Source organism: Pan troglodytes, chromosome 15, assembly GCF_028858775.2.
Source record: "Pan troglodytes isolate AG18354 chromosome 15, NHGRI_mPanTro3-v2.0_pri, whole genome shotgun sequence".
In the NCBI taxonomy this organism is placed as follows: Eukaryota; Metazoa; Chordata; class Mammalia; order Primates; family Hominidae; genus Pan; species Pan troglodytes.
This window is the reverse complement of record NC_072413.2, coordinates 59209286-59754184: the sequence shown is the minus strand read 5'-3', so window position 1 is coordinate 59754184 and position 544899 is coordinate 59209286. Positions and strand designations below refer to the sequence as shown.

Here is a 544899-nt window from a genome sequence, read left to right as displayed (position 1 = left end):
GAGTGCAATGGCGCGATCTCAGCTCACTGCAACCTCCACCTCCAGGGTTCAAGTGATTCTCCTACCTCAGCCTCCCAAGTAGCTGGGATCACAGGCATGTGCCACCATACCCAGCTAATTTTGTAGTTTTGGTAGAGATTGAGGTTTCACCATGTTGGTCAGGCTAGTCTCAAACTCCTGACCTCAAATGATCCACCCGCTTCTGCCTCCCAAAGTGGTGGGATTACAGGCATGAGTCACTGCGCCTGGCCAAAATAATATCTTTATTGTATTATTTCTATCCACAAACATTTCTTTAAGTCACCTGTAGCATCTTTACTGAAGTTTCATAATTTTTCTCCCTGAACTTTTTACTTGTCTTTTGTTAGATTTTTCTTATATGTCTTATGTTTTTGTGTGGCTATTGTATTTAGTATCTTTGCCTTACATTTTCTAACTGCTTGATTCCAATATATAAAAATGCAATTGAATTATATATATTTATTTAGTATCCAGTCCCCTTGTTTAAACTCTTATAATAATTTTTCTATTGATTCTTTTAGGCTTTCTATATAGATGATATCTGCAGTTGTGAATAACAGTAGTAATAATAGTTTGCTTTTTCTTTTCCAATCCTTATCACTTTTATTTCTTTCCCTCTTACTTCATTTCCCAGGCTAAGACTTCCCATACTGTTAAAGATAAACCTGGGAGAATGGGTGTGTGTTTGTTCACTAATTTACCATCAGCACCTATAAGTACTTGATACACAGTAGGTGCTCAATGAAGTGATGTTTTTATTTGTTATTTTACTTTTTAGCTCTAGAATTTCTATTTGGCTCTTTTAAAAATAATTTCCAGCTATTTGTGTTCTGTATTTGACGAATTATTGTCACCATACATTCCTTTACATCTTTACGCAGAGTTTCCTTTGATTCTTTGAATATACTTTTAATGACTGCTCTAAAGTCTTTATTAAAAAGTCAGCCATCGAGCTCTCTGTTATGTAATTTCTCTTGCATCCTTTTTTTCCTGTGTATGGATCAAATTTTCCTGTTTCTTTTCATATCTCATGCATTTTTTATTAAAGATTTGATACTTTAGACAATTTATTATATAAATCTGGGTATTGATTGCTTCCCGTTCTGAAGCTTATTGATTTTGTTTACTTATTTATTTGTTTACTGACTTGACTGGAGTATTTTAGTGAAGTCCAGTTCCCCAGCTCAGCGTGAAGCTTCTGATGTTGCTCCTCAGAGACTGCAGCCTTGACCTTCCTTAGACCCTTCACCCTGGGATGATAGTGGTTTTACCAGTAATCTTTGTCTTTCCCCATCTCTCTGTCAAACTGTCTGCCTTTTAGTATCCACCCAGCTGTTAGAGTCCACTAATTGCTAGCTGATTGCTCTGTTGTTTTTGACAATGCCCTGGGGGAATAAATTACTCCATTGTCTAATCCGATTAAATTTAGGCTCCTTTGCAGAGGTAGTTTTTGAGTTCAATCTTGAGGTTTTCTCTGATCCCAGGAAGGCTCTTCTTAGCCATTTCTTCCCTAGCTTTCTCTGGTAAACTAGTGGTCTGCAGTTTAGCTTGTTGCTTTTAGAAGGTACTAGCCTCCTCTTGATTGCTTACAACCAAAATATCCATTGTTTTCAAGAGCACCTTTAGGTTCAAGTTTTCCCCTACTCCATTCCAAATAAACTAATTTCTTCTGGGAAGAGCTTCAGAATTTTCTTTTCTTATGGATGTTTCTCCCCCTGAGCAAAATCTCTGAGCCACTGCTCCAGCCAGAGCTGAGGATGGGGACAGTCACTTTCTTCTCTCAGAGTAACTCTCCTGCATTTTTTTTTTTTTTTTTTTTTTTTTTTTTTTGAGACGGAGTTTCGCTCTTGCTCCCCAGGCTGGAGTGCAGTGGCACGATCTTGGCTCACTGCAACCTCCACCTCCCGGATTCAAGTGATTGTCCTGCCTCAGCCTCCCAAGTAGCTGGGATTACAGGCACACGCCACCATGCCCGGCTAACTTTTTGTGTTTTTAGTAGAGACGGGGTTTCACCATGTTGGCCAGGCTGGTCTTGAACTCCTGACTTCAAGTGATCCGCCCACCTCGGCCTCCCAAAGTGCTGGGATTACAGGCGTGAGCCACCACGCCTGGCTGACTCTCCTGCTTTATGAGCAAGGCTCTGCAAGGGGGAAGTAGCTTCCATTCATTCTTCTCAGCTTGCCTGTCCTAGCATGGAACTCGCACCCTATATGTGAGCTGCAATAAGGGCAACTGGGGCTCCACTACTCTCAGTCTGCTACACCTGGGATAGAGCCACTGCTCTGTGAATGCAGTCTGAAAGGAGGAAAGGAGTCCCCAGTCTTTCCATTCTCCAGGCCACACTCATCTGGAATTTAGCCTTTGCAACAGAACATGAGAGCGGGTAGAAATGCTGGCAGCTTGTCCCTCCAGGGAGATACACAATATGGTTTGGATGTTTGTCCCCTCCAAATCTCATGATAAAATGTGATTCCCAATGTTGGAGGTAGGGCCTGGTGGGAGGTGATTGGATCATGGAGGTGGATTCCTCACGAATGGTTTAGCACCATCCCCTTGGTGGTAAGTGAGTTCTTGTTCAGTTAGTTCACACAAGATCTGGTTGTTTAAAAGAGTCTGGGACGTCCTCTTTCTCTCTCTTGCTCCCTCTCTCACCATGAGATGTGCTGGCTCCCCCTTCACCTTCTGCCATAACTGGAAGCTCCTGAGGCCTCACTAGAAGCCAAGCAGATGCTGGTGCCATGCTTCCTATACAGGCTGCAGAACCATGAGCCAATTAAACCTCTTTTCTTTATAAATTACCAAGCCTCAGGTACTTCTTTATAGCAACACACGAGTGGACTAACACAGAAAATTGGTACCAGGATTGAGGCATTGCTACAAAGATGTGGAAGTGGCTTTCAAACTGTAAACCAAAAGGTATCTAGAACAAATCTCAATCAATTTAGAAAGTTTATTTTGCCAAGGTTAAGGACACACTGGTGACACAGCCTCAGGAGGTCCTGAAGACATGTGCTGAAGGTGATTGGGTTGCTTTTGTACATTTTAAGGAGACATGAGACATCAATCAATATGTGTAAGATATACATTGGTTTGGTCCGATTAGGCAGGACAACTTCATTTAGAAGTTTTATTCCTAAATAAGACATTGTTCTCAGCTTGAGTTTTCCCTTGGTTTAGTGATTTTGTGGTTCTGAGATTTATTTTCCTTTCATAGAGTAATGAGCACAGGAGTAATGAGCAGAGGCTGGAAGAGTTTGAAGGGCTCAGAAGACAGGAAGATGAGGGAAAGTTTGGAATTTCTTAAAGACTGGTTAAATGGTTGTGACCAAAATGCTCACAGTCCTCTACTGGGATTTGGGGGAAGAAGGAGCCCCAACTTCTTGGCCATACCCACCTGTGTGGAACTTTCCTCAAGGTGGGCAAGGTGGTAGAAGCAGCAAGTCATGTGAGGCATGAGTGGCATGTGAGGCATGGTACTTGAGAGTACCACTGACTAACTATTGCTGTTCTTACCAAGATGTAGTAGATTTTCTTGAATAAACAGTTCTTCATTTGCTGTATAACCTTTGGGCAGTTTCAATAAACTTTAAATGGTTGTTTTTAAAGTGCTTCACCAGTTACAGTTGTTTCATGGGGAGTGAGGCCACAGAGCTCTTTAAGCTGCCATTCTGCTAGGTATGCATTTAAAGGCATAACTCCTATCTTCAGGTTGCTCATCATTTAGTACAGAACAATTCACTTCAAGTACATAAGTATGATTTTAGTGTGATTAATACCGTGCAAGAGTTAAACACCACACAAAATGGGAACACTGAGAAGAATCTCCTAATCCAGTCCCTGAGAGGATAGGCTCTCTAAAGTAGAAATGAGTTGTGAAAAATGCGGGAAATTAAGGAGATGAAGATGAAATAAGAAGGGTGTTGCAGACACAGAGAGAAAGCAACTACAAAGGACAAAGAGGTCAGAGAGCGTGTTAGAAGGTTACATCACTGGGACACAGGACGCAAGGGAAAGAAGTTAGCAGAATTTGGACAAATAGGCAAGAAGTCTCAAGGCCTGGAATGCCTTGAGTTGGAAGATTTTTCTCCCTGGATTTCTCAGTGCTCCTGAACCGTTTGAGTAAAGGATAACTAGATATCAATCTTAAAGAAGAAAATTCGGAAGAGATCTAGAGACTTCTCTCACTTGGAACCATTTATTTACATTCCAAGGTGGTAAAGGAAAATTAAAGACCTGCCCTTTCTCTCTCACTATGATTATGTTATTTCTATATTTCAAATGTTCTCAATGGGAACAGTATAATGAATGTAAAACAGTAGTTGTCCTTGGAGGTGGAGTGCCAAAGGACTTTACTTCTTACATAATTCATTTCTGTATCTTTATAACATTTTACAAGGAATATGATTACTTTTGTTAACAGGAAAAAAATAATTTTAAAATTTAGTAGCTATTGGCCGGGCACAGTGGCTCACTCATGCCTATAATCCCAGCACTTTGGGAGGCCAAGGCAGGTGGCTCAGCAGAGGTCAGGAGTTTGAGACCAGCCTGGCCAACATAGTGAAACCCCATCTCTACTAAAAATACAAAAATTTGAGGCAGGAGAATCGCTTGAACCCAGGAGACAGAGGGTGCAGTGAGCCGAGATCATGCCACAGTACTCCACCCTGGGCGACACAGTGGGACTCAATTTTAAAAAAACCCACAAAAACCCAAAAACCAAAATAATGGGTACGCTTGTGTGTGTGTGCGTGTATGTAGAGGTACAGCTGAAAAAAAGATCATCCATGAGTTGATCCCTGTTAAAGCTTGCACTGTGGATGATACTGTGATGACACACAGATGTCTCAGGAATGAACCACTTACTCTCCAAAGCTGCTGGAAGTGCAGCAGAAGATGGTCTTCAGCTGTCAGCCCTTTTTGGGGATTGTCTGAGGTGAAGAAACCTGCCTTACTAAAGGTCATGTCTCCTGGGGGCAGCCCACATCAAAGGACTGATCAGTGTAGGGGTGTAAAGGCCTCCATACTCCCTGTAACTTGGGACAAGTCTCAAGGGCTATTGCGGTTCCAGAGCTCCCCATGTGGCTGCTGAAGGCTTTGTTGGGACTGCACCCCAGCTGTTTCTCCCTCTGCCTACTTCTGTTCTTTCTCTTCCACATGTGTTGAAAAGCACTCCTCAATAAATCACTTGAAATCTCCATCTCAGAGTCTACTTCCCAGAGAACACAAATTGCAAAGACACTTTGGCATCATTATAGTCTCTTTACTTTTGTACATGTTCAAGTTTCCATAATTATAATTTAAGAAAAGCAAAGGACTGTGTCAGACTATATATGGTAGATAAGGGAGTAGTGACAAGTGACCTCTAGGGTTCTGGTTTCAGACTGAATGGTGCCATTCCTTGAGCAGGAGATGCAAGAGGAGAAGCCATTTGGAAGACAAATAAGGAGTTAATTTTTGACATGCGAAATTTGGGGCGCCTGCGGGGAGCACCCTGGGCTGGAGACGGAGATTATCAAGCTGGAGACAGTCCATGAAAAGGAAAGGTAACGGTGGCTTGGAACATCTCAAAGGGCCAATAAAAATTCTATTTAGATTTCAACTGTGTTTGCACAAGTACAGTTGAATTTGTGAATACCTCACAGAATGGGAATTAACTGCACCCTTGATAGCAGGCACCATATTCTAGAATATTTATATCACCTAGAGGTCTTAGAATAATATCTTGTACTCACTCAACACTACTCATTGATTGAATGGATCTCCCTGGAAGAGCTAGAAAATGGTTCTGTTCCCCACTTTGTTCCTCTGATCATAATTCTCTAGTCTCTGACACACCTGAAATCCTCTCCACCTTGGATCATGTGTGAGTTGTTTTTGCGCATGCAGACTGGAAGGCTTTAGGACGGATCAAAGATGAGTCAGATGGGAACCATGCTCTGAAGAAACTAAGAGTTTAGTACGAGGGATAAGACATGCAAAAATTATAAGGTTAAAAAAAAGAGAAGTGAGAAAGCTAAAGAGGAAGTGATAAGGAAATTCACAGGAGTGATAAATATTTGCAGTTGGGAAAACTCTAAGTAAGAGGCAAAGGCTGATGCAAAGTACCTCCCAGGCTGTATTGGCTCCTTTCTAATTTTCCGTATTTGTAGCTCACTTTCTTTAGGTTTTTGCTTTAATATTCTACCAGCAGATTAGGGAGTCAGGCAACAGTTTATGACTTCTGTCCAGCTTGTTTCTGTACGCCTATGAAAGATTTTGTCATAGCAGTTGTATGTAGAACTGTTTTTAAAAATCCATTTCAAAGAGCAAATAATATTATCCAGTCATATTTGGAAAGGATCTCTACATAAAATAGGGTTTTTAATGTTAATATTTCAAAGATCTTTAAAATTAGATTTTACTTCACAGAATCCTAATCTACTTGTCTGGCTTTACACAGTGTTTCTCTACTTTGTAAAAAGCATGACCCTTTGTGATAAATATTACAGCCCCACCAGCCTGCTCTCTTCTATGGAAAATTGTCCATCTATAATGATTATGCATCCGTAGGACCAAAAGAATTATGGCACTCTCATTAAAGGGCACCTCCCTGATTAGACACGAACACACACACATATGATAAGTGAGGCTACAGATCAGTTTTTATTAGTAAAAAAGTATCTAAAACACCTCAACTACTTTTGAAAAGTGTACCTTTGCTTTCTATAAAATGCTATTTGAGGAAACCACAAACAATGAATTTTCCTGAAGGAAACAAATGAAAATAAAATGTAAAATGTAGTGAGCTGTGGATATGCAGAGGCGAAGTTATTTATTCTAAATACCTGGCTTTGTACTTTATAATACATTGTGCAATCTGAACATACCAATTATTACAGAGATTAGGGCTCCAAGCTTTTTCCGTACTCTATACACTCATCTCCCTTCTGTCCAACAAGATTATCTTCTCCCAAAGGATTCTCAATAGCTGGCATACAATAAAATCAAAAAAGTAAAAAGCCCAAAAAACCACCCCCAACAAAACCACCAAAATAAAAACGGCACCAAGTGGGATAGCTAAAGTTTCGAGATCCTTAACTAGGCATATATCAACGTGCTTTATTTAAAATAAACGAACTCTTTGAGTGCCTTAAGAGGAATATATTTAAATAAACATAGAACTCCTCTATTTTTGATTAGATTAGATGTCTAATTTTTTAAAAAGAAGTATTATATAACTAACCACTATCCAATCTGTTAGAACTCAACTTTTTCTGTTCTACAAAGAAAAAGCTTCATACCCCAAAGCATTTGCTTGGGAATTTCGGGAGACAGCTCTTCCGCAATACATCAAGTCCCATTCGCCCACGCCCCCCCCCATCTAAAAAACAAAGTTTGGGGAAGCACTAGACTTCCGACTTTGAAAAGTCCCAGAAGACAAAGCCCAGGGCTGACCCCCCCACGTCTGGCGCCGCCCGTTCGCAGGCCAGGAGCGGCCAGGGCCTCCCGCATGCGCTCCCACACGTACGCGGAGCGGGCAGCAGCCACCCCACAGCGTACACGAAAGCCGCCTTGCGCGGCTGGAGCCCTGGAGCCCACGGCCGGGGCCGCGGGCGGGGCCTGGGACTGTGGTGCTGCGCCCGAGCACGTACTGAGGCGTGGCCTGCTGCGCGCCGGGCGGGGCTCGGGAAGTTTCTCGGGTTGGCTTGGGTTTCGCATCCTCATCATGTAGCGCCAGCCACACCAGGAACAGAAGGGTGCCGGGTACCTTCCGCATGCTTGGTATTCTCCCCGCGGGGCTCTGACCGCTGCCGCTCTCAGGCACCTGTCTTTCCTCTCCGTCCCAGAATGGAGCCAAGACAAGGGAATAAACGAAATTCAATAGTACACGGAGATCGGGTGTCTGGGCAGCGTCTTGGAAAAACTATCCACTACAGGTAAGAATAAAAATTATGTCCAAACCTCTGAAAGGTGTGAACACATCAAAGCTCCAGAAGGCGTTCATAGGAAGGTTTATGGTAAAGTATAACTTTTATCCTACAGGGAGACTATTTTTGTATCGAATTCCACTAATTTCACTATTTCTCTGTAAAATAATCTGGGACGACAGGTTCATTTCTAAAGGAACGAAATATGAGCAAAGTGGTTAGTGGAAAACTTAAAAAAAAAAGTAAAAGTTTTTTTCTTTACATTTTTGTTGGTTCCAGCTGGCAACACGTTTGCAGAGGCTTTATTTAACCAAATCTTAATGTTGAAAAAAAGAAAAAAGAGGATTCTTTACTCTGCAACTTGTTTTAGGTATTGCTACTTAAACATTTTGAACTTTAAGTTTCTACAAAGCGAATAATTTTAAGTTCATCTTTTCTGTACAGAGGCTTCTAGGAGGAAAATAAGATTTGGAATGATAATCGTGAGGTTATAAAAACTTAAACATATCTATTATGCCATTAAGTCAAAACAGCTCTGGGAAAAAATACCATACATTGATACAGTCTTTTATAGTTGGTGCTTTACCATTCACTACCTTGTTAATTTGAGTTAATGTCTCCATAACTGGAGGTCTCAATCTCTAGTTCAAATTAAGAACCCACTAAATGGCACTTGAAAACACTTTTATTCATTTCTATTTATGCCCTGCCACTCCTCTTAGGACATTCCCTCAATGTGTTATGTGATCTCATTACTTTCAAGTGACATCGGATCCTCAGTTTTCCACACCTCCATTGCCGCCTTCTGTTTGCTATTTAAACAAACAGTTAACAATGGAGAAAAGGGTATGTTCAACTGGATTGGCTAGCACTGCAGGGTGGTTAGCTCCATGGACTTTGGAGTCACTCATGGCCACCTCAAAAGCTCCGAGCCTTAGATCACTTCTTCAAGACTATATACTGTATAGATATACTCCTCCCTTATCTGGTACTGCTATGAATGAAATATATATAGCATTTAGATCTCAAATGAAGATTTACCCAAGCTCTAAAAGTAATAGATGGCAGACCAGAAATGTAAGCTTAAGTCTCCTGACTCTAAAGTCAAACTTAGAACAAACTTGGTTTGTTTTTAATGATACTGCATTAAAAAAATTAAAATAGCTTTATTCTTTTTCTCCTGTATTTTTATGGAATAGCTACATTTCTTTTATACTCAGAACATACATTCTCATTTTTCTGGGTTATGAGTATAAAAGAAATACAGCTGTTTCATAAAGTAAGGAGGGGAGAGGAATATTAAGGAGAGAACAACTATTCTAGGATTATAGTTGCCAGGGTCGGGTTATAAGCCTTGGACAAAACCATTATGAAGAAATTTGTGACGGTGCATAAAATTGGGAAGGGCCAGTTCTGCTATTCTGTAGCTTAAAGCACTCCAAGGAGCTTGTTGTCTCAGTGACTGAGCAGTGGGTAAGTACTTGCTTCCTTCCAGCTGTACTGTCCTTTAACGTGGCTTTCAGAAATCATTTTCCTGAACTCCTGGTCATTACATAATCTGCTTTTACAAATAGTTTTCAACTGAAGCTAATTTGCTATACAAGAATAATTTTTTGTTTTGTGACCTGTGAATACTAAGCAACCACTTTATTCTAAAATACCACTTCTAGTATACTACTATCTGTAACTAAATGTTGAAGCACTTTGGGTCACAGTGTTTGTGCTTAAGTATACCTGTGCCCCGCCTCCCCCCCGCCAAATTTTGCACTGAATCTTAGTATTAACTTTTGTTCCAAAATTTTCATATAATTGTAATCACTGTCCTCCATTGTAAGATAAAAACAGCTACCTAAGAGATCTGTGGCTCAGTTCCTTTTGTTCAGTATATATACCTCAGGGTACAGGACCTAAGGCTCTGGCACTTCCTACATAATTTGTTGATAAAAATAATTTTCTGTACCTGTAGGTGCAGGGATTCATAGTGATTTTTCGGTTTTAAAAAATATCTTTCTACACTGTCTGATTTTTAAAAATGAGATTATCAGTATAAAAGAAATACAGCTATTTTGTAAAAGAAAAATACAGGAGAAAAAGGATAAAGCTACTTTGTTTTAAAACACAGTATCATTAAAACAAAAACAAACCAAATTTGTTCTAAGTTTGACTTTAGAGTCAGGAAACTTAAGCTTACATTTTTGGTCTGCCATCTATTACTTTTAAAGCTTGGGCAAATTATTCATCTGAAGTCTAAATTTATTAATCTGTTAATGGGAATAGATTAGAAATCTTCAGAGAAGCTCTAGCCTTTGTAACATTATGTGACTATAATGCTGAGAACTGCTTCACTCATCCCATTCATATTTTAAAAATACTAATATTTTGTGTTTGAGCATTTTAATACGCTCAGAAACTTAAAAATGATGTTTCTTTTCTAACAACATACTCTTTTCAATGGGATATTATGGTTGTTATTATTTAACATGACATTTAGGGACTCAACATACATTAAGGTGATGGCACTAAGATAAATGTAGAAATAACCAGTACCATGTAATTTTCATAAGTGCTTAAATTGTTGGTAAACAATTTTATGAGTTGGAGGTGTTGAAGCAAATATTATTAATATTTGAACATAAAAGCTGATCAAAGGGGCCTGGTCCACAGAAGATGTTTATTTGATGTAACAAAACAATACAGTTAGTGTTAGATCCAACCACAAAGAGCAAAAGGAATGAAAAATTTGTACAATGTACATAGAAAAAACAAGATATTTACTGTGACAACTATATATTCCTAAAATAATGCTTCTAAAATTACTCAATTATTGAAATCTACATGAAAAAAAGGATGTTAATAGCGACAAAGTGCATAAAATCAAACATTGTATTTTGAGCAAATTAACATACTAGGCAATTTTGCTAAGAATGCATGAGTTTTTTTTTCTTGTTTACAGTCTGCTCAAAATATCTTTATACCAACAGGGTAGGCAGAACATTTAGGTTTAATATCAGTTACACAATATTAGCATAAACTTCCACAACTACATAGGGTATTGTTTTCTTTTGAGCTGGCAAAGTGACTATAGAAACATCAGATGATTTCTCTGAATTGAGAATTTTATCCAAATAAATGCCACATACCTTCTAGATATATGCATATCTTTCTATATTATGTAAATGGCTTTACCCATTTAAATAATAAACCATACAGCATTTAAGAATCATTATTATATGATTAACAATGTCATGTTCCAGGTTTAACAATTTCATAGGCCAAAAAAAATTTCTTCTTAAAAACTAGTTTTATAAACGCAGAATATATTCCATGAGTAACTGCTGGTATTTTTTAAGAAAATATATTGTGCAATTGTGGCTACCACGTACTGCTGGCAAAGCATTATTATTTATGTAAAATGTGAAAAAAAAGGTGTAAAAATTTTTCAACTGCCTATGATCATGATGAAAGGTTACTGCCTTCTTACAAAAATTATATTGGCATCTTCTTAAAAATAATTCGAAAAAGGGATAAACTCCCTAGCCAAAAATAAATAAATAAAAAGGTGCATTTTTAAAAATGATGCTACTGCAATGCAATGGTTTAAATACCAAAAAACTGAGAAAATGAGCTGTCTGTGATCCAGCATTAAAGAACATACTAAAAAAGAGCATTAATGTAAATTAAGTAGAAAGGGGATCAAAATTGAACTAACCAAGTTTGTGCAGTATTGTAGCCAGGCTTCTAAAATTAGATGTAGAAAATATAAATAGACTGCTTTAGGTAATGAGCCACCAGTGTCCAAAAAAAGGAATGAAATTATGAAAAAGCTCAGTTAACTTGATCCAAAGCTCTGAGTAATTCTTCACCCTGCAGTAGGTTTCTGCTGCCTTGTATAGGAGCATTAACTTCACAATCATAACTGGTCAGCTGTGGTAATCCACTTTCATCCATTGATTGCCCCAGCAGTCTACATGCTAAATCTGAAAAACAAGAGATACCTAAGTATACATTCATCTAGTCAATGAATATTTATTAAACACCCACAATGTGTTAGGTATCATAGAAAATAAAGCAAATTTCTGGAAGGGTTTTTAGTTTACCTGGCAAAACCACAACTATGTTAAAAAGTAAGTATAATCCAGTGATACTGTTGCTGTGTCAGAAATGTTTACAGGATACAATAAAGGCACAAAGAAATAACAATTTGGAAAAAGGCATAAATATGGTGGGCATCAAAGCTGATGCCTGTAATCCTAGCACAGGCTGAGGCAGGAGGATCACTTGAGGCCAGGAGTTTGAAACCAGCCTAGGCAACATAGTGAGACCCCATCTCTACAAAAAGCAGCCGGGTGTGGTGAGGCATGTCTGTAGTGCGAGCTACTCAGGAGGCTGAGGTAGGATGATTGCTTGAGCTTGAGCACAGGAGTTTGAGACTGCAGTGAGCTATGATCATGCCACTGCACTCCAGGCCTGGGCAACAGAGCGAGACCCTGTCTCAAAAAAAAAAAAAAAAAAAAAAAAAGAAAAGTAGTCATAAAAGTTCACAAATTTCAGCTTCTATCAATATTGACAGCACATGGACATAGAGAAATCAAAGAAAATTACTAAAAATGAAAAGCTCCACCTTGAAATGTTAATCTCTGTATTAAGACCATTACATGAAATACAACTTTACTTTTTTTTTTTTTTTTTTTTTTGAGGCAGAGTCTCACCCTTGTCGCCCAGGCTGGAGTGCAGTGGTGCCATCTTGGCTCACTGCAACCTCTGCCTTCCGGGTTCAAGCAATTCTCATGCCTCAGCCTCCCAAGTAGCTGGGATTACAGGCGCCCGCCACCACGCCCAGCTAATTTTTGTATTTTTAGTGGAGACGGGGTTTCACCATGGTGGCCAGGCTGGTCTCCAACTCCTGACCTCAGATGATCTGGCTGCCTCGGCCTCCCAAAGTGCTGGGATTACAGGTGTGAGCCACCGCGCCCAGCCACAACTTTACTTTTTAATCTTGCTAAGGAACCAAAGTCATTCTCACTTAGATTAAAGCTCCTAAATAAAAATGTTTCATGTATTTTGTCTTTGTGATGTTCAAGGTCAAAAAGAATAAACTAACCAGAGGGTATTAAAATAATTGTCTTTTGCTCCATTCCATTCTGTTCACTAGATTTGCATCCTTTTACACGTTTCCAAGAAAGTGATGTAGTAGCTGCATGATCGTCTGGCTGCTGTAATAATGTTCCCTATAAACAGTAAAGTTATTTCAAGTTTAGTTTGTTGAATTTTTTTTTTAAACAACCAAAAACCTTGAAATTGGTGTAAATTTAATAACATTATAGGCAGTTTCTTAAATACTACCCTAAATTATTTTGAATTCTTTCTTAAGTTATTTGTCATCCATTATGACCATTCTGTCTATAAATACTTTCCAGTTAATTTAGTTTGAAAATATCAGAATGTATTATACCACCATTGACTTACCCCAAAACATAGCAGTTCTTTTTTAAATTTGAGATGGACTCTCACTCTCTTACCCAGGCTGGAGTGCAGTGGCCTGATCTCAGCTCATTGCAACCTCCACCTCCCGGGTTCAAGCTATTCTCCTGCCTCAGCCTCCAGAGTGGCTGGGATTATAGTTGTGCACCACCACGCCTGGCTAATTTTTGTATTTTTAGTAGAGACAGGGTTTCACCAAGTTGGCCAGGCTGGTCTCGAACTCCTGACCTCAAGTGATCCTCATCTTGGCCTCCCAAAGTGCTGGGATTACAGGCGTGAGGCACTGTGCCTGGCCAATAGCAGTTCTTTTAATAAGGCAAAGTAACTTAAAGGGAAGAGAATGAGATTGGTGGTGATATTCAGGGTGGAGTAAGGGGAGAACTTCACTTTTTAACTCAAAATACACTGGAATTGTTTGGAATTTTTATACCAAGAATGTATTTATTAAACATTTGTATTTTTAAAAACCAGTGCATACAGAGTAAAAAAACCCAATGTATAACTTCTGAAAATATAACTTTACTATTTGGAAGAAACGTGGAAACACACACACACACACGAAATAGCACATTAGCTAGAAAAGCAAAACCTACTACTCATACTTACAATTCCTACTGCTTGAAAAAGTGAACCATCATGTTCCATTTTTCGCTTTCTCTGAGCATTCTGCAAAGCTAGTATCTTTGGATTTAGTTCTTCCTCAGGAACTGTAGTTCTGAAAAGAAAAAAATTCTCAATGAAAATATAGCTTTTTTAAAAAAAATATCCAGTGAGCGCTTTTAAAGAAAATACGTAATTCCTTAGTTCTCCAATATTAAGGAATATAATATACATAAGATAACTTTCCTGATCACTAAAGTTTATCATCTTAAAAGTAAAAGCTTAATTTTTTTTTTTTTTTTGGTGAAACACAGTCTTACTCTGTCAGCCAGGCTGGAGTGCAGAGACATGATCTCTGCTTACTGCAACCAAGTCCTGCCTCTGGAATCAAGTGATCCTCCCACCTCAGCCTCTCAAGTAGCTGGGATTATGGCTAATTTATATATACATATTTTTGTAGAGACAGGATTTCACCATGTTGCTCAGGCTGGTCTCAAACTCCTGAGCGCAAGTGATCTGCCCACCTTGGCCTCCCAAAGTGCTGGGATTACAGGCGTGAGCACCTGGCCGTCAAAGCTTAATTTAACAGAAAATTTTCTACAGTATGCGTATCCCTATTTTATAAAATAGAGCTGAACACAACTAAATTGACACTATTGTAGAGTCAAAACAGTTAAATATTGTCCTTTTATTCCACCTAATATAACAATGCAGTGATATTGTTGGGACTATTGAAATACAAGATCAATCTCACATTCGTATAGCATTTTCAGTTTATAAAACATTTCAAGTTCATTAGTTCATTTTAACCTTACTTAAGTTCCCAAGATAGATAAGGCAGGCATATCATACCCATTTTATAAATTAGAACCCTGAGGCCTATTGGGTAACTTTCTCAAAGTCCTACTGCTCACTAGTTGCGATATGGAAGTACACTCTAGTTCTCCAGATCCCTCCCTCCCCTCCCCTGCTCTTCCCACTATGCTATTTTTCACTCAGTATTGATCTGGTTATCAAACATGAACTATGTATATCTAAAAGTAATATTAAATTGTGAAGAATTGTTCTAATGAGTAAAGTACATCAGCTTTGTTACATTATTTTGACTTTTCAAGACACCCCACAAACCAAATGCATAATCATAATGGCTCCTTGCTGTTCCAGATAGTTGAGAATGCCAAATAGGTAAGTGATCTTATTTTGCAGTTTTCTTTGGTTTTTAAAAAATTTCTCTAAAACTTCTATTATATAGACAGGGAAGTTTAAAAATTCTTATATAGATATATTGTCTTTATGAAATTAACTCAGTCCATTATGTAAATATCATTGTAGTAGTAGTAGTACTTAGTAATTACGTTTTTAATGGTTTATCTTAATTTTTGAAATTCCTTTCATAAACGTTTTCAGTGTACACTACATTGGAACTAATGTTTAAAAACAGTTGCTAGCTGGGCACAGTGGCTCACAACTGTCATCCCAGCACTTTGGGAGGCTGAGGCAGGTGGATCACCTGAGGTCGGGAGTTTGAGACCAGCCTGATCAACCTGGAGAAACACTGGTCTCTACTAAAAATACAAAATTAGCTGGGTGTGGTGGTGCATGCCTGTAATCCCAGCTACTCGGGAGGCTGAGGCACGAGATTTGCTTGAACCAGCGAGGCGGCAGTTGCGGTGAGCCGAGATCCGAGATCACGCCATTGCACTCCAGCCTGGGCAACAAGAGCAAAACTCCGTCTCAAAAAAAAATTGCTAAAGTGACTTGATGTGTTGTTACACTTTGGCTTTGACAAGTACAAGAGAACAGTTGTTCAGAAAACTGGATATCCCATCCTCTGTAGCTGATAGTAAACTGTAACTTATAAGTGATTGTCATTTTTATTACTGTATTCATGCATCTGTCAGTCCAACAACCTTTTTTTTTTTTTTTTTGAAACCGAGTTTCACTCTTCTCATCCAGGCTGGAGTGCAATGGTACGATCTCGGCTCACTGCAGCCTCCACCTCCAGGGTTCAAGCAATTCTCCTGCCTCAACCTCCCAAAGTAGCTGGGATTACAGGCACGTGCCACCACGCCCAGCTAATTTTTGCATTTTTAGTAGACCGGGTTTCACCATGTTGGCCAGGCTGGTCTGAAACTCTTGGCCTCAGGTGATCCACCCGCTTCAGCCTCCCAAAGTGCTGAGATTACAGGCATGAGCCACTGCGCCCTGCCTCAACAACCATTTATTGAGGAAGTACTACACATTAGGTCATGAGCTAAGTATTAGTATCACTAAAATGCCCAAGACACTGTGATTGCCCTCGTGGAGCTCAGAGTCAAAAGTGAGTAAGTGACACAGTAAATAAAGTAACGTAAAGTACTTCTGAGTTCATCTAAAGCCCCAATGTCTTTTCCAAGCTTACGGAAAAGACCTCTCCCAGCACTCTAGGTCAAGGTGGGAATGTTAGGCAGGGAAAAAAGCTATGTGTTCTGGCTACGACAGTGGTTCTTTCCTATTGCTATTGATATCTGGCTTAGTCTAGACATAGTAGAGAAGGAATCATTTCCCTCTTCCACACACTTATTAGATAAAACTTAATTTCTTCTAGCTATACCCTCAAACTTAAAATATGTGAAATCCCCTTACAAATTATATACAGAAAGTATAACTTAAAAATTGGGTCATGTCCATATGTTTGTTTGAACTAGCTCCACAGAAGTAATAATTCATGCTTAGATTCCTGTTGTACAGTTTGAAAACCTATGTAGCCTGCAATATATATATAGCTAATGTTCTACAAATACGTAATGAAAAATAAAAGCAACTTTAATACAAGTTAACTATAATAAAATTTTAAAAGAGGGGCCTGTAAATATCTATATTGAATGCTGAAGATGGAAGGCTCAATTTGGAATGTGCAATTGGAAATAACCCTTAAATTGGAAGAGCTTTTCTTCAGATAAGCTTAAAAAAGAGCTCTAAGAAATGGAAGCATCTAAGTAGCGAGGGTAGTTAACTAGTCTGATTTAAACAACTGTAAGAACTTTAAACAAGTTCTGTAAACACATTTACAGTACTGAGCTGGATTTTATTTTAAAGGTGTCAGAAGACCCTCCTCCATTTAGATAGGTAATTTTAGAATTTATAATTATTTTAGAAAAAATAGGAGCGGGCATGGTGGCTCACACCTGTAATCCCAGCTCTTTCGGAGGCCGAGGCAGGCGGATCACCTGAAGTCGGGAGTTTGAGACCAGCCTGACCAACGTGGAGAAACCCTGTCTCTATGAAAAATACCAAAAAAATCAGCCGGGCGTGGTGGTGCATGCCTGTAATCCCAGCTACTCGGGAGGCTGAGGCAGGAGAATCTCTTGCACCCAGGAGGCGGAGGTTGCCGTGAGCTGAGATTGTGCCATGCCATTGCACTCCAGCCTGGGCGACAAAGCGAGACTCTGTCTCAAAAAAAAGAAAGAAAAAGAAAAAATATATGAGGTTAATTTAGAAAGTTTTTTGAGTTCTCACGAATTTGCGTTAGGGCATATATATCAGAAAGTTTGCTGTAAGTTTAAAAATCATGTACTATCACATACATTTATCTCAAAAATAATAAAAACTATAACTTGAATGTTACATATAAATACCTTTGACTCAAAGCGACAGATAACACGTTAGGGCTTCTTGGATGAGATTTTTCTGTCTGTTCTATGACTCCTTTTCCTGCTCTGTTTGGTGAGGCTGTCCGACTTTGAGTATCTCTATATGGTGATGATGTGGCACTAGTAGTTTCTTTATGTATGTGGGTAGGAGATGGAGATGCAATCAATATTTTAATGTCTTCCATACAGTCTTTTGTCACTGTTTTTAATTCATCAGTGGTGGCAGTGGTAGTGGTGGCATTAGCAGTAGGTTCTTGTATTTGAGTCTGCTGGAATACTGTAACTGTGCTTTGAGGACTTGCGCTTTCAGGGCTTGCGGAACTGCTTTCTAATGGTGACAACTGATCGAAGGAACGTAACTGGAAGTCATCATCCATTGGGATATAGGGAGCTAACATCTCCAAGTCTAAATCTGTGTCCTTTAAAACAGCAAATACATGAGTTTTTACAATGGCCACACCTTATAAATAAAAAACAAGTGAAACTCAAAGTCACTTCAGACTAAAAATTAATGAAATTTAATATAAAACAAATAAGTTCATATACCTGAGTAGAAAATGGGTTCTTTGCTTCTGTGTCTTCAGCAAAAAGTTTTTCTACCAATTCCAACTTGAATTCATTGACCATATCACTATCCACATAAAAACAATATTCACTGGGACTATTAGGCTGTAAAAAGAAATATGTTTACTATTTCCTGAAGAAGCTTCCATATACTTTGCTAGTTGTCAGAATTTTCAAACTAGATCTCAGAAAAACCAGAAAACACAACCAAGTCCATCGTGTTTATCAAATTTTATTTAACTAGGCCGGGCTCAGTGGCTCACGCCTGTAATCCCAGCACTTTGGGAAGCCAAGGTGGAGGGATCATGAGGTCAAGAGATCGAGACCATCCTGGCCAACATGGTGAAACCTCGTCTCTACTAAAAATACAAAAATTAGCTAGGTATGGTGGCATACGCCTGTAATCCCAGCTACTCAGGAGGCTGAGGCAGGAGAATCACTTGAACCTGGGAGGCAGAGGTTGCAGTGAGCCAAGATCGTGCCACTGCACTCCAGCCTGGCGACAGAGTGAGACTCCATCTCAAAAAAAAAAAAAAAAAAAAAAAAAAAAATTTGTGAAAATAGTGACATTTTGAAGCTTATACTGGTAACTAATTTTGCCAATATATATATTTCTGACTATGTAATATAACATCATTTACAAAATTGAGATGAAAAGAAACACCTTATTCTAAAGAATAAAACCTATTTGGTAATTCACATCCCACAATGGTACCTAATTGACCAATTAACTAGATGCTACATTCACTGGAATTTACCTTTGAACTGAGAAGGCACACTCCTGTGGTGACTGAGCTACCTAAAAATCTCACTGTTACTGTCGGGGGTGGGAGTAGAAACTTAAGTTATTTTACCTGCATATACCTGAATGAATGTACATTATTACTATTTTAAGAGTTCTGGGCAAGAATTTTAACAAAAAACTATAGCTGTGTATTCTAAACAAGAAATTTTGCTTTCCTCATTCTAACGTTTTTGTTAGATTTACTTTTGTTAGATAAAAACCAAGATGAATCAAACATTTTTTTTTTGTGCTGGGTAAATTAAGCAACCAGAGCATAGGATATATATTCATTCAACACAAGGCTGTGAGATGTCAAATCTCCTACTCTTAGCTTGTCAGTTTTATTCAACAAATACCTAATGTAGAATTATTTACCACTTATTAAAGCTTATTTATGCCTCATTTATCAAGTTATAATGTTCAGATCTAAGTTGCCCTACTCCTGAGCATATTTTTAGATGTAGGAAGCCCTAAAATGGAATCATTCTAGATTTAGAAATAGAGCCCTGTGTGATATCTCTAAGTCTTGGCCAGCCTAGCCTTTAAAGATTATTTTTGTGTTCATAGGACAATTAATATCAAGACAGATCCAGAATAAAAAAGACCAGTTACTAAGTATTTATTTTATGTAACACTTGTTATTTTCATATTATACTTACCCAAAATTTCAAAATAGTGATGGAAATTAGACTAAATTGGGCAAAGAATTTATAAGGTCCTTTCCCATTTAAACCCTGGTAAGTCTATTGCTTACCAGGGTCTATTACCAGACAGTTCTCCAACTCAAAGGGGTAATGGGCCAGGCATGGTAGCTCACGCCTGTAATCCTAGTACTTTGGGAGGCCAAGGCAGGAGGATCGCTTGAGCCCAGGAGTTTAAAACCAGCCTGAGCAACATAGTGAGAACCCCAACTCCACACACACACACACAAAAAGGTTAAAAAATTAGCCAGGCATGGTGTTGCAGGCCTGTAGTCCCAGCTACTTGGGAGGCTGAGGTGGGAGAATCATTTGAGCCTGGGAGGTTGAGGCTGTGATTGTACCACTGCACTCCAGCCTGGGTGATAGTGAGACTCTTTCTCAAAACAAAACAAAACACAATAAAACAAACTAAAAGGGGTAACAGGTATAGGCTGTAGCTACCTTGAGCACACTTAGTACTATCCTCTTTAAATGTCCAAATTCAAGATGTTTTTGTCCTACTGATATAAATAATAGAGAAACAATGTACGTTTCACTTTTTGGTTTATATTAAGCTAGTTTCTTCCCATGTTCCTGACTATCTTTGAGCCTAAAACATGTGCTCAGGTCTAGGTTAGGCAATAGCTCTTGCAATAATTTTAAAGTGCTAAAATTCAAACACACACACAAATGTAATTTGTGGTTCAAATGAGTGTTTGAATCAAACTTATAAATACATTCTTGAATGTTAAAATCTGAAAGTTGTCCCTTTCTGATTATATCATGACACCTACCTCAGGTGAACTTTGTCTAGTGCTTCCATCGGAAGGACTAGGTGTCTGATCCTGAATCTGGGGCATGGTAAAAGAAAGTTCCAGTGACTCTGGATTTGGTTCTAATTTTAATGCAACTTCTTGATTGAGTGCAGGGTCAGCACTACTTCGAAGTGGCTTTGGCGTTTCAGCGGTAGGTAATGGAGACATTGCCAAATTTATATTCTGTAATTTTTCGTTGGGTGAGGGGAGCATTACATCATTATATAATGGTACTTCCTCAAGTTGCTGGTCATCAGTTTCTGTGTCTGTGGGGAAAAAATATGAGTCAATCTAAAGTATAGAAGGATTTTTTTTTTTTTTTACCCAAGACAGAGTCTTGCTCTGTTGCCCAGGCTGGAGTGCAATGGCGCAATCTTGGCTCACTGCAACCTCTGCCTCCCAGGTTCAAGCAATTCCCCTGCCTCAGCCTCCCAAGTAGCTGGGATTACAGGCGCACACCACCACGCCCAGCTAACTTTTGTATTTTTGGTAGAGACGGGGTTTCACCATGGTGGCCAGGCTGGTCTCGAACTCCTAACCTCAAGTGATCCACCCGCCTCGGCCTCCCAAAGTGCTGGGATTACAGGCGTGAGCCACTGCGCCCGGCCACAAGGATTTTCACATATAAAAAATTTATGTTCTTTTTCACAAAAGGTTTGTCTAATTCATCAAACAACAAAATGTCACCAAATTTTCCTTCATCAGAAAGTTTACATACAATAGTATAGTATAACCATAAGTCTGAGTTATCTTTACAATCCACTATTGATACCTCCTCTTAATCTCTATGGCATAAAAGACAAAAGGCAATACCAACCTTTTTATACATTAAAATGTTCTCTACTTTAAAATTGCAGTTTTCATCTTCAATGCTTGATGTTATAGTATGACTACTTTTTTATCCTTTAATGCAACAATGCCTACTTCCATATAACTCTGCTAAACTGTGGAGAAAATCTGACAGCAGGATACAGAAATAGAGTAGCCAGGAAAAATTTATGTGGGAAGAAGAAATACCTTAAGGACACTTTGAAGCACAATTTCCAACAGTATAAAAAAGCAAGAATGGTAAGAAATTACGGGGGCAAAAATATTTAAGCAAATACATTTAAGAAAACTATAAACATATATTAGCTTGTAATGTCCAAATGATTACCAACAAAACCCATAAAGTAATGTTTAGTTGAAATGGGGCTTGTAGCAACAGACACAATTTAGGGGATTAACAAAATAACTACTCACCGTTGCTGCCAAAATCTAAAGATATGATTGTGTCTCCAGCGGCTGGGGCCAGCAAAGTTAAAGCATCAGGTTCCTTCTTAAGTTTGTCAAAGAGGCTACTTGTATCTTCTGATTCAACTTTGGTGAATAGCTGAGTCATTTTCATATCTGAAGATTCAACCGGTTTAAGGACACATTCTGTTTGTTGAAGGGAGAAAATCAAGTCGTGCTGAATAATACCACTGTCAAAACAAGAGAAATTGGTAATTCACAAATGAGCACTTGATACAGTGAGGGGAAGGGAGACTGTGAAATGGTCTCTTAAAAAATTCTGCTTTATGGACAGGAACATTTTAAGATTTCTTGAGATGCATGATCACTCATGCGTACTGTGTCACATTTAGGGTTTTAAAATGCTAATACAAAATAAAGACCCAATAAAATTCACAGTATGCAACCATAAAAAAGAATGAAATCATGTCCTTTGCAGCAACATGGATGCATCCAGAGACCATTATCCTAAGTGAGATAACCCAGGAACAGAAAACCAAATGCTGCATGTTCTCACTTGTAAGTGGGAGCTAAACACTGGGTTACTTGTGGACATAAAGATGGCATCAGTAGACACTACTAGGGGAGAGGGGCAAGGGTTGAACAACTGTTGGGTATTATGCTCACTACCTGGGTGACAGGATCAATTGTACCCCAAACCTCAGCATCACATGATATACCCATGTAACAAACCTATGCATGTATCCCCTGAATCAAAAATAAAAGTTGAAATTAAAAAAAAAAAATCCCCAGTACAAGATAATTTGACTAATTTCAGTTAAGAATTTCAGATATCCAGGCTGGGCGTGGTGGCTCATGCCTGTAATCCCAGGACTTTGGGAGGCTGAGGTGGGTGGATCGCTTGAGCCTGGGAGTTCAAGAGCCTGGCCAACATGGCAAAACCCTGTCTCTACTAAAAATACAAAAAATTAGCCCGGTGTGGTGGTGCACACCTGTAGTCCCAGCTACTTGGGAGGCTGAGGCATGAGAATCGCTTGAGCTCGGGAAATGGAGTGAGCCAAGATCATGCCACTGCACTCCAGCCTGGGCGACAGTGAGACTCCATCTCAAAAAAAAAAAAAAAGAAAAAAAGAATTTCAGATATCCTTTGAGAAGAGTGGTAATGGCAAGGCAATTTGTAGTCAAGTACATGAAAGACACCAACAAATCTTCAGAATTGTTGTGCTGACACACATTATGAAATTGGCACAAAAGAACTCTTTGGCATCAATATATGAGGCATGATCTAAGGATAGTCCTAAAGATACACAGATAAATGATTAAGATCTTTCTAAGAGAGGGGCCGTATTTTCTTTGGTGGTAAGAATATAAGGTGATACCACCTACAGGATACGGCTGAAGAGGGATGATGAGCAATAGTTTATCTTCACGTTTGGCTTAAATGTAAATTATTCCTTTAATTAACGTATTAAATGTTCACTATCTGAAATGAACTGATAATGCAAAGATTAAAATAGCCAACCCTTGACCTTAAGAAATTTATAACCCATTGTGAAAGTAGATATGTAAACAATTAAAATACACTGTGATAACTGCTAAAATAGAGAAGGCTTGTTTCACTGAGAAGCTAACAAGCTGATACTTAGGATCAAGTGGCATTTGCTAGGCAGACTGGGGTGTGAGGAAGAGAAAGACATTCCAAGGGGAAGATTCTTACATAATGGTAAAGTCACAAAAGAACTCTGTGGCACTAATATTAAAACATTAAAGGATGGTGTCAGAAGTAGCAAAAATAAAAACTGCCCAAAGTCTTCCTAAGAGGGGTGACCCTAGATTTTAAAGGGAAGGCTAAATCTCTAATGCGTGAGTATGATGGTAAACAAGGATGCTGTACACCTAGGCAAGTGTTTATCTTGGAAATGATAAAAAGATCGCTAAAATTCTAAGGAAAATAAGATGATGACATATCCACACTAGAAAGCTTAGTCTGGTAGTAATGGGCAAGATGGACTAGAATGTGGTAATAATGTGGACAGGTAGACTAGATGGGGCAGGAGTCTAGTAAAATAGATCAAATGAAAAATTAAATTTTGATGTACATAATATTCACAAGCCAAAGAGCTAAGTGAAGAGTTCATGAATATACAAGAGCCATGTATTACATCATATAGCTTATTAATCTCATAGAATTTCTTTTTTAAATTATACTTTAAGTTCTAGGGTGCATGTGCACAACGTGCAGGTTTGTTACATATGTATACATGTGCCATGTTGGTGTGCTACATCCATTAACTCATCATTCACATTAAGTATATCTCCTAATGCTATCCCTCCCCCCTCCCTAATCTCATAGAATTTCATTTAATTTTCATTATAACCTTCTGAAGGATTATCTACATAGATGAAATTCAGAAAAATGAAGAGACTTCCCCAAGGTCAGGGAGCTTATGAGTGGTAGAGCTATGATACAAATCTAGGCCAGGATTCTTCCTACAAAAAGAACACAGCTGTCTTGAGATAGTATATGCCGATATCTGTATAATTAGACCAAACCAATCAATGGATCTGGTATTTTTTTCATGGTCTTTTTAAAAATAGGAGTGAAGGTATGGGGATAGACAACTACTGACAGTATTTAGCAGCATCACTGTGGAATAGCTGGACTGGAAACCTAGGTCAGAGTATAGAAAATAATAATTTGGTAGCGATGTAAAAGAATTAAAATTTAGTTAATATTTATTATCTTATCTTCCTATAAATGAACAGAGTATCCAAAAAGAATTACTATTTGTTCCCCAAAAATGTTTATTTCTCAAACTTACTTACCTCACAACGTAATTCACACATACAATGCACTGTGGTTGAGAATTCTTGGTGTTATATATGACAGTTGCTTGAGTTTCAACCCAGACATATCCACCTCTTTTGGCAAGCATCCTGTACTGTCCTGTGGTGACTTGTCCTTTAGTAAACACTAGGGGGAAAAAGGAAAAAGAATCATGCAGAGAAAATATTTTAACTTTGAATTTTCAATTAAATGAACAGATGCTGAATGTTCATCATTGTTTTGGAAAACAAATGTTTATTTAGTGGAATCAGTTGTAACTGCTTACATTCTGACAGTGCGTCCCAGAATAGCTGAAAATGTACCCATTTCCTTTTTCAAACCCCCTAAATAAAACTCCTTTGCTGCCAGTGAGCTAAGTGAAGAGTTCATGAATACACAATCTTCAGTAACTAAAATTCCTTTAATGACTTAGGTTGGTGTCAGATTAGAGAATAATCAATAGCCTTTTTCAAGAAAATCGTGCCGCAATAACTTCCTTAAATTCTGACTATGGTTTCCAGAGAACCAAAGATGCTTTAAAAAGCTATATGTAGCATATTTAAATATAAATTGATACCACATTGTAAGTCTTTTGGCAATTTAAATTATATACTGATTTGGGAGAAAGTACTAAATAAATCCTAATGATGGTATTATTTTGAGGATTGGGGTGTCCTGGCTGCAGACTTGGATTTACTCTTGAGTTCAAGGCTGATCAATCACACAAACTCAGTGATATTCAGGTATCCTCAAGCACAGTGGGAAGTCATGCATAGGTACAGATTAAACAGGTGAGATAGTCCAAAGTTTAACTTATCTTGGGGATCTTAACATTCATTTGAGTAAAATTCAGAATCAAATCTTATGTCAAAGGTACTTGTTTTGGGTGACTATAGTAAAAAATAATTTAATTGTACATTTTAAAGAAACTAAAAGAGGCCGGGTGCCAAGCCAGGTGTATAACCTGAGGTCAGGAGTTCGAGACCAGCCTGGCCAACATGGCAAAACCCCGTCTACACTAAAAATACAAAAATTAGCCAGGCATGGTGGTACACGCTTATAATCCCAGCTACTTGGGAGGATGAGGCAGGAGAATCTCTTGAACCCGGTAGGCGGGGGTTGCAGTGAGCTGAGATTGCTCCACTGCACTCCAGCCTGGGCGAGAGTGAGATCCTGTCTCAAAAGAAAAAAATAAATAAAATAAAATAAAATAAAATAAAAATAACCAAAAAAGTATAACTGGATTGTTTGTCACACAAGATAATGCTTGAGGTGATAGGTACTCCATTTATCCTTATGCACTGCATGCCTATATCAAAATATCTCATGAACCCATAAATATAAATACCTAACTATGCACTTATAAGCATTTTTTAAAATGGTACTTATTACCAAAGGTGATGTTCACCACCTTCACATTCATTGATTGTACAAATACTTTCTGAGTGCCTTTTACATACCAACCACTGTTCTGAGTATTTATGTGAATTCTGAAAATTATGCTATTCAATACTCTATAATATTTGGATTTTCAAAAGTCTTTGTATTTAAAATGCCAGGAAGTTTTGTTTATGATTAAATGATTCTATTTTTACTGATATTTGTTGCAACACATACAAAACACAAAATGGTCAAGATCTCTACTGAATAGGCCTGTTAACACATTTAGTCTAGAACTTTTAACCAGAGAATTAGATGGGTAGCCAAACTGTACAGAGGTTGCAACAGTTAAGTAATTAGAATATCTCTGAGTTCTTCCATTGTACTTACTATCATGATGAGTTTTGGTCAGATGATCAGAGTCCAAAGCATGATAATATTCATAAATTGAGCGGCCTAAAAGTTCTTCTGGCTCATATCCCATCAATTCGGTAATTCTGTTAGTAAAAAATACAAGATTTAAGAAAAAAAAGGGAGACACTGATAAAGAAAAATTTTTCTCCTCCCAAGTTAACTGATAGGCATTAATCTTATGGACAAGTAAATTTTCAAAAATGAGCATCCTCCTTTGCTTAGAATAAATTTACACCTCACCTTTGGCAACTACAGTTATTAAATCCAACACCACACATTTCTTTAAGTCCTGTAGGTTCGTCCTGTTATTTAACTATTTTATCCTGTTCACCCAAACTTGTTACCTGGTCTTTTTTTTTTGAGACAAGAGTTTCCCTCGTGTTGCTCAGGCTGGAGAGCACAATGAGGTGTGATCTCGGCTCACCGCAACCTCCACCTCCTAGGTTCAAGCGATTCCCCTGCCTCAGCCTCCCAAGTAGCTGGGATTACAGGCATGTGCCACCATGCCCAGCTAATTTTGTATTTTTAGTAGGGATGGGGTTTCTCCATGTTGGTCAGGCTGGTCTTGAACTCCTGACCTCAGGTGATTCACCCGCCTTGGCCTCCCAAAGTACTGGGATTACAGGCGTGAGCCAACGTGCCCAGCCTACTTGTTACCTATTCTTATTACATCTCATTATACATACTTTTGGTAACAAGGCAGGGTATTAATAAACAGATAAGAAATACTACTAAACTACATGGTAAAAGTTATAAAGGTAGTCACTTACACTTATTTTAAAATATAGATAAAATCTATAACATTTCTTCATAAAGCCAAATTCTTTATGTAGTAACTTTTAAGCCCCTAGGCAACACCTCACTTTGAGAGATCAATAGCCATTACACAATTCTAATATCATCAACCAAAGAGCATCTACACTACATGGGAACTAAAGGAATTATGTTGGTTTTTGAAGATGCTCTTGTACTTAGTTTAGTTTTTGGCATTACATGAAATTATGGGAGTAATTTCAGATAAAACAATATTTCAAATGAAAATAGATCGGAAAACAATCCAATTACCCTATCTAGCTCGCTGGCAGAGAGTAGACCTTTATTTAAGACAGAGACTAGATCTTATTCTCTGTAAGCAGTATGAAATGGCAACCATGACATGAGGAAGAGAAAGCTGTCTTCTTAGTACCATGATGAACAGAAATACTCTCTTCTCAAGTCTTTCTAGGAGCAAAACATGAGTTAAGCTTTTAGATTCTCAGCCTTTAGATTTCAGAGGACTTTCCTACCGAGGTGCAAGCAAACCTTATATAACATGCTGTGTGTCAAAAAAAAAAAACCCTACCTAACTACAGGAAGGACATAGGCAAGATATTCTATAAAGGTATAAAAGTAACATTGCTTGTGTTCTCACACTTAAAGGCAAGATCTTCCATAGTTTATTACAAAATAAATATACAAAGGAAAAGCTGATTTGCCAAAAACCAAACCAAACTCAACTCAAACCCTCAATTCTTTACAAAGGGACATCTCTAAACACAGCAACACCAGGTGGCAGCATTATAAAGGAAAACATGTTTTTAAACAAAATCAGTCATATTTCTTGAAATTATGCTTTAAAAATAATTTTAATTGGTCTTATATTTTTCTGTTTAAATAAAATCCCCATGGAATTAAAAACTTTTTCACTATTCAAATCTTAATATGCCTATGTGTGCCCGGCATTATTCTAGGCATGAAAATGCAAAGACAAAACTCAACACGTGGCTAATCTTCCAGTAGATGTACTGTACTACTTAGGAAATAATGTGATAAATGCAGTGATGAGAATCTATTCCATGGAATCCTATCCATGCAAAGGAATGGTAGAATGAGTAACACCCTCTTATAGGAGACTTATGACTAGAGACAAAGGAAAGGCAAAACCGCTTTCAGGAAAAAGGTATGGTATAAACCAAAGATTTTTAAAAATGCTTAACATGGTGCAGGTAACAAAGATTCTATAATATGATTAGTGGAGACAGATATGAGATGATGCTGAAGAAGTAGGTAGGGGGATCAGATTAATGAAGGTATTGTTTATATTGTCATAGGAAGCTCTGATTTAATCTAATGTCAATCAGTGCTTCTCAATCTGAGGTATGTCTATCACTAGAAGATACCAAGAAGTCAAAAATATAAACTGTATATGCTTTCCTAGAAGGTCAGTTTTACACATATTAGAGCAAGAAAAGTGAAGTTAATTTAACTTTAGAGAATTACATAGGTTATATTCTGTACCAAAAGGGTCGGGGTGTCCAGAAAATATGACCAAAAAGTGTTTTTAATGGACTAGGAAACCCATGATCTAAAGCAGTATACTACTCATTTATTTTGAGGCAGGAACTGTTCATCTTCATTTCTACTTTAGTGCCATGAACATAGTAGATGCTCAAATAAAGTGTTGAATAATTTTAAATGATTATTACTCAGTATAGTAAATAGCAGCTATTTGTGGAATATTTTGGAGTTGAGGAGCTTGATATGTTAGATTTTCTTAAAACTGAGCAAAATTTTTTCCATAGCTTGGTTCTCAGGGGTTATAGATGCAAGAAGTTCCTGGAAAGAGCTCTAAACCAGAAAATAACAGTCTGCTGGTCAAACTCAAAACTGTCTTGGTTGATATATGAGCTGGCTGTCTTTACTGTTACCTCCTGTCATGATCATTTTGCTAATTTTCTGCTATAACTAGAGGGGAATGTCACTCCCTTTCTCATTTTTGCTCCACTACCTTCCTTTCTCCCTGGCCTCCTCTCTACTTTGTTACCTTAAGTTTTCAAAAAAATAAAAAATAATTCCTCAAAATAGGATGGAAATCTCTGTCCCATCATACATTTACATGCTAGTAGTAAACACCTTAAAATAATTCTTAGCTTTTCTATATTCATTTTCTTAAAGTTGACACCAGTAGTGAAGCATTCACTATCTGTACTAGGCACTCAACAGACTCCTTTAATCCTGACAACATCCTTCTGAGGTCTGTTTTTTTTGTTGTTTTTTTTTTTGAGATGGAGTCTCACTCCGTCGCCCAGGCCGGAGTGCAGCGGTGCAAGCTTGGTTCACTGCAACCTCCGCCTCCTGGACTCAAGCAATTCTCCTACCTCAGCCTCCCAAGTAGCTGGGATTACGGACATGTGCCCCCATACCCAGCTAATTTTTGTATTTTTAGTAGAGATGGGGTTTTACCATGTTGGCCAGGCTGGTTTCAAACTCCTGACCTCAGGTGATCCACCCACCTCGGCCTCCCACAGTGCTAGGATTACAGGCAAGAGCCACCGCACCCAGCCATGATTCTTATTTTATAGATAAGGAATGTGAATTTTACAACAGTTAAGTACCAAGGCCAAGGCCACATTGTAAGTATCAGAGCTGCAAGCCATGAGTGAATCTAACATGTGATTCCAAAGACAGAGTTAGGGCCAGCGCATAAATATCTTTGTTTGCCATGCTAAGTTTAGATTGTATTGTGTAGGTCTATTTTTTTTTCAGTCTTTTAAAATGCACATCTTCTTTTGATAAATGAAAATTTTACTTCCCTCATCTAGTATTTTTATAAACAAAATATTTTTGTGTGCAAAGATGGAGGGAAGCATTTGAGGCATTTTCAACAACAGAATGACATGATCTGATTTTCACATTAGGACACCCACTTTCTGGCAACTTAGATGAAAGATTATAAGGGTACAAATCTGTTGGCAAAAAGGCAGCTATGCCAACAACTCAAGTCAAGAGTAATAATGAGCTAATGAATTCAATGGCAGGAGTGCAAGGATGGAAAGGAGAAAATGGATCAAGAGATATATGTAGATAGTAAATCTGTAAGATTTAGACACCAACTGTATGTAGCCAATGAATGTAAAAGAAAAGTTACAGATGACTTCCAAAGTTTTGCTGGAGTCATGTGTGTATGGTGGTGTATTAAACCATAATAAGCATTATAGGAAGAAAGGCAGTTTTTGATGATGATGTTGTTTGGGGGCAGTAGTAGTACAGTTGTTACAGTAATACTTAGTTTACAATACAGAAGAATATCCAGATAGAAATATTAAGTTGGCAATTAAATAGAATTAGTTACAGAAAGAAATGTGGGAAATAGTAATAGAAACCATGGGCAAGGTTGAAGCTTCTCAGGGAAAATATGTAGGATGAAGAGATGTACAAACACTTGGCTTTCTAGCCCCCAACCTAAGGTAATCTATCTTTGCTCAAAATACACACGGCATATCTTTGAAATTCTCTAAGTAAGTAGAGCCCCTATTGGGGAAAAAAAGACTCATCTTAACTTCTGGATAGCACCTAGTAAAGTAAGTGTTCATAGTACAGAGTAAATGTTCAATAAATGTGGCTGAATTAATTTACAAAGTTAATCTAATATTATAGGATGTATCATTCTGTTCACTTTAGTGGAAAGCATAGTTTAACATTGAGTAATTTTTTTTTTTTTTTGAGATGGGAGTCTTGCTCTGTCATCCAGGCTTGCAGTGTGGTGGTGTGAGCTCAGCTCACCACAACATCCACCTCCCAGGTTCAAGCGATTCTCCTGCCTCAGCCTCCTGAGTAGTGCCTGCCACCACGTCCCGCTAATTTTTGTATTTTTTAGTAGAGATGGGGTTTCACCACATTAGCCAGGCTGGTCTCGATCTCCTGACCTCAGATGATCCGCTCCCCCCTTACCTCAGCCTTCCAAAGTGCTGGGATTACAGGTGTGAGCCACCATGCATGGCCAGCGCTGAATCTTTGCTATGGTGAATATTCAATAATGCTGTAGACTAATTAAAAATTTCAAATTCACATTTTAGATCTAATTTACCTTTCGTCACAATAAGAAAATTTCATATCCAGGCTGTGTCGACTGAGGAAAGTCTTGCTATCTAAAGGAATTTCAATATTTGATGGGTGAGGAATGGGTTCACAAATCAGCACCAAGCAGGTCATAGGTGGTTTCTTATACCCACACTGAGGTTGGTTACTGTTGGTATCATATACGTGAATGTGGCCTGTGCAGTGCAATACCTGTGTATGAAGAAGAAAACAAAGCAGTTAAAAAAAATATTTACAATGCTAGGGGAAAAAAAAGCAGAGATAAGTAGTTGAGTCTTATGGCCAGTAAGCTTTGATAAAATTTACTGTCACTAGTGGATTAATCACGTTTTTGAAAATCAATGAACATTTTTCCTATGATACCACCTATGACCTACTTCCTGCCCAGGGCCTATACATTACTCTTTAAAAAATTCCCCTCGTATAAAGTCTAGGCTGCTTTTTCATTCATCTTATCATCATGGCTGTTTGATAGTTATTTCTTGCACTGATGACTATGTTTCAACATTGAACAAAGATATAAAACCATGATTAATAGAAAATTAAGCCCTATCAGGATTCAAATATTGTGTGGCTGGCAAAGCCAACTGATTAAGCCTGGAACACCAGTGCCACAATTCACGTAATTTAAGTTTGTGCCTCAAATTGGCAAATTACTACACGGTTCTGGATTTTGGAGATCACATGCAAATGAGTTGAAGATATAAATGTTACATAACCAAACACCATGGAACTGTAAACCTTCCCTCACAATTCTAAAGTTATCTTAATACTACAATGTCTATGTATAAATAAAGTGTATAATCAATCACAAATAATTTTCACTTACCTTCCATGTTGCAGACTTTATGTTCATAGTTCTTCCTCGGCTAGTTAGGGTACACTTCATTCTGAGAAAAAAGCTTCGCTGTGTGTTTTGTTCTTTACCCTTTTTCACAAGGCCTAATGAAAGCATGAAATAAAGTTTTAAAGCAACTAAATATACAAATTTGTTACAATAAAAGTAACAAAGTGCCCATCACCTAGATCAACTGAATACCCGTTCAATTAAGTCTCAGCATGAACACAGTAATTCATTCCCCTTTTACTCACTCCAGCACACCCAAGAGATCTGACACACACTACTCAGTAGCTGTGATTCCCTGAGTTGGCTGAAAGATAATCCGTATTTGGGATAACAGTTAATCATTGAAGCCAGTAAGCTTAGTCAAACTACACAGAAATATAAAAATGGTATGAGTTTGCTCTTTAACTGTGCTATCGGTACACAAGAATCCCTAAAGAAAGAACTTCAGCAAACTCTTCCTATCCTTTCCTGAATGTGTTAGCTCAATTTCTAATAAGCACTCTATGTCTTTATAGAACCTTTAAAATAGCAACTTTCTTTTTAATAATAACATTTTTACCTATCTTATTTTTTTCCCCTTAATTTATCTAGTAAAGCAGGCAGAAAATTACTTCTACTTTGTTACTATGAGAAAACAACAACAACAGATCAAATGACTTATCAAAAGTTACAGAAATAGGCAGGGCACGGTGGCTCATGCCTGTAATCCCAGCACTTTGGGAGGCTGAGGCAAGAGGATCACTTGAGGTCAGGAGTTCGAAACCAGCCTGGCCAAATGGTGAAACCCTGTCTCTACTAAAAATACAAAAATCAGCTGGGTGTGATAGTGGGTGCCTGTAATCCCAGCTACTTGGGAGACTGAGGCAGGGGAATCACTCGAACGTGGGAGGCGGAGGTTGCAGTGAGCTGAGACTGTGCCACTGCACTCCAACCTGGGCTATAGAGCGAGAATCCATCTCAAAAAAAAAAAAGCTACAGAAATAAAGTCAGAATTAAGTAAAGTCTATTCACTCCTATTTCAAACCTTCTATAACTAAAAATGAGATTATATTTAGGTGACTGAGAAAAGAGCATCTTGCTGGGCGCAGTGGCTTATGCCTCATGCCTGTAATCCCAGCACTTTGGGAGGCTGAGGCAGGAAGATCACTTGAGGACAGAAGTTTGAGACCATGCTGGCCATCATGGCAAAACCCCATCTCTACTAAAAATATAAATATTAGCTGGGTGTGGTGGCACATGCCTATAATCCCAGCTACTTGGGAGGTTGAGGCGTGAGAATCACTTGAACCCGGGAGGCAGAGGTTGCAGTGAACTGAGATTGTGCCACTGCACTCCAGCCTGGGTGACAAAGTGAGACACTGTCTCAAAAAAAAAATTAAAAAAATAAGGAACTAGCCTCTTGATTTCTTATCTTCATTGGTCAGTGTGCTTCAGAACACATATAAAAATATTTATTATTCAGAACCTGGACTAGATATTGCAGGCAATACAAAGATGAGTAAGATACGCCACCTTTCCTGAAGAAGTTAAAAATGTAGTAGATATAGTAAGGTCAACAAAAACACAATGTAGAGTTGGTACTTGAGACTTATAAAAATGCTTTAAAGAAGGATAGGAGAGCTTAGAAGATAATTTCTAGTCAAGGGAAATCAAGAAGTCTTGCTTAGAAAAAGAGACATCAGAATGTCAGTAAGTAGAGATGGGTTAGAAGGGTATTCCAAGGAGAAGTAAGAGAATGAAAAGCACAGAGGTAGGAAAAATAGGACATGTTTGAAAAACAGCATATAGTAGTTTGTCCACAATGTAGAGTACACGTAGAAGAGTAGTAAGGCAAAGCTAGAAGGGAAGGTTAGGGCTGTACCATGGAGGGCTGTGGATGTCCACATGGAGTCCTGCCTAAATATTCAACAAGGGGCTTTAAAAAAGCACAATCAGTAACTTAAGGAAAATTAACTTAGCAGCAATATATATGTTAGAATTAGGTGACTGTAATGAGAGGGCTGAGCCAGTAGAGTATGAGGGAAAAGAATGGTGGCAAAAGACAAATGAAGAGGTAGAATCTTAATAGACTTGAAAACTGATGGAAATAAGACAGGAGAGAAATCAAATCTGGAAACTGTAATGCTAGTATACTGAAAAAACACTGTAAAGTAGAAAAGAAATGAGAGTAAGTTTAAATGTAGGCATGGTTAACTAGAAATGCTGGACTCTTGAGGAACAAGATGAATTCCAGCCTATACTCTATGAATAATGGAACTAGGAAAGATGGGCAGTCCTGGTGCTGATGCATGCCATTTGGGTTTACTTAGATTAAGAAGTGAATTTGCCCTCCCTGGAAGGATTTAAGAGTATATTTTTAAAAGATGCCATGAGAGCAAAGGAGGGGGAAGGGAAGGAGTGCAGGAGGGAGGGGGAGAGAGAGAGAGAGAGAATGTGTGTGTGTCGTGTGTGTGTAGGTGGTGATGGTTGTGGTAGTGGCAGTAAAGATCCACATGCAAAATCCTTTGGGTATGTTCAGTCCTTCATAATCTAAGCTTGCATTATACTGACCTTTGAAAGGAACCCAAGGCCTTTGAATGGGGACCTGCAGATTAATTTAAAAATCAAGGTAACTGAAAAGTACTAGTGTTTTCCTAATGAGGAAAAACAAAAACAAAAAACAAACAAACAAAAACAAACCATTAAAAAAACCTAAATTTTAAACTCTCTAAAAATAAGTCATATTTTGTATAATTTATAAATTCTAAAGCATTTTTCTAGAATTTATATGGAAAATAGGACTATTTGTAATAAACACACCACTGGCTCTCAGTGTATCACTAAAATGTGATGCTTTGCAATAGTCCCTGATTTCTAAAAGAGAAAAATCTGCATTTTAGTTTCCCAATGGAACATCAATAATTCATTAACCACATTAGGAATGATTTCAAAATGTTTGTGTGCTTTAAAAAAGAACATTTGGTTCGACACATACATTTAAACTATATTAAGACTATCTGATTTAGAATAATGCATTAACATCATTACCAAATCAGAACAAGACTTCCTAATATCCATCCATTTATAGTCTAGCCCCAGGGAAGCACTGAGCAGTCAATATAAACCTCAACTCTGCACATTAGAACTCATATATTAAACTCATTGACAACCCACTTAGGTCCTTGCTCACAGCATATTTACTCCTCCTTTATACAGAATTCTAAAAAGTATGCATTTGTTTTCCAAATTAACAGTAAAAACACAATATGAAATTTAAAAACAGGAGTCAGGTCCTGCTGACAGCGTGAAAAAAGACAGAATGTGAGAATTCAAGAATATGAAAAGCGCTCCAAAGGACTAATGAGCATGGACTCTGAAGCCAGTCTACTGAAGTTCAGCCCAAGCTCTGCCATTTACTAACCAAATAATGTTGGGAAAGTTACTTAGTAACTCTGTACCTCAGTTTCCTAGTAAAATAGAAATTGTCTAACAGTTAACTTCACAGGGTTGTTGTGAGGAATAAAGGAGTTAAAAGCATATAAAATAGGAAGAACAGTGTCCTGGCACACAGCATTCTCTCAATGGAGGTTAGCTATTATTATAATAAATGAGATGAAAAAGAAAACCTCAAAAATTATACAAAAAGTAAATTTGAGGTTTTATAATATAGAAGCAAACAAACGTATGCACTTAAATTGGAGAGCAACAAAGAACAGCAGAACATAAGAAATTTTCCTTGTGGTAACTTTCCATCATGAAGAAAAGTTCAATTATAATCAGTATACACTGCTTAAGAAGGCACAAATGTGGAAAGACTTTCTTGTTTTTGTAATTCAAGAGGTACTTTCCAAAAATCTTAGAACACATGATTTTTTAAATAATTATGATCAGTATACACTGTTTAACAAGATAAAAATGTAGAAAGACTTTAATTTTTTAATTCAATACTTTCCAAAAAATCTTGGAACACTTGATTATTTTTAACAATTAATTCCTAAGAATTAGAGGTCTTACTCTCTATTTTTGTTAATATGTGGGCATCCACAATGTAATACTTTATAATCTAACTACACGGTCTCGAATTATTGAGAACATCCAAAGAAGTCAAATAAGCAGTTGTTTGTCTTAAAATTCTGGTGAACTTTTTTTATTGGGCCTTAGACTCAAACTGGCACCTCAACTTTAATGACTGTCTAAAGTCCTATTATCTGCCATTTGTATTATAATTTCTCCTTGCCTTAATGGTGTATTTTAATTTTTAACTCCACCAGGTGTGGCGGCTCATGCCTATAATCCTAGCACTTTGGGAGGCTGAGCCAGGAGGATCACTTGAGTCCAGGAGTTTAAGACCAGCCTGGGCAATACAGCAAGAACCCCTATCACAATTTAAAAAGAAAAGGAAAAAAAAGGTAGCCTGGGCGTGGTGGCTCATGCCTGTAATCCCAACACTTTGAGAGGCCGAGGTGAGAGGATGGCTTAAGCCCAGTAGTTCAAGACCAGCCTGAGCAGCATAGTGAGACTTTGTCTCTACAAATAATTTTTTAAAATTTAGCTGGGCATGGTAGCACGCGTCTGTGGTCCCAGCTAACTTGGGAGACTGAGGTGGGAGGATCGCTTGAGTCCCAGCGGTCAAGGCTGCAGTCAGCTGATTGTGCCACTGCACTCCAGCATGGGCAAAAGAGCGAGACCCCATCTTAAAAAAAAAAAAAAAAAAAGTTATTTATAACTCTCTTGGTCATGATTTTACTTTTCCATTTTATTTCTCACACCCGCACAATTATTTATGCAATTAGGTGGGCTTTCAAAATGAAATTCCTAAAAACTAAAATAATAGTTTTAACGAAGAATAGACATTTTATTAAACATGAAATAACATTTTGCCTTGGGTAAGTACAATAGCAAAGTTTAATAATTAGCAATAGTATCTCATTATGTAAAACCACCTGTCACATTAAATCAAACAACAGACTTTTCTTACCATTTCTGTGTGTAAGCATTTCTCTCATTTCCTCATGGTCACATGGATGAGTAAAATCAAACACACTGTGTCCAGTTAGTTCAAACTGTAAACACATTTTTAAAAATTAGGGCTAGATCATAAAATCATAAAAACATATAGAAGGGCTCTTAATATGTGTGCATTTTACCTGAGTTAATCCCATGTATTTGTTCACATTATCAGAAATGTAAATCATGTCACCATCATCTGTGAGAACCATAACAAAACCATCCAAGGCTTTCAAATAAAAGCAATTCATCTGTGCTTTCATGTCATCTTCAATATCCAAATCACCTAAAAAGGGCACAGGAAGAGGAAAATAATTAGTTAAAAAGTTGTACTTAAATGATATAATATTTAGATGTTTTTACAAAGTTTTCTCGCAGACACTTTATTTAATATATACAGCCATTTCAACACAGAAAAGTGAAGGCCAGAAGCTAGAAAAACTATAATTAGATGTGCCAGCTGCTTTTCATGATTAAAGTAATGCAGCAAAGCAAACCATAGAAGAAGAAAGAAGAGTAATGTTTTTTATTTATTTATTTATTTTATTATTTTTGAGACGGAGTCTCACTCTGTCGCCCAGGCTGGAGTGCAGTAGCTCGATCTCGGCTTACTGCAAGCTCCGCCCTCCGAGTTTAAGCAATTCTCCTGCCTCAGCCTCCCTAGTAGCTGAGATTACAGGCACCTACCAGCGTGCCCATCTAATTTTTTATATTTTTGGTATATATGGGGTTTCACCATCTTGGCCAGGCTGGTCTTGAACTCCTGACCTCATGATCCACCCGCCTCAGCCTCCCAAAGTTCTGGGATTACAGGCGTGAGCCACCGCGCCCGGCCTGAGTCATGTTTTTTAAAGGAAGAAAGGTAGATGGAACAGGAGAAAAACGGGGGGGAAAAAGCCAGTATCTTATTCCTGACTAAAGCTTTAAAAGCAGGTAATAAAAAGGATGTTATATTAGAAAAGAATTGAGAGTATGTTTAAGAGAATAAAGCAAAACAAATTACATGCATAAAGAATGATTATTTCAAAGAATAACTGATGAGAAAAAAATGAAGCTTGATAAAAATAGTGAGAATTACAGAAAAATTTTTAAACGTGTACATATCACAATATAAAGAGGTATACAAAATCAAAACATTGCGACCACCTTCTAAAAATAATTTCTATTTACTTCTAACTTCTAATTTTCAGGCCTATTTATACCCTTGTAAAATAACTCACCAGCATCCAGAAGTTTCCTCACACGCAAATAGCTGATGGTAAGCCTCATCACAGAGGCCTTATCAAGATGCGAACTCACATTATGTGGAAGTGGCAACTGATGAGCAAGCTCATAAAAAACTTCAGATTCTTTACTTCGCCGAGATCTGGCTGCATCTCGAGACTTTTCTTTTCGACGTTCAGAACTTATCCTACTTAACAACAACAAGAAAAACACGAGATGCAAAGTGTATACAAGTTAGTTTGCCTTAACTTGAATAAAACTTTACATTTCTGCTTATCACAGAAGGATTAGAAGATGCCATGTAATTAAGTTACATGGAGATTTGTCTACTAGATTAATGTACTTTTATAAAGGACAACTATACAAATTTTGGGTTACTGCACACATAAGGAACTCTCACAAAAAGTCCAAAACCAAGCTTTAAACCTGTCGGAAGCAGGTGTTTCCTCCCCAGCATGTGTAATTGGAGAGAATGTTTTTATTTTAGGCAAAAATTTAAAGTAGCCTGTACATCTAAGGCTGTACTTGATAGAATTCAAAAGTAGTCTCAATACAGAGAAAGCACGATTAAGGCTAGAGAAACTACCTAAAGTTGTACATAATAACTTGAAAACAGGAGTTGTTAGCAGGTAGAACGGTAATAGCTACAAACTGATTTCTACTTGTTTCTTTAGACTCCAGTACTTTCTCACCCTTTTACCACATGAATAACACTGACGATAAGCTATAGGAACTGACATTAGCAGCTATAAGCCAGTGCAGGTTGCCTCCTCCCTTAGCAGCCCCTTATCTATTACTGGCACAACAGGTGCCAAATAAATGCAGGAATATGGAAGAAAAAAAGCTGTGGCACACACAATATCCAGAATTTAAAGGGATAGGTTAGCAAAAATAAAGGTGTCAATACAATGACATATCTTCAGGGAACCCAAGAAGGAAATCAGAAAGATTTTCATTGTCACACCAAGCAAAAGCTGTTTTCCTTTGCTTAACTGCCTAGTGACATCTAATAGCTTGTTGAATAGCAACAGTTTATTAAAGGTTACCATGTGCCAACATTACCCTGTACTAGGTGCCTAGTTCTCTCACAACCTGTAAATAGGTTAAATATTGTCCCTATTTTACAAATGAGGGAACTGGTGTTCAATAGGTTAAAAGTAGCCATTATGTAGCAAATAGGATTTGAACCCAGGTGTTTTAAAGTCTTTGCTCTTCCACAGTATTTCTCTTCTTAATGGGGAATGCTGCTTCTACTTTAAACACTCACATGATCTCCTATGCCCCTCAACTCACTCCTGTTAAATAGATTCTTCACCAAATGTTAATAACAGCTATTATGATTTAGTGAGCATTGGGCAGTATGCTAAATAAGGACTTTTAGCCAGCATTATTTTACTTAATCCTCCTTACATCCTGTGAATGAAGTACCGAATTGTCTCCACCCCAAATCTCTCCTCCTTCCAAATGATCTGCAAAGTTGAAAGGTACAACCATAGAAGCAACATTCTGGAGTAACAAGCACAGTTCTCAGCAAATGCTCTTGTTACAATATAACATGTTGTATTGTGACAATAGTGATACTAGTTTTAGCACTTACTCAAGTTTGTGTGCTTATAGGACTTTTATACTTTAATAAGGAATGTAAGCATGTTATTGAACTTTGATAGAAAAATTTCAACTCAAGCATCTAGATCAATTTAACTTGAGTACCTTGAAATTTAAGGTGAGCTATTAAAAACTATTATCTTCATCTGGTTAGATGGTGGAGGAAAAAAAGGAAGAAACTATTATCACTTAAAACTAGTTATATGAATCTATATGAACTATAACTAGTTATATGAACTAGGATTTTCTCAATGCTGTACAATAAAAAAAAATTAGCCACTGAGGCTACATGAAAATGCAAATGCCAGCAGTCTGTAATTTTATTTTTCATTTCACTGCATTGTTCTCTGTAAATGTTTTCAATTTAAACTTAAAAATAAAATGTATGACTTGATCTGTATAAGCAGAAGAGTAAAATAAAAAAACAAGTATGATGATAATAACTCCAGCATACACTGGAGTTCCATACACCATTCCCAGGATGGGGGGTATCTAGCAGGTCCCTACTGGCCCTAACAGAAAATCTCTCACTTCCTCCCCAACCCGCTTAATTTGTAGGTGACAGGCAGTGATAGCTGTGGGAAACAGATTTCTATCTGGTTCAAATAAAGCCTCTAAAATAGAGTGATGGTCAATTATCTCTTGTTAAACCTGAATATTAGTTCAAATGCCACAATCATTCCAGGCGTTCTTTGTTACCTAGGCTGGTCTTGAACGCCTAAGCTCAAGCAATTCTCCTGCCTCAGCCTCACAAAGGGCTCAGATTACAGGCTTGAGCCATTGTGCCTGGCCAAAGTGTTCAGAATTTTATAAGCAACTTACTGTATTTTTTCTGAACCACTCAACTGATGTAAACTACCAATAAATGACTACCCAAATGAAACACTTGGTGAAAAAATTGAAAACCTTATAATATGTGCTATATATGCTTTTTTTTTTTTTAAATGGAGTTCTGCTCTTGTCACCCAGGCTGGAGTGCAATGACAAGATCTTGGTTCACTGCAACCTCCACTTCCCAGGTTCAAGCAATTCTCCTGCCTCAGCCTCCTGAGTAGCTGGGATTACAGGCATGTGGTACCATGCCAGGCTAATTTTTGTATTTTTAGTACAGACAGGTTTCACCATGTTGGCCAGGCTTGTCTCAAACTCCAGACCTCAAGTGATCCACCCGCCTCAGCCTCCCAAAGTGCTGGGATTACAGGCGCGAGTATATGCTTTTAAAGGGTATCCAATCAAGCTAACTATGGTGATGGAATGTCTCCAGTTCCTCTGTAATACACGTATCGTCCAGAACTTCAAAGATAGCAATGACTATCTAAGGAGTGGCAATAAGTGTCTAAGTCAAATCCATTAGAAATTTGAGGTTAGATAAAGCATCTAAAGGACAGTATATTTAAAAGCTAGTGTAGACTGAAAATAAGACTAAATTTTGGAAGAAAACCAGCCTTCAAGAAAACAACTAATATAGAGTTGACAAACCTATATTAGATGGTGATAAAAATTATTATGTCCTTTATCACACAATGAGTCTAGACAGAAACCAATCAAGGGATCTATAATAAAGATTTAATGGAAAAATCTTTATGATATTCTTCATATGTGACTACTGGAGGTCTTATAACATTTCTAAGTAAGCTTAAAGCTTAAAGCTAAAGCTTCTGAAGTTCTTGTGAGTTTCAGCATTTAAACTGCCCGGCTTCTTGTCTAGTCACAGGAAGGCTAATTTTATCAGTTTTATACCACAGAATTACAGTACTGACCAAGAATTATTTATGTTAGACCAGGGGGTCTAGGTCCCACAGAGATGAATCCTGTACTATTTGTTTTACTGCTTACATTGCACAACAGAAGATGTGTAGATCAGAAAGAAGTACATTTTCCGCATGCAAATAAAGTCACTATATTTCTCTAAATTTTACAAATTGCATCTGTTTTGTTTTTAAGTACAGGTCAAGTGAAGTTCTTCTGCTGATATGTTCTGCTACTGCATAAGGTACTATATTTCAGTTAAGAGTACAGTTAAAATAGTTTGTTTACCCATTTCTATGACTGTTCTAGAACTAAAGTTGGAGTATACTACTGGCAAAATAGCTCAATCTTTGTGGTATTGTAGTTTTTACATGCTTACCATTTTATTATTTAACATACAGTATTATGTTAAATAATACAAAAGTAACAATTATATCTTGAAATTATTTTGTATAGGAAATATATTTAGAAAAATAATTTTGAGCCCCTGTCTTATTAAGCTTCTTGTGTACAAAGTTCATGAATAAGCAAGAGTTGTTTTATAGAGAATGTCTATTGTTCTTCAGATTAAGAACATAAAATATTTAGTGCTTTGTAGTAGGTCAGTAAAAATTAAAAAAAATAAAAGGACACAAAATAATTGTAGGCATTTAAAGTCATCTTTTCGTATTGCACAAAAAGCCTGTTAGCATTCCTAATTGTAAAAATATGTGACTTCAAGAACTGAAGTTAAACCATAACCATTTAAAATGTGAGCAGATTATCAGATTTACTTCTAATAAAGTTAATGTACCTCAATTATATTATTTGGTGAAATAACTCTTTCTGGCCTTGAAGGTACAAGTTGGTTTTTGTTGTTTTTGCACTTGTGTCAGTATTTCTACAGGACTGACATTCTGAAGTGAAATTTCATGATATAAAAAATGTGCTACTGAAATTTTTTAAAATACATAATAGCTTTCCAAATGGTTCTGTGCCCATTTTTGTCTCTGCCAGTTCATGAATGTGTATATCAATTCCCCCATGCACTCTGCAATATTATATATTACGCATCTTTTTAATCTTATTAATTTCTGCTGAGCTGATAGGTGAGAATTATATCTCATCGTTTTAACTGCCCTGCACTTCTTAAAGTCTCAGGCCAAAGAAAAATGCAAAGAAAAGTTCATGTTCACTCTTCAGTTGGCATTGTTGCCTGCAGTTTTATTTTCATTTTATTTTAGAGACAGAGTCTTGCTCTGTCACCCAAGCTGGAGTACAGTGGCATGATCATAAGCTCACTGCAGCCTCGAAATCGTGGGCTCAAGCGATCCTCCCCCTCTCTACCTCAGCCTCCCAAGTAGCTACAGGCACACGCTACCATGCCCAACTAATTCTGTTAAATTTTTTGCAGAGACGGAATCTATGTTGCCTCGACTGGTCCTGAACTCCTGGGCTAAAGCGATCCTTCTGCCTTGGCCTCCCAAAGTGCGAGGATTATAGGTGTGAGCCACCCAACCTGGCCTTTGCCAGTATTTTTAAATCCAAACACCTATGCATGGTGCTTACTAATAACACAGTGGTATTCTAAACATTTTTCACCTATTATTTAATCTTTATTATTATCACTATGTTACAGATAAGGACCCCTGGCTAAATAGCTTACCCAACATTACTCCGTTAATAAATGGTAGAACCTGTATTTCACTCAAGCAGTCTGGTGTCCATGCGATTAACACTAGACTATGTTGTCTCTCAAAAACTCATCCTGATTACCAAGGCAAGTATTTGTAAGTCTAGGCTATTATTATAAAGTTCGAAATTTGCCTACTTCACATGCCAAAGACATAAAGAAGGAATTACAGGGGTTGGCTTCAGAATTTAGGACTTGACCTAAGCTATAAAGAGAAACTCAGAACCAGGCTCTTTCTTGGAGTTTGCTTATAAATCCAAAATCCTAACTGAAAGGCACCTACAATGGTAATAGATGCTCTCTGCTCTACTGTCCAGCAGCTCTTCAAAGCAAGGTAATCCCTTCCGGTAATGCCAATCATTATGGCGAAAGAGTCAAAAGATGGTAATTCAGTCTATACTCCCAGTAGACTTTATTTGTACAGAGCAGCTATTTCAATATCTAAGTTCAACATTGTTGGTGTTTTACTTGCTCAACATTTGTCTAGCAGTCACAGAAACTGTTTTTTTTTTCCTGAGACGGCATTTCACCCTTGTTGCCCAGACTGGAGTGCAATGGCGCGATCTCGGCTCACTGCAACCTCTGCCTCCTGGGTTCAAGCAATTCTCCTGCCTCAGCCTCCCGAGTAGCTGGGATTACAGGCGTGTGCCACCACGCCCAGCTAATTTTTGCATTTTTAGTGGAGATGGGGTTTCTCCATGTTGGCCAGGCTGGTCTGGAACTCCTGACCTCAGGTGATCTGCCCACCTTGGCCTCCCAAAGTGTTCGGATTACAGGCGTTGAGCCACTGCGCCTGGCCCTTCCTTGTTGTTTGTACTCATTTTTAAAGTTCTTCTAACTTGTATTAGGCCAAATTAATGAAGAAAGGCTTAAGTTTTTAAAATATTAAAAATATTTTAGATCTATACCTAAAGCTAACACACATACTATAATGATGCAGTCTCCTAACATGAGGTGATTTTCTGAAACTAACTGGTTTTTAAGTGGGAAGGGTTTTGTCCTCCAGAATTTTGTATAATGGTGGCATAAACACTGGAAGGTAACTCTCAAGGTCTAATCCTCAAGGTTTTTAATTCCATCATTTCCCACAGGAAAACAAATGGAAAATCCACCAAGTTCTTGGTTTGTATTTTGCAGCATATTTGAAGGAATTTTAGGAACTGAAATACCAGCAAACGAATAAACAAAAAGTATAACACCATCAGTACTTACTAAAACAACATCTCACATTTCCATAAGAGAATTCAGTTACTGTTCTTTTTCCTTAAATGGCTTTGAGCATTGTCTTGCTGTTTGCATAAGACTGTTTACTAACCTGAGTGTTTTCACAGATTTGGGAAGCTTAGATTTTTGAACGTTCCAGCAAACATTCAATTTGGTGTCAGCTTGACATTAAGATATACTCCTTACACACAGCTCTACTCTATATTTCACAATGTGCTCAGTTAATCTACTTTGATTCTATTTTTATAAATCTAAATAATCTCCTATTGTTTTGGAAAAAACTCTCCAACAGCTTTTTTCCCCCCTCTGCTCCCACACCACAGCAATCAACAACACAGAAGACAACTTCTGCAACCCTATCGGGAGAGGAGGGGTTCTCTCCACCACCAGGTGAGCAATCAGTTCTGCAGCGGACACCAACTGGGTGTCCTTCAATTCAATTCTAACACTATCTACCTGGAGACAGTGTCAGGTTGAGGGCTCAGTCCCCAAGACTGCCCCCTCAACAGGAGTTGCAAGTCTGGCCTCAGGAACTTCTGACTGACAGGCTTCAAAAGTTGGGATTCTCACAAACCCATCTTTGCTGGAGCAGCTCACAGAACTCAGGGAAACATGTTTACCAGTTTATAATAGAGGATATTAATAAGGATACACATGAAGAGATGTGTAGGGCGAGGTATGGGAGAAAGGATGCATCTATCAAGTACCATGCACTGTGCTAGGTACTAGAAATATAGTGAGAAGTAGAATAGCCTTTGAGCTTAAATGGCCTCCCACTCCTTAGTCTACTGAAATAGTCACCTAATGCTTTATTCCCAAATGCTTGTCTAGCTGCATCGTGAAGGACATTCAACATTTCAAATTCCTAGGCCTCACTGGGAATTTGAATCTGTAAATTCTGATTCAGTAGATCTAAGTCAGGATCCCAAAATCCGAGTTTTTAAAAACTCCCAAGATGCATATGATACGTAAGTTTGGGAACCAGTAGCTGATCATTATTGCTAACCACTGTTACTCTGCTTTAATTTCTTTCTGAAACCATCACCATAAAGATCCTTCCGAAGTAAAGAAATTTGGCATTATGGCCTGATTAAAATCCCATTAAATGTACACAGGACAAGGTCTAATTATTTAAAAGGAAGCCCTCCCTTACCTAGTTCCCTGTCCACCTCTTTATCCTCATCATTTTCCACATTCTTCAGCCACACTGCAGTTACTCAAAAGCACCATAGTATTTCCTTTCTGGCTTGCTTACTCTACTCCTTCTGCCTGGGGTACCATTCCCAATATGTGGCTTGGTAAATTTATAAGAGAAACTTTCAAAGATTTAAGTCAAACATCATTTTGTTTCTGTTTTTTTTTTTTCCTCTGGCTTCCAAAACTGGTCTTCTCTGGTAGAACTGATCACTCTAGTTATTTGGCTATATTAATCTTCCTTTACAATGCTTAAAGATTCTTGGGGGCAGGAAACTGTCACACATTCATCTTTGTCTTCTCAGTAGTGATGTGTGTAAGTTTGACTTTGACATATTTGCCCCAAATCTGCTATGACTTTGATTTCTGGCACAGGAAAAGCTGACTGCCCTTTCAACATTCTTTTTGGGAATCCCTGATTTGTGCTTTATTAGTGCTCCTAATCATAATTAACCAGCATATCAATGTTAGTACTATTAAATAAACATAATATTTGAATTTACTACAATTATCTGGATATGCATTTTCAAGTATAAGCAAGCATACTAGATATAAGTTACAGTGAAAATCTTATATTCTTTTGTCTCCCTGTTTCTTTGCACCCCTGTAATCTTTTTCTGTAACAGCAACTAGAATAATCCTTTTAACAAGAAATCAAGTCATATCACTCCTCTCTGCTTAAAATGGTTTTCGCCTCATTTAGAGTAAAAGCCAAAGCCCTTCCAATAGTCCATATGGGCCTCCACAATGGCCTCATTACCTCTTTGATCTCACCTTCTACCACTTTGCCCCCTTTGCTCATTCTGTTCTAACCATACTAGCCTCCTTACTGTTCTTAAAACACTTCAAACACATTGCCTCCTAGAGCCTTTGCACTAGTTGTTCCCCTTGCCTGGACTACTGCTACCCTAAATACCCACAAGGCTTGCTTCTCCACCTTTTTCAAGTCTTCGTCGCAGTCTCACCCTCATTGAGATTCCCTGATCACTGCCTCCATCTTGGTCCTCTTGCCCTGCTGTATTTTTATGAAAGCCTAAGTACATATCTTACTTGATTATTTTATTTTCTATCCCACCAATCCACACCTTCACTGGAAAGTAAGTTCCATAGAGGCGGAGACTTTTGTCTATTTTGTTCAATGAACATCCCAAGCACCTAGAACAGTTTCTGACACATAAGAAGTATTCAATTATGTGCTGGCTGAATGTATGAATTAATAAGTTGAGATTCGATCACTAGTTGAAGTATAAATATATATTTTTGCAAGAATAAATGCTACAGTAACTGATTATGACAGCTAATTCTGTGTACAAAAACAACCATTTATTTATCTAGCCAAGTTCCTGGCACAGAAAAGCAGCTTAGTAAATGTTAACAAATGAATTGTGGAATAAATGTGAACACAGGCAAACATAGGCATTAGCCACAAGGTAAACATCAGAGCCAGCAGAGCCAGCAGTGTCATCTTCCTGAAGTAGAAAAAAACAGCTATCAATTAAAACAGTCACCCACCAGTATAACAATGAAGAGTATCACCATAAACCAAGGCAAATAAGTGATCTTGCCAGGAAAGAGATTTAGAGGTGTAAAGAGAGAGCTGAGAAACTAGAAAGCCAATTTGCTGAAAAGAGGTTCAGTGTTTAAGATTAGTTCCCTTATCGCTTTCATCTACACTCATGTCTTTTACTGTTTTGTCCTAAGCTAATGTGGTCGGGAAAATGTGTGAGTTATAGTTAATGTTCTTAACCAATTAAATTATTAGCCAAGTGTAATGGTGCACTCCTGTAGTTCCAGATACTCAGGAGGCTGAGGCAGGAGGATTATTTGAGCCCAGGAGTTCAAGGCTGCAGTGAGCTGTGATTGTGCCACTGCACTCCAGACAGAGCAAGACACTGTCTCAAAAAAAAAAAGGAATACTTAAACATCTTTATCATCTTTATGTTTTCCGAACCCAGGCAGAAACAGGAGTTTACTAACTTTGGTTTCCACAGTCTTTTTCAAGAAAGTGCTGTCATGAAGTTTTCATTAAGTTGATACTTAATCCTATTGCCTTTTTTTTTTTTTTTTTTTTGAGACAGAGTCTCGCACTGTCGCCCAAGGCTGAAGTGCAGTGGTGCGATCTCCGCTCACTGCAACCTCCGCCTCCCAGGTTCAAGCGATGTTCCTGAGTAGCTGGGATTACAGGCGCCTGCCACCACACCCGGCTAATTTTTTGTATTTTTACTAGAGATGGGGTTTCACTATGTTGGCCAGGCTGGTCTTGAACTCCTGACCTCTTGATCCGCCTGCCTCAGCCTCCCAAAGTGCTGGGATTACAGGCGTGAGCCACCGCGCCTGGCCAGCTTTGTTTTTTTAAGGAGGGTTACTTTTAGACAAGTATTTTATATGTATTATTGGAAGTATTAATAGGATCTGTTGTTACATTTTCTATCTAGTAATTGTTGCAAAACCAGAATACTTAAAACATCACATGTAATTTTTAAAAACCCTATCTCTACTTAATGGAAAAAATAGCAAAAACTTGACATTTCAAATTAAATATAAATTACATTTTCAAGACAGCTAGCAATCTATTATTTTATCTGGGAAAATATCTTCTGAATTCTAATCAATAAACTTTAAAAATAAACCTTTAGGATACCCACATGTTAGAGAATGTTATTGATGTATTCAAAAAATATTTCTCGATCACCTTCTATGAGTCTAACACTGTTCCCAGAACAGGACACGGTGCAATAAACAAAACAGACCAAGTCTCTACCTTCACGGAGGTTATCTTATGGAACAAATGTATTTTTACATTGCTTGTTGTTATCCAGCAGTATTTTACCAGGGTCAATCCCTAACTGACAAAACACGTCACAGAAATTGTCTTTCCATTAAACCAGCTACCACAAAATTTCAGGATAAAAGCAAAGTCTACAAAAATTAATCTTTGCTTATACTAGATGCTACAATATAGTATTATATGAACAGAGCAGGCTATACAAAAAAAATTGAGTATGATATCACTCCTGTGTGTAATGTATGTGTATAAATATAAACATATGTAGCTATACACACATATAACTCATAGATGCACAGATAAAACCAGAATACAGTGATATACAGTGTTAGCAAAGTTTACAAATATTAACTAGTTTCAAGATACCAGGATCACAAATTTTTTGTAATTTATTTTAACAAAAATTCACCATGAACTGACACTATCACTGTACCTGCATTTGTCAAAAAACTCTGAAAGAAGTAGTAATCTAACTTGAACTATCATATTTCTTTCCTACTGTATATCCTAAAGAAAAGTATAGACTGAACAGGCAATATAATTCAGTATCTTCAGTTTCTCATGCTAACCTAATTTTCAAATTTTGAAAATTCTGTATAATTTGAAATTCAAAAAAACAGATGAAATGGTTTGTTTCTAAAGAAAAATGTTCAGAATGCATACACTTATTTTATTTTTGAAAGCAACTAAATTTCTTGGTTTAGATCATTATTATCTAAACGGCACAACAACATCTCTCTTAAATATCCATAATTAAAGAAAAGATGGATTTATTCACCTTCCAAACCTCACCAAAATGCTTACTTTAAATGTGATTTTCTAATGCAGTAAAATAAACAGGGGGAAAAGAATCACTGTTTTACATTGGAGGGTTCCTTCTGAAAATGAAATCTATATCACATCTGAAATAGCCATAATATGTAAATTTTTCATTTACATGTTAATTTATTAAGTAGCTAATACTTTTCCATGTGTTTACATAAATGTATACTGAAATATTATTTGTAAGAAGAATGTGCCTTTTGTTTTTAGATTATTCCTGACTAGTGATATAAATAAAATCTTTCCTGGTCCAGAAATGGTGTTGAGCCTCTCAACAAATCTTTGAGCCCAGATTATATATAAGGTATTGTGCCAGGTGCAGTGGCTCACGTCTCTAATCCCAGCACTTTGGGAGGCTGAGGTGGGCGGATCACCTGAGGTCAGGAGTTCGAGACCAGCCTGACCAACATGGAGAAACCCCGTCTCTACTAAAAATACAAAATTAGCTAGGCATGTTGCCACGTGCCTGTAACCCCAGCTACTCGGGAGGCTGAGGCAGGAGAATCAACTGAACCTGGGAGATGGAGGTTGTGGTGAGCTGAGATTACACCATTGCACTTCAGCCTGGGCAACAAGAGCAAAACTCCATTTCAAAAAAAAGAAGTATTGTGCTAGATAAATAAAACAACAAAAATGTGTATGTAAAGTTTTTACTCTAAGATGAAGGTTCTCAAACGTCAGTTTTCATCACAGTCCCCTGGAAGAATTCTCAAAACACAGAATGCTTGCCAAGTCAATCCTAAGCCAAAAGAACAAAGCTGGAGGCATCACACTACCTGACTTCAAACTATACTACAAGGCTGCAGTAACCAAAACAGCATGGTACTGGTACCAAAACAGAGATATAGACCAATGGAACAGAACAGAGCCCTCAGAAATAATGCCACTTATCTACAACCATCTGATCTTTGACAAACCTGACAAAAACAAGAAATGGGCAAAGGATTCCCTATTTAATAAATGGTGCTGGGAAAACTGGCTAGCCATATGTAGAAAGCTGAAACTGGATCCCTTCCTTACACCTTATGCTAAAATTAATTCAAGATGGATTAAAGACTTAAATGTTAGACCTAAAACCATAAAAACCCTAGAATAAAACCTAGGCAATACCATTCAGGACATAGGCATGGGCAAGGACTTCATGTTTAAAACACCAAAAGCAATGGCAACAAAAGCCAAAATTGACAAATAGGATCTAATTAAACTAAAGAGCTTCTGCACAGCAAAAGAAACTACCATCAGAGTGAACAGGCAACCTACGGAATGGGAGAAAATTTTTGCAATCTACTCATCTGACAAAGGGCTAGTATCCAGAATCTACAATGAACTCAAACAAATTTACAAGAAAAAAACAACTCCATCAAAAAGTGGGCAAAGGATATGAACAGACACTTCTCAAAAGACGACATTTATGCTGCCAAAAGACACATGAAAAAATGCTCATCATCACTGGCCATCAGAGAAATGCAAATCAAAACCACAATGAGATACCATCTCACACCAGTTAGAATGGCGATCATTAAAAAGTCAGGAAACAACAGGTGCTGGAGAGGATGTGGAGAAATAGGAACACTTTTACGCTGTTAGTGGGACTGTAAACTAGTTCAACCATTGTGGAAGTCAGTGTGGCGATTCCTCAGGGATCTAGAACTAGAAATACCATTTGACCCAGCCATCCCATTACTGGGTATATACCCAAAGGATTATAAATCATGCTGCTATAAAGACACATGCACACGTATGTTTATTGTGGCACTATTCACAATAGCAAATACTTGGAACCAACCCAAATGTCCAACAATGATACACTGGATTAAGAAAATGTGGCACATATACACCATGGAATACTATGCAGCCATAAAAAAGGATGAGTTAATGTCCTTTGTAGGGACATGGATGAAGCTGGAAACCATCATTCTCAGCAAACTATCGCAAGGACAAAAAACCAAACACCGCGTGTTCTCACTCATAGGTAGGAACTGAACAATGAGAACACATGGACACAGGAAGGGGAACATCACACACCGGGGCCTGTTGTGGGGTGGGGGGAGCGGGGAGGGATAGCATTAGGAAATATACCTAATGTTAAATGATGAGTTAATGGGTGCAGCACACCAACATGGCACATGTATACATATGTAACTAACCTGCACGTTGTGCACATGTACCCTAAAACTTAAAGTATAATAAAGAAAAAAAAAAAAAAAACCACAGAATGCTGAGCCTTACTTCCAGAGTTTCTGATTTATGAAGTCTGAATGGCGCCTGAGAATGTGCATTTCTAACAAGTTAGTAATGCACCAAGTAGGTGTTACCAATGATGATAATCTGGGGACCACTCTGAGCCCCTCTGCTCTAAGAAGATACTTACGTGTTCTTCAAAAATGCCCAAAGAAGTAAAAGAGCAATGCTCAAAACTAGTTTGTTACATACTTTTCTCTTTAAAAAACCTACCCAAATGCTTTACAAATACAGGAAATATATCCACCTCCTAAGACATTAATACACCACATACTTAGAACTTAGTAATTATAAAATACACTAACTACACTGACTAGACTATTCAATGGTTGACCTGTGGTATATATCCACAATCATCAATAGAACTTTTTCCCCCCAAATATAGAAGGCCAAATCCCAACCCTGGAAATTCAAATTAAAGGCTTGGCACATCTGTTTAAAAAATAATATCAACATAATCCTGATGAGCACTCTTAGCTGTTTAAAGTCTATGTTTCATTTCTGAGTGCTTGTAAAATTTACAGATCCCTGAGTTCCATCCCAAAATTACCAAATCAGAATCTCTGGCGAATGGGTCCCTGGGAATCCATAGAGCAACTAGACACTCAGGTGATTTAACCACAGAAGTTTGAGAAACATTAGCAGGTCTTAAAGCAAAAGCTTAACAGGTAGGCCAGCAAATTTTGAAAAACGAGAATAATTTATTTTTAGCTATAACTGAATACACATCCTATAACATACCATGTTTGTCAGGCAAAACACTGAATATAGTGAGTTTCACAATACTATGTAATGTGAGGTACAACTGCTAAGAATAAGAAGCTAGCAGTAAAAGTCAATAAGCCAGCAAGAACAAGTGTGCGTTTAGTAAAACTTTGCCTTAAACACGTAAGTGCATGAGTAGAGTTCAAAGATGACCTAAGGAAGAATGTGGCAACTGAATTTTTTTCCAGTTCTCTGAAACAATTTTTTAAAAGTCAGCTTTTAATACCTTCATGAATGTCACAAACATTCAAGAGTAAAGAATCACTGTTCATGGTTAAGAGCTGTGTATCACTGACTTTCCCCAAATTACCTACTCTATCACTCTTCTCTCTTTGCATTGCTTCCTTCTCAGCTTGTAAATCCTTTTCTTTCTGTTTCCCTTATTTATATGCTCTTAGATGGTAACAGATCTAAGACTGGAACCTAAGAAGGTCAGTGACCCTAAACTTTGTGTGTATGTAGAAGAATGTGTCCTTGAAATAATTATTTGCTTAACTTTAATAGAAGATGCATAAATAATAATAATAAAGTACTTACATAACAGGAAAAAACACATGTATTGAAATAAGGGTGTACAATAGAAAGCATACCCTAAAGACTTCTTCTATTAAATATTTAGCTCTAAACCTTGACCATGATGAAGATTCTGGAAATGACAAAGGAGCAGCTCTCCTAAAGCAAGAGTCTCTGTTTTCCAACTATACTAATCCATCCTATCCAATATTACCAAATAAATTTTCCAAAGTGACCTTCTGATCCTGTTTCTTTGTCTTTAAAAAGGGTTAGGTAACACTATTAGTGTGTGGCAGATCTCAGATTCCACCTGAGAATCTCCACCCTTTTCCCCATTTTAATATGAAGCCCCATTTTTAATATGGCCTATGCCTTTCCACAAATCAGATGCTCAATATATAATTTTTAAATTAAAAGATTCAAGAAATTTGGGACTATTTTTTAAGAATAGAAGGAAGAAACATGATAGCTACCCTCAGATATTTGAAAAGGATATCACACAAAAGGCGGATTTGGTAACTTATACAATTCCAGAGAGTAATAAATAGGAATTACAACATGGCAGTGCTTTGTTTAATAGAGTTAAAGCAGTGTTGAAGTTACACTCTATGAGAATTTTTAAAACCGTGTTTTCATTTTGGTGGCATTGTAAAAAAAGAAAAGGCATATTCTACATCATCTAAATGATCTCTCCATAGTTCTGTATACTTGCCTCAAGCCTTCTGTGTTTGAGGCTGCATTTGTTTATGATCAAACTGTTACCAAATGACCACTAAAAGGAACAAGGTTACATTTTTTAATGCAGTATACATACTCAGACTGAGGTCACTGGGTACATCTCAAAAATTCAGAGGATTATTTTGCTCCAAAAGAGATCTGAACATTAATCCTGTGTTAAGAAACACAGGAATAAAAAAGAAAATGAGTAGATTGTCTTGTGAGAATGTTTTGTGTATGTATGTCTATGAAAATTCTAAAAGCAGACTGGCCAATGCGCCTGTGGTGGTTGACATTAAATAACAAAACTTAAACCCAAAAGTCTGTACTTCGCAAGAACCTCAAACTTTAAAGTGCAATGAACTGAAAATTTAAAAATGGAATATGCTATGAATGAATGAATGAACATAAAAAACGGAATGTTCAACTGTGGCCTAAGCCATCAACGATTCAATGCTGTACTCAATAAATTAGCTGCACAAATACCTGTTGAATAAATGAATGCACAACAATCTGTTACAGGACATAGTATAATAGTTAGGTGCCTGAGTCATGGTTAAGCGTTAAAGAAATTTTTTGAACCACTGAAATAAGTCAACTTAAATTATTCAAGAAAATATCCCTTCATCCATTCACAGTGAAGGCTTTAACTACTGGTTTGACACTATAACCATTTAAATATTTTAACTATGTTAGCTACAAAGGCAGGCAATATCCAACTTTCCTCTGCTAACAAGTTAAAAGACATTTAATGAGATTCTGGACACAAAGGACATGGAAATGTAGGCTTTCTTAATTTCCCCCTCCTTTAACATCCCAAACAAATAGCTTTGAGAACATTTTTCTTCCTTTAGTATTACACCACTATGGAAAATTATTTTAGAATAACATGTCTATACATAAACCAGTATTTAGTCTGCAAAGGCCAGATGTTTATGGAAAAAAAAACCAAGTAAAGGAAAAGCATCAGTAACTATTCTGCCACTATTATTTACTCACTGGTGGTGAATAGCCTTCATCAGATTATCACAAAGAAGGCTTGAGCGATTCTAAACAATGTTGAAAACAACTTAACCAATACTATAATATTATGAATATATGGATAGTTTCTACTTAATTAAGCCCTTACTTTGTGCCAAGAGCTGTTCTGAGTGTTTCATATGAGTTGATGTATCATTTCATTCTCATAACAATCCTATAAGGCAATTATTCTTATCATCCCAATAAAGCAATTTGTGTAAGATCACACAGTAGAGCTAAACGATCTAGAAAAATGTGTGATCTTAACACATATTTAGTAGAGAAAAGGATCATCTTTTTCTTGAGATGAAAACCCTAACCCATAGAAGAAATACTCAACTTCCCAAAAGTCATGACAAGAACAGCTTGCAGAATGACTACACTTGGTAGAAAACTATAGAATATGAATTCAAATGACTTGCAACAAAAACTCATGGCCCATTAATTACAATGGTAGCACTGGTCAAGAGTTCTGTGTATAGTAAGATAATATTCTACAAGAAGACCATCAAATATGCTACAATAAGACATATTTGACTCATGTAATCAGGGAACTCCATTCACATGGCCAAGTAGGGCAAAACGGTTTCTTCTAGGAAACTGATATATAGACACTAGAAGAGAGAGGGAGTTTTTTTTACTTTTTTTTTTTTTTTTTATATTACAAACTGTATGGATGCAGGTATGGGGATGCTAGCCGTCCTCTTCCACACCATACAGACAGCCTGTCAGTGGCAGAGTAAGGCCAGCATGCAAATAGAGCAAAGGTATACAAGCCAAGTAATATCAAGACAAAAGTCAGGGATTATTACACTCTGAGATCATTTGAGACTCTAGATTTGTCTCTTAAACCAAAATTAGATTGTGTTAGCCAATGACTACATTTTCCCCTCTTAAACTAGATTGAGTTGTATTTTGCTACTTGCAATAAGAAGAATCCTAATATACTTATCAAATTGCCAGTGTTCCAAATTTAAAACTTTAATGATGATAAAGTTCAAGAAAATGACACTCTAAAATACAACTAGGTCAAACTTTCTAGAAGATAAACAGGCAATTACATTGAAAGCTTTAAAATGGATACTTTTTGACCCTGTAATTCTACTTCTTCTAATTTATTATTAAGAAAGAACCATGAGGCCGGGCATGGTGGCTCACGCCTGTAATCTCAGCACTTTTCTCTTTTTTGAGAATAGGTTTGATAAAAAGGCAGTAATGGTAAAACAGACTATATCTGAAATCTAGAGAGTATTAAGAGCCATATATTATGTTAAGTACCCAACATTAATATTATCTAATTTAACCATCACCACAAGCCTACAAAATTCTGATACTCTTCCTCACTATTTAGATGGGAAAAAATGTAGATGTAAATTTTTTAAAAGCAGGTTAAAAACAGTACTAATTCCCTAATCCTACAGTTATTAACATACAGATGTAACACAGAATTGAGAAATAGTAGACAATGGTCTCTACATAGTGAAAAAGCAGGTGATTTTTATTTCTTTGTGCACCTGTGTAGTTTTTAAATTTTTTCCTCCAAAATTTTAAAATTTCATTAACATTAAAATAGTTTAGCCAGATCAAATGATTGTAAACACACTCAGGGAACTCCTATTTAAATGGTATTCTATTATAAAGCAAAGAGAATAATCAATGCTCTTCTATTATAAAGCAAAGAAAATAAACCCCAACCTTACTATAAAGTAATAGAATTTAAATATCTATATCAAAAAAAGTCAAAGGAGATTCTTCAACTTTCTTCTTACCAATCAGTGAATCTCAGACAGGGAACTAAAGAATTAAAACATTCTTTTTAATTTTTTTTTTTTTTTGGAGACAGCATCTCACACTGTCATCAGGCTGGAGTGCAGTGGCGCGATCTTGGCTCAATGCAACCTCTGCTTCCCAGGTTCAAGCGATTCTCCTGCCTCAGCCTCCGAGTAGCTGGCATTACAGGCATGTGCCACCACATCCTGCTATTTTTTTTTTTTTTTTTTTTGTATTTTTTAGTAGAGACGGGGTTTCTCCAAGTTGGTCAGGCTTGTCTTGAACTCCTGACCTCAGGTGATTCACCTGCCCCGGCCTCCCAAAATGCTGGGATTACAGGCAGGAGCCACCGTGCCGGGCCGACAATATTTCTAATGAAATCTTTTAAAAACCTGCATTCTCTTTGTTCATCCAATTATTCAATCATTGTCTCATTTGTTAATTCAAATACTTATTAAGAGCTCACTGTGTACACCACGTACCAGTATTCACACCACAGATTTCTTTTTTAATTTTTTTGAAACACAGTCTTGCTCTGTCACCCAGGCTGGAGTGCAATGGGGCGATCTTGGCTCACCACAACCTCCGCCTCCCAGGTTCAAGCAATTCTCCTGCCTCAGGCTCCTAAGTAGCTGGGATTACAGGCACCCGCCACCACGCCTGGCTAATTTTGGTATTTTTAGTAGAGATGGGGTTTCACCATGTTGGCCAGGCTGGTCTCGAACTCCTGACCTCAGGTGATCCACCCACCTCGGCATCCCAAAGTACTGGGATTACAAGCATGAGCCACCGCGCCCAGCCCACAAATTTCAAATTCAGCCTACTTGGGATTTGGTCCACTGAAACATATCCAGTTTTATAATGGAAAGGGGGAGGGTAGAAATCATTTTAAAGAAATTTGCTTAGCATCTGAATTTACAAGACTCTTAAGAACAGAAACATATCCCAACCCTCAAAGACTTCAACTTTCGCCTTTAAACCTTATTTTTAACCATAGTATTTTTCAGCTGGAAAAACAAATCCTCCCAAACTACTTGGAAAAAAAAAAAAGGGGAAACACGGGGGACCTGCCCTTAATGAGTGAAAATTGCAGTATTAAATACTAGACACTTTTAAATTAATTTGCCTAAATATATTGTGACTTTTCAAACAAGTGAAGAACTACATACAGTAAACTATGTTCCATCACTACATTTTCCCATTTACAAGATAATAAATTTTCAAAATCATATGTTGAAATAATCTTTATGGTTAAAACTGTAACCGGTTAAGGTGACATTTTAAAATAAAGAAACACTCATAAATAACAGTTGAGATCACCAGAACAGCTAAAAGCTAACATCTTGGGAACAGTTTTTAATAAAAATACATTATTTCAATTATTGTTTTAAATCTTAGAGAACAAATTTCCTAATTAAATTGGGCTTTATCAACAATAGAACAGGTGTACACTATTTTACCCAAAAAGTGTTTCTGTGAAAAAGTACTGGCATAACAAATCTAAGTCACTAGAAAAATTGAATTCTCATTTTAGAGGTACTTATTCTCCTTTCAGTTAAAGCTTCCACTGGCAAACTGTAGTTAGCTTTCAGCTGGTTAATTATCCACAAACAAGCCCTTAAAAACAATCACTTCAACGTATTAGATGGCTACCACTTTGCCACATTAGATGGCTGAGAGAGAAAGAGAAGAGAAGGAAGGAAAGAAAGAAAACAAGTGTTTAGAAGGATGTGGAGAAATAGGAACCCTTGTGCACTGTTGGTGGGAATGTAAACTGGTGCAACTGCTATAGAAAACAATATGGTGGTTCCTTGAAAATTAAAAAGGGTTACCATATGATCCAGCCTCCCTCTTCTGGATATGTATCCAAAAAAAGTGAAAGCTTCAAAGAGAGATTTGCAGACTCATGTTCAGAGCAGCACAATAACCAAGATGTGGAAGCAACCGAAGTGTCCGTTGCTGGATGAATGGAGAAACAAAATATGGAACATATAATGGAATATTGCTCAGACTCAAAAAGGAAGGAAATTCTGACACATGCTACAACATGGATGAACCTTGAGGACATTACACAAAGTGAAACAAGCCCATCACAAAAATATTAAAACCCTATAATTCTATTTATATGAGGCATCTAGAGTAGTTAAATTTGCAGAAACAGAAAGTAAAATGGTGGTTGCCAGAGGCTGAGGAGAGGGGGAAATTGGGAGTTGTTTAATGGGTATGATTTCAGCTTTGCAAGATGAAAAAGTTCTGGAAGTTAGTTGCACAATGTGAATATACTTAACACTACTGAACAGTACTTAGAAATGGTTAAGATGGTAAATTTTAGGTTAATGTTTTTGAACTACGATTTTAAAAAACAATCAAAAGCTATAAGAAAAAAGCCATGAGGTAATCACAATTTTTGTTTTTATGAAACAAAAATTTTAAATTTTGTTTTAAAAATTCAGGTTTTAGATACTAGATTTCTCTAAAGGGATCATGTCTGGCAAATAAATAAGGGTTTATAAATTTCTACTGCAGAAAACATGACCATTAATACTCAACGCATATAAAAAAGAGTTAATTCTTGATGTGTCAAGAGACCAAGAGATATAATTATTTTTAAAATTCCAAAGCCTATAGTTAATTTAAACAATCTGACCATATTTTTACCAAAAATACTGAGCAACAAGAAGCTTGGCTTGTCTTAGTTTCAAATTCTCTTTCTAACCTTCCAGAGTTAAGCAGAAAACACATACACACACTGGGTAAAATCCACCCACTGGGTAACTAGTCACAAAGTTTAAAAAATCAATTTCTTGATCGGAAACTCATCCAACATCACATTTAAATTTAGATTTTTTTATCCTGGTTAAGAAACAGACTTATGTTAATCTTAGATAAAGGGATACAGTATTTTAAGTATCTAAATTTAAAAAATTATATACTAAGAGAAGGCATCTATGAACACACAATTTAACCCAAATCTTTAACATCCATGCACATCAATTTTTATTTCACCACCAAACATAATAAACTATTTTGAGTTCTTCAGAAAAAAAAAATCAGTCAAGAGACTAAATAATCCCCCTCAGCTTTCTATACACCACTCTTGACATACAAGAATAGAATGTAACCACAAAATCTAAACCCTGAGCCCTGACACCATTAGAGTCACAGACAATGGCGTTAAAAGTAAAGACAATGGAAGTTAACAGGTAGAAAAGTTGACATTCTCCAAACTGCACAAGGTGCTCTGCAGTGGACCGTAGGAATGAACTCCAATACTTTCTCAGTCTAAAATAACTCGATAGTTCAGTAAATACACACGTGTGGAAGAGTGCATAGACTTCATACAAATTGAGCCACAAAACAGACCAGTAAGACAAGCTTGAAGTCTTGCCTTCAGATGGAACCCAATGGTCTTAACTCTGGAGAAACTCATAAGCAAAGGACAGTTTTTCTACCACGTAGCTGCTTTACTGAGAATATTTTATCAACTCATTATCTTTCACAAAGGTTAATTTTTATAAAATTGTCTAAACTTTGGCATCAAGACGAAAAATGTTTTAACTTACTGCCAGTACTAAGAATGCAGTGTCTTGCACATATCTTGCTTAAATGAACAGTAAGACTAGAATACTGTGTATGTCTGACTCTAGAGTCCGGAGTAAACTCAGTATTCTATTTGGGGAGAAAACACAGGGGTGAGCAATTGTGAAGCAGGAGGGCTCCACTAGAGTAGAGAGCAGATCAGATGCTCAAGAAAAATAACTGATACTAGGTGCCAATATAACCCAAGGATGTACTCTTTTGCCCATTGTAACAGGAAAAAAACGCTTTTCAAGCTCTGGATCCAATGTTAGTCTTTTCACTTTCAGGAGATAGAAAAGATGCATGAAGACACAGAAAAGAAACTAAAGGAAATAGCTGGAAGGACTAGCAAAAAAGAGTTTTAAGAGTTGTGGAAGTTTAAACAAGAATTTTAACAGGTAACATCTATTTTCAAGTACACAGTGTCATCAAGACTCCTGCAATGGGCTAAGTGCTTCACAAGCATTATCTCATTTAACCTTTACAATAACTGCTCAGATGGCTGCTATTCTTATCATCATTTCAAAAGGAGGAAAGAGGCTCAGAGGCATTCAGTAACTTGCTCAAGCTCACAAGTGAAGGGCTGGGACCCTTAACTCAGAGGTATCTGCCTCTAGATCCTATGCTCTTAAGCACCATATGCTGCTTCCTCAAACAAAAGGACAATCAAAATAGAATTATAAGGAGAAAAGTTTGCTAATAAATGAGAGAGCTTCTTGACTTTTAATGGCCAAAGTTAATGAAGGAAATTAAGGAATATCTATTCTCAGAAATTTTACTTTAATGATTCAGTAATTATTTGTTTTGGAAAACTCTGAAGGAGTCTGGCCTGAAGCCTGAAACAGAATCATTACTCTCTTGACATTCCCTTAAAAATCTAAAAATCAAAATGCACGTGCTATTAAATAAGTTCAGCCCCTATAACTAGGAACAACATGAAATGTCCTGCGTTAAATCTACAATATCATAACCATACCCATTTTCTATTCTGATTTCTTCCAATTCTTCAGGTTTTGAGTTTCCTAGACCTTCTTTTAAAAAGACAAATTTGTTTCCCAAACTCCGACATTGGGAGCTCATTTAAAATGAAAAAAAAATTGCTTGAAGAAAATCTCCATCCCTCAACCTCTCAGTTATCTTTCAAAAAACTGTAAATTAGTTAGAAAAGGTTATCTATTATAAACAGCATCTAAAAGTGCTGAGTAACCACCACTTATTAAGTGTTTAACTTAATTTTTCAGTTATATCAAGAACTTCTATACTAAGAAATATGAATCCATCCAATCCAAGGTTGCCAAGTTTTCAAATGAGAAAATTTTGAAAGTAACAGATGGGCTGAGGAAAATCTAAGAGCTTATTTAGAATTGGGGCTGATGAACAGTAGCTAATTTATTAATTCATTTCAAAACTGCTTCTGATATTCTGAACGGATGAATGGCAAAACAATGAGTTCGATACTGTATATAAAAAAAGTGGTACATAATTTAATGCATTGTATTAAGTATGATTCAATATATAATAAGGATAGAAAACTGGCACTACACAGAGGTAATCTGCCTTACGTTTACAATATAGCAGCTTTATCATTTCATCAAAAGCACTGTAATCACCTCCGCAAAATAAACTGCAATTAATTCCTGGTAACTCTTGGAATTAATCTAGACCTGTTTGCTCACTTTTTGAATTTTATAAGTGACCTTCTCTGCTGTATACAAACTAAGAATTTAATATTCTATTGAAGAAGGACCAGGAGAAGGGATCTACAAAACAGCAGGAATATAAACAAGTTTATCTTCTGCTGATACTGATTAGGGAAATTAATCTCTCTGCCAGAAGAGTGGAAGGATTTAACAGCAAAGCCAGTCTACTAACCAAAACTCTTACTCTAAATCTTCAATTCCTTAAATGATTTCCTTAAAAGTTAAAATGCCAAAGTGGGCAAAATTGTGTGTGTGTTGGGGGATGGGGGAGTCCGCTCTTAACACCACTGGTCCAACTCACAATTCTTAACCTCTAATGTACCCCTTAGACTCAAACTTCAAGGTGATTTATAAAACTTGCATTAAGTTCTAACCGAGTGATTACTTACTTTAGATATATGTTGACGGTTTTCCTTTAATATACTTCAATTTCAGGAAAATGAGACAGTTCGAAAATTTTTGCAACATTTTAGTGCCGCATTTCATTCAGTCATCATATATTTTTTCAGTATCATTAAAACTGCCTAAATTTAACCAGCCCCTACATTTTCATTATTTGAAGAATGAATGAGGCATATATTCATTTATAATATCTGCGTTCTCGTGACAGGTGATATGAACTCAAGTATCCAATTCTGAAGTTCTCTTTAAAATGTTGCCATTTCCCTAAATTCCCATTACTCTGACTCTCAGTCTAGGCAAGTTTTTCAAGGCGATTAAAAAGAAACAAAACCTGCACGTGCAAACTAAAAAGTTCGCATCTTAAGGCCATCGCGGCAAATCCCTAATGCACAAAGGCAAAGACACCCGCGACGGCTGGACAACTACAGGACAAGATCGCATCCGACCACGCGAGTCCCTCAGTCGGGAACTCAAGGCCCCAAGTCCACTGGAAAGCCAGGACCAGCGTGCAGGGTCCGCCCCAGGGCCGAGTTTTCAATGGAACTGGAGAGGATGGGGGCGGGAAGGAGCGGAAGCTCCGGGTGCAAACCGCGGCTACCGAGCTGCAGCTCATTTCTCTTCCCGGGGTTTTCAGGCTGGGTAAAGTCCCCTCCGGATGGGGCCACAGAGCAGGCTGGGTTTTTGAGGCGGGTAGGTGGGCGGCGCGAGGCCCCCACGGCCGGCGGGGAGGGCAAGCAGGGCTCAGACCCCGGCCCCTGAAAGCACTTTCGAGGCGTCTCCCACCCCCCACGACAAGATGGCGACGTGGACAGCGGGGGAGCCCGGCCGGCGAGGTTGGGGGAAGAGAGGGGAGGGGAGCAGCAGCAGAAACAAAAAGGCTGCCCCCCCCAATCCCATTAACGCCGAGGCCGGCCCAGGAGCCCAGGGCGGGCAGGCGGGCGGGGTCGCCGGGGCAGAAGGCGGCGGGCCGAGGGAATGGGCTTACTTTTTCTTGTCGTTCGCGCCGCCGGCGCCCTCCATGGTGAATCGGTCCCCGCGATGTCTTCACGGCGGGCGGCCCCCAGGCTCGCTCCGGCCTAAGCGCTGGCTCCCTCCACACGCGGAGAGAGAAGGAAAGGCAAGTCCAGAGGTGGGGGTGCGAGGCGGGAAACCCCTCGTGAGACTAGAGAGAAGCGGGCGGCAATCCCCGGGGTCCGGGCCCGGCTCCGAGCCTCTCCTCAGGTGGCTTGTCAGGGCCCAGCCCGACGCACTGGCCGAAGCGACGACGAGGGTGATCCTCCTGTCCCCTCAGACAAGGCAGCACTGTGCACTGAGGAGCTGAGGCAGCGTCAGGGGGCGGGCAAGGGCGGAGGCGCGCTCGGGCGCGCGGGGAGGGGAGAGGGGGCGGGAGCGCGCCCGCTCGCCTGCCCAGGCCGGCGCGCGCTCCCGCAAGCCCGCCTCACCTGAGGTGGAGGCGGGTTCCTCGAGATCCAATGGCGAGCGACGCAGGCGGCAAGTCCCCACCCCAGCCCACGCCGCTCTCAGCCAATCAGGAGGCGGTCAGCTGAGGCACAGCTGGGACGGGCTGCGGCGCTCACGTGCTCGTCTGTGTTTAGCGGCGGAGGAAAGAGAAAGGAGATGGGGGTGCGGCTCAGCCCGAGTCTGGGGACTCTGCGCCTTCTCCGAAGGAAGGCGGTGCCCGGCTTTGGGAGGCGCTGCTGAGAAGGGATTTCGGTTGCCTGGTCCCAAACATGCATCATATTTTCCTACTCTTGGTGCAGTAATGTAATACTCCTGCTCTCTTTCTCCTCGGCCGCAGTGCTGGGCATGATTGCCGCCCAACTCTGCTGAGCTCTCTGTTCAAAAAAGCAGACTTCGCCTCGTGGCAGCAAGCCCTTCCTTTGGTCTCGTTGCTCAGATGTGTTACAACGGGGTCTTTCCTTACCAGATTACCTAACCATGGGTCAATGTCACCCACCGCACTCTTTGCCACGGAGCACAGGGGAACTCACCTTGTCTACTAAGTTTTTCTGTGGCGGAGTTTACTTACTGAATAAATGCAATTAAAAATAAAAATGAACTCCTGTTGCTGTAAACTTCAAGGGAAATAAAGTTGCAGGGAAATCTTAAAATCTGAAACTATGTTAAGCATTTGCAAATAGGTATAAATGACTTTAATAAGCATATAAACCAATTTCAGGGAAAGAGTAGAAAAAATGGCCTTTGGCAACTTTGCAAGCTACTAAACAAAACGTAATCACTTTTGTCTTTGGAGGCATAAACTTCAAGCCTGTCAGTCTTCTAAAAGAAAAATATATTTTGAGACCAACAAAGTAGCATTGCACATATATCTCCACTTGGCGCTAAGTTATTTTACTTCTCACCTTTGCCTTATGAGTTTCTTGTTAAAACCTAGCTTTGGGTTGTAAATATAAATATCTGTAGTGGCTTTCAATTGTATTAGCATGTAAAAACAATGGTCTATATAGAAGCATCAAACTCTGACAAGACAACAACCAATGTATACAGCACCTCTTTTTAACTGGTCAGTAGACCTACAAAGATACGATTAAACATTGACCTTAGCGGACAGGGTGGTTCCAGCTACTCAGAGGTGTGAGGCTGGAGGATCCCTTGAGCCTGGGTGTTCCAGCCTAGGGAACGTAGCGAGACTCCGTCTCTTTAGAAAATTTTTGATCTTCACGCTACTTTTGTTTTTTCAGATCTACAACACTAAATGATATGTATTATGTCTTGAAAAGAACCATGGGAAATGCCTGAAGAGAAGAAAGAACTAAAAATAATTACTCATAATTTCTTTTTTAATTGTGGAAAGAATAATTCTGTAAATTAAAAACTTTTTAGTTTAACATTCTCAAGATACTGTGTTAAGAACACTGGCTCCAGAATCAAGCGTGAGCTTGTACACAGGCTTTGAATCTTACTGGCAAGTCGTTTAATCTCTCCATAACTCAGTTTACTTATTTATAAAATGGATATAAAAGTGTCTATACCACAGTATTATGGATGGTTAAATGAGATAATAAATGTATACTTAGAACAATATCTGGTACATAGTAAGCACTCAGTAAATGTTAGCTCTTAGTATTGTTGGTGGCGTTATTATTATTATCATTATTATTATTTTGAGGCGGAGTCTCGCTCTGGCCCACAGGCTGGAGCGCAGTGGCGCGATTTCGGCTCACTGCAACTCCGCCTCCCAGGTACAAGTGATTCTCCTGCCTCAGCCTCCCAAGTAGCTGGGATTACAGGCACCCACCACCACACTTGGATAATTTTTCTATTTTTAGTAGAGACGAGGTTTCACCATGTTGGCCAGGCTGCTCTCGAACTCCTGACCTCAGGTGGTCCGCTCGCCTCGGGTTCCCAAAGTGCTGGGATTACAGGCATGAGCCACAGTGCCTGGCCTATCATCATTATTATTGCCCTCAAATTTATTCCTCTGTTAACAGTAATTACTCGGGCTTCTACAGTTTAGCCATTTTTAACTATCCAAGAATACCAATTATGTTAATATAAATCCACATATATTCTCTATTTTCAACTTTGGAACTATCCATCGTGTTCCCACCCTCATTTATGAGGATAGCTGCAGAGATCTTCCATCATTTCCCTTTTCATTATACTTATAGCAATTCTCTCTGGCCAGTGATTATAGTATATAATGTTTGTGACATCAAAAGACAAGCATTTTGTAACAGTAAATCTAAGTCATTTAAAAATTTTTTGGATCATTTCAAAAGTTTAAAGCAGAATGATAATTTGATCAAAAAAATTTTTGAATATTCATTAAATTTGCCCTTAAGTTAATTTTCCTTTTCAAAAATGTATAAAATATATGTTTATGTATATGTGTATACACAAATATAAATATGAAAATGGAAAGGAAAGTAGTATATGTGTATGTATATATATGTCTCTACAAATATAAATATGAACATGGAAAGCAGTAATATTCAACCAACTAATTTTCATATAGTTACAAAGGCACCAAATAGTATCCCCTAATTCAAACAATCCTATTAAATAACAGACACCAAAAAGGAAAATTTCATATAGGATAAAATTTTAAATCCCTCTCTCTACAACCACTTAACAAATGCATTTAGGTTATTACTATGTAAGTATATCTTAACAAACAGTCATTTAATCACTTTCTAACTTTGCAGAACTTTCTGAGTAGACTACAAGATTACTTGCAAATGACCCCATTGACCCTTAGCCCGTATTTATTAGGAAATTGGGCAGTGAATCAGGAGGCTAAGTAAAACTTGAAATTTTGATTACTACTAAATAATACAGAGCATTGAGCCTTTTGAAGGTGAAATGCATCAGATGCACACAATTTATAGGGTATCAAACTATACAAGAAGACCTAGTATTCAGTAAGTGATTCCTGGCCTATTACTACCCTTAATTGTTTCTTTTTCTTTAAGCTATTCATAATGAGAACAATGGCAGCAAAAGGGTATTGTTTGGAAGGAAAGTGCGTACAAGATAAGAGGCATTAAAAATCTTTGTTTTTTCCTTTCAAGAATCAAGACACAAAGTATCTGTAATTCCAACATTTTGGGAGGCTGAGGCAGGAGGATCACTTGAGGCCAAGAGTTTGAGACCAGCCTGGGCAACAAAGTGAAACTCCCATCTCTACAAAAAATTTTAAAAATTAGCTGGGCTTGGTGGTTAGTGCCTGTAGTCGTAGCTACTCTGAAGGCTAAAGCGGGAGGATCACTTTCTCCCAGGAGTTCGAGGCTGCAGAGATGTACGATTGTGCCACTGCACTCCAGCCTTGACAGAGCAAGACCCTATATCTTAAAAAAAAAAACACAAAAAACAAACAACAACAACAAAACCCACACACACAGACACACAAAATAAAATGTATATTTATCTGAGTTTAGGGGGAATATAAACAGACTGAAAATTTGATATTAGCACTTTTCAATTATGATAAATATTTTTAAGATGAATTTACAAAGGAACACCAAGGGGCTTTCAGTTTCCTGTTCAACATGTAAAGAGCTTGGAAGTTGTCACTCCCATCCTCACAACAAGAAAAAAAAAAGCTAAGCAAACTGAAATCAGTAACTCTTCTTAGATCCACCAGAGAATTGAGGTCACAGGAAAAACCACTGCCCTAAAAACTGGAGAGACAGACAGATAGATACAGAGAATCACAGCTTTTCAGAGAATCACAGTTTACCAGGAGTAGAGCCCAGGCACAGAAGCCAGAAGCTGAAGCTAGTTTCACAGCTGGAGCCAACATCAGTAGGAACACTTAACTGTAATTGGGGAATTGCTGGAGGCTCAGTGCAGACTAGCTTGAGAGTTAAAAAACTCCAAGGAGGCTCAGTCTGAGAGGGGCCTCAATACTTACCTCAGTTTTACCTCTGTGAATCCTGTCAGATTCTCACTGTAAAGATCTGAGAAAAATCTGCTTTGCTTTTGCCAGGGAGAAGGGGTAAGTAACCATCGTGAAATACTCTCAGGGCTCTCTGTTCTTCTTAACAAGACCTGGCCTCGAGGGAAACTCTCTATCAGAGCCTAACCAGATGAATCTACCAAAGGCTAACCAATCTGGAGGAAGGGAAATTACCAACTCTGGTCAGCTCTAGCCTTCCACAGGGGAGAAGGGAAATACTCAACTCAAGCTCACTAAAAGACTTGAGCCCTAATCATAGGACTGCAGAAAGTCCTCCTCTCCCCCTCACCTTATCACCACATCAGAAGAGCTCCTGTGTAATAACGGGGCATTACAGCTAAAAGAACTCAAACCTCAGACCCTATTTTAAGAGTCTCTGGGGACAGCCAAAGACAACATAGGAAGCAAAAACAAGGACACAGTAGGAAATTTTAGCCTCTGACACCACGAACAGTAACAAAGCCTACCTCTTTGCCAGATAAACATGAAACCTCACACTTAAAGGCGCATCTACCTAAGTTCTTTTTAACTGATACAGCATGTCTGGCTTTCAACAATGACAACAATGATAGAAAAATTACAAAATATGCTAAAAGACAGAAAACACAGTCTGAAGAGACAAACCAAACATCAGAATCAGACTCACATATGGCAGAGATTTTTGAATTTGAGACCAAAAATTTTAAATAAATATGATTAATATGCCAAGGATTCTAAGGAAACAGTGGACAACATGCAAGAACACATGGGTAATGTACGCAGAGATATGGAAGCTCTAAGAAAGAATAGAAAGGAAATGCTAGAAATAAAAAACAATAGAACAAATGAAAAACTGCCTTTAATGGGCTCATCAATAGACTGGATACAGCCAAGGAAAGAATAAGTAAGCTTGAAGATATGTCAGTACAAACTTCTAAAACTGAAATGCAAAGCAAAAAAAAAAAAAAATGAAAAATATGGAACAGAATACCCACGTACTGTGGGTGCGAGACAATTACAAAAGTTATAACCTAACTGTAATGAAAGTACCAAAAGAGAAGAGAGAGGTAAGAAAAGAAGAAATAGTTAAATAATGACTGAGAATCTTCCAAAATTAATGACAAATACCAAACCACAGATCCAGGCATCTCAGAGAGCATTGACAGGATAAACACAAAAATATCTACACCTGGACTGGCCAGGGATGGTGACTTGTGCCTGTAATCCCAGCTCTTTTCAAGGCCAAAATGGAAGGATCACTCGAGCCCAGGAGTTAGAGAGTTAGAGACCAGCCTGGGCAACACAGGGATACTCTGTCTCTATAAAAAATAAAAAATTAGCCTGAGTGGGTGGCATGTGACTGTAGTCCCAGTTACTTGGGTGGCTGAGGCGGGAGGATTGCTTGAGCCCAGGAGTTCAAGGCTGCAGTGAGCTATGATGGCACCACTGTGCTCCAGCCTGGGCAGCAGAGTGGGACCCTGTCGTTTGTGTGTGTGAGTGTGACAGAGTCTCACTCTGTTCCCCGGGCTGGAGTGCAGTGGCACAATTTCAGCCCACTGCAACCTCTGCCTCCCAGTTTCAAGGGATTCTTCTGCCTCAGCCTCCCGAGTAGCTGGGATTACAGGCGCCTGCCACCATGCCCAGCCAATTTTTGTATTTTTAGTAGAGACGGGTTTCACCATGTTGGCCAGGCTGGTCTCGAACTGCTGACCTCAGGTGATCCGCCCGCCTTGGCATCCCAAAGTGCTGGCATTACAGGCGTAAGCCACCGCGCCTGGCCTAACCCTGTCTCTTAAAGAAACAAATAAACAAAATCTTCAAAATCTACACCTAGGCATAGTATTTTCAAAACTGTGGAAAATCAAAGACAAAGAGAAAATCTTGAAAGAAGGGGCAAGGGAGTATGGGAGTGGGAGAAAACACCTTACTTATAGAGGTGGAACGATAAGAGTTACATCAAACTTCTTTTCAAAAACCATGCAAGCAAGAAAAGTGTGAGATGAAATACTTAGTGTTAAAAGAAAAAACTCACCCATCTAAAATTTTGTACTCAGTGAAATTAACCTTCAAAAATGTTGGAGTAAAAATTAAAGGAGTAAATTGTCCTTTCTTCAAAAGAAAGTCTGACTTTCTCAGACATATAAAATGGAGGAAATTTGTTGCCAGTTGAGCTGCCTTGCAAGAAATGTTAAAAAGAAGTTCCCCAGAAAGAAGAAAAATAATATAGATCAGAAAATTGAATCCACATAAAGGAAGAACGTTATAAAAGGAATAAAGGTAAAATAAAGTATTTTCTTTTTCTTAATTGATCTAACACATAATAGTTTGTTCAGAAAAAGAATAGTAAAAATGTATTCTGGATTATTTTATGGAAAAGGGAAATGAATGACAGCAATGTTAAAAGGGATGGGATGGAGAAATTAAGAATACTGTTATAAGATACTTGTACTACCAGTGAAGCAGTATAATATTTGAAAGTGGACTTGGATTAGTCATATATGTGTATTGCAAACTCTAGGACAACCAGTAAAATTTTTTTTCTAAAGTATAATTGATATGCTAAGAGAGGAGAAAGAATGGAATTATGTAGACTGCTCAATTAAAACCAAAGAAGACAGAAAATGAGTGGAAGACAACACAGAAACAAAGGACAAGAGCAAAAAAGAGAATTCCACAGAATTGACATAACAAAACCAAACAAAAAATCTCCTGAAACAAATAAGCTATTATAGCAAAGTTGCAGGATACAAGGTTAATGTACAAGAGTCTATTTCTTTCCTGTATACAGCAAGGAACAGTTGGAATTTGAGTTAAAAACACAGTACCAGCCGGGCATGGTGGCTCACGCCTGTAATCTCAGCACTTTGGGAGGCCGAGATGGGTGGATCACCTGACGTTAGGAGTTTGAAACCAGCCTGGCCAACATGGTAAAAACCCGTCTCTACTAAAAACAAATACAAAAATCAGCCGGGTGTGGTGGCGGGCACCTGTAATTCCAGCTACTCGGGATGCTGAGGCAGAAGAATTGCTTGAACGTGGGAGGCGGAGGTTTCACTGAGCCGCAATCGCATCACTGCACTCCAGCCTGGACGACAAGAGCAAGACTCTCTCAAAAAAAAAAAAAAAAAAAAAATTACCATTTACATTAGCACCAAAATATTGAAATACTTAGGTATAAATCTAAGAAAATATGTATAAGATCTATATGAGGGAAACTACAAAACTCGAATGAAAGAAAACAAAGGAATCTAAATAAATGGAGAAATAGTTCACGTTCATGGAAAGGAAAATTCAATATTAACAGGTCAGTTCTTTTTCCTGTTGATCTATAGATTTAATACAATCCAAATCAAAACCCCAGCAACTTATTTTGTGGATATCAACAAGCTGATCTAATGTTTACATGGAAAGGCAAAACCAAATAGCCAGTATGGTATTGAAGAAGAACAAATTCACAGGACTGACACTACTGCTACTTCAAGGCTATAATATAAACATACAGTAATCAAGACAGTGTAGTACTGGCAAAAATATAGACAAATAGATCAGTGGAACAGAATTTAGAGCCCAGAAATAAGCCCACACAACAATAGCCACCAAAAATAGCCATTCGTTTTTGACAGAGGAGCAAAGGCAATTCAATAAAGAAAGAGTAATTTTTTTTAGCAAATACTAATGGAACAACTAGATATTCACATGCAAAGAAAATTAACTCTAGGCTCTGACCTTATTACACCTATCACAAAAATTAACTCAAAATGGATTCTAGACCTAAATGGAAAATGGAAAACTATAAAGTTTCTGGAAAATGACATAGGAAAAATTCTAGGTTGACTTTAGGTTTGGCAATGAATTTTTAGATACAACACCAAAAGTATAATTCATGAAAGAAAAAATTGCTAAGTTGGACTTCATTAAATTTAGAAAACCTTTTCTCTGCAAAAGACAACGCTAAGAGAATGAAAAGACAAGCCACACATTGGGAGAAAATATTTGCAAAACACATGTCTGATAAAGGACTTGTATCCAAAATATACAAAAAACTCTTAAAACTCAACAAAAGGAAAATAACAAAAGTTAAAAAGTGGGCATAAGATCTGAACAAACCTTACTAAAGATGTACAGATGACAAACAAGCATATGTAAAGATGCTCTACATCATATGTCATTAGGGAATTGCAAATTTTAAATAACAATGAGATACCACTACACTCTTAAACTACTAAAATCCAAAACACTGATCATACCATATGCTGGTAAGGATGTGGAGCAACTGGAACTCTCTTTTATTGCTAGTGAAATGCAAAATGGTACAGCTACTTTGAAAGACAGTTTGTTAATGTATTACAACGCTAAACATAGTCTTACCATACAATCCAGCAATTGCACTCCTTGTTATTTGCCTGCATGAGTTGAAAACTCTATGTTACCTAACAAATGTTATAGCAACTTTATTCATAATTGCCAAAAAATATAGACAATCAAGAATTGCTAATAGGTGAATGGATAACAAATTATGCTGCATCCATATGATGAAATATTATTCAGCAATAAACAGAAATGAGCTATCAAGCCACCAAAAGACTTGGAGGAAATTTAGATGCTTATTGCTAAGTGAAAGAAGCCAATCCAAAAAGCCTATATATTGTATGATTCCAAATCTATGGCATTCTGGAAAAGGCAAAACTATGGAGCTAGTAAAAAGATCAGTGGCTGCTAGAGATTAACAGGAAGAGGGGAGGGATGCATAGGTGGAACATAGGGGATTTTTTAGGACAGTGAAACTATTCTGTATGGTACTCAAATGGTAGATACGTGACATTATGCATTAGGCAAAACCCATAGAACTATACAACATTAAGGGAGAACCTTAATACAAACTATAGACTTTAGTTAATAATCATGTATCAATATTGGTTCATAAGTTGTAACAAGTGTCCCAAACTGATGCAAGATGTCAATAATACGGAAAACCATGAGTCTGGGGGTGGTGAGGAAAGGGAGAGTATATGGGAATTCTCTGTACCTTCTGTTCAATTTTTCTTTAAACCTAAAGCTGCTCTAAGAAATAAAGTCTATTAATTAAAAGGAAAAAAACTGAATACTTTTTTTTTTTTTTTTTGAGATGGAGTCTCGCTCGGTCACCAGGCTGGAGTGCAGTGGTGCGATCTCGGCTCACTGCAACCTCCACCTCCTGGGTTCAAGCGATTCTCCTGCCTCAGCCTCCCAAATAGCTGGGACTACAGGTGCGTGCCACCATGCCCAGCTAATTTTTTTGTATTAGTAGAGACGGGGTTTCACCATGTTGGCCAGAATGGTCTCTATCTCTTGTTGGCCAGGATGGTCTCTATCTCTTGACCTGGTGATCCACCCGCCTCGGCCTCCCAAAATGCTGGGATCACAGGTGTGAGCCACTGAGCCACTGCACCTGACCTGAATACCTTTTTTAAAATTAATCCAAGGCCACTTTCAAAATGAATACCCCCCCTTTTTTTTTAACCAAAGTCACATTTTCCTATCTTTCTGAATGAAGCAAAAGGGTTGAAGTGTAAGAATAAACCTTAATAAAACATCCCATTCACTATATTCTGACTAGAAAGGAAAATGATATTTGGTATTTCTCCAACATCAAAGTCAATTGGAAGATTCTTAAAAGCCACAGTTCCATAAGATATTACATTTCTAGAAAAAGAAGACATAACAAAGAACAGAGTTGCATTTTTGAAAATTAATGGTAATAGTCTCCCCTGATTCAAACACTTACAGGATTTCAATATATTTCTTCAGTCATAAAATTAATTTTAAATTGTTAAAATGATCAGTTTCAATAGCTGAAGAGTAAATAGCGTAGCTAGCTATAAGTTGGTATATTAATAAACAGAAAAGGATAGGCATGGTGGCTCCTGCCTATAATCCCAGCACGTTGGGAGGTCAAGGTGGGAGGATTGCTTGAGCCCAGGAGTTTGAAGCCAGTCTGGGCAACATAGTGTGACCCCATCTCTATAAAAAAATTTCAAAAATTAGTCAGGCATGGTAGTGTGTGCCTGTAGTCTCACCTATATGGGAGGTTGAGGCAGGAGGATTGCTTGATCCCAGGAGTTTGAGGCTGCAGTGAGCCATGCTCATGCCACTTCACTCCAGCCTGGGTGACAGAGTGAGACACTGCCTCAAAATAAATAAATAAATTACCAGGAGAAGGATATTTATTAAGAATCTGCTTTGCAGGGCCGGGCGCGGTGGCTCATGGCTGTAATCCCAGCACTTTGGGAGGCCGAGGCGGGTGGATCACGAGGTCAAGAGTTCAAAACGAGCCTGGCTAACATAGTGAAACCCCGTCTCTACTAAAAATACAAAAATTAGCTGGGCATGGTGGCGTGTGCCTGTAATCCCAGCTACTTGGGAGGCTGAGGCAGGAGAATCGCTTGAATCTGGGAGGTGGAGGTTGCAGTGAGCCGAGATTGCACCACTGCACTTTAGCCTGGGTGACAGAGTAAGACTCCATCCTGAAAAAAAAAAAAAAGAAAAGAATTGGCTTTGCCTGCTTTCTGTCTCCCATCCCAGATAATACAATGTGTAAACTTACTTAGATTATATCATTTTATAATTCATTAATTCAATATATTGTGTCCATTCTACTGAGTCAGACATATATTTTGGTTTAATCTGCAGGTTTGTGTGCAACTGTAGATAGAGTGTGAGCTCCTTATGGGCTGGAACACTTTTATCTTGGCAGTCCCATAATCTAGGATCGGTGCCCAGCACACAAGAACAATCATTTCTTGAGCACCTGCTACATTCCAAACACTGTAATAAGCATTTTAGATATGCTCTTTCCTTTAAGCATCATGACAGCCCTATGAGGTAGGAATTCTAGTAATCACATTATGCGTCAGTAAGTTAATGGTCAAAGAGGTATGGTCAAATACAAAGCCAAAAAGCTAGGAAGCAGTTGAAATAGGATTATAGACCATGTCGCTCCTTTATTCTACTCCAACTGCGATAATAGTGTGTAGGAAATGCTCACATCTATGGAATGTGGAGGTGGGGGGAATTACTGCAGGGGAAAAAACATAGTTCATCTTCCTGGAGTGTCAGTTTTAGAATGAGAGAAAATTGAGTGATATAACTACATGTGTGTTTTTTGGATATGTTTTACATTTAGTTAAAATTTTTTCAAATACAGCAAATGAGCAAATACCACAAAAGTTCTCCTGATTTCCTTTGCCTCTTCCTTCTCTCTAGAGGTCACTGCTGCTATCAATTATTTGTGTACCTGTCAGAGGTATTCATTTAGTATACCAAAATATCTGTGTTTAGTGTCCTTTCCTTTATGTACAAATGATAGAATAGTTTATGCTTTGTCTATCTGCTGAATGTATTTCATATTACAATTATTGTTGGAGATTATTTCCTACAAATTCACATACATCTAATATTTTAAATATTTTATATATTCTACATCTGTTTATTTTTTAAATATTTATTTAATATTTTATATATCATACATATCATATTAATAAACATAAAAGGACAGGCATAATGGCTCATGCCTGTAATCCCAGCACTTTGGGAGATCAAGGTGGGAGGATTGCTGAAAACAAATGTTTAATATTTTAAATATTATAAAATAAGCAGATGTATGATATGTAAAATATTTAAAATATGAAATATTTTAAATATAAATATTTATATGATATAAAAATACTTTATAAATTAAACAGATGTATAATAAAGTCAACAAAATCACAAGAATTTAAAAATTAATGTGGCATTAATATTTATAAACAAGTATCTTTTACATTTAATTGCAAATAAAATTAGATTTCTCTAGGCAGGTTAGGAAAGAGACATTTAATAGCTAGGAAGACAAACTTTTATAGAATGAGAACCTTAGATATTATAGTTTGCTTCAGGAAAACCCCACCATATCAATTTCCTTATCTGTTTGTGAAAGCTATCAACCTTAAATGAGAGGTAAATAGAGAAAATTACTTTCCACCTATATTCACTATTCCAACCAGTTAGAAGATTAGGGTTTTTCTTTCCTTTGTCCTTACTCTCTATGGAGTGACTACAATGATTTTGCATCTCATACATCATTTTTCAGTAGCAAGGACACTATATCTCTTTATCATAAATGACTAACAATTTCAAAATCCAGTTCAAACCAGCTTAGATGTATCTGGTTTTTATGAAAGCAAAGGGTGAAAAATAGCCAATGAATCTAAGAATTCTTCTACTATAGAATTCACCTGCTAGATTTTGACCAAGCTACCATGACATGAATTAATATTATATAATTATTTTTTTATTTGGGGCCAAAATTTAAATGTGTTCATATGTCTCTATAGGAGAAACATCTTCAAGTTCTATATACAGTCTGCTGAACTTCTGCCAAAACACTGCTGAACAATAACTCTTGTTAATTGGTGAATCTTCCAGAATTTTTGTGCATTTCCATCCTATTTTGTTTCAATGCTACGAAGAAAACTCTTTTTCTCGTATAATAATAATACAGGCAGTCAGGTGATGGAGAGTAGGTGAGAGAATCTCAAAATAAATCTTAGGACACAAGTTTTTACTTCTATAAGCTATTGTGACACAGTCATTCTCCCAAAAACAACTGTGGTTTCTATCAGGAAGAAAAACACTATCAAAACATTGAAAATGCCAGTGAACGTGGCATTTAAAAGTTATTTTTTCCCCTAACTGTTAATTTTCACTACAAGTTGTATCTTTTTTATTTGAGGATTTTTACTTTTTTAAAATGAACAACTGTAATGGAAGAATTACAGCAGAAAAGAAAGAAGGATCATACATAGCTTAATATTTATCCTAACTTGGTTTTCTTCCCATGTGCCCTAAGCCACTGGCAATTCATATTTTCCAAATTTTGGGTGGATAATGTTTTCCCTTTGATTTTTTTTTGTGGGTAATGAAGGAACATTAGCTGTTTGGCTCTTATATTGGAAAACTTATAAAGTTTCCTTTGGTTAAGTGTGTCAGAACTTGTCTACGAAGAAGCAGAAGCAGTCACAAGAAGTTGATTAATTTTATACCTGGACTTGCAAAGACAGGTTAGCTACTCTCTTGTGTGAGTGTAAATTACATGGCAGTATCAAGTAAGCCAGAACTTCACAGGATTATCTTATTACAGGGATCATGATATTAAACAGGTACTATGTGCCAAGTTTTGGGGTGGATCTTGGGAATTGCAGACACCCTCTAACGTTACCTGGACCAACACTTTCTAGTCCTGACTATACCTCCACCCCTCACTTTTTGTCTGCTCTTCTAGGATCATAAGAGACAAAAGGAAGACCATCCAGTGGGTTGTATCTGTGTTTAGACAGACAAGCATGTGGATTCTTGAACTGACTGTCTCTACCACATCCTCCATGTCACCAGGCAAACAGAACATTTTCTGATTTTGCTGCACAGACATTCTCCAAGCCCTGTTCCAGATCCTCTTAGCAAGATCTATTGCAACTCGGTGCAGGAACAAGAGTTTGCTTGCCTCAAGGTCTTGTTGCTATTGATACTTCATTGATACTTGCTGCTGGAGCAAAGACAAATCCCAGTGCTTGGCTATCTGAGGAACTGTGGGAGGAAATAAGCTGAGAAAACTATGTCTTGGAATAACAGAAGTCCACCCTAAAACACTATTATATTATATTGGTGTAGTGGTGGATACATGAATGTATGCATATCTTAAATCAAGCTCACACAAAATGAGTTATTTTATTGTATGTAAATTATACCTCCATAAAGTTTGTTAGAAATGATACTGTCATAAAGAGGCTCACCACCTGTTCACTGTATTGCTCTTCTAATCTCTGTTCCTTTCCTTCATGTGATCCTCACCAGACTACAGTTCAACTGTCAATTGGTTGATCACCCGGATTTTATCTACACCTTAGCCTATGGTTGTTCATCTCATCTCTGCCTATGGCCCATTGACTCCCGGATCCCAGCTCCATTTTTCAGTACTTTACGCACCCTGCTTCCAGTACCCCAACCAGAAGAATATATATAGCAGTTAACTGTCAGCTGGCAAAAAGGAGGAAAATTCAGGAAGATAAAATAGCTGAATGAATTATCCCCGCTCCAGAACGCAGAGGAAAAATGAAATGGCCAGACCCAGATGTTAAAAATGTGTTCCTTGCTCTTCCCTGCCCTAGCAAGGGCTGTTCCATGTTTAGGGGATGAGTGCCACTGAGAGTATTAGCAAAAATGCATGTGTCATTGAGTCTGAGGAAGATAACTGAGACATACAGGTATTTCTCATAATGCATGTGGGCATCCATAGACATATTCTTAAATGGCTTAAGGACTTGGAAACTACCTCTAGGAAACCTGAAACTTGAATGTTGGTCCACTAGGGAGAAGAAATGTTCCATTAGCCTTCCAACTAAAGAAATACACTATCAAGAAGAACATTAGCTGTGTGTCCTATAAGCTTGGGAGAATAACTTACTTTTATTTTAATACATATGTTACTTTTATGGTCAGTATTTTGGTAAAATATATGCTCTATTATGGCAGTAATTTGTCTGTCTTATTAAATGCTATATCTGCAGTACCTTCTGTGCATAACACAGCAAAGGAGCTCAATAAATATCATTTTGTTGCTGCCCTAAAAAGAGTTCCAGGAGCACTGGTGTGTAGAAGCTCTGGAAATAAGGAATGGTGTGAATAAATAAATAACTTACTTGGAAGCTCAGTGAAACCCATGTTGGATAATTGCTGTGTTAACTAATCCCAGAAAAGGGAGAATTAGTGTCCTTGAGGACACTCTTTTATGATGTGGTGAAGTGATTGCTATTTATGGATCAGGATCTTGAGTTCTTGACCTGTTCCACCATCCACAATTCTGATAACACTTCCTTCTTTATGCTTCACTTTTTTCATCCCAAAATAAGGGATTTGAGCATATGATCTCCAATTCTCTTCTAGCTCTAACATTTTATGACAAAGCTCCTTTAAAATAATTTATTTTACACAGTCCTTAGAAAATTAAGACTGAGAGGCCGGGCATGGCAGCTCACGCCTGTAATCCCAGCACTTTGGGAGGCCGAGGTGGGTGGATCACGAGATCAGGAGATCAAGACCATCCTGACTAACACGGTGAAACCCCATCTCTAATAAAAATACAAAAAAATTAGCCAGGCGTGGTGGCGGGCACCTGTAGTCCTAGCTACTCGGGACGCTGAGGCAGGAGAGTGGCGTGAACCCAGAAGGTGGAGCTTGCAGTGAGCCGAGATCATGCCACTGCACTCCAGCCTGGGCGACAGAGTGAGACTCTGTCTCAAAAAAAAAAAGAAAATTAAGACTGAGAAACGTAGAGTGAGTATTATAACTAAATAGGTGGACAATTAGAGGCAAAGACCAAATTTTTGTTAAGTATTACAAAGATAAGAATTCTTCACATTTGAATTGAACATTTAATATTTTCAAAGTGCATTTGCATCCATCTCCTTATTTGATTTTCAAAGCCACCATGCAAAACTATTTAATACATTGCACTAAGAAATAGGTTTATGGCAGGAGTTTACAAAGAAAATTAGTGATAAGACTAGGATTCAAATCTCCAGAATCCTGTTTTAGTTTTTTTCCTTTTAAATATATATTAAGTTGCCTAGTAAAATATTTTACAAATATTTATTTTGAAAATGTAATAGGGCATTTCTGGGTTGGCCAAAACTAAGATTCCAATACAGCTATGGGGACAGAAATAGGCACCTTCCTTTCCATGTACATGTATTCCATTTGATTTGATTTATAAGGTTGCTGATAAGCCTTTTGGGAAAATAACTGGGATAGCATCAATAATTGGATCTCAGGCATACATAGGAACTTTTAGATTATGAAGAATCTAATGAAAGCAAAATAGAACAAAAAAAACAGCTGAATCTCACAGACAATTTGCCCTATAGGGAAAAAGCCTGGTGTGAATTGGATTTAGCAACAAAAGCTAAGGGATTGAAGAGCAGTTCTGGGTTTTTTGTTGGTTTTAAACACATTAGGTTCTAAGAAATGTTGCTGTGGGACCCTTTAACATAGTTTAATACAGAAGGGAGAAAACTGTTTCCTTTCTCACCTAGCAACTCACTGCTGCTGTGCTATTACAACTTAGCAAGGATTGAGAGCACTGGTAGCTGGAGGGGCTAGCAAGGATCTGTACCTGGTGTAAAACATGAACATAGCAGAGGCCAGCAGCAGCGTGTAAGCAGAGCTCCAGCCGGCATTTAGCTGCACCAGAGCCCAAGCATGGCAGAGGTCAGCCACAGTTAGGAGAGTGAATGACCTGGACTACTTAATTAATGCATGCAAGACATTCCTCCGGGATTCTCAAAAATCTTTAGGGAATTGGAATTCCTGCCTAAACAGGTGGTGACTTCTACTAGCAAAATGTCTTACAGGATTACAAGACAATGAGTACTGTTTTCCGGATTTTGGCTCCTCTTAAACCATGCTGTTCTAGCTTGCTTTGTGGTTAGAAGTTTATCTTAAACTGTCTAAATAATTCTTTTTTTTTTTTTTTTTTTGAGACAGGGTCTCACTCAGTCACCCAGGCTAGAGTGTGGCAGCGCAATCTTGGCTCACAGCAACCTCAGCCTTTTGGAATCAAGTGATCCTCTCACCTCAGCCTCCTGAGTAGCCTCAGGCCCACTCCACCACACCTGGCTAATTTTTGTTTTTGTTTTTTTTGGAGAGACGCGTTTTCACCATATTGCCCAGGCTGGTCTCCAACTCTTCAGCTCAGGTGAACACCCACCTTGGCCTCCCAAAGTGCTGGGATTACAGGTGTGAGCCACCATGCCCGGCCTGCCTGAATAATTTCTAAGCTTATTCTTAGTGAGTAATCTTGATTTCAACTAACTCCTGAATACCATGCAATTATTTTCTCATTATATTATTTTAAAATATTTCCAGTGAAGGCTGCTAATATGCAAATTAAACTTTGTCTGAAGTTGAAATGATACTTCATTAAGTTTCTGAAAAATCCAACCAATAAATATAAGCTATTTTTTGTGTTTGCAGATTTCCTTTGCTAAATTTGTGTCTCATTCACTTTCTAAAAAAATGAATTATATCAAAAAAGTTTACAAATTTTGTTGACAGTTTTCTTCAGAAAAACATCTGACTTTTCTACATTGAGACCTTATATACTGTTTCTTAACAACACTTAATTTTCTGAAAAGGCAGAAAATGTGACTTACTATGTGACTATATTTTACTGATGGTTTTAATTATTACAGTGAGAGAGTGATAAAGAACTGGGCTAACATTTTTGCAACTAGTTGATCTAGATGAACAATGCAGTTTAATGCAAGAACATTAAGACATACTTCTTTCAGGTGAGCTATAAACCTTTGTGTCTTCCAGCCACAGAATTTGCTCCATCAGATGCACTGGACACCTGATTCTCCAATGGCACTTGTGTTGTATTAAACAAAAACTTTCTAGTAGCAAAAATTGATGTTCTAGTATAGTCAGTTTCTAAAGAACTTACAAACATCCCTTCTTGCAATACACAATCATCATTGAGACAACAAACAATTGCCATTAGGAGGGTTTTATTGTCAGTAACTTTCATCAGTTTGAATAGAAATTTTTTCTTGTTTTGAATGTGCCAATTAACTGCTTTTAAATGTTAACTAACAACTCATACATATGTCTTTGAATTGAATTCTTGCTCAATGGCAGTTCTTTCAAAATACTGGATTTTGCTTCATCACTATTGAAATTGCAGTCTAGGCAAATGTATGAGCATGACCAGGTTTTGTAAGGATTTCTGCAACTTTTTAAGACCCAATCATTTCATCATCATTTGTTCATGTGTTCTTAACTAAGGAAGTAGCAGTGTTACATTGCTCAAAATTCTGTTTGAAATTTTTGAAATACTCTGTAAGTTTACCTTCTTTATTAAGAACTATTACAATATAAGACATATAGACTGTCTTGAGTTTAATGGGCTTTCAATAAAATCATAGTCAGATATTCAGAAAGATATTCTCAATATTTCTTTTCAGCAGATGACAAAATTAATGATGGGTTGAATGACTTTTGTAGAATTAAATAATAATGTATAAACTATTTTTACTTAATTCTCAAAGTCCAAGTCATACACAATAGCACTGAGGGTCAAACATAGACAGTACCCACAAGGTAGCCAATGGTGGCCAATAGACACACAGTACACCTCTCACCACACAACCTCAAGACAGAGCAATCCATCAAAAGAAAGTCTGCCAATCACAGCCATCTATTCACCATAGTTTTGTAGCATTGATCTTTTTATACCTTTTGTGTATTTTCCATAAAGTCAATGTCAATATTGTTCATGTAATGCCTAAGAAAACCCAATAAGAGAAATGATATAAGGAATAAGATATTGTCAGGTAGGATCGAGCTTTGGAGAACCACAAACTATTATGATATTTAAGAGTTTTTTTCCACCCAAGAATCTATTTTTGCTCTTTTGTGGGCAATATTGCCACCATTCAAAATGCACGTATTAGAGGTACTTGTCATGGGGAAAAAATGTCATTTGAAGTTCATGTCAAGTCCCGAAAGGACAATCACATTAGACCTCTGGGGGGTTCTGGTACAAAGCCATGCCTTCTGCTGCAAAGAACTACAAACCAGTAAAAAAGCAGCTCTGTGGGCTACTGGGCCGTGGTAGGGTTAGAGCATATGACCATGAGACATCAAGTAGCCACATACCTAGAGCTGCCCATTGTGAGCTGAACTCTTTCAGACTTTACCTAGGGACCCACTTTATAACAAAGGGGTGCAGCTGTGGCACAGGGCCATGGGGTCTGCTGGTTCTATCATATACTATATCCCCAGAAGCCATCCAGCCTGATAGGATGGTGGAACAGACTCTTACAAATGTATCTGTGCCTCCATCTTGGAGACGATACCCTGTGAGTTTGGTTGGTACCATATCCCAGGATGTGAGATAACCCATTATATGGTACTTCTGTATCCCTAATAGAATACAAGGGTTTGGGAACCAAGGAATGGTATAGGAATGTCCCTTTATATCATCACTTCCAGGAAGTGATTTGAGAAATTGTACTTTTGAGAAATCTATACTTTCTATCCTTGCTTTGGGTTTTGTGGATCTGGAGGCGCTGTTACCAAAGCACATAATAAAAGTATTGCATTTCATGAGAACACATGGACACAGGGAGGGGCATAAGACATGCTGGGGCTTGTTGGGGTGAGGGGTAGTGGCAGGGGGAGGTAGAGCATCAGGATAAATAGCTAATGCATGCAGGGCTTAATACCTAGGTGATAGGTTGATAGGTGCATCAAACCACCATGGCATATGTTTACCTATGTAACAAACTTGCACATGTAACCCGGAACTTAATAAAATTTTTAAAAAAGTATTGCATTTTGAGCTCCAGCTGTTACCTGGTCACTTTGGGCTCTATTTTACAAGAGACTAGCAAGCAAGAAAAGGAATCACTATCCTGGCAAAAGTAATTGTTCCTGATCGTCAGAAGAATGTAGGGCTACTACTCCACAGTAGGGGCAGTAAAGAATGTGTTTGGCACTCGGGCAATCCATGGAGCCTCTCTTGGTTTTCCCATGCCCTTTTGTTACAAGTAAATGGATACCATCAACAGCCACCACCGGAGAAGGGTAATGGTAACTAGAGGCTCAGATTCTTCAGGAATGAAGGCTGGGGTTACCCCACCAGGCAAGCTGCCTAGACCAACAGAGGTGTTGAATGAGGGTGGACAGTGCAGGAGGATAATGAGTATCAGTTATGACCCTAAGATATTTTGTGGCAGCTTCAGAGGCTGGACACCATCACACTAACCTTTTTAAGTTGTCCAGAAAACATGGGGGTTTCCCAAACAAACTCCTGGATAAGCTACTCTTAGATGGGGCAAACTTGTAAGAAACAAGTGGAATTGTGAGGTGTGGTGGCAGGCTTTGGCGAATTCTGTGCGCTCCACAGAATCTCTTCAGGGTTGGCTCATCTAACCCCAGCTGCTGGGAATATTAACTGATAGCTTGCAGCTGTGTCTCTCTCTGCCCTTTGCCGTAGAAAACGACCATGCCAAACTCTATCTCCACTGCGATGGGGTGACCTGCAACCAAAGCCTAGCTCATGTGCAGGTACAAACACATAGCCAGATTACCTCAATCTGAGACAACTCAGAAGGGCCATCTCCATTCCAGAGCTGCCTGCCGGATTAGCTAAAGTCTCAGTTGCAAATGCACCGGGGATTGGCTTCTCCCTCTGCCCAATATTGTCTTCCTTTCCTCTTTGCAAATATATCTCCTTAGAGATCTCTCCAATAAATCTTTGGCATGCAACTTTGGGTTTCAAGTATGTTTCCAGGAAAGCCAATTGCAGAAACTACACTAGAAAATAATTTAAAAATTCCCCAACAAACCAACCGTAGTAACCTGGTTACCACCAGCTGCAACCAGGTGGTTAAAGTGGCAAACTTTTATGTTTATTACAGCAGTATTTACAATAGCAAAGACTTGGAACCAACAGAAATGCCCATCAATGATAGACTGGATAAAGAAAATGTGACCTATATACTCCATGGAATACTGTGCAGCCATAAAAAAGAATGAGTTCATGTCCTTTGCAAGGACATGAATGAAGCTGGAAACCATTATCCTCAGCAAACTAACACAAGAACAGAAAACCAAACACGCATGTTCTCACTCGTAAGTGGGAATTGAACAATGAGAATACATGAACACAGGGAGGGGAACATCACAGACTGGGGCCCATCGGAAGAGGCGGGGAAAGGAACAGGAGAGCATTAGGACAAATACCTAATATATGTGGGGCTTAAAACCTAGATGACGGGTTGATAAGTGCAGCAAACCACCATGGCACGTGTATACCTATGTAACAAACCTACAAGTTCTGCACGTATATCCCAGAACTTAAAATAAAATAAAAATTTAAAAATGGCAATCTTTGCATATGACATTATTATTGTTAACTTCAGGTAAAATAAATTTTTGTTGTTGTTGTTATTGTTTTATTTGAGATGGAGTCTCACAATGTCACCCAGGCAGGAGTGCAGCGGTGTGATCTCTGCTCACTGCAACTTCCACCTTCTGGGTTCAAGCAATTCTCCTGCCTCAGCCTCCTGAGTAGTTGAGATTACAGAAGCGCAACACCACGCCCGGCTAATTTTTTTTTTTTTGTCTTTTTAGTAGAGACAGGGTTTCACTGTGTTGGCCAGGCTGGTCTTGAACTCCTGACCTGGTGATCCGCCTGCCTCAGCCTCCCAAAGTGTTGGGATTACAGGCATGAGCCCCCGCACCTGGCCAATAAATGTTTACTGATTCAGTCATGTCTTAATAAGTCTCTTTTGTTTTTAAAAAATGTGGTTTGCCTGAACAAGCACAACAAATATTTATAGTACAGTAGCAGAGATTTGCAGAAAAGTGTAACTATTTATCACTAAGTAGAAAGTTGATGGAATTTTAGGGGAAAATAGGGTGAGGAGGTGGAGGTGAAAGGGCAGAAATTATCTGTTCTTTCTTCTGTTTATTTCATTTATTTTGTTTTAAAAATAAAAGCTTTGGTCGCTTATGGCTGAAAGTATTCGTTGTGTAAGTCCTATTAAAAAAAAAAGAGAGAGAGGATCTCCCTAGACTTATAGTAGTCTTAAAACAATGTTGTCATTAAACACTTTTGCTAATTTTTAGATTTAAGGCTTATAGGTTCATTATTCCTTCTCATAGAATGAGCTTTTCAACTTTCTACCTCACAATTATTCGTACAATATAATTTATAGAAGAGACTGACCTAAACCCAATCTGACTTAAATTATATTCTGTGGTATTTTGGAGGGAGATTACTGAAAGTCACATCGATGGATTCTTAGCCCAGGGAAACTGTATGGCGTCCTAAGTGGAAGCTGTGTTAATTCAGGAAATTCTTTGAATACTTCTTAAGAAAACATCCTTAAAAACACTGCTCTGAGACAAGAGCCTCCAGCACAACGCAAAGGTGCCCTAAAGGCCCCATCACACAGTAATCACAAGAATTGATAAGTGCTTTGGTTTGCAGATGAGAATTTTGAGGCATAGGAAGGTGTGACATAATAAAAAATATATATATTCGGTCTCTGCTTTTGTTCCTGGCACAGAGGTCCTGAAACCCTTGTAATTTCATGAGCCATTGGGGTGCTACATGCATCTTTTGTTCTAATATTTGGTCATTGACCCCGGTTCCTGACACAGAACTTCTAATCTCTTGGAATTCCTGGGTCATAGGAGCATCTTTTGCTCTAACAAGGTGGCACTTGGCAGGCTCCTGGGTGGGGACTGGCCACCAGAAAGACCAAGCCATGATTTGAAACTTGGAACTTTCAGCCCCACCTTCCATCTTTTTGGAAGGAAACAGGGGCTGGAGATTGAGTTAATAATTAATCATGCTTATGTGATGAAGCCTCCGTAAAAACTACGGGCCAGGTGCAGTGGCTTGTGCCTGCAATCCCAGCACTGTGGGAGGCTAAGGTGGGCAGATCACTTAAGCCTGGGAGTTTGAGACCAGGTCTAGCTAAAAATACCAAAATTAGCTAGGCGTGGTGGTGCACGCCTGTAGTCCTTGCTACCTGGGAGGCTGAGGTGGAAGGATCAATTGGTCCAGGAGGTTGAGGCTACAGTGAGCCAAGATCACACCACTGCACTCCAGCCTGGGTGACAGAGTAAGACCCTATCTCAAAAAAAAAAAAGAAAAGAAAAGAAAAACTGTACTATGGAGTTTGGAGAGCTTCAGGGTTGGTGAACACATCCACGTGATGATAGGGTGGCACACCCAAAGTCCACAGGGACAGATGCTCCTGTGCTTGAGACCCTTCTGAACCTTGCCCTACATGTCTTGTCATCTGGCTGTCCATTTGTGTGTGCGTGTGTGTGCGTGTGTGTGTGTGTGTGTATGTGTGTGTATATATATATGTATTTTTCTTTTTTTTTTCTTTTGAGACAGAGTCTTACTCTGTCGCCCAGGCTGGAGTGCAGTGGCATGATCTCAGCTCACTGCAACCTCCGCCTCCCGGGTTCAAGCGATTCTTGTGCCCCAGCCTCCTGAGTAGCTGGTGTGGGATATGATGAGGTTTCTCTTCAAATAGTCTGATCAATCTTTTATTCTTTAATTCATAGTACCCCCCCCCCCGACTTTTTTTCTCCTTTTTTCCTTTGTTAGATGCCCAGGCACGCCACAGTACCAGGCGTTACCAGTACCAGCTCACATTCCTTTCCTTATTTGGAAAGAGGACTAACTTTCTAGCTCATTACAGACACCCCTTCCCCTTCCTCTCCACTTTCTTTTACGTGCCCACCTTATCTAAAAAAATCAAATGTTTAGCCAACCGGAATTAGTTTAGATTGTACAACCCGACCCCGGCCAATGGGGAAAGGGTACAGGGGCAGGACTGACTTGCGTCAGGAATAAAGGCTCTCGTGCCCCTTTGTTCAGGTGTGCTCTCATGGCAACTGGCCAAGGAGGCACCCCTCTGCGCAGAAGTAAAATTGTTTGGCTAGGAATCCTTTGTTCGAGTGTTCAATTTCCTTAGGATTTTGAGCGATATTTCTAACACTGGGGTTACAGGCATGCACCACCATGCCCGGCTAATTTTTGTATTTTTAGTAGAGACGGAGTTTCGCCATGATGGCCAGGCTGGTCTCATGATGGTCACTCCTGGCCTTAAGTGATCTGCCAGCCTCAGCCTCCCAAAGTGCTGGGATTACAGGCCTGGCAACCGCACCCGGCCTCCATTTGTATATTTCAAAACATCCTTTGAAATAATAGGCAGTAGTAAGTAAACTGTTTTCCTGGGTTCTGTTAGCCACTACTGCCAATTATTGAACCTGAGGAGGAAGTCAAAGGAACCTCCAATTTTTAGCCAAGTTGGACAGAAGCTGTGGGCAATCTGGAGACCTCTACTTGTGATTGGCATCTGAAGTGGGGGCAGTCTTATGAGACTGAGCCCTTAACCTATGGGATCTGACACTATTTCCAGGTAAGTAGTGTCAGAATTGAATTAAATTGAGTTAAATTCTCTGACACCAGCTGGTGTCAGAGAATTGGCTGGTGTGGGGAAAACCCCACACATTTTGGTCACAGAAGTGTTCTGTAAAAGTGTGAGTACAGAGACGAAAAACTGTTTGCATTTTCCCTTACATGTGGTGTCAGAAATAGAGTTTTGAGAGTACAGTAGAAGAAAACAGTTTGTTTTTTCCTATTGTATAAAAGGATGTCTGTTTCTGGCAAAACGTTGTGAACTCTGTCAGCCAGAAGTTTCTATCAACTAGCACTTCCTCTTACACTTCTTTAAGCAGATTGTACTGTAATTATAATTGATATTTGTAAAAACAATCCACAGGCAATGAAAACATTAAAGAAAGATTAAATTATGCTGCATATAGTCTAGTGTAGTATTAATTACATTTTACCCTACAGTTCTCCAATCCCACGAAAATCGGTAAACTTGCACGGTATATATGGAAATTTTATTACCCGGGTGGTTCCGTCCTCTTTTCTTGCTGTTTGGGTTGTCCCCTTCCCATTCCTATCAGCAACTGTTCTTTCCAACATTTCCTATAGAAACTGGAGGCAGTTGGACAAGAACTCACTTGACTTCCTGCATTCCTCTTGACAAATTTACCTGCATCTGCTCCCATCCTTATCTCTTTCGCTCTGGGAAGAGATGTCTCTCCTGCTGCCAGCAGCTTATCTCTGCTTTCTGCTCTTGTCTCCCTTTCTTCAAGGACCCAGAACTATCATTGATCTCCTCTCTCACCTGTATTATCAAAACTCCACCCTGATTCTTTCCCCTTTAGAGTACAAACAGGCTCAGATGGCTCCCATCTTAAAGAGAGGCTTTCGATTGGACCGTCCCCTCTAGGTATCATTTTTTTTTTTTCTTTTTTGGAGACAGTCTCATCCTGTCCTCTAGGCTGGAGTGCAGTGGTGTGATCATGGCTCACTGCAGCCTCGAATTCCTGGGCTAAAGAGATCCTCTCACCTCAGCCTCCTGAATAGCTGGGGCTGGGATTACAGGTATGAGCTACCTCACCCAGTCTCTCTCACTTAATACTGCCTTCCCTTCACAACTAAATCTCAAAAGAACAGCCTACACTCATTGTCTCTACTTTTTCACTTCCCAATCACTGCTTAGTCCCATTATCTTCTATTCCCATCACTCCAGGAAACTGCCTTTATCTAGGTTTTATTTTTTCTTTCCCCCATTTTTTTTTTTTTTTTTTTTTGAGATGGAGTCTTGCTCTGTCACCCAGGCTGGAGTGCAGTGGCAAGATCTCAGCTCACTGCAACCTCCACCTCCCAGGTTCAAGTGATCCTCCTGCCTCAGCCTCCCGAACAGCTGGGACTACAGGCGTGTGCCACCACGCCTGGCTACTTTTCTGTGTTTTTAGTAGAGATGGGGTTTCGCCATGTTGGTCAGACTTGTCTTGAACTCCTGACCTTAAGTGATCTGCCTGCCTTGGCCTCCCAAAGTGCTGGGAATACAGGTGTGAGCCACCGCGCCTGTCCTAACTAGGTTTTAAATTGCTTAATTCACAACATGCTTTAGAGTTCTTATTTCACTTTTCTGATCTGCAAAATTTGACAATTTCTTCCTCCTTGAAACACCTCCCTTGATTTCTAGGATACTATCCTTGGCTAGTTTTCTATATGCCTCTTGAATTGCTTCTTCTTCATTTTCTGCCTAGGCTTTTGCTACTCAGTATTTCATCAACAGCCTCTTCTCAACTTTTTCCTCTCAACATTTTATTATAAAAAATTCAAGTTAGAGAACAGTTGGAAGACTTGTGTAGTGAACATCCATATACTTGCCCCTTTGTCACTTTACCTTATCACTCTCATTGTCACTCCTACCCCAGGTATCTAGTTTAGAACATTTCTGGGTTCATACCTATCTAGTTCAAATGGATATCTCTACCTGGACTCTGGTCCAGCACTAGAGGCCTCTCAAACTCAACATGGTGAAATTGAAGTCATCATTCTAGAGTCACCCTTTATTTTTCCCTTTCCCTTATCGGTCTGTCACTAAGTCCTGTCAATTCCATTTCTTTAACACCTCTTCCCTCTGTCCAAGTTCAAGCCCTGATCATTTCTTGTCTCAACTGCTCTTCCTGCAGCCAGGCCTGCTCATCTCTAATTCACTCACCAGCAGCTGCCAGAGTGTTGTTTGTAGGTGCAAATGTGATCATTTCAATTCCTTGTTTCATCTTTCAGGAATTTCAGGTTAAGCTCCTAACCTTTAGCACAGCCCTTCATGATCCCTAATGAGCTTCATCTTTCACCATCCTTTCTTTTGGACTTTAGGAACCAGCTATAGAAAGCTACTTAAAATTCTTGGAAAAATCTTCTGTGTTGATACCATGCTAACTCTTCTCACTGGTGTGTTTTCCCTTACCTTTTCACCTAATTTTTGTCCTTCTAACTTCCAACAACTTTTCCAAGCTGCCCTTCAAAATACAGTTTAGACACCACCTTCTCTGGGAAGACTTCTCTGGGAAGACTCTGGGAAGAAACTTTTGTTCCTACCATTCTATCACCCCTGAGTGTGGGTGAGATGTCTCTCATAGGGCACCTTCCCACAGCACTTTGTGCTTATTAGTTAATTAATTGATTCATTTAATACATATTTGAAGGGTTACAATGTGCTTGATTAGGTGATGGGAATACAACAGTAAATAAAATAGGGCTGCTGCTCCCAAATAATTTACACACTAGTTGGGGAGTTAGACCAGCAAAAGAAATAACTGTAATAAAGTGTGGCTAGCTCATGGAAAAAGTATCCACGAGGCACTCTGGGAACACTTAGAAGGGGCATAAGTAAGTCCAGGCTTGAAGAGCAAGGGATGGCTGCTTGGAGGAAGTCATCTAAGATATGAAGGAAGAATGGGAGGAAGCTAGGGGATGGGAATGGGTAAAGGAGGAAGTGGCTGGAAAAGACAAACAGAGAGGGAGTGTGGCTCAGACTGCTGGTTAGTGACAGCCTGACTCATGCAGGGTAAGGTGTGTCCCAGTGTTTGGTCCAATACCTGACACAGTGTGGGCATTCAGCAAACACTTATTGAATGAAAGAATGAGTCAATGAACAAGAAAATGAGGCTGAAGAAGGGGCGAGATTAGAAGGATCTCATATGAAAAGGAGTTTGTATTTTATTTTGAGGACACTCTACTGGTACTCTAAGAAAGAAAGACTTTAAGCAAGAGGTTGACATAATCAGATGTGTACTTTGTAAAGATTACTCTGGGTAAGATGAATTGAAAGAGAGTGAGAGGCAAGTCTAACAGCAGGAGATCAGTTAGGAGGCTGGTGTGGTAATCGATGTCAGAGGTGACGGTGACCTGAAAGCAGGTCATGTGGTTGGGATGGAGATCAGTGGACTGGTCTGAGAGATTAAGGGGACAGAGCTCAAAGGATTGATCATCAGAATGATGATGAGAAAGGCACTGAGGATGCTATATAAGTTTCTGTCTTGGACAATTGTTAGCAGCACTCATTGGGATAGGAAACAAAGGCAGAGGTTTCTGGAGCTAGGGGTGGGCTGTGAGGGAGATGAAAATACAGTTTTAGGCCGGGTGTGGTGGTGCACGCTTGTAATCCCAGCTACTTGGGAGGCTGAGGTAGGAGGATCACCTGAGCCCAAGAGGTCAAGGCTGTAGTAAACCATGATCACACCACTGCATTCCAGCCTGAGTGACAGAGTGAGAACCTGTCTCAGAAAAAAAAATTAAGAAAAGTCCAGTTTTGAACATTTTGGGTGAGTTTGAGGCACATAGTAGTCTGGGACCTGTTTGCCCACAGATGCATTTTTCTTGCTCTCTCCTTCCTCTGTCATGCATGACTGGGAGCTGATTTGCTGGCTAGAACTCCTAGGCTCCCATGTCAGTGGGCTTCTGATGTGGTTTGGGCAATGGGAGGCACTGGTCAGGGATTAGAGGACAAGAGCAGGGGAAAAGTGAGATATTACTCCTCTTCTCTTTCCACCTCAGACAGGGTCTACAGTCGTGGATGCATCTTCTCTGCAGCCCCAGCTCCCTCCCGACAGGCTTGCTCCAGCCTTCTCCAGCAATACCTAGCCTTGTGCTCTAGTGACACAGAGGCTTTCCTTTGTCCATCCAGTCTAGGGGTGATAGTGGCTTCCTGTTGATGCCAGATTCAGGGATCCCTCAGAGTTTTCTGTTTGGCTTCTCAGTGCTCTGTCTTCCCTGTGCAGCATTACACTTTCTCTTTTAAATGTTCAGGGTAATTTCTGATTTTCTGAGGAACATCCAAGTGGAGGTACCCAGAAAGCTCCTGAGTATGTGAGACAAAGTTATAGGCTGAGCGTTATCAACACATAGATAGCTGGAGTTTCTACCATGGCACTTACTTCCCTGGAGGACAACTGCCTCCTTACCCGACTGTGCCCAGTACCAGTCTGAGAAGTCCTTAAGCGCAGAAACAGTGTTTTATTTCTTTTTTCTGTTTTTTGAGATGGAGTCTCACTCTGTTGCCCAGGCTGGAGTGTGGTTTTAATTTGCATTTTTTTCTTTTTCTTTTTTTTTTTGAGACGGAGTTTTGCTCCTGTCACCCAGGCTGGAGTGCAATGGTGTGATCTTGGCTCACCACAACCTCTGCCTCCTGGGTTCAAGCGATTCTCCTGCCTCAGCCTCCCTAGTAGCTGGGACTACAGGTGCGTGCCACCACGCCTGGCTAATTTTTGTATTTTTAGTAGAGATGGGGTTTCACTATGTTGGCCAGGCTGTTCTTGACCTCCTGACCTCATGATCCGCCCTCCTTGGCCTCCCAAAATGCTGGGATTACAGGCGTGAGCCACCGTGCCCAGCCACAGCATTTTATTTCTGTCCATTTGCCTAGAGTCCACTCAGCACCTGGCACAGAGTAGGTGCTTGATAGTGTTTATTCACTGAAGAAATCAATGTATAAACCCTAAGCATTATTTTTAGGTGATATTAATTGGTGGATGCATTTTTACAATAAAACTGAGCTCAATCAACCAGGGGAGTGCCCAATCTGAGTTAAAACAAATCCGAATCACTGCATGTTTGCTAACATATGCAGTTTTACTACCTTCAGGATTGTTGTCATACAAATAAATGGACAGCAATAAGTCACCCTCATTATTAATTCACTTATTGAGTAGATAAGAGTAATTAGAAATTATTGCAGTTGTGAATATAACTGTGTATATAAAGGGCACTGCTAAATAAACTGAAGATAGCAGGTTTATTTAAATTGGTTAAATATTCCTCTGACTCTCCTGTCTTGGATACACAATGAATTTCCCTAGAAATGATCTGCAGAGGTAACCTCTGGTGAGGGTCTATATTATTAAATGTGAGCGATGGCTAAATATATCAGGTGGTACACACAGGGCATTAAGAAGTGTAGATGTTGGCCTTGGCCCAGAGGAGAATCATCAGGTCTGTTCCTGAGAGTTGCAGATCTTGTATTTTGCTTCTGTCAGCAAGGTGAGGGGCCATGCTGGTGTCTAGAGGATCTGTATATGTTGGATGGTGCTGACTCTATGGGTGGGAGGGAATAAATGAAGCTAATGATAGCTTCAGCTTGTCTTTTGTCTTCTGGTGGTTGAGAACCCATGAGAAACATTTCCTCCTGTTCCCTACATCAAAAATGGAAATGGCATTGGGAAGGTACAGAGAGTGAGTCCTTGATAACTTTATTTGAATAGCAGTGACAAACGTTGTGTTTTAGAAACATTTTAACTTTGCAAAGAACAAACAAACATGGATTTGTCACAAAACTAAAAAATACAGTAAGAAAAAAGGAAAACAACAAAATGAAATAACTGCAAATTCCACTATGTAGAGGCGATCTCCTTTGACAATTTGGAATAAATCCTTCTAAAACCATTCCCATGCAAATATGTATACTTAAAAGTATCTTCATATTAAACATATTGCTCTGTAATTCACTTTTTTCATGCAAAAAATATGTCATGAGGCCGGGCACAGTGGCTCATGCCTGTAATCCCAGCACTTTGGGAGGCAAGGTGGGTGGATCACGAGGTCAAGAGATTGAGACCTTCTTGGCTAACCTGGTGAAACCCCGTTTCTACTAAAAATACAAAAATTAGCTGAGCATGGTGGTGCGCACCTATAGTCCCAGCTACTCGGGATGCTGAGGCAGGAGAATCACTTGAACCCAGAAGGTGGATGTTGCAGTGATCTGAGATCGCGCCACTGCACTCCAGCCTGGTGACAGAGCGAGACTCTGTCTCAAAAAAAAAAAAAAAAAAAAAAAAGAAAGAAAAGTCATGAACAACCTTCCATGTCAATAAATGGTTGCACTGTTAATAGTTGTATGGTATTCCATTTAATAAACCCACCGCAATTTATTTAATCAATCTCCCACTGAGAAACATTTGGATCAGCTCAAATTTTTCACTATTGGCATACATCTGATGACCTGATTTTTAAGGTGACTCTTCAAGCACTTGTAAAAGATATTTTGGGGCAGACTGTGGGAAGAGTAGAGTAGGGATATGAGGGAGCCCAGGGAGGGAAATATTTTATGAATTGATATTGTTCTTGGTACATAAAGGACATCAGTTAACGGGAATGAGGTGGGGAAGGGATAGCGTGTAGTGGGAGAAAGTCAGAGAGGGTGAAATGACAGACATGGAGAGAGAAAGAGGAACCCATAAAGACAAACAGATGGAGAGAGAGAGAATGTGACAAGAATAGATATAGAGAGATTCAAATAATCCTCAAGGATGCTCAAAATAATAAAAAATAGTTTTGTGATGATTGCCAAAAAGGCCAATAGCATTTATAGAATTCAAGTGATGATACGTCATTGAAAGAAAGAAAAGGGGATTTTTCTGTGAGACAAATTGCCCAAAACCTGAGGGGGAGTTTTGTCATCAAAATACATAAGGAGTAATCTTTTAAAAACTCTGAAACAAAGAGCAAATAATTTAGAGAAATCTCGGCCAAGCAAGGCAGTTCATGCTTGTAATTCTAGCGCATTGAAAGTCTGAGGCGGGAGGATAACTTGAAGCCAGGAGTTCAAGACCAGCCTGGGCAACATAGTAAGACTCCTCTCTAAAAAGCAAAAATAAAAAAAATTAACTGGATATAGTGGTGGGTGCCAAAAATAAAAAAATTAACTGGATATAGTGGTGGGTGCCTATATTCCCAGCTACTTGGGAGGCTGAGGCACGAGGATCACTTGAGTCCAGAAGTCTGAGGTTGCAGTGAGCCATGATCGTACCACTGCACTCCAGCCTGAGTGACAGGCTGACAGAGTGGGACGCTGTCTCAGAAAAAAAAAGAAAAGAAAAAGAAAAAATAAAGAAATCTCATTCTACTTTACTTACCACACACATATGTTCATATCATGTGTTAAACATTGTCTTTTAAAAAATAGCTTAGGGCCAGATGTGTTGCCTCAGGCCTGTAATCCCAGTACTTTGGGAGGCCAAGGTGGAAGAATTGCTTGAGGTCAAGAGTTAGAGACCAGCCTGGGCAACATACTGAGACTCTGTCTCTATTTCAAAACAAGCAAACAGCTTAGAAAATCATTTTCTTTAACTCTTACCTCTGATGCTTTTAATTATGTGTTCTCTTATGGTGATTGGCTGGGGTTAAAATATTCTGTAGCATTGCTTTGCATCATAGCCCCAGAGAAAATGAAAGGGGAAGAAGGAGTTAGCTTCCCTTTTCCCCGCTGTTCTGCCTGCTTCCTGTTTCAGAAAAATTAAAATAAGGTGGGAACAGCCACTTTCTCTTGAACATATTCTTCCATATATACTGGGGTAGGGTGAGGCATGTATTTGTGGGGGCTGGAGGATGGCCTCTGTTACAAAATTTCCTATGGACATTCCTTATCTACACTAGTGGGGAACAATGAAACTTACTTGTACAATGAACATCACTTATACAGGACGCATACTACGGTACATTCTAATTTTTAAAAATATCAACTCACATAAAGAGGAGGCCAACCCTGACTTATCTCACGGGCAAGCTGTATGGCACAAATGAAATTACTAATGTGAAAGTGTTCGGTCAACTCTAAAGGTCCTTACAAGTTTGTGGGTTTTTTTTTTTTTTCAGACAGAGTTTTGCTCTTGTTGCCCAGGCTAGAGTGCAATGGCATGATCTCGGCTCACCGCAACCTTCACCTCCTGGGTTCAAGCGATTCTCCTGCCTCATCCTCCGGAGTAGCTGGGATTACAGACGCCCGCCACCACGCCCAGCTAATTTTGCATTTTTAATGGAGACAGGGTTTCTCCATGTTGGTCAGGCTGGTTTCGAACTCCCAACCTCAGGTGATCCACCCACCTCAGCCTCCCAAAATACTGGAATTACAGGTGTGAGCCACCACGCCTGGCCACGTTTCAGGTCTTTTTAATGATTAGAAATTTCTTATACTCTGGCATCTGTAGAATCCATTCAAAGCCATAAATTTCTGCTTCTTTCCCACACCTGGTGGGAGAAATGGGGGAATAGGTCCACAAATCGCCTTGGCTTTTGTAGTCTCCCAGTATGCTCTTTTGCGTGGACAGAAAAATGAGGGAAATGCTTTTACCTTCATCAAACCTATTGGAAATAGTTAAGTTTCCCTTCTTTTGACTAAAACAAAACTAAAAACCATAAGAAACCTACTCAAGATTGGCTCATATGAATCACATCCTGTGTGGAACCCTGTCCTGTGTCAATGACACTTAGACACAGAGCAAAGAAGGGAGAGGGTGGGTCACTGTTTCTAAATGCAACGAAGGGCACTTTCATTAAAGCACTAAGGCTGCATGCTCAACAGGTTTAGCATGACTCAGCAAGATGGGTCACTGAACACCATCCACCCAAGGGCAAATGAGCTTGTCCAGTCACATGACCTACAAGATCAGGGGATAGCAAACCAGATCTATGGTTTGCTGAACAGCCTGCACAAGCCAGTCCCATTACATACAGAACAGTCAGAGGAGAAGGTCACCGCCAGGGCAGTGGAGACCACTGTGGATCCTCTTCTTAACACTGCTCTACCATGTTACCTTGTGTCTAGTTGTGTGTCTGCCAACCACTTCTACAGAAGGTGCTGAGGCAAACCTCCTCAAAGGTTCTGATTTGGATCTTCCATTTGGAGAAGACTTTGAGTCTGTCCATATTCGTGGCTTTTTTTTCTTGCACTGGGGACTGATGCATTGCAGACACAAATGAGCCCAATGTATTTTAAGCGAGAAAAAGTTCCCACCCTCACCACCCATTACACCCTTGTCATTTTTTTCTCGTTCTAGTACCTACGTGTGATTTAGTACTTTCCGAGCATTCCATTCTTTCTGAAAGCATAAGCACTAATATGTGTAATTTGCTTGCCTTGTCATTCTGAAATCTTTTAATGCATACAGTTCAGACATCCTGTTTGTTTAATATGAACAATGCCAACTTTATTTACTGTAATAAATGTACTTCTTTATTCTTCTGGAAAAAAAGGGAAATTAATTGAAAAAGACACATTTAAGCTATTCCAGCCTCTCTAATACAGAGGCTGCTGCTAAAATATAATACAATGTCAGGGAATTCCACAATCTTGTTTGCTTTTTGGTTTCCTTTTCATATTTTTCTTCAATATGGCATTGCTACAGTACAAAGTAGAAGAACATATTTTAGTGTCTGATTCACAGTCTCTTTACTAACTTTGGAACTTTAAAACCTGGGCAACTCTGATAGTGAGAGGGTTCAAGAAAATTGATATATGTGGTGAAATGTACTTTTGTGGCCTAGCTTTGCGTTTCAGAGCTGTTATACAGTCAGATTTTTAAAAATGAATATCTGCAACTGTTCCAACAATTCTGGTTTATGAAAATGTTGCTGGTTTTGCATAGGAACTTAATAACCTGCATGATATTACTCATGGGTATTTGTGGGTTTTGCTTTAGATATGGAAAGGATGCCTCTTGGCAAAAATATTTTTTCTTTTGCTTCTCAGAGGTTTTGTATTCAGCTTAAAAATCCCCAGTATCTGTTTCCTTAGGTTCATGGGCTCCTTTAAACTTTACATTTGTATTTCTATTTTTTTTTCCAGTCAACTTCATGCATGTTTTGGAACGTCCTTTGTGCAAATTCACTCTCCAATGTTGCAGAGAGATTTTGCTTCCCTTTACCCTCTTCCAGTTGATTTTCTTTTCTTTTTTTTTCTTTTTTTTTGAGACAGAGTCTCACTGTCATCCAGGCCAGAGTGCAGTGGCACGATCTCAGCTCACTGCAACCTCCGCCTCCCGGGTTCAAGCGATTCTCCTGCCTCAGCCTCCTGAGTAGCTGGGATTACAGGCATGCGCCACCACCATGCCCGGCTTATTTTTGGATTTTTAGTAGAGACGGGGTTTCACCATGTTGGCCAGGCTAGTGTCGAATGTCTGACCTCAAGTGATCCGCCTGCCTTGGCCTCTCAAAGTGCTGGGATTACAGGCATGAGCCACTGTGCCTGGCTGTTGATTTTCTTTAAACAGTCTAACAACTTTTCCTGTGACATGTTTAGGCCTCTGAGTGTAATCCCTGTGGTAGATGGTACAGTGTCTGAAATTCTACATATACATTGACTTCTGACCTCTTTGAAAATGTGATCTGTAAGAAGGCCACACAGGCTTTCAAATGCAAGATGGTTTCAGACTCAACATGGTTTCCTTTGAGGTTGTTACTAGGAAATAATTTGAACAACAAGTGTAGTCATCACCATATCCTGACATGCCAGCAGGAAGATAAATTACTGCTTGTAAGTTACAACATTTCACCTCCACCCATGGCAGTTTTTATTATATTACCCATTTGTCCTCTCAGTAAATGATGTCTGTAAAAATAGTTGAAATAGTTGAAAGGAATTTAATTTAAAATATACTCACATGTATTCACCTAAGTACAAAGACACATAGCATTTCAAAATAAGTAAACTCAGCCTTTTCTCCCTTGAAATGTATCAAATACTAAAGCTTTTCATAGCATCTTGATCCTAAAAAGAACAGCAGAAAGCCATTTAATCCATTCTCAGACATCTGGACAGACTAGCCAGCAGTATGCTAGTCTTCAACAAATGTGACCAAGGCTTCTTGTTACAGTTTTGCTTTATTTGTGGCAGAGTTTTTTTTTTCTCTCTCTCTCAGGTGAATATATTCGGTTCAGAGTATTGGGTCAACTACAGGTCCCACTTAAAGGAGTAGTAAAAAGAAAGATTTGTCAGGATACATGGCGGCTCACACCTATAATCCCAGCACGTTGGAAGGGTAAGGCAGGAGGATCACTTGAGCCTAGGAGTTCAAGACCAGCTTGGGCAAGCTAATGAGACCTTGTCTCTAAAAAAAAAAAAAAAAAATTAGCTAGGTATGGTGGCACGTGCCTGTAGTCCCGGTTACTCACAAGGCTGAGGTGGGAGAATCACTTGAGCCCAGGATATTGAGTCTGCAATGAGCCATGACTGTGCCACCACTGCACTCCATCCTGGGTGACAGATCAAGATCTTGTCTCAAAAAAAAAAAAAAAAAAAAAAAAAGAAGATCTGCCAGGATAAACTTAATGGGAACAATTACAATATTTTAATTTAGAAATTGTTCTTAGATCACACAATATACAAGCAGACAATAACATGTAAGTTATTACGAAATGATATAAGCATGGTCCTATAAATACTTTCTAATGGTTTCATAAACTGGCTGTTGTTCTTTCTCCACCCTTCCAGAAGAGCTCAGAGCTGGAGATTTCACAATTCCCTTCTAACAAATATGCATTGATCCCATTTGCGATAACCTGACATTATATTCATATCACAATGATCCAGACAGTTGTGCATATTTTAGGAATGGAAAAGACAAGTCATTTATTATATAGCAATTTTTTTCCTTCTTTGTTTGGTCCAACAAGTTGGGCAGGCCTATGACTACATCTCAACTGTTGTGTGCTTCTTATTTCATATATTTTATTTTTGTCTGCCTGAATCATTTCATGGCTTTTCAACGTCCAAATGTAATTTAGCACTTTCCTATAATTATGCTTTTTCTAACAAGTGTATTTGTTTGCGCTTGCAGTTTTCTATAATTTAATTGCTTGGTCATTCAGAAAATCTTTTACATTTTTAATGCAGATATCCTATTTATGTAGGGCCAATTTATTAACTTTGGTAATATTTGTTGTTGATGCTATTTTGTCAAAACACTGCATTTTGGTTTGGTTTTGTTTTGAGACAGAGTCTTGCTCTGTCCCCAAGCTAAAGTGCAGTGGTGTGATCTCGGCTTACTGCAACCTCTACCTTCCAGGTTCAAGTGATTCTCCTGCCTCAGCTTTCCGAGTAGATGGGATTATAGGCGTGCGACACCATGCCCAGCTAATTTTTGTATTTTTAGTGGAGATGGGGTTTTGCCATGTTGGCCAGGCTGGTCTCGAACATCTGGCCTCAAGAGATTCACCTGCCTCAGCCTCACAAAGTGCTGGGATTACAGGTTCGTGAGCCACCGTGCCAGGCCAAAACACTGCATTTTTATCCTAAAGGGAATCTAATGTATTCTTTTCATTTTAGAGTTGAAAAAACTGAGCCTAGAGAAACTAAGTGAGCTCTTCAAGGTTAACAGGTACTGGAGTAGTTGACAGAGTTGAGACTAGACCTGGATCCTCCAGGGCTTTTTCTATTCTTTCTGTGGGGGAAGAATTTTTCATCACTTTATGTGTTTTGTCACAGGGCTTACAAAAATCTTACCAGTAATTTAAATGAGTAACCAACTTCTCTTCTGATTGTTAAGATTATATCAACAGTTTTCTTTTTTTGTGTGTGGTTCCATTTTATTTTATTTATTTTATTTATTTTTTATTATACTTTAAGTTCTAGGGTACATGTACACAACATGCAGGTTTGTTACACATGTATACATGTGCCATGCTGGTGTGCTGCACCCATTAACTCGTCATTTACATTAGGTGTATCTCCTAATGCTATCCCTCTCCCCTCCCCCCACCCCACAACAGGCCCCGGTGTGTGATGTTCCGCTTCCTGTGTCCAAGTGTTCTCATTGTTCAATTCCCACCTATGAGTGAGAACATGCAGTGTTTGGTTTTTTGTCCTTGCAATAGTTTGCTGAGAATGATGGTTTCCAGCTTCATCCGTGTCCCTACAAAGGACATGAACTCATCCTTTTTTATGGCTGCATAGTATTCCATGGTGTATATGTGCCACATTTTCTTAATCTAGTCTATCATTGATGGACATTTGGGTTGGTTCCAAGTCTTTGCTATTGTGAATAGTGCCACAATAAACATACGTGTGCATGTGTCTTTATAGCAGCATGATTTATAATCCTTTGGGTATATACCCAGTAATGGGATCGCTGGGTCAAATGGTATTTCTAGTTCTAGATCCTTGAGGAATCGCCACACTGTCTTCCACAATGGTTGAACCAGTTTACAGTCCCACTAACAGTGTAAAAGTGTTCCTATTTCTCCACATCCTCTCCAGCACTTGTTGTTTCCTGACTTTTTAATGACTGCCTTTCTAACTGGTGTGAGATGGTATCTCATTGTGGTTTTGATTTGCATTTCTCCAATGGCCAGTGATGACGAGCATTTTTTCATGTGTCTGTTGGCTGCATAAATGTGTTCTTTTGAGAAGTGTCTGTTCATATCCTTCGCCCACTTTTTGATGGGGTTGTTTGTTTTTTCTTGTAAATTTGTTTGAGTTCTTTGTAGATTCTGGATATTAGCCCTTTGTCAGATGAGTAGATTGCAAAAATTTTCTCCCATTCTGTAAGTTGCCTGTTCACTCTGATAGTAGTTTCTTTTGCTGTATATCAACAGTTTTCTAATGATTGCAAACTTAGTACAAGGGAGGCTTTCTCCCATTTGAAAGTAGGGGCAGTATTTTCCAGACTCACTCTTCTAGAAGCCACTGAAAAAGAAGCAAAATATTTACATTTAGATGGATATGGTGTTGGGCCATCTAACTTGCTAGTAATCAGTCTGCACCTGTACTTGCAATAGCTGTGTTCAGATTCGATTTTCTTTTTTCTGAGAACATCAACAATACAAAGCAACTTCCATCCATCTCCTTGCTTAAATCTCATTAGAACTTTGGGAGGCCAAGATGGGAGGATTGCTTGAGTTCAGGAGTTTGAGACCAGCCTGGGTAACATAGTGAGACTTTGTCTCTACAAAAAATAAAAGAATAGCTGGGTGGTGGCACTTACCTGTAGGCCCAGCTACTCAGAAGGCTGAGGGAGGAGGCTGAGGCGGGAGGCTGAGGCAGGAGGATCACTTGAGCCCAGGAATTTGAGGCTGCAGTGAGCCATGATCGTGCCACTGCACTCCAGCATAGGCAATAGTGAGACACTGTCTCAAAAAAAAAAAAATCCACAAAAATCTCATTAGAAAGAATTTCAGAAAAAAGAAATCCAAATAACTCATATTGAAGAATTCAAATTGCATCTGCAAAGTAGGTATCATAGAACACAGTCTTGTAAGCCATCACTGCCAAAACTAAGTTTTTGTTTGTGAAAGAAGTTCATTTAAGAAGGACCTCCATTTCAATTAGTATCATATAGAAAACAAACTGGCAGGCAAATTAAGAAACAACTGAGAGCTGGGCGTGGTGGCTCAGGCCTGTAATCCCAGCACTTTGGGAGGCTGAGGTGGGTGGATTACCTGAGGTCAGAAGTTCAAGACCAGCCTGGTCAATGTAGTGAAACCCCGCCTCTGCAAAAAATACAAAAAATTAGCCAGGTGTGGTGGCGGCCACCTGTAATCCCAGCTACTCGGGAGGCTGAGGCAGGAGAATAGCTTGAACCCAGGAGGCGGAGGCTGCAGTGAGCTGAAGTAGCACCATTGCACTCCAGCCTGGGTGACAGAGCAATACTCTGTCAAAACAAACAAACAAACAAAAAAAGAGAAACAACTAGGGGAAAAACCAGTAAAACTACCTAGATGATATCAATGGGAAATCATTGCCAGAATCTATGTGGTTAACAGGCAGGATATAGCTCTATGACCAGTCCTTGTACTAACAATGATACCTGTTATTTCTTCTAAACAGAATCTGAATTAAAGCTCTCAAAAAGCAGCCATTTTACTTGAAGGTGGGAGTATCACTGACTAGTGATCCAGATTAATTTATAGCTAGATTAACTAGGTTGTGATCATCTTAGAAAGCAGGAATAAGTCTCTAATAGGTTTGGATTCATCTTTAGGGTGTTCAGGTATAGGTGGGATGGATTAGAACTGTGTTTCCCAAACTTAAGTCACTTGCCAATTACTTTTATGATTTTTGCCACTTCTGATCATGTACCACTTTTTGACATTTCTTATGTCATATTTTTCTTTAAGATGATTTAATTTGAAACTTAAATACATTTGTTTTAAAAAAGACTTTATCACTCCTGTAAACAGGAAACCAGCATCACTTGCTATAAACAGAGAGGAATTGTGTGCTGGGTGCGGTGGCTCATGTCTGTAATACCAGCACTTTGGGAAGCCAAGGTGGGAGGATTGCTTGAGCCCAGAAGTATGAGACCAGCCTGGGCAACATAGCAAGACCCCATCTCTACAAAAAATAAAAAATTAGCTGGATGTGGTGCTGTATGCCTACAGTCGCAGCTACTGGAGGGGCTGCGGGGGGAGGATCCCACCTCCTGAGTCCAGGAGTTAGAGGCTGCAGTGAGCTGTGATGGTGTCACTGCACTCAGCCTGGGCAACAGAGTGAGACCCTATATCAAAAAAGAAAAGATAGTAATTATGAAAATAAAGAAAATAAAAACCAATGTTATTATATTTTAGTTAAATACTATCATCTCAGAAGGCTGTGATCCCAAAGTCTGCTATCTTTTTGTTGAAAAATAGAGTAGTGAATACCAGAAGTGTTAAGTATGTGCTAACATCAAACTAAGACTTTTCTCCTGAGTCAATCAAAAGAACTGAAGAAAACTGGAAAAGGAAAAACCTGTCTCCCTCCATGTCCTCTCCTGCTGTTCTCCGCTGCCTCATCCCGGGCTAGCTCCAGGGGCCTCCATGCTGTTCTGTTCTACCAATTCACTGACTTCACTCCTGTCTCATTACCTTCACACTTGTGGTTTCCTCCTACCAGATAGATAAGTTTTCCCCCAGATCCTTACAGAGTTCCATCACTCACTGGTCTCTACTCAAAGGCTGTTTTTACTTTTCTTTTCTTACTTTCTTTCTTTCTTTCTTTCTTTTTTTTTTTTTTTTGAGACGGGGTCTGGCTCTGTTGACCAGGCTGGAGTGCAGTGGTGCAATCTCAGCTTACTGCAACCTCTGCCTCCTGGGTTCAAGCGATTCTCCTGCCTCAGCCTCCGGTGTAGCTGGGATTACAGGTGCCTGCCACCATACCCGGCTAATTTTTGTATTTTTAGTAGAGACGGGGTTTCACCATGTTGGTCAGGCTGGTCTCGAACTCCTGACCTCAGGTGATCCGCCCGCCTCAGCCTCCCAAAGTGCTGGGATTACAGGCGTGAGCCACTGCCCCTGGCCAAATGCTGCTTTTTCTGATAGGTGTTCCCTGACTGACCACAGTCAGTAAAATAGCTCCTCCATTCATTCATTCATTCTGGGTGAACTTCCATTGCAGTCCATCTATTTGGCTTCCTTCCTTGTCTTACCCTGTTTTTTTCTGAATGGCAGGATTCTCTTTGCTATACAGCCAATCAAAAATATAATTTATTCTTCTCTTGTTAGTTAAATAATATTGTTTGGTTTATAGGTAGGGTTAATTTTTATTTAAAAAACATGTAGGTGTAACAATTACAGAAGAATATACAAAACACTTTAACCACTTAATCTTCAGGTAGTAGGAATTGTGGTGATTTTTATTTCCTTTGTTATACTTTTCTGAATTGACTGATTTTATTCCCAGTAAATTCAGTTTAAGATGACAAAATCTCTGTTTTTTGTAGTTATAAACTTGTACTAGTCATAAACATGTGCTAGCTCCAAGTGAAAAAATTAGTGCTGTTCAACATAAATTCTCAGGATATTATACTCGAGAGCCAGTAGGAATAAGGGCAAAGAAACAAGCGTTAAGGCAAGTAAATTAGATGATGAGAGAAAACCTAGTCTACAAAGTTAACATTTAAATCTTGAACTCCGGGCAGCTATTTCATAAATGGTTTTCTTTGGTCATACAAGGTGACCATGGGTCATATAAGGTAATGTTAAAATCACAAGTCAGGGTTTCTGTCTGACTGCTGGTGGGTCAGATATCTTCCCCTCCCATGAAAGAAAAGTCATTCTTTTTATTTATTTATTTATTTATTTTTATTATACTTTAAGTTTTAGGGTACATGTGCACATTGTGCAGGTTAGTTACATATGTATACGTGTGCCATGCTGGTGCGCTGCACCCACTAACTCGTCATCTAGCATTAGGTATATCTCCCAATGCTATCCCTCCCCCCTCCCCCCTCCCCACCACAGTCCCCAGAGTATGGTATTCCCCTTCCTGTGTCCATGTGATCTCATTGTTCAATTCCCACCTATGAGTGAGAATATGCGGTGTTTGGTTAGGAAAAGTCATTCTTTAGTGTTAATAATCTTGTCATGTCTGTAGAAATGAGCACTTCCTCTTCCACCACCAAGCTCTCCACCCCAAATTCTGCTTGGGACATTATACTGCAGGCTAATGATCTAAACAAAATTAAGATTCATTAAATTAATAATTCCATTGTTCCTAATTAAGAGTTTACTTTGCACTTAAGATATTGAACCATACATAGCCCTGTGTATATTTTTAATGCAAGCAAATATTAGTGAAGCAAATTTGTCATTTTCATTTGTGTATTTTGGACAAAGGTTTGTTTATACTCAGTGAAATGATAATTTTTCTGGTAATTTCTCCTTTTCCCAGCAAAGAATGCTTAATCTCCTTTCTGGAAATGATTTGATTTGGGCAGCAAATCCTATGTTGAGAATTCTTCCCAGATCTCAAGTTATATAACTGAACAGATGGTATTCGCATGGCTTTGACAGGTCAGGCTGCTATCACAGGACATCCTGAGGAAGCAGCTCGGAAGCCTTCCCGAGGAGAGTGGGAAGATCCCGTGAGCAAGCAGGCACGTGTGGCTGTGGGATTGGGTGAAGAACTGCACTCTGACTCAGCTTCCCATCTTCACGGCCCAGGAGCAAATTCCTCAGGATCCTGAAAGAGGTACAAATAATCCTGCAGAAACTAGTGGTACATTTGATTGAATCAGAAGAATAAATCTTTCCTGTGGGAGAAAACAAAGTCTCTCAGGGAATGTGATACAGGAAGAGTGATTTGGTTTGTGGTCATGGTTGAAGTGCCACAGGTAGATGGACAGTGAATTGGATGTGTTCTAATTGTACCTTGGGCTTGCAGCATGATGGGGCAAAAATGGGAAAAATATCCCTGTCTTCACAGAGTTTGCAGCTTATTAGGAGAGAAAAAAATCACTCAGTCAATAAATACATGAACAAACACACACATGAGAGTGATAAGTGCCAAGGAGAAAAAAAATGCTGAGAAGGGGGATACAGAGACATGTGTATAAAATTTTAGATAGAAATCCTCTTTTAAAAAAGATGTCATTTGAGTAAAGAAAGACCTGAAGGAAATGAGAGAGAAAACCATGTATATAGCAGGGAAAGAGAACTCCAGTGAGCAGAAACAGCCAATGCAAACGCCCTGAGCCAGGGAAATGCCCGGAGTGTCCAGGGACCCATAAAAATCCCCATGCGGCTAACGCAGAGCACACTGGGGAAGCAGTGTCCAAGATGAGGTTTGAAAGCCAGTGTGAGGTCAGATCATACAGAGTCTTGAAGTTCACAGCCTGGAATTGCCTTTTCTTCTAAGTGAGATGGAAAACAGGAGGGTCTGGAGCAGACAAATGACATAATTTGAATTATTGTTTACTGGGATCGCTCTTTGTAGGAAATAGATTGTGGGGCAGCAAGGTCAGAGGCAAGGGGCAGGGCAGTGAGGGGCAGGGAAGAAGTGTCTAGAAGGCTATTGAGATAATTCAGGCAAGAGAGGAAGGTGGATTGGACCAGGATGGTGGCAGTCTAAGCAGCAAGAAGTGGGTAAATTCTGGATATATTTTGAAGGTAGAATCAACAGGTCTGGGTAATGGATTAGACGCATTGTATGAGAAAAAAAAGAGTAGTTTAGGGTTATTCCAAGGTTTGGGGGCTACACAACTGGAAGGATGGAGTAGATCTGAGAAGCTTAATAAGAAGGAGGAGAATGTGGGAAGGGCAGGTTTGGAGGATATCAGGACATCTGTTTGGAATATATTATGTTTGAGATGTTGAGTGGGCAATTGAATGCACAAGTCTGATGTGCCAAGGAGAGATTTGGTCTGAAAATATAAATGAGACAGTCATCAGTACAGACAGGGCATTTAAAGCCACGAGGCTCCATGAGTTCACCTGGTGATGGATACTGTGTACAGAAACCAAAAGAATATGCAGAGAGTGATATTCTGTATGGAATGCTGCTGGTAAGTACAATGAAGCAAGCTGAGCATTGGGTTTAGCCATATGCAAGTCATCATTGATCTTTATAAGAGCAGTTTTTTAGAATCTAGGGCAAAAGGTTTGCTGGACTGGGTTCAAGAGAGAATGCAGACATTGGACACAGCGAGCAAAGACACTCCATTCAAAAACATTTGCTTTACAGGGAAGAGGAGAGATAGTGGTAGTTGGATGGGAAGACGGGATGAAGAGAGGATTTTAAAATTTTTTTAATTGAAGAACTATATATATGGTAAAGATGCTTACTGCTTGTGTATCGCTCTATAATTTTCACAACCAAACACACCCAAGTAACTAGTACTTATTTCAAGAAAAATAATATTGCTAGTCCCCAAGAAGTCTCCTGCCTGCTCCCTCTCAATCACTGTCCCCATCCAAGGGCAACAACTATCTTGAACTGACTTCTAAAACCCAATTCATTTTCCCACTTTTGTACTTTGCATAAATGAAATCATACAGTTCATGCTCTTCTGCATCTGTTTTTTTTGCCAGTATGTTACATTTGTAATATTCATCTATATTGTTGCCTGTAATTATGGTTTGATCATTCTTATTGCTATATAATAATCTATTGTGTGAGTATACCAAGATTTATTGATCCCTTCTACTGTTGCCAGGCAAATGGGTATTTTCCAGTTTTACAAATAGTGCTACTATGAGCATTCTAGTACATGTCGTTTGGTGAGCATACGTACACATTTTACTGGGTATATTTCTGTCAGTGGAATTGCTGGGGCATAGAGAATGCATATATTCAGGTTTAGTTTTCCAAAATGGCTATATCGATTTATGCTCCCACTAGCACTGTAAGGGAGACTTTATCAGTAATAGAGATGATATTATAACATCTTCATCTGTTACTCCTTTGTCTTATATCTTAATTTTTTGAGAATTAAGGGGATGAAGAGGGGTAGTGATTACTGGGCCCGCTCAAAATCTTAAGGAAGAGACTGCTGCTCATAGGGTTGTTGTGAGGAGTGACCAACTGTAAAATACCTGGCATCATCCTGGCCCAGGATATGTATCCAGCATATGTTAGTTGTCGCTCTAATTTTGTAGTCATCCTCTCAGCCTTGTCTCCAGGCAGAGGTCAAGGTAAAGCAGTGATAACTGCAGTTTCCTTCTCCTCTAAATCACACTCATCCATCCAATTTGCTTTATAGCATTGGGAAAGGGTGAGCGCTCAGGATGCTTCACTGACCATATTGCAGGACCAAGAATAAATAACACAGAAGCTCACATACCTCTCTTCATAACTTTCTCTGCATCCTCCTGTTAGACCAGGCATTTCATCAGGTTCCTGGAGGGGTTAAAGAACAGTCGTGTGTTTGATTTCATTGTAAATCATCTAATAAACCATCTATAGAAAAAGCATACACTAGAGATGGTTTATACCACCACTGAACTCTAATAGCGGCAATCCTAAAGCGGACTGGTTAAATTATAGCTGGACGTAATTCCTTGCCGTTTGCTGCTATCTGGAGATGTTCATTGTTTATTTAACGAATAAATTTAATATACTTCTGCATTTAAAAAAATTTCTTTCCTTATAGCTATGTCCATCCAAAAGGAGCATATGTGACTAAAATCATCATGATATCCAAGGAGATGAATTGATTTTTACAGGATTGTGTCTGATTATATCTTTTATCTCCACATCAAAAAATAATTAATGGAGTTGGTGAAAATCAATATCTTTCAGTGATGTAATCTAGGTAAAACCAAAATCTTCTCTATAGTATATTTACATATACTAAAAAGGATATATATACTTTATTTTTTAGAGCAGTTTGGACTTACAAAAAATTTAAAGATAGTAAAGAGAGTTCCTATGTACTCCATATCCAGTTTCTCCTATTATTAACAACTTACATTTGTATAGTACATTTGTTATCATTAGTGAGTCAACACCTGTATATTATTAACAAGTCTATACTTTATTCAGATTTCCTTGGTGTTTATCTAATGTCCTTCTATTTCCTTGGTATTTATCTAATGTCCTTTTTATTTAATGTCCTTCTATTTCCTTGGTATTTATCTAATGTCCTTTTTTTTTGAGACAGTTTTGATTTTATTTAATGTCCTTCTATTTCCTTGGTATTTATCTAATGTCCTTTTTTTTTTTGAGACAGAATTTTGCTCTTGTCACCCAGGCTGGGGTACAATGGTGTGATCTTGGCTCCCTGCAACCTCTGCCTCCCAGATTCAAGCAATTCTCTTGCATCAGCCTCGCGAGTAGCTGGGATTACAGGTGCCAGCCACCATGCCCAGCCAATTTTTTTATTTTTAGTAGAGACGGGGTTTCACCATGTTGGCCAGGCTGGTCTTGAACTTCTGACCTCAGGTGATCCAGCTGCCTTGGCCTCCCAAGTGGCATGAGCCACTGCGCCTGGCCCCTCATGTCCTTCTTCTATTTCATAATCTCATCCAGGATATCATATTACATTAGTTGTTCTATCTCCTCAGGCTCCTCTTGGCTGTGATGATTTTTCAGATTTACCTTGTTTTTGAGGAATACTCATCAAATATTTTGTAGACTGCTCCTTAATTGGTATTTATCTGATTTTTTTTGCATGATTAGACTGGATTATGGGTTTTTGGGTAGAAATTCACAAAGATAAAGAGGCTTTTTGTTGCATTGTATCAAGAGTACATTTCATCAACATGACTTCTTACTGTTGATATTGATCTTGATTGCTTGGCTCATTGTCATGTTCTTCGCTGTAAAGTTAAACCATGTCTATGCTGCACCTTTTGGAAGGAAGTCACTACATATAGCCCACATCAAAGGAGTAGGGGGTTATGTTCTACCTCTTTGAGTGTAGAATATCTACAGATATTATTTGGAATTCTTCTGCATGGGAGATGTGTCATTTTTTCACGATTTATTTATTCGATTATTCACTTATAATAGTATGAACTCATAGTTATTTTATACTTTTGGTTATAGTCTAATACTGCATTATTTTGTGGTTCACATTGTTTCACGTTTGGCCATGAGGAGCTCCTGTTGAAGTTGGCTCCTGTATCCCTTTGAGATCCTCTTATAATTTTGTGTGTGTGTGTGTGTGTGTGTGTGTGTGTGTGTGTCTGTGTCTGTGTGTCTGTGTGTGTTAGATACTTACTTTCTGGCACTACAAGATGCTCCAGGGCCAACTTGTATATATGCTAACCCAATCTTACAATCAGCAATTTCTCCAAGGAGCTCTAGTTTCTTTTACTGGAGAACAGTATTAAAACCAAAATCTGGGCACTAGAAGTTCTCCTTGCTACTGGGGTGTCATTGCTTTCTAGGCTCTCTTAGCTGACACAACAAGGAAATATGTATACTAAGCTCTGTATATATGTACAAATATCTATAAATATTTCTATATGTAACCATAGGTATCTATGTTAAGCTAAACATGAGTGAATTCATACTGATAGCCCCAACTCTAATTCATTACCACATGGACCAGTCTAGCCTATTCCCATTGTTTATCTGTGAACTCCATGAGAAATCTGGCTCCCACCATCCACCATGCATTTACTTAATTGCTAATTCTGGTATAAATGTAGAGCAGTATTAGAATTGTTAACTTGAAACCTTATGGGAAACAACTTTATTAAGTACAGTTTTATGTACATTTTCTTTTGCCTTTAGTCTTACAGACTCCTCTCATTTCCAAAATCACTTAGGTCAGCATCTTTTCCTCCCACGTCCTTCAGTGAAGTTGCTTTATAGATTTTTAGTACAGTTAGATTGTTTTGTCACTGCAGTCCATTCTAGGACCCTTGACCTTCTAAATGATCTTTAAAATGTGCATACACTAATGTTTACTCTTTGTTCTATAAAGTTCCATGGATTTTGATATATGCATTGTCATGTATCCATAATTACAGTATTATGCGAACAGTTTTACCACTCTAAGAAATTCCTCCTGCTTAACCTGTTTAGTCCTTCCTCCCCTCTCCCTGAGCCCCTGGAAATCAATGCATTTTTTTAATGTCTCCATAGTTTTGCCTTTTCCAGAATGTCATATAATTGTAAACATACAATATGTAGCCTTTCAGATCGGGTTGTTTCACTTGGAACTACGCATTTAAGATTCATTCATGTCTTTTTGTGATTCAACAGCTCATTTATTTTTATCATCAAATAATATTCCAGCAACTGACTGTACCACAGTTTATTTATCCATTCACCTATTGAAGAACATCTTATTTGCTCCCAGTTTTTGGTCATTATGAATACAGCCGCTATAAATATTTGTTTGCAGGTTTTTATGTGGATATAAATCTCAAATCAGTTGTGTAAACACCTAAAAGTTCAAATGTTGAATCATATGGTAAGACTGTGTTTAGCTTCTCTGGCCTACTTAGCTAGCATGTGCCACTCCGCAAAATCAGGTGGTGACTACCCCTACGATCATCGACAGCCAACACCGTCAGTTATTTCACTATTTCTTCCACCCTCATTCCAATTTTCAGTACGTAAATACATCTATTGAGTGACCCTACTGTGTAAGAATAATCATTCTTTATATCTTTCAAAGTTCTTTCACATGCATTATCACAATATCTCTAAAATAGCAGTACATGAGCCAACCTGTTCCAGGCAGAATCCTGGCTCTGATCCTAACCTACGGCCTGACACAGGGAAAGTATCTAAATCTTTTCATCTGTAAAAGGGGATACTGCAGCACCTATCTAAATGCACCTGTTCATGCTGTGAAGATGTAATGAGTGTTTAGGGCAGCGCCACTTCTTGGACCACGTCACACTGCTGTTTGAAGGCTGGGCCAAGATTAGAATGTGAATCTTTTGATTCTTATTCCTATGCTTCTTCCCCTGGAAATGAGATTATTCCCCTAACCTCTTTTCCCTGCAACCTCGGCCAATATGGGAGCCTCAGTGACATCAAAGCAATTGACCTCACAATCAATTTAGGAAAGGCTCTGGTAATTTTTGTGCACATGCATGGCAGGGGAGGGATCTGTTTATAGTCAAGTAGGATAATCCAATAACCATTGACAGAAATAGTCTTTTCTTATCTTTAATGAATAAAAAGAACAACAGACTTCATTTTAATATCTAGGCTCTTAGATCAATCAATGGGCTAAGTACTGAAACAGTTTAAAAATCTATGAATTGAACTGCATGAAGATGAATCTGTGCATTAAATTCTATGGACATAAAATGAATCTGTTCAAAAACAAGTTTGGGCAGTTCACATCTGGTATGTAGTGTTTTCAGAGTAAGGTTTTAAGGTTTAAGAGGTTTGAAAACTCTGTATCCCAGCCAGAGAATGCTTATCTGCTTTATGCTAGTTTTTACCTGCAGAATTTTTGTCTCTGTGACATCATATATTCATTTGCTGCTATATTTTAGAATGCATTGCACAACAGTGGGAACTGATCTAAGAAGGTTAATCATATTCTGGCAGTCGCTGAACAGGCTGGCAATTAATGAGAAAGTTTGAAGAAGAATGTTATTTCAGAATACACCACAGCCTATTCTATAGGGTCAAGTTGACTTTTTATGATCATTTCATTGCTTATATAAACAGTGAAAGTGCAAAAATCCTCAAGGACTGACAAGCGAAGATTAATATTGTGTTTACAAAATAAGCAAACACAAAATATCCACAATGCTTTCACACACACACACACACACGCACACACATATACACATACATGCGTGCACAAACACATCTTTGTTGCAACCTGTTCGTCTTGGGCTAGAAGTATGTGTGGGACGTGACTAGAACTATCCGTGAGGATCATCAGGATTTCAAATAACTTAAAATGATTGATATCAGTTATAAAAACACTGAATTATCCAACTGATCATGGCTACAGTATAGTTTGGAAACCATTTATAAATCAAATTACATTCTAGTCACAACAATTTAATAATATAAATATATAGAGAAATTTAAATATACAAACATTTCAAGTAAATGCTAATTGTGACCTAATGCCTTTACTACAGAAGAATAATAAGAAAATTCATCTAGTGTTCTGTTTATAACTCTAATGCAAAAGATAGTTCTCTATTAGTTGAGTCAAATGTTTGTATCTCGATTACAGGCATCAGAACTTTGAGGTCTTTACTGACCTACACTCCTATCAAGACAAAAAAAAAAGGAAGAAGTGTGGCATTTATTTGTCCATTAGTTCATTCATTCATTCTGCAAATATTCAGTATTTACCTTGTACGTGGCATTGAATTTGGCCCGAAGAACAGATAACCTAATGGTGTTTGGAGAATTGAAATAGTTATACTGCAAGTAATCTAATTGATTAAATCTTCTTATTTAAAGTTGAAGACTGAGGCAAATTAAAACAGCCAAACAATTTTGGCTAGTTTTACCCATGCACTCTCGTTATGTCCATACCCACCTTCCACTAAACTTCTCTTGTCATTCTTCCCTATTTTCAAACCATTATTATAACTCCAACAGATATATTGTCATTTGCATTTATATACAATTAAGTTGGTCAATGATCCTAATCCATTCACTTCAACTACATAAGTACAATGTTAGTGAAATAAATGTGTCATTTAAAAATGAGGTCTGATCATACCATAAGACAGGGCAAAAAGGAAAATAAAGAAAATGAGGTCTAAGGTTAAAATATTTCATTTAAAAACATCAAAACTGAACCCAGAAATGATCACAATAGAAGCAGACAGCCATTCCTTAGAACCTCTTTCTACTGTCTATTTCCTGAAATGGTTTTTCTCTAGTTTATTTCATTTTGTATCACAGATGACTATTTGGTTTAGTGTGTCTAATTCCTCTGCAATTAGATTTGCAGAACATATTATTTCATTTTAATAAAAAGTTTTTGAATCACAGCCAAATTGCTGTAGGACAAGCAGATTTTGTTTTCTTACAATTTCATTAGTAAAAAAAAATGAGGATACCAATATTGAAATGTCACAAATATGGAATTTTAAGTCAAACATCTGTGTTCCCTTAAAGGAGAATATCTTTTCTGAAGCTTGGGAGCCTCCATTAGTGAACAAATTAGTTAAACAGACATTTGAAATGAAAAAAAAAAACCCATCAGTTTTGTTGAATTATTTTTGTTTTATTATGGGTTTCATTATTAAAAGTAGAAAAAATGCATAAAATAATAGAAGAATAAGAAATAAAACAATTACTTGAGGCTGTACTAGGCAAATGATTCTGATGTGCTTCACTGAACACATGATGTAACCTGAGCCCCTGTCCCTGGCTTGACAGAGCATCTGTTTCTCACAGATGCCTGAAAAACACCCTGCTCCTCTAGATGCTGGGGCGCTTTTCTGAGCATTGCATTACCTTTATCAAAGAGTGCAAACACGTATTCTATTTGTAAGGGATGGAAGAATGTAGATGGTTGTGTTGTGCATACCATCTATATCCTTCTATGTATATATGCTCTTGTACCCAAAAGAAAAGTCACACTTAATTCATGGTCCATGGCTGTACAAACAACAAGAAATACCACATCTAGTACTGCAAAAAAGCAAGTGGAAGAACCAGTATCTCTTATTTAGATATACTGTAGTAGTAAAAGGGAACATACCCAGTACAAAGGAAGGGGCATCTGCTTTTCTTAGTTCTGGGGATTGCTATGTTTAATAACTTCAGAGGAACACTGATGAGGTGGAAGGCACGTGCATGTCTCTTTTTTCCCCCTATTGCATACAGAGCCCTGGTACAGAGCACTCAGTGGATGCTCATAAATATTTGTTGAGTGAATGAAAGGAGAACAACTAGAACTGTGATGCATTTCTAAAACAGGACTAAAACAGGCCATGTGGTTAAAGTAAATGAAGATACTTAGCCAGAGAGGAGGAGACTTAGGGAGCACAACAGTTCTCTTTGTATTTGAAATAAATTTTCACATAGAGGAAGGGCTAGACTCACTCTGAGTGACCTAGGGAACAAAATAAGCAACTGTATAAAGAGGAACATGAAATTAGAGCTGCCCCAAATGGAAGAGTAACCACTGGAATAACTCTTGTTAACCATTCTAATTCTTACCTAGTTTCTACATCTTCCTGTCACCAAAGTTGCTCATTCATTCACCCATTCATTCAAAAACACATATTTACATGGGTGAACACATCTCCAAACTCATCAAATTGTATACATTAAATATGTACAGCTTTTTGTGTGACAATCATATCACAATAAAGTAGTTTTAAAAACAGCCACCACCACCAAAAATCCCCCACAAAAATACATATTGAGAACCTTCATGCTTACAGGTACTCTATCAGGTTCTGGGGAAATAACTGTGAACCCAACAAACATGGCCTCTTTTCTCATTCAGTTTATAAGCTGGTGAAGGAAACAGACAAGGCAGTCAGACAAATCCTTTACAAATGATCATGCAACTTTGGTTTCAGTAAAGTCAGTTGCTTAAATCAAAGTTGCATGATCATTTGTAAAGGATACCAAAAAGGGAAATCCTGAATCATGTGTAAGGGCTAGACAGGATGATCTCACTAGTCTTTCCAACTGTTGAGATTCCTAGGATACTATGCTTTCTCCCTGCATTCTCATCTCAGTAAGTTGTCCCGTGATGACACCCAGAAGTCATTATGTTCAACCTGATCCTCCTCATCTCTACTTTCAAGTCACTAGTGACTCCTGATCATTCTAATTCTAGTTCCCACGCTCATCACAAGGTTGTCCTCATGGTGGCTGGCTGACACCTCCTGAGTCCGCATCTCCAGTCTAGTAGTGTGCAACTCATAAACTGCAGCACTCCATGAGATCCTAATGCAGTTGGTTTGCTGATCATAGGTTCAGAAATAAGATTCTTCTGTGTGATGGGTTGAATGGTGGTCCCCACACAGATATATCCATGTCCAAATCCCTGGAAACTGTGAATGCTACCTTACTTGGAAAAAGTCTCTGCAGATGTAATTAAGGATCTTGAGATGAGATCTTCCTGGATTCCCCAGTGGGCCTTAACTCCAGTCCCAAGTGTCCCTCTAAGAGACAGAAGAGGACACAACAAACACACAGAGGAGAAGGCAATATGAAGATGGAGTCAGAGAATGAATGGATTTGGCCACGAGCCAAGGAAGCCAAGGACTGGCAATAGCCACCAGAGGCTTGAAAAGGCAAGGAAGGATTCTCCCCTGTAGCCTCCAGGAGGAGTGTGATGATACCTTGATTTCAGACTTCTGGTCTCTATAATGATGAGAAAATAATTTTTCTGTTGTTTTAAGCCTCTTAGTTTGTGGCAATTTGTTTAGAAGCCCTAAAATACTAACCCATTATGCCTCCCACCATCCAATACAAACAGTTCATCACAGTGCTATCAGGGGGATCTTGCTAAACGTGAATCTGACCAACATATACTCCCGCTTTAAACCCCTTGTCTCTCTGCAACCCGTAGGCAGCACTCCCTTTCCTTGCCATGATGCCATGAAAGACTGTTCACTTGTATGACACACTTCCCTCGGGGGACACAGGTGATGCTCAACTCATAGCATGATGAAGTCAATGCCTCTGTCCCTCCCACTCAAGAATTCATATGAGAATGGAACTGATGAAACTTTTACAGGGATAGATACTCTAATTTAATTTAAACAAAATAAAAACAGAAAAGAAATCATCTTCAGTCTGCTCCTGCTGTTAGGTTACTTGGAACACACCTCCATGCATCGTGCTCCGCTGACTGCTGCCCTGCCTTCCTCTCCAGCTGCCTCCTGGAGCACGTTTTGCTTCCGCAGTGCTGACTCACATTTAGTGCCTAGGACACATGGTAGTCATTTGTGTGTCTTTGCCTTTGCACGTCTTGTTCCCTTTGCTTGGAATGCCCTTCCCACACGTAGCCACCTCACAAACTCCTATTCATCTCATAAAGCCAAATTCATATTCCATTTACTCCAGGAAGCCTTTTTGCCCACTTACATTTTGATCATTCCCTTTCTTATGCAACGATCTTACTGTTTATAAAATATAAAGTTTTATTTTATTACATCATATTGTAATTCTTTGTTTATGTATCCATTTCTTTGAAAGCCAGGCCATATTAAACTCATTTTATTCAGCCTTAAAGAAAAGAAAAAAAGAAGAATGGGTGTGGATGGGTGTGGAGGACATGCTGAGTGAAATATGCCAGACACAGAAAGAAAAATATTGCATGATCTCACGTATATGTGGATTATTTTTAAAAAGAGGTCTTATATACAGAAACAGTGAGTAAAATAGTGGTTACTATGGGCAAGGGGAGGGGAGGAAATGCAGTGATATGGGTCAAAGGATATAAAGTAGCAGATATAAACAAATCTAGAAATCTAATGCATAACATGAGGACTATAGTCAATAAAACTTGCATTAGGGGTCAGGTGCGGGGCTCACCCAGCACTTTGGGAGGCCGAGGTGGGTGGATACTTGAGGCCAGGAGATCGAGACCAGCCTGCCCAACATGGTGAAACCCAGTCTCCACTAAAAATACAAAAATTAGCTGGGCTGTAATCCCACCTACTTAAGAGGCTGAGGCACAAGAATCATTTGAACCCGGGAGGTGAGGTTGCAGTGAGCTAAGATCGCACTATTGCACTCCAGCCTGGGCGATGGAGTGAGACTCTTTCTCAACAAACAAACAAACAAACAAAAAGCTTGTATTAGGGATTTTTGTTAAATAAGTGTATTTTGGCTGCTCCTGTCACACACACACAAAAGCAACTCTGTGAGATGATAGATACGTTAATCTGCTTTATCACAGAAACCACTTTCCTGTCTATGTGTACCATAACATCATGTTATAAACCTCAAATGTACACAAGAAAATTTATTTTTAAAAAGATGAATAAACTCATCTTGGTATTCTGAGTGCTTAGCATATAGAAGAAACCCATCACCATTCTATTGAATGATATTGATCCAGAATTTATGCTCTGGAATTGGTGAGCATGTTTGAGGATTTTGATACTTTTTTTTGGCAATAAAAATAACATGAATATTAATATTTAATGAAAATTTTCATGATTTTAGGAGACAGGCTTGTGAGAGGTTTGTAGAGAAGGTGAAAAAAATGCATTCATTCCTTAGGGAACTCAATTATTAGGCAGCCACACTGGGTTTCATAGAAATGATTTGAGAACTGGAAACATAATGATCTCCTTCATCCAGTTCTGGTGATAAAATTGAAAGGGGATATTTTTATTCTCCACAAGGAGAAACACAAGTAGTTTTGAGAACAAGCCAGCATTTTGTCTTCACTTTCACCTGCAGATGTGTCCCGCACCCTGGTCCTTCTAAGGTGCCACCTGCCAATGCCTCTTCACACAGCTTTCTCAGCCCTACCAGCATAGTCCCTTTTCTTCAGCAACAGAGAAGGGCATTGTGGCTCAGGGTTCCCTTGGGAATGGGTGTTTGGAATAAAAATAACGCCACAATACCATTTCCACAAGTGCTCTACATGGCTTTAAAGAAAGCCTCTTGGTAAAAGTGTTTCCATCCCTGTCCTGAAGCTGGGATTCTGCCTGAGCTATTTTCGGCCTTGTTTCCAGTTGCCGCTGGCCAGTGGCAGGATTTCACACTCGGCTGCCACATCTCATTACTGCCCATTGCGCCCTTTTTCGGGAAAGCTTCTCCTCCCAGGCTGACACACGTGGGAGGCAGACGGGAGAGATGCTGCCCCTCCTTGCTCCTGCTGGATGCTATGGCCGTCTGGTGTATTTGCCTTTGGCGAGGCAGGGCCTGCGCCTCATCTTCCTGAAAGACAGTCCCTTCTCTCCCTAGGCTGTGAGCACAGGAGATTTAACCACTTTCTTGGGAAGTTGCAGTCAGAAATGTATCCAGATAAATCCAAATGTGGGAGGCTTCTCTACCCTGCTCTCTGCCCTGGGAAGCTGAGCTGCAGGACAACATGGAGAGGTTTCCTTACACACTAGCTTCTGGAGGGACTCAGCCAATGAGGAGCCCCAGGAGGACACTGAAGGGAGGGGACTGAGGTCAGGTTATATTCCCCTGGCTTCCTCCCTGTGATGCTGCCTTGTGAAGCTGTGGTCCTTGACTTCAGTCACTGCGCCTGTCAAGGTAGTATATATATCTCTGCACAGGACCCTTTCCTTCTTAGTCCCAGTAACCACAGTTGAGCCTTGAACAATGCAGGGGTTAGAAGCGCTGAGCCCCATGCGGTCAAAAATCCATGTATAACTTTTGACTCCCCCAGAACTTAACCATGAATAGTCCACTGTTGACCGGAAGCCTTACCAATAACATAAACAGTCGATTAACACATATTTTGTACGGATTACATATTGCAAGTAAGCCAGAGAAAAGAAAATGTTAAGAAAATCATAAGGGAAAAAACATCTATAGTACTGAACTGTATTCATTGATATGTAAGTTTATGTTGCCTGTTTTCAAGATGGACATCTGTCTGGAATGGTGAGGAACTGCAGCTGCAGACCTTGATGTATGGTGCATATTGAGCAATTAAACTTTTTTTTTTTCTTGTTGTTTTTTTGAGACGGAGTCTCGCTCTGTCGCCCAGGCTGGAGTGCAGTGGCGCGATCTCGGCTCACTGCAAACTCCACCTCCTGGGTTCACGCCATTTTCCTGCCTCAGCCTCCCGAGTAGCTGGGACTACAGGCGCCCGCCACCACGCCCGGCTAATTTTTTGTATTTTTAGTAGAGACGGGGTTTCACCGTGTTAGCCAAGATGGTCTCGAGCTCCTGATCTCGTGATCCGCCCTCCTTGGCCTCCCAAAGTGCTGGGATTACAGGCGTGAGCCACCGCGCCCGGCGTAAACTTTTTCTTGTAATATCATGACTTTTCTCTGCCTCTTGGGAGAACTTCCAGCATCACTAGTGGCACTTCGTATGGGTCCCATGGTGTTATTCAAGGTTTACAGTATTGCACTAAACAGGATGAAAGACACAGGAGAACCGCAAGATCACTTTTTACAACAATAAGAAATCTAGTAGAGAGATAAACTGCTTACTTGGAGACGATTAGCAACACACGCGTTTTAAGTGGATACCTGCAACAGTTGAGCTCACCACAACGGCAACAGGAGATGGCTATAAAATGATGACAGTAGTACAGTATGTACTACAGTTAATTTGATGCAGTTAGCGACTACGATTAATGCTGCATTTTTATGTTTGTTTACATTTCTCAACTGGGAATGGAGCCATGTGTGGTCTGTAAATGTGTACGTTTTGATAAATTTTAACTTTTTATAATAGACTTGTGTATATTTTATGGTAGTAAATGATGAAATAGGCTAGTATCTATAGTATCTACATATATTTTTTATATTCATGACATACCTCACTTTTCCTTTATTTTTTCCCTATTTCTAGTCTCAGTGGTTTGTCTGTTTTTCAAATTGTTACAAATCTCCGAAATATTTGTATATAAATGGAACTCAGTTCAAACATCTTGTTCAAGGGTCAACTGTATTACTTCGCTTTATGCTTTCAGGCAAAGGTATGGTAACGTCTCTGCAGTTACTAACTTGGGTTATTGCACTGTTCCCTGTGGCTCTATTGTATCTCACCCACATCTTTATAAACAGTACCATTGTAAATGTTATCCAAAGTTGAGTGTGCCAACTATTTGCTGTTGGAGCTTTTACTTTTAGATTCTAGACTGGAGAGACACTAAAAGTTTAACTAACAGGGATCTTATAGATTTTGATAGATTATTTGGTTTCAAGGAACCAACTCAGACTTTCATTGAAAAGAGGGTTGACTGAAAGGACACAGTGGATTAAAAACACAAATAAAGTCCAATAGGAATACATCAACCTCACTGAGAACTAGAAAGACTATTTTATTTCAGGCCTTGCAGTTTCTTGTCTGTATCAACTGTTCCATTTCCTCTACAGAGCATGTTCCCCTGTTTCTCTTGATTCTTCCTTCATATCTATACCTTATAACTTCAGCTCCTGTGTGATTTTGGCTTGCCAAGATACAGACTTCCTTCTTCACCTCTGACCTGGTAGTTGCACTTACTAATTAAGTAGCTGTTATTGGAGCATAAAGCAAATTAATAAGCAAACTAACAAGATTGTAGTTATCAATGAGGAGATAAAAACCAACTCGAATTCTTTTTGGAAGAGGCAGAGTACAAATGAGTGTTTGTAAATGTGGTGCATTGCTTAAGAGATGTACCTACCTATTTCTATAGAATAAAAAATCATGATGTATGTCTATTTATGTGCCCATATTTCTCAGAAGTGAGAAGTAAGTCTTCCAGAGAGTTGAAGAGAACACTGTTGTTCTCAAACATGACACTTAGGGACAACCTGGGATGAGAGGCCCAAGTTTTTTGTACACAGCAGTTTAGTGGCTCTGTTTCCCTCAAGCTGGTCTGAGTATCTCTGGAACAGACTTGTTTAAACCTACAAATAGGGATAAAGAATCCACAGCAGCTCCAGGGGTGAGCTCAGCCACTCACGATGGTTGAGTTTATTAGACTTCAAGAGATGCTTTGAGTAGTCTATGAGAGGACATCTGACCCTTCCTTCTGGTTTGCCCAAGCTCTAAATAGAACCTACTGACCAGGATTTTCTTGTCTCAGAGAAGTCTGGTCCATAAGAGTCAACTGGTGAAAAGAGTAGAAGGCTAAACCTGGATTTATGTCAGCCAAAATGATATTTGTTGTTAAAAAGATCATTTACTTTAAAATATTTGTTTTATATGAGGAAACAGAGACCCAGGAAATTTAAGTGGCCTACTCCTGGTCACGCAGAGAGTTGATGTGTGCGATAACAACTGCTCTTCTTTAATTGATTGCCTATAATACTGAAAGTATTTTCAAATCCAGGATGACCAGGATAGAGGAATCATTCAGTGTTCATAGAAAACCCTTGGGAGAGCGACTTCCATAGTGGGTTGATCAGAGGTGAGGGTAGCATATAACTTATTGTTCAAACTGAGACCACTGTCAGAGTGAAAAGGAGTGTTGTTAATAATGAGGCTAGAACATCAGGCATAGTGTGGAAGTGTCTCCCTAAATAACAGGCCATTAGCAAGAAGTGGTAGAGAGGAACCTCTAGGCTAATCTAAGAACTCAGGGAGGCAGGGGAAGTAGGTGTCCATGTGACTAGGTCCTTGTCAGTGATATATGCCAAGGTTCTGAGCCGCTGGCTACTGAAATATATAGAAGATGGACTCCTCTAAAACATGGAGCCTTAGGCTGAGGTTCTTCATATAATTGGAGGTTTACTGTTCCCTTTGATGGGAAAGGGGAACCATTTATCTCTCAAATTATAGACCACTGGTCTATTGGACAACTCTGACTTCTCAAATTATAGGGTCAAGTTTTTCAGTCTAGTACCTTGTATGAGGAACAAAGAAGTTGTGGTGTAAATACCATACTTGCTCTGTTCTCTTTTATTTCATAAAAAAATAGCTAAGAGAAATGAAAGTCCTCTTAGAGTGCATATCAATGTCCTCATCTATCTTACTCCATAAGCAAGGGACCAAACTATATAATCTGTTTCCAGATCACTGGCCATTAATGCTTCTTCTATGTTTGTTATGGCACCACTGTCAAAGTTTTGTGTTAATTAAAACTCCAGCCCTAAATTGTAGGAAATACGGTTGTGTTTAAGTTCTCTATCTCTTCTTTCCAACATATATTTAAATAACTTGTCCCCGTTATGCAAAAAATAGGATCCATGCCTTCCAGTAGAGCAAAAAGGAAGGCAAGTTTTTACTGAGGATTTGGCTTATTTTTTTTTAACAGAAGCAAATGAATCTACTGACTAATAATTTCCAGGAAGAGCATTATGGCTAAAGCATAGCAAAACTAAAATCTCTCAATTGATAGTTACTCTTCCTTAATAAATTGAAACATGAAACAACTCCATCAAGTAGATAATTTACTCATTCACTAGTTATTTCCTTCTATCAATGACCCTTAATTTTCTTGCATCTGGCCCTGAACTTGATATTAGGGGTTAGGTTAATTTATGATGTTCATTTTGGGTTTCTTCTTCTTCCTCTTCTTCTCCTTTTCCTTCTTCTTCTTTCTTCTTTCTTCTTCTTCTTCCTCTTCCTCTTCTTCTTCTTCCACTGTCATCCAAGCTGGAGTGCAGTGGTATGATCTCAGCTCACTGCATCCTCCTCCTCCTGGGCTTAAGCCATCCTCCTACCTCAGCCTCCCGAGTAGCTAGGACTACAGGCACATGGCACCATGCCCAGCTAACTTTTTCATTTTTTGTAGAGATGGGGTTTCACCATGTTGCCCAGGCCGGTCATGAACTTCTGGGTTCCCGTGATCCTCCTGCCTCGGCCTCCCAAATTGCTGGAATTACAGGCATGAGCCACCATGCCTGGCCTAGATTTTTCTTCTAATCCATCCTTCCTAATCTAAAAAAGAATAGTATTGTGGAAAATTAGATATTTTCTGGAAGACTTAGTGAAGTTCTTTCATAATCAAGACAGTCGATTGTTAACACCTGTTCTTAATATTTTTTCATGTTGAAACCACGTTTTCCATGTTGGCACAGAACTCTACATTGTCAACCAGGTTCTGATCTACATGTATGGATAGACTCAAAAGTTGTCTTTTGGAAAACTTTACCCTAACTACTAGGCAGCCTCTAATTTATGCCAGCATTGAAGGGGAATGACTTGTTCTCTGGCCAACTCTGAAGGATAATTCTTCTTCCCTCATTCCCACTTTCTCAAGTGCCTGGCTAGATTTCCTTTCAGTCAAAAATGGTGTCTTTCTACTTTTCAGTGTCAGAAAATGCCCTTTGATATTTTCCAAGGCTTTCCTTTAGACATCTGATATGTGAAAGCCACAAACCAAGGGATGATACCTGGTTATTCTTCTGGGTTCCCTAAGTTTTCTCCCTGTGTTGAGTTGGAGCAGCTTCTCAGTCACAGTGTCAACATATACCTATATGCCCTTTGAGAAACTCTCAGAATTATATAAGCTGGAAGGCATTCCAGGTCTGCATTTTTAATGACTTTATTTAATAATGCATGCTATATACAGATGAAATTTAAAGTTTAAATACAAAATCACATTTACGTACAATGTTATATCCTCTATGTAATAAAAGGAGTCATATTTCTGTCATTTGCTTTTCTACTTAAGAAAAAGGCTTTACTCCCTCTTAATCCTCCCAAGTCTGACGTGAAGTCAGGCTGTTTCATATTTGACACCACTCGGAAAATATCAGGAAGGTGGAAATCATGGTGAAGGCACGGATTTAGCATTTTTGGTCTGTGATTTTTGGTAAGTAAATTGTAGTATGTCTGAGTCATTCTCTCAAATCCTTCTGAGTTTGGGGGAATGGGACTATTGTTGGGCCACTGTTTGGGACTTAACCCCTAGAAAATTCAAGTAGAGGATTCTATAAATCTGTCATCTGCTATTAACTCTGCTGTAAATAGAGGATCAGGTACAGTTTAAGAAAATAACATAATCAAGGTATGGAGTTTCTTGGAGATAACACTTTTCTATTTCCTTTTATGAGAAAACATAAAGGTTGTACTAAGAAATTAAATTAATATATTTTGAAACTTATTAGTAGTAAATTATCCCATTTAGTACATGTTCATTACTTAAAAATTAAATATAGACCCTTCAAATAATTCAATATTTGAGTTGAGAGGGATCATAGATATAGAGGAAAGGAGAAGGACCATTTTGGCAGAGAGCCCATATTGCAAATAATTTGATATTAATACTAGTTAGATGGTTGAATTCTGTCAATGATTTACTTTATTTTCTAAATTAAAGCAGTATTAAGATTATACACATACTAATGTCCCCTTGATTTGCATTCAGATGTGCTTTCTTGAATGGGAAAGAAAGAAGAGACATAACTGTGGAATTTCAGTGGCAATTTGTTAAAATTTTGAGCATACATATATCTGTTTTGCTGAAACCACAGAATTGGATCATGAACAAATAAATTTCTTATGCAATTTCACATAATGTCACCAATAAAATACTGAGTTATAATTTTATACTTTCAGGGTTTATATAGGATCAACATAGGAAAAGTTACCTAGAATACCTTCATAATTTTACAAAATTGCAGTTGAAGACATTGTTTTCCATTTTCTAAGGATCCTGTAGAAATTCATCCTTGAAACCGGATTGAAAATTTTTCATTTTAGAAAAATTTAGAAAAATTATAGTTTAGAAAAACTAAAAATTAGAAAAATTGTATTTGTTTGCTCTAATCAGGCAAGAAGTCTAATATAACTTAATATATAGCCCGATATGTTTCTATTTTTGTCAAAGCCACTAAAAAAACTCAAATTAGATTCATTGCCTCACTGTACCAATTAATTTAGTTCAAGTACTTGGTGATTTTAATTTTTCTTTTCTTTCTTTTTTTTTTTTTTTTGAGATGGAGTCTCATTCTGTGGCCCAGACTGGAGTGTGGTGGCACAGCCTCGGCTCACTGCAACCTCCACCTCCTGGGTTTAAGTGATTCTCCTACCTCAGCCTCCCTAGTAGCTGGGACTACAGGCATATGCCACTGTACCTGGCCAATTTTTGTATTTTTAGTAGAGACGGGGTTTCACCACGTTGGTGAGGCTGGTCTTAAACTCCTGACCTCAAGTGATCTGCCTGTCTCGGCCTCCCAAAGTTCTGGGATTACAGGCATGAGCCGCTGTGCCTGGCTTCTTTTTCTTATTATAAAGAATTAATCATTTATTTGCAAATGGCATATAACCATATTAAAATAAAAAAGGTATAAACATGAAATAGATTAAAGTAGGCATTTATATGCATAAATTCTGTGTGGCTGCTTTTTAAACATTCTCATTATCCAGAGTCATCTGTTTTTGTTTTGTTTTTGACAACACAGGCATTATTTATAAGGCTGAAATATAATTTCATTGATTTTGTAAATAGGGATGATTATAAATAGCAAGTTTGTGAGAAGTATACATACACTTTTTTGACACAAGAATTAGAGGTGATCATAAAATTAATTTTTAATACTTTGCCAAATTGGCCAATGGTCAGGAATAAATATTGGCTGCTTTGTTAATGTGCTTATTTTCAGGTCTTTAACAGTATGATCTGCCGGGCCACTGGTCTCAAAAATAATTATGGATGTAGGTTTTGTTCCACACTTTAGAGTCACCTTGGTAAATGAATACATTCTTTCCTTACCATGTCTTGTGGGGAAAATGAATATATTTACATGAAGCAAGTAGCATATTGCCTGGGGAGAGATGAGCCTTGGCTGAAAAGATGGAATTAGATTTATGTGACAGCAGCTGTTCTGCAATATGTGTAGCAATATCAACCAATTTTGATTCTTGAAATAAGTATGCTCATATTTCCTCCTAACTTCCAACCAAAGTTATGCTTAGGTAGGAACTATGGTTCATAAGGATACTCACTTCATCAATATTAAATGTAATAATTACAACTAAAATATATATGCTACTTTATGGTTTATAATATAAATGGATAGGCAGGCAGCCAAAAATGTCAAATTCTGCATCCGTTAGGATTATATTTGGCTATGTAGACAAGAATAAGAAAAGAAAACACACACACATACATACGCACACATACACACAGTGCAAATATAAAAACAAAACTCCCCTGGCTGAAACAGGTGGAAAAGCAGTTGTCTCTTATCTAAAAGAAGATCTGAGACAGGCTGTCTCTGGTCCATGTGGTGGCTCCACAACATCTTGCTGCTCTGTCATCCTTAGTATTATCAATTTATGGGTCCACGATAGCTACCTGCACTCCAGCCTTCATGTCTATATTCCAGCTAAGAGAAAGGAGGAGCAAGAGAAGGGCCCACCTCCCACCGTTTTAAGGAAACCCCCTAGAAGTACCACCTAACAGTTCCACTGGTACATAATTGGTCAGAATTGAGTCACGTAATCACATCTAACTGCAAGGGAGTTCTGAGAGCTGCAGTCATTTAGCTGGGCACATTGCTACCTCAAATAAATAAGGGGTTCTCTTACTAAGGAGGAGAGAAAGAATGGATGTTGTGCCAGGCACTGTTTTGTTCACTGGATGAAGAGTACCATGTAATGGTTAAGGGCATAGGTTTGGAGTCAGACTGCCTGGTTCCCAATTCTGGCTCCTCATGCATTGGTTTCATTACCTTGAACAAGTTATCTCGTTTGGTGCCTCAGTTTGTAAAATGAAGATGACAATGGAACCTACTTCACAGGGTTATTGATTCTAAAAACATAAATCCCTCAGCACAGTGCCCAACACATAGAAAATTATCAGTGATCTCTACTAATGTGATTTTTATGTATATTTTCCCATTGAATCTTCATAACAATTCTATGAAGTGCTCATTCTTACCCCCATCTTACAGATGAGGAGTCTGAAAGTCATAGAGGTTAAATATTTTTTCTATGGGCATTCAGTCAGTAAATGGCAGTGACTAGATTGAGCCCAAGTCCTTTGAAAATCCTTACTCTTTTCCCATACAGATGGCTTCATTATTAGATGTCTGTTATATGATATCTTAGCCTGAGCTTCCCAGAAAGCAGAACCCAAGGCAAAATGTAGGCACCTCTAGGTATCAAATGCAATGGATTCATTAATCCCCAAGACTGTCTTATGAAAAGCCATATAAACTACTGTATCTCAGGACAATCAGTGTTAGGCGAGGAAGAGAAAAACTGTATTCACCAGCTCCTGTCCCCCACTGATGAAAATTTTGCCCCATGTGTGGGGGAGCGAGTGGGCCTCACAGCACCACATTTCAGCAGCAAGAAAAAAGCTCCAGGGTGAATGGTGAGGTGCATGTTTTATGGATACAAGGCAGGGCATTGTCAAGTTGTTTCTGTGTAAAACTGATTGAAGTGCATACAGAGTTGGTTCCATCAAAATAGCTGAAGTAGAAATAGTGTCCATGGGCCCTGAAAAGAGGTGAGGCCAAGAGGATATTAACAGTGCATAAGAAAAGTTTAACAAATATGGCAACTGATACTCCTTTCATAAATCTTTTATTGCCTTAGCTTGCAGCAAGGTCAAACAGGATATTGCTTAGAGTAATTGTCTAGTTTATGTTTGCCCTTTCGGGTTTAATAGCAATTAAGTATAAACAACCATAAAAGCACCATTGACTAAGGCACCATGTAGCTGGAGTTGCCAGATGAAACAGTGAGCACTCAGTTAAATTTGAACCTCAGAAAAACAATGTATAAGTAAGTCTCAAATATTTCATGGGCATCATGTTAAGTTTGACTTTGAGGTAAACCACCGATAATTCTTTTAGTATAAATATGTCCCAAATATTGCATAGGACACATTTATATTTAAAAAGATGTTCATTATTTATCTGAAATTCAAATTAAACTGGATGTCCTTTATTTTTTTCCCTCAATCTGGCAACGCTAATGTTAGCTCATGTGGTCATTTAGTATTCTGGCTAAGCACCCAGAATTGGCTCTACACGAAAGTAAGCAGACACACACTAAATGTGATTGAAGTGAGTAACAGACATTTTCTACTTAAAAAATATTCCCCAGTGGGTTTGCAGTTATAGGAGCTGACATTTAATCACTTGAATCATTTATTTGTATTATGACATTTTATCTTCAGAGGTTTTAATTGAAATGCAAATAAAGTAACTCAGAAGGGCTCCTCACATCTTACCTACTACCAAGTTAGAATGGCTTGGTTACTAACCTGTAGCTGTGCTGTCTGGAGCACGTGGACTTCGGTGCTGTGCTAGGGGATGGGGGGCTGGAGAATCATGCCTAGGTTTTGCACTGCTTTACATTTCATTAGCTACAAGTCAGGTGGCCCCACAGAGGGAGGCAAAGCAGTACAGTCTTCCTGTGTCCAGGAGAGGAGAACTGGATATTTGTGAACACAATATAATGCGTTTTCATAGAGCCCTAAAGGATTAGGGAAAACCTTGAATTGTTAGATTTTGATTAGAGAAAATACTAGTGACAATAATAATAAGCTTTTATATCATATGGCTCCATATTTTGTAATATTTTATTTGAGCATTGAAAAATCCTAGAAGTTACGCAAATATAAGTAGCCTCATTTTACAGATTAAAAATTTGAGATTAAAATATTAGGGGACTTGCTTGAGGTCATAAAGCTGCCAAGAAACAGAATAGAGACTGAACATATATTTAGTGACTTGAGATTTTCTGCATGTTTTACATCAATGGGGCTCAAATTTATTCAAATGACAGAGCCTCTAAGTGTTATGGTGTCCCTTGTGAAACATCTAATTAATTCATTAGGCTATAATATATGTATACAATATCAGAATCATGAGCACATATGTCCATGTCAAAAACTCTCGCTAAAATAAATATGAGCCATTTGTAAGTTTTTCCATGAATATAAATATAGGAACAACCTCATGAGACAGACACTAGTATTACCTTCATTTTGCAGATAAGAAAATGGCATAAAGAAGTTAAGTCACTGGCCCAGTGTCACAGCAAGAAGTAAAGATTAGCCTCCAACCCAGTCTGTCTGACTCCAGAACTCATGTTCTTTAAGCATTATGCCATCATTTTGCCAATGCAGAGGAACAAAACTATAAGAGGGATTCAAGATGAAAAGATTTTAAATGGAGCAAAGATTACACATTAATTCATGTGTGTGTTTGTGTGTGGCAAGAGGTCTTGTAGGACTCCGGTTTATTTGTGCTCATGGAGCTTCGGCAGGTTTTAGAGTTCAGACCGTCCTAGAACCTCACCCATTCATTTCTTCATTCATTCAATAAGCATCTCCTATCAGTAGGCATATTTTTGTGAAATCCTTAGGGATAGAGAGAAGACTAAGATCCAGTTCTTGCCTTGAGAAGAGAGACGGGCAGATAAATAATCACAGTACAGTGTGATCAGAGCTACCCCAGGAAAATGCAACAGTGCCACTGCCACTAGCACACAGAGGGGTGGCAGGCACCTCACCCAACTTGGGGCCAGTGAAGAATAACTGAGGGAAGGTGACACCTGGCCAGGAGTTTGAGAGATGAACAGAAATTAGTTCTGTGAGGCAGGGGTCACTGGTGGAGAAAAAGGGCATTCCAAGCTTGCAGGATGGCATCTATAAGAACAAAGCATGACAATACAAAATGGTCCATCAGAAAGTGCCATTTCACTCAGTCATGTTTAAACAATCGTATTAACCTGTAAAACCACTGTTTGCTACCAAACATCCCTGATTCTTACATCCATCCCCAGACCCCTCCCTCCCCTGCCACCTGCTATCTAATCCCATAACCAAACATCTCCCATCACTGACCCCAACCCCTGGAGTCTGTATCAGACATGGGGTAAGTTTATGTGTGTGTGAATTAGGTAAGGTTAACATTATTCAATTTTAGTGGTAAAACATCTTAATCCCCCAGTGGTACCCAATGTTTAGAGGAAGACTATTTTGGTCATTTTTGCATTAGAATGCGGGAGAAAGGCATCTGATGTGGTCTGAGTGTAGGGAGTGCACTGGGATCTGCAGCAACCGGCTTTTATTGTCAAATATACCCCACAATGTTGTCTAAGGCTCTTCCCAAGCCTTCACAAAGAAGCAGAGCCCTATTGCCCTGATGTGGGATACATATACCAAAAGCCCAGAAGCCAAGTGACACAGACATCATTTTGTTTAGCAAATGATGGGCAGAAATTCAGGGGTTAGGCGAGCTGCATGGGGAAATGATTACAAAAGAGAGTCAATGAGGCCATGTCAAACTTTCTACCTTTTCCTTCAAGAAAAATTTCACTCCAGCTCTGACCCAAGAAAACACATTTAGCCCAAGCATAATCTCCCAAGTTAACGCAACCTGCTCTCCTTAGAAACCAGTCTATCAAACCACCTGTTATTACCATAGCATGGCTTTTGGAGAGGGAGGGTGTCTCTCATCCTCTTTTTCCTCTCTCCATCCTACTCCAAATGACTCATCGAAATTCTTCTACTAACACATACAGTGTTCCTCCTGCGAAGACTTCTAGGTAATACTGTTTTCTCTGTCTTGTTGCATTTTCTGCCATGTCTGCTCTAGCCCAGTGATGTATCAATGCACCTTATTGATTGGCAGCTGCCCCAGGGGCCCTTTCATCCAGCTTTAACCAGTTCCAGAGCATGTGACTGCCCTCCTCTTAGGCAGTTGAGAACCATTATATTAGAATTAGAGAGAAAGAGAGAACCAAAATTCTGCAGATGACCACCCCAAAATATTGTTGTGTTGCTATAATTGGGAACTTTTGTGCCCATGGTGGATGAGGTTTGAGCAAACAAAGGTAAAAGTTGTGGGCGATGGAGTAAATAGATTAATGCTTTTCGTCATCTCCCTAAGCATCCTGAGCATGTGTATTTGCCAGGGTCGCAGCAGGAAACAGGTGGCACTCAAAGTGCATGATTAGAGAAAGGTTAATGAAGAGAATATATACAAGTGTAAGGGTAGAGTTGAGGGAAACCAAGAGAGGATAGTGAAACCCTCCTATGCTAGCAGCAGCAGAGACTGTTACCACCTCTATGACCTCCAGGCCTAAGAGGCAAGAGGATGGAGAGGTTACAGCAACCTGGAGAAGTTCACCCAACAGGAGCTGTGGCATTTGGTTGAGGAACACAGCCATTGTCAAATCTGACCTGGCAAGGAAGAAACAACCTCTCTCTCTTCCTTTCTTCTAATCTTTTGCTGGTGGTGCTCACAGCTCAATCCCAATCAGAAACCCAAGAGATGGGCAGCCTAACAGATGCAGTCCATAAAGGTCAACCTCTTGGGGCACAGAACAGGGTACAGACTAGATCTGAATTAAGCAAATGCAGAACAGTGAGTGCAACATCTACCTCAGTCAATGATTACCATGTTTTCAAAATGACTGGATCTGCTCACATTATGTTAAACACAGTGTGTACACTGAGCCTAACAATGATGGCTAGCAACTTATAACTGGATATCAGGGGCACAGCATGACTAAAACTATCTCTCAGGTCTATACATATTGCAGATGCATTCCATAAAATTTCTGAATTCATCTCTTAAGAAAAACTATGCTTTTAACACAAGTTCCTTAAAAGAATCATAACTACATGAAAAACATTACAGTATGCTCACTAAAGGCTATAATTAATTTTGGACAACTTATAGACTTTGAAATGCCTTGTTGAAATGCCAAAATTTCTGACATTTTCTGAAAGAAAATTTGCCCAACAGGCAAGACAGTGGATTTTACTGTGGACTAATAGCTGTCCATGCAGCGTGATTCACCACAGCATCTGGAAAGTGCCTCCTCACTGGGCCCTGAGGTGGGACATCAAATAATTAGAAATTCCTTTTTATGGCTTAGTGGTTTTGTTGTTTTATTTTTGTAAAATGTAAATGCCCTGAGAATTAAAACATCATTTATTCATTCACTTAATTCTTTCTTCTTGAAATGTTTATTGCTACTATCTGTTAGACTTGGAGTAAAAACACGAACAAGACAGTCTTTGTCCTCAAGGTGATGAGAGTCTAATGGAGATTGGACAATGTAGTCAAGGATTCCAGAATTGGTTGATACATGCCATGGTAGAGGCATGCACAAGATCCTACGGGGGAACTATCTAACTCTTTCACGATGGATGGAGAATGGTAAGGAGGGTGATGAGAATAAAGAAAGACCCTTCACAGCTGACATAATGCCTAAACCAAAGATAAATGGGAGTGCACCATGTAGATTAAGTAGAGACAGTGTAGAAAGGAGACTGCAGGAAAAATAGACCCTTCCTCACTTGGCCCCAGAGGATATGAAGCTAGAAGGAGACTCTAAAGTGGAATGAGGAAGGGACTTGAATGTCATTCTAAGGAATCAATGACAGGTTAAGTAGAGGAGAGGCCCTCTAATATTTGGCCTGCAGAAAATCATCCTGAGGCAATGCAAGGGATTGGATGAAGGAGGCAAAACTGGAAAGTGAGTCAGTTAAGAAGGCCTTGCAATGGTTTTAGCAGAAGGTGAAAAAGTGTAAACTAATGAGTGAGAGGAGAGAGGATGGAGAGATGCCAAAAAATATTTAGTAGGAAATGAGCATGACTGTTTAATCAATTCACTATGATAAAGACTAGGAGAGGGTGTGAATAATTAAAGAAGAAAGATTATTATGATGCCTGCGTTTTTGTCTTTGGTGACTGGGTAGAGAAGTTAGCATCGAATAAGATGAGGCATACAGGCAGAGGGGCATGTTCACAAAGGAAAATGTTGAGTTTTATCTCACATATCTTGAGAAAAAGCGTGGGGGAGAAGTCGGAGAGATGTGAATATGAGTGGTAACTAAAGCAGTGGGCCAGGAAGAGCCCTCTCAGAAACTATGGGGGGCAAGCAGAGAAGAGATTGGAAAGCTAGTCTTTTAGGAAGCACCCATATTTGAGGGTCATATTAAGGAAGAGTACATAGAGCACATAGAGATTAGAGTCAGAGATTTTAATGAAGCAGTGGTATACAATATCACATGCTACACAGACAGATCATACTAATCAGGATACATTTGGCTGCAAGTAACAGAATAGAAGTGGCTTCAGTCATTATGAATGACTTATCAAGTAGTCTGAGGTAGGTCGTCTCTTTCTGGGCTCTGTGACCCAGCAATGTCATGGAGAATCCAGACTTTTTCCATTCGTCTTCTCTTCCCACCTTCAGCGTGTAAAAAATTTCACCTTTAGGGTCATAGGCTGGACATTACAAGCAAAAAGTTTGCATGTGAGAACTTGCCAAACAGAAATCAAGGGGAGTAGAGACAATAAGTCTTTCTCCTTGTGTGCCTCATTCTTTTTCAAGGAAGAAAATATTTTCCAGGGGATGGCATCAGATTTCCCCTTATGTCTCATTGACCAAGGGTCCTTGCCCTTCCTAGATCAATGACTGACAAAATGAAGGGGGTTGCCATGACTGCCTGAGCTCAATCATGACTCATCCCTGAGGGCTGGGCAAATAAAATGGAGTCCTGTTAGCAATGTCTCTCTCCTACAGGAGCCCAGTTAGTATAGGACTGGGGAGTGTCCACTGGATTTGGCAATTAGGAGCTTACAGGTGGCCTCAGTGAGAGAAGTTTTAATGGGGGCTGAGTTAGGAAGTGGCACTGAAACCAGATTATAGTAGGTTGAAGACTGCATAGTAGTAGGCTGTAGGCTATTCCTCGACTAAATGGGAGTATGTTTATTAACCCTTTGCTGAAAACAGATTTTTATGAATGGAGAGATGGCAAAAGTTATTTAAGGGTTCAGGGAAAGAAAAACCAAGAACGAAGAAGTTGGAAGATAGAAGACAAACTGCTCCCTTTGGCAAGGAGGAAGATTTTCTCCAAATTTTTCCAAATTTGAATTTCTTTTCATTGCTAGTCTCAGCCACAGAATGTAATTTTTAGAAGTCTGAGTCAGCAACAAGAAAGAGAGGCTGTTCTGAACTCTGAATAGAGCCTTACTATTCTACAGCTGTATACAACTAGGGGAGAAATGTGATTAAAAGGTTTCTACAAAGAACCTAAATTAAATTAGCTCAGAAGAGATTCAATTTTGAACTCCTTCCAGGATTTTTGATGGAGAGATTATGGATTTTATTTTCAAAATAAGGATAAGGTGGAAAGTAAGGTGATACATCCAATTGAATAAGAAAATAGATTTTCTATTAAAGGCATGCACTGTATATTTTTCTTTGGCACTTAAGAATAGTCTGTGGGCTGGGTGCAGTGGCTCATGCCTGTAATCCCACACTTTGGGGAGCCAAGGTGGGATTACAGGTGAACAGATCGCTTCAGTTCGAGACCCGTCTAGGCAACATGGTAAAACCCCGTCTCTACCAAAAAAAAAAAAAAAAAAAAAAAATTAGCTGGGCGTGGTGGTGCACACCTATAGTCCCATCTACTCACACTCACAAGGTTGAGGTGGGAGGATCACCTGAGCCCACGAGGCAGAGGTTCCAGTGAGCTGAGATCATGTCACTGCACTCCAGCCTGGGCGATTTGGTAAGGCTCTGTCTCAAAAAAAAAAAAAAAAAAGAACAGTTTGTGTGTGCCTCTATGAGCCTCAAAATGCATCTTTTCCTCTGCCTGCCCATCACTGAGTAGAGTGGTAGATAGCCTCCTCTTCATATCAGTAAACTCAAGAACACACATCATCAGTAAGCTTTTTTTTTAGTTGATGAGTTGTCTCTTACGCAGCTGTGGTCATCGGAGTCCTAACTTTTGAGGTTAAGAAAATGTAAAGCAGTAGGAGAAAGGTTGTGTCTTGTACATAAATTTACTGATCAGAGTACACAGAGGACAACTGATTATCTCTTTTCCTGGTTGTATGGCACTATCTTTAAAGATGCATTTTAGAGAAAGAGTCTTAAGTACAGGGAAGTTAAATACAGGGTAATCCAGTCTGTATCTGGCTGGCGCCTTTTTTAATTGCTTTAACCAATTTGGAACAAAATTCACTCTGGGTTTTTAGAAGCACAGAGTATCAGAGATGAAGGATTTAAGCAGTCCTCTGATTAATATGAGAAAACAGGAGAGGTCTGGTAATCTCTGTCAGATACAGCCCCAAACCAGAATCTGCAGCCTTTGCTCTACTCTACCTGGTGGCCTCACTTTTACAATATCATATTTAATTAAGAGAAAATCCTAGGAAAATCTTAAAATATAAATCATTGCCAAGCTCTTTTTAATTTTCAGGCATAAAAAGACCTGTAGCTCTTGTTCTAGGCAGTGACCAGCAGCAAGCTCAGAAATGCTTTGTATGTGTGGAATTGCTAAAGGAACTTAAACTGCAATTTGCCTATTTATCCAATCCCTTGAATTTCTTTTTTTTTTAATGGAAAGTTAAAGAGTGTTTCATCTAGTTCCTATACTTATACTTTCTTTTCTTTTCCTGTTTTTTTTTTTTTTTTTGAGATGGAGTTTTGCTGTTGTTGCCCAGGCTGGAGTGCAATGGTGCAATCTTGGCTTACTGCAACCACCGCCTCCTGGGTTCAAGTGATTCTCTTGCCTCAGCCTCCTAAGTAGCTGGGACTACAGGCTCCCACCACCATGCCCAGCTAATTTTTTTGTATTTTTAGTAGAGACGGGGTTTCAGCATGTTGCCCAGGCTAATCTCAAACCCCTGACCTCAAGTGATCCGCCCGCCTTGGCCTCCAAAAGCCCTGGGATTACTGGCGTGAGCCACTGCACCCGGCCCTATACTTATACTTTCTTTCGATAACAGGACAAAAACTTGTCAGGGTTCTTAGCTGTAAGCAACAGATATCAAACTCTGGCTAATTTAGGCAGGAAATGGAATTTAATGAAAGGATATTGGATAGTTCCTACACTCTCTGGAAGGGATAGGAATCAGGTTTAGAGGATACGCAGCCACACAGTGCTGAAATCATGCCATGGAACTAGTTCTATGAGCACCCACTGCTGCTGCTGCTGCTGCTGCATGATGGCCATTGCAGATGGCATTCCCAGCATGGCCAGTGTTGGCCCCTGGGCATGGCTGCTCTCCCTACTGACTCTGAAAATTGGACGTAGCTACTCCATTACCAGAAAGGATTTGGTTTAGTCCCCTCTTGGATCTCTAGTTTCCAATTTAAAGTCTGGGGCAAGGGCATCTGATTGGCAGAAACTTGGTCATATGGTAGCAGCAAAGGAGGCAGGAAAAGTGAGTTTCTGGCATATTCAATTTCCCACAGTGGGAGGTTCAACTCTTCCTTATAACGTGAGTGGTTCAGATGCTACACAGCCAGTACAAAAGACAAATGTGGATAATATCCTATCCAATATACTGTGTACCACAGTAGTTTCATCTTATTATTCTTACTATTATTTATTGTTTTGAGTAGGTAATATACTCATACATTGCAAAGTTCAAAAGATAAGAAAAGACAGTTAAAAAAAAACAAACCCAACTTTCCTCTCTCCTGGCTCTCAGACATCCACATAGACTCCCCTGTATAATAAATTGGTTACTGTCACCAATATTCACTTTCGCTCCCTGGAGGAGCATTATTTTCCTCCACCCTTTCTAGGCAGACTTGATCATGTGATTTGCATAGTCAATGAATTATAAGCATAGGTGATCTCATCACTTCTGGGCAGAAGTTTTAAAAGCCAATTTAGATTTTTGCCTCATTCTCTTTCCTTCTGCCATGTTGATGGGCAATGTTCCAGATGGTGCCAGACTGAGTTCCAGAGTGCACTACTTGATATTTTGCACATTTTCCATGATGCTTTGTGGCCAGAGGGGCTGCCTTTCATGGACAATGTCAACAAGTTCCCTTGTCCTCTGGCTTTTGTTTGGGTTCAACTGATGAGAGGTACTGGTCAGATATCAGAGGGCAGAGGAGAGCGATGTTGAGATATTGATTCTCTTGCTCCCACCCTTTCAGGTCTCCATGGGCTGGTTGCATTCCCGTACCAAAGATCTCCATCTCCTGTTAGGTGACATCTACTCTCTTTAGGTTCTGGTCACTGCCGTTGCTGGGCCTGGGTGCTGCGCCATTTTTGTTGACTTCCCTGAACCTCACCCTCACCTTTACAAAGAGTACCTTTACTAAGCTCTCCTAAATTACTTGAGTATGTCATTTGTTTCCTACCTGACTAATCCTGACTAATACACAGAATGAAGACAACTATCATGGGAAGACCCCTCCCCCAGCCAGCCCCAACCAGCACTCGGCACGCATCACGAACACTGAGATTTCAGAGTCATTTGTTACCACCACAAATCCTCACCTATCCTGACTAACGTGCAACGTTTCTAGTGTCTTATAATATAGTTATATTTTAAATCAAGAATTGGTGTCCCAATCAGCATGAAGCTTTAATAAAAATATACCTGCTCTGGTTCTATTCCTGGAGAGTCTAATTCAGTAAGTCTTAGGTGGAACCCATAGTTTCTATTTTTAATAAGCCCCAAACCAATGGTTTTGAGGATTTCCAATATTTAGAATATTCTTGTATTGGCCTATGTTTTTCAGATATGTTTTATAACTTGCAGGACATGGGGGTATATTAGTCAGGGTTCTCCAGAGAAACAGAACCAATAGGGTGTGTGTGTGTACACACACACACACACACACACACACAGATTTTAAAGAAACACACCCCTTACTTGCTGTGTGAATTTAGACAAGCTCCTTGAAACCTTTGTCTTTGGTTTTCCTAACTATAAATGCTTTCTTTAATGTTAAGATTCAATTTTAAAATGTATATGAAGCAGTTAGTACTTATTACATAGCAGATGTTCAATATGGTTACTATTAAATATATATCTTCAAAAATATTGTGTGTGCAAAATTGCATTTCAGTTCATAATAATATGAAAAGGGACCAACCACTGTGAAATCTTTTAGATATTTTTTTCTTCAAAGTATTAAGAAATGGTGGTAATGTAACTCATCACTTTCAGACTTTTATCTGACATGCATGCACCAGGAAAGGGTTCCTGGAAGTGAGGCAGAACCAGGGGCTTGGCTAAGTGGGAGGGAGAACAGCTCAGATGTCTTAGCACTCATAAACCTTATGTCTGGGAACAGTTTCAGATTCAGAATAGCTGCATGGCTATATTGGCAAAGAACCCTTCTCTTCTTTAACTAAGTACAAATGACTCATTTCTAACCTTAATGAGAAAAATGAGAAAGGAAGTGTGAGTCCCAGCATTGGCAGGAAAATCTACATACATTGTCTTCCACCCTTCAGCAATCAAACCTGGGATGTATTGTTCATACCTAAGCTTCCCCTTGCAGAGCAGAGAAAAATGCTCCTGTTGAACCAGGGATATATCCTATCTAACCCGAGAAAGGGGCAGAGAGCTTAGCAGCAATCTTGTAGCTAACCAGAGCTATCCACAGGCCTCCCTAGATGCTGTTCTTGACCTTTGCTTCACAATTTTAGTTATTTGCAACATTTCTTCCGGGCAGCTACAAATACTTTGAGATCATTAGTCTGTAATTGCCACAAACTACATCTTTGTTAAATTGATGTAATCCCATACTGCTTAAAAGGTGATGGATCCAGAACGGCAGTGTTGAAACTTTTGGAGTAAAATTCCATAGCTTCCTACAGTGCCCTGCTGCACCCGATAAACGTGTCTCCCATTGTGTAATGCTCTCTTTCTCCACACATCCCATTCTGCTTCGTTCTGCTTGTATTACCTAAGTCTTGGGTTATGATATCAAAAGGTTCTGGTGAGAACTATTTTAGATCTTTTGAGTGTCTGGTCGTCTTCTAAACGGATCTACAAAAAGCAGGATTTTTCAGAAAACACTCCCGTTTCATGTCGTGCTATTCTTAAAAGTAAATACACGAAACAATGATCACATGAATTTAGTGTAAGAGATGTCAGTTGGTTGTAAAAATTTCACAACCATATAATATTCTATTGTATTTTCAGAAAGTAGCAATATATTTTTGAGAGAACTTCCTTCTAGAAGCCTCAAAACTTCATTTGCTTTTATCATTTTCTGGGGTCTTTCTTCTGCTCCTTTGTTTTTTCCACTATCCACTCCTTCAGCAAAGATAATATGGTGCAGAAAAAGGAAACATTGGTGGATGAATTATGAGGACAAATAAATCAGCAGGACTCAGCTGTCATCACTCTCATGGTCTAACATTTGAACTCCGTTAACTATGGCGGACTCTGGTGAGACACAATAGACTGGAAGTAGGTCATCTTTAAGTCTCTCAAGCTGTATGACTCTAAGAACTCCATGGAGTATGTAAACAAGGACGTTATCCTCTTCAAATGAGGACATGCCAGGATTATATCAAATACTGTTTCATCCAAGGTTTAGGGCTATCCCTTGGTGGAACATAATTTTATCCTTATTTTGGATAACTGGGTATTTATTGACATTTTAAAAACAAAGACTGTTTTAAACTATGGAAAAAATACAACTGGTTAATTTCTTCTGGAGTTATCTTTTCTGCATTGTTTGTTGTAGTAAAAAACACATAAAATTTACCATCTTAACCATTTTCCATAGTGTTAGGTAAATTCATGTTGTTGTGAACCAAATCTCCAGAACATTTTCATCTTGCAAAACTGAAACTCTATCCTCGTTAAATAACAACGCTCCTTTTCCCCTTCCCCCATCCCCTGGCAACCACCACTCTACTTTTTGTTTTAATGGATTTGTCTACTTTTGATACTTCTTATAAGTGGAATTATCCAGTATTTGTCTTTTTCGTGACTGGCTTATTTCACTTCACATAATTTCCTCAAGGTTCATCCATGCTGTAGCATGTGACAGGATTTCCTTTCTTTTTAAGGCTGAATAATATTTCATTGTCTGTGTACACCACTTTTTTTCCCATTCATCTGATGATGGACTTTTGGGTTGCTTCCACCTCTTGACTATTGTCATAGCCCCATTTTTAAAATATTGCAATTTAATTTAACTCTTACCTTCTCATTCCCTCTGGTGGATTTAATAAATGCAATATCATCTGTAAGGCACGTGTTCCAATAAGGAAGAGAATGTAGAGTGAGAAGAGAGTTGAAGGCAGAACCCTAGGGAACCCCGTTCTTTTAAGATGCCAGGAAACTAATAAGAAGGAGGACGATAAGGAAGGATCAGTGGGAAAGAAGAAGCCCCAGGGATAGGAGTGCTTCCAAGAGGAAGAAGACAAAGGTCAGAAAGTACAAGGAGGCCAAGTAAGGTAAGTACAAAAGGGTGTTCACAATAGCAAGCCTGTTCGGATGGTTTGCAGTTTCAGAAGAGGCTAGAAGGCTGATTAAAGTGAATGAGGGAGTGAGTGGGAGGTGTGAAGGTATAGGACTCTGTCGGAGACCACTCAAGAAGTTTAGATTTGACAAGAGGAAAGAGACTGGGTGGTAACTAGAGAAGGATGTAGTGTTTTTGTTTTGTTATTGTTTCTTAACCTGAGAGAGACTTCAGGATGTTTAAATGCTTCTTTCAGTTTAACTATTGTTACATAAAAAACTACCCCAGCCAGGTGTGGTGGTTCATGCCTGTAGTCCAAGCACTTTGGGAGGCCGAGGCAGGTGGATCACTTGAGGTCAGGAGTTCAAGACCAGCCTGGCCAACATGGTGAGACACTGTCTTTACTAAAAATATAAAAATTAGCCGGGTGTGGTGAAATGCTCCTGTAATCCTAGCTACTAGGGAGGCTGAGGCACGAGAATCGCTTGAACCTAGGAGGCAGAGGTTGCAGTGAGCCGAGATGGTGCCACTGCACTCCAGCTTGGGCGACAGAGTAAGACTCCGCCTCAAAAGCAAAACAACAAAACAAAAACTATCCCCAAACCGGATGGCTTCAAAGAAAACATTTTATTTTGCCCCATGATTTTGTGGGTCAGGAATTGAAAAAGGGCTTAGCTGGGTGGTTTGGCTTTGATCCACGTGGTGTCAGCAGCAGGGGTTAAGACTGGAGGGTCTGCTTTCCCAATGGCTGCTTCACCTGCACATGGGGTGCCTTGGTGCTCCTTGGCATCTCTCTCCCCTCCCAGGCTTCTTACAGAATGGCAGTCTCAGGACAATCACACTCATTCCACGACAACTCACTTCCAAGAGACCTAGGGGGAAGCGGCAAGGTTTTTTTGACCTAAATTTGAAAGCCACAGAATATCACTTCCATGGCTTTCTTTTGGTCATGCAAGTCATTAAGGCCTGCACTGATGGATTCAAAAGGAGTGAAGGAATAGACTCTGTCGCTTGATGAGGGATGACATGAAGCCATAGGGAGGGAGGGAATCGATGGCAGCCATCTTGGAGACAAACAGAGCGAGAGAGATTGAAGTTGCTCAGGTAGCTGAGGTGGCAGGAGTTGATGAGACATTTGAGAGTTGAAACCACAGATAGGTAGATTGAAAAATGTGTGGCAAGAGGAGGGAGCTCTTTTTATGATGCTGCAACCCTCTATAAACCACATACTTGAAGGTAACCTGAGGACACTTTACAGGATGCAGGAAAATCACAGAGGTCTACCTACTTTCTTCATGCACTTGGCACTCTCTAGGAGGAAATTCAGGGAGTTAGGGGACCGTTGCTAAGCCAAAGGGTACTATGGTGTTCACAGATAAATACACTAAAGGGCCTACCACTGTTATATATTGGTCTTTAACTCTCCCATCTCAAGTACAAGCTGAGGGAATCTCTGCAGTCCAAGGTCTCTCTTGTTATCTTTACCCACCCATCTTTAAAAGTAATCAGTGATTAACACTTCCAATAAAACAATTGTTCTGCCACTTTGAGAGGAAGTGCAGTGAATAGTCCCTGGACTTAAGCTAACTACTCCAAACTACTCCATCTTCCAGCTATGTGACCCTGAAGGCCAATTACTTGAGCTGAGCATCAGTCTTCCCATCTGTAAAATAGGCACCAATAACCATGCAATAACCTCAAAGAGTTGTGACAATAATAAAATAATTATCATAAAGTGGCACTTAGTAAGCTCTCGGTAAAGCTAAGGTATTTTTATTCCTAAAATTGTTACATCTTCAAATGAGCTCCTCAGTTTCATCTTTGGGCAGGAGGCAGTTTAGACCCTTAACTTCCATAAGCATTTGCTAGACATGCTGGAAATCATCGTGACTCACTCTCCACAAATGAGGCCCTTTGTGCAGGAGTGGAATTTTACCTTGTGTGCTATCCAAACTTTATAAGCTTCTCCAAGGGCTAGCTTACAAGGAGAAAGTCTCTTGGGCACTTAAATAAGATAATGAAGCTCACTGAATCAGAGGGCTAAGAAAGAGACTTTGAGCATCTTTCTAGTTTGCTCCTACCTACACCATCCACACGTGAGAATCTGCCTTTCTGCAAACAGCCCATGGATCTTACAATTCCATCTCCAGTTACCTTCTCTCCCAGTCAGCCCTGCCCCTCCCTCCACCCAGCCAGGCTCCTGGAGCCCAGGCTGGCCGAAGTCAGAGCCCTGGGCCTCCTTCTTGCCTGGGAGCCAAGTTGGAACAATGGCGTTTATCAGTCTTGTGCTGTATTTTAAAATGAGCTATGATAACAGAGCACTTTGACTAGCATTTTTATAAATACCATAAAAAAAATCTTTCTTGGGCCAGTTTCAAGAATGTGGGGCACTGGGTCAGTGAACAATGATGCAGAACAGACTTGATCTCTTTGTTTGGGCAGCCGGATACCCATGGCTAGTTGTAACCACCTTACTGGTTTCTCAACATTCCCCTTGCTCTTCACAATATTCGGCTTTCTGCAGAGAGGGTCATTTCTACATATGACACTCTGAGCACTCCCATATCCCACCATAATACTCTGGACTCCAGGCTAAATAGAGCCTGGCTTCGATGTTTCACCTGTGGCCTGCTCTAACCTCCTGCCCTTGATGTGAAAGTACAAGCGGATCCTGGATGTCCTCCCTCCAGCCTGTGCAGGAGATCTCTTCCTTGCCTACATGCTAGGAAGCATTTCCTGACCGATTCTTCATTCTCACACTCTCCACTCCCCACAGCACCTGACCGCCCTTTTCCAGCTAATTCACTCTCATAATAACTGAGTTCCCGTGTACCCTTTACGGATTTTAACAGTGGAGTTCTATGTAGGCTTAGAGTTTTCTGATTTTTTTTTTTTCTCGCTGAAAAAAGAAATGAAGGAACCCTGATTCTAGCTCTTAATCCAAAATGATTCTACCTAGGCTATCAGGAAAGGAAAGTGAAATGATGGTGGGGAGTCAGTGGTGAGGTGGGGAGAAGTGTGTAGGTGACTCTGGTAGCGGCAATGAAGTCGTGGGGACTCCACAATCAACACATTGATGATAGGTGTTTGTCTCGGGGCCAGAAGTATCTTAGGGGCTGGGTCCATATCTGTTTTTTAAATTATTATTTTATTACACTTGTACATACCAAATAACTGAGGTAAAAAACTAGAGGTCAAAGTTCCTATTTGATCAGTCATCCTAACAGAGAAACTGCTTGTATTTGTCTTACTTTGGGTTCCTTCGGGTTCACGGTGTTTTTCAACAGTTTTTTAAAAAAGCATTATTTCCCCTCCTAAGGACCCTTGGTAGATATTTTTTCCTAAATGGACCCCCCATGAATTTTTAATCCCTCAGATATACTGTGAATTTGTATAATGTATGCATATCTGTGCTTTATACATGAAAAGAGCAATATTGTTTTGTCGCCTATGTAAGCGGTCCCCAATCTTTTTAGCACCAGGGAGTGGTTTCATGGAAGACAATTTTTCCATAGACCATGGGGGGATGGTTTCGGGATGAAACTGTCTACATCAGATCATCAGGCATCAGTTAGATTCTTATAAGGAGCGTGCAACCTAAATCTCTCTCATGCGCGATTCACAGTAGGTTTCGCCTTCCTATGAGAATCTAATGCCGCTGTGGATCTGACAGGGCGGAGCTCAGGAGGTAATGCTTGCTCGCCTGCCGCTCACCTCCAGCTATGCGGCCCAGTCCCTAACAGGCCTTGGACTGTACTGCTCCCTGGCCTGGGGGTTGGGAACCCCTGCCTTATGTAACCAACTTCAGCCCCTTGGCGGCTATATCACCTCTGTGGAGATTATATGGCCCAGAACCAAACCAAGACAAGGCAAATAGTTTATGAAGAAAATGCTGGAAGGGGAGTGGGAAAGTGAGACAGGGACAGAAAGGAAGCCAAGACAGAGGAATTTGAGCAGGTTGCCACTGCAGGCAGCTGGAGTCCAGTCTCGCTGGGGTTCACGGAACCAGGATGAAACACCCACCTCCAGGACACCTTACCTAAGGGGCCAGGTATATACCCAGAAATTCGCATCCGTCATTGGGTGAGGGTTGCTCCCAGGGGAATAGGCATTCTCCAGCCATTTTATTTTGTCCATGCTTGGGCAGAATGGGCCATAGAGGACAGAGAAAGCCCTCAGGCAGGGTCATGGGGGCTGGCAGCAGCCTGAGCTGTTAACTCAGCGCACAAACAACGATAAGTGCTGGAGATGTGGTGGGGGGCACTGACACTTGCTGCGCTATTTTTAATGTTCCTTCTATTGCATGGTCCCACGATATGCTGTTTTTACATAGCTATAATCATAACTATTAGAGATAGGATTTTGTACTGTACTTTTTTCACTTGAAGCATTTTTTCAGGTTGATCCAGTTTTCATAATTATAAGTTTTAAAGGCTGCATAATTTCACCTCATATGCATATACCATAATTCCCATAACTATTTCTCCATTGCTAAACATTTTGTTTATTTCCATTTTTCCTGCTGTTATAAATAAATTGCTAGGGGAAAAAAAAAAACCCTGGAAGGCACAAATTAAAACACAGCAAATTGTCTTAAGTGATAGAATTATAGGTATTTTAAAAATTCTGTCTACTTTCCTATAATTGCTTTTAAAACAGGAAAAATAACAGTTTTATGCACTAATTTGGCTAGCCTAAATAGCACCCAGTTGTTCAATCAAACACTAATCTAGATGTTGCTGTGAAGGTATTTTATAGTTGTGATTAATGCCTACAATCAGTTAACTTTATGTAAAAGAGATTATCCTTGATAATATGGGTGGGTTTGATCTAATCAGTTGAAAGGCCTTAAGAGCAGAACTGAGGTTTACTTGAAGGAGAAGAAATTCTGCCTTTGACTATAGCCTCAGATCTAACCTGAGCTTCCAGCCTGTCCTTCCTGATGATCTGCTCTATGAATTTTGGGCTTACCTAGCCATCTCCCACAATCACATAAGCCAATTCTTTGCAGTAAATCTTTTTAAAATATATTATCTGGCAGAACACTTAATGATTCAATAAGTTCTCACTGCTCTCCGTCAAGATACTGCAAAAAACGTCTTAAAGCATAGAGATGTTTTTTCTTATTTTGCGTTTTTTTTCTTTCCAGGATTGAGACTTCTGGAAGTGGCATGAACATATTTAATTAACATGTACATTCTTTATTATAAACCCCAAACAGTTGGTATAGGGAACCCAGAGCCAAATTAAAGAGTGAGCCAGATGGGGATGTAATGAGGTATCAGTCTAAAATGGGTCTTGAAACATCTCTGAAAATATAAGAAGATAGAGAAAACTGAGTTCAACAGGAGCCCTCTCAGAGAGAGTACTGTTTGTGATTATAAGGATAATTTAGCAAATTCCTTGGGCTGGGGCAACGAGACTTCCAAAGAGAATACTTAAAAAAAAAAAAAAGTTTCTGACTGGGTGTGGTGGCTCATGCTTGTATTCCCAGCACTCTGGGAGGCCAAGGCGGGCAGATCACCAGCGGTCAGGAGTTCGAGACCAGCCTGACCAACATGGTGAAACCCTGTCTCTGCTAAAAATACAAAAATTAGCCGGGTGTGGTGGCATACTCCTGTAATCCCAGCCACTTGGGAGGCTGAGGCAGGAGAATTGCTTGAACCCGGGAGGTGGAGGTTGTAGTGAGCCGAGATTGTGCCACTACACTCCAGCCTGGGCAACAAAGTAAGACTCTATCTAAAAAAAAAAAAAGGGTTTCTAAACTCCCCTCTAAAAGTGGTGAATCCAATTAACTATAGGAGCTTTTTCTTCGTTGGACTGTTCCAGTTTGGGACCAGAGCTGAACTGCAAGGGACAACCAAGGAGAGGCAAACCTCTACTACAATGGTCAGTTTATCCCCATGAAGCCCTTTGCCTCGCCTCTAAGAAAAATTTTAAAAAATATTTAAACAAATGTCTGTTGAATGAAGCGTCAAAATAGTAATCTAGTTGGGTTGCCCACTTATCTAGGCCATCCCTATGGACCTCAAATTGATATCTGAATTAAATTTATTAACCACATGCAGTGTATGTTTACTGTCTTGAAACAGTAAGAGGCAAATCTTATGACATTTTTAGAGTTTGGAGTAGAGACAGTTTGCATAATGGTGGGAATATGAGATGCCTAAATCCCAGAAGATCCCATAAATGGTGTGGGGTTTCAAGAGCTGTTTTCCAATTATTCAAAGAATGTATTTTGAGTACCAGGCATTATACTAAGTGCTATGGGTACAAAAGTGAGAGAGACAGTATGGACGGTCCTGATAGAGACTGGGGGAAAGTCAGCAGTAATTGCATAGTGATTACATGTATAATTACCTAATTGTAAGCACAGTAAAGGAAACATATATGCTGCTATGAGGACATACAATACAATGAATAGACTTACACATGTCAGAATGGTAGAAGCAGCTTTGCAGAAGCAGGAGGCGTTTTGGTGGGACTGATGATGAAGCTGCCTTTCCTAAGCTGTATGTGAGTCCCTGAATTAGGTTGGGCATGTGTTTGTGAGCGTGTGAGTAAGTGTGTGTGTGTGGAGGGGGTGGGAGGGAAGAGCAGATAGGAGATAGGCTGAAGAAGTTAGTGCCTGTGGCTATTCATCTTGGTATTTAGAAAGACCATCTAACCATCTCTTAGCAAAACAGCAGAAGGGAGACACAGCAAATACACTAAAAATATGAGTAGCTTTCCAGTGCCTCAAATGGTCCTGGGTCCTGAGTAGGTGCTTACTGAAGACTAAGTGAGGGAAAAATTGCCCAGGTGTTGCAGTATGTGCCAGGCACTATAATACAGTGCTTTACACAAATTGATCTTGCCATGATGAAGTCATTATCCCAATAGAAATATGGGGAAGCCCCAGTCTAGAGATTTTGAAAAGCTAGCTCCAAGTTATAGAACCTAACATAAAAGCTAGATGTTTGCTAGAGCTACAGTGGAAATAAGAATGCAATCAGACTGGGTGCAGTGGCTCACGCCTGTAATCCCAGCACTTTGGGAGGCTCAGGTGGGGGGATTGCTTGAGGCCAGGAGTTCGAGACCAGCACGGATCACTTGAAGCCAGGAGTTTGAGACCAGCCTGGCTAACACAGTGAAACCCTGTCTCTACCAAAAAAATACAAAAATTAGCTGGGCGTGGTGGTGCACCCCTGTAGTCCCAGCTACTTGGGAGGCTGAGGCAGGACAATGAATCACTTGAACCTGGGAGGTGGAGGCTGCAGTGAGCCGAGATCATACCACTACACCCCAGCCTGGGCAACAGAGTGAGACTCTGTCTCAAAACAAAAACAAAAACAAAACACAGAGATCCTCTGGTTTTTGTCTTGCTGGATCTACTAAGATCTGGCCAGGGTGGTCATGACAGGTTAGTGTGAGATATGCTTTGACAAGTTAGAAGATATCGCTGACATTTCCAGTAAGGCTGCTGTGCTACGTGTTATAGTGCTTTTGTTTGTCTGTGGTACACAATTATCTTGGGTTTCAGAATTCATCCTCAAAGTATTCCTCTGAATTAGGAATTCCAGTAAGAGTTACTGGCCGCAAATGACAGACACTGACTCTGGTTAACTTCAGCAGAGAAATTCACTAGAAGGATATCTGGGAGCCCAGATAATCAATATCAAGCCCAGAGAATCAGGCTTGACAAGCAGAAACCAGGGTGGCTTGGTTACAAACTAACAGCCAAAATCACAGTACAGGAAGGGTCTGGTTAAACATCGCTGCTGCTGAACACCATACAGCACTCCTGGCACCATCGCCAGTCCCACGAGAAAGGATTCCAAGATATCCTTGCACCTTCGAGTCACCTACTCCAGATTCAAAATTCCAGGTGGAATTCTGTCAATAGGAGCCCTCTCCGAGAGAATGAATCACTTGAACCTGGGAGATGGAGGCTGCAGTGAGCCAAGATCATACCACGACACCCCAGCCTGGGCAACAGAGTGAGACTCTGTCTCAAAACAAAAACAGAAACAAAACAAAGAGATCCATTAAACATCAGATCCGTTAAACATCATGTGGCCTGGTGGGCCACATTTAGGTCACCTGCAGGTGCTCTAGCTGTTCCTGCTTCCCAAGTAGTAGGTACAGCTGGGAGTAGGGTAAGGCATAAAATGGAAAGAGGCACTCACTCTCACGGACTTCTGTTTTTAAACAATGAACAATTTTTATAAAGAATAAATTTCAATTTTAAAGACATTCAAATTCAGTAAATATTTCATATATGAACTTAAAATTTACACACAACCAACAAAAATGTGACACCATGCAGTATGCAATCTGTTTCATTGTTTTAAGTTTTAGATACAAATTAAAAACTCCTTATGGTCAAATAGGATGGAAATAATTCACATTTTGTTCCTTCGTCTAGAAGAAGCAACAGTCCAGCTGTTAAAGCGTAGGCCATAGCATTGCTATGTTATTCTTGCTTATTTCGAAACTGTTTACATGCAGGAATGTGTAGCATCCCACAGGCTGGAAATAAAAAATGTGCTGAAGGGAGCTTGGATGAATCCCACCTGTCTCAAACTTACTTTGCAAAGGAATGTCTGTGACTGGGTCCACCTATGTCAGCGGCAACAGCAACTTTAGCAATTGTTTAGAGCTTGCAAGGAAGAGTGTTTTATCAGTGACACTGTTTAAAAATTGTCAGCACTTGATGATAATAAGCAGCAGACTGACTTGGAGTCAGTTTTATTATTGTCTTTAAATTCTCACCCCATTACTGCCTGCACTTGCTCTCTCTCACCTCCCTGCCCATTATACACCACTGTGGGTGGACCATTACAGGGGAAGCTGGTGATACACATTGACTCCAGGAACACTGTACTGGAGACACAGCAGAGGGAAGGACATGTGGTATTATCTATCCAAAAGATCAACAAAGATGAAAAAAGACAGCTTCCTACTAGGGAAGTCTTAGTGTGGCTCATTGTTATGCCAAAGCCCTGTGTTCAGGATCCAGCAGGAAGGTTGTGAGCCCAGGGCCCTGTGGCCCAGTTAATTGTCCGCGGCTCAGCCCTGGCCAGCTGCCTCGGAAATGAATGCCTTTGGCCATACTGGCAAGACAGACAGGAGAGTCATCAGTTTAGATCACATTCATTGCTCTTGTGAGAAAGACAAGAAAAAATACACAGTCTGCCCATGATGTGTCCTCATCTCGTGAAAGATAGGACACTACTGAGTAAAATCAGATTCCCATCCGCAAAGCACATCTTCCGCTAATTAGGCACATTAGCTTTGTGCAAGGTCGGGTGTAAAATAACTTTCATTTCACTCGTTTCAGAAGACAGGGCAGATGAGGGCAAGAGGATATGCCCCACATAACAAGAGCTATTGTTCGGTTTTTCAGGAAGCCATGGCCTGAACAAGGCATTGGGGTTTTCACAGCTGGACTCACCCCAAAAAGATGATTTTATAAATAGTGTTTTTGTTTTTTACCTTTTCAACTTAATTAGAAAATACAAGGTTTACCTAACCCTAACCCCCAGACGAATAGACATAACGAATTCCCAGACATATAGACTTGGCAGTGACTGCTTCACCCCTGAACGGTTGCTTTGCACTAAGCACTTCTGACACTAATGTTCATGCTTAAGCAAACACATTACTAGGAGAGAAGAATAGCTCTGTCAGCCTGCCCAGGCCACTCAGCACAATGGGAGCTGCAGCTGCCCTGGATCTCATTAAAACAGGGGCAGGGAGACACGGTCCTGTAGACGCACATGGGGATTCTCAGATTCACAGACCTTTGCTTACACATCGCACACCATCAGCATCAAACAGCTGACTTCAAGAAGTTCCTAAGAAAGAAAGCTTTACTGGTTATTAATAAGCCTGAAATATTTGTGTCTCTGGATTCTCTGCCAGTCTTCTTTTTCTCTTTGGTTCTTTTCTCTTTACATGAAAATACTCACATTTGCAAAATGTGGTGTGTTAGAGAATCAGATGATTTCTAGAGAGAGCTATGTTTGGGACCATTTCTTAATCTTTTCCACCATTGGAGTGTCTGTGTTCACATTAGCATTTCTGTCTGGAGTTATGAATTATGCTGTCAAAAGGAGTTTCAAACTGGGTTTGTTACCTGGATACCCACAAATATGCACGGTCTGTTTGTATAAATCTGAAAAACTTTCCTTGTCCTTAGGAAACCAGGCCATTCTGCACATTAGGAAGGGGACAGTGAATCCAGGCTTCCGTTAGTTCTCTGGGCCAGTTGGGGAACAGTGCCTGGATAAATAACAGTAGGAGTCCAGAGTCCGTTCTTGACTGGGGTGGCTGTAATCCATTCACAGGGAGGGACACGTCTCTGGCTGGAGATGCAGGGCTGAGCATGCCATCAGACACCCCTAAAGGCAAGCTTAAGACCACATCCCATCTGCCTACAATCATAGCAGTCACTATCCCCTCCACATGGTGCACAATATGCCTCAGAACAGTCCAGCTGTTAAAGCACAGGCCAGAGGCAGGGACCAAAGGAGGCAAGAGCAATGAAGACACTGGAGGGATGACGGGGTTCTGTGGCTTGAGTCCTGGACCATCTGCACCCAGAGTCCACCAGATCTGCTAGGAGAAGGCTCAGCCATGCTTCTCTCATCGGAACAGACTCAAGCATTGGCATCTGACAATGTCCCCCATATGTCATTCTCACTCTTTTCATAGCCCACCTCCCCCCAACCCACAGCCCAACCTGGAGAAGCCCACTGTGAGTCTGGATGGTCACGTCAAGCTTAGGACCCCTGGTGGCACTACGCACAGCAGCACCCTCATGAAGAAAAAGCCCCCCAGTGGCTTCCTGTCTCTCCAGACACACTCCCCAGACGGCAGTTGTCAGTTTCCATCACCCAAACCCCTTCAGGCCAAGCCCACTGAGATTGGCTCACAAAAAAAGGGAGGGGAGAGAGGCAGCTGCTGCTGACAGGGCCAGCTGCTTCAGCGACATTTCCTTGCTGCCGGTGCTGGGCAGATGTTCTACTGCTGTTTCCCTTGCTACTCACTTCTGATCACTCTCCTGGTAGCTTGATTTTACCTAGTTGAAGGTGTCTCCAAGTGCAGCCTGGGGTCCACTTATAGGAGAATCACCTGGGATGCATGTTTAAAGTGCAGGTTCAGAATCTCTGTGTGTGGGACCCTCAAATTTGTTTTTTTAACAGATACCTCAGATGACTCTCATGCACATAAACATTTCAGAGCCACTGAAGTTCTGTGACCACTGGCTCTATGTATTTATATTTTATTTAATTTGGACCTCAGGAGAATAGAGTAAATTACTCACTTCACGTACCACGGCCATCATCAATATGCTTTGGTGACCCGTCCACGCTGCTATATGTAAATCTCCTTTCCCGCTTCTGGCTTGAATAGTGGCCCATCTTGTATTTGTTTATGTTTAACTAAACCATTGCTTTATTAACAAACATCAGTCCTTGTTTACATACATACATACACACACACACACACACACACACACGTGCACCATGATGGACAGCTTTACATGTATTCTTATGATCTGCACATCAGTGTTTTCTTGGGCACATACTCAGGGCCAAGAATGCATCCTTGATTTCTCTAGGGACTCCTAGATTGCTCTGCAGGATGGCTGCATTTATTTCCACCCCTCTAGCAGTGTCTTTGTTATACGTGATTTTATCCGACTTTCTGTAAAGTGATCTCTCATTGATGTTTTAATTTGTATTTCTCTGATTGCTAGTAATGTTCAGCATCTTTGTATACACTTATTGGCCATTAAGAGGTTTCCTCTTGTATATTTTGCCTGTTTTCCCTTTTTATTACTGTTTCGCAGGATTTCCTAGATCTACATTCTTTGGTTTGGGATGTCAGTAACATCTTCTTCCAGTTTCCCTGTTGACTTTGTCTGTAGTATTTGTTGGAATAAATCTTTAATTTTGTGTTGTAGACAAATCCGTATTTTTTTCTCCTCCTTATGGTTTGTACTTTTGGGTTTTTCTTAAGAAATGCCTCCACTCAAAAGTCACAGAGATATTCACGCATATTATTTCCTATCACTATAAACTTTTATATTAAACGTTTGGGCATTTAATCCATTGGGGTTTCTTTTTAAATTGTCTGAGGTGGGGCTGAATGGAGTCAATTTTCCCAACACCATGTACTACTTAATCTATTGCTTCTGTAGTGATTTGTGATGCCCACTCTATCATATAACATGTTCTCCTCTATAGCTGGGTCTAATTCTGGGTTCTGTATTCTGTTCTCTAGGTCAACTTGACTTTTTTCCCCTTTTCTTAATCATGGCTTTGTGATGTGCCTTAATATCTAGCAAGGCAAATTTCCTTTTTGCCTACATTTAAAAAATTAGCTGTCTGTGGATATTTATTCTTCATATGAATTTTAAAATTGTTTTTCAAAGTCCTAAAAACTTGGGGTGGGCATTTTACTTGAATTGCATTGGATCTACAGCTTCAGTTTGGGAAGAACTGATATTCTTAAAATGTTAAATTGTTCCACACAATCAGCATATCACTCCATTTATTCAAGTCTTTGCTTATATCTATTATTGGAATTAAAATTTTCTCCAAAAAGTCTTGTGCATTATTGTCAGATTATTTCCTAGATTTAAATTTTTCCTTTCCCATCTTTTTCTGGATCTATCTATTGATGACTATTTGCTTGGACCTTTCCTCCACCCCAGTCTTGTTTTCCCTTGAGTTCTGATACCCTCTTGGGTTCTCTTTGCTTTCCTGGCTTCAGCCCTCACTACTCTGTCTCTACAGTTCTGCCTCCTCATCCCATTCCCTTGATCTGCAACTGCCTGGTCACTAGGTGTGACCATTTAGATCTTCATTGTTCGGAGTGCTTCAGAGATGTCACCTAAAGCCATATCTGACATGTAGCCTGGGATGTTAATGAGGCTTATGTCTGAGCATAGACTATAACTTAAATGGAAGTAAAAACAGAACTAATGATCTGTGGCCCAGCTTTAGGTCATAAAATGCATGCAAAATTGGATTTGTTCCAAAGGGTATCAGAAAAAAATGGCTCCTGGCAATATAAAGCTCAAATAATAGTAGCATAGATGATAAAGGCATGCATGATCTCACATAACAAGAAAGCTGGGGTATAGTTCCAGGGTTGGTACAGGAGCTCAATGAGATCGTTTTGGCATTTCTTCAGGTCTTTCCCTTATGGTTGCAAGATGGCTACTGTAGCTCCAAACATAACATCTTCATTCTGCCACATTTTAAAAGTGAGGGGTTGAGGGCAGAGAAGACTGAAGAGAGCTCTACTTATATTCTTGATGGAAATCAAGGACAAAATCACCCCCCTCAACTTTTCTTTCTAGCTCATTAGATGGAACAACATGGCATAACTACTCTGATCTATTGTTGGTGTTGGGAACAGGATTGCTTGTTCATGGCAAATTCATGATTTATAAAGTCGCTGGGCTGGACATTTTGTCAACCAAACAAAATCAATCTTCTGATAGGAAAGAACACAGGCAGAATGGTGTTGGGAAGAAAACTAAGGTTCCTGGTATGGATGGGAAAATATTTAAGGCAAGATCATCTGTGTTCTGAAATATCAGGGCCCTGAAGTTAGGAGTTTCTCATTTATTTATTTAGCAGTATTGATTGATCTAGGCACTGGGAACACAATAATGAACAAAACTGGACAGGATTCCTAGTACCACTAAGATTGCAATGCTGTATGGGAGAAAATATCAAATTAATGTTCTCATACAAAAAAATAAAGTTACTAATTTAGTAAAGTGTTATAAAGGACAACAACAGGATATTAGGGAAGTATATGATGAGGGTAACTGTCCTGAAGCAGTGTGAGTTCTTTCACATCCCTGGAAGGTGCTGAGAAGGTTGATGGTCCAGCAGAAGCCTGAAGCTGCCATGAAAAAGGAGAGCGTTTATGGGACTAGGGGCAAGTGGCCGGGGCTCTGGAATCTAGCAGCATCTGTCCATTGAGCTCAAACAGACCAATGGGACCAAGTACACATCCCTGCCTCCCAGGCCAAGGAGCAGAATTGTCCAGTTACTCCACAGCAGAGATGAGAAAGGCTCCAGAGGACACTGGATGGGTTTAAGGATCCCATCTCTCCTCTGCTGCCACAGGGTCACTGACCCATAGACCTTCCCTCAAACTCCCAGATACCATCTTGGAGGAAAGAAGCAAAGGCCATCTTGAAGACTTAACATTTTCCCCCAGAGATTTTATATCCCTATAGAAATATTAAAAGTATTAGTATGAAATGAGTAGATTGGACAAAAATTAAGGTTGTTTCTGTACTACTCAGCAGATGGAGTTCATGAGGAAAACTAGAGGAAAAAATGCATTTTTATATCAACTGAATGTTGTATGAACATATTTGAATTCTTCACAACAACCTTATGAGGAAAGTACTATATTGACTCTGTAAAAAGATAAACTTAGGCACATTAAAATATTAAAGAGTTAATGTGATCAGACAGGGCTCACAAATTGAGCAGCTGCAAGCCACAGGTTATTTGGGGCTCCACTGAAGAGCATAAAGGGAAGGCCTTTTTATAGGGAGAATGCAGAAGCAAGGCAAAGAAAATATTTGGTTAAAATGAAGCAACAGCCTTATTTAGATCATTCCAGTGAAAAGTCCCTAGTGAGAGGTTAGTTGGTGGTTTTTGATTGGCTAATCTTAGGTTTCATTTTATGTTTTACACTGAGCTGGATTTCAGTCTGCTTACCTAGGAACTCAAGGCACTGAATTATTTTAACAACTCCATTTTTTTTTGTTTTGTTTTTGAGTCAGAGTCTCACTCTGTCACCCAGGCTGGAGTGCAATGGCGTAATCTCGGGTCACTGCAACCTCTGCCTCCCAGGTTCAAGTGATTCTCCTGCCTCAGCCTCCTGAGTAGCTGGGATTACAGGCTCGTGCCACCACACCCAGCTAATTTTTGTATTTTTAGTAGAGATGGGATTTCACCATATTGGCCAGGCTGGTCTCAAACTCCTGACCTTGTGATCCGCCCACCTCAGCAGTAATCCCAAACTGCTGGGATTACAGGCATGAGCCATCACACCCAGCCAACAACTCCATTTTGTAGACAAGGAAATTGAGGCTCAGAGAAGATAAGTAACTTATCTAAGGTCACAAAGGTGGCTGGTCTTGAATTTTAACCCAATGTGACTTTAAAACCTCCATGCTTTTGGCCACTGCAAGATACTACTTTCTGCAGTGGTACATGCAATAAGAAGTATAGATACATTTTCAGGATAATATGAAGAAGGAAAAGATGATTTCTAGAAAGGGAGAACCAAATAAAGCTCCTCAAGAAGAGGTAACAATTGATTTTATCTTTCCACCAATGTTGTTCATCTTTTCCTCTTTAACATACAGTGGTAGGCAATTGTCGGTCCTTGTCAACTAACTTGAACATCTGGATCACTCGTTTGTTTCTACTGTCTTCTTTCTCTTTGTTTTTCAGTTATGTGAGCCTGTCTTTTGTTGTACCTCATACATTCTAATGGCAGGTCAGACATTATCTACACAAAGTTGTAGAGACTTCAGATGATAGCTTTTTTCAGAGAGAGAGTACCCTCCCCCTGCTATACAGACAGAATGGTGGCTGATCATGTTAATCCAATTAGTGATTTGCTGAGTCAAGGTTGAATTATAGCTCTCCTAAGTCTCAGCCCTCCACAGGTTCATCTCTGACCTCCTAGATTTTCAACAAAGGCCCTATTGTATTCTGCAAGAACCCTCCCCCAGCCAGTAGTAAACCCTAATCTTAGTCTTACAAGAGTGCTGAAAAACTGCACTCTGTTTTTTAGAGGCAGGTTTTCCACTTGCATTTTAGAATCCCTGCTCTGAAGAAATTCAGTATGCAGCAAAAGTCCTCAGGTGAAAACAGGCTGTCTTGTTTGAGGCCCTTTCAAATCTTCCACTAAAACTCTTACTTTCTCTATCCCGAGCAGTCTTTTGCCAGCCTTTGCACTGCATTTTGCAATGGGTTCTCAGCCTCCTGCAAAATGCCCCACTGGTAAAAGCCGCTGCAGAAGCCAGCTCACTCTCCTCAAGTTTCTCTCTCCAGTGCATTAGCCCTTCCAGTGTTCCTTGCCTCAGCAGCTATCACTTTCCCTCAAATAGGTAATTTCTGCATTGTATTTGGCTTTTCTAATTATTCTAGTTGAGGGTGCTGGTCTGCTGACAGCAACTTCATTTACCCAGAAGAGGAAGTAATTATAACCGGAAGGGTAGAGGGATAGGAATACGTCAAGTGACCTGCTCTAAGAAGCACCAGTGATCTCCCCGTCACCAAATCCAGTGGTGTTCTTATCCGTAACCTCCCTGATCTTTCTGTATTATCTGGTTTCTCTTCAGAGGCTCTGCATTCTTCATCGTTCTTTCTTCCAGTACTTTGCCTCTAGTTTCTCCTCTAGCTCCTCTTTCATGCGATCGTTATTGGTGTAACTTGAGACTCAGTGTCCATCACTCTTCTTCTACACATCCTTCCTTGCAAATCTCCAGTCGCTGGGCTTCGGCAGCCTCCCTGTGTGGATAATCCTGGCTCCTCTGCTAAGAGCCTGGAAACTCTAATCTCACACTGATAGCCATTTATATTTGCCCATCTGGATGGGAGCAATTTGTAATCTCTTCCTAAAGAGAAAGAAGAGGCACAGGTGATTCTACAAGTAGGGGTAATCTCTGAGAACGCAGAAATGCTGACGCTAAGAATGGGAGAGAGGTTTAGAGAAGGCACTGGCCTGCAGGGGATAACATTTTACAAGCAAAGGAGGAGGAAGAAAATTGTTAAAATGTGATTTTCCAGGGAATGTAAGAGACTTATACATAGTCATTATAAGATGCGTAAAGAGGCTGGGTGCGGTGGCTCAGCTTGCAATCCCAGTACTTTGGGAGGCCGAGGTGGGTGGATCACGAGGTCAGGACTTCAAGCCCAGGCTGGCCAAGATGGTGAAACCCTGTCTCTACTAAAAATACAAAAATCAGCCAAGCATGGTGGCGGGCGCCTGTAATCCCAGCTACTCGGGAGGCTGAGGCAGACAACTGCTTGAACCCGGGAGGCAGAGGTTGCAGTGAGCTGAGATTGTGCCACTGCACTCCAGCCTGGGCAACAGAGCGAGATTCCGTCTCAAAAAAAAAAAAAAAAGGAAAGATGTGTAAAGATTCTTGGAAATAGATGTTAGAAGGGAAAAAAGTTTCATTATAAATTATAATATGTGAATACCTTAATATGTAGACATTATACAGATAGTATTTCAAATTAGTAGGGAAAATAAAGATTATTTATTAAGTGTTAGAAATAAGTGGTAAACCATCTGGAAAAAAATAAAATTGTATCCAAACCTAAAACTTTAAATCAGGATAAATTTCAGACAGATTAAATAAATAAAAGTAAAAAGTAAACCTGGCTGGGCACAGTGGCTTACGCCTGTAATCCCAGCACTTTGGGAGGCCAAGGCAGGTGGATCACTTGAGGTCAGGAGTTTGAGACCAGCCTGGCCAACATGGCGAAACCCCATCTCTACTAAAACCACAAAAATTAGTTGGGCATGGTGGCACCTGCCTGTAGTCACAGCTACTCAGGAGGCTGAGGGACGAGAATTGCTTGACCAGGGAGGCAGAGGCTGCAGTGAGCCAAGATTGCACCATTGTACTCCAGCCTGGATGACAGAGTGAGACTGTTTCAAAAAAAAAAAAAAAAAAAAAAAAAAAAAACCCTAAACCCTAAATGAGTAAAAAGGAAGCCATAGGATAATATTTTTTTATAATCTTAGACTAAGAAAGTCCTGACTGAAAACACAGAAGCCATAATAATAAATTTATTTATTTATTTTTAAGACAGGTTCTGGTTCGGTCACCCAGGCTGGAGTGCAATGGTGTGATCATAGCTCACTGTAACCTCGAGAACTCCTGGGCTCCAGCAATCCTCTTACCTCATCCTCCTGAGTAGCTAGGGCTACAGGTGCACGCCACCACAACTGGCTTTTTTTTTTTTGTAGAGATGAAATCTAACTATGTTGCCCAGGCTGGCCTTAAACTCCTGGGCTCAAGAGATCCTCCTGCCTTGGCCTCTCAAAGTGCTGGGATTACAGGCAAAAATAAATAAATAAATAAATAAATAAATAAATAAAAGAGAATTTAAAAAATGTTAATAGTAAAGTTAAAAGATAAAAAACAAACTTGGGGAAATATGAGCAACTAAAGTCACAGATAAATCACTAATTTTCCTCTTGTATATGGGGTCCTTATGAAGCAATAAGAAAAAGACCAATAACATGCTAAATAAAAATGACTAAGAGTACAAACGCTTTACAGAAATACAAATTACCTTCAAATATATGAATAGATTCTGAATCTCACTCATAATATAAGAAATACAAATTAAAACTATACTGAGATACTATTATTTACCTAACAAATTAAGGTAACAAAGGTTTAAAAAAAAAAAGGTTGGCAACACACTGTATCAGCAAAGGTGTGAGGAAATAGGTACTTTCCACATTACTGAGAAGGCTTTAACTTGGTACAATCTCTAAGAGCGGAAATGTAGCAATTTCTGACAAAATTGCAAATGTTCATATCCTTGTAGCCAGCACCTCCCATTCTAGGACTTGATTCTTGATGCAAATTTGCTGATATATAAAATAATACATTAATTGTAGCATAATTTGTAGTAGCAAAATTTGGAACAACATGAATGTCCATCTATAGGGGAACTGGATAAATAAGGTATGCTTTATTCATGCAATAGAGTGTAGTGTAGTCATAACAAAGAATAAGGTAGTTCTTTATGTACAGATACAGAACATTCTTCAGATGTTAAGTAAAAATATCAAGGTGCAGAACAATGTGTGTAGTATGCTACCCCTTCTGTAAAAATTTTCACAAAAGAATATCTGTATGTACTTATATATTTTAATATGTCTAAATAACTCTGGATGGGTTAATAAGAATCTAGAACTTGGTTTTCCCCAGGATAGGAAACTTGGTCTCTGAGGGCTATGGATGGAAGGAAGTTTCCTTATCATATATCCTTTTGTACATCTGAATTTTAAACCATGTGATGATATTTTCTAATAAAAATGAATTAAACTATAAAATATCTTTAGGAAACTACACATATTTTTAAAACTTCAGTGCCCTCAGATGGAAGGTTGTTTGCTAGCGAATGACTTTTCATGAGGTGGGAAAGATAAGAGAGAGCCTGGTTAGCTTTTAAAGAACATAGTTGGAGAGTTTTCCCAATAGAGAAAAGAAAACACACAACCCTTCTCCGATTATCAGTGCTTCCTCCCATGCCTTGGCTATAAAAAGCTTTTCTCCTTTGCTTTGCTCACAGAGCCACACATTTCCTGCCTCTCAGCTGTCTGTGCTTGCTGATGTCTGACCTAAATGACCTTAACAGAGCCAACCAGGGTGACAGTGGCACTACTGACAAATGCCTGAAACTTCTCTTTGAAAGCCCAATGCTGGGTAAGCTACTACTACTGAAGCACATGTGCACTTGTGTGCTATTTAGTGTGCCTGTGCTCTTTCCTTTTTATGAGTTTTCTGAGGATTCAGTCAGTTAACATCAAAGGGCACCTGTACATTTAACTTCTCTCTTAAGCTGGTGCTCCAGAAACTGCTCATTTTCCCTTAAAGAAGTCAGATGCTGGAGATCTAGAACAGAGAGGACCAACCTTTTGTTAATCCTGTGTTTGCCATCTTTGACAAACTCTCACTGTGACCATCTTCCTCCAGCATGGTTTTAGGGGTATACACCTTTGTTCTAGTCTCGGTTCTCTATTAATTAGTTTTGGGACTAGTCTTGGCTTAGTCTCAGTTCTGCTAGCTATGTTAACATTGAACAAGTCAATTTATACTTTTGGAACTCATCTGTGAAATTAGGAGATTAACATAGAAAATGTTTAGGTCTATCCACATCTGAAACTCAAGGACATGGTGGGTGGGGGGTGGGGGAATTCCCTCCTCTAGCACATCTCCTAAGTAAATAAATTGACATTGCTTTTTCTATAAAAAGTGGCAGTCATTATTCTAAAAGCTTGAGGAGGCTTTGGAATGAGAACTTTCAATCCGCATAGTCAAAATAATACATAGTTCTAAAAGACTAACATACACGGCTACAGGACTTCAGGCAAGTAAAAAGACAAGTGACAGAAGAACTCAAGGATCTGCAAAAATTTAAAGTATGGCAAAGAAGGCATTTCAAATCATTAGAAAGACTATGTGGACTATTCGGTCCAAAGGTTATTGGGACAACTTGTTGACAAGTTAAGAAAAAATCTAGATTCCCTACCTCACTCCACACATCAAATAAATCCCAAATGGCTTAAAAATAAAAATGTAGAAAACAAAAGATAATAAAAAAGTATAGGTAAAAAAATTACATCATTTTGGAATTAGGAATTCCTTTCTAAGCATTATTTAATAATAAGAAACATTAAAGAAATCATTGAATACTGGCCACTTAAAACTTCCATGTATCTAAACTACATACCGTAAGTTATGAAAAACTGAAAAAGAATTCACAACATATATGACGGCAAAAGGTTAATATTTTTGAATTATGAAGAACTCTTGGAAATCAATGAAAAGGAAAAATACAGTTAAAACATGGTCAGACGAGTTACACAAAAAAGGAGAAATGCAAATGGCCAACATGAAAGCTATTTCACCTCACTAGTATAAAGAAAATGCCAATAAAAATAAAAATGAAAATGCCTTTTAACTTATAAAACTGAAAAACGTTTAAAAGAATGATAATAACTAGTGCTGATGAAGGCATGAGATAATAGGTACTTTCACACACTTTAAAGGGAATGTAAATTGAGTCATGCTTTCTGGAGGGCAATTTAGCAAATTTAAATAGTATTTTAAAATGTATATACTCACATTTAAATGTTCACATCTAAGAATTTATCCCAAGGAAATAGCAGGGTAAATGCTTAAAAATGCCTGTACAAGAATGTTCTTTAGCACATCATTTATCATAACAAAACATTGGCAAACCTAAAGATTTGTCAAACGAGGACAGAAAGCTATGAAATAATTTTAAAAGATGGACAGAGATGTCTTCAATATATTAAGTGAAACAAGAGATTATGTAATGGAATATACAGTATGATCATATTTACATATATTTTATGAAAACCAAATGTTAATAACTATCATCTCTGGATGTTTTGAATAATAGGCATTATTACTTTACTTTCTGCTTATGCTTACTTTTATTTTCTCATTATTCAAAAATAATGAGGATGTATTATTTTTATCATTAGGAGAAACAATAAAACTATAACTCTCCTTCCAAAACTCATGAATGAGCCTTAGAGATGAAAAGAAACCAATTGCAAATGAGCGATGCAAATATTTCCATGACAAAGTTCTTGTTACCATAGCAAAGTGACCATAGGAATAATGTTTAAGACTAAACATCTGTGTCTGTCAAATGTCTCAGTAAGATTTGCTTCCTCTACTGCAGATGGAAAGCTGAATTTTCCAGTGACTGTCCCATGAAGTTGCCACTTCACAAGGTGGGTTCCAGCAATCATATTTTGAACAAGATCCGACATGGTCTTTGGCCTCCATTTTCCACAGAGAAAAGACGTCTAAGTCAGAAGCAGCCTACAGTTGTCTTTCTGTCTATCTCACTCCCTTTATCCACCCACCTCCAATCTCATTCCCTCCTTTTCTTGCTTTATCTTTTTCTTCTCTCTTCCCCCTCCTTCTTCTCTGCCTCTTTTTCTTTCTTTTCATGCATTCTTTCATCAGACATTTCCTGAGAGCTTTTCAGGATAGGAAGCACTGTTCTGGGCACAGAAAGCAACTTCAGGTTCATCATGGGAGCGTGGGAAATAGTACTTTTCAAGGCCAAATAGTACCAGGATTTGGGGATTTACTTTACTTAATACTGAAATGCTTGGATTGATACTGTTATTATAGTTTTAAATATTCAGAATTCATAAACTTTAAAGCTTCAGTAAAATGATATGTACAGTACTTTTCAAGAGCACACATTTATAGCACACATTAAAACCTGTTTCAAAACATGAAGCAAATGTGTATGTTTATAAAGGTATAAGCATAAACATACAGTCTTACGCTATTACAAATCAGCAGACAAATGAAAAAGATAATATGAAAAATAGTACTCATAAAATGAAAATTTGATTAATTTGAAAAAAGCTATCATTGAAATATTACAGTAGCAATATACATTTGACTGTTTTTAACAGCACAATTTTTAAAGCAAAGTGCTTCAATGCATTGCCAGCTTAGTTTTATGCAAATTGTTCCAACTGTTGAAAATCCTCTTTCCAACTCTGTGCTAGTGAGTGAACAGTGAAGAGATAGTATGGATTAACTGTAAATTATTTCCCTCTGGCTGGGCGCGGTGGCTCACGCCTGTAATCTCAGCACTTCGGGAGGCTGAGGTGAGTGGATCACCTGAGGTCAGGAATTTGAGACCAGCCTGGCCAACATGGTGAAACCCCGTCTCTACTAAAAATACAAAAACTAGCTGGGCATGCTGGAGGGGTACCTGTAATCCCAGCTGCTTGGGAGGCTGAGGCAGGAAAATCACTTGAACCTGGGAGGTGGAGGTTGCAGTGAGCCGAGATCACACCACTACACTCCAGCCTGGGCGACAGAGTGAGACTCTGTCTCAAAAAAAAAAAAAAAAAAATTATTTCCCTCTGACTCATTCATCTTCAAATTATATGATTTCTTGCTTTACACCAAAGGAGTTGTGGGGATTCTCAGGAGTTGTGTATGCGTGTGTGTTGTGGTATGTGTGTAGTGTATGGTGAGTGTGTGTGTACATGTATATAAGTGTGTGTGTGTAAAGTATCTGTGTGTATGTATGTACACGTGGTATGGGTGAGTGTGGGCATTTACGTGTGGATAACTGTGTGGTATGTGTGAATGTTGAGGGAGCTGTGTATGTGTTTGTATGTGGCATGTGTGGTGAGTAGGCATGGATTACCACATGTGGTCTATGTGCCTATGTGTGTGTTCTGGGTGTATATGATGTCTGGGCGTCTTGGGTGGGATTCTTGCAGAGAATGGCCAAGTTCTCAAACTCTGCAGTTGGACTCTGAATGTGGATCTTTCTCCGCCTAATTTTGGCTAACTGTGATCAGAAGGCTGAGTTCAGTGTTTTGTTTACACTTGCAGGGGCAAATTGCCCTAAGACCAACAGCACTAGTTGGTCCAAGGACTAGAGGCCCAAGGACTGATAAAGAGTGTCTCCAAGCCACTCTTGCGGCTGCAGAAGGGGACCTGCCTTGCTGGAAAGAGGCCTCCAGGAGACTCTGGGCAGCCCCAGTGGATGTCAGAGAACCAGGACTGGAGGGTGCCTCAGATAGTATCCAGACTAGCACTTGTCAACCTGAGGACTTCACATTTTAGTGGGTAGTAAAATCCATTTACTGGATATCTAAGAGCTATTTGGAAGAATAGAATGAAATGGAATAGAACAGACTAGAATGAAAATAGTGTACATTGTACTAGTAAGAATAAGTACAGATTCTTGGAACTTTTGTTTCAATACTCTCTTTCTCACTTATGTGTGTGTGTGTGTGTGTGCTGGGTTATGATGTAAGATGAATTTGTCATCATTGGTTGTAGTTATTTTACATTTTTATTTTACAGTGAGAAAACAGAGGGTAACTGAGGTAAAGTGACCTGCCTTCTAAGGTCACAGTGAATTATAGGAAGAGTCTTTCCATGACAGCACATGTTCCAAGAGCCAAAAATGAGTCACTAGAAAGGACCAGAATAATGACTTCTCTCTTTCTTTAGTGGAAAGAGAGAAGTCACTTTTAGTCTTTATTCGGGGGAAATACTATTGCTTCTCAAAATATTTAAACTCGTTACAATTTGCAAAGGAGGGAATTAAATAAGTTGAGAGGTGTTTAAAGTCCCCTTTGAGTTTGATCATTCTAAGTTCTATTATTTTAAGGAGGTCAGAGAGAGAGAGAGAGAAATAAAGAATGTAGGTGACTCAGTTGTGGTCTGTGGGGAGCATTTTAATCTAGAAACAGTGAATATGAGTTCAAGGTTTTCCTTTGTCACTGTGGGTGCTGGGGCAAGTCATTGGCCATCTCCCCACAACTACTACATTCTTCCCATTTCACAGATGTCTTGCAGGAGTCCAATGTGCTCATGCATGTGAAATCCTTGGAAAAGCACAACAGTGAGGCAAGAGCTGCTGTCAGTGATTCCCATTCTGGTCTTTGCATCCCATCTTGGAGCCAGTCTTTGCAGTGCCGGGTATGGACACCTAAGACCTACCTGGGCACCTTTCATTGACCTACACAGGGTGACTTAATGTGCTTCTTACCCAGCTGAGAATTTGAGTTAATTATTACATATTTAAGGGGTTTTTCCAGTTAGAAACATGCAATGATAAGATTCTTCTAGGAGCATTAAAATCAAAACAAAACCTTGGACTGAGTGAAACCTTATGTCCTGATTTTGTCAGCCACTGTATCTGCCCACATAATGACCCTTGTAGCCAGAACTCCCCTGCCCACCTCTCCAGTCTATATCTTGACCACTGTCCCTATCACTCTGAGTCCAGTTCCAGACACACTGGGCTTCTCTGAGGTCTTCCAATATTCCATGCTTCCTCTTTGCCTTTGCATATGCTGTTCCCTCAGCCTGGAAATCTCTTCCCTCCTCCTCTTCCCTCTTAATACACATGCTCAGCCATCAGATCTCAGCGGAACTGTTACCCTTCAGAGGCCAAGTTCTAAACCTTGTGATAAGCTTCATAGCACGGTGAACCTTGCCTTTGAGTTATAAAAATAATTTTACATTCATCTGTGGGTCGTTTGATTTATGTTCATCTCCTCAACTAGAAAATAAGCTCTATGAGGGCAGGCAGGTTTTCTGTGTTTACCTCCTGCTGTATCCCCAGAAGCAGGAGAGTGTCTATCACATTGTTAGGTGCTCAAAAATGGTATGCTGAATAAATTAATATGTCCGTGGGTCTATAGCTCACACTCAGAAGGCACATATTTCCTGCCCATTTCTGCTCAAGTTACATGATAGGCGCTGAATAAACAAGGCTGTTCTTGAGCAATTTATTTGAATGTCTTAAATATGACTACAGATGCTTCTTCTGGAGAAAGTCTGCCTCAATCTAAACCTCTTTATTGCAGGAAGATTCTGTATTCTCAGTAGGCATACTCTGCATTTTTCTGACTAACCAACCATTTTAGATGCTGCAGGCTCTTCCTGTTGCTCTGTAACCCCTCAGTAACTGAGCGGGGAGGGAATGGGAGTGACCCCCGGTTTACTCTCTTCTTTTCATTTCTCACTCACTGTATACAGTGGAGATTCCAAACCAGTTGGCATTGGTCTGATAGGTACCACCCCGTTACTTGGATTCATTAAGCGTCTATCTAGGAAGAAGTATTTGGGCACTTGTCCATGAAATATTTAATAAAGAACATTTGTGTAGCATTTCACACAGCACCCCAGCCTATATTACTTGATTTTAACTTCACAATACTATTGTGAGAAGATAGCGTTTTCCAAATTTTACACACAAAACCCAAACACTTTTTAAGTTACTTGTCCAAGGTCACACAGCAAGTATTTTTAAGAGCAGGACTCAAACCTGGTTCTTTCAATTTCAGTATTTTATGTTAATATATAACATGCCCTTGGTACCTATGTTTGGCAGGCTCCATAACACATCATATTTATTCCTTATATTTTACGGCATTTCTTTTTTTCCAGATGTGCTATGTTAATTCATGTGATACAATAACTTCCTGAGGTAGGTGGGGCAAGTACTCATCTCATTTTTACAGATAAGTGAGTAGGTTTCCAGTGGCTAAATGACACATCTCATTAGTAGAATGGCTCAAGATAAATTTCGGTTCTCTGCTGTCCAGGTGACTACCTGTGGTAGACAGAATGGCTCCCCAAAGATGTTTAACTCCTAACTTCCAAAACCTGTGAATATGTTACCTTACATGGCAAAAGGGACTTTGAAGATGTGGCTAATTTACGAGCCTTGAGATAGGGAGATTATCCTGAATTATCTGGGTGGGGTTGGTGTAATCACAAGGGTTCTTATAAGAGGGAGGCAGGTGGGTCAGAGTCGGGGAATGAGCTATGATGATGGAAGCAGGGGTCATAGTCAGAGAGACAGTGGGCGAGCTTTGAAGATGCTATGCCACCAGCTTTGAAGGTGGAGGAAGGAGCCACAAGCCAAGGGATGGGGGTGGCCTCTAGAAGCTAGGAAAGGCAAGGAAACAGGTACTTCCCTGCAGCCTCTAGGAGGCAAAGGCCCCGCAGACATCTTGATGCTAGGATTTCTGAGTTCCAGAACTATAAGATAGTACATTTGTGTTGCTTTAAGCTACTAAGTTGGGGTAATTTGTTACAGCAGAAATAGGGAACTAATACACCACTCTGAACAATGACTGACCTCAGCAGGGTAGGAGACAGTCAGACGACTTCCGGTACACCCAAAACCCCAGGCCTGGAGGGAGGGGCCGGGGCAGGTCAGGAACAGGCCTTGGGATGCTGACAGGCCAGTATGCTGCAAGCCTCTGCTGTTTCACAGGGAGATGCGGGGCCTGCTGTTCTTCTCGCTAAAGTCTTCCAGTGGCCTCCCAGGGCATGGGGAGTAAACCCCAAACCCCCTAACACAGCCCACCTGTCTAGCCTCATCTCAGCCCATCTCTCCCTCAGTTAACCACACTGCAGATGTTCCTGCCTTCTTCCTGTTGCTAGGCTCACCTTAGAATCTCACAGGGAACCTTCTGATCACCTCCTCAGAGAGCATTTACCTGACCACCTCTCCAAAGTGTTCCCCAGTCATTCTCTGACAACTACTTTTATTGTCTTTATAATGCCCAGTAATACCCGTGACTTTATTTTTAAATATATTTTTTAATTTTTAGTTCTGGGGTACATGTGCAGGATGTGCAGGTTTGTTACACAGGTAAACGTGCGCCATAGTGGTTTATTGCACCTGTCGACTCATCACCTAGGTATTAAGCCCAGCATGCATTAGCCATCTTTTCTAATACTCTCCCTCCCCCCACCCCATCCCCCAACAGGCCCCAGTGTTGTTCACTCATATTGTCTGTGTCCCTCAATAAAATGTATACCCATGAGAACTATCCATGTCACAGCTCTGTCCCAAGTGCCTGAGTATGTTTCCCATTCAAAAAGTATTTGTTGAATGGGTGAATAGACCTGAGGCAGCCTTCCAACAGGAGCACCTGCTTTCTTCCGGCATCATCTCTAGCCCTGCAAGAGGAGCTTCTGCTTAGATAGGAATGCTGAGAACCATCAGAATCTTTTCTCTGCAGGATTCCTGGCTGCCTTTAGACATAAGCCTGGCGCTCACATCTGGGCCATGGTGTGCTCCTGTTGAACATAATTTCCATAGAACACCAACATCAGATACAGCCGCTCTGTGACTGTAATGGAGCAAAAGAAAACAAGATGATCCCATAATCATGTCTAGACCCAGACAAAAATAAGAACATTGTCCGAACCACAAGAATGACCAAAGATGCTCCTTTCCTGGCTAATATGAGCAACTTCTGCTTCTTTATTAATTACACCTTTAGCCTCATCTGATTCCTTCTGCCTTCTAGGTAAGAATTATTAAGATACCCAGTCCTAGAATTACCTCTGCTTCCAGATAACATCCAAAATCCAGAGCAATCTCCCACTTCCCTGAATCCTCCCCAGTATCACCTAAGCCCAAATCGTACAAGAAGTCCTTTATCACATCCTCTTACTGAGCTGCCCCATGGCTCCCCGTGCTATCTGTGTGTTATTCCTCATTGCAACTAGTCCATAAACCCAACATTGTCTGACTTCAGTTCTCTAGCAGGAGGACATTGGCAAAGTGGACTGGAAGGCAGGCCCAACTTTTTTGCTATCTGTGAGGGAGAAATCCTAACTGGGCCAACTGGTCAGCTAGAAAATCCTGAACTGCTTTGCCAATGAAACAATAATACTGGATGCATCCGGGTGCACATTACCCAACTGGCACAAGACAGAGGCTGGTGGGGTTCCTGGTGGAGCTGCTTCCTTATAGGTGCATGGCAGGAAGGGGCCCAGCAGGTGCAGCTGTGGCCTGCCTGGCTGGCCTCAGAGGTGCCTCTGCCCAAGCTACAGCTGCTCCCCACTGCTAATCTATCCAAGTCAATCTCCTCAACACAGTTCGAAAGCCCCTCCCGCTTGCACTCATTTCCTGTGCTTCTTACATTCCCCCTCAGACTCTTCTCCCTGCCTGAGCTAATCTTGTTGATCCCCCCACCACCTCCCGCCTCCACGCCACCCCACAGCCTGCACCTCTGTCACAGGTCTGTGCATCTGCACCAGCGGGGGTCTGGCCTCTGGCCTCCGTCCGCTTTTAAAGCCTTGCTTGATGATTAACTCACATCTTCCCCAAAGGCTTCTTGGCTGAGCCCAGTTGGCTGCCCAAGCTGATAGCAGCTGCTGTCAACATTTACAAAGGGAGCTCCAGTGATGGTAGCTGACTGGGGTGATTTACGGGGTTTGGCCGTGGTGGGAGAGGGGTTCACATAATTCATCTCCACACGTAGAGCCTCAACTTCCCCAGGGCAGAGGTTTTTTTTCTTTTCCCCCTGGATTTTTGACCACTTCCTCCCCAGTACCCAGAAGCTGAATAGCCAGTGCTCAGCACTCCAGAGGCTCAGTGCCCTATGAGAAGGCCAGTCAAGAAGAGACTGTCTCCTACAGGACTGGGGAATGATACCTGCTTCTCAGGTGATCAATGCCTGCCGCTGGCAGGAATTGTCAGGGATTCTAGAAGCATGTCCATTATCTTGATGGGCCCAAGTTGTTTGTTCCTAACTCTGAGCTTCATGGCTTTCTATCCACAAAATCTTGATCCTGGGATATTTTTATTTCTCAATCTAGACATCTGCCAGCCTGTCTGACTACTGCAGGGCCCAGCTCACTTTAGTTAGGGGTGAGAGTTAATCTCTGGTGTCTTTCTCATCAACCTCCTCAGGTAAACGTGATGACTCTTTAGAGAGCAAGGTCAAAATTACATCCAAACAGATTTTTATTAAAGGAGGGTATTGGGATAAAGGATGCTCTATTACCTCACAGAGAACCAGGTTAATCTAAATGCACAGACGTGGGGAAATGCCCAAGATAGGATGTTAAGTGAAAAAAGCAAAGGTTGCAAAATAATATACACATCATGAGCTTATATTTATACGCATCTATTTGCATGATTTTTATGTACAGAAAGAGTTAAAAGGATATTTACCAAACTGTTCCATAGCAGTAGTTAAGAAAGGGCTTTCAATATTTAACCTTTCTAAATAATTTCGATTCTTTTACAAAGTTATATTTGTTATTTTGCAATCACTCAAAAATAATTTTTTAAAAACAGGGATTTGGGATAGCAGCTCTTACTTTCATCCCATTTAATTATATTTTTAAAATCTACAAAAAATACACAATTTTGCTTCACCTTTTAAAACATACTACTTAAATGAGGCTTTATGTATATCTTCATTGTTTAAATTTTTATCATTTCTGATTTATTCTTTACTTTTTAAATATCTCAAAGCACTTTGGATTTCCCACAAGCTTCGTACTGATGCTGTCCTGTGGAAATCCGAGAAGGGATGATTCTAAACCCCTCAGAAAAACAGCTCCTTGGGGAAATGGTTGAGCGGCAGTTATTCATTGTATTCTTTCAACATACATTATTGAGTGCTACTGAGTACCAGGCTGTGTGCTTGATGCCAGGGCCTAAATAGTTGAAAAAAAGGAATTGCAATTTAAAGGAAACACTCTAGGCTCTTCGGGTGCCCTGGAGCCACAGGCTTGCCCCAACAGTGTAGGGTAGTGGGAACCCAGCGCCTCTGCCTAATGGCCTCAGGAGCTTATACCAGTTAGGGATTGGGTCAGATGCTAATAACAATTGCCAAAAATAACACAGGCTTAAGTAAGATAGTTTATTTTTCTTTCATTTAAACAAGCAAGTCTGGAGCTCGGCAGTCCAAGGTTGCTACAGCAAGTCACGGTCACCAGGGACCAGACTCTCCTTGCCTTTCTCAAGGTCACAAGTTGGTGCTAGAGCCTTAGCCGTCTTGTCTTCATTTCAGGCAAGAACCAGGAAGAAGAGGAAAGAGCTTAGAAACTCCAAGTAAATAGCCTATACCCCTTTTAAGAAGCTTTTTTGGAAGTCTGACCCAATGATCTGTTTCCATCTTATGGGTCATAGCTGCCTGCCAGGGAGACTGGAAAATAGAGACTTTTAGCCAGCCACACTGCCTGGCCATGTAAAGTTAAAAAGTGCCTTTTAAATACTAGGTGGGCATCCAGCAGTTCCTGCCCCAGGGTGATAGATGAAAAGGTGAGTTTTCAAAGATGAAGGCCTCAGACCTGGAGGGTATTTAGATTTGGAAGTAAAATGGTTCAAGAAGTGACATAAAGAAAGGAGGAGAGAGAAATTTATTCAACAAAGACTGATTGAGAGTCTAGGGTCTGCAGGTACTCCAGGTAACAAAGGGAAAGAAGGCCCCACTCTTGGCCTCAAAGTCCAGTGGGGGTGGACATCTCACCAAATACTAAGGAATTAAATAAGATAATACTTGTAAAGCTTTCAAATGTCACCTCTCTTTTGAAGTCTTCCTCAAAGTTAGTCATTTTTTTGCTTAAGAATTCAATAGCACAGTTTTCATACCTAAATCCTAACAACTGGCTGGGGTTCTTTGTAATTTTATATGACTGTCACCCCCATTTTCCTTTGCTACCTGGAGTACCTGCACACTCTAGACTCTCCATCAGTCTTTGTTGAATAAATTTCTCTCTCCTTCTTTCTTTATGTCACCTCCTGAACCATTTTACTTCCAAATCTAAATACCCTCCAGGTCTGAGGGCTTCATCTTTGAAAAGTCACCTTTAGGCTCGGGTCTTCTCAGGCTTGAGACAGAGTGAAAAGAGCACATAGGGCTGGCCTCAAGTAATCTGCTTTGTGCCTTATCTGCTGTGTGGCATTAGAATAATTGCTTACCCTCTCTGAACTGCAGTTTTCTTCTCTAGGAAGTGGGGATACTATTAGTGACCGTGTGTGTGATGTGAGGATGGAATGAATGAGTTCAGCATGTATCTGGCATGGAGCAGCACTCAGTAGACAGTAGCATCTTTGGTTTTCTTTTCTTGTTATAGTTTCCTTCCTATTCTAATAGAGTATGTCCAGACAAGTTAAAAGTAGTTAGCAATCTTTTGAGCTCTTCCTATGTGCCAGGTCTTCTTCTTCATTTAGTCCTGGCAATAGGACCTGAGGTAGTAGTACCTGAGGTAGGTACTACTGTAATCATCCCCATTCTACAGAGGAGGATACCGAGGCTCAGAGAATCACCCAGCTAGAGGACAGAGACAGGGCCGTAGTCTTCTGGCCACAGAGGTCATGCTTCTAACTGCTACACAACACTGCTTTTCATGTTGCACTTGGCAACTGTTAGCCTCAGCTTGTCTACCATCACTTCTTCCACTGTCCAGTCATCGACAATTTCCCTGGGTGCTCCAGAGCCCACATCACTCCAGGGATAGGCCAGGAGGATTCTGGGTCAGTGTAAGAGCTTAAAAGTCCCCTCAGAACCCTGGCATCTACACATTCCCCAGAGAACATTATAAAAAGTTCAGCTTCAGAGTATGAGAACAGCTGTGACCTCAGTCCAGTTGTCATCATAAGAGGCGCCCTTACCTTATGAGAATCCAGCCTCTGAAAAATTCAAAATTATATATATATAAAAATCAATGTGTGTGGGGGGGAGGATGATGTACATTACATAAAGATAATTCACTTTATAAAGTGAGTCACCCCGGGCTTCCTTTATTTAGCCATCTTTCCTTGTGCACTTACAGTGATTTAATTTTTTAAACATTCCATTTATATGAAACTTTACAGGGACATGTCTATTAAGCTAAGTGAGATACACCCATATAATTTCATGAGCTTCATATTGCAAGGAAATTGCTACAAACCCTGTCTGAGAGAACCCTTTCCCTTGTATTTTTCTCTTCCAAATTTTCCCCTGAGGAAAACTTTTTGAATCCTATTATAGGAAGAACATCATTGAAAATCATTCAATTATCACAAAAGAAAGAAGTTAATTTTAGCTGTGCTGGGAGCTTCCACCAACCATTCCCATCCTTTTTTAGCACTGGAAAAGTACAGTTTCTTTTCCTAGAATTTTAAAACGTGGAGAGATCTGGGAATCAGTAGTTAAGGATCTGGCCGCCAGCCAGGGGCAGAATGCTGATGACATCACGGAACTTAGAGGCCAGTAAAGGAAGGGACTGTTCAGAGAGTTGGCCTTCCAAGCAAGGTTGGCCTTGGCTGTTCTGGGCACACTGTACCAGTGGGTGGATTAATGAGGTGCCTTCCTGACCAGGCTGCCAGTGACGGGGCAGAAAATCGCCAGCAAGAAAAGGGCAGAAGGCAGACAGGGAGGAAGGAGAACAGGGGTGAGAGTCTTTAAAACCTTGGAGAGAAGAGTGAAACCTATACTTTCATTACATCTTGTAGTAATTTAAAACCATGCTTGAATGTGAAACAGAATCTATAGGATGCCAATGACTAGAAGCTACTCAATCACCAGCCTGAACTGAAAAAGAACAAGGAACCTAAGCATTTAAAGCTTTTTAGGAGTGGTCTTCTAGAGGAAACCAGAGCCTGCTGTAAGTTTACATTGCAGGAAAACCTGGCCTGGTGAAGCCTGCCCTGACTCATGCTTATGAGCTGGAGCTGATGTTCATTGCTCGGAAAGGTCGATTTTCCTTCTAAAGCAATGAAACACAGAGCTGGGACCCAGGACTGCTCAGAAATCCCCTGCAAGCTCTTCTGCACAACCCTGTACCTACCTACATCTTTTCTTTAACTTATTTTTTTTTCTTTTAAAGATGGGTCTCCTTATTTTGTCTAGGCTGGATTCAGATTCCTGGACTCAAGCAATCCCATCCTCCTCATAGTAGGGACTATAGGTGTGCTGGCTTACCTAGGTCTTTAAATAGGGCCTGACTAGGGTGAGGCCAGCAGGTGTATAGGGCATAAGATTTAAGGAGGTTCTCACTCTCAGGGCTGTGCAAGTGCAGGGTTGGCTCCTGAGAGTGGCCACCTCCTTAAATTTGCATGCTATACACTTGCCTGGCCTCACTCTCCCTGCCCTGCCTTTCTAACTCCCCATTTAGTAACTCCCAAATTCTAATGGGTTAAGGATGGAGTATGGACATTTTTAAATGCTCCTCAGATAATTCTAATGGGTAGCCAGGATGGGGAGCCACTGCTTTAAGTGAACAAGGGTTGGTGGTAAATTGAAAGAATCCAATTGAAAGCCAAGAATCAATCTTGACTTTATCTTTTTCTATTGTGTTAACTGGGGGAAACAATTCTTATCAAATTCATTTTGGTTCAGTCTGTTCACTAGCAGTCACAAAGGGTCCTGTACAGGGTTGCCAGATAAAAAACAGGACACCCAGTTGAACTGAATTTCAGATAAACAACAAATAATTTTTTAGACTTATCTGAAATTCAAATTTAACTGGGGATCCTGTATTCTTGTTTGCAAATCTGGCGATCCTCGTTTCACATGACAAGTCAAACGTGTGGATTTAACTGCATGGGGCAGCATTTGCTAGTTTGTACTACAGAACACACGCTGCAGTAGATATAATGTGTATTATACCAAGAAAAAAAATTTGAGTTTGGCAAACATTGGGTGAAACAAAGTTAACTGGGTTTTTTGACTGTAAAACTTCTCAGAGTCTTTGATATGCAAATGTTCAGTGACCCCTCAAGTTGGAGACTTGTGGAGTTCCCAAACTTACATAACGGGGGACATCTTACATAACTAATGTTCCAGTAAACTTACTGCGGAAAACACTACTGGGAGAGGAGGGGGTGCTATTGAAGGGTTTTAAACAGTCAAGTAACAAGATCAGACTAATGACTGAGGTAGATAATTCCACTTTCAGAAGTACCAACTTGAGAGGAACAAGCACAGAGCCCAGGCAGAAGGCTGTGTTATTTTAAGAGGGCTGCCATGACTAAGTGCCACAGACTGGAGCTTGAACAACAGAAGTGGATTGTCTCACAATCCTGGAATCTGGACTTCTGAGATCAACGTTTGTCACAAGGATTGGTTTCATTTTGAGGACTCCTTCCTAGGTTTGCAGATGGCCGGTTTCTCCCTGTCTTCACATGGTCTTCCCTCTCTGTGCATCTGTGTCCTACTTTCTTCTTATAAGGACATCATGATGGCTCACGCCTGTAATCCCGGCACTTTGGGAGGCTGAGGCGGGTGGATCACGAGGTCAAGAGATTGAGACCATCCTGGCCAACATGGTGAAACCCTGTCTCTACTAAAAATACAAAAATTAGCTGGGTGTGGTGGTGCATGCCTGTAGTCTCAGCTACTCAGGAGGCTGAGGCAAGAGAATCGCTTGAACCCAGGAGGTGAAGGTTGCAGTGAGCCGAGATGGCACCACTGCACTCCAGCCTGGCAACAGAGTGAGACTCTGTCTCAAAAAAAAAAAAAAAAAAAAAAAAAAGGACATCAGTCATATCGGATTAGGGCCCAGCCATATGACCTCATTTTGCCTTAGTTACCCATTTAAAGGCCCTGTCTCCCAAAACAGTCACATTCTGAGGTGTGGAGAGGTTGTTGAGGGGATATAATTCAGCCCATAACAGACAGCTTTATAATAAATCTACTGACAGATGATGGAGGTTGTGAATCAAGGCAGTGGGGATGGGGAGAAAGACTGAATCCCAGAAATATTAAAGAACCAGAAATCAAAGGACAGGGGAATTCATGAGACATGGTGAATGAGCAAAAGTAAAGCAGAGTTTCGAGCAAAGAGTAGCACTCAAATATTTTTGTTGCCATCCCTTTGCTGTTTCCCGAGTCTAGAATAGAATCATGTAACACAAATTCATGCTCATAATGCAGTGTTTGATTGAATTCATTTCTGGGATAGATGCATGAAAAACACAATTATTAAATATTTCCTGGCTGGGTGTGGTGACTCATGCCTCTAATCCCAGAACTTTGGAAGGCGGAGGTGGGAGGACCACTTGAACCTAGGAGTTCGAGACCAGCCTGAGGAACATAGTGAGACCTGTCTCTATTAAAAATGCAAAAAATTAACTGGGTGTGGTGGCACGCACCTGCAGTCCCAGCTACTTGGGAAACTGAGGTGGGAGGATCACCTGAGCCCAGGAGGTTGAGGCTGCAGTGAGCCATGATCATGCCACTGCACTCCACCCTAGGTGACCGAGTGAGACTGTGTCTCAAAACAAACAAACAAACAAAAAAAAACACGTTTCCTATTTGCCAATATGTCCACTAATTTTTATATTGGGATGATTGACTAATCTCTGCATCATCTCTCTCCACTCTTGGAAAGAGATGTTGAGCATTATGGGAGTGCTCATCTGTGCCAGATTAACGCTGCTCCATTGGTCTCCACGGAGAAAAAAGGCTTGGTGAAGAGTCTCTGACTTGGAAGCGATGCCTTGAACAGACCTGGCTCCCTTGGGGGCTGTGGTTTTCAGGCCCTAGTCCCTGTTTTCAATCTAAGAATTAGCCAAAATGCAGCCAATAACTTTTGGAAGTGGAAATCCTAGGCAAGTTTTGATAGTATTAAAAAATCACTGGGTGGGTTAGACAAATGGAAATGTAGCCATAGGACATTTTGAGCAGCAGCCTTCAGTTTTACATGTTCTACAAAACAAAAAGAAACTTTTGGTATTGCCAGAGTCAGGACCAAAGACCCACAGGTCAACATACCCTCCAAGCACCAGCCTTTGGGCTCTCTTTCTGGCCTCCTTTGGCCTGGGCACCTAGAATATCAACAGCTGGACCGCCATGGTATGAAGGGGGTATATTGGTAACACTCTAAAAATCTGCCAGAACTACCACAAGCTAGGACCTATCTTTGCTGAAGTGTGCAGAATTCTTGTTGATACAAGTGTTCTTTCAGTTAAAAGCCATAAATTCCTTCTGGTTTAACTAAGGAAGAAAAAATCAGTTGGGAGAACTTGGTTCTTTTCCTTTTTGTCTCCTGAGGATTGATGTATTGCTCAGCCTTTTGGCCTGTCCAACAAGTAAGGAAGGATGCTGGCCAAAGTGCAACCATTGTCTGTCATCTTTGACTCTTTGGAGTCTGTAATCTTCCATGGTTTCTTCCTCTCAGCTTACACTTGAAGTCTACTTCCTTCCAAAGATTTTCCCTTAACCAGTCATCTCATAGCACTTAATATCTTGCCTCATTGTAGAGCTGGAGGCTTGCCCTGAACTCCCTGTTCAAGTACTATCTCCTTGAAAGGCAGAAAGGAATTCCTCTGTGAACTCCCATGGCTCCTAGCACTTACCTTGATAATGGCAGACAGCACTGAACTGGTCCTGAATCGGATGCAGCATCTCTGCTCCAGCTGGGCCTGGTCTTAAAAACTACCCCCAGTACATGCAATGCTCAAAAATTACAAACGTGCTCTAGAGTTGACATCTTTTCTCCTTCAATCTAATTTAAATTTATCCCATAACAATTTAAGTCCATATCATACATTGTTTGCAAAAATGTCCAAAAATCATTCTCTTCCTTGCATCCATGCCCCTTTGCAATGTGGTTTTCTAGCTCATCTCATCAAAGATAATTCTCCACCCCTTGAATGTGGGCTGACCATGATGTCAGTTTTGATCAATACATCGAAGCAGGGGTGACGTGCCATTCCAAAGCCTAGGCCAGAAGAGGCCTTGTGATTTTTCTGTTATCTCTCTCTCAGAAATCTGCCCACTACCTACCATGTAAACAAGCTTAAGCTAGACTGCTAGAGAGTGAGGGACCACACAGCCAAGTCAACCCTGTAACCCCTGTGGCCTCAGCCAACAGCCAGTTAATCCTCAGAAGCAGGGGTCCTTAGCTGGCCTGTAGCTGACCATGGGATGCATGAAAGCACCCAGGAGACCAGAAGAATGTGCAGCTGATCCACCCAAGGTTGCTGATTTGCAGAATCATGAGCTAAATAAATAGCTGCTGTTTTAAGCCACTAAGTTATAGGGTTGTTTGTTCTGCAGCAATAGTTAACTAACACACCATCTGAAATGTTCAGATATTTGAAGAATGTAAGAAACTTCCAGTCAATTCACAAGGCTTCTCAAATTTGTGCTTTGGTGCTCTAAACTCACAGCAATAAGAGAAAATAGAAAATAAAAAATAGTATCGCTAGCTCATGGATAAACATCTCTACAAACCAGAAATCTCCCGTGTTCCAAGATAAAAACAGGAGGGAGTCAGTGGGAGTTTAGTCTCTGCAAAGTAAAGGGAATTAAAGAGTTCCACCTGAGGCAGAGTATAAACGCCAATTACCACTTGAAGCCAAAGGTTTTGGGAGTGGATAACATCCCCACTTCGCCAGCTCGTGAAAAGAAGACTTAAAAATAATTGTCAAGTATTATCACTCCAGGCATTCTCCCCCACCTGACTGCTAAAACCAAAGATCAGTTCTCAGTCCTCATTTTACTGAGCAGAATTTGATAGTCGATCCTCTCAGATTTTCTGCTTTTCTGCATGGGGATACATAACGCTTTCCCGGTTTCCCTGCTACCTCACAAGCCCCTTTTCTCATTTTCCGTTTTAATGGTTCTTCCTTTTCATTCCAAACTCTGAATGTTGGAGGACACGTGGATTCAGTTCTCAGTTCTTTATCCATATGCACTCCTTTGGTGATTTTATCTATGCTCATGGCTTTAAATATTATCCACTTCCTACTTCCAATTTAAATCTTCAACTCAGACCTCTCTCTAAGCTCCAGGCCTCCTTTTTTTTTTTTTTTTTTTTTAAGAGGAAGATATGAAACACAAACAGGCTGAAATGAAATAATACTGTATAAATATGAAAATACACAATTTGAAATCTTTGAAATCAAAATTATAGTTATTTAGAAGTTCAATAGAACAAATTCTAGACTCACAGCAGTTACACAGGGAATTAATGAATTGGAAAAGAGTTCTGAGGAATTATCCTTACATAGCCAAAGATACAGGGAGATTTAAAAATATGAAACAACATAAGGAACATAATTTGAATAGCTACAATAAATGTTGAATAGGATTTCTGAAGAAGAAAATAAGGAAGAACAGTATTTGGAGAGACAAGTAGTAGAGACTTCCATGATTGAAAAATGAGAGAAGTCCTTTGACTAAAGGAGCACTCTGGGGACTTAAGTTGAATAAATAAAGAAAACACACACCTACCAGACACACTGAAGTAAGACTGCAAGGCATCAACATGAAAGCGCTGAGAAATCTCCAGAGAGAATTATATTGTTTATAAGGAAGTCATAATTGCACTGACAACAGATTTCTGATCACAAGTAACAGAGTTGAAAACTCTACTAAAAGGAATATTATAGGATGTTATTTACTAGGAAGAACAGTGAGTCCAAGGCATGAAATATAAGAAATAATGATGCATGTAGAAAGTGGTAACATTTAATTTGTTAATTATTAAATTAATCAAATTAGTTTAATTAATTATTGACCATAAGGACATACATATTGACCACATGTTTAATAACTTTTTTGTATTTAAAAGATGGTAAAATTAAAGCTCTCCATAGCAATAAGATTGGGGGAAAGGAGCATCATGTTCAATCTCTGAGGCATATGTGATATTAAAGAGGACAGAAACTGAATAACTCTAGCCTTTGTTAGAAAAGTTTACGATTAAATGTACGTGTTTTAAAAATTAGGAGGAATTGGCTGGGTGCAGTGGCTCACACCTGTAATCCCAGCACTCTGGGAGGCTGAGGCGAGCAGCTCATCTGAGGTCAGGAGTTCGAGACCAGCCTGACCAACATGGAGAAACCCTGTCTCCACTAAAAAATACAAAAATTAGCGGTGCATGGTGGTGGGCGCCTGTAATCCCAGCTACTTGGGAGGCTGAGGCAGGAGAATCGCTTGAACCTGGGAGGCGGAGGTTGCAGTGAGCTGAGATCGCGCCATTGCACCCCAGCCTGGGCAACAGAGCACGACTCCATCTCATTAAAAAAAAAAAAAAAACGGTGGGGGAGAAATTTATATTTATTAAAATACTATATATGGAAACTTTATTAACTCAGTGGAAGACAGAAAAAGAGAAATTTACAAAGCAAGAAAAAATTATGGTAAGGAGAAAACCCAAAATAAGAAGGCATAAGTTCAAATAAAATAAATATAAGGAGATTATATTGATCTTCTAAAAATAGTATCAATTTGTTTTTCAAAAAAGTCCAGGTATATGTGCTTCTTATAAGACACCCAATGAAAAAACCAAAGAGAAAGACTGAATGTAAAAAAATTTTAAAAAGGGGTCCCATGAAAATAATAATGAAGAAACTGGTATATCAATATTTATATCAGGCTAAATATAATTTAAGGCAAAAGCCTCTATATAATAATAGAAGCAGCAATCCACCAAGACTTAATATTCATGAACTTGTGTGCAGCTAATAGCATAACTCTGAAAACCACAAAGCCAAAGCTGAGAGAATTAGGAGAAATCGCCAAACCTCCAATCGTAGTGTAGATTACCGAGATAAAGTAAAATGAAAGTTTAGCAAGAACTGAAAAGGTTTAAGCAACAACAAATCTACCAGATATACAGAAAAAAGTCCTTATACCCAACAGTAGATTCAAATACATTTTTACATAATCTTACCTCCTATTAAAATCACAAAAGAAGTCTCCACAAGAGTGAAGGACTGTCATAGAGACCATTGTTTTTTTGACTACAGTGCAATGAAATTTGAAATCAACAATGAAAAGAAGTTAAAAATAATAATTACAACATATTTGGAAACTAGTAAAAAATACCTTCTAAAACATGGATTAAAGAGGAATTTACAATAGAAATGATAAAATATTTAGAAGTAAATGACAATGAAAGTTTCTCCTATCACAACCTGCGAGAGCTGGTCCAGAAAACAAAACAAAACAAAACGCTGTTAAGAATATTTTTGAGGTAACTAACAAAATTTGAACAAGATCTGTAGGTTAGATAATAGTATTATATTACATTTCCTGATTTTGGTAATTCTACTTTGTAGTAACAGAATGTCTTTGTTCTTAGAAAATATACACAAAATATTTAGGGATAAATATTTTGAAACTTATTCTGAAATGTATCAGATGATGATGATGATGATGATGGTGATCATATCCAGAGAGAAGCAAAGTGAATGTGGTAAGTTATCCCAAAATGGTGAATCTGGGTGAAGGGTATATAGGAGTTTTTCTTATACTATTTTTGTAGCTTTTTATAAGTTTGAAATTACTTCAAAGTTTAAAAACCTGCAAGATGCATTTAGCACTAAAAGATTTTATTTTAAAATCTAAATAGTTCTGACCTTTAAAAAGATAGTGATTTACCAGTCATAATTTCCCTTCTGAAGGTTCTCTGTCTCACTGATTAAACAAAATCTGTTGTGTGAGAAAACTGTATGTTCTGCAAATTAGCAGAGTTGACCACGATACCTGTTGTATATAAAACAGCATCTTACAGTTGCCAGCACCATTCATTAGCAATTGCCTTGGGGATAAACAGGCCAGGGACTAAAGAGTGATGTCACACAATTGTTTTAAATAAATGAACCAAAAAGACAACTTGTGCCACATTCCAACTAGGTCATAAAAGCATATTTAAGGAGCTTCAGTCCTGGGATTTCTCTAAGCCTATTATAATACTCTGTTTGGACTTTTCTCTCCATGTGCCATAATTCAAAACAGAGACACTCAATCTCCTTTTAAATGTTTCCTGAGAAATCTGCCTCTTGACTTCATAAGAGTGCTAAAGTGACAACACATTACTAAGAGATTGTTTCCAGGCGCTCAGCATTATGTAGAAAGACTCTGTGATGGAGGATGAGAGCAGACATAGGGACAAACATTTCGGGATCACCAAAGAGGAAGAGCGAGGGTGGAGGGAGAAACAGAGATGAGAAAATAGACAGAGGATCAACACATGGTTTCGAGAAGAGCTTTAAGGACAGGTTCAGAAAAATCTACTAGTCCCAATGTGTTCACAAGATCTCTCTGTTGCCAGACAAACCTTTTTGAGTTTGGAGAGAATTTTAGACTGGGGGCCTTGGGAGGGTTGCATGGTAGGGAATAATTGCTGGAGATGGAAGAAGAGAACATGGATTCTAGATGCGTGATGTCCCCGCTTTCCCAGAAGACAATGGTGGGCACAGTGGGGTAGGCCAGGTGGATTGTTTGAGGACTTTACTCATTTTGCAGCAGATTCCCTTTGGGGGCCTCCTCTGGGATGCCACTCTCCCAGGCCCACCAAATTTAGTCTTGGTCCTTTGTTACCTGGCAAAGACACAGCAACATTTGGGGGTCAATGGGACTCACAGCTTATTGACAGCCAGAAGACTAAGCAAATTATGCCACTTTCAGAAGATAGCACAGTTTAGGTTTTTAATGAATTGTCTGTCTCTTCATTTATGTTGGTCTATTTTAATTAAGATTACTTCAGAAGACAGAACATAGGACCCATCCTAGAAGTACATATTTCATTGCTGGCTAGTATAGAGGCTCAGGAGTTACCTGCAATTTTCTATCTTCTGCCTGTACTCTTTGGGGAGATGGCCATGCTATGAGGGTTCCAGTCCTGGTTCCTATTTAACCTGACCAAACCCCTCTTGTCACCACTTCCTACAGAAAATCTTTCCAGACTGGGTGGATCAAGTCGAGAATCCCTAATCTACCAGACATCAGGGCCATAACCTCTCTCTCTCTCTCTCTTTTTCTTTCTTTCCTGAGACAGAGCCTCACTCTGTCGCCCAGGCTGGAGTGCAGTGGCACAATCTCAGCTAACTGCAAGCTCCACCTCCCAGGTTCATGGCATTCTCCTGCCTCAGCCTCCCGAGTAGCTGGGACTACAGGCGCCCGCCACCATACCCTGCTAATTTTTTTGTATTTTTAGTAGAGACGAGGTTTCATCGTGTTAGCCGGAATGATCTCGATCTCCTGACCTCGTGATCTGCCTGCCTCAGCCTCCCTCAGAGTGCTGGGATTACAGGCGTGAACCACCGTGCTCGGCCACCATAACCTCTTTCTAACCACTATTCCCCCACATTTATTAGCTTTGAAGGCAAAAGAAGAAAAATTTGGACTGGATGAAAATAAATATCTCATAAAACAATCAGTGGGGGTTTTGGTAGAATTTTTGGAGCATTAGAGGATTAGTGCTGAAAGCAGCAGTGTTTAAACTTTTTCTATTAGCTCAAACTTTATACAGATGCCCAAAATGCAAAATAATAATAATACCAAGGGTTTCACTGAATGGTATTTGAATACCTCCAACTTAGAAAAATGAGGTCCAGAGAAATGGAGAACCACACCCCAGGCGTGCCAGCTAGTTGGTGACAGCTGTGGAACCACAGCCCTTTGCCCTTAGAAGCATTTACTCACTGTCTGGAAATCACTGCATCATTAAAAAAGAATGGCAGGGACTGGTTTCTGTCCCCAGTAATTTTCACTGTAAGAAAGACACTGTGAGAGTCAGTGCACACACAAAACTGTTTTTCAAGCCCTCCAAAAATTGGCAGCCAGGCCAAAATGTTTGGTGGAATTTATGTGAATATTCAATAGACTATGCCTCCAGGAATTGGTACTGACTTCTCCCCTAACCCCAACCTGAGGTACGGGCCATGGAGACAGTGCAAGGAAGCAAACACAAGGCAGAGATGCAGAGTGTATGTATTCTGAGGGACCCGTGGATGGATCTCACAATAGTGCCAGCTTTCTCCGCTCTGGACGAGATGTAAATTAGGCCTCCCATCACAAATGCTTAGTTTGGCACGACTTTTGTTTGTTTGTCTTCCAGGGAGAATAGAGAGAATGGGTTGGAGAACACTATTTCACATAATAACATGATTATACTTCTATACTATTTTTAAACTTTGCAAAGTTCACCCACGTACTGCACATTAAAAATGTTTCACCAGAACTCTGTGAGTGCATAAGAGTAGTATTATCCTTTTCCTGCAAACAAAGAAAGTGAGGACAGAGCAGTCAGGTGGTTTGTCCAGAGCCACCACATCAGTTGGTGACAGATGGGATGATCAGTCAGTAACTGAGGGAGGAGCACATCATTTTATTCCCATCAGACTCTAGACTGGATTCAGATTCTGCTTTTTGGCCAATATGGCCTTAGACCCAAACAGAGGGACTGGTCCAATTTGGAGGAATAAAACAGAAAAGATACTCCAATGGTGCATGGGCCAGAAAGGAAATTGCACAGCAAGGTGACTATAATTAATAATAATGTATACTTCAAAATTGCTAAAAGAATGGATTTGAATGTTTTCACCACAAGGAACTGATAAGTATGTGAGGTGATGGATATGTTAAGAGCCTGATATGATCATCTCATAATATATACATGGATCCAAACATCACATTGTATGCTATAAATATATACAATGATTATTTGTCATTTTAAGATAAAAAAATTTGAAAAATTACAGAAAGATGGTAACAGGTATCACGGAATTGCTTCTGACGTGTGTGTTCTTCAGAACTGTTTATAGAACATTTATATCCAAATACAGATTTGAATTTGGTGGGTAAGTTCTAGCACCATAATTTACATATTCTCTGGAACCTATTTGCTGGTTGAAACTGCGCTTTTTTATGAAAAATTTTAAGGCCATTTATTTCACCCCTGAAGTAAGGCTGAGCAACGTTTTAAATGAAGAGTGGACTTTGAAAGAAACATTCGTGAGAGTGCCAAAGCGAGCTCCAGGAATGAGAGGACTAATTTGGCAGCTGTCAGGACAGATCAGCTCATAGAATGAGAAGTGGGTTGAAGGAGGAGCTCTGCCTGCAAGGACAAAGCTGGGCATGTAGGTCCGATTTTTCCAGCTGCCTCTCTTCTGGGGAGCCACCCCAAAAACCCTGCGTGCCTTGCCACCTCACCTGATGGAAGTAGAATGCTACCTCTGGCACAAGGGCCATTTCTATTTTCATGGCATTAGCGGGGCCTGAAATATCCATGCTCAGAAGTTGTCAAATAACACCAGTTTTTTTTCAGCAGCTTGTCTGAGCACTCCTGGAATTCCTTTAAAATACAGAAGGATGAGTAATCCTGGTTCTCATTTCTGCAGAGAGGGCTGGGAAAGGCCCAGGCACAACCTGCCAATGTTGCAAAATTCGTAAAGCAAATCAAGTGAACAAACCGCTCCTTTTCAGATCAAAACCTGTTAAGGATTGAGGTGTCTTTTTGGCAACCCAGGGGTTATTCATATGCCTGTTTCAACTGTTCCAGTAGCTTCAGGAAATAGCAAGGTGGAGCAGCCCACAAGAAAGCCAGCATCATCCTCAAAGGATGCTCACCGCTACGAAAGAACCAACTTGGCTAAAAACGCTTTTCAAGTAAGGAATCATTTCCCCCTCAAAGAGAGTTTCTGATCACCCCAGAAAATGATCGTGGGAGCTTCTGAGTCATAGAATAAACATGAATATCAAAGAATAAGTTTACATATTTTGGGAACATGGAACACTTTCTTTTTCTAAGCCTCTGACAGCATTCCTGAGAAGTGCATCTGCCTTGAGTTCAGGGAACTGAAAATCTGTCCTTGGTTTGGCAGCTGACTAGCTCATTGACCTTGGGTTAATCATTTAATTTGGGATCGGCAATTCATAGTCAAAACCGTGATTATTGTGATCCAAGAGAAGTCAGCCTGCCTGGGCATGGGGACCCAGAGGTTATAATTTTAAGGATTTCTTCCTTGGGAGTGGAGGCAAAATGCTGATAGTGATAGAGTGGCCCAGATTCAAATGCCTGAACGGTGAGTTTTACCAGGGCCCCCACGCCATTCAGTAAGCTCTCTGGGATTTTCAGTGGGCCTGGGGAGGTATAACTCACTTTGGCTCAGAGCTCTGAAAGCAGAACTTGGGTGGTTTATTAGAATATACAATGGAAGAGTTGGATGAGACCTGAGTAATGATGTTTTTGTTCACCGCTTGTCTCATCAGAGCAATCTTCTGGACACATAAATTTAATGTTCTCATCCTCTGCTTAAAACAGCCTTCCACTGTTCCAAAATAAAAGCCAAAGTCTTCAAAACTGTGTGTACATGTGATCCAGCCCCTGCCTACCTCTTTATATCTTGGTTTTCCTCGTCCCCTTTAATCCAGCCACAAGGACTTTACTCCAGTTCCTCCAATGAACTAACTCTTTGTATCCTGGGCACTCTCTAACCCCTCTTCACTTTTTTTTTTTTTTTTTTTTTTTGAGACAGAGTCTCACTCTGTCGCCTAGGCTGGAGTGCAGTGGTGCGATCTTGGCTCACCGAAACCTCCGCCTCCTGGGTTCAAGCAGTTCTCCTGCCTCAGCCTCCCAAGTAGCTGGGATTACAGGCACCCTGCCACCACACCCAGCTAATTTTTCTGTATTTTTAGTAGACATGGTGTTTCACCATGTTGGCCAGGATGGTTTCGAACTCTTGACCTCAAGTGATCCATCTGCCTCGGCCTCCCAAAGTGCTAGGATTACAGGTGTGAGCCACTGCACCTGGCCCCCTCTGTACTTTTTAATTTTTATTCTTCTTTCAACGCTCAGCTCAAATGTCACTTCCCCTAAGAAGCGTTCCCTGAGGCTTCCCCTCCCCATACACGTTAGATCAGATAAAGCTCTTGTAATATTCTTGCAGAACATCCTATTCTTTTGCTTCAGGGCCTTTATCACAATTGATAATTATATACTTACTTTTACTTATTGAATTAATTCCCAGTCTCTCTCAGTAGATTATATGCAGTGTCTGTTTCACTTGCCATTGTATCTCTAATGCCTACTACAAGTGCCTGGCATGTAGCAGACACAACTGCTTGTGAATGAATGAATGGTCTCAGTGATTCTGTAAGGATGAAGGTGATGTAGAGTAGTAGATGGCAGCTCTACTCTGGAAGTCCAGAATACTGCTCTGATTCACACCTGCAAGCCTTATTGGTCAATGACTACTGATATTCCAGCCACCCAAACAACTGCTTTCGGAGAAGCATTAATACCTGTGAATAAAACAAATCTATTCGTTTCATACATTTGGTTCAGAACACTAGGAGAATTTGAGAAGAGACGAGCCAGCCCCAAGCTGTCCTTGTTTCTTTTATTAAGAATAGGCCATGATTTGAGCACATTCTACTACTTGCCTCACTTCAGCCTATTGATGGGGGAAAAGTGAGAGTCTGTGTGTGGGGACTCTGGCTTGGCAGTGAGATCTAACACAGAAAGATCCTGAAGAAATATGCTGACAATGGGGTTTTATCTCTTCAATGCACTGGAGACAAAATCCCTGCTTTTAAAAACAACACTCATACAGAGCCAAGGATGTCCCAGAGTGAACAGTCCTAACCCTTTCTCAGCCTGCCTAAGAGCTCGTTGGTTTCAGAAGGATGAGCTAAGGACTGCTACTTGGAGACCACTGTCTAGGTCAACCCAACTGGCATAAGTAAAGCACCTACTGTTTATAGTAGGAGGCTGCAAGATAACAGGAGATGCAGACTATTGAAGGCTACTGATCTATCTGTGTAGACAGGCAAGAATAAAACAACTGGAGAAGAAATCCAGGATTACACAAAAAGAAGAGCGTGATGGTATGGTAGACTATTCCAGAACAGTGAATTTCCCCTGCATTAAGGATGAGATCCCTATGAATTGGGATCATTCAGGAAGTCTTCTTGGAGAAGAAAAGTTTGAGCATATGGGGAAAAAAAGTTGGATTGGCAAAGAGCTGAGCTGTCAGTAGCTGGGTCCATAGTAAGTAGGCTGCATGGAGCTGGGAGTTATGCTAAAGGAGTTGTAATTTGGGATGCCTCTAATTAACCATTTTGGGAAAAATATAATAAATCCCTTTGTAGCATCTATAATAAACTGCCCAATATCTATGTGGTGGGGAAAAAGTTTTATTCTACATTTCACGTGGATGGTGATAACACTAGGTAATCTCAGCGTCTTTCTTATTCTCTTGCTAATCCAGGATTCTAAGTCATAATCACTTTGTTCTACAACCTGAATCTAGCCCTCGTACTGTGCAGTTTTTTCTACACTTATTTTTCCTGTTGTCTGAATCAATCTCCATGGAAACATAAGTTTTACTGAGTTTCAACCAGCTGTGTCCACCGAGGTAAAGATGCAATAAAAGGCACAGGGTATATATACCACAGCAGCAGTTACTTCCCACAAGGAACCAGAGATTGGAAGTGAAGCTAAAACATTTTCAGCTACAATAGCATCTCTTTCAAGGTGAGCCATTTCCCCAGGGAGAGTTTCCAGCTCTTAGCAAAGGCAGAACAATAAAACATCAAGGATGTCTTTCTAAGGCTGCAAACAGAGTAGCCAACACCTTGAAGCTGATCTGCTTCTGAGTCCTTTAAAAGCCAGGACAGCAACAAAGTGCCCACATTACATTTTCTATAAGCTTGCTAAGCATCTCTTTTCCTAAACCACAAAACCCGAGGCATTTCTACAGAACAGGCAGAAAGGGAAGTCCTGGGAGATCAGGGCCCTGTCTCAGCAGGCATCACTCCAGCCTGTCTTTTCCTGAGTGGTTTTCTGCACTTCTCTTCCATCTTTTCCCCTCTGTCCCACACTGGAAGTCACTAGTCTGTGCCCTCCTTACCTCCCATGGTTTCTGCACCTTCATTTCCAAAGGCAAGTGAAAACAGTGCCAGGCTGCGCACATGGGTTACTCCAGGGACTTCTCCTCCCGTTTCCCCTAAAGCATTTGACAGTTAGATCTTGGAACTGAGTCCAGCAGCACTGAGGTCAGAGAGATGGCTAAAGCTAAAAGCAAACTGGATTCTGTTCAGGAGGTTCTCCTTTGTCATTTTTATCTCCAAATAGAAGACCTCTGTTTTCCCAGAAGATTGAATAATAGAAAAGAAGTAGCCCAAGGTGGGTGACTCTGCAAACAGGTGGGTGAGGTCTCTAGTTGAGTGAGGGGGTGTCTGTGGGTTGTGGGTTCTTCTTATGAGCAGAGCTTGGAGGAGTTTGTTCTATTTGTTGTGGTTTTCCCAAGGGGAAGTCGGGGGTGGCTGGGACTCTAATGATCATTATCAGAAGACTTTGGATTAGGCCTCTGAAACTTTAAGATGTGGATCCTCTCGCAATCATGTTAAAATGCAGATCTCCTTTCAATAGGTCTGGGACAGAGCCTGGCTTTTCTATAAAGCTTCTGGTGATGGGATGTCGCTGGTTCTCAGCCACAATTTGAGTAGCAAGAGGTTAGCTTTTCTACTTACTGCCTTCATATCCCCAGTTGGGCTATGTCGTTTTATCAAAACAATGTGGTAAGAGTGAGCGCCAATTACTAGCCTGTTGAATCATCCATTGTTAGAGCTGTTTCTTTGAGGTACATTTAAGAGGCCCCTCCCTGTGGTTCCCCATTGCACAAGAAGCCCATTTGCCAGGCAATACCTTGGGCAAGCAAGCCACTGTGCAAAATTGCATTGGCTTTTCCTGCTGCCAGCCAGGCGGCTGCTGGTTGACATTGGAGTTGTACAGTTTATGTGATAGTGATGACAGCGCTGACTCTGAAGGGTACTGAAGATTTTGAAGGGGTACTTCGCTGCAGCAGCTTCACCTCTCACTTTTTTTTACCCAGCCCCGAGGCTTGCGGGAGAGAAGGATCAGGCAGAGCTCTGCACGTGCCATGCCAGGGGTGGAGGAATTATATTTTTATTTTTTGCTTTCTCTGCTACAGGACATACCATGCCTTTTACAGATATTTATAGGACAATTTCCCTCCTCAGAGTGCCCAAGCATGGGGGATGGTGAGGAAGATGATTGAAGGAGAAAGCAGGAAAAGGGGGTGTCTGCATGTATGAGGATTGGAAGGTGGGGAAAACCCTTCGTGTTTGGTTCAGCCTTCAAGAAAGAGGAGGGGTTGACTAGATTACAGATGTTAAACCAGGGGTCTGTGGTTCAAACCAGCAACTCTCTGCCCTTGTAAGCTATATCTGGCTGGTGTGTTAATTTGTCTAGGGTAAGAGCCCCTAGGTTTCAACAGATTGTCATAGAGTCAATGATACACAAAAGGTTAATCAGCCTCATTTCCAATCAGGATCATCTGCAAGTCCCTCCCAGAGCACATATTTGGAGCACTAGGCTTCTAGAAGCAGCAGACATCAAGTTCGGGCCATGGGATTAGGGTGGACAGGGCAGCCACTTGGAATCATTTTCTACCAGAGGCAGAAGAGGCTCAGCTAGCAACAGCCCCATTTTACAGAGCAGAAGCCGAGCTGCAGTCAATTCAGTGATTCCTCCTAAAGTAGGGAGTCAGAAGCCGAGCCTGGACTGGAACCTAGGCCTCCTAGCACACAGAGCACAGGTCTACATTGGGGAAAAGCCCCTTCAATCTGGCAGTTGCCTGGAAAGGGCAAGACATTTGCGGCCAGAGCGCCAGGAGCCCAGCTGGTTATTTCTAGCTTCCTGAATGTCAAAAATACAGGCCGCTTCTCAAAGCAGCCTCCACTTGTCAGACCAAATCAAGGCATCAGCGCGTCAAGCAGGCGAATCCTCTGCCCCAGGCACCAGCCTGGGGGCGCACGCCCTGCCTCCGCCCCGCCCCACACGGTGCACCTGACCGGTTCCCACGGTGCACCTGACCGGTTCCCGCGGTGCGCCTAACCGCGGGCGGGCGAGCGCTGCACCCACGCACCCGGGCGCCGCTCCCACCTGCACCCCGGCGTCACGCCTGAGCGCAATCTGCAGCCTTCACCCACCTGGGCGGCTGCCTGGCTTTGTTTAGGGTTGGAGTCAGCCCGGCAGCCTGCCTTGGCCGAGTGTGACTAGGGAGCTGGTCTCTGACCCTAGCGGCAGATTGGGCAGGACACACTGCCTTCTCTCTGGTCTCTTTTGGAATCTCCCACTTTCACCTGCTTTTCTTCTTAGCAAAACTGCCACCCCTGCCCCTACCCCAATTCCTCGATAGATCTAAATCAACGGGCTTGTTTGTGCCTCTGCAGAACCAATCCAGTTTTACAGGAACAAAAACAAACCCCAGTCCTGAGCGTCTGTTGGTTTCCCGTCCCAACTTCTGTTCATTCAACAAACATGGGAGCATCTACTGGCTAGGCTTTGGACACAACAGACTGACCTCTACCCCAGGGAACTGGCAGCCCCCAGGGGAAAAGAGAAGTGGATGTTTTTAGGCTGTAATTTAATGGTCGCGGGAGAGTTTGCTAGGGAACATGGGGGCAGGGAATGAGCATTGCAGGCCGAGAGGACAGGCTGGTGAAAGAACACCGCAGGCGGTAGGATCTGCAGGAAGGCAGGGTGGCCGGTGGGCACAGAGAGATGAGGGCAAGTAGCAGTGATGGGCTGAGGAGGAGCCAGGACTCAGCCAGAGAAAGGAGCATTGACTTCATCCTGAGAATAATGCAGGGCCTTGGAAGGTTTAAACAGGGAAGTGACCAATCCAATTTGCTTTCTTAGTGGGACTGGAGAGCGCAAGGCCTGTCAGTCCCAGCACAGGGGCAGCAAGCGGCAGCACCGCTGAAAGTAGCAGCATTTTCAAGGACAGGGGTCATGTTCTCCCACTTGGGGATCAAATTACCTAAGTTTTCTTCTATTTCCACCCCCACGCTGCTGCCTTATTCCTATCCCTGGCCCCACTGTGACTGGTTTGGCCTTCTGCCTCCATTGGCCCTTGCCTAGCCTTTAGGTAAAATGCTAGGTTGACCAGGTGTCCAGAAAAAAAAAAGAATGGATAAAGAAAATATGTTGTGCGTGTGTGTGTGTGTGTGTGTGTGTGTGTGTGTGTGTGTGTGTGTATTTAACAATGGAATACAACTCAGCCATAAAAAAGACTAAAATCTTATCATGTGCAGCAACGTGGGTAGAATGGAGAGACATTATGTTGAATGAAATAACCAGGAAGGCAAAGTTAAACACTGTTTGTTCTTATATGTGAAAGCTAAAAAAAACAGTTGATCTCATAGAAGTAAACAGCAGAACAGAGGACACTGGAGGCTGGGAAGGATGAATAGGGAGAGATTTGTTAAAGTAAACACAATTACAGCTAGATAGGAAGAATAAGCTGCACTGTTCTATACCACTGTGGGATGATTATAGTTAACAATATATAATTTCAAATAGCTAGAACAAGGATATTGAATGTTTCCAACACAAAGAAATGATAAATGTTTGAGATAATGGATATGCCAATTACCCTGATTTATTGTACACAATACATATCAAAACATCACTGTGTACCCCCATGAGTGTGTACAATTATTATTTGTCAATTTAAAAATTATTTTAAAAGATGCTAGGTTGACTGTACTCCCAATCCATCACCCTATTTTCAACCATCCATTTGTTCATTGACTCAATAACAATTTCTAAAGTGTTGCGGTGTGCCAGGTGCTGAGTTAGTCATTGTGGGATACAGAATGGGAGATTCATCTGTTTCCTGATCTCAAAGAGCTTAGAATTTATCCAATGTCCAAACTTGCCAGTGCATCAGAATCATCTATAAAGATTTAGAAAAATATAGCCAATTGATCTTCACCCCAGACTGACTGAATCAGAATGTTTCAGGGTAAGTTCCAGGACGCCATATTATTAAAATTCTCCTCCAGGTAATTTTGTTGAGCAGTCAGAATCTCTGATCCCTAGAGGAATGCTGAAGTGGAATTTCTCTAGTGACCTTTCCTCTACATAGTTGAACAGACTCAGAGTCTGGCTCCTGACCATAAGACAGAGAAATCACCAGAGAAGACAGGGCAACCGCAGTCCAACTGAGCTGTAAGCCTGGGACCTGCTCACTCACCTTCAAAAAAGCAGGAGGGGCAGGAGGGATGGGTAAATGTAAGGAAAGAGAAGAATGTACTGGGATGGCCGGGTGGGTTGTACATGCCTAGAGTGGAAGATGCCTCTCTATCTAAATTTTATAAATTGTCCATTTAGAAAGCAGAAGACCAGCTCTCTGGCTTGTTGAAACAAACACTCCTTCTTTCTCAGCCACATCTTGATTACTATGGTGAAGTAGGGATGATTGTGCTGGCCAATTTCAAATGGTAGCCCTGATGAATTATAACAAATAATCTCCATGTGCTTTATACACACACCCATGTCCCCACCAATTAAGTCTGAGTACTAGGGCAAATTGAAGCAAAGGGTGGTGGGGGGTGATTCTGTTAGCTTGCTGTCCTCAGAAATAGCCTCTCCAAGGGACTCTAAAAAGCAGCGGTTCTGTTGGATCGTGCCTGGAAAACAGGTCTCCTTGGAGTTTGAGGGGATTAAAATTTTAGTTCCAGTTAACTTTCTGTCTCTTGGTGAAGACTGTTCCCAGAAATCTAATTGTGAAGTATTTATTTGTTGACAGCTAATGATGAGTCAGCTACTGTGATGCCTTAAACATGAATATGTTTCCAATCTTCCTGGGAAGATGAGATACAGTTATACGTAAAAGTGAATAAACACAAGACTTATTTCCAGACAACACTAGAAGAGATGGTTTTGTGGGTATCTGAAGTTCTATATCCTGAAAGCTTATCTGAGCAGTGTGTATTTGAGAGCAAAATACTCTGGGTGCCATATAGACATGTAAGGCATCATCTTTGTCCTCAGGAAGCTTACAATCTGATAGAAAAGACAGGACATATAAGTATATAATATAAAGAAAACAGTATAGGCTAGGCCAGGCACAGTGGCTCCTGCCTGTAATCCAGCACTTTGGGAGGTTGAGGTGGTGGATCACTTGAGGTTAGGAGTTCAAGACCAGCCTGGCCAACATGGCGAAACCCTGTCTCTACCAAAATACAAAAATTAGCCAGATGTGGTGGCATGTGCCTGTAGTCCCAGCTACTCAGGAGGCTAAGGTGGGAGAATCTCTTGAACCCAGGAGGCAGAGGTTGCAGTGAGCCAAGATCATGCCACTCCAACCACCCTGGGTGACAGGGTAAGACCCTGTCAAAAAAAAAAAAAAAAGCATAGGCTGGGATAAGTGAGTGATTCAGTGTTAGCTTTAGTGTCAATAGAACTTGCACTGAAATATTCAACTTTTTTCCCACAGGCCTGGACAACTTTCAGGAAGACAGTTCTGGTCTGTAGCAATTAACACATGGTCATCCTCAGAAAAAGGGTAAGGAGGATGCCACTTGACCTAACAGAATCTTATACATGCCAATAATGTGAAGGCTTGATGGGTGTTTGTACTTAGTCCTCTCAATTATTTCCCAGAGATACCCATAACTTAAAATGCAGGAACCAAGAGATTTGAGCCTAGACATTTGAATGAAAAGTGATTTCCACCTGGAGAAAGTCACTGCCCCTCTGTGCAGAGGTAGGTGCCCTGATACTTGCCTGACAGCTGGAAAGTGTGGCTCAGAAGAGGTAGGTGGGAGAAGAGGCCACATAGTATCTCCCTGGGCCTCCTGGTGAAAAACTTGTGTGTGATTTTTCAGGCCTGACCACAAACTTGGGGAAAGCTGACCCCTACCCCAGACTTGGGGCACAGCCCATGCGTGGCAGTCTCTGGAGGGAGCTCTCAAGGTCTCAGGTCTCTCTGGCTGGTCGTAGTCATCACATATTTGCATTCCTAGCCCCTGAGCCTTCATTCCTGGGTTTATCAGAAGCCTTGGGGAGAGGTGTTCTTTAGGCGCCTCTGCTGAGGCCTTCTTTGGGTGGGGCAGGGAAGGGAGAGAAATCTTGAAGCCACTTTTCCCCACAATGACTCAGAACCTAGTACTTCCACTCCTAGCCTTCCCCCTCCCTTGCTCTCGGCCCCAGAGTCCATAAAACTTCCAGAGCCTTTTGTTCAGGGCTCTGTCAGCAGTGAGACCACCCCAACCCGACATTCCTGCTGATCTACTTGACCCTGGGCCCCTGTGTGTTCCATGGGGGAAATGGAACAGGGAGAGTCCACGCTTTCTCTGGTTTCAGATACTTGCTTATACCATTGCAGGACATGATTGAAAGCTTGACTCTTTTGTTTTGGGCTTGTTGCCTTAATTGACTATTGTGACACCTGGCAGCTCAGCGCTCCCTCTCCCAGTTCAATTGAGCTCCTGACAGAGGGACTCCACCTTCAACATGCCAGGGGCAAGCACTCAAAGGACAGGCTTCATTTCTGTTGCAGGCTCTGGCTTCTCCTAATATGTTTCTAATTCATTTCTAGATTCAGATCTCTCTCTACCTCTCCATATCACACATTCACAAACAATAACTGCCTGAAGACCAGGAGAAGCACAGGGCCTGCCTCGTTATTCCTCCCCTGCATGCTGACTCTTCCACTGGGGCTGGGCAGAGTCAGCACATGCAGGAGGGGAATCATGAGCCAGGCCCTGGCCAGATCCAGATTTCTAGACATGAGAACCACCCAAACCCCAGAGACCCAGTTCTTCCATCTGCTTTACTGAGGAGGAACCAGAGAGTCTGAAAAGTAAGTGACTTGGCCAAGGTCACCCAACTGGAACCCAGGGCCTAACCTTTGGGTTCAAACTCTGATCATGACCAGACTGCCTCTTTGAATCTTCTTTCTACTTTCCTGGTACAGTTTCTGTGCAGAGCTGAGTCCTTGGGTGCCCAGGACTACACTAGGCCCTCTCAAGTCAGTACTTTCTAGGAGGCTGTAGCCTAACTGGTGAGAGAGGTGAGACCAGGGGTTCTCAGACTTGAGCAGATGTTAGAATCAGCTGGTGGGCTAGTTAAAACACAGATCTGTTGGCCCCACCCCAGGTTGCTGATTCAGTAGGCCTGGGATGGGGTCTGAGAATTTATACTTCTAACAAGTTTCCAAGTATGGCTGATAAGAACCACTGGACTTAACCATAAACAACCAAAAGTAACAGAGGCAGTGAATGGAAACCGAGCAAAGGCAGGTAGAGAAAGGAGAGAAATGAGGGTGACATTGTTTCTAAGGGCAGGAAATGAACTCCAGGGGCTGGTCCTTGGGAGGTCCTTCTCTTCCCTCTACCTTCATCTACCCTGACTTCGGGTTTATCTAGAAGTTTCACAGTAGCATATAAATTCCCCCTCTCTGCTGGAGGGCTCTGGCCAACAGGTGAAGCCAAAACCATCACCTGTAGGAGGTTACTTAGAGCTGGCTCCTGTCCCAACACCCTCCTCTCGGCTTCCCCGTTCACATCGCTGCAGCCTGCACAGCTGCCTGCCTCCCATGGAGCCTGGGGGCACCTGTCCTAAAGGCCTCAAGGATGAAGAGTCGCGGAGGGTGGTTGTGGCCATCTCACCCACCTCTCCCTTGATTCCTCCATGTACTCACACAAGCCCTGGAAGGCCAAGGACACTGACACTCAGAGAAAGCTAAGGGAGTGGGTACATTACAAAAGGATTGGGAGAGGGGGAGTGGTAAAAACTCCACAGCTCACATTCATTGACTCAGCTCGTCTTTCAAGGCCCCAGTTCTCCTGAGTCATCAGTGAGCATGGCCTTGCTTTCATAGTCACTAAGGCTGAATGTGGGTCATTGAGATCTAAACTGGTGTTTAAATGTAACTGCACAGAGGTGAGTCAGACACACACAAGGAGAAAAAGAGCAAAAGAGAGAGAGAAGAAAGGAGATTTAGCTCTCTCTTAAGTGGGGGTGAAAATCCAGGAGCGAATCTGAAACGATCCACCTCTCCAAATGCGTCCACTGTTTAATTGGCTCCGTGTAGCTATAGGGAAATTGAGGCATAACTGCTGTGTCCACTAGCCCAAAGCTGTTCCAGGGACAGCAGCAACCTCAGGAGGAGGCCAGAGATTGGCCAATGGAAAGGCAGAAAGCAGGGACTCTCCACCCAGGTGGAGGCACCACAGGGCCCGTGGAGGGAATGGACAGCTGGCATTACGGTCCCCCTACCTTTTCCCAAGACTCTTCCAGCTGACCTACTAAGGCTGCCCCTTGACCTTGAGTACAAATGGCACTCATGCCCAAACAGCCACTTGACCAGAGCCAACCGACAACCTCCTGTGGGTTTCTCAGCCCCAGGCTGGCTCTGCAGGTAAGAGACAGACATTATGTTGAGGCAAATGTAACCCACGCCAAGCAGTGTGTAGAGATTTCTACCTAGCTTTATTGTTGTGAACTCCAGACAAGAGACTTAGAAACAATGTATGATTTTCTACATCAAAAGCCTGAGTCTGAGGCTTAGTGGTCTCTCATCCCTTTTCCAACTCCCTGTGTGTGTTGCAGGGTGGGGGATGGGGCAGAATGGAGAGTCTGCCATGGAGTCCCCACCTCTGTCCCTTCCAGAAGAGCCTGTATATGGCTAGTGGGCATTTCCCTCCCTGGAGAGGAGGTGGGGGAGGCCCTTCATGTGCTTCCTGGAGCCACAAGGAAAGAGGAGGCTGCTGATTCACCAGCAGCTGCTTCCTGGAATGGCAGTTCCGGGCTGGCAGGCAAACAGTATTTTTCCAAGGTGATCTAGGGCTGTTACAACATTCCCGCTCTGCCCCCATCAGACCTTCCTGTAAGTCAAACCAGAAAGTTACCCAGACCACGCATTCCTGAGCAGTCAAGCACAAGATTCCAGACACAGTGTTTCCAACATGTCTCGCTATCTCTCCTGGGACCTGGGATCCAGTCATCCCCACAGCCCCTGTGCTTCCTCAGCCAAGGCCATGCGTTTGTCGCGCTGGCCATGGAGTCACATGGAAGCCACTGTGTGGCTCCAAGTCAGCTGGGAGGGGAAGGCCTGCCCTGATTCCCCTAATGGTCAGCTGAGAAAGAGCAGAGCCCTGAGCTAGCTTTGTCCCCGCATTTCACAAAGCCACTTTCTCTGGTCCTGCCCAGCTTTCTGAGACAGAAAGCTACCATGTCCCAGACTGAATCAGTCTCACTTTTTTTTTTCCCCCCCAGAAATAAGGCACAGGTTTGGAAGTGCCTCTGTTGGACCCTGGTGTTTGGTTCTCTCCCTCACATACAGGGAACATGAAGGAGAACCCACCTCTGCTGCTTTTGAAGTGCAGTGGCTTTCACTTGGAATGGACATCTTTACCGGTGGCACCGGGGGCTGTGCAGAGAGGACCAGGGAGAAATTCCAGACTTTTCAGGTTCTGCCTCTGAGACAGACAGTGGTGGGAAACACAAACAATAAAAATCCTTGGTTCCACTTTCCTCATCCCTTCTGGGCAAATGGAATCAAATGAGGGTGAGGGTGACTGGGGAATAAAGCAGGGTGAGTGAAGAGATGGGGGACTGCTCTTAGAAGCAGTGTCTGAACTCCACCCCCTCCAGGATGAACTGGAAAGTGCTTCTTCTCCTCCCTTCCTTGACTGATGGCTATGGGAACTTTAGATGGGGAAATACGGATATACTGATCTCTCAACCAAATGTAATTTGTATTAAGAATTAAGAGTTCACAAGTTATTCTCTGTCTCTCTCTCTCTTTTTTTTTTTTTTTTTTTAAAGAAACAGCCTTGCCCTGTCACCCCAGGCTGGAGTGCTGTGGTGCTATCATAGCTCACTGCAGCCTCAAAATCCTGGGCTTAAGTGATCCTCCCACCTCAGCCTCCTGAGCAGCTAGTACTACAGGCACACACTACCATAACTGACCAATTTTTCTATTTTCTGAAGAGATGAGGTTTCGCTCTGTTGACTAGACTGATGTCAAATTCTTGGCCTAACGTGATTTTCTCCCTGGGCCTCCCAAAGTGCTGAGATTAGGAGTGTGAGCCAATGCACCCAGCTAACTTATCCTTTTTTATCTTCATCACAATCTTATGAGGTGGCTATCGTTATTAGTATTGTCATTTAATAGAGGAAGAGAACAAGGATTGGGAGCGCTTAACAGCTGGCCCAGGATGAATGCATCAAGTTTCAAATCCATGTCTCCTGATTCCAAGTCCATATTTCTCACAGTCCATGTTATATATTCAGCAGACGCTGTTGACAGGCTCTGAATCCAGGAGGCAGCTCTGAGCCTCAGGAAGTAAGTTGCTAGAATCCCAGTTAGGGTCCTAATATTCCAAGAGATACAGACCTAACAGAGAAGTGTGCTGTGCCTGTGGCTTTGTGGCAGGGTTTGTCTACAATAAACACATGTTGTGTTCACAGGGCTTAACTCAGTGCTGTAACAGGAGCTTCAGAACTGACAGGGCAAACAGTCCTCTTCAGTTAAGTACCACTGGCCATGTCTTACCCTCTCAGATAAGTTGCAAAAGCTTTTTTAACTCTCTCCCTCCCACCTACTATTATAGAACCATTTCTCAAAGCTCAATTCAAGACTTTATTTCTGTTTTCCAACAGTTATACACCTTATCTCTAAGAATAACCATTTTTAATGCCTTTGATTTTTCCCACTGAGCTCTTTGCCCCACGATTGTCCAGTAGCTGGGAATGGAGACTGAGTCTGCACTTTTGATTACCTGATAAACAGCGATCCTTCCTCCTCCCCGACCCCACACTCCCGGAGCCCTGACTTGGTTCTCTATCCTTGTCCTTCAGGAGAGAATGAACCTCTCTCCAGCCCCCGGGGGCTAAGGTTTTGTCTGAGACTTAGACTCTCAGCCATTGGTTCGGTATTCTGACTGCGCATTGGAACCATCTAGGGGGCGTTAAAAACCCCACTAATGCCAACAGGGGCTCCAGGGCTCCCTCAGGAGCTGTGGCTTGGCTGTCATTTTTCCCTTGCCAAGTGATTGGCGTTAGGGATGGTCATGTGACGCTAAACTGGCCAATGGGGTATGAGGATGCGAGGCTGTGAAGCTTCTGGGAATGTTTTCCACAGCTAAAAGCAAAAAAGCTGCAATTCAGGGGTGTTTTGTTTTTCTCCCTGGAAGTTGTTCTCTATGTGCCCCAAAGGAAGGAGCTTAATTTAGTTAGCAATCTGTGGACATTATCTCATTTGATCCTCACACTACCCTTTGAGGTAGTTAATATTTTGGTTTTAGTTATTAATTTACAGACAAGGAAACTAAGGTTTCTTAATTTTACAGACAAGGAAACTAAGGTTCACTGAAGTTTCAGTATCTCCACACCCCCTTCAATGACAACAGCTGAGCAGAGTCAGGGTGACCCTGGTCCTGCCTGGTTCCAAAGACCATGATTTTCTCACTATTTCCCTATTTGCAAGGTTGTGCTGGAAAGCTGTCTAAATAATAAAACTAATAAAAGTCCTGGCCAGATGCAGTGGCTCATGCCTGTAATCCCAGCACTTTGGGAGGCCCAGGTAAGAAGGATCGCTTGAGGCTAAGAGAGTTCAAGACCAGCCTGAGTTGATAGCAATAGCTTCTCTCTACAAAAGCAAAAAAAAAAAAAATTAGCTGGGCATGGTGCAGGAGCCTGTAATCCCAGCTACTCAGGAGGCTGAGGTGGGAGGATCACTTGAGTCCAGGAAATCCAGGACTTTGAGGCTACACTGAGCTAGGCTCACACCACTGCACTCCAGCCTGGGCAACAGAGTGAGATCCAGTCTCAAAAAAAAAAAAAAAAAAAAAAAAGGCCTGACTTTTAACACTTACCAATGTCCATGGTGTAAATATTCCCACAATAACCAATTTTAAGCTACCATTGTGAGCTCTCCAAGCACTAACTTGAAAGAGATGTGCACAATCAGCTCTCATGAGCCAGTGTGATCCAACTCCAGCCAACCACTGGAAAAGGGGGCACGTGCTCAAACCCAGTCTTTGATGCTAAAAACATGTTTTCCTTCATCCCCCTACCAGGGCTTTCTCTGAACACACACCTCCCCAGAGCAGATCTTTACACTGGCATTCAGCATTGTTAGGAAAGGTGCTCAGCTCTGGTTCCTAGAGGGCAGAATAAGGATAATGAGGGACAAATCAGTAGGGGTGAACTTCAGAGGTTTCCTAATGCCTCCAGGTTGCTAATGATGCAAGCATGAGCCCCAAAGGACTACTTATCATTCTGCATAAGAGTGGGCCGAGAGAGCCCTTGCCATTTGTTTGATCTCACTGCCATCTGAGCTGCTGTGCCTTTTGTACACCCTGCTGAGCCCCCAGCAATGCTATGCACAGATTCATGACTGTGTGGTACAGTGAGAGCAGCAGGGGCCTGGGCATGTGGCCAGTGGAAACATGATGGTAAGCCAACTCAGGCCTGCCCCAGTGGGCCCCCTAGGGCAAATGCCACAATAATAGTGTGCTTGCTAAGCCCATTCCACACTGTGGTACGCTAGCCTCTCAGGGTTGGGAGAGCCCTCCAGTCCAGGTCCATCATCCCCAATGAGGGTTGTAGACTGAAGATGTCCAGTGATCTTCCCTCCGAAGGAAGTCTATTACATATTTAGGGACCTTGGTGGAAAAGTTCATTTTTATGCTATGCCATAACACATTCTATAACTCCTGCTACAGCCTGAGGTGCTCCTAGTTCTAACCCTGGGAGCCATATGTTGTCAGACTGGTCCCTCCACACATGGCACGCATATCAGTCAGGATAGGCTAGGTTATGCTGCAGGGACAAACACTGATCGTAATCTCAGCGCCATGAAACAGCAGTAATAAAAACCATAACAGCAACTAGTATTTCTTGCTCATTCAAAATGTCCATTGAGGGTAAGCTAGGGGTCCTATTCATGTTAATCATTCAGGGACCCAGGCTGTCAGAGCCCAGCCACCACCTCTCATCATTGCCGTTCACTGGAAGAAAAAGAGTGTCTCACCAGCACTGAAATGTTCTGGCTTGCAAGTAGTATATACCATTCTGCTCTGGACTTGTTGGCTAGAATTATTCATACGACCTCACCTGTCTGTGCTCAGGAGGCAGGGAGCTAGAAATAGTTGGGAAGCAAAAATAATAACCATCGCATTAGCTTTTCACATATTTGAAGGTGGTTATGCTGTCCACTTGCCTTTGCTCCAAAGGCTCACCCGTTACCTCCTCACTTGCTGTGCTACATGTTTCTGCTCCCTTCATCACTCAGTTCACTCTCCTCTGAACATGATCCAGGTTTGTATCTCTCTGTGGTGGTATCTAGAGCTGAGTTCAGTTTTCTAGGCACAGCCTAACCATGGCAAAGCTCAATGGAGCTCATCCTTCCCCACATCTGAGGCATCACACTCATAACCCTGGAGGCTAAGATTGCATTTTATATTTTTTTGGCAGCCACAGCACCCTGTTGTATATTCACTAGGTTCTAAGCTCCAGAATGGTAGAGACTATGACTTCCTTGCTCATTGTTCTGGCCCTATCACTTGGAAAAGGGTCTGATAAATCCTAATATTTGTCAGATGAATAAATATATTGAATGTATTCTCTTTGCCTCTGCCTAATTTTTACTCATGCTGTCAAGACCTATTGCCTCCATCTCATCCTGATATAATGAGCTTTTTCAGACCCAAGTACAGTTTATTTCTTCCATTTGTTCTGGCATACAGCTATGAAAGAGTGTTATCTTTGGAGTCAAAAAGTGTGTGTCTGACACCCAGCTCTGATTTTATCATTCAACACCATATATGTCTTAAGCACCTACAGTATGCCAGGTGCCATGGATACAGTTATGAAGAAGACAGACCACAGGGCTGCCTTACCATTGGGTTAATTTGGGTAAACAATATAACATGTCTTGATTAGAATGTAAATTCCACGAAGGCAGGGATCTTTGGTGTCTTTTTCACTCTAGTTTTTCCAGCAACCACAATATGCCTGAAATATAACAGATGCTCAATAAATATTAGTTTAATGAATGACTGACTCTCTAAACTCATGTGCTTTTCTATATCACAGTCTTCTGGGAGGGCATGAGTAGCTTGAAAACAAAGTAGCCCTTTGTCCCACTGTTTAATTTTTGTGTTTAGTCATAATGTTGACGGTATGAAATCTCAAATAGGATTAAGACTTGAAATTTGTCTGTTAATCCAAGGGGAGCAGGGGTTACACAAGGTTGCAGAACCACTATTCCAGACTGACACTAACCTATTAATCCCCACATTTTCAGTACCATTGTGTCTTGAATCCAGCTTGGCCACAAGGAAATGGGGCGAGACTTTGTCATGTATGTCGCTGAAGTTCAGCTATGCAAAAATGTTCACCTATCCTTGATCAACCAGTCCAGGAACCATCAAAGAAGAAAATGAGATTCGACTTAGAAGACCTGTTCTTTATAAACCCCTGCACAGCCCTAATGATCAACACCACTTCCAGTGCTCATAAATTACTGCTTCAATAATTGTTCTGCAATTCTGCCCATTCTCATTGAATGCTTCGTATAATCCCTTTATCTACTTTGGGCTACAATTCATTTTTATCAGTGAGTATTGTACTTGTTTCATCTCAAAAATCATTCTCCTTGAGAAAAAAAAAAAAAAAAAGAACAGAGTTGAGGAATCCTGCTTTCTCTTTCATCCACAAATGCTCTATTGTCAGAAGGGGGCTTATATTTCTTGTGAACTTCTTGTGCTGATTTTAACTTTGTAAAGTTTTCCTGTTTTCCACGTATGAATGAGCATGAGAACTATGAAAGGCAATCAGGTATAAGATATTGTCAAGTATGTGACTTGAGGGACAAGTGATCTATGTGAGCCTGAAGGGAATCCTGGGATTGAGAGAGCATGCAGAGAAGGCACATAGGTGTGCTAGGGCATGCAGGTTGTACAGAGATGGACAGGGAGAAAATTCGAGGGATAGAGGTTTTCTATATGGTGGGAGTAGTGTGGGTTGGCGTCTATCAGGGGAGACCAACTGACCACATCCCTCTGTTCACTTTTAGCCATGAGTACAAGGCTACAAGAACTCGAGAGGTCATCTAAGTTATTTCTGGCTGTTTCAGGTCAAATGACTACTAGACTATCCTGGTTTCTAATTTGAAATGTATCCAAAGAAGATTCCTGTCTCACCCTCTGCAATCCACTTGCATGTCTGACCACACTCGGTGCCTACACAATCTTCACTTTGTCTAGCCTAAATTCTTCTAACTGTGGCCTAAGGCCTTGGAAGAATGATGCCTCTGTGGGGTAAGAACTGCCTTGGTGGCATGAGAAAGGCAGCCCTGGGTGATCTGGAAGGGCTGTTGCAAGGGGATAGGAGTGCTGAGGCCTTTTCCATTAAGAATACACAGGACTATGGAGACTCTTGTTTTACTAGAAACTTCTTCACAGATACCTTAAATTAGGAAGAAAATGCCTTCGGTTCTTGGTTCTACTATTGGCTTCAAATTCTTAGGCATGCCAGACCCTACTGAACATCTTGACACATGTCCTTTCTTCTCTGAACTGGCGCACAGGCATGGTGAGTAACTGGGGGTGCCCGGCAGGTACTGATGCTGGGTGTGGTCCCTGTGTTATTCGGTCAGAAGTGAATAAAATGTACCTTTGTGTTAGATCTGGAAGGACAAAATAATTCCTGAGACTGGTAAGAAAAGCCACTTGGGAAAATTGTGGATATTTCTTGGCCTCAAAGGAGAGCAGCAGAATATCAAACTTAAGGCTGAACCTGTATGTCAGTTGGGGCAGGATGGACTCAAAACATCCTAGGAAAAGAATAAGGTCTCCTGAGGAGGTTCTGCAGCCAGTTAGAAAAGTGAAATCCCTCCAAATTGGAGTGGCATGGCATCGGCATCCAAAGGGATGGGCATCACGGAGAGCACGAGTGTCCTTCTCTGTCCATTTTCAGATGGACATCACAAGCAACCTTCCCTTAGCCCTCTGTGGGAGAGCTGACTATAATAATAACCAACATCGATTGAGCATTTCTGTGTCCCAGCCCTGTGGCAAACGCTTGACAATGTATCACAGTTAATCCCTGCAGTATTAACAGAAGGCAGGCAGGCGCTATTCTCACTCCCATTTCACAAATGAGAAAGTTGAAATTGGAGAAAGAACTAGCTTTTCTCAAGAACATTCAGTAAGTGTGGATTCAGCCCCCAGGGCTGCCCACTACTCTTACCAGCCAGGGCTCTTACCCATGTGACATCTTGCCCCCCAGACTGCACGGGCAGCATAGGGTAGGGTGGCTCACCTAGGCACTCAGTGCTGCTGACACAGGGTGATGCCAAAGACGCAGAAACACATGGGAAAGGTGACTGCCATTTCTGGGCTCTAAAAGAGCCTATAAAATAAATATGCAAATCAAAATTTTATGCCATCTTGATGGTTGGAAAACTGGCTATGTAACAGTTTGGCTCTAAGAATCAAGTGGTGCAGGGAGAGAGAGTGCAGAACCGACGTACTCGGTAGGGGAGTAAAGAGCCAGGAAGCAGGAGGAGGGAAAGAACAGTTGGCAGGGCAGTGGAGGTGAAGAGGTGGGGACGGGATAAAGCCCAGGGTAGCTCCCTTAGCTTTGGTTACAATTCAACACAGGAACAAAAGGAGACTACAAAGCTCCCTTTACAGCTGCACTCTGGCCAGCTTTGGCCAACTTGCAACTCAATTCAGAGGAACGTCTCAGCAAAGGGCTCATTTTCATCACAAACATCTACTACAGTTGTACTGGAGTCTTATCCTTGGATGATGTAAAATGAGAAGTTACAGGGCCCAGTGTGACCCTGAGCCAGGGGCAATCACTGTGGGCTGTCTAGTCATTTTAAGTCAACATTGCTAGGTTAAGCAACCAGGATGACCAAACCTGGGAATAAGGAACAGCTTTATCATGTTGGCATGTGAAATGGTCAAATCTGTGGCTGGAATATTTTCAAGGCAATGTGTACCCAATTAAGATCCAGGGTGTGGTGGCTCACGCCTGTAATCCCAGCACTTTGGGAGGCCAAGGCGGGCAGATCATCTGAGGTCAGGATTCGATTAAGATCAATAAATGACAAATGGGATGCTTTTATTTTTGCTTTGCTTTTTTTTGTTTTTTTGTTTTTTTTTTTGAGACAGGGTCTCCCTCTGTCGCCCAGGCTGGAGTGCAGTGGCGTGATCTCAGCTCATTGCAGCCTCCACCTCCAGGGTTGAAACTATTCTCCTGCCTCAGCCTCCTGAGTAGCTGGGATTACAGGCGCCCACCACCACACCCGGCTAACTTTTGTAATTTTTTAGTAGAGACGGGGTTTCACCATGTTGGCCAGGCTGGTCTTGAGCTCCTGATCTCAAGTTATCCACCTACCTCGGCCTCCCAAAGTACTGAGATTACAGGCGTGAGCCACCATGCCTGGTCTATTTTTGCTCTTTTCTTTGCTAACAAGTTACACCAGCTCAGCTCCATAGCTGTAAACACGCAGCTGCCAAGATAGGTTCCAGGCTGCGCACCTTCTTCCTGATGCTGCTGCATGAGCCGGCGGGGTGGGTGATGAAAAGTTACTAAAACATGAAGTGGCTCCTCTACGAGGGGAGCAAGGACTGGAAACTCCACCAAGGCTCAGAAGTTACCCCAGGGGTTCAGATGGGGCTCATGGGATTCAGAGAGAACCAGACTACTTCCTCTTCCCCTATTCAGGGAGGTTGAAGTCCTGATTGCATCACCCTGGCCTGCCCCAGTTCCAAGAACTGGGGTTAGCAGCTCCAGCCCCTTGATATGCAAATCATGCAGTCCCACTGCTGATAAATTGTTCTACCCAGGGGAGGGCTAATACTGTCCTGCCCAGCTGGCAGTTTATCTTGGTGCTTCCTGCCAACCCCACAAAGGTGGAAAAATAGAATTCACTTTCATAGAAGAACCTCACTGAACTGAGCTAAAAGTAGGGACCCTGGAGTTAAACTGCTTGATCCAAATCCTGACCCCACTGCTTTAGTTGTGTGAATTTAGACAAGTGACTTAATCTCTTGTACTTCACTTTCCCCCATCTGTACAATGAAACTGAGAGTACCCACCTCATGGGGGGTATTGAATAAGTAAATACATTTAAAGTATTTAGAACAGGGCTTCACATGTAATAAACATGCAACATGTTAGCCATTAAGTGAAAGCAACTTTTGCAGTCAAAGGCTGACCCACATCCCAAAGCAAAGGCTTGAAGTTATTGTCCTTTCAAACACTCAAGGCCATGTGTCTAATTCAGTTAGGTCAGCGTGGAATAGCTTGGGAGAGCAGGAGCAAATGGGTGTGGGATGAGGACTGGCTGGGAAGGACAGTGGGATGATAAGGCCTGAGGATGTCTTAAGATGGACCTGAGGGAGTGAAAGGTCCCAATGTGACCTCGTCTTGACCTCCATGCTGCCCACTGTGCTGAGGGAACCCAGCAGCCCCAGTGGACTCTGGCCCAGTTGCCTGAATGGCTTGCTACCTGCTCTGTGCCAGCCCTCTTCAGGAAGTGTGGGCAAGACAGCCTTGTGATCCCTTGGAAGGGGATGCCAGGTCTAGCAGAACTGAAGAAAGATGTGAAGTAGAATTGTAACCAGGAATTGAAGACTCATTTGAGCTTTAGGTAAATATCCTGTGTATCTTCTCTTTTCTCAGATATAAACATTAGCTATTGAATAACTTGATAGGTACGGAATAAATAGCCTCAAAAGAATGCACTCAACCCAAACTGGGGAACCCAGGTAGTGGGCTTGAGAAGCAATTGTGAAGAAGGAAGTTGCTGAGTGATCACAGACTTACCAAAGACAGTGTTTTGGCTCTGCGTGGCTATGATAATGAGTTTTGTGAATGAAACAGGAGGCATGCTTTATTTTTCGTGGTTCTTTACCAGAGTGGAGTTAACCATAATAAAAAGTTAATCAATCCCACAGAACAATAGAAGACCCAAAGTAGAGGAGCTATGAAGGCCAAAAAAGTCCCAAAGTCAGAATGATCCTTCCCTTTCCCAGACTACAGCATCAAATATTTAGACCCCAGACTTGGATCTACTCTTTACCAAGCCTGAACCCTTTGGGAAACCAATGAACTCAACTTCTCTGAGCCTCTCTTGCCATTTGTAGTATGTACTGCAGTACTCACACTATCATCAGTGGGAATAGTGGGCACGTCATGAAGATCTAGTGGCATGATGTGGGTGAGAGTGATGACTATGAGTGCTAAGTGCTATACAAATGGAAAGGGAAGTTCCTAGCTACTCTATTCATTCAAAAGTAAGGGTTCGCATTGGAATGCAAAAAAAAAAAAGAACCTATGACAGAGAAGAGACTGTCAGTACTAGCCAGCTACTCCTCAGCTGCTCTATAATTCCCCTATCCCGTCTGTAGTTAGAGGGAAGCCATGTTTTAGCCAGTCATTGTGAGAAGAGGTGAGGTGTGTCCCTCCTAGGAGAGGTAGGCAGGCAGCCGGCGCCCCCTCCATGTCTCTTCCTTGCTCTGGAGACTTTGGAAAGCTACATTTTCCAGATGGTGTAGTTATAAGATGGAGGAAGATTGTTGAACTTACATGCTACTTTATGTGAATGAGAAATAAACATTTATGGTGTCTAGCCCCTGAGATCTTGAAGGTTGGTCTGTTACAGCTATGCTTAGCAGTCATCACCCTCATTCAGGACAGAAGTTTTGGTCAGTAAGACACAGGCCACATCTACTTCAGAGAATCACAGAAGCTTACATCAACCTCTCCTCTCAGGATTTTTCTGTGAGTTGAGTTCTACCCATTCTGCTCAAGGTTTTATTTTGATTGGAAATCTACTGTCTTAGTGGGAAGGAGACAAATCATTCTAGTCAAAAAACTTCCTTTTGCTACAAAATGCATTTATTTCCAGTCAGACAAAATTCTTGAACTGTATATTCGGGTACATATTATAAGGTCATCTTTGACATATGCCCTGTTTACAAGATCCATTTCTAATTATTAAAGTGAATATCAAACACACATCTTTGCATCTTAAAACATAAATAAACTGCTAATGTTTATAAGCCACACATCTGGTCACTGACATGAGTGGCCTGCAATTCTTCAGTGATGAGCACACGGCGATACAGACAAGATCAGATTACCCAGGTAGGCAGGCAGCAGGCACCTGTAATTCACCCGCTGACTGTGCTGTTGTGGCAGTGACCCTTCTTGTGAAAAAAGAGTTATGTGCAGACAAAAGTGTGACATATGCAACGTGGAGAGGCATTTCACAGAATGCAAACACCATTCAGGTAAATTAGTAGACTCCAGAATGAATGAAAGCTTCATGAATGCAAACCTGTTGTTTACAATACTGGGCATTGTGGCACCTTTTCACTGGACACTTTAATAAATATCTATTAAAGAAAGTAAGGATAAGAGAAGAAGCTGAAGCAGTTGTCTTGGTGCACAACATATTTTCAAGATTGGGCTTTAGGTTGTGAGTTTCAGAGATACCATTGTTTGTTTCTTCAGAGTAAATCATTCTATTTGGAAAGCCCTTCATTTCCTTAAAAAGACCTTTAAATTCTTCATTAGCATTAAGAGACTTCTTGTAGACTGCCAGGAATTGGGGTTCATTGGCTTAAAGAAGAGCACAGCACAGTTGACAGAAAGTCTTGGTTTGTCTCTTGAATTAAGAAGCCTGATTGGCTCAGAATTTCTCAGATCTACTTTATTCTTCACACTTTCCCTCCTTTTGGCTCCTGTTAACATCCCAAGCCCACAGAGACAGACGCTCATAGGTGGAGCGGTATACTTCATAAAATCTCATTTCATTATCAACTATTTCTAGTGCCATGGCTCCCTCTGGACTCTAAATAGTTGATATCTGAAAGTTCCATCCTTCACAGAGTTCTTCACTTGCTCCTTGAAGGTAAGGTTCTTGTTCTAAGGCTGATGCTGGGAAGGTCCCATAGAGGAAATTCCTGGAAAATCTCTATTCCCTTTGGGTTCTCGTGCCCTCTCTCTCACTCCCCATAAGGCTATGGTTGCAATTCTGGAGACACATAGGAAAAGTTTCTAAACTCATCCTGGTTAATCATTGGAAGATGTCCCTCATCAATTGGAGTTAAAACTGGCTCTTCCTTTATGAAGTCAGGGTCAAAATTACTGACATCTTCTCGGGATTTCTGCCAAAAAAAAGGGAAACAAGGGTGAGATTTTTGCGCTTGAGGCTTACTCATCTTGCATGGGACATAGCCCATTCCAGTGAGTTCAGAGGAGTACTCTGTAGCTTGTTCAGTAGCATTATTTACAGTTATTGTTACGATGAAACTGTGCTTTACAGCAAGTCTACTGCATGGTGCATTATTATGGCATTTGGCAACCACCAATTCACTAATCCCATGAAAATCTTGCTGGGCAGGCCTGCCTTAATGGGAGGCTAGGAATTAATTTGGTCATCCAAAAGCAGCTGGCTCACTCACCCTTCATTCTCATTTCACCAAGGTGGCATTTCACAGCAGGCCTCGCTGAGGGGTGTGCAGCTATATTTGTCAACAGAGGTTGGGTAGGTTCACACTTGTCCTACCTATTGTTTGCGCAGAGTTCTAGACATTTGAAGAGATCTTCCCAAAAGATTTCTTGCAAGTGCTGAGCTTAGGGAACAACTGTTGGTCATTTTACTCTCTAGGTAGATACGTTATGCCCTGCTGGACCAGCTGTGCAGTTAGGACTACAGGCTCCAGCTTCTGAAGGCCATGCTCTCCCTAATCCCAGGGGCGCTGGCAGGGGGCTGACCATTGAAGGAACGGCTTTACCTCTGGGTGCCTGGTGTCCAACAGCCTAGTAGGCTATTAGTGATTAAGTGCACTGTATGTTTTTAAAAGTTGAGTATTTTATATCTGTATAAACAAACGCTGCAAAGATCATTTCTAAGTGAGTATCACACATCTCACTGCTCTTACCTTAATCAATGATATTTCTCTATCACTTTTTTTTTTTTTTTTTTTTGAGACAAAGTCTAACTCAGTTGCCCAGGCTGGAGTGCATGACGCAATCTCGGCTCACTGCAATCTCCACCTCCTAGGTTCAAGCAATCCTTCTACTTCAGCCTCCTGAGTAGCAGGGATTAGAGGTGTGCATCACCACACCAGGCTTTTTTTTTTTTTTTTGTATTTTTAGTAGAGATGGGGTTTTGCCATGTTGGCCAGGCTAGTCTCAAACTCCTGACCTCAAGTGATCCATCTGCCTCGGCCTCCCAAAGTGCTGGGATTATAGGCATGAGCCACCACACCAGGCCTCCCCATCACTCTTGATCTATCGCTAGCCATGCTTCTCTGCCTTCCTCCTGTGGAGCTCTTGACCCACAGATGAGCACGAGCTCAGCTCTCAGACCACAAGCGGGACCATGCTCAGGAAGGCCACCAGCCTCAGCTGCAGAGCTTGGAGAGGAGCCCCTGGAGATCCCAGTATTTCTTTGGTCAAAGAAGCCTGGCCTGGCCTGGGCTCTGCACTGCAGCAGCTATTACAGACCCAGGCTCTCCAAGCCAAGAGGCCAGGCTCAGTGAAGTGAGCAACATCTCCTACCCACTCTGCTTTCTCAGGGGCTTAGAAAAGGCACAAAAAGTGCCCCAAGGAGCATGAGAAAATTGGCCAGAACAATGACTTTCTCAATTAGCCAAACTCTTTTGGGGAAACCTGGAAAGTTTCAGGCCTCTTATACCCTACAAGATTTTAATTTAGGTTGAGAGAAGTTGGAGATTGGGTAAACGAGGGGTGAAACTTGGTAAGAATTAATGTGGACACATGAAGACATTGTTGTCCCATGGACAAGGAGCCCAGCTTCCCCCCAGGGGAGGCTGCCCTGTGCAGTGTCCGGCTGAATTTCTGGTCTGTCACCCACAGGGGCCATCCAGCTCTTCTATGGACTTTGGTGGAATGCTGTGACATCTGAAGAAAGGAAAGTCTCTGTGACAGCCTGGGACACTTACGATTCTGGGTCTGAAAGGTGGTTCTATTTGGCGATGGTTCAGCTGGGCCCAGTCGATTTCCTTAAAAAAAGGATGTCTCAAGATGGCATGCTCGCCTCCCTGAGTCAGGCTGCCCAAGCGCATGGTGGGGTTCTTGGTCATGAACTGAGTGAGAGAGAGAGAAAGTGTCAATCATTCATTCACATACAACCAGCACGTCACAAGACAGCAGGCATCAGCCATGGCAGAGGAGCTGTGCGAGACTTTCTGGCAGGTCTTGCTTAACTAGCTGGGTTTTCCATCACAGGCAGCACAGTCAGTATGAATCATGCCTTAAAGGCGCGATTGCCTGTGTGGATTTATGGCTTTTCCCACTTCCATTTCAGACATGGCCACTAAAAGAAAGCAGGAGGGTCCAGTTTTCTTTTCTGTAAACACCATGTATTTTTCTTTCCTCTTTAAAGAAAAGAAGCTCTTTATAACAGTGTGCCTTTCCCCAACACTGCAGTTGTGGGCAGCAGACATCTTATGAATGGGGCTACTTTCAGAAACAGCTGCATTTTTCTGAGTGACCTGACCAGCTGGCCAGGATTCCCGCTCTCTGACGAGACCACAGAGAGGAGAGAGAGTCGTTATTTTTGAAGATCTGTGTGAAGCAGCAGCAAAGGTGACATACTGAAAAGGTCTGTGTCCTGGCTCTAGAAAAAACAAAGTTGGCCACTTTTCTTTATGCAGCGAAGATATCATAGCTCTAGATGAAAGGCTTTTCTTCAAGATGTTCCCCCCACCACCGCTGTTTCGAAGTAGGTTCAATGACTGAGATTCCATTGCTCCATAGACCAAAAACTAAAACGAGCACTGCCACACAGCTAAGCGACGTGTGCATAGAGATCCTCTGTATTTCCATCAGTTGGGAAACTTCCTTAGTGCTGGGCTCCTATCAAAATATGCTGGGCTAAATCTGCTTTCACAAAATAGCCAGGAAAGGTGTTTTGATCACTTCATGAGCAAGGATTAGTACAGGATAATTCACTTTTCATGGCCGGAGTGTGGTTCTCAATTTCAAAGATATTGAAGCTAATTTAATTTCCCATATTGAAAGAAAATTGCCTTGGATAAAAAGTTTTGTTTTTGTTTTTATTTAAATCAGGTTATCTTTAAATAGACTCATGACAGTCCCCAAGCACCTCTTTCCAAATCTGATTTGTGAACAACACAAAAGTAATGCTGTGTTTATAAAAATTGTTTTGGAGCTGAATTTACAGAGAAAATCTTGTTGAAGGTGCAGACACGGAAAGACAGTGTTTGGAGGTACCTCCCACTGCCATGCCAGGTGTCCAGAGGTGTCAAGCTGCCAGTGTTGATTCAAATGAAAATGATAATGTTGAAGAAGGAGGCTGCAAAAGTTCCTAAGCAACCTGATGGGATATACCTCGTAAAATGCTTTCAAAAAAGCTTCAAAGGGCAGCTAATAAATGAATATACTGACAGGGTTTAATCGCTTCTCCTCTCTCCTAGTAACAGGAATTAAAGGCCACAGGTGGTTCTGGGTTGGAGGCAGGACCCAAAAGTAAATGCAGCATTCAGAGCTGCACAGGCCCAGTCAGAGCAGCTGCCACTTCAGGCACTTACAGTGGTCACCCAGGATTCAGGAGATGCATATCTTATAAGTAACTTAGTTCTGTAAGAGCTAGGAGTTAGTTCACACTGCTTGGGCTCTCACTAAGTAAGCCTGTGCAATGCAGGCAGGAAGGGGGAAAATGCTTACAAAAAAGAAATGAGTAGATTCTTGCCTTAGGAAAGTCAACGGGATACAATTCCTGATGGAAGAGCAGTTGCTATTCTAAGAGCTAATTTACAAGAAACAATGCTGCAAAAAACTTGGGAGACAGGACGGCAGAACACACCCAGATGGCCTGTGGGAAATTCCCAGGCCTGCCAATGATGTGAGAGAGGACATCTTGTGAATGGGTGGGTACAGCCTGTTCTTCTGGGCAAGACAAACAGTGCGGGACTCTATATGCCAGGGTGGCTGAAGCCCCAGTGTCCAAGAGGCTTGCCCATTCCTCCCTGCTCCTGGCACTGAACCCAAGCTTCCATGGGGTACTGTGGAAGAGGCCTTGCCTGACGACAAGTAGACCAAACACGACCGTCCGTCCTCTAAAAACTGCACCCTTGGAATTGGGGACAGGCAGAATAACCCTTTCACTAGCTTGATACTTAGCCTCTTGGGGTTCTGATAAATCCTTTTGAATAACCAAGCAGTTTTGTTTTTAATACCTTGGCCTGAGCCCTTTAGATGCAGCCATCCTCAACTTACAAAAAAAAAAAAAAAAACCAAAAGAAAAAACAAAACACACACACACACAAACAAATTTTGATTCAATTGACAAAGGTTTTCAGGGTGTCTACTACATGTAAGGCAGCACACTAGGGGTTTCTTGGGGATACGCAGATGACAAAGACAGTGTCTCTTCACCCAGGAGCTAATCAAGAGAAGGGGGAAGAATCAAGCAAACTTCATAATACACAGCTGGATGAAATGAAAGGAGACTTAGATCAAGTGCTGTGAGAGCTTGGAAGAGGCACGGGGCAAATAACACTGGGGCTGGTGGTGGGAAGGCAAGTGACAGCCTCATGGAAGAGGTGGCATTTGACCAGAGATGAGGATGAACAGAATTAACATAGTAGGCATGAAGGAAGAAAATGCGCCTGAGGACACAGCCAGCACAAATGCAGAGGCATACAAGTGCCTGGTACAGCTGGCATGCAGGGATGGCTGAGGAACTGCGGGGGCAGCCGTTGGGATCCATCCGAGGTGAGTGATGAAAGCTGCATGGCAATTTAGGGGATGACACTAGCCACAGTGTGATGAATAAATCTTAAATGCAGAGGTAGCGCCTGGTGGTGAGCAGTTAGAGGCTGAGAAAATAGCTGAGAACACATGACAAGTTCAGCAACTAGGAGAGTTTCTAGTTAACTGGAAGGAAGAGTTGGAAGCACATTCTAGAGGGCCGTGGAAGAATGAACACAATCCACTAACTGCCGGGAATGGGAGTAAAGAGTCCAAGATCACAGGGTCCTCCCTGGCTGCCTGATGGGGCAGTGGTGTTGAGTAACAGAAATGGAACAAAAGAGGGGCAAGAGATTATTCTTTGTAGCATGAGTATTAGTAGCAGTGTTAGTAGTAGTAGTATTTTTGTTAGTGGAACAAAGACAAAAATAGCTCACACTTACTGAGATCCTACAGTCTGCCAAATCTGGGAGGTTGATGGGCTCCGCTTTGCATTGGAGGTGTGGGCACCCACATGCAGATGAATTCTAGGGCAAATCTGGGGTGCAGGCCAGGGCTGGCCATCTAACGCTCAGAGACATTGAAATTTGAGTAACCACTGAAGCTGGGAGGGCAGGTTAGATTGTAGAAAGTGACAGAGACAGACTAGAACTGATACCAGCCCTAGGTCTCAGACACATTTTATTTGGCCTACATAGTGTGTTTTGAAATAATTTTAATTACTTCTCAAACATTTAAACACTAGGAAATGTCACATCACATGAAAAGTCAGGTTTTCCAACTTCTCGTGGAAAATGAGATACTCGGGAACACTGGGCCTACACTCCTTTCATAGAAACGGCCTGGAGTTGAGCAGGGGCTGCTGCTTTTCATGGGGCACCAGATGCCCAGTCAGCCACATGCCCCACCACTCCCTATCGCCTCCCACCTGGCTGGCATCACTCATGGACTTTCATGGCTCCTGACCCCTGGCGTAGGGTGAGAAGCAGCCAGAGTGGCAGCTGGAGGATGCCATGATGAATACCATGAAACAGAAACCAGGACCGGGAGAAGCAGGGTCCGGGGTGATACTAAGGGGGTAGAAGCTTTGTGTGTTGTGGTGGTGGTGGGGTGGCCCTTCTACCACTACCCCCGTCCAGTGATGTGGAGATGAGGAGTTAAGGGAACATTTAACATTAGTCCCAGGCCTGAAATCTTTCTCAGTTCACGTTGGTGCAGATGTGTGGAGTTGGAGGTGGATAGCTTGCCATCCTAGGCTGGGCACAGGCCTTTCCCTAAACTCTCTGTTCCTACTGCTGTGAATGGTGACAGCATAATCCTTTTGCAGAAAACTTTCATTATTTGCTTATGTCCCTAATGGGACCCAAATGCCAGTAAGTTAACAATTGTGCTGCTCGGGGCCATCACTTTCATCCACATCTAAGGTCACACTGAAAAGTTGCCTCACCTCAGCTGACCTTCTCCCTGACTGTGATCCAAGAGGGAAAGTCGGCCAAAGAGGAAAATAATGTGACTTCATGAAATATTCTGCACACATTTACTAAAGGAAGCAGAATGTTTTCTAGGGCCAAGAAAAGCACTTTATAAGCTGCACAGAGTGAGTGAGGGGACCAGGGTGGAAAATCTGGATTCTACCCCAACTGTAAGTCTCAAACTGACTGGAGAGCAGGGGAAAGAGAAGGGTCAAGAACTCAGGGACTCATTTTATGTTCCCCTTCCTGCTGTGGCCCTCATTACAGTGGAACTGAACTAGAGGATACTCAAGGAATCAGAGGCACACCTGGCCCCGAGAATGAGATACTTAACAGTTTTTTTCCCAGACTACAGAGGAGGTGTGGCTGCAGGGGAAAGCAAGCAGGCATGCTCCCTCCTGACGCTAGTTCTAAGGGGACATGTAAAGGATTTGGGCCAAGTTTGTATAAGAATGTCCTGGGAGGCCTCCTGCAAGCCAGGGAAGGCTGAAAGAACTAACAGCTTCTCTGACATGGAGGGCTGGTCAGGCTCTGCAGTGTCACTGCTTGTGTTTGTATCATTCTTTCACCACTGAGTTACTGTGTGACTGTGGACAAATTTCTTAACTTCTCTGGGCCTTAGATTTCTCAACTCTAACATGAAGATTTTCCTATATTTTAAAAAGTTATGATGAGTCAATGAGAGAATTAACATAAAGCGCCTGGCACAAAGAAAGCCTCAAGAAATGATAGTATTAGTGAATATCTTGTTGCCGTCCTAGGCTCGAATAGACTGTCCCTAAACACTCTGTTCCCACCGCTGTGAACAGTGGCAGCATAATTCTTTTGCAGAATACTTCCATTATTTGCTTATGTCCCTAATGGGACCCAAATGCCAAATCTGTAAGTCCATCCTGTTCTACTGAAAGGCAGGGGCACAAATAGAAAGCTGCTGAGAGACTACACTCTGAGGTCAGCCTTGACCCTGAGGCTCATCTGGCTCTCCCTGTTCCTCTACAGCCAGGTAAGAGAGAACAAGATCTCTTTCTGCCTTCACTGTCCTAGGCTCCAGTAGTGCAGTGGGAGGAATGGTCTTTGGAAAATAATGTTCCTTTTTCTTGCTTTTTTTTTAATTTCTGAGATAGGATCTTCCTATGTTGTTCAGGCTGGTCTCAAACTCTTAAGCTCAAGTGATCCTCCTGCCTCAGCCTCCTGAGTAGCTGGGATTATAGGCACATACCACCAAACCCTATTTGGAAAACTTTTTTTTTCCTGACAGAAAACCTTTTCTAAGACAATCTTAAAATGAGAATACAAACAATAGTTTTTTGTTTGTTTTGTTTTTTTTTGAGATGGAATCTCGCTCTTGCTGTCTAGGCTGGAGTGCAATGGTGCACAATTTTGGCTCACTGCAACCTCCCCCTCCCAGGTTCAAGCAATTCTCCTTCCTCAGCCTCCCGAGTAGCTGGGATTACAGGCGTGCGCCACCACACCCGACTAATTTTTGTATTTTTAGTAGAGACGGGGTTTCACCATGTTGGCCAGCCTGGTTTCGAACTCCCGACCTCAAGTGATCCGCCTGCCTTGGCCTCCCAAAGTGCTGGGATTACAGGTGTGAGCCACCACACCCGGCCTACAAACAATAGGTTTTAATGTGCAACTATATCTGCATTAACAATAGAACAGAGATACTAAATGCAGCAAGATGGGTGCAGTGGAGCAGCTTCTTTGCAAATCTGGTGTCAGGTATGGTGCTTATCACATCTTGTGGGCACACAGGAGGCAGCTTCAGTTTTGAGTTGTTGGATGTTAGAGATTATAGAGTTTAATGCTGTGTCATTATGAGTCTTGAAATAACTGGGCCCAAATGTACTTTACTCACTAAAATATAAGTAATGGCTAAAAGTATTTTTTTCCTCTTTCAAAGTCTGTCTGATTTCATAGGAAGAGGACAAGTTACATAAATAAAGCAATTAGTCTAATAAGATTTTCTTCCAGGAGCCAGAGAACACTGTATTTTCCACCTAATGGTTGGATGTGGCTGTTGGGCAAACAAAATGACCTTCTCCATTCATTCAATTTCAGACCTTAAACAAAGGGCAGAGAGAGAGTTAGCAGCTAATGCTGGCAAGTTAGAAGGCAAGGAAACTATGCCACAGAACCTTCCTGCCAATATTCCAGAGTGATGATCCTAAATGGGGAAAAGGCATTTTATGGCTCTAAAGAGGGTCCTGGGGAGAAAGGGCACAGAAAGAGCACAGGACACAGAATAGAGTATGGTTCACAGCCATGACGCCCAACCTCGCCATGGCCATAGACCCTAATGGCCACCTGGGGCTGACGAGAAGCACACCACGCATGCGTGTTGCAGGCGCGTGTCTGTCTGAAGGATGCTGCTGGCACACGCAGATTCTGACCCAGTTATGAAGACCAACCTTCTCCTTTTATACCCCTCCTACCAGCTGTTGGGGAGATCTGGAGACACCCTGTGCTAGCAGCACCCTCCAGCTCAGGGCAGTGGTCATGCAGGGATGTGGCTGCACAGTATGGGAGAGACACCAGGCTTGGACCTGGCATTGATAAGTCACTTTTCCATAGGAGAAGGCAGTGACAGACATTTAAATGCAAGATGGGGCTGATGACAGTCCACTGGGGGTGGGATGGGGCTTGGTAGGGTGGAAAGGACAGACAACAGACTTCCTGAATCTCTCTGGGGAAACAAACTGTAATCTTCCCAAGTCTAGGTTCTTATACCGAATGGTGCTGCTATGGAATACTGGACGAGCCAAGAGAAGGAGAGGTGCTCTATCCTGCTAAGATTGGATCTGGATGGAATTTGCTGGGGAGGGCTGGAACTAGTAACCTGCACACTCATGGCAATGGACCACCCTGCCAGGTATCCAGACTGGTTTGAGAAGGGGGAAGCTGCAGGAGTGGAGAGAGTAGAGAATGATACCGTTTGATACAAGTTACAGCTTAAGAAGCGGTAGCCATTACTACTATATATGTATGCTGCATACTCTTTTGTTGCACAGGCATTAAGTGTTCCAAATTCATTGGATATAATCCTTAAAGCAACTGTGGTTATTATTCCCATTTTAAAGATTAGGAAACTGAGAAACAGACCCATCTGTAACCCGTCACACAGTTTGGGAGTGCGACAGTCAGGATTTGAACTCAGGCCTTTGCTCTCAGTCCCTACGCTAGACTTCCTCTTGAGGCTACCAATCTTCTTATTTGGATTCTGGGTTAAGATACTTGGACCGACAGGTGAGGAGAATCATTACACAGTTTACTTTACTTTCACCTAATAAATGACACTCAGGACTTCATCTGATGAGAATTCACGCACTCTGTGTGTTTCCTTGTGTTGTACTTCTTTGCTGGCTCATGTGACGTTCTTTTTCCTCTGATTCTATGGAAGGAGAAGGGCTGAGAAGTACATACAGTGCGGGTGCTAAGTGAAGGGAAAGAAAAGTAATAGGGCTGGAAAAAATCCGAGGCATCCTTCAGCCTGACCACCTGGTTTTATTTCAAACTACTGAGGGTCTTCATGCTGGAAAAGATAGAAGGACACTTAAAATTTTCAAATACTCAAAGAGCTGTCGGCCAGAAGAGGGATTAGATGAGAAATAATTTCAGGGAGAAATAAGTTCAGGGAGTGGAAGTTAAAGGAAGCATATCTAAAATACATCATAAGAAAAACTAAAACACATAATGTGGTTGTAATACTCAGTACCATTAAGCGATGAGAGTGCTCCCTGGCAGGAACGGCATTGTGTCATTGAAAACATGTGAAGCAGAGCCGGACTGGCCTGTCCGGCGTCAGGTGGGTGGGTGGCCACACCAGTGGCCTCCACAGTCTGTGCCCATATCAAGGGACTCTTTTCTTTCTTCTATTTTTGCATTTATCACTAAAAACTCTGGGAGGAAAAAAAAAGCTGGCATTTTGAAGATTGTCCTTCCTTCAGCTACAGATGCTTTGTTTTCCTTGAGTCTGAAATGGGCTTTTCTTTATTAAAAATAAAGTGAAATAAACTTGCTCAAGCTGATCTCCCTGAGCCAGTGATGGAGGAAGTGGGCATGTGGGTATATTTGAGAATGCCGGTGGGTCAGTGCCTTACCTGGCAGGTTGTAACTGACCGGCATCAGAATATTCTGTGCGATATCTCCAGAGACACACTACACAGTGTACTTTATTTTCTCTTGATGAAACTCAGTACAGTAAATGCCCTGTACTGTTCCTGTAGCGGGCAGGGGCAGTGCTCAAATCCGTGGTGGGTTTGCTGGCTGTGTTTCCCATGCTGTCTGTGACTGGAATCCATCAGCCCTTCATAAGCACATACTCAATTCCTTTCCAAGGCTCCCAACACCCCGCCTTTCCTGGGTTTTATAATCATTATTGCTTCCTTGTGTCTTCTTTCTGGTCATGGGACAATGTTGATTAACCAGAGGTAAAGGTTAGAGGCAAGTCTCAGAGATGGAAACCCAAGGTCATGCGGTTGTGCCAATGCCCGTTGTTAGACAACATGCTTCTATTCCTGACAAACCAGTCTCAAGCAGCTCTGACTGATGGGGCGGATTTCAATGCTCTCCAATGACTTCTAAGTGTTAAGAAAAAGCTGCTGCTACCCTACATGCCCAAGCTATACAAACTACTTTTTTCCAGGTATGATTCCCCAAATGTAGCTACTGAAGAGAAGTGAGTGTTAAACAAAGATTCTCTAGCGGGGACTATACAATGTCTTTTATCCTTCTCTGATGAAATCGAGGCCAGTACCCTTCTTTATCCTGGATGCGCATTATCTTTGGCATCCAAACCAAATCTAATGATCAACTGCCCCAAATTATTGACCTTTGATAGTTGGCAAGGACAAATAAACAAAAAACAACAAAGTCAAATACTTTTGTTTACAAGAGTTCTTCTAACTTGAAACAAAAAGCTTTTCTGACCCACAGACACTGGTTAGCAAATCTCCACACAGGAAAAGTTTCCGTGGTCATTTTACAAAAGGTTTGACATCTTTATCTTCCTGGCAGAGATGGAGATAAATGAGACATGCAGCATGAGTACTCTATTAAAAATAAATTTTAAAAAATCCTTCACACTGCTATCAAAATGTAAGGACTTCCAACCTTAGGAAACTTACAATTTAATGAGGGAAAAAGAAGTAGAGATCAAGAACTTTAGTAAAATTATATGACTTAAAAAGACCCAAATACAAAATCTCTGGGAAGAGCAGTGTTTTTCTGTTTTCTGCAGACACTGGCCTTGATCTGTGAGCAAATGGTTCCTTTTCTGAAGGGTGTTAACCTCACTAGGGGTTTTGGTAAGAGGCCTGTGGGGCAGCTTCCTTTCCTCAGACAGGTATTCCAGTCCTGGCAACAGTCTGCCAGGTTGCATGTTAACCACTCCTCTTACTCAAGGATCTTTTGATAACTTTCTTTGGATTTCCCCTAACAGTGTTTGAAAAACCAGCCCTAATGATCTGGGGTTGGATCCTCTGCGTTACTCGGGTCCCATTTTTCCCTCCTCTTCCCCAGCCTTCTCCTGGCTGACCACCTTTGCTGGCTTCCTTGAACATTCCAGCCTCTCCCAGGAGGGGAGTAGGGAAATGAACAGGAAGACAGTCAATGCTCCTGGAATTCACTGCCTGGTGACAGATGTGGGACACACTCAGGGCTAAAAGAGGATCCCCGAATTAACTGTGGTTCTCCCTCCTTTGGCATACAGGCAAACAGGATTCCTGCAGACAATGCTCGGATGATGAAATCTGAGAGGCTGGATGACAGAGAAACCCACATGCATACACACACACTTTATAAAGCTTAGGAACAAAAGCACTTTATAATCTCCTTCTGATGCCAAGTTTACAGTGCTTCCAGAGTCAACAAAGGTGACTCAGGAGAATGCACCCAGCTCCTTTCAGCACTTATTTAGCTCAGCCACCTGTGTGAGCTCAAAGACAAGGGTGCCGACTTCACCTGAGTAGACCCTGAGTCACGTGATTTCTTCCTGGAGATGATTCAGCAAAGGAGCACTAACCTCTGAGACAAGGCTTCAGCTTCCTGAGCTCTGCTGACTCGCCTGGGATTTCCCTAAGCCCTTCTGGACCTAGATGAGGGCAAAACTCAGTGGAACCTCAGAAGCCCTAAAAAAATGATAGACTTTCTTTTGTCTCATCATTATCAGCATTCTGGGATGATTTAGTCAGCCTAAGAAACCTGATGGCATGGTGACACCAGAAAACAGGTAGTATATATTCCCAAACCAAGTTAAAAAAAATTAAGAAATAACAGCTGGAATGCCTTTTATCTTTTCTTTACACAAATGTGTGTATCATCGTCATATGCCTTTTTTGTGTTAATTTCTGAGGATCCTGCCAGTGTGAATACTCCATTCTCTGCGAGTCGCAGGTGAGGCTGCTTTTGAGGCAAGCACACGTTAAGTATTGAACAGAAACATCTGAAGCAAAGATGAGAAAGACAGAAGGGGAAGCAAGAAAAATAGTCTTCCCAGTGTGCCTATTTGGGTGCATATAAAGTTACTTTTAGATGTGCGATTACTGGTTAATGATTTGGGGAATTCTTTTCAAGTAGAAATCCTGGGCTAAAAACTAAGTGTGCTCAAACTACCCCCACACCCACTGATTCTGCACTCCATGGGAAAAGTTCTCACAAGCAAGTCCTTTGTCCACTACCCACGTCTATAGGAAATGTTTGAACAGCTATACACAAAGAACTCACAAGTCCACAACCTCGGGGGTGTTGCGGGTGGAGAGGGCAGTGGTAAAGGTGATGACAGGGAGGGCCTGTGGGGACAGTAATATTAGATTAGGGGTCAGAAGATGCTGGAGCCTGCCTTGCCAATCACACACTTTTAGAGGAATGCTGGACAGTACACACCCTCCCCAACCCTGAATGTAGGCACTCGCTGACATCACGCCAGATGAAGCCCTGAGGTCTTTAACATCTGTAACTCTATGGCATGTAACATAAACAGGTGTCTGACCAGTTTCCCCAGATATAGAATAATAATAATACCTTTCATTTAAAAAGGTAAGAGGGAATTCAACAAGCTTTCCTTCTTAAATAAATCTCCATCTCAGGAAGCCATGGAAAGATGCCCCTCCCACACTAAGACTGTACAGAGAGGCACTGTGAAGGGCTGGCTTGGAGATCTCAGCTCTTCCTGCCTCTCAGTGGGAAAGGGCAGATCCAGCAGGCCAGGAAAGGATCTCCCAGGGTCCCAAGGAGGCAGCATGGGGCAAAGTCCAACAGTGAGGATTCTCTCCTTCTCTGGTCTCTTTTCTGTTAAAAATGCTTCTTTGGGGTACCCTTCGTTACTACCCTGGAGGTTGAAGGACACTTCTTGAGAAGGCATAGATACTCTTCAGGTATGCTGAAGAAATGAGTTGTGCTAAAACCACTGGTTAATTTTGTCTGTGGCAAAAAATCATGAGGGTGACATAGACTCCCAGGCCAGGAACCCGAGACTCTTACTTGGATTTAAGAGATGTGGCCAGGATCCACAGGGGAGCTTGTATGTGGCTCACATCATTTGCTCTTTCTGTATATTTGTATTGTAAACCATTTCCCTTCATTTGTGAAGATGGAGATCACTTTTTCTATACAGGCTAGAAATGTTTCTTCATACACACACGCTGAGCTTGTTTATAAAAGATATTCATTTATATGGTGGTTTTAAAAACTTTTCCATGTGGAAATTTTAGACGACAGTAACACAGACCCTCATGTACTCATCACTCAGCCTTGATGGTTACTGACACATGCCCAATATTGTTTCATCTGTTCCTCCCCACAACTCCTGGATTAATTTGAAAGAAATCCTAGAAGTCACTTAATCAGCAAATACTCCAGTCTGTTGGTCCACTCCTTATACAATAGCCAGGGTGATCTTTTACACATGAAGTAGTGATTGCATCACTCATGCTTGCTTGGAATTCTTCAAAGACTTACGTTGGCACTTCAGATAAAGTGTAGACTCCTTTGTGTGGCCTAGGATGTCCTTTGGGCTCTCACTGTTCCCTCAGCCTCCTCACCTGAAGCTCTCACTGCCCCACCCCTTCGCTCATCACACTCCAACCCACCTGCCATTGAGCTACTCAAATGGACTGCTCCTTTCTCAAGACCTCTGCACACTTTCAAGCCTCATTTCTCTTCAGCCTTTATTAAATGTCATCTTCTCCAGATGGCCTCCTTTGGTGGCCCAGGTCATGTCAGACCTGCCTGTTAAATAAATGCTTTCAAAGAACCTTGGATTTTATTTTTTTTCTCATTAAATTGTAAGTATATAGTTAATGTATAATTGCTCTTTAAAATTTCTTTCTCCCTCCCCACCCCAACTGGACTGTAAATTCCACAAGAGCAGGATCATGTTTGCCTCACTCATCACTGAATTCCTGGCACCTCGCACAGAACCTGAGTATTGCAGAACCCATGCCTGCTATGCACATATGCATTGATATAAGCCTATTACATACATAAACAGATCAATATCTATTTGGCTATTTACACCCCACCTATATGTCTTTGGTCAAGATTTAAAAGCTCCTGGAAAAACAAAAATACAATTTCCTTAGGAATAAAGGCCTACCACAGCCTTGTGTAAAATTAAGCACTTAATAACCTTGATGATGTTGCTGAACTGTTCAAGGAGAAGATGAGGATAATGACATCTCTAAGTGTGTTGTGAAATTACTACTCACAAGTTAGCAATACTAATCACTTACTCTTGTATCGTGCATTCCACTTGGAAAACACTTTCATGTATACTGCCTTATTTGAAGTGGGCACTGTAGGTGTTATTATCACACCTTTATAGACTGAAAACCAGTGGCAGAAGTCACATGAGGTCTAGGGTGTGTTCTTTCCATTCTAACATGTAAAGTCCCTTCATCTCTCTGGGCCCATTTCCTCATCTACAGATGAGGAAATGTGGACAAAATATTTTTAAACTATTTCCAGCTCTACAATTCTGTGTTTATGCTTCTAATGATCACAAAGCTCTATAAAATTAAGGGCAAAGACAAATAATTACAGTTCAAAACTTAGCACTCATGATTTCCCTACTGTTTTTAGAACTATGCAAAACACCATCCAATGGATTCAACTATTCACATGAGGAACTCCTGAAGTCACCAAGCTCCCAGAAAGCCTGATCTTAGGTGGACACAAAATTCTGGAAAAAGGCATCAAGTCAATATGGGTAAAGAACACAGTATACCTTGATCTGGCCCTGTGCAGCCAAATGAATGCTTGTTCAGAGTGCACGTACCACATCTTACTTATCTATTCATCTGTTGATGGACACATGGGTTGCTTCCACCTTCGGGCTATTGTACGTAATGCTGCTATGGACATGGGTGTACAAATATCTATTAGAGTTCCCGCTTTCAATTCTTTTGGGTAAATATCCAGAAGTAGAAGTGCTAGATCATATGGTAATTCTGCTTAATTTTCTGAAGAACCTCCTACCATACCATTATCCACACCATTTTACATCCTCATCAGCAGTGCACAAAGGCCCCAATTGATTTAAGTAATGTGTTAAATGGCCTTTGATGAGTCACAATTTCTCAGTACCTCATGGTTTCCTCATCTATAAAATGAGGGGGTTGGAATGGACAATCTCTAAGTTTTCTTCTGGTAGTAAAATAATTAAATTGGCCTAATTAAATCAAGTTGCAATTAGAGCCAGAAAGCAGCCTGAGTGGTTGGCATAGCACGCCTTGCTATCTCGAACCCTCCTCCTAATATGACAAATACTTTTTCAGAGATAAGGGCAGAGTGTAAAAAAATCATTTCATGCATGCAGCTCTCAGCAGTAATAGTGCAGGACACTTCCTGGGCACGTACCCTGTGCCAAGCACTGCTTCAGGCACCCACACGTTATCTCATGCCAACCACGCAGTAGCCCTGTGGGTTGTACACCCCACCTGCTGAGGCATGGAAGAATTAGGCCATTTGCCCAAGGAAATGGAGAGGAAACTAAGGCATGCAAGAATTATGCCATTTGCCCAAGGTCACACAGCCTATTAGTCAAAGAGCCAAGATCTGCCCCCAGGCAGCTCTGCTCTGGAGGCAGGTTCTTAACCAACCCAATTCTGATGCCTTTCCCTCCTCAGTGTGTCTCCTCAAGTCTTGAGTGCTCTGAACATTTCTTTTTTCTCTTTGATCACATTTCTATTTAAATGTCTCAGTCCCCTGCAAAGACTAGCTGAATGTTTTCATCTATACCATTTAGGCTTCTTGTTTTTAGGCATGGGGAGTAAAATGTACAAAAAAAAAAAAAAAATCCCAGAAATCCTCTTAGTGATTTTTTTTTTTCTTAGTAATTTTATCTGACAACATTTAAGTGTTTTTAAGAAAATTACACTGAAGGTACATGCCTTGAAGGAGGAAAAAACAGAATGCTTATTATGTGCCCGGGAAGTTTACCTATATTATTTCATATAATCTGGACAATCACCCTATGGTATGGATTTTATTACCTCTATTTTACAATCAAGGACACTGAGATTCAGAGAGGCACAGAGGCTCACCAAGGTCACTCAGCCAGAAGGTAACAGGACTGGGAGGCAGGCCCGGCACTGTGAGCCCAGAGCCCCTGCTCCTTCCTATGTGGAAGATACCCAGAGAGAGCGTCGAGTGTTATTTAGGAAAATGAGTGCTAGACGCATGATATGTAACAATCGCAGCTGCTGCCTCCATCAGTGGAGCAGCTGGCATGAGAAAGGAGCTGAAATAAAGAGAAGTGAAGGGACTTGTAGCTTCCCAAAAGTGAACCTGCAAGGAGAGAGAACAACTCAGTCTCCACTGGATGCGATTCTCCTTAGGCACCAGAGGCTGTTTCCTCTTGGAGGAAAGACCATGAGGCTATTACTGGACAATGTATCTGCTCGTTACCAAAAATATCCATATTTACATAAAAGATATAGCTTGAAGTAACTGAGCTCACCTGGTTAAAAAGAAACAGTCTTAAAAATTCCATAGGAATCTTAACCTTGCTTAGTACTTGTCCTAGGTTCTAGGCTAAGGGGATGATACCTAGTTTCAGATTTAGTTGGAAAGCATTCTCTCAAGAGGACTCTGAAACACGAGAATGAGGTTGAGGACTTCTAAAAATGTAAAGACAAAAAATTAGGAATGTCCAACTCAAATGGGGATGTGGCTTCTTAAGATTTCTACTAGACCTAGATTCAAAAGGCATAGGGTATCTATCAGAGAAACACTGATCTGGATTGCTAATCCAGTGTTTATATTAGAGAATATAAAAATTTATTGAGGCATAGACTGACTTTTATTTCCTACCCTTCATGGTACCAAGCCTAGTGACCTTTATACACCAATGCTGATAACAGGCATTTTTTTTATGGCTTGAACCAGTATTTTAATTTGAATTATGAACTGTGGGGTCCTTCATCTAAATATTAAAACTACTAAATCAGCTACAGTAATTGGACTAAATATGCGGAGCATGGAAAACCATTAGTATGATGAAGGTGGCTGTTGCAGGCCACAGAAGGCTGGCATGCTTTTTTACAAAAAGCCAGGTGCTGGGCCATGGAAGTAGGAAAGTGATCATGCAAAGTCCGCCTCCGTCTGCAGCACGATGAGGCTGTGTTATCGTGGTTTATGTTATCAAAATTGGCTGCAGCCAACCTAGGTGAGTACATTTCCCTTCAGGAAGTTAAGAAACTTCATGGCACAAATCCACGAAGACAAGCCCTTCTCTGTGACTTTTTTTTTTCCATAAAATTATAAAAGCCATATTTATGGTTTCCTCTAAAATTTCTACTAATATAACAAATGAACTGTTCTTACAAAAACATGTTAGATAGGAGACATTTGGTAGAATCCCAAAGTACTGTGCTTTTATTTCTGTGAAATTAGTGCTTTCTCAGTTTCAGGAGGGTACTGGCACCTCAGCTTGAGGATTGAGCTATGTGTTATGATTCACTTTGGTAATATTTGCCTCAGAAGGATTTCTGTGATTATTTCTCTTTTAGCGATGTAGAGAATTCTCAGGGACAATCAAGCTTTCAGCCCCAGTACACAGTGACCCACATAAAAAATGTCCCTGAAATGGCACTGATTATAGGGCTAGAAGTTTCTAAAGAGAAACAAGTCTTTCAACAAGATAGCAAATATTTCCCACATTTTGCTTTTGTCTCAAATTACTGAAAGGATATAACTTAAGGATATTAATTCTTATGCCATAGATACTATCCAACAGAATATAGATTGTTCTGATTTATCCCTTCTTGAAAAACTGATCTTTTATTTGCCTTTATATCCCCTCTGCATATAGTAGGTGAAAATACATGATTTTGGAGCTCAACTAATGTGGTTACAGAACTGACCCAAATTACATGTACTTTATTTTCAACATAAAGGCGTCCAGTACATGTTTTTCCTCAATTCAAAGGCATCCAGCACAGTGCCTTAAATGCACACACAGAAAAGACTTTCTCAACATGATCCATTACAACATTGCACCTGCAGCCTGGGCGTGGCACCCGGCTTTCATAAGAATAACATGGAGGCAAAATAGATCTGCAGAGGTTTGGAAAACCTTCCTTCTCCTCTCCCAGCCCTAAGAGAAAGACCCGACACCTTCATCCTGCAACTTGAAGATGCCAACAGAAACACAATTGATATAATAACAGGCTGGGAATGGCATTCACTTGACCCAAAACTCTGGTGTGGCCTGACTGTATGAAGGGGAAACATCACCTGCCCTCAACTAAAGTTACGAAGTGCTAGAAATACTTGCTATTTGGCAAACAAAGTTATCAAGGGCTATTGAAATTGACCCCAAAATGACTACTGCATAAGAGAGGGTCTATTGCATAAGAGAGGGTAACAGCCTGACAGAACTGTGGTTCTTTGATTCTTTAGATTAGAACAATACAAATTTTAGTTAGAGCTAGTGGTTTACTGGTGGGAGGTACTGAAAAGACTCAAGCAGCACATGAAACAAGCTGGTTTGCAATACATCAGAAGCTAGCTGGGTAAGCCAAACTTACAGATTTTAGGATCCCTGTGGCATCTTCATGGAGCCAGGTAGGGTAGACCACCTCATCATTCAGTATGGCCTCAAAGAGGTCATCTTCGTTCTCTGCCTCAAAAGGCGCGTGACCACAGAGCATCTCATAGAGCAACACGCCCATTGCCCACCAGTCTACTGCAGGCCCGTACAGCATTTCCTGGAGGATCTGTGCAAAGGGGGCAGCGTGAGAAGGTGGTTCATACATCAGATTAACAAATGTGTTCTTCATAACTAGGGAAATTGACGCATTATGAAATATCAAAGTTTTTTAAAAAAAAGTCTCCTGTGCTAGCAAGCGTATTTCATTCCATTTCTACAGAGTGGTCTGTTTTCCCTGTGGTCAACTCAGAGGTGCCTTCTCATCTAGGTGAGCAAATATTTATGGCCTGATTGGGCCACTGTGATGGGCTCGTGCAGATCCCAAACAGAAAGGGTTCTGGAAATATATCAGTCTGGAAAAAAAAGGGGACTGGGTTCACTCACTCATATGGGAAGGATTCAAGGATTCAAGAGCCTTTCTTTAGTTCTGCTAAATGATGCTGAAATTAAATCACTAAGTAGGGACAAACAGGAAAATAAATAGCCATGAATGGCGTACACTTTGTCTTCATTTAGGGCTAAAGCCCAAAGCAACTGCAAAGTTTACATATATATATATATATATTTTTTATTATACTTTAAGTTTTAGGGTACATGTGCACAATGTGCAGGTTAGTTACATATGTATACATGTGCCATGCTGGTGCGCTGCACCCACTAACTGGTCATCTAGCATTAGGCATATCTCCCAATGCTATCCCTCCCCCTCCCCCCCACAGTCCCCAGAGTGTGATATTCCCCTTCCTGTGTCCATGTGATCTCATTGTTCAATTCCCACCTATGAGTGAGAATATGCGGTGTTTGGTTTATTGTTCTTGCGATGATTTCCAATTTCATCCATGTCCCTACAAAGGACATGAACTCACCATTTTTCATGGCTGCATAGTATTCCATGGTGTATATGTGCCACATTTTCTTAATCCAGTCTATCATTGTTGGACATTTGGGTTGGTTCCAAGTCTTTGCTATTGTGAATAATGCCGCAATAAACATACGTGTGCATGTGTCTTTATAGCAGCATGATTTTTTTTTTAAACTCAAATTCTTATTAGAGGGACTTAGGCCATTTTCAGCCATCATTCACCCAATGAGCCATAAATGAGTCTAGAGGTGTCGGCTCTAGACACCTTTCAATGCTGCCTCCAAAGCTGCAGTGCATAAAAGCAGCCAGTGGCATTTCTGGTCAGAGTTACTGGAGAGCTCAGATTTCAGAGCTGCATCAAGCAGCTGCACTCACCTCTGGAGCGATATAGTCTGGCGTGCCACAGAATGTGGCCGTGGTGACACCATTGCAAATCCCCTCCTTGCACATTCCGAAGTCTGCCAGTTTACAGTGACCCTCGTGGTCCAACAGGACATTGTCTAGTTTCAGATCTCTGAAAGACACAAAGAGCAGCACGAGATAGGGCAGCCAGACCCCAAACCATCCACCTCTCAGAATGGGCACTCACACACACACACACACACACACACACACACACAAGTGCGGCCACATGCGGCCGCATGAGCTTCCTGTACACACGTCAAAAGGAACAAACTTCTCTGTGCTATCTGGATGACACATTTAGATCAAGTCTCAGAACTTGCCTCATGGCTCCAAGATGATGCGCCCATTAAGAATGGGCTGACCACAGGAAAATGTGGGCTGTCCTGTAAAAACGGAGGGCAGAATGTGGCTTTTCTAGGCTTTCCACTTACCTCATACTCAGCCTATCCCCCATCCTCCACTCTAGCACCCATCTCTACCCATCAGAGTCAGAATGAGCACCCATAGGGGAGGTGGCCACTGTGTGCCAGGGGTGGTGACAGGCACTAGGAGTACAGCTGATCTTCATCTGCAAGGTACTCACAGTGTAATGGGAGACAAATATTTGCTAGGCTAGAAGCTCCATGACGGCAGGGATTGTGTTTATGCGGTTCACCATTATGCCTGGCGCCATTATGCCTGGCATAATGTACTTAAGAAATACTTGTCGGCTGGGTGCCTGTAATCCCAACACTTTGGGAGGCTGAGGCAGGCAGATTGCTTGAGTTCAGGAGTTTGAAACTAGCCTGGACAACATGGGCAACATCCCATCCTACGAAAAATACAAAAATTAGTTGGGCATGGTGGCATGCACCTGTAGTCCCACCTACTTGGGAGGCTGAGGTGGGAGGATTACTTGAGCCCAGGAGGTTGAGGCTGCAGTGAGCTGAGAGTGCATCACTGAACTCCAGCCTGGGCGACAGGGTGAGACCCTGTCTTTAAAATGAAAAGAGAAGAAAGAAATACTTTGTGTGTGTGTGTGTGTGTGTGTGTGTGTGTAAAACAAATACATATATATTTCATATACAGACAGACATACACACACACGGACACGATAGACCGGGAGGGGTGGGGAGGGGGAACACACCAATTGCTGTATCATCCTAGTGGCACGATGAAGGTATGAACCAAGTGCTATGAGAGAAACATAAGAGAGAACAATTCCTTCTAGTGGGAGGAGAAAGAGACAGCCTCACAGCAGAAGCAGAAATTGAGCTGGGTCTGATAGCATGAGTCAGAGTCTCCCAGGCAGAGAAGGGGGAGTGAGAAGGCCGCCATGGACAGGCGGATGGGGCAGGGACACGGCAGCAAGCCCAGCAGTATGGCTGTGCAGGTGGACTCAGAGAACCCCGGGTATGGTGGAGGAGGCTGAGGGGCGGGCAGCACAGGACAGAGGAGTGCTGGGCCATGAAAAATCTCAGGGCTACAGAGGAAAGTTAAGTCCTTCAAACCATGAAGGGTCCTGAATGTCACACTAAGGAATTTTGATTTTTAGATATTAGGCAAAAGGAACTCATTGATGCTCCCTAATTAAGGGAGTAACAGATTCCTGGCTGGACAAGAAAAGATCAGTTGGGGGAGGCTGAAACCGTCCAGGGAAGAGATGTTAAGACCTGAACCAGGACAGTGTGAATGGAATGGAAAATAAGGAGTTAGTCAGGGGAAAGGAAGCAGGGCTTCGGTGAAAGCAAAATCAGTAATAAGGCTTGATAATCACTTAGAGATAGATGGATAGAGAGAAGCAGCAGAAATGATGACTTCTGGGTTTGTCTTAAATCCAGTAGGTTTGTGGGGATGTTAATCAGGAAAAGGAAAACCAGAGTGAGAACAGGGTTTGTTTGTGGGTACCCCAGGTGCACAAGAAGCCTAGTAGATTATGGAGACTCTGGTTCAAAGCATTTTCCACCCCTCCTCCAATCCCTAAGAGCAAATTCATGTGAAAGGAAGTGAATATTCAGCAGCAGGATTGTTTGGTAAAGAGTCCTCAAGGTCGGCAGGAACATGGCCATGTACTGATAAAGCTGTCTGTAAATAAAAGGCAGTGCTCTCTTAAAAAAACCCGCTTCCCAGCACAAGCACCTGGTTGTCCTGTTGCCACCCATACCCAGGGCACTGTTACAGAGGGAGGGTGGCATTGCTAGCCTCACAGGCACAGTCTAGACTGGACAGAGCAACAGCTTGGCCTTTTGGGTGAGACATTTACACTTTGGTTTTTAAAGGAACAATATGCTCAGAGGCAACCCACATAGGCTGATCAGCGACGAGGAGGCTACAGGTCACGCGGGGGATGCTAGGTGGCCTGGAGCTTTGTGGTTAACTGCCATTGTGGGAGGCTGCCATGGCCTTGGGCCGCCTGGAGCCCCCCTCGCTGTGGCATCTTCTCAGTGGCTGCAGCTGACTGCTCTTTCTGGAGTGTCATATTCACTGTGGGTTGTGTCAGGGCACTCGAGGTTCTATTTTCTTGCCTCAGTGTGAGAATCAAGGTCTGCTGGCCTGCATGGCCCAAGGCAAAAGGTTGGTCTCTGTCCAGCCTGGATCACGTTGCTGGCTTGGAGGAGGTAGGTGATGACAGAACTGGCATGACTGGTTTCCACACGGTGTCCTGTGAGTTGATACAGCCTGGCCATACAGGTCTTACAGAAAATGGCCACTAGAAAATGCCCAGGAATGGAAACCAAGTCTGGTATTCCAGGAATCCCCAATAAGTGTGGTTAAAGCAGCAAAGCTTTCATGGCACAGATCAATGGAACACAGAACAGACTTCTCTGCTCTTAGTAGCAGCCTCCCCGGGTGTCAGGGGCATAAGGCAAAGGCATGCTGAGTACCTGTGCACCCACTTCAGAGAAGCAAGCTTTCTGTGTCTCTAACCCAAACCCAGTCCTGGCTCCCAATCAGCCCTTCTCCATGCAGAATCCCATGTCCCATATAAGTGACTGTTTTCAGTGGGCTGATTTGTGGAAGCTGCTTCCTCCCCTTGCCCCACCACACACATACAATATGAGCACAGCCAGTTTAACCTACAAAAGGTTGCAATCGTAGCAGCGCAGGACGGGAGCAGGGGTGAGGATGATCGTGGTCCTGCCCAGTGAAGGAGGCCACCACTCTCAGTTCTTCCACAAGTGTTTTCTGACTTGGGAGGCACTATAAGGCCTGGGTGCCTGGCTCCTCTGGGACTGCGGGCACACAGTAGAGAGGCGCCTGGCTGAGGTTAGACACACTAGTCTGCAGCCAGAGGAGAGAGCACGGCCGGGGGGACAAAGCCCATGAGCCCAGCTTTATTGACACTGTGTCCTAGCCTGACAAGCCAGGCCTGTGTGGACCTGAGCCCAGAACACTATCACTCACATTTCCAAACAAGGTCACTGAGTTTCTGAATTTTCCCGAAGCCAGTATGCCTGCTGAAGTCTTGGAAAGGATCTTCTTGGGCAACAGAAACAAGTGCTAACAGAAATCCAAAACGGTCTCAAGCGTTGACCTGTAGTTGCTTAAGAGCTTGTGACTAATGTCCCAGGTAAGAGGTCTGACTGCTTATTACTCAGCTGCTGTCATGGGCAGCAGGAATCGCGCAGGGAGAGAAAGTGCTGGGCCATCAGTTTTGTCAGTCAACTATTACAATCAGCTCTGCATGGGGAAGTCTTGGGACGCAGCTCTCAGAAGACGCAAGTGGGCAAGACAGAGATGTGACTCATCCTGGTCACAGGATGCCCGAGGCCACAAAGGCAGGTTAGACACCTTAATCCTGATTTCAATCTAATTTTAGGCATTCTCAGAACTGTATGAGCTGTAAAGGAAACGCCATGGCTGTTCTCATACCAAGTGCTATTTAATAAGACAGATCACTCAAACTGGGATCCCAAGAGGGTTCAATTAAGAGCATAATGTAATTCCAGGCTACCAGTGCTGCCCTCAGCCCAAGTATCTCATACCTGCTCTATGAAGTCTGTCCTGATGTCCCCAGACAGTCATAGCAATATCAACTCTGCTCCTAGGGTGCCCAGTTTATACTTCTATGATAGCACACCCCGCACTGTATTCCAGAAGGCTCTGTCTGTGCACCTGTCTTCCTTCTTAGCAGCTCCAGCATGGTCCTGGCAGGAGGTGCTGACCAAAGGGATAAACAGAAGCATTTCAGATGGACCCCAATGGGACTGCCCTGGCCAACTCAGAGCCTATCTTATTTTTAGGGGATGGAAGGACACTCCATAAACTTTGCTCCAAAGTACTTAAACTTATAAAAAGCCACATGTTTTACCCCTTAAAGATAGACTCAAGAGGGAAAAGAAGAAACCTGAAATCAAAATTTAAATTCTTCTCTTTGGTGAAGCTGGAGAAAGAAAGTGGTTTTGAAGGGTCAATTATTAAACAACGAGGACCAAGCAGAACACTTATCCTCGTGTTGGCTTGCATCCAAACGGAAGAGCAGAACATGGAGAGGGTGACTCAAACAAAGCCAAAGATTATAGAGCCATTTACAGTCATGGTCAGCTTCCACTCTAAAGGGAAATCATGCCTTTATTTTTTTTAAAGCAAAAGAAGTCACCCTAAGCCTCCTGACTTTAGTTTGAAATATGCAGAGGTCAGTTTTTGGCTTAGGAGTACCTCAGCTTCCTATGCCAACATGTAACTCAGCAGTTGAACTTAACAAGGCTACACAATGAAGATTACAAGTTCATACAGGGCAGAGGCTCAAACACTAAAATGCCAAAACCACAATTACCGGCTTGCCATTCATTAGCTCATTGAGCACCGGTATTTAATAGCTACAGCTTTTGTCATGCAAGCATAGAAGGGTAGAAAGAGTTATTCTATCCTCTGTGCTTGTCTGAAAGCTACATTGTTCTTGCTGGGTAATCAGGGTTACTTAAAATGCCCACAGTAGTTTCAGAGAGAATTCCCAAGTGATTGAAGACAAAGGAGATTCAGAAATTGGATTTATTTTGTTTCCACCATAAGCTATCCTGAGAGTAATAAAACAGATTGACATGAGTCTTACTGCTTAGATCACTAGAATCAGTTACTCTTCCAAAAGAAATAAAGGAAAGCGAGTTGAGAGCTGGCTCCTTGAACAAGAATGAATCTAGGAGGCTATTTATATGAACTATTTTTAACATATTTTTCAACTTTTATCATGGGAAATTTCAAAATAGACAAAAGTAGGGAGAATGACACAACTCCCATACTGATCACACAGCCTCGGCACCTGCCAATGCACGTCCAAACATGCTCCCTCGCTACATCGACTCCCTCCCTCCCTGATCCATCTTTTATCAGATTATTTTGAAACAAATCCAGGATATGAGCTATTTCATCTATAAACATTTTAATATCTGAATCTAAAAGATAATAATTCTTTAATAGAGTACAACTTTGATACCCATTATCATAAAATACACAGTCAATTTATGATTGTCAGCATACTGCCATTTGTCTTTTGCTCATTTGGGGGTGGTGAGTCTGTGGGTCTGTCCAGAAAACCTGGAAAAAAGCTTTTGTGAATAACAAGAATAACAGTGTCTTCAGTGGTTAACATATACTGAATGTTCATCAAATGCTAAGTGCTTTATCTATATACTTATTTTATCCTCAAAATAACCCTATGAAGTAGGCTCTACCCCAAGATTATATAGCTAGACAGGGGTAAAATCAGGATTCAGATTTACTTCTGCTCACCTCCAAGGCCTGGGCTTGTGACTTACTACACCAGGCCCAATCCCTTCTATGTAGCAGTGTCACTGGCCAATCCCCCAGATAGACTGTTTCCCAAAAGGACTTTAATTGAAACAAGAACCACCTGAGAGAATCAATAAATATTCTAAGATGGCACTATGAGAGAGGGATGTTTTATGCATATTACTATGAAATGCATAATCGAAATACTGCAAAGCAAGGTTTTTTTCTTTGCTTGTGCATAGAGTTCAATGGATTTTACACAGTCCTTGAGGATACAGGAATAGGGGAGTGCACAGCAAATCTCTCAAGTGGTCAAATGTGCAGATCATTTGCTGCCTTCCACTGAGGAGGAGGAACTAGCATGTAGGTAAGTGTGAAAAGGGGGCATCTGCCAAGTGAGTGAATGTGGGTTATGGTCTTAATTTTAGAATAAAACTACTTAGGACTGGCTTGTGTTTTGAGTGCCTGGGTTTATACTTAAAGTTTTTTCAAAGCAAGACGGATTGTATTAAATGGGCAAAAGACTTTTGAAAAGTCACTGAATTAGCAAAAGCATAACATTTGGTTTCATCGTGAGTTAGACAGTAGTGCCATTCATGCATCACCTGACACGAGATATCCATCCCTTCACCCACCCAACCATTCTTTAGTATTGTCCATGAGCCTGGCCACATGCCAGGATCTTGGGATACAATAGTAAGCAAAGGGGGCACCATCTCTACCCACAAGGGGGTTAATGTCTGGTGGGAGAAGCAGACAGATCACCACACAACTAAATTTACAATTATCAACTGTGATGAGTGCAATGAGGAGAAAACATGGGAATAGATCAAGGGATGGCCTGACCTAGCACTGGGGGAAGATTTCCCAGGAAAGTGACATTTGAACTGAGCTGTGAAGATTATTAACCAAGTGAAGAGACAGAAAGAAGGGAAAGTGAGGGTAAGGAGAATTTTAGAAGGAAGGAACAGAGGTGAGGGGGTTCAGTCAAGAGATGAAGACTAGTGTGGTTGGAGTCCTGGGTGGCGAGAGAAGAGAGCATGGAGACAGGAGAGAGCAGGGACCAGATGAGGCAGGGGCCAGTGAGGATTTCAGTCTTTAGCCCAATAAACCCTGGAAAACTCTGACTCAGGAGAGGGATGGCATTAGATTTTTGATTTTACAGGACTTCATATCAGAGGAGTTGAGAATGAACATGAGGAGATCATTTGGGAAGCTACTAGAGTATCCAGGAGATAAATGATGGTGGCCTGGTATAGGGAGGGTGGTAAGGTAAAGAGAACTAGATGTGTCAAGAACTACTGGGGGAAAGCAATGGGATTTAGCAATGGAAGGATGTAAAGGATAAAGGGAAGGAGGCATCAGCAGGTTCTGGATCACAGAATTTATTTTGGACAGATTGAGCTACTTTTTTTAGACATACAAGTGGAGATATTTAAGCAGCTGAATACACATGGCTAGATGTCAAAGGGAAGGCTGGTTCGGAGCTATAAATTTGAGAGTCATTACCTGGGTGTGGATGAGTTCACCTCAGGAGAAGGAATGAAATAAGGAGAGAGCCTGGGACTGAGCCTTGGGAAGAGGATCTCCTGAGGCTAAGATCTCTGGTCTTTTTTACACTGAGACTACAAAAACTAGTGACAAATTATACTCAGAGTAGGGTAGCAGAGCTGTGTGCCTAGAGAGTGGGGCCCAAATCTTTTGCCTCCATATGGGCCATCTATAGTCCAGGTAAGCTTTAAAAAGATTAAGGCCGGGCACAGTGGCTTACGCCTGAATCCCAGCCCTTTGGGAGGCCGAAGCGGGAAGATCACTTGAGCCTAGGAGGTCAAGGCTGCAGTGAGCCATGATCACACCATTGCACTCCAGCCTGGGCAACAGAGTGAAACTCTATCTTTAAAAAAAATAAATAAAATAAAATAAAATAAAAGATTAGAAAAACATCAATCTTGTACATTCAGAATCACCCAATGAATTATTTTCAGGTTAAATTCTCAATCTCTGCTATGTGATATGATACTCTTGTGAGTGTAAAATTAAGAATCTTATTTTACAAAGATATTGGTTGCTGCATCATATATAATTTGAAAAAAAAAGCTAAATTATGTATCAACCATGGAATGGCTAAATAAATAATGGTATTTCTATGACAGAATCTTATGAAAGCTGCCAAATTTTTATGAAGGACTAAAAATGTAAGGAAATGTTTATAATAGAATTTTTAAATGTTATTTGAAAATGTTTTTTTGATTATAAAAGTAATATTTTCATTATATAAAATTAATCATTCCTGAAAAAGGTATAGAGAAAATGATGATGGCTTCAGTCTTTCAAAATTTTCTTCTCAATGCTACACTAACACAATATTATACAGTAACATACTTTTCTCAACAATTGTCTTGGACATATTTATACCTCCTATGCCTCTGGCTCATTCTCTATAATGGTTGCATACAATTCCACTATAAAAATGTACCAAAATTTAACCAGTTCCTCTACATAAACATTTGGGTTGTTTTAAATTTTTTGCAACTTCAAACAATGGAGTAATGAACATGATTTGCACACTTGTAGGAGTGTTTATTTAGGATACATTTTTTTAGAAGTAGAAATGCCATATCAAAGGGCATAAATATTTTAAATTTAAACAGATGTAGAGAAACTGTTTTCCAAAAGGGTTGCATCAATTTATATTCCCACCAGCAGCACATGAAAGTGTCAATGTTTTGGCTTCCTTGTTCAGGCTAGATGGAATCATCCTTCTAATTCTTGCCAAACCGCCAGTGAAAAATGAGCTCATTGTTTCAACTTCATTTCTTGACTATTAATGCGATTAAGCTTTAAGAAGAATATATGTTTAATGGCCATTTGAATTTTTTCTTGCCTATTCACATGGTTTAACCATTTAAAAACTTGAGTTGTTTATCTTTTTGATTATTTTTTAAGAAGCTCATATTATGGAATAGTAATAATTTTTTATATTGGTTCTATGGGTTGTAAATATTATCGCCTGGTTGAAGTTTTGTTTTGATATAGTCCAGTTATCAATCTTTCCTTCACAGCTTCTGGGTTTCATGACTTACTTACAGGCTGATACAATTCTAAGTGAAAGAACAGGATACAAAATTATATTTTCAATATTCTCTTAATTTGTTACAATTGTGACAGAGAGGGATAAAGAAAAGGAGGAAAGACAGGAGGAAAAAGGAGATGAGGAAAAACATAAAAGTCTATTTCCAGGTGATATGATTATGGGTGATTTTTATTTTCTGTTTTGGATTTTCTAAATTTCCTACAGGAATCATGTATTACTTTGTTAACCAGGAAAAAGTCATTAAAATGTGTTTACATATTCTAGCTTTAATCCTTTTTTTTTTTTTTTTTTTTTGGGTTTCTGTAGTATTTAAGGCCATAATTCCCAAGGAAGATGTGCAGGGAAAAGGACCCATTGGTCAGAGTGCAAAGGATTTCTTTTGGAACCCAGGCTCCAAGGGAATGTTGGAAAAAAACATCCTGTTTGCTTAGAGAACCTGCACATTTGTAGACTTAGAATTGAACTTGTTGCCGTCAGCTCATTTTTTTTTTACCACAGAAATTACTTAATGTCTACTAAGTGTCTATGATTGTCGTGGATGGCATTTATATTTTCAATAGCCCCACAATGTGTCCCTGAAGTCTGAATGAACTTAAGTATGAAAATGAATTTCCTACTAAAAGCAGCAGCATTCCTAATTATTAAATGAGGTCCCTATGCCATTTCTCCTCACAGACACTTAATCTGGTGTTCCTGAGGCTGACCTATTGGAATATCTGCTGAAGACCACGTATACAAGATGTGAACATTCATCATTATGAGGCTGAATGCAAAATACTTCATTTTATAATGAAGAAAGTCAGTAAAACAATTTCCAGCCCAGAAAGTGTTGCCAAGGCTCTTCTGAGGCTCTTCCCCACTACCCCCTCATACCTCCTCCCAGCAGCTACCTGGGATGAGAAATGACAAAAATGACTCCTATTTGAATCTGGTTATTTCACCCTCTTTAAAACAGGGCCAGGATGGGAGGATTCCTTGAGCCTAGGAGATTGGGACCATCCCAGGCAACATAGTGAGACCCTGTCTCTACAAAAATTTTATTTATTTATTTATTCATTTATTTATTCATTCATTTATTCATTCATTCATTCATTCATTCATTCATTCATAATCTCATTCTGTAGCCCAGGCTGGAGTGCAGCAGCGTGATCATAGCTCACTGCAGCCACCACCTTCTGGGCCCAAGCGATCCTCTCACCTCGGCCTCCAAGTAGTTGGCACTCCAGGCACACATCACCACACCCGGCTAATTTTTAAATTTTTTGTAGAGATAGGGTATTGCTATATTGCCCAGGCTGGTCCCAAACTCTTAGGCTCAAGTGATCCTCCCTCCTCAGCCTTCCAAAGAGCTGGGATTGCAGGTGTGAGCCATTGTGTCCAGCTATACAAAAATTTTTTAAAAACTTCGCCAGGTATGGTGGCACACTCCTGTAGGTCCAGCTACTTGGGAGGCTGGGGTGAGAGAACTGCTTGAGCCCAGGGGTTGGAGGCTACACTGAGCTATGATTGTGCTACTGCACTCCAGCATGGGCAACAGAGCAAGATCCTGTCTCAAAAAACAATAATGAAACAAAGAAACAAACAAACAGGGCACAGACTCACAAACTAATTCCCATAGACTAGGTGTTGGTCTTCATCCTGTTCTGGGTGTTTGATGCCCTTGACATGTAGGCAGTATGTTCCCACCATCACCACTGCAGATACACAGGACCAACTTAAGTTGAGCGAAGGGACTCAGAGATTTCCCCTCACTTTGTCTCATGGTAGAAAAAAATACCAAAAATACCCCATTCGCTGACTCTCTGGACAAATACAAGAGGAAATGAGTTTGATAAACATCCTCAGTGTACCAATCATACATCTCCTTAGGACCATCAAATAAATGAGCCATCAAACTGACAGCTGAGCCTCATAATTTTTTTTTTCTTTTTTTTTTTTGCATTCCACATCCCCTATCACTATCCCACCCAGGAGAGCTGAAATTCCCTGGCTGAAGCAGTGCAAATTTATTTAGCAGCTCCTGATAGTACTTTTACTTTATGGTTGCCAAGAAAACTTCTCTCACGGACTCTCCTTGCCAAAATGCTCAGACATGATACCTGGCAGCGGGTCAGCTTATAGATGCACTCAGTGATGAAACACAGGAAGGCCAGAGGTCTTCAAGCAAAGACACCAGGAGACAACAGACCTTTGGTGGCTAAGGGTCTCCTGACCATAGCGCCTTGCTCTGATAACACAGACTGGATGCTGCGGCCAACAGTACACTTGGACCTGACAGTCCAAAGGGCATAAAACAGCAAACAAGCCAAATCTCTTCCCCAGTGCAGACAGCCAAGTGCAGCTGACCCACAGAAACCACTGGGTCGGCTTTGCTTCCTGGAGGCAGAATCCAACAAGGAAATGAAGGTTTTCTGATAGCCAGTCACTCAAGGGCAGGAGGACAAACAGGATCAAAGAGCCATGGCAGATTCTGAGAGCCACCAGCCAGGAACAGGATAGGTATGAAGGACCCCTTACTGGCTGGCTGCCTGCAGGGCATGTGCATGAAGATGACAGAATGGTTTTGAATGAGGAGAAATCAGAACTCAGTTCCCTCTTTAACATTAATATCTTAATCACAACCAGGGATGGCTGTGGCACAGAATAAGCATGGGCAAGGACAGATGGGTCCTGCTAGCTTTATGTTGGACACATGGCACGAAGACCAACAAACGAGTTCGTAGAGTGAAACTATTAAATGTTCCAGGGCACACAGTGCTAGGTAAATGCTAGCCATTATCAGCACTGTCACTGTGGCTGTTATTAAATGGATAATGCTATGGCTCTCATCCTCAGGAAGGTAAGCCAGACACCCGAGCTGTCATACAAATACACAGAGCAAAGAGTAATCAGACGTCTTAGCCTGTCTACCCATCCTGGTCCCCTCTAATGGAAACAGTGCTATTCTTACTAGAGGAACACAGACCCTATCAGCACTGAGGCTAGTTCCTCGAAGACATTCGATTGTCAGAAAATAGCAATGTCCTTGCTTTGCCAGCGTTGGAACTTTTCTTCGACTTGGGAAAAGCAAGCAGTGAAAGTTGCAGCCATTTGCTGTCCCAGTGCACGGCCTTGCATAAAATGTGAAAAGGGAGGTGGTGATGAGGAATGCTTTACGACAGGAAAGAGTAGAATTTATGGGACCAGCCTCAGGAGGGAAGTGCAGGCTGCTTTTGGCAATTGGCTGTATGCAAACTGTTGCCAGCATTAGTAATGCCTTACACAGTATCAGAGGGGAGGCAGCCTGCCCACTAGAATCAGTACTGTGGCCACCTCAGCAGGTCTCATCTGGTTCCCTGCTATCCCCATTAGAGATTAAACCTGAGCCATCTAAACACAAATCTCTGAAAAACACAAGAAGACACCTGCACTTCAGAACCACTCACAGGCTCTTGGAATTAAAAACATACCTCACATTTTACTTTTAGATTATAGATGATATTGCTTGGTTCTCTAATTATGTTTTGCATAAAAGGCTTTGTTTCTCCCAACTGGATTACAAACTCTAAGGTCAGGTCTGGAATATTTCTCATATTATCTCTAGAATGTCAATCACGGGCTAGACACAAGACGGCAACACACACAGTAAAGTTCAGGGAATTTTACTGATTTCCTACCAATACTGGACTCACATCATAGTAACATGTGCAAAAGACATCACATTTTCCCCTAAGAAATTTCCCTTGGGAGAACTCACTGGTACTTCTTGAGCACTCACTCCGGCCCCAGCACTTGGTTTTGCAACCAAAGGGCCCAGTTTTCCCAAATAGCCATTTAGTTGTTTTCTTTAAGTACTTACATGTGGAGACACTGTCTGAAGAATGTTTCTAATTTTGTGTCATAGCATTCTTAATAAAAGTCATTATTAAATGTGTAAGTGTGAGTCATTATAACTTCCTAAGATCTTAAAAGTAAACAGAATTCAAAATCAGGAAAAATTTATTTTTTAGCCTATGTGTGTTACTTTTAGTTTAAAAAGTGTCACCACCATACATGCTAGCAGAAGTAGCAGATGACTGGACTAACATTCTTCTTGCCTAAATGCTGGACTAATCTTGACCCAATAGTGGCTATTTCAGTTTGGAGCCCTGTGCCATATAGAGAGATGAGCCAAGGACAACTTCCCAACCATGCTTTTACAGTTGCCTCCCTCAATCTGCTTCCCTCCCCTACCCAAGTGGCTTGGGGAGGTCATACCACATCTCATCTGTCTGTCTGATTTCAATGGGCAGCATATTGTGAGGCTACGGGCACAGACTTTAGAGCCTGATTAGCCGAGTTTAGTTTTAGTTTTACTAGCTGTGTGATCTTGGGCAAGTTACTTAACCACTCTAGGCTTATTTCCTCATCAAGAAATGTAGATAACAACAGTTCCTGCCTCATAGAAATGATGAGTTACTTAATGTGAATGGTTTAGCATAGCGCCTGGAATGCATTAAGTGCTGTAGAGCCCTTGGCTATTATTTATTCATCAACAAGAAAGATAATATCTATGTGGCCTATTGTCATGATTTTTATAAGAATCGACACTGATAAAGAGTAAAAACAAGCTTCGTAAATTCTAGATAACTACTGTAAGCTTTTGCATTTTGGGCAGGTATGCCTACTATTAAGTGACACATCTGGCTTATAAACTGCTCTCTGGGTAATAGAGCCAGGAGCCAAAGCCAGATGGGTCATACAGTGACATGGTCTGGCACCAGTACCTTGGGCAACGAGCAAAATGCCTCCAGAACTGGTTAAACCCAACCAGCCACAACACCTTCGTCTATTGACATCTCTGCTAAGACCAAATTCTGATGCATGAAGATACAGGAATTAAGATCTCTGTTTAGTGTCAAGTGCCCAGGTCAGTACAATGACCAAAAGCTGGTTTAAGTTGAGGTTCATTCGGTTCATCCTAGACTGTCAAACGCCACTGAATTCACCACAGGTGACTGGTTCTGCTAGGTAGAATAAGTTGAACGAGGATAAGGGAAGTCACTGAACCCTGTTGCCATCCACACCACCACAGTGGCTGGAGAACTTTATTTCCATTCTGGAGAATTTCAAATCTCCAGAAATAAAACACAAAATTCCCAGGAAGTGAAACAGTATCTGTACTTCACAACGTAATCAAATAAAATTCAACTGTACAGCCAGTCCTTGTTCTTCACCCCCTCCCTGTCTATTGCTTAGGACCCATACCCAACAGCAGATGCTGGTTTGACACTCAGTGGTGTGATAACACCCAGACCATGCAAGGCCACCTGCAGACTTCTTAAATTTTTCACTGTTATAAACAATTCTGTGATAAATGAAGGAATCTTTTTGACATGTCTGAATCTATGAATATCTTTATCATGTATTTTCACAAATAAGCAATCAACTCCAAGTGCCATGTTCACATTTAAGAATTTATATCAATGCCACTGCACTGGTGTTTGCCTTCCTTGGTCACGGGGACCAAAAGAGGCAGGCAGAGAGAACAAATTTCAAAATCCCGTCTGGGCTGTTATATGACTTATTTCTCCACCTAAAATGCAATATCCATGAGGAGACTCATTGCCTTCGTTTCTATATCTTTATATTTCGGGGTTCCCTTCAGTGCCTAACACAGCGCTTTGCAAATAGCAGGCCCATAATAAATGGCTATTAATCTGAACAGCAACTCCCTCCCTGACCATTGGGTTTGGCCAGGTTCCCAGGAGACCGCAGTGAGGAAGGATTAGGGAGGATGTGGGGGGAGCTGGGTGGATTCTGGTTTGTGCTGGGACCCTGGTACCCATCTGGGACCTCTACAGCCAACGTGAAGCTGCTATTGCCTGCAGAGGTCCCCTGTCTTGGGGATGACCTAAGACCAGGACAGCATACTCTGTGGCTCTCAAGTCCACCCCAGACCAGGCGTCAATCCTTCAAGACCAGTCTAGAACCAAACTGATTCCAAGAGATAACAATTTGCCCTGCTTGGTGACTGCCTGCTCATGTTTGGCTTATAGATGAGAAAAACCTTTGTTCCTTTTTTTTTTTTTTTTTTTTTTTTAAAGGAGAAGAGTATTAAAAATTCCACTGACTGCCCAAACAGGATTTACATGAATTTAACTGGCTACTGCAGGACACAGTGAACTCTTGGAGTGGCTTCTGTCATTAAGACAGGGTCCGTGAGCAGACGGGTCAGCCAGGTTGGGCAGCAGGCTGGTGTCCTGGTATCTCCAGTACGTTCTGATGGACACAGATTCTTCCCTTTCTTCAGAGGCAGTAGGCGTGGGTGAAGCAGGGTAGGCAGGCTGGAATGCTGGTGCTATCTGGTGACTGTTCAGGTGAGTTAGTCAAAGGACAAGAAGAAGAACTGTCTCGAGTTAGAAAGCAGGGACTCTGGTCTTAGCTCTGTCACCTTTCTGGGCCTCAGTTTCCTCATCTGTAAAACGATGGGATGGGACACGATGATATTCCCTCCACATTTCTCACATCAGTCAATCACTATATCCTCACATATGTCCTCCTCTGCCCAGGGCAATGCTACTCAAAGTGTGGTCCACAAACTGCCACTCATCTGCAAACTGGCGCTGACCCATGGTGAGGTAAAAGTAGAGGCACAGAGTTTTTAGAAACTATTTGACAGTATGACAAACTATCATACTGTCATACTACATGACAATATATGTCCGCTGAATCTAATAATAAAAATGTGGGCTTCTGTTTTATATGTATTTGGAAATTTCATCTTTCTAGTAATTTACTTTTAATACATTTTATAAAAAGTATTGGTCCTAAACGGACTGAAAAAGGAAAAATTAAAACACATTGATTTACTACCACAGATAAATGGAAGAGCTCATTTCTCTCCTGGGCTGACTTTTTCACTCTTAACTGAAGCTTCTCTGTCTCCAAAGCCTTTGCATCCCTTCCTAGGCCAAGTTTGGTGTCTCTCTGCCTGTGCTCCAATGGTGTTTGGTACACACTTCTAATGACAGCATTTCTTGCACTGATTGTATCTGTTGGTTTCCCTGCAGATCTTCTCCATGCTTATTTCAGCTCTCTAGCCCCAGAACAAGGTACCTGGCACAAGGCTGGGTAGCCAATTAAGTACTAACTGAACTGAACAAGCTCTGAGTTTCTTACCTTAAATTTTGGTTGCATTCCCTTTATTCATACACCCCTTGAGTGTAAAGTGTAAAGTTCTGCGCGTGGTGGATGCTAAGGAACTGAGGAAGCAATGGTGAGAACTGCTTTCTGCATCTGGTGGTAAATCTTTTATGCTACCAATCCCATTGCGCTGTTCCTTTTCCAGCTCTCAGTCTGATCCTACTGTTACTGTAAGTGTCAGCTTGGGCAACACAGTGAGATCCTGTCTCTATAAAATTTTTTTTAAAACTAGCTGGGTGTGGTGGTGTGTACCTGTAGTCCCAGCTACTTGGGAGACTGAGGTGGAAGGATCACGTGAATCCAGGAGTTTGAGGATATGATCATGCCACTGCACTCCAGCCTGGGGGACAGAACAGGATCCATGTCTCCAAATAAATGAACAAACAAACTTATTTAAAAAACCCCCAAAACAAAGAAAATTGGGCTTGTAGGTACAAAAGCCAGTGACTAATGTGTGTGGCTGGTGATTAAAAATCCTTACAAACCAGACAAGACAAATCACTCCTGTATATCTTGCATAAAATTAAAAGGTCAGCCAGGAAGAAAAGGAATGATGAAATTTCTTAAGTTCTTCATCAAGCTGAAAAGCTCATTTGATGCTTTGGGTATTTTTAAAAAAGGCATTTCATGGAAAACTCCCAAACCAGAAGAGATGGAATATTACATAGGAAACCATTTAAAAGCTCAGAAAATCCTTTAAGTCCAAATCAAAGAATGCAATTCCCATCATATGGAACTCATTTCTTTTTGAAAGTCAGTAAGTCAAAAATTTTTTACTAGGAATCGGCTGGTTCCCTCTGCATTTTTTCCAGAGAAGGCAGTTTGGGAACACAGTTCCAGAACCTCAGCCTCATGAGTTCTACTCCTGGATTTTCCTGGATTTTCTCTCTGAGGCTGTGGAAAAATTCTCTTTCCCTCTCTGCTTCTGAGCCCTGCTTTAAAAAAAAAAAAAAAAAAAAAAAAAAAGGGTCATGTGATCCTCTGCCCAGTTTCAGGATGTAGTATATGAAATCCTGTCCCCAGAGCTCCCTGAGTGCTTCTGATCCCCAGAGCCAGACAGCCTATGCTCACGTAGAGTTTGTAGAACACAAGAAAGCACCACAGACATGACAAGTGATATATTTTCCCATTAGAAAAGGAACTCTATTCCTCAAATTAAGAAACAGAATCAACTGATGAAAAAAATTTACCAAAATTCAAGATCTGAAAAACATGAATTATTTGAAAGTAGAACATTTTAACTGTCTGATCTAGGTAATAAACAAGCTAGAGTTCCAGCCACTCAGATAAAAACTGCAGTTTCACTCTGAGTTTTACAGCCTTTCCATACAATGTTCTATCCACCCACAGAGTCGGGATCCCATTGACACAGAAGTGAACTTGAAGTTTTTGATCTGGGTTGCGTGACAGATTCCTGACTAGAAAGGTGGTGCTATCTCTCCTCCTGTAACTTTCCACTGATGCAAAGGAGGTCACAAGCGCCAGGAAGCAGCAATGACAAGCATGTGTGGGCAGAGGATCATGTGCCAAGGCAGGGCACAAGCCTTCTCTTCCACAAGAAGCATTTATGCCATCTTATTGGCACACATCGGGGAGGCTGTGCGCCTTTGTAGTTTATGCCATAAAGGAGCCAAGCCTCCACGCTATAGCTCTGGGGATGCCTTTTCTTTCTTATACGGTTCAGGAGGCAAGGAGCTTTCTTCACCCTGCCAGGCCCTCAGAGGTGAGGACTTGAGCCATCCGAGAGGCTCTGGCAGTTCTGGGTGGGGGGCTGCCCCAATCTGACTCCTAGCTGGCTGGAGCCAGGTGTGACAGGTGAGTTGCCTGGCAGGGTGCCCTTTGCCCTCCTAGGAGCTCCCCAGGCAGGCTCTGCAGTGGGCCTTCTAGAGGAGGCTTTGCAGCAGGTATTCACCCTGGGCCACGGTCACCTGCCAGGCATTGGCTCTCAAGACCAGAACCACAGGTTTAATAATTCTACATCCGAACCGAATGGAGAGAGTTAATTATCCCGCTTGCTAGTGCCAAGGAAAACTCACCGGCTATGTGAAAAGGAAGAACTGATGGATAATATGAGCAGAGGCTCTACTTGAGTCATTAAACCAAAGTAAGATGAGAGTTCACTTTGTGGTGACTCTATTTTCAGGCAAATTGGAGGCAACTAAACACTTAAATCCTACCTAAGTCTCTCACCACCCCTAAGTGTCTCCTCCGGAGGCTCCTCCTCCTCCACCCTCCCTTATAGGATAGCTGGTTCCCTAAGGTTCTGTTCTTGGCTCTTGCCTGGGTTTACTTCCAGCATTCCTGCCACACCATATGGTACCTTTGTGCACATTAGAAAAAGGTGCCCCTTTCTCAAGACATCTGACTGCCATCTGCCAGAAAATTCAATCATTGCACAAATCTACAATGACTAGGATACGGTGGCACTCCCTAGGGTTGTTCAGGGCCCAATCTGCCCAGTTGTGCACAGTTGCCCTGCTTGGCACTTTACCTTGCAGTTGAGTCCCTTGAGTTCAAGTATTCCCTTAGACAGATGGCTCCCCAGCCTAAATCCCTATCCTGACACCTCTCTCTGGAGAGCCAGGCTGCATCTCTAACTGCTTCATGGGCAAAACTACCAGAAGCGTTTCTTCAAACACAAAAAAACAAAAACTAAACTGTACTCTGTTGCTGTCCCTACTCAGTTAAAAGCTCCTTCACTGGAAATCTTGGAGTCATCTTTAATGCCTACTCCTTGGTCCCCCAACCACATCATCAGACTCCCTTCGATGTGAATCGCTCCCCCTCCTCTTTTCCTTTCTCTTCCCACCATTACTGGCTTGCCCCAAGCTGTGACTGTTTCTTGCCTGACCTATGAGAAGACCTCCTACTTGAACTCCTGGCTTCCAGGCTTACTCCTCTGTTACTTACTCTAACACACTGCATTTATTTCCTGTTAGTCTCTTCCTCAAAAACCTCTGATGGCTTCTACTGAAAGGCAAATAAAATAAAGCCCACACTTCCTAGCCCAACATTCAAAACCTTCCAGGTTCTCACCCCCATCTACCTCAGCTGCCAGCTCTGCCCTGCTCCTTCCCAGGCTCTGGTCCTCTGATCATACCGAGTCCTCATGATTCCTTAGCACAGGACGCTTTTCTGCCTCCATGCCTCTGTCCCTATCGCTATGTCTACCTAGCATGGACTTCCCTGTTTCACTGTTAATGGAAAACTTGCATATCAGAATCAAGTGTCATCTCCTCAAGGCCTCCACTGAACCTCTCCGTCAGCATTCATAGTTTGTTTTTGTTTGTTTTGTTTTTTTTGAGATGGAGCCTCACTTTGTCACCCAGGCTGGAGTGCAGTGACACGATCTTGGCTCACTGCAACCTCTGCCTCCCAGATTCAAGTGATCCTCCTGCCTCAGCCTCCCAAGTAGCTGGGATTAGAGGAACCCACCACCATGCATGGCTAGTTTTTATTTTATTTTATTTTTATTTATTTATTTTTGTATTTTTAGTAGAGACAGAGTCTCACCATGTTGGCAGGGCTGGTTTCGAACTCCTGACCTCAAGTGATCTGCCCACCTTGGCCTCCCAAAGTACTGGGATTACAGGCGTGAGCCACCACACCCAGCCAACATTCATAGTTGCTTTTTCTAAGCTCTCACTGTATTCTGTTTGCATTTCACTCTGAGCATTTATGGTACCATATCTTACATCGTCAATTTATGTGTGTTTAGAATTCCCAGTAGACTAAATCCTGAGAGCAAAGATTCTGATTTATCTTTTGATCTTCAGAGGCAAACAGCACAAAGCAGGTGCCCAGGACCTGTTGAACCTGGTAACTCAATGGTGAAGAGGTCTCCTTCATGGTCAAACAAAGCCCATGGATGACTTAACAATGGTCTCTGAGGCTGCATGTTTTCAAAGGGTCAGCCAACAAAGGGCTAATGAGTGTGTTGCAGTATGCCAGTCATAGGGTGAAGGGCATTCTCCAAACTAAAAAAGTCATTTAAGACACAAATACATATTTACACATAATTTACAATCTGCATCAAATGCAATTCCTGGAAACTGCAAACTCTGGCACCTTGGAGAGGGAATGGCAGGATTCAGGGGCCTCTTTCTGGAGTCCACTTCTATCTCTGCATAGCTCTCCAGACCCTGGACTGGCTCAGATCCAGCACCCAATGCTAACAATGCATTACAGGAATCTGAACATTAATCAGAATAATGGTCACCTTGGAGAAGGTGAGAACATGGATGGGAATCAAGTGAGGACAAATGGGATGCATACAATCTAATTGGTAGCACTGTCTTGAGAAAATAACAGAAAAAAACTTGACTCTAGGTTCTGACTGAGTAAAACAGTGTCCTCATGCTTCACTCTTCAAGATACATCTAGAGAGTCAAGAAAGTTAGCAAAAAAAGACCATTTACAACACATGGCCTCATATACAAGATAAACTCAACCATCTTATCCATGTTTTTCATCCTTACCATATGTGATATTGGGACATCCAAACCCACTCCTCTTATCTGAGACCAGATCCCCCAATTTCTGGGAAAGAAATGACCAGGAGCACAAAGATACCCAGATGGAAACTGGGGAGGGGTAGACTGACTGCTTTTCTGACACAGTGGACTTTATACATCTTCCTCCTGCAGAAGACTGACCAGAACATACAAAAGGAAGCGCTTTCAAATTTAACTGATCCTTTTACCCAACTATCAAGGCTCTGTCTTGTTTCCCTTTTGCTGTCAGTAAGATGGCCTTAATAATACTGTTAACAAAGCCACCCTCTATCACTGTGCCTAGAGAGGAAATAATTCCTCTATCACTACCTAGAGGGGAACACAACTCTAATCTCTATATCACTTTGATTCTATGATCTGTGCTGCTCCCTCCCCTTTGATGCTTCTGAAACAGGAATGTTCCTTAAAACTAATGGCCAAAAAAACACTTGCCAGCTGCTAGTACAGTTGTTTTAATCAAATCAGCAATCATGGGCATTTTGTGAGCTGTGGTTTTTTTAAATCAAGGAAATACAGTAGCTTTTATCATGTCAATTGCTGTGTCAATTGCCATGTTAAAGGTTGGGGGACCAAAGGGAAGAGGATTTTTAAAAATAACTGCTTTATTAAGGAATAACTGACATACAAAAAGCTGTAGATACTTAATGTATGCAACTTGATGTGTCTGGAGAGGTGTATACCTGTAAAATCATCACTACTGTCAGTGCAATAAACCTGTACATTATCTTCAAAGGTTTCCTCCTGCCTCCTTTGTGTTTTTTCTTGGTGATAAGAGCACTTAAGATGTACTCTCTTAGCAAAATTTTAAGTATACAGTACAGCATTGTTAATCATAGGTCTTACGTTGTACAGTAGGATTTCCAGAGCTTATTTATCTTGCATAACTGAAATTTTGTACCCTTTGATCAACATCTTCCCATTTCTCTGTCCCCCAACCACCCTTGGCAACCACCATTCTACTCCCTGCTTCTATGATTTTGACTATTTTAGATTCCATATATGAGTGAGATCATGCAGTATCTGTCTTTCTGGGTCTGCCTTATTTCATTTGGCATAATCTCCTCCAGGCCCATCCACATGTCTGGAATGATAGGATTTCCTTCTTTTTTAAGGCTGAATAATATTCCATAGCAAATTTTCTTTATCTATTTGTCTGCAGAAGGACATTTAGATTGTTTCCATATTTTGACTATCGTGAATAATGCTGCAATGATCATGAGAGTGCAGACATCTCTGAGATCCGGATTCCAATTCCTTTGGTTATAGATCCAGGAATGGGATTGCTGGGTCATATGATAGTTCTATTTGTAATTTTTTTGAGGAACCTACATATTGTTTTGCTTAGTGGCTGCACCAATTTACATTTCCACCAACAGTGCATAGGGTTCCCTTTTCTCCACACCCTTGCCAACACTTGTCCTCAGGTTTTTGGATAACCATCCTAACACGTATGAGGTGATATTTCATTGTGGTCTTCATTTGCATTTCCCAGATGGTTAGTGATGTTGAGCAACTTTTCATAAACCTACTGGCCATGTGCATATCTTCTTTGGAGAAATGTCTATTCAGGTCCTTTGTCCATTTTAATCAGGTTATTATTATTAGTTTTTGCTACTGGGTTGTATAAGTTGCTTATATGCTTTGGATACTAACCCCTTATCAGATCTGCAACTATTTTCTCCCTTTCCATAGGTTGCCTTTTCATTTTGTCAAGTGTTTCCTGTCCTATGCAGCAGCTTTTTAGTTTGATGTACTCCCTCTCACTTATTTTTGCTTTTGTCGGCTGTGCTTTTGGTGTCCAAGGGAAGACGATTTTAGCAGGGCAATTTAGGGCTTAGACATGTGCATTCACCTTCAAAGAAAACAGTCTGTGGTCATTCCATTTGAAGACCCCATTGCCTGAGAAGAGGCTTCATGGATGGCCTCTGCCTGTAGGAGCTTTCTTACTGTTCCACACTATTTCATTACATGCCTGTTCAAGAAGAGCCAGTGACCATAGGGAAGATCAGGCAGCCAGGTCCCTGCTTCTTAGCGTTTTTTTCTTTTCTTGGTAGCCTGAGAATAAAGAGCCCCAGGGCAGTTAGTTCCATCCTTCATGGAATTCTGAAGAGAAACTTTCTGGAAGAGTGGTAGGGGGAGGGGTTGGGTAAAGAAGAGAAGACGAGCTTTCCAGAGAAACTCATGCGAGAGTCCAGGGGGGTTCACATTTGGTTCAGGATTTGGCCAGCATTGCACACTAGAAATAGCCCCCATCCCTGGACTGGCCGGGACATCACTTACCCACCCCCCTGACTTCAATCAGAGCTGGGACGCACAACCCCACTGATGTGAGGCCTGCTTGGTGCACCGAAGTTCCTCCTGCTGACTCACACTGAAGTACCGCCGCAATATAGAGAAATTCCATGACAAAAGAGAGTATTCCTGACATTTTTCCAAGCACTCAGATTTTCCAGTAGATTGCACTGAGCACAGTATTTCTGTCATCCAAACTGCGTAGGAATAGCTCAATGTTTCCAAAGTGAAGTGGAAAAACTCACTGTGGTAGTAAAATTCTAATGCTGCTCTCTTTTTCTCCGAGACCCACAAGGGGACCTATTGAAATGTAAGACTGAACCAGGCCTGGTAGGCATTGATGTGGAACTAAAGTATACCTTGGGGACTCTGGAAAAAGTGAATATGTGACCAGAGCCAAATGCAACCTGGGGACACTTCCTGTGGGTCTGGCTCGGGGCTCCTCACCTTTCTTAACGGAGCTTTAGGTGAATGGATATGCAAGTCCCCTCTGGTTAGAACCGTGAGACAGGAGTGTCCCCATTGGCCTCTACTCTGAAGGTATTTGAGTTTGAAACCCCAGATAAAATACTGCTATAGACTGAATGTTTATGTATCCCCAAAATTGGTATGTTGAAACTTGACCTTCAATGTGACTGTATTTGGAAGTGGGTCCTTTGGGAGGTGGCTAGGTCATGAAGGTAAAGCCCTTGTGAATGGGATTAGCGCCCTTAGAAAAGAAATCCGGCTGGGCGTGGTGGCTCACGCTCCTAATCCCAGCACTTTGGCAGGCCAAGGCGGGTGGATCACCTGAGGTCGGGAGTTCGAGATTAGCCTGACCAAGATGCAGAAACCCCATCTCTACTAAAAATACAAAATTGGCCAGGCGTGGTGGCACATGCCTGTAATCCCAGCTACTCAGGAGGCTGAGGCAGGAGAATTGCTTGAACCCAGTAGGTGGAGGTTGCAGTGGGTGACAGAGCAAGACTCCACCTCAAAAAAAAAAAAAAAAAAGAAAAGAAAAGACAAATCCTAGAGAGCTCTCTCACTGCTTCCACCATGTGAAGTCACAGTGAGAAGGCAGCTATCCGTGAACCAAGAAACAGGCCCTCACCCGACACCAAATCTGCTGGTACCTTGACCTTGCACTTTCCAGCCTTTAGAGCAGTGAGAAATAATTTTCTGTTGTTTACAAGCCACCCAATTGATAGTGTTCTGTCATAGTAGTCCAAATGGAGTAAGAAATACTTTAGACATTCAGCAATGAAAGAAGCAGGGAGAGAGGTATCTGTCTCTTCACTTCCTTCAGCTGTATGAAATAAAACCACAAATAAAAGCTCACTTATTTCCTTCCATGTAACTTTCACAATTGGTAATTACTTTTACCTGTTTGTGTGCTTACGCTAGAATGCCTGCTTCCTGTGGGCAGGGAGCAGGCCTATTGTGGTCACTATTATATCCCCAGGCAAAAAAAAGGTCTCAATGAACATTTGTTGAATGAGTAAATGAATGGATGGATGGATTAATAAATGAATGCAAACCTATAAAGTTACAGACAAATTTATACCTCCTGTAAATATATTAACATCTCATATAAAGGACATAAAACAAGAGGCATAAGGGAAAGGCAATTTCCCCCAGTGTGTCTTTGAAACTAAGGTAGTGACTGATGTTAAAAAATAAATCTGTTCTTAATGCTTTAGTTACTAAATTTCCTATTTCTGAATGAGAGGAGAACACTCCATCAAAGGAAAATGCTGGAGAAATTCCCCTCCTACAGAAGGACCCCTCTCAATTTGTAAAAACACCCTTTTTTGTTTGGTTCTACCATCTTAAAGAAAAAAAAGTAGAAATGCAGACACCTCTTTGTACGATGACCATGCAGTGTACCGTCCAAAATGGGCCTCAGACGGCCGGGTGCGGTGGCTCATGCCTGTAATCCCAGCACTTTGGGAGGCCGAGGTGAGTAGATGACTTAAATTCAGGAGTTCAAGACCTGCCTGGCCAATATAGTGAGACCCCATCTCTACTAAAAATAACAAAAATTAGCCAGGGGTGGTGGTGAGCACCTGTAATCCCAGCTACCCGGGAGGCTGAGGCAGGAAAATGGCTTGAACCCAGGAGGTGGAGGTTGCAGTGAGCCGAGATCGCACCACTGCACTCCAGTCTGGGCAACAGAGCGAGACTCTCTCAAGAAAAAAAAAAACAAACCCCAATAAACAAAATGGGCCTCTGAGAGTAAAATGGGTCATGAAGGGGGATTATGGGAGCAAATTGGGACTTTTCTGGGCAAATGATGACATGGGGTCTGACCTACCTCTGCACCAGGTAAGTTAATCTAAGCTCATTCAAAGTTAAAACAATTTTTTAAATAATTCTTCCATTTAAAATGTGTTGTTAATTGAACCCTTCTTATCTTGAACTCTGATGAGTTTTTATCTTGAGAATTAATTCTTGCGAAGTAAAGTATCTTGAGCTTCTCTGGTAAGTTTTTGATTCTAGAGTTATATCTTAAAACACAAAGTATAACACAGGTCACTTTCCCTGGATGATATATCAAGTGAGATACTGTGAAAATACTCTGCATGGTAAGCCCTCGACTCTACTTCTTTCTTTTTATGAAAACAGAATATATGGCACAAAGCACAGCTGCCCCTGAGACATGCTTCAGAGGTAAAGCGCTTTGTAACAGATTCACTTCCTTTCCCAGTGCCAGAGAACAAAGATTACACTCAGCCTTCCTGGACATAAAAACTTCAGTTTTTCCCATTCCTGCTGCCAAAGCTGAAATGCCGAGAAATGCTGGGAACCTGGCCTGTGATTATACACACTTCATATTTTACATTCTGAAACCCCAAGGAATAAGCTGTTGAGAACAGAGTCCTATTTCTTAAATGGCAGTTGAACAGATACAACGCTCAAGCTCTGTTGAGCGTGGCTTAGTATTTGCATAGGCAGAAACAGACAAAGACTGCACAGATTCTGCCAGTCTGTGGGCACCTTCCCGGCATATGTGGCAGACCTCAGTTAACTTTTCTCACTTATTTCTGTTTTGTTGTTTTTTAACCTTCTGAATTACTCAACCAGATTCTTACAGGAAAAAAAAAAAAAAAAAAAAAACCACTAACACACATACGAATCAGTCACAAGGAAACTCAGTTACGGCCTCTGACGGGTTTGAACCTGTCTGTTTGCAAATGAGAAAACAAAATTTCAGTGTTCTTTAGGCCAAAATAGTATCTACCCTGCTCCTTGGTGCAGCAATAAAATGGACAGCCCCACAGTAATCAGATTTTGGGTTTGCTTTTGTCAAAATTTTCCTCCTCAGTTTTGTAAGTTGATTCACTGCCACAGTATATTTTTCTCAATTCCATCTTCTGTGTAGGAGTCAAAAAAAAAAAAAAAAAAAAAGCCTGCTTCCCTTCCTCTCTTACATTCATTCCTTTCCTTCAAGAATCAACCCAAGAGCCACACATCCCCCAGGAAGGGCTCGAAAGGGTGAATTCCATGACTCAGTGTCACCTGCCTTCCTCTGCTGCTCGGCCCCATTTCTTTGTCAAAGGAGTGTTAAAATCCTCACTGGGCGAACTTGGGAAAGGCAAGCTTCTAGCTGCTTGGATTAAAGACTGAATACCCCCTCTTGCTTCATTTGCAAGATTTGGGGCTGCTCCCATCTGTTCTTAGAGGGCAGGAGCTCATTTTTAATTTTTTCTCTCTTGACAGTATTTGGGACAGCGCCTATAGAGAAAGGTGTTTGAGAACTCTCTGGTGAATAAGCAGTCCACTCTGTTCAACAGAAGGCACTCTATAACCACGGTAGAAGTATGTGCTGCTACTCTTTAATCCAGTTATAAATAATGACTGGTGCAACTGCTCTACCTGGAGCAGTAGTGCTGGAAAGAAATCTTTCTTTGTAGCTTGTAACTGCAATAAACGTGTATAAGCCTGTTGCCTGATGTGAAAAAACTAGCACTTTCTCCAACAAGAGATAGCAGAATTATTTCCAGGACTTGAACTGTCACCCATAGACCATTCTGATAAAAGACTGAATGGGCATGGTGGCTCATGTCTGTAATCCCAGCACTTTGGAAGGCTGAGGTGTGCGGATCACGAGGTCAGGAGTTTGCGACCAGCCTGGCCAACATAGTGACACCCGTCTCTACTAAAAATACAAAAATTAGCCGGGTATGGTGGCATGTGCTATAGTCCCAGCTACTCAAGAGGCTGAGGTAGGAGAATCACTTGAACCTGGGAGGTGGAGGTTGCAGTGAGTGAAGACCATGCCATTGCACTCCTGCCTGAGTGAGAGTGAGACTCCATCTCAGAAAAAAAAAAAAAAGAAAAGAAAAGAAAAGAAAAGATTGCCTACCTACTACCTTTTTTAAAGGATTTAGATTTCATCTCTCTAAAGACTTAGGAAAAAATCTCTGTTCTTCAGGTAGATAATATACCACCATTTGTTTTTCAACAGGAGACATTCAAATGCAGAGCTTGCATATGCATAGACCATTTCTGGAAGGACATATAAGGACATGTCTTGAGGAAGAGGAATTGAGAGGCTGGGGACAAGGGTATGAAGAGGATTTAGCATTCACTGTAATCATTTTAGAACAGCTAAAAGTGTCCTTTTTATGTATATGCATTAATTTACATTTTAAAATTAAATTAAAGTGACATTGCTCTTTAGTCAATAAATGATACTGTGTTTCCACCCATCTTCTCATCACTTACTCCCCACCCATGAATTCCTGCAGACAAATGTTGGCTCAGTTGCTAGAAATAAAACAGAAATGAAGACAAGAAAAAAGAAATATTGCCATGCCCTGTGCCAGAAATTGAGGGATAACAAATGAAACGAACAAAAAGAGCTCAAGATGCAAGTCCTTATGTAGCCATGACAAATGAGGAAACGTATGAGATTCTTGGTGTAGCTTTCGCTACTGCTTTTTTTTTAATGGGATTAAAATAAGCACACATCTTTCTTTCTTTTTCTCATTTATTTGTCTATCAGGGACAAACCATCCAGGTCAATATATGTAGATCTAATGTATTCTTTCTTTTAATTGTTGCATAATATTCCACAGTACGGGTATAACCATAATTTATTCAACAATTTCCTTATGGAATCTGTCTTTCAAGTAAATTCATTGTTTAATTTCCTTCCCTGGATCACTTTTCTTCTTAACAACTGATAATGTATATGGAGGATTTGCTGATGTCAGACACTGGAATAAGCAAGCCACATGAATTAATTTTCACTGTAACTCCATGGAATGGATAGTACTGTTATCCTCATGTAGATTAAGAAACTGAGACTTAGAGAATTAAAGAGTTGGTACAATATCACAGAATTACAGTGCATTGTGGGGCTAAGTTTTAAATCTAAGTTTGACTTCAAAGCCTCGTTCTTAACTGTAAGCCAATACTGTCTCATTTTCATGCTGTTCCATGCAATCAACCTGAGTCTGTGGCCACAGTCTTAAACATTAGCCTGGTATTTCCAACTTTGAGATGGACCATTTGAAGGAGTTCCATAGGTACCTCTATTTTGACATACCCAAAGGTGATTTTCTTGTCTCCCCCGTCCCACCCCCGTGCTCAGCCCGTGTTTCATCTTTGGTAATTCACCCTTGAGCAAGTCACAGATTGATTTGAGAGGAAAATATCCACCTTTGCAGAGTGGGCTGTGCACAGAGATCCTCAGTTCTGGGATTTATGACTACCTTCTCTATTTTCATGTGCATATACAGGCTGAAGCTATACTCTCAAATGGATGCAGGGATTAAATTCCTGAGATCCTTACAACAGGAAAATTTAAATATCCTTTTTTGAGATCACCACACCAATTAACTTTCCACCGTGCTTGCTACTCTATAGTCAGCATCAACAATATCCAGTTAAAGACCAAGGATGGGCATGGTGGTTCACGCTGTAATTCCAGCACTTTAGGAGGCCACAGTGGGAGGGTTGCTTGAGCCCAGGAGTTTGAGACCAGCCTGGGCAACATAGCGAGACCCCATCTCTAAAAATATTACAAAAATTAGCTGGGTGTGCTGGTACACACTTGTAGTCCCAGATATTTGGGAGGCTGAGGTGGGAGGATGGTTTGAGCCCAGGAGCTCCAGGCTGCAGTGAGCTGCACCGCTGCACTCCAGCCTGGGGAACAGAGGGAGACCGTGTCTCAAAAAAAAGACCAAGACTTACCCAAAAGAAGTAACATGAGCTATAATAACATAACTCAGTTCAGTTAGCCAACTGCTAGTTCAGATAGTTCTGATTTCATAAGAGAAGAACATGACAAGTCAACCGGATATTGATCCAAGTATCTAGAATGCCTAATAACATGGATGGTTTATGGATTACTGAGAAATCAGTAATCCTGAAGAAACAGCCAGAACGAGCAACTATCAGGCTAATAATATTTCCTTTGTTAACAGGTAAACTAGATTGGGAGACCCAGACTGCCTTCACATATTTCCACAGCTTTCTTGTAAGACAGCTGTATTTTTTTTTTTAAGTCTACCCCTTATAGGTGGTCCAGACCCAGTGAACTGAAGCTACTGGGAAACAATGTTTGAGTCAACAGAAAGGCGAAATTTCCAAAAGCTGTACATCCCTGAAAGTGGAGGAAGTAAGTTCCTCTTTGCTCATAGGTGTTTAAGTACAGAAAAAAATGACTGCTCGGCAGATGTTAGATATTCATGCTTTGAAAGAAGAAGGGTATATAACTTTGAATTCCATTCCAGCTTTGAGATTCTAGAATTTTGTCAGCGGAACACAGTAAATTTTGACGCAAATGCCAAGAACAGGGTAGAGCAGCAATTCTGTACGTGAAAGCACAGGCTTACATGGCTACTCTGGAGGCCAGAGGAGCAGTGAAAAGGGAGGAGCGAGATGTGAGGGGCCAGGCAGTCAAAGCACCACCTTCCCATTGCTGCACCAGCCACACACCTAGCAAACCAGACACCCCCAGGACACTGTTCTCCAGGGTGTGGGGTAGTTTGCCTGTCAGGTTTCACTAACTTCTCTTTGCAACTGAACTGAGAAATTCATCATGTGTGAGCATTTTCACCAAAAAGCAACAGAGCACTTGTATCACTTCACATTTCTACTTAGAAAGTTTACAGAAAAGTACAATTTGACATTTGCAAGACAAAGGAAAAAAATTCCCCTTTCAGGGACATGCTGCAAACTATTTATCAAAAGGTACACTCTAAAACCACAGTGTACTCAGGTTTTTTTCCTGCCAGGCTTAAGTACTGGGATCTAGGAGAAGGATTTGGTCTCAACACACCTCAAAATAGAGCTCCAAGCCTAACATGCATGGCTTAATAAGCCAAACGCATGACAACGCCTCAGTCTAATCCTTGGTTGTTCTCTCGTGTCCGTCTACTGTGTGTTCCACTGTAGCAGGAGCTGTTTTCCTTAGGGCTGAAATCATTTCCGGGTAGATTTTGCACTATCAAACCAAGTAGCCGCAAAACATGTTGCTTAATGTAACTGAAAACCCTGAACACATGTATGAATGAATGGCTGTAATGGCCTGAATGTTTTGTGTCCTGCCAGAATTCATATATTGAAGCCCTAAGCTCTAATGTGATAGCGTTTGGAGGTAGGGCCTTTGGGAGATAACTGGGGCTAGATGAGGCCACAAAGGTGAGGTCTCATGATGGAATTTGTGACCTTATAAAAAGAGACACCAGAAAGCTTGTGCTCTCTCCATCCCCTCACCACATGAGAACACAGAGAGATGGCAGCCACCTTAAAGCCAGGAAGAGAGCCCTCATGAGGAACCAAATTGGCCAGCACCCAGATCTTGGAATTCCCAGTCTCCAGAGCTGTGAGAAATACATTTCTGTTCAAGGAATCCAGTCTGTGGTATTTATTATGGCAGCAGACTAAGCAGTACTGAGCAGACTAAGACAATGGCTTTGTGACTTCTGTAGAACTGGGTTTCACAGATAAGGAGTGGTCACAGCGTGAGGCTGGGGCTTGACAGAACTTAACTGATAAAACAGCAGGTTACCAATTTCTGACATCATGTTGAAAAACATAGTATCACATGAGATCACTTCTAAAATAGCATTTCTGCCTAGGTGCGGTGGCTCATGCCTGTAACCCCAGCACTTTGTGAAGCCCAGGTAGGGGATCACTTGAGGTCAGGAATTTGAGACTAGCCTGGCCAACATGGTGAAACCCCGTCTCTACTAAAAATACAAAAATTAGCCGAGTGTGGTGGCGCATGCCTGCAATCCCAGGCACTTGGGAGGCTGAGGCAGGAGAATTGCTTGAGCCCAGGAGGAGAGGTTGCAGTGTGCTGAGATCAAGCCACTGCACTCCAGCCTGGGTGACAGAGTGAGACTCCATCTCTAAATAAATAAATAAGATAGCATTTCTTTAATGATAAAAAGACAACATTTGTTCAATACAGAACATTTGAAAACCATCAAAAAGAAAATAAAAATCACCTATATTACCTCAGACAACCACTGTTGATGTGCTGGTGTTTATCCTCCTGTAATTACTTTTCTCTACAGAGAGTAAAACTGACTGATGGGATGAAGTCTTTCTTTGGGTAGTCTCTTCTGATCATAACTGCCATTACACTCATGTAGTCAGTTTAAAGAGCCCATCCTCTTATACTGAAAAGGACACTCCTGAGAAACAATTCTACTTTGAAGACACTCAATAGTTTCAATGTGGATATCCACAGCCTATAATATCAACACAGAATCACTGGGTGCCTATGGGGGTGTTTGGGGACTAACTGAAACGGGCACTAAAAACTTTCTAGGATGACAGAAATGTTCCATATAGTATTTGGAGTATTGATTACACAATGTGTACATGTCAAAATTTATCCAATTGTGCACTTAAGATCTATGAGGGGAACTAGAAAAATGGCACCAATACTGGAACATGTGTTTGATGCTTTTCCCAAAAGTGGTAGCAGACAGAATGTTTAAAAAGTGAACATCACTGAGCATGTACTACATACCAGGCTCTGGGCTAAAGGCTTTACATGCACCTCCACATCACAAATTTAATTCTAACTACCCTCAGGTGAGTATTTCCAGGACTTCCATTTTATCATTGAAGAAACTGAGGCTTAGAGAGGTACAGTAACCTGATCAAGATCCCACAACAGAGAAGTGGCAGAACCAAGACTGGAAACACCCAGGTCCATTCTACTCAGGAGCCCCAGCTCTTATCCTCAATGCCAACTCTAAAAGTCGTTAATTTGTATGCCTTTCCAGGAATCTGTTCTAAGGAAAGAATCGAAGACGGATCCAAATAAATATGTATGAGGATATAAATGCATCACTACTACAGATGTGCAAATACCCTTTTCGGTCAATCAGAGAAACTTTTCAGAAGGCTTTCGTTTATTTAAAAAAGACTGCTTTGAATTATGAGAAAATCATGGGTTTGGGCCAGAATAAGACAATCAATGGGCAGCTCTTCCCAAGCTGAGTGTCATATCATAGCGCTGTCATGAGGAGTAGGTGGGTTAATGCAGAGAGCTCAGAATAGAGCCTGGCTCATAGTAGATGCTCAATAAATGGTAGCAATCATAATATATTCTCAGCCCTGACCTGTCATCTTAAAATAGAAAAAGCGTAGAATTTGAGGCCTTGGTCAATTCCATGAACACCTAAGAACACCTAACACTCCTGTCATTGTCCTAGGGGCTGGGCTTGGACAGCCACAGTCCCTGCCTTCATGAACCCATATGCACAGGGGCACAGCCTATGGAAAGCACTATGGGAAGGGTTCCACGGGATGCCATGGGAACAGAGGGGGCACCTAACCTAGATGGAATCTGGAGGGTAGGGGAGTCCAGGAAAGGCTTCTCAGAGGAGGTGATGACTAAGCTGAGACTGTAAGAACTGGTAGCTGGAAGCTTGGCAAAGAGATGGGGGAGCATTCTAAGCAGAGGGAAAACGTGTGGAAAGGCCTGATGGGTGAGGGAACTCAGCACCTGTGTGGATTCAAAAGGATATCATGGAGTGGAATTGTAGATTCCACCACATACTGTGTGACCTTGAACAAGTCCTTTCACTTCCCAGAGCCTCAAATATAGGATAATGTCACTGACCTTTGTCTGCAAAATAAGGATAATGCCACTTACCTTGTACAGTTGTCATACAGAAGCTACAATTAAACGGACGAGTTTATCCTTACAGGACAAATGCTCAACACATGTGGTTAGCATTCTGTATTGCAGAAAGAAAACAAAAAGGCTTGGGCCCTCAACCTCCATGATACCCAAATTCATCTGCTCCAGCCCACTGGTCCCTCTGCTGCTCCTTGACCCCACTGCGCACTCTCCCTCCAAGGACTTGGCCTAGAACGCTCTTTTCCCAGATATTCACATGGAGCTGCCTCCTCCCATCCTTAGGTCTTTGTTCATCTGCTCAAATGTCCCTTATCAGAGAAGCTTTTAAAAATCTCTGTGTCAAACAGTAAATCTTTGTTACTGAATTTTATATTGCTTTTACCAAGTTTTTTATCCATATACTGAATCACCCTAACATTCAATATATTTTTGTCTTTTGTCCTACTTTTGTCTTCTTTCTATATTTTGTCTTACTACTTGTGCTAGAAGTTAAGCTCCCTGAGAGGAGGGGGTTTTGTCTGTTTTATTTCCTGTGTTTTTCCAGAGCTCACAGCAGCGTCTGGTACACAGTGAGTGCCCAATAACACAAAAATTATTTGTTAACGGAAAGAACAAACACCCCAAGCCCGAGGGCAGGACCTGTCTTTATTCTTCTTTTACTCCCTAAGAGCCTGACAAAGCTTTGCATTGGGTAGACTTTTCATAAACATTTGTTGAACTATACAATTCAATTACTTTTTACAAATGGTTGTGTTCATTTAATACATAAAGATTAAATGACTGTATTTTTCTTGTTCAGCAAATAAATCCAAGACTCTCTGTAATTATAATGAAGCAATTGGTTGCTTGGTCAATTTGGTGGGAAGAAGAGCAAAACTGGTGGCCTGGTTTCATTAGCTGGTGAAAGCCACTAACACATTTATCAATTAGTTCCAAATAGTCACAGCCTTCACTGATGAAAAGGCCAAACCCCGAGGAGGTATGCCAGGATCAGCATTCTGGTTTAATATATGAAGTACAGAAAAATGATCAAGGTGTCCCAGGGCTTAAACGTCTATCTGTTATAAAGTTGGGTCCTTTGAGAAACTGCATTACTGGGATTACACCCTCAGGATGTTCACTCCACTAATGGTCTGAAAAGGTTCTTGAATCTCCTCTCAAATTAACCATCAAACATCTGCTTTAATACCAGAAGGCGTAAACTCAAAATGAGGTCAACTGCTTCCCCTAAACATTAGAAACTGTTGAAATTGAAACAAAATGCCAGAGTATAGTCTTCAGGTTGTACAACCTGTCACATATGCCCTAGGACTTCCTAAGAAAATTATCTCAAGGGTTTATGGTAAGTACATGGTAAGTATATCAATCACTTGCAATTTCAAAATATTGTGAAAATACAGAGAAAATGATTTGGTTTCAAAGAAAAGCATGACCAGAGTTTACTATAGAGACTGGTCTTCAAAAGATTGATTTTTACAAGCTAAAACTCCAATTTCTATGAAGAATTACCTGTTATTCAGGCAGTGTCTTGAGGATAATTGCTGCCTATGCCTATGGATACCAAGAAAACCCAAATCAGGTGACAGGACATATGCAAAGATAACCTCTTATATTGACACGGCATGTTCCAAAAAGCATTCGCATTTCCACTTCCATCTGATTTGAGTTTTACAAGGACCCTGCTGGGAAGCTGTGTCAATGGCACCCCCACTGTACAGATGGGCCAAAGGGCTAGGGGCATTCAGCAACCTGCCCACATCCCCAGGACCAGGGCTGGGTCTAGCATGCAGGGCTTCTGAAAACCATGTCCAGCATTCTTTCAGTAGGAAGAATATATGTAGCATCACACACATACTTTAAAGTAAGTGATCTTTTTCTATACTTTTATGGAATTATATTTTTAAAACAGTGGCACTTTGGGGATACTTACTCTAAATGATGAACATACCAATTGTTTCTCTAACCCTGGAGCCAAATTTAGGCAGATTTCTAATGGAGTCTGGTTCCCCAGGGTTCTGTCCTTGACTCGCACTGTTCCATTTAAGAGACTCCTATTGGGTGATCTCATTCAGTCTCGTGGTCTCAACTAATAGCTATGTCCTGATGACTTCCAAATATTTAATTTCAGCCCATCCTCTTTACTGAGCTTCAGACTCCTATGCCCCTGCCCATGGAGCATCTCCACTGGAGTATGCCTCAGGTACCTGTCATACAACCTTTCTAAAACTTCTTCCTCTTTTGCCTAGACTTCTTCCCAGGCACAGGATCTCTCCTAGCTAATGGCACTGCCATCCACTCAACCTTCTAGCTAAACACCTGGAAATGATTTCCGGTTTCTTTTTTACCCTGAATCCACCCAAATACTAAGTCTTATCGGCTTTACTTGCTATTATCTCTTAGGCCTTTCTCATCAGCCCTACCATCACTGTCTTAGTTCAGGTCCTCATTATCTTGTTACTTGGAACTCTGCAACTGCCTCAAAATGAACCTCTCCCCTGCAACCTGGCTGCTACTTACCATGCGTATGTCCACACATGCCATGCCCCCCACCCGCACATAAATGTAAAATATAAATCCACTCATGTCATAAGACCTGCTGAGAATTCTTCAAAGGTTACCTGCTCCATAAAGCCCAGACTCCCTGGCATGGAATTTGTGTCTGACATGCAAGTTTTCTATCAAATAATGATTCTTTCCCTTCTTAATAATGGAATGCTGATTTTTAGCTGGAACATGGCCACTTGTAATACTGTATTTCTTGGCTTTCACTGGAGCTAGACTCAGCCATATGATCAAGTTCTGGCCAATTCCATGGTAAGCACTGTGTGGAATTCCAGGAGGCCCCTTAAAGGGAGCTGACTCAGTTAGGAGGAATGAATGCCCTCTAGCCCTTCTTACTACATGGAATTGGAATAGAGAGATGATTCCTAGATCTTCAGCAACCATTTAGACAAGGAGGTGACCCTGTCTACAGCAGAACGGAAAGCACAGAAATCTGGGTTGCAAATGACTCCACGGAGCTTCCATGGCGGGGCTGGACTACCTACCTCCAGGCTTTTCACATGAGAGAGCACTATGTTTCTATCTGGCTTAAGCCACTGTCATTTTTACGTTTCCTGTGATAGGCAATGGAGCAAAGTCCTAAGTGACCCAGAATTCAAACATCTCAAGAAGAGTAAGTGCTTAATACTTCATTTCTGCAGCCTCCTCTAGCCTTCCCTCTTCCCATGCCTCAAACTTCAGGCTCTAGTGCTACCAAAGTTCCTGCCGTTTTCCACTTTAACTACACATTCACCACACTTCTCTGCTTTGCTCAAACTTGCTCCCCTACCTAAACACCCTCCTTATCTTTGTTCAGCTTTTAACTCTTCACACTCAGCTCAGGCATCACCTCCTCCAGGAAGTTTGCCTGAACATCCATCTTAGGGCAAGTGGCCATTCTCTCTGCTCCCAAAATACCCTGGGAAAACTCCAATTTTGGAACCCAGCTGCCATGACTTATTAATGGCTCTCTCTCTCACCCCACAGAAAGCGCCTCAAAGGGCAGACATCTCATCTACTCATCTTGTATCTACACCTCCTAATGCAACATCCGGCACTAGGTGGCAGCTCAGGAAATATGTTCTGATCTCGACTGGATTTTTCTCACTGCAATGGAGTAAACAGGGTTGAATGCCTCAGAATGTCTTGATTTGCTCTTCATGCCAACTGTAAGTTGAAGACTGAAACAAAATTTTCTAGCCATATTTTTGTTTTCCTGGAGATGGAAAGCAAACAGCAGATGAGTCATCCGAAGAGAATATCCACTATGAGAAACAATTTTTGGACGTTTCACACCTGAAGTCCCTCATCTGTAAAAGACAACTTGGCTCTTAGCAACGTTTGAGGTCTCCTCTGGCTCTAATATTTTATAAACCCATTGTTGAGTATAAATGCACAGACCTGGACACAGAGAACTCACTGTGAATAGATGGCTCCTCCAGGGATTGGCAACATGACCGGCCTTACCTAACCTTTAAATAAATTATTTACAAGGAGTGTTTAATAAAATCTTGAAGTCATCAGCTGACTGAACACTGTAGGATAATAAAATGCCAAGTGAAGTAAGATACGCTTCCTAGACTACAGCCAGGCTGGCCTGCTCTAAAAACCCCTGACCTTGCCACACTCCTTCCTGTTACTGGGCATCTATCTGCATTTGCTGTTTCTTCTGTCTCAAATGTTCCTTCCTTCCCTCTTTACCGTGACCTCAGCCCAAGAGTCACTTCCTTATAAAAATCTTCCATCTTTCCCTAACTGGATAGAATCACCCTATTCTAGGTTCTCATTCACTGCATTGTATTTCTCCTCTTCATAGCACTAGTCATGGTTGCTACTTTTTATTGGTATAATCATTTGATTGACATCTTTCTCCCTCACTGGATGATACCCTCCACTGGCAAGTATTTTTGTTTTTGCTTATACCATTACATCCATATCCTTGGCAGAAGGGTGACGCTCAACAAATACTTGTTAAAAGATCTCCAGAGGCCATGCAAGGGTGCAGAACAGTGGCTGATGAGTTTCACTATGGGAAAAGGGAAGACTCCATTTGAGGGAAATGCTGAGCTACTCTCATAAGCTGGAAAGCTCTGAGCTCTCCATCATATCCTTGAAGAAGGATCTTGGGAGTCAGGAATGGTGGTCACTTTCTGGTGAGAGTTGAAGAGCAGTCACTGAATGAGGCCACCATGGCACAGGAAGGCATGACAAGCTAAGTAAGAGAGGAGACAAGCACATGACTAAAAAGCTCGAAGAGCCAGTATCAGTCCCAGGTGAGGGCTCACAGCCAAAGTCTGATGTGAAAGTTACTAATATACTGAGCATTCCCATGGCTGGCATGTACTGAATAAACAAGAACTATACAAACAACAAATGACAATTTGTAGTAGTCTCTGCAGTATGCAGATCAAGAGAGGAGACCTACTTCTTGCAGCAGAAGGAATAATGCCAGCAGATGACAAAGGGAAAACAGAGCTGTTAAATTTTACTTTCATCTTTATCTAAAAAGATTTTTCTCACTAGAATGGGAAGAATGAATATAAATACAGAACTGAATTCCAATAGAGGTGAGGTGACAGTAAGAGCCCAAAACTCCAGGCTCAAATGAAAGACATCTGGGGACTCAAAGTCTGCTGATAAGAAATACTGAGGAGTAAGAGAGGTCCTAGGAGGTGGGAATCAGAGAGAGATTGCCACAGTTTTCCAGAGGGGAAGAACTGCAGGGAGAGAGAGAGAGAGAGTGCACAGTAACTCAGGCATGTAAAATCCATCACTGGCCCAAGACACCATTTTTTTTGGTTTGTTTTTGTTTTTTTGAGACAGGGTCTCACTCTGTCACCCAGGTTGGAGTACAGTGGTGCAATTTCGGCTCACTGCAACCTACACCTCCCGGGCTCAAGTGATCCTCCCATCTCAGCCTCCCGAGTAGCTGGGACTACACAGGTGTGCACTACACCATGCCCATCTAATTTTTGTATTTTTTATAGAGACAGGGTCTCCTTATGTTGCCTAGGCTGGTCTGGAACCCCTAGACTCAACAGATCTGCCCACCTTGTCCTCACAAAATGCTGGGATTACAGGCATAGGCCACTGTGCCTGGCCCCAACACACAAATTCATTTGGAAACAGATCACTTGTGAATTCTTAGACCAGGAAGTGATGCTCACAGAGGAGGCCACTTGCCAAGCAAGGCTTTGCCCAGCTGAGTTATCTGGAGTCAGCGAGGCACCTGTGGACCCTCATGATCCTTGAGAAACAAGAGCTAGATGATGTTGGTGATTGGTATATTCACACAGATCCCCCAACTATGTTCAGAGACTAGCTTAACAGGGCTTAATCTTGCGAGTGAGATTGCTACTCTTCCCAAATTCTGAATTTTTAAAAGAGTCAAATTAAGTAGACATTTTTCTCTCAATCTGAGGAGAAATCAGCAGTTCAAAGTTGAAAAGTTAATGTGCTACGTAATCATGGGAGTAAAAGGCGCATGTCAGAGTTGGCAGTCAGCCTCTGTGGGGCAAAAGCTTCCTCTGTGGGCCACATCTGCAAAATGGGATGGCGAAATACCACGGGAAGCATTTGGAGCTTTCAGGGTAAACACTAATTACCACGCACCCAGCATGCCAACAACTGCATAAGGCACAAAGCAGTCAGACTCATGAGTCGAAAAGCATGTGTTGGAAAGTGCTGTGTGCCCAGGGGTAACATGGTGAGGAGGAAGTGAAATTTAAACTGTGCCCTTCTATAAACTATTCCTCACCCAACATATTTCAGATACAGTATTCCACACTTTGTCAGAAACAGCAAATCAAATGTGTGCTGGCTGGCTTCAGGAGTTTGGGGTTGAAATGTCAATGACAGCTGAGTTTCCCTTTAATACAGTTGATGAAACATGCTGAAAGATGTCTGGTCAATGGGATGCATGCCCCTTTGTTTCCCTTACTTTTCTGTAGGGCTTGACTCCGGAAAAAAGTCAACACCATGAGTAAATTATTCATGAGCACTGTCTGGCCTTCCAATCGGCCAAGAAGCCCAGGACAAAAGAATGAATAGTCTTCTTTTTTTCCCCTTGGGAGAACTGACTTGATGACTGCCTCCTTCCCAGCCTACTCTTCTTGGTTTCTGGGCCATGGCAGGTTCCAGACCCTCCAACCAAAGGCAGAGAGGCAGGCCCTTCCCTTGCTGAGTCTCCTAGGAACTGGGCTTCTGTTCCTCCACAAAATACAAGTGAATACATCTGAGAATCAGGGTCAGAACACAAGACGGAATGCGTGCAAACGTAACTGGCCCATGTCCTCTTGCACAGGCACAGGCAGCTAAAGAAGAAATTCATGTCAGAGGAGCCTAAGGTACTACCTTCTGAAGCTTTCTTTAACAGTGACTTGCATATGGTATCATCTTTGTAACCTGCTGGAAAATAAACACCTCTCTCCCTCCCCTCCCTCAAAGAATCCAAACAGACAAACAACAGCTCTGTTTGGATAGGTCAGAGGCATCTTCTGGGGGATTATTTTAGCTCTGATAAAGGGCATTCTGGGACATGTATGATAAAAGAGGCTGCCTGATACTCCCAAGTTTCTCACTGGGCCTTTGTATCAAATCCACACCCTCTGTGACCCAAATGTGCCCTTTACTGTGTGTGAATTCCAAGGACTTGGCTTTCAAAGTCTTATCCTTAAGACTCTGTTCCCAGCCTGTATACTGAATGGAATTAAATTATCCTGTGAAATAAATCCAAGGGATAAAAATAGCATTTGAATCTATCCTAATTAACTGTGTTCCCTTCAAAGTCAACCGTATCAGTTAGAGCCTGAACATGAGATTCAAGTCCAAGAGTAAATTAAAATCAATTCTCAGAACTGAACCACAGACACCATGAATTGAAATAAAATTTGTCAAGATGGGGGCTGGCACTGCTTCACCAGAAACCACATGAAGTTACAGTGTCTACCCACCATATTTTGAGACAAATGAGACAAGCAGACTGAGGGGCAGTAATATCCAATGAAGGAAAGCAAGCTTGCTGCTCGGCCCAACTCAAAGCCTCTGAGGATTCAAGAAAGCTTGAGATAAGACTGAATTGCTTTTGCCCACTCTACCTTATTTTCAGGAATTGAAGTGGTCCTACCACCAAAAAGGACTAAGAAGCTGACACTGTAGTGGTACTCTAAATCCTCAAGTCTCTCCTGAGAAGACAGTGTAGCCCAGTGGTTAGAACCATGGTTTGAATTCTGACTTCACTACCAGTTAGCAGTCTGGTGATGAAGTCTTTGGGAGACCTAATTATTCATCTGAACAATGTGGACACTATTATTGTTATATAATAATATTGTTAGAAGAATTAACAGACGAATGCAAGGGAAGTGCTGGTCCTCTAACAAGTGTTCGTTTTATTGATTTATTGATTGATCGACACTCAGGGTCTTGCTCTGTCACCCAGGCTGGAATACAGTGGCACAGTTACAGCTCACTGCAGCCTCAAACTCCTGGGCTCAAGCAATTCTCCCACCTCAGCCTCCCAAGTAGCTAGGACCACAGGTGCATGCCACCATGCCTGCCTAATTTTTTTTCTTTTTTTTTTTTTTTTTTGAGACGGAGTCTCACTGTCGCCCAGGCTGGAGTGCGGTGGCGCGATCTCGGCTCACTGCAGGCTCCGCCCCCTGGGGTTCACGCCATTCTTCTGTCTCAGCCTCCCGAGTAGCTGGGACTACAGGCACCCGCCACCTCGCCCAGCTAATTTTTTGTATTTTTATTAGAGAGGGGGTTTCACGGTGTTAGCCAGGATGGTCTCGATCTCCTGACCTCGTGATCCGCCCGCCTCGGCCTCCCAAAGTGCTGGGATTACAGGTGTGAGCCACCGCGCCCAGCCAGCTAATTTTTTAATATATATGTGTATGTTTTTTTTTTTTTGTAGAGATAGGGGTCTCCTTATGTTGCCCCGGCTGGCCTCAAACTTCTGGGCTCAAGCGATCCTCCCCGCTCAGCCTTCCGAGGTGCTGGGATTAGAGGTGTGAGTCACCACACCCAGTCCAAGTGTTCACTTTAGGTCTTGTTGTTAATATTATTTTGATCTGCAACAGAAGTCCCTGTCAAGTAGGGGAGTCATTACTTACACGTAGTTTTTAAAACTACATGTGGAAACGTCTCTCTTTGGGGCAAGCGGAGTGGAGATGGCTGGATTAGCCACGGAGAGGAGAACAAAAATGGAATTTACTGCCTGGAGTCTGATAGCATGAGGAGGACGCTTAACTCCCTTCACCATCAGAGATCATACCAGCAACCTCCACAAATCATACACTGGAAAGAAAGTGGAGAGTGGGAAAAAAATGCTGTGATCTAATCCCCACAGCCTGGTCAAGAAAGCTCAAAACAAGCCGCCTAATCAAACTGCTGCAGCCCCGTGACCTAAGAACGAGCAGAGATCCTAGACTGCTTTCAAACAGGTGGCTCCCACTGTCCTTATCCAAGCTGGTTCCCAGTTCTGCACCCTCTTCCCTCCTGCACAGTGCCGTGAGGCTGTGATAAATGCACTGTATGGAGTTGAGGTCTGGGGCATCTGCACTGAGAATGAATTAGAGAAGTGTCTCTGTGGTACCTGCCACACCTGCTATGCAGTGCTTGCGTTCCCACTTCTCTCCAGCACCACCCACCAGTCTTACTGCACTCTCTCTAAGAGAGTTACTACTTGTTCTCTTCCTATTTTGACTCCCACGGTATTTAAGAATATTCACTGTTTTTAAAGCTCTTATAATTTAATAATGATGTCAATACTGTCATGAGTTTATGATAGGAACTGCATTTAACAAGGTTAATAAATAGCAAATTTCAATCAGGAAATCCTTTACTTTGGCATTCATGCCCCTAATATACAAAAATTTTTCTCTAAGGAAAGCAACAATTGCATCTCAAGAGAAAAAGAGTTTATGTGAGCTGGGTGTGGTGGCTCATGCCTGTAATCCTAGCACTTTAGGAGGCCAAGGTGGGAGGATTGCTTCAGGCCAGGAGTTCAAGGCCGACCTAGCCAACATAGCAAGACACTGTCTAAAAAAAAAAAAAAAAAAGAAAGAAAGAAAAGAAATAAAACAATAAAAAAGAAAAAAGAGCATATGTGCAATTAGGTGAGGACACTAACAGCAGAAAAAAAACCAGGAAAATGTGAGAATAAAAATTGTCTAACATTCACTATTACATTTCTCACTGTCTCCAACCTTCTCTCTGACTAAAGTTACATTTGATATCTGTTGAATTCTGAGACTTAACAACATCAAGCAGATTCGGAGTCCATTCAAAGTATGGTATATTATGATCAAAAGATTGTGTGTCACAAAATGGAGAATCAAATATTTGGGAGGGGGCTGCACACGGAAGATATTATCATGCAGGACACTGCTCACAAGTGGCTCACCTAGCTCCTGACTGGTGAGCCATGCTCCACATGACTGTAATTCTTGTTACAGCAACTTAAGAGCAGGTTAGCCACACCCTTTAGTTAAGGTGTAGATTCTTAAAATGGAATAGAATCATGGTTAAGGGATTCACTTCAAATGTTAAAATGAAAAAAAGAGAACAACAGTGTGTTTAGCACCCTGCAGGGCTTGGCTATGACAGGTCCTTAGCAAACTGGGGCTGAACCAATTCATCAATAAATAGTCTCTTCTGAGACTCTCGGGCCTATTTTATGAATACAAAGTGGGGCAAATTTTAGATTGCAGGCAGTGTTTATTACTGTTATTAATTTATCCTAATGGATCCTTGGAACCTTTGTGAGGCCTGGGCAACATAGCAAGACCCCTGTCTCTACAAAAAAAATAAAAATAAAAATTAGCCATGTGTAGTGGTGCGTGCCTGTGGTCCCAGCTATCTACTTGGGAGGTCGAGATGGACCGGCTGCAGTGAGCCATGATTGCGCCACTGCACTCCAGCCCGGGCTATGGAGTGAGACCCTGTCTCAAAAACAAAAACCAAAACAAAACTTCTGTGAATTTAATTCCAAAAAAGGTTTCAACTGATTATCATGAGAAGTGGAAGGATGGATCATGCCAGGAGAGGGGAGAGGCAGTGAATTAGAAGACAGGGCAGCAACCAAAACTCACCTATAGATGATTCCTTTATCATGGAGGAACATGAGAGCCGAAATGATTTCTGCAGCATAGAAGCGAGCTCGTGCTTCGTCAAAACGACGAGACTTCTGAATGTGGAACATCAAGTCACCCCCATTCACAAACTCCATCACAAAAAACAGACGATCCTGGAAACAAACACAAGAGAGGGCCCAATGTGGTGTAGCAATTAACCTAGAGCTCCATCAGCAGCATATTGCCTAAGGCTGTGGCACAGAGAGGAGACTGTCAAGTGGATGTATTCCAGGAAACATCCTGACCATGGGTCAGGGTGCAGCGCAACCGGTCTGGTGGGATTAGATCCCCTGGGCAGAGCAGCACCTGGATCTCCTGTAGTTCATTTCACACAGCCTTGAATTGCTACGTGAAATCAAAAGTACAGAAGGCATCAGAAACCTTTGACTCGAGTTCCGGCTCTGTACCTTAAAGGTCATGTACCTGGAGAGAGAATGTAAATCGAAAGGTAAATGCCTTTAATCTGGAACATGTGGGGTTAATTACCCAAAGTAAAGGACACCTAGTAGGGTGCTCTAGTTCTCACAAGTGGGCAGAAAACAATCACAGAAAAAGAACACCCCTTTAGACAAGTCAGCCAAACAGAAGTGGAGGCCGGGTGCAGTGGCTCATGCCTGTAATCCTACAAATTTGGGAGGCCTATGTGGGTGGATCCCTTGAGCCCAGGGGTTCAAGACCAGCCTGGGCAATATAGCAAGAGGTTGTCTATACAAAAAAATAAAAAAAAAATTAGGCAGGAGGATCACCTGAGCCCGGGAAGTAAAGGCTGCAATGAGCTGTGATTGTGCCACGGCACTCCCACCTGAGCGACAGGAGTAAGACTCCTTCTTCCAAAAAAAAAAAAAAAAGGCAGCCAAATGACAGCCTCATAGTAGCATCCACATTGGAAATACCACTCAGTCCTTCAAAAGATTGAGTCAAGAGTCAGAATGTAGAAATGAGCGAGATGCCATCTCCCCCTTAAGTGACTCTCAACCTAGCAGGTAAAAGTGGACTCTTAAAAGTCACTATGCAGTGTACTAAACACTATGCAAGTAGTGTGAATAAAGTGCTATGGAAATCATGACTGCTTCATGAAAGAAACGTGTAAGTCTCATTTAAAAAGTGATCCAAGAATTATCTAAGTGTAAAACGTTTTGCTTCAAGCACCTCTAAGACAAATGGGTTTCCTCACTCCTTCCTGTGACATTTATGAAATTCCTGATTAGCTGGTGCTGAGTTCGGAGCCTGGATCCAATAGAGAGTAGAGCAGACACAGCCTCTCCCCATACAGAGTTTGGTGTGAGAAACACATTACTCAAAAAAAAAAAAAAAAAAAAAAGTGACACAAGCAGATTGACAAATTCTGGTAAATCCTGTGAAGGAAAAGCAGAGGAGGCGTGATATCTGGTCACCTGCCTGGAGGTCAGGCGACGTCTCTGAGCAAGGGAAACATGAGCTAAGGCCCACAGGATGAGTGCCATCGACTTGGGACCCCGTGATATCATTTTGTGGGATTGCAGATTATTTTGCGAGGAAATTGGTATTTTACCAAAGGATGCAGATACACAGAACCTATCTTTATTTTTGGGGGAGACAGGGTCTCATTCTGTCACCCAAGCTGAAGTGCAGTGGCACGATCTTGGCTCAATGCAGCCTTGACCTCCAGGGCTCAAGCAATCCTCCTACCTCAGCCTCTGGAGTAGTTGGGACTACAGGCGTGCGCCACCACACCCGGCTTTGATTTTTAGTAGAGACGGGGTCTCACTATATTGCCCAGGCTGGTCTCGAGTCCTGAGCTCAAGCAATACTCCCACTTCAACCTCCCAAAGTGCTGGGATTACAGGCATGAGCTACCACACCCAGCCTTGAACCTATCTTTATTTGTGGTTGTAAGTGCCACCGGCTTTGCACAGGGTGTTTCCACACATTCACAGCTGAACAATGGGCAGAGCAGGGTGCGTGCTCCTGCTCAGCTCCCATTGCAAGCCTGGTGTAACCACGCAGACCCCTATCAGAAGGAAGCACAGCTTATGACCTCCTATGCCCTATTTTAACTAACACCTTAATTAGAAGAAAAAAAAATCCCCTGAATTTATTAAACACTTCTTTCTGCTAAAAGCGAAGCAAGAATTTAATAGTGAAGAAGGAATGGCAAGATTCACAAAACAAAAACCACCACCACCAAAACAACTCTTCGGGTTGGCCAATGTAAGCCAACAGGCAAACTATGTAAATACAGCAAGCCATCTGACTAAGCTCCTGGCCTTCATTTGAGGGTGACTGACAAGGGGAGAGGCAGAATTGGGTGGGACAAGCTTTGATGAGCAATGGCTGTCCTGTATTTTCTAAATGGGAAGGATTAAGGTAGAATTAGCAGGTTAGCAACGGGGTGGGCGGAGGATATATACACACCGGAAACATCCCAAAAAGCTGCATCTGCATAGTAAGGTTTTATGCCAATGCTGTGTCTGTCCATTTGGAGGGATGGCCACTGATGGCCTGAGGAAGACTAAGGCAAAAAGCCACCCTGAATCATCTCTGGGCAAGGGGGTCAGTCTTACATGTTTTCGTTAACCAGCCTGTTCATCTTCCTCGTGCATCTGACTGGCAGTCACATGAATTCCAATTGCTCTGAACACCTGGCTACTGGAACTGGGTCAGTGGGGAAGTGGCCATTCCTTAGGCTGCTATAAGTGGCGCACTTGGCAACAGTTTTAAGGCAGTAGTCATCGAAAGCCTAAAATCTAAAAGCCAGACTGTGGGCTAAATTCCAGATCTGGGGGGAGAAAATCCTGCCCTCTAGTCTTGCTTTAGCCCAGCCCCATCTACAGCCCTGGAGGCAGATTCTCAGATAATGCCAGACTCTGGCAGATTCACCTCTGCTACACAGTGAGGGACCATAAGCTTTAGAATTCCAGAAAGATGGGTTCTGCTGTACCTGTTTCTTTTCATTCAGAGTCTCATTTCTAACCTCCTGTCTGGCACCACCTGGAACACAGAGTGTAATTCACAGCCCTCGGGTTATGAGCAACTCTTGAAGCAGACAGGAGACACAGGCCAGCTGAGACGTGACGACAACTTAATGCAGAGTACTGGTCCATCCTATCAAAGACCTCAAATAACGTCACCAGGTATAAAAAGCAAAGATATGTTTATCAACAAGCAAAATGTTTTTGCTGGAGGAAACCCTCTGTTGACCTGCACTTCTGTTCACCCCATTTTAAAATATTTGCTGCAGAGAGGCAAAGATTTGGCAGCAATTTCTCCAAGATTACTTTTGAAGAGAAGGAGATAAATGACAAGAAATCTCTAGTGTTTAGAAAAGAAGATCCAGGCCAGGCGTGGTGGCTCATGCCTGTAATCCCAGCACTTTGGGAGGCTGAGGCGGGCAGATCACTTGAGGTCAGAAGTTCAAAACCAGCCTGGCCAACGTGGTGAAACCCCGTCTCTACTAAAAGTACAAGAAAATTAGCTGGGCATGGTGGCATGCACCTCTAATTCCAGCTACTTGGGAGGCTGAGGCAGGAGAATCACTTGAACCCAGGATGCAGAGGTTGCAGTGAGCCAAGATCGCGCCATGCACCCCAGCCTGGGAGACAGACGGGGACTCTGTCTCAAAAAAAAAAAAAAAAAAAAAGGAAAAGGAAAGAAGACCCACACATCATCAGGTGGTGGTGGGGTGAGGAGTCATCATCAGAAGTAAAATTGTATTAAGTATGTCCTCAGATCCCTTCGGGCAAGTGTGCAGTAAGTGATAGCTGCTGCTGAAGCTGCCAATGCTTGTGCTCTCATGTAGGTATTTTCAATTTAAAAAAAGATCACAAATGTGAATGTGCAGAATGATTTTAGTTATAGCCAAAAATGCAGACAGATGCATAGAAAGGATAAAAAAGATGGCTATAGAGTGACAGAAGTCAGTTTTTTGTTGTGGGATCGGGGTGACATTTCTTTTTTCTACTTTTCAGTATCTTTCAAAGTTTCTATGATGAGTGTGTATTACTCTTGCAATTAGAAGCAAACTAAAGTCACATGTGCTTCCTCCATGTTTTTCTTATTTTCATCTGAAAGATGGAAGATAAGACATGGGAAAGACACAGTTGTGAGGCTGTTTGAGAGAGCCCTTGTTTAGGCAATGGGAGTCAGAAAGCAGCTACAAAAAGAAACTGTTGCATCCTTGTCGCCCATTATTAAGGGACACGAGTAACTACCCATGTCCCATAATAGCCTTTCTGCTGCCTGAGGTAACCAGGCTTGTTGGAATGGCATCCACAATGAAAATTGGCTGGCTCTGGTTCAGGTCCCAGCAGCTCCACTTGGAGCCTGGTGCGCAGGCTTTACGGCATCTACTACGGCTTGCAGAGATCTTCTTGGTTCCTTTAAGGTTCTGAACAAGACAAATGTTTACTAAACACACACGTGGTACGCCAGGGCCTGGGTAAGGACCCAGTCTCCTAAAACTAATATGACTCCACACTGCTCTCAGTAAGCTCATGGACATGCAGGCACAGCACATCGCCACAGTGTGTTAAGTGCAGTGGAGAGGTACAGAAGGTGTTATGGGGACACCGAGCAGGGCATCTGAGCAGCCTGGAGGTGGAGGTGGAATTTGGCAGGCGGGGTTTGGGGGAAAGCTTCTAAGAGGAGTCAATTCCCCAGCCTAGAAGGATGAGGGTATGCAAGTCAGGCTGGAGTGGGGACTGAGGTGGGAGGTGTCAGGAAGACTGTGCGGTTGAAGTGTAAGATGTCAGGCAAATGGGAGGGACTGCAAAGGCAGGCAGGTTGTCAAGCGCTGGAGTGGGTGAGTGTGAGGCTTCGCTGTAACTGTACTGCTGTTTTCAAAATGAAATGCAGAAAAAGCAAAAAGCTACTTAGGGGTGCTTTCACAGGTCACCCACAAATGAGAAGTGCAGGGTCTCTGCTGCCATTAATAAACATGATCACTCACTACCAGTCTCTACTAGAATTATAAGCCCAGTGCCTGGGGTAAAACAGGTGCAGCTATGGTGCTTGGCTTGAAAAAGACGCCAGTAATGTTGGAACTTGCCACATAGAATAAAACAACATCAGCTACAAAAGCAAATCACTCCAGCAAAATTAATTCCAAAGGAGTAAAACTTCTCACATTTAGTGAATGCCCTTTACAAAGCAAAGACCTGTATTTGAAGCTCTAAAAGGAGGCAAAAGATAACCTCTCACCTACAGCTCTACTCTCAGTCTGTGCTATTTAAGAATTAGTATCACTGATGACTCAACAAACACTAAATCATGATTCACAAATTCAACTGTGAAGCAACTAGGTGAAGCATTTTTTGGAAATCCTGCATTTAGGGAAGTACTGGAAGATGGATTATGGTTGTAGTGAGTCACTCCTATGGCAGAGAGGGGTTTCCCAAATCCCACTCTAGACAGAGATGGCAAAGATGACTGTTTCTGTATTTAAACCTGTGCATAGAACCATTTTGGTTTTTCTAAAGTCCGTTTTCCTAGAAACTGAGCCTGCACATCTGTACAGCTTTACCTGAGGCTTTTGGCTTCTGTCAGGTGAAGTCTGCCCTGACCTGTGTGGTAGGAAATCTCAGGGCCAGGAGACCGGTTTAACATCACTTCTAAAGCCAAGTGGCTAAGCCCTTTGTCCCTGCTCCTCTCTTTTGTCCCTGATTCAGCCAACCACAAATACAAGTCATTAACATGGGATGATGAACACCGGTGGGAGTGAAAGCAACTCAGAAATCCCTTTGTCCCACACCTGGTGTGAGTTACAGGTGTGGGAGGCAGAGGAGCTGCTGCCTGGTAATAATAGAATTCCTGTCGTCACTTGCTCTGATGCCACTGACCTGCTGCAGTCTGGGTCCACTCTCTGCCCTGGCTATCAGTTCAGAACTATTCCTTCCCCAGGCCCAAGGGGCTAAAAATATCCCCCGAATAATGGTTGTCAGTATAAGTAAGGTGCATTCCCTAAGGCCCCCTCATTAAGGGCTGTTCGATAGGAGTTAAAGCTGATGGGCAATTTGTATGAACAAGAGACATAACATCTGGGTGGATGAAAGTGCTATGCCAGGATGGTACAAGTGACAAGATGATACTAACTAAGGAAAGTGACTGGAGAGCGAGCATGGACCAGGCAGGGCAAGATCCTGTAGGGTCACTGGGGCAAACATCTTTGGAGGCATCTGCTCAGCTCATGGTGATCCCTTCCTCAGCATTTACCCATGCTCCAGCCTGGCCGCATGGGTAAACGCTCAGCATCTGTGCACAGCCAGTTAGATCAAGCTGCACCTGCCCAGAGTCTCTTTTCCAGAAAACTGAAACTGAGATAGAAAGCTTTTAATTTAGTCTAGGCTGTGTGCAGGAACTGAGGAAACATGAGTTAGGAAACGGAAACTGCTTTTGCAGTGTAAACGTGGGAAATGCCTGGGTATAAGAGAGTGGAGAAAGACTGGGTGGGTGGATGGACAGGTGGGTGGGTGAAGGAGAAGAATGAAGCAGAAACATAGAGTGAGGCAGAGACAAGAGATCAGGGAGGGTGAGTGAGCCAAGAGCAAAACTGCCAGGGTTCCTCATGTCTTTCTGGTTTCAGATCAGCCGAGAGAGCTGGCCAATTCCTGCCCTTGGGTTGCATGAGACATCCGTTGTACCTCTGAATCTTTATTTTTAGTTCTTTTTTTTTGCATAGCCTTAAGAAAGTTTTCTTACTACCTGAAGTAAATTTTCTGCTACCAGGAGAATTTCAGCTAAAATACACACAATTTTTGTTTTTCTTTTTGAGACGGGGTCTTGCTCTGTCACCCAGGCTGGGGGGCAGTGGCAGGATCATGGCTCACTGCAGCGCTGAACTTCTGGGCTTAAGTGATCCTTCCAACCTCAGCCTCCTGTGCGGCTGGGACCACAGGTTTGTGCCACCACATCTGGCTAATTTTTTGTATAGACTGGGTATCTCTGTGTTGCACAGGCTGGTCTTGAACTCCTAGGCTCAAGCAATCCTACCTCGGCCTCCCAAAGTGCTGGGATTACAGGCGTGAGCAACCATGCATGGCACACACACCCATTTTTAAGGGGTAAGAAGTTTCCTTATTTATTTATAAATCTGGGATAATAACACCTATAACTACAGTGATCATGTAAAGATTAAACCAGAAGCCAAGTGCCTCATACAGTGCCAAGCCCAGAAAAGAATCTCAATCAATAGAAGCTATTGGTACCACTACATTATATAAAGAGGAGATTTTGTGCCCAGTGCCCAAGTCCCTGGTATGACTAAGAGGAAGCCCAGGGCAGTGGCGACACCTGGGCTCTGGGCCAGGATGCTTGAGGTCCAAGAGCAACTCCTGCTGTGCTGTATTTAGCTTCTCTCTCACAAAACTCACATCTGCAAAATGGGGATAATAAGACAACCCAACTCACAGGTTTGTGAGGATTAAATGATTTAAGCTAAGGGCTTTGAATAGTGTCTGGCATACCATAAATGAAATGCTCAAGAAATGTTAGCAACTATTATTATCCTCATCATCATTAGTGCATCCACTGCAGCTTCAGCCCCCATGGCCGTCTGCTCCCAGGGCTCCAAAGGGCCTGCTGCATGAGGCATAGGAAGGCCCCTTGGCTGTGGCTGTGGCACATGTGGCAGTGAGCTGCATGCACTGGGTCTAGAGGTGATGCCTCCTTCATGGACCTCCAAGACCGGCGGAGGTACACACACACTCACAAGTGGACAGGAATGAAACAGCAGCCGAAACAGCAACTGCAGCAGCTCCCCCAACCCTCAGTGTGGGACAGGGGTATAGAGGGTCGAAGGAGGTGGAAGGAGTCCTAGCCCAGCTGCTGGGACACAGGGATGTTTCCTGATGCTATATGGTAATGGCCTTGACCGGGTAAGGACTTTTCTTTCTGGGAAATGCTTGCTAAGCAAGGGGTTACAAAACTAGATTTGATAACCAAAACATACTAACAAAGGTTTCAGTTCTGATAAGTTTTCTAACACTGACTGGTAATTCATATTTTCTATTTTAGGGGCTTTATAATAATTATTACTGCAAAACAAATGCCCTCCTTATGTACTACAAACATATTACTGTAAGCGAGACTTTTTATAGCAGTTATTCCTCCTTTCTATAAAGTTGATTCAATCTCAGAACCAGATTGCAAAGATTTGTCTCCATTTAAAGTAAAAATCTGTTGTCTCTATGATTTAAAGACTGCATTTGAAGATGTATCATTCCAGAAACCAAGGCAGTAGGAAATAGCCACCATACTCAGAATTATAGTGAGGATGCAGATTACCTTTTGGAAATAATTCAAAGATAGACATAACACGTAAAAGTTATGAAAAATGTAGCTATTGCTTTAAGGCAATGTTAAGCTGGGAGCCACATCTATTCTTACTTACCCAAGTTCTAAGAACTGCCTTGGAGTATTTCTACATGAATAACAAGCTCATGCTGTATGAAAAGCTGCAGAGTGCTATTGACAGCTGGGGGAAAGGAGAAGGAAATCTCCATAACAGATAGCAGTGTTGAACTTCTCCTAAGTACCGTTGCTTTATTATTTTTCTCAGACAAAGTCATCTACAGGGTGAGCAGGGAGTTCAAATCAACAGGAAACAGTTACTGACGTCAAAGAGGTCGCAGTGGAAAAGCACCCGCTGAGGAAATCTGATTGCACCATGTCTGAACTGGAAATAACTTGAATTTAACCACATTAAGAAAGATTACAAAGCCTTCAAGGAAGAAACAATGAGAAGGAGTCTAATGGCTGCATTTTTTTTTTGAACTTATCATTTTGCACAGCCCAGAAGATGTCAGAGGTTAATTCAATCACCCAGCAACCCCTGTGTCAAGCCCACAGGCAAGATACATCCTGTCTGAGCTGAGACTAGTCTTTGGGAAGGTGAAATATGTCCTGAATATAACAAAGTCTTAGGACTTTGCATTTCAAACCTAGAGGGACACACAGCTCTTTTCAAAGACCAAGTGTTTTCCTGGTAATCTGGATGCATTATAGCCATCTCTCATAATGAAACCTGACAAGGCTTACTGGCATATATACAGTAGACCAGGGAAACAAAGAGGAAATCTACCTTGCAGTTTAACACACTGTGAAACATCCAGGCCAGGATGTTCTTTAAAGCATAAATAAGTGGTAACATATGATCAGGGGTACAGCAGAGTCAGAGCACAAGTCCCCTCTTCCTGATGGAACCTCCTTTGGCATTTCTGGTCCACATACAGCTTTCCAGTATCATTGTGTAGGGCTGGGATGGATCTGTGCACTTGGTCTTCTTTTCCATGGGGGACCGGAAACCCTTGAAGGCAGAGCCCAGATACTAAGTGAGATATCTTTAATAGCACCAAGCACAGTGCCTGGCCAATTGTGAGGGTTAATAAATGCTTCAAGAGTGAACATAATAGGAACCATTTTTGTCTCCTGGTAAAATTTAAAATGGAACTTTAGAAGAGCTGGAACAAACTGCCAAGATTCGTTTCACCCAACCATTTTACAGAAGCAAAGGGCAAAGAAGTGAAGTACCTTGCCCATAGTTAAAACAGTTTGTGGAAGAGTTAAGTAGGACAATCAGGTCTGCTGATGCTATATTTTCCTTTATAAAGCTTTGATTTTTCTATTTCTAAAACTAATTACATATCCATAGTTCAAATGTAATTACAAAGTAAATAGAAAATTGAGAAGAAAATAAAGAAAATTCAAATAAAATCACCCTAATCCTGACAACCAGATAAAGAAGTCTCAAGCTTTTAGCTTCCAAAGAACTGGAGATTTCAGGGCAAATAAGAAGTTTTCAAGGTAATGTTAACTAGATTTAATTTTTCCTTTGTGTCCTAATTATACTTAACATTTTACAGCATGTTTTAAAAACAGAAAGGAAAAAGTAAAAAACATACACTTCTCTTTTCATTTATATTGCATATTATTTCCTGATATAATTAGTCATCAAGACCATGATTTTTTTTAACAGTTGCATACTATTCCCGATGCCAGTTCTATGAAGTCCTACAATTAGCTTGACTTCTAATTAGGTTAACGAAAATAAAAGGACACAGCTTTTATGGTCTCTATGCCATGATAAAGATCATTTTTTTTAGCCTGGTAAAGCAGGCATCTCTGAGTGGAGATGACTGCTAACTGGGCACGGTGTTTTAATTGATTGGTCAATCATTTAGACATCACTAACTTTTAGAGCACCCCCTAGTGGTCGAGAAGAACGTTTGAACAAACCTCCCAGTCAAAAACTATCCACATTTGAAATACACTAAAACTTAAGAGTCACAAAGAAGATATCTTGGATGATTATCTACTTTTTAAAAAAGGTTTAGCAACTTAACAAAAGCATCCACAATAGGATTTCTTTAAGTCATTATTTCACATAGTGAAATTCTCTTTATAAAGCTTTTGGTTTAAGCATCAAATAGGATATTTATGGACTTAGTTTGTATAGGGCTTATAGGATAAAGAGTAAAAATACCATTTCATTTATTTAGATCATTTTTCAGGATGGAGATCCCTAAACTGTGTAAACTTTTAAGACAACCACAATTTCATTTCTCCCTCTGATCTATGTATGAATTCGACACTTATGCCATGTGGGAAGATATTTTGGGTTATAGTTGATTAGACACTTTGCCCAGTTAGAGAAGTAGAGACTATGGCCAAGAATATGCCATATCTGCCTCAAGGTGATGCCTGAGAATCTACTGGCTGAGAATTCATTTCCTCTCCCCCTGTCTGCAGTGTTGATGCACGGGCCGAAGTTTCTGTGTGGAATGTGCCTTTCACATGCTATTTTGAGTTTGATTCCTCCACTGTAGCCATGACAAACTCTTCTCTAGTCCTCTGGCTGGGGAACAAAATCTGTTCAAGCAAATGACATGCCCACAATTTCTTCCCAAACTATTAAAAAAATTTTTTTAATTATACTTTAAGTTCTAGGGTACATGTGCACAACGTGCAGGTTTGTTACATAGGTATATATGTGCCATGTTGGTTTGCTGTGCCCATCAACTCGTCATTTACATTAGGTATTTCTCCTAATGCTATCCCTCCCCCAGCCCCCCATCCACTGCCAGGCCCCAGTGTGTGATGTTTCCCACCCTGTGTCCATGTGTTCAACTCCCACCTATGAGTGAGAACATGCAGTGTTCCCAAACCATTTTTGCAATCTGGGTTACATATTGATCTCCACTGTCAATTAAGGAAGAAAGCTGCAGACCTTACTCTAAAGGTATGGAGGCTAAATTAAAAGAGGTGGAGCTCTAACAGGAAGAGGAACAGTCATCAGAAACAGCTTAAAAGGTTTATACGGGAGAAAGCACATTGTGTTAACTTTGAAGGCAGGCTTCAGTTGGCTAAGTGGAGTTCAGATGGGTTCTTAAAACCCCAAAAATGAGCAGATCCTAAGATGGTGACACCAAGAACCTCTAGCCATATCCAATAGAACTCTGAGTCTGTTAGTGAACTGACTTCATCTCAGCACTTGATTTATCCTACTATGAAACCACTTCCTTCTGATTCTTCTTCTTTTTTCCACTCAACCTTAACCCTTACTTAGAATTCCTTCTTCAAGTCTCCTCTCTTCTCTCTCTATAAACATCTACTAAAAGATTTTTGACTTTTTTTTTTTTAAGACAGAGTCTCGCTCTGTTGCCCAGGCTGGAGTGCAATGGCGTGATCTTGGTTCACTGCAACCTTTGCCTCCCGGGTGCAAGCGATTCTCCCTGCCTCAGCCTCCTGAGTAGCTGGGATTACAGGTGTGTGCCACCATGCCCGGCTAATTTTTGTATTTTTAGTAGAGACAGGGTTTTGCCATGTTGGCCAGGCTGGTCTCGAACTCCTGACCTCAGGTGATCCACTCGCCTTGGCCTCCCAAAGTGCTGGGATTACAGGTGTGAGCCACTGCACCTGGCCTGAAAGATTTTATATTATAGTTTCCACTTACCAAGAGGACATGGATGACACCAAACTGATCTCCCATCTCAAGTGTGTTTCTGACAAACAAGCATCTTACCACTGAATTTCCCCCAAACCGAACTCATGCTATTCCATTCTCTTTAGGCTTCCAAATGGCCAGAGCCCTGGCCATTCCCACTTAAAAAGTCCTATCATGTCTACTTCTTTAGTGTTTCCTTGACTCCACTCCCATGATTGCTACCTTGGGGCAGGCAACTTCCCAGATCACGGGCCCATCATCCTCACCAGATCTGCTGCCATTAGCCTCCCTCTGTACATAGCAGCCAGAGAGAGCCTTCTAACATGCAAATCTTATGTTACTCCCTCACTTAAAGATTTTGCTGGCTCCTTTTACCTAAACAGTTTAGTCTAAGCTCCTCAGCAAAGGACATCAGACCCATTATGACTTTCCTTCTTCATCATCTCCCCCCAACCCCTGCCGCCAACCAGCACCATTTCCCTTCTTACAAATCTGCCTCATCTAGTCATTTGGGGTTTCCTGGGCACGTCCTGCAATTTTAAGCCTCTGTGCCTTTGCACTGCTGTTACCTCTGTCTGGGAGTCTATGCCCTCCTCTTGTGACTATAAGGTCCCTATTCATCTTCAAAACACAGCTCACACAGCCCCTCCTCTGGGAAGTCCTTCCAACCTCCACGAGGATCAATCATGACTTTCTTCTCTCCATCACATGGTGTTATCATGACCTTTGACTGTAAGCAATTAAAAGGCAGGTCCACATTTTGTTCTTGTGTCTTCATCCCTGGCACATAATGCATGCTCCATAAACATTTACAGAATTGAATTTAAAATGCAAGATAAGTACACTAATACCATTCATTATATTACAGAAACAGGTAATGTCTCTTTTGGCTAGGGTCTACTTTCAATATTTAGAGACTATTCAGCCTTAAGATAGCATTTAAGGTTCTACTTTTTGTTTTGTTGTTTTTTTTGTGTGTGGGTTTTTAAAAAATTGAGACAGGGGTTTCACTTTGTCATCCAGGCTGGAATGCAGTGGTGCAGTCCCAGTTCACTAATGCAGCCTCAACCTCCCAGGCTCAAGCAATCCTCTGGTAAGGTATCCACATTTCAAGTTGAAATGGCATTTCCGTGTATGGGAAACAAAAGAAAAAAAGCCAGCAAGTGGCTCTCCCTCAAAGCCCAATCATATTGCTATCAGCACGTTTTCCCATACTGGTTGGGAAACATTTTGCAAAACTCTGATTATCTGTTTGTACAATCCAACCACATGTACCACACACAGGATGGGAATCTGACTCACAAAGTTCAGGTTTGGGAGGATGCTTTTCATAAAATGCCACTGACTCAATGCCTTGCTGGTAAAGTGAAAGTGTAATTATTAAATGCTAAAACAAGACAAGCTGCAGTATTTCTACTGCTTGCTTTTTAAAAATAACCCATTTTAGATATATGCTCAGTCAGCTAATCTTTTGCTCCCTGGATGCCCCCAGGCTCTGATAATAATGCCTTATCGAGCAGCAGGCTTCACTGTTGAGAGCTGCCAGCAGCATGCCAGCCCTCACTCACATTAAACAGACGCTGCACGCTTCCGCTGTCTCCCCCGAGCTCAGGGGCTCCATCCCTAACAATGCCACTGTCAGTGCAGGCACCAACAGCTGTAATGAGCCCCCAACAGGAACTCTGCCTTTCTACAAACTCAGAAAAAAAATAACGCTTATATTTTCATAAAGAAGGTCTGACACATTTGGCTTTGGCCTCTATAAAAAGAAAAGTGATCATCTAACCCATTTGACTTTTCATACCAAGGACAATCACCTGACAGTCATGTAAGGGAGCCAGGGGAGATTCTTCCCCCCTGGGAACCAATGTCTGGCGATATGTTTGGTTGTTATAACTGGAGAGGTGCTGCTGGTATTTTGCGATGCTGCTAAACATCCACAATGAACAGGACAGCCCCCACCCCCAACAAAGTAGGCAAATGGCTCTGCATTATGCAAATCAGTGATTTTTTTTTTAATTGTAAAGGATGAAAGCTTACCAGCCACTAGATTATTAAAACAACCTGACCTGTTGGTGAGGGTCAAGATGGTGACAGCAAAGTTCTGAGTAATGTGGAAGGGTACTTTTTTTTTTTTAAGTCACTTACAACTGGTGATAAAGATCATTTTTTTTTAGCCTGGTAAAGCAGACAGCTCTGAGTGGCGATGATGGCTAACTGGGCATGGTGTTTTAATTGCGATTGGCCACAGATGTGTCCTGAAGCCCAAATAAGAGGCACAAATCAAGTGAATGAACAGATCCTGTATCTATGAGCTTCCAGAAGAGAAAACAGAAACCAGTCTTACCACTGAATGTCCCAAAAACTGAACTCATGCCATTCCATTCTCTCCAGGCTTCAAACCGTCCAGAACCCTGGCCACTCCTCCTTAAAAAGTCCTATCAGGTCTACCTCCTTAGTGTTTCGTTGACCCCACTCCCATGATTGCTGCCTTGGGGCAGGCAGGTCCATGGGCCACTGGCCCTCACCAGATCTGCTGCTATTAGCCTCCTTCTATAGACAGCAGACAGAGAGGAGCTATGACATATTTGTTCCCTATTTTTCTTGGTTGTGTCCAACTCATCTTGAACTGCCTTTCACCACTGGTAGACATGATTGTAGAAGGTCTGGGCTGGCTGCAGGGACAGGTTAGTTTCCACTTCGCATGCCCTCAGAGAAAACCGTGGAGTCTGTGGCTCGGTGGTCCCTGGGGAGTGAGGAGCCAGAAGAACAAGGAAGCTGATTGACAAACACATCCCAGGATTTACTGCACAGCGATGGAAAAACGTGTATGGAGAGGAGGGAAGAATTTGGCTAGCAGGGATCTCCTCTTTTGTTTTGGTTGGGAGTTATATATTACATCATTTTAATGTTTAGAACGTCATATACCACAAGAATGGAATTAAAAGATTCTGGGAAGAGTTCCAGGACTCCCATCTGTAACACCTAAGCCATAAATCATTCCAGACCAGAAGTGGGCAGGAGTGAGCTAAAAAATACAGGCTCTTTTGCTATAACTAAGAATTGGAAGCCTCCCACAGAAAGGAAACAGGAACTCCCTGGGTGGCCCCAAAGAAGAGACAGGGCATGCCAAAGCCCTCCAGCAAAAAAGGGGAGGGTCTGCTGGCGAGCCTGAGCCAAGCTATTAGCTTACAGGGAAGGAAGGAAAAAGAACCTTGTAAAGAAAGAGTCAGTCGCTCTTGATGGCACATGGGTTAATACAGGGATGGAGACGGGAGGTAGACAGGGCGTCCTCACAGCCTGATGCAGGGGGCTGCCAGTGAACAGACTAGTCTTGCCAGAGGGATGAGAAAGATCGTGCAAGTGGCAATGGGAGCAAATGCAGCCTACTGGGGCTGCTACTCTTGCCATTCTGCCTCTTGCTTTAAACCTCCCAACCCCTATAATAGTGACCCAGAACCCACCACTAACCAGAGACAGTACCAAGGACCAAGGACTCGAGCTACGCCTCCCCCCAGTAATCTCACTGCATCCTACAAAAAATATAATGGAACACTTGATATGCAAATGCAGCTTCAGACAAGCCCCCCAGACTCTTCAAGCAGATGACTGCTCTGAGCCTGTCTGATAGGAAAATCCAGGAATTGCCACCGGGAGCAGCTGCCATGGAGGGTCACCAGCTGAGACTACAAGATGAACAATCTGTTCATGAGCTTCAGGCTTATAAGCTTCCCAAAGAATGTCAGTTTCATGAGGGCAGGGACTCTTTTCTGTTTTGCTCACTGCTGCATCCTCAAGGCTTGAAGGCGAGCCCTACGCCTTGCAAGCACTCAGTGCATATCTGCTGAATGAATGAACACCTTCCCCCCAACCTGCCAGTGCACAACTCTCTACACGACGAGTCTGCTAACTTTATGTTGACATGGCTGTTTCTGCTCATGAGATGCTGTGGATAATTCCGGACCTAGAAGAGATGGATGCAGCTGGGTTCTCAGCAGAGATTAAGTAATTAAGGAAAACCCAAGTTATTTAAAAACTAGAACATATTACAGGGTATGATTTTGATCCAAAGCAGTCAGGTTTTTAGACTGCATGATTTTGTCTTCAGGGTGGGGTGGCAGCCCCTTGGCAGCCGCTTCAGGTCCTACCTGGCAGTCCCAGCTGGTCACAGCAGGAGTCAACCCAGCTTCCTAGGGAACCATCTGCAGCCCACACCCGAGGGGCTGCTTAAAGCTATCAGCTGGCTTTAGTCTCACAGCCAATCAGGTTGTACTTCTGAGCACAGACTGGCACATACTTAAGAGTTTCCCCTAGAACCCAATGTTCATTTTCAACTACCTTTCCTTTTGTAGCATAAGGACTATATTTACTACATGCTATCTACTGTACACTTTTCTTTCATGTGTATTGGTCTTCTCTTCCTAACTAGAAGGAGTTTTTAAAAAACTGTTTCTAGCCAGGCACGGTGGCTCATGCCTGTAATCCCAACACTTTGGGAGGCCAAGGCAGTAGGATTGCTTGAGGTCAGGAGTTCAAGACCAGTGTGGGCAACATAGCAAGACCTCCAACTCTGCAAAAAATGAAAACAAATGAAAGAACTGTTTCTTTTGCCTAGCATTCAGTCAGTGTGATCCTGGATTGACTGATTTTTCACTAAACCACCTGGCAGAACACCCATCTCATTTTCACCTTTTGAGCAGTCCTGGCACTTGGTGTTTCAATACCGGGCCCTACTGAAGCCAGAGTATCTATAACTTGGCAGGCTTTATTGGTTCCAAGTTGGGTCCAGGAACACCATAACCAAGCAATCATCACCCCAAAAGCTTTCAGTCATCATGAGACACAGGGGCAAAGTGTGACCTGGGTTGTGTTCTGGTTACATCAAAGATTTAAATTATACTATCTTAGCAGACACGGAGGTGGCGGTCTACTCAGTCTCTAGGTTGTCAGTGATAATGATGGCTACCAAAAACAAGACCAGTTACAACAGAACAACCTCAAACTGAAAAAACAGGCCGACTATTTCAAATCCTTTTGTCACACCAAATATCTTGGCAGTCGCGTCCAAAGAGACAGAGCCAAAGACACAGCTTGAACTTCAGGTTCTCTTGTTCCTATTCATTTTTGTGGCCCTATTTAGCTACAGAAGGTCAGAAAGCCTGGTAGCTGGAGAGGACAGAAGCAAAGGTCCCAAATAATCCCCCCAAAATCCAGATCCTGGAGAAGGCCTATGCACATTTTGTCTTCAGAGAATCTTCAGCAGAGAAGGAGGCGGGTCCAACATATGTTGGCCCCAAAGTCAGATCTTGTCTGACTATGGAAATAAATCCACAATTAATAACCTAAAAAAAAGATGGAACACTATGAATAAGGTAGGAACATGCAGAGACAGGAAACACCATGTTCTGGCTCATTTTCTATTTTGATCCGAGCCAAAGGCAAACTGCAACAAATGACCCGCAGCAAACCAGATTGTATTTGTAGCAGCCACTGCTCAGGGAAAGGGGGAAACCTGGTTCCAAACAGATCAGAGGAAATATCCTTAGGTATTTCCCAAAAGGCCAAAAACCACCTATTGTGGAAAACTGCCTCTATTCCCGTCTAATGACAGTATTCTCAGTTGTACATATTAGAGACTCAAAACTTCTATTTGTGATATAATGGAAATGGCTTGTATATTATTTAGCAGGACAGTCAGGTCAGGAATCTATGCACTGACTCTGGCTTACTGTGTGATCTGGGGCAAGTTGTTTAATTTCTCTGGATCTCAGTTTCTAGGCCTTTAAAATGAGGATGATACTCTTCCCTGGATGCTTTGGGTATTAAATGAGATATTTTGTTCAACGGATATTTACGGAATGCCAATGTGCAGTTTAGTTTCATAGACATTGGTAATGAATATGAGCACCTAGGACATATGCTAGGGTCTCATGAACTGCCCTTTCCTTCTTCGCTCATCCCCTCCTGCAAAGTGGGCACCATTCAGTCCCCAGGAATCAACCAACTACCCCAAGGCATGAACAGAGGCTTCTTCAGAATTCCCATGCCTGTAAAGGGGAAAGTCTCCCAGCCTTTCGGCTATACTTCCCCTTCTCCTTGTCTAACCCTCTGTCACAGGGCCTCTTCCCCTTGCGCTGGGTGTCACAGCAACACAGAGCACAAGCAGTAATGCCACTGTAGGGTCTGAGCATGCCTTCTCCTCCCCACGTCCAGCGGCTGGCAGGGGCTCAGCCAAATGCTCAGTGAGGCCTCAGGAAGGGAAAGGGGAGCTGGAGGCGCTGGGAAGCATCAGAGCTGGACAGGGCAGGCTGCAGCCCCGCTACGACCCCACATGTTGAAGCCAGCTGGAGGGGCACTCCCTAAAGGTACGTTGGCCAACAGGTCCAGAAGTAAGGAACACACATTTAGGTGGAGAGGCTTATCTCAAAATAAAAGGCAGGGGACCTTCTTAAAGACAAGTGGGCCAGCTAAGCCAGAATGAGAACTCAGAGCTCTTGTGCTGAAGGTCACAGTGCAGTTCCCTGCCTGGGAAAATTCTGAAAGATGAATTCCAGGGCCACATGACTACCTTGCTGCCTGGCTGCTCTCTGCCTCTCCCACTTCTTCGCTAATATTTAATACAACAACAATGGAGAAAGTAATGCAAAGAAAAGAATGTTCCTTTGCACTCAAGCTGCAGGTACACTGAGCACACGTGAGATCATTTTGTGCCAGCATGTATGCGGCGATGGCATTTATTTCACAAGATTCCAAGATATTCTGACCTTCAAAAACCAGGATTTCAACTTTGTTGGCCATTTGAGAAGTGGTTTCTTATGGAAAGCTATGGTCCTGCCAGGAACTCCATCCTTGCAGGCTGACATCGTAAAGACGCCCCAGCAGGCAGAGGAGCGGGAGGAGGCAAAAGCGACCGGCATCAGAGCGTCCTGTGGCCCACCTGAAAGCGGTGGATCCTAAACACAAACTTAAGGCATTCCCAAAACAATGAGGAGTACTTCGCTCAGCCCTCTCACCCAGTCCCAGGGCCTGCTAGTGAGAGGCTGTTTCGGGCACTGGCCACAAAGTGTCTTCTGTTTTCCAAATGGAAACCTTTGCTTCCATAAACTGGGTCTCCGAACAAAGCCTCAGACCAATATTTACTTTGCTGCTCCCCATTCCTGTGATAGCCCCCCTCCATCCCTCACCCCCTAGTCTTTGTTCCTCTCTCTCCAGGAGGAGAACCGAAGGGGAGGCCCCTGCGAGCCGGGGATGGGGGATGGGAGGCCTGGATTCCAGCACATCCATGCCAGGGACTCAGCTGCTGACACAACCCTCACTGATTCAGATAAAAGGAGTGTGATGTGAATTTCGCCATAAATGAGTCAGGGAGGCAGCATGTACTAGGCCGTACCCCAGGTTCTGAGAGACCAGGGGTCTGGTCCCTGACTTAATAATGGCTTATTCCTCCTACCCCCATTGTTGAAGAAATGTAATCCTATTACCAAATTTGGTAAATAGGAAAAAAATCCTTCATAATTCCACTACCTTAATCCAGTCCCTGATAGCTTACTGGCATAATTTCCTGGCAGTCTTTTTTGAGGCTGGGGAGGGGAACGGGTCTGCCAATTCACTATCTTGGGCAGAACCTGACTTGGATACAGACTGTTCATCATCATAACCTCTGTATTATTTCCTGGATTCTAATCTCCTATTTTTACCATTTTCTGTGATAGATTTTAGGCAAATGACTTAACTGCTCAGTGTCTCACTTTTCCATTTGACATAATGAGGATAATAATTGCACCTATCTTATAAGGCTGTTATAGGAATCACGTGCAATAAACAATACATGTTAGGTGCTTACGACGGTACCTGACAATTTAACTACGTAACATAAAATTATCTCTTGACTGGCTGAAAATTCTCATCAAATAGTATATTATTGAAGTGTACCCCCATTGCTAAATGCTGAAGTTGTTTCTAATATTTTCCTATTATAAATAATGCACGACATCAAAGCAATCTTGACCAAAAAGAACAAAGCTGGAGGCATTATACTACCTGATTTCAAAATCTACTACAAAGCTACAGTAATCAAAACATTATGGTACTGGCATAAAAACAGATATATAGACCAATGGGACAGAATACAGAGCTCAGAAATAAATCCACACCTTTACAATCAATTAATTATCAACAAAGATCCCAAGGACACACAACAAAGAAAGGACTGTCCCTTCAATAAATGGTGTTGAAAAAACTGGATATCTACATGCAGAAGAATAAAAACAGACCCTCATCTCACGTCACATGAAAAAATCACTGAAAAATGGACTAAAGACTTAAATGTAAGACCTAAAACTGTAAAATTACCAAATGATGACTTAGGGGAAGAAATCTGTGACATAGGCATAGGCAATGACTTTTTAAAATATGACCGTAAAAGCACAGGCAACAAAAGCAAAAATAGACAAATGGAATTATATCAAACTAAAAAGCTTCTGCAAAGTTTCTGCAATCAACAGAGTGAAGAGACAACCTGTGGAATGGGAGAAAATATTTGTAAAACACATATCTGGATAAGGAGTTAATATCCAAATACAGAGGAAACTCAAACAACTTAATAGTAAGAAACAACCCAATTTTAAAATGGTTAATGGACCTGAATAGACATTTCTCAAAAGAAGACATACAAATGGCCAACAGGTGGTGGGAATGTAAATTAGTTCAACCATTGCGGAAAACCATGTGGCGACTCCTCAAGGATCTAGAACCAGAAATACCATTTGACCCAGCAATCCCATTACTGGGTATATACCCAAAGGATTAATAAATCATTCTACTAAAAAGACACATGCACATGTATGTTTATTGCAGCACTATTTACAATACCAAAGACTTGGAACCAACACAAATGCCCATCAATGATAGACTGGATAAAGAAAATGTAGCACATATACACCATGGAATACTATGCAGCCATAAAAAAGAATGAGCTCATGTCCTTTGCAGGGACATGGATGAAGCTGGAAACCATCATTCTCAGCAAACTAACACAGGAACAGAAAATCAAACACCACATGTTCTCACTCATAAGTTGAACAATGAGAACATAGGGAGGGGAACATCACATGCCAGAGCCTGTTGGGTGGGAGGGCAAGGGCAAGGAGAGCATTAGGACAAATACCTAATGCATTCGGGGCTTAAAACCTGGATGACCAGTTGATAGGTGCAGCAGACCACCATGGCACATGTACACCTATGTAACAAACCTGCACGTTCAGCACATGTATCCCAGAACTTAAAGTAAAAATAAATGAAAAGTAAAAAAAAACAAAACAAAACCACACACACAAATGGCCAACAGGTATAGAAAAAATGCTCAATATCACTAATCATTGGGGATATGCAGATTAAAACCACAATGAGATATTATGTCATACCTGTCAGAACAGCTATTATTGAAAAGATGAAAAATAACAGGTGTTGAAGAGGATGTGGAGAAAAGGGAACCCTTGTACACTGTTGATGGGAATGTAAATTAGTATACTCATTTGGAAAACGGTATGGAGGCTCCTCAAAAAATTAAAATAGAACTACCATATGCTCCAGCAATTCCAATACTGGATATACATCCAAAGAAAATGAAATCAGCATGTCGAAAAGATGCCTGCACTCTCATGTTCACTGCAGCATTATTCACAATAGCCAAGATATGGAATCAACCTAAGTGTTCACCAGTGGATGAATGGACAAAGAAACAACGGAATATATACACAATAGAATACTGTTCAGCTTTTAAAAAGAAAGACATCCTGTCATTTGCAACATGGATCAACCTGGAGGACATTGTATTATTTGAAATAAGCCAGTCACAGAAAGACAAATGCTGCTTAATCTCACTGATATGTGGAATCAAATAAAGCCAAACTCATAGAAACAGAATAGAATAGTGGTTACCAGAGGCTGGAGGATTAGAGAGATGTTGACCAAAAAATATATATAAACAAAGCACTGAAAATTAAACATATTTATGAATAACATTTTATTCTTTATATTATTTTTGTAGTCTAGATTATCAGAAAAACAGATCCAAGAGTAAACATTTTGTGAGTTTTAGTACAGGTTATCAAATTAGTCACAAACTATTAGGATTTGCAGTGCTATCAGAAACAGATAAGGATGCCCATTTATATACTTGTAAGCAGTGTATATGATTATAAAAAAAAGGGGAAATAATCTATGGGTTCATAAACCTTTGTAGCAATCTTGATAAATTATCAAATATTTGAAATTTGCTTACTATTTCCTTTTTGCCAAGAACAAAAGGACCTATAAAATACTTACCTTCTCAATGTTTGCTGTCCCCTCCATGTGGGTGTCTGGGCTGGCCATTGGGAAGCCCTGGGACATTTTTCCTTTGGTGTGAGGATGGAGGGGGTCATTACCACAGTTGAACTGACTCACTTTTGAACAGCACTTCGCACTGTACAAAATATTCTGCATTCTCTCATTTGACCCTCACAGCGATCCTGTTTTCATTTTAATGATAAGAACTTTAAGGGTCAAAGGAATTTTAGGACAGACTCACACCATTTAGATGGTGGAAAACAAAGCTAAAACACAGTTCAGGTTTTCTGTTCCCAAGGGCAATGCCATTTCCATATTGTCAGGTTGGAGGGGAGCCAAGACAGATAGGAGGTGCTTAAGCCGAGGCTGAATCAACCAACTAAATGCGGAATAAGACAACATATGGAGTCAGAGTCAGCCTGACCTAAACTTGAACTTTGTCTCTGCCACTTACAATCTAAGGGATCCTCGGCTAGTTACTGCCCTGCTCTGGGCTTCAGAGAGACTGATTCCACAGGGCTGCATGAGGGGAGTGCTGTTTTTACAAAGGCCCTCACAATGAAATGCTTTGCAGGTACAGTGGCTCCAACACCCCCTCCCACTCCTAAATTCTCCAGGGGAGACTGTCACAGTTCAGCATTACACGCTGATTAGCATCTTACTTGAGAAGCCAGGGCCTGCAACACTGGGCAGCTAAAAAGTAAGCATCTTTCTGCTGTAATTTCTCATAGCAAGTAACACTTTCTGTTCTTTATAGTTAGTTTTCCAACAGTAAATGGGGATAGTTTTACAACAGTAAATAAGGACTTCCAACAGACGAATGCACAGCGAGCAAATGCTATGTGTACTGTGGAGTCCAATACCTTGCAAACCTCAAAGAAGGCAACAACGACAGCAAAACTAAAATTGTATACCTCTATCTCAGCATTAGAAAATCTCCTTTGCTGCTTTTTTTTCTTTTCTTTTTTGAGAAAAAGTCGTGCTCTGTCACCCAGGTTGGAGTGCAATGGCATGACCTTGGCTCACTGCAACCTCTGCCTCCCGGGTTCCAGCGATCCTCCTGTCTCAGCCTCTGGTGTAGGTGGAATTGCAGGCATGCACCACCACACCAAGCTAATTTTTGTATTTTTAGTAGACGGGGTTTCACCACGTTGGCCAGGCTGGTCTCAAACACCTAGGCTCAAGTGATTGCCCCACCTCGGCCTCCCAAAGTGCTGCCTGCGCCCAGCCTCACTTGCTTCTTTGAAGTGGGTTCCCACTACTTCTTTATCATTTAGCCTAAAGCAGGGGTACATTCCCTTTATCCTTTGCTTTGGAGACATCTACTACAATACACACATCTTAAACCGCAATGGCAGTTCCATATGCCTTTGGTTTCTCTGGTGGAGAAATAAATGTAACTTTGCGGTAATGACTGCCACCTTGTGGTCAAACATAAAACTTCCACTAGGAAAAATAGACTTCAATGCTAGTAAAGGCTTCACCCACTAAACACTGGGAATCTCATGTGGCCGCTAAAATTTTGGTATATTGTATAATTTATACATTTTCCTGGAACATTTTGATTGTATATGCTATATTAATTGGGTTCCCAATCTGTTCCAGGTTAATTCCTCATTTTACTCTACCATAACATGATCTGTTGATGAGATCTTTGCTTATAATCACCAGAATTTCCTTTTACAGATCAAATTCTCCTGTTAGGTATGAGATACTTCTTTATTTGCTTCAGATGTAGTAACTTGGAACCATTGCTGCTGCAAGACCAGGTAAGCTCACTAAATATCAGTTGACTGCTTGACTCAAAGGTTACCACCTGGTGAAGATGATCTAACCTCATGTCATAGGAAACCATGTGATGTTTGGCTCAGGCCCTAGGAAGAAGATCTGAGAGGTCACCTGGCTCTGCGGCTTGACTCATGGTGTTCATGGTGGTGTTCAGGAGGCTGGCGCTTGAAACCCCGGCGGGCAACCAGTATCAGCTACCAGCTATCCCTCTCAAGCCTCGAGCTGTAACTCCACTCCTCTATTCCAAGAAAAGAGCCCAACAAGGGGGTGAGGGCAGGGGAGGGGCTTTACATCGGCAAAGTGCCCAGCAAAGGCAGTCGTTTCAAGGCTACTCCAGGGAGCAGTGTGGGGCAGGGAGAACTGGAGCTCCAGGGGAACCAAGGACCAATCCAGCAGAGGGAAAGCAGAGGATGGGGGCAGGAGCAGCATGGGCTCCAGGGCCATCAAGAGCCACTGAGGACCGATGAGGAGCAGAGGAGAAGGGAGAGGAGCGCAGGGGAGCCGAGGCCCATGAAGCCATTAGCTGCCTCCCCAGTTTTTTTTCTCTTGATAACGCTGGGGTGGCGTGGGAGTCCAAGCCATGTATCTCCTTCAGTGCGTCCTGTCACCAAGCTCCCAGACTTCTCTGTTCCACCCATTCTCCAGGCTGCATGTGGCCCTCCCAACACAGATTTGAATACTAGTGACTCTGAAATGTATGAAAATGCCCAGCTTCACTCACAGTTAGAGGAACGCAAGTTGGAACTTCAAATATACCATTTTTCTAACTCTGAGATGATCCAAATGACAGATAGCATGCCATGATGGGAAGGCGGGGAAATGCGCCTTCTCACTCAAGCTTTGGGAGTGTGAATTTAGAGACACAGCCCAGCAAATAGGAAGAGCCTGCCTGGACTCTGCCGTCAGACCACCTGGCTTCAAACGCTCTCTGCCACTTAGGAACTAAGCTTCTTTGTACCTAAGTTTTCTCCTTTGTGAAATGGGGTGATAATAACAGAACTTATTTCAGAGGGTTACTGTAAGGATTAAATAACAGACATAAAGCACTTAGAACAATGTGTGGTACATGAACAATAAAATGTTCACTATCTTTAACCACAATGGGGGAGAGGGGCAATTGAACTCAATCAAAATGTGATATGCACATACCCTTTGACCAAGCAATACTACTACTAATAATGTGTCATACAGAAACACCAGCACAAGCACACAAAGACAAAAGTACAAGGGGACTCACTGCAACAATGACTGAAATAAAAGACTAGGAACACAATACATAGCAACAGAGGAGGAAAAGTTAAATTAATTATGTCATGGTCTAAAATGGAGTACTATGCAGCCATTAAAAATGAGGCAGCTTGGTATATAGAAATACAAAACAATTTCCAACATATACTATCAATATTATGTCTTAAAAAAAAATAAAGTGGCCAGGTACAGTGGCTCACGCCTGTAATCCCAGAACTTTGAGAGACTGAGGTAGGTGGATTGCTTTAGCCCAGGAGTTTGAGACCAGCCTGGGAAACATGGCAAAATCCCATCTCTACAAAAAATAACAAAAATTAGCCAGGTGTGGTGGCATGTGCCTGTAAGTCCCAGTTTCTCAGGGGCCTGAGGCGGGAGGATTGCTTTAGCCTGGGAGCTTGAGGCTGCAGTGAGTCATAACCGTCACTGCACTCCAGCCTGGTGACAAAGTGAGACCCTGTCTCAAAAAATAGATTAATTAAATTTTAAAAATACAGAATCATGGGCAAAGTATACTATTATTTGCGTTTTTTAAAGATAAACATGTATGCATATATGTGCTGTATATATATGCTTTTATGTACAGAAAATTCTCTCAAAGGCTATAAATAAAATGAGCAATAATTGTTTCTTTCGGAGAAAGGATATGAATATTTGGAGGATACTTATATTACCTATTGCAAGAAATTAGATTTTCATAATTAAAACATACAACCTGATACGTCATTCCTCTGCTTCCACTTCTTCCATGACTTTCCATTGCTCTCTTCACTAAACCCAAACCCCTTAACGCAGCCTGCGAGGCTCTTCATCGCCTGGCCCTGGCCCACCTCGGCTGCCTCAGTTCTCAAGGCCCCTCTTCAACCTCGATATGCTGTGTGTGCTGAGCCTCCTTCACACCTGATGCTCTGTCTCACCAGCAGACCCATGGTGTGCTGTTGACCCTGTATGACATATTCACCTTCATTCTCTGCCTAACTAATTCTAATTCACTCGTTTGGTCCCAGCACGGCTTTACCTTCCCTAGAGGTGTATTGCCAGCCTCCCTGACCGGTCAGATGCCCCTATCCCGCTCTCGTGGAATCCCCTACTTCCTTGATGGTGGCACAGGCCAGGAACATGCCCAGAATTCACTCTCCCAGAATGCCTTTTGACAGCAAGATTCTGACACATCTGTGGCAGACCCTTCCTCTTGGTGCCTTCTCCAGGGCCATTTTCCCGCTTCATTGATACCAAAAGCCCAATTTTGAGCCCGATTCTAAATAGAAGCAGAATTCCCTGGTCCAGGGGCTGAATCAAGGTTGGTGTGAACCAATCATGGTCTGCCAGCTTATCTTGGCCTGATATTTGCTCTTCCAGCCTCCCTTGCTAAGGGCACGATATGGTTTGGCTGTGTGTCCCCACCCAAATCTCATGTTGAATTGGAATCTCTAATGTTGGGGAAGGGCCTGGTGGGAGGTGACTGGATCATGAGGCAGATTTCCCCCCTTGCTCTTCTCCTGATAGTGAGGTTTCATGAGATCTGGCTGTTTGAAAGTGTGTAGCATTTCCCCCTTCGCTCCCTCTCTCTCCTGCTGTCACGTGAAACCCTGCTTGCTTCTCCTTCACCCTTCCGCTATGACTGTAAGTTTCTTGGGGCCTCCCCAGCCATGCCTCCTGTACGGCCTGTGGAACTGTGAGTCAATTAAACATTTTTTCTTCATAAATTACCCCGTCTCAGGTAGTTCTTTGTAGCAATGTGAGAACAGACATACAGGGCAGTTGACCCAAGTCTAGGAAAGATCTTCCCTCCCTGAGAAAAGGGGACTGGCCATGAAGCCCTTCAGCCCCTGCCCTTATGCTTTCTGCTTTGGATGCTATCATGCCAAGGTGTGGCATCTAGGGCTGCAGCAAATACCTTGGGACCCCAAGGGAAAGACATGTCCAATGTCACTGAGCAACAAATCCAACCGTAGCACTGTTACCACCAGACTTCTCATTATGTGAAACAACAAGTAAAAAGTTTGTACTAATGAACCAAACTCATCCTTTCTATTTATTGTTTAATCCACCGCTGGTCAAGTGTTCCATTAACTGCAGCCAGAAGCATTCCTAAATGCACACCATTACAGGGCAGACAGATTCAATTCTTAAGACCAGTCCATGTTTCAGGCAAAGGGTCATTGCTAAGGCCAGAAGCAATGCCCTGGGATGTTCCAAATCAAGGTACCTCTCTGGGTCCTCTCAGACCCCTCTTCTAAACTCCTGTGCCCAGGTCAGAACCAGCCCAGCATTTAGGAGCAGAGTCACAACCAAATTCATCAAGACAATCAGCCCATGGCATTTTCTCTGTTCTTAGACTTCTGTAACTTTCATTCACCTTCACTTCACCTACAGAAGATTTATGTATGATGACCTTTTCAATCCTGGGACACACAACCCTCATGGTGCTCCTTCCCCAGGACAGCACAAGGGGAAGGGGTGAATTCATAAGCTTCCATTTTTCCTCCAGAGGTTGGCAGAAGTCACCAATACCTCCATATGACCCTGCCTTGGGAGCCCATCCCCCAAAATTTCTGATACTCAACTTTATGAAATCTCCAGTATCTTACTGTCTCAGCTCTTTAAGAACAGAGGCTGTTGGTGCAGTGAATGCGATTCATACTTACAGGGGTCTGAAAGCAGCAGAACAACTGAGTGAGGAAGGGGTGATTGCGGGCCAGAGACAGGATCCTTTTCTCGGTCATGGTGCATTCCACATCATCATCCTGCAGAATCACGTCCTTCTTTAGCACCTTCACAGCATAGAGGTCTCCTGTTTCTTTTATTCTTGCAAGCATCACCTATGGCAAAACAAAAGGAGGGAGCATGAGGAAGTCCTCTTGGGGGTCTTAGGGTGTGTGCACACAACAGGAAGAAAGAATGGCACATGAGAAATGTGAGTATGTGCGCATGCGTGCACACACACACACACCCCCCCATACACAGAGCACACTTACTTCAACCCAAACAGTTAAAGCCAAGACTCACCTTCCCAAAACTCCCCTTCCCCAACACTCGGATGAACTCAAAGTTGTCAATACCAAGTCGGTTGGAAGAATTAACCCCAATCCCATTTCCTTCTTTGCTGCTCTCCTTTCCCTGTCGTCTTAGGGTCGATCTGGAAACGAGTTTCTGAAAGAGTAAGAATACATTAAGTCAGAAATTGCAGCAGAAGCATGGAGCACCCATGCACGAAGAAGACTTTACTGGCTGGGAGCAGTCTCACCCCCAGTATAACGTGGGGGAAAGATCAACTCAGCTTGACAGATGATCGGTTCTGCCACTCGAAACTCCCTCAGTATCAGCTTCTGAATCTGTGCTTACTGCTTTGTGTAAAAGGTCAATTAAAAATACGTCTAAGCCATGGAGTTACAGTTAGCGCTCAAGTGGAAGTGCATGGAAACACCAATGCCTTGTGTGGTCCCTCGGGTGCCTTCTGCAGTGGCTTTCCACGGGAAGGTCCGATTCCACGAGCGCCACCTAGTGTCCACTTTTTACAGAGAGCAGTTCTCATGTCTGCTCAGAGATTCAAGCATCATTCAGCACCAGGACACGAATGAAGCAACGTTTTTTAATCAATATTTTAAATTATATAGGATAAATAAAAGTCCAATGTGAATATTAGAACAATGATCAAAAGCATGAAGAATAAAAATCTAAATACCTAAAATCTCACCAGCCCCCTGCCAAAGATATCTATATCCATGTATAAATAACACACACGCACACGTTTTTATACTTGGTTAATTTTTAAAAACATAATCAAATTATGGTTTCATAACATACATTTGTATTCAAAAATTTGTCCTGGGTATTTTTCATGCCTTTAAATTTCTTTCAAGAACATGAGTTCTAATGGCTATTCAATATCCATTTCATGGATATCTCACAAGGTATTAATTCCCCTGCCATTAGAAGGATGAGGCATCTCCCCTTTTTCACCACAATGAATAACACTGGAGTGAATACACTTCATGCAAATCTTCAAAACAGAGTAATTAAGGGTCTAGCTCTCAAGCAAGCTGCCTGGATTCAATAACAGCTCTGCAAGCTAACCTAAGACCCTGAGCAAGTTACCTACCCAGCCTCTCCCTACCTCAGTTTCCTCTTCTGACAAAGAGAAGGTTAAAGCATCTGCCACATGAGTCATTAGGAGGCCTAAATGAACAAATGCATGTAAAGCACTTAGATTGGTGCCTGGCACATTCAATAAACTTAAGCTGTATTGTCATTATCATCATTCAGTTTCTTAAGATAACTTCCTGCAAATGGAATTCCTTGGGCCAAAGTGCTAATTTTGAAGACTTCTGATACACAGCCAACTTACGATCTACAATAAGACTGACCAATCTACACTCTCACCAGCATGATGAGAGTTCTAGTTTCAACACAATGAATGGAAGGTAAGTGTGCCTGCCTCAGTTGGCTTTCCAGTTCCATCCTACTGAGTACCTGAGGATGTTGCTACCTAAAGGCAAGGTGACTTTTGCAGCTGGCCCACCTTGAGACATTTATAAGATAAGCTACCACTAGACAACAGATCAAAAGTCTAACATCCAGCCAGGCACCGGATATCATGGATTAAGGATACTTGATTCAAATGACAAGTGCACTGTCCATTCCTAAAGATCGTGCTGCATGATCTTTATTCCTATTCTTATCTTATTCCCATTGTATCTTAGAAGCCCTAGTTCAGGCTGATATCTTTAATCTCTGCTCTTCAGGGATAACTGTCCCATGCATTAGCAATCCCCACACAATATTGGCATCCTGCCCGCCTACCCACAAGACAGACAGACCAGATTTCAAATACATTTTTTTACATAATAGATTTCAAATACATTTTTTCACCATGATTTGATGAAATCCATTCATCTAAATCACATGTAACAGTCATTGCTGATTTAGTATGATCTAATAAAAGGATTAAAACATTTATTGTAGTGGCAATTCAATAAATTGTCAATAGGCCAGGCGCGGTGGCTCAAGCCTGTAATCCCAGCACGTTGGGAGGCCGAGACGGGAGGATGACAAGGTCAGGAGATCGAGACCATCCTGGGTAACACGTTGAAACCCCCCATCTCTACTAAAAAAAAAAATACAAAAAATTAGCTGGGCGTGGTGGCGGGCGCCTATAGTCCCAGCTACTCGGAAGGCTGAGGCAGGAGAATGGCGTGAACCAGGGAGGCGGAGCTTGCAGTGAGCTGAGATTGTGCCACTGCACTCCAGCCTGGGTGACAGAGCCAGACTCCGTCTCAAAAAAAAAAAAAAAAATTGTCAATGAAAGTCCCTGATCTACTAGGCAGGAGTCCTTCAGTAAAAAGGAAATGAGGTGGTTGGTGCTGACATTTTCAGGATTATCAAGAATCTCACAGTAATTGCACTTCCCTTCCTCAGCACCCAGAGATTAATTAGTTGAGTCGATAATTTTCCTGAACTGGACACCAAGCTACACCGTTCAGATCTTACAGCCATGGCTATTTCCCATCTCTAGACGCTGACCAGGTAGGCAACAGTAAGACATGGGCTTGGGAAGCAGCCAAGGCTCAACTGGATGACAGCAGGTGGAGGTCATTCAGGGAGAGTGCTGACAAAAACATGTGCACTGCAACTGACACAACTCCACTCACTCCTGAGAGTCCAGAGGGAGAGACTCCTGTCTCCTGCTGAATGTGAATGATAAATTCACAATCCATAAACCAAAACTTCAGAACTGCTGGACTCCAGGGCTGTGCAGAGCCTCTGAGATCTTCAAGTTGAACCGCTTTAGAGGTGAGGACGCTGACGCCCATAGTTACTGGTCACCTGTCCTGCCTGGTCCCCAGTCAAAAGCATAACCCAGGATCCTGGGTTTTAGGCTTTCACCAGACCACAGTGACAGGAAGCTGATTTTAAAACAGAAAAGAAAGGCTGGGCGTGGCAGCTCATGCCTGTAATTCCAGCACTTTGGGAAGCCAAGGTGGGCGGATCACTTGAGATCAGAAGTTTGAGACCAGCCTGGCCAACATGGAGAAACTCCGTCTTACTAAAAATACAAAAATCAGCCAGGCGCGGTAGTGGGCACCTGTAATTCCAGCTACTCGGGAGGCTGAGGCAGGAGAATTGCTTGAACCTGGGAGGTGGAGGTTGCAGTGAGCGAATATCACTGCACTCCAGGCTGGGTGACAAAGCGAGACTCTGTCTCAAAAAACAAATAGAAAAAAGAAAAAAGAAAAAAAAAGGAAAAGAAAGGAAAAAAGTCCTTCTTTTGCTTTCTGTTTATTACTTGTTGCTCATGCTCATTATTTCTTGTCATATAACTGTATATACAATCTTATCTGTGAAACAAATTGCTATTAAAAATGCTATTTCAGCCAGACACAGTGGCTCACAATCCCAACACTTTGGAAGGCCAAAGTGGGAGGATCGCTTGAGCCCAGGAGTTTCAGACCAGCCTGCGCAACAAAGTGAGACTCCATCTCTACAAAAATAAAAATAAAAAATTACCCTGACATAGTGGTGCACACCTGCAGTCCCAGCTACTTGGGAGACTGAGGTAGGAGGATCACTTGAGCCTAGGCAGTCGAGTCTGCAGAGAACCATAATTGTGCCACTGCACTCCAGCCTGGGTGACAGAGGAAGACCCCATCTCAAAAAGGAATGAAGGCAGGGAAGGGGAAGGGGAAGGGAGGAAGGAAGGAAAAAGGAAAGGAGAGGAAAGCAGAGGAGAGAGAGAGAAAAAAAGGGAGAAAGAGAGAAAGAAAGAAAGGAAGAAAGAAAGAAAGAAAGAGAAAGAGAAAGAAAGAAAAGAAAAAAGAAAGAAAGAGAAAGAAAGAAAGGCAATAAGTCTGTTTATTGTATTTGCTAAGATTAGGAACTTTGATGAGGCCACATGCTCTCATTTGGGCTCATCACATCTGAGCAACTTCTAAATTATGAGACATGGAAAAAAAGCAAAGTCTCACCGAGGTTGGAGAAATATTTCCGGGTTGGAGACCCATCCCTGCCAGGGTCTTGGCAAGTTCCACCGCATTTACCCCACAGTTAGGGGCCACGTTCGCTTGACATCGAATATGCACATTCATTTTACATACTAGAGGGAAAAGGAAAACAGAATCCATGTTCAGAAAGGAACCAATTCAACATGTGCTGCAACAGAGAACTTTAATAGCCTAAAAGATTATAACAGAGGAATTATACCGGCTGAACAGTATCATTTTCTCATAAAATTAAGCTCACACTAGTAATAGTTCCTGACATTTTATCTATTTCTGTTTTCTGCAGAAGCAGAAAGGCAAGCATACTAAAGAATAATATATTTCAAATACATTTTTTCCACCATGATTTGATGAAACCCATTCATCTAAATCACATGTAACAGGCATTGCTGCCTTAGTATGATCTAAGATTAAAACCTTTATCGTAGCGGCAATTCACAGGCAATTAAATAACAAAGAATCACGTCAACTGTATTTTTTTCTGTCTCTCAACAGTGAAATAAAAGGTAGCAGTTTAAATGCCACATGTAGATCACTGTTCAAACAGGATGGAAATGGTGTTTCTACAAGAAAAACCTCTATCTGCAGCTTTCTTTCTGAGTATTGTTGTGGTTGGGCAGCCCTCACAGCCCAGAGATGGGCATCCTGTGAGCCTGTGGTTCTCAGCATTTGCAGCCTGTGGTTCTAACTGCTTCATAGTGGGGAAAGGCAACTTTTAAAACTTTTTGAAGGTCAGAGTACAAATGGCAGTTGAAGAGGCGAGCAAAGAAAGCTAAGCTCCTGAGGCACCGGAAGCTGCCTGGGGACAATGAAGGATCTGAGGCGTTGTCAGCTGGAATAAATTCTGAGACAGTTTTTTGACATGGGCCCTGCTGATGGGAGGTGAAACTGAAGCGACAAGCAACACATTCCTGTTTTATGGAGTCAGTCCATCTTGGAAGCACACACAGATCCAGGTTTTGTGGGGCCTGAATTTACATAATTTAGGAGGCCTTCTTTAAGAAAAAGAACATCAAATCAAGTAGAGGGCTTTGGAAGGTGCCCTTGAGAGAGAGGAGCCCTGAGACTTAAGCTTCATGGGAAACCCACCCCTCTCAGGAAGACAGGTGTAAGACACACGAGCCTACAGAAGCCTTTCAAAACCACCAAGTGACCATAAAGGCAAAAATCACAAGAGCCGGATTGCTGCAGGTGTGCTACCCTCAGGCCGCTAGGGAAGAGGACAATGCAGATGAGCCCCATGCATGGCTCTGCGCATCAGCAACAATGCAAGGCAGAAAGGGATTTCGCACTGGCAACCCATACCCAGGTGAGACCGTCACGCTAAGATCAAGCTGCTGCACCTGGACCAACGCCCTACAAGTTATCCATGAGCTGGCTACTGTTTTGGTTTTATGAGAAAAAAATTATTAGTGTTCTACAGAGATAGAAGCATGTGCCCTTCTTAAAGACAAGTGACTGGCCCCTTTTTGTTGACAGAAGCAGGCTCTGTAAGTCCAAGCAGTCAATGGAAGTTGTCTGGCTATACTCATGCCAATTCTACCTCACCATTGTTCTCCTCAACTGGCGACTTGGGGTGTGTCTGATAAGAAAGGCTTCAGGTGCACCCCACGGCAGTCAGATCATTACATTTCCATACAAGATGGCACAAGGCCAACAGCTCCCTAACTCCTAACAGGACAGGGATCAGCTCTCACCCACTCAGAGCCTTTGCTAGGGCCAAAGCTCCAAACTCTCACTCCACTGGGCACAGCTGGTGAGATGCAAGCTTACAATCAAGGCTTTACCTTCCTTCATTCTACCCCTGTCTCCAATCTCTTTCACAAGACCCAGGGCAGCTCTTTTTATGCTGTGACAACTCCATTCCTGCTGATTTCTGGTGAGATCATCAGATCTATTCTGCCATTTCTTACTCTTAATCCATCCTTCTCATTTGGCCATCTCACCTCCTCACCTCCTCCTAACTTCCATTTCTTTGAAATTTTTATTTATTTTTTTCTTTTTAGTGTCTCACCTGACTCAACCATCTTCCATTTCTGACTAAGATCCCATCTTTTTCTCTTCCAAACACCTATTAAAATACAGTGTCTAGGCTGTATTTGTCAGCTAGCGAGCTAGATCACTGAATATACCATTTGACTTAATGTCCTATGATTAGAAAATGTTGGCACCAGATGAAGTTCTCTTTACATGCCTGACAAGAAACATGTAAGTTTAAAATGACTAAGATGTTGATTTACAACATATCTAAAACCATCAGTTCTAGGACAGATTCTGAGTCCACAGAATTCTGAAAGCTTAGGGCATAGTGTTCCCATGAAGAGGTGGGTACCCAGCACCTCAGCATCTCACTTTTACACTGAAGTCCTTGTCGCATTATTCCCCAGAGCAGTGAGCCACAGTGATCGCAGAATGTTGGCACTTTGTAGTTGTGGATGCTGAACTTGTGTGGGATGTTGATCCCGAACCTCTGTTCTGCAATCTGTAAAAAAGGAAATAAAGGGACAAGAGCTAAAATGTCATACCAATGTCCTTTGTAAAAACTGTAATAGGAGCCCATCAAATGCAAAGTGTCACTATGACACCTGAGCTAGGTATATTATTTTACTGTACTCAGCCCTGATTAATTACTCAGGTCTTACGAACCAGACTAAACACATTTTCTAATGAACAGGACAAGACAGAAATGTGGGAAACACATTAGATCATTTGCCATTTTGAGAAATAAAAATTAAGATTTTCACTTCATCTTTCATATTCAGGCCATATTTCTCTCCTTGCCAATCCCCTAACACCCCCATCTATTTCCCAGAACCTTTTAACTTCAGGATTAAATGGGTCTTTTATACACTATATATACTTGCTATCACTATAAGTTCTTCCAGACATTGTGTCACGGGAAGAAAAATAAAAAGAAGAGACTCAGAGGTCATGGAACCACAGAAGGAATTTATTCCAAAGTGACATTAAAGTAACTACTTATTCAGCTCTTCCAGCCTTTCTTTGCCTGGCATTTGCAATCTGACAATCTGAGTTAAATCTCAGTTTCCAGCAAATAATTCCACTAGGCATGTACTCTGCAGTCCATACCACAATTTGATGCTATAACAACAGATCCATGCATGACAAGGAGTAGGGCAATCATTACTCCTCTTGAAACTTTTATGGCCTCTTTCTTGGGAAAGCTGTGGTTTATACCTCTAGGTATACTCTTTAGCAATCCTATATGTGTACTATAAAGAACCATTGTGTTCCAGAGTCATTCTTCCAACGCCTCTGCAAATCTACTGCTAAATGTCAGCAACACTCCATCTGCTTTTACCTCTAGAATTTAAAATGTATGCCTACTGCAGATGAATGCAATATGAGTGGCAAGAATGATGTTGAAGCTTATACACATACACACACACACACACACACACACACACACACAGAGAGAGAGAGAAAGAGAGAGAGAGAGACATCTTCCCTGAAATTTCTTAAGAGGCTGGAGAAAGCCAGCAATCTTTTTACTTAGGAAACATAATTTACAGTTATTAACATATGTATCATATCAATTCTATGTTGTTTAACTTACAAAAACTGTGTGAAGGAAACACTGATCCTGTTTTAAGACTGAGGAAAAGAGAGATTGTAGGCCTTGCCGCAGCTCATAGAGAAGATGGCTAACAGAGGCTGGATTCAGCATTCAAATCCAGGCTGTCAGATGCCAAGTTCAGGGCTCCTTTCACTCTGCCAAAAGTCTCTCCAAATAAGTAGAACCAATCCATATAGCTTATACCCAGCCAACCACTAATGGGGTCCTCACAAAGGAGGGATGATGCCACATAAATACAGAAATATAAATGCCATAATTTAAAAAAAGAGAGAGAGAGAGAAATTTCTATTCTAATACAACCCTTGGCTTCAAAGAATGTGGAAGGGAGGTGGCAGGGGGAGGAAAGCAGAGGTTTGGGGACGGGGAGAAGGAAAAGAGGGGGAGGAAAGGAGGGAGGGAGGGAGAGAGACGGCGGTACACAGCATACACAATACACACGCACATTTAATCAGCAAACTGCTATCCTCTTACCTTTGAATCCACTTTGTTAATATTGTTTTGGCAAGTACAGGCTGTAACAATTAGATGATGGCAGCGTTTATGGACGACACAGGTGCACACTAGGAAATTAAATCCAGCAATTATACATTTATCAGAAGCTCACAGTCCAGCCAGTTACAGCAGAGTCAACCAGGGCTGCACCGTGCCAACAAGACTGGACTCGTCTGGCCCCCATGACAGCAGCTGGTGCGCCCATCCTTCCTATTGCCTTTGCCACCATCCTAACACAGACCTTTGCTCAGGCTCAAACTATCCCTTATCAAGTTCTGGGCCTATTTCTTCCTTCCTGACTTTATTCCATCCTGCACCCACCACCAGAGGACTCTTCTAACACTCTAGTCCTGCCCCCATAATCGAAAACATTCCATGGTAATTCACTGCCGATCAACAAAGTTCAAATTTCCCACCCAGGTTCCAGGCCCTCCAGAGGCTGCTCCAAGCTACCTGTCACCTTTCTTCTATGGGATCTACTTGTTCCAGTAAAAACTACATGGGTTGCTCTTCCTGGACCCTTCCAACAAACTATCGATGCCCTTTTCTCTCCCTGGGATATCCTTTTTGCCTATCAACTAACCAAATCTTAAGTTTAGGACAAGATGTAACTCAGAAAATGTCTCTTCCATGAAAATACTCTACCCCATCCCCACTTCTAGACTGAAACCACCTGCCCTCCTCTGATCTCCCACAACCCTTAGCCTGCCCCTTCATTTCAAACCTTCCACCCAGCCTTGTAATGCCCTCAGAATTCCTTGCATGACGCCTTGAACAGAGGAGGCATTCAATAAATGTTTGCTGAATGGCTTAATCAACTGTTGAAATATTTAGAACTTTCGGAATAACATTTTTTTCATTCTCATCTAGATAAGTGATATACTGCAGATAGTTGAGCTTGTCATCAAAGGATAAACACATGCAATGAAGCAGTATAAAAATGTACATCATCTTAAGATCTTTCAAGACATGTGGAAGGTTTTAGGATTAACTACATAAAGAGAGGTGACATGTCAGTAAATAGCATCATACCTTAAAACAAATCTAGCTTTCATCAGATTCAATTCTCAGGAGAACCAAATTGAAAGTGCCCAGAGAACTGGTCTTTTTATATGAGGGGATCTCAAAACCATCCTTCACACAGAAATACTTTATTTTTTGAGGTATTTGGTTTTTTCCTGGTTAGCTTGGTAAAGGCTTATCAATTAATCCTTTCAAAGAATCAGCATTTGATTTCATGGACTTTCTCTGTTGTTTTCCTATTTTCAACTTCACTGATTTCTAATTGTATTATTTCTTTTCTTACGCTCGCTTGAGGCTTAAATTTATCTTCCTTCTCTAGTTTCCTAAGGTGGAAATTTCGAATCTTGGTTTTAGATCTTTCTACTTTCCTACCGTATGCATTTAATGATATATACATTCCCATCTGAGCACTGCTTTTGCTGGATCACACATATTTTTATAAGTTATATTTTCATTTTCACTTGACTCTAAATATTTTTTATGTTCTCTTGAGTCTTCTTTTTTGACCCATGTGTTACTTAGAATGTGACATTTAACCTTCCAATATTTGGGGATTTTCCAGCTATCTTACAGTAATTGATTTCTAGTTTAATTCCATTGTGGTCTAAGAAGATACCGTTTATGGTTTCTCTTCTTTTAAATTTGGTAAGGTATGTTTTATGGCCCAGAATGTGGTCTATGTTGGTAAATGTCCCCTGTGAGCCCGAGAGGAATGTGAAAACTGCTGTTGTTGGATGGAGTATTCTATAAATGTCAATTTCACCTAGTTGTGATAATGCTGTTTAGATCACCTATATCCCTACTGATTCCCTGCCTGCTGGACCTATCAATTACTGAGATATTGAAGTCTCCAACTATAGAAGCGGATTTGTTCATTTCTCCTTGTGATTCTATCAGTTTGTCTCATGTATTTTGATTCCTGTTGCTAGGTACATACATACATGTTAAAAATTGTTATGTACTACTATACTGGTCTTTAAATAAAACAAAACTTAAATAAAAATGTTAAGTCTTCTTGGAAAACTGACCCCTTTATTGTTGTCCCCTCTTTATTCCTGATAATTTTCCTTTTTCTGAAGTCTGCTCTGTCTGAAATACCTATGCCAGTTTGCTTTTGATCAGTGTTAGAATGGCATACCTCTCTCCAACCAGGCATTTGGTTTTATATGCCTTAGGGAGACATCACCAAAGTGGTGTCTGCATGTCTCCTAACTAATAGTCTTCCCTGCTCTTTACATAGCAGGTGACCCACTGAAAATCAGGCCATCAAATATCCAGGCACTATAGGACAAAGAGAAAAAGAAATAAAATAACAATAGAGATGTATCTTAAATCCCATGTTTTAAACTCAAAACCATAATCTTGTTTATCCAGAGCTTCTCAACTTATCTTGGTGTGCATAAGATGGGCTACCACGGACTGCAGGGCATATTCCTGTGCTCACAGGCCCACGCCACAAAGTGACAGCGATTCTGGCTTGTGAACTGTCTTCTCACTTGGGACTGAGATTAACAGCATACAGGTCAATTATTGCTGTCATATTGATTATATATTTGTTTTTTCCTAACTTTGAAAGTTCAATGGAATTGTTCATACATAGTAAAGTCAAAATTAGATCCAAGAGTATGTCTTATTCAGTCCATCCAAGGGAAGTAATGTTTTGCCTCACATCTTCCAGAAGAGAAGGTGAGATTTTCTTATCCACACATAGGCTACTGCTCTAGGATATGTGGTGCTATTTTATCAACCATCCACATAGTGAAACAGGTACCATGTGTATAAACTATGTGATGATACTCATGTCAAAGGTTAAGGGGGAACCCAAATGACAGGCAAGCCTGATGGGCCTGGCTAAACCACCTGACTGAGGGCTCTTCTTCCATTCCTGCCATTGTATTTCATTCCAATTATGCTAGAAACACTAGTAAATTGGTTTCATCTTAGATTGTGAAAACTAAATATAACATGTAGTAACTTACAAGATCACTGACAGCTTAACTTTGAACATTTCTCACTTTTTTTTTTTTTTGAAATCATAACATTTCAAAAAACAACTTGGATAATAGCTTATGTTCCCTGGACAGGGAAAAAGAGAAAACAGCAGTGTGCTAATTTTCATCCCTATCTATTATCAATAGGATTGTAAAAAACAAAAGTTTACCTTCAAAATTTAAGAGTATGCTCACAAAATCACATTACCTTTTAGTACTCTCATGTTACTGCAGAGACAAGACTTTAAACAATGAAACTTTATTAGGTATCCTGGCTTTAGAAATAAAAACGTCCCCTTTACATTGTCTAAAATATGGCCAAGATCTCACCAAACTAAAGAGTTGTATCTACACAGGGGTTTCCTTTGACCTACAGAGAGTTATTTATCACAATATTAAGGGAAGATACCCTGTTTTCTCTTGGTATAATCATTTCTTTTAACATAGGAACAAAATGAAACATGGTTTTAAAAATGTTTCCTTACCTTGGCACTGATAACCCTGTTTCCCAAACACTCCCCTGTTGAAGAGAAGAAAACTACCATCAGTCAAGTATTTCAGCAATAACCCTCTTATAGTCCTTAAGGAAAACAAATTTCATCCTCTCCTCCTTTATGAAAAACACAATTTCAGGGAAGAAGCAAAGATCATGTGCTTTCTGAGCCATTGTTTGTTACTATGAGACACCAGAAAAAACTATGTGCTGGATTAGAATGTGCTGTATGATACAAATGGGTGGGTAAAAACCATTCCCATTCCATCTATCTCCATGGCAATTTCCTAAGTCCTCAGTGGCAATAAATCCTCATCTGTACGTGTGATTAAGCCTTGGCCTAAAGAGTTCCCACCTTATTCTCTCTCACATAAAGATGTTCAGATGCTGAAGTACACGGACACAGATACACTGTGGAAGTGCACAGATGAGTCTACCGCAGCTGCCTGTCCCAAGGGACCTGCCCTTGTCCCTGTGTCCATATCACCCCTGGAGTCCACAGGTGGGCAGAGTTGCTGCCACAATATGCCCTTCAGGCCCACCACTTCCATCTTTGCCTCTCCCAAATATATTCTATGGGTGATGATAATGATGGTAACATTAGGAGTATTCTCACTCTCATTAACAAAGACCACAGTAACTAAGCCCATAGGATGTGCCAGGCACTGAACCAAGCAGCTGATATATACCATTTCATTTAATCCTCACAAAAAGCCACGGGAGGCAGCACACAAAATAACATGGTTAAGAGCACAGACTCTGAAGCCAGATGACCTGATGCTTTGAGCCACAGTTTCCTCATCCATAAAAGGGACTAATGATAACCGTTCCTACTGCACAGGGCTCTAATGAAGATTAAAAGGTGTAATATAAAATGCTCACAATAGTGCCTGGCCCTTTAAGTACTATATGAAAGTTTATTATACAAGTAAAATAAGATTGTTGTGTCTATTTTGCAAATGAAGAGACATTGACAGGCTACGCAACTTGACTAAGTCACACACCCAGTTGGTGATAAGACTGGATGTCAGAGTCCATACTCTTAATCATATATATTAATATATACACCAATATTTTAAGTGTGTGTGAAAGAGAGAGTATGAGGGTGACAGTGTGTGGGTGTGGAGGGGGGCAGCGTTAAAGGCTGGTTGGGTACAGTTAATGTTTCTCTGGTGGAAAAAAGTCAGTGAAATGATCAAATAAGTTTCCATTATGAATGTCAGTTCAGGTCAGGGGCCATCACCACTAATGCCTACAGGGGCTTGGCAGGTCATGTAAAAGAAACAGAAAAGTGTGACATGAAATACACTGCAAGAGGCAAGCACCCTTAGGTCACAAGTGAGCAAACCACAGAGAGGTGGGGCTGTGGCTAAGTCGAGTGCAGCCTCATGCAAAGAGGAAACGTGAACTCAAAGACGCCAGGTCTGCTAATTTTTTCCCAAAAAAAAGTAATACAATTTTTTCCCTAAAGACAATAAATGTTATGACACATTTGTTGGCTTCATATCTACAGCTGGTTTAGCATCTCAAAATCGTTGTTTCTTGATTAAAAATGTCAGAAATACTAACTAGCCCTAGGTTCTGACTGTTGAAGATATAAAATCCAAAATAATCACAGAAAACAAAATACAAAGTAATTGATCAACATTCAGAAACTGCTCTGATCCAAGGGCTTCTGCCTTCACTACACAAAATAATTAAAGTTGACAACAAAAATATAGATCTCCTTTCACGCTACCAAACTGTGTTTTCTCCTTCTGAGATGGGTGTGTGAGGGCATCTTTCTTTCTTCCCTTTCCAAATAAATATGCTTAATTTATCACTAAAGATAACTACTGCTTAAATTTATTTTACATTTGCCACTGAGACTGAGACTTAAGCTTCAGTTGTATGTCTAGTAAGATACTGCCCCAAATCTCTAGAATTTCTCAATGTTAAATTATCTTAGTTCCTACTAATTCCTAGGGATTAGATTATAGTATATGATCACTGAAGGCTATTATCTTCTGTTACATACCAAGAGGCCGAAGACTACTTTGTGTTTAGTTTTCTCGCAACCATTAATTTCCATAAGTCATTATGCGATTCATGCCTTCTTAAAGCAATACTGTTGATTATTCTTTGGTCCTTAGGGGCTGATTATCCAATTTACTGATTGTTTATTGACTTATTAGCCTTTATCTCTGATTTATGCTTGTTGACCAGTTTAGGATTCATTAGCATCTTTACCAAGATGATTTTAAAAAGAAATGATATCTAAAACTTGGATCTGTAAATTATTTAGATGTTTTTGCAATGGAGATTTAAATTACTGGGTCAACATACTAGAGTAAGAGGCAAAAATCAGATCCTGAAAGAATTCTTAAATAATCATGCATTCTGCTGAAGTCATACATAACCAGAGGAAGCCTATTAGACGGAAGCTCTGAGGAGGACAGAAGTAAGGGAACCCCTTACCAGATAAACTCCCTGCAGTGAGAGCAGTAGGTGGGCTGCCTCAGATACGTGGCCATGAACTTGTGTCCATTGATCTGGTGGACTCGCCTTCGCATAGCCCTTTGGCGCTTCCTGGTAAAATGTTTGAAGATCCGGTCTCTCTGGAGAGTAGCTATATATTAAAAGGAAGGAAAAAAAGAATAAGATGTAAGGAACCTAACGCACCTAATAGATGAGAAAGTTTGATAGTTCAAGTGCTCACTCCTCAAATTATTTTTTCTTTCTTCAAGATCTAAACCATCCCCCCCAAAATCATTATGGCTTCCTAATAGGACTCTTTACTTTGAGACAGGACCTCACTCTGTCACCCAAGCTGAAGTGCAGTGGCTCAATCATGGCTTACTGCAGCCTTGAACTCTCAGGCCCAAGTGATGCTCCTACCTCAGCAACCCAAGGTGCTGGGACTACAGGCATGCACCACCATACCCAGCTAATTAAAAATAATTTTTTTTTTATTATAGAGATGGAGGTCTCACTGTGATGCCAGAGCTGGTCTCCAACTCCCAGGTTCAGGTGATCCTTGTGTCTTGGCCTCCTAAAGTGCTGGGATTACAAGTGTGTGTCACCGCACCCAGTCATGTGGCTTTTTAAGGTTAGACCTATGCAAACCCCTGAGATGCCCACTGCCTGGTTATAACTGGCTATCATGGGCCAATCTCTTGTAGCACAGACCAAGGGTTTCCCAGGGTTCTGATAGGGCAGTATGTGACATCAGCATGGTCTCCTAGCTCCAGTCTGGCTGTCTGTGACCTCACGTCTATCTATGGGCTATAAGCATTTCTCATTATTCTCCTTTAATTCTGGTATCCTCGCAAACTAAATGAGGGAATCGCCCACAGCACAGACTATGAGAGCTCTGTCCAAAACCCATTGGTACAGGATCACCTCTGTTAACCTGGAATAGGTAGAAATTAACCTGGAATAGGTGCAAAATTCCTTTTCTAACCTCACGCTTTTAAAACAGTGGCTTCTAATCTGAGGACTCTGAAAACTACATCATTATGTCTTCCAAATAATTATACTAGAATTTTTCTAGTGTATGCAGAGACTTGTGATTAATAAAATATAGCTTATTTCCTCAATAATGCTTTAATCATTGAAACAAAGGAAATTTAAGAAATCATGAAATAATAATTTGCTAAAAAATTTTAAACCCTGGAAGAGACAGATTTCAAAGATAATCTCAGATACCTGTTACAAAGGAAATTATAGAACAATAAGAAAATACAGAAAAATATTATACTCCTAGGATAAGATAAGGATAATAAAACTTGGCCGGGTACAGTGGCTCATGTCTGTAATACCAACACTTTGGGAGGCTGAGGCAGGAGGACTGCTTGAGTCCAGGAGTTCAAGACCACCTGGACAATATAGTGAGGCCCCGTCTCTTAAAAAAATTTTTTTAAAGGGATAATAAACTCTAAAGGCATCCAAAGTTCACAGATTTGCAATTTAAGAAATTTAAAGTTCTATTTGGCAAAAAAAAAAAAAAAAAAAATACAAAGCAGAAAATTGAAAGAAAGAAACTGAGGGAGGAGAGGACTTGTAACACATGACAAAGGGTTACTATTTATAATACACAGAAATCAATTTTTAAAAATATGAACAATCCAGTAAAAATGGGGCAGAGGATGTGAAGAGGCAATTCCTAAAACTGTAAGTGCAAACAGCCAATAACCATGCCAAGATGTCCATTGCTACCCAAGACGGACGCATAAGAACCAGAAGCTAAATCACATTTTTACCTCTTAAGCTGTCAAATACTTAAAAGGATTGCTAAAGTGTCCTTTTTAACAAGGGTGAGGTGAAACAGGCATCCCCATCCTGTCAGTAGGAGTATAAACCGGGCTCCAGTCCTGACCCTACCACACCGGCTCTCTTTTTCTTGCTAAGCCTCAGGGTTCCCACCTAGAAATCAGGTGGCCCCTTCTTCCTAGGGTTTTCCCAAGGACTGAATCAGGTAACACATTCAAAGAGCTTAGCACAAAGCTAGGCACATCGCAGCATTCAAAAAAATATAGTTATTTAGGGCAAGTGCGGTGGCTCACATCTTTAATTCTAGAAATTTGGGAGACTGAGGTGGGAGATCACTTGAGCCTAGGAATTGGAGACCAGTCTGGGCAACATAATGAAACTCCTTCTCTACCAAAAAAAAAAAAAAAAAAGCCAAGTGTGCACCTGTGGTCTCAGTTACTAGGGAGGATCACTTGAGCCCAGGAGGTTGAGGCTACAATGAGCCATGATTGCACCTCTGCACTTCAGCTGGGCAACAGAGCAAGACTTTCTCTCCAAAAAAAAAAAAAAAAAAAAAAAAAAAAAAAAAAAAAAAAGAAAAGAAAAAAATGTAGTTATTTCAATAATAATTTTTTATTTTTTATTTTTATTTTTGAATAGAGTTCAACTCTGTCACCAGGCTGGAGTGCAGTGGTGTGTTCTCAGCTCATTGCAACCTACACCTCCCAGGTTCAAGCTATTCTCCTGCCTCAGCCTCCCAAGCAGCTGGGACTACAGGTGCACACCACCAAGTCCAGCTAATTTTCGTATTTTTAGTAGAGACAGGGTTTCACCATGTTGGCCAGGATGGTCTCGATCTCTTGACCTTGTGATCCACCCGCCTCAGCCTCCCAAAGTGCTGGGATTACAGGCGTGAGCCACCATGCCCGGCTTTCAATAATAATTTTTGTGGAGACCAATGTGACAATACCTGTCAAAGAAATTAGAGTCTACACAATAGATCTCAAAGAGTGAAATGCAGAAAGAGTCCAAATGAATTTGGCTAAGACACCAACATCTTCAGAGATTCCAGCATAGTTAAAATTATACCTGCCTCAGTTTTTGTTTGGAGGTAAGTGTAATCTTTGGCAAACAGCCTAGTTACTTTCCTTCTTAAGTTTCCCATTGTCTCAAGAAGATAAAAATGCCCCTGTTGTCCACCCTGTGGGAACAGTGTCATAACCAATAATCCTGACAGGTTCTAAGGACTGCATAAGAACAAAAGTTACTACACTACACTGCCCTCTTCCACGCATGATACTTCTAGAAGTCATTTAGAAACCACGAAGTGAACAGATTTTAACATTCCTTTGCTTGCAGATGACAAAATTAGGCTAATGGTATCACTCTCTATCCAGCCTCTGTTATCACCAGCCTGAGACCCAGCTGAATACCGGCCAAAGCAAAACTTGTCTTGAATTATTAATAGTAAACACTTATCACGTATAGATGCAAATTAAGTTCTCCCTGGGGATCTAATTACCAAGAATTAACTTTTTAATCCCTTAATACTACAAAGATTGGTTAAAATACCAGCCCACTTGCATGTTTAATATTTCATCAATTGAATCCTTTTTTTTTCTTAACAGCTATTGCCACTGCAATTTTCCAGTTGATTCCTTATAACCAGAGGAGGATTTAGGAAAAAACTGCATGCCAATCATTTCTTGCCACCTTCACTCCTGCCTTTTCACCTTCCTAAACGGCCCTTCCCTCTTTCCTTCCAACCATTAAGAGTTAAATTAGACTTAACCTATCTGCCTCAGAGCCTGAGCAACCTCCCCCAAATCCTAAAGCCAGGTGACATGCTAACCCACTGTTCCCACAGCAGCCTGGGAGTGCACCTCGATGTCTTCTCTCACGACCTGGGGCCGTGTCTCTTTCACTTCTGCCCCAGGCACTTCCCATGCACTTTCATACAGGGACATGGACAAACTTCACTCTGCCCTTTTACGTTATTTTGCATGTGTACTTCTTTGTTTAGAAAACAAACATGCACACTCATGCACCTACACACACACCTGGGACTTTGCAAGACATTTGGTCACATAAAGAAAACGGGCCCCCATGGCTTCCAATGACTTTCACTGTCACCATGTTCTAGACTGCTGCCATGAGCAAAAGGAAACAGCTCTCCTACACACTCTTCACTTGCCTACAGACTCCAACCCCACTTCACCATCGGAATGCAGAGGGAACTTCCTCATTGTTTGCACTGCCTCCTGTTTACTTAGGACTGAGTTAAAAGGACTAAAAAAAACCCTATTGAATACTATGGTGCTTAAAACAACCAGGGCTTTGAGAAATCTCTCAGATCATGTTTTAGTTAGACACGTAAGGCAACCCTAACATGCTCTGCAGCCAAAACTTGCATCACAACTTCTGTTTGGCTCCTTAGGCGCCCAATGGCTCTAAATAAATAGGAAGCCGGCTCTGTGTCCCAGCACGAAAATTCACATTCCAATCTCCAGAGGGGTGCTGGCCTGGAGCCCTGGTCTGCCTCACCAGAAGTGGGTTTTGAAAAGCCACCCCATCCACAGGGTGCAGAGTAATTATGTCAAATATAATGAAGATTAACTATTCTAAAATCCCATCTCTTCTGAACTAAAATTATATTTCATAAAACTGGACTGTCACCCCATGCTTGTTTTGAGAACTTTAGAAAGCACAAGTGACTAGGAGTCACCAAACAACCCCAGGGTAAGTTTTCATTTGCAAAAAGTTGCACTGGACTGAAACTTGTGTTGGTCATGTGAGGCTTCTGTGGAGGAGGAGTATGTCTCTGAGAATCCCTATTCTCGGTTGCTGTGATTCTGTAAACTCTTGTAACTTTAACTCAAAAACAGTAAATACAGCATCCTCTTTGGTCTTTTGTTCTATCTGCCCGAATTTATGGTTTTATATCCCAGCAGCAGAAATATATATTTGAAAGTACTTCTAAAATATTCCAACCTGGGGCAAAAGCGTGGATCACAGCTCCTCATTTTTAAAATGATTGTAAGCAAATTAAATCAGAGAAAATTTCTGGCATGGCACTTTTTAGTTTCCAGAATTACTGGCGTAAAATGCACAGCGAATATAACTTTGATTCAGTGTAACATACAATTGAACTCAAGTTTAATTTGCCTAATATCAAAAGCACTGTGGTTTACTGTGGCTTATCTTTAAGGGGGCTACACTGAGAAAACAGAACAGCCTTCTATATGACGACAGACAAGAGAGTTTGGTGGTTGAGGCTGTGGAATCTGGAGCCTGGGGTGTGCAGACGGCTTCTTCCCTTATAAGCTCGGTGGCCCTGGGCAAGTTGTTTAACATCCAATGCTTCAGTTTCCTCATCTATAGAACATAAAGGGTATGTTCCTCATAGGGCCATTTGAGGACTTGATAAGTTAACGAGCACAGCATAAGTAGAGAAGTACCTGACAGGCAGTAACTTACCTAGTATAACTGTGAAAACCCTTACTTCACACTACCCTAGAGTTCTAGGAATAGAAAGGATTTTTTTTTTTTTAAGAGACAGGGTCTTGCTGTGTTGCTAGGCTGGTCTCAAACTCATGGGCTCAAGTGATCCTCCTGCCTCGGCCTCCCAAACTGCTGGGATTACAGGTGTGAGCCATCACACCTGGTCGATAGAAAGGATTTTTTAATTCAACTGTCTATTGTCTAGAAGAAGAATGAATACCTAGGAAATTGGGGCCTAGAGAAGTTAATGTACCCCGAGACACATTTAGCTAGCTTGTGCTAGAACTGACACTAAAATCTTCCACACACCCTGCACTGTGCCCTTTATTAACACCAGGTCTCCTGGTGTTAATTATTATCCCTAGAAAGTAATAAATTTTCTAGTGAGGAAATAGAAACTAACAGGAAGGTTAAGTGAGGTCAAGCAGCCAATGACAGAAGTGAGGACACCAGACTCCGTTGACTATTGTTGAACTACTGGATATACTATCAAATGTCTTTTTTCTTCTTCCTGAGATAATTTGTTTTATCATTTGTACACGTGGGAGAAAACAACTGTGAGAAAAACAAACAGAAAAACCTTAGAGTTAACCAAAAGCTACTAGTCAAGAAAGAACCAGAAAATATTATTGGTTTATATCTGCAAAATATATCCCGGGAAGGTAATGAGGTAAGGTAGCAACAGAATTTTGCTTAACATCATCAAAAACACTGAATAAGAACTACTTGCATAAAGAATGATGCATAAAAATGTAAACACAGATGATGATGATCTCTGAGACAGTAACAACACAAACAGAGATTAGGACGTGTGATAAACAAATGCCTAACTTAACTAAACGGCTATTTACAACTGGAAATACAACGGTATTTTACAATCCTGGTTTTATATACTTGAAAATGTAAACATTTAAATGGGTATTTACAACAAGCACACCCCACCAGTGGGTGACAGTGACACGGGCACTGAGCGAATAAATCACAGGAGTTGCAGATATAGTCCTGTAACTAATTAAGGAAGACTTCCATGTTAGTAGTCTTTGGAAAAGAGGAGGAGAACTTGGTGAATTAGAGCAGGGAGAAGGTACCAGGAATTTTGTGCCAGCACCTGTGACAAAGACTGCAACAAAAGGTTTTGGTATTTAAAAATGGCAGCAAGGCCGGGTGTGGCGGCTCATGCCTGTAATCCCAGCACTTTGGAAGGCTGAGGCGGGCAGATGACCTGAGGTCAGGAGTTCAAGACCGTCTGGCCAACATGGTGAAACCCCATCTCTATTAAAAATACAAAAATTAGCCAGGCCTGGTGGCGGGCACCTGTAATCCCAGCTACTCAGGAGGCTGAGGCAGGAGGATTGCTTGAACCTGGGAGGCACAGGTTGCTGTGAGCTGAGATCACGCCATTATACTCCAACCTGGGCGACAGAGTGAGACTCCATCTCAAAAAAATAAGTTGAAAATAAATGGCAGCAAAAGCCCCCTCAATGGCACTAGCAGTACAGAATCCTCTGTGTTTTTTGAAAACAGCTTAACTATGTAACTCATAGTTATTTCCAAACTCAGATAAAGTGGTTGGACTCACTGTATTAGACCCGGATCTCACTGGAGACCCAAATCAACAGCTGCTACACATGTTTCTCAGGGCTTTGGTTCCCTCTGAGGAATCTCAGCCTACACAAACACCAACCATCCTGCAAACTAAATGGGATGGTAAAAGAAGGAGAGGAAAATAATTTGTTACTAGACTGACTCTCTTGAGTAGGACCTACGGCTCATAGCATCCACGCAAGCTGAGCCCATGCTCACTCATCACTCCAGCCTCCTCTGCTAGCAGAACGGTGATTAGAACAGAACGTTGCATGTGAGCATCTGCAACAGGGCCAAAGTTCCATCCAGAACCATGAGAAAAGCCTCTTGCCACATCAGGATGGGAGGAGAGTCCTGACCTCCCATTTTCCACTCATCATCATCTTTCCTTTTTCATGTCTGTGATCTGTGCAAACTCCAAAGTACAAACTCTCCCCTTCTCAGTCCTTGAAGAAAGAGGCCTTGGCTCCAATAACAGCTCTGGTTCCTCTCTCTATAATCGTCTTTCTTAGTCTCCTTCACTGGCTTTTCTCCTCCACCCAATTTTTAAATATGTGTATGCTCCAAGGTTCCCTGCATACCATGCTTCTAGTCTTTCTGGATGTTCATTCATCAACTGCCTGTACACTGAGGATTCCCAAATATACAGCTATAGCTGTGGTTTCATTCATTCATTCATTCATTCATTTATATTGAGATGAGGTTTGTTGATATTGAGATGAGGTCTCATTACATTGCCCAGGCTGACCTCAAACAGCTTCTGGACTCAAGTCATCCTCCCACCTGAGCCTCCAGAGTAGCTGGGACTACAGGTGCATACCACTGTGCCTGGCCAGCTCTGGCTTCTAGCTAATAAACTTATTTCTAAGTAGCTTGTCAGCATCTCTTCAAGGTATCCCCAAGCTACCTAAAACTTGGCATTTGTTGGGCTGAACCCTCTTCTCGGCCTCCTCCACCCTCTCTTTCTCCTAGCTAATTGTACCACTATCCTTGGAGTCACTCAAACAACCTTAGAGATGTCTTCAGATCTCCTCTCTTGCTTTGCTTATCCTTGTTCTACTCTGTCTCTACCTGTTCTCGTTTGGATTCCCCCAGGAGCAGAGTTTAAGATAGGGACTTAAGTTGCAAGTAGTTTATTCGGGAAGGAACCCCCAGATGCACCAGGGGATTACAGAAGTGAGACAGGGAAGGGAAGGAAACCAACGATAAGCGTATTACTGAGCAGGTTTCCAGGGTGGGCAACTGAGGCTCGATTCCTGTTGGGAATTTCAAGGACCTGGTTGAACACCCTCAGTGGGTGAGGAAGTTGGGTTATTTATCCTCTGGCTCCCATTCCTCACTGGCTGATGGCTGCTTCAGGGGTGGGAGGTATTAATTTTTCAGCATTTCCAGCTTTCTGTTGTGGGATGAAAGGAAATATGGGTGGGGCATCCATATTTATTTATCTGCTATAGTAATGTATTTACATTTACCCTGGTCCTGATTTCTCACTGAAATTTAACTGCCATATATGCTTTTAAAAAAATCTTTTAAAAAGTAGAGTTGGGGTCTCACTGTGTTGCCCTGGCTGGTCTCAAACTCCTGGGCTCAGGTGATCCTCTCTCTTTGGTCTCGCAAAGTGCTAGATTACAGGCATGAGCCACTCTGCCCAGCTATGCCATATATGCTTTCTGTAGACTTCTTCAAGGTGAAGTGAAGTAGAAAATGTTTACAATAATCTTCAAGTTTCACTGTGTCTACTCCTTTCTGCACACATAAGGATGGAAATTCCCTCCTGTCCTATTATCAATTGCAAGAATCCTACAGTTTCCTTCTACAAAAATGTTCAGAATTCCTATTCTCTTGCCGTGATTCTATGAATATTTCGTTTTCCTCTATTGACGTCATCCATAAAAAGGCTTTTAGCTGCCATTCTTCATTCTTCCTTTTTGGTGTTTTTTTTTTTTTTTCATTAACAGTAGGTCAGACATTCTTCATTTTTTAATACATGAAAATTAAACATTCCTCAGTGGATCATCACTGCTCAGTTTCAGGATGATGAAGAAAAATGTTTCTGTTCCATCACATTTGGGTTGCATAATGTGGAAGTGCAACCCCACTATGACTCTCACTGTCATTCTATCTGAAAAACATCTTAAAATGGTATTATTGTCAACTCCAAGCTTAAACAAGATAATGTATCCTGGTTTTATATACTTGAAAATGTAAACATTTTCCAATTATCTGGAGATTTTTCTCTGATTCTTCTTTACTAAATTTAACTGGAGAGAACATGTCTCATTCATGAGCCTCTGTCCTCCTGATAACATTTTAAATGTAATGTAAATGCAATGTAAGGGAACAACGTAGCTATGATGTGGTCTCAGCTGTCAGAGAACAGGCACCATGTAAGATCTCTCTTTTTGATTTATTGTTGTCCTTGTTTATAAAGACAATATGATGATCACTATGGAAAATGTAAGTGGTACAGAAAACTATCATGAAGAGTTTCTTTTTAAAAATCATGAATCTTATTACATCAGTAATCACTGAAAATCCTGGTGTACATGCCAAATATATACTGTACATCTACAGTCTTAAATTAATGATGTATGTCATACTCTATGTGTTGCGCAGCCAACTACTTTCACCCAAAACATCTTTTCACATCTTTTTAAAAGTTGCTGTTTCTGTTCTTGTAGCCACTAATACTAAAGTTACCATTTAATCATATTTCATAAAGTATGTATACATTGTCACAACTTAAAAGTAAGCTGATAGCACGATCATATGATCCCCGTGAAAGCAGGGCTCCTCTGTTTAAAATCTGTGTATTTTTCTCATTTACTTGAAGCTCAGGGACTGTTCTCTCTACCCCCACTCCAGCCTCCAAGCCCAGGTTGATCTTCCTTCCTCACAAAAAAGATTCTTACACAAACAACCTGTCCAACCAAAATCTTTTCCAGATAAACATATGTTTCCTGCTGAGAACTAAAAGAATCCTGCCCTTTAGTTTGGCTTATTCCATTTCCCTTTTGATTTTTTTTTCTCTCTTATCCACTGGTAGACTTCTAAAGTCCCTTTTAAGCTCTCAAGTTCTGGTTTCATGATTTTGGAAAAATCTTAAAGGATATTAGCCATGAGGAGTATGCTGCCGAGTCATTTCCTTCTCCAAGTGCGTGGTGGAGAGAAAGCTCTGCTGCCTTCTTCATGTTTCTGATTCAACATGATTTTTAAAACTGCTGTACTGTTGCTCACTGTAAACAGACTAATTTGAAATTCAACACCAAAGATTAACCACCTTTATCACAAAACCAAGGTGAGAGCTTTGAACCTCGGCCACCATTTTTTGATAGTTTTTTTTTTTTTTAAAGAGGTCGGGGGGTGAGGGGAGGGAACTTAGAGGACAGGCCAATAGGTGCAGCAAACCACCATGGTACACGTATACTTACATAACAAACCTGTACGATCTGCACACGTATTCCAACCCCCTTTTTTTTATTAAGAAGAAATAAAGGAAAAAAAAAAAAGAAAAAGGTAAAGGGGATCACGGTGGCTCACGCCTATTATCTCAGGACTTTGGGAGGCTGAAGTGGGAGGATCACTTGAGGCCAGGAGTACAAAACCAGTCTGGACAATATAGTGAGGGACCCTGGAAGTCATGTATTCTTTCTGTGCCTGGTGGCAGGCTTTTCTGGAAATGGAAAAGGCTGAGTCAAATAATCAGTGAAGTTCCTTCTAGCTCTTAAGAGTCCATGATCCCAGTGAAACTAGCGTTACTGCTGGGCACAGTGGCTCGTGCCTGTAATCCCAGCACTTAGAGAGGCCAAGGCAGGAGGACTGCTTGACGCCAGAAGTTTAAGACCAGCCTGGGCAACAAAGCAAGACCCTCTGTCTATTAAAAAAATAAAGAAACTAGCTTTCCAGAATGAGGGCAAAATAAAGATATTTCAGAAAACTGAGATTGTTCACTACCAAATACCTTCGCTAAATAAAGAATGTACTTGAACAGAATCTAATTGAAGAAGGAGGGAAATGTTCAAGGGAAGGTTTGAGCTATACAAGAAAGTGGTATGTTAAAAAATTATAAACATGTAAGTAAATAGAAACAAAGAAGGATGGAATAAGTAATAACATCTAGTTAATGGAGCTTCAAAAGAAAAATAAAAAGATATCAAAAATATCAAGGAACTGCACATAAGCCAGGAGGAAAGTGACTGGAGTTAAAAACATTCTAACATCCTTAGATTGCTCAGTAGGAGGGTAAAGTGGTAGCTAACTTTAGACTTCGTTACACAGACATGTTAAAATTCCAAGTATAATCACTTAAAAAAAAAAAAGAGAGAGAGATTCTATCTTCCAAACCAATAGAGGTGGGAAAAAATGGAATTGGTAGAGACAGTGGTAGAGGGAGAATCTCAATGAACTTCTAAAAATAGGAAATCTAACCACCTGTTGTTTATAAGGCACAAACCTAAGACATAGGTAGAAAAAGTAGAAAGTAAATGAATTAAAGAAGATGCAAAGCAGGGCAAATACTAGCCAAAAGACATGCAATGCAGCCACATTAACGTCCGATAAAATACACTGTAAAAGAAAGAATTGCTAGAAATAAAAAGAAGTGATTGTATAATAAAAGGTTTTACCAGGAAAATATAACAGTATATTTGTATATATTCAGTAGCAGAGCTTTAAAGTAAACCAACAAACAGCATTTACTCATTACTGCAGAGCTATACTGTTGCAGAGCTGAGTGGTGTCCTAAGATTACATTCCCTTCTCTAAGCATGCATTCTAGAACACTCTAAAAAGAAAAAAAAATCCAAATGGCAACATTAGCAGCAGCGAATCCATATGGGTCTGCAGCAACTCGATTCTTGCTTCCTTGGAGGAAAGAATTTGGCCAGACAGGATAAGGTAGAATGAGACCAAGGCAAGTTTTAGAGCAGGAGTTAAAGTATATTAAAAAGTTTGAGAACAGGAATGAAAGGAAGCAAAGTACACGTGGAAGAGGGCCAAGTGGGCAATTTGAGAGATCCGAGGACCCCGTCCGACGCTTGACTTGGGATTTTTACACAATGGCATGGTGCTGAGGTTTGTGTCTCTCCTCCCTTGGTTTTTCCTTGGGGTGGGCTGTCCGCATGTGCAGTGGCCTGCCAGCACTTGGGAGGGGCCGCATGTACAGTGTGTTTACTGAAGCTGTGCACATGTTCATTTGAGGCATTTTTCCCTTACCAATTGAGTGTTCCCAGAGGAAGGTCATACACCAGCTAAACTCCACCATTTTGTCTCTTAGCATGCAAGTTTGAGCCCACTCATCCAACGCCTGAGATCCTATGAGGAAGCTGCTGATTGGCCGGGTGCCGCGGCTCACGCCTGTAATCCCAGCATTTTGGGAGGCCGAGGCGGGCGGATCGCGAGGTCAGGAGATCCAGACCATCCTGGCCAACATGGCGAAACCCCATCTCTACTAAAAATATAAAAAATTAGCCGGGCGTGGTGGCATGCGCCTGTAGTCCCAGCTACTCGGGAGGCTGAGGCAGGAGAATCGCTTGAACCCGGGAGGCAGCGGTTGCAGTGAGCTGAGATCACGACACCGCATTCTAGCCTGGGCAACAGAGCAAGACTCCATCTCAAAAAAAAAAAAGGAAGCTGCTGATTAAGAGCTTAAGGTGTTTTCTATCTACTGGGAGTCTGTTTTCCCTGGTGCAAGCTGTGACCAACTAGTATGTTAGAGAGACAGTTTAACAACCACCTGACCATCACCTGATGATTGCCTGACATTTCTGTGGGGGAGGGGGGCCTCTCCTGCCCCGCTCATATCTGCCTAACTACTCTAACAGCAAGGTCAGATATAGTCCCTATTCTTTTATTCCACTGGCTGTTCAAAATCATACCATGGCTGGCATCTGCTTTTCTATTGACGGAGATATGCTTCATTTGTCTTGGGTAAATACCTAAGATAAGAACTGCTGGGTAACAAGGTAGTGGTCTGTTTAGTTCTGTAAGAAACTGCCAGACCATTTTTCAAAGCAGTTGTACCATTTTGAACTCCCACTAAAAATATGAAAAGTTCTAGTGCTCCATAGTCTCACCAACATTTAGTGTTGTTGGTCTTTTTCATTTTAGCCTTTCTAGTGGTATCTCATTGTGGTCTTAATTTGCATATCCCTAAAGCCTAAAATTGCTGAGCATGTTTCTATGTGTGTATTGCCCATTCATATTTCTTTTGAGAAAATGTCTGTTCAAATCTTTGCTCATTTTTTTAAAATTTTTTTAAAATTGCTATTTGTCTTTTCATTGAATCATGACTTTAGGGGGACACAGTCACTGTTTTTCCTATTAAGAAAAGCAACATATGCCTCTACTCTTGGTTCCATGGAATTTACCTGATAACTCTTTGCCCAAGACTATGTATGTGTAGACTGAAGGTAAAGAAGGTTTCAGAAAGGTTAGGGATCATGTTTACTTTTTCTGCATACATACTGGAAGACAGCGGGGTAGAGAGAATAAAACCTACAAAATCCCATCTATATAGTATTATTCTGGCCAGCAGATAGACAAAAATCACACTTCTGCCAAGTTTTTATACCGTCTCTAGCTGAATAAGAGAAACTAGTTAAATTTTAATATTTTTAAATTTTAATAAGATAATTCAAATTACATTGTTTCTGCTTCCTCTCTATTTACAATTCCTAGTACATATGGGTTTTTATTTTATTTTCCTGGCATCTTTAGAATGAGTCTTGTTAGTTTCATTGTCAAGTTCTTTATTAATTGAAACAGATTTGATTTTAGTAACTGCCACTGTAACTAGCCAACTATGACACAGTCCACAAGACACACATTCTAGGATTCCCTGAGGCCCTGAAAACAATGGGTGTGACTATTCTCCATTATTTCAAAGTAATGTACTCAGTTATTGTAAAGACTGATTTTTAAAAGAAATTCCTCAAATCTTTCTTTGATCACAAAGACAAAAAACAGTGGACAAGCACATGCTCTCTAACTGTAAAGCATTTATAAATGTTTCACCATCTGTCTTTGAGAAACAGAAGGTTGCCTCAGTTCTATAGGTTTCTATTTAAGCTGTTACCCAAAACTTACAAATTGGTTCCATAACATGAACATAGTAATCCTGATGAAAATGGTATAAAAATCTGTGCCCTTTCTGGTCTTCCAGTCTACTTTTTCTGTTTCATATTTGTATTGAAGAAGAGGGTAGGAGCCAGTTTCACTTGATTTGCAAGCAATGAAACCTTTCATGCTTCCTTCTATTCTCCAGACCAACAGAAACTCATGGAAAATGCTAGGAGTCCCTAAAACAATTCAGAGGTAATTCCCTCTTGCTTTAATTTTGTTTCCTTTAAGAACTTATTTTTAACCTTTGGCCTTGACTGTGGAACACAGGATAATGATGGAATGTCAACTATGACATGCAGAATTCTTTAAACCATCTAAGCAAAAAAAGAAAAAACTATAGTTACACATATCTTGCTCCACCTCTCCTCCAAAAAAAGGTATTTTAAAGAGACAGAGTAAAAGCTAGCTACAGGGGAAAAAAAATGTTTTTAACTTTCATAGGCAATGATTGAATTTCAGAATCAAACCAGTGGGGAATACTTTCCGTGACTGATAGACACAGAAATTTTTCATTTTCCCAAAACAAGAGCTCCCACTAAAGCATTTTTGGTGTTTAAGGGCCAGGTTAAAGCTTTACTCAGACATCGAAGTAAAGTGGATCAATTATCAAAAAATCTATTTTGATAAGGTCCTACAACAAACCACTCCAGGCTCAAATAAGACAGTAAGAAAGTTTAAGCTATTCTCAGCATCTGGTAGAGACTGGTTATATGGTGAGGACTTAAAGAGGAAAGCTCTTCACTTTATAAACCAAAAATAAAATTTTAAGCTCCCCCTACTGACTGAATGGACCCCTTCTCAACCAAAGGGATTAAAAAAAAAACCTGAAAAACTAGTGAAAGCCATGACGCAAAGAGGGAGTCAGACATGCCTCATTATATCCTCTCCCTTTTGGAGTTTAGACTCAACTGACCAGCATTAACACTGAAATAGAGACCTAAAACCGACAGAATAGACCCTTATTGTTGCAAAGGCTAGAGTGCAGAGCACCTATAATCCCAGCACTTTCGGAGGGTGAGGCAGGTAGACTGCTTGATCCCAGGAGTTTGAGACCAGCCTGGGTAACATGGTGAAACCCTGTCTCTACAAAAATACCAACTCAACCTGACTCTGGTATAGCATCATGTGAGATACATATATATATATATATATGTGTGTGTGTGTGTGTGTGTATATATGTGTGTGTGTGTGTGTGTGTGTGTATCTATCTATCTATATTTGTGGAGATGAGGTTTCACCAAGTTGCCCAGGTTGGTCTCAAATTCCTGGTCTTAAACGATCCACTTGCCTCAGTCTCCCAAAGTGCTAGGATTAGAGGTGTGAGCCACCACACTCAGCTAGCATCACATGACAGACAAAGGTAACAGCTGGGTGAAGTGGCTCATGCCTGTAATTGCAGCACTCCAGGAGGCTGAGGCAGGTGGATCACTTGAGCCCAGGAGTTTGAGACCGGCCTGGGTAACATGATGAAACCCTGTCTCTACAAAAATACAAAAATTAGCTGGGCATGGTGGTGCATGCCTGTAGTCCCAGCTACTTGGGCAGCTGAGGCAGAAGGATTACTTAAGCCCAGAAGGTTGAAGCTGCAATGAGCCATCGTCATGCCACTGCACTCCAGCCTGGGAGACAGAGTGAGACCCTGTCTCAAAAACAAACAAACAAAACAACCAAAGGAGAAAATCAAAATATTTTATCCCAAAATATGTTTCTCTGCCATATTTTGAAATGACCCTGCAAAGCATCTTTTTGTGGAGGAAAATTTGCATCCGTAAAGAATCTCTTTAACATAACTAGATCTTTCCTCTTCCAGGTCCTCCCAATCCTAAAGAGATTAACTGTTGAGTCTAGCACTTTTCCTAGGTCTATACAGGAAACATTTGCCATCTATTGTCTCTAAGGGCTGACACCTATGAGACTTCATCTACATAATAAGAATCTCAGCCTCCACAACCCCTTAGCTTAACCCAGACACTCCTTTCTATTGATTCTAAGTCCTTAGATAATAACTAATTTACCCTTTCAACGAACTGCCAATAAGCAGATCTTTGAATCCGCCTGTAACCTATAAGCACCCTCCCCCATACAACTCCCCACCCCTTGCTTCGAGTTGTCCTGCCTTTCCAGACCAAACCAATGTATACCTCACATGTACTGATTGATGTCTTATGTCCCTCTGAAATGTACAAAATCAAGCTGTAACCCAACCACCCTGGGCACATGTTCTCAGGATCTCTTGAGACTGTGCCTTGGGCTGTGGTCACTCATATTTGGCTCAGAATAAACCTCTTCAAATATTTTAGAGTTTGACTCTTTGTCGACAACTGCCTTCAAAGAGTGCACGTATTTCCCCATTACAAACAGTTTCTAATCCACTTTGGTAAATTGCATTCCTGAAGCAGTAAATTATGAGAGATGAAAAAGTTGAATTTTCTCAGACGAAACTTTCCACATTTTCTTGTAGTTGTATGAGAAAATTCCTCTGTGAATACAAGGACAAGGCACTTTATACTATAATTGTAGGTGAAAATTTTTTGAACAGAAACCATTTTAAAATAAGCTATAGCCTTCTAATGTAAAGCTGTATAAATTACAGAAAACTCTCTCCTTCCAGTATTTGTGGCAAACTCTAAACAAAACAGAAATCTTCATGTAAGACCTCCTGGACTTTCCTCAGGCAAAATTACCATCCAAGACTAAAGAGAAATTACCCTAGATCAAAGCATTATTAAGAAGTAAGACTTGTGATGAAAACATTCCTACTGAATTTTGTCCATACTTGTGAAAGAGCTAAGAGTCTTACTTCAGCAATGACAAGCTCAGTGTGAACTGAAAACTTTATTCTGGATCATGTTTCTGGTGTCTGTGTTTGGGATTAATAACTAAGAAAATAATTCTGACATTAAAAAAATTGTTTTCATTGAAGGTGATGGCAAACACATTGCACAACAGGGAAGGTGACAGCTTGGCAGTGTGTGTAGGCCATGGGTAGAAGGAACAAGCAGCGACATGTAAATGTTCCTCTACATGAAGAAGCCAAATGAAAGTGTTCCAGGTTGCACCTTGGACTGCTTCCCACAGACCTGGAAGTCAAATGTGGCTGGAGATCTCCAGAAAGAAGAGAACATGGTTATTGTATTAGTCTGTTCTCACACTGCTATAAAGACATACCTGAGACTGGGTAATTTATAAAGAAAAGAAGTTTAATTGACTCACAGTTACACATGGCTGGAAAGGCCTCAAGAAACTTACAATCATGGCAGAAGGGGAAGCAGGCATGTCTCACATGGCAGCAGGTGAGACAGAGAGTGTGTGGGAGAAGTGAAGGGGGAAGAGCCCCTTATAAAACCAACAGATCTCATGAGAACTCACTCAATATCACAAGAACAGCATGGAGGAAACCACCCCCCATGATCTAATCACCTCCCATCAGGTCTCTAGTCAACACTTGGGGATTAGAATTCAAGATGAGGTTTAGGTGGGGACACAAAGCCTAACCACATCATTCCAGCCCTGGCCCTTCCCAAATCTCATATCTTTTCACATTTCAAAACCAATCATGGCTTCCCAACAGTCCACCAAAGTCTTAACTCATTTCAGCATTAACTCAAAAGTCCACAGTCCAAAGTCTCATCTGAGACAAGGCAAGTCCCTTCTGCCTATAAGCCTGTAAAATCAAAATCAAGTTAGTTCCTTCCAAGATACAATGGTGGTACAGGCATTGGATAAGAACACCCATTCCAAATGGGATAAATTGGCCAAAACAAAGGGGCTACAGGTTGATGCAAGTCAAAAATCCAGTGGGGCAGTTATTAAATCCGAAAGCTCCAAAATGATCTCCTTTGACTCCATGTCTAACATCTAGGTCATGTGGATACAAGGGGTGGGCTCCCATAGCCTTGGGCAGCTCTACCACTGTGGCTCTGCAGGGTATATCCCCCTCCTGGCTGCTTTCATAGGCTGGTGTTGAGTGCTTGTGGCTTTTTCAGGTGCCCAGTGCAAGCAGATGGATTTACCATCTGCTGGGGTCTGGAGGATGGTGGCCCTCTTCTCACAGCTGAACTAAGCAGTGCCACGGTGGGGTCTCTGTGTGGGGGCTCCAACCCCTCACTTTCCCTTTGCACTGCCCTAGCAGAGGTTCTCTATGAGGGCTTCGCCCCTGCAGCAGACTTCGGACTGGACATCCAGGTATTTCCATACATCCTCTGAAATCTCAGCTGAGGTTCCCAAACCTCATTTCTTGACTTTTGTATACCTGCAGGCCCAACACCACATGGAAGCCACCAAGGATTGGGGCTTGCACCCTCTGAAGCAAACAGCCTGAGCTGACTTTTTAAAAATTTGCCCATTTTAGCCATGACTGGAGTGGCTGGGAAGCAGGGTACTAAGTCCTAGGCTGCACAGAGCAGCAGGGTCCTGGGCCCAGTCCCTGAAACCACTTTTCCCTTCTAGGCCTCGGGGCCTGTAATGGGAGGGGCTGCTGCAAAAGTCCTTCACATGCCCTAGGAACATTTTCCCCATTGTCTTGGTGATTAACATTTGGCTCCTTGTTACTCATGCAAATTTCTGCAGCCAGCTTTAATTTCTCCCCAGAAAATGGGTTTTTCTTTTCTACTGCATTGTCAGACTGCAAATTTTCCAAACTTCTATACTCTGCTTCCCTTTTAAATAAGTTCCAATTTCAGATCATCTCTCTCAAGTTCAAAGTTCCACAGATCTCTAGGGTGTGGGCAAAATGCTGTCAGTCTCTTTGCTAAAGCATAGCAAGAGTCATCTTTACTCCAATTCCCAAGAAGTTCCTCATCTCCATCTGAAACTACTTCTCCCTGGACTCCATTGTCCATGTCGCTATCAGCATTTTGGTCAAAGCCGTTCAATAAGTCTCTAGGAAGTTCCAAACTTTTCCACATCTTCCTATATTCTTCTGAGCCCTCCAAACTGTTCCAACCTCTGCCTGTTATCCAGCTCCAAAGTTGCTTCCATATTTTTGGGTATCTTTTTAGCAGTACCCCACTCTATCAGTACCAATTTACTATATTAGTCCATTCTCATACTGCTATAAAGACATACTGAAACTGGGTAATTTATAAAGAAAAGAGGTTTAATTGACTCATAGTTCCACATGGCTAGGGAGGCCTCAGGAAACTTACAATCATGGCATAAGGGGAAGCAGATATGTCTTACATGACAGCAGGTGAGAAAGAGAGTATGTGGGAGAAGTGAAGGGGGAAGAGCCCCTTATAAAACCATCAGTTCTCGTGAGAATTCCCTCACTATCACAAGAACAGCAAAGAGCAAACTGCTCCCATGATCCAATCACCTCCCACCAGGTCTCTCCCTCAACACCTGGGGATTATGATTCAAGATGAGATTTGGGTAGGGACACAAAACCTATCCATATCAGTTATTATATTTAAAAATTCATGACCTTCATTAATAAGGTGAATGGATCTGGGGTCGAGGACAACAGACTTTTACATTGCTGAATGTGCCACACATCCCCAACTGTATTATAGCCCCACCTATCATTTAAGGCCCTCCCAATCCTGAACCAGCACTCCCTTCTAGGTGTCAACCATCACTCCCCTACACAAACAAACCTATGTTCCTGTCAAACTGATGCCCTCACCATTCATAGCCCATCTCCTGCCAGGATTCCACTCATGTCACTCCTCCCACTTGGAATGGCTTCTCACTTTTCTAAAGCCAAACCTCATAAAAGTGCTTCCTCATCCAAAGGTATCTGCAGACCACTCCAGCTAATGGCATGCTCTTTCTTACTCAGTCACTGCATCATTCTATTGCCCTTCTGTGCACGGTACTCCAGGTAACTGTCACGATCTGGCACAATCATTCAACTGTCTGTGTATTTTTGCCTTTTACCCTCAAGTAGACCAAAAATTTGTAGGAGATCAGAGCTAGATTTTACAGTTTTGGATCCTCCAGGGTCTGTCGTAATGAGTGTCCAATACCCATCTTATTAGTGTATCCCTGCAGATTATTGATGTGCCACTGAAAATTATAAAATGCAAGTTAAAGATCTCTTGTCCCCGTTTCTTAGTCTCTAGGATACTGTGGTTCAGTGGGACTGCCTGCTTTTCAAAGGCCATCTCAGTGTAGCAACTGTGGTGTAAGAGTGATGCTGTGAAAGGGCCTTGCCTCGGAATCACCTATGAATTTTAACTTAGGCTCCAACACATCTTCACACGTAAATTTGGGCAACTTCATTCATTCATTCAATCAAACATTTGTAGCATAGCAAATTTATACCGGACATTCTTAAGAAATATGGATATTTGAACGACAGGATGAAAGAAAATAAAAATAAAATACAGATATAAGCATGAATGAGATCAAGTATGTGGGGGTGTGTGCACACACATAATGTATAAACCAGGCCCTCAATACGATTAGCCTACTACAATGTTTCTGCTTCTTTTAAAAAAAATGGGGATGCCTAGACTCTATCCCACAGTAAGTAAGAATATCTGGGGTGGGAAACAAGAATCTACACTTTTAAATCCTGAAAACCAGTGGTCTAGGAGGAAGGACACACAACTAGACAGTTAAAATACAAAAGCAATTGCTGCTTTATCTCCAGTATGCATGTCCCGGGTGCTGTGGGGCAGAGGGACCCCCGATGGTGCCCGGGGAATCTGGAGCACATACAGAGACAGTGATGCCTGAATTGAACCTAAAGCCTAAGCAGCAGAGTACTAGAGGGAGGATGAGGGGAACGGGGTATATACTAGAAAGTACTAGAGGGAGAATGAGGGGAACAGGATATATTCTAGAAAGGTGCTTTGCAGCAATCTGCACCCTGCTATGCTCCTACTTAAAAAGCATTTAATTGGCCAGGCACTGTGGCTCACGCCTATAATCCCAGCACTTTGTAAGGCCATGGCAGGAGGGGAGGATCGCTTGAGGCCAGGAGTTTGAGGCCAGCCTGGGCAACATAGAGAGACCCTGTCTCTACAGAAAAACAAAACATTTAGCTGGGCATGGTAGTACATGCCTATAGCCCCAGCTACTCATGAGGCTGAGGTGGGAAGATCACTTGAGCCCAGGAGTTCGAGGTTGCAGTGATCCATTGTTGCGCCACTGTACTCCAGCCTGGGTGACAGAGTGAGACCCTGTCTCAAAAAAACAAAAAACAAAAACATTGAATGGCTGCCTTCAGGCCTTAGGGCAAAGTCCTCAAAACTATACACCTGCATCTGGCACTACCCACTATCAAGACCTTATCACTCATCCATCCCTGTCTAGCCTGGGGTCCACACCTGCCCTAATCTCTTTCTTCCTCTCCTCTCCTAACTCTCCCATCCACCTCACACTAAAATGACTTACTTTGGAGATGCCTTACTGGAGAAGCCTCCCTAATCCCTTCAAGTCAAGGCTTGGTGCCCTCCTTACAGCTCCCCTAGCACCAAGACCAAAGCTCTTACCATACAGCACCACCTATGCCTGCTTAGACTGAGGACCAGGGGGTTAGGGGATATCACCAGTGCCTAGCATACAAGTAGCAGTGAAAGAATGAATGGGTAGATTGGTGTTTCCATAAATTAGTAAGAAGTAGAAAAGAGCTTGCCACATTCAGGTACCTACAAGTAGTACACTACTGCTAGAACTACAATGAATATGAAGGTCTGGTAGGAGATGAGATTTAAAAAGCAGGTCAATACCAGCCTAGGAAGGGAAGGAGGAGTATAGGCCTTCAGAGATCATAGCAAGGCACTGAAAAGTTTTCCTACGGGGCTGCAATATTATCAGATTTCATAAATTCTCTCAAGATAAGGCCAAGAGAGAGCCTAAGTCACAAGGCTGACTTGTGATGATTATGCAAGAGTATGCACATAAGAACAATTTGTACATTATAAAAGTTATGTATACATGTAGGAATATTTTCTGCAACTCCTAGCTATTAAGTCCATTCAATCTTATAGTGTTTAGTTTTCACATCCCTATCAATATTGCCTGAAACTGGTTGTATATATTGATGACAAAAGGTGACAAAAGTGCAGAGAGCTCAGGAAATACAGTCACTTATAAGGGAACCATGGGGGACAAAAAGCATCCTGGGAACTCCACTCCTCTTTCACAACAAACCAATTATACACCTGGGGTCACTGATAAAGGCACTACTAGATAAAGGCTACTATAAACTAACATTAGCAATGGCAACCTGTGTTGAGGCTCTGTTTTCAGTTCAATGGTCTGTGTATTTATCTGATAGCAATAATTCACACCAGAGATTTACATAAATCAAACTAATTTCAAATCTTTAGCCTATCTAGGGCCAGAGTGGGTGGGGAGCTTCAGGTCCCTTACCCAAGTTCCTAAGCAAGTTACCCACTCCTCCAGCCCACGGCAGTGGCACTGGGGGAAATGTGGTTGATAGAGAGATATTGCAACTGACGCTTAGCCTCTTTAAGGAACTCTAAGCAAACTTCTACAGGACTCCTGAAACATTTCTGGAAGTGAGTTTCTTAGAAGGGCTGGAGATCTGCAGATAGATCAAATGAATTGTGCTTACTCAGTCTGTTCCCAAGGCTAACTGTAGTGGTCATGCGATCTTTTGGGAAAATAAAACACTGCTGTATGTGCCCAGAGATCTTCACAAGCAACCAAACAAACAAAACACAGAGAGAGTCCTTTAGCTAGGCACAGGCTGCCTGCTGATTCACACTGCACTTGAGCTGTGGAATGAAGTTAGGATGAGTCGGCCGGGGAGACAGACTGAAGCTGAGACCCTCTGGCAGCAAATTCCCTCCCTGAGCCTATGCGTCTCCCCGCAGGTGAGGGTGACTCACATAGTGGTATTGTTCTTGTTTATACTGATGCCCACATAAATGAGGTACAGTTTCTGTCTGTGGGACAGGCTCCAACAACACTTTCATCATTCTAAGGGAGGAAAAAGTAGGAGTAGCATGTGCCAAGCTCCCAGCATCCCCCACACAACCAATGCTCAGAGTGGCCAGGCCCAGAGTGGCTCTGGGCTTCTGAAAGGAGAAGAGCAGACACAGACACGTGTAGTCACACACATACACGCACACACACATGTACAGAGGCACACATGACCCATTTAGTACCAAGGGCAGAAGGATAAAAATCCACCTTGGAATAACCATGGTCCAAGCTCCAACCAACCAGTCTGGTTGAAAGAGGCTGCAGGTGCTGGCCCACTCACCATGGAATGCCCATGAGCAGGGCCAGTGCCACTGAGTCCCACAGAAGCTGAGTATTTTGTGCAGTGAGGGTGACTCTATCACTGGGCTGTCAGTCACAGGCCTTCAACTGGCATCTCTGGCAAAACAGGGCAAATTGTGGTAGCCAAACCTCAACACATAAGGAGTAAGGCAGACACCACCCTTCAACTCTTCCCTTATGCTACACATCCAAGTACACAATGTATACGTAATACATAGACAGAAATATTTAGTGTACATGTGGGTTCAAAGTACTTGTGGATTTGTCTAATTTTAGCTCTTTTGCTTTGTTTATAACAAGTTCTCTATGTCCCAGGTTTTTAAAATGACAACTTAACCCTCTAGGATAGTGCATCTGTGTAGCCCAGAACGCCCCACCAGGTCTCAAACACTAACAGTCAGGGACCCTGGGCAGAGTTCTAAAGGAGGAGCTTAATTAAAAGTCTGTTTTCTAGATTATATTGCATTGATTCTCAACTGGAGGTGATCTTGCTCCCCAGTGGACATTTTGCAATGTCTGGAGACATTTTTGTTGTCACAACTAGAGAATGTGGGTGCCACTTATGTCATCTAGAGGGTAGAAGCCAGGGATGCTGCTAAACATCTTACAACACACACAACAGCTTCTACAACAAGAATTATCTGGCCCAAAATACCAAGCATGCTGGGGTTGAGAAACCCTTCAGTATTTGGATTCTGTAGGAGATTTCATTTGGGAAAGAAAGAATTTTGTTGCTTAAAAATAAATGAAAACTTCTGCTCTAGGACACCTGCCTGGACCCAAACTATTCAACAAAGTGATACTCTTTTGTGTTATGCTTCAAAGTCCCTAAAATAGCATAGATTTTCACATCAGACATTTGCTTTTAAATTCCTATAATAGGTCTTTGGGAGAACAACTAGCTGCCCTAAAGCGCTAAGACTCTGTCTTTATTTCTATTAAACACAGGGAGGGAATCAAGGGCCCTGTCACCACCTAGTAGGACATAACGGCAGGCAAGCCTCCTACTGAGCCAGTGTAGGATCTAAATAACTTCAACCCAAGAAGGAAATCAGATGGAGGCAGAGTGTTTCTCTTGATAGGAAGCCACGGGTGTTGGCTTCAGAGAGATCAACTCGCCATCAGTCAGGCAAAGAGCCAGAAGTTAAATATATTGCTTCTTTTAGGAAGGAAAGTGAACAATGGCCTCTTCATTTGAAACCACAATGGGAATTTAGGAAGGGGCAGAGTATAATTCCCAGGATGGAAAATGGCCCAGGCTTCAGAATTAACATCCTTACTCTCATGGGACAGACTCCAAGAGGCTTTTCAATCATTGCTGATGAACTATCTATTTACTAATTCCAAGGCAAAACCCAGGGTCCAACTGGCACTTTTTGATGCTGAAAGGTCAGGGAAATAAAAACTGCTGGCCAATCTATCACAAAGGCCTCCTGCTACTCTGAGGTTCTCTGAGACATTTCTCAGCAAAAGAAACCAGCACCTACCCCATGCTTAGGCTAACCTTTCCAGGTATAAAGACAGAGCCACACGATACATCTCTCTAAGTCCACTTTATCTTCCATCCCATCCTTCATCCAGAGGTTGTCAGGCCTTCTTCCTGGAGATTCCAAAGATCCTCTGTGCATTAATCATTACACATCATGCTAAAATTTATTTTGATGATCACCTTCCTCTCCAGACAGTGAGTTTATTGAAAATAGGAATTCTGTCACATTCACCTCCTTATCACCAGGACACAGGCTAGAGCCTGGCCCATGAGGGACTTAATACTGAATGAATGAGCTCGACCTGTCAGATGCAAAACATGCTTCAGAGTATAATCTAATATAGTTTTGGTAAAACTCTACATGACAAGTACACTTACATCGTACGTGCAGTTTGCAGTGTGTGAATGTAAGCGCAGAACTCACTTTAGTAAACACAGCCACAGAACAGGATAGACCTGTGCAGATGTTAGATATTTCTCCAGGAACTATTCCATATGTAAAACAATTGCAGGGTGGAGAAATTCAATAAACAGCTGGCCTTTGAGATGGCAAAAGACACACTCTCCCTTTTCAAGTTTAATCAGTAGGTCAGATGACCTGGCCTCTACCCTTTCAGCAGAGAAATAACCCGTGTGTGGCTTCCTCATCAGTCCTTGAAAACATCCACAAAAACCCTCATACACAAATGTACTGCAAACACAAACACGCTTTCAACCTAGACGTTTTCCTTTAGACTGTTAAGCCTTGTCAGATAGAGATTCAATCACACTACAGGCTCTTCTTTCTTTCTTTTTTTAAAGGAAACAGTCTATTAGGACCATTCCCAAGCTGTGTGTCTAAGACTTCAAAGACAGAAGGAGGACTCCTTAAAAGGAACCATAAATCTACAATGCACCAAGCACTGTCTCCGAATGAAAAATAAGCCTAACATATGCACAAGTGCTGATATACTTTCATAAATTAAAAATATGCCCAATTAAAGGCTTCACTAATTTACCAAATTTTTGTCATTAAGTATATGATTAGTCAAAAGAGACACAAAGTACAACACTTAGGTGAGGCTCTGGGAAATTTAGCAGTGGTCTTCTTAATCAAAAGGGTTAGAAACCACCAAGCCAGACCATTTGAAGAGCAGCCTCTGCTGTGCTGCACTGACAGCCCTAGAAATCAGGTGCTTTCAGTTAAAGCCCTAGAAATCAGGTGCTTTCAGTTAGACCAATAATGAGAGCTCAAAAAAGACTGCCAAAAAGAGGGAAAGTAATGACGGTTCTATGTGGTAAAGCAATTGGGTCCAGACAACAGGAAGGAAGCCCTTTCAAAGACGTCTATCCTTAAGGAGCAGTCTCGCCTCTGGAAATAATGATTAATAAAGGGACTTTAAAATCCCATTCTATACTGGACCCCAACCCCTCCTCTTCAAGTATGAAGGATACTGAAAAAGGGATGGAGAGAGAAGACAGAATTTCAGGGCTCCTATGTACAGCCCTTATAAATATCATATCAATCTAGGTCCCCTCTAATTTTTAAGTGTTAAAACAATGTTGGGTGGCAATTTTCCTGTTGTCCCAGAATTTCACCTGAGGACAAAGGCACAAAGTACCCCACAATTTAAGTTCTGAGAGCCTCCTCCCATAAGGGCTTCCTGGAGACAGGACCGCTAAGCCCTTCCACTACTCTGGACTACTTCCTCAAAGTCAGAATGAGTCTGAGAAAGGAAAGGGGTGTTGGCCTTAGAGGGCATGCAGTGTTTCAGGTGGCAGACTATTCTCTCCCCAACAGAAAGCTAAGGCAGGAGACTCCAACGGGTGTTGCCACAATGTGAGTTTACTTACTGTCACTCTTGGGGGAGGGGGAAAGGGACAGGAGAGAGAAGCGGGGGGGGAGAGGAAAGAGAGAGGAGGGAGAGCTGGGAAGAGGTTAGGGGGTGTTGTATCTCAGGACAAGGCCTCATCATCTTCTTCACGCCCAGCAGCTGAGCCAAGCTGGGAGCTATATGCCAAGGAGATCTCAACTGAGTTTGAGACCAAAGTTTTCAACATAAACAAAATCCAATATTAAATACTAACAAGAGATTGTTTTAAAACTGAAAGTGAATAACCCAAGCACCCACTGATGGAAGAATAAACAAACAACATGTGATCTATACTAACAATGGGATATTATTCAGCCTTAAAAAGGGAGGAAATTGACTGGGCATGGTGGCTTACACCTGTAATGCCAGCACTTTGGGAGGCAGAGGCCAGTGGATCACTTGAGCCCAGGAGTTCAAGACTAGCCTGGGCAAATAGCGAAATCCTGTCTCTACAAAAAATACAAAAATTAGCTGGGCTTGGTGGTGCACACCTGTAGTCCCAGCTACTCAGGAAGCTGGGTGGGAGGATGGCTTGAGCCCGGGGGCGGGGCAGAGGTTGCAGTGAGCCAAGATCATGCCACTGCACCAACCAGGGTGACAGTGACACCCCGTCTCAAAAAAAAAAAAAAAAAAAAAGAAAAGAAAAGAAAAAAGAGGCAAGGGAGGGGAATTTTGACACATGCTACCACACGGGTGAACCCTGAAGACATTATGCAAAGCAAAACAAGCCAATCACAAAAGGATAAAGACTGTATGATTCCACTTATAGGAGGTACTTAGAGTAGTCAAATCTATAGAGACAGAAAGCAGAATGGTGTTTGCTAAGGGCTGGAGGGAGAGGGAATGGAGAATTAGTATTCAATGGGTATAGAATTTCAGTTTTGCAATATGAAAAGAATTCTGGAGATGGATGGTGGTGATGGTTTTACAATAATGTGAGTGTACCTAATACCACTGGACTATACATTACAAATGGTTCAGACAGTAGATTTTTATGTGCATTTTATCACAATTTTTAAAAAAAACTGAAGGTGACAGGAAAGTTATGGAACCAGCCAAATATGGCATTAAGGAATCCACTACCCAAAGGGAAAGGAAGATTCCACATAGTGTAGCCTAAAGTAAATGCTGTCAAAAATTCCTGTAAAATCCCCAAATAACAGTCCTCATTAAATTGATTACATATCTTCATCCTTCAATGGCTAACCCCCTTCCTCAGCTCTCCTAAGGAAATGGAAGTGTGGGTGAAACCTCTTCCACAAATACCACCCCTGAAGTGATCACTTAATGTCAAAGTTGCTGCGGGAGATGGGGGGTAGGGGGACCCTCTGCAACTCTTGTTAAAATGGGAAACGACAGGAACTTCATCTTTTTGCCTTTTCTTTGCCTCACTTTATACCCTCACATATCACCATGTTGGGGAGGGAGAGGTGCACAGGTACACAATAGAACACACACTTCAAATTGCTTTTAAGTTAGTAGGAAAGACAAAATGTGTAGGTGGGGAAAATGTGTGTGTTCAAGCTTCAGTGTTCAGAAGAAGGCAATGACAGAAATGGAGTGAAGACAGTGCTGATATGGGAAGAAAATGACAACTGGGGTCTGAGCCAGAGGAGTTTGAAAGACAGCACAGAACCAGGGCTCATAGGAAAAATGGGGCCTGAAGGTAACCACTGAGAGTGTCCCTGCAGATGAAAGGCCCTATGAGAATGGGTGCCCACTTCTAAGATAGTGAACAACACAAGCCCAGGAAGGAAACAGAGGAAGGACAAAGGGATAGAAACAGAATCAGGATAGTATGGTGCTTGGCAGAGGGGGAATGCTTTTATTCATTATATTCAACATTTCATATTCAAGAGTGTGGGGACAGAAGATGCATGTTTGCTAACTGAAAGATTAAATGGGCCAGGCACAGTGGCTCATGCCTGTAATCCCAGCACTTTGGGAGGCTGAGGCAGGCGGATCACAAGGTTAGGAGTTCAAGACCAGCCCAGCCAACATGATGAAACCCCGTCTCTACTAAATATACAAAAAACTTAGCCAGTGCAGCCTGGGCAACAGAGTGAGACTCCATCTCAAAAAAAAAAAAAAAAAAAAAAAAAGAATAAATGAAGCCCATGCCGGGCACAGTGGCTCATGCCTGTAATCCTAGCACTTTGGGAGACTGAGGCAGGCAGATCACTTGGGGTCAGGAGTTTAAGACCAGCCTGACCAATCTGGTGAAACCTCGACTCTATCAAAAATACAAAAATTAGCTGGGCATGAGGGCGGGCACCTGTAATCCCAGCTACTAGGGAGGCTGAGACAGAAGAGTAGCTTGAACCTGGGAGGCAGAGGCTGCAGTGAGCCAAGGTCACACCACTGCACTCCAGCCTGGGTGACAGAGTGAGGCTCCATTTCAAAAAAAAAAAAAAGATTAAATGAAGCCCATTGAGAGTGCCCAGCACACGACTGGACACAGGAAACTGGAACTCAGGAGAGAGACCTGGGCTGCAGATATAGACGGAGGAGTGGAGAGCAACAGGCAGAGTGAAATCCCAGACTGAAACAGATGACCAGAGATGTGAATGGGGACAGCGGCGGGCTGAAGATGGATCCCCCAAGGATACAAACTGCAGAGGGTGGTAGAGAAGCCCAAAGATACGAGAAAGGAAGAGAAGGGAAGAATGGGATGATCCAGACTTCAGAGTTGCAGAAGTCAAAAAGTGTGGGCTCTGAGGTGGAAGAGTGATGAGCACTGCCAAACACAACAGAGATGTCCAATAATATGGGGCCTGGAAACTGCTTACTGGATTTGGCAATATAGATGCCCTCAGTGACCTTATCAAGCGCTACTTGAGCAGAATAGTGGTGAGGGAAGCCAGAGAGCTTAAGTAGCGGCTGGAGGAGAAAATAGAAGGCAATGAAGTGAAGAATTAGTATGTAGGCTGTATTCTCAACACATCCGGATGAAAAAAAGGAGACAAATTAGAAAGTACCCAAGGAGATTTTTAGGAGGAGGAGGCCTGGCCATGTTTACAGATCAGAGAAAGAAAATGAGAGAAGGAAATGGAGAAGTTAAAGAAAGGGAAGCAAAGTTCGTGAGGAAGCACAGGTCTTTAGCAAAAGCAATGACAACTATCCTCTGGAACAGAGGCTAAGGACTCAGGATGGGTGGGAATGCAGATAAAGTCAGTGTAGTTGAGGGAAGTCACTCACACCTGATGCAATTTTCCAGATTAAGTAGGATCTAAGCCACTTGCTTAGAATATAGGCACAGGGTACATGGGCGGGGGGGGGGGGTGGCGCTTAAAAAGAATGATGAAGGTTGTCATCACTGAAGGGAATGGGAGAAAAGGAGCTGGGGTGCTGGGGACCACCACTCAGAATAGAGGCCAAGGGTTTGCAGTCGTTTGAGGCGCCCAAAGGGAGAACATGAAACAGAACCAAATGCAGCATCACGGTCACACGAAAGATTGCAGAGAAAGGAGAGGTACACTTTGTAATTAGAAAGTGTCTGGGCAAGAGCGAAGCAGGAGCTGAGTAGAAAGTTGGTGGTGAGATGCAGATACAAAACGTTTGTCAAGATAGTTGGCTGTGAAGGGGGGAAAGAAATAGGATGGTAGCTGAGGATACTATGATCAGGTGAAGAATTTTTTTTTTCTGTTTAAATCACCACAGGAGAAGCAGCCAAAGGAGAGCAAGGGACTAAACAAAGTGTGGTCAGTCCAGGTAAATGAACATGTGAGAATGTGTTAAGAGGCCAGAGAGGATGGATCCACCCAGGAAAAGGTGTAGCTTCTGTAGGAAGAGAGGTTCCCTGGCAGCCAGCAGAAAGGAAGAAAAGAGATGGCCACACTGAGGGACAGCGGGCACATAAAGATGGCAGATCTTGCAGGATTTTTTCAGCAGAGTAAGAGAAAGAGAATATGAGTGGGAAAAAAAGTGGGAAGGGGCTTTCAGGTGTAAAAGTTTTGGAATTGCTGAGAAACCAACACAAGAAGAATGCTTCCGTTTTTGCTAAGTATCTGCTTAATACCAAAAATTTATATGCCATGGGTCCAGCCAGCAACATCCAATCATCTGTGAGATGATTGCTCAGGTCAGGCATTGGCACAGCAGGCATGAAGGAAGATTAAAGGGTCAAGTGACCCCTGGGCATCACTGAGTTAGCACTGCAGGGATGACCCCACAGTCTGGGCTAGAGAGAGCACTGAGAAGATAAGTAGGAGCTTATGGTTCAGATAAATTAGCAGGGGCCAGGTTCAGGTCATATGGGTTTGGTTGAAGTAACATAAGGATGGAGTCACAGAAAAGCAACCCATGTTTCAAATCCAATTGGGGTCTTTTTGTTTATTTTCTCCATTTTCACTTTTCTACTTGTCTTTTTAAAGACAAGTATGTTTCTGCTTAACATATGGAATATAGTTATAATAACCATTTTAATGTCCTTATCTGCTAATTGTAACATCTGCGTTAATTCTGGGTCAGTTTTGATTGGTTGATTTGCTCCCATTATGGGTTGTACTTTCTTGCTTCTTTGTACGTCTGGTAATTTTTGGTTGGATGCCAGACACTGGTTTTTGCCTATTGAGTGATAGTTTTGTATTTCTATAAAATCAGCTTTGATCTGGGACACAGCTAAGTTACTCAGAAATAGTTCGGCCCTATCAGATCTTGCTTTTTAGATTTAAAGCCATGCTCAGTTGGGTTAGTTATTCCCCACTAAGCAAGCAAGGCCCTTCTATGTACTCTACTCTACCCAATGCTCCATGACTCTTGAAGTTTTCCAGTCTGGTTGGTGGCAGAAGCACTATTTCTGGCCCCGTGTGAGCACCAGAAACAGTTATCTTTGCTCCTTTTGAATGGTGCTTTCCCCAGACTCAGGCAGCTTCTTTACACTGATCAGTTCTCAGAACTTTGTACACCTCCAGAGTTATGTCTTGGTGCAGCTGTCTCTTCTCTAGTACTGTATCCCATGATCTCTAGTGGCATTAGTCTCTCTGGACTCTCAGATCCAATCCTCAACTCAGGGAGTCTGCTGGGCTCCACATGGTTCCCTTTTCCTGTGCTATGGCTTGGAAACTCTTTTAAGGCAGTTTGAAAAAACTCAGAGGTCTCACCTCATTTGTTTCCTATCTCTCAGGAATCACTGGCCTTTGTTGTCTGATGTATCCAGTGTCTTACAAATCATTGTTTCATTTATTTTGTCCATATTTTGTTTTTCACATGGGAAGATAAATCCAATACTTGTTTCAGCATTTGGCCAAAAGTAAAGTCCCCCTATAGGTTTTAAACTGAAAAATCCAAGAACCATCCCATCAGTTTAAGGCCTAATAAATACATCTGTGGCTGACTGGAACAGGGGTCCTCAAGTGTTAAGTGCCTGCCCTGTCCACTCTTTTATGCGAAGAGTTACTCTATGTCATGCCATAATCATCCGTTGACACCATTCCTATCTTGGTCACCGAGGAGGACAAGGGACTGGTACATGAACCAAAGAGACGTGTAAAGGATGAGCATGAAGGCTGGTGTCTTCTGAGGTGGCTCAAAGGTCTGCATAGTGAAGACAGCCTCTGTTGGATGGGATGGTTTGCTGGAAGTCGCTGGGGCTCAATCCTTGCTGAGTTCTGATCCACTTTCCCCAGAGGCCCACTGGATATCCAGGCTTGGAAGTCCTGACATTCAAATGACTGAAGGCCTAAAGAAAAGACAGCATCCACGATGTCTCATACTTTCTGTCCCTTTGCAATCATCCTCATTTTCAAAAATCATCTGTGCACAGCTCTTCCTGACAGGCTTCATGAGCCCAAGCAACACAGCCATTCGCACGGTTTGGAATTAGCCAGGCACACTGGTCAGTGTTGATAGTGAAAGGTGATCAGAACAGTAGGAAATGTGACCACCCAAGGGACCTGGCCATGATGGCTATGTTTATGTGTAGCTACCACAACAGGGATAGAGGTCGGGTGCATTGCCTACAGGTAATGCTTATCTTTGAAATTAGAAGATAAGGAAAGCTCTGGGAGAGGGAAAAAGAGCATCCAATAATATGCTGGGGACTGCAGAAGGAGTAATTTAGCCACACCAGTGCTCTTTGCCTCACTCCATTGGCCACAATTGGTGCTGGAAGCAAGAAGCAAATACGCAGTTAGACTCCATTCACCAGCATCACCCCAATACCCCTAGAATCTAGGGCCTAGAGAAAAAGAGCCTTTAACAGGATGAAACCTGTCAAACTACCCAGAAGCAGCTGAGCCTAGCAACAGCCCAACAGATTTATATTACCCTACAGGCAGGCAGCATGGAGCAGAGTAAAAAGATTAACCCAAATCCACTCAAGTTAATCAACGGTTTGTCAACACATGCTCCCATTTCACATGGAACAAAATTGTAATTTTACCTTCGAAACGCATAAGAGATATTTTAATTAATAATCAAATACTAGATTTAAAGTGGATTTAACATATCACCATTTTTAAGAACGGGGTGGGGGTGAAGTCCTAAGTGAAACAAAACCTGCTCACAGACTCAAGAGATGCCATCTGGTCATTCAAAGCCAACCAAGCCTGTAAAATTAAAATCATAAAAGTCAACACACACTTTAACTTATAACTGAGAAGCTAATTTAATAAACTAAGGCAAATATTTGGGAAAAGGCCAAATGCTGTAAAAATACACAGAGTGAACCAACTCAATTTATTGGTGAATAAATAACAAAATAAACAACCACAGTCACTCCAAGTTGACAGGCAACATTTGATCAGGTCATCAGGCTGGTGACCAAACCTAACAAGCTCCTAGTAACAGGAGGAAAAGGCAGACGACAGGGGCAATGCTGCCTGACAATGTACAATGCTGGCCCTGGCACTTACCATTCAATCTCTAGAGATAAGAAATTAATAACAAGTAGTATATACAATCTACTTTTAAAACATTTCTTTTTCCTGGGACCTAGAAACACCTTATAAACATTAACTCTTTTTTTTTTTTTTTTTTTTTTTGAGACAGGGTCTCACTCTGTCACTCGGGTCACTCAGGTTGGAGCACAGTGGCACAATCATGGCTCACTGCAGCCTCAAACCTCTGGGTTCAGGCAATCCTCTTGCCTCCCAAGTAACTGGGAATACAGGTGCACACCACCATGCCTGGATTTTTTTTTTTTTTTTTTTTTTGGTGGAGATGGCTGGCATCTCACTATGTTGCCCAGCTGGTCTTGAACTCCTGGGCTCAAGCAATCCTCCTGCTTCAGCCTCCCAGAGTATTAGGATTACAGGTATGAGCCACCACCACTCATTTATCTTAACAGAACTACAGGGAGAAGGTTCTCATTGCATTTCTGTATCTGTACTGAAAGAATCGGCCAGAGTAGGGGATGAGTTTCAAACATATCCCAAAGAGCAATTCCTTGAGCCCATGGCTGGGTCATGCTATCCTGGAGAGTAGAACTCCTGATCCATGTTCTGCTATCTACCAGCATTCCCATGGAGCACCCATGGCAGTGTGCATGCCCATGAACAGGGCTGTCTACGCCCACAGCCACCACCCCCATGGCACAGTCGGTCCTCACCAGGAGAGGCAATGCGGTGGCATCAATTAGCTGGACCCTCAAGCAGTGGCTTGGGAAAAGGTATGACATTGGCTCTGGTGGGCAGATTCAGAAATAGCCAACATATTCCCTGTGGCCTAGCGAACAGGAAACTGACAAAGCAGCACACACTTTCCCCAGAGTTAGTGAATCCCTCCTACACCTTCCCGACCTTGCCCTGAAATTCTCATACCCACAGCTTTATGGATGATAGCTGCTACAAAAAGCACATAGAAACACAGACCTGTGTGTACTTGACACCCTCCTAGAATATGACGTCTATCCGGTGACGTTCAATAGCTGTCTAGGATTTGAAGCAATGGCCGAGAAAGGGGGCATCTGTAATCACATTTTTCCAGTATCTTTTAGATGATTCACCACCAAGTACATGGAAGTAAATGGGGCACGGATTTCCTTCCCAAGTGGGTGGGAACATAGTCTGCATCAGATCCTAATGCTACACTTTGTGGGTGTGTGCTTGTGTGCATAAGCTCATGTAACCTTTGCAGCAACCCTGGGTTTAGGTATCATTAGCCCCTTGTTTTACATATAAGGCAACCATTGCTTAAGGTCACGCAGCAAGGAAGGACAGGCAGCAGAACCAAGTCCATCTGATCCAAAACTGATGGTCCTCCCCTACCCATGCCCCTATCTCCAGCACAGCTACAGATCCCCAATAGCAATTCCCAGGAAATTTTGACTGTAAGGATTAACAGTGACACCAGAAATTAACTTTTGGGGGGCATTCAGGGAACTGTAGGCATCACTAAAAGTAGACCTATTACCTGAAAGCAGGCTAATCTTCTGATCCAAACAATTGAAAAAATGAAGAGATTTCTCTCTCCACCATGCCCCCAAAAGCTCCCCAAAGCAGTGAGACTCTGTACTACCCAAAACCTAGAGTGGGAATGCCACTGAGTAGGATGGGATGCTGAACAGTGCAAGAGAGACGCCTGTATGGTATTCCACGAAGGGAAAGTATTTTCAGTTTTGACTCCAGTAAAGAAGTGATCCTTCTCACTAAAACATGTTTCAAAGTCTCCCCCAAGGCCACTGCACACTGCCCAGTAAACACATGGGACAAATGCTCAGATTCAGGATTGCAAACTGAGGCCAGAGAAGGAGGCATAGAGGTGTGAATTCAGAGGAAATTCAGACAACAGGGGATGTGGGACACTGGAGAACCCTGCCCTGTCTGAAGAGCTCAAGTTGGAAAACCTCAAAAGCATTATTCCATGCTGCATACAAAGCAAAACTGGTCTGCAGGCTGATTTCAGCCCATAGGCAGTCTACAATCCCTGGCTAGAGAAAGACAGAGGCACAGACAGACAGACACAGCCAGCATGCAGTCAATATTCTGCATATCAGACAAAAGGTTCTATAAAGGCTGTACTTAAGTGTGACCTTCAAGCATTCAGAGAGGCAAAGATCAAGAATGTAGGAATTAAAAGTCTCAAATGAGGACGTCCAACACCCGAGAAAGAGGCATGGAAAAAGTGACAGCTCCCAGACACATTTGAGCAGGGCCCTGAAGCTGCTCCTTTCACACTCTGGCTGAGTGTCCCCACCAGGTCCTCACTGAGGAGGGGCTGGAAGGGGACAGCAGAGTCCTACTGAATTGTCATTCCTTAGTATGTTTAAGGAAATCAATACAGTTCCCTCCTAGAGTTAAGCTTCAGTCTTTGTCGATGAATTCTTTCTGAAGTCCTAGGTTAGAACCCCTCCAAGCATTGTTATGTTCTCCTGTGCCTGCGTGGATCCCAAGGAACCATTAGATAAGATGGTGGTATTAGACATGCAGTCCCGCCTTCCGAATGGTAGGGTATTTAGACTTAATAATAAATGCATTATTCATTTTACAGAGACACCTGAACTCATCATCTGGGTATTAATTATTAAAATCCCTATAATCCTAAGATTTACATAAACTAAATGGTCAGAGCATGAGAATAGTCTCTGATGAACAGAATGACCACTTTTAAATCAGTCCCTACTCTAACACGCCTCCTTGCTTAAAACTACCCTATTCCTGCTCACCATGTAAATGGCTGTTGTTCTCCCTTTCTGAGTAGCAGATACATCCCATAATACAAACTGTGCCACAAAAATCAGCCCCAGATCAAAAAGTGAGATCTTGTAGTGGATGCAGGAGGTCATGAAATTGACTAATACACTACTCCAATCACAGCAAACCCCTGACAGAGTAAATCTCGGATGTCGAGTTCATCACCAACAAAGAGGAGACCAACACTGGTGGAGCCATGCCTGCCTACTGGAAAAACTGATGAAATCTTCAAACCTTTTTGCAAAAATAACTCTGCTCGGCACAATGCTGAGAAAGTCAGCGTGAAGTGGAAGCTGTTATCATGCTTTCAGATCAGTCAGAGAAATACCTACTGAGTTATGTGATCCATTCTTGGTTCTAAGAATTAGCACACAGGTGCCACTGGAACCCAAACACTGATAAATATAAGATGAATGAAATTTCCTTTCACAATTGTTGTTGTCATTTTAAGAACAGTATTAATCAAACCTTTTTAAAGATATATACTACGAAAAAACTGTGCTCCCATTTTAACTGGAACCACTTTCAATTGTCTTTTCCTGGTCTCAGTTACCCCACAAAAAAGGAAATGCCTGTAACTTGTCTCCAGTCTAACAGTTGATGGGCAGCAAAGCCAACATTCCCATCCTGATTTTATCACTTTCAAGCCTGGCTTGAGTCTCCACATTAGCACTGAGTGTTTGCAGACATTAACAAGGCCTGTAGCTGCTGAGTCTCATGTGCCCCCCTAACAACGCAAAAACTGTAACCTGACCCTTGTCACAGCATTTTAAAAGGTTCTTAAAAGAATACATTTGGGGTTTTTGTCAACTCTTAAAAGACTACACCAAAGCAATACACTCCCCTGTACATTTTTTTTTCCTGTATGTGTTTTTCAACTAGCAAACCTCCCAGCCACCAAAACTTTAATCAAATTAGGTATAATTTAGGACCCAACAGGGGTATCCAAATTGGCCAACCACTGGAAGCAGCCAAGGTGCTTATCTGAATTCTGTTTCCTTGGCCTCTTCCCCAGAGATTCTCATTCAGACTGGGTCCTGAGCATCTGTATTTTTCAAAATTCTCAAATAATTCCATTGCTTTAAAACAGATCCTCTTGGCATTTCATATTTTTTGAAGGTCCTATTCTCAGTACTTGGTAAATCCCAAATCTTAGGACTCACATAACGGAAGCATCCACATTTACATGAAACAAGAAGTATATCAAAATTCAGTAAGAATTAACTTTCCAAAAGCTATATACTAAGTCCCTATAAGGTACCAAGACTGAGCTCCAACCTACTTACCTCTCCTGTTATTTAGTAGAGATCTATCACTAACACTTATTAAAACTCCTCAACAAATGATAGTTCACCACAAGTTCAAGAATAAAAGATTTGGCCAGGCATGGTGGCACTCACCTATAATCCCAGCACTCTGGGAGGCCAAGGGGTGCCGATCACCTGAGATCAGGAGTTCGAGACCAGCCTGGCCAACATGGTGAAGCCCCATCTCTACTAAAAATACAAAAATTAGCTGGGCGTGGTGCTGCGTGCCTGTAATCCCAGCTACTCAGGAGGCTGAGGCAGCAGAATCGCTTGAACCCGGGAGGTGGAGGTTGCAGTGAGCTGAGATTGCGCCACTGCACTCCAGCCTGGGCGACAAGAGTGAGACTCCGTCTCAAAAAAAAAAAAAAAAAAGAACAGAAGATTTCAGCTGTGCCTAAATTTTCTGACTTTATTTTTGAAGAGTGAGGTGCTCAAATAAGAGTAATTTCTTAATAATCCATAACTAGAACTGAATTACAGCTAATTATATATAGCAGTGCATGGACTTGTTATAGATTTCCAGACAGTCAATTTGAACTTTTAATGCTTATTAAGCTGGGGATTGGCTCCTAATTTAGCTTAGAACAAAAAGAAACCATGAGGGAATTCACAGAACTGGAGAAAGTTGTTATCATGAATTTGGAATGGTTTCTGCATTAGCAAAATACATCAAGTCATAGATGTGATGCTGTGCTCTTCAAGCCCCTAACCAAAGGGGAAAAGACGTGCTCAGTGAGCCAAATGGTAAGCCAGCAGCAAGCATAAATGAACATCACTTAAGTGACAAGGGTATGTTCTTGAAGAGGAAAGTGACATTAGCAGGGCACCAAAGTTGTGCCAACAACCATGTGGGCACCTCCCCTGACCTCAAGGCCCAGCTACACTCCTCTCCCTGCTGCAACCCTTACAGTATTTGCACTTCCTGTTCCCCATCCCAATAGACAGACTCAAGGTCCACTCCCTCCCTTTCTTCAGACCTCTGGCTCAAATGATACCTCATCAGAGGGGCCTTCCCTGACCATCTGATTTGAACAAAACAGCATACACATAGGACCCATCTCTGTCCTCTTACTCTGTTTTATTTTCTCCATAGCATGTACCACCTGTGGAGGTACATATTATGTTAACCTTTCTAATTGTTTATGTCTCCACATACACACCAAATTTTGAGTTCTGTGAGAACAAACCAGTGTCATTACTAAGTACATGCATACACACATGCATGAATATATACATCCATTACATAGTTTTCTACATAAATACTCTGTGGGTGGGTGGGTGGATGGATGGATCCACTAAACCTAAGTGGGGATAACATAAAGTATTGCTTGACCCAGGACATTTTGTAAACAAATGAAAATTCCTAGAGGAGGCAACTGATTTTCTCCAAAATCCTATGAGAACTAAGTTTCCACTTACAAAATATAAGGTGGTCTCTTACATATACAAAGAATGTATCTGCAACCTCAGGCCACTGTTGTCCATGCCCCACACTCCCCATCAACTTCATGCAGTGGGTTATCCACTGCTGACTTGAGACCAGAACACAACTCTCAGCCATCAGGATGAAAGAATGATGCTGAAGACGAGTTTCATGGTAGAAGGGAAGAAGCAGGTCTTCCTACCTCCTACCTGTCCACTGACACAGGGTGTTATTAGGGAAAGCTTAGGAAAAGGGTTACCAACACAAGTGGCCTGGAAAACAAACTCTACTGTCTTGTTCATCTGAAACAAAGAGAGCAGAGAGATAAGGGGTTGCTGGAAATAAAATGGAAGTATAATGAAAACAGACACTGGAGCAATTAACTTTTCTATCAAAAAATTAAATCATTCTTGTTTTACCCAAACCTCAGTTCCATAGAGAGAATACCACATCACTATAATTTCAAGGAAAAAACAATAAAGCTTGAAAAAAATTAACAAACGAGTCAGCCTCTGTTTTTCAAGAACCTTGATTAGAAAAGGAGAATGCTAGTCAGTAAGCGAGTGCCATAGAAATGTGTCTCCTGAGGCTGTGTCCATGGATCTTGAGCTGTTTTTGAGGTTCAGCTTTTAGTGCTCACAGCACTGATCACTTGTTCAGAAGTATCGTGACTGCCTTGTTCTGCTCAAATCCAGCAAAGGTTTAGCATGAAGCTATCTGTAACAGGCAGCTCTAAAGTTAGAAACCACCACAGGCTTCTGAGTTGTTTTGGTGTCACTTCCTGACCTTATTTTTATGAGAACAGGCTTATAACAAAAACTGGCTGAAAAAGTACATTGCACAGCAGAAATAATCAGAAACAAAAAGAAAGTTTCAAAAAAATGACAATTCTGTCACCTGTATCACCTAACTGTATATATTTTTTCTGATTATAACATACACAAATATGTGTCAGTTCCTTCTCCCTGTGGTCATTAAAATTTAAAGCACTGGGCTTTTGAAAGAATGTAAGAAAAAAATAACCTAGAAATTGTAAAATTTTTTGGTCCAAGTACCCCTTTGAATGGATTCTACTGATATTTGTCAAATTAGAAATTTAAATGGAGACATTTAAAAATATTTATCATTTATTAAAAACAATAATAATTCCATTACATGTTAGTATACACATTTTAATAAAATATAACTACATTTTCAAACATCCCCCCAAAGATAGAGAGAGCGGCATTATTTTACAATTTGCAAATCTCTTTAATGTCTGACTTAAAAGAAGACAGCTAGCGGGGAGGGGGGAGGGATAGCATTGGGAGATATGCCTAATGCTAGATGACGAGTTGGTGGGTGCAGCGCACCAGCATGGAACATGTATACATATGTAACTAACCTGCACATTGTGCACATATACCCTAAAACTTAACGTCTAATAATAATAAATAAAAATAAAATAAATAAATAAATTTTTAAAAAAAGAAGACAGCTAGATTCTTTTTTTTTTTTTTTTTTTTTTTTTTTTTTTTTTTTTTTGAGACAGAGTCTCGCTCTGTCACCAGGCTGGAGTGCAGTGGCGCAATATTGGCTCACTGCAACCTCTGACTCCCTGGTTCAAGTGATTCTCCTGCCTCAGCCTCCCGAGTAGCTGGGATTACAGGCATGCACCACCACACCCAGCTAATTTTTTTTGTATTTTTAGTAGAGACGGGGTTTCACCATGTTGGCCAGGATGGTCTCGATCTCCTGACCTCGTGATCTGCCCGCCTCGGCCTCCTAAAGTACTGGGATTACAGGCGTGAGCCACTGCGCCCAGCCTGACAGCTAGATTCTCATATCTGCTTCTGTATTCAATCCATTGTAATGTTGTTCTAGTTGAAGTACATGAATACAGTCCAGCCTCACACAGAGTAATTTAAAAATATAATTTTAATAGATTTTTCAGATAATTGCAGATATTCTTCTTTAATACCATACAAAATTAAACAAGGAGTAGTTTCTCAAAAGTTGGTTGCAATATAAAACTGTATCAATGAACTTTTCATACTTTAAATTAATATACATGAGTCTACCTTACGCTTTCAAGAGATCCTTGACCCATAAATGATTTTATAACATCTCGTACTGGCCATTGTGAAAATACGTGTTCACTGAATCATTGGAAGTCATCTTCTAAATGGTGACATATCTCATAACACAATTTTTAAAAATTACAATCGTTAATAACAACAAACTCATGAGAAAAGAATAAGTACTGGGAAGTTGTCAAGCTCACAATGGTGGATATAAACTTTCCAAAATTCTAATTATGTTTTGAAGGCTCTAATTTTATCACTGGCACCAAATACTTGCAGTTGTTTTCCCTGAAGTAACAGGCGCAGTTCATTCGTTTTTTAGACAATGTCTGAAAAATTTGCCAGTTCCATAGTATGGTTTGTCTGTCATTCTTTCAAAGTAAAAATGGTGTTCCATGCAAAAAGTGGCTAGCTCAGCTAACAACTCAATCACACAAGTGCTTTTCCTTGAGACACAACAGTATTTCAGTATGAAGCAGGAATGCTTTTAGCATATTTCCCATTTTGTCACACAGAATGTTACAAAGCTATATAGTCAAGGATTGACCTTTAATAACATGAATAATGTTTACTGTTCCATCAAAGACATTCTTAAGTGAAACTAGATTTCTTCCTCCTGCAACTACGTGGCCATCAAGAATACAATGATGACTTTATAGTTTGGTGCCATGCTTTTACCCACCATTTCTCTTTTGCACCATTGGGGCAAATGTCAACACAGTGGGGAAAAAAAGGATGAATAAAATCTTCGTATTATAAGGAAAACAGTTTGGAACTGCAGACTTCCTGAAAATGTCTCTGGAACTCTCAGAAGTCTGCAGGATCACACTTTGAGAATGAATTTTAAAATTTCCAACAAAGCCACCACCTAGTTTTTTCACTCATAGTCAGTCAAAATAAGAGAAGTAGGTACGGTGAAGCCAATGATGACTGGGGTATAAAAAGGCAAATAGAGCTATCATACCTATGCTGAACTCACTGATTGTATCTTTATCTTCTGAGTTTTAGCTTAAGATGTACATTAAGAGAACCTACTGACAACAAAACCTGAGCAAATCTTAAACTCAATCTGCCTAGAGCTTTCTGGCCCATCCATGCCTGATGTCTGAGAATGCTGCACCTTTCCTGGGTGAATGTTGGTCCTCCAGTTTAAGGAGGAGGAACTCAAGGGAAGCCTTGCAAAAAGACATCATCCCAAAAGACAAGACTCTCTGGAGGGTGGGATTATGCTATCCTGAGGACAGTTTTCCTCTAAGATGGAATAAAGAAAAAAACTAAAATGCTGCCCCCCCACCCCCAACTCCTCAGATAGCTGGATGGTGTAGAAAGATCTTGGACCTCAGCATTGCAATCTGAGCTTGTGTCTGGGCTCTGGCACTTACTATCCAGGAAAGACCATAGCAAATTAGCGTCTCTGAGTCTGGTTCACCATTTGCATCCTGAGAATTACAACAGCCTCAGAAATTTGTTATAGAGAGAAAATGGAATAATATATAGCATGGTATGAACACGTAGAGGTACTCAGTTACTAGGTAAGAGTTTATCCTGCTACCAGAAAATAAAATGAGGGCTCCCATTGCTATTTGCTAAATTACAAGCCAACTCCAGTGTCTGGTCCTCAGAAGGCATTCAACAAATGAGCTAGATATTATGGAGAAGACGAGAGAGCATCTATGACAAGGGACAATTAGTCTCAATCCTTTAAAAACATCATTCGCCCGTTTCCAGTTCCTATTCTCCCATTCCCTCAATTCCTTTCTTTCTCTCCTACCCTGTCTTCAACCTGATAGCCACAATTGCTTAGACCAGCAAAAAACAAACACAAAAATTAAAGTGGTCACTCATTCTTCAAGCTAATATGCCAAAAGAATAAATTTTTTTAAAGCTACATTTTAAAAAAATTAAATCAACAACTTGTCACCAGGCTTGAAATCTGAGAAAGGAATGCTATAAATCAACTACCACCAGAAATCACTTTTTCTCTTTAAAAATGACATGCATCTGAAGTGTTGATACAGGGGGTAACTGTGGGCTGCAGCTTCAAAGCAGTAACACATGCTTCATCTGCCTTGCTGGTCCATGTGCCACATGACTTAGCAGAGAACATAATTATTTGTAAACCAGTGGGCTTGAGACAAGAAATGTGAGCTAAAAACTGAGGCAATGGGACAAAAAGAAAAAGATCAGACTCTTATTCTGCACCATTGTGCACTGCCTTAGTAGAGACAAAAAGCAGATGCCAAAATTCAAGTGCCTTTCCATCGTCTCCCCAGGAGAAATGTATATCTTTTCCAAGTTACATATTAAATGTCTCAAATAAGGAACAATTCAAGGTTTTAGCAGAAGTAAAAGGCCTTTTTTTTCTAAACAAGCTTCAAATTCACAAATAACAGGTTCTTTGTCAGGGTTTTGTTTTTGGGGAAGTTTTTCTTCCCCAAAAACTTGTACAAAATAGAATACCTTTATGTTTGCCTTGGAAACTCTGGGGAAGAAACAAGTACACTAAGAACCTTTTTCTTACTATCTTTATAAAGATACTTCTACCATTAATCCTTCTGATTTACTTTATTCTTTTAGGAAACTACCTTAAAATTAAACTTTGCAACTGCAAAATGTTATGTAATTGTTAGTAGGAGATAATCTACTTGTCATTCACTGTGAGTGAGAACTTTATGACGGAACAAAAGGAATTATCTTACTCACCTCTTCCTACCTGCAGTTTTTGACTCACAGCTTATTATTTATTTAGCAATTTAAAAAAGTCTTTCTGAAGCACAGTACTTTAGTCATTTAAAATTTTTAACTTACCTTTTCATAATACATAAAAACTGAGAATCATGGATAAAACATATACATTAAAAAACCCTCCAGCTTTAATTTGTAAGTGAAAAGAGGTAAAATGTTCAAGTTCAAGCATCATTTTGATGTCATAACCCAGATTCTGGTTTTTGTTTAAGAAGCAGATATTCTTGAAATTTGTCATTTTATTTTACTTTTTAACTTATTAATGAAAATTTCAAATACATGCAAAAGTAGAATACTATAATAAACCACATGCAACATATAATCATCACCCAGCTTCAGTAAACAACTCATGGCTAATCGGGTTTCAATTCTATCCCATCTCCTCTGCCCACCTCTGCATTATTCTGAAGTAAAGCCCAGATGTCATATCATATCATCAGTAAATATTTTTAAGTGTATTTCTAATGGATGTTCTTTTTGTTTTAAGTAACCACAATACCACAATCACACCTAAATAACATCAACAATTCTGTAATATCCTCACAGATCCAGGCACGGTTTCCATTTCTTCACTTGCCTCCTGGGAGTTAATGTTTCTTTTATAATTTGTGTTTGAATTGGGATAAAATGTGGCCCATATATTGCAAATGATTAATATGCCTCTCTCTTGTTACTTTGGTTCTCTTTCCTTTACTTTTTTCTTCCAATGTTTGGTAGAAGAAACCAAGTCTCTTTTCCTGTAAAATTTTTCCACAGTCTGGATTTTGCTGATTACATCCCATGGTGTAACTTAAAATGCTCCTCTGTCCCCTATATTTCCTCTTAACTGGTGGTTGGATCTGGAAGCCTGACTGGTCTAAGGCTTGAGTTTTGGGCAAAACTACCTCTACTTTTTGGCAAGATCACGATGTTGTGTGGGCTTCCATCAGGAGACACATCATGTCTGGTTTTTTATTTGTGGGCCAACCATTTAAGTTTGTGGTTCCCTGAGTCCAAGCAAACTTCATTTACTGCAAACTATGTTCTCTTCAAATCGTAAAATCTTACACCATATTTCTTAGTAGCATAATAATCCAGCTACATCTTTTTGTCCTCACATAAGATGATGTCATACTTTAATTTCTTTCTGTTGTTTCTCTTCCAATTAAAGCAGTTATGAATTTAGTTTAATGCATTTTCTTCAGTTTCCATTGTTTCAATCTATTCTTTTTTTTGCTACTCCACTCTTCCAGACAAAAATTAGTCCAACATAGTGACAATCACACACATGGCAACAATGATGGAATCTGAAGGCTGCATTAAAAATCCAGGGCTGTTTCATCACTATAATAAATTTTGATTTGATCAGACTTCAGATCCAGTTCTTAGCTTCAGGAAGGCTTAGTTAGAATAAAGATTGACATTAGGCAGCTTTTTCAAAATAATAAATCACTTCTACTTCTGCCTCAGTGCCTAGGGGAATTCTGCACAGATGCAGAGTGACACCTTTAACAAGATGAACAGTGGTGAGGGGTTTCTGATCCAGTTGATAATTTTATACGCCTTGAGCTCTGTGAGAGACTTCCACAAAGCAATGATGTAAAAGAGTTTTTCTTGTTCTGTCTAAGTTCAGTGAAGACCCCTCACTGCAGGTTTTGAGTAGGTTCATCTGTTCTTTTTACCCCAGCATTAGGCATAAACCTTCACACAGCACACTGTATCATCAAACTTTGAAGAAACCACTGTTCCACCAATGCAAACATTACTTTTCAAAGCCTTTTGTGTTCTGTTCTTTCTTCTAACTTCATTATCAAACATTTTGGTGCCAATTTGGAAGACGGTAAACAATCTGGTGAAACAGTCCCTGGCATACAGCAAGCACTCAGATACTATTTCACAAGTAATATCTTAGCAAAATGGGTGTTCACTAAGTAAACCTTCAGCATAGTTTGGTTGGTTTGATAAATTATAATTCATGAGCCAAAGTACTTAAATGTTGATGCTCCACAGAGTTCTGCTGCTGGTCAGCCTTGCTGGTTTTCTTGCTAAATCTTCTCAATGGGCCTCTTTATCCATGTGCCTGTCTTCCACCTGGCACCTAGAGCTACATCTCAGGCCCAGGCATCTTGCCAAACTCCGGAATCTTATTTCCAATTTCTCCCAGACATTGCAACTTAGATTTCCCACAAGCACCTCAAACTCCACTTGTCCAAAGCTGGATTCATCATCTTCTCCCAGTTTCTATCCTGGTAAATGACTCTGAGGCACCATCTGAGCATCATCTGAGACTCCTCTTTCTTCATCCTCCACATCCAGTGGATTGCTAATTCCTATTGATTTTACTACACAGACATCTCTCAAAGCTGTCCCCCTCCTCTCCACCCCTACATATTCCAACCTAATTCAGGCCCTAATAATCTTGCCCTGAGACAACCTTCCAAGTCTCTGTAATGGTTCTCCACACCTTAGATCTAGTCTTATCAACTAACACCCCTTCCCCACCCTTGAACTTACTGCCACCAAATCAGATCTCTGCTTAAAACCCTTCACTGGTATCTTATCATTTCCATTAGCCTACAAGTGGTGTGAACATGCAATTTATTGTCTGACCTGGCACCCTTTTGAAAGTGAACAGTGGCGCTGATGTATAATTATTCTGGTGTAACCAACAAACTGAGCCTGTCCTGGGCAAGCCCACACATAAGCCCTCCAAAATCTCTGGCCACATTCCCCCATCCCACTCCCCAATCTTCAGCACCTCCACACCCCCTATCTTTAGCACCTCCACACTCCTTTTCGTTTCTTGTACAAACTGTCTCCCTCTCTTGAACTCTGTTCCCTTCTAGGCACAGTCCTATTTATCATTCAGACTTGTTTTAAACATCACCTCCCCGGAAAAGCTTTCTCTAAACCCTCCTGGCCAAACTGATTATGTAGTCCCATGTGCCAACACTATGCACTGGGCTTATTCCTGCCATGGGAACTGGCTCCCTGCATTGCATACATAAATATGTATCTGCCTTCCCTCCTATGAGCTCCTGTGAGAGTGTCTATGTCTCGTTCATCTTTATCTCTCCAGCATCTATGATGTGATTACAGGTCTGCACCCAGCAGGTTTTTCTTATGTCACTTCTCAATCATGTCTTACATTTAACAAAATAGTTTTGCCTGAGCTAATTCAGTATAATTAATGAAAAATTTAAAAATGAGGTAAGTAGCAGTCAGTAGCCCCAATACCACCCTTGTATATCACAGACCACCGTCCAATTTAAGTAATTTTTTTTAAAGGAGTGCTTTGAGATTATAGAATCTGAGCTTATGGCAGAACCCGCATAGGAGATCATGAAAACAGGCATGGAGATAAGCCAACATTATGCTAGTCACTGTCCATGAAATTCTTGAGGCTTCTTGTATAAAATAAAGTCTTTTCTTTTCTTTTCTTTTTTTTCTGAAACAAGGTTTCACTCTGTCACCCAAGCTGGAGTGCAGTGGCACTATCTCAGCTCACTGCAACCTCCATTTCCCAGGCTCAGGCAATCCTCCCACCTCAGCCTCCCAAGTAGCTGAGACTACAAGTGTGCACCACCACACCTGGTTAATTTTTGTATTTTTTGTAGAGATGGTGTTTCACCATGTTGCCCAGGCCGGTCTCAAACTCCTGAGCTCAAGCAATCTGCCTGCCTCAGCCTCCCAAAGTGCTGGGATTACAGGTGTGAGACATCACGCCTGGCCATAAAGTCAATGTTAAGATAAAACGAACCTGCTGAGTATACAAGATGGTCCCAGGGCAGGGGTAGGGGAAATGACTGGGATCTCCTTGCTGTGACAATAGGAACATGGAAATGAAAATCCCACTAACATACCTTCATATAGTACTTTATAGTTTGCAAAGCACTTCCCCGTATATTATATCATCTGACCTTCAAGACAACCATGTGAGACAGACTGAGGATCAGCCAACATTTCCTGAGCTTTGACAGTGCCTCCAGGATCCTAGGACAATGCCCTTTTCACAGTCCAAAACACACTGGGCAGGCCTGACCTTACGCTGCTTTTCCATGAAGGCTTTCAGTATCCAAGATGGGAACCAGAGCTCCAAATGTTGCACCAGCCAACCTGTCATATTATGGCTGGACATAATCTAAGGTGGCTTCCAGGAGCGAGGCCAAGCTAGGGACATGCTCGCAGTGCCAGGTCCAGGTTGCTGCCACAGCTGTGGCAGGCACATGGGGGGGGGGTGGGGGGGCTCCATTTCCTTCTTACTTAACACAAACAGACAGGCAGCCATCACGTCCTCTGCATGTGACAAGGGAGAGGTGTTTTAAAGGCAGCAGCAACGTGCAAGCTCAAGCTGAGCCCCAGTCTAGGAGCCAAACTGAAAAAGCAATGCACGCACAGAGACACAGAGAACAGATCTGGGGTTCCTAAAATATACCCCACCCGTAGATTTCAATATTAAAATTTTAGCATTAAAAGTCTATTTCTCATGGATAAAGCAGCTCTTCCAGCATCTTTTAAAATATGCAAACACACCTAAGAGGAATAGAGTACTATGACATCAATCTCTATCACTGTAGTGTGAATTAGCCTATGAATTAACTGTTTTCCTTATCAGCAACTCTTTCTGGACAGGGACCACTGGGCTTCTTGCTGCAGTAAGAGACAACTGTAGGCAGAGACAAAGGACTAGCTTAAAGCAAAGATGGAATTACCAAAGATAAACTCAACTCATCTCACAATTTTACCCAGGGTCAGCTCTGAAAGACACAACTGCAATGACCTAGTAAGAACTCACCTCTAGTATGACTTACCGTTTCATTCTTATTATCACTGAAACTAAGAAATAAATACAATGAGAACAATCAGATGTATTTGGTGAGCATTTAGTCCTAGAGAGTTGGCATGGCTCTAAAAAAGTCATGTAATGATTATGGCACAATCAGACCTGGTCTAACATGCATTGCTTTACTTCGCCGGTCCCTTGTAACTTAATGCAGAGAGTTGATTCAGCTCGAATGAGAGAGAATCTTACCCACTCCTCCTCCTGGCCTCTTTCTCACTGTTGTGTTTCTTTCTACCATAGCTGATCCATGTTCTACGTGCATGATGAGAATGTTTTATCAACAATGTTCCATAATACTACATTGATTTTATTTGACTAGGCTAGGAACAGACTCATTTTTCTCTGTACATAAAAGATACCAAGCAAAGCAAAAAGACCTTAGAGTAGGCAGAACACCCCCACAAACTGTAACCTGAACATTTTTTTTTATGTCAAGTATTCCAGGTTTCTGCTAAATCCAGGTTTGTGCAAAAAGACAAGATTTAATAATGGAGACGATATATTGAAAAACTTTAACATTAAAACAATTCACCCATATGAATGGGAATGGTTGGCTGAAAGGAGTGGAGAAAACTATTTCTCAAAGAAAGTGTAACCAATTTTGCAAAATGCCAATACCAAAAATACAAACAATTAAGCCACATGCTTAAAAATCTTCATGAGGTTTTAGTAATGGTGAAGTAGCTTGATATGGACCAACCCTCCCACCAAACGATTAAAATACCTGGAAAATATATTTTAAACAACTAGTTGATGATGTGAGAGAACAACCAAAAACACATACAAACGAGAGAATCTGACACATGAAGGAGGGAAACCACATTAGGTGAGACCCACATTTGTAGGGCTTTTCTCCAGATTATTCCCCAGGTTGTGCAGGGTTGGGTAAATAGAACTCAATATGGAACCACAGTTTTATTGGCTTGAAGACAGAATTGACAAAATTCAAGCCTACCAGATGACTGGATATTGAGGAGAGAAAACCTGGAAAGATGGGGCCACAGAAAGAAGAACCTCCACATATGTAAACTCTTCAAGCCCTCACATCTTCCTAAACTGTGCATGTGCAAGGGAAACTCTAAGAGGTCCAGGCAGGAGCAAGAGCTAGGATGCTGAAAGATAGGAACTGAGATTTCAGCTGTTTCCCACCCATAGGTGAAAGAGTTAGAAGCTTGAGTGCCATAAAATTAATGGGCTTAAAACACCTTGGGATTTCTACTGAAACCTCACACTGGCTATGCCTTACGAGCAAAGACCATGTCCACGGACTACAGAATTGACTAATTTGACTACAGATGGGTTTAAAGATACTCAAGATTGTTAAGAAGTTAATGCCCCTCAAACTGATCTATAGATCCAACACAATTTCAATTAAAAATACAGCAGGATTTTGTCTGGAAATATATAAGCTGACTCTAAAACTGATATCAAATTGCAAAATACTGAGAATAGCTAAAACAACCTTAAACATACAAAAAAGAACGAAGTTGGAGGGCTCATACTACGTAACCATAAGACGCACTATAAAGCAACAGTAATGAGACAGTGTAATACTGGCATAATGTAGAGAAAAGAAAGAGAGATCAGATGGACAAACAGATCAACAGGACAGAACAGATAATCCAGAAACAGACCCACATTATATGGTCAATTGATTTCCAACAAAGGTTCCAGGGTGATTCAAGGGGCCAGGGGAGACTTTTAATAAATGGTGCTAGAACAACTGCATTCGTGTATTGAAAAAAAATGTTTCACCTCCTCTGTAACATCACACACAAATATCAATTTAAGAAGGCATACAGACCTAAACATAAAACCTAAAACTATTTGCTTCTTAAAAAAAAAAAAACAAAAAAAAAACCAGGAGAATATCTTAGTGACCCTATGACAGAGAGATCTCTGAAGACATAAAACATATGAACTACAAAAGATGAGATTAATAAATTGAACTTCATAGAAATTTAAAACTTTTACTCAAAGACACCATTAAGAAAATGAAAAGGCAAGCCACAGACTGGGAAAAAGTAATCACAGTACCTATTTCTCACAAAGGACTCATATCCAGAAAACAAGAACTCCTCTAAATCAATAATAAAAAGACAAATCCAATTTTAGAAAACAGGACAAAAGACTGGAACTGGAAATTATCAAATAAACAAACAAATGACCAATAAGCATGTGAGAAAGTACTCACCATCAGGGAAATGCAAATTTACCCACAGGATATAATTTCATACCCACTAGAATGTCTACGATGAAAAGCAATGGCCATAGAAAGTGTTAATGAGGATATGAAGTAATTGGAACTCTCATACATTGCTGGTGGGAGTATAATAAAACCACTTTGGAAACCATTTGGAAGTTTCTTCTGAAGTTACACACACACCTACTTTATTACCCAGCAATTCCACTCCTATATAATTATCCAAGATAAATGAAAGTGTTATGTCCAGAAAAATTTATGTGTAAGAAGGTTAATAAAAGCATTATTCATAATAGACAACAATAGGAAAAACCCCAAAAGTCCACCAAGAGGAGAATGGGTAAACAAATGGATGCTACATTTATATAATGGGATACTACTCAGAAATAAAATGAAAAAAATACTGATATACACAATGATATGAATCTTCTAGAAACTATGCTGAGTGAAAGAAACCAGACATAAAAGAGAATATACTGTATAATTCCATGTATATGAACTTCTAGAGTAGGTAAAACTAACCTGTGGTGAAATAAAGCACTTTACTTATTGCCTCTGGGAGCAGGGGATTGAAAAAGGGTACAGGGAAATGTTCACAATAATGGAAATGTCCTGTATCTTGGATTGGGGTGCTGGTTATGCAGTTGTATGCATTTGTCAAAATTCAAATTGTTCACTTCTGATCTATCATTTCACCCCCATATAAATTTTACCTCAATTAAAAAAAATATTGGATGGGGGAGTAGGGAGTACAGTAGCCACAGATGAAGAACAGAATCCCTTACAGGTCACAAATGAGATAGAGATTATAAAGAAGATAACTGGATCCCTAAATTTCTTTCATAGACATTCACGGGCAAACTAAAAGATGGCACAAAACCAAAGACGTAAAGTAGAGTTCCACAGTCATGAACCAAAAAGATGCAAAAACCATTCAGCTACAATGACACTGGCTAAAAACAAAAACTCATTGAGTGTGTTAAATGAAATGTGAGATTGCCAGATTTAGCAAATATATTTAATTTGGCAACCTGAACCAATAGACCACTGGGCAACAAAATACTAGCCAGCCCAACTTATGAAAGTGATTTTTTAAGCATCTCTTACAACATGCTCTTTTTTATAATTTCCATGATAGAAATTCCTACTGAGTGTAAACCAAGATTACATGTATTCTGGAAACTACCCAAAACTCATTCTTACCTTCAGTGAAACTCCCGGTAAGGGTTATTACCACAAATACTTTCCCCTCTGGCTCGAGATCCACCTACAAAGAGAAAAAAAAATGTATATTATATGTTAGTATTAAAATATTTTTGTGGGCCTTAAACAATTCATCACAGAGAGGCCTAATGTGTAAATCACAGCCACAAATCAAATAAATCTAAGTCTTTCATTAAATAGTAGAGAGGCAGGGAAACAAGTGAAAGCTCAAAAAACTGTAAAGACTGAAAAGAAACCACATTTTATCAGTTTCCTTCGTCTTGAATTTTGTTCTCTCCCATTTTTGGCTTGTCATAATATAGACAGGCACATCCATATACTTGGTAATTGTTTTTTGAGACCTCCATATCTTATGCATATGGCTTATAAGAGCAGCATTTTACTAAACCACATGGCAAGAATATGAAATAGAGAAATAATGGCAACATACAAGGTAATGAACACATGTGGCTTGGTCAACTGCAAATCTTTAGTTTTATGGAGTAAAAAGTATAAAGAGTCTCTGCTACATATTTCCACCAAAGTCTGGTCAATCTTAAGGAAGCACTAGGGAAGGAAGTTTAGGAGCCTTGCATTCACTACTCTTTTTTTTTTTTTGAGAGAGAGGTAGTTTCACTTTGTTGCCCAGGCTGGAGTGCAGTGGCATGATCTCAGCTCACTGCAACCTCCATCTCCTAGGTTCAAGCAATTCTGCCTCAGTCTCCTGAGTAGCTGGGATTACAGGCGTGTGCCACCACATCTGATCAGTTTTTGTATTTTTTAGTAGAGATGGGGTTTCACCATGTTGACCAGGCTGGTCTCAAACTCCTGACTTCAAATGATCCTCCCGCCTCAGCCTCCCAAAGTGCTGGGATTACAGGCATGAGACACTGTGTCGGACTGCTACTCTTAATTAGTCACGGGAGTATCAACATACCTTGAAGTTACCTATCAGCTGAAATATCAAGACATGCATTCTGCAAGCAATGCAGCTTGAAGTCTTTTCATATGGTGTCGTCCTCTGCATATAGTCCAGTTTCCGAAAGACCCCATACAGCATGGCGCCCAGGATGAACAGCACCCTCTGGCTCTGTTCTGATCACCACTAGCTTAGGTGGGCGGACTCCCCTCTTCCTACTGGATGCTAACTTCACTATCCATGAACACCTCTAAGCCTTGCATTGTGAGGCTCTTGTGGACTCAAATACATGAATTTACAATCGTCCTTAAATAAATCTTTTCAGATTCTGCCCATGGCTCCATTTTTATTTTATTTTTCTCTTTCTTCGGCTGTGGCTCCATTTCTGCCTTTGACCTTTCATCTGAAGAGGAAGACTGGCATATAGAGAAGTTTCACTAGAGATACGAATGCCCATTTTTGGTCAAATATTAAATTTAAATAAGCTGCAAATAGTCACATGGTACAGTGGAAAGAGCCCCCTACTAGACCAGGCCAAGAACTCTAGTCTGATTCTGTCACAGCTGGTTCTGGACCCTGGGCAAGGTCCTTTACCACACTGAGCCTCACTCTTCCAATCTGAAAAGTCTATGGCATCATTATTTAGCATTTTTTCTCTTTTTTTTTTTTTTCTGAGACAGGGTCTCACTGTCTCCCAGGCTGGAGTGCAGTGGCACAATCATAGCTCACTGCAGCCTTGAACTCCCAGCCTCAAGCCATTCTCCTGCCTCAGCCTCCCAAGTAGCTAGGACTATAGGCATGTGCCACCATAACCAGCTTGCCTGCTTATCTAGGTATGTATGTCTGTATGTATGTATGTAGAGACAAGGTCTCACTATGTTGCCCAGTCTCAAACTCTTAGGCTCAAGCAATCCTCCCACCTCAGCCTCTCAAGTCACTGGGATTACAAGTGTGAGTCACTGCGCCTGGCATTGGCCTAGCGTTTCTAACACAGCCTCCACATATGATCTCAAAGATTTTTTTTTTTTTAAGACAGAGTCTCCCTCTGTCACCCAGGCTGGACTTCAATGCTGCGATCATGACTCACTGTAGTCTCGACCACCCGGGTTCAAGTGATTTTCCTGCCTCAGCCCCCCAAGTAGCTGGGACCACAGGCACATGCCATCATGCCTGGCTTAGAGAGGCATGTTGCCCAGACTGGTCTCGAACTCCTGAGACCAGGCAATCCGCCCGCCTCGGCCTCCCAGAGTGCTGGGATTACAGGTGAGAGCCACCATACCCAGCCAATCTCAAAGATTCTTAACAGTACTATTTACTTTTTTAAAATTTATTGTATCTACCCATGACAAAGCCCCCAAAAATGCACTGGACTTACCCTAGGTCACCACCACACCCTGATTATATACTTTTTCAAAATAAAAGATGCCTGCTTTGTTCAGATTCAGAAAGCTTAACCTGTATAACAACCTATTCTTACAACCCACCCTTTCTCTGCATAAAACCTGTTACCAATGTGGTTACCACACTATAAATCACCTCCCTGTTCAAATCAGCTACTTGCATCACGACTACTGTTAACAATATCCTCTTAACTATCTTAATACCACTTGTGAACCTTTATAGAACAGCTCTGAAAATAGAGCTCTCTAGAGAGATGACTAAACAGGATATCAGACTCTAATTGTCTCCACTCTCTGCCTTGACTTGTTTCAAGTCAAAAATACGTTATTTTTAAAAGCCACACTCCCTCATCTTCAATATAAAGGCCTGCCAGAGAATACATACATACTCATACATTCGACCTCACAACATAAACTACTGCTGGCACAGGCACAGTTGCTGCCTGGCTGCCTCTGCCATGCTGCAGCCCACAGCCAGCCCGTAAACTCCCTTCAACACTTCCCTGAGGGCCCACAAAGGCCTTTCCACCCCAAGATGGGTCAGGAGCTACTCTGACAGACAGCAGGAGATTCCACCAGTTAGAAGCAGGAGCTCTCACAAGTAGAACAGGTTTCCTTCCGCATTTTTGACCCATGTCACCCACTGTGGTGGAAAAGCCGGATTTAAACACGGTCTTCAAGTGTTGTCCACCTAGGGCAGATGTGGTAAGACACTGGACCTTAGAACAGGGTTTTACAAACTGCAGGTTGAAACTTTTTAGAGAGACATGAAAGCAACTTAGTGGGTTGCACACAATGGGGATTTCTTTCTTTTTTTTTTTTTTTTTGAGACAGAGTCTCGCTCTGTCACCCAGGCTGGTGTGCAGTAGCACCATCTCGGCTCACTGCAATCTCTGCCTCCCAGGTTCAAGTGATTCTCCTGCCTCAGCCTCCCACATAGCTGGGACTACAGGCACATGTCACCACACCTGGCTGATTTTTGTAATTTTAGTAGAGATGGGGTTTCGCCATGTTGGCTAGGCTGGTCTCAAACTTCTGACCTCAGGAGATCTGTCCACCTCAGCCTCCCAAAGTGCTGGAATTACAGGCATGAGCCACCACACCCAGCGGACAATAGGGATTTCAAAGTAGAATAAAAACAGAACAGAAAATATGAACATGCTACAGGTAGTAAGGAAAAGCACTGTTTCATGCAACTTTTGTGTGTAGTTTTGTATACATATAAAAGGGTACAGTAGGTTTTAATGTAAAGATGTATTCCTTACTGTGTCACAGAGAAACAGTTTGAAAAATGTGGCTTTAGAGGTTATTCGTTCCTTCTATACACTGCTGATGGGCTGTTATCATTTATTCACGGAAGTTGCTTAGATACCCCCCAGTGACAACCAATTCACTACCTTAACAGCTGGCCTATTTCATTCCTGTACAATATAGACAGATCTTTCTCTATGAATACAAACGCAGCAAGACCAATAATTTCCACTCATTTACCTTAGTTTCGCCCTCTACAGCTCCAGTGGACACTGTCTCTAGCTAGTACATCCATCCCAGCTTCTGGGAATAACACTTGAGCTTTATTTGAGAACTACTCCTCCCTTACATGTAGTCCAAATGGCTCATCTGGGATTCTGCCCCTAACTCCAGAGTGGACATGTGAGCAGGCCTAGCAGATCAGCGCACTGACTGAACTCTGCACAGCTGGCCTGGGGCAGGCACATTCCTTCTCTCTGGCTATCAGTGTAATTACAACTCCCTACTCGGTATCAGCATCTACTGGTTCAGGTTTGAGCACAAAAATCCAAGTAGGTCCAACTAGGAATCCTGGATCTACAAGGAAGGGACAAGATCTCACTTCTGCTAAACTTCAATCTGGAAGGACACAAACTTGGGAGTGTCTGGCACCTGTGTTGTCCCCCCACTGAGCTACAGAATGAAGCCAACAAAGAGGGGAGAGCTGAGGGACAGAAAGAGAACAGTTCTTCGTAACATCATTTAAACCCTTAGATCAAGCCTTGCTTGATTCTTTGGGATTTTTTTTGTTGTTGTTATTTGAGCCTATAAATTCCTTTTGTCTTAGCCAGTTTGAGTAGGGGTTTCTATCACTTGCACTCAAAAAACATATTCAAATTGTCAGCCAAAGAGAATAGGTCAAATATTTGACAACAATTATCACATCCCTCTATGCCTTCTAACATCCGTGCTATCCCCTGCAGTCTGCCTCCCTGCCGCCCACCAGCACTGAAACAGCTCCAGCAACTTTTATGACGTCCTACTGTCAGATACAAAGATGTGTCTGTCTTCATCTCAGTTGATCTCTCTGCCGCATCTGATCTTGACATCTTCCTCTTCATGAATCTCTCATTCCTTACTTCCAGGACACCACCCTTTCCTGGCCCTCCTCTCACTCCTGAGCCCTGTATTTACCCAGTAGGCCATGCCAGAAGCCCAGCTCCTCAGCAGGTACATTCAATCGCTCTCAGATCCCAACACGTCCACTCTCGAAGTCTCTCCTGGATCCACCCCTGCTCCACTCCTACTGCCGTGGTTCATCTGGCCTCCCTGAACGGGCTTCTAGCTGCCTTCTATTTCCAGACTACTGTCCTCCAGCTGCTGCCAGTGACATGTTTCAAAAATTAAAATCTGACCATGTGGCTTCCTAACTTAGAAACCGTCAGTGTTTCCTCTCCTGTCCATGATAAGGTCCAAATTCCTTAGCACAGCACATAGCCCTAGACACTATACCCCTTCCTACCTTTCAGCCTAAGCTCTTCCCACCACTGCAGCTGCATACAACCAGTATCCCCATCTCTTAATTCTTGTACACTCTCCAGGGAGGTATGTTATTTCATTTATTCTGAGAGAGCAACCAAACGCATTATGGATCAAGCAGCATACTGGGGAATATAGTCAAAATTATGAAAATTACACATTACCCATCTGTAGCTTATTGCCTAGTGATTTGGGATATGTGATCTTTCTGGCTGGAAACTCCTTTCTTCCTTTTTATACTTGTCCAACTCCTATTTGTCCATCAATTCAAGACCCACCTGTATAGGGGGACCTTCCCAGACCTCTTTCAGACAGGTGGGCAACTCCACACCTGTTATGAAGACTACTGCTGGAACCCACATCATGTTGTAGTCATTATGCCCTGTCCCCAAAGGAGACCCTACCTTGCATATAAGGGGACAGAAAATGGTTTGTGGAACAAATGAGTAAATAAAATAGACCTGGGTATCTCAAACTCTCAGCAACTTCATGTAGGACATGATTTTCTCCTCCTTCACCATTCTGGCCAGTTTCCTCCTGACATGCCCCAATTTCTCCACACCCCCATTAAAGGGTGAAGTCAGGCTGAGTGTGTGACCTGACTTTCACCAGCAAGAGCAAGATTATCACTAACGTTGATCTTGACAGTGACAGTGCCCTTTACCAATGCCGCGAGAATACATGGGCGCTCTGAGAAGCCCCAGTGACCCAGGCTGAGCTTGCAATGAACTAAAACCTCTGCATCTTTTCTAGCTGCCATAAGGCTTTGCTTCCCACATCCTGTGCTTGTGCAGTGGTTAGGCTCAAAACCTTCATAAAAACCTAAGTGCTTCATTTTGTTTTTCTGCAATATTTTGGCTTGTCCCAGGTCATAGCGTTCACTGGATTGCAAATCCAGTCAGTTCATTCACTCCCCTTCTCAGTTTTATGGCTCCCCAAATCAGGGCCTCAGGCTACCTATGTCATTGGCTAATGCACTGACAGAGTGTCTAATAGAACAGAGCTGAGGTCAGAGTCTAGGACAGACCCACATAGAAATGAACACACTTAGCATTCTTACTATAACAGTCATTCAAGGAGCAATAAACACACTAACCCCCTCCCCTACAGACCACTTCTCTTGGTAAAAAGAACAACTCCTGGGCCCTTGTTGAAACCCAGATAACAGTGGTCTTTAAAAAAATGTGATTCTTCTATACAAATAGACAAATGAACAAAAGTATAAAAACTCAGTGTCAACAAATGGTGCTAGAACAACGGGACATCCATACCCAAAATAATGAATTTCAACCCATACATTATAACTTACACCTAAATTTACTCAAAACAGCTCAGAGAAGAAAACATAAACACAACTTCAGCCTTTAGGGTTCTCTATGTTGTTTCTACTACACTGTTCTACACTTTTGAGTCCCCGAAGTGGACTCAAAATATCCTATGCCTGGTTTGCAGCAGCCACTCGGGAAAGCATTTCTTGACTGAATGATTCCCAACGTGCACCCTCAGAGCCATCTAACCCTTGAGTTCTCATGCCAAGTAACCCCTTCCTCAAAGAGCCATCAGTGTTGAACTCACATGAATCAGCGCTGCCTCAAATACTATACCTCCCCATCTGAACTTATCCCCTATCTCCCACATTGTGGCTGAGTAATAGCAATGCTAGAGAAGACCTGGGTCCTGGTGCTCTGTCCTGACCAATCTGTGACATCAGGAAGGCCATTCAATCTTCTTTCAAAGAATCACAGAGAGGGATTAAATATAAGATTCCCAGGCCCCACAGGTGATCTACTGATTTTAAATTTTCTGGGGCAAGGGAACGGGGTCTAGGCATCTGCTATTTTTAAAAGTTCTGTAGGTAACTCTGATATAGCCAGACCATGGACCACCAACTGGGAAGCCTGAGCCAGATTCTCTCTAAGGGGCCAATTCCAGCTTTAAAGGGCTCCAATCCCATGTTTCCTCCTAAAGCTTCCAGTGGTCATCACTGAATCACTAGAACCACTGTTCTTCTGCGTTCCCAGGCTTAAAATCCTGGAGCCACTCCGACTTGAGGCACCGTGACCATCTGTTTTTCCCTTCGTTCCCTCCGTCATTCTAGGATCCCTGTCACTGCAGGCCTCCTCCCTCATCCTTTCTCCTGCAGTCATGGAACACCCCACCAAAAACAAAACAGCCTTTTCTGAAGTGCTGATCTCATCAACTTCCCCCTCTAAAGCCTCCGCTGGTCTCCCAGAGTCTTCAGAATAAAACACCCTGCTCCACCTGGCTTTCAGGACCACTTGGGCTCCCCTTTTGCTGCCTTCCCACTAATCTATCCAAACTTTGTTTTCAAAATTCCCTTCCTTCCATTGTCACTTTAGAAAGTTAAAATACAAAAAGAAGAAAAAAAATCACTTTTTAAAACCTGCTGTCCTAGTCAGGCCCCTCTCCTGGCTCTATCACTCAGCCACACATTTGCTCATGCCGTGTTCTCTGCTTGGAAAGCCTGTCTCTCTTCACCGCACCTATCCATTCATTCATTTGAACCTTTATTGAATGACTCCCAGGGTTGGGACAACTGCCAGGTACTCAAGACTCCCCAGAGGAGCTCCTAGGGCTACAGGTTGGATGGGTCACCGAGCACAGAAGATGACACAGCTTCATGAGCAGCAGAAGGAAGAAACTGGTGCCAGGATTTGATATTCACATTGATCCCTCCGGTCTCAAAATTCACATCTCAACTATTATTAACACTTATCTATACCTTGAACAATTACTTACATTTTCATACACATATCTCATCACTTGCAGTAAGTCTGTAACCTCCATTCCAGCAGGATCTGACATTATGTTCCCAAGGAGCCTCGCAGAGTTCCTTGAACCAAGTAAACACTCAATACATATCTGCTGAGTTGATCTAAGAGCTAAATAAGGTCATCTGACCACCTCAATTTCCTCACCTATAAAAATAGGAAAGGTAATATTTACTACAGAATAGTCCTACATGATAGCACTTTGTAAAAAATAAAAGCACTCCAAGATGGCTCCAAGGAATACCAGTGACATATGGGTGACAAGGGCTCACTGCTTAGAAATTATACTCTGTTAGCTTGATGTACCCACCGGATCCCCAGCACAGCCACTCCTACACCCTCAGCCAAAGTTTGCTTTTCCTTGGCATCACTTTGCAGGAGTTGGGCAAGTACTTATATCACTGGTTAAGTCTCCTTGTCCATGAAACAAGAGTTGTCTAAAAATATTCTAGCTGTAATGTTCCATGATTCTAAACAGGCTTGGATAAAAGCCTACACAAAGGACTCAAGAGAAACACTCATTTAATTAACTGGTAATAATTTACAACCATTTCCCTTCACAAAAGCCATTAGAATTGATCACAGACAGGAAACTTCTAGCTACATAACATTCATTTCAGCCTGGAATAAGCAAAGGGATCTAGCATATTAAAAGAAAAAAGCAATTTTGGGGGCAAAGGTAGAAGGTTCATCTAGACTCTATGGGCTTTGAGCAAACCTCTGTAATAGAGAAGTTGACAAAATTCAAATTCTTGGCTGGATGGCTCTTTTCTATAGCTTTCCTAAGTCTTACTCTAGCGATAAATAACAAAAACATGATAAAGCATTTCATGATTCTCTTCCACCTGAAACTGTCTGGCTTAAAAATGAGCATTCAAATTCCTAAAGAAAAAAAATTCCAACAGGTTTGTATGAATAACCTAACAGGAAAAATGAGATTGTATTGGTTTTTCTTGTTTTTTTTTGTTTGTTTTTGTTTTTTTTGTTTTGAGACAGAGTCTGGCTCTGTCACCCAGGCTAGAGTGCAGTGGCACAATCACAGCTCACTGAAACCTCCATCTCCTGGGCTCAAGCCAACCTCTCAACTCAGCCTCCAGTGTAGCTGGGATTATGGGTGTACACCACCATGCCCAGCTAATTTTTGTATTTTTTGTAGAGATAGGTCTCATTATGTTGCCCAGGCTGGTGTCGAACTCCTGAGCTCCAGTGATCCACCTGCCTCAGCCTCCCAAAGTGCTAAAATTACTGGTGTGAGCCACTGTGCCTGGCTGAGGCTGTGTTTCTAATAATAAAAACAACAGCTATGTCTTTAGCTTGGTCAACTGCTAAATGCTTGACCTATATTATCTCTCACCTCCACCGCTTGCAGAGTGAAGTACTACCATCACCATTGCACAGATGGGAAAAGGGAGGCTCAGTGAGGTTACTGAATTGGGTGAGGTCACACAAACAGCGAAGGTCAAGCCAACATTCAGATGCTGGGAAGATGCCACGCTGGTGCCGCACCAGCCTCCCTTGAGGCTGCTCTGACTGCTTCTGCCTGAGGTCCATCTGTTGCTTTCTCTCAGCCTGAAGCATGCCTGCCCTGGCTTCTGGCACATGAGGTCATCACACCACTCATTCCCCTGGGAGCCTGGGCAAGACTCGTGCCACTAGCACCTGAGGGTGCTCTCGCCTCACCTCCTCACTGCCAAGGCCACTGGGAGTGGCACCAGCCTGATGTGCCGCTGGATGGTTCTCAATGAGGGCCCAAGGCAGAAGCTGCTAAGCAGGTCTGTGCTGGGGCAGGGAAAATGCAGCAGGCAGTTTAGGTGCCATTAGTCAGCTGCCCAGAGAGTCCAAGTCAGCATCACGTGCTGCAGACACACAAGGTGTCCCCCCGACATGGGAAGGGGTTTAAAGGAAAAGAAGTTGCAATAGGCAAATACTACATCCCTGCTAATTTTCTACTTTCATCTCTATAACAATGAGACTAGGTGTTATGTGTTAAAGCATACTAAGAGGTATTACAGATTAAAAACTTCCAGAAAACAATGATGGCAAAAACTGAACAGAAAAGTAGTATCAAATCTGACTGGTTTCAAATGAAGGAAAACACTGTCATTACTTTACTGATTAAAGCCTTTACTGGTCCACCCTTTACCCTGCTCAATCTGGATCCTATGTGAGGTCAGAGAGCAGGTTGGAAAAGAGCCCCAGGCCATGATCACAACTCTGACATTGCCTACCTGCCACTAGGGGAGGTCATCTGGCTTCGGCATCTCAAAAACAGAGTAGACTAAGCCTGTCAATCCTTTTCTATCTAATATTCTAAGGTTCCAAGTCCTAAACAGTTTCTGAACTTTGTACAGAGCAAGTAGACATCTGAAGACTACTAAAGAAACTCTAAAATACATCCTTACGGCTCACAATAATTCTTCCCCCTCCCAGCTGAACAGACCCACACGGTTGCTATAAATTTAAACTTAGAATTACTTCAAGTCAGATCCCATTACCCCCAGGTTCTAGCATAGGAAGTGTTATCATCTGGCAAAAGTAAAACTCTTTTACATTAAAATTAATTTTTCAAAGTTTTTCTGCCCGTAGTAAAAAATCACAGTCAAAACTATTTTTTCTCTAACAAGGAGATAGCTAAAGGTAGAAATGGTCTACTGTGTGCTCTGGTGTTATGTGTGTGTCTCAATCTTTGATTCCAATATCTGAAGAATCGAAAACGTAAATTAAATGAAGGATGCCTTAGGATCTTCAAAATACTCCACTGCAATTCCTCCCACTTAAATTCCCAGGTAATGTAATTCTGTGCTGGAAGGCCTACCTGATACCTCCTCTGTGAAAGAGGACAGAGGCTCTGAAGAGACCAAGCCCAGCCCATCAGGTCCAAAGCTTCTGGTGCTCCTAATGGACCAAAAGGAGTCGGGTGAGTTCTCCTGAAGAAGTCAAATGTCCTCTCTGGAAACCAGGAGAGGACTCTTGGTATAGCACCAGGATGCCAGGCAAGACTCTGCTCTCCAGAACTAAGAAGCGGTTGGCTGCAGTGGCTCACACCTGAAATCCCAACACTTTGGGAGGCCAAGGCACACCTGAAATCCCAACACTTTGGGAGGCCAAGGCAGGAGGATCACTTGAGTCCAGGAGTTCAAGATTAGTCTGTGCAACATAGGGAGATCTCATCTCTATAAAAAATAAAAAATAGCCAGGTGTGGTGGCATGCACCTGTAGTCCCAGCTGCTTGGGAGGTTGAGGTGGGAGGATCACTTGAGCCTGGGAGGTCAAGGCTGCAATGAACCACGATTCCAACACTGCACCCCGGAGAGCCCAGGTGACAAAGTGAAACCCCATAATAAAACAAAACAAAACAAAACAAAACAAAAAAGAACTAAGAAGGTACTTTTCTTCTCCTCTGATAAGACGTCCCTAGGGACCTCATGGCAAAGGAGACCCTGGAGTAAGAAAGAGGAGCCACAGAAGAGTAATTGTGCATCCCCTCCACACCGTGTGTCCCCTACATGAAAGAACACATCAAAAAGGCACTTTCCACATGAGCTTGCCACTCCTTGTTTCTGCTAAGTAGACCCTTCCAGAAAGGGAGCATACGCTCTCCTTACTAGGAAGAGGTACTAAACAGAAGTGACAGGTGTGACCCTGGCTGGAGATGGGGAATATACTCCCTGCAGCCTCACAGCCCCCTTCTTTCTTTCACACCTCTGGGTTGCCTAGAGACAGTGGTCATCGGCCCCACAAGTGAGCCTCCTTCTTTGCAGGGAACCCCCACAAGAAAGGAAAAATGTCTTAACACACTGAAGATACCAGGTTAAAAACAAGATATAAACTAACCCAGAATAATTCTACATTGTTGATTCTCATCATCCATTGTAATGGAGGAAGAAGGCAAAAGCTCCAGCAAAACCAAAACAAGAACTCAAAACTACATATTTAGCGTACATAAGAATTTCAAGATGTTTTAGAGACTTGTTTGCTTAATTGTTCATTGCTCAGTCTCCAGGTAAACTTTGGAAGACTCTGAATCTGAGGAGGCATTAGAAAATAGATGAAGCCTATACCTCTATCCCAACAGTTATTCTATGATAACACCTTTACTCCTCTTGGTCTTCTGGAAGGAAGGAGACGAAAGCTCCACAAAAGAGGGAACGTTTCTACAATGCCTAGAAATTCAGGTGATGGTTTTCCAAGTGGACCTGGGGAGGGGGGGCATCTACACAGAGAGGGGGAGTGTGCAAATGCACAGAAGATGTATAGGGGTTACAGATGATCAAATGTAAGCTGTGTAAATGAGACATGTCAGAAATAGGACTGCAGAGGAAAGTGCATCCAATCAATAATGCCCTCACGACATGCTGGCAGGCTGGTCCTTATCCCAGGGCAATGGGGAGCCACTGAGGGGTTTCAATCAGGAAAGTTACAAGGTCATACCTACATGTCAGATCCCGATACATGACTGTTGGGATTATAAGAGGAGAGAAGCTGGTGGTGGGAATTCATGTTCAAGGCAATTCCAATGGTCTGAGTGAAAGACAGTGGTGACCTGAGCTAAGGCAGCAGTAGAAGGGATGGAGAGGAGAGGGCAGATAGGAGAAAGACATAGGAGGGAGCAGCAGCTGGACTTTTCGTAACTGATGCAGGTAGGGTGGAGGTGAAAGAGAAGGAGTCAGAATCACAAGGCAATGATGATCCCTGGTGCCATTAACTGAGACAGGGACTCCAAGAGGGAAGCAGAACGGGAGGAAAGACAAAGAGTTCAATGTATGACCTTTACCTATGACATCTGAGCATCTACTGGGCTGTCCTTAACAGCTTCTGAAAATTCAGATGGAGAGGGAGGAACACCACAAATTACAGCCCAATGCGGTCTCAACTGAATAGGTCAGTGGCAACATCAAAAGCACTATTCAGTGCTGGGTGTGGCGGCTCACATCTGTAATCTCAGTATTTTGGGAGGCCAAGATAGGAAGATCACTTGAGGCCAGAGCTCCAGAACAGCCTAAGCAACAAAATAAGACCCCATCTCTATAAAAAAAATTTAAAAATTAGCCAGATGTGGTGGTACATGCTTGTAATCCCAGCTACTTGGGAGGCTGAAACAGGAGGATCACCTGAGCCCTGGAGTTGGAGGCTGCAGTGATCATACCACTTCATTCCAGCCTAAGTGACAGAGAGAGATGCTGTCTCAAAAAAAAAAAAAAAAAAAAAAAAAAAGCCCTAGAAGAGGAGCAATCACTGGGCTAGGGCGAAGCTTTACCTGGGAAGTGAGACCCTGAATTGAGGCCTGAAGGCAAGTTTCAATTAGTGGGAAGTGAGACCATTCTGAGTCAGGAGCAACTTGTGAGAAGAGATAGAACTAATATCAGAACACACACTTGATCAGTGTCATTGGAGGAATGTCCATACAGGAGTAAGAGAGAAGGCTGGAGGCAAAACATAGAAAGAGCTACACCCAGAGAACTGTAACCTTAGATTGCAGGCCAAGGGGAGCCACTAGAGGTTTTTGATTATGTAAAATGATAGAGATTAACATGTAAAAGGAAGATTTTGTCTACTAGATGAATGAACAGACAGACAGCTATGGTCTAGAAGTATGAATGGTTTGCTAAGGGTGAAATCAGTGAAAATTAATAATCATGTGAAGAGAGCAAACAAAAGCAGTGGAAAGGCCAAAGGAGTATGGAGTTTGGGGCCTGGGTATCCTAGATCAGGGTCAGCAAACAGCAGCCCAAAGGCCAATGCCAGCTGCTGCCTATTTTGATAAGTAAAGTTTTACTGAAACACAGTCACAACCCTTTAGTTACATATTATCTACAAGATGAGTAGCTGTGATTGAGACCTTATGGCCCACGAAGACAAAAATATTACTCTCTGGCCCTTTACAGAAAGATCTGCCCATCTCTGTTGCCACTAATCAGCCAGGGAACTCAGGGAAAGAACATGTTTTAAAGGGAAAGAAATGAGTTTAAATTTGGACACAAAAGTACTCAAATAGAAATATCTGGCAAGAAGTTGGAAATAAAGACAAATCATGTAGTTAAACATACGGCTGGGGTTATCATTTGGGAATTTTTCTCAAAAGGTAAACACTAAGTCTAAGAGCAGTGAAATTTTTCAAGAAAGAGCACAGGAAAAGAAGAAAAGAAAAAGCAAATTCACTAAAGGAGTGAAAGAAAGAACCAGAGAAAATACAATCTGAGAGGTGGGAGGAGTCCCCAAGTTTAGCGTCATGGGACATGGAAAGAAGCAGCTTCAAAAGAGAGGAGAAGCCAAATGTGCAGATATGGAAGATGAGGTCTTTAAAGGGGAGATGACAGTAGATGACCTGGGAGATGACAGGTAGACTTCTTCCATGATACCCACCCCATCATTAGCAATTCTGTTGGAAAGGTCATCCTTACATTAAGCTAAAGACAATCCATATCCCCATAACTTCCACCTGCAAATTTCATTACACCTCTAAAATTTACCCTGCCAACATGGGGAAAGAGACAGATGTGGAAAACAGCACAGAAGCTGCAAGGAATACATGGTTTAATTAAATTGTATCTTATTTAAGTGAATTAGAAGGTAAAGCTAGAAATTAGAAGGTAAAGCTAGAAATGCAATGGACGAAAGGTTTGGATGCCAAGTTAAGAACTGAAATTTCATTTCAAATAATTAGGCTAGCAACAGTCCTAAAACAACATGCTGGAGGACAAACTAGAGGGGTGTAGATGGGGCTGGAGGTGCTGGGCAGAATTAAGAGACTGTCTCAGTGGTACAAGTGTGCGGTGGAGGAGGCAGGAGAGAAGTATTACAAAAGAAGCTCAGCAGGACTTGGTGGCTAAGGATAAGGGATGATGAAAAGCCCAAAGGCAGCTGTAGTATCTGGAAGACGGTAAGACTAAATCTGCAAGAAGTAAGGCAATCTAGAGGGTCAGTTGGTTTGGGATGACTCTGGTTTTTAAAAATATTGATTTGTAGGGAGATTAGAAATGTGTGACAAAAAGATAAATGGGACCTGAAACTTAAAATAAAGGGCTGGGCTGCAGGTAGAGTCATCCACACAGGAATAACTGAACCACAAGACAGCTGACTGACCCCCAAGGAACAATTGTACAGTTCAAAGAGCAAAGAATCAAGGACCAAAGCCATGTTTAGAGAATGAGAGAAAGCAGAACCAGCAAAACAGAAAGAAGAGTGTTGGGAAAGGCACGCTGGCTACCCTGAGCAGACCTTCACAACCACCTTCTGAGTAAGGAAAAGTAAAGCAGCATTATCTCCATTATATTGCACAGTCATCTGGAGACTGAATTAGGTTTGGATTATTAAAATCCCATTAAAGGCCTTGAGTACCACACCCACCACACTGTGAATAAAATCTTAATGTATTTATGAGCTTTTTTTTTTTTTGAGACAGAATTTCACTCTTGTTGCCCAGGCTGGAGTGCAGTGGCGTGATCTTGGCTCACTGCAACCTCTGCCTCCTGGGTTCAAGCGATTCTCCTGCCTCAGCCTTCCAAGTAGCTGAGTTTTTAATAAACCTGGCTAATGAATATTTGCCACACAAGCCTTCAAAATATTCACCTGTCTCATTCTCTCACTTCTTATAAAATCAACTTTTGCCCGTGGTATGGTTTGGCTCTGTGTTCACACCTAAATCTCATCTCGAATTGTAATCCCCTCATGTTGGGGAAGGAGCCTGCTGGGAGGTGACTGAATCATGGAGGCAGACTTCCCCTTTGCCGTTCTCATGATAGTCAGTGAGTTCTCACGAGATCTGGTTGTTTGAAAGTGTGTGGCACTTCCCCCTTCACTCTCTCTCTCTCTGCTCTGCCATGATAAGACGTGCTTGCTTCCCCCTCACCTCCTAGCCATGCTGTTGTACAGCCTGCAGAAATCTGAGTCAATTAAACCTATTTTCTTCATGAATTACCCAGTCTCACGTAGTTCTGTATAACAGTGTGAGAATAGACTAATACAGAAAATTGGTACCAAGAGTGGGGTACTGCTATAAAGATATCTGAAAAGTATGGTAGCAACTTTGGAAATGGGTAACAGGTAGAGGTTGGAACAGTTTGGAGGGCTCAGAAGACAGGGAGATACGGGAAAGCTTGTAACTTCCTAGTATTTGTTCAATGGTTGAGACCAAAATGCTGATAGCGATATGGACAATGAAGTCCAAGCTGAGGTGGTCTCAGATGGAGACTGAGGAACTTACTGGACTGGAGTAAAGGTCACTCTTCTTATGTTTTAGCAAAGAGACTGGTGGCATTTGGCCCTGCCCTAGAGATCTGTGGAACTCTAAACTTGAGAGAGATAATTTAGGGTAACTGGCAGTAGAAATTCCTCACCAGCAAAGCATTCAAGATGTGGCCTGGCTGTTTCTCAAAGTGTACACTCATATGAGTGAAGAAAGGGATGGTGTGAAATTGGAACTTACATTTAAAAGGGAAGCACAGCATACAAGTTTGGAAAATTTGCAGTACAACCATGCAGTAGAAAAGAAAAACCCATTTTCTGGGGAGAAATTCAAGCCAGCTGCAGGAATTTGCATCAGCAACAAGGAGCCAAATGTTAATAGCCAAGATAATGGGAAGATCTCCAGGGCATTTCCAAGATCTTCACAGTACCCCTTCTCATCACAGACTGGGAGGCCTAGAAGAGAAAAATTGTTTTGGGGGCAAGCCTAGGGCCCTCACTGCTCTGTACAGCCTTGAGACCTGAAAACCTGTGTCCCAGCCACTCCAGCTTCAACCATGGCTAAAAGGGGCCAATGTACAGCTCGGGCTGTGGCTTCAGAGGGTGCAAGCCCCAAGCCTTGGCAACTTCTATATAGTGTTGGGCCTGTGGGTGTACAGAAGGCAAGAGTTGAGGTTTAGGAGCCTCCACCTAGATTTCAGAAGAGGTATGGAAACATCTGGACGTCCAGGCAGAAGTCTGCTGCAGGGATGGAGCCCTCATGGTGAACTTCTACGAGGGCACTGCAAAGGGGAAATGTGGGGCTGAAACCCCCACACAGAGTCCCCATTGGGGCACTGCCTAGTGGAGCTGTGGGAAGACAGACATTGTCCTCCAGACCCCAGAATGGTAGATCCACTGACAGCTTGCATCTTGCACCTGGAAAAGCCACAGGCACTCAATGCCACGAAAGCAGTCGCAGGGGCTGTACCCTGCATAGGCACAGAGTAGAGCTGCCCAAGACATTCGGAGCCCACCCCTTGCATCGGTGTGCCCTGGATGTGAGACATGGAGTCAAAGGAGATTACTTTGGAGCTTTAAGATTTAATGACTGCCCTGCTGGGTTTTGGACTTGCATAGGGCCTGTAGCCCCATTGTTTTGGCCAATTTCTCCCTTTTGCAGTGGGAGCATTTACCCAATGCCTGTACCCCCATTGCATCTTAGAAGTAACTAACTTGTTTTTGATTTTACAGGCTCATAGGTGGAAGGGACTTGCCTTTGTCTCAGATGAGACTTTGGATTGCGGACTCATTAATGCTGCAATGAGTTCATACTTTGGTGGACAGGCCAAGCATGGTGGCTCATGCCTGTAATCCCAGCACTTTGGGAGGCCAAGGCAGGCAGATCACTTGAGGTCAGGAGTTTGCGACCAGCCTGGCCAACATGGCAAAATCCCATCTCTACTAAAAATACAAAAAAAATTAGCTGGGCATGGTGGCGCATGCCTGTAGTCCCAACTACTCAGGAGGCTGAGGCAGAAGAATTGCTTGAACCTGCGAGGCAGAGGTTTCAGTGAGCCAAGATCACACCACTGCACTCCAGCCTGGGTGACAGACTGATGCTCTGTCTCAAAAACAAAAACAAAAACGAAGACTTTGGGGGACTGCTGGGAAGGGCATAATTGGTTGAGAAGGACATGAGATTTGGGAGGGGCCAGGGGCGGAATGATATGGTCTGGCTCTGTGTCCCCACTCATCTCAAATTGTAACTCCACCTGTCAGGGGAGGGGCTGCTGGGAAGTTACTGAATCATGGAAGCAGACTTCCCCCTTGCTGTTCTCATGATAGTGAGTTCTCATGACATCTGGTTGGTTGAAAGTGTGTGGCACTTTCCCCTTTACTCTCCCTTTCTCTTTCTACCCTGCTCCGTCATGCTGCTTGCTTCCCCTTTGCCTTCCACCATGATTATAAGTTTCCTGAGGCCTCCCAGTCATGCTTCTGTACAGCCTGTGGAACTGTGAGTCCATTAAACCTCTTTCTTCATAGATTACCCAGTCTCAAGTAGTTCTTTATAGCAGTGTGAGAACAGACTAATACAGCCAGTTCTTGGGAACCAGATTCACAGCCACAGCTACAACCCAACTAGTTCTTCAGCCCGGTGACAGCCTGAGAGCATTTTCTGAACATCAGGTAAAATTAAAAACCAGACTGGTTTCAGATGCAACTGAAGGACTCTCTCAGCAGGTGCAACTGGCAGGACTGTCTCTCAGATGCAACTGGCAGGACTCTCTCAGCAGGACTGTTAAGCCAAATGGTGAGTTGAGGCCTATCAGAGAATTCTTTTTAGGGCAGTGAAATTGTTCTCTATGATACTATAATGGTAGACAGAGAACACTAAGCATTTGTTAAAACCCATAGAACTTTATAGCACATAGAACTTGAATATATGCAATTTAAAAAGTTACGGTATCAAGAGATCCTGGGGTGGAATATGAAATGCAGACTATGACATGAGAATCAACTGTATCAAAATGCATGAAATAACCTCACTGAAAGAAGTGAGGGAAAAGATGCTGGCTTAAGGACCTTTAGAAATGAGTATGGACTCTAGATCTAAGGGCAAAATGAATTTTACATAACGAATTTCACATAACCACTGAACTCTAGCCAATAAAGTTCTTTCTCATAAGGGATACAAGTTAACAATTCTGAAACCACTATACATGTAAGTAAATGGATGGTGGGTGGTAGGAACCAGTTTTTCACTGTTAGAGCAGGAGTTTGCAGACAAGGGAGAAAGGCTAGTAAAAAAGGTCTGTAACACTGTATCGGAGTTGAAAACATTAGCATGAACTCATGTTCAACTTAATATAGATACAGACGGATACATATAGAAATATTTACAGATATGTGTATATACAAGGGTGAGTATACACCTATTTCTCTGTTCCGTCAGCTGAACAGACCTAAAAGCAATGACACCTCAGTAGCAACAAGGACACGCAGTGCCCAGAACTTGGTTTCTAAAACCATTCTCCAACAAAAGGAACCAGGGTCCCTGGAGAAATAACTGATTCTAGGGATGGGGCAAAGAATATACAAAGTGAGCCAGGGGCATCTTATAGTGCCAGAAAGAATAAGGATGTGATTTTAAAAAGCATACATGCAACAACAAAAACCCACCAGGATGGGTGGCATGTCACAAAGGGACACAGGAGCCAATTGAAACAGCTCCCAAAAACCAAATCTGAAACAATTTGAGGAGCACAATCATGTGATATTAGATTATAACCTAAAATATAAAATATGCATGAGTCCATACTGATACAAATAAATGATAGAATAAATAAATGGGGGAGAATAGACAAATCTCCCAAGCAGAGGAATTCCCAATAATTTCTCTAAATACTACCTCCCTCAGGGAGGTAGAGCGTAATTCTCCACAACTAAAGTGTGAGCTATGTATAGTGACTTCCTTCCCAAGAGTACAGTATGGAAAGAAGGGGAAGAGGAACTTTATGTGAGAAATCTGACAAACATAATTTTAGCCATGCAATCAAGGTTCACATCAACAGTGATAGGTCGTTTTGATAGCATGTATGCATGTAAAAGCTAATTATGCAATTGATATGACATGATGGAATGAAATATGGTACTATGCCTGCCTGTGTGGTCTTCCTCCCAAAACCCTTGTTTAACCACAGGAAAAACATTAGACAAACCCAATTTGAAGGACATTCTATAAAATACCTGACGAGGACTTGTCAAGCTGTCAAGCTCACCAAAACCAAGGAAAGTCTGAGAAACTGTCACAGACTAGAAGAACCTAAGCAGACATATAAACATGATGTGGTATCTTGAATGAGATCCTAACACAGAAATGGAACAGTAGGTAAAATCTAAGGAAATCTGATAAACTATGAAGTTTAATTAGTAATAATGTATCATTATTGATTCATTAGCTGTGACAATGTAGCATACTAACCTAAGACATTAATAATACAGAAAACTGACTGTTGGGTATATGGGAATTCTCTGCACTATCTTCACAGTTTCTCTGTAATACTAAAACTGTTCTAAAATGTTTATTCAAGAAAATGCTTTTAAATAAAAACTGCCTTCACTGAGCCCTAAATCCATGTAACTCTTAGAGAAATTAAATTCTAAATTAGTAACTGATTACTACAGGTGATAAATTTGGTTATTCACTAAATAGATGAAAAGAGAGCCAGAGGCAGCAGTGCAAAAGAATATCTGGCCTTTCTAGACTGTGTATGTAACATTCCCATGTTAACATTAAGTCATCCCCTGTCCCAATTGTCTCCAGCTGGCCAGTGTCACAGCACATCCCGTTTTGCGCCAGTTTCCATACTGCAGTGTTTGGTGTTATCCACACCCCTGGAGAAGACCCACAGTGAGAACCCCAAGAGTTTTCTATAAGTACTCCTATCTGCAAATTGTTTTCAGACAAGCTGTTGGTAAAGTATCTTCTCTTCAACTAAAAACAGAAGTAGAAGACAGAAATACAGAGAGAGAAGAAAGAGAAAAAAATCAGCTACAAACTACTTCCAATGAACATCTAACATAATGAGTACTTTTTGGAGCTAAGACTGAGTAATATGAATGATATTGTGCCCATTACACTCTGATTTCAGGAAAAGTTGCAGAAAATCTGAACAGGAACTCCTTATCCAAAAATGGATACAAAGATTTGGAGCAGGTTTAATACAGATTGGGCCTTTCATTTTTCTATCCAGTGCTAAACCTCTCCCACCTCTGGTGGGCCAGAATTTCCTGATACACTTACTATAAATGCAGGCCCCACCCCCAGGCCTAGCAAACTAGCATCGCACTTAACAAACTCCAGGTGACTCCAATAAAGTTGGTCAACCACTGTAGTTTGCCTTCACTGTTCTCATCACCACCTCATCCCTTCTCTTTTTCTCCAACAACCAAAGAAAGTATACTGTTTATGTATTAGGGTTCTGTTTTTAAAAGAACACACACGGCTGGGTGCGGTGGCTCACGCCTGTAATCCCAACGCTTTGGGAGGCCGAGGCAGGCGGATCACTTAAGGTCAGGAGTTCGAGGCAGCCTGAGCAACATGGTGAAACCTTGTCTCTACTAAAAATACAAAAATTAGCCAGGTGTGGTGATGGGCGCCTGTAATCCCAATTACTTGGGAGGCTGAGACAGGAGAATTGCTTGAACCTGGGAGGCGGAGATCACGCCACTGCACTCCAACCTGGGTGACAGAGCAAAACTCTGTCTCAAAAAGAAATAAAAATAAAAATTAAAAACCATACATACACACATACATATACACATATAAACATACAGATATATGCATATGTATTACTGCTTGTAGATACTATCTATGCATCAATAGTTTAAAAATAAAGTTCTGTTTTTTACCAAGAACTTTCTGTCACTTTCTTCCCAATTTTTTCTTTCCAATCCTTTGGTTAGTTGCTATTAATAATCTAATTCTTCTGGGGAAACTACTCCCATAACTAATGCATTAAACAGTCAAAACATATAATACTTTAGAGTTGATTCAAAAGACAAATGTCCAAGAAAAGAACACTGACTGCCATCATATTTATCAATATATACTACATTCCACAAAACAGTCAGTATACAGGAACTTATATTGTGTAAACATGTAAAATCAGAATGGGGAAAATGAAATAGGAAATCAAGGCTGGGAAAAGTTAAGACGTAACTGTTAAAATTTTCTTAAAGTTGAGCTACAAATTTGAATCTGAATTTCTGACGTGAAGCAAAGCAAACAAAAAGAAAACCAGGTTCGCAAACAAGGTTCACGATAAACCCTAATGAAACCACACCAATTTCTCAGGAGAAGAGACTTCAAAGCCCTTAGGTCTAAAGAAATGTCTCTAATGCAGAGGTTCTCAAAGTGTGATCCCCAAGACCAGCAGCATGAGTGTCCCCTGGGAACTTGTTAGAAATGCAGTCAGGGACTGAAACAGAATCTGGGCATGGGGGTCCAGCAAGCTGTTTTAACAAACCCTCCCGGTGATACTGATGCAAGCTACACCTTGAGAACCACTGCTTTAGTGGGTCTTCACACAGCGTCCATTGAAAGTGGTTACAAACCTGCTCGAAAGTATTCCAACAATCAGCCAATGGCGTATTTTGCATACCAAGTTCTAATAACGTTCTTCAGGGCAAAGAGGGTAAAGCAGATTTACAAAGATCCAAGCCACATGACCAAGTACACAGCTTGGGTGTAGAATGGAAATATGAGCAGCAGGATCACTGTTTCCCAGCGCCTGGCACATATTAAATTTCCACACCTTTCTGAATAAGTAAATAATGAAAAAAATGCATGCATGAATGAACATCCTTTAAACAATTCCCCAAAAATAACAATAATTGTCAACTGCACTTTGAGTGCCTATAATTAAATGTCATTTTCAAAGGGTACAAAAATTTTAAATGATTTTAGAAGGGAAAAGTCACCATTTATAATCAAACAGCTTTCTACTTCAAATTCAAAAAATAAAATAAAATTTGCAAAAACACTCAAACTTTCACAGCACACTCCAACCAGCAGCCCACTTTAGCTCTGCAGTCTGTAAGAGAGGAGGTGATCGGTGCCAGCTCTGTTTTCACTGATGGGAAATATCTACAGGAGGATCACTCATGTGGCCTAAGGCACACAGCATGAAGTCTGCTGACCCCTGGCCTACTGAGCAGCAATTCTGCAGAGCCTGTTCTGCCTGTAAAGCCTTTCCTCGCAGTTCAGTCTGGAGGAGTCTCCTTGTGTCAGGTATTAGGCAGAAGACCCGGCATGAAGCAGCCAGAGGGGAGGACATGGCAGTCCAGGGCGTTTTCCCTGTCAGGAAACACACAAGGCTCAAAGTCAAGATCATCTTGGGGACACGCTTCTCTTTTTTTTTTTTTTCCATGACTAGGGATAATGAGGAAGTACTGGTAATAGCCAGGGAAAAGGTGAAGGGTAGACTGTGAGTGTCAGAAATCTACAGCAGATGTTGGAACTAGAGGCTGCTGTAACACAGCCCGGCAGGCAACATGGGAGGGTGAACCTTGGTTAAGGAAGGGCTTAGCAGCCGGCTGGGAGTCAGAGGCTCCTCTGACTTTCTCCTTAGAAATTCCTAACTTTGCATCCCATTTCGTGAGGCTCTCAGACACTTGGAAGCTCCTCCAAGGCCCTCATACTAAGATTCACCTACAGATCAAGAGCTCTCCAGGCTGGGCGCGGTGGCTCACGCCTGTAATCCCAGCACTTTGGGAGGCCGAGGCGGGCGGATCACGAGGTCAGGAGGTCGAGACCATCCTGGCTAGCAAGGTGAAACCCCGTCTCTACTAAAAATACAAAAAAGTAGCCGGGCGTGGTGGCGGGCGCCTGTAGTCCCAGCTACTCGGGAGGCTGAGGCAGGAGAATGGCGTGAACCCAGGAGGCAGAGCTTGCAGTGAGCGGAGATTGCACCACTGCACTCCAGCCTGGGTGAAAGAGCGAGACTGTTTTAAAAAAAAAAAAAAAAAAAAGGGAGTTCTCCAGATTAAGAGCCTGGGGAGCATATTCATTGTAGTTGTTACCAAGAAAGTCACAAGCAGGACACAAATCCACTCTGGGCAGTCTCTTTCCTTCTAGAATGATTCCAGGTCACAAAACGTCCAACAGAGGCCAGAGTTAGGGGGCTGGCCCCAGCACCCATTCCTCCAACAAACATTTATTGAGCACCTACCTACTGGGTGCTGAAAATAGGGAAATCACAAGACCAGAACAGCACCAAAAGACAGCTCTTGCACTGTAACCTCACCCACAATGACCTCATCCACGGTGACCTCGGTGGCAATTACATCAGGGCTGACCTCTGACACACACACACACACACACATACACACACACACATGCAATACCTGAGTAGCATCATCTCATACTTGTTTTCCAGGGTTCGTGTCCTCTGAGGACATTGAGTCAGGCATTTAGATTGGGTTAGGGGCAGATGCACATCCCTTTGAGAATTACCTGCTGACTCTACCCTTTCTCTGTGATGGTAGTTCATGCTTCCTTCATCTGCCTGTCTCTCACCACTTTTCCTATTGTTCTTTAACACACTTTCTGCCTTCTCTGAGCTCTGGGTCTCCAGTCTGCCAAAGTAAGAAAAAGTCCTGCATATAACCCTTGGGTCATCACTTCCACAAGCAATGGAATATGTAGGAAAGTGGATATATTCAGGAAAACAGATTTTCCTACTCATCGAAGTATTTGTTTTAGAAATCTCATGTTTAGTGCATCTCACTGCTATCTTAGAGAAGGGAAGAAGCCAGCAGAAGGAGCCACATCCCTAGACAGAGAGCTCCTCTCAGTGGATTTAAGGCTGGGGAGTTCCAAAGTTCTAGGGTCCAATTTTCATTACCATTATAATAAGAGTCCCCAGAGCCCTGAATGCCTCGAAGCCTCTGGCCACTGAAGCAAGCCTAAGTATACACATAAACATAAAGTACAGAGATGCTGAAGAGCCACTGGCTGTATGAAAAGGTTTCACATTAATTACAGGGCTGGCTACAAGCTTCCTTGCCTAATGAATACCACTCATATTCCCAAAGCAATTAACAGTACAGTTGAAATGACCGACATCCATTTCCTTATACCCAGGAAACCTGTGAACTCTGAGACTAGCATCTCCAAAATGCTGAGTGTCAGGCTGGGTTCACCCAGAGTGGTCATCAGCCAACCTGCAACCTCCACTGAACTTCCATATGTGACAAAATATTTTCCTTCTAAGTTTGGATCTGGCTCCTTTCTAGTTTTACTTCCTTATCAATCATTATCTTTGCTCAAGGAAATAAACAGAAAAGGATGCCTGGCCATAAAAGCAATTTTCCCAAAGTAATAAAGTGTCTAATTGCTTGCTTAAAATTTTTTCAGAGTCTTACAAATCTCTCCTTACTGGGAAAAAGAAGAAAGTCAAACTTCTGGCAATATGCTAATTTAAAAAATCCTACTTGGCAAACTTGAACGACAGAAATTATACCCTAGTAACCTAAATTTTCAAATACTTTCAAAAAGTGTACGATTTTTACTGTCTACACAGTATGGAGGGACCAGGCATTATTTGCAAAGAGCTTTTCTGCAATCACTGTCTCATCTTCTGACAGTCTGGGAGGTAACACATCATCATTATGTTATACAGATTGGGAAACTGAGGCACAAGGTAAGGCATAAGTGGTAGAACAAGGCTTCAGTCATTCCCAAGTTTCAGTTCCTCTACATAAGCCTTTTCTCTTTTCTCTTTTCAAGTCTTTACACCCTTCCTCTACTGTCACAGCCTAAAATAATCTCTTTCTTCTGAACTCCTGTAGGAATTACTGCCTAAACAATGCATCTCCCCATTAGTCATGTCATGCCTTGCTATTTAAACCCTGCATGATTAGCTAACTTTTCCTGTGTTTATGTCTTGTTTCTTCAGCTAAATGTGAAGCTCTCTAGGGGCAAGAATCATATCTTCTGCCTCTTTATGTCCTCATACCACCTGGTACATAGTAGGAGGCCAGAAAATACATGATATGTTTTAACGTTTTTTCTCACCTTGGAAGACACAGATGCCTGCAGTTTAAAAAAAATCAAATACAGAAATATACAATTCAGCATAAATCTATCGCGTCCCTCAGCACTAGAAACTGCTTAAATTTTAGATTTAAGTTCTTGCTAATAATCCATTCTCTTACCCAGTGAAATATGTGAAATACATATTCCCTCTACACTTGTAGTCTACAGAAACTAACAAACTGAAAATTGACTTTAAATAGATTACCCAGAGCCACTAAACTAAACTGAATAGCAAACATTATGAAATGACTTTGAAAAGTGTAAATATATAAAAGTATTATCATAAGTTATATTCACTGTCAAAACTTTCCTTTAAAGAGACACAAAGTCAGACTTTTTACCACATCATAAATAAATGACAATAGAATCCCAACAGCATCTTCAGATACACTATCCTATACCTGCCCCTGCATACGGCTCAAAACATTTAGGACACACACCTATCTACTGTGTTCTCAAACACCAAAATGAAGTTTCTTATTCTACACATCCAATGCTATAATTCAGTGTGAATCTTACAAGTGGAATAAAAGTCCCATTTCTACAAAGGTTTCCCTGTGGGCTATCCTCTACCTCACTGGCCTTCACTTCCAGGCCACTTCTCTCAGCCATTCCCATGGCCATTCCCTCAAACTGCTCTGTCTTGGAGACTACATCACCCTACCGCCTCCTGCCCTTCTATTACATCTGCTTTTTAACCATACAAGCCATCCAGGTCTACAAACTGCTTCCTTCTATCCTCTTAGGCCCCTCCTAGCCACACTCCTTCCTGTTCCTTATTTTTATTTTTAATTGTTTTTTGAGACAGGGTCTCACCCTGTTGCCCGAGCTGGAGCGCAATGGTGCAATCATGGCTCACTGCAGCCTGGACCTCCCTGGGCTCAGGTGATCCTCCCACTTCAGCCTCCCTAGTACCTGGGACTACAGGCACACACCACCATACCTGACTAAGTTTTTGTACTTTTTGGTAGAGATGGGGTTTCACCATGTTGCCCAGGCTGGTCTCTCGAACTCCTGAGGCTCGAGCAATTCACCAGCCACAGCCTCCCAAAGTGCTAGGATTACAGGTGTGAACCACCACACCTGGCCATTCCTATTCTTAAAAGCACCCCCTGCAAACACATACACACGTCCTCACACCTTCTTTTCTGCCACATCTGACTGGTAAAAATCCACCCTGGACCAGTCTCAATATCTGCTGCCTCTAACACACAGGCTGGGGAGCCACACACACTTGGGCCACTGTAAATTCAGTTTCTAATCTCAGCTGAGCCTCAGCATCTCTTCACACTTCTTTTACTTTTCCTCAATCATCTCATCTCCCATTTCCTTCAGTGACTGGGATATTCCAAACAGTCTACATTCTCTTCAAGTTCCCAATCCCATTCTATCTTGCCTGCTACTTCATCAAATACTAAGGGTGACTTGGGTTAGCTATCTCAGCTATAAATCTCCTAAAAGTGTCTCCAGGCCAGGCGTGGTAGTTCACACCTATAATCCCAGCACTTTGGGAGGCCAAGGCAGGAGGATTGCCTGAGGCCAGGAGTTCAAAACCAGCCTGGGCAATTTATTTATATATATACACACAAATATATATATACACACACACATAGATACACACACATGCACACATATATATATAAAATTTTATATATTTACATATTTTTACATATATATGTAAAAAATTTTTATTAAAAATAAAACTGTCCCCTGCCCCAGCTTCTGTGACACCACAGATTCTACCTCCAGACCCATTCTTCTGAGTCTTTTCTAGAAATTTCCTCTTCCCTCCATCTCTCCACTTCTGTCTGGTGTTCCCTTGGACTCCATCCCCTGCCCGTTGCCTTCTTCATCCTCAGAGTTCTCTTTGGGCACCAACCTACTCACATGGCTCTAACTACCACCTCTAGGTGATGACTCCCAGATTCCCATCTCCAGACACCATCTTCCCAGAGCGTCAGACTCACATTCAATTGCCAGATGGACACTTTTTAAAATCAGTATATTACCTTGGCCCCTACATACCCATTCTTCCTCCTATATTCCCCAGGTTCAAAATGGCCACCAGAACTTCAAGTGTCATTCTGGTCTCTTCCATCTCATCCACTCCCCGTAGCCAGGTGATCAAAATTGTATCAACTCCAAATCTTGTGTACTTCTCAAACCCATCTTCTCCTCTCCAGCCCTGACTTTCACTGCTTTCTTACACATATTCATCATCTCACATTGAGCCTATCATGATCGGTTCCTGCTATCCAGCCACAAATCTATGACTCAATGAGCTGCCATAGCAAACCAGGAAAATCTGGCCATTTACACCCCTGCTTAAAATTTTTCAACAGTTCCCCATCAGCTAGAAGCATATGCTCTAAGCCTTCATAGAGTACACCTGGCTTTTCATGGCTGGGCCCCCAACTACACCTTTATAGTCCTTGATTCCCACCCTTATGCTTTATATGCTATTGACATGGAAAGGCTTGCCCTTGCAAGCATACACAGACTGTTTAATGCACTGACACTCATGCTGTTCCCTTAGCCTACAATGCCTTCCTCCTTCTCTCTCACCCGTTCATCATCTAAGTCCTACCCATTGTTCAAGACTCCGTCTAGGCGACTTCTCCAGGAAGTCTTGCCCTAACCTCCCTTCTTCTCACATGAGGGAAGAGGCTGTTTTCTATGATCTCCCAGCTCCCTGTTCAACACCAATCATTTGATACTGGCATCCCCTGTGCCAATGTCCACATCCCCTTCAGGATAACCTCATCTCCAAGACAGATGCCATCCCTGACTTGTCTTTGTACCTCTGGGGATTAACCCAGTCTCAGATGCAAAGAGGGTCATCGACACATTATGGAGCTTCAACAGAACAAGCATCTTCAGGAGTGCTGGCCTGAGCAATATAGGCATTAGGGAAAAGGGAACCTTCATTTCCTTTCCTTATGATCACTGCATAGTATTCTAGAGAGGAACATTTGATTACTCCACCTCTTCTGTGTCAGTCACATGAAACTCAACTTTTACAATATGTAATAATGTATGTGAACAGTCAAAACTGAGTGGTCTAGCCTCAAAAACTCTCTGGATGATGGATTTGTTATTACTCAGACTGCACTGTAATCAGTAAATAATATTACTCAAAATAGCAAAACATTCAAATAATCAAGGGTTTTGCTGTTTGCCAATAAATAATCCTTTGAATTTCCTAGTCTCCCCATTTCCCTTGGCCCCTTGTTTCCTTTTTTTTTTTTTTTTTTTTTTAAGACAGATGCCACTCTGTCGCCCAGTCTGGAATGCAGTGATGTAATCTTGGCTCACTGTAACCTCGAATTCCTGGGCTCAAAGCTATCCTCCCTCTTCTGCCTCCCAAGTAGCTGGGACTACAGGTACATAGCACCACACTTAGCTATTTTTTTAATATAAAAAAATAGAGATGAAATATCGCTATGATGACCAGGGTGGTCTCAAACTCCTGAGCTCAAGCAATCCTCCCGCTTCGGCCTCCCGAAGTGTTTGGATTACAGGCATGGGCCACTGCACTCAGCTTGTTTCCTTTTAGATAATACAGCAATTAGTCTTAAAAAGGAATTTGCTATTAAAACAGATTTTTATCAGATTTAATTTTTTTATTAATTTCCTAAGAGCACAGACTCTGAGATTATCTCACTGATTTTACCAAGAGCCCTTCCCTTCCTCCTTATAGTTTGATAACACTAAGTAGATATGCATGGTAAAACTTAAATAAACCAAATGTAATCATAAATAGGATTAAGGAATATGGCATGTTTATTAATTTTTAAAGATCTTTCTGAAAATGAGTCAGCTTACCTTCCTTTTTTTATTCCACACAAAGAAATTGTCCCCTTGCCTGTAAGGTAAGCATTATTATTCCCATTTTACAGGTTAAGAAATTAATATTCAGAAGTTTAAACAATTTGTCCAAGCGTCAGGCATGGATTTCTATTCCCAGTCTATCTGCTCCCCAGCCCATGTTCCTATCTACCTATACTGCCTCTTCTCAAAAGAGGACAATAAAGGCTATAAAATGAGCCTCATTGTAACTAAACAGAGAGTTGAAAGTTTCAGAAAGACCATGAACAAAGTTCACAAACAATTAACTCTCTGAAATTCTAATGCTTCACTGGTAAATAAAAGGTTTCACTAGCAAAATAAACTTGTAATGTTAGTTAGGAAGCTGCTCTGCCTACACTCTAACAACACTGATAATTACCTATGATAAACACCCTTTGTTCTTAAGTCTCTCACAAACCTTGCCACACTATACCCCAACTTACAGCTCCTCTATTCTGTTCCTCAGTAAGGGGACACCGCATGCAGAAGAGAAACAGGATGGTGAAAAAACAAGATTCACACCCTCCACCCTCATCCTCACATCTCTTCTCTCAGAAAAGGTTAATATATTAGAACTTACTCAGGCACTGATCTGAACAAGGTTGAGGGAAGAACCCACTGATGTGAAATCAAACAGCTCTCTATAATCCAGAAAATATCCCACCTGCTGCAGCCTCTGAACTGAGTTCCCGAAGCCACCCAGGTGGGAGTCACCTGTGGTCCACTGGGGTTGTCAATCATGGAATGACTCACACCCTACTTTCTGTGCGTAGCTACTGTAGGTAACTTGAACAGTGTATGTGAGAGGGACTGCAGAAGTCCATCACCCCTGACCTGAACGATCCTTCCAGTCCCTCCCACCATCTAGGGTACTGGTATCCAAGTGTAAAAAGCAGCTGCTCCATGATGAAAGATTCTGGTGAGTTCCATGGTATTACCAGATAGCTGGAACTTCCTAGCATGGTTAACAGCTGAACTAAACCTCTGTTTACTTCTTCAACTTCTCAGGCTCCTAGAAGCCAAGTGGGTTGGGTAACTGGGGAGGAAAATAAAAGTAGAAGATCCTGCCTTTCTTTCAATTTTAACTTTTTGAAGTGTTTTTATATTATCCAACGATACAAATCATTTGTTATCCTTTCATCCAAAGAAAACACACATGGCTTTAAGAAATGTAAATATTTAGTTCCAGGATACGTTTTAGCCTCTTCGAGTTTTTCTTTTTTCTTTTTTTGAGATGGAGTCTCACTCTGACACCCAGGCTGGAGTGCAGTGGCGCGACTTCGGCTCCCTGCAACCTCCGCCTCCCGTGTTCAAATGATTCTCATGGCTCAGCCTCCCGAGTAGCTGGGATTACAGGCGCCCACCACCATGCCCGTCTAATTTTTATATTTTTAGTAGAGACAGCATTTCACCATGTTGGCCAGGCTGGTCTTGATCTCCTGACCTCAAGTGATCCACCTGCCTTGGCCTCCCAAAGTGCTGGGATCACGGGTGTGAGCCACTGCACCCAACCTCTTCGAGTTTTTATAATGATGTGGTGCAGAGAAAAATAATTCCATTTACTCAACGACATATTCCTCTCTTCCCCTTTGAGTTGTATAAGAAAACATTTCCAGACAGACAATATAACATTTGGTGTTTGAATGCTATTGTCGCTAAAGATACAGGCATGCTCTAATGATAAGATGAGAGAATGCCACATACACTGTATAAAATGGTAAGTAAGTATCTGGTGTTCCCAGTAAGAATTACTTCATAGCTCTGTAAAACTCTGTCTGTGGTAAGGTGGCTTTGATATTATCCATCAGGACTTCTACATCCTAAAACAGCATTGTCCAGTAGAATAACGTGCAATAATAGAAATGTTCTATATATGGTAGGTAGCCACTAGTCATCAGTTACATGTGGCTAATATAATTGATGAACTTAATTTTTTCCACTTCATTTTATTTTAATTCAATTTAAACTTAAGTAGCCACATATGGCTAGTGGCCACCATATTGGGCAGCACAGTTGTAAAATGTCCCGAGCTTTTCAGTGTTCAGCCATCACCCTTTTAAAATAGAAAATTAGGATACAGGCAGCCTCTAAAGTAGGTCAGTCTAGTTTACATCTCAAAGAAGTTCTCTCTCAGAGTATACAAGAAGTTCCCTATCTCCAGATCGATGGAAAATAGTTCCATGGTGGTGTGACACTCCTCAGAAAAACTTACACCTGCAGTATCTCCCAACAGGGAAGTGCTTATGCAAATAGAAAGTGTTAACATTACCATAAGTTCTAAAATATGAAAATGTTCTCTGGGAAAAATAACTTAAAAATGAGGCCTGCAATGTGAAATATTTTATTTTTCACAGCAATCATTTTCAGACACACTCTGACACTTCAGAGTTGACAGCCTCACTCCAGCATGTAGAACTAGGAACTCAGTGGGAAGGATATTAGGGTGTCTACTTCAGGGGTGGCTGCTCCAGCCATGGCTTGAACCTCTGATACGCAGCACTGCCCCAGAGCATTGTGGTCCACAGAAACAGGAAACCAGGGTCATCCAGAGGTCTACTGGTGCTTGAATTCAGTTATTCAATGAACAAACATTTCATGAGCACTTACTACATGTCAAGCATCCAGCTAGGCACAAAAATATGAAGTGGAATGACACACGGTTTCTGCCCTTCAGGACTGAGGCTGGGAGGAAAGACACATAAATAGATTATGATCCAACGTGGTAAGTGCATCATGGGCACAGAGAATGACAGGACTCTATGGAAGATTACCTAACTTATCCTGGAAGGGTCAGAGAAGGCTTCCTGGAGGAGGTGACACCTGAGCTGAGTCCTCAGGATGAGGAGTTACTAAGTCAAAAGCAGGGAAGGGAGCATTCCAAGCAGTGTCGCTAACAAAGGTGGGAAAGAGCCTAAAGAGCAGGGCCTGCACAGGGAACACAGCAAGACTGTGTTGCTCAAGGATGAAGCCGGAATCAGGAAGTGGTAAAAGGGAGGCTAGAATGCCACCAAGGGCCAGGAGGACACCCAGGAATACCATGTTAAGGAGATTGGCCTTTGATTTGCATATAATGGAGCATCACAAGAGGGCTTCAACCAGGGTGGAAACCCTGTTAGACACAGAGAGGCAGCCTGGTAACACACTGGAGGGAGGATCACAGGAACATAAAGGAGGCAGGAGGCTGTGGCTTCATCTTGGAAAGTAAGGATAAAGGCCTCACACAGGTAGCGGTAATGGGACTCAAGAGAAAGGAAAACTCAGAAATGTCCAGAAGGTAGAAGTAAACAGTGATTAGAAATCAGCCACACTGGGTAACTGGCTAGGTATAGAAGCTAAAGAAAACAGGCATTAAGGAGCTAAAGGAAAATGGCATTAGAGATGACTCCCAGGTTTCTGGCTTGGATGTCTCCATGGATGAGGGAAACTGAAAGAGAACAGCAGCAGCTAACATTTATTCCAGTCTTATTCTGAGCCAGGCACTGTACAAATGCATTACAATCTACCTCATAAGAATTTCTGAGATGGATAGTATTTTCATCCCCATTTTAAAAAGAAAGACACTGAGGGTCAGGGAATTAAGTGACTTGTTCAAGCTCAAACATCCAGGAAGTATCACAGCCCCAATTCAAATCCAAATCTGATTCCAGAGCCCCAATCTTAACCACCATATATAATATGGTCTCTAAATTCAGAAAAGAAGGGGAGGTTTAGGAGAAATGGTCGTGCATTCAGCTCCTGGAAAATTTAAGGAGGCTTTCAGATACTCACATGACAACCAGCAGAATCTGGTCACCAGGCAGTGCAAGGCAGAGACATGGGAATCACTGGCACATAGAGAGTGAAAACCTAGAGAGCAGATGAAGTCCCAAGGCCAGAGTATATATGAGGAGAGAAAAGCAACACTCCCAGAACTAAACTCCAACAGTAACAGGTGGGCAAAGGAAGAGAAGCCCACCAAGGAGATACAAGACATAGAGGCAGCAAGAGAACAGAAGCATGGACGGTTGCAGAAGCTAAAAACTCTTCTAGAGAAGAGAGTGGATACGTTGGGTTAAATACAAGAAGAAGCTCCAGAAAGATAAGGACTATAGCGTGTCCACTGGAGTTGACAAATAGGTAAGTCATTAGCAGGTATGAGAAGCACAAAAATGGGAAACGCTGAGAACATTTGACAGCCAAGGAGAAAGAGACAGTAACACATTGGAGGGAGAAACAGACAGTAAATAAACGTGGCTGAAAATTAGAAAGAGAGGGAGGGACAATGACTAATAGAGCAAGGCCTAGGAGGATGCAGGAGCAGATGGGATACCCCTGGAGAAAACCAGATGAAGATAACTGTGACTACACATAAGTTTGCAGGCATCAGGACAGGAAATGGAGGAGCTCATTCTAAGAAGTTTCAAGTTGCTTAGTAAAGTCAGATACAAAGTCATATGTTAAAAGAGTGAGGCGGGTGGAGAGGCCTTAAGAAGAACAGTAACGGCATGGAGTAATCGTTAAATAGCATGGGAGAAACGGGCAGCACCAACCTGCCCAGTATAGCTTGGAAGTTCACGCACAGGTGTGAAGAAGGCAGTCCTGGAGGGTTGCTGACCAAAGATGGCAGATGTGCAGATATGCCATAGAATTGGGAGTACTGACCAGTGTTCTGATGACTTGCCATTCTCTAGAAAGTGAACTCACCACTGGTTGTCCACTGAAGTCTTTATTTTACTCTTGGGAGGGTTCTAGCCATAGTAAGAAAGAACTAAATAAGGCCAGGTGTGGTGGCTCATGCCTATAATCCCAGCACTTTGGGAGGCTGAGGCGGGCAGATCACCTGAAGCCAGGAGTTCGAGACAAGCCTGGCCAACATGGCGAAACCCTGTCTCAACTAAAAATACAAAAATTAGCCAGGCGTGGTGGTAGGTGCCTGTAATCCCACCTACTTGGGAGGCTGAGGCAGGAGAATCGTTTGAACCTGGGAGGCGGAGGTTGCAGTGAGCTGAGATCATGCCACCACACTCCAGACTGGGTGACAGAAGGAGACTCCATCTCAAAAACAAAACAAAACAAAATTTCCTATAAGAAAGAACTAAACTAAACTCTTTTTTCCCCCCAAGATCTCCCAAGACAACACTTAATAAATTATCAAAATAACACTACTGCTGCAGTTCAATCCCTTGACTCTTACTACTTAAGCCAATAAACTGAGACAAAAATCAACTGACACTCAAAATATGCCATTGTCAAAGCCAGAGATAGCCCGGAAAAATATGTCGGTCTGTTGGCTCTCAGATTTCACAGAAATTTGGCATAGGAGAATCCCAGTTCTTAAAATGATACTAGGATTCTAACCGATAGAGTCCAGGGCTAAGCACGAAAGAAATATCAGATCACAAACCATCTGGATTACGAAGGAGCACAAGGATAAAATGGGTACAAGCTCCCCTCCTTGGCAACACAGCACAGGGCATCCACTTTGGACAGCAACAATAGAAGTACATGATTCCAATTCCTCCCAACCCCCAAACAACCCACTGCACTCGACCAGGCAGCCTGCAAAACAATGGAAATGTAAGGTCACCCTCCTGTTCCCTGCCACCCCCCTCCACTTCCTCTTTCACCCTGGATGAGTTGTCATCTTTCCATGAAAGAATGCCAAGCGCTCAGTCAGTCTGACAGGCAGTTCCTGCTCTTCCGGTTCTCTGGATGCTTCAAAGGGGTGGCGATGTGTTACCAGAAAGACTACCCTCCTCGGCAGGCTGTTTTCCAGGCTTCCACCCCTGGTGAGTCACTTGCCAGTTTCTACCAAGTATAAGAAGATCTATCATGGAAAGAGACTTCTCTTGAGTCTCACGGGCCTGACGTTGCTGCCTCTCTTGCAAGTGACACTTCTAAATTCAGACTGAACTATACAGGTGTTTTGGTGGAGATCTTCCAGATTGGCTAGAATGTGTAAGTGGCAAAAAATTAAATCACAACGTAGCAATACTAACAAAGTTGGCCCTGAATAGTAACATTCCAAGAAATGAATTCAGAAGCCACCCGTGAAGCAACCAATAAAGTCAGGGCAATACTAATCAAGAAATTTCCATGTTGAATATGAGACTATAAAATCTTCCCTTAAAATTATTTAGTGTATATTTTTAGTAAAAAGGTAAGAAGATAAATTTTGGTCAAATTACTTAAAATATTTATTTGATGATCATCCTTTAAAAAAAATCCTCCATTTGACCCAAGGGATACACTAAAATATAAGAAAGTGGATCTTTTAAAGTCTCCTACCAAAAGATCACACTATCCCTTCCCTCAAGGAGCTAACAGTTTTTAAAAGGTCATAAACAGCAGAACAGGTACAGCTATCAGATAAGACCAGGAAAAAGGGGATGCTGAAGAAAAAGGATTTTTAATAACAAGAAAAAAAAAAAAACAAAGATAACCAACATGTCAAAAAGAAGTGAAAACGGTGAATGATAATGGTGTTCAGTGCAATGAGAAATAAAGTAGGATTTGCATAGAAAAGCAACAGTTTTAGCAGAAAATAAGACAAGCCCATTTCTGCTGCAGAGTATGGGCAAAAGTAAGACATTAAATGACTTGCTGGAATTGAATCCTCTTCCAAGGGATTCACTGTAAAGGAGGAAAAGATAATAGCTAGGAAAAGGTTTATTTTCTATTTTCTATAAAGCACTCACACATCATTGAAATTATCCATTGAATCCATTTTTCAGTTCTAATCTAAATTTCTCAAGGCAAGAATCATATTCAAATATTTGTTCATCTAATTCATTTATGCAAGTACTCATTTGAATTTCTGTGCCTGGTATATGCCAGACATAATGTCCCAGGTACTGAGGGTACCAAGGAAAATAAATCAGACATAAAACCTGTTCTCAGAGTTTACTGTTTAATAGTCTAATGAGGAAGGCAAAAATGAAGTAATCTTAGTTATTCTGAGATGTACACAATATAACTGTGACTAAATGAGAAGAAAAAGTACAGAAAAGCCTAAAATACTCTGGGGAATACATAAAGGCCTCATTGGCAAAGTGGGATTTAAATGGAGAATTCGTCAGGTGAAGGGAGAGGGAGGAAGAGAGTCCAGGAAATGGAGACAGCTTGTGCACAGGTTCTAAAATTCATCTCTGTATCTCCAGGGCCCTGTACACGGTAGATGCTGAATAAATGCTTATAGAATAAACTTTAAGTTCCTCATGCATTCAGAAAAAAATATTCCCTAAGAAAACAACCCCTAAATATAGGGGGAAAAAAAGGAAAAGAAAAAGAAACAGCTATAGGTACGGAAGTGTTATTTGTAACACACACACACACACACACACATAGAAACAGCAATAAGAAGATGGTAAATTATGTAAACCAGTGACTGAAATATTATGCAGCTATTATAAGCAACATGGGAACTGCAATTATACAATTAAGTGGGAAAAGGCAACAAATGAGTATATTAGGATTAGAAATATGGAAAAGTGTGAAAATTAAGAATAATATAGATCATTTTATATTGACTGATAAAATTAAATGGTCAAATACCAACCATCGCATCTATATTCCATATATGAAATTACAAGTATCTTCTGTTTGGAAGCAATTGTTCCAGTCAATTTTCAGACAAAGCCCATTAAGACCAACCATTCATTTTGGTCCCCTTAGGAATTGCAATGTTACTTCAAAAACACGTTAAATTATTGTATAGCCTTACATCTTTATAAAGTGATCTCCCATACATTATATTTTGGTTATCATCATTTGCTTCATCCATGTGATTCTTCTTCTTATTATTATTTTTTCAGAGGTAGGGTCTCACTCTGTTGCTCCTGCTGGAGTGTAGCGGTGCAATCATAGCCCACTGTAACCATAAACTCCTGGGCTCAAGCAGTCCTCCTGTCTCAGTGTCCCATGTAGCTAGGACCACAGTCATGTGCCACCATGCCTGGCTAATTTATATTTTTATTTTTTTTGTAGCGATGGGGTCTTGCTATGTTGTCCATGCTGGTCCCAAACTCCTGGCCTCATGTGATCCTCCCACCTCAGCCTCCCAAAGTGCTGGGGTTACAGGTATGAGCCACCATGCCCAGCCTGATTCTCATTATTTAATAGGTCAGTATAATGTGCTACATAAAGCATCCAGGAGGAAGTGGCTCCTGATTTCCCACAGGGTACTCCAAGGGCCTTATTTTTATCCACTGACATTTTAATTACGATCACATATTCCTTTTCGTTTTTCCCAATACTATCACCTACAAAAAATTTTAAGTGTGTATGAAATATAATCACATTACAAAAGTTTGAAAAATTGAGAAAACAAGTCTTAGTTGTCCTAATGTAAATAAGTCTCAAACAGCTACAGATTGGTTAAATGTTTCCAGCTACTTTATGTAAATCTTTATATCTCATATGTATCTTTAATCATTTTTTCTGATTATAAAATTATACATGCTTACTAGTAAAGAATATAACTTGGGAAATGAAAGTCCCCCATAATTCCACCCCACTTCTCCACTCAAGAAAAGTATTGCTAAGTGCTCGATGCTTCATTTTCCAGATTTTTCCCCACTTTGGCTATACAGGTCCACCACGATCTCTTATCTACAATCCCAATATTCAAAAAGTTTCAAAACCCAAACAAATTTTGTAACATTTGTTGTCAAAATCTTACCTGAACTGACATAAGGCAACGTGTAATCTTTATTTACCCCACTTAGTGTGAATATCCATGTTTTGCCACAGAAGTATTAATGTTTTTGATTACAGATGCCACCCCAGCCCCCACTGGAGGTGTTATTTAATAGTAAATGTATTTAATACATTGTCCTATGTAAAACTGAAAAAATCCTGAATTCAGAAACACATCTGACTTAAACTGCTTCAAATTAACGATGCAGACCTATACTGATACTACTATCATTCTCATTTCAGAAATAGGTCATACCAGGCATGCCTCTCTGTTAGTATATTTTTTCACTCAACAATATATCTAGGACATCTTTCTTTTCTTTTCTTTTCTTTTCTTTTTCCTTCCTTCCTTCCTTCCTTCCTTCCTTCCTTCCTTCCTTCCTTCCTTCCTTTCTTTCTTTCTTTCGAGATGGAGTCTCGCTCTGTCGATCTCGGCTCACTACAACCTCCACCTCCCAGGTTCAAGCAATTCTCCTGTCTCAGCTTCCCGAGTAGCTGGGACTACAAGTGCACACCACCACGCCCAGCTAATTTTTTGTATTTTTAGTAGAGACAGGGTTTCACCATATTGGTCAGGCTGGTCTTGAACCCCTGCCCTCAAATGATCCATCTGCCTCGGCCTCCCAAAGTGCTGGGATCACAGGCAAGAGCCACCACGCCCGGCCTATATCTGGGACATCTTTCTGCATCAATTCACTGTGTTCTTTAACAGCCATGTGGATGTGGGTGGGACCAGAAGAATGAGAACAAACCTGATTTTAAGGAAAGGATAAATAAGGGAAATAGTTCAAAAAGCAGACCTACAGAAATTATTAGGGAGGAAACCTACAAGAGTAGAGATCACAGAATTCAGAGGTGGAAAAGACCTTGGTGATTAATGGCCTGATTCTTTTGTCAAAAGATGATCCCATTGGATGACTTCCTTGAGTTCATACAGCAGTTAGCAGCTGACCTGGGACTAGAACCCAGGGGTTCAAGTTGCCACCCCTTTGTGCTGCTACTCTTGAGATTCCACACTCCTGATGGTGAGGGCCACCCAGGTTGATCATGAAAAACGTGAAAGCAACTTCTCCGTTAGGGAGCACAGATGCTTCCCAGGGTTAGTCTGAGTTGTTAATATAAAAGTCTGTTCACCTAGCCTTGTAAGTGGCAGCCTTCAAAGTTAATAGCAGCATTTTATAGTTTTATAGTCAAGCAGAAAGAGATGCAAGGAGCCATTGCCAATTACTAAGAATTGAAGTTGGATGTTCAAATTTGGGTCACTTTTTCCTCAATAGAAGCCACAGCATGCCAAGTGCATGTCACTATCCTGACTAATCTTGTCTTTTTGGGTCCCAAAGAGCTAAACCTATAATTGAAGAGAATATGACACTATGATACCAACGGGAAAACCACCAACACCCAACGTGCGTCCTCCAGAATCTCTCGAATCGTCACTGTGCCTCCGAACACCACTTAGTTCCCTCAAATATGTCCTTCTAACAAGCAGGCATGCTTTCGTGTATTTAGAACAAATCTTAAATGTACACATGCATCCAAATCTTAAAATTCAGAATAAAGAAAAGCAGAGAAGGACAGAAGAAAGACTAATGCTACCAAAAATCAGTCTGCCTTTTCCTGCCTGCCTCCTTGACATGCCACCACCTAACACCACCACCTGTACTCCTCGCCCATCTCTCAGGCTCCAGGAAGGGTGGCAGAATGCAACTCTGCAGGACCTTAGCTGAAAGCGCCATCTGGGAGAAGGAAGACTTATAAACACGTTCTTCCAGAAGCCTGTGTCCTCCATCCCCTCACAAAGACAGCAGAAATAAATCACAATGATGTGGTTCTGCATCAGCACACCTGATGCTACGGCCCAATCAACTATTTTTGGGAATCAATAGCTCTCTTAAAGCTTTTTAGTAGAGTATCTTTTTATGAAACTTCGGCAATTTCCTAAATCAGTTCTACTTAACGTTATATGAAATGATTGATAGATTAAAAATACATGTACCCATGTATCCTGGGACCCTAATATGCAAAGTAAAGTAAGTGGTGCTTCATCAAAAGGATGCCATAAAGAGGAAGCAGCCGAACTACTTGTTTCCTTGATTGGGGCCACTTAAGACAAACTGGCACTTACAAGGAGAGTCAAAATAACCTACAATCCCTCTACAGAAATGTTTGCCAACCATGGATATTAAAGGGCCAATCTCTGAGCACTGTAAGATCTATAACAGCAAAGTTATTGGGGACTTTTTATTATTAGTCTGGGTTAGATGAGGGTCTAAGCTAAGAGAAGGCCTTTTAAGGGGTTGGCACAGTAAACATCTACATGCACCGATCCTGCCCCCAGGGATGCTGGGTAAAGCGTTGTAAAGCACTCGAGCTTCCTGGAATAGACAGACAAAAAAGTGTTATGACCCCTCCATGGGGGAGGGGGGATATTCTTTCAGTGACTTTAAGAGGCAAGGGATGCTGGTGAAGAGGTGAGAAGAGAGTCTCTGTTGTAATTTCTAGCCTCAGTTTCAGAAATGATTCTGAGAAGCAATGAGGTGTTTTAGTCTTTAGAGGAGTATGGAGCAAGCAGACAAGGTGTAAACACTGACCTTACAGAAGAAAAGTAATTCTTATTTTCTATAAAAGCCCATAGATCTAAATATCTGTCAGTTCTCTTCTCTATGTTTTGTATACTGTTTGTATACAAAGAAACAGGCGGGGCAAGGGCACATGCTAGTGTTCCTCTGGGGCCCAGCAGTCAACAGGCTTTGGACAGGTAACTAACAAGCAAGCGTGCTTTCAAGTATTTAGAACACATCTTAAATGTACACATGCATCCAAATCCTAAAATTCCGGAGAGGGGAGGAGACATGGAGGAAAGGTGAGAGAGAAAGACAATACAATGGGGGCAAATATAAAAGCAAGAGACAGCATATAAAGCACTATATAAATGATGGTTATTTTCCCAGCTCCACATTCCTGTAGCACCTTCCATAAACCTTCTTTGGGGCATTTAAAACATACTCTTGTCATATTTCTCTGTATGGCTGCCTCATTCACCTATATATCCAAGTTATGCCAAGCACAGTGCTGGCATAACTTGCCATTGAGTGCTTGCTAAATACAGCTTTTGTAAAACAACCATGAACATAAGAGTGAACACAGACTTGGACATACCAGCATTTCTTTTTTTTTTTTTTTTCTGAGATGGCGCTCTGTTGCCCAGGCTTGAGGGCAGTGGCATGATCTCAGCTTACTGCAGCCTCCGCCTCCCAGGTTCAAGCAATTATCCTGCCTCAGCCTCCTGAGTAGCTGGGATTAAAGGTGTACACTTCCATGCCCAGCTAATTTTTGTATTTTTAGTAGAGACAGGGTTTCACCATGTTGGCCAGGCTGGTCTCGAACTCCTGACCTCGTAATCCACCCACCTCGGCCTCCCAAAGTTCTGGGATTACAGGTGTGAGCAACCTCAAACAGCATTTCTAAGGTGACAAGCATTCCTCCCCATTTCCTACCAAAAGAGTTAAAAAGGTGTCATCTGGCATGCCCTACAGACAGCAGCTGTACCCCTAGCACCAAAGAACTGGGTTTGAACTCAGACTCTTCCTTTCCCTTTTATTGGCTGTATGTTCCTAGAAATTATCTAATCTCTCAGAACCTTGATTTCCTCATCTGTAAAATGGGGCACAATATCTACCTCAACAGGACTGATGGAAGATAAACTGGAATAACAAATGTTAAGGATTGGTACATAGTAGGTACTCAATAAATGTGAGGTAGGGAGCATAAGATAGTGGAAGATCTGTCATCAAGTCCCAGACATGCCTCTAAAGTGATCTCAACTGAAATGGAAACAATGATCTACTTGCTTCCAAGAATTACTATGTGAGGGGCAAAGCAGAAAATGCATACGAAAGGAAACAAGATAAACACATGAACCCTGGAAAGGGCTAAACAAATAAACATCTACTTAGAGGTCTCAAGTGCATACTTTTAAGAGCATAAACGGATAGCCATCATCATTTTATCAAATTCTATGGATGATTCCATTTAACTCGAATCCCTTCTCCAGCAGGGAACACTTCTGTGTCATTCAGGCAACAAGCACTGACAAGTACAACAAATACTAAGAGAGTGCTTCCTGTGTGCCAAGTGCTGTGCTGGAAGCAGAGGCTGCTGGTGGGCTGCAGATCTTGCCCTCATGGTGCTTACAGTCTAGGAGGGTGACTCACTGATTATAAATATGTGCAAGTGCCGCAAGGCAGAGTGCCAGTGGCTACGAAGGCATAAAATAGTGGGGGTGGAAAGATGCAGGGAGACCTTAACTGAGCCTGGAGGACTCCTAATAAAGGTGATATTAACAAATGGCTACCCATAGTGGCTTTTTGTGACTGTGACAGGAGAGAAGGAAGTGGAACAGGTCACAGAAATTACATACCAAGGTGGGTGTAAACCCAGCTCAGCATGGCTAACTAAAATTAAGAATGCAAGTAATAAAAGTTCTGCCATTCACTGCACCCAATAAAGAACTGAAGAAGCTTCCCTCCATCTAAACACAGTCTAAACAGAAAAGTGGCTTATTTCATCCCAGCCCAAGCATCAGAGGTGGAGGCAAAGCTTCTGTTTCCCCAAGCAAACTTTGTCAGTTTTGCCAGACCACCTGTTTTTCCAGACACCACACACGATTCAAATGGCTCATGTTTTTCATCCACGAGCTTTTTCCTTCTATTCATTCAAAATCCACTTCATGGCCACACACCCCCAGAGCATTTTAAAACTGGGTGCACCACTGACGACTCATGTGGAACATATGGGCAATCAGTCCTCTCTCTGGCCCCCTGCTCTCCGGCTGTGACAGACCACAGGGAGCAACACCCTCCCCGGAAAACACCAACTGTACTCATCTGTCTGGAGTTTGTACATTTGGGAAGTTGTACAAAGAGACCGGTGCTGATAAAACTGGAAGGCTGACCATCAAATAAATAGATCTAAACCCTTACCAGAAAGAAGGAAGGAAAGGAACCGGGGCATTCCTCTGTGGGTTTCCACAGCTCTCTTGGCACCCAGAAGAATCAGCTTGGAGAAACCAGTGAGATACTCTCCTCCCTGGGCCTATTAACTTCCTCTCCTCACCCCACTGCCTCCACCAAGCTTGTTAAAGTGCTATTTAATTCCGTTCCCTGAAAACTCTGGGTCTTCTCTTCCTTCCTATTTTGGCAAAGGTGGTTGCATCCTCCCTCACTGACCGAATGAAGTCAATGCCCATGGTGTAAAACAGTTTTAATGTGTGACACCTCACATCTGCCAATACAAATTATTAATGAGGTTCATTACTAGTTATATTAGGCTTTAGTGTGTAAAAAAGAGAGAGGCATCATTAGCCAAATTCTGATGAAAAGGACCCAGCAGCTCCAAGGGGCCTACATTAAGTGTCTTGTCTCACACGGCCTCTACTTAATACGGGCCACTACTTAGGAGTAATTGAATCAAAGCTAGAACACAAACCTCCACAAAATTGGGATTAGGAAATAAACTACAGATGTTCCAATTGCCTTAGGCCCAGAAACAACACAGTTAAGCCCAGCAAGGCAGGAGTTACTCCAACTGACCACACCTGGGTATGGGTACCAATGCCCAGAGAAAGCAGATGAAGGCAGGTAAAGGAGGAACGAAAGCATGAATAGACCTGCGGTGACACTGTCCATGGAGACTTGAAGATAATCAGAAAAAAATTATCAGCACAACCAAACTGCTTTAAACTGCAATACCTCAACCCCACAACTCCAGGGAAAACAATTAAATAAAAATTAATTGCATTTTTAAAAAGTAATTCAATCAATATTCCCTCCTTTAGCTTGGCACAAACCAAACCACCTTAAATAAGCAGAGTTATGACAGTCTCTCCTGAATTTTCACTTCATAGTTTTAGGAATATCTATTCTGTATTTCTTTCCCCACCAGTCCCCACCCGTCAACTTGCAACTTCAAAGGGACTCAAAGAAACAACTGAATCACCGGTGAACAGATTACAAAGCAAGGGGCAGCAGACAAGCCAAAGTAAACATACGGTAAAATTCCTAAGCCATTCCTAAACAATGCTTGTGAGGACATCAACATCATTAGCTAATGAGGGAATGAAAAGATGGATGTGAAAAACTATAATGCTTTGGAAAAATAACTCCTTTAAATGTTCATTACTATAATGGCTGTTTGGTTGAAGTCCAGGACTGCAGGTCGACTTTAAATCAAGTCCACATTAAACAGAATGGGCTCGCAAAACACAGGCAGAAAGATGTGAAGCATTTGCCCATGCTTGCTTTGATCATGGAAGCTTTATTCCTTTACAGAATTCTGCATTAACACCATAGTACACACATACATGAAAATCTCTGTGCCCTAGAAGTGTTTATGTATCTGTTTCCCCTATAAGACAAGCTCCTTGAGGGCAGGGAAACTATCTTTTTATTTCTGCACATCCCATGTGTTGCATAACCCCAGACACGTAATAATTGCTCCAATGAAATGTTAAACTTATTGGCAAAATAACAGTTAATTTTGAAAAAATCAAAAGGGAAAATAAGACCATTGGTGTAGGCCACAGCCTTAAGAACTGGGAAATGACACACTATCTCACGTTACTGTTTGCAGAACGTACAACATGATGCAGCATGCTTGTGCTGATAAATTCAGTTGTGACTTTACCTAGGAATTCACTGTTAGGAGTAAAGAGGATAAAATCAAAGGTATTATAGAAATGGATAGTGTAGCCAGCACAATGTTTAAGGGGAGATATATCCAAAAGGAGATCAATCAAATTTGTATTATGTGATCATTTGATACCTCATTCATTAAATTGCTAAAAAAAAAAATTGGTGCCACCCTGACAAGCTTTCTTGAACAAGGGAGGCATGTCCGTTTGGGGAGCTGTCATCTGCTGCAGATGCACACACAACACATGTAAAGTGTCCCTGCTACCCAGGGCCCTATCAACTCTTAAACCTTTAATCATTTCTCTACCACTTCACATCAGAATTAAAAGGCATATAGCCTTAAAAGGCAAATACCCAGAGTCCATCTGAAAAATTTTTATTTTTCTTCATATCAACCACCTGAGGCAGGTGTAATGCAGCTTAGTGGTTCCATGCAGGTGCTCAAACTCTAGCTCCACAACTTAAAAAAAAAAAAAGAGACAGGGTCTTGCTATGTTGTCCAGGCTGGTCTCAAACTCCTGGGCTCAAGCAATCCTCCTGCCTTGGCCTCCCAAAGTGCTGGGCCACCGTGCCCAGCCTTCACCACTTATTTGGGGCAAGTATCTTAACCTCTCTGAGCCTCAGTTGCCTCCCAAAGAGGAGGAGAATAAGAGAATCTGAATATCTTGAAGGTATTCTGAGGATTAAATTAGTTAATGCACATGAAATACTTAGCCTGACACCTAATTAATCCTTATTGTGTATCTCCTATTATTGTATATTATCCCACCTGCTACTCTATTCATCACTCCTCTGCTCGCCTTCCCTGCTCCAACACTGCAGCAGAATTTAAGAGAGAAGGAACAAGTTAATGCACAGTTCACAGCTATTTCAGCCATCATGAAATTACTGCTATGGCTGTCAGCCTTGCCTCCATATACAAATGTTGAAAGTTAAAGCCTCTGGATGGAGAAAAAATACAATTTTGTTGTAGTTGTTTTGTTTTCTATTGCTACATAACAACGTATACTCTTTTCACTTGAAGTCTAAAACCTACAGAGTCTGGAAAACTAAGTACGTTTATAAACATGAAGAGGCTGACAAAAGACTTTACAACAATCTGATCTTTCTACCCTCAAAGGGACCACAGTGACAGAAGATCCTGGTAAGACACTGTCCTCCCAGAAAGTGCTTGCTAGAAAAGGGTTTGAGAAGGGAGAGCCATTTATATGTAAATATCTTAGACTTGTTACCCCTAAAAATAGTGGAAAGAGGGAAATAATTTGTTAAGAAATATACCAGAAAAGGGAACTGAGGGTGAATGAGTATACAGCCTAGTACTGTGACAGGAACAGAAAGAAGCCCTCTTGGCCAGCCTAATGATAAGGTCATTCTCCCAAAGTAGAAACTGGAAAACTAGCATGTGAAGCAGGGCACGCTCAAGACTAGCCTCAATCAATCAACTGGGGGGTTCAGGGTGGCCACCGGGCTAAAAATAAATAAATCTTTTGTTCCAGATGACCTTTAAGGTTCTTCAAGCTTTAAGGGGCTAGCAATCTGGATCTGGTGAAAACAGGTCACATAGGCAGGCGTTGGGAGGAACTTCTAGAAATAGCACACAAACAGCCATCACCCAAGCAAAGATCAGCAGGGTCAGGATTCATCAGTGCAAGGGACCACTCTGCCACTCTCAGTCACAGGCAACCCCGCTGACTACAGACCCAAGTGTCACCCGAGGCGTACCTGCAGCTGCTGGATTGATCGTCCCACAGCTGGCTCCAGAGGCCTTAAAAGAACAGGTCTGGTCACAAGGCAACCATCCAGCACTCTCCACTGCCTTGCTTGCGGCTCTTTTCCTCTCAAGTAAGTTACTGAGACACATTAGGCACTTCATTCAACAAATCACAAAAAAAGATTAAATTTTGCCCCCCAAATCCCTGTTTGCAGCTGCCATACCTGGCACTCAACAGTTTATTTTCATGGAAACACCTGGCACACAATGGACCCCCCCAGCCTGCCTCCGTTCGTACCACAGGACACTTCTGTACTAGTGTGGCTGGGAAATGCCAGTCACTGTCTAACTTAACTCCTCACCCTACTTCCTCAGTGGTGCCAGGCATTTTACATTTATTTTCCTTTCTTCTTACGCATCCAGTAAGCAGCAACTCTGGCGGCAGAAGTGCATATGACATCAGAATTCTCAGAGCTAAGGGAACTTGCAGAGATCACTGGACTCATCACTGACCTGAAACCATGCTAAACCTCTTCTTTCCCAAGCACACAAGCAAGCTGTGTCCCTCAAATGACAAGCTCCATGGTGTTCTGATGATATACTGATATCATTTCAGTATGATGAGGGAGATTACTGGAAGTTTCACCATCGAGGAAGTCATCGTCCAAAAGAGCCACCATTATAAAATACAGGCCTTGTGCAGCATAAACATGAAATTCTGGAGGCACAGAGCTGAAGAACTGACTGTCAGGATCCCGGACCAGGGAAAAGGCAAAGAAGTCAGGCTGTACTTCCACATAGAAGATTCAAACCTGGAAAACATTTGTTCTAAATAATCCAGATCCATTTCCTGGTGCCAAATGTAATTCCACTCATTTCAGTCTAACAAAGTTATGGACAAAACTCTTCTGAAATGTCTTTGTACTTAAAATTTTTAAGCCAATTTTACTCTTTCACAGTGTGTCACAGGATGTTGTGCAATCAATTATTACTCAAAATATTACTTGATTACAAAAAGGCCAGGTCTTGCATTGGCACATTAGATATATATTTTTTATGTTTAAAAGTGCTACATAAAAAAAAAATCTATCATCGTGCCCTGCATTCTCTAGTCCTGGTTCTATCACAGCTCCAGGACAAATGGAAATATCACCAATGAAGTTGAAGACCCTCATTTCCTTAGAGTCCAGTCCTTTTATAGTTCCATAAGAGAAATCATCAGCCTCAACATGTAAGTCTTTTCTATCCAGTCTAGTGTCTGTTTTTCCTCTTTTTTTTTTTTTTTTTTTGAGGGAACTGGTCATTATTTCTCTAAAGGGACATTCTTTAGGAAAATCTCTTCCTTGGGTTATAACCATTTCAGATTCATTAATTTCTTAACTGAAGTTACATTAAGCCCATTCTCCAGACAGGACGCTAGCCTCCAAGCCAGTCCTTTGATTTATCAGTTCCAAAACTAGATGACTCAGGCAACTGCTATACTGGAAACGCCAATCAGGCCTTGAAAGTCAAGTCCAGTTAAGTAGCGATTATATTCCAGCCCACCCTGTCAGCAGTCAGATAAAAGTAAAGGCAAGAAGTCTGTGTGAGACGAATCGGTAAAACCACCTCCTTCAGAACAATATCTGATCCATGGAGAAAGTGAAAGAGACAGAACTGCCTTCTCCAGAGATGACACCTCCTTGGCTATCTTGAGAATGAGGCAACACAGTTCTCAAACCCTAACAGCAGCTTCTACATGGCATTGTCTAATGTTAGCCGGTAGAGAGAAACACTAAGGGCAATCTTTTTGGCTGCTGGTCTTCAACAGATCATTTAAGACACCCCACTGTCATTTCTCATGTGGTAGTCAGTGAGCCTGGTTTTAAGATACCAAGGTAGACCAGAACACACTGGAAAATTTGCAGCAAGAGATGTTAAGATCTGTTGCATTTTCAGTGAGGGCTGAAACACCTCCGCCCTGTGGGTTCTGCTGCATAGCCACAACAGTGACACTGGCAAAGGGCAGAGTTCCTGTGGAAACACTTACAGTGCAAACCCGCTGGTGGAAATGGGTCTCTGAAAAAACAAAGGCTTCACACCCATAGAACATAGTGATGAAGCCCAGTGGAATGGCAGGTTTGAGCCGACAATTCAGTGTCCGAACCAAGTCAATCATTAGCTTCACATATAGGCAGATAAAAATCCATAATTAATTAAAGGATAAAGCCTACAGAGATGACATATTCTAGGATTTTTCAAATCTTTAAGCAGCTGCTCACTGACTAACTCACAAGCCAAGACACCTCTCCAAGCCTTTTCTGCAGCCAGGAAAAGACAAACCAAGATAATCTACATTTATATGAGTTAGGTTGATCATATTATATGCTAATAAATGAGTTAGCTCCACCTTCACCATCTTCTGCTTGAATTTAATTAGTAGTTGAGGCTTTAAAAGGGCGCTCCCTTCCCCTCCAAATGAGTTTGGCACTCCTGTTCAGAACACAGAGTTGGCCATGTAGGAAAGGCTCTGCCCTTCCCATGAGACAGCCCAGTTACACTGCAGAGGCAGGTCACCAGGCTTAGGACCTCACAAGGTCAGCCCCATGCAAGTCTCAACTGTCACAACTATCTTCACCACCTTCAGGGGGAGGAGGAGAACCCTTTCTCATGCCTCACCTCAAGGCATCCAATTCAACCAACATTTACTCAGCACCTACCAGGGGCCATGCACTGGCAATACAACGGGAACCAAGACAAAGCCTCTGAACTCAGGAAGAAAGTTCCTACCAATGGGATAAATCTGGCACAGTTTGCTTTTAAAAAGCACTTAAGCATTGTTAGTCCAGTGTAAAATGACCTGTACAGGTAAAATTCCATGGGAAAAATACAAATCCCAAAGAGGAAAAAGGAGAAAAGGAATTTACACTACCTTCGACCTGGTTACTACTGACTTTCCCTGAAGACAGAACTTGTGCATCACCTCCTCCAAGAAGTCCTCCCTGAATACTCAGGCTCACAATCCCCTACTATCCCGTACCCATTTCTATTCCTAAACTCAACTACCCTATGATGAAACTGTGGGTTTCTGCTGCCTCCCTCACTACAGGGAGAGCTCCTTGAGCTTTTCACCCCCAGCATCTACTGTGGTCTCTGGCCACAGCAGGTGCTCAGTGAATGCTGTGAACTGTGCTGACATGTGCATGTGGCATGCTCAGGCCTGTTTATGGATGTCTTTGTAGTTACATGGAGAGTGACATATTTTTTCTATGTAACTTATTCAACCCTATCTTTTCTGATGTTATACAAGTCCTTCTGTACAAATTACAAAGGAATATCTTCCTTCCTCCTCCAACATTTATTGTAAATAAGGTGAATTAGACATGAGCAGAGGCAAGAAAACCGAGTCTGTCCATTAGTACTTAGCTCATAAACTGGAAGGCAAGGAGAGGTGGAAGATGGAATGGGGAAGGCAGGGCCAGCCGATTGGGAACCCTCCCCAGGAGCCTGAACTTTATAGGGCACAGGAAGCCTTTAAACGACTTCTGGCAGGAGGGAGGTTAGGGCTGAGTTTTAGACAGCTCATCCAGGCAGTTTATGGAGGATGGATTTGAGGGAATACAACTAGATTCATGGAAAGTTCCAAGGCCATCACAATAATCCACATGTATGATACAAACGAGTGTGGTAATTGTGGGGAAAAGAAGAAATTGAGTCAGAAAGTATTTACCAAGCCAATCTGGCATGACTTGGCAATCAACTGAGGTGGGGAAAGAGGTAAAGGAGAAAGAAAAGTCTAGAATGGTGGCCAGGTGACTGAACAACTGCAAGACCAGTTCTGACCAGGAAAATGGGAGGAGGAGCAGGTCAAGGGGAAAGATGGGATATTTAATTGTGGACATATTGACTTGGAGATGCCTAAAGGATGTCCAAGCAGGTCTGTCCAGCAAGCATATCAGACATGGGACCCTGGACCTGATATCGGGCCTGTCTAAGCCACAGTTTCCTCGGGTGAGAAATGCAGGTGCCACAGCACTCCTCCTCTCTCACAGTCTACCGTGAGGATTAAAGGAGACGGAGTATAAAGTGGTTTGTCCTAAGCCTGCCCCAGTTCCAGAAGCAATAGTTGGGCTCAGGGGGGAAGACAAGAGACAGAGCTTTGGAAGTCCTTGGCATATGGGCAATATTGTTGAGACTTAAAAGTTGACAAGACCATGCGCCATGACAAAGAAAACAAGGTAAAGACAAACCACCTCCCACCCACCCCCACTCCCCACCCCGCCCCCTCCCACCTGGGGAACACCAATATTTACTAGGTTGAGGGATGAGGAAAGATACAAAAAGAAACTTAAAAACACATCAGTAAGCATTGGAAAAACACAGAAACAGGGGAGCAATGAATCTGAAGAAGGTAGCAGCCAACAAGACAAAGAAGAACTGACCTGACTACACTGTCACTCCTGGGCTTCGCCAGCACAGTCTCCTGGGGATGGGCACCGGGAAGAAAAATGAACAGGGCAGGGAAGGGCATCTGCAGACAGCTGTCAGGGAAGAGGCTGAGAAGGGAAAGGAAAACACTGTGCCCCACCTCAAAAGGATAGTGGGCAAGGCCAACAGAGGACTGAAAGGCTGAGTGCTCAGAAAGATTTGGGTATGTTTTTAAAATGAAGGTTTCGCCAGGCACCGTGGCTCACTCCTATAATCCCAGCACTTTGGGAGGCCAAGGCAAGAGGATCGCTTGAGCCCCGCACTTGGAGACCAGCCTGGGCAACCTAGAGGACCTTTCTGTCTCTATGAAAAATTAAAAAATTAGCTGGGGGCATGGTGGCGCATGCCTGTAATCCCAGCTGCTCAGGAGGCTGGGGTAAGAGGATGGCTTGAGCCTAGGAGTTAAGGTAGCAGTGAGCTGAGATTGCGCCACTGCACTCTGGCCTGGATGACAGAGTGAGACCCAGGCTGGAGTGCAGTACAGTGGTGCAATCTCAGCTCACTGCAACCTTAACTTTAATTATAAAAAAAAAAAAAAAAAAGGCCGGGCATGGTGGCTCATGCCTGTAATCCCAGCACTTTGGGAGGCCGAGGCAGGTGGATCATGAGGTCAGGAGATCGAGACCATCCTGGCTAACACAGTCAAACCCCATCTCTACTAAAAATACAAAAAATTAGCCGGGCGTGGTGGTGGGCACCTGTAGTCCCAGCTACTCGGGAGGCTGAGGCAGGAGAATGGCGTGAACCCGGGAGGCAAAGCTTGCAGTGAGCTGAGATTGCGCCACTGCGCTCCAGCCTGGGCGACAGAGTGAGACTCCGTCTCGGAAAAAAAAAAAAGAAGTTACAATTAAATGAAGGTGTCAGGAGGACAGGAGAGGATGAAAACACAGAAGGGAAGGCCTGGCCCAGGGAGAACACAGAGGGGACCCAGGCAGAGCAGGTGGAGGGCTAAGCCTGAACAGGAGGCCAGCTCATCCCAAGACTCAGACCTTTCTAAACAATGGCCCAAGCAGAAGAAAAGTAAGGGAACCTACTTAAGTCTAGGGGATGGAGGAGGAGTTGATGGGTGAGGGGCTTAAAAGGGAAAGTGGTGGGGAGGCCTCATTATCATCTCTTCCAATTCTCTCAGACAGTTTCTTCCTTTTAACGTAAGTATCATTCAGGCAGAGAGCTGTCACTATGTAATTTGACTTCAAAATATTAATGGCAATAATATTAATGGGAACAGTCATTTAATATCTTGACAGGCACAATTTTTCAGAATCATGATTTTTCCTATTTTAAAATAAAATTCTACATATACAAGTTTGGTCCTATAGGACCAAATGACAACAGAAGGAGTCAACACCCATCAGAAACAGTTCAGAGAGAAAAATGCATATTGGAGTTCTAATGAGGCAACTTCAGGAGTCCCTTATTTTGCCAGAAAAGGACAGTTTAAGGAAAATGAGTTTAAATGGCAACTTAAACTCAAGGTCACTTCAAGGTCACAGTTGTACCTAGATCTTGTTTATGCCCCCTGTTGGTGTCCTGTTCTTATCAAGCGCAGGCTGTCATTAATACATTCCTGACATAGTGTGTGCTGGATGATGGTTTCAGTCTCGCTTTTTCCCATTTTGAAATCCATCTCTTATCACCCAAACAAAAGTTAACATTTTGTTTGAGGAACCTAGGATTCAGCTAATCTTCTCACACACCTTTAATACTTATTTAAGTAATCAAGGGAATAAAAACCCTACTGGTATATTCATTCTCTCTAAACCACTCCTGAGGCAGCTCTTAAACTCACACACACCAAAAAAAAGTAAATCTGTACCTGAATATGAATTTTTCAAGCGAAAACCTTTTAGCAAAAGTGTTTGAATCATGACTCAGACTCAAGACAGAGAATGGTAAGGAATGATAAGGAATTTTTTCTTTCTACAAACATTTCCTGAATCCCAAACATGTGCAGGGTACTTTACTAGGGGGTGGGGGAGGCTGGGGGTCCCTAATGTTCATGCAGATGGCAGTACTTCAGGGCTGAAAGCAGATCAGAGGCCAAGGTGAGGGCAGACACCCACAAACACATTCTCATTCACTCCAGACATTTGCAACAGCAGCGCCCCAGCAAATCAATACAACCACAACCCAGGTACAGGATGTGCATGACAAGAAGGCGAGGAGGCCCGGCAAGGAGACTCAAAAACAATATATTCTTGGCACAACCAAAGAGCTAACAAAGGCTTCTGAACAACCAAAACCAAGGCTACGCTAAACATCAAGTGCAAACACTGTTGTGCCGTACTATGAAGCAAAGGAAATTATTGTTCTGAAATATTGTATATATACAGTTCAGAAACCTTTCACTTAAAATCAGCTGTGAAAGATCTAGGTCCCAGAACAAGTGTCCAGTAAACAAATAAAAGTAGAAATGATCACCTTCAAATGAGTTCCCAGGTGGGGCATGGTGGCTCATGCCTGTAATCCCAGCACTTTGGGAGGCCATGAAGGGTGGCATCACTCGAAGTCAGGAATTAGAGAGCAGCCTGGGCAACATAGTGAGACCCTACCTCTATAAGAAAAAAGGTTTTCTAATTAGCCAACCACAGTGGTGCAGGACTGTAGTCCCAGCTACTCAGGTGGCTGAGGCAAGAGGATCACTTGAGCCCAGGAGGTCCAGGTTACAGTGAGTTAAGATTGTATGTACCACTGCACTCCAGACTGGGCAACGGAGTAAGATCCTATCTCTGTAAAATAAAATTTTTTGTTTAATTGAGTCCACACAGGAAAAAAAGTACTTCATATTTTCTGCAAGCCAAATCAAATGTTCAGCCTAAGCAACATGGCAAGACCCTGTCTCTACATTAAAAAATTAGCTGAGCTTGGTGGTGCACACCTGTGGTCCCAGTTACTCAGAAGACTGAGGCAGGAGGATCACTTGAGCCCAGGAGGTTGAGACTGCAGTGAGTCATGTTCACACCACTACATTCCAGCCTGGGGGACACAGTGAGACCCTGCCTCAAAAAAAAAAAAAATTGTTGGTGTCCTAGAATACATCTATAAATCCATATTCAAACGATGTACTTTTTTTTTTTTTGAGACAGACTGTCACTTCGTAACCCAGGCTGGAGTCCACAATCTCGACTCACTGCAACCTCCGCCTCGCCTCCTGGGTTCAAGCAATTCTCATGCCTCAGCCTCCCAAGTAGCTGGAATTACAGGTGCGTACCACCAAGCCCAGCTAATTTTTGTATTTTTAGTAGAGACAGAGTTTTACCATGCTGGCTAGGTTGGTCTCGAACTCCAGACCTCAAGCAATCTGCCCACCTCAGCCCCCCATAGTGCTGGAATTACAGGCATGAGCCACCACACCTGGCCCTAATGACGCACTTTTAAAACTGGAGTTTTCCTCCTTGAAAGCATGACAGAACAATTCACATCCACCAACTTGTATTGGATATTCAAACTAATCAAGGAAAATATATTTTAATGCCAATTGAAAGAGCCTGTTTACCATTATTTCCCTTAATTACAGCAATAAAAGTACTCACTTCAGCTTTTCAAAGGCCTCTTTCTGTCCTCTGCAGCTAAATATTGCAACTTGATTTATTTCTGGTTTGTTGGTTCTCACTAACTCAGACCCTCTGCTGTTCAATATTGAATAAGCAAACCAACAAACTTAATTTCAAGGTTTCCATGAACCAACTTTAGCCAACATTGTAACTATAATAATTCCAGCTTCATTTTCCCATATTCCTTGCAAGATCTTCCAGAGAGGACCTATGTACAGAATTTACCCCCAATCCCTGTGATTCCAGGATAAGGAAGCCATCTTCTCTTCCACCAGTAACTAGAAATCTCCTACTGATTTACATTCCAGAATCCTACATAAAAAGCAAAACCAGTGAGGAAGTTGTACTCAAAAATCCCTTCTCTTAAATTCTATGTAAATAAATATCTTACTGCTTTCAAAGTTAACTTCAGAAAAGGGCTGGGCCCATCACTTCATATTGAAGTGCTGAGGGTAGAGTGGTGGTAATGAAGGTGACATCAACAATCATTTTTCTGCGGTGGTATATGTCATGCCCTGTGTAGATGGTTTACATAAGTCCTCACTGTGTTCTGAAGTAACCCTGTGAGGCAGGTACTGTGCTGTGGATGAGAGAATAGGCTTGCAGGGGTTAAATTATCCCTGCTAATAAGAGGCAGAATGAATAGCTGAACCCCAATCTGGCTGACACCCAACCATCACACTGTGATGCACTGATAATTATGGTAGTTGTCCAATAAATACTCCTCAAAGCCTGTATTTGTGTATCATTAGTCCATAATTATAGATTCTGCATCCTAATTCATGCGACTTAGGCAAATGTTAATGTGTCTTCTTTAAACAGAGCAAATAAATGTTGAAGGGATGGTCAGAAATATTCAGGGAGATGCCAAAATAGGCATTATCTAAAACTATTCAAAATAGGCAAAATTATCCAGAGTTAGTTCACAAAATTATAATCCAAAAAGTAAATGAGCTTTCAGAATTAAGCAAGAATCAATTATATCTAGTTTTGGCAGACGGGGGGGTTGTGGTTTTTTTTATTTTTATTTTTTACAATGGCTGAGGTTTTATTTCCTTTATGATTACTGTTAGTATGTTTATTAATTCTCAGCCATAAATGTATAGTTTTGTAACAAATAAAAACAAGTTGGGGCCCTATCAGTTATACCACTACAATGCAATTATCCTGTCCATCTAAATTATTGAAACTTTCCATTAATATTTATGAGTCCAAAGAAAACAAATACACTTTTCAGAAACTGAAAAATACAGAATAAACTTCAGAGTTTTTGTTTCCTTTCCCCATCCTCTCTTTAGAAAACATGTTACTGAAGGGGGTAGAGATAACTAGATGCTTCTATGATGTCATTTGAGGGCACCAACAAGACTATACCCTACCCTACCCCTAAGAAACTTTCATACCACCACTCTGTTTTCTAAGAGGCAACCCTGTGGGTGTCTATCCTCAGCCAGTACGATTCTTTTCAGAAGGACCTTGTCAAAAATATTCATTTCCTCAGGAAATTAAAAGCAACCAAAGCTTTGCCTGCCAAGATTACAGAAAATAAATAAACAAATAAATAATTTTATTAAAGATTAAAATAAAAAAAGCAACCAGGCTAGGAGTGGTGGCTCTTGCCTATAATCCCAGCATTTTGGGAGGCTGAAGCAAGATAACCTGAGCCCAGGAGTTCAAGACCAGCCTGGGTAACATGGCGAGCCCATCTCTAAAAAAAATTAAATTAATTAATTAATTTAAAAAGCAACCAAAGCTAGCATTTCTCCAGTGCCTATCTTGTGCTGGGCATGTTTAATGTAGTTCATCTAATCTTCACACCAAGCCTATGAGGTAGCAAACATTAGCACCATTTTCCAAAAGAAAAAACTAATCATCAGAGATGGAGGGACTTGCTCATCGTTCACACTCCTAGGAAGCAACAGATCTGGGACAATGCCCCGAGCTTTCTGACACCAAGCCGACTCTCTTTCTACCACCCTCCATTGTTTTTCCACCTGCCAAGCTTGTTCTCACAGTAGGGCCTTTGTTGCCTCTGCTTGGAATGCTCTTTCTCTAATCTTCACAGGGCTGTGTGCTTCTTGTCAGTCAGGCCTCAGCTGAATTGTCACCCGCTCTGTGCAGCAAGTCTGCTGCACAGTGCTTTACCTGTCCTTCGCAGACAGTGACCACTCCAGGTAAAGCAGCCACCTTGTCACACTGAATCAAGTCACCCTGCTTTGATTCTCTAGTTGGTACCTACCCAGCATTTGTCATTTTCTTCATCGTGCGTTTGCCTGCTTGTTATCCACCTCCCCGTGCTAGGGCGGCAGTGCTGGAGAGCCGAGATGCTGGGTCTTGCGTTCTCTGCCCTACCTGTAACACCTAGAACAGGCTCAGGCACAAGGTAGGTACTTAATAAACACCTATGAATGACTGACTGGATGGCTACCCTGCTGCCTCCACCACACACTGAGGTGGAGTCGGGAAAGAATCTTGGCCTGAAGTCTAGAGAGCTGGATTCTCACTTAACCTTTAGCTAGGGGGCTGCTCTGTGGACAGTCTCCATTCAGCCCAATTTCCACCAACATCGGGTTGTCTGTAAGATGCTGGCTGAGTGAACTGGAATTCCAGAGAGGACCAAAAAATCTGCTGGGTCACGGGGACCCAGACCATGGGAGACTGGGGCTCAAAGGGTAAGAGGATCAGGCAGGCCTCACCAATCTCATCATTTTGTCTTAGACTAACACAGCAGAACATCATAATGCCCACTGCAGCTCAAAAAGAGGGTGAATGTTTTAAGAAAAAGCGTATGAAAAAGATGAATCCTATTTCTTTTTACAAGGGAAAAGTTTATATTAACAAAAGATACCAAGCCAGGGTCACTCAAACTGTCCTAGTTTTGTTTTTTTAAGTTTTCATCTACTGCAAACCTCAAAGAAACTCTTTCAAAAAATAGAGGCTTTTGAAAATACCTAAATAACACAACCAAATAGGTCCTAAAATGGGTCATCATCTAGTATATTTCACCAGAAGCCATAAGTGAGAACACATTTTTAAGAACATCTTTTTCTCTAAAATTTATAGCTCCTAGCTCCTGTTTTCTACTAAGTAACTATTTTCTATAATTAATTGAAGTGAAAATGTCCTCAAATACAAAGGAAAACACTAGAACCACACCCTGAATGTCAGGAATTAATAAAAGCCTTATTTTTGAACCCTTTCAACTGAGGTTTCTCAACCTGAGGTCCTGTGTCCTTTAGGTTTAGGAAAGGCTTTAGGAGGGCTACTAATCAGATGACATTGTTCCCAGAATATCATCAATATGCACATATGTGCATTTTTCCAGAAACAGCTCCATAGCTCTCATCATCTCTAAAAGGGTCTAGGGCTCGACAACAGTTTCAAAAGCACTGATTTAGATGGAATCTGCTCTCAACTCTTCTGTACCATAATTAAACAACAGTAATCTATATTAAAGCATCTAAGAGGCCCACAGCTTGCAAATAAATAAATGTATTCTGTTTATGGAATTAGGCTAATACACGTATGACTTTTGGGTGCGCTTCCCAAAATAATTTCAGAGCCCAGAACAAATCTGAGTATCAGAAGTCTCCTGAATATATTTCAGAAGGGAGCAGAATTTCCATTGTCCAACGGAACCATTACCAGAACCACAAAACTCTAACACCGGAAGGACCACAGAGCTCAAGGGGCCCAGCCCTCCAACATCACAGATGCAAAAACCAAAGTCCATTGTAAGGAAAGAGTGTATCATATTTAAGTGCTTGCGACACGAGAGGTGGAGAGACAGAGCTATGCAAGTACAAGGGACAGATGTGACTTACGAATAAATATGCAGCTTTGCGGTTTTTGTTTAAGTGCCTGGAGAACAGAGGCGAGGTCTGAAATTGGAAATACAGGACGAGGTATAGAATATGCTCACTCTGGCCTATATGACTTATTTTATTAATGCAATTATGACAGGGATCATGTTGACCATGGTTTTATGCTCTGGCAAATTTCTTAATTTTTTACCACAAGCACAAACTAAACATCTTTGGTAACTTTTAAGCATTTATCTCCCTGTGAGGTCAAAGGCGTGCAAGGGTAAAACTTATACGCAATCAAAGGAACTTTTGGGAAGGCAGTACATAATAAAAGCACTGCTGGTAAGCTTCCTATTAACTGGGCTTTCTACTACAAAAGTCCTATGTGCTTTGACAGATACTGCTCTAATTTACTGGTGCTACAGAAGCACACTAACATAATAATCTTGATAAATATCTCCAGATAGGACCATGATTCTCAACAAAAATTTCCTGTCTCATAAAATTCTTTAACACAGCACTTAAACACTACCATAGTCAATACCCTTGGGCTCATTCCTCCCTCTAATTAAAATGTCTGTCCTACAGTGATTTGTAGTATTTGTCATCACCCTGGGTGGATACATAGACTGGTAGCTACAGATACTTTGGGACAATAATGCTGTAATTGCCAAACTAGTGAGAATGGCTTCTAGCAAAACAGTGGGATTCTCAGTCTCTCTCTGACTTGCCGTAACAGGGACATAACTTACAACCATCCCATAGAACAAGGAGTGTGTTAGCATAAATCAAGAAATACAACTGCATGGCTTGAAATGTATTGCCTTAAGGCTGATTCTAAACCAGGAAAATAATACCAACATCACTAGCGACGCTATACAAGTCACTTAGATGGGAGCTAAATCCTCTCCAACTCTAAGCAATTTAGATTTGGACCAATTTAATTCTTAGGAGTTACTAACTTTGATAACACATAATTCATTTTGACAGTTTAAACCAAACCAATTACTCCAAAAGGGAAGAAATTATGTAATTGCCTAATACATGGAAGCAGAGGCTTTAGAGATGTGAAAGTCTTTGGAGATCGTTTAGTGCAGCCCCCTCACAACATAACGGGGAAATGGGACCCAGATAAGTAGACGCTTACCTAAGGTCACAGCTTGAACCCAGTTCTCCTGACTCCCATTAAAGTACAGTGTTCCCCTATTGCTGGGAGTTGTATACTGAAATAAAAAGAGGGGTTTTTTGTTGCTGTTGTTGTTGTTGTTTCTTTTTTTGAGACAAAGTCTCACTCTGTTGCCCAGGCTGAGGAGCAGCAGCTCAATCGTAGCTCTCACTGCAGCCTTGAACTCCTAGGCTCAAGCAATCCTCCTGCCTCAGCCTCCCCAGTAAACGGGACTACAGGTGCACACCACCACACCAGCCTGGCAGAGTTTGCTTTCTTTTTAAATTGGATAGTTAATATAATACTAATTTGCAGTAAAAGTTAACTCCCCATATATTTACTAGTAAGCTAGCTTTCTCTGAAATACTAGGACACAAATCTTTACGTAAGTAAAAATCTAAGTAAATATATATCTAAACTAATGCATTTTATAAATTAATAAATTATTACATATCTAAATAAATCTAAGTATATCTATATTTTTGTAGATATAGATGAGATAGATATTAATACATATTAAATGTATGTATATTGCACTTCTCATGAGTTAGGGCAAGCTTGTTCAACCCACAGCCCATAGGCTGCATGCAGCTCAGGACAGCTTTGAATGCAGCCCAACACAGATTCGTAAACTTTCTTAAAACATTATGAGATTTTTTTGAGGATTTTTTTTTTAGCTCATCAGCCATCGTTAGTGTTAGCGTATTTTATGTGTGACCCAAAACAATTCTTCTTCCAACGTGGCCCAGGGAAGCCAAAAGATTGGACACCCCTGTTAGGGCAACAGTAATGATTTGGCTGGAACTTTGGTTCCCACATTCAGAAAACAAAGGCTTGAGCTATAGTGTCACAAAATTTAAAATGTCCCAGGTCCAAGCAAGTAATGAGTCAAGAGAGTTGGCTTCATAACAGGGAGTGGAGGGGTCTGTGGCAAACTGGAGCACCACAGCACTAAATGCCTTCAGTTTCAATGTTAAAAACATCTGTGCCAAATGAATAGACCTACAGGCTGTCTGCAGGCCTAAGAGCTATCAGGTTTTTTGTTGTTGTTCTGAATTAGATGATCATCCTGCTTCAACATCTATGATTATTTTATGATCTATACAAAACTTAAGGTATTTGATGGTTCAAATATAGTGTTCCTGCTTTCTGCCTTTGTGGAGTCAAAAGTTCTTTTGCAGGTCATCTGTTCACAAGCATGGAAACAGTTCCCTCCCAAACTTTCCAAAGATGGAAACATTTCTGTGGGTCAGGAACATTTACCTTTCAAAAGGGCATCTGCGATGTCCCTCTGGGAAACATTATCAGGTCAGAAGTTCCTTTTCTTCTTTTGAGCAAAGACTGTTCACGGTCATTTAACTGAAGCAGGCTGTGGCTCTCTACGCTGGGTCCTTAAAAGTCAGCTCTTTGTTTTTCCTCCAGGAAGATGTTCCCCACCTCCCCAAACCAGGGGCTTACCTGCCTGTAAGTACTTCTGTAATTCCCTAGTTGCTTTTGTTTGCTTTTTATCCCAATCTCCCTCCCCCTTGGAATTACAAGCCCTACGAAAGAATGGGTCATGTGTGTCCTGTCCACTTGACTTTACAGGATAGAGCACAATGCCTGGTACTTAGTACATGCTCAGTGGTGGCTGGATGCTCACCTAGGGCTTGGCATTTCAAATAGAAACATGTAATAGTCTGTCAGAGTCACTACTACAAGAGCCAAGCGGATGAATCTTAGTCAATCATTCAAACAACTACACCCTGAACTCCCTGTGACCAGTGTCACACGCTTCCATTAGAGGCCAATCCATTCATACGTCCGTTCTTTCAGGTTGGAGGAGACAGCAGCAAAAGAGATCTCAGGATACTGAGGGAACACTAGGAGGAGGACCAAACCCAGACTGGCACATCAGGGACAGTTGTCTGGGTAATTAATGTCCATAATGAGACCTGAAGCACAAGGAAGAATTAGCAAAGCGAAGTGTTCCTCCTTTTGAGGAACCGAAAGATGTTCATTGTAATTTGGGGAAATGTAAGAGAAAAGGCTCAAGAGGAACACAGGGTACAGATCATGGAGAACATCCTATACCATTTTAAAGACTCTGGACTTTGGCTGGGTGCAGTGACTCATGCCTGCATCCCAGCACTTTGGGAGGCTAAGCGGGCGGATTACCTGAAGTCAGGAGTTTGAGACCAGCCTGGCCAACATGGCAAAACCCTGTCTCTACCAAAAATATAAAAATTAGCCAGGCGTGGTGGTGTGTGCCTGTAATCCCAGCTACTGAGAGGCTGAGGCAGGAGAATCGCTTGAACCTGGGAGGCGGAGGTTGAAGTGAGCCGAGATCGTGCCACTGTACTCCAGCCTGGGCAACAGAGAGAGATTCTGTCTCCAAAAAAAAAAAAAAGACTCAGGAGTTTATCTAAGAGCAGTGGAGAACCACAGAGGAGTTTTAAGTAAAGAAATGACTATTGGTTTGGCAATTGAGAAAGACTATTTTGGATACAGTAATGATAAGAGTGGAAAACAATGGACAGGGATTGAGTTTCCACTTAGGTCTCATTTTTATCACATTCTAATAAAGTGGAGCTAAGAAGTCAACACAAAAGGGGAACACAATCTAGTTGACTGTTTTTTCAGCTTTTTTTTTTTTTTGAGACAGGGTTTTGCTCTGTCATTTAAGCTAGAGTACAGTGACATGATCATGGCTCACTGCAGCCTCAACCTCCCAGGCTCAAGTGATCCTCCCACCTCAGCTTCCCAAGTAGCTGGGCCTAGAGGCATGTGCTACCGTGCCTGGCTAATTTTATTTTTTTGTGGAGATGGGGTCTCACTATTTTACTTAGGCTGGTCTCAAACTCCTGGGCCCAAGGGATCCTATTGCCTTGGCCTCCCAAAATGCTGGGATTACAGAGGCAAGCCATAGCACCTGGCCCCAGTTGCTTTATTAAATAAAAAAGGACTACCAAAAATCCCAGGCACCTCTATTATTCTACGCAAATGCTACTCTTCTCATAAAAATGCACCACACTTTTACCATCACCACTAATCACCATTCTTAACACTTACTAGATACCAAAACTTCACTAAGAGTTGCATAAGATAAAATGATTCACGTTCCACCCACCAACCTCATTCCTCTCCAAGGCTGAGGCACAACCTTTTAAATGCTGATGTCTTGCTTCTGCCCTGACTTTAACATTTTGGGCGTGAAAATTATAAGTGAAAAACGTTATAACGTATTACAAGTTTTAAAATCATAGTCTTTTAAAATGACGTAAGAGCAGGGAATTTTCCATACACAAGGTTTTCAATCCATTACCATATTCAAAGAATATAGCCGTCAGGCCCAGTCTTTCAAGCACATATTGGTATGTCATTGATTGATTTAACAGAGGAATACTGTTCATCCAGTAACTCCTCAACTATTTTCATTTATTTCTTATAGAAAGATGGAAAGATGCTCCCAAAGTACTTACACTTTACTTGTCCCCCAATCACATAAAATTTCGTTTAACAAATATTTAATGTTTACTACATATGAGACATTGTCCCAGGGTTAGGACAGTGAATAAGAGAGGTGGGTCCCTGCTCTCAAGCCATTTGTAATCTAAAGGAGGAAAGTATAATAAGCAAATTCATTAACAAAATGATCTCAGAGAGCAATGAGTACAACGAAAGACAACAAGATAATAATATGACCAGGAAAATGCTCTCCAAAGGGGAAAATATCTGAGCCACAACCTGTTTGTGATGAGAAGCGGCCGGTCCCACTGTAGCAAAATTCTTCTTACAACAAAAATGAAGACGCTACATAGCCAATACAATTCACATACACTGAAATAAAACTCCCTCAAGATTCTAAAATATGTTTTTCCTCTTAAACACTGTGGGTTGATCAGTCAGTGTGAGACATTCCTTCCAATTGGCTCAGAAAAAAATCAGTCATGAGAATAAACAACCGCACTACAAAGTACAAAAGAGAATGAACCACTAGATAGAAAATCTGGAAGAATTTTGGTGGTATAAATTCAGACACCTGGATCCAGGAAGGAAGGGAAAAGATAATCCATGATTGTCCAGTAGTAACATGGCTGCTTCACCTGACAGGACTGATTACAAAACAGGTAACTCACTGAGAAATTGAGAGAAAGCGGCCCTCCAGGGCTGCAGAGAACACAATGTCTTCGGGAGGGCTGAACCAGGAAAACAGCCTGGGATCCTGCCAAGCCAGTCCTTCCTTCCTGAGGGGGCGCCAAGGTCTTTCCATGACGCAGCCTCCAGCTCCTCCTGCCTCCCCATGTCCCCAGCACTCTGCATTAAGCATTAGATGCTGGTCCCCATTTAGAAGGTCAGCAAATCAAGAGCAAGTACACGAAAGAAGAAAATAGAGTTTAAACAGAGGCAATTCTTCAGATTTTGGAAGCCAGAGAAATTATGCAAAATAAACATGTTCTAGAAGCAGCAGAAAAAAAAACTGACAGTGATAATTTAGAAAATGAGACCGTGTCCAAAAATCAGAAACTAATTTGTTTTATTGTGATTTCATTTTTTCTACGCTCCCACTCTCATAAATATTTTCTGCACTAAAGAGGAAATGTAGTTTTCAAGAGTCAGACTTGGCTCAGCTGAAATTCTGTCATTTCATAGCATCTTACTTAACACCTTCAGTAAAATATGGATAAGTCCTGATTGGTTTTTTTCCCCACAGCTTTATTCAGGTATAATTGTCATATAGTAACATGCACATACTTAAAGTGAACTATTTAATAAGCTTTGACATATGTATATAACTGTGAAACCATTGCCACAATCAGAATAACACAAATATTCATCTCCCCTAAAAGTTTCTGCCTCCTTTGTAATCCACCTCCCTCACCTCCACTCTCCATTTTTAGGCACCCACTGATCTGCTTCCTGTCACTATAGACTCCTTTTCATTTCTAGAATTTTGCATAAATGAAACCATACTTTTTTGTCTAGCTTCTTTCACTCAGCATAATTATTCTGAGATTCACTCCTGTTGTTACATGTGTAATAGTTCATCTTTTTTATTGCTGAGTAATATTCCATTGTATGGATAAACCACAATTGTTTAAACATTCATCTGTTGACATTTGAGTTGTTTCCACTTTGGGGGTTATTACAAATAAAGATGCTATGAACACTCGTGGACAAGCTTTTGTATGAATGATTTCATTTCTTTTAGTAAATACTAAACAGTAAGTTATATAGTAGGCATATGCTTGATAGTTTAAGAAACTGCCAAACTATTTTCCAACATGATTTACCATTTTACATTCCTCACCGTAGCATATGAGAGTTCCAGGTGCTCCACTTCCTCACCTACACTTGGTATGGTCAGTCTTATTAATTTTAACCTTTCTAGTGGGAACATTCTGAGATCTCATTTTGGTTTTAATTTGCATTTCCTTAATGACTCATGATTTTGAGCATCTTTTAATGTGCTATTTGGCATGAAGGTGAGTGCCTATTGAAATATTTGACAAGTTACAAGTCATTTGTTGGATTTTAAATTAGGTATTTTTCTCATTATTATTGTGCTGTTAGAGTTCTTTTATATATTCATGTTACACATCTTTCATTTAAGTGTTGCAGTTATTTTCCCCCATTTGTGGCTTGGGTTTTTATTTTCTTAAACATTCTCTGGGAAGCAATAGTTTTTCATTTTGATAAAGTCCAACTTACTGATTTTTTTATAGTTGGTGCCTTTTGTACACTATCTAAAAAATTTTTGCTGAACCCAAGGTCACTACAATTTTGTTTTCTTATAGAAGTTTCACAGTTAAACTCTTACATTTAGGTCTACAATCCATTTTGAATTAATGTCTTTGTAGGATGTGAGGTAAGTGTCAAGGCTCATATTACTGTATGTGGCTATCCAGTTGTTCAAGCACCATTAGTTGAAAAGATTATCATTTCCCCCACTGAGTTGCCTTCTTGGCAGCTTTATCAGAAATCAGTGGATCATATATGTGTGGATCTATTCCTAGACTCTCTTCTATTCATTCCACTGATCTGTATGACTCTCTTTATTCCAATACCACATTATCTTGATTATGGTCGTGTTACAGTTAGCCTTGAAATCAGATACTGTAAGTCCCCCAACTTGTTCTTTTTCAAAACTATTCTTAGACTGGTCTCAGTACTTTACATTTCCATATAAATTTTAAAGTCAGTCTGTCAATTTCTACAACAAACTTAGATTTTGACTGAGATTATACTGAATCTATTGAATACTTTGGGAAGAATTGAGATCTTAACCATATTGAATCCTCTCATCCATAACCTACAGCTAAGAGCTTCTCTGGATCTAGCAAAAACTAAGTCACTAGGTTTTGGGGGTTTTTTGAAACTGCAACTTCAATAGTTTTTTTTTAAGTCAGTAATCTGTAGTTCCACTTGCAACCATAAATTTATTATGGAGTAAATTCAATTATTCCACATTTAACTCTCTGAATAAACTACATGTCAATTTAAAATACTAAAGATAAATAAGTATTTCTTTAATCCTGAACTTCAAAAGCACCTTTGGGCCAGATGCAGTGGCTCACACCTGTAATCCCAGCACTTTGGGAGGTTGAAGTGGGAGGATGGCTTGAGGCCACAAGTTCAAGACCAGCCTGGTCAACAAGGTAGCAAGACCCCATCTCTATTTTTTTTAAAGCATTTTTGAACCTATAAAGGATACCTTTTTAAAAAAAGCATGCATTCCATATATTTCCAAATATTTTTAACAAGATTTTCTTTAAAAAGAAAAGAAACAACACTCTGCCCAACCTATGTACCATATCCTTACAGTTCTGAAATACCCAAAACCTTTTTAAAAAAAACAACAAAAAAAAATCTGCCTTCTGATGCATGCAAACGCATGAAAAACCGTTGGTTTCAAGGTCATTTAAATGCTGACCCTCCCTACCAACCACTCAACGTTTTCCAAAACACCACCAGTGGGTTGTATTAAACATCTAAGTGTAATTATTTCAGACCATTATAAATATCGATATCTGATTTACATTGAATATTCATCCAGTGGAACAATAAGCAGCTCTGTACATGCCACCTAGTCAGATAACGTGGATCTTCCTACACTTATGACACCAAGAAATCCTCATCTTTTTGTCTTCATGTAGGCCGCAGGTTCTCCACCTCGACTGCATACTGGAATCACCTGGTGAGCCTAAAAGTACGGATGATGGGGTTCCACAGCCAGAGATTCCTATCTAGAATCTTTAAAAGTAGGGATTTTTTAAAGGTCGCTGGGTGATTCAAGTGGGCAGATTATGGTTGAGAAGGACGAGTCTAGGCTATCTCCAGGAAGAGATGCTTCTCATGGCCATTGGCCAATCTGCACCACCATAATTCAGAACCTAGTTCCTCTAGAGCTTTGCCCAACCTAACTCCTAATCAGACACTAATAGAACTCAACAATTCCATCTGGATGCCTACACGCACTTCTATTTCATTTCCAGAAATTCACAGGATAAATGTAAATATCTAACTGTATTTTAGCAATTCCTCTCTAGTCCCCACTTCTAAGTACCACAAAGTAAATTAGGCTGAAGGGAAATTAACTCAATATAATTTGACGATTAAGGTTAGTCATTATGGTTTTTGTACTTCTATTTAAAAGAAAGGAATAGCTCCACAAGCCATCTTTAATTTTAGAAAATATACGGTAAAATTACTAATTCCACAAAGTATAAAATAAATACCTAAATGAGCCTTCATCACCATCCATCTGATTTCACCACTTGTAAATTTCAAACATTTTCAATACTGATATTGGGTTCAAAACTGACTCCCTCCAGAACTTAAACTATTAAACTCCTGAGAGTCTTCAAATGACGTACTCCACTTTGCCAAATCAGACTACTTTATTATAATTATCATTCCATCATCTCAAAGTGGGAACGATGACACCTGCATCACAAAGACAGTGTGAGGATTAGGCAGTAAAAGCATGTTAGCACCGTGTAGAGTGCTCTAGAAGTTTTAATTGATTTACAGCAGAAATTATGCCTCATGGGAACTATGTGAAAAGCAGAGGCAAGTGGAGAGCTGCGGGTAGCTACACGTCAATACCCAGGAACACAGGCTGGTGATGGGGGGAGGGAAGACAGTTAACCTCCTGAGGAGTCCTTACAGCCTCTTCTCAGACCCATAGCAGCAGAAACCCACACTGCAGGACTCTCACCTCGGACTAAGTTACTTGCAAGTATATGTAAATCTCATCTCCTTGGAAAAATGCTAAATAATAAAACTGCCAACGTGCAGACCCAGGCGCTCATTTCCCTGCCAGTTTAGCTCATGTACCTCTGGGATGTGCAAGCCGAAACACGTGTGCACGTCTGAGCGGCTGAACCAACATGTATCCATAAACATTATGAATAATACTCGCGAGAATGTACGGCTTTCTCCTAAGTAGCGCTTGAAGCACTTTACCCAAATCAAGTCCCTTTCGTATCACTCCTTCTCTGCCTTTCCTACGTATCACTCGCGTGCTGAAAGTTGGAGCTCCTTACCCAAAGACTGAGCGGAAAGAGTGACCGCCCTGGACCCCTGCCCGACTTCCCGTTAGGCCAAGCCGCTGTCCTGAAAGGGGATCGTGTCCAGGCCGGCTTCCTGGAGACACACCTGCGCCTGCACACACCCACCGCGGTCGCGTCACCAGTGCCGCGGCCACCTGGACGAAGACCAAAGTCTGGAGGGAATTCCCTCAGCCACAAAGCGATGGGAAAGCGGGACCCGGGTGAGTTTTGAAAAACATAAGGGGAACGGGGGTTGGGTGGACACAAAGGGAAGGGGTCACCGCTACTCACCCAACCCTCGAAGGTGTCCGAGGCGCCGGTCGTGCGCAGCAGCTCCTGGAACTGCAGGGTGCAGTTGGCCACGAAGTGGTCGTAGCCCAGGGGCGTCTCGTGGAAGACGGCCAACTCGAGGTGGCCGCCGTCGGTGACGTTAGCGCAAAACTCCTCGTTGTACGTGGGTTTGTTGGTCTTCTGCTTGGTGCTGGTCTGGCCCACGCGCACCTGGTCCACGCTCACCGTCAGATAGGGGTCCAGCAGCTGGTGGCCCTTCTTGAAGAGCGAGTGGCGCAGGGACCAGCGGGTGGGCTGCAGCCCCACTGCCTCACCGATGCGGACCCTCAAATAGCCATTGAACTTCATGGTGCCAGACGACATGCCGGCGCCGCTGCCCCGGCCCCGGGGGGCCGCGCTGGTTCGCAGCGGGAGAACCGGGAGTCCCGTCTCAGGCCAGCCCTCGGGACAGCTGCAGGAGTCGAGGCAGCCCTGGGGAAAGGCAGCGCCTAAGCGCCCCTCGACTGGCCATTCTGCCTCCTCCGTGGGACTTTTCCCTCCCCTCCTTCCCTCCCTCCCGAGGTGGAAAGGAGGGGAGCCCGCCGCCGAGCCCTCAGCGGGCCGGGGAAGCCCGACCGTCCCTTCCAAGCGCGCGGCGCCTCCCGGGGACTCGCGCAGGACTCGCCCCTTCTCCAGGGCCGGGCAGCTCCTCTCCCTGGAGAGCCGGACCTACCCGTCCGGTGAGCCCCAGCCCCAGGCGTCTCTTCCCCCGCCTCCTCTTGCTTCTCCTCCTGCCCCCGCCTCCGAAGGCTCACGCTCTCCCCCACTCGGCGAGCTTCAAACCAGGAAGCAGCTGCCGCCGCCGCATCCCCGGCGAGAACCTCGCACTGCCAGGTTCCAAGTTCAGAGAACCCCCGCGTCCGCTCCCGCGCCTTCCGAACCCCAGGGGCGTGGCCCGCGGTCCGCGGCCCGGCCCTGCGGTGGGTGGATCCCCGCGCAAGCCCCCGGGAGGCCAGTGCCCGCTTGCGCCGCCCTGCGCGCCCTCCTTGTAGCGCTGGGTCTGGCCGTGCGCTGCGGGTTAGGGGCCACCCCGGGCGCAGGCCAAAAAGGAAAGGGTTCGTGGCCCAGCCCGAGCAAACACCTGAGGCGTGGTAGACTGACCTGGGGAGCGATGGAAGGTTGGGAGGACGCAGAGGAGGGCGCTCCAGCCAGGAACCCGCGCGGCGAGGAGTCGCCCGCCCCCTCTCTCCCAACCTCCCCGGTGGGCTGGTGACCCTGCAGGGCCATCCCCAAGAGGCCCTGGCCGGAGGCGGGGGCACGGCGGGGAGGTTCTTTTTCATAATATTTACAGGGATGGCTCATCCCGGGGTCAGCTCGAACGCATCCTGTTTGTGCGCCTTTCCTGCAGAGGCTAATTACACAGTTGTGTGTATGTGTGTGTTTTAATAGGGCAGTAGTAATGATGGAAATCCTGTTCGCCTCCTTCCTCGGAAGGTGTGTCTTGTTGCACAAAGAGCAGGAAAGGTCGGTTCTTCTGGAGACAGACATGGCCAAGAGGTAATAAGTCTCTTCCTCTGCGGGTGGTTCCTGGTCCACCCAGCCCTGCGCAGCAAGGGCAGAAAATGTTCACACACACAGGCTGTCTCCAACACACACGCGGAAGAAATTGCCTCTTCTAGGAACACTCCAGCTTGTTGTATTTGCAGTCAGAGTGGGCAGCCTTCTGATGCTTCCCACCCCGTGGTCCCTGCAGATTTTGTCTCCGGGGAGGACCTTTTAGCCTACGCTGCTATGCCGCAAAGCTTGCTCCCTGAGGGCCAGCCACAACCAATTTGTTTCCCAAAAAGCCTAGGCCACTTTTTGTTGTTGTTGTTGTTGTTGTTTTTGAGACGGAGTTTCGCTTTTGTTGCCCAGGCTGGAGTGCAATGGCGCCATCTCGGCTCACCGCAACCTCCGCCTCCCAGGTTCAAGCGATTCACCTGCCCCAGCCTCCCGAGTAGCTGGAATTACAGGCATGCGCCACCACGCCCGGCTAATTTTGTATTTTTAGTAGAGACAGGGTTTCTCCATGTTGGTCAGGCTGGTCTCAAACTCCCGACCTCAAGTGATTCGCCTGCCTCGGCCTCCCAAAGTGCTGAGATTACAGGCGTGAGCCACAGCACCCAGCCAAGCCTAGGCCACTCTTAAGATACTTGATTACATTCTGTCTTGCTATACTGGTTCCCTCGGAGCAGATTCGGCTTTCTTTCATTCCTTTCTTTCTTCCTTCCCTCCTTTCTTTCTTTTATGTTTTAGAGACTGGGTTTTGCTTTGTCATCCAGGCTGGAATACAGCGGTGTGATCATGGCTCACCATAACCTCCAGCTCCCAGGTTCAAGTGATCTTCCAGCCCCTGCCTCCTAAAGTGTTAAGATTACAGGCATGAGCCCCCGTGCCTGGCCCCAGGTTCATCTTTCTAGCCCCCACTCCTCTAAGGCCCTGTTCAGAACTTTCTAATTGAGTAGGTTCTCAACGATTTCACATGAGTGCAAGGAGGCCTGACCCGTAATAACAGCACTATACAGAATGAAAACAAGTAAGGACAATGGGCCAGGGGGGAGAGGGCCTGTCTTGAAAACACCAAAGCTTCCTTAGAGAACAAGGCAGGGATGCAACGCATCACTCTAATGACATCTTAGCTTTAGGCAGGGCTTGTAAAGCCTGCTCCCAAACGTCCAGGGGGCTCCTGTTTGGCCTTAGTGCTCCAGGGGAAGATGTCGCATCTACCCTGTGGGTCAGCTCTGTCACCCTTTCCTCCAAACAGCTGAACTCTAGCTTTAAGAGCCACTAAAGGATTTGCTCCTGTTGGACTTTGGGGCTAAAACAGTCCCCATACAGAATCATGGGGTGTAGACTTTAAATTTTTTTTTAATTTTAAAAAGAAAACAGTCCCCAAATGGTAGGTGGCCACACAGCTGTCCTGGGACTGGGATATGACGATACCAGACACTCCATCTTCACCCTATCAGTACCTATCAGGATTGGCAATGGTGACAGAGCAGTGGGTCAGACAGCCATGGTGCCTGCCCTCCTGGGGCTTACAGTCCCACAAGGAGGAAAAACAACAAATAGAAGAGGGTGCAGTGAAGGAAAAGCCCACGGTGCCAAGGGGTGATGTATTATAACTGGATGGGTGGTCAGGGAAGGGTTCCTTGAAAAAGCAAATAGCAGAGAGATCAGCTCATTCAGAGCTCCTGAGGAGACAGATGGGTTGGCCTGTTTGGGAACCAAAAGCACCCTACGTGGCTGGAGCTGAGGAAGGCGTGGCTGGAACTGAGGAAGGTGAGGGGAGAGTGGCTGAAATGAGCTTGCAAAGGTGGTCACACTGACCAGACTGGTAGATCATAGGAAAGCCTTGGACATTATCTATGGGCCACTGGACGCCTCTGAAGGCTGTTAAGCAGAGCCAGGGTAAGATGAGGATTTGTGTTTTAAAATACCTCTCTGGGGACAGGCAAGGTGGCTCACACCTATAAACCCAACACTTTGGGAGGCTGAGGCAGGAGTACTGCTTGAGCCCAGGAGTTCAAGACCAGCCTTGGCAACATGGCAAGACTGTCTCTACAAAAAATAAAAACTAAAAAAATTAGCTGGATGTGGTGGCATGTGCCTGTAGTCCCATTTTATTTTTTTAGTAAAATAAAATATCTCTCTCGGGGGTGGATTGGAAGAAGCAGCACGAGTGTGGGGAGACCAGTTTATGAAGCTGTTGCCAAAGTCCAGAGGTGAGAAGATGGTGGCCAGGACTCAGGAGGTAGTGATGGAGATGAAGATAAATAGATGAATTCAAGAAGTGTTTCAGAAGTAGAACTGACAAGTCTTGATGACAGATTGAAGGGAATGAGGAAGAGGACAGTATCAAGGATGACTTGCAGAATCTGGCTTGAGCCAACTGTGTGGACTAGGGAGCTATTAGGGAGTTAAGAAACGGCATGAGACAAGGTGCGGTGGCTCATGCCTGTAATCCCAGCACTTTGGGAGGACAAGGTGGGGGGATGGCTTAAGCCCAGGAGTTTGAGACCACCCTGCGCGACATAGGGAGACTCTCATCTCTACAAAAAAAAAAAAACTTTTTAAAACTACCCAGGGCACGTGCCTGTGTTCGCAGGGGAAGCCAAGGTAGGAGGATCACTTGAGCCTAGAGACCAGCCTGGGCAACAAAGTGAGGACTCGTTTCTACAAAAAAATATAAAAATTAGCCAGGCGTGGTGGCAGGTTCCTGTAGTCTCAGCTACTTGGATGCTGAGGCAGGAGGATCACTTGAGCCTGGGAGGTTGAGACTGTAGTGACCTATGATCATGCTACTGCACTCCAGCCTGGGTGACAGAGTGAGATCCTGTCTCAAAAAAAGAAAGAAACATGGCAAGAGGAGATTGGGGCAGGGATAAAGAGTTGGGGGTGGGAGGGGAGGATGAAGAGCTCAATTCAAAACTTATCAAGTTTGATATATCTTGATACATTTAAGCAGAAATCTGAAGTGGGGAATTGGCTATGTGGTTGTGACACTCAGAGGGGCAGTCTCTTAGCTAAAGACAAATTTGGGAGCCATTGGTATACAGATAGTAATTGAAGCTAGAATAGTGGATCAGACTCTTTATGGGAAGATAGGAAGAGAATGCAACTTGAGAGAAGGACCCAGGACAGAGCCCTCCAGCAACTCCAACATTTATAGGTGGAGGAGAAGCAGGCAAGTGGGATGACAAGCAGTAGCCAGGGAGGTAAGAGAAAAGCAGTAGCCAGGAAGATGTGGTGTCCAGGTATTATGGAAACCAACCAAAAAGTTTTCAAGCAGGGAGGAATTGTCTGCTAGGTCAAATGATGTCAAGAGATTTAGTAGGCAAGGACTAAAGAACGCCACATGGGCTTGGCACCGTGGCTCACGCCTGTAGTCCCAGCACTTTGGGAGGCTGAGGCAAGAGGATCACTTGAGCCCAGGAGTTCAAGACCAGCCTGGGCAACAAAGTGAGACCCTGTCTCTACAAAATATAAAAATAAATTTAAAAAGAATGGCATGTGGAGTTGGCATGGACAGGTCCTTAGTAATCTTTCAACAGTTTCAGTAGGGGGTTGTGAGTGGAAGCCTGTTAGGGTAGGTTGAGGTGAAAAGGGTGTGAGAGAGTGAATGTAGGCACCCTTTCAAGAAGTTTGGCTGGGATGGGAAGGAGAGTGAGAGCTGAGGAAGAAGATGGAATCACTAGAAGAAGGGCTTGTTTAGAATCGGTAAGCAACACCAAGGAGAGAGATCATAGGGTTCTGAGACTGTAGGAGGGAATGACACCCAAGACATGGCGAAAGCATGGGCCTTAGTTAAAAAGAAACACCTATGTTGTGGCTCTCAGCCTGCCGCCCAAAATTGCCTGATTGAAGTCACACGTTTGACGTGAAGTATTTAAACCCCAAAAGGCTACAGGCAAAATGCAGGCTACCATGGTAATTGTCAAGCTACCCTCTCACCGTCTGGCTCAAGCACTTTTTCTCTCCTTCCTTCCCCCTCTCATCACCTGTTGGTTTTGCTCCCCTCTCCCTGTTCCTCATTTTCTCTTCCTGCAACTGGCTCCCTAAATACAGCCAGGGAAGATGGTCATCAACAGCCCCAACTTCCTGCATTCCCAGCTTAACAGCCCCAGCAGAATGAGGATCTTTGCTATCAGCATCTCAAAATTAATCTCCAGGAAAACTCTAATTGTCTCCAGCCTATGTGACATAAGGTCAGGTAGGGAGCAGCACACAGTACAAGGTCTCTGTGAGAAGGAACTGTCTGCCAATACCAACTTCTCCTATGTAACAACTTTTATCCAGAGCTGGCCCTGACCCTGAAAGCAGGGGAGCAAGGGGTTCCCTTTCTCTACACCTCCCACGCTGATCACTAATGGATTGTATGTGATACAATATAGCAACTATTGCAATATAGATATATCTGTATTATAGGTCCTTTTATAGACTAGAGGGTTTTATTCCATGATCACTATTACTGTTTCTTGTCTTAGTCACACTATAACTTTAGACTCCTCTGTATATAATTCCTAGTACATTATCAAAATGCTTTTTAAATTGATTGGTTGCTTGATTGAATCACTGTCATTTTTCTAATTTCTTAAGGAACATTTCACACAACTCCCATTCCATTTAATAGAATTAGAGAATTTAGAGAATAACACAGCCAGGTCAAATGTGACCCCATGTTACTATAAAATGGCACAGGCTTTGAGGGGCAGTTTGACAGTGTACATCAGAAGTTTCAAAGTAAAATGAGTTCTATGCCTGAAGAACCAGTTCAGCCATATTGGAATGGCTGAGTATATTATAGAATAGCAACTTAATGGAATATTATGTAATTACTAAAATTATATATGATAAACAACATAGAAAAAAACAGTAAATAGGCTGGGCGCAGTGGCTCACACCTGTAATCCCAGCACTTTGGGAGGCCGAGGCAGGTGGATCACCTGAGGTCAGGAGTTCGAGACCAGCCTGACCAACATGATGAAACCCCATCTCTACTAAAAATTCAAAAATTAGCTGGGCATGGTGGTATGTCCCTGTAATCCCAGCTACCCAGGAGGCTGAGGCAGGAAAGTAGCTGGAACCCAGGAGGCAAGAGCTGCAGTGAGCCAAGATCACGCCATTGCACTCCAGCCTGGGTGACAGAGCGACTCCGTCTCAAAAAAAAAAAAAATCCAGTAAATAACATTTGAAAACTAGAGTAAGAAATATAAATATGCTAAGAAGTACAAAAAATATGTATACAAAAGGATAAAGAAAACAATGCAACACAGGTAAATGAAAACAATTTGTAGAGCATTGTACAAATAAATGTACTTACTTTAAAGGACTCTGAAGATAAAATAATTAACATAAGGCATTTGATACCTTGCCAGGCACATGGTACACTTCAGCTGTTACCTTGGCTTTTGTATTTGTATTATAATTTCCTGAGCATCCACCAGCCAACAAAGCACTTGACAAACATTATTCATTTGATCCTCATGACAACCAAATGAAATGTTATTATCTCTATTTCACAAATAAGGAAACCGAGAGTTGAAGCGTTAAGTGAATTGGATCACATAGCTAATACATGGTAGAGCTGAGATTTGATGAATTTTTGGAAAAATAAATGCCTAAGCTCCATCCCAGCGTGATTCTGATGGATAGTAGGATTGAAAACTACCGCTACTACACACTGAGTACAAAGGGGAAGACTGAGACTCTCAGCAAGCAGGAGAGAGTGGTTTGCAGGGCAGGGGTCCTAGAAGTGCCTGTCTATATCCATTTCTGAGTATGCAAAGATACATCTAAATAAGTGGGGCCATAATGTCCTCCTCATGGGACAAAAAGAACATGAAATGTAAGATATTTCAAAGATATAGTAACGTTTCTCAGAATGAAAGAAAAACACTGGTCTCATATTGAAAATGATGCAGCATATTGGGCAGAATGAGTAAAGAACGACCCACAACTAGAAATATCATTGGGAAGTTTCCAGACTTCATGATGGATAAAGGAAAGATCTTCAACGACTTGGAGGAAGAAACAGAGACAAAGTCAGGGCGGGGTGGCATGGGGGGATGAGATCAGAGAGTGAGGACTTCAGCTAGCCAAAGGCTCCTGACGGCCAGTCTGTTAGGGTGTCAGTGGATGCACAGCTCATGATGAGAGAGAGAATAAAGGGAAGGAAACCCAAAGGGGAAGGGTCCTAAGAGGACAAGCAGATCCAGGAGACAGGGAGAGCTTCTCGCCCTTCCTCAGGTTTCCCCAAAAGAAGAGCCTTCGATGACTATTTGCCTCAAAAGTCCACTTAAGTAAGACAGATTCCAGGGATTGAGATCAGAACAGAAAAGCACAAATAAAAGTAATCCTCCCATAAAAAGCAGTCAAGTTAGTAAAACTTTGTACTGACAACTGCCCAGACAGCCTGGTGATCAACAGCAACGACTTCATAAAACATTTCTGCCACTGTTTTCTAACAGGAAAATCGAGTGAGGTTAAATATTTTATGTATGTAAACAAAACAAATACAAATCTCTTCTATGGCTAATTTATTTTTTGACATCTCACCTACTTGAATCTATCCATATTAGAATATTTTCATTTGAAATCCTTTATATTATCTAAGTGCCTTTCTAGCAATAGTTTGAACCCTGGAAAACCTTGCTGCCATTCTATTAAGAAACAGATTTATGACAGCCCAATTATAGTTTTGTAGATTCATACACAATAAAAAAAACTTCATACACAAAAAAGGACTTCATACACAATAAAAAAGAAGAGATAAATTATTTAGGGGAGCCAAATCTAACTGCATTTAGTCACTGCAAACATTTCTTTGTATCCACTTCTAACACGTAAAACTAGCATGTCACCAAATGAGGCAAAAATATCTTTCCAAACTAAAATAATGTAAGCCTGGGCAAATGGCGAGAACCTGTCTCTATAAGAAATTTTAAAAATTAGCTGGGCGTGGTGGCACATGCGTATGGTCCCAGCTACTCAGGAGGCTAAAACAGAAGGATCGTGATGTGGTTTGGCTGTGTCCCCACCCAAATCTCATCTTGAATTCCCACGTGTTGTAGGAGGGACCCAGTGGGAGGTGGCTGAATCATGGGAACAGGTCTTTCCCATGCTGTTCTCGTGACAGTGAGTGGGTCTCATGGGATCTGATGTTTATATAAGGGGGAGTTTCCCTACACAAGCTCTCTTCGCCTGCTGCCATCCATGTAAGATGTGACTTGCTTCTCCTTGCCTTCCACCATGATTGTGAGGCGCCCCCCAGCCACATGGAACTATGAGTCCAATTAAACCTTTTTTTTTTGTAAATTGCCCAGTCTCGGGTATGTCTTTATCAACAGCATGAGAACAGACTAATACAGATTGGTTGAGTCTAGGAGGTTGAGGCTGATCACCGACCATGATTACACTACTGTATTCCAGCCTGGGCAACAGAGCAAGACCCTGTCTCAAAATAAAATGGTTTAAAATTCTTTAATTCTGAATGCAGAACTTAATATTTTTGACATTTTAAAAAAGGATTAGTGATAGAAGCATGTGAATATGGTTTAAAATAGTAATCATTTTCTCTAAAGCTATTATTAATATAGCTAATGGTCAGGTTGTTCCATTAACTTTTCTCATTTGGTTCTTGTCCATTAACAAGCCAAGTAGTTATTAACTACAAGTCATAACCAAATTATTAAACTGTATGGCTTGTGTAAGAAACCTGTGAAAGGAAAATGACTATTTTGCTGTAATAGCATCATTCTCTTTACCCTTTACTGGGTTTTCTCTAGGTCTTGATGGCATTCTCTGGTATACTCAGTGACCATCCAGTCAGTAATTTCATTCTTGTCCTTGGGCATCATACTTGGATTTTTCAAAATCCTTTGGAATTGCCTTTAGGTCACTTATGAAAACCTCTACACACTCTTTTAGCCTTTGAACTGAATAGTTTTTATAGTGATAAAATTTAATACACAAAATGTTTATTATCAATTCAAATGATCTTAATGTTAAGGTCACTCAGGCCTTCTTAGTTATGTTTTTCATAGCTGTGGGAGGTCGGGGCAGAGTGATATGGTTTGGCTGTGTGCCACCCAGATCGCGTCTTGAATTGTAGCTCCCATAATCCCCACATGTTGTGGAGGGAGCCAGTGGGAGGTAATCGAATTATGGGGAAGGTTTTCCCGTGCTGTTCTTGTGATGGTGAATAATCTCACGAGATCTGATGGTTTTATAAAGGGCAGTTCCACTGTACACACTCTCTTGCCTGCTATAATGTAAGACGTGCCTTTGCTCCTCCTTCACCTTCTGCCATGATTGAGAGGCCTCCCCAGCCATGTGGAACTGAGATTCCATTAAACCTCTTTTAAAAAAAAAATTACCCATTCTCGAGTATTTCTTCATAGCAGTATGAAAATGGACCAATATGGAGAGCTTCACTTTAAATTGACTATTTTACCAGGATGTAGCCATAGCTATTTACTAGAGTAGCCATTGTAGACTTTCTCAATGTATTGTTAGTGAAAAAAGCAGGCTATCAAACTGTAATTCATCATGACCCTACTTGGTGTAAAATATGTATGTGCCAGCCTGGCCAACATGGTGAAACTCCATCTCTACTAAAAATACAAAAATTAGCCAGGCATGGTGGCACATGCCTGTAATCCCAGCTGCTTAGGAAGCTGAAGCACAAGAATCATTTGTTTTGAACACAGAAATTTAGCAAATGTTTATTCAAAATGCTGGACAAGTAAAGTAGGTAAATTAAGGTACTGCTTCTGTTCAGTACTAATTTATTAAAATCCCACTATGTAGTTGATATGGCTTGACTCTGTGTCCCCACTCAAATCTCATCTTGAATTATAATCCCTACATGTCGGGGGAGGGACCTGTAATCCCCACATGTCAACCACCCTGGATCATAGGGACAGTTTCTCTCATGTTGTTCTCATGATAGTGAGTGAGTTCTTGTGAGATCTGATTATTTTATAAGGGGCTCTTTCTCCTTTGCACACTCTCTCACCTGCTGCCATGTAGGATGAACTTGCTTGCTTCCTCTTCCACCATAATTGTATTAGATTGGTGCAAAAGTAATTGCAGTTTTTGCCATTAAAGGTAAACACAATTACATTTACAAAAACTACAATTACTTTGCACCAACCGAAATAAGTTTCCTGAGGTCTCCCCAGCCATGTGGAATTGTGAGTCAATTAAACCTCTTTTCTTTATAAATTACCCAGTGTCAGGCAGTTCTTTGTAGCAGTGTGAAAACAGACTAATACAGTAAATTGGTACCAAGAGTGGGGCACTGCTGTAGATACCTGAAAATGTGGAAGTGACTTTGGAACTGGGTAACAGGCAGACGTTGGAACAGTTTGGAGGGCTCAGAAGAAAACAGGAAGATATGGGATAGTTTGGAGTTTCCTAGAGACTTGTTGAATGGTTGGAGCCAAAATGCTGGTAGTGATATGGACAATGAAGCCCAGGCTGAGGTGGTCTCAGATGGAGATGAGGAACTTATTGAACACTGGAGCTATCCTTTTGCCAAGAGACAGATGGCATTTTGCCTCTGAACTTGAGAGAGAAGATCTGAAATTGGAATTTATGTTTAAAAGGGAAGCAGAGCATAAAAGTTTGAAAAATTTGCAGCCTGATGATGCAATAGAAAAGAAAAACCCATTTTCTGGGGAGAAATTCAAGCTGGCCACAGAAATTTGCATAAGTAACAAGGAGCCAAATGTTAATTGCCAAGACAATGGGGAAAATGTCTCCAGGGCATGTCACAGAGATCTTGGCAGCAGCCCCTCCCACCACAGATCTGGAGGCCTAGGAGGAAAACTTGGTTTCATGGGCCAGGCCCAGGGCCCTTCTGCTCTGTGCAGCCTTGGAACATGGCACCCTGCATCCCATGCACTGCTGCTTCAGCTCCAGCTGTGGCTAAAAGGGGCCAACGTACAGCTCAGGCTGTTGCTTCAGAAGGTGCAAGCCCCAAGCCTTGGCAGCTTCCACTTGGCGTTGGGCCTGCAGGTGCACAGAAGTCAATAATTGAGGTTGGAGAACCTCTACCTAGATTTCAGAAGATGTATGGAAATGCCTGGATGTCCAGGCAGAAGTTTGCTGCTAGGGCAGAGCCCTTATGGAGAACCTCTGCTAGGGCAGTGCAAAGGCAAATGTGGGGTTGGAGCCCCCACGCAGAGTCCCCATTGGGGCACTGCCTAGTGGAGCTGTGAGAAAAGGGCTACCATCCTCCAGACCCCAGAATGGTAGATCTACCTACAGCTTGCATCAGGTGCCTGGAAAAGCCACAGGCACTCAACACCAACACCTGGAAAGCAGCCAGGAAGGGGGCTGTACCTTGAAGACCCACAGGGGTGGAGCTGCCCAAGGCCATGGGAGCCCACTCTTTGTATCAGTGTGCCCTGGATGTGAGACATAGAGTCAAAGGAGACCATTTTGGAGCTTTAAGATTTAATGACTGCCCCGCTGGATTTTGGACTTGCATGGGGCTTGTAGCCACTTTGTTTTGGCCAATTTTTCCTATTTGGAATGGGTGTACTTACCGAATGCCTGTACCCCCATTGTATCTTGGAAGGAACTAACTTGTTTTTTATTTTACAGGTTTATAGGCGGAAGGGACTTGCCTTGTCTCAAATGAAACTTTGGACTGTGGACTTTTGAGTTAATGCTGAAATGAGTTAAGACTTTGGAGGACTGTTGGGAAGGCATGATTGGTTTTGAAATGTGAAAAGATATGACTTGGGAGGGGCCAGGGATGGAATGATATGGTTTGGCTCTGTGCCCCACCTGAATCTCATCTCGAATTGTAATCCCCATGTGTTTTGTTGAGGGAGAGAAGTGATTGGATCATGGAGGGGGGGCGGTTCCCTCCATGCTATTCTTGTGATAGTGAGTGAGTTCTCATGAGATCTGATGGTTTTATAAGGGGTTCTTTCCCTTTTGCACTCTCTCTCTTGCCTGCCACCATGTAAGATGTGCCTGCTTCCCCTTCTGCCATGATTGTAAGTTTCCTGAGGCCTCCTCAGACATATGGAACTGTGAGTCAATTAAACGTCTTTTCTTTATAAATTTCCCAGTCTCGGGCAGTTCTTTATAGCAGTATGGACTAATAAAGTAGTCAACATAATTTTAGTTCTAGAAGCCAGTAGGTAGTAGCAAGGTAATTCAGATCTTCCATTCATGACCTTTTGGGGTGGCATGGGGAGTTAGATGATCCAAATATTGGGATTTGACAATATTTGACAAATTTGGGTGATTTTTCTTCTCTCAAGTTTAAGAACCCTAGGCATAGGAGACAATAGCTTTCAAACACTTTGGTTTTCATCCTCCCAAAATTGCTAGATGGCCTTGGACAAATCATATAATTGCACAGAATTAAATGAGAAACTGAATTTAAAGCACATTGCAAAGCCCTGCAGCATTGTATTAATGTTATCAGCTCTGCCTCATCCTGCTGCTCACTTTCCCTTCCATTTGCTTTATCCTTCCTGCCTGCCACAGATCCCCTCCTATTCACCTCATCCTTTGGCCCCTGCCACAGATCCATGACTATGCAGGGGGCTCAACCCTGCCACTTGCAGAGAACCTTCAAATCAGAGGTAATTTTTTTTTTGAGACAGGGTCTCACTCCTGTCACCTAGGTTGGAGTGCACCAGCACAATCACGGCTCACTGCAGCCTCGACCTCCCAGGCTCAAGTGATCCTCCCACCTCACTTCCTGGATAGCTGAAACTACAGGCTTGTGCCACCACACCCAGATAATTTTGTATTTTTCTGTAGAGGCGGGGTCTCAGTATGTTGCCCAGGCTGGTCTTGAACTCCGGATATTAAGTGATCCTCCCACCTTGGCCTCCCAAAGTGCTAGGATTATAGGCATGAGACATGGTGCCCAGCTCAGAGGTAGAATTTTTGACATATTCTTTTAGTCCAAATATAATCACTTAAACTGAGATTCTAAATATGCAGGAGGCTGGACGTGATGTCTTATGCCTGTAATCCCAGCATTGTGGGAGGCTGACGCAGGAGGATTGCTTGAGGCCAGGAATTCAAGACCAGTCTGGGCAACATAGTGAGACTCTGTCTCTACAAAAAATTTAAAACTAGGCCCAGTGTGGTGGCAAATGCCTGTAGTCCTAGCTCCTCGGGAGGCTGAGGTGGGAGGATCACTTGAGCCCAGTAGTTCGAGGCTGCAGTGAACCGTGTTTGTACCACTGCACTCAAGCCTGGGCAATGGAGCGAGACTCTGCCTCAAAAAATAAATAAAAAATAATATATAATACACACACACATATATGTGGAGGAACACTTGAAAAATAACACAAGTAGCAAGAAAGACAAAAGTGCTCTGGTGAGTATAACAAAAATAAAGGCAGATGATAAGCTCATAGGTACAATGGGTGTGATAATATAAAAACCACATTGAGTACTAAGATGAAACTTGGGCTTGATACAGGAGAAAGGAAGTCAACAAAGGAATTTTACACATTTCCCTGAGTTACTCATTTTAAGAGTCCGAACAACTGAAATCAGGAAACACCTGTGCTTGTTAACATTAGTTAGGAAATGACTTTAAAAACTTGGACTCCGTTTTAGATAACTGGTGGCAGGCAGTGATATCATTCTAGCATCTATATTTCCATGTAAATGCACAAGCTATGTTTCTTAGTTTTGGTCCATTTGTGTAATAGCAATCAGAGACTCAAAGCATTATATTTATAGAATAATTGTTACACATTTTAAGTTTTCAAATTACCTGGGGCCAGACACAGTGGCTCATGCCTGTAATCCCAGCACTCTGGGAGACCAAGGCAGGAGGATAACTTGAAGCCAGGAGTTCAAGACAAGCCTGGGCAACACAGTGAGTTCCCCATCTCTACAAAAAAAAAATTAAAAATTAGCCAGTTGTGCTGATGTGTGCCTGTGGTTCTGACTGTTCAGAAGGCTGAGGTGGGAGGATTGCTTGGGCTCAGGACTTCAAGGTCACAGTAAGCCCTGATTGCACTGCTGCATTCCAGCCTGCGTGACAGAGCGAGACCCTGTCTCACTCAAAAATAATAAAATAAAATTACCTGGCATTTAGCTGCATGTTTATTTTTGTTCCCATTTATAGTTATTTGAAGATTGTTATAATCACACAGAAATATGGCCATCATTACTTTGAGATGAAAATAAATGTATAGAATGAATGTTTTATGATAAAAAAACAAAAAAACAGCATTGTAATAAGATGGGCCAGACGAACACAGGAAAAATGGGTCCATTTGAAGATGTGCTAGAGAACTCTAGACCAAACCTTTATTTTACAGATGAGGAGCCAGAATCAGAGCTGAGTATCTGCATGTTTTTTATTACACATTCTCTGGGTCTTCAGAATGTAAGGCTAGAGGCTCCCAGAGCGCATCCTATTCTTAAGTAAATTACTGAATCAATAGGCCTTATCTGATTGATTGATTTAAACAGCATTATTGTTTAGATTGCTTTGATATGGTTTGCTAAACAATAAAGTAAAACATATAAATTATGCTGTTGTTGATGATGTATATATCACCTTTCTTAGAAATACAATGTCTGTGGCAAGTTTGTTTCTGGAATTTTCTTTGATGTGCCAGTGAAATTATAACCAGTAGGAAAAAAAGTTATTTACTGTTGTTATTGTTTTTATAGTGGAGACCAGAGTCTTGCTATGCTTTCCAGGCTGGTTTTGAACTCCTAGCCTCAAGCGATTTTCCTGCCTCAGCTTCCCAAAGTGCTAGGATTACAGGCACAAGCCACTGCACCCGGCCTTGTTGTTTTTAAGAAAATTACAAGTTAAATCTTGTACCAGTGAACAAGGTTTGTATAGATGATTTTATTGTCTTGAAATTTTATTTTATCTCACTTTAAAAAAATAGAAGCATATTAGAATATACTTTGTTCTATACCCAAATCTTGTGTTAAACTCTTTAAAAATGTCTTTTCAATGTTTGATAAAAGCTGCAATGAGTCGTACAGATGTATATTTCACATTAATTATTAATCATTATAATTTAGAAATGTTAATTATAATCATTTAAAGGAACTTCAACAAACTAATGGTTATTGAAGTTAGATTAAGAATATCTATAATCATGAAGAGTAGTGGCCTAATACAGTAATGAAAGACAGATCTTTAAATTTAAAAAGGAAAAATGTGATTGTGTGTTTTCGTACGTTATTAAGTTGTAGACAATATACCAAAACATACATCCACTTACGGCCATAGATAGTAGCTAATGGCAGACACATCCTCCCACTAGAAACAACTAGAAATACACAAGATAACTGATTCTAGACATTTGACAACAAACATTGCAGGGCAGTGATACTTGAGAGAAAGGAAACACAAAGTGATCTGCACGTCCTCTTCAGCTTTCTGTCTGGGGACACCAAGTAGACTAAAAGGAAGTGGAATCCAAGGAAGTATGGAAGTCTTGCTGAGCTGAAGAAATCTAGATAAAAGTTTAGAGTAGCTGTCATCCCTGAAATTTGTAAGACAGAATACCACAAAGAAAGGAGTATGCAGAAGAAGAGGACAAAGAAGATTTCACAAGCGTTCCTGTGTAGCCCATGTGCGGGATAGGACTTAATGAGGCCTAGCAGAGAATGGTTGCTATGAACAAGAGAACTGGGCCAAGATATCATAGGCTGTGCAGTACTGCAAACACTGGAATACTGTCCCAGCCTAAATGGAGAGACCTTACTAAGCACCTCATCCATTCAACTGAAATTCTAAAGAGGATAGACCTTAGGAGTAAATACCATGTCCCAGACAAAGGGCCATGTCTCAGGACTAAGGATAAAACTGACATAGAATAAATAATAATAATACATAACAAAACAAAGCCTAGCAAGATCAAGAGGATTTTTTAGTAGTTTAATAGCCTGATAGAATAAACCTCAACACCATTTAAAAGAAGATAACATAATCCAGACTCTCTGTAACTCCTTTATAACAATATTCAACAGGAGGTTAAAAAATATTGTACCTGTAAAGAAGCAGAAATATGTGACTCATAATCAAAATAAGACATGGTCAATAGAAGCAGAATCCAAGATGACCCAAATGTTGGAATTAGCAGATGAGGTCTTTAAAACAGCTATTATAAATATATGTAAGGATGCATGGGAAAAGATGAATATGTGATTAAACAGATGAGAATGATCAGCAAAGAAATAAACCAAATGGATATATTAGAAATAAAAAAGCAAATATCTGAAATGTAAAATGTATTCGATGGTTAGAGCAGTTTGGAGATGGCAAAAGGATGGGTGAATTATCTCTAACAGAGAGCAATAGAAATTATATAATTTAATAACAGAAAGGAAAAGATTGGAAAAAATATATAAACAGCCTCAGTGAACTCTGGAACAACCCTACAAAGTTAGTATATATATAATTGGAGTCCTAAGGCTAAGCATGGTGGCTCATACCTGTAATCCCAACACTTTGGGAGGCTGAGGCAGGAAGATCACTTGAACCCAGGAGTTCAAGACCAGCCTGAGCAACACAGTGAGACCCCGATCTCTACCAAAAAAAAAAAAAAAAAAAAAAAAGCTGGGCATGGTGGCACATGTCTATAGTCCTAGTTACTTGGGAGGCTGAGGTGGGAGGATCACTTAAGCCTTGAAGTAAAGGCTGCAGTGAGCTCTGATTGTACCACTGTGCTCCAGCCCGTGCTGGACACAGTGAGACCCTATCTCTAAAATAAAAGATAATAATAATTAGAGTCTCAGTAAAAGAAAGGAAAAAGAAAATGGGGTAGAGTGAAATTTTTTAAAAAGTTCTCTAATTTGGTGAAAAACATCAGCCTACAGATTGAAGAATCAACAAACTCCAAGCAGAATAAATACAAAAAATAAAATAAAGAAAGAAAACACACGAGCTACACTGTAGTCAAAAGGTTAAAAACCAAAAATATGGAATAAATGTTGAAACAGAAAAAAAAGTCAATGACATAAGGGGAACAATGCTATGAATCACAGTTGACTTCTTACTAGAAACAGTGGAGGCCAAAAGAAATGGAATGATGCCATTAAAGTACTGAAAGAATAGAGCAACCCAGCTTTTTTTTTTTTTTTAGGACCTTGTTTGGCTCAGTTGCCTAGACTGGAGTGAAGTGATGCAATCACAGCTCACTGCAGCCTCAACCTCCTAAGCTCAAGTGATCCTCTCACCTCAGCCTCCCAATTAGCTAGGACTACGAGTGTATGCCACTATGTCCAACTAATTTTTTTTTTTTTTTAGAGATGGGGTCTCAGCTACGTTGCCCAAACTGTTCTTCAACTCCTGGGTTCAAGCAATCCTCCTGCCTTAGCCTTCCAAAGTGCTGGGATTACAAGTGTGAGCCACCACACCTGGCCAGAATTCTAACATTTTCTCAAAAATGAAAACAAAAAAGACAGTTTCTGATAAACAAATGCTGGGAGGATTCATTATAAACTATATTAAATACTAATAGAAGAATTGGGGGGCGGGTGGTGATGGAAAATGATAGCAGAGGGAAATCTAAACTACAGAAAGTAATAAATAGCACCAGAAATGGTAAGTAGATGTGTAAATATAAATAACTTTTTTCTTCTCATTTTTTTAAAACAACAGACTATTTAAAGACAAATATATTGTAGGACTCTCAATTCATGTAGAAGTAAAATACATGACAGCAATAACAAAAAAGGACAGAGGGTTTTGTGTGTGTGTGTGTGTGTTTATTTTAGGCAATGCTTTTGGAGAAAGAAAAAAAGGACAGAGTTAACAAAATTGTACTATTGTAAGATTCTTACATTTCACATGAAGTAGTATAATATTAACTCTAAACAGACTGTTAAGGTTGTGCTGACTACTATGGTAGTCAGTAGCCACAAGTGACTAAATTTAAACTTAAATTAATTAAAAATAAATAAAATTTAAATTTCAGTCTTCAGTTGTACTAGCCATATTTCAAGGTATCAACAGTCACATGCAGCCAGTGTCTACCACATTGGAAAGACACAGAACATTTTCACTACTAAAGAACATTTAGTTGGAGAATGCTGCCCTAGAGCAGCCATAAAAAAAAAAAAATACAGACATATAACTTTAAAATCAATAAATGAATTAGAATACGAAGAATATTGTATAAACCAAAATAAAGCCATGAAGGAAGAAATGAGAAACAAACAAAAAATGAGACAACCAGAAAACAAATAGCAAGGTGATAGACTTAAATCCTACCAAATCAATAATTATATTAAATATAAATGAACTAAACAGTCCAAAGAAAAGAAAAAGATTGCAAGGATGAATAAAAAGCAAGATTCGAGTAAGAGCTTTGGCATGAGATGCAATGCATTTTAAAGATCCAGATAGGTTGAAAGTAAAAGGAAGGGAAAACATAGACCAAGCAAATCTAAGAAACCTGGTATTGATATACTATTATTATACAAAACAAACTTCAAGTCAAAAAGAATTATCGAAGTTGAAGAGTGACATTCCTTAATGAAAAATGGTCATTTCATCATGAAGACATAAAAAATATAAATGTTTATGTGACTAAAAAGCTTCAAGTATAAGAAGCAGGATATGAAAATTAAAGGAACAGGCCCAGCACAGTGGCTCATGCCTATAATCCCAGAACTTTGGGAGGCCAAGGTGGGAGGAATGCTCAAGCCCAGGAGTTTGAGACCAGCCTGGGCAACATAGTGAGATCCTGTCTCTACAAAAAAATTTTAAAATTAGGTGGGCATGGTGGTAGACATCTGTAGCTGTAGCATCTGTAGCTACTCGAGAGGCTGGGGCAGGAGGATTGTTTGAACTCAGGAGGTCAAGGCTGCAATGAGCTGTGATCAGATCATGCCACTGCACTCCAGCCTGGATGACAGAGTGAGACCCTGTCTCAAAAAAAAAAAAAAAAAAAATTGAAGGAACAAATATACAAATCTATAATCACAGTTGAACATTTTTAATTCACCTACGTGTACTTTGTAGAACTAGACATAGATATGTAAATATAAATGATTTGAACACTATCAACCAACTTAACCTAATTGATAAATAGAGAATACTTCACCTAGTATCTGCAGAATAAACACGATTTTCAAGTGCACATGGACTAGTTACCAAGATAGATCACGTGCTGAAATATAAAATGTGGCTTAATAAATTTCAAAGGATTGAAAAATACAGAATATGCTCTCTAAACATAACAGAATGAAATTAGAAATCAATAAGATATCTTAAAACTCCCAAATATTTGGAAGTCCCACAACATAGTTCTAAATAACTGAGTTAAAGAAGAAATCACAGTAAATTTAGAAGATATTTTAGCCTGAATAATAATTTTAAAAATCAAAATTTGTGGATGTTCCATAGAGAGCAGGTCTATGCAAACCTATACCCCAAAATTAAGGTAGCTGAGATGTTGAAGAAAGAGGCTGACAAATCCGTTTTCTCAGAAAGAAACCTTTAATAGGAACTTGGGAACAGAAGCCATGTCTAGGGCAGCCATGAGATGAGATGGTGGATCCCCACACTTTCCCCCAACCCGGATCCAGGGCTTATATGCCATAAAGAAAGGCATATAAGTCCTGCTTCAGAAGGACTGTGTAAAACAACTGAAGTGGACCCCTCTGGGAAAGGCAAGAATGCTATATGCTTCACAGCCTATAAGGCAGGATTTATGGTAAGTATATGCTTACATTTTATGCCACAGATCATATAGTTATTAATAGAATAATAAGGAAATATTGTGCATAACATTATGCCAATAAATTCAACAACTTAGATAAATTGGACACATTTCTTGAAAAACACAACATGTAAAAATCTGACACAAGAGGAAACAGAAAATCTGAATAGCCCTGTCTCTGTTAAAGAAATAGAATAGGGAAGACTCTGTGGTGATAGAAACTAGGTCAGTGGTTGCCTATGTAGAATGTCAACTGAAAGAGAACATGAGAGAACTCTTGGGAATTATGAAAAAAATTCTATATCATAAACTTTTTGTGGTAGTTACAAGGGTATATCATTTGGTAAATCCATAAAATTTTGCCTTTAAGATATGTACTTCTTTTTGAGACAGGATCTCATTCTGTCACCAAGGTTGGAGTGCAATGGTGCAATCACAGCTCACTGCAGCCTTGAACTCCCAGACTCAAGTGATCCTCCCACCTCAACCTCCTGAGTAGCTGGGACTACAGGCACACAATACCACACCCAGACTCAAGTGATCCTCCCACCTCAGCCTCCTGAGTAGCTGGGACTACAGGCACACACTACCACACCCAGCTAATTTTGTATTTTTTGTAGAGAGAAGGTCTCACCATGTTGACCAGGCTGGTCTCCAATTCCTGAGCTCAAGCAATCCTCCTGCCTTAGCCTCCCAAAGTGTTGGGATTATAGGCATGAGCCTCAGTGCCTGAACAGATGTGTACATTTCACTGTATGCACACGTTACCTTGAGCATATAAGTTGCATGCCAAAAACTATGACATAAACACAAAATGTGAAACATTCTGACATTTTAAATCTTAAATATAATTGAAGTAAAAAAGTCCCATGAGATATCTTAGGTAAGATATATGCTAAAATGCAAAACATATCCTATAACTTTATTTGAAAAATGTTTATTTTCCTTCTGAATAAAAGTTCCAAAGTTCAAACCCAATCATATTTATTTCAGTGATGATAATAATGACTGTACTGATTCATCCTTCCAGATTTAGCTTGTGAACCTTCTTCAGTGTAATTTTTCTGGAACCACCATGATGAAGTACAGTCATCGTCTGGGGTAAATACCTGAGGTTCCTTCTCTCAGCCAGGAAATCGAGGACATGGACACACGAGAAGTGGGTTTAAGAGCAGAAGTTTAATAGGCGAAAGAAAGAGAAAAGAGAATCTCTCTCCTGCAGAGAGAGCGGGGCGCCTGAGTGGGTCTTCCGGTCCCATGGTGAAGTACACAGGTTTTATAGACTGGCTTGAGGAGGTGGTGTCTGATTTACATAGGGCCCAAAGATCGGTTGGACCAGGTGTGATGTTTACATAACAGGAGAAGAAGCTGACCACCCCACCCTAATCTTTTATTCTGCAAATGGATTTTCTACCTTGCCAGTGCCACGTTTTCTGTTCTTTACCATTCACGAGGTTGACAAAAGGGAAGATGGAACTGCCATGCTGAACATGCCTAGCCCCCAGGTAGCCTTTTCCTATTGTCACAGCTGCCAGCCATTCACCCGTGCAAGCTTCCAGCTTGCTTATCTGTCTGCAGCTCGATTTTTCAGGCTGCTTTTTGTTAGAAAAGAAAGGATTTGGGGGCTACTTTTCATTAAAAGGAAAACCTTACCAAGGACTTCCTTACCCTCACTATCTGCCTAAATATTTCTCTTTAACTCCTATATCAATGACGATTTAAATTCTCCCTCTGTTCCCTTGTCTCCCAGTATACATCTCCCTTACAGCACCTGTATACTGTGTTCTGATGGTCTAAATATAGTTATTCTCCTCTACCCCACATTGTGATCTTTGAACATAAGACTGTGCTTTTATCTCATTTTCCCAGTGCCTGTCATATTGCCAGGCTTAGCAGGTGCTCAATAAATGCTGTTTCATCAAGTGGTTGAATGATAGTCATATGGAGATTCTTTCAATCAGAATATACTATTGGTCTTGAGAAGATGATTTAAACATTTTTTCCTTTGAATTTGATTCCCTTCCTGTTACATGTTATCTAAGAAAACATATCCTACAGAAGTATTCCAAAACCCCTGAGAAAGAAAACACACACCAAAACAAAAAGATTAGATAGCAGATACTGAATGAAATGCTCAAAAATGCTCCAGTTCAATATTAAATGAAAAGTAGAAAAGATAAAGGAAAACTATATTATGAGGTAAAGTGAAGTAGAGAAATGAGACTTTGGACATACACTCACAGGCTTTGGATTATAAGAGAAAGAAAAACTTACATATGGGGAAAGGATCTTTGCAATGCAATTACTTCCCAAAAGGTGAGACAGTATTCAAACTGATGAAAAATGTTATTTGTCCTTTGAAATGTTTATTTTAAAATAGGTTTTATAATAATGCATAGGTTTATGATCACATTTTCTTATATCAAATAACAATACAGTTTGTTAACTTCTGTAGCTATGTTCTAATTGCAGAGCTCTAGTTTGATTTTAGGTTGGGGGGGTGTATTCAAAAATATATAAGCTGAACTGAGAGGCTTTGCTTGTCTCAAAAAAAGGTCTCATGGGAGATGAAAGTAGAGTTGAAAACCTGAAAGGCAAAAGGTTGCAAGCTTACTGCAAGGTTTTGAGACAAGGATGCTGTGGTACTATTACAGTAGATAGCTAATCAGGTATGAGCAGGGCAGAAGAGGGCTCCTCCTGCCCCACCAGGAATGTCAGGCCAACATCAAGTGATGGTCAGGTGGTTGTTACACTGTTTCTCTAAAATAATAATTGGTCACAGGTGGCCCCAGGGGAAGGCAGTCTCCCAGTAGAAAAAACCTGAAAGTTGTGATCCGCAGCTTCCCGATAAGATCTCAGGAGTTGGGCGAGTGGGCTCAAGCATGTGCATTAGGAGGCAACATGGCAGACTTTAACTGGTATATATGTCCTTCTAGGAACTTTTGACTGGTAAGGTAAGAACGCCTCAGGTGAGCATGCATACAACTCCAATAAACACACTGAGCATGCAGCCCCTCCCAGGCACTGGCTGGCCATTGCACATGCGGACCCTTCTTCAGTGTAATTTTTCTGGAACCACCATGAGGATTTAAATTCTCCCTCCCTGTACCCATGTCCCCCAGTACACATCTCCCTTATGGCACCTATACACTGTGTTCTGATGGTGTAAATGAAGTTATTCTCCTTTACCCTACATTATGTGATCTTTGAACATAAGATAGTGCTTTTATCTCAGCCCAACCCAAGGGAAGAATCAAGGGAGAAGCGACACCAGACCCCAGAAGCATGCCAACATATAAAACCCCAAGTCAAAAGGTGAAACCATGCACGTGATCTCTCAGGTCGCCCACTTGGCCCTCTTCCAAGTGTACTTCCTTTCGTTCTTGCTGTAAAGCTTTTTAATAAACTTTCACTCCTCCTCTAAAACTTGCCTTGCACTATCTTTCTGCTTTATGCCCCTTGGTCAAATTCTTTCTTCTGAGGAGACAAGAATTGAGGTTGCTGCAGACCCAGAGGGATTCACCGCTGGTAACAGTAAAAAGCAGGAAAAAAAGAGTTTTGGTAAAAACAAAAACAAAAACAAAAAAACTACCCTCTTACTCTCAGATATCTACGTACTGAAACAGGGCCACATGACAAAGTTTTATTAAATAGATACTAGTATCCTCAATTAAAATAATGAAAATCTGTTTCACATTTCTAGAGTTAAGGCTAGCACCTCAGATAATTTGTAATTTGTAAATGAATATGTATCTTATTTGTTTTCTCTATCATGTTGTAGATGAGGGATCGTGATGTGGAGCTGCACTTCCTGGTTCCAAATCCTGGCTCCTCCCCTCATCCCTGGGTAAGTTGAGGGATGAGAGCAAGAGAAGGTTGATCCTGACTCAGATCTCTGCATGGGGCATGTCACTGATGACGGCGGCATTCCCTGAGAGAGGGAACACTAAGTTTGAAGTTGGGCATAGTGAGCACTATTTTGGATGAGTTAAGTTTAGAAGTGCCTGAAGACATCCAAGTGGAAGAAGTGGCTGCATGGACTGAAGATACAGACTGGGAAACATTAACACCATCAAGGAACTGGAGTCCTGGGCACAGGTGAGACTGCTCAGGGGGAGTTGTAGAAGGAGAGGACACAAGGCCTCAGGCAGAGCTCTGGAGTGAAGGGGGTGTACAGTAGGAGAGAAGGCTGGAGATTAAGGGGAACAAAGAGATTGTTGGTGTATCAAGGGCTGTGCTATGTAGGGGACAAAGTCTGGGGATGAAATGTCAGTAACATCATCTTCCATTAGCTGATTAAAGATAAGAGTAAAAAAGCTAGCTCCTAGGATTGAAAGCCAATTAATTTTATTCTTTTCTAGAGTTAAGACTAGCACCTCAGATGATTTGTAATTTGTAAATGAATTTGCGTCCTATTTGTAAGCTAATGCTTCTGGTGATAAGGACCTACAAATGAGAGAACACACTAGACCAGGGGTCCCCAACCCCCAGGCCACGGACAGTTAACAGTCCCGTGGCCGGTTAGGAACCGAGCCACATAGCAGGAGGTAAGTGGCGGGCGAGCCAGCATTACCCCCTGAACTCCACTTCCCGTCAGATCAGTGGCAGCACTACATTCTCACAGGAGCACAAACCCTATCCTGAACAGCGGATTTAAGGGATCTAGGTCACACATTCCTTATAAGAATCTAATATCTAATTATGTGAGGTAGAACAGTTTCATCCTGAAACCATCTCCTCCCCTTCCATGAAAAAATGGTTTTCCATGAAACCAGTTCCTAGTGCCAAAAAGGTTGGAGACCACTGCAGCAGACAAATACGAGTTCACCAACATTCTTAGAAAATCAGCAGCATAATGCTCTGAAGTGGAGGTGAAGGAACTGTATTCTCTCATTTGACTCAGGAGCCCCAGGCCCAAGTCTAAGTTTGAGAGGGATTATTCTTGTGTCACATAGAAAGGAATAGTTTCTGTAGGCAAGGTAAGTTTCATGAGACTGTGGAATTACATTCCGGATTTCTCCTTAATAAACTGTAACATTGGCAAATTTTATACGAAAAATAAAATGTTTCTACCCTGATTGAAACCATAGCATGAAAATATTAACTAATGCACGTTACTTTCTTCTGCATAGCCTAGCATTTGAATGCCAAGTGCTTTCCATATTTGAGATGCACAGTGCCATCTAATGGTCACAAACCATAAGCCAAAAGAAGAAGAAAGGGAATCAGAACTGAAATAATAATAAAATAGTAAAATCTAATACATTACAAGCTTCAAAATTGCATAGTTAACTGCCCTTGCCTACAAAAATTTTATCTTTGCCTTAGTCATTGTCATGTGAGTTACAATCATGTGAGTTACAAATGATCATATTGCATAGATAACTACAGATCACATGTTAAATTAAAATAATTCATGACAAACCTGAAACCATAACTTATATGCACTTTACAACTTTCTACTTTCACTCTTCAATCACCTGAAACTATAATACATAGGGTTCCTCATGCGTATACACTATTCCCACAGAAACAAAATCATTAGAAATACCTTGGATGAAATAATATGTTTAACTAGGGTAATTTTTTAAAGGGAGGGTAAGATTAGGGGGATAGATAAAAGGATATTATCTTGATGTCTACAAGTTTAGCAGATGGCCAGTCTTCTGCATGGAAAATGACTATTCTAACCATTCTCCCTGCAGCCCTTCAAGACAGAGGAGATTATGGGGCTACTGAACGTATCTTGGACTTCAGAGAAAGAAAGTGAAGCTGAGCTGAGATCCATTGGCTCTATTTTGGAAAGATGCACCCCGTGGCATGAACTTCACAGCTCAGTTCTGGGGTCAAAGGAGTTTTCCATTGCTCACACTGCCACCCAACTCTGGGGGCATAAGTGTGGAAGTGGTACAGCACACATGGAGAAGGGATGGGAGGAGCAGGGGTGTGTATCAGCTTAGCCGATCCCCCGAGGAGCTGCCAAGCTTGCTACCCCAAGAACAATGCCTCCTAGACAATGCCTCATAGCTCTGTGACCTCTTCAAGATTAAGTCTCTTTGATCTCAGCCCTTCTGAAGTGGTTTGAACCATATTCTATACAAAATTGGTAACTCCCCCATAAGAATTGCTTTTTAAATATCCTGCTCTATTTGAAAAAGGAATGTTAAAAATAAAGTTTACCCTTTTACTCTCTCCCAGCAAGTGAGATATTCAAAACAAGAAAAATTCCTCTAACATGTTACGATGTGGAAACTGGTATTTTACTGATTTGTCTTTTCCACTTGGCTTCAAGTTCTTTGGGGAATGAAGATCATATCAATCCCTAGCCGACCGCTTCAGGCACAATTGCAAATGTTTCTTGAATGAACTTCTAGGCTTACCTGAATTCTAAGGGGGATTTCCACCATAATGGGAAAGCCACAAGAAAACCAGCGAAGGGTTTAAAAAAAAGGGTGAAAATATAAGTTATTTATCAAGGGGTTATCACTTTATACAGAGAGCATTCGAAACAATGATTTCCACAAATTGGCAGCAACAGTAACAGCCATACTAAGCCATTGCTTTCTTTACTTCCTCTTGGTCTAGAATATGCTGCAAAGGGAGAAGAAGGAAGATGTGTGGTATGGAATCACCTATGGATAAGGTTGAGAACCATGGGCTAGATGCTATGGAGACCAACGTATCACTTACTAGGCTTTACTTTGTGCCAGGCACTGGATTCGGCATTACCCCATTTAAGCCTCACTACCATCCTTCATGTTACTATTCCACGTTGCCGCTCAGGAGAAACAAAATTTTTTTATTAAATTCAAGTAACCTGAGGTCCCATATTTAGTAAGAGGCAGAGGAGTTAGATGTGTCAATAGCTAAATTACATGGCTGTGTCCTCTAGCTGGCCAGGGACTGACAACATCAGTATCACCTGGTGACTCTCCCAGGGGAGATGTTTTTAAAAATCTTTTCCAGTAATTCTGTGCAACATGGCAATCTGAAACCAGTCTTTCAGACCTGGAAGTTCTTTAGAGACCACAGGACTCTCTTTGATATTTTTTCTTTTGAATTTTTTAAAAATACAGAATCCTTTTTCATGTTCTCTGTTTATAAAACAACTGCATGTCAATTACATTATTTTTTAGAAGATAGGTACAAGAGCCAGGCGTGGTGGCTCATGGCTGTAATCACAACACTTTGGGAGGTCGAGGCAGGTGGATCATTTGAGGCTGGAAGTTCGAGACCAGCCTGGCCAACATGGCAAAACCTGTCTCTACTAAAAATATAAAAAATTAGCCTGGAGTAGTGGTGCATGTCTCAGCTACTGAGACATGCTGAGGCATGAAAATCGCTTGAACCCGGGAGGTGCAGGTTGCAGTGAGCCAAGATCGCACCACTGCACTCCAGCCTGGGCAACAGAGCAAGACTGTGTCTTGACAGCAACAAAAAAAGAAGATAGGTATAGGAATTAAAAAGAAAGCAAATAATTACTGGTAGCCTGACAACTAAGAGATATATACTGATATTTTTTTTGCGGGGTGCATCTCCTTGCAGGCCTTTTTCTATGTTTATGTTCAAACACATTTGTAACAACAATGAATAAAAAACGCATAATATTCAATGACTTTTTATTCGGTCTTCAGTGTATTATTGATATCTTATTATGACAGTAAATAGGTCTGCAACAATATATTCAATTCTCATCTTATATTCCATCAATAAATCTACCATCACAGTTAAAAGATTTTTATTCGTGACTTGAATGAAGGGTTATATTGATCACATGCTTGGGTGACGCAAGGCTAATATACTAGATATAAAGAATCAGAACATAAATAATATTAATAAATGGGAATTATGATCCTAAATCAACATAAAATTTAAATAAAAATCTAAAACTTCAAGGTCAGGCACGGAGGCTCATGACTGTAATCCCAACACTTTGGGAGGCCGAGGCGGGCAGATCACGAGGTCAGGAGATCGAGACCATCCTGGCTAACACGGCGAAACCCCATCTCTACTAAAAATAGGAAAAATTAGCTGGGCGTGGTGGCAGGCACCTGTAGTCCCAGCTACTCGGGAGGCTGAGGCAGGAGAATGGCGTGAACCCAGGAGGTGGAGCTTGCAGTGAGCCGAGATCGCGCCACCGCACTCCAGCCTGGGCGACAGAGCGAGACTCTGTCTCAAAAAAAAAATAAAAATAAAAATAAAACTTCAAACAATGTCCAACTAGTGTCTCTCTGTTAAATCCCACATCTCTGGGAGTGGAGAGCGTTCCACCTGAGAGGGGCAGGCAATTTGACTGACGTGAACTGTCAGGCATCAACAAACAAATAAGTGTAGCCACGTTAGTGGGATGACATATGCAATGAAAATGGCCACCTCGGAACATGGAAAGTATAAAACTCAATATAAACATATTATTACCTTGAAAGAGCTTGGTTACCAGCTCTGTTAATAGACAGATTCTGGGGCAGAGTTTTCCTGGTAAGATTTTCCTTGGAGAAGTACTGAAGTTCAGACCACAGGTGCTGTCTAGGAAACTAACTTTTCAGTTTGCAAGCAGAGGCCGACTGCTCTAAGTTTGCAGACTGATCAGAGATGGTGCTGGCAGTAACCTTCTATTATTTAGCACAATAAAAAATCTAGCTAAATAAAACTCTAAAAGCAGATTTATTATCACCCACAGATTGCTTCTAATAAATAGCTCTGATTTTTAACAATTAAAAAAAAATCTTCAGGTGTTCTGAGAACTGAGTGATTTGGTCTCTGGTTGAGTATTCCGTTTGTACAAGCTGGACAGAAGAAACACTGTCATTTTAGTGCTGCGATAGGATTCCATATCTACTTGAATGTAAGGTCAGCCAGAGGTGGGCTGTGTGGACCTTCAGGGGAGGGGACAATGGGAAGTCCCTTCTCTGTTTCTGGAAGACCTGGGACCAGTCCTTCAGAAGCCTGTACTTTGTTGCTGTCACACTTGCTGCCTAGCCCACCAGGCTTCTAGGCTCTAGCGTATTGCCCTTGCCATGGTCATTTGAGACGAGGTTAAAAGGGCAGGTGCTTCTTTTGCACCAGCTGACAGGCCCTCTGTGAAGATGGAAGGTCTATCTGTCCATGCAGTTGTAGTCAATCAGGTATTTTAGGGTTTTGCCCTAACAGACAGTTGGTACCCACCTGTACCTCTCCTGTTGCCCTCTTGGGAGGTTAATGAAGATGAGCTTACGTTTTATTAATGTTATTACTTTCCACTTTCACTCTTTAGTCATGTGCCACTATATTACATAGGGCTTCTGGTGCATATACACTATTCCCACAGAACTCTTGAAATAAAGGCTGAATAATCACCTGGTTTTGTGAGCAGACAGGGAAAATCCCTTCTTGGTGGTATTTTTCTTTTTGTGTTTTAGAGATGGGGGTCTCACAATGTTGCCCAGGCTTGTCTCGAACTCCTGGCCTCAAGTGATACTCCTGCCTCGGCCTCCTTAGTATCTGAGATTATAGGTGCAAGCCACAGCACCCAGCTTGGTGGTTTTGTCTTTTTTTTTTTTTTTTTTTTTGGAGATGGAGTCTCACTCTGTTGCCCAGGCTGGAGTGCAGCGGCTCAATCTTGGGTCACTGCAACCTCCGCCTCCCGGGTTCAAGCAATTCTCCTGCCTCAGCCTCCCGAGTAGCTAGAACTACAGGCACGCACCACTATGCCTGGCTAATTTTTGTATTTTTAGTAGAGACGGGGTTTCACTCCATCAGGCTGGTCTTGAACTCCTGACCTCAGGTGATCCACCCACCTCAGCCTCCAAAAGTGCTGGGATTACAGGTGTGAGCCACTGCACCCAGCTTGTTTTGTCTTTTTTTGAGACAGGGTCTCACTGCCCAGGCTGGAGTCTAGTGGTGTGATCACAGCTCACTGCAGTCATGTCCTCCTGGGCTCAAGCAATCCTCCCATCTCAGCCTTCCTAGTAGCTAGGACCACATATGTACACTACCATACATGGCTAATTAAATTTTTTTTTTTTGTAGAGACCGGGTTTCCTAGGCTGGTCTTGAACTCCTGGGCTCAAGTGATCCTCTCATCTCAGCCTCCTAAAGTGCTGGGATTACAAGCATGAGCCACTGTGCCTGGCCTTTGGTGGTATTTTTAATGAGAAAATTTTCCTTATTGATTGGAGCAGAGTTTGGTCTGTCACATTTTTCCCAAGGGTAATTTTTTAACTCTCCTCCTAATTTACTAGGTGGTGCATCTAAAATACATGCCACTTCCTGACTGATAAAATGTGAGTTCCGGGACTCTTGGGCCAATGTTCTACACAAGGTTCTAGAGGCCCAGCTATTTCACCACTGATCATTATTAAAGTCTTTATCAATTTTGTGGAGCAATCTGATAAGAAAAACCTAAGAGCGCTCGCAGTTTTTATTGACCTTTCCATAATCTTTGACTCAGATGACTGAAATCAGTTACAGGCTGAGATATGCAAGCTCAGTATTGATTCCCCATCCCCACTCCCACCCTCAGCCACAAAAGCTTATAAGAAACCTGCACTTAATACCACCGTGTTTCAAGGTCAAGAGTAACAGTCCATTGAGGATTAGATACAGTGTTTACTCCAATTACAAGAAATATAGAGACCTTCCTCTGGTTCATCAGAGGCTTTCTCTGGTTCATCAATGCTATGGTTTCATTATCAAGAACCAGAGGGCAGCTGGGCACGGTGGCTCACGCCTGTAATCCCAGCACTTTGGGAGGCCGAGGTGGGCAGATCACCTGAGGTCAGGAGTTCAAGACCATCCTGGCCAACATGGTGAAACCTCGTCTCTACTAAAAATACAAAAATTAGCTGGGCGTGGTGGCACACACCTGTAGTCCCAGCTACTTGGGAGGCTGAGGCAGGAGAATTGCTTGAACCCGGGAGGCGGAGGTTGCAATGAGCCAAAATGGCACCACTGCACTCCAGCCTGGTGACAGGGCGAGACTCCGTCTCAAAAAAAAAAAAAAAAAAAAAAGAACCAGAGGGCATTAATAGACAATTGATCTTAGCTATTATCACAAAGAAGGGCCAGTTGCTCTAAATCCAAAACCAACTTTCTAATTTATATATATTTTAAAACTTATGCACATATACCCTTCTCAGTATAAAAAGCTAGATGTTCTATAAGGGACTTACTGAGATTTGTTTATGGATAAAACTGACATTTGGTTATAAGAAATTTAAATTTTGTTCAGGCTAAAATCTCTGAGGCTGTACTTGGTATATTATCTTGTTGGAGCAAACACTGAATTATTTCTTAAGGAGAATCTGAGCACAGACAGACAGTCCTTTCTTAGCCCACCTCCAAGCTGAGGTGCAGTGGCCTTCTGTCTACCATATGTCCTTGCTATATACCTCAGTTTTAATAAGAAGTTGTCAATCCCTCCCTAGCTTGCTGGCTTATTAAAACATATGGCTCTGTATTTAACTGGCAACACGGATGCTGTGTGTGCCAGGAACTTATCAGGATGTTTAATCTCTCTCTCTCTTTTTTTTAAGCAACCCTATTAACTGAAGGATACTTAATCTTGTAACTCACTGCTGCTCCTTAACTACTGAACTTTGGGAAATGAGAGATATTTGCAGAGGATTATGTGAAGGACAGCAATGCACCCATTTCTTTTAGGTCAGTTTCAAACTCTTTAAACCACAGAATCCTTGTTCAAACCCTGTCTTTCTTAGAAGCCCAAGGATAGGAGAATGGGATGTTGGGAAGCTGCCCCTCAGAGGACATCTTGGAAACACTGCTAGGTCCTCTAACCCATCCTTAGACATCAGGGCAGAGACCCACAGAATGGCACATCCAGACTGGATCATGGGGCCTCTGAATTGTGCCTTGACCGAGCACCATCCTGACTCACTCTGGCAGATGTTACAAGAAACAATCCTAGGAACTCACTGAGGTATTTACCGTAAGTATGTTGTTAAAGATGTTATTTTTCCCCAGTTTCACAACATCTCTGGGAGAATCCCAAGGAGAACATTATTCTTACTTTTTTTTTTTTTTTTGAGATGGAGTCTGTCTCTGTCGCCCAGGCTGGAGTGCACTGGTGTGATCTCGGCTCACTGCAACCTCCGCCTCCCAGGTTCAAGCAATTCTCCTGCCTCAGTCTTCCGAGTAGCTAGGACTACATGTGCCCGCAACCACGCCCGACTAATTTTTGTATTTTTAGTAGAGACAGGGTTTCACCATATTGGCCAGGCTGGTCTCGATCTACTGACCTTGTGATCCGCCTGCCTCAGCCTCCCCAAGTGCCGGGATTACAGGCATGGGCCACCGTGCCTGGACACATTTTTCCTATTCTTTGAGGCAGAAATCTTTAAAGTTCTTCTGAGCTAATGGCTTATTTTCTCTCACAGATGCAATGACTTATCCTTTCCCTTCTCTGGCCACTAGGAAACCTGAGGCAGCCCTGCAGACTACCACCAGCAAGGCCACAGGATTTCATGGCAGGTGCTTCACAAACCAGCTTCTCACTCAGCTCCATTCTATTTTACAAAATATATTCCTTCTGCCTTCACTCTTATGCTGTGAAGTATTTTTTGCATGTTGTTCTACTGTGTAAAGTCACCCTCAATACTTATTTTATTTTTGAGACAGGGTCTCACTCTGTCACCCAGGCTGGAGTGCAGTGGCACAATCATAGCTCACTGCAGCCTCCACCTCCTGGACCCAGGTGATCCTCCCACCTCAGCCTCCTGAGTAGCTGAGACCACAGGCACATGCCACCATGACTAACTAATTTTGGTATTTTTTATAGAGACAGGATTTTGCCATGTTGCCCAGGCGGGTCTCAAACTCCTGCACTCAAGCAATCCTTTTGCCCTGGCCTCCCAAAGTGCTGGGATTACAGGTGTGAGCCACTGCACCTGGCCTTGGCAGTTTCCTTGGTAATGACCCTCATGTATTCTAGGTTCATTTTCTGGAGTAATACAGAATAAAATCACTCCTTGCCTTTTAAGGATGCTGAAGATGGCTACTATGTTCACCTCAAGATTTTTATGCCCAGCCTATACATGCTCAGTTCCCTGAACTGGTCCTCTTTGGATCTAGATTCTCATCATGCTGGTCCCCTTCCTTTACACTTAACTTGGGTTTATAGATGTTCTTATTAAGGAATTTGCTCACCCAGTAATGTTTTAAAAGTGGGGCTGGGTGTGGTGGCTCATGCCTGTATCACCTGCAAGGTGACATAGCACTGGTGCCAGAGTCAAAGCTGTGGCAACCAAAAGCCATAGAAGCCAAGATATGGAGGTGCAAAAACCAAGAGCCTTGCTGAAGATGGCCTGCCTGAGCTGCAGAGAGAAGCAGAGGCAAGACAATGCAGAGAGAAGGGAGCTGCCTGATGACGTTCTACTCCTGTGACAGCCAGATCTGCTTCCTTCAATTCTTCCTTCTGTGACATCCCTCATCTCTGAACAATAACAACCTCTTTATTAAAGCTGACTTGAATAAGTTTCTGTTCCCTGCATCCCAGAAATTTCCGACTAAGTCAAAGAGAATTGCTAGATGAAATAAGCTGAAGTAGGTGAGTGGCTCCCAGAGCTCCTATCATCACATCAGAGCCTGCTCTGAGTGAACTTCCTGGTATCATCTACAGTCTTGGTTTCATTAAGATTCCCAAACTTTGGCTTAGAAGTTGACACAATGCAGCCATCCTCACAGAACTTTTCCTACAGAAAGAAAACTAAAAATTTAAACACAGCCATTACGAATTCAGAGTTACTATTCAGAGAAAAAGTCAGGGGCCCCTACAACACTCCATGGGTATACGATCTCCAGATTGAATATTAACAAGTCAGTATTGATCAGCACACATGACATAGGTTCCTAGGGTGCTGGGCCAAGGTATTTTTGCATTTGAATCAGTGACCTAGGTAATGGAATTGAAAGTATGTTTATTAAGGCTGGTCACTGCAGCTCATGCCTGTAATCCCAGCACTTTGAGAGGCTGAGGCAGGAGGATCGCTTGAGTTCAGGAGTTCAAGACCAGCCTGGGCAACAGAGCTAGACTCTCTACAAAAAAATAAAATTTAATTTTTATTTAGTTTTTTTTTTCTGGTGGTTCTGGGGGAAGAAATGAAAAAAACAGAGTATGTGTATTTGGCTCATTGATGATATCACATAGGGAAAGACATCTAAGCATGTCTTTGTTGGGCACCTGAGTTTTCCTAGAGGATGTCACCCCTCCCTCCCTAGTTTATGGCTGTTAGAATATATGGCTTTGCTCTGATGTAGCAATAGATATTTATTCAATTTTAAAATCTGATAACTTTCTGAAATTTTTGAAATGTTTAACTATTTACCTGATACATAAGAAATTCCTAAAGTTTCAAATAGATATAGTCACTATGCAGAGGGTAAAGCCAGTCTGAGGTCGCTGAGGTGAAGACTTCCCTAAACCAGTGAGTTTCACTACACTGGGGATAGGATGGCAGAGGAGGTGACTTCTAGCCTCAAAAGATTGGCTGGCTCCACAGACACTGTCATGGTGTCCCCCTCCCTCTTCCAGTCCTTACCTTGGGTATAAAGCCCCTCTCACTGGCCACACTGGGCAGTCTAATTCAGTTTCTTTTTTTTTTTCCTTGAGACGGAATCTCACTCTGTTGCCCAGGCTGGAGTGCAGTGGCACGATTTCAGCTCACTGAAAGCTCCACCTCCCAGGTTAAAGCAATTCTCATGCCTCGGCTTCCTAAGAGGCTGGGATTACAGGCGTGCACTACCATGCCTGGGTAATTTTGTATTTTTAGTAGAGATGGAGTCTCGCTTTGTTGGCCAGGCTGGTCTCAAACTCCTGGCCTCAAGTGATCTGCCTGCCTTGGCCTCTCAAAGTGCTAGGATTACAGGCATGAGCTACCGGGTGTGGCCCTAATTCACTTATGAGTCAACCCCCTCTCTTCTTTCCAGTACAGAGCTCTTCCTTCCCCTCTGTCTCAATTCTGTCACCTAACTTGTCCTCTGCCTATTCTGGTGTTGCTCTCCTGCCAACTTACCAAGCACAACCCCTATAGCCAAACTCTACCCACACAATTAAAGCCCAGCCCTATCATTGCTGGTTTATCTTTTTTTTTTTTTTTTTTTTTTTTTTTTTTTTTTTTTAAGACGGAGTCTTGCACTCTTGCTCAGGCTGAAGTGCAGTGGTGTGATCTCAGCTCACTGCAACCTCTGCTTCCTGGGTTCAAGTGATTCTCCTGCCTCAACTTCCAAGTAGCTGGGATCACAGGTGCATGCCACCACACCCGGCTAATTTTTGTATTTTTAGTAGTGACAGGGTTTCGCCATATTGGCCAGGCTGGTCTCTAACTCTTGACCTCAGTTGATTCACCCGCCTTGGCCTCCCAAAGTGCTGGGATTACGGGTGTGACCCATTGCACCCTGCCAACTGTCTTTTAATCTGGCTATCCCATACCTAATGCCTCTGCTGTTTAAGACCTTCTGTTATCCATCTCAGTCCCATTTTTCACTTTATACTGCCCCCTGCAACTCAACCCACCCAACTGTGCTCACAGTTCACCCTCTTTTTTTTTTTGAGATGGAGTTTCGCTTTTGTCGCCCAGGTTGGAGTGCAATGACGTGACCTCGGCTCACCGCAACCTCCACCTCCCAGGTTCAAGCGATTCTCGTGCCTCAGCCTCCCGAGTAGCTGGGATTACAGGCATGCGCCACCATACCCGGCTAATTTTGTATTTTTAGTAGAGACGGAGTTTCTCCATGTTGGTCAGACTGATCTCAAACTCCCGACCTCAGATGATCCACCTGCCTCGTCCTCCCAAAGTGCTGGGATTACAGGTGTGAGTTCACCCTCTCTTTGACCACTGTTTTGCAGTAAGTTAGTGACAAAGAACCAACACACCGTGGCAGGGAGTGGAGAGAATTCGCTTCTGTCTTTTGTGCCTCTGGTGCTTACAGTGCTAGTTAATTAAAGTTTCTCTGCATCTTCCACTAGGGGGTACCACTCCATAACTTTTGAAACAGGAAGTCTGCTGAATGCAGTTCTTAATAAAAAATGAAGTCCAGGCACAAAGAATTTTTTTAAAACTTTTCTGAGCACATGCTGTAATTTTATGAAGCAATTTAATTTGATTCTTTTTAAATAAAAGCTGCCCCATGGGCAGAGTAATAGGCAACAATCTTGAGCAGTATAAACCTATATAAGGGAATGCCAATTAAAAACCCAGGTTCTGTTACAGTAAGATAAATAGTCATGAATTAAATGAACTAAATGCAAAAACTGAGAACAGCCAGACAAGTGAAGTTATTTTTATTCTAGCAAGAGAAATGAGCATGCTAAACAAAAGTTGGATTTAAAACAAAAGCATTTGTAAAAACAAAAATACAAGCAACTCAGCTGTTCCTGGGACTCTGTGTAAATGGAACAGAATTTGCTTATCTTTGGGGTGTTAAGAGAAGATCTGCAACAATAAACACTGGTTCAAGGTTAATGTTTTTGAAGTTTTTTGAGGAGGAAATATGCCAAGGCCTTACAGTGTAGCATGGTTGAAGAAACAGGACGCTGGAATTAAACTGCCCTTTGAATCCCTCATCTCCCCATTACAACTATGAGAACTCAGGCAGCCTCTATTGCACTGGCTTGAATCTTAGTTTTGCATCAGTTCTTTGAGTATAATTGGACTGAATGCCCCCCATTTGTGTACAAATTAGATGGGACAATGTATATAAAGTGTTTACACAGTGACTGTAAGTACTGGCTCACAGAAGGTACTCAATAAAAGTTAGCTATTATTCAATGAGTCATTGTAAGGAAGACTAGGAACAGAAATCTTTGCTTAAAAAAGACACACTAACAATCATTTTGGTAAACACGTTCGTACAGATAAGCAATCATGAGAACAGAGAAGTTAAGCAATTTGACCAAGGTCACACAGTTATATCCTAAGGAACTTTCAGGGTAGAATCTGAACTTCCTTAAGGTCCGGCCAGCATTCTTTCCCCTATCCAATACTATTCTCCTAGTATCTGAGAGTTTATTGGCATAGACTAAATATATTCTGTGCTTAGCTCTTGGTTTTGTTGGCAAATTTTTGGTGAAAGTATCAAAATATACACATTGGTGTGGCAGTGTAAATACGACTCTAGCAGTATGTATTTTTAAAGAGCTTCACCTTTAAGTCCCTTTCCTACTTTTAGAATTTTATCCTAAGGAAAAAATCTGAAAGAAAACGTTAGGGGGAAAGGGAGACACATCGTTTTTTTAAAAAAGGGTTATATGCAAAAAAGATGGTCACTATCATATTCTTTGGAATACTGAAAAACTGGATATAACCTACATGTCCAACAATAGTTAAATATGATAGACCTATGAATTATGGCACCATTAAGGAACATAGAAAATATTTATTTCAATCTTCATCTCATTCCAAAATGAGGTAATTTGACAACTAGAATAATTGTGTGTATATCTTAATTACAATCTATTAAAAATATTTACATGGATAAAGTCTGGGAGATAAAATGAAAAAATGAAGTGATTTTAGCAGTATTTGGACTAGAAATGCCTTTTTTCTTTTCCTTTGAGTTCTTAATAACACTGATACAAAAAAGAATTGTTTAGAGTGAACTTGTTTCTTATTTTACTGGTACTAAAGAGTTTACATGATCCAAGCATCCTTTAATACATCACAACATGTGTAATAAAATGAGAGAAATGAGATCTGAACCTTCCTTACATAGTGAACTCTGAGGAACACGACAATGTATATCTATATCAGTCTTCCACCTCTCGGAACTTACGAGCTGGTAGGGGAAATATAGTGTATACATGGACCTTGGTACAGCTTCACCTCCAAGATCTTTAACACCCCATCTCATACCAGCACTTTTTCCTCCCAGCTTTCACGGCACCTGCCAATTAACATTATTAGCACTGCCAATCTACCAGTATCTTCTTTTTCTTTTGATCCACAGGGTTGGTTTCATTTTCTTCGCCTTTCAGATTAACTACTAAGGCACATCTCTTTAGCCACCCCTCCGCAAGGACTGCAATACCTTGAATTTTTTATCTTTCAAATTCATCTGCCCTGAAAACCACCATATGCTGGTCACACTCAGTCATTTCTTTCTCCCAGCCTGAGGTGCAGGAGCCCAATACCCAGCTGCATTCTGCAGAGGGCATTTTTATCACCCTGCCCTCTCATTTCAGAGGTGAGATAACTCTGCACCTGTTCTCTGAAACCAGTGGCTCTGGCTGGTGGATCAGCGTCTCCAGCCTGCTCCTGCCTTTGCACTATCAGTAAGCTTGCCACCCCTCTTTTCAACCTCATCTGCACTATTATCTTTTTCCCTCAGGATACACACTTCTCTGACATCTAAAAAAGAAGCCTTTCCTTTAGGATACATGCTCTTCTAGACAGTTATCACTTGCCTTTCTCCTTCCCTTTCCACACATTTCTAAAAACAGGCTTTCTCCTTTAGAACCCCATTCTCTCTTTTTTTATTTTATTTTTATTTTTTGAGACAGGGTCTTGTTCTGTTGTCCAGGCTGGAGCACAGTGGCACAATCATAACTCCCTGGTTAAAGCTATCCTCCCACCTCAGCCTCTTGAGTAGCTGGGACCTCAGGCACATGCCACCACACCCAGATAATTTGTTTTTATTTTTTGTAGAAACAAGATCTCATTATATTGCCCAGGCTAGTCTCAAACTGCTGGGCTCAAGTGATCCTCCTGCCTTGGCCTCCCGAAGTGCTCGAATTATAGGCATGAGCCACCATGCCCAGCAAGACCTCATCTCCAAAAAATAAAAATAAAAATAAAAAAAGAGTGTCTTCCTATCTTGCTATCTGCTTCCCTTTCCCTGCACCTGATGGTAACCTGATTCCTGCCACACAAACCACCCAAAGTGTTCCCACCAAAGTCAAACCCCATAATTCCTTTTCATTTATCTCACTTGAACCCTCAGCTGTGTTTAACTCTGCTGACCATTCCTTGTCTTGAAATATTCTCTTTTGACTTTGAAAATCTGTCACCTTAATCAGTGGAATGAATAAACTAGTACCTTTAGGCCATCCAGGAATAGGAGAAAAGGAGGAAAGGCTCTGAGCTCAAGAATGGGGCTTGCCCTTTTAGGGGTGTGGTGGTGATCTACTAGATAAAAGACTTAAGGTTTACCAGATAGGCTTGGTGTGATGGCTCACACCTATAATCCCAACAATTTGGGAGGCTGAGGCAGAAGGATCTCTTGGGCTCAAGAGTTTGAGACAAGCCTGGACAACTGAGGGAGACACCTCTCTCTCAAAAAAAAAAAAATCTACTAAAGTTGTGAAAACTGAATTCCTTCCTAGAGACGAGTTTTGTGGACTAGTGATTCAATGAAACGGGTGGGTGGAACTCAACCATAATGATACAAAGAACTATTTATTCTTTTATTGAAAAAAAGGGTGACTGGAGACTGGATCACACTATGGGAACTTGCTGAGAATTTTGGAACTTCCTCTCTTGGGGTATGATAAGAAGTGAGGGAATTGAAATTCAAGTCACTTGAATTTCCCTCAGTCTTCTAAAATACCTGGTTTCCAACTTGCATTCATTTAACAAACTGGAATCAATGTTCCATTATTAAATCAATATTACTTTTTAATTTTAGTGTGACTTGTAGAATGCAATTTGATACTTGATTACACCCTATGATTCATAGCTATTATTGGCTATTTTGATTGTTTCTTACTCCTAATATGTCCCCTATCAAACTGCAAATGCCTTGAGGTCAAAGGTCCTTTTTTGTCTAATTAGCATAGGACTGAACACTTGGAAGATGCTAACAACATTCCTCTGTTAAATTTAATAAGGATTTTAACTTTCCAAGTTCAATGGGTTTTGAATGACTCCTGAATATAATATATTATGCTAGGTGTAGTGTAATAGAGAAAACATTTGTATTACTTGCATTTTACAAGCTGGAGGAGAAGCAAGAACACAATACCTAGGGAAGATTTAGATTTAGTAAGAAATCAGAACGTCCCAATACCCCCTTGTATATGTTTTACCAATCTAGATTAAAAAAAAAAAAAAAAAAGCCAGAATCCCAGGCAACATAGGGAGCTAATTTGAGTTCTTTTTATAATAAATCCTATAAATCCTTGTAGTTTACTTCCTTAGGCCAGACACTCCAGATGTTTTTGTGGATAGCAGCTAGGTCTCCTGGGACCTTGGATTGGGCCTTTCTCTAGTCAGGCAAATAATCTGAAAAGAAAACGAAATCACATGTAGTCCAGCACATTTTTTCCTTTCTTGGTTTCTCCACCAGCTAGAGAGTTATTTAAAGGCTCTGAACCTCTCCAGCCTTTGATTCTTTTTAAGGATCATTTTATTTTTAGAGAACTTTCCACATTTCCTAGTTAAACAGCCAGACTGGGTGATCTGGCCAGAAAATCATTTTCCCTTAAAAAAAAAAAGCTAAAATTTGAACGCAGGCGTTGAATTCGAAACAGATTTATCATAACGTAATTCCCTGGACACTCTCAACTTGAGACTGAAAGCTGGGCGAAAGCGGTTTCTGAAGCTAACCTAAAAGACAAAACGGTCTAGAGTCACCTTTTCCCCGCAAATAACAGAGGATTAAGAATCTGAAATCTTCAAGCCTCCAGGACCACGGTGCAAGCACTCAGCAAAAATTTCTGCTGGAGGCCGGAGCGCCTTTTGATTTCGGGAGACTGGCCCAGGAACTCTAGTCACTTGGAAGGCGGAAGAGAAGGTGGTACCTGAGCCAGGTAGGAGCCACTCAGAGGCAGCCCGGGGCCGCCACTCACCTAGGAGAGGAGGTGGAGTCCGATGACCCGGACTGAGAGGAAACGCGAGACTGAGTCTACCAGGTGAGGTAAAAAACACCCACCTGCTCACCTCGGAAGGGGCGGGCGAGGTGCGGCTCCCGGTGACCCGCGGGGGTGCAGCGCACCTGGGCGGAGGCGGAACTTGGGGGGGGGGGGGTGGGCACTGCTCGTAGGGCCTGGAACTAAACTCACCTGTGACGGAGGCAGAGGAGGGGCCCGGGCAAAAACCCACCTGAGCTGGCGGGAAACCCGACCCGCGAGCAGTCCCCGGGCTTGCGCTGCGCGGAGAGGGAGGCGCCCCGCGGCGGGGCCCCCACTCGGTCAGCCCGCGCCTCGGTCCCCGCGCGGCCGCCATGACCTGGAGCGCCACGGCCCGGGGCGCCCACCAGCCCGACAACACCGCCTTCACGCAGCAGCGCCTCCCCGCCTGGCAGCCGCTGCTGTCGGCCAGCATCGCGCTGCCGCTCTTCTTCTGCGCGGGCCTGGCCTTCATCGGCCTGGGCCTGGGCCTCTACTACTCCTCCAACGGCATCAAGGAGCTGGAGTACGACTATACAGGCGACCCGGGCACCGGCAACTGCTCGGTGTGCGCCGCGGCTGGCCAGGGCCGGGCGCTGCCGCCCCCCTGCTCGTGCGCCTGGTACTTCTCGCTGCCCGAGCTCTTCCAGGGCCCCGTGTACCTCTACTACGAGCTGACCAACTTCTACCAGAACAACCGGCGCTACGGCGTGTCCCGCGACGACGCGCAGCTGAGCGGACTCCCCAGCGCGCTGCGCCACCCTGTCAACGAGTGCGCCCCCTACCAGCGCAGCGCGGCCGGCCTGCCCATCGCGCCCTGCGGCGCCATCGCCAACAGCCTCTTCAACGACTCCTTCTCGCTTTGGCACCAGCGCCAGCCCGGCGGGCCCTACGTCGAGGTGCCGCTCGACCGCTCCGGCATCGCCTGGTGGACCGACTACCACGTCAAGTTCCGCAACCCGCCGCTGGTCAACGGCAGCCTGGCGTTGGCCTTCCAGGGCACGGCGCCCCCGCCCAACTGGCGCCGGCCGGTCTACGAGCTCAGCCCCGACCCCAACAACACCGGCTTCATCAATCAGGACTTCGTGGTGTGGATGCGCACGGCGGCGCTGCCCACGTTCCGCAAACTGTACGCGCGCATCCGCCAGGGCAACTACTCGGCCGGGCTGCCGCGGGGCGCCTACCGCGTCAACATCACCTACAACTACCCGGTGCGCGCGTTCGGCGGCCACAAGCTCCTCATCTTCAGCAGCATCTCGTGGATGGGTGGCAAGAACCCCTTCCTGGGCATCGCCTACCTGGTCGTCGGCTCCCTCTGCATCCTCACCGGCTTTGTCATGCTGGTCGTCTACATTCGCTACCAGGACCAGGACGACGACGACGAGGAGTGATTCCGGCTTTCCAGGGATCCCTCCTGCTTCTTGCCAAAACTCTTACAAGGTGCTCTTGGCATCTCCTCCTCGCCCTTCACCCAATTCCAACCTCGCCTCGCTTTTCCTCCCTTTGTGAATGAGGGGACCAGATAAGGGAATTACCCCCCTTGCTCTTGGGGGGCTGCTAGACTGCCTTGCCGAGGGGAGGGATGTTGACTGCAGAGTGAAACATCCTTGCAAACTCTTCCCACCTCCTTCACGACACTGAGTTGCCATGTGAGGTTCTTCAAGTCTGAGAGTGGAAGGGATCCCTATGGAGACTCCTGTTAAACCCCTATTAGAGGAAGAGATTGAGAGACCTAGCAATGTGAAGTAACAAAGATCAGGCAGCTGCAAGTGACTCCTGAATCTTGAGTCCAGAGCTTTCGCCACTACAGTACAGTGGTTTTCTTTTCTTTGGTGGGGGAGAGTGGGCTGGAATGGAGAGTGAGGCCCACAAATTACCTGCAGAGACGTGGAGGCGTGAGGGAGAACATGCTTGTTAAATATGCAGGTAGATTAGGAGACACCAAACAGAGATTCAGACACAGTAAGGCTGGGATGAGATCCTCGAAGCTGTGTTTTAACAAACTCCACTGGAGAGTCCCATATTCCCTCAAAGTTGGGAATCACGACCCTGAACCAGGTTGGGCCTGAAGCAGTCAACTGAATTCACTTTTTCGGATAGTAATTTGTTCCCAGGGGCAGTGACAACCATGATGTTCCAGGTTTGGTCTGGCACTCTGCCTTGAACGTAGGAAGCTCTTGATGATTTGTGGAATGAATTTTTAAAAAATTACTATCTCGGGAAAACTAGTTGGCATACAGAGTTGTAGGACAGGGTTTATGTGATTCATTTGATATTTTAGTATTTTGGTGTAAAAGCCAACAGGCAAACTTTGCCAGGTACTGTGTAGAAACTCGAAAATGTGAGGCCAGTTTGTACAGTTCAGAGGAAATGCTTTAACGTAGAATCAGATAGCTGGAAGAGATCTTCGAGGGAAAGTAAGTTCCCTAAAGTCACATCTATGTCTCCTAGCTCAGTGTTCTTTGTCATTGTGTGTATGTGTGTGTGATTAGAAAGGGCTTCATTCATACCTTTTCCCTTGGACCTGGAAAAAAAATTTTTTTTATCTTTTCAAATGAAATCTATTGATTTCTAGTAATCATATTTGAATCAATGCTAAAGCATATATAGTCTTATATGTAAACTAGATTCTTAAGATTATTTGAACCTTTGAGATGAAGTTAACACTCAACTAAAATCATTCCATTGATTTTATTGATTAACATCAATCAGTATGTTTAAAGTTATTCTAAGAAGCAATAGTTTTATTTTTAAAAACCTTGTATAGCAAAATAACTTAAAACCCTTTGTGATATCATCTTACCAGTTTATTTGGTAAAAGCAAACAGTTATTTGGTATTTGTCAGAATTCTTCAGTGCCTGCTATTACAGCTATTTTCCAATTACTAATTTGATTATACTCACTCAAGGCAGTGCAAGATCTTGAAGTACTTTTTAGCAGTTAAGTAATATTGAATTGTATTGAATAGTTTACATAGTTTATTCTAGTCTTTGAAAATTACTGAACATGAACAATGTGCATGTCATTGACATCTGCCTTAGAACTTCTGGGACAATCCTGATTCGAGAGATTCTATCCCATTATTTACATATACCAAAAATAATTTGTTAATTTAATGTGTTGGCTTCCCAACTCCTGAACACGACACAATTTTATTATTAGATTTTCTATGGTGATTTTAGGCTATGAAAACATGATCATTATATGTATATAGATACATTTTTATTTGTTACAAATGTTTGAGCAGCTCACTAGCCCACCCCTCCTCTATTCTGGGTAAGAGAATTTACTACCTTTTTTAACTATGTAGTTGAGAGCAACATGTATTTTGTTATTTTTAGAATGGTCAGTATATTGCTATAAAATTTTAAATGAGACTATGAAAGTTAAAGTATTCTGATTCTGGTTAAATTAACGAATATGGTTCCAGGCCCTGTTCTCTGGGTTTTTGAGAGAGAATAAAGGTTATGTTTGTCTTACCTTTGTTATCGAGTTTGCTGAATTCTTTTGAACGATGATCTTAAAGGCACAAACACCACCAGCCACTTTGCTAATTTCTTAATAGCAGATTTACATTGCAGCAAGAAAACCATCTTTTATAGTAACATTCAGTTAAAATGAACTCAATTCGTTGTTAACTTCCTAAAACAGAATTTGAACTTTATCAACCTCAACGTGTATATAAACTAGATAGTCCTCAATACTTTATCAACCTCAACATGTATATAAACTAGATAGTCCTCAAATACTGTTTGAATTTAATAAATGTCAATTTAAAAATTTTTGTAGTAGTCTTCTGCATTTTACTTCAGTTATAAATTGCAATTATTTATTGGATATTTTGGACTTCAAAGCAGCAGAAACTTTAAAACTGAAATGGGAAACGTTTTCCTGCAATGATCCCTGTGCTGTAACATTTTGTCTGGTGTCTCAGGCTTCCAGGTTCTTGTTGGCCTGAATTCCCTTGTTGCCCAGTAAATGTTCACTAGCTAGAAGTATCTTCAGGAAGTGAGATAGAAAAGAGTGAACCTCAACAATTGGACTGGAAATGAGCTTTGACCTAACTTTGTAAAATAAAAGCATAAAAGAGAAAGTAAAGTAGTTGGTGAGAGCTCGTAAAACAATAATATGTCACTGTATTTTCTCAGATGGTTAAAAAAAATTAAAACAATAATATGACAAGAAAGATTTTCCAGGTATCTCCACAATCAAATCAACTAACCAATTTGCTCACTATAAAATTATTGTTATTATTATTTTTTTTTGAGACAGAGTCTCACTGTGTTGCCCAGGCCGGAGTGCTGTGATGTGAACTTGGCTCACTGCAACCTCGGCTCACTGCAACCTCCGCTTCCTGGGTTCGAGATTCTCGTGTCTCAGCCTCCCAAGTAGCTGAGATTACAGGTGCACACCACCACGCCCAGCTAATTTTTATATACTTTTAGTAGAGATGGGGTTTCACCAAGTTGGTCAGGCTGGTCTTGAACTTCTGACCTCAAATGATCTGCCCGCCTTGGCCTCCCAAAGTGCTGGGATTACAGGAGTGAGCCACCAAACCCGGCCTATGTAATTATCAAGATTCAGAGACAGACTAATAGTCTGGAATTTCCTTTAGAGCAAATATCACTTCATAATATATAATCAAAACCCTTTCTACCTTACTTTAAGTCTGTTGCCGTCTTCCTGTCATAGGAGATCTCAACAATCTTGAGTAACTCTCAAAGTTGCTGGTAGAGCTGCAAGGTCATCAACTAGTTCCTTATATGCCCTTGGATATAAGAAGTCCAAGGGCATACACGTAATCAAAAAGTAAATTCCCGGCCAGCTGCGGTGGCTCATGCCTGTAATCCCAGCACTTTGGGAGGCCGAGGTGGATGGATCATTTGAGGTCAGGAGTTCGAGACCAGCCTGGACAACATGGTGAAACCCCGCCTCTAATAAAAATACAAAAATCAGCCAGGTGTGGTGGTGGGTGCCTGTAGTGACAGCTACTCAGAAGGGTGAGGCAGGAGAATTGCTTGAACCTGGGAGGCAGAGGTTGCAGTAAGCCGAGATCATGCCACTGCACTTCAGCCTGGGTGACAGAGTGAGACTCTGTCTTAAAAAAAAAAAGAAAAAAAAAAAAGTCCCCCTTCTGTTATTTTTATTGGACATTTCTTTGTGTTCCAGATTTTTTCTCTCTACCTAAAACAGAGCAGGCTGATTTTAGATGGCATTCTTTTTTAAAAAATTAACTTTAATTTTTTTCCCCAGGAAAATGTCTCTTAAGTCTCCTCCAACCAAAACAGAGTAGTTGTAAAAGAGTCGTTAAGAAGGTCTTCATGAACCTGAAGTACATTAAGGTCCCAAAGAGATTCTTACATAAGAGCAGCAGTTCGTCAGGAATTTGCCAATTTTTCTAATAGTGTTGATGCTATGTACACAGGCATCCTCCATTATTTACTTGATTGTTAGTAATACAACAATACACTGACAACGCATATTCAGGAAAAAATGCATCCCCACTGCTTTGCCACCTTGCATTAAGATTGCCGTCATTAGCAGTACTCATGTCAATTAGGTTACCAGAGCAAACCAGCATTCCTTTATTTAATGTACTTTGCTGTCCGAGTTCACGTAGGACAGAGAAAAATCCTGTGGCAATGAAACCCAAGAAACTTTGGGGGTTGTAGGGAGACAGGAGAGGAGAATAAAGGGAAAGATGAGGTCTGAAGCATGAGGCATTTTTCTGGAGGAGCAGGATACCTAGAAGGCAGGGGATTGGCAGCAAAGGAAACCCATGATGAGGGCAGGGCTCACCACCAGGACTCATTGATGACAAGGCCTTTGAGAAATTTAGTAAGCGAATGGTGGCTCACCTCTTTCTGAACCCCTTGGCTTGTCTTTTTGATCAATTTAAGTGCGATCTATCTTTTTCCTTAGGAGCAAAAGGTATTACTGTCAAGAACCTTAGCTAATAGCCTTGCCCTCTACATTGAGCTCTTAACTAAGTTCCCATTATAGTGGCTGAAGCCTTACATTACCGATGAAAACTGTAAATGATGTGTCATTAATAATGATACTTTGTTCTTCTAAAAGGCCTTTGTTCTGAAAGTCCAAGGTGCTTGACACTATATGGTCGCATTAATCTTATCCATCAAAATGCATGAGGTGTTAGAAAGTCATCAAGACCAATGAGGTAGAAATATATTCCTTTATATTTTGCTCAGTTTTGTACAGAACTCTATAAAAGTAGGTGATGTTCTAAAAGAAAAGAAAGCATAACTTCTGGATGAGGCAATGACAATCATTGGAATGGACCATGAGTATTTTCAAAGGAAGGCTTGATTAATACTTGTTATGATTTTAATAAGTAAGACATTTCCAATTTTTGTTAAAGAATCGAAAATGGGAAAGGAAACATTTCCTATTCATGCTAAGTGACAGCATGTAAAACAGCTTCTATTCTTTTCATTTTTTCCTACAGGTCTTGAAGGATGAAGACTTATCTGTTATTTCAATGTAGTTTGCCAACAACTGAATTGTGGTCTTAAGTTTTACTTAGATGAGCCAATTAGCTCATATACTCACTTTCATGTATCTTTAAAAACATTACTGAACATCATATATATAAGTGGCATAATCTGTGTCTCCAACCCTAACTTCTCTCCAAACTCACATTTCCAAAAACCTCTTGAACACGTCTAAATGCCCTCCCTATAAGTACTGTAACTTCTGTATGGGCCACACTAACTTCATTGGCCACTTCTCCAAACCCATCCTTCCAAGGATAGCATCAGATGCTGAAAATGACTCCTCTATCCCCTCAAGGAGCCCTGAATTGCCTCCCTGATTTCTCCCTTTCTGTTTCCTCTTAGAATCAACCTAGTTATCAGATCCTGTTGCTTCTATATCCCAAATGCACTTTCAGTCAATTCTCTCTTTATCACTGCCCTGGCCCAGGGCTTTGCTGCTTCTCATCTGAAAGTTGGAGAAGCCTCCTAATTGGGCTCCAGTTTATTCTCCACATCACAGCCACGATGAGCTACATAAAACACAAGTCTTATCATGTTACCCCTCAATGCAAAATCACTCCTGTCTACCCACAGCCTACAGGAGAAAGTAAACTCAGCAGGACATACACACCTTCATGGTTGGCCTCGTTCTAAATCTTCATCCACTTTTCCTCCAACACCCCACCAAATTCCAGCCATATTGAATGATTTAAAGAGGCCCTAACCTCTGTGTCTTTGCTCATGCTGGTCTTGCTCCTCCACCTGACCACCAGAATTTACTCATTCATTCTTCCTTAAGACTTGACTCTGTGTTTTCACCTCTGTGAAGTTCTTTGCAAGTCTTCTTTGCCTCTCCCATGCCCTGTCCTTAACCCTCATCCTCTCTTAGTACTTATTCCATTTCTTTCTTGGAGCATTTGCTATGTGCCTAGAAGCTGATTATTCATTTATCTATCTCCATATTCAGGCTGCTAGTCCGACAAGAGGTGAGAATTTTTTTCTCATTCATCTTTATTGCCAGTGCCAAGTACCATAACCAGCACATGATGGGTCCTCAAACATTAGCTGAATGACAACTAGGAAACCAATGACTCCATTACTTTCTTACCAGTGAACATTTTGTTTCCTACAATATAGTTGAATGCATAGGAAATAATTCAGGAAATTATTGGATGCAGAGATGCATCTAATAATGTAAGATGCAGAGATGGCACTCTAAACATTGAAAATCTTAAAGACAGCTGAGAATGCACATATATTCTTAACAGCATGGAAATGCTCAGCGTATCCCATCTGGATAACTTAAACGTACAATCAGGTTTTCCTCCATAAACTAATTTGCAAAAATGAATAGCAGATGGGTTACATTAGTTCATTGATAGTGAGGATAGTTACTTTATGCTCAAAAGTAATCAATGTATTTCCTATTAAACTCCAGTATGTTAATGAATGTTCACATTTTTGTGGTGCTTCTTTATGAAAGAGAATTTTTTACTTACTGTAATATTCTATAATAAAATGTAAATAAACATTGCTTTCCCCTGCCTGGTAATTACCCCAGAATCCATTTAAACAGAAGTAGTATTTGCAGAGAAGTATCCAGGAAGGAAAGAAAAAAATAAATGGAGTAGTAGTTGTCCCATTTGCTGGCTGGTGTTTGGTTTATAACATTTGGCACATCTTGATATCTACATAATAGTAGTTTTAAAGCCATAAATAATATTTTACAGAGGTCACACCATAGTTATTTAAGTTCAGGGGTTTATTTCCCTGAGCACTAAGTAGCTATGAATGAATTATGTTTAGTCTGATCTGCCACAGAAGGGCCATAAAACCTCCAACTCATAGCAAACCGTGGAATATTACTTCAATACGTCAGGAAAAATGTACATGTAAAAGAATAATGCATGATAAGGGAAAGGTATTTTTATTTTTTTAAGTAATATATGTTACTGGGCAGGAGCTATAAAATTTTGTTATGTTAAACTTTCCTCTGATTCTGGAAATCAAGTTAAGACATGGCTTTGCATTGTCTGCCCTCAGCCAGTAAAGCAGGCTGTGGAACCAGAGGAGGGACCCAGGAAAGAGAGTCCCGCCCTGAGTAAGGAACACTTTCTCCTCCCTGCACCTCTGATAGTTGAAAGCAAAGAAAAGTTGCAAGATCACAAGAGGTGATTTTATAAACTTTTTGTTACTGCCAGCATTCTTTTCCAATGACTCCCAGGCAAGTGTTTTTGTAGATACTCAGAAGCAAGGGTACAGACCATTTTTAGCCTTAAGATGCAATTCACTGCAAAAATTAAATCTATGGGCCAGGCGTGGTGGCTCACGCCTGTAATCCCAGCACTTTGGGAGGCCGAGGCAGGTGGATCACCTGAGGTCAGGAGATATAGAGACCAGCCTGGCCGACATGGTGAAACCCCGTCTCTACTAAAAATACAAAACCTAGCCGGCCGTGGTGGCGTGTGCCTGTAGTCCCAGCTACTCAGGAGGCTGAGGCAGGAGAATCGCTTGAACCTGAGAGGTGGAGATGGCAGTGAGCCTAGACCATGCCACTGCATGCTAGCCTGGTTAACAAACCAAGACTCTGTCTCAAAAAAAAAAAAAAAAAAAGAAAAAAGAAAAGAAAAAGAAATCTACTTAAAATCCTGTTGAGCACATACAACTTACCAGACATCACACTAAGTGATTTCCCTTGGTTTTCTCATGTCATCTTTTTTTTTTGGAGACCGAGTCTCGCTGTTTTGCCCAGGCCAGAGTGCAGTGGCGCAATCTCAGCTCACTGCAAGCTCCGCCCCCCGGATTCACGCCATTATCCTGCCTCAGCCTCCCGAGTAGCTGGGACTACAGGCGCCCGCCACCACGCCCGGCTAATATTTTGTATTTTTTTTAGTAGAGACGGGGTTTCACCGTGTTAACCAGGATGGTCTCCTGACCATCCTGACCTCGTGATCCGCCCGCCTTGGCCTCCCAAAGTGCTGGGATTACAGGCGTGAGCCACCGCGCCCAGCCTCATGTCATCTTTAAACAACCCTAATATTATCCCCATTATGCAAATTCAGAAACAGAGGTTTGAAGAGAGAAAGAAAGTGGTCCAGTGTTATGCAGCTGGTTGGGGACAGCCAGGTTTCCAGCTGAGGGCAGTATGACTTCAGAAGCTCCCTGGCTATTCAAAGTCAGCAGTGGCAAAACAAATAGCTGCCATTTGTTGAGCACTTTCCAGGCAATGTTCTGAGTGCTTTCCCTATCACATTGTACTCCTCACAACAATCCTATGAAGTAGGTGCTAATATTAACTGCATTTCACAGATGAGGAAGCCAGGTTCAGAGAGGTTAAATAACTAGTCTAAGGCAGCACAGGCAGTATAGAGAGCCAGAATTCAAACCAGGGTGACCGACTGAGAGGCTCGCTAAAGGAGTCAACTTCTCATCCTCTAATTTTCTTTTAGTTTTTATGCAAATAATGATTAATCATGAATGTTAAGACTAAATCTGTGAAGGAACAAGAATAGTCAAGACAGCCCTGAAAAAGAACTGGAGTTGAAGGCGTGAGAAGGTGGAGGGGGATTTCACTTGACCTACCAGAACTGAAGACTTCATTGGAAAGCTTCAGTGACTTGGACAGGGTGATTTTAGTGTAGGGTAGGCAAGTAGACCAATGGAACAGAATAGAGAGAAATTCATACTACAATGAAAAACACAGAAAAGATAACAATTTAGGAGAGTGGTTATCCCTGGGAGAGAGGGGGTGAATGGCGGCAGGGAGGGCAAACAGTGTATCAAAGTACTAGTAATACTGTGGGAGGTGGGTACACTAGTGTCCATCTTGCTATTATTCCTTAAGTTGTGCACACATTGTATACACTCTTCAGCACTGATAATAACAGTCTGGAGAATTTACTCTGTGCTGATGAAAAGGTTGCCAGGGAGTTTAAGACTTAAACTTTCATGACACCTTTACTTGTTTGTGTTTTTGTTTTTTGAGACAGGGACTTGCTCTGCCACCCAGGCTGCAGTGCGGTGATGCAATCACAGCTCATGGCAGCCTTGACCTCCTGGGCCCAAGTGATCCTCCCACCTCAGCCTCCTGACTAGCATGAACTACAGGCACATGCCATCACACCCAGCTAATTTTTAAATTTTTTTGTAGAGACAGGGTCTTGCTATGTGGGCCTCACTGGCCTCCAACTCCTGGGTTTATGCAGTCCTCCCTCCTCAGTCTCCCTACGTGCTGGGATTACAGGTGTGAGCCATTGCATCATGATACCTTTACAGTCTACTTTTTTCTGTGTTGCATCCAGTGCTTCTATAGACTCAAGTAATGCACAAGGTTAGAATAATTCATTCCTAAGCATTTGCGACCTCATTAAGAAATTTGGATAATTTTTAAATGTGTTTTCTTTAAGTTGAAAAACAAAAATGACATTAGGTGGACTAGTGCCCAGTGCACTCCATTTTAATGGAAAGTTCAAAAGAACACAGGAGCCGCTGCAGGTAAGTCCCCTTGGAATTTTGGTGAGTATAGACACTGTATGAAGGAGGAAAAATCCTGGCCACTGCTAGCGTGGAGAGATGGCTTTTGTATTACAGACTCATAGTACCAAAGCCATGACATCTCCTCATTGTCTTTTTTCTTTTTAAAAAATGTTTGTGGAGACAGGGGTCTCATTATGTTGGCCAAGCTGGTCTCGAACCCCTGGCCTCAAGTGATCCTCCTGCCTTGGCCTCCCAAAGTGCTGGGATTACAGGTGTGAGCCACCATGCCCAACCTCAGTGTCTTTCATCAGAGCAGAAAGCGGGAGGCCATGCAATCTAAGTAGAAATTAACCCTAAGACAGAAATCTTGGGAAGGGAATAAGTAACATTTTAGCCACATTTCCTCAAATTTACTACCAAAGGTAAACTCAGCAGCCAAGCAGTGGGCTCATTGCCAGCCCCTTTGCATGTCATAGAGTCTTGCATTTTTCCTGCGCTGTACACCCGGGGACTGGGGAAGGTCGTTCTACAGAACTGAGAAAAGGATTCAACTCTGCCACCTGGCCCTCTGAAGTCACCTCGCCGTGGCCTCGCTGCCCCTGACGGGACCTGTGGCCGGAGCCTGACTGCAGCGACACGGAACGCAGCGTACGATTTCTCAGGTTGATTGTGGGTCCAATCTGTAATGAGAATCCCGTTCTAAAGATGTGCACTGCTGCCCTCCGCTGGACATAGACAGAATCACCAGCATTTAATTACCTTTGGGTCTAATGCAAATGACAGCAAAAAAAATCTGCTCTTAGGTGATTGTGTATGTGCATGTAAATAGTAGCTATAGAAATTAAAGCTCCTCAGAAAACCAAATACCGCATGTTCTCACTTATAAGTGAAAGCTAAAGGATGAGAACACATGGACGCATAGAGAGGAACAACGCACCCTGGGGCCCATCAGAGGGTGGAGGTTGGGAGGAGGGAGAGGATCAGGAAAAATAGCCAATGGATACTAGGCTTAATAATTGGGTGATGAAATAATCTGTACAACAAACCCCATAACGTGAGTTTACCTATGTAACAAACCTGCACGTGTACCCCTAAACTTAAAACTTAAATAAAAATTAATTAATTAATTAATTAAAATTCCTGGGAGTAAATAAAGTTTGGATGTTTATAAATTTTATGACAATTTTGTGACTTTCTATACATTATGATTAAGTGATCAAAAAATTTATCATTAATTTTTATTCAAATAACAATATTTTCTGCAATATGATTCTAATGGTTACTACAAATTTCTTTTTTCTCTAAAAAAACTTTTTCACAAATATGTTAGTTTTACAACTATGTCATAAAGAAAAAATTTTTGGCTCTAACGTTGGAAAAGTACACGTCATTTACTTTGTCATAAGCATAGGCACAAAAAATGGAAAAGACTGCCACTTTTTTTCTTTTCACCAAATGTCTTTGCCAAATAGGAAGAATATGTCTTTTTATATTTGAAACTATATTTTTCTTTTTAAGTGGAAGACCAATAAATATTGGCAGATGCCTTTCCCAGGAACTGTATGAAACTGACTCACAGCTTAATGGACTGACTGATACACTTACAATAGTCACTTATTTCTGGAGCAGAAAGCCTCCAGAGTCTTTCCAGAAGCAAAATTAAGCATGCCCAGTTAGCATTCTATGAATTGCTTTGAATTGCTTGTACTGGAACAGTCATTCAATCAAAGCAAAAAGCTTTAGGTGGGAATGATTTAAACTTTGCCTACTTTTTGAGGTTGATATTGAACCTAAGAAATATATATATATTTTTTGGCGGGGGGCAGCGTCTTGCCCTGTCACCCAGGTTGGAGTGCAATGGTACGATCTCGGCTCTCTGTAACCTCCGCCTCCCGGGTTCAAGTGATTGTTCTGCCTCAGTCTCCCAAGTAGCTGGGACTACAGGCATGGACCACCATGCCCACCTAATTCTTTTGTGTTTTTAGTAGAGCCAGGGTTTTACCATGTTGGCCAGGCTGGTCTCGAACTCCTGATCTCAGGTGATCCACCTGCCTCGGCCCCCCAAAGTGCTGGGATTACAGGTGTGAGCCATCGCACCCGGCCAGAAATATAAATTTTTGTAAACTATTTTAAAATTGTGTGTAAGTGAAGCTGGTACCATTCTTCAATACCAAAACAAATATTTCTTCCATTCTAAGCTGCACTTCCCCCCACATTTTAACATTTCTAAAATCAGGATGTATATCAAAGTCTTGGCTTCTCACAATCCATGGCATGTTACAATTGCTGGCACTTAGACAGACTCACTGTCAGCCAGGTAATGGTCAGGATATAGCTGTCATTGTGCAGTATTTTCATATTTTGGGGCAAAACACTGCATTGTGTACAATAACATAGACATTGAAGATTCTGTCTTTAAGGGATTCCGAAGAGTTGGACTCTGAACATGAAGGAATTTCAGGAAAATCTTAGCAAAAATAAAGCTTAGTTTATTTTAAATATATTTTTCTTTTCATATCAGCAGAAGCATGATACGTAAGAAAAATCTATCTAAACAAATATAAAAGCACCCTTTTAATAAGGATAAAGTGCAAAAAATGTAAAAAATTGTTAGGTGATATTTTAATTGGCAGCATTTTTTTTCTTAGTGGTACATAACGTAATGGTGCATCTTATGATTCTCGACATCTTAAATTCAATAAATTATACAGCATAACAACAGGACAGTGGAAAAAATGCTTTTGAATTCAAAACCAGATGACATAAGATGGCATTAACTGAAAAGGTGTATTCACTCAATTTCCACTGCCTGCACTATCAATCCATTCTGAGAAGAAAATGGAATTTTTAAAATGCTCTCACTCGTCTGATGTAAACGAATACTAAAAGAATAAAACAGTGTGCCGGATGCCAACATGAATCAGCTCCTCAGCCTTCAGCATCTCACTATAATTATTGGATTCAGTCCAACCAACCTTCAGGATCACAAGAAGGGTAGCTGAGGGGCTCAGAGATCAAAGCCTACATGTAGTTCGTCTGAAGCCCATGTAATATACCTCACTGGAAGGATGCACTTGGGGCTAGAGTGTCAGAAGAGTGAGAATATTAAAGAGTCTTTCTCAGTCCCTGAGGTCTCCTTGGACCGGGAAGCTTTGCTGGATAGGCATACATCACGGCTCCGAGCATTACATCTCGCTGTACTCTCTCAATCTGAATTGTATGTGAGTATGCGAAGTTGATGACCACATATAAATCATAGTTATTTCTGTTGACAGGAAACAAAGTTAGACTATCAGACATACTCAGAGCCAATATCTGCTCTCATGTTTTTCAAAGTTATAGGGAAAAGATGTCTTCCATTATTGTGAACGTATTGTCAGAGTGAAGACTGAGCCAGTTCTGTAGCCTCCAGGTCCTTTTCTCCGCCAAGAATGGAAAACATGCTGTGATAAAACGTTGCCAAAGGAGAGTTCCAAATAAAAGCCTCCCAGTCTATTTAGACTTGGCGTGGTTGAAGACTCCCTTCAACCCCACCCTCTACCATCCCACCCAAGGAATGAAGTTTTTGCTTTTCCTTCAAAAACTGTGTTTCTTGTTCCCCATCACCCATCCCCATCGCCTCATCTCCCTCCCTAGGTGCCGTTTCAGCAAAGCTCGGGGAATCAGAATTTTTTTTAGTATACACAGATTCTTATATCAGTTTTAGGGCCTCTATTAGCATAAAATATACACAAATAAGTGCATTAGCAGGCATATAGATGAACCAGGCATATAAAGCCATTTCTAGTTACATATTCTTTTTTTTTTTTTTTTTTAAAAAGACATTTATTCAGCGTCACGATCAGACTATTACATTTAGCAATCAACAGCATGGGGTGCAAAAAAAAAATCTACATTAAAACCCTTTGTTGGAATGCTTTACACTTTCCACAGAACAGAAACTAAAATAACCTGTTATACAATTAGTCACAAATACAGTCCTCGAGTTTTTTGCCCATACACATGAGTATTTGTCTAAAACATGTCTTCTTTGTAGCAGCTAGGCCCTGCCACCACTGTGCTTGGCTGAGTTCACAAATCTGTTGTAACCTGTAGCTTCCCTGTCACTTCTCTGGCTCTCCTCTCCTGCTAAGCTTTGTTTCCTAATTAAAATCTTCTGCCACTGCCATAGCTACTGCTGCTGCTGGAACCGCCATAGCCACCTTGGTTTCGCGGTTTTGCAAAGTATTGGCCTCCACCGCCATAGGGGCCAGAGCTTCTGCCTCCAAAATTTCCTCCCTTCATGGGTCCAAAATTTGAAGACTGATTGTTGTAATTGCCAAAATCATTGTAGCTTCCACCACCTCCAAAATTGCTTCCACTACCACCGCCAAAGCCGCCTCCGCCTCCGTTGTTATAGCTGTCATAGCTGCCACTCCCGCCATAGCCACTGCCCTGGTTTCCATAACCCTGTCCACCACTTCCATAGCCTCTGCTTCCTCCAGAGTAACCAGGGCCGCCTCCTCCATAACCACCATCATTACCAAATCCATTATAGCCATCCCCACTGCCACCATATCCACCACCACCACGGCTGCCACCAAAGCCACCACGACCACTGAAGTTTCCTCCACGACCGAAGTTGTCATTCCCACCGAAACCACCTCCACGACCGCCACCAAAGTTTCCAGAACCACTTTGACCTCTTTGGCTGGATGAAGCACTAGCCATCTCTTGCTTTGACAGGGCTTTTCTAACTTCACAGTTGTGGCCATTCACAGTATGGTATTTCTGAATGACAATCTTATCCACGGAGTCATGGTCGTCAAAGGTTACAAAGGCAAAGCCCCTTTTCTTGCCACTGCCTCGGTCAGTCATGATTTCAATCACTTCAATTTTTCCATACTGTTCAAAATAATCTCTTAGGTGATGTTCTTCAGTGTCTTCTTTAATGCCACCAACAAATATCTTTTTCACAGTTAAGTGGGCACCTGGTCTTTGAGAATCTTCTCTGGAGACAGCTCTCTTTGGTTCCACAACTCTTCCATCCACCTTGTGTGGCCTTGCATTCATAGCTGCATCCACCTCCTCCACAGTGGCATATGTGACAAACCCAAAGCCCCTGGAGCGCTTGGTGTTTGGATCTCTCATTACCACACAATCCGTGAGCGTTCCCCATTGCTCAAAATGGCTCCTCAGGCTCTCATCAGTTGTTTCAAAGCTCAACCCTCCAATGAAGAGCTTCCTCAGCTGTTCGGGCTCTTTAGGAGACTCTGACTTAGACATGACGGCAGGGTGAAGAGAGACTTTAACGATGCTTCTTCGGCGGCGTCCACGGGCAGAAAAGCTAGTTACATATTCTTATGAGACAATTCCTCTCCCGGTCCTTCGTAAAACAAGTTTCCATCTGTCTTTGCTCAAGATCCATGTTTCAGTGCTGAGTCAAGCCACTGATTCGGAGGCTCATGAATGATTTTCCTATGTTTCCCTGCAATGCACTTTACTTTTTATGCACTCCCAGAAGTTCCTTGCTTTTAAAAATGTTCTTACCTTCTTGCTTTATGCAGCTTCAGGGGCTATTTACCACTACATACTTTCTGGACCTATAATATTTATTTATTTATTTATTTATTTATTTATTTATTTTTGGAGATGGAGTCTCGCTCTGTTGCCCAGGCTGGAGTTCAGTGGCACAATCTCAGCTCACTGCAACCTCTGCCTCCCAGGTTCAAGTGATTCTCCTACCTCAGCCTCCCGAGTAGCTGGAATTACAGGTGCATGCCATCACACCTGGCTAATTTTTGTATTTTTAGTAGAGTCGGGGTTTCACCATGCTTGCCAGGCTAGTGTTGAACCCCTGACCTCAAGTGATCCACCCACCTCAGCCTCCCAAAGTGCTGCGATTACAGGCATGAGCCACCATGTCCAGCCAAGGACCTATGATTTTTCTAAAAGCTTCAGTAGTCTTTAAAACTCTTTCTCCCTCTTAAAGAATCCCTTTTCACATTCTTGGGGGTGATCTCAGCTCACTGCAACTTCTGCCTCCCAGGTTCAAGTGATTCTCCTGCCTTAGCCTCCTGAGTAGCTAGGATTACAGGCGCATGCCACCACACTTGGCAAATTTTTTTATTTTTAGTAGAGATGGGGTTTTGCTATGTTGGCCAGACTGGTCTCGAACTCCTCACCTCTAGTGATCCTCCTACCTCATCCTTCCAGAGTGCTGGGATTACAGGTATGAGCCACTGCACCTGGCTGGGGGCTCTTATTTGGAGCTCTCCCTAGATCTTATTCTCCTAGCCAAGTCTCACCCTAAGCAAACATTAGCACTGTACACTACTGTAGCAATATTTCAGTTTTATGTTTTCAAGCCCAGACTAAAATGACTCTAAATTCAAAGATGATTTGGTGTAGGGCTTATGAAAGGTGCTCTTAGTGGCAGAAGGGTGACAGAGAGAAGCACTGGCTTGGGAGGTGGTGATCCTGGGTGATGGTCCATTTTCTGCCAATACCTAAGTATGTGACCTGGAAAAGTTATTTAATGTTCTGTGTCTCCTCTGTAAAGTGAGGGTTTTTGTTTTTGTTTTTTGAGAGAAGGTTATGCTCTGTCACGCAGGCTGGAGTGCAATGGCACGATCTTGGCTCACTGCAGCTTCCGCATCCCAGGCTCAAGCTATCCTCCCACCACAGCCTCCCAAGTAACTGGGACTACAGCTGCTCACCTCCATGCCCGGCTAATTTTTGTATTTTTTGTAGAGACAGGGTTTCAATATGTTACCCAAGCTGGTCTTGAACTCCTGGGTTCCAGCAATCCACCCACCTTGGCTTCCCAAAGTGCTGGGATTACAGACATGAGCCACCGCACCCGCCTGGGATGGTTTCTTGAGGAGAAATGCAATTGTCAAAATTGCAAGGGTTCATAGCAGAGGATAACCCTGTTATTTTCCACTGAGAATTTGAAAAAGGTTATGTTGAGGATTGTTTTGGATTTGGTTCCTTCCAATGTCAACTTCTAACCTTTAAAAAAAATTGTAATGACATGCTTATGCTAGTCCTCAACACATGGTAGGGAAGGAACACTGGGTGGCTCTAGTGATCTTACACATCTTCCTACTTCAATCCCAGCCCAACACACCATTCCCCATCCCTCCTTACTCTCCTCACTAACAGCACGGACTCTTCTAAAAAACAAACTCAAACTGCGTCATGGACCACAGTAGCCAAAATCTAAGGAATTCAAGCCTCTCTGTTTCACTGCCAAGCACTATCCCAAAAAGGTCACTGATCTTTGAAATCAGCGAGCCCTGAAGCCCGCTGAAGGGGGTCAAAAGAGTTAAAAGATTCCAGATGGGGCCAGAGTAGCCTCTCCAATTTCTTCTGCCTGTGTTGCTCATTCAGGGTGACCTGTACAGGTCACTAAATCTCTATGTGCTTTCAACTCCCCATTTATAAAATTTGGCTAATATTGATTTGTAAGATATTTAGAGAGAGTTGAATTAGGATTACTACAAAGAGCAAATTCCCTAGCTGATTTTTGTGTTACTACTAGTGAAGGCCCTAGGCACAATTCAACAATCAGAAAGCGGCAATGAATGAGAAATTGCTGAAAGTGGCCAAATCAGGCTTTCTTAGATCTGGAGCCCTGCTGCCCAATTAAATCTGCACACTCACATTGGACAACATCTAGTTTATAAAGGCAAATATTTAATTAGTGGAACCCTAGGACTGGCAATGCTACTTCCAACCCATGTAACAAGATACCCTAAGCTTGAAAAGCAAACCCTGTAAACTTAAACTACTGTAAAATTATAAAGTTTAACATAAAAATGGAAAATCTTTAAATAGCCGTTTTGTGCAATGTTCTTAACAGACAAGACTGCCACACAATGAAACTGTGTAACTGCTAGCAGCAGGCACTCCAGGAAGATAAAATAAACTGGCTTTATGGACCCGAGGAATTGATTTTTAATGAGATTCTGCTTGGCTATAATGGCATCCTGAGAGGGCGATCCAGTTTCCACGGCCTCTGGTATACAGTTATAAGGTGCAGAGCAAGGACTCAGTTAAACAATGCCCATGTATTTGCCCTTTTGGCATATGAGATTAAATAAAATAAGGATGTTGTTCTTAGACACTTTCCAGAAACTGCACATGCACATGCGTACACACACACATACACACACACACACAATACTCTGACTTCAGATGCTTTTCCTTAGACATTACCTGCTCGTATATTCTAAATTTTAGAGGACTTGACCCTTGAAGTTATGGGCTTGTGTTTGTATTTCTCTATTGGGGTATAACAACCCATAAATTATTAGATGAACTTGGCTGATTATTTTGTATTCCACTACCTGGAGACATTTATGCTTATATATAAATATGTACAGCAATGGATATGGATACAAATAGGTATAGATAGAGATACGGCTATAGATAATTGGCAATAGAATTGAGAAGGCAGTGTAGTATATTGGTTAAGAGATTCAGCTTTGAATCTTGCCTCTGCCCCTTCCTAGCTGTGTGTCCTTAGGCATATTAATCAACTTCTCTGAGCCTCAACTTTATCTTCCATAAATGTGGATAGTAACACCAATTTTACAAGGTTGTAGTAAAGATTAAATGATACACAAACACACAATAACATAAATGAATCTTAGCAATATAATATTAAAGGAAAAAATAAATCTCCAAAGATTATGTATAGCACATTTTTTCATAAAGGTAAAGCTAAATAACATTGAAGTCTATATGTTTATGAGTTCATACAGCAGCAATAGAATCATGTGCAAAAAAGGAAAAGAATGATAAACACAAGGTCCAGGGTGATGACTGCTTTGAATGAGAGGGAATAAGGGAGAATGGGAGGGAGAGAGGATCAAATAGGGAGATAACTGGTTATAGTCAAGGTGCTAGTTTGTGATGGAGCGGCGGGCTTGTGAACACATATAATGAATAAAAATAAGTAGTCAACTAAATAAAACTAGCAAACTAGCTACAAATGGACCAATGATGAGAATATGTCATGAACCAAGGAATATGATTAATCCAATTCTGTGTACTGGAGGGTCAAAGAAAAAGAAGATTAAATGAGATAATGTATATTAAAGTGATTAGCACAGTATTAGGCCCTTAGTAAGCACTCGAGAAAATCTTAGGTAAATGGCTGGGTATTTCTACATACATTCATATGTATCCTTATCCTTAATTAATTTGGCTTTCCCCAGCATCATCCACTTCCCCCCATTTTCCCTATTTTTTGATTTCCTCATTTTTTTTTTCTGTTGCATCATCTGGGTTTAGAAAAATCCTTCACTTTTCAATTTTTAAAAACCTTGAGACATGATTTACATACAATGCCATGTACAGATCTTAGGTGTTCAGCTCCATGCATTTTGTCTGCTGTATTCACAAACATAACCATGATTCAAAACAAGATATAGACTATTCCCATCATCCCAAAAAGTTTCTTTGTGCCCCTTCCCACTCAATTATCCCTTTGCCAAAGGTGACTTCTTTCTGACTTCTGACATCTCTCACTATAGATTAATTTTGCCCATTTGTAGACTTCATATAAATGAATCATACTGCTTGTATTCTTTTATATCCAGCTTCTTTTGATCCCCACAATGCTTTTGAGATTCTCTATCATACTGTGTATCTGTAGTTCATTCCTTTTTATTGCTGAGTAGTGTTTTGTTGTATGAATATGCAACTTGATTATCCTTCCTTTCTACTATGAATGGACGTCTGGGCTGCTTCCAGTTTGGAGCTATTATGAGTAATGCTACTCTGAATATTCTTTTTTTTTTTTTTTTGTACAGAGTCTCACTCTGTCACTGGGCTGGAGTGCAGTGGTGCCGATCTTGGCTCACTGCAACCTCCACTTCCCAGGTTCAAGCAATTCTCCTGCCTCAGCCTCCCAAGTAGCTGGGATTAAAGGTGCCCACCACTATGCCCAGCTAATTTTTCGTATTTTTAGTAGAGATGGGGTTTCACCATGTTGGCCAGGCTGGTCATGAACTCCTGACCTCGTGATTCGCCTGCCTCGGCCTCCCAAAGTGCTAGGATTACAAGCGTGAGCTACCGTGCCCGGTGCTGCTCTGAATATTCTTAAATGATTATTTCTGTGGATATATCTTTTGATTTATCTCGGGTAATACTTAGGACTGGAATTGCTGAGTTGTAGGGTAGATGCCTGTTTATCTTTATGAGAAACTGCCAGTTTTCCAAAGGGGTTGAATCATTCCAAATCCTTAAATCTGTAACATCGAACTCTACACCAGCAAGAATCCTTTTGTGTCAGGTCCATGTCTTTTACCAACTCTAAAAGGATTCCTAGGCCAAGAAAAATAAATTTTAAAAAAAAGATATGGATGTAAATGGCAACAGATGAATTTAGACTTGTCTGATGGTAGAATGTACCAAGTCAGAACAGCAAGAGAGCCTTCCCCTGCTGATTCAGACCTCGAAATAAATCATATTTAAGAATACAACTTGGGTAAAGTGTGAGCCCAAATCATATGTTCACCATCTGCGTGGATGTCCCTTTCTGCTTTTGGCCTCAGCAGCCACACTGAATAATCTTTTTGGGAATGGGTGGGTGACCGATGGTAGGGACATTAATTGCCTTCCATTGGCTGGTTGATTTGGCTGTAAAGAGAAATGCCTGCCCAATTCCCAGAGAGCTTACATCTGTTTCTCATACAGCGCAGCCACCCATGCTGCTTCAACTATTCCCTACTGCTGGCCAGGCCACCACTTTATTGATTTTTTCCCTTGCCCTTTTAAAAAGATGAAAGTTCCTAAAAGCTTTTTGCATGTGCATGTGCATGTGCATGTGTGCGTTGATGACGGCAACAGTTTAGTTTAGCAAACCAAGCAGCAGCCAGGTGAGTCATCCCTGGGTTTGTTGGTTTGTTTGGTTTTTTTGTTGGTGGTGGTGGTATTGTTTTTGGAACTGATCACTCTAGGATTGTGCACCCCCAGTGGTGGAGTTGACAGGAGCATAATAATTAGAATGTGCTGACAACAACTTAAAGATAATTAGTTGACAATGAGTTGAGACCTCATGAACCCCTTTAACACCTCAAGGTTTGTGATTAAAATGAAATACTTGGAAGTCCCTTAAAGTACATCTTGTCTTCCTACCAGAAGTTGTTTGGGTACAGCCAGAATGTTTGATATTTCTTTGATATGTCTTTCATTTCACATTTCGTGATTATCCACAAAGGTTAGCATTATTTCTGTGGAAATCAATAGATTAAAGGATTTGTGGTTTTACTCACAAAACTATTATTTTGCTTCTTTCCCCAATAATCATCTCCCACTCTCATCCAGCCTTTTAACTAATTGATGTTCAAACATTTTTTTAAGAAAAAAAATCATCCTTTTGTTCTTACAGATTACATGGATTAATAAAGTTAACTGTGATTTACTGAAATTATTCCAACTGAAAGTTTAATGGCTACAGAATGCCACCATGACAATTCACAGGTGTGCATATGTTTAGATGAAACAAGGGTATTTCACAAACCTGCTAGCCTCAGCTTCCAATAAACATATGATAGTTTTTATTTTTCTTGATGGGCCCTCAATAAATGTTTAATAGACGGAAGAATTGATACTGAGATTCCATGATCTTCTAGAATTTATTCAGTTTCACTCTGCCTCCAAAATAGACTCCATTTAAACCCATAGAGGTAAAACCTAGTGGTTCTGTCCTTTGTTCCTAAATGTTTCTTAGGAGAGTAGTTTCAGCGCTTCCGGGACAATGCAATTACACTACATATTAAACTTCAAATATCAAACAACATTCTAATATTTCAGAAGGGTTGCAATTAGCTTTATTTTTATTATAAAATGTTAATCACCTGTAAAGCTAGAACCTTAATATCAGTTATATTATTTAGACATGTAATCAGTTATATCATTTAGACATTGCAACCATTTATTTGATACGGAAGTTTCATATTAATGAGGCCAAATTCGTTCACTTCCAGGATGCTGGTCTTTAATCTTTTCTGGGTCACAGACCCATTTGGGAATATGGTGAAATCTGTGAACCCTCTGGTCCAGATGAAGGCTCGGTCACTTATACGCCAAATTTATTGGATTTCTGGGGATTGATGGATTCCAGATTAATATTCTCACATCATCTTTAACAGACGATTTTAACCTTTCAGACATGTTGGTTATTAATCTGTAAAACAAATCGGGGAAAATGGACCAACTGTGAACAGATCATATTCAAATTGGAACTAGGATTTGAGTGAACTACCCTAGTTAGAAATCCAAGCAGGAAAAAAAAAATGCTTTGTTATAAAATAAAGGTCAAGTGTGCAGTGGAGATTTATTGAAAAGATTAATTGACCAGAGCTCTAGGCTAGTGTTTCTCACAGTATAATGCGTATGACTGCTTCAACAGATTTAGCAGAGATGCTTGTTTAAAATGCTTGTTCCTAGGTCCCACCTCAGCAGACTAAATGGGTATCTTCTTTGATGGGAGCTGAGCCCCTGAATTTCAGTTTAACAAGATCTCCAGGTGATTCTTACGTGCAGCCGGGTTTGAGAATCTGTCTCTTCCACTCTTATTCTTAACGTGACCTCTTTTGCAAAGCACTTTATTTATATTGGTGTCGTTAGTCAGCCAATGTGAATGAAGATCTTCCATAAACGCCCAGAAAATGCTTTTGATAACTCCAATTTGGGTAGTGAATGTCATCAGAGAGCCCTGTGGAAAGCAGCTGCAAATAATTGTCACTCTGCTCCACTTACCATCAGAGGAAGGCCACTTTAGATCGGCCCATCACATTGTTTCATATTTTGGTACTTAGTCATTTGTTACAATAAAAATTAAGTTACAGGAAAGGAACACTCTGACAGGATAATGGACTCCCACTCAGAAGAAACCAGCCTGCCTCCAATTCATCACGGCATTTATAGTGCATTAGAAGACATCACAGTGACAACATCATTCCTTTGGGGCAGGAAGAAAAGCCAGATTGAGTGGGAAAGAGGGAATTGACTTCGTGAACTTGGCAAAAGTGAAATAAAAATAGAATCCAGGGGTGGTTTGAATTGCCATGTTCAGCAAAGGATGAGGAAAGAGCTAACAATCACTGAGACTAACATTCCAATATGTTAAAAAATTAGCTTATTTCACCTTGCATCACATGAGTAGTTTGTGGGTTAAAATGAAATGGTTGCCTGAGAAATAACAGAGTGGCATGGAGAAAATGGGCAAAGTTAAGGCAATTTAAAATGATTAAAGCCCACAAAATATTTTGCAAATATAAAGTCCTGGAGGGAACTTTAATAATAATATTTGTCCAATAGACTGGGCCAAAGATATCTATATTGTCTGGGCATTTTAATTGGAGGATTGAAGTATAATTATAAAATCATAAAAAATCTATGTCTGTGTTCTCATAAAAGTAAAAATGGTTATTTGATGTAGGAAAGTAATGTTTTGAAACATAGGAGCTGAAGGAATGTGGCACTGGGTGGGTATGTCTGCCAACTTAGACCCAGGAACTTAATAACTTTATAGTATTTTTACTATTATACCCTACATCATGTTAAGCCTGGGAAAAAAATAAAAGGGGATACCAGGCAACTTTGTATAATGAAAGTGATGTCTTAATCTTGTGATTTTTAAGGTAACTCTTTTTAAAACTTTACTTTTTATTAAAATAACATTATTTCATAGATCCTGGAAACTTTTTTTGGTCCAGGTTTCCCCTTAATAAAATATTTAATTCACTTAAGAGTCTCTTTGAATGAAAACCTGTGTGGTCTCATTTTCTTTCCCTGTCAATCTGCGTTATTTCCAGGGTGAAAGGTAATTTTGACCATAAACATGGTTTCCATCACACATTTCTAATTTTAACCTATTTGTCTCAGTTTGATTTACATTGGGGTCTAGAGCAAATTAACTATTGCGAGTTTTTATTGAAAATTAATTAGGTGGCTTAAGTGCCCATGGCAGAATCTCTGCCAGTACGTTTCTCTCTTGGTCGCCAGCCTTCTCCAGTTAAAACACCTAGCAACTTAGAAAAAAAATCCATAAAACGAATGATATAATTAGTTCCAGAGTGGAACTCAATCTCTTTGAAATCAGATGCTTTCTTCTAGTGCTGAAGTGCCATGCTATAGCAAGCATTTTATGGTATCAGGGGATTGTCCTGGGAGTGAAGAGTGCTCGTTCTAGCTGAATCACCTCACATGACTTACAAAAGGTGTCCTTGTGGTACTAAATATAGCTGCATCTCTAATCTGATTCCTAAGTCAAGGCAAAGAGAGAGAGGAAGCTAGGTTTACAATACTATTAGGTGAAAAATAAGCTCCCCAGGTTGGGAAATAGACTCCATGAATGTGTGTGTATGCGTGTGTGTGTGTGTGTGTGTCTGTGTGTGACAGAGAGAGAGAGAGGGAGAAAGATCTTATGCTTAGGAAAAGGCAGGATGTAAATGTGATTTATTGTAAATACTTCTACAACATTAAAATGAGTTTTTATTTTCTATGTATGCTGCTTCAAAGAAGAGCTCTGTGAGCTCATAAAAATGCAGAGAACAAATAGGGGCCTCTAAGTCCAATTTATATGCCATGCCCACTGTGCACTGAGACACATATAATCTGTAAAATGTCAGCTTCAAAGTTCCACCGAGATCGGTGTTAACCCTGACCTCTGACCTCGCCGCCTCTGGCTGGGCCTGCGTGCTTTCTTTACCAGCTGTTTTAGATAAATGTGTTCCATTTTTAAGAGATTGTCTCAGTGTTTTTTTACATGAATAGTGGTAATATTATTAACTCTCACTGGAGAAACCACCTTTTCTAAGACGGCTTTACAGAAGAACAAATCATTTCATGCCCCATGCAGAGAGTAGTGGATTAATAAATATGTCATTGTACTGAAAATATTTAAACAACACTGGGAGAAAGAAGAAAGGCACACAACAAAAGGAAAGCATATTAGTAGTGTTTCCTGTCAAAATACACAGAGGAAGCACTTTATTTGGACCATTTTCTCCATAAAGAGACATGGCGGGCCAAGATAAACACAGTGAAGGAATCTGGTTTATCCCACTTTGGAGATTGGAGACCATCAGCTCAACCAGAGCTATGAGACCAAAACCAGGTTTTCTCTCTTGAGGCTGCTAAGTGAAGCCATTGACAGAGGCAAGCAGATAGATTTAGCAGATCAATACTGCATGGTTAAGTGGTATATAAGGTTTCTTCCATGATCAAGTGGTCCAATTCACATACTAGGATCAATAAGTAAAAAATTCGGAGCAACAAATACAATTTTAAAATAGAGGATTTACCCAAACAAGCCAATGAACAATGATTTCAGCCAGAGTCTGGGGATATTTTTACATCTCAATAAAACAAAGAAAATCCTGAATTAATGTTTACTGAGGGCAAGGTAATTCTTGATGCGGGGCGAGTTTAGGATAGAAAAAGTATAATTTCTACTAACCCAAAGAATTAATTTTTCAGGATCAAAAAGCCAGTACAATTTCGCATAGACGAGCATTGTCTTCAGGAAAAATAAGCACAGATGGAACCAAAGCTGTGACAGAACACAGCCCACAGGCGGTGGGCTTCACTGACGGTTCTGTGCTCAGAAACCAACTCCGGGGAATTCAGGTTAGCAACTGGAAAATGGAATACTATTCTATTTGCTAAAGGAGGTCACAACAGGAGACAAAGGAAGAAAAGGATACCAAATAAAAATAGACCACCTTTTTGCATGATTCATTTGGGAGCCAATTTAATGCATTCCTGGTCAGCTTTTATCTGTCTTGGTATTTTTCATCTCTGGTGATGAGACAGAAATTCTGGCTGGTATGCATTTTGACAAGTCATGGAACTGTGATTTGCGACATGCTCAAAATTTAAATCGATGAGTAAAAACATAAAACCTTGAAATTGTCACCAACCCTTCAAGTGCAAATGCATTTGAAATAGAATCCCAGACTCGCGCCACTAAACTTTATGCACTAGGACAGTTTAGAATCCTTTCATGTGTAGACTGACATCATTTCAAGTGAACAACCCACAATTAGAATTTTTTAACATTAAAAATTTCCTTCAAATAGATAAGACTGCCTTAAACCACTAGAGACATCACTTTGAAAGGGTATATATGTTCACTCTAGGATATCGTATTATTAGGAAATTTGGCACTCCCAAATGTGTTATCCAAAATTATTAAGTCTAGACCAGGTGAGAAGACTGTTTTTGAAACTAATCCTGTAGCACTGTCCCTTTTAAGTGGCTGCTTTCATGAACCAGCCAGTATTTATATATTATTATAAAGATAATACCCCTACTCACCTCATAAGGTTGTTTTGAGAATTAATTAATGTTTGCCAAGTACTTTGAGCTCTGCAGATGAAAGGTGGGGTGGAAATGCTAAGTATTATTATTATTTTAATCTGTATTTGAATTTGCCTCTTACAAGACTGTCTTTTTTTAAGATAATAATCTCTTCTTCGGACAGAAAAAGGAAAAATTGCCTCATCCACAATTGGACCCTTATAAGAAGGACAGGTGTGATTATTAGGATTTGGCCTAAAGAATAGATTGAAGCGGATGACACACTTCAAAAGAATGTGTTCCCAATCTCAAGACCTCTCTGGGGAGTCTCACAAGTGTCAAGTTCATCCTGTGATCCCTGCTGAGATATGGCCAAATGTAAAGGCCAGGACCAGCTGGGTGTTTACATGACATATAAATAACAACACAAACCTGGTCAATTAACCTCTTTGCTGCTTGGTTTAAGTGAGTCCCACAACCTGCCTAATGAAGAGAAAGAAACTCCCTCAATCCTGCTAAGAGGTTAGAGGACAATGTTGAGAAACTGATTTGAGAGGAATTGAATTTGCTATTCTGGGTTCACAACTCCAGCCCTAATCCTGATAGCGCAGCAAGAAGGGCTGCCATAATCTTGAAGGGTCCCTTTGAGAGAGTGTGGGACTGCAGTGAGGATGGAACAGGGCAGCTCTCCCAGGCAGGGGATGTTGTCTTGGTTATTCACGGATCTGCATCAGCGCCCTTCCTGGAACCTGGCAGGCGGCAGTACAGAGCTGGTGAAGGAGGAATGAAGGAGGAAGCCATGTTGCACTGATGATGGTTTGGCGGTGCCGGTCTACACCAGAAAAATCAGATTCTCCCTAGAAAAGAGATTTGAAATTCCCTGGAGATTTCTGACCATGTCCTTTGGAAGAAATATTCATACAGCCAGGGAAACCTTAAAATCAACTTGCTTTTATTCTTGCCCAAAATTAAAGGCTTGCCTACCAACAACTTTCCTCTCAAAAATTGACATCTATGATTGCCAATCTTTTAGTAGGTTTTTATGTTTGTTTGTTTGTTTTGTTTTGTTTTGTTTTGTTTTTTAAACAGGGTCTGTCACCGGGATGGAGTGCAGTGGTGTAATCACAGCTCACTGCAGCCTCTACCTCCTGAGCTCAAGTGATTCTCCCGTCTCAGCCTCCCGAGTAGCTGGGACTACAGGCTTACACCACCACACCCGGCTAATTAAAAACATTTTTTTGTAGAGATGGAAGTCTCCCTATGTTGCCCAGGCTGGTCTCAAACTCCTAAGCTCAAGCAATCCTCCTACCTTGGCCTCCCAAAGTGCTGAGATTACAAGCATGAGCCACCGTGCCTGGTCTAGCATGATTTTTATCACGACTTTTTCTGTCTTTTAAGATTGGAAAGGCATAAATTAATATTTCAGGTAAAAGCTTGTTATTTATTTTCCTGAGAATTTGGGGAATTTTCTTCTAAGGCCATTCTGGGATGTTAGCAAACAGCTTTTAGAATCACTGATCTATATCCAAATGATAAAACATGAGAGAGACTGAAAGCTCTCTGAGAATAGAAACATAAATTTTTCAGCTTTTTATACTCCTCAATGTCTCGCATAGAGTTTCGACATAGTAGAAACTCTATAAATATTTGTTGAAAGAAGAAAGGAAGGAAGGGAGGGAGGGAGGAAGGGTGGAAGGAAGGAGGGAGGGAGGGAAGAAGGAAGGAAACATGTACACAAACATTTGTGTACGTGTTTACCTCACCTTTAATAATTATACCTGTGTTCATTAAACATTTACTATAGGCCAGCCACCACTATGCTAAGCACTGACCGTATATTATCTCATCAAACTCTCCTAGTAACACTTTGCAGTGGACACTACAACCAATCCAATTTTGCAGAGGAGGAAACCGAGGCTTAGGAAATTTGGAAAACTTGCGCACCGTTGCCTAATTAGGCAGAGTCAGATTAGAAACCAGTATAATTAGGCATTATATGAGAGGCAGAGAGTTGAACCACCAAGCTCTGCCTTTGCTGTGCCCCTGAAACACAGTGTGTAAAGAGGACACTGCAAACTTGAGCATATTTTAATGCATCAGGATATATGCTGTGTGCAAGGGAACTTCCTCTTTTCGAAAGCAGTCACTCTCCCCGCCCCCCACCCCAGTGAAGGACCTAAGGATTCTGAAAATATGCAGCCAAGGGGAAAAGTCTGGCAAGCTGTGTCAAGTTTTCTTTGAATGCTTTTGTCCCCTGCTGACCTATCTCAAACACATCTCCTTTCCCCAGGAGTTCTGAAAACTCAGTCCTGAAGTCCATCCTATGATTTTGGGTCTATGAGAATCATGCCTCACGCATCCCTGCCTGTGCACAGAAAATGTGGAACACTGGCAGGCAATTAGAAAAGAAACAGTTCAGCTATTAGGCAGTTAAGCTGCTCTTAGAACCTGTGTGCAGAATATACGGAGCTCTTAAAAAAATTGCTTAACATAAGTATTAAAGTGCTGTAGAAATGGCACAGTCCACAAACAGTGTTTCTAGAAACCTAAAAAAACATATATTATGGGGTTGGTTTTTAATCTCATAGAGTTTAAAAGGTGATTTTAAAACAAAAACAATTTTTCTCCTCCTCCAAAAGCACCACTGTAAAAAATGTTTCTTGTTTTTCTGCTAAGGCCGAGCAGTGCTTGTTTGCCATCATTCATCCAGCAGAGGTCTCTCTTGCCCACCATACGCTCATAAGAGTCCCTTGCTTGTGTGTGTGTATTCAGTACCAGGGGCGTGACCGTCAGGCTGCAGAATGAAGAAATACGGACAAAGACTTTCAGGCCTGAGAGACTAAGGAGAAAAGAATCTGTGGCTTTGGAGGTGGGATTGCAATGTTTGAGAAATGTATACTTTAATAATGACTGTATATGAACAGTAGGCTTCAAGTCTGTACTTTAAACTTCTCAAATTTTGAATAAATTGGTCACTTCTTATTGGAAAATTATTAGTTTTACTTGTGCTGTTAAACTTACATATACACTGTGTCTCCTTTCTGTGTGTCATTATCAAGCTGTGCAAATAGGGAAAGGGGAAGTCACATTGCCTCTGTTTCCATTTGTCCAGGCCACTCTCAGCCAGATATCTCATCCCAGAGTTGAGCTTGGCCTCAGTGAGTGCTCTGACCTTGGCAGAGCAAGGTGGTCCAACCCTTGGTGCATCTCAAGTGATTGTCCACTAAGGGTGGAAGTTAGTTCTTAACTTTAGCAGCTTCCTTTGTCCGGAACTCAGAGCAAATTCACATGGGTTGTTGAGACCAGATCCCAAATCTGTGGGTGCATGGGAAAGGTGTGCTGGAGAAAGTCACGGTCTTCCTTCCTCCCCACAGAGCAAGGCCTTCTCCTGAAGCCACAGGACAGACCAAGGAGGAATCATGCTGCCCCACGGCCAAGTTCTGATATGACACCAAGGGAGGTAGGCATGGGTTTCCATACTGAGGGAAGCAATCTGGTGAGGATGGAGCTGGATCAAAAAAGACATGTTAAAAATAAGACCCTCGGCTGGGCGCGGTGGCTCATGCCTGTAATCCCAGCACTTTGGGAGGCTGAGGCAGGCAGATCACGAGGTCAGGAGTTCACGACCAGCCTGACCAACATGGTGAAACCCTGTCTCTACTAAAAATACAGAAATTAGCCGGGCGTGGTGGCGTGCACCTGTAATCCCAGCTACTCAGGAGGCTGAGGCAGGAGAATTGCTTGAAGTCAGTAGGTGGAGGTTGCAGTGAGCCGAGATTGTGCCACTGTACTCCAGCCTGGGCGACAGAGTGAAACTCCATCTCAAAACAAATAAAAATAAAAATAAAAATAAGACCTTCATACAGTTTTGTTGGGAATGTTAATTAGTACGACCACTTTACAGAATGATTTAGTGTTCCCCAAAAAACTAAAAATAGAGCTACCATATGGTCCAGCAATCCCACTGCTGGGTATGTACCCAAAGGAAAGGAAATCAGTATGTCCAAGAGATATCTGCACTCCCATATTTGTTGCAGCACTGTTCACAATAGCCAAGATTTGGAAGCAACCTCAGTGTCCATCCACAGATGAATAGATAAAGAAAATGTGGCATATATATGCAATGGAATACCATTCAGCCATAAGAAAGAAAGAGATCCCACCATTTTCAACAACATGAATGGATCGGTAGGTCATTTTGTTAAGTGAAATAAGCCAGGCACAGAAAGACAAACTTCCCGTGATCTGACTTATTTGTGGGAGCTAAAGATCAAAACCACTGAACTCATGAAGATAGAGAATAGAAGGATGGTTATCAGAGGGTGGGAAGGGTAGTGGAGGGAAAGTGGGATGGTTAATGGGTACAAAAAATAATTAGAAAGAACGAATAAGACCTAGTACTTGATGGCACAACAGGGTGACTATAGTCAGTAACAATTTAATTGTACATTTAAAAATAAAAGAGTCTAGCTGGATTGTTTGTAACACAAAGGATAAATGCTTGAGGGGATGGATACCCATTTTCCATGATATGATTATTACACATTGCATGCCTGTATCAAAGTAGCTCATGTACTCCATAAATACATACACCTACTATGTACCCACAAAATATATACACCTATTATGTACCCACAAAAATTTAAAAAATAAAACATCCCTTTTTCACTACTCCAAACCTCTCAGTGGCTGAACACTGATATTTAAATCAAATGTTTAAAAGATCCACTTTCACTCTGCTTCCTTTATATCTTTTTTTAAAATATGCTAGACCTTTTTATAAAAAATGGCTTTTTTAGAGAAGTTTTAGGTTTACAGCAAAATTGAGCAGAAAATATAGAGAGTTCCCATCTACTTCTTGCCCCACATGCCTACAACCTCCCCCACTAACAACCCACCAAAGTGGTACATTTGTTACAATCGATGAACCTACATTGGTACCCGAGGTCTGTAGTTTACCTTAGGTTTCCCTCTTGGTGTCGTACATTCTATGAGTTTGGACAAATTGTATAATGACATGTATCTACCATTGCAGTATCATGCAGAATCGTTTTACTACCCTAAAAATCCTGTGTTCTCCACCTATCCGTCCCCTCCTCCCCCTAACCTTTGGCAACCACTGATCTTTTTATTGTCTCCATTGTTTTGCCTATGGAGACAGAACGTCATATAGCTGGAATCATACAACATGTAGCCTGTTCAGATTGGTTTCTTTCACTCAGTAAAACGCATTTAAGTTTCCCATATGTCTTTTCATGGCTTAATAGCTCATTTCTTTTTAATTCCTAGATAATATTCTATTGTCGGAATGTACTGTGGTTTATTTATTCACCTACTGAAGGGCATCTTCATTGTCCCAAGTTCTGGCAATTATGAATAAAGCTGCTATCAACATCCGTGTGCAGATTTATTTATTTATTTATTTATTTACTTATTTTTGAGACTGAGTCTCACTCTATCGCCCAGGCTGGAGTTCAGCTCACTGCAACCTCTGTTCAAGTGATTCTTGTGCCTCAGCTTCCCGAATAGTTGGGATTACAGGCGCCCACGACCGTGCCCGCCTAATTTTTCTATTTTTAGTAGAGATGGGGGTTTCACCATGTTGGCCAGGCTGGCCCTGAACTCCTGACCTCAAGTGATCCACCCATCTCGGCCTCCCAAAGTGCTGGGATTACAGGCATGAGCCACCGTGCCCAGCCATGCAGATTTTTTTTGTGGATATAAGTTTTCAATACATTTGGGTAAATTGAGATTGGTGGGCCAAGCGTGGTGGCTCACGCCTGTAATCCCAGCACTTTGGGAAGCCGAGGTGGGTGGATCACGAGGTCAGGAGTTTGAGACCAGCCTGACCAACATGGTGAAACCCCATCTCTACTAAAAATACAAAAATTAGCTGGGTGTGGTGGCATGCACCTGTAATCCCAGCTACTCAGGAGGTTGAGGCAGGAGAATCGCTTGAATCCAGGAGGCGGAGGTTGCAGTGAGCTGAGATTGCACCACTGCACTCCAGCCTGGAGACAGAGCGAGACTCTGTCTCAAAACAATAAAAAATAATAAAAAAAATTTGCCATTGGTGGAGCAAATGGTAATCTCTATACCTGTTTATCATGGTCTTCACACTTGTGTCAACACTTCCCTTTTTTTTTTTTTTTTTTTGGAAAGCTTCGCGTTACAAATTTGCACATCATACTTGTAAAGGACCATGCATACTAATCTTCTCTGTATGGCTCCAATTTTTTTTTTTAAAGTATATGTGCTGCCAAAGTGAGTGTGTACAAAACAGACACCTTCTTACATTTAGAACTTGCATTCGGATAGACTGACTCCTCCCCTGCTCCCTGGCTCTAGCACTCATTTCTAGAGAAGGGCGCTGTGTCCCAGCCATAATTGTTAGAGGAGAAGCAACTATACAGATGAAGCTGCAGTCACTGTTAAAGCTTCTTTAACTGGAGACCTAAGTGGGGATAGGTGGTTTTATAAGTGGTTTATCCAGAATTAGACCACACCATACACAATAAATATGCTGCTTATAATGCCAGGGTTTCCAGTTGCTTGTTGTCCATATAAATTGAACCATCGAGGCCAGGCACAGTGGCTCATGCCTATAATCCCAGCATTTTGGGAGGCCGAGGCAGGCGAGTCACCTGAGGTCAGGAGTTTCAGACCAGCCAAGTAAACATGGCGAAACCCCGTCGCTACCGAATATACAAAAATTAGCCGAGAATGGTGGTGCATGTCTGTAATCCCAGCTACTTGGGAGGCTGAGGCATGAGAGTTGCTTGAATCCGGGAGGCAGAGGTTGCAGTGACCCGAGATCAAGCCACTGCACTCAGCCTGGGCAACAGTGTGGGATGCTGTCTCTAAATACATACATACATACACACATACATACATACATACATACATACACACACACACATACATACATACATACATAAAACCATTGAATTAGGTGAGTTTTAACTTCACATTCTGAGGGAAAAAAGAAAAGAAAATATTTGCATTGCAGTGGTGAGGCAGGGGGTTTATTGGATAATTTTGTTAATTTTGATTCCCAGTACTGGACACTCTTCAAGAGGAGTTGGAATTTCTGAAGCATCTCCTTGCCCCTTTTGACCACATGAGCTTTCCTTGTTTAGGCCCCCTCAGATGGTATTGATAGTTACGGCGCTGGTAAGCTGGTATGAAGTCTGAGGGCCAAAAAGCACCCCCTCCATCTGCCCTTCCACAGGTTGAGTGGTTGGCAGCCAGTATCTTAGCTTTGTTTATGCTGCTCTGGTTTTTCTGTCATTAACATCCTTTTTCTGACTAATGATTTTTTGACTTGCAGCAAATAGTTTTCCAAAGGATAAACCAACTCCAGATTATTTTGATGGTTGAGGTAACATGCCAAATGTGAAATGCAAGTTTTCCAGTAACTCTAGGTGGGTGAGTTCCAGTTGAATGGATGAGGTTGCATTTTAGATATGGGTCAACCCACCAGGACAGGAGTGCTAGAGAACACCAAGAAGATAAAGACATCTAGAGGATATTGATTTTAGGTGATAAATAATGTTGTCAGGGGATATAACTCATGAGAACTGAGGTATGTTTGACTCATTTCGTTTAGCACTCCTATTTCTTAGAAACACACTCCCAGACCATACAAGGAAGTCTTACAGCTGCACCATTGTGAAATGACACTGGATGATTACATCTCCAAGTTGATGGAGTATCCTGTATTTGAAAGCCATTTTAGAATTATAGAAAATAAGGCCCATGGGGACATGGAGGTCAGCCTACCAAGGCCAGTATTTCCAGATGATCTCTACTGTTGTCTTCAGGTAACTGTGTAACTTTACCTCGTCTACTGCAGGGTGTTTTAAAAGCCTCCATAAGTCAGATGCTCTATGGCTTATTTTTTCTGTTCAATTCCTTTCTTTCTTTCTTTTTTTTTTTTTTTTTTTTTGAGATGGAGTCTCACTCTGTCTCTCAAGCTGGAATGCAGTGGTGCAATCTCATGTCATTGTAACCTCCGCCTCCAGGGTTCAAGCGATTCTCCTGCCTCAGCCTCCCAAGTAGCTGGGATTACAGGCACATGCCACCATACCTGGCTAAATTTTGTATTTTTAGTAGAGATAGGGTTTCACCATGTTGGCCAGGCTGGTCTCGAACTCCTGACCTCAGGTGATCTGCCCACCTCGGCCTCCCAAGGTGCTGGGATTACAGGCGTGAGCCACCATGCCTGGCCAACTTTCAATTCCTTTCATTCATTCTACCAAACATCATTTAATCAATCAGTTTTCAAAACTTCTTGGATTTTCATTTAAACCAGTTCCTAAGGGGCTGAGGTATACATTGAACATATAGAGAAACCTAGTAACAGTAATGAAGTATCTGTATAGGTTGTGTTCCTACAGAGTTTAAAAAAAAAAAAAAGTCTAATGTCCTAGGGAACTTTGCTTTAAGGGAACACTTTCTTTTTGGGAAGTCATCATTTAGTTTAGTTTATCATATATTTTTGAATGCCAACTCTTGCCATATACTATATTGGGGAGGATTATTGATTATTCAATGAATAGGACATAGTTCCTGCCTTTACGGTGTTCCCAGTGAAGGTGGGAGATGAGGCATTTCAACGTGATGCAGGGAATTCTGTGTTGAAGAAGAGTCAGGGCTAGAGAGCATCTCAGCATGGCAGCCTGGAGCTGTTACCCTGAGCTATTTCTCAAATAACCATTGGGAGACAGGCAGGCCAACAATGGGGGCCAAAGAGGGTCTCATGGGCCTGGAAAGACATAAGAAAAAGTGCTGACATGGCCGGACACAGTGGCTCACACCTGTAATCCCAGCACATTGGGAGGCTGAGGTGGGAGGATTGCTTGAGCCCAGGAGTTTAGCACCAATCTGTGCAACATAGGGAGACTCTGTCTCTATAAAAATAATAAATAAATAAATACACACACACATAAATAAAAGTGCCAACATGGTTGTTATTTAAAGGGCAAGGAGGAGAGTAGAGAAGAAATGAGGCTGCAGAGGTACCTGGGAGTCCATTCTTGGGGTCTGGACTTGACACTATAGATAATGGGGAGCCAGGGCAGGGTTTTAAGCAGGGATTTATTTTTCTAGATAGAATAATCTGATGGTTCTGTGGGAGATATAATTTGAAGGGAGAAAGGCCAGAGGAATAGAAATTTTGGGGAAGGCTCTGTCAAAAGTTCAAGACTGAAATGAGGGGCATGGATTCATGATGATTAAACAAACTTAATAAGAAAATTCTTTTTTTTTTTCTTTGAGACAGAGTCTCACTCTGTTGCCCAGGCTGGAGTGCAGTGGGTCGATCTTGGCTCACTGAAACCTCCACCTCCCAGGTTCAAGTGATTCTCCTGCCTCAACCTCCCAAGTAGCTGGGATTACAGGCACATGCCACCACACCTGGCTTTTTTTTTTTTTTTTCAGTAGAGATGGGGTTTTGCCATGTTGGTCAGGCTGGTATTGAACTCCTGACCTCAGGTGATCCACTCGCCTCGGCCTCCCAAAGGGCTAGGATTATAGGTGTGAGCCACCGCGCCTGGCCTAGAAAATTCTTTTATTGCAAAATGTTGCAAGTGGACACTGCATTGGACTCAATATTTGTCCAATGAATAGCAGCACTTTGGGAGGGCGAAGGACCCTCCTAAAGAGGGTCTTATATCAGGTCTCACCTGGAAGCTCTCCCTCACATCACTGATCATTCAAAAGACCAGCGACCACTAACGTTTGGGTGTGACTGAGAAACAGAAATAGGTCGTTCTTTCCATCCTCCCAGATCTGCTCACTGATGGTTGGAAACTTTTTAGTGCAAGGATTAAAAATAAAATACTAGCATGATTCCTAACTTTTCTTTCACACCTACTAGGTTTTGGATACTAATGAACCTGAACATGGTAACAGATTGAATAATCTAATGCCAGACTCTGTGCTGGTTATTTTCTGTTTGCCTCTTCAGATGGGCTCTCTGTCCTTCTGCGGCCTACTCTGTGCCTTAGGAGGCTGACCACTGTAAGGCTGCCCCACCAGCTTCCTTTACTAAAATGCCTACTTGATTCTCATCAGCGCTGTTTCACCCTTGGCCCCTTTGGTGGGGAGGAACAGCTCCTGCTGGTAATAGTCCTTGGGCGCTCCTCTGTCTCTCATTGGTTTCCATTACCTGCCCACATCTCACGAAATAACTTCTTTGATTAATTCCCTGCACTTAACTCTTTTGAGAGTTTCCTGCCATTCCTCTGCTGATACAGACCCTTTCCTGCATTTGCATCATGGTAAGAGTAGGATACTGAGTTTCTGAGCTTGAGGGTGGTGGTGGGGAAAGGAAGAGATCAAGAAAGAGGATTTTGGGGTCACAGAAGACCTCTTTCCGACCTATCTTAGGGCTACCTGATTGCCTATCTGCTGGGGCTCTTCTTTTGCCTCATGCTTATGCTGTCTGTGGAGAAGCAGGCCTCACAGATCTGGTTTGAGTTTATTTTTTAAAAATTCCAAATTGATTTGCAAGCTCCAATCTGTAATTCATAACCACTCCATCAACAGGTATTTCTTGTCTAAGCATGTAACTTAGTAAACTCCTCACATGGAGGGAAACAAGAAACATAGAGATGTCAGCTGAAGTTGGGTACATAACAGTCTTCAAGGGTTAAGAAACAGCCACACGCTGTGCCTCAGGTATAGTAGGTTTACCAAAGTTTTGCTTTTGTGTTTAAACAATAAAGTAGTTGGTGGTCTGCTGGCTACAGTCTGTTACACATTCCTTCGTTTTATTAGGATAACCATAAGCCTCAAAGACCCACCCTGATGTCAGTAGCAGGTTTTATAGAACATTCACAAGTTTCTTCTTGTTGTATTCGGGGGTATATAAAGTGTGAGGCATAATAGGTAACAGGTTGGAAGACCAGTTGAGGGCAGACTAAAGCCTCAATTCCTGATGTGAATATTTAATAACTCCTCATTACAGGAAAAGGTTGACTACCAGATGCCCGTTACTGTGGCTCCAGAGTCCACTAAACCTCTGAGTTATTCCAGGACCAGCGGTGTGTTTTGGCAGTTACCTCTGCCATTCAAATCACCTGGAGGTCAGGACATGCCCAGTTGATTTAGGAGCACTAGAGAGGGGCATTTGCTGGAAACCTCTCATCTGTTATTTAGCAGCCACATGGCTAATTACTTCTGATACAGTGATTTCCTAAGATGATAGAGCAGGGTAGGTTTAAAACAAAAATGCAAAGCAAACTCAAAAGCATTGTAACAAATGTAACTTCGTGTTGGCATGTGACGATTACTCATATACCGTTTCAGGTTGGGGTCCCTGAGATCATCACTTAAGCTTGAACTACAGTTAATCGGCATGACAGTGACCCAGCTTTGCACTCCTCAGCTGAAAAAACCCTCCCAATTTGTCAGGTTCTAGCTCTTGTCGTTTGTTCAGCTGTATTTTGACCGCAGCTGGTCTGGGAATCGAATTGTTTTGCATTTCCATGGCACATGAAATTTCATGACAGAATGCTCATGTGGCGGTCTCATGCCTCAACTCCCTGGTGTACACAGAAGGGTCTCTTGCTGCTCAGCCTTCTATTCTATGCTCCTGTTTTTTCCAGCATGCTCCGTTGCCCCAAACTGATGATGGGAGAGCCAGGCTGCGGTAATGTGCAGCTTTCAAAATCCAAGGCTCCCTGTATAGAGAAAGCTAAAGTGTTGCTGTATTTTTTTTTTAATTAAGATGAAGTCTTGCCATCTTGTCTAGGCTGGTCTCAAGCTCCTGGGCTCAGGCAAACCTCCCACCTTGGCCTCCCAAAGTGCTGGGATTATAGGCATGAGCCACTGTGCCTGGCCAGAGGAAGCTAATGTTTTAAGAAAAAAGGCTTTTTATAAAACACTTTCATGCATATATAGGATGAGTCCATTGAATTGGCCTTAAAAATCCAAATCCAAGAACTCCTTACAGATAACAAATGATTTGAAATTAAAAATAAAATACGAAATGGACATAGCTCTCTGTTACTATATTCTGTTTAAAACCTTGATTTTCAATTCTTCTTAAAATAAAATGCAAAAACCATTAATAAGATCTATAAGGCCATGCTTGCTTGGTCTTGCCATATCTGAACACCCTCCGTTCCCCAAGCTGTAGCTACTCTGGCCTGCTCTTGGTTTCTTAAATACACCGTATGCCTCAGGCTCTTTGCCATGTTATTCTCTCCACCTAGAATATCTTCCTCTTTCTCTCCTCCTTTAGATTTCAACTTTTTTTTCTTTTTCTTTTTCTTTTTTTTTTTGAGACAGAGTCTTTCTCTGTCGCCCAGGCTCGATCTCCACTCATTGCAATCTCCACCTCCCGAGTTCAAGCAACTCCCCTACCTCAGCCTCCTGAGTAGCTGGGACTACAGGTGCGCACAACCACACCTGGTGAATTTTTTTTGTATTTGTAGTAGAGATGGGGTTTTGCTATATTGGCCAAGCTGGTCTCGAAATCCAGACCTCAAGTGATTCACCCACCTCGACCTCCCAAAGTGCTGAGATTACAGGCGTGAACTGTGCCCAGCCAGATTTCAGCTTTAAAGTAATTTTTTTTTTCAGAAGCCTTCCCGAAATCGGGTCTAGGTCAAATCCCTCTTGACTTCATAGTCTTCTAGACTTCTCTGTAGAGAAAGCAATTAATTATTTGTGTATTTATTTATTTACTGTCTTATTCCCTTCTAGACCATAAACACCAGGAATGATGGATGCTGCATTCTCAATACCTAGCAAAGTGCCTGGCATATAGACTAATGTCTAATTGTTAAATTATTTAGACAATACGTGTTTATTACAAAACAAATTACTGAAAGTGCAGAAAAATACAAAGAATTAAAATTATAAAATTATAAATTACAATTATAAAATAATCTATAACCCTATCTCCCAGGGATAACAACTGTTAACATTTTGTTGTTTCCTAGTGGCCTTTAAAAAAACAAACATGGCTTGGCATGGTGGCTCATGCCTGTAATCCCAGCACTTTGGGAGGCCGAGGAGGGGGGATCACCTGCGGTCAGGAGTTTGAGACCAGCCTGGCCAACATGGGGAAATCTTGTCTCTCCAAAAAATACAAAAACTTAGCTGGGCTGGTGGCAGACGCCTGTAATCCCAGCTACTTGGGAGGCTGGGACAGGAGAATTGATTGAACCTGGGAGGCAGAGGTTGTGGTGAGCCGAGATCGTGCCACTGCACTCCAGCCTGGGCGACAGTGAGACTCTGTCTCAAAAAACAAACAAACATATGCAGTGTATAAATAAGCATTGCCTGCTGAAAGTCAGATCCTGTGGCCATTTAGAAGAGTTTTCTTAAAATGTACTAGGCTTTGGGTGTTCCAAACTGATGTCACTGGGGGATAGTTTTGAGTTAAGGTATGACCATTCACTGTCTCTAAGGCTGGTGAGGCATGGGAGGTGTGGATTAAAATCCAGCTCCCCAGAGCAAATTTGGGACTCTTCCTGCTCCATTGTCACTCTAAGAGTATTTATCTAGACTCTTTCAGTAAAGTAATAATTTCTTAAATATTTAGAAATATATCACCTCACTATTTGTTTAACTTTTGTTGCTGCTGTTGTTATTCTTTCCCCTAATTCATATTATATGGGATTTTTTAGAACTTTGGTATTAGATTCCCAATTCTTAGTTCTTTGTAATGGGGAGGTGGCTAGAAATGCACTGGGAACAACATGTTAATCTCCCTCCATTCTCAAATAATGGCATGATTTCCTTGCACCAAGTGCCTAACACGGTTTATCCCATAAAACACACTTCATCTCATAAAACGCACTTCTATCAAGGAGCTAAGTCCACAGAGTAGATACTGTTCTTATTCCCATTTTATACATCAGGAGATGCATTCAAAGAGGACATGGAACTTACCCATGGCCACACAGAGTCAGCCTGAGTCCAAAACCTAGACTCTGAACCACTATTCCACACTTGCCAAAGTGACTCCCTCTAGGTTTCACCAAGTTGATCAGGAATATGAGTAGATTTCAAAGAGCCTTGAAAACCCATTGTGCTACAGTAAAATACATATTTGGTCTTCATCCTATTTTCTGGCCTAGGACTCCTAAAATCTCCAAAGCAATGTCTTTTTGTATGCTAATGAGTTGGCTGATGGTTGGAAGTCTCCAGGTAGCTTCAGGATGGGGGATGATCACAGGAAAGTCCAAGGCATGAGCAAAGAGTTGGGACTTTCAGCCCATCCCACAACCTCTGGGGAGTGGAGAGGGGATGAAGGTTAAGTTGATTACCAATGATCAATGATTTAATCAATTATGCCTATGTAATGAGGCTTCCATAAAACCCTGCCAAACCCTGGGTTCAGGGGACTTCTGGATAGCTGGACATGTGGAGGGTCCTGGAAGGTGGTGCACCCAGAGAGGACATGGAAATTCTGTGCCCCTTCCTCACATAACCTCACCCTATACACTTCTTTATCTGTGTCCTTTGTAGTAACCCTTACAATAAACCAGTAAATGTAAGTAAGTGTTTCCTGAGTTCTGTGAGCCACTTTGGCAAATTAATTGAATTCAAGGAGGGCATTGTGGGAATCCTGACTTATCCCAGAGACCCAGACTTGCAACTGGCATCTGAAGTGAAGGCCAGTCTTCTAGAACTGAGTTCTCAACCTGTGGGATCTGATGGTACCTCCAGGTACATAGTGTCAGAATTAAATTGAATTAGAGCTGTAGAATTGAAGCTTGCTTGGTGTGTGGGGAAAAACCCTCACACATTTAGTTACTGAAGTGTTCTGTGTTGTGAGAGTATAGTAGGAGAAACTGAGTTTGTTTTTCCTCAATAGCCTCAGATTTGGTGTCAGAAGTGGGATTTACTAGCCTGGCCTCTGACTCACAGGAACATGTGATTTTGGGTAAAAAAAGGACAAATGGGTGGAGGGTGATAAATCTGATTCTCAGGTGACCATATGGCCACCTATTAATACAGGAGTTATTAAGAAATAATTTTTAGGCAGCTGGAAAGGGTGAAGGTTCTCGGTGGAATTTTCCTTTAATAAAGAGCAACCCCCGAACCATTTCCTTTCTAACTGAAAGAGGCTTGAAAAACCAGACTGGCAATCATTGATATGCAAATGCAGATGGCTAGAAACCAGGTCCACCCAACTGGCAGTCCTGCCCTCTTATCCTTGTCACCACGTGTGGCAGGTGCCATGGCCACCTCCAGATAACACCACATGTGCAGGACTTCATGGCAACTCACATTTGCATATTAAAAGCTAGGGTGGGAGGGTCAGTTTTTTCGAGGACTACATGAATGACACAGCTGGTTAAACGAATCCCCTGAGCCCTGTGCAAATCAGACACCGCCTCCTCCAACCTCCCAATATAACCAACTGCTTTCTGCGGCACGTGGGGTTTCTCTGTTTGGAGGCTCCCTCCCTCCCTCTGTACAGGGGAGCTGTTTTCTTCTTTCTTGCCTATTAAACTTTTTACTCCTTAAAATCACTCCACGTGTGTCCGTGTCAATCTTATCAGTGTGAGACAAAGGACCCATGGTGTTTCTACAGTCACTGGAGCCATATCACCATGATATGAGGCAGTAGCTGTGTTGCACTCAGTTACTAACGGCAAAACCTCCAGTGAAATTTAGAGATGCATTCAACTCCTGGACAGTTGGTTTGCTGGATGCATAAAGAAATGCAAACTTATAATAAACAACAAAAAAGTAAAATATACAATTGTGTGGTTATTGCTATCTGTAATAGCTAAAATGAAATCAAAAGACAGTGCTGGGTCAGATCTTGATGCTACCCCCAGTGCAGACTTCAGTGAGTTAGAACTTCAGTCATTAGCCTCAGAGCCATCTCCCAGAAAAAATTATGCCAGGACTACAGAAAGCACCTCTAAGACCTGTGTTTACCAAGAAGGTAGTCAGTGTGTGGTAAGGGCAAAACAAAGAAGCTATTGAAACCAGAGGATTTAGTGTGAAGGAATTGTTTCATTTTGTAGACTGGTATCTGAAAGATTCTCCCCAGAGCCTGAAAGCTTAAGGGAATGAATAACTCCTCCCTTCTCAGGCCCAGTCCCAAGGCGCAAGAGCACTTGTGCCAGCAGCCTGCTTCAGCAAGATAGCAGAAGCAGGAAGAGAGCTGGCCGGAAGACACGTACCCCCTGAAGAGGGAGAGAGAGGCCATCTGGGTACCTCGAAGCAGTTACATCAGACTGAGACAGTTCCTGTTTACAGGAGACTATAAAACCCCTGCCCTGTCCTCATTTGGTGCTGACGCCATTTTAGGCCTCAGCCCACCCGCACCCAGGTGCTCATTAAATCAGCGTGTTGCTCCACACCACCTTGTCTTGTTTGTTGGCACGCTCTCAGGGTTTGAACCAATACAAGAGCCTTGCAGTATCATCAGCTTCCTGAAGAACCCTTAGTAAAATGGATTGTGACAGTTAACTAATTTAGGGGCAGTATCTTTGGTTTTAAATGCTGCAGGGTGGAAGAGTATGTTTGGGTTGATGCAATATCCACAGCTCGCTATGGAACAGTCATGAACAGGAGGTGATTCCTGAGGGAACAGCGAGCCTGGTGAACTTGATAAAAGCCATTTTAAGGTCTGTTTACTCTGAGGAGGGAGATTGCCTGACTCCACCTAGAAATGCTAATTGGAACACTCCAGTTACAGCAGCTAATATGCTTCATATGCAAGCCATATGGGACCAGCTTTATAATGACTGGGATATTCACCTGATGAATTATGGTAAATTCTGTTATTCACGGGGCTCCTTTAATGGAGATCCCCGTATAACCGTACTGTTTTGCAAACCCAAAAGAAAGTTCGAGAAGCTTTATCCAGTTTGTTGTCACAGCTTCCCTTCACGGGTCTTACAGATGCTAATGAAAACGTTAGATTATTTAACAAGAGAATGGGGAAAAGACAGAGAAGAGAGTAAAAGAACTTTCCAGGAAGGCGGACATTTTTAAATGGTTATTAAGAAATAAGGTGAATAAAGAAAACATTGATAAAGGTGAAACTAAAAGGAAAAAGAGGAGAGTCAGGGGATTTGTCTGAGCAAGGTGGAAATCTTTATATGGTTATCAAGAAATGAGGTGAATAAAATGTAAATATGTGGGGTCAAAACAAAGCTCTTAAGGTTGGATGGACCAACAGGAGCCCCAGCTGGTCCTGCAACATTAAAGGGCTCCAAACAAGTTTGCTGAATTTACCCTAGTTTGGAGAAATATGAAAAGTTAGGAGGCAAACATTATAATGAGAAAAATGATCTAAAATTGCCAAAGCAACACTCAGGCAGATTAATCAAGATAAAGATTGACAAAAGGGCTGGGGTCCCTTGGCTCAATCTCCTGTCAGGGACCCAAAGGCCTTTTGCACAGGAGTGGGTAAAATGGTCAGGGGTGGAGAATTTCCAGGGCTCCTTGACACAGGAACCCAATGTACTGTGATTTCAAAACCTGTCTGTAAAGTCCTAATGGAGGCTATAGTTAGGAAAGTAAGAGTTGACAGAATTAAGATGTTAAATTAATTTAGTCTAAAGCTGCCTCCTTACATAGTTTAAGTTTGGCCTAAAGGTTTCTCCATACATAGTGAAGCCTAACCTAACTGGATGTATAAACAGACTGTTACTACTTTGCAACAAGTTGCTGAATCTCAGCCAATCACAGGCAGCCAACTCTTCAAGCCTTGTTTAAACAAGGCAAGTGCCAAGCTGTAACCAATACAGTTGTTTCTATACCTCTGTAAACCAAAAAGCATCTAAGACAAGTCTCAATCAGTTTAGGAGTTTATTTTGCCAAGGTTAAGGACATGCTTCAGGAAGGCCTGACCGCAAGTGCCCAAGATGGTTGGGTTACAGTTTGGTTTTATACATTTTAGGGAGACACAGGACACTAAGACATCAATCAATACATGTAAGATGTACATTGGTTTGGTCAGGAAAAGGGGGACAACTGGAGGTAAGGGTTGGGGGAGAAAGTTCCAGGTTTCTGGGTCATAGGTGGATTCAAAGATTTTCTGATTGACGATTGATTGAAAGAGTTTATCTAAAGCCCTGAATCCATAGAAAGGAGTGTCTGGGTTAAGATAAGGGGTTGTGGAGACCAAGGTTCTTATTATGCAGATGAAGCCTCCAGGTAACAGGATTCAGAGAGAATAGATTGTAAATGTTTCTTGTCAGACTTAAAAAGCTGTCAGACTCTTAGTTAATTCTCTCCTCCATCAGGATGAAGACCTGGAAAGGGACAGGAGTTCTCTACAGAATATAGATTTTTTTCACAAGAGACAGCTTTGTAAGGTCATTTCAAAATGTGTCAAAGAAATATATTTTAGGGTAAAATACTTCGATTTCTTTTAGGGCCTGCTATCTGTCATGTGATGCTATACTAGAGTTAGGCTGGAATTTGTTATCTTTTTTTTTTTTTTTGAAACAGAGTCTTGCTCTGTCACCCAGGGTGGAGTGCAGTGGCATGATCTCAGCTTACTGCAACTTCCACCTCCTGGGTTCAAGCGATTCTTCTGCCTCAGCCTCCCTTGTAGCTGGGACCACAGGCGCTTGCCACTGTTACAGGAAGGGGGTCTGTATCCAGACCCCAAAAAAGGGTTCTTGGATTTCACACAAGAAAGAATTCAGGGCGAGTCCATAGGGTAAAGTGGAAGCAAGTTTATTAAGAAAGTAAAGGAATAAATGAATGTCTGCTCCATAGAGCAGCCCCAAGAGCTGCTGGTTGCCCATTTTTATGGTTATTCCTTGATGATAAACAAGGGGTGGATTATTCATGCATCCTCTTTTTAGACCATATAAGGTAACTTCTTGACGTTGCCATGACATTTCTAAACTGTTGTGGTGCTGATGGGTGTGTAGCAGTGAGGACACCAGAGGTCACTCTTGTGGCCATCTTGGTTTTGGTGGGACTGAGCCAGCTTCATTTCTTTTCTTTTTTTTTTTTTTTTGAGACAGGGTCTTCTCTGTCGCCCAGGCTGGAGTGCAGTGGCATGATCTCAGCTCGCTGCAACCTCCCCCTCCCAGGTTCAAGCAGTTCTCTGCCTCAGGCTCCCGCCACCATGCTTGGCTAATTTTTGTATTCCTAGTGGAGACAGGGTTTCACCATCTTGGCCAGGCTGGTCTTGAACTCCTGACCTCGTGATCCACCCACCTCAGCCTCCCAAAGTGCTGGGATTACAGGCATGAGCTACTGCGCCCGGTGGAGCCAGCTTCTTTACTGCAACCTGTTTTATCAGCAAGGTCTTTATGACCTGTATCTTGTGCCGACCTCCTAGCTCATCCTGTGACTTAGAATGCCTTAACCATCTGGGAATGCAGTCCAGTAGGTTTCAGCCTCATTTTACCTATCTCCTATTTAAGATGGAGTTGCTCTGCTTCACACGCCTCTGACACCACTACACCCAGCTAATTTTTGTAGTTTTAGCAGAGACAGGGTTTCACCATGTTGGCCAGGCTGGTCTCAAACCCCTGACCTCACGTCATCTGCCCGCCTCGGCCTTCCAAAGTGCTGGGAGTTACAGGCGTGAGCCACCGGAATTTGGAGTCTTATTGCTACAAAGTCTTAAGATCTCTGTTTTAATATTAATGCTGGTCAATTATGCCTGAATTCCAAAAAAAGGAGGGTATCACAAGGCAAGTCTGACCCCTGCTTCCTATCATGGCCTGAACTACTTAACTTTGGAATACCCTTAGCTGAGAGGAAGGGTCCATTTAGCTGGTTGGGGGTGCTTAGAATTTTATTTTTAGTTTACACTCCTGTTTGCTGTATGTCACTTTCTTTTTTCTGTCCATACATGTTATCTGACCATGTGGCAGCCCCAGAGTCATCTGAACCTAATCTCATTCTGGGGCTGCCCGATTTGTGAATCATTCTTTGCTCAATTAGACTATTAAATTTAATTTGTCTGAAGTTTTTCTTTTAACAAAGATAAAAGTTTATAGGAGGGTTAGTGTATTTAAACATGCTTTATGTAAAGTGGTTGCATCTCTTTTGCCTGATTGTATTTTGGAGATGGACATTGTATCTGACTGGGAAATGTTTCCCATACCTAGTACTGTAAAACAGAAGGGAAAATCTGCCCTTCAATCACTATTAATTGGGCAGGTTAATTGGGAACTAGTAAGATTGCCTGAGCCCGCACAGTGTAGAATAGAAGCTCAAGTGCTGGTAGGGGCAAATTCTTTGTTTGATAGTCCTAAATGAAACACAGACTAGGGCTTATGGTTTGTGGATGGCAGTTTCACAGTGAATGGATAACAAGCCGTTGGGAATGATGCCACTCTCTGACTGAAGAAGGTAAAAACAAATTAGCATAGTGAGCTGAATTGCATGCTGTTTGCCTAGCGGTGATGGAAAGAATTGAACAGTGCTAAAAGCCTCTAGGTTTGGGTTTCTACTGACTCACGGTCAGTGACCAAAGTCCCGATGGTATAGGAGGGCAATGGAAACCTGGCCTATTAAAGGGATGCCCATATGGAGCATGGTCCTTTGGAAATTACTATGGAAATTTAAGGGGTGCCTTAAGGTAGGCATCTCAATGCCCATCAGAAGAACTCCCTCCAGGTTCTAAAGGTGTCTGGGATCAACAAGTAGATATCCCCATGTGCTTGCTTAAGGGGGCCATTTGGGTCCATAACATGAGTGGATATGGGGGTCGTGCAGCAGTGCAGAGATGAGCTAATCTAAACATGTTCCTCCAGCATCTTCTGGGACACAAAATGCCAATAAAAACTGTTCTGTTTGTCAGCAAAAGAGACAGAGACTGCCTATGGCTATGTGGCAGATTCCCTGATGGGATGTCCCTGAACATAACTGGCAAGTGAGACTGATGCTGATGGCCCTGAGGGGCTACGAATGGGTCTTGACAGAAATAGACACTGACTCTGGATTTGGCTTTGCTTACACAGTGGAAGATGCAAATGCTCAGAGTGCTATAAAAAACCAGAACAGATGATATTGCATGAATTTGGACAGCTGACCTTCATTTCTTTAGACCAAGGAACACACTGTACAGCAATGGGCAGAGAGTTATCCTTCTCAGAGTAATAGTTTAACAGAGAAGTGGAACATGCAATTAAAATATTGGTTGTCTAAGACGGGAGAGATAAATGCAGGAAGGGCTGGCTTGCACACCTTCATGAGTGTGTGCTCATGCTCAACATGAGTAAGACTAAAGGATTGTCCCCCCTAGAGTTTCCCCTGCTTTCTGGTGGAGGTGGGGATGACTGGTTAAGGAGGGATGCCAGGATGACTATGCAATTCTTACCAAGGGAGCAGCACACTAGTATAATGACTATATTTTGTTTTCATCTCTTCCCCACATCAGCTCAATTTGCCCCCCTTACCTAATGCAGTAGTCACAGGACCAGGGCTGTACTAACAAGTACTGGAAACAGGGATGGTTCCTAAGCAAGAAATGGTAACTGTGTTTTTAAACCTTATGTCAAAATTTCTAAAGACCTAATAGGGGTGGGTTATGTCTTCATCCCATCTGGCAAAATTGGGGTTAACAGTGAATGCAGCTATATTGCCTAGTGGTAAAAATAGCTCACTAATTCTGCACCTGAATAATACTACCTTATCTAAATAGGAATGGATTGAGGGAGAGGTATTTGCTAGACCAGTGTTACACCTGTGGTGTAGACCAGGACAGTGTACCTTCCAAAGGTGGAAAAGTTCGATTATAAATGCAGAGAAAGAGAAATAGTATCCGAGGGTAAAAGAATAAATAAATGGGTTATGGAATAAGGGAAAACCAATGTATTCATCCATTCTCATGCTGCTAAAAGAGACATACCTGAGACTGGGTAATTTATAAAGGAAAGAGGCTTAATTGACTCAGTTCAGCATGGCTGGAGAGGCCTCAGGAAACTTACAATCATGGTGAAACTTTACATGGCATGACAGCAGCAAGGGGAAGTGTCAAGCTCAAGGGGAAAAGCCCCTTATAAAACCATCAGATCTCGTGATAACTAACTCACTGTTATGAGAACAGCATGAGGGTAACCACCCTCAAGATTAAATTACTTCCCAGCAGGTGTCTCCCACCACACATGAGGATTACGGGAACTACAATTCAAGATGAGGTTTGGATGGAGACACAGCAAAACCGTATCCTTCAATATTGTATTAATACCTTGAGAGAGGCTCAGAGAAAGAGATGACATTGTCTCTTAGCTCAATTATATCAGATCCTTAGAGGGTAAAACTGTATGTTTGCTGAGGCCACTCTGGCTTTTTTTTTTCTTTTTTTCTTTTTTTTTGAGACAAGGTCTCTATCACCCAGAGCAGAGTGCAGTGGCTTGATTATGGCTCACTGCAGCCTCAATCTCTTGGGCTCAAGCAGTCTTCCTGCCTCAGCCTCCTGAGTAGCTGGGGTTACAGGTGTGCACCACTATGCTTACCTAATTTTAAAATTATTTGTAGAGACAAGGTCTCACTATGTTGCCCAGGCTGACACTCTGGCTTTTGGAACCTGATAAGATCAAATAGAAGTCTGCAAACCTGAGTGGCCTCACCCTGGGAGACATATTCATACCATATGGTGGACTGGACCAACTGTTAATAATTGAATTGGTTTCTGGTAATAAGGCAGTATCTTTTGAGTTTTTATATCCTTTTGATGTAAGGGATCGGTGTCTGAAGAGTAGGGGTGGACAATGATACTATGAAATATATATTTGGTCTCTGTTTCCTGGCACATATAACTTTTAAAATCCTTGGAATTGCCAATGTCTTTTTCTGTGCTAATGAGTTGACTGATGGTTGGCAACCCCTGCATAGTGTCAGGATGGGGTACGGTCACATGAACACCAAGGCATGATTAGAGGGTTGGGACTTTCAGCCCCATCCCCTAACCTCAAGTGAAGGGAGAGGGCTTAAAGTTAAGTTGATCACCAATGGTCAATGATTTAATCAATTAGGCCCATGTAATGAAGCTTTCAGAAAAGCCCAAAAGGACTGGGTTGGGGAGGGGGAGCATCAAAGAAGGGGAACAGAACACTTCTACATACTGGGGATTCATTCCCCAACTCTAAGGGGACAGAAGCTCTAGCATTAGGGACACTTCCAGACCTTACCATTTGTATCTCTTCATCTGGCTGTTCATTTGTATCATTTAAAATATCCTGGCCGGGCACGGTGGCTCACGCCTGTAATCCCACCACTTTGGGAGGCCAAAGCGGGTGGATGGCTTGAGCCCAGGAGTCTGAGACCAGCCTGGACAATGTGGTGAAACCCTGTCTCTACTAAAAATAAAAAAATGGGCATGATGGCACAAGCCTGTAATCCCAGCTACTCAGTAGGCTGAGGCACAAGAATTGTTTGAACTCAGGAGGCATAGGTTGCAGTGAGCCGAGATCATTCTACTGCATTCCAGCCTGGGCAACAGGGCAAGACTCGGTCTCAAAAAAATAAAATAAAATATCCTTTATAATGAACTGGTAAACGTAAGTGTTTCCCTGTGTTCTGTGAGCCATTCTAACAAATTACTCAAACCATGGGGGGGGATTGTGGGAACCCCCATTTGTAGCAGATGGGTCAGAAGCAAAAGCGAAACAACCTGTGGCTTGTGATTGGCATCTGAAGTTGGGCAGTTGGGGAGGTGGCTGTCTTGAGGACTGAACCCTCAACCTGTGGGATCTGACGCTGTGTCCAGGTAGAGAGTGTCAAGTTGAATTGAATTAGAGGACATCCAGCTGGTGTCTGTTGCTGGAAGATTACTTGCTTGGTGTGTGGGGAAACACAGCTGGTGTTAGCAGTGTTATGTGACTGTGTGGTGAGAGTATAGCAGGAAGAACGGTAGTCTGTTTTTTTCAACATCATCACACCCATGAACCCATTTTGTGCATCTAAACAGATTTGTATTTTGCAGGAGGAGGGGAGAGAAGATCTCTACATTTCATCAGATTAGTTTGGAATTAGAAAAAAATATTTTTCACATACTGCCAAGTTTCGGGAATAAGAAAAATAAAGATTCAGCCGGCCACGGTGGCTCACACCTGCAATCCCAGCACTATGGGAGGCCAAGGTGGGCAGATCACAAGGTCAGGAGATCGAGACCATCCTGGCTAACATGGTGAAACCCCGTCTCTACTAAAAATACAAAAACAAAATTAAAATTAGCCGGGCGTGGTGGTGGGTGCCTGTAGTCCCAGCTACTCGGGAGTCTGAGGCAGGAGAATGGCGTGAACCCGGGAGGCAGAGCTTGCAGTGAGCCGAGGTAGCGCCACTGCACTCCAGCCTGGGTGACAGAGTGAGACTCTGTCTCAAAAAAAAAAAAAAAAAAAAATTCATCTGGATTAGCAGTTCTTAAATGTATTGATCAGTTACCAAGCACTGTTCTAAGCACTTTGTGTATTGAATTGTTTAGTCCTTGCAATAACCCTGTGTGTATTGAATTGTTTAGTCCTTGCAATAACCTTGTAAGAGAAATACTATTATCTTGGCTTTACGGTTGAAGAAATGAGGCACAGAGAAGTTGTCACTTGCCCAAGGTCACACAGCTAGCTGTTCAGTGTTGGAGAGATCTCATCCAGTCAATCTGTTCCAGAGTCTGCGCTTTCTTAACCACAGTAAACAAATGATAATGTCCATTTTCCTGCCCTTGAACTTGGAATGTATCTCCCTGTTAATGAATATAATCAGTGTAGTAGTTTTCCCTTCCTCTAGGAAAGGCAAAGCTATTACTAAATTAAATTGATGGTGGACCTTATAATAGAGGACATCCTGGGGTAGAAGAAATAAGCACCTCTCCTCTCCAGGATCAACCATACTAAGTAATTCACACCTTTGTGACTATTTTAACAAGACTGTAGCTCCTCTGGTATGAAATTTGGACAACAAAATTCTTCCTGAGGGCAGAGTTCTGAATTAGAAGGGGGCCTTCTTAGTGAGGGCAGGGATTGGCAAGTAGCTGAAGTGAGAGGGGATCCCACAGAAAACCATTGTATGTGTTGGGGGACAGTGGTCAGAGTTTGCATACAGCTTCTCTGTAATGTGTGTGTTTGTGAACAAACACTTCTGTCATACCTATAGATGGAAACACATTTGATTTGTACATCTGAAGGTGCATGCAATTTAAATGATCTGATACATTATCTACACCTTTTCAGAGAATGAGACACGACCTAAGTTGCTCCCAAATGGCTTTCAGGTATTATTGCATTTGAGGACTAAATGCACATTACAGTTTTTCCCTTTACAGATGGAAAATCAAAGGTAAGGAGTTGGGCTACTTGCTGAGGGGCTCCTAGGAGATTTTAATATAAACCTAAGAAGAGAGTCATGACTTTATTCTCCCTCCTGAGGAATTAGAATTTTCCTGATTAAGTGACATCGAGACCAAAAACTGAAATAACAGAGTCTAAAGATGAGAACTGAATCTACCCCAGGGTCCAAATGAGGTGAAAGACAAAACAGGAAACGTATGCATTGGAAGCAGGAGGCTTTGGCCAGCACCCACACAGCCTCTAAGGTTTAAGCTGAGTGGGTGTGGGAGAAAGGCCTGGAAAATGCACTCTAGGCTTGCTTTGGAGAGAGGAAGATCCTGTACCTTTTTTCACTGAATGTTAAAATCCTAGCAGACTCCTACTTAAGGGCCCATTAAAATTCAGGAAGGAAAAAAGGGGAAAAAAGTTTTTAAAGAGGAAAAAAGACAACAAACACACCCACTCTTACAAAAATAAAATCCCACCCCGAAAAACCTTTATGAAAATGTTTTTGAGCTTTAAAAAGCAGAGGGGGTTGGAATGTTGATGGAGCCCATGCCGTCGACATTGCATTCTGACTGGCTTCTGTGCACATGTGTGTTAACCTGGCTTGATCCTTGGAAAGAAACAGACCTGTTCTCCCCCTGGAAGAAGGAATAGAGCCCATTTCTATCGATGGGCTAGATCCCACTGTGTGTTAATGTGGTTAGGTGGGGTGTCGGGGACAATTTGTTCCACATCAGTGCCTCAAAATAAGAGCCTCTCACTCTGGAAAAGTTTCCTTTCCAATCCATCCTCCAATGCAATCAACAGTCCCCGCCAAATCTTCCCTTCGGTCTCAGATTTCAGTTATATAAGCTGTTCTAATCAAACAGGCTCCTTCCAATTCAGCAAAGGGTAAAACAGCCATTTACACAAACAGCTAGTGGCTTATGTAACCAGAGCTCAGTACACAAATTATGAGAAATCTGTTCATTCATTCAGGTGCCTCAGGTGAACAATGGCAGGCAGATTCCACAGCTAGCTTTGGTCTTGTTGGCAGAATTTTATTCAGGCAGCTAAAAGCCTTCTTGCCTTTTTTACCCCAAGAGGTCAGTCCTTCCTGCAATCTATCTCCAAGTTCAGGAGCCCATTGTACAGTTTACTTAGCGCCTGCCCACCAACCCTCAATGAATCTTAAACACTGCCTTGTATCTCTATGCTATGAAAAACTTCTCTAAAGAAGGTGTTTAGTGGCTGCTTGGCACTCCCACTGTATTCTATTTAACACATCCCCTATTTTGGAGTATTTAGATTATTTCCATTTGGGGAGTTATTATAAATTATACTATGAGAATGTTCTCTTATCTAAATATTTATGCTACTGTCCCCATAGTATAAATTCCTACCAGTGGAATTTCTGGGTTGAGGATATGCCTATTTTGATGGCTTGTTGTTACATACTGTCAAATTGCTTTCCAGAAAGGTGAAATGTATTACATTCCCACCAGCCACTGCCCCAATACTCTAATTAAAGTCATTTATAATTTTATTTATATATTTTTATATTTAAAAAAAATTTTTTTAAAGGGAGAGGATCTCACTATGTTGCCCAGGCTGGTCTTGAACTACTGGGCTCAAGCAGTCCTCCTGCTTTGGCCTCCCAAAGTGCTAGGATTAGCGGCATGAGCCACGGTACCTGACACATTTTGTAACTTTAGAAAAACGACTAAAAAGGAAAGAAAAACTCTTTCCCGAACTGCTTTCCTTAGGAAAGCAAAATACATACAGAAAAGGTTTGATGAACTCTTATTCATCTATCCTTTCATTTGTTACTAGAAAAAAAAATCTTGGGAGGCTAAAATACAACTTTGAGCTGCTATCAGACTGGTATGATAGATTCATCTTCTATCCAATATTGCAAGTCCTCAAGATGTGCTTCCTTTTTCTGTTTCCCTTTGTTCTGTGGACACCAAGTACAAACTCTGATCGCCAATCCTCCAAGGATTGAGAAGAGGTGGCTTCTATTGACACAGCAGAAGGGAACTTGCTATGAGGAAAGAGGAGGGCTCAGGTTCTGTGCTGTCAGCAAAAAGCTCCTATAAACAGAGCGCAACACATTAAGCCCTTGCTGTTAATATGCTGTCTAGACTTTAAAAAATGCTTTTCTCTCTGTCTTCTACACTTCAACTTTAGACCTTGTTTCTGTCCTTGTATTTGTAAAAATGACTGGACTCAAGCATTTCTTCTCTCCTGGGGATTCAATGGCCAAGTTACTTGTCACCCAAGCTACTGTAGTGACCCAGGGTGGACATGATCCTAGCCTCTTCTCTACTGTATAATGAATGAAAAACTTGACAACATTTGACCCATGACTCAGAAAATGCAAGAGTCCTCCTTCCTTTGGGACAATGTAAATGGATACTCCCTGCAGAAATTGGAGCAGACAATCCCTTTGTTTATTGTTGATGGAAACCTGGAAGGTATTTAGGGAGTGTTAAGAAAAGTTTGTGGGTGCCACACTTAGGGTAGAAACAAATTGCTAGCAAAACGATTATGAGCCTTTGTTTTCAAATATATTTTACTCAGGAATGTTTCTCTACCCTCTGCACATGATTAAAATCCCCAGGGCCCTCATGCTAACATCTGGCTGCTCAGGTCTCTCTTCAAGACGGCATATTTATCAAGCACTTACTATTAGGTTGCTGCAAAAATAATCACAGTTTTTGCCATTTAAAAGTAATGGCAAAAACCGCAATTACTTTTGCACCAACCTAATATATGTCAGGCATTCCTATGCATTGACATAAAAAGTTCTCATTTAACCTTCACAACTGCAATCTTTATTTATTTATTTATTTATTTATTTTTTTGAGACAGTCTCGCTCTTTTTCCCAGGCTGGAGTGCAGTGGCACATCTCTGCTCACTACAAGCTCTGCCTCCCAGGTTCAGGCCATTCTCCTGCCTCAGCCTCCCGAGTCGCTGGGACTACAGGCACTCGCCACCACGCCTGGCTAATTTTTTATATTTTTAGTAGAGACAGGGTTTCACCGTGTTAGCCAGGATGATCCCGATCTCCTGACCTCGTGATCCCCCGCCTTGGCCTCCCAAAGGGCTGGGATTACAGGCATGAGCCACCGTGCCCAGCCACAACAGCAATCTTATGAGGCAGGTACTCTTATTATTGTCATTCCTGTTGTACCAATGCAGGAAAAACAGTTAAGAAACTTCTTGGAGATGACAGAGTGAGTAAGCGAGGAAAGCAGTCTGAGTTTGAGAACCACATGATTAACTGCTGTTCTATACTGCCAATTTATTTAGATTCTTTTGTTCTAGGTTCTTCTTCTCTGCCACCAAAAATCAATAAATCACTTGTCCTCTTATTCTCTCCGGGCCTTGCAAAGTGGCTAAGTTAATCTGATAAACAAATTTAGGTGGTTAATGACTGACAATGGACCAAGGCATTGCCCATCTCAGTAGATGTATTGTACACCAGGACTTTCACTGTGAAAAGCCTAGGGGTGGCAGCCAAGGAGATCTGAGAGAGATTTGGTAGTGGGAAGGGAAGGCAAGGAATGATGGTGGTAATGGGAAGTGGAAGGGGGTGATGGGTAGAATATTTTTGGGTGGGGGAGCCTATTCTATCATCAGCCAATGGTTCGCTCAGCACATAGGACAAGACAAACCCTGGATATAATATTTAGGCCTTTGTTAGGAATGACTGAATTCTCAAATGTTTGCCTTCATGATTAAGAGAACCCAGAATCTTTAGAGAACAACCATTGTCTCCCAACCACTGCCAAATACAATGCTTTGTGGAAACCACATAATTCCATGGTCTATCCACAACATCCAGTTTTCTGCCACATTTTTGTGATTAAGGAAAGCAAAAGGAGCAGGACACAGTTGCCCCACATAAATCTATCTGTCACCCACGCCTGGTATAAGCCAACTGAAATATCACAAAGCCACATCAAGTTGTCACATTCTTTTAATGTAATCGACCCACAACATCCCACACATACTTTCCTCTCTTGACTTTCTCTGGGGCCAGGGTAGTTTGTGTTAGAGAAATGATGACTTGCTGGAAGGTGTGGCCAAGGAATAATATAATCGTTGGCTTGAAGATGTATATTTTGGTCCTGGATAAATGTATTTAAAAGATTTTAATGAGTCATGAAGGTAGTGCTGACACTTAGAACAATATTTTTCATGCTCTTTAGGATGAATAACTAACACAGTGCCTGGCTCAGAGTGGAGGCCAATAAATGCTTACTGGTTGAAAGAATGAGTGAGTACTGAGAATTTAACATGGTATGATTTGCCTACAGTTAAGACTGTGCTATAACTTAGGAGGTGAGTCTTCAGCAGAGTCTTGAAGGGGCTGCCAGATTTCGGTAAAATGAATTTTCATTTTGTCAGTTCTACAAGTCATATCAGTTGACCTCATATTTTTACTTCTCATTAAAAACATTCCCACCCCTGAGATTATATTTATGTCTTCCCAGCCTGGGCAACATGACAAAACCCCGGCTTTACAAAAAATTAAAAAATTAGCCGAGTGTTGGTGGCACACACCTGTAGTTCCAGCTATATGGGAGGATGAGGCTGGAGAATCACTTGAGCCTGCGAAGCAGAGGTTGCAGTGAGCCAAGATTGTGCCACTGCACTCCAGCCTGCACAACAGAGCAAGACCTTGTCTGTAAAAAATAAAAGTATATCTTCCAAGAATGTTTATACTCTTTCATCAGAATAGGTTGTTTTCTCTCTTATTTTTATAAACTGACTGAAAGTGGAAGAAATTTGGTGTTATTGCTGCAATAACAGAGCAGACGACACTTACTCATATGTGGGTGGAGCTATTTCTCCCAGAACCATGGAGAACTTATGCATATTACCATGCACTCCATGCTGTGTGGCCTGTGAGCCCTTCACAGAGGACAGAGTGGGTGTTCTGTGCTCAGTGTCTTCACAGCACACCGCCTTTACCATCAGGAGCTGCCTGCTTGGGTCCATCCAGTCCAGCACAGAGTGCTTAGGAGGATATGCAGCCCGGGCCTCACGCTGTCATCTCCACTTGGCAGGAAGGAACTCTGAAACTCTGGGAGGCAAAATGAATTTCCCAAGCCTACAGTGCAGGAGTCCGTGATAACATAGAAATAGGTTAAAAGATTTTTATTTCCCCACAGAAAGTTCCAGAGCTAGAACTAAAAAACAGACATGTTTAATTTTAAGCCTGTGTGCATGTATCCAAATAACCATGCTGTGAGCCACACACTCTTTTTCAGGGCTCAGATCAAAACAAAATCCAACGCAAACCCACTGAAACTTAATGGAGAGAGCATTGTCCTAGTGTAGACTAGAGGGTATGGTGCTCACCCCGGCCAAAGCTGCTTTTGATACAGAGGGCTTAGGTAGGAGACATAATTAAAATGACAGAGCAAAAGCCCAGTAACCTGGGAAGTGCATGAACTGCTTCTGACAATGTGTGAGTCCTGTTGAGAGGTGAGATCCTGCTAGGAAAGTACCACTTGGAGGAACAGTCTTAACATAGGTTTGGCACTCCTAAGGGCCCTGCCAATTTACCATACACAGATGAAGAAACACTGTAGACCCTCTTGAGTGCAGCTGCTCTCAGAAACTTGCTTCCAAAGAGTGGAACATGAAAAGAGAGGGTGGGGGAAGTAGCTTCATGATGGAGAAACCTGGCAGACACTACGTTAGCCAGGTGATTAAGGTTCACAACAAGGATAATAAGTCATGTGGACACATGGATCTCCGGATATGATGTGATGGGAGTAGCAATATACCTCTGTGGTTTCCCCTACCAAATCCATAACCCCAGTCTCATCATGAGAAAATCATCAGATAAACCCCAACGGAGGGACATTCTATGAAACACCCAACACAGCACTCCTCAGGACTGTCAAGGTCATCAAAACCAGGCAAAATGTGAGCGACTGTCACAGCAAAAAGGAGCCAAAGAAGATAAGACAACCAATGCATGATCTCAGATGGGGTCCTAGACCAGAAAAAGGACATCCATGGAAAAACTAGTGAAATATGAATAAAGCGCAGAGTTAATAGTAACATACCAGTCAGTGCTTCCTTCTTAGTTGTGACAAATGCACAATGACCATATAAGATAATAACAATAGAGGAGATGGGATGAGGGCATACAAGAACTTTCTCTACTGTCTTTACAGTGTTTCTGTAAATCTAAAAACATTCTAAAATAAAAAATTTTATTAAAAAACAGGTGGAAAAGTAAAAATAAAAAGATGCACTGCAAGGATAGATAAGAAACTTATAAAAGTGCTTACATACAGGGGAGTGGGACTGGGTGCCCAGGGTCAGGGGTGGGAGCGAGACTTCTCAGTGCACACTGTTAAAATGTCATTCTGAGTTATGAAACATATGACTGTATTATCTGCTTAAAGAAAAATACACCCTGGCTCTGTAGCCTGCTTGGACATGTTGAATGAGAGCAACAATGACAAAGAGGAGACTTATTAGGCAAAATGTTAATTTTTAAAAAATATAGCTAGCATACTAAATGAGGGCCGGACATGTGGGTGTAAGGTTGCCAGTTGCAAATGCAGTCCCTCACAAGGTGCTATTTATGGCTGCCTGTCTGGACTGCTGGATCATGAGGGTGAAGTTTTGAGAAAGCCATTTGGCTCTGAGGGGCCTCCTGAGGGTTAGCTCTTTTGCAAGCCTCTGGCCATGACAGTTCCATGGCAAGCAGAGCCTCTCATTCTCTCTGTTACACAGATACAGCATCATACAGGAAAGGTACCATTGTATATTACAGATCTGAGTCCTAATAAATAAATGCAGAGGCAGATATCATGCCGTATAATGGAGTGTGGGAAAAGAAAGATCAGGCAACAGAATCTTCCCAGGGAGGAGGGCAGGGGTTAGACAGAAGTTGACCTTAGGCCAAATGGTAGGAGCCAAAGATGAGGTTGTGGGCTGCAGACAGTGGAAATTGTGCTGGGCTCATCTCAGCTATGGTCTCAAAGGAAAGACACTTTAGTCTACCTAGAAGCTAAAGAACTTGATTATAGGGAAACACTGTCACTTCATTTTAAACCCAAACCAAAAGTCAAACCTTTAGGTCCCACCCCCACATCTTGTCCCTTTGATGTCAGGAGTCGATGGTGAAAGATGTCTGGAGTCTGAAGGTGGAAATGATCTTTTCTTTCTGTGTGAAGTCCCTCCCGGTGTTGTGGGATTCCTTCTCCTTCTACCTGGATCCTTTCCTGGGTTGAAGCCGTTTAAATGGGAAAGACTGAATGTCCTCCAAGTCTCTTCCACTTCTAAAAGCCTAAGAAATATCTTTGCTTATGGAGAATTGGATTTCATCATTTAAATCCCCTGTGAGGATCTGAAAAAACTAAGAGATGGGCTGCTTGGTGCAAAAATTAGAGTGAGAGTCAATAGCTCCTTGTTAAAAGTCAAAGGAAGAGGGGAAAAAAAAAAGGCGTCCTGACAGGCTGAAAATATCTCCCAGGTTTTCCAAGTCTCTTAAATGTTATGGGTGTGAAACTGGCCACTGGGAATAAAATGTGGAAACAGAAATAGCTCAATTAGACGAATCTTTGAGGTTCAAATTTCATGAGCTCATGAGAGCATTTTGGTCTCCCGAGAAGACAGAATATAAGCAAGAAACTGAAAGCTTTTTGTCCATGCAGAATTTATTTTCTCAAACACTGCTTATCCATTGTAGAACTAACAGTCTTTGTTGAAAGACTACCTCATGATACATTTCAGGTAGAAGTCGAATATTTTATGCAATCATATCTCCCCATGAGGAAACCCATTCAAAGCTCAAATGATTCACACACAAAAAAGTTCATGGAGTTGTTCATGTCTGAACACACAATTCTCAGGAGACACATTAGCTTGTTTGACACGCCAGAAAGTACAGTGTTATTGTGCAAATATTTTAATACAGGAAATATGAGTCTAGTCTGTATCTTTCTAAGTCCATGGATATGAGGGAGTTTTGAAGTAAAATGCCATTTATTGTCTTAAAAACATAAAGAGATGCAAATGAGGATACTACCAATAAAAATGCTTCTCTGATCTACACAACACCAAATAAATAACAAAAACACACACTATCAAGTAGAGATAACAGAACTAAAGTAAGACACTGAGCAACCAAGAATAATTTTGAAAGATTTCCTTATGAAAATCATTTTTAATGATCCTGGATGCACTAATTTCATGATTAAAACACAATAACACACATCAAATTGTGCAGCAAAAAGCAATGCCTCTGGGAGGCTCAGAACCAGTCTGACAACTTTTCTGTGATTAGAAAGGGGCAAATATCACTTTACAGACTCTGTTTTTCAGAAGGCAGGCGTCAGCACTCTTTGGAGACAAGGCAAGAGCAGGCAGTGTGTGGGAGGGGGCACTGCAGGCTGCCTTCTACTTCCCCCCATCTCAGACCCGAGAGAACCCTTAGGTGATGAGGGTCACATGGGATGGCAATCTCTGTGGACCGTTTGGATTATAAATATTCTCCCAGGCTGCCTTTTAGCAAAAAGCCACTTAGGGAAATATGCACCTGAAACCCTTCCTTCTCCCATTGGGCAAGTGTTTTAGAAAATGATCAGACAAAGCTGCAGCAGGAAGGAAGAGGAAGGGAAGATGCTCCAGAGGCTGAGGACACAGGGGCGAGACTAGGGGGTCTGGAGGCCCTGACTTGGGTGGAGGATGTCACCCTTCCAAAGAATCTTAGAAGCTGCTATGAAGGCCACTATGCATGGGCTAGGGAGATTCTCTAAGTGGGGACCAAGGTCCTATCCCCGGGGAACAGAGTGCCAGCTACAGAATCTGTGCAGGAAGAATATAGGCAGCAGCGGTTCTCGGGCAGGCATCACTTTAATACGCCCCCATCGCTGTCACAACAAAGAGGAGCAAAGGAGAGAAAAGAATGGGGAGGGGGCACATGGAGGGAAGCACATGGAGGGGGCATACGTCAATATTTTCCCAAGCAGAAAATGAGAGCAAACCAAGAAGGAAAAAGGGAGATGAAGATGAGAGAGAAGAAAAAGCAGGGCTAATAGATATATCCACCATCCAAACACAATTCCAGTGATTTTGTCTATACTTGTAACCCATAATGTTAATTTAATGGGAAATCCCTAGAGAAGCAAGCCTCCAAAGACAAGTTCCATGAAGCAAAGCTCTCTGGCTCATCAGGGATCTGGCAGCTGGGTTCTTCTCATTCTCGGTAACCCGTGGGCTCTCCAGCTCCCTCTGAGCCGATCGCTGCTGGCGGGTTCCCCACCTTCTCAACGACTTTGTCCCATTTTCTTTCATTTCTTTTAAACTAATCTGAAACCCCCACCTTTGTCCTAAATTTTCAGCTCCAGATTCATTTTTTTAAAAAATGACCTGCCACCACAGCATGTAATTTTTATAAATGTCTGCCCAACACTAACGGCACCAAGTAATAAGATTCAAATCCCTACAGTGACATTATTCTGCCAACCCTTCCCCTTTCCCGAGACTTACCAGAATGTGGGCTGTCTGCCAGGGAAATACAATAAAATGTGAGAACAGGAATAAATAAAAATTAAACTTTAAATTCTGTATCTTTGCCTGTTTCATTTTCTTCCTTTTTCTTTTAATCCTTTCCTTTCCCCCTTTTCTCTTATCATCATGTTAATTTTTAGCTAACTCTGCTTTTGCCTCCCGTGTTGATGATGTGAATATATCTGCTCTTTCCTTATGAATTTCTAGGTGAGCAGACTAGACTGCCTTATGCACCATGCTAACAATTTTCCTCTCGTCGTTTCTTACTATATCCTCCTGTGTGGAGTTGGTCCATCCTAGCTAAGCTCTTCACCGTCCTTTATGTTCAGTGCCATGATTCTTGGTCTTCTTGTTGGCTCTTGCAAATCTTATCTGGTTTTTCACTGTCCCAGTGTATCCTTCTGGTCACCATTTGTAAGGCCTCACTTCATTTCCTGTTGTGTTTCTTGAGAATTCTCTTTAATCCTCAAATGCCTTGTCTTTCCTAACTAGCATGAGGGATGATTTGGGGCTTCCTTTCCTTCATCCAATCTAATAGGCTTCTACTGTTGTTTTTTCCTCCCATTTTGTCCAATAGCTATAGCTCTGGCCGAGGTGATCAAAAAAGTTCCCCTCTTGGGTGTACACCTGCTAGGAAGACTCTGCTCCCTGACAGAGGAGATGTCCTTGGATGAAGGCGATCAGGAGCCTTCACCTCTCACAACCATTTCAGGAGTGTGGTACATTTGGTAGGAATTGGAATTTGTTGTAGGAGCAGTTTGGTTTGGGAGAAAGCAGGGATGGTGAGGCCCTGGGACTGTCTGCCTTCCCAGGGCTTCTCCAGTACTGTGGCAGCGTCTCCCATGAACCGCTGAGCTTGAAGATATTGGGACCCTACACCAATGCATTCTTTAGTCCTTTAGTGAAAGGAATATACCAGAGGCCTCCCAAGGAATGTAGTCAGGTTGCAGGTTCTCTAGTCTTACATACTAAATTCATTTGAGCATTGCAACCTCCTTGAGCCTTCTGACTCCTTTCTCAATATTACACCAAAGCAGCTCTGCCATCTCCACCTCATTTTTCATGAGTCATTTTCCATGCAGGCCTTAAACAATAACAATGAAATAAGATTTATAAAGAAGCTTTGTTATAAAGCTGAAAAACTTGACACAATGCTCTTAATGATTACAGTTAGGGAAAATTATAACAACTCAAATGTTGTATGTTTTGTATGTTTCTGTTTTTTATTTAATGATGGGTAATATAACTAGTAGGTTAACAAAACTCTAAGATATAAAGGAACTGATCTATATAATGACAACATTTTAAGCATTCAGCCTCTGGCTTATAGGATGGTACACACTGACAGCCATCACCCAGCTTACTCATGAGGCTAACTAACTCCTCACCTGGTCAAAGTGACAGAAAACTGGTATTAAAGAGAAATCATGAACCAATAGAAACAGAGATGACTCAAGGCTTACAGATGGAGCCTTACAGGAGCTGACACCCCTTGCCTCAGTGGGAAGGAGGTAACACAAAGAACAGAATGGCTCTTTCACTTCTGAAGCATCAATTACAATATGGTTGCCATTCCATATTTGGAACATTTATACTAAAAGATGTCTTATTTATATGAAACTCAAATTTAACTGGGCATCTTGTGTTTTATCTGGTAACCCTAATAATACACAACTACCACATGAATACTTCACTCCTCCAGAGGTCCAAGGACAGCTATCTATCTGCTAATGAGCCCCTATAACACACCTATAGAGATCCAAATTCATTCTCAGCTTCAGAGCCAAAGGAGGTTGTTGAAGTCCAATGTCGGGTCATTTCCAGCCACAGCTTGGACTGTTTACTTCAGGGACACTGATTAAGTCATATATTACAAGGAAGCCTCCCATTGCCCCTAATTCAAAACAGCTGGGCCAGCTTCTCCTGCCAGCCAAGGCTGCGGTGGAAGCCTCAGGAGGGGACTGTGTTTGGAAGGAGGGCAGTCGGGGGATAGGTTTAATATTGAGCAAGGACATCTCTTGATGCTCCTGTGGAAAAGCTCTTTATAGAGCATCAGGTTACAAAGCCTCCGTTAGGTGGGGGGTGAAGAGGGACAGAGCATCGGGGGAGCACTGGAGAAATCACTGAAACATTTGACGATCAAAGAATTCAGCCTGTCAAATGCCGTGATATTTTTTCAATGAGGAAACAAGCTCACATTTTCCCCCTGAGGGCTTAGAGACAAAAGCCAAGGTTCAACTAAAAATTTTAAAGACTTTTTTTAAGCTGCCAAACTCTCTGTCTGTATATGCTTTGCTTCCACTTAAGCTCTTTTTCCCTTGAAATTGGGGGGCGGGGGGGGGAAGGAGAACATTTTATTTTGGTGAACCTGGCCAGTGTGGAATGTACAAAAGCATACATTTGTGCCCATAAATCTGGTTCATTTACTTAGCAAAGCATATTCATTTCCTTACCAAAGCTTCTTATCCCAACAATGAAGGAGGATGTTTTACTAAACCTATAAGGTGAGAAAGGGGGTAGCTCAGTCATGCTTCCGTTTCTTGTTTGCTTTCTTCCCAGAAGCTTACCTGCACGGCACAGTGTTGAAGAGGGTATAGGGTTGAAAGGTAACGAGACAGAGACAGAGAGAGGGAGAGAGGAAGAAAGGCCGACAGCATGGGAAGAAGATTGTGATGAGTGGGGCAGATGTATTTTCCCTCCCTTTAAGAAATATTTCAAGTTTTGCTTTTCTTGGAGAGAACCCAGCTTGTTTTAACTTCATTTTCCAGTAGATAATGCTTCTATGAATTTGGTCGAACTAGAGAATAGAAATGAAAGAGAAGTCAAGGTAAGCATGCCGGGGAACGAAACGCGCCGGGTCCGAGTAGTTCCACATTCATGTCTATTGACCATGAACATAACATCAGCTCTGCCAGAGAAATAAACAGAAGATAAAATCAAAACTCAATCTTCATATGGTTCCAAGACAAGCCCTGTATTTGTCTTTGCATGAGATTTAGAATATCTGTTCTAGCCTGAAAGAAGTTTAAAAGAACAGGAATTCTTTTAAAAAGTAGAAGAGGGGTTTTCAAAGAGCAGAAGTTGCTTGTCAAATATCCCGGCTGACATCTGAGCCAGCCCTGTGGATGCTGAGTGCACATCTGTGTATCACAGGACAATGTTTTCATTCTTTCAAATGCCAGAATAACCTTCCTCCCTGGCCTGGCCCCAACTTCTTCTGGTACACATCAGGAAGGTTCTGGTGGCATTCCCATTAGTTAGTGAGGAGGAAGAAGTTGATGATATTCCTGTTGAGGCTGAGGTGATCCTATGGAAAGGTTGGGAAGATGTGGAAACAGGAAATAGAGGAGGCTGGACTAAGGAGACACAGAGCTGCTCCTCTAAGTGCGAGTGGAGACTCAGAAGAAGAACTAGCACTAATCTGCCCTCTACACTATGAGTTCCTTTTTTCGTTTCTCTTTTATTTTTTATCTTATTTATTTAGTTTTTGAGACAGGGTCTTGCTCCGTCACCTAGGCTGGAGTGTAGTGGCATGAACATGGCTCACTGCAGCCTCAACCTCTCACTGCAGCCTCAACCTCCCGGGCCCAACTGATCCTCCTGCCTTAGCCTCCCCTGTAGCTGGGACTACAGGCATGGGCCACCAAACCAAGCTAATTTTTAAAATCTTTTTTAGAGATGGGAGAGACTCATCATCTTGTCCAGGCTGGTCTCAAACTCCTGGCTCAAGTGATCTTCATGACTCGATCTCCCAAAGTGTTGGGATTGCAGATGTGAGCTACCACGCCCAGCCTGTCTCTCGCTCTCTCTTTTAAAAATGGAAACACAGCTCACTTTTAGTAAAGGGTGCAAATCTAAAGTGTAGAGCTTGATGAATTTTTACAAATGTATATGCCGATCTAGCTACCTCCAGATTAAGGTATAGATCAAGGGCTCCAGACAGAGTTCCAGAAAGACACAGCCCTGGCCATAATATTCCACAGTATGCAACCGTTTTACATTTTTAAATGCCAGGATAACTTTGTTCCCTGACCTGGCTCCAAGTTTTTCTCATAAAGAAACAGCCATATTAGATTAACTATAATTTTTAAAAATTACCTTACTTTTGTACACCAGGCTACACAAAGTAACTGAAAGCTCTTTCTCTCACGTTCGAGCCGAGTCAAAACCATCCACATGACAACATCTCAAGAACCAGCCCTTCGGCAGCCCCGCTTCTCTTAAGCCTAGAAAGCTGTGAAGGGGTTGCCAGGGGAGTGAAGTAAGTGTGAAGTGTAAACTTGGAAAAGTAGAGGTGAAATTTGCTGGGCTCCCCATCCTTCAGAAGTTCTGCAAACATCTCTGTCATTCTGTCCACAGCTGCTTCTTATTTCTTTGCAACCTTTGACTTTTCTGGTTTTTTAATTTTTTTTTTTTTTTTTTTTTGAGACAGAGTCTTGCTCTATCACACAGGCTGGAGTGCAGTGGCCCAATCTCAGCTGACTGCAACCCCACCAACCCCACCCTGGTTCAAATGATTCTCGTGCCTCAGCCTCCTGAGTAGCTGGAATTACAGGCATGCACCACCACATCCAGCTAATTTTGTATTTTTAGTAGAGACAGAATTTCACCATGTTGGCAAGGCTGGTCTTGAACTCCCAACCTTAGGCGATCCGCCCTCCTCGGCCTCCCAAAGTGCTGGGATTTACAGGCATGAGCCACCGTGCCCGGCCCCAGTTTTTTAATTTTTTTATCCCCAGGCTTTTCACCAACCTGACAGCAAAAGGTGGCTAGGATCTGAATAACAAAATAAATGTAGAGAGAAATGCCCCAGAAATGCTGCAAACCCCAAGCCACACATTTTATTAGCCAGCAGAGTGTATAAAATTTGCTAACAATTTTTATGCTGCAAAGTTGGGCAGAGTAGATTGTGGAATCCCAGAAGCCCTTGTTGTTCTCCTGGATGCGTCTTAAAACCCTTACCAGTTCTAAGCAGCAGTCTCAATTCTGCGACTGGCACAAGGGTATTCTATATTACACAAAATTGGATACAGGTTGAAGAATGGGACCCATTCTTTGGCAGATATTTAGAAAGCTTTGGCACATACTTCTAAATATCTGCCAACGCTTTATTGCAACATAGAAAGTGGAACATAGCTATAGCAGGGTCGTACTCTTCTATCAAAACATGGCAAGCCCTGAAAGGGAGGCAGACCTCAGGGCAGAGCCTTCAAAAAGTCACACAATTAAATAACAAGCACTTATCAAATACCTATTGTTCATAAATATTTTATTTAACAAATAAATATAAATATTTATTGAGCATCTGTATTAGTTAGGGTTTTCTAAGGAAACAGACCAATTGGATATTTTTATATGTCAAGAGGGAGAGAGAGAGATTTATTTTAAGAAATTGAGTCACAACTGTGGGTGGCAAATTTGAAGTTTACAGGGCTGGCTGGCAGACCAGAAATTTAGGTAAGAGTTGATGTTGCAGTCTTGAGTCTGAAATCCACAGGGCAGGCCAGCAGTCTGGAAACTTAGGCAGGGTTTCTCTGATGCAATCTTAAGGCAGGATTCTTTCTTTGGGAAGCCTCAGTCTTTGCTCTAAGGCCTTTGGTCAGTTGGATGTGACCCAGACCCACCTACATGATGAAGAGTACTCTCCTTTACTTAAAGTCTACTGGTTGTAAATGTTCCTCACATCTAAAAAAAAGACCTTCACAACAACATCTAGACTGTTGTTGGAGCAAATAACTTGGCACCACAGCCTAGCTAAAGCTGAGAGATGCAATGAACCATCACAGCATCTAATTGTTTAATCACTGTGCTAGGGTCTGTGGATAATGCCCAGG

General features: G+C 41.7%; 3 protein-coding genes, 2 long non-coding RNA genes and 1 pseudogene across 16 annotated transcripts; 3 read left to right on the top strand and 3 right to left on the bottom strand.

Annotated features, from left to right (window-relative positions):
• The first annotated feature begins 7710 nt into the window (after positions 1 to 7710).
• Positions 7711 to 50380, top strand: LOC134808300 (uncharacterized). 2 transcript variants are annotated; one of them, XR_010150959.1, is made up of 5 exons: positions 7711 to 7937; positions 41802 to 41850; positions 43000 to 43365; positions 44826 to 44892; positions 49997 to 50380. It is a non-coding gene; the product is annotated as an uncharacterized LOC134808300 (long non-coding RNA). The 2 variants fall into 2 exon arrangements; XR_010150958.1 differs by lacking the exons at positions 7711 to 7937; positions 41802 to 41850; positions 43000 to 43365 and having other exon boundaries at positions 44815 to 44892; positions 49514 to 50380.
• Positions 10581 to 67511, bottom strand: HIF1A (hypoxia inducible factor 1 subunit alpha). Of its 8 annotated transcripts, none has more exons than XM_009427907.4 (15): positions 62996 to 67511; positions 38249 to 38439; positions 37169 to 37314; positions 37000 to 37084; positions 32025 to 32137; positions 31185 to 31387; positions 26315 to 26421; positions 24544 to 24691; positions 21727 to 21947; positions 20464 to 20750; positions 18188 to 18310; positions 17627 to 18060; positions 14016 to 14124; positions 13030 to 13156; positions 10581 to 11905 (listed from the first exon to the last, which is right to left on the bottom strand). In XM_009427907.4, the coding sequence occupies exons 1-15, from the start codon at positions 63028 to 63030 to the stop codon at positions 11754 to 11756; spliced, it is 2481 nt and encodes an 826-aa protein (XP_009426182.1). In that variant the 5' UTR covers positions 63031 to 67511; the 3' UTR covers positions 10581 to 11753. The 8 variants fall into 8 exon arrangements, with proteins under 8 accessions (XP_009426182.1, XP_009426180.1, XP_001168948.1 ...); XM_009427905.4 differs by having other exon boundaries at positions 38249 to 38442; positions 62996 to 63484; XM_001168948.6 differs by lacking the exon at positions 13030 to 13156.
• Positions 67512 to 105174: 37663 nt separating this feature from the next.
• On the bottom strand, positions 105175 to 436932 carry PRKCH (protein kinase C eta). 4 transcript variants are annotated; one of them, XM_009427900.5, is made up of 14 exons: positions 436004 to 436932; positions 367612 to 367675; positions 315688 to 315838; positions 313223 to 313257; positions 309703 to 309791; positions 307986 to 308115; positions 305601 to 305728; positions 301645 to 301788; positions 301284 to 301457; positions 273315 to 273469; positions 229782 to 229920; positions 228423 to 228611; positions 108197 to 108252; positions 105175 to 105597 (listed from the first exon to the last, which is right to left on the bottom strand). In XM_009427900.5, exons 1-14 carry the CDS (start codon positions 436364 to 436366, stop codon positions 105441 to 105443), a joined length of 1974 nt encoding a protein of 657 aa, XP_009426175.1. In that variant the 5' UTR covers positions 436367 to 436932; the 3' UTR covers positions 105175 to 105440. The 4 variants fall into 4 exon arrangements, with proteins under 4 accessions (XP_009426175.1, XP_063649010.1, XP_001168420.1 ...); XM_063792940.1 differs by lacking the exon at positions 105175 to 105597 and adding an exon at positions 105634 to 105667; XM_001168420.7 differs by lacking the exons at positions 105175 to 105597; positions 108197 to 108252 and adding exons at positions 208048 to 209343; positions 211147 to 211290 and having other exon boundaries at positions 436004 to 436380.
• Positions 435650 to 463828, top strand: LOC112205384 (uncharacterized). Its single transcript, XR_002939297.3, has 3 exons — positions 435650 to 435933; positions 459998 to 460314; positions 461922 to 463828. It is a non-coding gene; the product is annotated as an uncharacterized LOC112205384 (long non-coding RNA).
• Positions 463829 to 474153: 10325 nt separating this feature from the next.
• On the top strand, positions 474154 to 480514 carry TMEM30B (transmembrane protein 30B). Its single transcript, XM_003954405.6, has one exon. The coding sequence runs from the start codon at positions 477370 to 477372 to the stop codon at positions 478423 to 478425; it is 1056 nt and encodes a 351-aa protein (XP_003954454.2). The 5' UTR covers positions 474154 to 477369; the 3' UTR covers positions 478426 to 480514.
• An 11688-nt stretch (positions 480515 to 492202) lies between these two features.
• On the bottom strand, positions 492203 to 493329 carry LOC746119 (heterogeneous nuclear ribonucleoprotein A1 pseudogene; annotated as a pseudogene).

What these genes read in the sequence shown, in the direction of transcription:
- PRKCH (XM_001168420.7), bottom strand. Translation starts at nt 436,366, where the DNA reads ATGTCGTCTGGCACCATGAAGTTCAATGGCTATTTGAGGGTCCGCATC. An exon ending in GATAAAGGAATCATCTATAG is followed by an intron (nt 229,921 to 273,314) that starts GTGAGTTTTGGT and finishes TGTGTCTTTCAG; the next exon opens with AGATCTGAAACTAGACAATG. An exon ending in CACCTTTCAGACCCAGAATC is followed by an intron (nt 209,344 to 211,146) that starts GTAAGTGTCCCA and finishes TTTTTTTGGCAG; the next exon opens with AAATCCCGAGAAGATGTCAG.
- HIF1A (XM_009427905.4), bottom strand. Translation starts at nt 63,030, where the DNA reads ATGGAGGGCGCCGGCGGCGCGAACGACAAGAAAAA. An exon ending in TGTGTGAATTACGTTGTGAG is followed by an intron (nt 21,948 to 24,543) that starts GTAAGTAAGTTT and finishes TTGTTTTGACAG; the next exon opens with TGGTATTATTCAGCACGACT. An exon ending in CTAGACAAAGTTCACCTGAG is followed by an intron (nt 18,311 to 20,463) that starts GTAGGTGTCATG and finishes TTCTTTTTACAG; the next exon opens with CCTAATAGTCCCAGTGAATA.
- TMEM30B (XM_003954405.6), top strand. Translation starts at nt 477,370, where the DNA reads ATGACCTGGAGCGCCACGGCCCGGGGCGCCCACCAGCCCGACAACACC.